Here is a 476,577-nt window from a genome sequence, read left to right on the forward strand (position 1 = left end):
TATAATTTATAGTTTATATTTAAAAATCTCTTATTTCCTGATAAAGATTAATATAGGAATCTTATCGAGATAGCTTTTGGCTTTTTTTTTAAAAAAGCTAATAAGGTTATTATATATTTTATGAAATTTTTTAAAGAGTTCTTTTTCTTGAGATTTATTATAATTTTAAATTATAATAAAACCTTTACATTAATCAAAATAATACCTATAAGATAGGGTATACAAGTTTATATATTTAAATCAATTTAAAGAGTTCAGCTTGCTTTTCAAAACTATTTTTGTTATTCCAATATTGTGTATTATTTCGATTATATTCTTTTTAATATCATATTCTAACAAAAGCTTCAAATAGTTTATTTTGTTCTATACTTTATTTACAAAGTACAAAAGATATTGGAATCTAATAAAGTTATATTAGTTTGTATTTGCTCATATTGGATTGAGATTAATACTTATTTTCAATGTTTTAGAATAGAAGGTATAATCTCTTTTTTTATAATATTGAGAATTATTGTTTAAGAATAAATAAAGAAGAATAGAATCTATATATAAATTTATAATTATAATCTATTTATATTATTTTATATATTTTCAATCCTTTATATTTTAATAAATATCTTATATCCTTTTTTGAGTAAAAGCTTGAAGCTTATATTAGAAAGTTACTTAGAGAATTCGAATTTATTAATTTCCTAATATTTTGTTGACAAACTAATCAATTTAATATTACTAAATCTTATTAGCAGATAACAAATTCTAATATATTCTAAGAAATTGTAATAAGTTAAGACTTTTTTCTTATATTTTGAAACTTTTTTCTTATATTTTGAAAATCTTTATTAATATTCAATTATATTTAGAGATATAATATATCTCTTTTTTCAAAATTAATTCTCAATCTTTTAATTATTACTATAAATAATATACTATCAAAAAGAGTATTTTCTTATATAAATTTCACTTAAATGAAATTACGAAATCGATTTTTTATTGAAACAATAAATAAATTGATATTTATATATATGAATTTATAAGTATTGTATATTATAAAGGAGAAGGTTGATTTTCTTATATATATATATAAAGGAATGAAAGAGGATATAGCTTTTAATTTGAAAAATGATATTATTGATGATATTAGTTTAGGCTTTAAGGTTGATAATATTATTAAAAATTTTAAGGAAATAAATCTATTAGTAAATAACTTCTTAAATGATTTCTTCAATCTTTGATAGTTTAATTAAATTCAAAGCTTTTTTTTCAAAATAACTTCAAAATCCATTCAAAAATCTACTTTCTATATTAAAAATAATGCGATTTGATTAATATTATGTATTATATTGAACTAACGAATATACAATATTATATACTATCAAAAATCCCAACCCTAGTGGGCGAGGATCGGTTGCGGGAGTTGAGGGAGGAGGGTTGGGGCGTGCGAGGGGAGGGGATGGATAGGTGCTGCTGCTGCGCTATGGGGTTGGTTAGGGTATGTAGTGCGATGCGGTGCAGTGCGGTGCTTCCGCTTTCTGGCGTGGATGGAAAAGATCCTAGTAGTGGTTTCGCAGGGCTTGGTGAGGGTTTGATAGCTGATTGAGGGGTTCGATTGGAAGAGAGGTGGGAGTAGATAGTAGTCCTCTGGGAGAAAGTTGGGGAATTGTAGATCTGTGGCCAAAGACCGAGGTGAGGAAGAGGTGAGGAAGAGGAGAGAGAGACTTTGGATTGGGAGAACAGCAACAGCAACTGTACATGTAATGTAATAGGCAAAAAAGGAAAAAAAGAGCAGGGGGAAATGATGTGCCATTGCTTCTTATTCTTCTTCTTCTTCTTCTCCTTCTTCTCCTTCTTCTGCCGGGGTCATGTTCTAGCTGGTCCGGTTCGGTTCTTTTGCTTTTATGGAGTACACAGATGGGCATAGACCAGTGAAATTAGATTTCTGATAATGTGCTGGCGTGGGCAAAAGGCGAGATTAGCAGTGATTAATTATTAGGTGGTTATTAGGTGGTACGGAATACGGAATATTGAGATTTGCATGGTAAGTTACGATGACGAAGATGGGAATGGGATGGAAAGAGGAGGTAGCTAGGTAAGGGAAGGTAATAAGGTAGGTAGGTATATAATATGTTTGCATGTATGTATGTATCTATCTATGTATGTATGTATTTACTGCTTGGTCTATAATTTCCTTTTAATTCGTCGATGATATTCACTCTGTCTGGACCTCTTTCCCTCTTTCCCTCCTTTCCAATGATAATAAATAAATAAATAAATACATACATAAATATTTACATTGCGACGACAACTTGCCTTATTTACTTCACCCGCGATACCGAGTAGGTACACAACGCAACCCATCCACGAAATCAACGCCATTACTGTACCTACCCTTCCACCCTTTTACCCTTCTACCCTTCAATCAAAACTTCCGAATGTCGCGTGTAATCATTGTACAGCATTATATTTGAACCCTCAACGACCTCACGCGCATCCAATCGCTTTCTCGAGAAAGTTTCACTCATCACAAAAGATCAAGATTCAATTCAATCTCAAAAATAAACGGCAGGATTTGACGACTTTACTTTCTCACAAGGCTATTAGGCCCGAGGAGAAGAATCACATTCAACGATTCCAAATGACGATAGGAGATTTCAAAACACGATTGAGAGCGAAATTTCAACGACGACATTCACATGCTTCCTCGGTAGGGTCCGCGAATAATGATGAGGAAAAGAATCCTTCTCGAGAGGGAGAAGAAGACAAGAATCAACAATCGATAACTCGAACTTTGCGAGAAAGGGCGAGTTTCAGATTGCATCGAACATCGATATATGGAGGGTCAACAAATGGGTCGTCAAGGAATGGTACGGGTACGGGTTCTGGTAATCGGAATAGTATGGTTGAAAGTCGTAATCAAAGTCCAAAAGAAACATCAAGGTTTGAAGAGGTAATTCAGGTTGAAGTTCATGATAATGATAATATCAGTATCGAAGGAGGCGGAGGGGACGGAGGGGAAAGAGGAAGAGGAGGAGGAGGAAGAGAAGGCCACCAACAGGGAGATGGAATTGGCGCCGAACTAAGGTTAAACTTTCGAAATAGTATGAGTAGCGATCTGCAACAACAACTTCATCAACATTCACAGACAACCTCTCCATCAACACCAAATTTCAAACAACAACCTTTCGCCAATTCAAAATTAATTATCGAAGAAGAGAATAATAAGCACGATAGTTTTTCCACGTCAACAGATTTTCCAACTCCGAATACAGATATACCGCGGGTGTTGGAAGAAGACGAAGAGGAGGAAGCAGAAGCAAAGGATGAAATTCAGGACGAGCCGCATCCAGAACCTACAGACGTGAAATTTGGCAATTCGATACCGCAAAGCCCTATCAGTTCCAACAACACTACTCATCAACCTACACCTCGGAAACCCGAATTATCTAGACGACAAAGTTTACTTCCCCATCAACAAACAAAATTAATCAAGACATTATTGGAAACAGAATTGCCAGCACAACCTCGAGTCAGCAGCATACCAACGGGAGGAATTCTTGGTGCTGATTATTTTTCCAATCACGGAGCTTTAACGATAAGCGCAGCGATGGTTACTCGAAAGATATGGGTTAAAAGGCCCGGTGCTTCTGCGACATTAGTTACAATACATGAGGATGATTTGGTCGATGATGTGCGAGATATGATTTTGAAGAAATATGCGAATTCGCTGGGAAGAAGTTTTGATGCGCCGGATGTTACATTAAGGATTATACCCAGAGAGCAGCAGAGGCAGGAAAGGATTTTAGGACCAGAAGAGCCGATGAGTCGAACACTCGACGCATATTTTCCCGGTGGTCAAACAGTGGATGAAGCGTTAGTAATTGATGTACCCGTTAGAAGAACACCCAAACCGTCTCCTAGGCCCAATGGACATCCGGTATATTATGAAGAAGGACGGCCTACCGAAGCTGGATCTGATTACTTCCCACCTATGCCATTACCGGTTCCTTCTCCAGGCTTATCGCATAGTGTCCCGGTCCCTAATGGAAACCAGAATACGGCTCCCTTGATAGCACACGCTATGTCCGTACTTACAACTGGTCATGTACCGGCCTTACCTTCTCCATCGGCTCAGAGAAGACATCATAGCTCGAGACCAAGGATAGGACGAACTCATACTTCTTCTCCTACAGTCATCAGTGGACACAGTCAACCCCCTGTTACAAATAATGGTACGCAATTTCAACGTGGCCCAAGATCAAGAACTCACTCAAGTGCCTCAGAAAAATCCGCAATTCCCCCTCCCCCACCACTTCCAACACCACCTCCTCCAAACCAGGAACTCGCACCACAACGAGTCGCTACACCTCCTCCCAGGGTATCGTCCCCCCGGCCACAGAAGAGAACTAGAAAGAAAGCTGGTGTCGATCATCCTTCTTTACCAGCAGGCATGCTCAATGGTGCAGTCCCCCCAATCAATGTCCTCATCGTTGAAGATAACATTATCAATTTGAAACTTCTGGAAGCCTTCATGAAACGTCTCAAAGTCCGCTGGCAAACTGCAATGAATGGTCGCGAAGCCGTGAATAAGTGGAGAGGCGGTGGTTTCCATTTAGTACTAATGGATATCCAACTTCCCATCATGTCCGGACTCGAGGCCACAAAGGAGATCCGCAGACTGGAGAGACTCAATAGTATTGGAGTTTTTAGCAGTAGTGCAAGTAGTAGTGCACCTAGCGAAAAAATGTTGGCGGAAGAGGAACCAGAGGAAGGTGATAAATTGCCAGATACAGTACTATTTAAGAGTCCGGTCATCATTGTAGCTTTGACGGCTAGTTCGTTGCAGAGCGATAGACACGAGGCTTTGGCGGCGGGTTGTAATGATTTCTTGACAAAGGTTTGTTTATTTCATTGTAATTCGTTTACATATATGATATTTTGAATAATGTACTAACACGCTTTCAAACAGCCCGTTAACTTCGTCTGGCTCGAACGTAAAGTTATGGAATGGGGATGTATGCAAGCATTGATCGATTTCGATGGTTGGCGCAAATGGAAAGATTTTAGTTCACAACAAGCAGCGGAAAAAGAGTCTGCTGATGCGAAGAAAAAGGATGCTCAAAGCGTTGTGAAGGCGAAGAAGAAGAACAGAAATTCAATGGGTAGTTTGGGAGGATTAGGGGGTCAGGGGGGAAGTAGTTCGAAATTGAGTTTGTTGGGTCAGGGAGGTGGAAGAGTAGAAGGGGAAGCTGTTGTTGGGTGATTGGGAAGATTGAAGAAATACTTTATTTATGGGGTCGCAGAACAGGTGGATACTCTGTTTTGACACAGACATGGCACTGGCATTTAGCATGAGAGGATTTTCATTTGTTTCATTTTTCATTTGTAGTAGCATTACTTGGAGGGAGGAAGTTTTACTTTTTCGCTTGTCCAGTGAATTTTGGGTTGAGGGCTGTGAATTAAGCGTTTTGGGTTCGGAATATAATGGGATGGAGCTCAAAATATACACGTGTCGTGAGACGGCGGGACGACTGGCGTTTGGGGTTTGGGTGAAGTGCTGATGGAACTTTCTTGATTGAATTTTCTTTGAGAGGATTTTCTTTTCTTTTCTTTTTTTGAAGAAGGGCTTTAGGTGGGAAGAGGGGATGGGAGAAAAATATTTTCGTGGATATCGAAGCGAGAATGGAAGCGAGGGGGGTAGGAAAGGGTGGGACAGGGTGTAGATTGAGATGAGGAGATGGGAAGCGCAGGGAAGGGAAGGGAGAGTTGAAGTGGAATGGAGTGGAGTGAAGCACATAGCGTATATATGTATGGATAGAAGAGCGAGTTATTCTGTACCTTGAATGATTCTTGATTCTTGATTCTTGATCCTTGATTTGAAGGGGAACGAAGGAGGAGAATTGAAATGGAATGGATTGGATTGGAACGGAATGAAATGGAATGCGTGGGAATTGTGGATTGATAAATAGATTGTTGAAATGCTATTTTTTTGATGGGTTTTTGATTGTTGTGATGTTGTGATGTTGTGATGTTGTGATTTCTTGATTCATTGCTTATTGATTTTTAGAAAGTAGGTAGGTAGGTATTATATTATGAGTAGAATTCGGTAGGAAGTGGTTTGTTTGGTTTTGGGAGGGAAATGGATGGGTATAGAATGTGTGTATGTGTATGTATGGAGGAGAGGGGGAAAGAGAGTAGATGGATGGATGGGTGGATGGATGGATTGTTAAGTTGATAGGTTGATGAGTATGGGGTAGGGTAGATGGGTGGTGTGTGATGAATAATGAAGAATGAGTGAATATCTAGAAGTGTTTTTGAAATATGTATGTATGTCTATATGTATATATATACGGGGTAGGTTAATTGTGGTTTAATATATAGTTTATTCTTTTTTTCTATATTATGTTTTTGGGTGTAGTGGTTAGTACCTAGTTAGTAGTTAGCGAGCGAGTACGTGTGCGCTTGTCAGGAGGATGTTTCTCGGATTTCTGAATTCTTTCCTGGTTTTTTTGTGGAATATTTGGGGTGGAAGATTTGGGAGATGGATAAGGAAAGAGAAATGTAGTTAGTGGTTATTTTGGTAAATATCATGTCATGTCATGTTGTGGGCTGGTTTGGGAGTTGGATGGGAAGATGTAAGTTGGTTGGAGGTTGTGTGGGAGTGGAGGGATGGGGGACCACCACTTGGAGATGGAATGGGATGGGGGAATGGGGTGTAGTTTTAGATATGAGGAAAGAAGAGATTTGAGGGGAGATGTGTGATTGTGCAGGGTTATGGATAGAGATGGAAACTAATGAAGATGGAGAGGAGAGAGGGTAGTTGATTAAAGATAGAGAGATCAGAGAAGTGGACTTGGTTGTTGCTGTTGAAGCACCTATGGAGATATTGAGGAACAAAGAGCGGGTAGTTGGAAAGTGGAGAGATATTTTTGGAGGATCATTGAGGTGTTCATTGTTCGATTTCACAGAGGTAAATGAGAGTTGGAGGTTTTTTTTGAGGAACAGATGGTAGCTGATGAGAAGCTAAGAAGTCTTGAGTCTTAGTTGGGAATGTTTGGTTCAGAGATTAGAGTAAATGTCATGTGATGTCCAAGGCGATACGCTTTCCATTGAAAATAGGACTATTGGTCATAAGGTTGGGTGTGATGTATTTCCAATACACACAAGTCTATGGTTCTCAAAACTAATGAATGGCGATGACTTCAACGCCATGAAATAGTTCGGCATTTTTTGTCCCATACACGAAAGCTAAATTTGCTGTGGAGTAACAGTCAACCCATGCTTTACCAAGATATGTGCAATGTTGTACAGTAGAAAAGCCGTCGAATCTGGTGTCAATCTCTGCACGGATACCCTTGCTGTATGTTTCGTTTTTAACATCTTCTTTTGGTCGAAACATACAGCAGTTTTGGCTATTTTCGCCCCTTAATTCGGTAAGGGTGAAATCACCTTGTTCCGTTGCAGGAGGCACAACACCGACGTCCCTACTAGGGTAAAAACTTGCGAATTTCATCCCCCGAAATATGTCTAGGCTAGCTTTGCCTCTCAAGGCAATGATAATTATGTTGATGAGAAAGTTTGAATACGGCTTGCTTGGGCTTTTGAAAGAGTCAAAAGTATACATCGAATCTCGCGTGAAATTGGATAAATAACCGATCACAGCATCTTCTGGATACCAAGGAAGGTCTTCGGATGTAATCGGATATATACCTGCTGCTCCCAAGCTTTCCCAAAGAGAACAAATCAGTCGAAAAACGTCCTTATGTTCAAGTTGGTGCTGCATCCCCGAATCGTCCCTCAACTTGAACATATTTATGACAGATTCAGTTAATTTCTGTCTAGCAGATTCGTATGCCAGCTCATCTTCTACTACTACTCGGGCTACCTTTTCAACGACTTGTAGTTCGTAAGAACTACCGTCATACACAAAAGACAAAATATGTGGATAAACGGGTATGGAGTTCAGCTGCAATATCCTTCTTGAAATTCCGTTTATTGTTATTGATATCGATTTTTCAGCTTGCGTGTCCTCACAAATATTCCGAATATCAGTCTCGTCAAAGAACCAAGGAAGACCCTGAAGACTGCTTGTATCCAGCGTCCAGTCTGGTACCCAAGAAGGAAGATTGCTTCTTCGAGTGTATGATGCGTTCACGTCTGCATTATACAGTATCTTCAATAGGCCATGTATAGACCGAAAAGAAGAGGTAAAACGGGCGGCTTCATTGAGAACATCATCCACACTCTTAGTATAATCTACGACAGGGATGTAATTTTGTGGGCTCCGGCTGCGAATTAATGGCCATGGTACGGAGTCATTGTTTCTCTCATATGTGCGTTTGAGCTGAAGGTCCACGACAGCCAGATGGCCGTATATTATGTCTCTCAAATCCGAAGCCTTTGAACCTCTTCGAGAAATCAGAACATCCAGAAGGGAGATCACTCTTCCTCCATACCTTAAGCAATTCTGATAGTTTCTCCTTGCCTCATACATATTCCACAGTAATCGGTAGCTTTGCGTATCGTGATTATGTCGGGTCTCTATATCTGTCCAACAAAACCTCGCAGAGATAATCCCAAGGAACTCGCAGTCGCCCAACTTGCACGAATACTACGTTTGAGAGCACTAGTTCTTGATACACCCATACCCTAGTGAACCATGGTCGTGACACGATATCTTTAATTGCGTCATCGTCCATTTCTAGAAGCTTAGTTCTGTCCGGATCTAGTTGGTTCATGAGCTCAAATAAACTCTTCGTCTGCTCTACCAAAGCTCCTAAATAGATCTCTGTGGTCTGCGCATAGCTATATACTTCTTTCATCAAGCCAACTTGCTGGCTACGTTCGACGTTGTTCGTCTGGTTGATGCAAACAGCATCGGCCCATAACCGTAGTTGTCGCTTCTCATCCCGTAAATCATGTAAAGCTGCGGCGAGATTCACGGTAACAGCAAATTGAAATCCATCAACAAAAATGTAGGTTGTATCATTGGCATCGCCCCAAACATAGGAAAGAGCCGTGTAATTCCCATGAATTTCGCAGCGACATTCACGTAATGTTGTGTGTATAAGATCGCTTTGAATTGGGGACCCTAATGTGCCTGGGTGGAGGATTAAAAGTCGAATCGAATCAGTCTCTGACAGGTCGTCGTACTGAAATTTACCGGAATAAGTAGACATTTTGATAAAGATTATCCATTATCTAGGGGACCTTTGCAATAACTTTGTTTAATAGTAGATAGCCTGGTGCTGACAACTTCGAATAGCACGGTGAAAATTCAGGCACGCTTGCCTTGAGGTAGAAATGGTATGACTTTCTTGGTGTAGTCTTATATGCTGTGTACACTACGCATTTGGACATCGCACCAAAAATACTTGAAAGCGTTGCATAAGCCTGAATATAGCCTGCATGACTTCGGGTTCACAGATGCTCAAATGGCCTCTATAAACCCCATGTTACGATGGAGGAGCCACGCCCTTCAGTTCTCTAATCAAGCTACCCATCCCTGGAAATAGCTTCCTTCCAGCATTTCCCAGCTCAACCCACTTTTTCGTTTCTTCCCAACTCACCCACTCCCACCCTCTACACTTTTCCTTCTCCATCACTCTTGGCCCATCCCCTTTCCCATTCCAGACTCCTACCATAAAAATTGACACAAAATGTCTTTTCTCCTCCTTCATTATCAGGTTTCTACAACGGAAGAACTTTAGTTCTTTGGGTGGAATGTATAACCCGGTTTCTTCCAAAACCTCCCTGGATGCACCTTCTTCAAAAGTTTCGCCGAATTCTAAGTGTCCGCCTGGAAGACCCCACGTGTTGGCTGCAGTCGAATTAATGCGTTCGCCTAGGAGATACATAGGATTCTCGCGGGTGGAAAGCGGGTGAGTAGGATCGATGATAAATACTCCAAGACCAACGAGGGGAATGGGCGGTGTGGTCGATGATGATTTGAGCGATGGTGAGGGTGACATGTGAATGTGACGGTGGCTTAAGGTCATTGGTTTCGTGGTAAGAGCTGGGACACTACTTCGAGAGCACTGAAGCAGCGTACCGTAAGAAGGTTTTCCTATTCTTCCAATCATGGTATACTGTAGTATGAAAGATGCCCAGAACTGTATTTGGTTCGATTTTTTGAATTGTATCGTGCTTGGTAAAGTGGGAAGCAGTATTTCTTAGTGGTAACACTAGGGCCTTCGGAAGCTCTTTTCACGATTTTATCAAGAAGTAAAAAGAAAGCAGACTTCAATCGGTATAATGAACATCTGGCTTGCGTTTCTACTTTTGCTAATTAGAAACCTAGCTATTGCCTACTAGGTAGGTACTCCATGTACGATATATAGTTTTATCTCATAATAATAGATATCTACCCTACCGAGCCTACGCTATTCGCAGGAGAAAAAACAGGCGGGATTCGACCACTTCTACAACACCTTTTATAATTCAATTACTTTCCTTCAGTATTATATAAAATAAAATTTCGAAACATTATCTAAACAATAAGGAGCTAAAATCTCTTTTGATCTTTTTGAATTTATATAAATCATTTGTAAATGATTTATTATTCAATTAAACTAGAAGATTTTAATAGAGATTTAAATTATCAAATTCCGCCTGTTTTTTCTCCTGCGAATAGCTACGCACCTGCCAAATGAACAGCATTCGCCGCTTTTAAAATGCTGTTCTGATAGGTACTCATAGTTACATAATCTATTACAGTTCTCGCTTAGACAGGTTAGATCGTTCAATTGACAGATGCTTTCATTTGACAGGCTCGCAAGTGGATGCGTACGTACAGCTGTAAATCAAAAGCATGGTGATACATGGCTGACATCGATTATTAACGGAAAATTACACAAGAGCAGCCCGATCTTACACAGAGATTCTTGCTCAGAGAGCTTGAACCCCAAAATGATAGCAAACTATGTTTTCACACCATTGCCTGACGGTTGTCGCAAACTTCGACTGAAAGCAATATTCCAAAATTCTGAAAATGCAGCTCAGCTCTCCTCGGCGTTCAAGAAACGAGGATACATCCAACAGTCAGGATGAAAGTTTAGCCAACACGCAGCCATCCGCTGGTATCCATGGAGAAGGAAAGAAGGTTTCTAAACGTAAAAGAGGATGTTTGATAACGTCAAATGCATGCAACAGTTGTAAAAGAGCCCGATCAAAGGTATATAGTCTGCAACATTGGAAGAGCGAAAATACTACAAGCCAAAGTTTAATTTACTGACAGTTCCGTTCAGTGTAATGGCGAGCAGCCTTGCAGTCGTTGTATCAAAAGATTCCAAGCTGGAGAATGCTTCTATGGAACTCATACCAAAATTGTAAAGGAGAAACTGGTCGAATCCCTCAAAGAGAGCCATGCAATCAACCGTATGGCAGAACGGGTGTTTGAAAGCCTCGCAGTAGCGGATGATGAACGCAAAATCCTCAATCGGATAAGGAACAGGGACTCTATTCAAGATATAGCACAATGGCTAGAAACCACTGTCGATGTCAAAGAGCAGCTATCTACGTTACGAATTGTTGACAATGAAGTTGATGGTCTAGATACATCAGGTTTCCATTGGACAACAGTAACAGCAGATAAAGATGTTCTTCATCACTTATTCTCCTTGTATTTTACTTGGGTTCACCCTTCTCATTCCTTATTCAATGAGCAGCATTTTGTGAATAGCATGCAGAATAATTCCAATGAATTCTGCTCGCCCCTTCTGTTCAATGCTATCTGCACAATGGCATGCTATTTGCATACAATTTTGGAAGGCGACAAGACGAATTACAAGGAGCTAGGCCAGAGATTTGCTGATGTGGTAAAGCACAATATCGATGCCGAAGACATGAGTCTCATGACTATACAGGCTTTTGCAATTCTCTTCTTGATAGACTGTGCACAAGGATATGGAATGCATGCTTCAGCATACTTGGAAGTCGCAAGTAACTCATTAATGAATTTGGAACATATCGGCCTTGGCAGTGAGGCGTACCGGCAAGTTTGGCGTGACACCGTCGTTGGCATTAATAACTTAAATATGTAAGTTAATGACTTTTCAACAATTCAGCCCAATTGAGCATGTATTTTATCATAACTAACAGTTTTAGTGAGTGGGCTCAGGTAACTTTTAGGATGCCAGCGGCTCTCATTGTAGAGGTTCCTGCAACGAAATCCATTGAAGAAATCCAAAAAAACGAAGCCGAGATTGATAGTATGATATGGGGAATGTATAGATACCCCAAGGATGATGATACCGTCACGAATTGCCACTGCCTCATTGCAACAACCAATCGAGAGAAAATGAATCTTATGGCCATAATTCGGACTACTAATATTCTAATGTATAATACCGACAGCTCTCGAATAGTGGCCTCAGAAATTCTGCATCTCTATGGCAAATTGGTAGCTTGGCGTGAATTTCTGCCAAGCATCATCAGTAAGACAGATAACAAAGACACTCATATATTGCCACATGTGCTTTCGCTTCAGTAGGTTCAAACGACTTCCCAACACAATGTCACACTCACTAAATGATCAGTTTGTTATACGCTACAGCTGTTGTCCAGCTCCTCTATCCGCTTCTGGACCTCGGACTGTTCGATACCTCTTGTCTAAGTACAATCGTTTGGCAACACGCACAACAAGGTCTTGCTGTCGTTGATAGCTATCGTGCTCACTATAGTTGTGCCTATCAGCCTGTCTTACAAGTATTCGCTATACTGAACCTGACAGATGTCATTGTTCGATTTTTCCCCAAAATCAATAGAGAACTGGGAAAAGATGATGAAGAAGCTGTTAAACTTGCTACAGAGGTATTGGAGCAATCTCTGTTAACTTTCCCTGTAGCTGCAATATTTAGGGAAAAGTTTCGGGAAATCACCAAGAAGATCTTGTTTCCTTGGCCAAGCAATCTGGATAATCTCTTATATCACAAGAGAAGTAAATCAAGGTCCCTTTTGGACGGAGTCATTGATGCTTGTACCAGGACCACCTATATTCAGCCTATCAATTCTATACAGAAAAGATTTGCGACAGGCATACAATCGAACTGGTCGATGTTATCCTCCGGATTAGGCTTTGCAGGGCCTTCTCAAAATGCTTCTACACTGCAACAGCCGCTTGACAAAAGAGCTATGCAAAGCCTTCATTATGTACTTGATTTCCCAATCAAGGGATTAAGCAAGCCATGATATAATCTTTCAATCCTGCAAAGCATGGGTTTAAGCTATTTGTAAGAAAGGAGATCACAAAGTTTGTTGATATGGTTTCTGGGCAAGAGTGTGTACTGTCTGGTGCTAAACTGCACATCACCCAAGGGGAGCGAAGAGAGCATTAAAATAAACACAGCGAAGTATACGAGTCGCAATTTAGGTATATGGTTTGTCTTGTATGTCAAGGTCTCTATTTAGATCAAAAGACAGATCGATTATGAATACGCATTTCGTCACATAGTTTTTCCCCTTTCAGTTCCTATCGATGGTCGCATTATAAGACAATCTATTTACTTCACTTGAAATCCTAAATTCTTTTCTCAATATTCTTTCATCCAGCAATGCATTTGTCCACTTCCACCGGTCGAATTCATTGTTAAGCATGTAATCAAGCTATCTAATTCAGACTCCTGTGCTTTGGAAGTCCAAAATCTACAGAAATCTCCAAACTATGCCTTGCCTCCAGCCTATTCCTCACCGCTGTCATTAACCCTCAAATCTTCTTCTTCTTCTAACTCTCAATACCACTCCCTATACGAATATCCTTCTTCAGCTGTTCCAATACTTCCTCTTCACTCTCTGCATATATCAAAAGCATTATTCCTTTGATCCGCGGCTGCCCGCTTGTCATTACACCATCTAAATCGGAAAATGTACCACCAAACAGAAGAGTTTCTACTTCAATGAAAAGTTTGACACCAGAAATATACTGCAGGTACACTTCGAAATAATCTTGAAGAATTCCAAGATGATCTAGAATAACGGCGAGCCACTCGTGTCTTCATTAAGATCATTGTAGAGAGCAACATTTTGGACATAATACTTTGTTAGTATTTTGGATTACAAAGTTGAGAATGGGAAAACTAAGGAAAGTCTTGCAAGATTATTTTATATTTCGGTCAGAAAGAAAGCTAAGCCTTGCGTCGCGTGAGAAAACGGAAAAGCACATACTCATCTGCACTTACATGGTACGAACATCCTTCGGCAGAAGTCATCAGTTGGTAGCGGGGGCATCTCTCACTCAAATTGTTGTGCAACGCAGTGGTCTGAAATGGTGAATATTGATGATTTTGTTGCAGATGAAATAAGTTTCATCTGGCTAAACCCTAGATCTTATACTGGGGTCTCGAATTCCCTCTTTAATATCATATGCAAAAGTACCACCGGTATTTCTTTTTCATGACTACAATACGTGTGCAGACACTCTGAGAAGATCGCGAAAATTCGGTTATTTCATTCTAAGAAGCGTAGCCAAGTTATTGCCGCACAATATCAATACAATACGATTATCCTTAGCTCGCTGCCAAGAAATGCTTGATTGAAGTAGACCGGTAAAGCTTCGCGAGTGCAGTTCCCACTAAACTCAGTATACATAGTTCGGAGTTTACATGGCCAACTTGTGTGTCACCTCGTGATGAGAATGGGGGGGACAATCGTTTAGCACCAATCATGCGAGTCACCAAACTAGTCTTCAAGTATCATATATGAAGTTTCTACAAGATTTCCGTTCTTCTTTGTAACATGACATTTTCATAACTGGAATTTCAGAACCTCCGCAATCATCCTTAGCACCTTGATTGTTCTTTGCGTTGTCCTGAAGAACCTTATCAGAGAATTCAGTGCAGGTCTATCTGAGAAGCCTTGATCAAATCCACCCCAGGCGAATGTCTCAATTGTATCGACCTTTTTTTGGGTGCTCAAGCCTTCAACGTTGCCTTCGATATTTGCATTCTAACACTCCCAATAAATGCTATTTATAAGCTTCGCCTTTCGTTTCGCAAGAGAATAGGTGTGATGGCAATCTTTGCAGTTGGTGCATTGTAAGTCACTCTATCTATCATATATTTTGTGGTCCGGGTTAACCATTGATAAAGTATTACAATCGTCGCGATTATCTGTCTTGCTGTTATCTCGAGCGAAGTATTGGAACACGGCTCAGCTTTGCCAGACGTCACTTGTGAGTTACACATCTGCAAATATATCAATTAGCTGTCACTGACTTGGCTTCACAGGGTTCACAAGCAAGTTCTCATGGACGGTAATAGATCCTGCCGTAGGCTGCTTTGTGGCATGTATGCCGACCTATTCACCACTTGTCAAGCCTCTGAGACATGTTCGGGATTACGTGAGCCTAGTAGGCGTATCGTGGACTCGTTCATCTAATGCCAGCCGGAAAGGAACGACCAAAATCGAAGATAGCAATGCGGATAACTTCTATCTTGCAAATTACAAACCGGCTGGCACAAGAGAAGTAACGGTGGCCAGGAAATCCTCAAGCATCAACTCTCGACAAGAACTCCATCCTGTTCCAGGAACCGTAACAGTGAAGAGAGATTTCACTCGGGAAGACCATAGGGAGGATAACTGGTGAATCTACCACCCGGTCAATGCTGCATAATACACTGTATAGTGATTACAGTATAATGACAATCTGTGTCTTTGTAGGAAACATTTTGAAACCACCGGGATGATAAATGGAAGAATTAGAGATGAAATATTATGTACACGACGATGGGTAGCCTGAAGACCGAAAATAGTCCACTTGAGAAAAGTAAATAACACTTATAATTACCACGAATCTCGGCTTGAATAATGTCCTTCCACTTCTCACGCACCAATAGGTGTATGAACTGACGGGACACTCATCAACTTTCAAAATCTGTACCGAACCCATTTTTCAATTGATTGATATCAGAATCTATCTCTTTAACATTCAATCTTTAGGAAATTGTTGCAAGAATTCTCAAGACATTCGAACCAAGACTTCAAGAGATGTTATCAGGTCAGTTTTTGCAGTGCCGCGCCATTTCGTACACCATTATTCGGAATCTGTCCGCATCCATCCTGGTTAGATTATGCTATTGCATTGCATATAGTTAATTAGGCAAGGTGCCGGGTAAGCGCACATGACAAATACATTCTCTGTGCCGCATGTGCCACAACCCTTGCACTAAATCAGACGGAGTATAAAATGAATCTCAATACCTTTCATCACTCTCCATACTTTTCTCTCTTCAACCCTTCATCCTAGAACTGAACCCCACAGCATAAACCCTAATAACAATGACATCTCCCGCTCCATCACCCACCAAACACGAATGGCTAGTCATTCTTCCCGACCACGAAGGCGTGCTCCAAAAACGTCTCGAAGCCCGTCCCCAACATCTCGCCGGCGTAAAGCCGCTAGCCGAAGCTAGTGCCATTCTTTTCGGAGGCGCATTCTTTGATGATCTACCTCTAGAGGGAGAGACGCCTCAAGTAAAAGGAACAGTGCTTCTAGCCTATGCGGAGAGCAAGGAAAAGGTCTTGGAACAACTGCGTCAGGATGAATATACAAAGAGTGGTGTGTGGGACTGGGATAAAGTGCAGATTTATGGGTTTAAAACTGCTTTGAGAAAAGGATTAGATGGTGGGATATAGAGCTGTGAATTTGGCACTACTACCATGGGTGGTGATTTCAAAGAAATCGGTGCTCAGATTCGATACTACTGCTCGTATGGTGATAAATTCTAAATGGCTCAAAGTTGAAAGAGGAATTGGTTGAAAAAGGACAGGCTACCCATGTAGATGGTTTTCAGAATGTGTGTTGAATCGAATGGAGCCAATGTACATCTTAGAAAGGAAATATTAGGTTCAGGAATTCTTCAATGTTGAGACTGTTTATAGCTGCCTTTGGAGAATTTGTTGTTCGAAGTAATAGAACCAGGCAATTCCCGATTCGAAATTCATGTTATATGTTGACCATTAATCTGTGTGAGAGTAGCTACTTGGCCAGTTCACTTTCCACATTCATGCGTCCCGTTTCCTAAACTTGGAATATGGTTGAAATTGATTTTCATTGTGTTTTGTGTTTGAAATAAAAAATTCCGCGCCTGTGCCTTCCCACAATACTATGATACCATACCCTACTAAAATATCAATTGTGTACCTTCCATGCCGTCCAAATCCCATGATGCGTACGCTGTCAGTAAGACAAGAAAAAATAAAGAAAAAAAAGAAAAGATTAATCGCCGGAAACCGAGTCCACATGGGAACTGTGGTCATATATCTTACAATTTTATTCCTCCGCGGCTTTACCCTGCATTTGCGATATGCATACAGCCGTTCCATATGTCCACCCATTAACACTCATAGCTCCCTACCAACCCATAACCCCTTGCCCCTGTCCTCCGACATCAAATACTGCATTTCTCCAACCGCCGTTATTTTCTGCCTCTCCCTCCACTATCTCCTCTGCATCCCTGCCCTCCCTCTCCCAAACTTTAACAACACTACCTGGCGCATAAACGCCCTTGAAAACATTTCCTTTACTCTTTGCACCCCCTTGAACTCCCACATTTAGATACAGATCCGGATCTTCTTCTGGCTTCAATCTCGTAATGATTGCTTTAATAAAGGTTTGAATATCATCTGGCGACGATATTCTAGTTGCACGGAGACGTTCACGTGCATAGAGAAGTTCGCGATTGGCAGCATGGAAGAAATCGGCCAAGGCCGTGGAGAGTTGGTATTCTAGAGTTTTGCGGAGGATAGGACGAAGGAGAGGTTTGAAGATCCTGGGATCTGAGTTAGCATATCAATTAGTGATTAAATATAAAAGAGGACTTACCAGGCTAAGCAAGCGAACTTTGATTTGCTGAGTTTGTATGAAAGATGATGAATCTTAACACGTGTATCTTTCAAAGTAAGTATTTTCTCAAGCTTGTTGTGGCCGATTTCAACATCGAATTCGATATCGATACCCCTATCATCAAGTTCGAAAGAAGCGATCCCTTCATCGGCTAACCAAAACAAGCTTTTGTGTGCTCGGAGCCAGAATCCAACTTCATCTGCTCTAATTGACAGTCCTTGAATCTTGACTGTTACTACAGAAGTAACCTTTGAAAAGGTACGGAATCGAGCTTTTTGAATTGAGAGATCATTATAGGTTTGGATCTTGAGCCGATATGGTAGAAAACTGGTATGATTGACAGTTCTACCGGGTTCGAGGATGAGATTCTCAAGAAGAAGATCAATTTCTGGGACAGATATCTCGAGACGAGGAATTGGTACATATTGAATGGCGGAGATGAACATGGGTATTAATACGGTGGAGAGATCAGTGAAGAGCTCGGTGTTGGAGGTTTTATTGAGTGGGTTGAGAATGTTCCATATTTTCAACGTTGTGTGAACCAGTTTGGAAACGTCTTGATCATTCATTACTGAATCGAATGTTGTGCGTGCTTGTTTGAGCAAATTATCAATATCCTTTCGAAGGGGAGACTCGGTGCCCACTTCCTTGGTTTTTTCTTTCAATTCCTCGACCTTATTGGCGGCAGCATCGAAGAATTCTGGATCGGAAAGCATCTGTTGAATTGATTTTGCCAATTCTCCCATGAGATTTTCGAATTCGGGATCTTTTTGAGAGTGCTCCATAACTTTGTTGAATCGCTTCTCAAGTTCTTTCCATGCATCCTTGTCACCAAAAGAACTCATTAAAGACCAACCATTCTTCACTGCACGATCAAGGGCTGGGTTTGGTTCAACATCATCCTGAACAGCGCTGATAGATTCATCCACAGCTCTAGAATAAGCTTTGGCGTATCTATGAATGAGAAGACCAATTGTGTTGACTGAGTCCGAATAATCATTCCGTTTTGTCAATTTCGTAACCGCTTCCTTCAAACGATATCGTAAAGTCTCTCTCTGCTCCCCAGAAATGTTTTCCTTCAAGCTTTCACCTGCTTGTCTACCTGCCTTTTTGAAGCCATTCGTAACAACTTCGCCAATCTCACTTGCTTCAGCTTGAAGGTCTTCTTTGGGAATGGGCTCACTTCTTTCCTTTCCTGGCTTCTTCATTGCTTCATTTTCGACATCCGATGGCTCAATTTTATTCGCAGCATCTTCTGCGACATCTGATACCGTCTTTGCTGTGTCTGCAAAGACCTGTCGACCAATGGTATTGAGGTCTGAAAGGAATATTCGAAAATCGGAATTTGTCAATAGAAGACTACCAACAGTTTTGATACTTGCGTATGCTGTGACTGGTCAGATATCAGGATATTATATATACCATAGACAATACTTACCAGCTGAGGCATCTGCTTTTGCTCTTGTGCTTGTGGCTCTTTCAATAAGATCTGATGTGTTGACAGAGATTCTCGAGTGTATCAAGAACCATATAAAGTCTTGGATCTGATCTCCGTCATTCTTATTTCTTAACAATTCAATGAACTCCGTAAGCCATTGCTTCGAGAATTTGATCAATCGTCTTCCGCTATCTGTCAATTCTGGATTGTCCGGATTTAAAACATCTGATGCCAATAGAGTTCTCAAATTGATTATGGCTTGTTCAGTAGATGGCATAAATCCCTTGGATAAAGCTCTAATCATCTGATAAGTATGCAACTTCTGATGAACCGTTCTCTGTAATGAAGTATCATCCTCATATTGAGGTAACAATGGACGAGTATCGTCACCTTTTGACTTTCTTGAACCAAAACATGAAGACATTTCGGGATATGGTGATAGTGGAGAATTGGAGGTGGAGAATTGAGATTGAAGGGGTCTGAAGTCTGAGGATGAGATGGGAATTTGAAGAATTGGATTGTTGACGGGATCAAGCTGCATACAATGTAGATCAACTCCACACTTACTCAATGGCTGCAATTGGTTAGAAAGGACTACTATCTTGATTTGTACGAGTATTCCTTCAATTGATGATTGTGTGTCAGAACTTAAGTTAAAGGGAGCAAAGACTCCCGAGACTTCATTTCCTTGCTTTTGTTGTTTTTGTTGTTTGGTAACCAATGCCGATAACGCCTCTTCTGCTCAGCCAACTGAGGCTGGGGCCTAGAATCACCTACGTCATCTCGGTCATCAAAGGTGGTTGATGTCATGGATCGTTGGCGCTAGGATAAACTAAAGACCGGGCTGATCAGAGGGTCACGTGGAGATAAGGAGTCAGCTCAGATGAGATTGAGGTCGTACGTAGGAGGCAGCGAACATTTTTAATTTTCGAGTACGTACTGTCGTCATTCCAAAACGATCTTCTCAACTTTTTGCTTTTTCACTATTGAGCGGCATATACTTACTAGCCAACCGACACTGAATAGAAACTTACCAAAATACTCATTCAGCAGTAAAGCGCACATTCTCACTTCAAATTCGTAGTCATCCATCAACCCCCACCTCATACAAACGAATAGCTTTCGCATCGTCAAAATGGAACAACGGAAGGAGGATATAACTAGAAGACCATTATACGGTAGGAATGCAATCTTTGGGCGCGAATTTCCTAGCTAACAAGCAATAGTCTATGACCTTCCACAAGATATTTTATCAACACTCGCGCGCAAAGACGATTCCAACGACGCCAGTGACGACACCTACCAAGCAGATACCAATCCACCTACAGTCACGAACGAGCGAGTTATACAAACCAAACCCGGAGATGTAGGATCAAAGTCCTGTTCGCTATGCAGTGTAACTTTTTATACTGTGGAAGACCAAAAGAGTCACGTACGATCGGATTTCCACAACTATAATTTAAAGCAAAAGATCCGAGGGGCAAAAGCTGTAACGGAAATTGAGTTCGAGAAGCTGGTAGGAGACCTCGACGAGAGTCTGTCAGGATCCGATTCATCAGATACCGAAGAAGATGAAGAGGATGGAGGGCGCAAAGAATCAACATTGAGCTCATTACTCAAGAAGCAAGCTGTTATAGCATCAACAAGCAATGAATTTGATGATAATCCTGGCTTAAGAAAAAGGACGAGAGGCTCTGGAAAGGCTCCAATGATATGGTTTACAACACCTACGATGCCGAAGAACACTTACCTTGGGATATACCGGGCGATTTTCACAAATGAAGAGCTAGAAAAGGAAACCCCAATGCACGAAATTGTTCAGCGAAAGCAACTCTCTCCGAAACCTCAGATCAAAGTACCAGTCAATAATGAAGGTGTTCCGTTACCAGAATCTTACAAAGGTCCTCATATTTTTATGTGTATGATAGGAGGTGGTCATTTTGCTGCCATGGTCGTATCTCTTGCCCCTAAGCAGGTCAAGAACCCACAGGCAACGACTGGTCCATTGACTAAAGAAGCAGTTGTACTCGCTCATAAAACATTTCATCGATACACGACCCGTCGCAAACAAGGAGGAGCTCAATCTGCCAATGATTCCGCAAAAGGAGCCGCTCATAGTGCTGGATCTAGTCTTCGTCGTTACAATGAACAAGCTCTACAAGATGAAGTACGTCAACTTCTCACTTCATGGAAAGGCATGATAGATACTTCCGAATTACTGTTCATCCGTGCCACTGGTACCACTAATCGACGTACTCTATTCGGACCATATGACGACCAAGTATTAAAACAAAATGATCCTCGAATTCGTGGATTCCCATTTAGCACGAAAAGAGCCACGCAAAACGAACTTATGCGCTCCTTCGTTGAACTCACGCGTGTCAAAATTCTTGAAGTAGACGAAGAAGCCCTCGCAGCCAAACGTGCCGCCACTCTCTCGGCACAACAATCCCTCGCCGCTAAAAAAGAAGCAGCAGCAGCATCAAAACCTCAACCCAAAAAGCTAACAGAAGAAGAAGAAACGGCACTTCTGCATACATCACAACTACAATCCCTAATCCGTCGCTCAAAACTCCCTGCTCTATTATCTTACCTCCAAACAAACTCGGTATCTCCAAACTTCCATTTTCAGCCCGAAGAACAAAATTATCATGCGCCTACCCCCTTGCACTTAGCCGCGAGTTTAAATTCTAGATTATTAGTCGAGGGATTATTATTAAAGGGGAACGCGGACCCTACGATTAAAAATGGAGATGGGAAAACGGCTTTCGAATTATGTGGAGAGAGAAGTACGAGGGATGCTTTCCGAGTTTGTAGATACGAATTACCTTCTCCCAAAGGATATACTTGGGAAAACTCAAATGTTCCTTCAGGATTAAGTAGAGAGGAAGCGAGCAAAAGAGACGCGCGGGAAAAAGAAGAGGAGAATAAGAAGAAAATGGAAGAGAAAAGGATAGATGATGAGAGGTTAGCGAAAGAAGAAGAGGAGAGGGAGAGAGAGAGGAATCTTAAAGGAGGAGGAAAGTTTAGTAGTAGGGGAGGAAAGGGAAAGATTGTCGGAGCAGGCGTACAGGCTAGTGGACAGGAAAAGAGAGAGCAGGAAATGAGAGATATGACGCCGGAGATGAAGATGAGGGTTGAGAGGGAGAGGAGGGCGAGGGCCGCAGAGGAAAGAATGAAGAGGTTGGGGTAGGGGTTGCTGAGGTAGAGGTAGAGGTAGAGCTTGGGTAATTGTGTTTTTTGATGTAAATAGATATCTATATCTGCAATCCACACCTGATACCGAAGACCTGCCTGATGTCTTGTCATTTCACACTACATAGTATACCTACCCAGATCCCAAAATACCAACTAAGCTATCAAAATTCCATCAATTCAAACATGGATACCTAAGATACCCTCCTCATATCATCTTGTCTCGTACCATCCCCTTCTTCCGTCCCTTCCCTCCCCTTTCTCTTCCTCTATAATCTCAAACACATCTCACTCTATCACTATATCACTCTATCACCACATCATCCCCTGAAAAGAAGAAAAATAAAAGTACTACGCTAAACTAGGTTGATATAACACCTCCTCTCATTCTTATTAAAGTGGTCACTATCTACATAGTTCTAGGTAATTAGCAAACGACTTAAGTATCTCCCAGTTCGATTTAATTCGATCCATTTCAATCTGATTCAACCCTCTCTCTCCCCCCCCTCCCACATCCTCCATCTCAAACGAAGGCTCTTCTCTTCTCTTCCCCTGTACTTAATACCCCGTATGAAAATGACCGAGTACCGAATCCGTTTCATTTCGTATCATCTCATAAATGCAATGTATGCACAATCTGATTCTCAGCTCTCCCTTCTCCATACCATATTCACCGCCTCAACTCCCTTCCATTTAACCATAGTAATCTTGATCTTGATCTTCCACAAAAATCCACCCCACTCCATCCTTCTATAAACTCAACCCATCCTATCCAAACTGCAAGACCAAACCCCATAATCAATTCTCAGCCACCAAAATATACACACGCAACCACTCCATCACATCCATACCACACCAATGGCAGAACTCCACTTCAGTCACCTTCCATAATTACCGAATCTCAGATCTCAAATCTCAAATTTCGTATAAATCAAACCCCCTATAGCATCTTCAACACCTCTTCTTCGAAACGCATTATCATCGAATCATTAGTATGTATGTAAAAGAACGCCATCCCGACGAAGATCTGCCCAAGCCAGCCAGCGCATAACATAGGAAAGTCGACAAAGTGTCGTTGTGCAATGAATACCCAACTTCAGCTCCCCAGCTTCCAGTCCCTCCATTTGAACATTCGCTTGACAACCACTCTCTTGACATGCAATCCAGCTAAACAGTCAAGAGTTATTGACCGGTGAATCTGTATCTCAGTACTTCCCAACCCCCATTGGAATGTTTGCACATACCAATGCCACATTACATATCCGTACTACCGGGTAACCTAACCAATTTATGTCCATGATGTTCTTTGGGCGGTAAATGATTATGCCCAACCACTCTATTCAAACTCCTATTCCCTAAGCCTGAGCATTTACTAGCATCGATGATTGTAGTGGGTTCATCGTAACTATCAATCTGACAACACTCAACGTTCTTCATCCAACGATTTTTTGCCACATCTGCAATGGTCGCTCTTTGTTTGGGGTCGGGATTGAGCATTGTGAGAAGTATGCGACGAAGAGCAGGTGGATTGATATGTTTGTCGAAAAACGAAACGTGAGGATAATCAGAGTCTGTTATGGAACAGTCGTTATGCTTGCAGTTCCATTTATCCCAGCCACGGACGAGTTCGTCGTAATGGGGGGAAGTGTTGGGCTTGGCTCTTTCCCAAAGACAGCCGCTGGCGGTCATGCAGAGCATAACAATAGCAGCACTCCATACATCTAGAGGCCTTGGGTCGTATTCACCTAGTGAGGTTGTTAATATGGGACATAATGTAAAGCAAGATACGTGTTCACATACCTTGTTTCTCAAGAACCTCTGGAGCAATATAGGGAGGACTGCCACAGATGCCAGGAGCGCAAAGTCTGGTTTCAGTCATATCCTTTCCACATTCACCTCTGGCGGCTCTGAAACCAGGATGAATACCAGCAAAGACTTCGGAAACACCAAAGTCGGTGATCTTGAGCTTGCTATCCTTGGTTATCAATAAATTCTCAGGCTTGATATCTCGATGAGCGATTCCGTTACTATGAAGAAATTGAATGCCTTGAATCAGTTGCTTGAATAAACATTGACGATCCTTTAGATGGTCCTCCTTGTTGAGGTACTTTTGATTAATGAGACTGAATAGATCTCCTTGTTCGCAGTACTCCATCACATGGTTCCACCGACCGTTGTGTGTACAAAGTCGAAAGGTCTGTACAATGTTTGGGTGACGGGCGGCTTTTGCGATCGAGTATTCCGATTTGACTTTCTTTTCGTAGTCTTCTTCCTTTTCCGTCGTAGACTTACCACGGAATTCTTTCACAGCAAATATATTGTTTGTGCCATTCTTGACGACAAGTTTCACATGGGCTGTGGCACCTTTACCAACCTGTTTTCCACGACGTCCTATGAATGTAGTTTGCTGATGGTATTCTTCATCCAATTCTACGACATCAACAAGGAGGTCATCTGGTAGACTCATACTCATACGTCTTGACTTCAAACCAATTCCAGTCTCGGCTGGCATGGCCCAAGGCTCGCGCAACATCTGCTGCACTCCTTCCGTGACAAAGCCATTATTCAAATCCCAATCAACGCTTGTGGCACGTTGAGGAGCTTTGGATTTATCTTCTATTGCCGATGTATCAAAAACAATCTTGGGTCCATGATTCTGAAATACATTCATCAGGCTCATGCTTAGACCCGTCGAAGATCTTTGTTTCTTAGTCATATTGACGTTCTCGCTTGGTCTTATATCTGAGAACAAGTTTTCTTGCGATGATTGCGTTTCTGAGGGAGCGCTGGGTGAAGGTGGTGTATTCGTACGGGAGGTAAATGCTGTAGTAGAAGTTGATGCTCGTCCGATCGACAATCGGCGATGCTCTTTGCCTAACATTGGATCGGAACCATTATTGTTTTTAAGAGTAGTCGGATTTGTAAGATTGGTCTGGTCATTCAAGACGGTTGTACTTAAAGTTCCAATTTGAGAATTTGACCTCTTGAAGAACTTCGAAACTTTACCTCTCAAACCCGAGTCTTTTGTAGTAAGAGTTGGTCTTTTCGAAAGCGGAGTTGGAGCAGAAGATGGGTCTGTGTTTCCTCTAATGGGTTGTAGGGAGGAGAATGGTGTCTGCGCATTCGATCGAGGTAGAGGAGTCGCAATAGTACTGACTATTGTAGGAAGTTGAATTGAAGACGGCGGAAGCTTACGAATGAGATCATGAGTAATCTCACTTCCAGTGAGTGCTTTAGGATTTTGGTGAGGATTTTGGAACTCTGTAGGAGTTACTGGCTCATTAACAGCTTCACTGCTGGTCTCGTACTCGTATTCTTCGGGAATGGAATCGACTTGACGAGAATCTATCGAGGAAGGTCGACTCGATTCTGCAGAAGGAGAACTGGATTCAATATGAGGAGGATGATGTAATTGATTCGAGATATTAGGAAAAGCGGAAGACAACGTAGGGTGAGTAAGTGGTAAAGTAGTGGTCGCCATGATTGCTAATCTGGTGAGCTGACACTGTACTTTGAGACAAATCAACGAAAGAGTCAGGAAAGTACGAATGACGAGTAAAAGTTTGATGTTTCTGAATTCTGAAATTTGAGAGTTTGTGCCAGTAATCCAGTTACTAATATAAAAAATAGCGATTTAACTCGTGAGCTAGTTGAATCGAGTAGCGTGTTAAGAGGAGTAGTATAAAGTTTTTCTTGGGAGGGCTAGGTCTGGTTTCGGTCTGGTCAAGTGGGAGAAGCAGTATCTGTGAGACCGTTTGACTGTCTTGTAATCGTTCACTAGTAGTTCTGTAGATCTAGAACTTCTAATCTGCTTCAATTGTATTGTGGTATCTTCGTGAAGGGTATCTTCTCGGAAGTGTGAACAATGCGATAGGATTGACTGATTCCACTTTCTCTCCGGGAGGGATTAAATATAAATTAAAGGAAAAGAAACATGGTAAGAAGGATCGGAATGATCTCGTTGATGAGAGACAAAAGTAGCAATGATGTAGTTTTAGTCTGATTGAGAAATCAAATCCAAGGACTGGATGAATTCTTAGGAAGAGGCCGTTGGTTGACCGCGGTCAAAGGAGGGGAGAGAAATGGATCCAATAGGTTCTTGTTAATTGCGAAGACGAGGCTTGATGCATAGAAGGCTCGGTAGAAGCAATAAACCTGCAAACTTGTTGTTGAGAATTAAAAGAAGGGTGTGTGTATATCTTACGTTTGGGCGAATAGAGAGGCTTCAAGAAGATCTTGGTTGATGCGGAGCATGAGGAGGTGAATGGCGAGATATGGAACCGTGATACCTTGATTGAAAGGCAAAGGCAGAGAGAGGTCAAGGTAGGCAGGGATGGCTTTGCATGTGCAGGCGTACGTATAAAATAGGAATAAGTAATACCTAGTACTGTGAAAATATGCGGGCTGATCGCAAATACCGTAATAATGATAATGCTTGCTGTCTTGGGGTCATACAAGAAGAATGTTGTTTTGCGAACAAAATCCCGAGTAGCTTTTGCTTGCGTGTCTACCGTGCTAGATAACGACGATGATGGCTTTTGGCTGGCTTTTTGGCGTTGGGCTTATGATTCTTCCCTTTTCAACATCCATTTTGATAGATTTCTATGACATGCTGGTAACATTGAATGGCGTATCAATATTTATATTTCTCATTTGCTTTTGATATGATGTACCTGTCGGTATAACAAAGATATTTACCTATCTATCTACCGACCGACCGACCGGTCTTTACGTATTGACTCTACCGGATATCAATCGACGGAAAGACGTGATTCTATTGTCGAAATGACTTATTTTTATTTTTATTTTTCTTATCAATTATATCTCCGAAGTCAGAACAAAGGGATCTGCCATGGAAGTGAATCTAATTGGTCAATAATAGAGCGATAATATTCAATTACTCTTCAATGAGAAGAGACAAGAAAACGGCAACTCCATGCCGAGAGATTGGCCCATGAACTTTGTCGAGGAATGATGCGAAAGGGTTTTCTTCTAATTTCTCTACCAATTTTCTGATGGTATGAAGTGGGGAATTGAATGCTACATACTGCATGCAGATAATGCCAAATAGTACAATTTGATTGAGCTGAAAGATGTCTGGATTTGATATTGATATTGATATTGTGATTGTGATTGTGATTGTTATCGATGGATCGAGACCATTTTAGAAAACCTCTTCGCTTATTTCCTTTCCTTTCGTTCCTTTCCTTCCTTTCCTCCCATTCCGCCTTGATTCCGCCCTTCAATGTGTAGGTACTCATACTTTAATACCTACCTAGTAGTTACATTACATGCATACTACCAATACCTTATCTCATCCTTTCAAATCCACCTGGGCACATACATTCAAATAGGAAGTTATTCCAATCAATGCATCTACATCCCACGCGATGAATCCTACGAATCTTTCAGCTTCTAAATATTACAACACGGTCACTTACCTCACCGACCTTCCTTCCGAGTACAGTTATCTTTCTTTGAAGGCTGGTTACATTTGGAAGAATATTACCTTGATGCTACATTGTATGAGCCAAGCCAAAGTACAACACTTAATAGTACAGCACACGAATGGTACTTCTCGTTTTCGAAGCTTATGGTACAATTGACTTTCACTCTTTGCTGGATGTTGAGTTGTTGAATCGCCAAGGCAGGCAATCTTCGATAATAGATCTCGAATCTGTCTCTTAATATGAAAGCCAAGAGAAAAGTAACCGTCGGTATTGCATTGCACGGAACGAACAGCGGATTGAGGGACGCCTTGTATACCTTTGCCAAGGCTTTATTGTCATCAAACGGATATCAGAAATGGAGCAGACGATATTATCACGAAAAGAGCCTGTCTCTGCAGATAGAATTGTCCAAGTGATGATACATTAGTTGTTATCTGAACTTTGAACAAACACTCAATCCATCTTCCTGGCAGCTGGTTTCGAATGTTACTTACACACGGTTCCAAGCACATCTAGACCTCCCGACCTAAACAGTCCAGCCACACGGAAGAATTATCTACATTAGATATTATGCCGAGAAGATCTTGTGCGTATGAAGTAGAGGAAATGAGGAACGCTAGAAAGGTTGGGGTCGCCAAATTGTTCTATCTTCTATGAGGAACAAGGGATCATTTCATGCATGATGTGCATGCAATAGATTTCTAGCCTTTTGATGTCCGTCGCCATGTCTGAGGTCCGAGTCACCCGAAGAAGAATATATGCTGTTGATCATTTTCATCTCTCGGTTCTTGAAGGAGTCACAGGTGCTTCACAATGTCGTGAAATTACAGTAACTCAACGAGTTACTACCGAGATTACTTGTCAGCCAGCGCCTGTACTCTAGGAGAAATGGAAAAGTTGTGTCCAGACAGACAAGGGACAATATCAGGTCCATTGAAGAGCCTCTCATAAGGCAGACGGAGCAGGCAAAAACTTGGTCACTATATGTTTCTAGATCTCCATGATTCATATATATTGACGCCTGCATCGATATCCTTGAAAGATCCGGCTTCTCATCTCAACAAGTCGCTACTTGACTTTTTTAAAGTTATATTCGGCCAAGAGACCTTGCGCATGGGGCGGCTATAACTATTGTGATACCGAAATCACTCTTCTTTTCAACAATCCTAATCCTCCTGCTTTGTTCTTACAACAGGTAACGGGTACAACTGATCCACAACATTAGTGGCTCGAAAATCGCTCAAATGTAAGCCTCATTCGTTGTCACAACACGGGACCATCAAGGTTAAAATTAAGCAGAAGTCGGTCGCTCCTATGTAGAGTACATTTTGGTACTTTATGGAAAGCGACAGTTACTTGCAGTTATGTATTTGACTTCGAATCACATTTTGGCGATGATGGCAAAATCCCAAGACCTGCAAGTAGGTCAAGTGAGGTATCACAAAAATGCTTCTATGCCAAGTGATCATCATCTTGCCCCTTGCCCCTTACACGTTCCCTTTAATCAATATCTAGTTTTGCTAATCTAATGAATCTTGGAAGATATGAGATTTTTAGATCTCACGATACTTGCACAAACGTTCATCCTTTAGTCTCAAGGACCCTTCCCCACAAATGTGATGGGGCGACAGTTCGACTTTAGACCTCAATTGGGATTAGTTGATTGTCAAACATCCTTGAGTACCGCCGATAACCCACTGAAGTATGCACGTACCATGGCGGGGTATCGACGACACCCCACCAGCTGTACTGCAGTGTTGCCAACTGCCAACTGGTAGTGAGTGAAAGGGGACATCAAATGGAAACATGGAGCTTTGAATTCAAGACCGTTGGGTTACACACACCAAATATGAGACGGAGCTGGATCTTAGAGGAGAACCTTGAAGCCTTCGCCAGATGTCATCCAATAGATTGATTACCGCACAACTCGACACTTTGAACACCACGCGCCTTTTCTTATGACTTGTCAGCTTTCATTCCGGAGCAATCATTGAAGCTCGTGGGCATCTATATTACCTAGGCAATCTTCAAGGCGATTGAACAACGTCTTTAATTCATTACAATTTGAATTTACGTCCAGTCATGATCTTCAATCTTCAATGCCTAGGCTTAGCATTGTGATCAAGTACTGACGCCGATGGCTTGTCATGTACAACCACCATTCGAATTTCATTTTATCATTCAACCGACGTCTTTTTCCGAACCTTGGGAATTATTCCATTTCTGGAGCGATGACAGCCACATTCATCGCTCAATATCAATTTAATACTCATTGAATTCTACCCGTCATATATTTTATTCTTGGCTTTCCTACCAATTTCTTATTCTTCCAAACAAGCTTTCTTCCCTAGGAGAATCTAGACACTCTAAATACTGTACCTGCACGATTTTGCATGTATCTGAATGTGGTCATATCGTGCATGAAAAGTCAACGGGGAGTATTGCGATCTTATTGTACTCGACCTGTAGTTCTCAGCATGACTCAAGACAATCAAAATACGAGCATCTGCACAATTGCGCACTTATATTAAAATTATCTAGGTCTCAAGCTATTAACTCTCAGCTCGTCAACGTACAGTAAGTAGCTCTTACATTATCCAATGTCCTTGCGACACTTCATCCATACTCGGTTTGAAAGCCTCAAAAAAATTATCAAGAAGCGGTCAACCGGAGTAAATTGGCCCAGAACCTCCATCTACGCCGCAAATTTTAATAGCAACTCTTGTATCCAATAAGGAAAACGTTAACGCGCGTCCAAATCCTTCTGTGAGGCATTTAAGCCGACCGCATTTTCCAGTACAGTCAATGTTGCTAGCCATACCTTCCCGTATTATCTAATCCATCTCCATTGGTAATTTCAGTTAACATACCTTAGGCTGATGGTGAAGCCCTTAAGCCTATCCGGAATCCACCTTCCCGGATTGCGAGAGAGAGGTGCATAAAGTTTATGCAGCTTTATGCGCATAAGTCGCGTGCCAAAACATATTTGGGAGACTTGGTATGACCGAACTAATAATCATCTGATCTTGTGGTCAAGAATATACGTCGGGAAAGTCTTGGTAGCAGACTTTTCATGTGGTGAAAATTTTTCGCGATTCTTTGGCAGAGGAGAATTATTGGTAGAGCAATTGAAAACTGAGGCTCTTACCTTTGCGCTTCCGTATTTTACCTATTTTGGGGGATCTGTCGGTATGGAAAGTTCCTTTCTGCTAGATTATCTGCATTGAGCCGAGATCGGGCTGTTGCAGGATACTCGTGGGCATTGTTAACGGACCTCGGGTCGCTGCTCCTATGCTTATAGCTTCATATATGATTGCTTGACGTATATGTACCTGCTTTTGTCGTTTCTATCTATATGCGTTGTTCTTTGCAGCATGCTATCAGGTTTGTGAAGCATGAATAAGGCTGGGCTTGAACTGCAAGATTCATCTCAGGTCGACGCGTGGGGGTGAGAGCGGGTGTTGAATCATTGAGATGCTCTATTGCTTGCGGGTTCTCACATCCATCAAAGTGTGTTGATCTATTATCATTTCGGTATATACGTACAGCATCTTCCATCTGCTTTTTCTATGTCCCTATATGCGTATACGCATCCCAACATTCAACAACATCCCTCATCTGATTGAAATAGTCGGTGAGTCTCCTCCTTCGAAGAGGTCTTGAAACGGGGAGGTTTCTCGATCACACGATCACTCACATCAATATTTAGCATGCGCGTTCACATCAGTTGTTCTAGTTCTTATCTAAAGTTTGGTTTACCAACCTTGATATCTTCACTGGCAAGAAAGTCAATATTCTTGTTAGTTTCGACAATTTTTCATCTTGTTGCATGTCTGAATATTCAATTACACTTATAACTCATTAATTTCACTCTTTACGTTTGATTCACCTCACAAAATACCAAATCATCTTCTAAGATTTTGAATATTCATATTAGTGAAGAGGGTTTGAAAGCTTAACAGTGCTACGTCATGTCTATTAAGTTCTCCTCAAGGCTTTAGGAAAGACTTCGTTGACTTTGATTCCGTTCTTCAAAAAAAAAAAATGTGTATTAAAACTCTTGATTTCTATTGGGAGTATGTGCTAAGCACTGTGATAACAACTAATATAGTACTCTAGTAATGTAATACACTTGATTCGTCTTCAATACCCATGAGAGAATGAAAGTAACTCATTACACTCTGATTCATATAGCATCTACCAGCATGGCTTTTTACATATAATTATAGCAAATCGTTCTGATTATATTTAGTATCGAAACGGAATGAGTTGAGTGTCTACTCTATTCCATCTAGTATACTGTTATGAAGAATGGCTATGTCTCCTAAAATTTTTAAATTGTACCGCATCTTATCTCATCTCATTCCATTCATTTGTCTCCTTGCGTTACTATACCATGGATATTAAAATAAAAAAGTTCTATTGATCTTTGACATTCTTCATTCCTTTGCCCGAACTATTTGGAAGACTTCACGTCTGTTGGTTTGGACTAAGTCGGGTTCGCTAAGTAAGGATAATGAAATAGATTTTGCATGTCGATAAATCCTTCCCTTTTCTATCCTCTATTTCTGCTTCTCGAAATCCTATTAAATATTCCTTTCTTTTCCCTTCACCTTAGTTCTCTCCCCCCCCCCCTCTCTCTCTCTTTCCCTACCTAGTGGAGATCTTCCATTCAGATCCTTTTTTTCTTCAGATCTTAATCCATCAAAGCCTATCCATTCAATACTCGAAAAAAAAAAGCCCCAGATACATCCGAAAGCCATCAATCATGAAACAAACTAAACCCTCCCCCTCTCTCCTGTCCCCACAAAACTAAACTCCCACCAAAAAAATTATTCCTGTCCTCGGAGAGACTCGAACTCTCGACCTTTGGATGGCACAGTAATTGTTATCAACTACCTCATATAGAAATATGAGACCAACGCTCTAACCAACTGAGCCACGAAGACTTATTATGATTCATGCGGCGGGGCGTGTTATGTGGAAGTATATTATACAGATTTGGGAACATGAAAAAATGGAGTAAATATTTATGGTTTATTTTTTCTAATTTTTTTGCCGCATTGGTGGGTTTCGTTGGTGGAGAGGTGGAGTGCTTCGCTTCGGAGAATTTTGATGTGAGCACTGGGATTGTGGTGTGTGGGTTGGATAAGGGAAGGGTATGTACTGAGGGCTCCGTTCGCTCCCCTTTTGACCCACTTGGATCCGGTTAGGGTTAGGGACCTCGAGGGAGATGTAGAGTTGAGTGTGATGTTTGTTTGTATTTGTATTTGTATTTGTATTTGGTTGGGAAGAGATATATATATATGTAGGTGTGTATATATATGTGTGTGTACTTATATATACTTGTATGTAAGACTTGTATGTACTTGTATGTACTTGTGTGTAAGATTTGTATATAAGACTTATATGTATTTCAGATACTTGATATTTATACTTTGTATAAGATGAAGATGAAGATGAAGATGAAGATGAAGATGAAGATGAAGATGAAGATGAAGATGAAGATGAAGATGAAGATGAAGATGAAGATGAAGATGAAGATGAAAATGAAGATGAAAATATTATTATCTATATGTATCTATTTAATAGTAATTATATTAATCATTATTAGATATTCTACTAATGGATAGATTATGAAATAGATTCTTTTGTATAGGAAATAGGGGGAATGCTAGGGAGTGAAGATTTGGAATTGGAGTTGGAATTGGAATTGGAATTGGAATTGAAATTGGAATTGGATTTGGAATTGGAATTGGAATTGGAATTGGAATTGGAATTGGAATCGGAATTGGGATTGGATTTTTTTATCGATATTTTAAAAGGGAAATAAAAAAGAGGAAAGATTGACTGATTCTAGATTAATCGATTGAGGGTGAAAAGAAGCGGATTCTTTATTTAAGTTAATGATACGATTTATTACTCTTGGGGTTGAAGGTTGAGAGTTGAGAGTTGAGAGTTGAGAGGGAGAGAGGGAGAGAGGGAGAGAGATTTAGATTCAGATAGATATTAAGGTATAATTATAGTATATAATATAAGAAAAATAAGAACGATAATAAGAACAATAATAAGAATATAAAATATCTCTCGAGATCATACTATATTACTATTTCAAAAAGAATAAAAGGAAAAAGGGAATAGTTATAGTTATATAATAATCATAAGCATAAATACATTATATTATATCAAACTCAGAATCTCATATATATATATATATATATATATAAATTTTGTTCTATAGTATTTCACTCTGATTCTAATTCATCTTGATTTATCTGTTCCTCTTGATCTTTGTTTATTTATAGGTATTATTATAGGTATTATTCTTAGATTATTTATATATTATTAATAAATCATAATCATTATCTCTATTATTATTTTTATTATTATTATTATTTTATTTTTTTTATTATTATTTTTATTATTATTTTTATTATATTTTTATTATTATCTTTATTATTATTTTTATTATTATTTTTATTGTTATTTTTTATTATATATAGATATATATATATATATAAATATACATACAAATACATATATCTATATCATATCTATTCATATTCATATCTAATTACATCCTAATCCTAAATCCGAATCCGAATCATATATATATACATATATATATATATCACCAAAACAAATCTATATCTTATTATTATTATTCTTCCTTCCTCTTTTCCTTCACTTCTTCATTTACTCCTCTCTCCATCCCTCACTACAACAATATATTCTCCTCCCTTCTTCCCCCCTTCCCTTCTTCCCCCCTTCTCCCCTTCTCCCCTTCTCCCCTTCTCCCCTTCTCCTCTTTTCCCCTTCATCCCCTTCCCCCACATACCCCCCTAAAAAATACACACCAGTAATACCAAACCCCGTCATAATTCATTAGATATTAAATCCCTCTCCCTCTCTCTCTCTTTCTCTCCCAATACAACTCTCAATCTCCATCCCAATCTCCATCCCCATCCCCACAAACCCAAACCCAAACCCAAACCCAAGCCGTCGAAAAAATAATAAATAGATAGATAAACAAACGAATAACAAACAACAATTCCGGAAAGGAAATTCCTCAATAAGTATTAAGTATTAAGTATACACTCAATATACACTGATTGGAAAGAAAGAGAGATAGAAAGGAAGAAAAGAAGAGAAGAGAAGTGAAAAAAGAAGAAGGGAAGAACAGATGCAATAAGATGCAATAACAACAAAAACAAAATATCAGAATACATCAATTCGTGCAAAAGAAGCCTGAATGAAGGAGAACAAGAGCATTATTCAAAACGCCTCGAAGATCCGAAAAGATTATTACATCAAGGCCTGGAGGTAAGTTTGCCATACACCCAGACTCTCTCGAGCTCTCAGCAAGCGAGTAAAACCATGATACTGTATGACCGCGCGAGCGATACATATCGCTATTAAATACGAACGATCCGCCGAATGAATCTCGTCTCGAATCTCGATGCCGAGATGAAAAAGTAAAAGAATGTCATCTCACTCAATCATACTCAATTCGAAATGTTCCGAAACCGTCGTCTTGCAAACCCGACAGGCCTGTTTCCCAGTTCGCAAGAATGGTAAACGTGAGATCTTTCACGACTTTCTCTTCAAGCAACAATCCTTCTATTTCGGTGCTGCCCCTCTCAAACTCTGTCCCAAATGACTTGCGGCAATGCTACTCGCCGCCCTCTCACTTCTTCTTCTATTCGCACCACTAATCCGTTCACTCCCACTTCCAATCCCGTTAATACTCTCAGCTTGTTTTCCATTTTCTCTCAAACCCCTCGGACTCTCCTTCTTCCCCCTGGGCTTCCACCCCTCATTCCCCTTACTCTTCCCGCTACTAGCAGAATGTCTCTTCTCCCTGCTCCTCTCACTCACACTCCTCACCTCACTCGCTATACTGCTGAGACTCGAGATCCACGACGCGGTATCCCTCTCCTTACTACCCAAACAACTCCCACCGCCTCGTTCCCTATCCACTCTCCCAATCCTCAATTTGCGCAAGATCCTCCGAATCGCTCCAATCGGCTCACACAGGTAGAAAATTCCCATGTCATCAAACAATGATATCCATTCCACATTACATAATTCTAGGAGTGGTTTGCATAGCATCAAAATCCCCAGGTCATCTAGGAAATTGAGGAATTCGAGTGCAATGGGAGGCGCTTCAGTCGAAATGAGTGTGGAAGCGCTTGAAAAGGTTGCCGGGTCTGAAATAGTGTATGGAGGAGAAGGAGGGAGACGAGTGGGAGCTGAAGCCTGAGGGGTAGGAAGGGCTATGGTGGAGGGGAAAGCAGCGGGGGAGCGGGAGTGCGAGACACGTTCATTGGATGTATTGTTTGTGGAGTGGGAAGGAGGACGGGCATGGCGGGATCGATGAGATCGATGTTGAGTTTGGTCAGCGAGTCGAGGTTTGCCCAGGGAATCGACGCTATCATTGGAGATTGGGGAGTGGAAGGTGGATGCGGTTGAAGGGCTGCGGGTAGAAGAATCATGATGGGTCTGTGTACGTGTGCGTCTACGTTCGCGTTTACGTTCTGGGTAGGAATAAAGTGATGGTGGTGGCGACATTGATGATTGGCTTAAGTCTGAATGTCTGAGGTATCGAATGGATTGTCTGGTAAAGGCGCTGGCTGTATGTAAGGAAGATCGTGGTTGCGGTGTGGATTGGTCTTTGACAAGAGATGTGATTGAATAAAAAATGTGTGATGAAGTGGACACGCAGTGAAAATTTGAATAAAGAAGATAAGGAATATGCAAGTCAAGTCAAACGTTGGCAAGTGAGCAAGTGAGCAAGTGAGCAAGTAGAAAACACTTAATTGAAGAGATGTGGATTGACAAATATCAACCAATTCAGATACATACATACAAAGCAACACGAAAATGAAAATGATTGAACAGAGAAAGGAGAACTTTCTGGACCTTTAAAAAGTCGAGAAACTATATAATACTCATCGACCACCGAGTTGCAAATCCCCATGTTACCATCGTAACAATGCCATCATCTCTATCACTTTTTCCAGAGAGAAGGATCCAAAACCAAGACATTGAGGCTCTATTTAGAAGATGATGGAAACGTGACTATTCACCGTTCGTTTCGTTTGGTTCTTTTGGAGGCGTATCTCTGCCCAAACTGCAGTGGCCCCTTCTCCCAATTACGCAATTCTATTACTGGCGACTTCGCTGGCAATTTGACCCTCCTAGTCTCTAGACCTTTCCATTTTTGAAGATACCCACCTTGTGCACGAGGATGCACAGTAATTTATTTTTCTCGCCTCATGGATTTCCATTTGATATCGATCTCTCGTCCCTCGCATGGCTGTACGCCGGACGATTGTCATTCAATCAGAACGATGTAAAATATGGACGTGAAAGAATTCGGAACGATTGGCAACACGTTTGTAAATTCGGGGGCGGGAAAATAATTGTGTACCTACCTAGGAGTCTAGGACCTATCGTATAGCTATCGGCTTTTCTTTCGATCTCGGCTTTGAGAGAAGATGTATGTACTCAGGCATTCATACAGCCTTCTTTTGACAAAAAAGAGAAAAGAGAGAAAAATGGATTGTGGAATGAAGAAGTTATGGAGCTGACGGGCAAATGTGATTCTCGCTCGTGCCTTTCGTGCCTTGATAGAAAAGAGATGGATCGCTTGTGACGTGTTCAGGGGAGATTTCTTTGGGAATTCTTTGGTTTATAGTGAAGCGTGAAGAGAAGCTAAGGCCGAGCCCTGAAAATCCTTTCTTCCTCTTTGGGTCTCTGATCACTTTTTAAGGGTTAGGGATTGCAGGACATGGATGGGACATGGGCGAGATGGGGAAAAATAGGATTGACGGATTTATTATTTGAAATTAGATATCTGATGGCTGGAAATGGTTACCTCGTCAATGGGAAATGGAAAATGGGAAATGGTCAACGGGGAATGGTCAACGGTCAATGGTCAATGGCAAATGGTACAAGGAGATCTTCCGGTAGATATATTAAAGTATCATTTGGATGGAGGATCCATCGATCTTGTGATGGGAAGAAAAAGGAGGGGGAGCATGGGGAGAATGGAGAAAAAGGGGAAATATGGAGAAAGGATATGGAGAAAGGGAGAGAGGGAGGCAAAAAGGAAGAGAAGACAGGAAAAGGGAGAGAAGACAGGAAAAGGAAGAGAAGACAAGAACAAGAAAAAGAAAAAGAATAAATAATCATTCAAATATCCAAATATCAGAAAATCAAAAAATTATGCCCATATTAGTACCGGTTTCACAAAGACCCTTAATTCAAGCAATTATGATTCACGGACCGATCCGTCATTAATCATTAGTCCCAAGGGAACCAATCAGTTTGACACATTTGATAGATGAAAGCCGAATGGAGTACCGGAATAATGAATTTTATGCAGTAACAGCATTATTTGCATATGTTTCCCAGGTGGGATTTTGGGATTTATTTAGACCGCAAGGACAAATAAAATTGGATGTATAATGACAACACACCAGAATATATATCGGTATGGATGTATGGTAGATGAGTAAATACAAGGGAGATAGATAGGTGGATGGAAAGTATGAAAGATTATATAAGAACTTTGATAGATTATGTGAGGAGAGGATGCTAGGTAGTAGTGCTTTATTTATTTGTTTGTTTGTTTATTACTTTTTACTTTCTTACCCTCCCTCCTTTCACACCGATATTTGAATGGAGAGCAGAGCAAAGGAAGGGGAGAGAAGAAAGAAATCTATCAATGACTTTTGTTCGCAAGTGATAGGATGATGATCAGATAAGAAAGACATAAAAGAAAGCACGAAAGAAGAAATTCTTTTTCTTTTTTCTCACTTCACTCTGACTTGATTAGGAAGTGGATCGTGCTCTTCCGTCATAATCCCGTCCCGAGGATAATTGCTGATTGCTGATTGCCAATTGCTACCTTACTCAAGTCACACACACACACATACCTTCACACACCCATACCACATACCACACACCCATACACCAGAAGATCATCAGCCTGAGCCAGTATTAGATTTTGATATCAGCTTGCGACAAGTTTTACATTGACTTATAACTAATAAGTTACCACCACCTATACCGGTACTTAGGTAGCTGCTATATTGGATCATTTACTCCCATTTGAAATCCATCCAATCCATCCAATCCACCCAATCCACCCAATCCACTCATTCCATTCTTTCAAACGATTTCAAACGAATTCCATCACAAGAAATCTCCTGGGTATGACCTTATTCATAACCCATCTAATAACATTATACACTACCATATCATATCATACCATACCTTGCCATACCTACAATACAACCATCCCCATTTCAAATAAACAACATACAATTCACCTCTAAAACAACCTATCAATTCTTTTTTTCCTTCTCTTCTGCAACAAGTGCTCTAAATATGGCACATTTAATTCGATTACCACTCTCTCATTCCGGCTCTACAGTCAATTCGCCAATGGCCGGTCATCTACATCACATTGGGCAAGCTCCCACCTCCTTCTTTCCTCCCAATACCTCTTCTCCAGCACAGTACAAATATCACTCATCTCCCAGCGGTGGTCCGATTTCTCCTCCTCATACTCGATCTGCTTCGGCAGAAAATACTGCTGCCGAGCTGGTCGAAGACTTCAGAAGATATTCGCACAACTTGAGAGAACAATTCGAAGGGGAACGAGCGCACATCTTGGCAGACAGGCAGCGTGCAATTGAAGTGATAGCAGAAGAACGAGAACTATGGGATAAGGAGAGAGGAATCTTAATTGCTCGAATTCGTGAACTCGAAGCAAGATTGAAAGAAAAGGGGGATGTCGTATCACCAGCTGGAATCTTCAATCTGGAATTGGCAAATTTAGGATTCAGCCCAGCAGCAAACGTATTCACTAGTCCAAATGGTGTACCGATCATTAAAGGTCCTACGAAAGCAATGGCATCTCCAGGAAGCGGAAGTACAGAATCGAAAAAATCATCGCACGGTCACCCAGAAATAAAACAAGAAACAGGAAGAAATGCAGATGGATCCCCATTTTACGCACCAGCACCACAAAACCCCACGAGAACATTTTCAGCAGAATCTGAAGCTCTGAGAGTCGAAGATATTCATGCGCCCAGACAAACACCGATTCAAGTCATTCAGGAGTTGACTCCGTCTGATTTTGTTGGATCATCTCAATATGCATCACCGGAACTCTTACATCCATATCATTCTGCCGTACATTGGGAGAAGGCCGAAAGTAACAATGGTGATATCATAGGAGCGGATAGTATAGATATATCAAAAATTGCTCCACATCTCGAAGGTGTACCCATCAAAGCCAGCGCCGTAGATCCAGTATTCGTCGCACATGTTTTAAGTCCCAGGTCTGCCAGTCCGAGATTAAGTCCAAATGTGAAGCCGCCAGGAAGAGATGTTGGATCGAGCTTAGGAAAAGCACATCTGGAACCAGAAAATAAGAGATTAACGATGTATGCGGGTCACACACCTAATCATTCCATTTCACGCTTTTCCGATTTGGTCAAAGAGTCTCAAGAGGCAGAAGGGGATGAAACACCAAGAGGTTTTGACGGACTTGTTCATCGGGGTTCCCTAGCGCCAATTCCGGATGAAGACGAAAGAATCGCGCTCGATAGACTACTACCAGATGAAGAGGATGAAGAAGTTTATGATCGCCCTCTAACAGGTCCATTATGTCTTACGAATGTTCCAGCCAGAGATGAATTATTCCTTGAAGCGCTTACCGAGAAATTGGAAGAAGTTAAAAACTCAAGACCGGGTAGTAAAGAAGTTAGTCCTACCGGTAGCGCAGGCACCTCGAGCCCGGTCTTGGAAATGAAAAAGGCGAGGAATAGGTCGATTGGTGGTGGAGGTGATGACGGGAGGGGTATGGAAGGAGAAGGACATGATTCTGAAGATGAAGATGAGGATGATGAACCAGGACCTGTTCTGTTGAAAATGAAGCCGAGTATGAATTTTGGAAGACCAATGGGACAGAGATGATTTTATCGTCGGATTTTAACAGTGGATAAGATTTTTCTGTTTGCTTTTTTCTTCCTACTGGAGTCAGATACTAGGATTGAATTTACATTTGCATGGTCGGATGGTATGATTTCAGGAGCCTCAAAAATTGGAAACTGCCCCTTTCTTCTCTCTCATTTGGCGAAATTCGACGTCTTGGCGGCCAGATAGGATCCGATCCGATGGAACTCGGATTCAAACCCGAACCCCAAGATTAGATGGATGGAAACCTCGCATCAAACTCACCATTAGCAGATGACGAATAATATCTCATGATCGTACAGAATGGTTGCAGCAGGAATATACTTATACGAATGATCGATCGCATGGATGGAAAGATACCCCCCCTTTTACAAGATTTCTTTTGTCAATGGAACAGAAACAAAACACTTGATTCGAAAGTTCTCGCATTCACATTTCAAATGGTGGTGCGTGCAGACAAATATAGATATAGCATAGCATAAAATAGCGTAGCGTCGTGCAGCGTATTCGGATATACCTGTGGGAAATTTGGGTATAGCATGGTATTACAGGTATCGCAGGCATGGCGAACAAATGGGCATAGCGAAAGCATAGTATACCCTTTGAATTGAACTATTTTTTTTGGCCTTTTTCGGAAGTGTGGTTCCTTCGCTATTTTGATGTAGATTTATGTGATGGATAAACGTCCCATTTCCATTGCAATCTCACTCGGAGGTTCATTCCCATTTTAATGTCGTCAAACTTGAGTGATCATTAGTATAATATAGGTAGGTAGTATAAAAAGGTTTATTGAATCGATTTGTCCATCCATTTCATCCATCCAGGAGACCAAACTCCGTCCATATATTTTTGAGCTAGGTGGTTAGATACCTGTGATTCTCTCATAACATAGCATAGAGCAAGCATACCGCCCTTCTTTCAGGCGATTCTTGCCATAACTCCCACGCGCTCCAGCGACTCAGCCCGAATATGCACTCCCACTTCGCGCCCAGGCCACTAAGCACTCTTACAATAATTGGCTGGAAAGCTCCCTTTCACCCCCCTTAACTCTCCATCCCACCAATCGTCTGTACTTCCCGTTTTCTTCGTAACCTTAATCCTATCACCTTCTTTAAAACTCAAATCTCCTTGTCCTTGGCCCTCAAAATCATAAAGCGCTACCACAAAAACGCCTCCATGAGAAGAACCCAGTCTCTTTGGGGGAGGGGGAGGAGGTTTCTTCTTTCCGATTGCAGAATTCACTGCTACGCCTTCATTGGTTGACCCGCGCTGAAAATAATCCAGAGATGGGCCTGCAGGAGCATAAGAGGAGGAATGCGTAGAGACAGGTGTGAGATGGTTGGAGTAGTCGCTAGGAGTTGGGGTTTGAAGAGGCTCGTTGTAGTCGTTGTCAGAGGTTGTAGGTGGTGAGAAAACGGGGACTGTATGTTGGGTTGATGGAATGCGAGGACGAGAGGCGGAACGAATAGGGGGTGGACGATCGGGCTTAGGAGATCGCGCGTCGGAATATGTGGTTGAGATGCTTGGATTGGGAGATGGATCGCGGTTTGTGCTCATAGATTGGTTCGAGGGACGACGGGAAAATCCATTGCGGACATTGAGACCGGTTATGGATTTTGAATTGGAGCTTGGATTTGCACTTTCGTCGCTGACATTCATGGGTTGGTGAACGGCTTTGCCGCGGCGGATACAATCTATGAGTTCGACTTCTTGTTTTATAGGGTGATAGTCTTGATTCCAGACTGCGATGACGTCTTCCATCGGGGGTGGAGGAGAAGGGAGGCCTACATCTTCGCAGTAGTTGTGCAATGCTGTGTAGTATTGGGCGAGCAGCGTATTCTGAATCATAATTTGTACGGCAAGTAAATGTGGTAGGATCGAAAAAGCTGCAGCGATTATAGGTGGTAACGTTTCTCTGAGATGAGCGTCTGCATCTTTAAATGCCTGGATATCAATTAGTACTACTCTCATTCGTTGACAATGTCCCTGCAATAGTCGGGAGGGACAATTCTCTTGAGGATCCATTCTTATTAAGTATTGGTGTGATGATTGTGTAGGTGCATATTTGAAGCCTCAAAAAACTGTCCCTCCGGCGATGGAAGGGTTATTCAGGTACCAACCTCTGCTGCCCTGCCTTGTTCCTCTTCAGCCTTTGCCAAAGCGGCGTTTTCTCGATCAGTCCTCTTCATCTTAGCAGACCCTTTATTGACCTTATCTATATATCTTTCCCAGTCTAATCTTTTGTTTTCTCGTTTCTTGATCGTCTTTCGAATAGGTTGTAGAAAGTCCTTTGCTTCCGTAGCCGGTTTTGTAACTCGAGAATCCATCATCATAACTTCTTCCAGTAGATCTGTTTTTAGTTCCGTATATGTTTCCTTCAATTTGATAGTTCGCTCCATTTGTTGGCGAGGGGTAACTGCTGGGTTGTCTCGATGAGCATCGCTGGTGCCTACAATGGGCTGATATAACTCCTCGAAACTTAGAGCTGTATTTAATTGAGAAGAAAGTATAGACACCCATGCGTCTCTCCATGCTTTCGAAGCTTCAATTATCTACTTATGTATATCAGTAATGTACTACATAGCGATAGCATATGGCGCGATGTTCAGGCAACTTACCATGTTGAGCATCTTATTCGCATCTTCGTAATCGCTCAAAAGTACAGATACTTTGGCAGTATCGCCAGGACCTTTGTGCCTGATCTTGCCAATCTGCCGGTGCATAGAATTCATTTTGTGTGTGAAAGAATGTATCAATGAGATAGTAGTTGTCAATACGTGCCACTTATCCCTACAAGATAGAGAAAAATGAATGAATTCCACGTAGTTGATTTTCAGGTGATTGAGAAGATGTTCAATGTTGATACCTCGCAGTAGGGACAGCTGTCAATAAATCAATTGATGAGATTTGCAACATTCAAACACAGCCCCGTTACTGGATTAAAGAAAGTTTAGTGGAGTGAGTGTCTCTAATAATGATCTTTTCTGGAGTTGTATCGTAGGATTTCATTTGGAAAATACTACCCAGGTAAGCAGCACCAAAAAGATGTACTGAAACTCCAACCGGTTCGCGGGGTTGAGATGAATGGCCTGTGCCTCCTTAAACAGAAACCAGCCTCCCGACTTGGAGTGACATAATTTGGTTGCCCAGAGAGTACCTAGGTCGTCCCCTCCTACCAGGTAGTCATACGAATGTAATTACGGTACGTTTACGTTATAATAATGATATAGGTACGTGTTTATTGTATAGGGGTGTCTTTTCCAGAGTGATTAAGATTGCTGAATCAACCTTCAATCCTTATCCCAATACGGTATTTAAAGTTCAAAACCTCAATGTTCGACCCCATCTGGACTTCGAATGAGAATCTCCATTTCAGCCCTGTTGAATGTAAAAGCGGCTTGCTATATTTCTTGTTTCAAGGACAATGAGCCTTCTGGATCACGTCAGATATCTTAATTGATTCATGAAACTACCAATTTGTTAAAGATTCTTCCTTTCTTTTCTAGGAAGTACATACTAGGTAGGTACCTGGGTATACCTAGGTATCTAAAACGAATCTATAAACAGCTCGTATGAAAGTCGTAAACCCTCACAATGTTCCGGTCGAAACATAGCGAAGCGATCATAACATCCATACGTTATATGAACTATCTTTACATTACTAGTCTGGACTCTGGAACGTCCCGTCATATTTTTGAACATGGATTAGTGGATTAGGGGGCTATCATTATATAAGCTAGTGGGTACCATTTTTCGGATCTATCCCCATCCAACAACTATTTATTAGTCGGTTGCTTAGTGAATTTTCTACATCGAACGTCCTTGGTCCGGCTTTTTCTTAGGGGTTTACATGTTGGAATACAAGCAGTAAGGTATCGATTATCCTTTTAACATAGTCTGAACCCAAGCAGCAGCGGTGATATCCCAATTTTGAGGATATACAAGATGAGCTGTAAGATTAGTACCGCTAGCACATACTGGATCGTCAACATTGCAGTAGTCTGCAATCTTTGAAGCATATTGGTTTTCGAAGACCGAAATCTGTGAAGCAGTTCTTGGATATTTCTAGGAATTGGTCAGTCCTTCTTTTGCTCATGTTTTTTCCGGCTTCTAGACCATGATATGCCGTGGCTCTGTCAGCATTACTTACGCCAGTTACATTGTTGTTCCCGACATCAAAGCTCTCGTTGGGGATGTGTCTTGGATCGCCATATAGGACTAAAGCTGTCATGCGTTCCCCAACTTTCGAGTTAATGGGGAGTGATCCATTTCCAGCACCGAGAATCTCATCTCCGCCTCCACCAGCTAGCATGTCTCCAACAACCATAGCACCCTGTTCGAATTAGCCTAGATTCAACATCTTACAGAAAGATAACGCACTTGAGAGTAGGCTAGAAAGATAATTTTCGAATCTTCACATGACTCTGCATAAGCATTAAACTGGTCCTGAGCAGCCACAAGCCCTTCAGCATAGCTGTTTGTGGAAGTGAGGAAGTCTCGTCTGTAGCAGGATATAACACTTTCGTAATCAGTGCCTGGATTGGCATCGGTAATCAACCCGGCCAAGCTCTCGAGAGTCCCAGGGTAGCTCTCAGTCGTTCCACGGGCGATAATCAAATGGACTGGAGCACATGCAGTGCTATTGACAGGAGCTCGAGATTGATGTGCCACGCGAGCGGTTGCCAGAGCTGGCAGGAGCAGCATAAGCGACGAGGCAAAAGGGGTCAACATAATGAAAGTATAGATGAGCGATAGAATTTCAAGCAAGTAACCAAACTTTTATCCAGGGAGTCTTTGGACTTAAGTACATTTAAATAACTCATCTACAATTGAAATTGTGGACCATTCAATACCTTAAATGGCAGTTGAAACGCGTGGCAATATAGCGATTGGGTAGATAGTATACACAGTTGAAGAACTCGGTGCCGACATGAAGATATCGTCCAGGGGAATAGCCCATGATTTTCACCCCGAGATTTATCGTCGCTCATGAAATACACAAACTTTAATGTTCAACTAAATCTAAGATTTCCAGACTTCAAATTCAATCTCAAACAATGAAGTTCCAATATACATTTATGGTTTTCATCCTTTTGCCCCTCTAATCGTATCGATATGGCTTATAGTTTAGAATGAGTTCTTCTCCTTCTTAGATTGTCATTATTTGTATAAAAGACCCTCATTCCCCAATTCAACTTTTAATGCCTATACGATTTCAAGCCTTGATAGGTATTTAAACTTAGTCACCAGTTATATAATCTGCAAATTTTAATTCAATGACTGACACCAATATAACAGATTCGTTATCGGGAACTCCAGTTATCAGCACGTGTTAGCGGGGAGTCGGCGCGTTAGATCAGAGTATCATTTCTAGGTTTCGCGTCACGTAAGGAAACAACGAAATCCAAAGATTGATTTTCAGGCACGACGAGGACTTTTCCCTTGAAAGTTGCCTACTGCTTGACAATCCCCTTGACACTATGAGTCATATCGATTATTCTCAACTCTCCAAAAATGACGGCCTCCGCCAATGTTGCCATGTCTATGGACGTTCCCCCAGATCAAAATACCGCTCCAGTCCTCGAATTTCGTTGCCTCTATACAGCTGATACACGTCGAAAACAGAAGCGTTGGCAAGATGGGCGACTCAAATATCACACTTTCAATAAGCGTGTTATGGTGTTTGACGAAAGATCGAATTTGGTGGGAGATGCACATTGGCGCGAAAAAGCTCCACTTGACGAAGGGGCCGAGTTGGAGTTGGAAAGAAATGGAATATTGGTCGAAGTGTCGGAGTTTATGGAGAAGAAGGACCAAGATCTTACCGAGCTCATTGACAAAAGAGTTAAAGAAAGGGAGGAGAGATTTATTGCAAGAAACGGAGACTCATCACCAGCACGATCCGCAGCATCTATCATTCGGTCGCAAACTATTGCTGCGGCTCATTCAAAGCCGAAACCACTCAACTCTATACTCGGCACACCTTCCGGTCATTATGGAAAGGCACTTGTGTCAAAGACGTCTCCATTCGAACAACGGCAGATATTAAATGCTATAAATGCCGGCGAAACCGAAAGTCCTAGGCCTACGAAAAGAAGAAAGGTAAATGAGCCGCCACCCAAAAATGGATTTGCGCAAAATCTTATGGGGGCTACTTTGTCATTCACGCCGACACCATCGAGCGCGGGACCTATAAGATATGAGTCCTTAAAGCTGAAGACAGTCCAACGACCAGATGTTAACGATATTAAAGAAAATGTGGATCATGATGAAGACATCCTGTCAAACGGAAGACAAGGTCTGGCAGGTCACATCACTAGGGATGTAATTTCCTCTAAGAGTCGAATGCAAGCAAGAAAGAGAGATAAGCCCGAGAAAAGTGGATATGCTAGCAATCTTACCGGAGCATCTCTATCACTTTCGTCTTTTCGTGAAGCTACGCCTAGAAATATAGAAAGGAATGCAGTCGTGCAGAAGAAGCAACCGAAAACAATCGACTTGTCAATGGATACAAGCTCTGACGAAGATGGCCGCTCAATTTCAGTAACAAAGCCAAGGGAAGTTGCCCGGAAAAAGAAGGAATCTCTACCCAACATATCTGAGCAGACACCGCGATTATCATCCTCGACATCAGCAATTACACCAGTACCTAAACAAGTAGCAAAAGTATCGAGTACAAAGCTGGAGTTTCAAAACAATGCTTCACCACTGAACAAGCCACAGGAAAGATCTCATTCGTCTCTACGTATCAAGTCTCGCCCACGCAATAAGATGTTGATGTGTATGGATCAACTCGGCTCTCGATCTTCTCCATCAGAATTACAGGGAGTCAGCGGATCAAGCAAGTTAGATTCTGTGATTCGCCCAGCGATACCATCTTCCAGCACCCAATCTATTCAATTGTCACTAGAACAAGAGACCACCAGATCTACCGAGCTAAAGCATGTCTTGCCAATAGTGAGATCATCTTCGCCTCGCAGGCCGACGATTGATAATGATTTAGGAAACAATTCGGTCAATGATGATGGAAACGATGGACCGCAAATCTCACAATGTCAGGACAATCTAAGATTTAGTGATCTTGAAGAGCCTCTGTCCTCTCCAGGGAACATTGGTATCAACCATCAAACAATAGATGCTATTCTGTGTCGTACTCGTCCTCCAGAGGCTCAGAAATCTATGCCTATAGTGGCGCCGGCCACGAGAGAAGATCAAGAATATTCAGTATCCAAACAACAATGTCAATCGGAGAACATTGAAGAGGGATCTGGACAGCCTGGCTTAGAACATCTCACGACCCTGAATGAGAAGATTCCTCAGGTAATCGAACAGAAAACTCAAGATCGTGAACAAATTTCACAAAAATCACCTAAAACTCTACCCGAGACGTCAAGAACTACCCAGAAACAATCCAGAAATTCTACTGGCCTGCATGAAGGTACCGCTTCGGACCGGGCCTCAACGACTGAAAATGTCGAGACGCGTCTAGAATCCAATGTGCCACCTTTAGTTACAGAAACAGACACGACAGCAATTTCTAACTCTACCTCTAATCCTCATCTCCCTGATAACGATTCTCTCATAATACCAAACCCTGTAAAAAAGATAACCTCTGCGACATGTGCCCTCCAACAAAACTTGGCAGTTGCAAAAACTACGATATATCCCAATTCCGACATTGCGAGCAAAAACGACTCCACTATTTTGGAATCAAAAACAGTCACAGTATCATCAAATTCTGCTGTTGCACCTTGTATGCAGTCGAACGTTATCGACTCAGATAAGATCTTGGTAGGCATGACATCTAACGGTTCTACTTTCAATGCGACTGGCCGCTTCATGACCAAATTGGTACCGACACGGAATCAGCATCAAGTGGAGAGATCCCTGATCAAGACGAGTTCTAGTCTGATTGACCAAACTGCGGCTTCTTTCACAGTGGCACAATCTTCCAAAAATGTCGAAATTAAGCAGTCACCGAGCTCAATTCCAGACATTTTTCCCGTCGAAGAAACAAGAAATGATGAAACCAGTGGATTCATGTCAGCAAATCAGATAGCAGAGAAAGAATCACAAAATCGTACTTCAGAGGCCTTCACTTCTGGAGATCAGGGTCCTTCACGGCCTAGAATCATGAACCCCGCAACTCGTGGAATGTCAATTCAAAAGACTGCCAAGAGAACCCTGCACGCACTACCTAGATCTCCACCTGTCAATCAAATGGGTCCACCCGCGGCCATTCTTGGAGGCCTCGGAAGCGGAAGGAACACTACAAACGACATAACAGGGAATCTAGGGAATGAAAGAGACGTCAATGGGCCATGGAGCAGAGAATCCTTTGATTTGTTTGGACCATGGAGGCCGCCTATACAACAGTCGTGAAGAACTATGCTATCCGCGCCTTATCGCTCGCCCCACCAGACTATTTGGATTATCTACTTATCTAATGAACCCATGGAGTAGCCACTTCATCCTGACATCAAGTTCCGATTGTCAAATGAGAACGGTCTTTATCAAGCTGTGAGCTCCTATCGGCCAACCGCATTCAAGAGATTACCTCCAGCCGTGAAGAGTCGAGGAAGTCGCAAAAGCTCGTATTACTTGGGAACTCTTGGGCACTGGTGCTTCAAGGGCGTTGATAGGGCGGGCTTCTACGTTTCAGAATGCACAATCGTCGTGTCTTTCCTCCACAAATAATCAATTACTTCGCCACACAAGTAGTCGCCGCCGCTTTTTTGAACAATCGCTACATGTAGCAAGTATCGTAATGCTGCCTCGTACCTAGGAATCGGACTGAGACTTAGCTATTTTACGGTTGAATTGTAATAGGAGGTTCTTTGGTGTACCACATATTACTGTTTTCACAATCATAGCAGAATATACCTTGTCTCTCAAAGTACAGATTGAACCAGCCACACTTCCAGAACATCTCTTATCTCCACTCCAATTTCGCTAGTAATCAGAACGAGCAAGCACTTGCACCGCCTTCATTTGCGAAGCAAGCTTTCACCGTCCCTTGGCAGCTCGTCCCATTGTTATTCAAACGTCAACATCATTTGATTGATTCGTGACAATGTGTTTTTATATGTTCAATGTCAATTTCCTCTTCATTGACTAGCGTTAACGTCACATACTTCACCGAAATCCCTGCAGTAGTGGGTAGGTTCGTTTAAAATGCTTGGGGCGCTGTATCAATTGAGTACCGCGTGGCCAGCCTCATCTCACACTGAATACTTATCCAGCATGCACCCCCCTTCTATTAACAGCCGTGTATAGATTTTTTCATCTGCGAACTGTCTCCTGTCAGTTTCTTCATTGTTTGGCTACTCCTTCATAATATACGGTTACCAGCACAGGAACATCCTTGTGACCGGTTCTGTTCTTGTATCCTTTCCGATCCAATCTTTTAGGCTTCAGCCTTACTTCAATTCAACATTTACCACCCAAGAGTCACAACCAACGGTTGAAATCATCTACTCCTGATCAGCCCACAAAAATGTTTCGTGGAGGATTACCATCATATCCATATCTGCGGCCACCTTCGCCTGGGCCTCGATCTCATCGGAAAAGAGTATCGGTGAACACCTCATCAAGCCAGACATCGTCCCCTTCTTCATCTACACATGCTGCCGGTGTCGAAAAGAAACCCATACCTCCGGAGAAATTCCAAAGTGCTCTGAAGCTATATAGCGAGTTTCGGATGAAAGAAGGATTGGCGCAACGATCCCCGGACCCAAACGCGACATCGCCAAGTAGCATTGTGTCATTTGGTGCTCCTGGACCTCTCACCAATGCCTCTCGGTCATCTCAATCTAAAACTGTACATTCGTTTGATGCAGCCCCTTCGGATTGGTCTTCGGTGATATCATTCGATACCAGCAGTCAGCATTCGGTCAAATCTGGAGCAAAGAATAAAGCAATCTCTTATAAAGGCAAAGCAGTATCACAACGGAAAAGGAAAAGGTTCCCCCCTGTGCCTAAAGCCGAAACGGCCTTAATTCGACATTTAGGGGCTTGCGGGAAATGTAGAGGTCGTAATGTCAAAGTATGTGGTAGCAGCCTCTTTTTGTTGATACTTTGTCTGATTCCGCGTTTTAGTGTCCCTTAGAACATCACGATATCGAAAGTCTAGACCGTGCCCTACAATCAAGTCCTAGCAAACAAGAATTCGACTCACAGTGCTACAACTCGACTTCCCCTATGAACGAGTCTCAAAATGCAAAAACCCCTTCTGGACAAGCTACACCAGTCAATTCGCAAGTACAATATGAACTGCAGGGTATCGGTGAGAAGTTTGATGTCGCGCCCGACATATCCCTCGATCACGATTTGATCCTTTCGCCCATTATTGATCTGGAGACCAGCCAAAGCCAAAGTGAAAACGGCTTATCGACCTCCATAAGTCTTGAGACCCGTGTTGCGAACCACTATTCCCCCTTCCGACATGGTGGTCAATTTCCTCTTGGCGTTTGGGATTGTTCGACTTATAAATGTTACTTTCTTGATGGCGAATGTCGGCACTCCTTCGTTGATGAAGAATCTTTACAGGCACATTTTGAGGACAGCCACTTCGAGTTTACCCGCATTGATCCTTGTCTTAGATTGATTTGCACTGAATGCTTTTGTGTGACCACCTCTCACTCTTGCGGCTGTGGTGGCACAGTGAAATTGTTCATCTGTGGGAATTACATACCAACTGGACATTATCCTTCCGAACCGTCGCCTAGAACATCCTATTCCTATACTGGATTAAACATACCCACAATACTTTCAGACGATTCTTATACAAATACAGCTTTTGGACAAGGGCTTGGCTTTCATACCAACGGGACTCAGAACTTCGGCAGTAACGCTAACAGCATCTTTTATGGCGATGGCAGTAATATGTACCCAAGCCCCAATTCCTCCACGTATGGTTCCTACAATTATGATTCTACACAACCCGGTGGGAATCGATATAATGGATATGCATGGGCGCTGACTCTGGGAGCAAAGAAGGCTACTGAAACTCCTGTACCCTATTGCGTGATGAACTTCAGACAAACTTCGAGGCATCAAAAGATATTAGTATATGTATTACTTTCCTTGATACTTATCTTCACTGGCTTTCAACTCTTCCCCTGGATTATATCTACCGTCTCGAAAATCGATCAGTTTCTACCTAGTATCCCAACTCTAGGATTCATAGGATTTCTGATATCTTTTGCTACAAGTTGGGCTACGAGACATGTTCATTCTTCTCGCAAAGCTAAGCAATGCAAAATGGTAAGTGCTGATGACTGCTTAGCCATTCCTTTAGCTTAGTGGATAGGCTCTAACGATTGTCGTTTTTACAGCGTCGATGCCCCCTTCATACTCTTACACCCCTCAACCCCCAATACGGCCAAAGAGTAATTCCTGTCTTGATACATGCGAGTGTTTCATGAGTTGATGGGTTACGCACCTCGATAATTCCTACGCGCAACGCAAATGATCATTAGCTCTGGGACCCAGGGAACAACAATCATCACGACTAATGATTCACCTTACCAACCTCCTTCACAATCACGCTCCTCTCATGCCATTTGACGTAATGATATTTCCTATGTTCTATAATTTTGGGTTTAGCATGGGATAGGATGGGTGTATATTGTCCTCTTTCTTTCCTACCTTTGCATTGGATTAAACGTGTCGCGCTCAAAGCACAGAACGTTTGCGCAAAATTTACTCGCACTTCTCATCTCTCTTTTTCTTGTTGCTCATGTTTATGGGAAATGCGGCTGCGTGATTGGTACATGGATTGGGAAAAGGGACACTTCTCTATTACCAAGGAGTATAAAACAGGACATGAAAGATATGGATGAATGAACAGATATGATGAATGAACGGATATGATTGCAGAATTTTAAGCTAGCGAAATTTATACTTTTTGGGTTTTATTTGACTTTTCTTTGTCGCATCTTCACTTTAATTGAATTCGCCGGCGAGTCAGCGGGGTTGATCTCATTTACACAGCGACTGCTTCCTCATCCCTACATATCGCACAACTCCGCCGAATTGTGCATCAATCCAAGTCTTTTGATCTACAGCTGACGTTGGATTTTTCGATCTGATTCTTTTTTAATGAAATGCAATCAATCTATCTAGTACTCAAAGCAATTCAGCTTGGTGAAATCGGTCCACTTTTGGAGTTACAACGCACTGAGTACTTGTGTAACACGTGATTACCAACATCACAAGCCGTCCCCTCCTCCGTGGTGGGGCGATGAGGGGGTTGATTACAAACCCAATTGTTTTAGCTCGCTAACTTACACAATGTTGCAGCTTTGGCGGCTGAAAAGGGGTGAACATGTGCTCATCATGGAAGAAGGTAGAATGTAAAATACGAGTGGAAACTGAAGGCGGGGACGGGGACGGACTTGGAACTGAAGCACAGGTAGAAATGTGGAGATATTTGTTGTACCTGTGTTATCACCCATCCACCTTGGTATCTATAAAAGGGAAGAACGACCTTAGGTGACATGTAATTTTTAAATCTCAACTAACTGGTCCTCTTCTCTTCTCTTCTCTCTGCCCTTTTACAAACAATTCAACCTCAAAGTTATACACAAAGTACTCACAATCACAAACGTACATTCAATCATTCATCTAAAATGGCTCTCTCACTCTACGATATCTCAGTTGTCCCTTTCATCAAGAGCCTCAAGACATTATCAAGTCAGTCTTTCCTATCTCATTCGCTATATCTCTCCTCCCATTTCACTTTGTACATTGATTAACAGCGTCTCCAGAACTCCTCGCAAAAGGACAAGCACACTTTGAAGATGAATCTAAAATTATCAACGCAAAATTGATCGATGATATGGGAGATTTGATTTTCCAGATCCAAAGAGCTTCTGACGCTGCTAAGGGATTGGCAGTCCGGGTTGCTGGTGCAGAAAGTGTTGCTTTGGAGGACAACGAGAAGGATGTGAGTTTAAGTTTGGGTTCACTGTTTTTCTTTTGGAGTAAAAATGAGGGCAATTGGGCTTGCAGGAAACAAAGTAGTTCATCGAGTGATGAACATGCATCTTTGTGATCACCCATATTTGGGTAGAAGTATATCAATTGAGATCTGGCATTCGACAAAAGTCTAGAGTTAGGGTGGGGGTAGAAGAGCTTGTGTAGGCACATGGCCTCCACTCGCAGTCCGAAGCTTCTTGACTTTTGCCTGCCACATCTCATTTTCTCTATGCTGTTTATCCCTCAAACCTTCGACCATACAAGGTTCCATCATTCTAACAACCTCTACAGTTCGCCGCTCTCTATACCCGTATCAACCGCACAATCGAGATTCTCGAAGCCCTTCCCTCTACCTCTACAGATGGCAAGGAAGACACCGAGGTAGTATTGAAGCTCCCAAGTGGAGACCTGAAATTCACTGCCAAGGACTATGTTCTTAACTTTGCAGTTCCAAACTTCTACTTCCATATCGTTACTGCTTATAACATTTTGAGGTATGTTTCAATATATCTAATTTCCCTGAAGATAGAAAGATGACTAGGCAGAGGAGTTTCGATAAGACATTTGGAAGATAAACTAACGCGGATGTGTGTACAGAAAGGAAGGCGTACCGGTTGGAAAGTTTGATTACCTTGGAAGAGGTAATTGATAATACTGTAGATGACGGAGTAAGGAAATGGTGTTTTACTACCATGATGGAGATTGGGAATTCATCCACGGCATTGATTTTAGCTCCACGACCAATGAAAATTTACATTCTTAAGACAATTCCTTACATGCGCTATATACTTATGAGCCCTTTTCCAGTCTCCTGATTTCTTACTATGCAAGTGTTATATATCAACTTAAGCGATTACAGATATTTTAGTAATCATCATATCATACTCGTCATATCATACTCATCATGTCATGCTCAACATTAACCTTCCCCTTAGGGCTGAGAGCAAAACGATAATTCACTTTCACAATAAATAGTATCTTCTAATCAACACTAGCATACCCTCTCAACAACTAGCTCCCTCGAAATCTCAAAAATCCTTTGCGCTCGCCTTTTCATTGGTTTCCATGATACAATGACGTCAATTTCGAGATTGTTCAGATATGCAACAAATTGCAGTTGGGACTCTAGAACGGGATCTAAATCGACCGGATTCACTTGTGCTAGGGTTCGGGAATACTAGTTCCTATTTACTAGTGTCCAGTGAATACATTAATTTGGTACGCAGTTCGGACTGAGATCTCATTTCTTTGCGCGAGGAAATCTATTGGTTCTGCGGATTCGGTGACGTCAATTTCGAGATGGAGCAGATGTGCAACAAATGGGTTGGTGGGGGGCTAGGGATTAGGGCTGAGTGGGTTTAAAATTCACTTTTGTTTGTTTGTGGGATGATAGTGTGTTCTCGTTTTTCTAACTTCAGATGGGAGTTTACTTTGGAGGGGGTTTGGTGTTCGAGGAGAGAGAACTTTGCAACCAGTATGTGAGGTGTAGGTAGTATGTGAAGTTTATGATAGTACTAGTGTTGAACTCTTTATCTCTGAGAAAGAAAATGTTGTGTCGAAAAGTTGTATAGAATTGAGATTCTTTCTCTTGTAGTATGTCATGATGATTTCCTTATGTTTGTTGTTATTTTGCATACAGAAATCGAGATAATTCTCCAGAGAGGGGCGTTTGTCTCTTGGGGCCGTTGGATGATCTCCCTTTTGTTGTTATGGTTCTTGGTATATAGCATCATAGAATTTCCATAATCAAATGCGGTGTTGGGAGGTGAAACAAGTGAAGGCTAGTCCTGGTCTGGATCTGTTTTAGCTTTCTAGCTCTAGACTCGAATCAAGCGAAAGAATGCAAGATCTAAAATGAGATTGGTAGACTGAGAAATTCCCCTAAAATAGTTACTAAGCATGAGTATTTCCCCCGTTGATGTTCTACGGGGGTTTTAATAATCAATATTATAGTTCAAAGGTGGAAGATTCTCAATACCTAAACATATTTAGGACCTCTAGTTCGTTGGTAAAGACTTCACTCCCTTGGAATATATACTCGTCTTGAATGATTAGTTTCCGAGGAAACCATCAATAAATGCACCAATTTGAGTTTAGAGAAAGGTTAATCTGTATCCAGAGACTCATAATATCGTGAGCTTCGCCGTCTAGTCTGTGTGCTAATTTGACACTTCGGAATGTGAGACTACCTAATCATCTTGAGCGTACAAGTTGGTGTAGAAGGTGTAGCGAGATATTCAAGTCAAACTTGAATACTGAAGATGGACGGTAGAGGTTAAAGTCAAACTAGCGATCCGGCATCAAGGAGCATCTTTAAATTATGGTATGACACCATACGGCGAGCGATGGCCTGCAAACAAAATGGCTCCATAAAACGCCATTTTTAACGAAGCCATGACGACGTAGAGTCACGGACTCATGGCATCATGCACTCAGATGAACCAATAAATTTCCCCTGCCTATCTTCAACCTTTATTTCTCTTCAACTATACATCTTCATCAACCAACCTAACCAGATAGATTATGTTACTCGATGATATTTTTGAAGTAACAATTAAATCTTCATGCCACCACCATCAGAGTTTTTATTCATGTTGCAACTACGCATATATGCTGACATCTCTCTAATGAGTATAATTGGAGTATTTGCTAACGCAGTCATGACAAGTCTTGACATGCCCAAACAGTCCGCTTCTCGCCTGTAGTACTAGTGCCCAAAGCGAGTATGTAGCGATATCTCTAGAAACAACAAATCCACAACTGCCCTAAGGAATTCTGTAGAAGCTTTGCAACCAGCAACAGGATGAAGAATCATCCTCACTTTATTACTATTTCGACACATCCATGTCGCAATCCATTCAGCACACCATCATTTCTGTGCTTTTACAAACAAGAAGAAAGCTCACTCGAATCGCAAAACGTAAAGCTAAATGCCTGTGCTAAACCTACGACACGGACAGACCACTTGATCTCTTCTCACTTCGTTCAGACCATGCAGGAAATCAATCTGACCTTCATCGTTCCTCAAAAATGAGGTGCTAACGATGTCGAACTCTACCTCTCTCATCTACACTCCTCCAAATCTATAAATCTACCGCTTAAATTCCACCCCCATCTTCAATACCCTTCAGCAAAACCACACTCCCATATCCATTATCCATCCTTTAATCTTAAATGCCATCCTCAAATTCCCCTTTCAGAAGAAATACAACACTTACTCAATTGAAAACACAAAGGAATACATTCCTCCCCTCCTCTCAGAAAGTGTATTCAGAATACCAGCATACAATGCATACCCTCCCTATCATCTGACACATAATTGCGAGCAGTTCAGAAGCCGAGGGAAGTCGAGTGGAACGAGATACTTGAGTCAACATTCACATTCGTAGAGAACATTGAGTATTGTATTATTATCTTTATATTCTTCATAAGTATTACAATCGTTCTATAATATGCACATGCTAGGTATAGTTCCAACATTCGTTTTGGATCAAGATATCCTCATCCCAAACATCAAGTCCAGTGCCGTAGTAAGAGAAAAGCTTCAGTCAATATGTCTTATATATGACCAGTAGCTCGTATGAGGGATCACAAACACGTAAGTTCATGATCACTCAACCCATCCCAAATCCAATCAAACGCCCCAACCTTATGCCAAAGGCTTTCTTGCAACCATCAAATACATAGGGGTGAACAAATCTTCCCTAGCACCAGCAACCAAACAATCAGCAGCCAACGCCAATGAATCAGCTGTCTTTTGTGTTCCGTGTGGTGCCAACTTCAAGTACTCCAAAGCACCGACAAATTTGTGGACTAATCCTCGACCAACCTTGGTCATACGGGCAATAGTAAAGAAATCTCCCATGGTACCCATGTGCTTAAATTCACCAGCCAAAGGATAATACCATGGAGTAGCATCTGGTCTCTTGGCCAAATCCTCATTGAGTACGAGTTCGAAACCAGCGGCTTTGATGGCGGCGATACCCTCAGAAATCTTGACCATGTTGGAGATTCCGTCACCTTGCTCAATACCGAGACGAATCTCACGGTGATGTTCATTGTCGTTATCGTAGTTATCGGTCATGAGCCATTCGTAGACACCGAAAGTTCCACCTGGCTTGAGAACCTTGAAAATTTGGGAGTAAACACCCTCGAGGGATGGGGCGTGAACAGTTGCTTCAATTGCATAAACAGCATCGAAAGAGTTTTCTGGGAAAGACATTTGCTACAAAACTATTAGTCATGGTCCAAGAGAGAAAAGGCGGTGCCAATGAAGATATGTGAAGTCTTTATCAGTGCATATGGTGAAAATTGTCTCATGGCTTGATCTCTCAAGCTCTGAAGTAGCAAATACTTTGAAATTGCGTAGCATCATATAGACTCCACACATCTCCGTGGCTTGAAATCAAGAAAGGTTGAACATACCATGAAATCTCCCTTGACAAATTTCAATTGATCAGACATGCCCTCCTTTGCCGCATATCGAGTTGCACGCTCAATTTGATAATCGTTGTTGTTCAAACCAGTAATGTGTGCTCCAGTGAACTTGGCAATCTCTCTTGCTGGTCCACCGACACCGCATCCAACGTCCAAAACTTTGTCACCATCCTTGATACCAATTTTGGCTGCGAGGTAATGTTCGTGACGAGCAATGGCTTGGTAAAAAGGCTCCCCGTATGCGAAACGACAGAAATGGAAAGATTGTCCCCATCCATATTCGTAAAGATCGGTTGCGAGATTGTAGTAACTATACATATGTTAGCATTCAGTCTTGCCTGAGATCAACGGAATAACTCACTGTCTGGTCAAAGTAGCATATTCTGCAACGCGTGCATCTCTGTCTTCCTTGGTCTCGTTCTTAGCAGCCTTGTCATCCCAATGCTTGAAGTATTCATCAACAGCAGCCTTTTGAGCCGAAGAGTCCTTTCCCATCATAGCACGGAAACCACCCTCGGCGCTGGATGAATCCTTATGCATTGCTTTGTTGAAAGCAGCATCGCGGGAGTGATCCTCGTTCTCGAGCTTGGTTGGAGCCATTGTAAATATTGAATGAATTCGTAAATTAGAAGACGTATATTTTAAAGAAAGCGGTATTCGAGTTGATCGAATTTTGAAGAATTAAATGAAGGTAAAGTAAGGTTAAGTGGAATGGTTGAAAGTTTAGGACATTGAAGAAAGGGGAATTTCTGATAGATATTTATCAACACCATTGAAATTATGGCCAGGGTAATTTAGTTACCCCTAGTCGTATAGCGAATCGTATTCGTGTACTAGGCCCGAAGTGATAAATGTAAGGGGTCTCAAGCCTCTAATTGGCCATTGAGCCTCAACCATGAATGGGGAATTTTCGATAGGCGGCGGGACAGCAAATTGTGCAGATTAGACTCGAAAGGCTGGGCAATAGAATCGTTGGCATTTTTGGATACACCGGTACCTAGGTAGTGAGAAGAAACGGTGAATGAAGGATCAGAGTGAGGATTTCTATCACGGTGCACCGAGGTCTCAGAATCCTTCAAATCATTCACATGTAATAAAGTCTAGAAAATAGATTGAAAGGTATACATCATTGAGGAAGTTGGAAAGATAATATTTGCTGAGTAGGAAAAGGCAAAGAAGTCTACCTAGGTATTGTTTTGATTTGTAAGGCTATCTATCAGCCTTATCACGTGTACCAATGCGCAACTGCATTAAGTCAAATTCCTGATTTCGAATTTCTTCGCCTCTTCTTCAGCCTTTCCTAGCTTCTATCATCAAGCCATCAAAATAACAACGTCACTTTGTCGCAAAAGACACACTATAAAACCCACGATATCGACACCGTTATCCTACAAATATCATAACAACATCTAAATTCCTTAATCATGCCACCACAAATCAAACAAGATCTCAATCGCTCCGGATGGGAAACCACCGACTTCCCCTCCGTCTGCGAAAATTGTCTTCCCGATAATCCTTTCGTACAAATGATTAAACAAGACCACGGCGAAGAATGCAAACTTTGCACACGACCTTTCACCGTCTTCCAATGGAAAGCCGATCGCACAGCTCGTAGTAAACGCACCAATATCTGTCTCACATGCGCGCGATTGAAGAATTGTTGTCAATGCTGTATGTTAGATTTGAGTTTCGGTTTACCGATAGTGGTTAGAGATGCGGCGTTGAAGATGATTGCACCGGGACCGCAGAGCGAGGTCAACAGAGAATACTATGCGCAGAATCATGAGAAGGAAATCGAGGAGGGAAAGGGAATGGAAGAGTATGAGAAGACGGATGAGAAGGCCAGAGAACTTTTGAGGAGGTTGGCGAACAGTCAGCCTTATTTCAGAAAGGGGAGAAAGATGATTACGGATGGGGAAGGTAGTGGTAGCAGTGCTGCAAATGGAGGTCAAAGTGAGAGGGGAATAGCATTGGCAACCAAGGGACCAGGGCCGATCCGAACACGAGATGGACAACCGAGCAGGGGTGCTGGTCGGGGTGGTAGAGGCGGGGCCAGAGGAGGGAGAGCTTTCCCTAGTGCGGCGCAATTACCACCAGGGCCTCAAGATATCTTACCACCTTCCGACAAATCAATAACTTCGCTTTTTATTACTGGTGTTGAAGACGACTTACCAGAATATAAGATTAGGGATTTTTTCTCGCCATATGGGAAATTAAGATCATTGGTCTGTTCGCACATGTCACATTGCGCATTCATTAATTATGCGACAAGAGAAGGAGCCGAAGCTGCAGCAGAAGCCTTACAAGGAAAAGCTATAATTGCGGGTTGCCCATTGAGAGTACAGTGGGGAAGACCCAGACCCATTGGTACGATGGATAAGGATGAGCGCATAGCTACCGGCAGGGAAGGACGATCCGCGTTTTCGAGTTCGGGTTCGGGTTCACAGAGAAGAGCGATTGAGGGTGGTGCTTCACAAGCTGCAGCTCCACGGGATGATTTGGCTAGTATGTCGGCAGTTCCTGCTCCACCTGGTGCAGGCGACGTGCAATATGCCAGTTTGGCCGGTAATTAGGGGTTTTGATGAATGGAAATTGTTCTTTCGGGTGTTTGGGCGTTGGGAAGCCAAAGGCTCTGGGAAGTGGAGTGATCTTTGTATGTCTAGAAATACATTGCATATAATGACAATTGTGGCCTTTATGGTCACGACATATACCTATTTTGCTTTGTGTCAATCTGTCTGTAAAACGTCCTCGCTATGCATGTCACCCTTTTGACCCTCTCAATACCGGTCTCGATGTCCTATATTTACATATCCACTTTTCTGTCCCCAACTCTCATTGTCTTCAGAAACCAATGTAACCTCAGATAACCTAGTCCTTGCACGTCTTCCCGTCAATAGTAACGTTCTTGCCATTCGGCATCTTGATCGTATCATTATCTCCCCGTTCTGTATCTTCGTGAATGTTTAACTCTGTGATCTGTTAGCTTGATTTTGATCTTTCCATTATGTGAAGATTTTGACCTACTATACTTTTCATCCCCCTCTGCTTTCTGTCCCTGCACCACATTTCGCCTCAAGAATTGCGCAACATCTTCTGCATGCGCAATGGCAGCTATAGATTCTGGTGATTCGGGAGCGAGAGATCGGTTGGCGAGGAAAGTGCTACGGGCTTGTTTGCGCGCGGAAGTGAGAACCGCGATATCTTCTATGAGGGGGTTAGATACTAGTTGCTCTTGCAATTCTCGTTGTGAGATGAACGGGAAAGCACGAACCATTGAATGCGACTCGAGTCGCACGGAGAAGATGTCTGTAGGCTGCTAAAGCCATGGCTTTTGATGTCTGTAAAACTACATAGCATATTTTGGTCAGCATACTTCTATCCTTTGAAAGAGTAAAACGACAGCGATATATCATTTTATTAGACTTCCTTTTAGGTGACGATGACTACCCCAAAGAGCAATTTCAAATGGAACTGTGCCACACCCTGCTTTGTGTCGAAAACCAGGCATCCTGCGACTTCTATCTATGGATCAGATGAGATAGATGAAAGGAGGTCAACAGGACTACCCAAAGCAGACTATAGTGCAGCCTTCGAAACCATGGAGGTTAGGAGATGCTTTGGAAAGATAAACGAGGCACATAGCCAAGTTAATAACACAAGAAGAATATTTCCAACTACATGGGTATATCCAGACTATAAGGGTTGCAGTGGAACTGCAACTTCCCCAGGGCTTTTCACATTACCCATGGCATGGAACAGCGACACGATAGACAGTGGGGATCAAAGACAAGGCAACAGGCGGAATTTTAGGCCAAGAAGTATCTCGTCTAGAAAAGCGAGAGCCCCAGAGATAGCCATGTTTGAGGCTATTGATAGACTGTATATGCGCTCCAAGAAAAGCAAACGACCTTAGAGAGCAGGTATTCACGTCTAAAGCGCCCAGCCCGGTTTCTCAGGCCTCTCAAACCACGGTATAGCGCGAGACAGACGAAGGCGCATGCACGACTTGCTCAAGTCATTCACCTGAAAGCCCAAATTTGAATTCAAGAAGCTCAACTCCTCTAGCAGAATGCGAATTCGTCGAAGAACACAATGAAACTGAATGGCGCTTCCCAATGAATTGTCAAGCAACATCAAGCTGTTCAGCAGAAGTCGAAAGCTTTGAGAAATCTAGTCCAACTATGGTTACTGGAGAGCCCCAAGCTATACCGCCCACAACTTGGGCAGGCCTTGATGAAGAAGTCCGTCCAAAACGCGCCCGAAAATAGAGTCTCAAAAAAAAAACCTTGAAGAGAGTGAAAATAACAAGCGACAACAAAAAGCCGAAGGAGGAGAAGGGGAAGAGACCTGAGCTAGACCACGCACCTTAAAAGCTTTGGCGGAAGTTCGTTAAGCAGAGCCTACGGCTACAAACGAGAGCGAGGAGAGAACTGAGGTTGATCAAATACTAGCGGGAGACTCAAAAGATTGGTCTCAATAAGAATTATCTTCTATGAGAATGGAAGACCAAATTCAAACACTGTGAGGAGGATGAAAAGACTGGAATCTCTGTTAAGAATCGCAAGGAAAGTGATGCAGCGTGATTTCAATACAGCGCAAGAATTCCGTTCAAGCATATCAGTAAAGATGTCTTGGTGAAAGACTTTGGTCTGCTTAGCTAAGCATCCTTTTAGCCCACCAGGTCATTTGAAGTGGCATTGAATATTCGACGCAGGGTGTGATATTCCAACGGTCTATATGCTTTACAATACAATCAACCAAGTCAATTTTCCAAATTCTTTTTCATCTGAGATCTGAGAGTAACATGTAATTTGGCATTGAAGTTGCTGGTTGAGCACCCTCGGCCGTAGCCAATAATGTACAGTGAAGATCTTACATGATTGGAGTCGCAAGCAAGTGTTATCTACAAGCGGCTGCGCGGCATAAAATAAGGGCGGTGAGTTTAGCGAACAATTTTTTCGATCCTAGCATTCTAGCCTTTTCTTTCTCCCCTCCAACTTGTAAATTAAGCATTCAATAATTAAAAATGGCGTCTCATACTCAAGTCGCTTTACCTCTCCCTGTCCTTCCAGAAGGATGGTCCGCCGAGAAGGATTTCAACGCCGTTGGCAGCGTCTCTGCTGCAACTCAACGAAGCCTTGAGCCTGTTGGTCCTCACTTTCTCGCTCACGCCCGCAGAGCTCGTCACAAGCGTACCTTCTCTGAGGATGACCGTCTCGAAGCCCAGAACAACGTCAAGAAAGTCGAAGATGATGACCTTGGCGAGATCAGCGAAGCTGAAGACCCAATGATGTTGTCCAGAGATGCTAAGGACTGGAAGGTAAATTCAGATATCTGCCAACCCCACTATACTTTTGCTAATACTCATTTAATAGAACCAAGATCACTATGCTGTTCTCGGTCTCAGCAAATACAGATACAAGGCTACAGAAGATCAAATCAAGAAGGCACACAGAAAGAAGGTCTTGAAGCATCACCCTGATAAGAGAGCTGCCACCGGTGCCACCGAAGATGACAACTTCTTCAAGTGCATTCAAAAGGCCACCGATCTCCTCCTCGATCCCGTCAAGCGTCGCCAATTCGATTCCGTTGATGAAGCCGCCGATGTTGCACCACCATCCAAGAAAGACCAAAAGGACCAGAAACTCTTCTACAAGAAGTGGAACTCATGTTTCAAGGCCGAGGGTCGTTTCTCCAAGGTTCAGCCAGTCCCCAAGTTTGGTGATATCAACAGCTCCAAGGAGGAGGTCGAGAATTTCTACAACTTCTTCTACAACTTCGATTCATGGAGATCGTTCGAATACCAAGATGAGGATGTTCCAGATGACAACGAGAACCGTGATCAAAAACGTCATATGGAGCGTAAGAACAACAACGCACGTAAGAAGAAGAAGACCGAGGATTCTGCTCGTCTAAGAAAGTTGTTGGATGATGCTTCCGCTGCTGATGAGCGTATCAAGCGTTTCAGACAAGAAGCAAGCAAGGAGAAGAACAAGAAGAAGTTCGAGAGAGAGGAAGCTGAGGCCAAGGCTAAGGCTGAGAAGGAAGCTCAAAAATTGGCCGCCGAGAAGGAAGCCAAGGAAGCCGAGGAGAAGGCTAAGGCCGACAAGGAGCAAGGAAAGAAGGCCAAGGAAGCCGCTAAGGCAGCTGTCAAGAAGAACAGACGTATCTTGAAGGGCAGTGTCAAGGATGCCAACTACTTTGTCGGAAGTGGAGATGCACCAGCATCTGCTATTGACGGTGTCTTGAACGATGTTGAGTTGGTTCAAGGCAAGATCGATCCTGATGAGTGCGCTGCTTTGGCTGGCAAGCTCAACGGCTTGAAGATCGCCGATGAGATCAAGAGTGTCTGGAGCGAGGAGGTTAAGAGATTGGTTGGTGCTGGTAAGCTCAAGGAGGGTGATGCCAAGAACCTTGCTTAGAGTTTAGAATCTTGTACTTGTACATGATGGGGCGTAGTGGTAGAAATAATTAGATATAGAATGATACTTCATGACCTTTCTAGCAACTTTCGACTTATCTCGTATGCTTGTATGTGCTTCTACATGCTATACATTCTACAGATCTGCATTCAGGGGCGAATCAACCGAGCTAGCTATGTACTTCTCAGAATCTTCATATTATCGTAATCCCAGCTTACACCAATGTTTACACCAATATTTCGAATGAAATTTCTGTGAATCATTCCCTTTCCCCTCCTTTTTTGGTCTACGCTTGGTGCAAAATATACTCCCATCATATCTCTCTTCTAAACCATACTTTCCTCTTCCCGGAATTCCTTCACATTCAGATAGCGGCGTTTACATCATACATAACCTCGCTTACATCATATCATATTGCGTATATCATCATCGGATTTCACATAGGCAGCAAGATTGATGTTTATCAATTTTCAATTAGCAGCTAGATAACTAAAGAACCAAGGAAATAAAGAAAAGTAGCAAGGAAAATAATATGAGATCATGCCTGTCGTCATCTGCCAGCGCAGATCTGGAAATAAGAATGTAAATATGAAACTGTGGATATTCGGCTGTCTGCTGTCTGATATTGCTGTTGAATGCCTGATCCAAAGATCTGGAGATAAACGTAATGTTCTGGGAATAGAAGATATTGATACTGCGATTTGTTGTTCGTAAGGCCGTAAATTCGTAACTTTGTGAGATAACGGATATTTGATAATTGGGTGCTGATAAATGTGTGTGAATGCATAGCGGAGCGAAATGGCAGTTTTCGATCTTCTGATAAGAAGTTGTACTAGCTGGCAAGGAAGCTCGGCTGATGCAGAGCAATGCAAAATAGGGGAGCAGATGGAAAATACGCTGTGGACGCAAGATCGAGGGCTGCGGAATGGGCAAACACTTTAAGGTCCTGGAACGTAATCGCCATCCTTTACATCATCCTCGACATCGCTGATGTCGGAGACAACAAAGGTGTCTTCTTCCATACCCTTCTCTGCCTTAAACTCAGATATGTCGATCTCCTCTTCTTCGGGCTCTTCTTCCTCCTCCACAACTGCTTCTGCAGCCTCTTCACCCCAGGCAGAGTGCAGAGTCGCGAAACTTAAGTTGAGCGCATCCCGCAACTTGACCTTGGATGGACAAACCCCACCAACTCCGCCTGTAAGGGTAGTATCCTTAATGGTATGGTTATCCATCATCATGCTGAACTCTTCCTTGATCTTAGCGGTTGCTGTGTCAGTACTCTTAGAGAATTCGTCCGGAAGCGTGGTACCAAGCTTTTGAAAAGCCCCACGAATTGCTTTGGAGCATTTCTTATACATGGGTCGACCGTTTTTCTGAATGAAATCAACGTGGGTCTCAATGTTGCGCTTGAAGTGACCTTTGCCTTGAAGAGTATCTCCGTGTTAGCGTCGTTCCATGCTGGTGCTAATGAAAACATGTTTAACATACCAAATTCTTCACCACACTTTTCGTAGATGGGTAACCATATTTCTCGGATCTTTGGAACAATAAGCTGATGTGCACCAGTAGCTGTAGATTTGATCTTGGTCTGGAAAATTTCCTCTGCGTTATCCTTCAATGGTTTAGCACCTTTCATGACACTCTGCTTCCAAAGACCCAAAGGCTCAGCAACTTGAGGACAGATGGCTGTAGCTGCGCTCACAACACGATCAACGAATACGTTGATGACAACGCCGACAGAGTGGTTGTACTTTTGATGAAATTCAGGTAAAGTCTTGTGAACTGTTTTGCGCCAGTGCTTGATCATGTAGTCATCGAGGTACAAGGCACCTCTGCTTGAAGTTAGAAGAGTAACATGATCCGAGACTTAGCCACTTACAAATCATCATTCCAATGATGTACTGTACCAGTGTTGCTCTTCCAATCTCCCTGATTGCGATTACAAGCTCGGTGAGTTCCCCATGCCATTGGTCGCTGGGCCCAACCTCTGACGGCGATCTCACCCTTTGCAACAGCTTTCTTCTCTGTTAATGGCATATGCTTAAAGATGCCATTCTCAAAATGCTTCTCAATCTGATCGACTGTGCGCGTATTAAGCTCTTTTAACTTCTGTAAGTCTGAAGTCAGTATCAATCATTGCACTATCAGAGTAGCCACACATGCCTTGCATAGAATATCTACTTGCTCATCAAAAGCGTTTTCGATTTCATCTTTTTGAGCGGCGGGCAGCTTATACTCAACAGTCGTATCAGCGGCCCACAATCGCAACGAAGTTTCTAGACTCTCAATATCCGCTAAGAACGATTCAGCATTTCGGCTACGAGTGCCCAATGTAGCATTGATCAGCCATGCTCGCAAGGCTGGAATTCCAGTGTCCTTCACTGTGAAAAACCCCTGATTCGATCTCTGTCTCATCATAAGGTCGAGAAATGCCATAGAAGAGACACAGAAGACTTGCAAGGGCTTTTCTGCCTTCTTCTCCCCCATTTGCTTCCTGACGGCCTCGAAATCATCTCGTAACGCTGTAGTGGAAACAGCATTTCGGTTTTGAATACACGCTCGCACCTTTTTTGACTCAAGTATCCACTCTTTATCACGGAACTTTGTTAATGTTTGCTGAGCTTTAAGAAGCCAGCTTTCACAATCTTTGATCTTATTTTGAATCTCCTGAGCTTCCTTCTGCATTTCAAAATAATGCTTTTTGTTTTGTTTGTTCTCCGCCGACAATGCAGGCGCAATGGGAGCTATCGAAAACACACACTCCAATTAGCATCGTCCCAACCTTGATTGTGGAATAATGGAACATACCTGGATCGTCACGCTTGCGCTTCAACTTGGCAGTCTTAATATGTGCTTCGAGTTCCTTCATCTGTTTATTGCGTTCAGCCAAGTCTTGCTTATACTCTTTTATGCTCTGTTTATATGTAGCCTCGGAGGCACTAATACATTCAATGCCTTCTTGATTTTTGGTTTCTTTCTCATAAACATCGGTGAGTTGTTTGCTGACTTCCGGATGGGTCCTAATGTATCGGGACACACTAAGAGATGAATCAATCTTGGTAACGATGAAGCATAGATGGTCGCTTGAAAACTGATCCTCTAATTGCAAGTAACGCTTTGTGATAGACCCAAGTAGATCTTGAGCCTTGAGGAAATCATTAGCATATATGTACTCCAGGGAGGGGAAAGGGAAAAGTGACTAACTGGCTTGTCTGAAGCTGCTCTGCTCGTTGGCGAAACAACACAGCTGAGAGTCAAGTTTTTTGTATAAGTTGCAGCAAGGGCCCCACGAGCTGCATTGGTGTCCAGTGAACCTGGAAGATCGACAAGAACGATGCCAGTCTTGAGAACTTCGGCCTTGATTTGGAGGCGAACAAGCTTAACAAGAGGCCATTGGGCGAATTCATAGGTGCCATTATCTTCCTTGGAATTGCTGCTATCAATGTAAGGCTTGATAGAATCGGCAAATTTTAAAAGATCATCGCTCTTGATAGTTTTGCTCTGGCCCAGGATATCTCGGACATTACAATGGTTCATGAGAGTGGCAACAGTTTGACGTTGCAATGCCTCGAGACTTTTGATGGAAGGATAGACACACTTAACTTTGCCGAAAGCAGCTCTGATCCGCTCGTCTCGCTCGAGATCTGGCTCTTCACTATCTCCATCCTTGTTAGATATCTTATCGGCAAGGTCCCGAAAAAGTTTTTCAAGCTCAGACTCCCAGTCCTCCTTATTGATGCGATCAATAATAGCCACATGAGCAGCAGCTGGGTCATTTCTAGGGTTCCATGAAATTTCACAGATGACGGCGGTGCAAGCCTTTTCATCATCGGCAGGTAAAAGATCCTCAAACCCAAGAACGGAGTTGATGAGGGTTGATTTTCCGGCCCCAGTAACTCCGAGGAATCCGATCAGAACTCGGCACTCTTTCTTAGCTGCTCGTATTGCCGCTATGAAAATTGTCAGCGACAACACATTGTACGAGAAGAACCCGAGAAAATCATAGCTTACCAATACGTTCCAGCCACTTGGTGGAACTCCAAACTTCTGGGTGATGCTGAAGAGCAGCTTCTAATTCTCTGAGTGTAGTGAGACCATTTTTAACGGCTTCTTCCTTGATATCAACTTGGGTCAGCCTGTCAAGATTGCCACATCGCTGCCATGTTGGAATGACATGGTTGGGAGCCTCGTCTGCGAATGAGGGAGTAGGTGATGGTGAGGGATTGCGCCTGGGAGAGTCAGCAGTAAATGTAAACGGAGACGCGCTACGTCGAGTGTGATTCTCATCGTCGCCTACGAAGACTGGACTGTCTTTAGGTGAAGGCGATTGCTCGGCCTCAAGCTTGACACGGAAGTCTGCCATCTTGAGGTCTCGAAGATTGTCTCGGTATACGAGCAAAGCAGTGACAAATACTTGGATAGGTTGACCAGGTGTAGCAAAGAGTTTAAAGGGCTGAGCTTTGAGGATAATAAATGGAGGTTGCAGATAATAATTGAAGTTTCGTTGAAGGAGTAGAGGTGCAAGACAAAGTGAGATGAAGAAGCTCACACTAGCGCGCTAGCACTAGCGTCTAAGTTCAAATGCAAAAGAGTGAATTTGAACAATCAAAGGTGAGAGTGATACCATGAAGCAATGGCGATCGATCTGAGATGCTGGTGTGAAGCGAAAGATCGATAGCACTAAGCTTGGCTTTCTGGAAAGAAAGCAAAGAGGAGCTATTGTGGAGCTCAATGAAGTTCTGATATAGCAAAAGGTAGATGATTGAGAATTGAAGGAGAATGTACAAAGTTGGAGGAGACAAGTGTTGATTAAGAAGTTTGCAAGGAGATGGATAAAGGGGAAACTTCTCCGCACGTGGGCTGAGTCGAAAATGTTGGCGAAGTGAATTCTAATTCATCCCATTATAGTAATCCTAGATTGATAGAGAAACTTGATGATGATGTTGCAGCACTTTTGGAAATCTTGTCCAACCATGAGCTGCCCATTGCAAGAGGATTTCTTTCTCGTCATGATACCAAATTACGCCTCACGTAATTGAAATAAGATACAGAGCAAACAAAGACACCATGGGTATTGGAAGAAGTGCAGTTTGATTCTCAACACTATATACATGTATTTTCCTAATAGCGCCTCACCTCCGCTGAAATACGATGCCACATGAATAACTCATGGGCCGTAGTGTGCGTAAATTTGTCTTTTACGTAGATGCACAGGGGTTTCGCCTGCGGGGGTATCTGGAATAACCTTCTCGATTTTCTATGCACGACCCATATGATTAGTCGCTGCTCTTCATCGTAAATTATGTGAAATGACATACCAGATTGTCAAAGACACATTTGTTAAGCTTCCACTCCTGTGGTCGACATTGCCATAGTTGCTGGTTGTTGTTATCGAGGCATTTCCTACAACATTATTAGATATGACTAATTCCATCACATCCGGAGTTCGTAGAGTGTAACTTACCAGTGTTTCCTGAACTCCTCAAGGCAGTGTTTGTTCACATCTTCAATTCTATGATTGGCGATTAGCCTAGAGTTCTACTGGTAAAATCAAAGTATCCAGCCAGGGTTTGCTCCAAATCACAAATCCCTTCATCGATGTTTGAAGTTCCACATCTGCAACCTCTTAAGGAGTAGCACTTACACGCTCCTCGCACACCTGGTAACTCTTCGGCCTTCTTTCAAACAATCAATCTCTCCCTTTCCAGGATTGTCATTCTTGCATTGCATGAAATCGTCATTGTAGGGTCTGCATCTTGCGCCGATAAAGAAACTCGCGGACAATAATGGCGCCGAACTGCTACCAATCTCTGTGACGGGCGGAATATCCGCAGGTAATGGGGTAGTGTCAATCAAGACTTGCTGATTGAATCTGTGATCGCGGTTAGCATTAGGTAGAAGTATGGTAATCTGCAAGCTTAGAAACATACCTGGGTTGACGGGCAGCCATTTTGAAATATGTTGTGAGGAGATACTGGGTTCGCAAAGCCCGTAATTGAGTGTTTTGGAGGTTCAATGCAGTATGAAGCTTTAAGGTCAAGTCAAAAACGCGGAAGTTGATTGGCTCATCAGCCGACCTCTCAGCAGTCGCGACCGATCAAAAGAGCTTCGTCCCGACAACGAATTTATGTTCCAGCAAAATAAGAATTCAATTCACTCTCTATACCTTTCACCCTGTGAAAAAAAATTGTATCAGCTTCAACATTGAACAGTATCTCGCCAATCAATTTCTATTGTTCATGTTTTAGCTTAGAAAAACTAAATTGCCGCGACGTATATCCGATAAAATATTACAATCCCAATAATATATTATCAAGCGCGTTCGCAAGGTCAACATTTCTTTAAATAGCTGCAATTATCCATTGTACCACAATCTCCTCGAGGCTACTTGCATCTTCCTTCAGTGATTCTATTTCGGCACTTCTATAATCCCGGACGCATAGAAGAACAGCTATGTTTGGAAGTACTTTCGGTCAAAGCCAGCCAGCTGGCGGAGGTTTATTCGGATCAACAAATACCGCACAACCTTCAGGTGGTTTATTTGGATCTACAAATACCGCGCAAAAGCCAGGAGGATTATTTGGCTCGACTACAACTACAGGAGCTCAAAATCAGGGAGGAGGGCTCTTCGGCGGCGCAGGGCAAAATACTCAACAAAATCAACAACAGACTGGCGGACTTTTCGGTGGAGGACTAGGAACAAGCACTCAACAGAATCAGCCTCAAGCGGGAGGATTATTTGGAGCAAATGCACAACAGCCACAGCAGCAACAACCGGGAGGTTTATTCTCTGGACAGACTATGGGAGCGCAGCAGCAAGCGGCCCAGCAGCAGCAAAACACAATCCTGGGAGGATCACAGCAACAGACTGGTTTATTTGGACAGACGCAATCGTCGCAAGCTCTGGGCCAGTCACAAGGACAATTTGGAAATTCTTTGTTTACAAATACAAGTGGACTGAAACCTCGTACGTACCTATCGAGACTCATTCAAAGCGCGAACTAATTTTGATGCAGGAGAAAAGAGTGTGATAGACCAGATTGAAACAGTTGTGGGTAAATGGGATACAGGAAGCAAGGACTGTGCCTTCCAATATTTCTTCTATAATAATGTTGGTGTGGACGAAGCACCATTCTATCAACCACAACCCAACGAAGACCCAAGAGCTTGGGAAGAAGCCCTTTCGAAAAAGCCAGGACCTGGATATATTCCAGTCGCATGTATCGGTTTCCAAATGATGGGCGACAGGATCAAAGCCCAGCAAAACCATCTTGCAGCATTCAATATTCGGTTACATAATATCAATGCTAGCTTGTCGAACCTACTTCAAAATCACGACACGAGGACGAGTATACGGGCAATGGATGCGAGGAGGAAACATGTGGTCTTGAAACAACGATGCATAGCATTGGCGACTAAAGTGCAGGTCCTGAGAAACAGAGGCTATGCTCTTAGTGGAGACGAGGAGGACCTGAAAGCTAAACTTATTAAGATAGAAAAGGGGGCTAGCGATCCAGCACTGGGTGCCAGAGCAGAAGAGATCTGGGCTCGAATGATCAACGTTCAAGAGCGAGGTCGGTTATTGAGGACGGAACTGGAGAAGGTTGGGCAAGAAAATGGAGAGATTTTGGACGACACCATGACCGCGCGATGCAAGAAGGTAATTGTCACAGTTTCTACCGAAGTAATGATACGATGCTGACTCACAAACTAGATTCTCGAAGACTATCAAACTCAATTAGCACATTTAAAAAAGGAGTTGGATAGGGTACACAAGGATTATGTCGAATGGGAAAAAGAGCAGCCACCACAAATGGCAGCGAGGACAAGATTTGGCCGATGATTGATGCGAAATACCCATGGTTAGTTTGATCGGAAGTGCTTTAGACTTCATGGAGTTGGTTGGGATGTAAAAAAAGGATAGACATTGTATATTATGGAAGCTTAATTACAAACTAATAGTAGTAATTTCTCTTTCACCCCAAATTGATCGCAAATAACTGCCTATAATGTACTGATTTTGAAAGATAAGCTTATGCACATGTCATAATTACGCCCTTATCATTTCTCTCAATGGGGCCAAGTGACTCATACCTAGCCTAAGATCAACCTCCTATAAAGATAAGAGACTCATTTGATGCCGAAATTCAAAAAGTCTTCATCTATACTATCAAGCGACCAATTGATTTTCGCAAACTTTTCGTTCAAAATGACACCACCTCCAATCCCACCCGTCTCCCTCTACCCCGCCGACTTCGAAACCTCCTTCCCGACCGTCTCCCCAAATTCCCCTCCCTTCCCCTCTCTAAACCCTCTTTCCCATACCACAAATCGCATTTCCCTCGTTCCGCTCTCTGCAGACCACATCCCGGACCTCTGGAAACACGTCGGCGGAGCGGAAAAATATGTACTCTACAAATATATGCCCGGCGGACCCTTTAATACCATTGAAGACTTCACAGCATATCTCACGTGGCTCATTAATTACTCTGAATCTAGCTTCGTTAATTGGGCAATCATTTTACCAAGTGGAGAAGCAGTGGGAATCATAAGTCTGTTGAATATTGTACCAGATCAGAGGAGAATTGAGGTTGGACATGTGTTGTTCTCGAAGGTACTGCAGAGGACCACAGAGGCGACGGAAGCTTGTTTTCTTTTGATGGATTATTGTTTTAAGTTGGGGTATGAGAGGGTGGAGTGGAAATGTAATGCGGAGAATAAGGGAAGTAAGAGGGCGGCGGAGAGATTGGGGTTTGTAGCGGAGGGGCTTTTCAGGAGACATATGGTCGTGAGGGGACGGAGGAGGGATAGTTGGTATGCGAGCGTTATTTTGGATGAGTGGGAGAGGGTCAGGGGGGCGCTAGTGGAGTGGTTGGAGCTGGAGAATTTTGATGAGAAGGGGGGGCAGAAAAGGAAAGTGGAGGAGATCAGGGAGGAATTGCTGAGGAAGTTTGACTAGAAAGTCTATGGAGCGGGCGAGACTGGTACTGGTGCTGGTGGGAGAAGGGGAGAAGAGGTCGAGAACTTCTGTTGCATATAGACTTGATTTGATAGATGCATAGAAACATGATCTTGTATGACGAATGTAGCAGCAGTGTTCCGGATATTACAAAAAGCGTTCTTGTTCATATTTAACTTCGTTTTGAAAGCCTCTCTATCTTTGGCTGCGATGCCTTGAAGAGCAGAGTTACGCTGCTAGAGCTCTTTATAGAGTATATGTATGATCCCCTCTCGATCCTCGCGATTTTTACTCTCTAGCACGAAAGAGATATAAGTGACAATGCCAGCAATTTATATATGCAGCGCTTGTACATTATATCCATGCATATTCCCATTCTATTGTACACCTCCTCGATCTTCTCATGCGCTTATGTTGTACAGGTCATGATGCATTGTTCGTTTGCAATCCTAGATGAGGTTTTGAATGCTCTTGACGGCGAAAGGTGCTATCGTCAAGTCAGTACAGATAGGGTACTAATAGAAAAGAGTAAAACATACAAAGATAAAGAAGAATAGACCATGTAATGACTCGTTGCACGGTAAGGGTAGCTTCTTCCTCTTGAGCCTTGAGCTCGGCTGCCGATGGTGGTGGTGGTGCTAGAATTGAAGTTAGAAAAGTTCGCAGATATGATTTAGAGATGTCACCTACGTCCTCCGAACATTTTTGTGGTATAAACTTGTAGATGTGTTGAAGTATTAAGGTCGACGATGAGTTGATGTTTTACACACTACAATTATGAATTTTAATCTTTCTTCCCGTCACATTTGCTTACTACTTCCATGTGCGTAATTAGAACATTTAAGGTTTCGTGGTACACTAAACTGAAAACGGTTTCGTGGCTCATCAATCACTGTTTTGAGTGAATCTTTTTTTCGGCTTGACTGAACTTATCTTGTCATGAATCCTTATCCCGCCTCTAGTTCTATCATATTAGAAAAAAAAGTCACTAGTCGGATAATCTTTAGATTTCATATAAAATAGACTCATCTCTCATCTTTTCATTTATTTATACTCACTGTCGTTTTCCTTTATTGTTTCATAAATCAATCTCATATCTCACTCATATCTGATAGTATCTCTATCTCTATCATCTTATCTGAATGTGGGGTTTATGACAGTCGGTGCACTCACAATCCTAGCTGTTCCTAATATTTCCGGACCCCTCCCCAGAATTTAACTTTCTCATACAGCTCACTCCTAAATTCACCGACCCTCTTTCTTGATAAGTTTCGCAACCAAACCTTCAGGTTCAAGAGCTTCGCGGGTTTCTGCAAACTCAAGAACAATGGTTGCCTCAAGTCTTGCACTTCGTGCGAGATTTGCTCGAGTGGCGCTTCAATCGAGAAGTTCTTCTTTGAGAAGCTCAACCATCACACGACCATGGAGCTCTGGTCAATCTCCTTGTTCTGCCATGGTTTTGAAGCCAATTGGACGACGAACTTTCTACAAAAGCTCTGCAAAGGATGAGACAATCAATTCGCCTTCGACTTTAAGTTCTAGGGGAGTATATGCTCCTTTGGATACCTTCGCGCGCCGACACATTGGTCCTGATGCGGATTCTACAGAACAAATGTTGAAAGCTTTGGATCCATCAGTCAAGAGTTTGGATGAGTTTGTGCAGCAAGTTTTACCTCGCGACATCTTGTCTTCTAAAGATCTCAAAATCGACGCCGAATCGGAATCGTCACAAGAAGGGTTCACGGAATCTCAATTGCTTGCGAGACTAAAGTCGATTGCGTCCGAAAATACGATCATGCGAAGTTACATTGGATGTGGATATGCCGGAACCCGAGTCCCGGAGGTTATCAAGAGAAATGTGTTGGAAAGTCCAGGATGGTACACTAGCTACACGCCATATCAACCTGAGATTAGTCAAGGTCGGTTAGAATCGCTTTTAAATTTCCAAACACTTGTCTCCGATTTGACGGCTTTACCAATTTCCAATGCCTCGCTACTCGATGAATCCACCGCCGCTGCCGAAGCCATGACCTTGTCAATGAATGCCCTTCCACTTGCCAGGCAGAAAAACAAGAACAAGACATTTTTTGTTAGTCATTTAGTCCACCCACAGACATTAGCAGTTTTACAAAGCCGAGCGGATGGATTTGATATAAAGATTGAAGTTGGAGATGTCCTTGTAGATGGTGGAGCTCGCCTCAAGGAACTTGGAAATGATCTCATTGGAGCTTTGGTACAATACCCGGATACCGAGGGTGGCGTAGAAGACTTCCGTGGTCTAGCAGATGTCATCCATGCTCAAGGCGCAACTTTCAGTGTTGCTACTGATCTTTTAGCTCTTACTGTTCTCACACCGCCTGGTGAGTTTGGTGCCGATATTGCTTTCGGAAATGCTCAGCGTTTTGGTGTTCCATTTGGTTATGGTGGTCCACATGCCGCTTTCTTCGCCGTCAGTGACAAATATAAGAGAAAGATTCCTGGACGTCTCATTGGTGTATCGAAAGATAGGCTGGGGGACAAGGCAATGAGATTGGCTTTGCAAACTAGAGAACAGCATATCCGCAGAGAAAAGGCTACTAGCAATGTGTGCACGGCTCAAGCATTATTGGCTAACATGAGTGCATTCTATGCAGTCTACCATGGTCCAGAAGGTCTCAAGGCTATTGCTGAGAGAGCTATTCAAGGAGCTCGATTTGTTCAGGACGGACTCAAGAGCCTTGGATTTGAGACCAACTCCAGGGGAACGGGCTCCGACGGAAAAGTTCTCTTTGACACGGTCGTGGTTGATGTTGGACAGGGTAAATCTGATGAAGTCCTCAACTATGCTACCGAGACTTTCAAGATCAATCTAAGAAAGTTCGATGATAGCCGACTTGGTATCACTATTGACGAAACGGTTGACATCAAGGACCTTGAAGATATCATATCTGTGTTTGCCAAATTTTCCAAGACAGGATCTGGATCTTTCAAGAACACTACTGAGTTGCAAACCTCTTTTGATAGTTCGATTCCTGCAGAATTGAAGAGATCATCGCAATACCTCACTCATCCAGTTTTCAACACACACCACTCCGAAACCGAGATTCTCCGTTACATTCACCACCTCCAATCAAAGGATCTGTCCCTGACACATTCCATGATACCCCTGGGCTCCTGTACAATGAAACTCAATGCCACTACCGAGATGGCTCCAGTTACATGGCCGGAATTCTCCTCAATTCATCCCTTTGTTCCTACTAATCAGGCAACTGGTTACAAGACTATGATTGATGAGCTTGAGGCCGATCTGGCTACTATCACTGGATTTGATGCAGTATCTCTGCAACCAAATTCAGGTGCACAAGGAGAATTTACTGGGTTACGTGTAATTCGCAAGTTCCAAGAACAACAGCCTGGAAAGAAGCGTGATATTTGCTTGATTCCCGTTTCTGCCCATGGTACCAACCCTGCATCAGCTGCTATGGCAGGTATGCGCGTTGTTACTGTGAAATGTGACATCAAGTCTGGTAACCTCGACATGGCAGATCTCAAAGCAAAATGTGAGAAATATAGCGAAGAACTTGGAGCTATCATGATCACATATCCAAGTACATTTGGTGTTTTCGAGCCAGAAATCAAGGCCGCATGTGATATTGTTCATCAACATGGAGGTCAAGTATATATGGACGGCGCCAACATGAATGCTCAAATTGGATTGTGTTCACCTGGAGAGATTGGTGCCGATGTATGTCATCTTAACCTCCACAAGACATTCTGTATTCCTCACGGTGGTGGTGGTCCAGGTGTTGGTCCAATTGGTGTCAAATCTCATTTGGCACCATTCCTACCTGGCCATCCATTGGTAAAGACCGGTGGTGAGAATGCCATTGCCCCAGTCAGCGGTGCTCCTTTTGGAAGTGCAAGCATCTTGCCAATTAGTTGGGCTTATGTGAAGATGATGGGCGGTAGAGGATTGACCCATGCTACCAAGATCACTCTTTTGAATGCCAACTACATCATGTCTCGTCTCCGACCTCACTACCCAATCCTGTACACTAACGCTAATTCTCGATGTGCTCACGAGTTCATCCTCGATGTTCGTGGTTTCAAAGAGTCGGCAGGTGTTGAGGCTATTGATATTGCCAAGCGTCTTCAGGATTATGGTTTCCATGCTCCAACTATGAGTTGGCCAGTCGCTAACACCCTTATGATCGAGCCCACTGAGTCTGAAAGTAAGGAAGAACTTGACCGCTTCATTGACGCATTGATATCAATCCGTAAGGAAATTCAAGCCGTGGAAGATGGCACCATTCCAAAGGCAGGCAACGTCTTGAAGAATTCGCCACACACTCAGAAGGATCTTCTTATTGGAGAATGGAATCGCCCATACACTCGAGAGCAGGCGGCATACCCACTGCCTTATCTCAAGGAGAAGAAATTCTGGCCATCCGTCACCAGACTTGATGATGGTAAGCTTCTCTATATTCATATGAAATTCTATTTGCTAACATACCTTCAGCCTACGGTGATACCAATCTCTTCTGTACATGCGGACCCGTGGAAGCAACTGAAGATGCTGAAAACGGCATCACGGGTGTTTCGGCTCCACAACCTACATAATTGCATTTTAGCATTTTGTTTTGCACATTTTAACATTTAGCGAGCATATGGTTAACTTTTTCTTTCGGGTGGGAAAGGAAAGGTTAATATCAAAAGGATTTCAACATGAATAATTCAACATTGGGAGGAGTTGTGGGTATCTATCTATCATGTATTATGATATGATGCGATGTGATCATGACTTGGGATGCACAAGGCGTTTGAGAATATACATATATAGAGGGTTCTTTGGCTTCAACCGCCAGGAGGGGATTGGGACTCATGAATGGATGGATCCATAGATGGTTACTCATACGGTTTATAATTTGCTTTGATGTTTATAGATCAATCGCTTTGGGGGAAGTGTGATTGTGTGGATGAATGGGGGAACTTTTCGGATAGGAATTGCGAAATATATAAGCAATGATATCTCGTACATTTTTGGCCCTCACGTGGTTGTGATTGATTCATCCTGCTGTGAGACATTGGATGTCTAAATTCAAGGTCCCAAAGTGAAATAAAACATTTACATTCTCAGTCATTACAACTATGGGACGAGTGTCCATCCTGCACGCATTCAAATCCCAAAAGATCTCGGACCTTCGGGAGCAGGGGGCTAGCTTGTCATTTGGATAGCTCCGAATTCGATTTCTTCTCATTCAAATTTTTCAAATCACCACTATCATTATCGTCGCCAACTTCTCACCAATCACCTCCACCATGTTCATGACAAACTTATCCTTCCAACAGTTGCTGCACAAGTTAAGCAGTCACAACTGTGGCTTATATGAACGTAATCATGGCGGCGTGTCATAGCCATTCCAAGAAATGTGAACATTGGCCGCTTTGCAAGCCTCAAATATCTCAGCACAGCCTTCCTCGCCTTCGAAAAAATAGATATTCTTGCGCTAAGCCATAGCATCCTCAAATATAATTGAACGTAGTCCCGTGTATCGCATATCCCTATTCTTCACAATTTCACAGACGAAACTGCTCAGCTCCCCTGGTCCATAATTTGTATCTTCATCGAAAGGTGGAGAAAGCATCTCATTAATTGGAATGAGAGAGAAAAGGGTCAGCCAATGCCATTCGTAATCTATCCCAATGCGCAGTTCCTCAAGAGCAGGTGGAAGAATTTGCGAGATTGCCGTGGCGGAATAGGAGATACCATAATAGCTCGCGTCTGACTGAGATATGAACAGAAAGTTAAGTGGAAGCCGAACGTATTTTAAATTGGTGAATGAATGAAGATCGATAAGTTGCCTTGGATCAAAGTCAGGTCCATTACCCGTGGTGCAGCCTTCGATGAAGAGTTCTTCGAGGCTATGTTCATGCGGTTGCAGTGCGACGCTGAATTCTCTCGCCGATAAAACGAATCTATCTGGGTAAGGAGAACTTTCGAACTGTCTACGACCACGGATCTCGGAAAGCGCGAGCTCGTAACGGAGAGACTTTAGAGCCTTTGGCCACGATAAAAGCTTCGTCAAGCCTCGATCTGCTGGCACCGTGTTGGTGAGGGATAAGGATGTAATGTTTGAGGCACTCGATCTATCGGGGCTATTCTGCATGAATAAATCCCAATCTCGAACGCCAGATAGAGCGAGTAATTTCATGTCAGGGAAATCAAAAGATGAAAGGATTAATTCCTTGTACGTAACGTTTTGAAGATCTCTTGTTTGGTTATCAATATCCTTTCTTTCTGATATTTCAACTTCCAAACGGTTGGCAAGAGATAAGAATGCTCTGTTTCGGAACATTGTGTCCAATGCGCACTTTAGATGAAGATATGTAAGAGAGGGTCGCAGAAGTTGGACTACCGAACATACGGATTCTTCTTGATTTGATTTAAAAGTGATAGAAACACCAACAACATAGGAACGTATCACTTCGGATTCGGTGACGGTACGGAGGAAGAGGTCCAGATCAAGAATACATGCAGTGCCATATATTTGATCCGTGTCATAATAAGGTGATAATATTAAGTGCTGATATCTGCTCCTCCAATCCGGAAAGCTGGGAAGTTTATAACTGCTTATCCAATGCAGAAAGCTGGGAGCGTAACAAGTGCTTTCACCACACTCCCACAGATATAAATATCGATATAGTTGTGGAGTTGAACATCGATTAAAGGCCCTTGACACAAGAGAGAGAGAAAGGAGAGTGCCGCTAGGAACCAATGAAACAATAATCGAAAGAAGCTCATCGGGCAACGCTGCGAATCCCCCCATGTTGAATATTCAGTAATGAGGGCTTCAGAATGTAATACCAGTCATGAAATTTTCTGATGGTGAGTGGTTGAAGAATTTTTGATTGCGTTGAAAATGTGAAGAGTGGATTTTTAGGCAGTGAAGTTATGGCGTAGAAAGAGCAAGCGAGATGGTGTGCGATTAAAGGATGCGCACTAATGATACAAACCTCTGTGCTATTAATGCTTTGCAAAAGGTTCAAGGGGATAAGCTTCAGAACAAGTTGCCAATCGGCCATGATCCGGCCTCTAGCTCCAGCTCCTCGATTGGTATTGACCATATAGGTAAGGGAACCTGCCTTGAATTTCCACCCGAATCTTCATAAGAAAACTCATTCCTATATGGTGAGTTCTATAGCTGACATCGAGTCGTGCTTTATGCAGATGAAACAGTCTTTCATTAAAGACTTTTTCGGCTCCGTGCTTATGAGCCAAGACAACCCACGCAGCCAGCCTTTTCTCGGAAAGATTTTTCAGCAAATCAAATATACTGTTCTTCTGCATCTCGGCAACAAACAGCAAACGAGCCTTCAAACGCCATTTTTCCATACACCAAACGAAGAAAATAGAGCCTGGACAAGAAGTCAAACGCTTTCAAGGGCAATCTCCTGAACCCATGTCTTCAAGGTATACAGACCGTTGAAATAGATAATGCTTATGCAACGGATAAGAACCTTGAGCTTGTGGAACGACACTTGAGTCCATTGAAACTCAACTCGGTGAATCAAAAATACTCACATATGCTATAGAGCCGCAGCATTTTTGGTGTCAAAATCCCAATAGCTCAAGTTAAATTCAAGTAAGTCAATAGTGACGCATATTGAGGCTTGTGAGTTTATTCCTTCAAGCCTACGATAGTCCAGGTTGCAGTTGTATGTGAGAAGCTTTCGATTCCAGAATCTATCTGGGACATCAAGAGTGTTGCAAACATCGAGTCCCCTTCAATTTTGACGTATTTCTCGACACTGAGATGTATTCCGACATGGGAATGCTTTTAGACATCGAAACCCTGCACTTTCTCTGCTGCACTGAATACCCTATATGTCCCCTCTTTCTACTTTAACCAGACTGAAAAGAACCATGGCGTAGCTTTGCTGTAGGCAAAATACAGTCCTCCGAGCCTGATAACCTCAAGGGAGTCAACAATGGCGAATTTTCACAGACATGAGGACCCGCCTATCGAAATTGGATAGCGAATTACCTTAGTAAAAGACAAGATGAAACCATAAATATGTCGCCTCCATTACTATCGCCATTCAGGCTACTCCCAGTACTCCATTAGAGCCAGGCGAGCAGGTCAAGAATAAATACGTAGAGGCGTTCGACGCTTTGGCTGGAGCGTCCCCTGTAGGCTTCGACCAGCTTGACATAAACGCTCCGTTGGATCTCTCCGGCGATCCAATAGAACAAATACAAAAGCGCAACGGTAACATCATCGGTTTTACTGCCTGTTCGACCACCAGTACAAGTACCGCCTTTCTTACCGATTTTCCCAAGCTTTCCAAGACTAGTGCCTCGGCAGCCAGTACCTCAACGCCTAACTTTTCAAAGCCAGCATTCACGCCACCATAGCCACCTGCTTACAATGGGGGATGTCGTCCAGATTATCAATTGCAGTGCATGGACATAAACATGGGTGGAATTAGGTCAGTCGATCGACGGGTCGCCCTCCGTACATTAACGCATGCTGTGGACCTGTACATACCCGACATGCAATAACATAGTCGATATTTAGAGAACTGGATATCAAGATGGAGATCAACTTTAGCCTATTCAATATATTCATATGACATACAAATTCAGTGATGATCAGAATGAGTGCCACCCTCTTCACCCCGATCCAAATCTCCCGAGTCCGTTGATTCCATACAGTGAGGAAGTGGCTCTCAAGTCTTCTTGATTCGAAAACAAAGTTAAACGATTGCTCTACAACGCAGCAACCTCCCTTCTGTTCTGCAAATAGTCCTTCCCAAAATTTGACTGCGATATTCCAGAAACAGCTACGGGAGATGTAGACAATTAATATGTCTCCTTGGAATCGGAACACAGCTTTGTTGTTCTTAGAAGCAGCATACTGGTCATCACTGGTGATGGATGATCATTTGGATAGATAGACAAAGTCGGAATATGGCTGCTGCTATCAAAAATACGGAATCGTCGTTGTCCTCTACGTGTGATGATGCATTGATTCTTATTGCTGTCAATTATCATCATGCCAATATGTACAAGGCTTGCAGAGTGTACTTGCCTTGCAGCAGTAAGCAACACATAAATTACTCCTGACATCCAAGACTTCTGATGATTAGCGAGTTTTAACCCCTAACGAGTTTCTTTGTTCACGATTTTTAGTTTCCCGCTAAGATAGACTTATATACATGGACACTGAGCCTACTTTGAAGAATGTGCTCTCTGGATCTTAGATTTACCACTCAGTTACCAAAAACAGAGAACCAATACACGGGATCTCAACTATTCAATTCAAAACGTATATACAACCACATAGATCCAACTAGAACTTAATAAGTAGCAGCCAATCTCTGTACCAAATACTCTCCCGAATTAATCCCCTCATACTTTCTCTCCCCGAGCTCCCCTCCATACGTCCCCTCAATTGCCTCAATCATTCGATCGAAGTTTGGATTACAAAAGTACGCAATACTATATCTCGCCGGATAGATACCCTCTTCCGGAACCTCTTGCCCCTCCTTAGGAGGCGGTTCCACAACCCTATGCAATGTACTCCTAATGAAGTCATTACTCCACCTCGCCAACAAATCTCCTGCATTAACTACCACAGTTCCCGGCACTGGCGTCGCATCAACAAATGTTCCTTTGGGACTCTTTACTTGGAGTCCTCCTCTATCATCTTGGAAAAGAAGTGTGATACTCCCATAATCTGTATGCTCCCCAGCTCTAACTTGCAATTTATTTTCCTTAAATACACTTGCTTTCGCAGGTGGATAGTGTAGTAAACGAAGTGTATTATCACCCGCACTTGTGAAACCATCGAAATAGGATTCGGGAAGCGACATTCCAAGAGCAATGGCCCGCATGACATTTATATGAAGCTCCTTGCACAAATCATGGAACTTCAACATCGTCTCTTTGAACTCTTTGGCATCGGGGTCTGAGGGAGTAACAGCAGGCCAGTTATTAGGTAGTTGTTCTTGACCTTCTCGTCCAATCTCAAAACTCTCTTTCAAATCTGGGGCTTGGGCTTTCAATTTCTCAACCTCTTCTTTATCTGTGAGTGTGGTGGTTTTCTCGCGACCATGAGCTACATATCCGCGGTTTGCGAGGGGTGTGGTCCAGGCTAATGGATCTTTTTCAGAAGAGGGACGAGCGAAGAATTTGGCGGATGTGGAAAAGGTGTGGGATAGGATGGGTGGGGGAATAGGGTGGTGGGAAAGGTAGATAAATCCTGCGGTGCGGAAACCGTGGAGAATGGATTGAGCAGTTTGGAGACGTTGCGAGGGAGTGCCAGTGAGGAAGTGGGAGAAGTTTATTATCTGTGAAGGAATATTGTTAGCATCAGGGTAAGTGTGGATGTGTGTCGAGAGGAGGAGAAGAGTGGAACGCGGATCGAAATGACGGGAGATTTACAGGTATGACGAGATTATCGACATCCACAGCCTTTTTTACTTCTATCGACATCTTGTCTAATGCTGTTCTTCAATATTCACAATATCGTCGTCGGTGCCAAAACTAATAACCAGACAAAATTACGTTTCTACTAAGAAAGTTTATATCACCCAAACCCCTCACTTAAAAACGCCGCACGCGGCCAAAGCCGTTCTCCGCATTCGGTCCAATGCCAGATAGTATGTATCTACTCTCCAAAAAGGGCAGGTAATTGATTCAAAAGGGAAGAGTTCTGATGAGCATTTATGATTCAATGATAAGATAGGGTTGTGATCGGGATTTAAATAGGAGGTGGGGTTGCTGGACAGGGGAGTACTGTTGCGGGGTAGGTTGATCTCCAGCTATCTTGATATTGTCATGCATTTTATTACATACTAGATTGAATTACCATTGTATGACTGATCAAGTGATTTCGAAATATGTGTTCTCACGAAGAGTGAACTTCGCTTCTTTATGTTTAAAATCTTCTACAAGATCTTTTCGTGGATTTGTCTCATATTCTATTCCTCGTCCTTTCTTCTAACCTTATTCCACTGTTTCCTCTACGCCGAAGATTGCTCAAAAATATCCATCAAAATGTCCTCCTCGGTCCCGATAGTGGATATTCACACTCACATCTATCCGCCGTCTTATATTGAGCTTCTCAAATCGCGCGATGAAATCCCTTATATAAGACAATTTCCTCCGGCGAAAGAACATCGATTGGTTATCTTACCAGCAGAGGATACACCAAGTACAAGTAGGGGACGACCGATTGGGTCTGAATAGTAAGTTAGAGTGTTTCATTTTATATATCTTGCTATTTTGAGAGATCTTAATAGTAAAGTCAGAGAGACGGGGAGAGGCAAATTGACGGGGTCAATGAGATGAAGAATGTATTTGTTGTGTTTGTGGTGGAGGAGAAGACTGGCGAGATGTCGAGGTCAAGTGACCAGCCTCCCAAATGTCATATCCAGCTATACAATTTCAAAGTATTGAACTTCATGTTGGACAGACAATCGATTCGAGATTTATTTCTCGGTAGTCTACATAAGACAAAAGCTCTTCAAGAAACCTCACTGCCTCCTGTTCTTCCTACCTCTCAGCATTATCCGCAATGAAACTCTCAATTTTCCAATTTTCCGAACTAATCCTCTAAACCTCTAGCTATGACATCTCCGAAAGAATTGACTTCATGAACACCCACTCTATCCGCACCTCGATAATCTCCCTCGCAAACCCCTGGCTCGACTGGCTTCCCTCCACCACCGCCCTCCAGACCGCTTTATCAATCAACTCCGAAATCAACTCCCTCTGCGCCCTCCACCCCACGCGTCTCTATTTCTTCGGCACGCTCCCCCTATCCGCCCCTCCATCCTCCATCCTCGAAAGCATCGCCCACCTCAAAACCCTCCCCTACTGCCGCGGCATCATCCTCGGCACCAGCGGACTCGGCTCCGGACTCGACGATCCCGCTCTCCTCCCCATCTTCAAAGAATTGGCCGCCAACAACTTCCCCATCTTTCTGCATCCGCACTACGGACTCCCAACCTCGGTTTTCGGCCCCAGAGGAAATGATTACGGTCACGTTCTTCCTCTCGCTCTTGGTTTCCCAATGGAAACCACCATCGCCGTTACCCGCATGATTCTCTCCTCAGTGTTTACTTCCGTACCGGATTTACAAGTCATTCTAGCGCATAGCGGTGGCACCCTTCCATTTCTAGCAGGGAGAATAGAAAGTTGCGTGCTGCATGATGCGCATCTAAAGGCGGAAGGAAAATTAGCCGAGGGCAGGCAAACCATCTGGGAAATCTTGAAGAAGAATATCTGGTTAGACGCGGTAGTTTATGGAGATGTGGGGGTGCGAGGAGCAGTTGGGGTGAGTGGTGCGGATAGAGTAATGTTTGGAACCGACGCGCCGTTTTTCCCACCCTTGGATGAGGAGGAGGAAGGGAAAGGAGAAGAGCCTAAGCAGTGGCTAAGTGTTTCCATGAATAAAGATGCTATAAGTAGCGCGTGCGGCGCGGGAAGTGAGGAGGAAAAAGCTATTCTGGGAGGTAATGCGATTCGACTTTTTGGGTTGGATTTGGATGCTTCTGGGTAGATTAGCTCGGTATGGATTGGCATCGCATATCGTACATTAATATATCATATATTAAAAGCTCATAGCATAGTTTAGAAGAGCATAGCATAGCATACAGAAATAAAAGTACAATTTGAAGTTTACAAAAAGTAGAATTATGTCACAGAACACATTTTACTATACATTCCATATACTTCTACATAATATCGAGGTAGTCAAGGTCAACTGCTCAAAAGAAAACAAAGTGAGACAATTCAATAGATGAAGAGATATTCCAGATTCTATATTTCTATCCCAATCTCACCACACACCAATATCCACATCATCTCCCTCACCTTCTTCTCAATCCACCTCATCCCACCTAGCCTCTATCTTCATCTCCATCTCCATCCCTATTCCCATCTCTATTCTTATCCCTATCCCCATCTTTATCTTCATTTTCATCTCTATTTCTATTCCCATCTCCATCCCCATTTTTATTTTTATTTCTATCTTTATTCTTATTCCCATTTCCATTCTTATTCTCATTCTTATCCCTATCCTCATCCCCATCTCTATCCTCATCCCCATCCCCATCCTCATCCTCACAACCACAACCACAACCACAACCCCAATCACCACCCCTACCCCCTCCACATAATCCTCCTCAACCTCTCTCTATCCTCCTCCCCCCCAAAAATCGTCTCAATCCCACTTCTCGCCAGCTCACAAATCGCATTCCTGTCAAGATGGAAATGTTTCGCTACAAGTGCATATTCCTCTGAAAGTTTACTTCCAAAGACTCCCACGTCGTCGGTCTGCGAGATTGGGTTTTCGTTAGTAGGTAGTTTTCCATAGAAAATAGAAACTTTTCTTCGAGGTTTCTAATACGATATTTCCCACCCCATCCCATCCTATTCCATACTACTTAGTCCAGCTCTCTACGCCTCCTTTGTCCTAGAAATCGTCGGATGAAGTAAAATGAAATGAAATAATCAAAAGAGAAAATTGAAGAAGAAAGTAAAGGAAAACTAAACACATACACACAAAATCACTTTCGCGCCTCTCGCCCACCACTCCCCAAAATGATGATCTTCATACGTGCCTACGATCATTTTCGCATGAACATTACAACTCAAGCAGAGTTCCAATCCTACTCCCATCTTCTCGATTTCCGGTTTGAGATTTTCGGGTACGTGGATTACATGTCCTATTCTATGCGGTTGATACGATAGAAGTGTTTTGAGTTCCATGCTAGTAGGTGCTTGTGCCACTTCTGCAAAATGGATTGTGATTTTGAGGCTGTATTTTTGAGCTTGGAGGAAAGCGGGTTCGAAGATAGATACATCGCCTACAGATGGGTCGCCACAGAGATCGATTCCTACGACTCCTTTGCCGTGGTATTTGTATGCTAGTTCCACGACATCCATAGCTGTTTGAGCATCATTTCGGCGGTCGATAGAGAGGATCAGGTTTGTTTTCATGGAACCGTTGGAGTTGTTGTGTTGGGCGATGCAGTCGAGGATTGTTTGGACGTAGATTTCTTTGGTGATACCTGCGGAAGGGATGGCTCGAGGTGTGGTACGGAGTTCAAGATAGATGACGCCATCTGCTTGAAAATCTGAAAGAACGGAGTTCGTGGTATAGATCAAGGAGGCAAGGTCGTTGACGAGAGCGTAAATATATTTGGAGAATAATGGAAAGAATCTAGAAAGACATGAAATGAGATATGGAAGGGTTGCACGAGGTTAAAAAGTGAAGTATCCATCGTTCGAATCAATAAATTGAATCCAATCTTCTGGTGCTTGAATAGCTTGTAGTGCTTGAAAAGCCAGAAATTCTCAAGAACGGTTTTGATGAGGCAAGTGGATTCAACACCTCGGAGAATTTGAACCTTGAGTCAAATGCAGAACAATTGAAAAGAATCACGGCTAGATAGCAATCCGGAATATCGTCAACCTGTAAGGCTACTATGGCCTGCATTTACGGTGTCCACGAATTCTTGAATGCTCCTAAACGCAATGGTTTGTTTGTCCCAGTATGCTCGAGGCGGAAAGTAGTGAATATAATAGAAAACAACTCACGTCTCAAGATCATAATCAAATTTATCAACTGGCATCTCAACCAATGGATCTTGCATTGTAGTCTCACCCTTTTCCCATTTCTGAAGCCATACTTCATGAAGACATTGTCGACTGATACTTCCACTTAGATGAGCATGTAACTATGTAAGAAGTATCTTTCAGCCTTATGTCAATCTGATTCATGCAGCCGTTAGGGTACCAAAATCCGGTGGGGATTTGACGGACATTAAATCATATGTACGAAGTATGTACAGTATGAATATGCATGTAACCTTTAAGACTTACTTCAATTTTTGGCAAGGATGTGAAATCAATAACTTCCGAGCTTGATGAATCCATTGCGCGAGAGTGGCTCCTTGATAATCTGTCTCGAATGGATGAAGAAGATGAAACTGCTGCGTACTGCGTAGAGTTGCAATCTAGTTTTGACTTTTGTCGATATAGTGTTTGTGTTGTCCTGGTCCTACGGATGTTTGTTTCCCTGAATCTGGAAGAGTTGATTGCTGCATGCACTTTTCTCATGCAGCAATAATTTAATGGTGCTAACCTTGAAAGCGGTAGGATTCCTTGATGACCAATTTTATTTCTGACGAATCAAATTCCATCAATGACTGTCAAACTTAACTTCGGGAGATCTTCCAATCTGAGAATCGGTAGATACTGAATTTGTGCGTATAAACTCCCCACTCCACTTTGCATAATGGGAAAGTACTCCAAAATTCCAAATGGATATCGTGAAAGAATTGTGGACTGGCTATTCGCCCAATAGGAATGATAGAAATGTTTCATCCGTTCTTTTATGAATAATTCCTTGTAGAAGCTCAAGCAAAGATGCAATTAAAGATACCTACCTATACCTGCTGGCCCAGTGCTGGGTAGTCCGTACATTGTAGAAACCAAGAGCGGCGATGACCACTTGCCTGCTGCATAGAGCTTGATTAATCTTCAATAACCGGGTCTCGAAATGATCTTGAGCCTTGAGGTCGTCGTGGTCCCCGTGCAGTGTCGCGGCAGATGAAGGGGTAACAGACTTAATTGCGCGATATCGTACCATTAAATTTGATGTCCAGATGGGAAAAATGGATAGATGGATACGATGATAAAGAGAAATAGAATGGATCAGATTACCGGAAAGTCTTTCCTGTTCTTGCGCCAAACAAAAAGGGACTCCTTATATGTTTCGACGGGATCTGTGGGATTCCCAGGAACGCTTAAGAGTTCCCAAACGACCAAAAGAGAAGATGATTTGATTACCTATCGATAATCATTTGAAGAGAAGTAGGGATATATTATGAAAGACGGAGTAGAACCTGCCTCAGCCTGCCATCCCAATCCCCGTCGATCCCAATAGTAAAATACCCGACCCTGATTCTTCTGATGCTTGAGTCTTGACCCAATTTGAAATCAAGTCCCCGATATTTATCCTGGTCGAAATTTAAAGAAACGGGAACCAAAGGGATTCCCCACGGCGTAGGTAGGTACCAGGTAGTACTTGGTACGGAGCAGTTGGGAGTCGGTACGCAATCGAGAGCCAAGTTTGCGGACTAATTGGTAAAACAAGTGACCCGTTACCCATCGTTGAAATCAATATATCAATATATCGATAAATCGATATATATCGATGCAATTGAAAGAAGAAGAAAAGAAGGAAACAATAATGTGGGATGGGGTAGTAGATATGACAAATGATGCATCTTCATGTGCGCTCTCAATCTCATAGGCCAACCTTTCGTATTAATTGACAGCAGGCTAAGCAAATTGGAGACCGAATAGATAATTGGATATGATATGTACATACTACATACGACTAGAAGCAATTTACCATTTGGTGCCCTGCTGATCAATATGCATCTGTAATTTATAGAAAAGAAAAAGTCCCACCGATAGAACCATGTTGCGACGTGCAGGATGCAAGCAAGATAGTACCGTAAAGGGAAAGTTAAGATCCTCTTTCTTCTGCCCCTTCTTCAACTTCTCTTTGCGTGGAATTGGACATTCTACACGATATAATCCAAGACCAAGAGGAGAAATGATATATACTTCTCTTTCTTGTGCTTGAGAGTTGAGAGTTGAGAGTGATATTCATAAATGATATCAATATGAGATAGGTCGAGCGCGATCATGATAAGAAGTAAGGTGGTGGATCTTCCAAGTTCCAACTATTGTTTTATGGAATGCCGCTGCAAGCAGATAGGACGGTAGTGAAAGCAGGTACAAGATACAAGTCAGTCCAAGCAATCTAGTGAGTGGTGTGTGAGTGGTGTACAGTGTCGGTACTCTGTAGTCTGTATCGTAGTCTGTATCGTAGTCTGTACATATTGGAACAATCGTCTTGGCCATAATACTTGCACATCCTCCACCTTGATGCTGAAAGAAGGGGGAAAGCGCTCTGCTAGGGATAATTACCTACCTACCTAGTAATTATTACCAACCTACTTATTAATTGCCTACCTCGGCGTTCTTGTAGCTTATTTGGAAATTATATCATCCTTCATTCATTCACTCAATCCACTTTGTATCAACACACACTGACAGAGAGTGAATAATTATTAAGCAAAGAGATACCTAGGTAGTAGGCTCGTAGGGTAGGTACACTCGTATACTAGCTACCTAGTAGTCACTTTATTTAATTTCCCCATTCTCCTTTTCTTTTTTCCTCTTACCCAATAGATAGTCGTGATATGCAGAATACCAATCGCGATGTATATAAAAATTCTCGTAGAGGAATCTGAGAGTCCGTAAATTGAATTGATATCCTTAAACAGTACATCCCTAGTAGGTAGGTAGCTTGCGATGGATTCGATCTACAGCCTTGATTGGTTTATTCTTCAGGAGAGAAAGAAGTTAATCGCCTTTGCTTTGATCTTGTGAAAGTTGAGGCTTGACCTGGCGAACCTGCTTGCTTTTATCTTACTTTTCTTCACATACCTAATTCATTAAACGGGGGGAGGGGAGGGGGGCTAATTTTCTATATTCACTGACCTGACAATCTCTGGCAATCCATGGAATCACTGATAATCACTTGAGCGCCTCACATTCATCCTCATACCTGTCTAGGTGCTTACCTACTACTTACCTAGGTATCTCGATTTTCCATCTACTGACTTGTGTACATACTACTCCTCTCCTGTTCTTCTTTCTCCCCTACTATCACCAATAATAACAAATTCCTCTCAGACTCTGCCTCTGCCTCTCTCTCTTCCCTCTCCCCCCTTCCTCGCCCGTTATTAAATTTGATTTCCACTAAACCCAAATCTTACCACTTCCCACCGGCTTCCTTCTCCCCTCTGATTTTAGCCCAGACCGAAAAGAGAGCTACAGCCCAGTAGAACTAGTCCCATCTCGGCCAATTAGCCGAGAAAAAGCAAGCAGCAACGCAGAATAACTGGGTGTTACTTGCACTGCACTACTGTACCTTCTAAATCAATCAATCATCCTTCTCCATTCCGTCAAGATTGCCTCTGCCTCAACTTTCTTCAACTCATCAGATCTGAGCGAAAGGAAACTCTTCCATACAAGCCTCGTTCCACAGTTGAAGAAGGAGAAGACAGACTTGGTCTTATTGTACTTTGATATACTTCATTTTAATCATTTCAACAAAGAAGAGAAAGATCTTTGCACTAATACCCGGCAATTGCCATAAACAATCACTCTCAAAACAGCACCATTCGATCGATACCATACTACGACACCACCCATCCAATCCAATCCAAATCAGCGAAAAGATTCCTCAATACCTCCGATAGCTGAATTGCTTACATTCAGCCAATTCCAAATCTCCGTCAACCAACACATTCGGGAAGAAGCTGTCATCCACTTGGTCGCAACCCCCTACAGCCTCATCAACAATTGAAACAATAACGATAATTATCAAGCTGAGATTCAATTGAATTCATAACTCACCCATCCATCAATCCGACCGAGATGTCGTCAAACTCGAACGATGTATCGCCAGAGGCGATGCAGTCGCGTATTCAACAAGCCCGTCGTGAAGCAGAGTCATTAAAAGATAGGATAAAGCGCAAGAAGGACGATTTGGCAGATGCAACGCGTAAGTAACAATTGTCTTTCAGCTCTCACAACAATATCCAATTTCATCACCTTGGTGTTGTTGATCTCTGCGATTGCATACTAATTAATAATGTTACAGTGATGAACCTTGCGAGGGCTCAACAAGAAGCTTTACCAAAGAATCAAATGATGAAGACTCGAAAGACATTAAAAGGACATCTCGCAAAGATTTATGCAATGCACTGGTCAACTGATAGGAGACATTTGGTATCAGCATCGCAAGACGGTAAATTAATTATTTGGGATGCATACACAACCAACAAGGTCCATGCTATTCCTCTACGATCTTCGTGGGTCATGACCTGTGCCTATGCACCAAGTGGTAATTACGTCGCATGTGGTGGATTGGATAACATTTGTTCGATCTACAACCTAAACTCAAACCGTGACGGACCTACAAGAGTTGCTCGGGAACTTTCTGGACATTCCGGTTACCTTTCGTGTTGTCGATTCATCAATGACCGAAGTATCCTTACGTCTTCAGGAGACATGACTTGTATGAAGTGGGATGTCGAAACAGGATCAAAAGTTACCGAGTTCGCAGACCATTTGGGCGATGTTATGAGCATCAGTATTAATCCAACTAACCAAAATACATTTGTTTCAGGCGCTTGTGATGCCTTTGCGAAACTTTGGGACGTTCGTGCAGGCAAGGCTGTTCAAACTTTCGCAGGACACGAATCAGATATCAACGCCATTCAATTCTTCCCAGATGGACATTCCTTCGTCACCGGCTCCGATGATGCTACCTGCAGACTTTTTGATATTCGTGCTGATAGAGAGCTTAATCAATATGGAGTACGTTTTCACCTTCTAGATTTCCTGAACTTCTCACTAACAACATCTAGCATGAATCTATTCTCTGTGGTATCACATCTGTGGCCTGCTCTGTGTCTGGCAGGCTTTTATTCGCTGGTTATGATGATTTTGAGTGCAAGGTAAGCTATTATCAAGCTAACCATTGTCAAAAAAAAGTTTGATATTAACCTCTTGCCTAGGTATGGGATATCACTCGCGCCGAGAAGGTCGGATCATTGGTTGGACATGACAACCGTGTCAGTTGTCTGGGTGTTAGTAATGACGGGATGAGTTTGTGCACTGGATCATGGGATTCATTGGTAAGTTGCGATAGCTTTCTGTTCTTTTTCCCTTCCCATTATCTCAAACTAACTTTTCCATTTCTCCCTTCAGCTCAAACTCTGGTCCACATAACTTACACTATTTTACTCCCACTTCAGCTCAAGGTTTGGGCCATGTAGATCTGGTCTATTATTTCGACGATAACGAATTTTCGTCGCATGCGGTGTCATTCTTCATTTGGCAATCCCATTTTTACTTAATCGCCCTCCCAAATACGACTTCTTAATATTCATGGCTTTCGGCATAGATTGGTCGAAGTCTTTACAGCAGTATCCATCATACCTCAGCGACAGATGGCCCTTTCCGATCGATTACTTCCAATACAGTAAAATAGCGGGCCCAACCAGTTGCGCATATAAGATTCTGTGCACAATAATTCTTCATTTCGATGTTCTTGTTTCTATGGGAGGTCCTATTGCATTGCTTTTTCATCAGCGTTCTTAAGCACTGGGACTTTGCGACGATATCCTGCAGAGACACTTGTTCTTTAACTTTACACTCTCAACACACGACATCTTCCAATTTTCTTCCGTGTCTTTTTCTTTTTTTTTAACTTTTATCAAAATCTCCGAGGGGCAGTTAAATGATTGCGGTGGGGGAACAGGAGGAGAATAAATACAAGGGGGGGATGGGTGACGAATTGCGAAGTCGACAGAAAGTTTCTCACAACTCTTTTGTGTGTGGTATCTGATAAACTGAGTTGGTATCTCGAAAGTGAACCTCCAGATCATACATTTGGTATATGCAATTGTTAAGTTGGTCAGGATGGAAGATGAAGAGAGGAGTTTCCAAGGGGGGACAGGACTCATAACTAGGCTCTGTAATGCATCGGCTTGTGAAGTACCACTGCAGCATAAGTTTAACAATTATTGAATCTGGCGTCGGTTCCATACAAAGCTTGTATTATAGTCTAATAATGCCCTTGATAGATATGTCTTTTCTCTCACTTTTTCTTTCTTCTCTTTGCATGGTGATGAAGTGTCTTTTATTTGCCGGGGCTTGGTGTAGGACTGGAGAATAGGAGTCTGGATGGAAGTGAACTGATACTTGAAAGGGCAATTAGTTGTTGAAGTGGTGTTATTTTAATCGAGTCTTTGTTGGAAAAGTTTTTGTAGAATAGTAAGTAGGCTAGGTGAAGAATCGAATTGACTGAATTTAATTGGACTGAATCGATAAATAATGATGATTATTAGGAGAGTGTATTGGGTTTTGGCTGTGTTGGGTGTGCTGGGTGTGCTGATTTTCTTGAATTTTGTGATTTTGTGATTTTGCTTTTACGTTTTGGGGAGAGGGGATGGGGGAGAGGGGAGAGGGGAGAGGGGATGTGGAGAGAATGAATGAAGAATTGGGTGGAGAGGGAGAGAGGGAAGGGAGGAGGGAGAGAAGGGGAAGGGAGAGAAGGGAAGGGGGAAGGGAGAGAAGGAATGAAGAATTGGGTGGAGAGGGAAGGGGAAGGGAGAGAAGGAATAAAGAATTGAATAGAGAGGATTGTATATAGATTGATAATTGATAAGTATTTTGAAAAGCTTGAATTTGCCTTTCTACTTGTTTTTTGTTGATTTTGGGGTGGGGTGGGATGGGTGGGGGAGTGGGAGGAGGAAGGGGAGAGAGGTGGGAGAGAGGGTGGTATAAAGAAGAGGGAGGAAGATAGAAGGGAGATAGATAGTGGAGAGAGGGGGGAGATAAAGGGTGAGAAGAGGGGAGAGAGAGGGGGGGAGGGGAGAGAGGGGGAGAGAGAGGGGAGAGGGGGGAGAGAGGGAGGGAGCGGGGGAGAGAGGGAGGAGGGGAGAGAGAGGGGGGTGTAGAGAGGGGAGAGAGGGGGGAGATAGGGTAGGTCGGAGGTGGTAGGTATGCTGGATATGATGGATATGATGGATATTATGGATATGATGGCTATGTGTAGATGGATTGATGGATTTGATGGTTGCGTGCGTGTTATTGTGTTTGTTATTGCGGTTTTGGTGGTTGTTTTTTTTTGAATGGATAATGGAAGTTGATTAAGGGGAGGGGGGGGGGGTGGGGGGTGGTGTGTTGAGATTGGGATTGAGATTGAGATTTGAGATTTGATGGTGATGGTGATGGTGATGGTGAGATTTGAAGTGGAGATTTGAAGTAGAGGGTTCCTTGTGTATGTTGAGGGATGGAGATGATTTGGTGGTGATGGGAGTCATGGGAGTACTATAGTGTAAATGTCGTGGGTAGGGAAGAAATAAGGAGGCTCGCTTAGATATAAAATGCGGTTCTTGAGAAGGGAAATGAGAGGGTGATAGGTAAGGTAATTAAGCTAGTTTGATATGGATGGAAGGTGGGAAGATGGTAATAGTGGTTGTTTGGGTGGGATTTGAGGGGTTTATGAGATTTGTGGGGTTTTGGGGAGGGGCGGAAGAGATGGGAGGAAAGGTTATGGAGATGGGCAGGGAAAAGGGGAAGGGAATGGGGATGGGGATGTGAAAGAGAAAGAGAAAGATTTGAGTAGATGGATTGGTGGATGGATTTGTTGAATGAATGAGGTGGATTGGGGAAAAAGAGGGAGGGGGGAGGATGGTTTAGTCTTTTAGCGGATGAATGTGAGAGTGGATGGGGGTTTTAGAGAAAGGCGGGGGAAGGTAAAAGGCAGGGGAAGGTAGGAGGGAGGGGAGGATTGAGATCGGGTGGTTGGATTGGATTGGATTGGATTGGATTGGATTGGATTGGATTGGATGGATTGGATTGGATTGGATTGGATTGGATTGGATTGGATTGGATTGGATTGGATTGGATTGGATTGGATTGGATTGGATTGGATTGGATTGGATGGATTGGATTATGGGTATAAAATATTTCTATAGAATGGGATAAGTATATAGGGATAGGATGAGTATATAGAGATAGTGAGGAAATGAATAAGTATAGGAGGGGGCTTGGAAACTTTGAAAGCTTGGTAACTTGAGTATTGTATGGAGAGCAGTATTGTGTATGAGAATGACTGGGGATTGGGGATTGGGAATTGAGGTGGGAATATGAGGTGCAGTAGATAGATAGATGTGTTGAATAAATGGAGAGGTAGTTATACCAGTCAGAGTAATATACAGAAGAAAAAGAGGGATGCGAGAGATTATCTTGGTTTACGAAATATTGGGGTTTGGATTTCGGATATCTTTATATTGTATTTGTATTTGTGTTTATATATTTAGAGTTGAAAGATATAAAGAGGAAATAAATTCATAAATACACAGTATAATAGTAAGAGCAGAGAAGAGAAAATGTATATCTAGTTTCGATGTATATAATGGATAATATATATAAAGGATGGAAAAACTCGGTATACTTTTTTGATGTTGTTACTATTTTGAGATTAAATGATGATAGATAGGATAAGATGTTAGAATTTTTGATATGAAGAACAGGATTCTAGAGATTGTAAGATGAGGAATGAATGTTTGGATTTGGATTTGGATTTGGATGTAATCCGTGATTCGAGATGTTGAGGATTGGAGTTAGTAAAGGAGTTTGAAAATATAGAGATGTGATTTCAATTTCAATCTTTCGGTTTCGATCGTCTCTATGAATTGGATATCCTCATATGGGAATCATAAGACTTGATGGATAGGCTGAGTTTCGTAGGTGAGTGAGTCAGAGGGGAAGTATACGATAGTTCTAGATGTATATACGATTCATAGTTATTGGTAATGAGGAGAAGAAATGGAAGAAAAATTGGATTTGTGTTTGAGCTTGTTTAGCTGGTGATGGATGTCGAGTAAGTGTGTGATTTATGCAGGTGGAATGTGAAACTGGTGGTGTAGATTTAATATATGGGATGGATTGTATAGATGAGAGAAAGAGATGGTGATGTGGATGTGGATGGTTAGGATGGTTGGAAAGAGAGAAAATGTAATGGATGCAGAGGAGAGTAGAGGAGAGTAGAGTTACTAGAGGGAATACTAGGTTGACATGACTGACAGCAGTGTAATCGGCAATGCCGAATCGATTATGCGCGCGAGAGGGCAATACCGATGGGCTGGGTAGGCTAAATGGAATTTATGGGGCGGCTTGGGTTGGTGTGTATGGAGTATGCGGCTAATAGTTAGGTTGGGGGGTTATAGGTGAGATGGAGATGGGATTATGGCATTTTCCGAGAGTCGGATGTAGGGTTGGTTTTGGTAGATGGGTTTGAGGATTGCTTGTTTGAATCTATTCTCTGATGCATAGGGAAGGGGAATTGGAGGTGGATATCGCGGGAATGGGAACGGATGATGTGAGGGGAGCTGTGATGAGGTGTGATGTGATGTGATGTGATGAATGTTGTGTGCATGAGATCATAGCAATGGGCTTTGATGTTGATTGTGGATGTGGACATTGATATTGATGTACGGAGAACAAGTCCGAGAGTCTGGAGGCTGGTCTTGGAATTTACGAATATCATCATAGTTTGATGACGGGATCGCCGATGAGGGAGAATGGGATGAGATGAACGAATGTTGGAGGTTGGAGGTTGGATTGCGGCAAGAGCTGTGAGTTTGATGTATGTGTGTATGTGTATATGTGTGTGTGTGCGTATGTGACGGAGGTCAGACCTGTCAAAGTTGCAAAGTATAGTTGAAGCCAGTCAAAGCTCGAACTTTGGTGGTTTCTGGAGACGGGATGTGCTACATTGGTGCTGTATCGTAGACTGACTTGTGGGTGATACAGTAGCTTGGGACTAAATATTGTAGGCCCTAGGTAGTGTACGTGTGTTTTGCCATTCGGATATGGCGGTTGTTAGTTGGACTGTTGATTGTTACATGATATTCGAGATTCGAGGTTTGAGAAAGACGAGACGGAGGTTGGAAAAGGATGATTAGATGATAATGATGATGATGTTGTGATTGTTAATGTGGATGCAGTGGATGATTATTAGGAATATTAAGGTCAGATCAGGTGTTACGAATGAAGGTATCGACTCATGAAACGTCTGATTTTCTTAACAGTGTGGATCGTGACTATGCAAGAGTTACAGCCATCAACCGTGAGAGATGGATGGGATGGGGACCCGACATGACTTTGTTTGTTGTTTCATTCAATACATTTCGTTGAGAAGGATTGATATGCTAGATGAATGAGTGCTTCCAGAAAGTCCAAGGAAGGTGGGAAGGTAGATTCATGCTGAGAAGGATTGGGATGCTGGACAAAGATTGACTTCCAGAAAACCCGAGGAAGTACGTTCATGCTTGGGATGTTGGGTTGAGCTGGCTCGCTGGGTTGGGGTATTGAGTTGCATATTCCCGTTTCCTCGATATTACTAAGAAGCTCATGGCATTAAGACACAGAATCCTTGAGGATATCTATTAATAGTTTATATACTCCTCGTCACTGTCTGTATGAGGGTATGGTGGCGGTAAGATAGGATTCGAGGCTCAAGGTTGTTAAGGTTGTTAAGGTTGTTATGATAGTATATGATCTTGGGTGTGACTACTGGTGTACCTATCTATGCGAATATCTAGGTATATCCACCGGGTGGTCAATATCTATGGCGCCAATCCTATCTCGAGCCTCCAGGGCTGTCTACTTTCCCTTTCTTCCATGTCCATGAATAATGCAACAGAAGAAAAGACGACGGTATCAACCCAGTCGTACTAAGTACTTTGTAGACCTTGTCAATTGAATATCAAACCCCTGACCCACGTACACTCGTCGGGACGGACCTTCCTGTGCCTTATCCCAGCATTATCAAAGAAAATCTACTTCCACATTCGACCATCATGACCCTTAAAATTCATCGCAAAGACCGAAAAAGAAACCTGTGAGAAACAACGCAACAGCCATCATATGCCCTTTTCCTGCCATTCGATCAAATATAGTTCAATTACCTAGGTATGGATTCATTTACGAAAAAGAGGCTGTGCTGAGAATGAAAGTAAGAAGAAGAAACGAAAATGGTCGAGTATATTGGATCCCGATGTCTAATACGTATTTCTATAAAGGGCATCTAGAGTCTATTCTATCCCTCTATCCCTCTTTTTGCCGTGTATCCTTCGAAACATCGTAAGCCAAAAAGTTTCCCCAAGCTAAGAAAAGCTGTGAGATCAGACACAAACACAGACAACCATCGGAAGATACCACCACCAAAAAAAAAGCATATTATTATTATCGTAAGATTATCTTTGAAACAATACCTTACATGATCTTCTCTGCCTGATGCAACCATTTTCCAATCTCAAGTCTCAGGTCTCAGTCATACTTTCCCCAGCCTTTCCCTACCGCGAGGCCCTTGCACAAGAATCTCTTACAAGCCAACCGCACCATCAAATTTCAGCTTAACCAAACCTACATCATCAGCGCCAAACAGGCGAGAAGGCAAAAAATAAATAAAAAAACATCTGTGTCTCCGAAAACACGAGCTTGCCGTCTCACACCTGGGCTAGGAATTACTAGGGTCTACCCGCTTCTAGAAGTCTAATCCATACCAACGCCTTACCTTTCCACGCGATCCTTCTTGCACATCCTTCAAGCGCCCTAAGCATCCCTAAGCTTCTCACTTACTACAAGACCTCGTGGCTCCCTTGCTTCGATATAAATCTTTGAAAGATGGCTGGCAAAACGGCGGCGCAAGAAGAATTTGACAATATCATTGCAAAAGCTTCTGCAAACGAAAATCACGAACATCCGGACGACGAAAAGGATTATAGCTTTGATAGGAACAGTGACGTGGACGAAGAAGAGGAACATCACAATCGCAACATAGAAGATACAATGAAGATGCCTTTGTTTGACAGATCGAATTCGGGAGGATTGGGGGGGCTCAGTGAACCATTGAGGTTGCCGCATAGAGATTTTGATAGTGGGAGGACGACGGGGGTTAAGGGGGTGATTGCCGATGCGAGGAGTTATGAAGAGGCGAGGAAGACGGGGGGTTGGAGAAATAAGCTGAGGGGAAATACAATCACAAAGGAGGACAAGAGGGCAACCTTCACCAAGGATGGTTCGGGGAGTGAGGCGGGGCTGAGTGACGATGAAGAGTTCTTGGAGAGGTGGAGACAACAAAGACGAGTAGAGATGCAGAGTGAAGGGAAAGATATTAGAAATAGGAGGACGAGTCCTAGTGTGCGTCGTTATGGAAGATTTGATGAGGTAGATGCGCTTGGGTATCTCGACGCCATTGAAAAGGTCGGAAGAGAAACCGTCGTTGTCGTTTTCGTTTATGATCCTGAGGTTTGTTCTCCCACGTCTTCAATCCCATCTCTACTTTCACACATATACTAACAATTTCATAGTGCGACGTCTCTCAAGTCATCAACTCAGCACTTCTCCCCCTTGTTGCCGCAAACCCAACAGTCCACTTCGTACGCGTCCATTACGAAGACATAGAATTCGATAATGCAGGTGTACCGGCTATACTGGCTTACAAAAATCAAGGAGATCTTTTTGCGAATTTGACATATATCATTGATCAGATTCCGGATGATACGATTTTCGATACGAAAGCTTTAAAGGATGTTTTGATTAGACATCAAGTTCTTTAAATGATTGGTTTCTGTTTCCATTCTGAGAAAGATGATTTGAGGACACTTTCCTTTCTTGTACCTATTTATGGTGCCGAGAGGGATTGTCTTTTGTTGTATTAGCATCACTAGCATACATGACATCGATTGCCACATCGCATCATTGCATTGCAAAAAGACATTCTTACATTCTATACACTATATATAGACGGACGTCGCGGGATTGATTCAAGAGGGTCAAATGATCTCGCTCTGAGAGCAGAGAAGAGATGAATACCTACACTGTATGAATAGGACGAGAACTCGGGTTAGGGAATCGGATGGATGGCGTTTGGATGGGAGGAAGGAGTTACCTTACTTCTTCCTTTGTGTATTTGCTTTTATCTTTTGGACTATTGGGTTGAGCATGGGGTTTAGAGGTCTGGTTGATGGCTTTGGCGTAGTCACAATTCATGGAGCTTGCTAAGCTTGAGCTTGTCAGCTTGAACTCTTTTCTGATTTTTTTTTTTTTCAAATATACCTAGAAACGGTATGATTGATACCTTATGTTATATTTGTAGTTGTATTTACATTTATGGTGGAATACATATCTTTATAAATTCTATCTATTTTATTTATCTTTATCTTTATCTTTACCTCTATCTATATCTATATCTCTGCCTCTGCCTCTCTCTGTATCTCTATCCCACATATATTTCAGCTCATACTCTCTATCCCCTAGACCGCCAACTCAGGACTCCTCGCATATACAGAGTCATACTGACCAATCAAATCGTCAGGATTTAAAGAGATCTTATTATTTTGAAACGTTTTTTTATAATAAATATCAACCAATTATAATTGTAATAAAAATAAATAATACATTCGTTATATTTCTATATAATCTTATATATATCTTCAACTTTTGAATAAATATTGAATTTTTGATTTGATATCTTATTATTATTATAAATTATTTATAAATTATATCTAAAGTTCTCTTCTTTTGGGAAACAAAATATAATAATATTTATAAAAGTTTTCAATCAATTTTTTTTAATTAAAAATATATAGAAATAAACTTTATATATTTATTATGATTTATTTAAGAAATTTGAATCTTTAATTCTAAATATAAGCATTTTTATTTTTAATACTATTTATAAGGTTATTGATATTTTTACTCAACGTATAAACCACAAAGGAGTCCTGAGTTAGCGGTCTAGGGGATACACATATGATATATATTACTTAAACTCTACCTTCAATCCCCACTTTGACTCTTCCTCTCTCTTTACCTTCCAGTTGCTTACAATACGATACGATATGTTGATATTTATTTTTGTATAATTAGGTACTCGAACCTAGGTATCTATCTGTATACTGAGCCATGCCCAGGTGAGATGGGAAAAAAGGAAAGTAGGAAATTAGGTAGGTAGGTATTCTTTTGAACAGCTCCGCTTTGCGAGCTTGGGGAGGAGGTGGGTTGGGAGAAGGTGGATTGTTCGTGGATTAAAGTAAATGGAATGAATGGCTAAATGAAATGAAATGAAATGTACGAGGTATCTAGGTATCTAGGTGTGTTTAATCGGGGAGTGGAGTAATTGTTGTAGAGATGGGGAAGGGGAAGGGGAAGGGGAAGGGGAAGGGGAAGGGGGAGGGGGAGGGGGAGGGGGAGGAGGGATTCTTGGGTTTGGAGATTTTTGTGATGGGGGTGATGTGATGTGGGTGATGTGGTGTGGGTGGGAGGAAGTGCGGTTTTGGGGGTTTGGGTGGGAATGCATGGATGAATGAATAGATGAATAAATGGATGAATGAATGGATGAATGAATGGATGAATGAATGGATGAATGAATGGATGATTGATTGAATGAGATGGGCTTTGGGATTGGAGAGTAGAAAAGGAAAGCAAAGGAAAGGATGGGATGGGATGATATAGAATCAGATACCTACATATAAATAATAAAATACCTACCTAACCCAGCTCCCCAGTAACTACCTACCCAGTCTAGTGTGCTCCAATACACTCACACACTCACATGGTATATCCTATTAAATATTTCTGAAAACGCCAAGAATTAAAATCGCTTCCTTAGCTCAGTGGTAGAGCGGACGATTGCAGTGGTGTTTCTGATGTCGCGCTATTATCGTCAGGTCAGTCGTTCGAACCGGCTAGGGAGCTCAAGTTTTTTTGGGGTTTGGATTTTTGTGGATTTTTGTGGATTTTTGTGGATTTTTGTGGATTTTTGTGGTGGATTTTTGTGGTAGGATTTCAAGGGGGAGGGAGGGACTGTAGTGTTGTTTGAATAGGATTGAGTTTTTCGTTTTTGTTTTTGTGTTTTATTTATTGGTGGAGAGGTGAGGTGAGAAAAGGAATGGCGAGATGGAGATATAATAGAGATGATAGGGTGACGGGATGAGGAATGTAAATATATAAATATATAAATATATAGTAGGTAGATAGGTATATTTATCGAATCTGAATATACTTACGTATCTAGATAATTAGATAGATAGATACATCAGTATATAATAATATAGAAAAATATCTATATAAGAAAATAAAAAATTCAATTTATGTCTTCTTAATGAATACTTCTAATTAATTTAATAGATAGTAGATAGATATATATAACTTTGTTATTTATTAATAGTAAGTGTAGAAAATTTATTAATATAAGAGGGAGTAATCGGAGTTACGGATTTGTATACGGAGAGGGAGAGAGTGAGTCTATTTTTTTTTCTGGTTTTTTGGTGCTAGCGGAGCGGAATATTTTTTTTTTTTGACAAAGGGGCGGGACACTTGTTTTTAGTATGAGAGTCTCTGGGTCTGGGTATTGTGGGGTTGATGTTGGGTTAAGCGAGAGGGGGGTTGATGAACTCGGATTGGGGGTTTACTCTTTTTACCTAGGTACCTCATACGCAACATGGTGAAGGCGACCTTGCGGATTCTTTTCACTTCATTTCTTGTGGAATGCTGGTAGTATTGTAATAAACTTGAAGTAATGAATACTGATGTAATAAGTGTATCTCATCTAGTGTTTGAATTAACTGATGTTACAATTTCAGTCGTGCTTCTAGATCTTCTTCCCGTATCGAAAGATCGAAATATTGAAATATCGAATAAAATGAGATGAAGACAAAGACGAAGACGAAGGAGAGATATAGACATGAAGTGATTCATCAGTCAGAAAATTGTTAATTTTCCTATAAGCTAGCTGGCATTCATCATTTCTGTATTTAAGTTTCTATCTCGATCTTATCTCTCTTGATTTTTTTCACGAAGCTCGCGAACGAGAATATTTCGAGGCGGGTTTGGTGGTTCTGGATTTTGTTGTGAGTTTGGGGATTGTAGGGATTTCTATAGTAATACTGGTTGAGGGATTTATGCTGCTATTACTTACTGAGAAGTCGTAGTCGCGGGATGATTGGAAACGCGATGAAAAGATCTCATTCATGAGAAATCAGAGCGGAGGTATCTAGATGTGGATCTTGGATCTTTGTTAGAAAATTGGGAGGATCGAGACTCGATAGTATTCGCTGGTGGGATATGAAGTTGTGGATGAGAGTGAGGATGATGATGTGTAATCTCTAGCTATAGTTGAGAAGTGACATTGGGAATGATGATGATGAAAGTCATGAAGGTTCATGATCTGCAAGCATCGAAAGTTTTCCTCTTCAACTCTTGACAACAATATCTCTGCCCCATCCTATCCCATCCTGTCCTATCCTACTGTCACCACAGTCTACTTCAAACAATATATATTGTTCTCACTCTATCTTCAATTCCCCAATTCAAGATGCACGAGTTAGATTCTTTTTCAAGATGCTTATGAGCATCTCCCAAACCCTCTACCGATCATTCAAAATCATTTCCCCATGGTATTTCCCACATCATCTTCTGTAAATCATGTCCAATCTCTCACAAATTTCTCGCAACAAACCAGAAACAGAAACAACACAAGACACAAGACACAAGACACAAGACACACCACACCACACCATCCCCAAATCCAGCCCCAACATATCCAGAAAATACACCTCCCCCCATCCCATCTAAAGAAATCTCACCTACCCACCTATCCAGGAATACTATAGTTCTCTGATAATAAACCAAGGTTACATCCCAAAAAATAAACAACATATCGCATATCGCATATCGCATCTCACCACCAATTACAATAGCAAACATATCAAGAGAGAAACAGATAAACAGAGATATATACTAACGAAATCATCAAAGTAGGAAGAATATTATAACCTAGAGCTTACTTTAGATTGAGATTTGTGAAAAAAAAAAAAAAAAATCTGAGGAGGAATAGTATACAGTATACAGTGTAGTTTGTAAGACTTACTTATAAAGCTTACAGTTTGAAGAAACTCACATCTTGTGTTTTTTAGGAGTGGGTTTTGATGTGCAGTACTTGTAATCTTACTTATGTATATTTATTCAAGATACTAGGTAACGTAGTGTTCTTCTTCTCCTAATAAGATTACATTTTTTTCAAATCGGTTGTGATTGAGGGTAATCTTTTACTAGAGCATCTATTACTATGAATAGTATATCTATAGAATGAAAAACGAAGAGTTAGCGCGGTGTTTTTGTAGATGAAATCAAAATTAAGATCCTTACTCTATTCAATCATCAAGCTAAGCTAAGATTCCTAGTTCCTAGTTCCTCGTTCCTCCAAGCGAGAAAGCTGTCAGTACCTACCTACATATATACTACATACAAATTATCAAGCTAAGATTCTTATTAATCTATTTATATAGATATCATATATCAAGCTAAGATTCCCAGCCCACCAAACCCTAACCTACCCCCATCCACAACCTCACTCGCGAACTTTACCCCCCCCTCTCATATTTTCAACTCCGCAGACGAGTAATATACCCACACTCAAAAACCTCATAGTCAACAGCGATATCAATATCAATATCAATATCAATCTCATCTCTAGAGTCTAAACACTCCGCCAATTTCATTTCACACCTGAACAGATCGTGAACGAGAAGAAGAGGGATAGATATGTGAGTACGTACGTACGTAAACAGAGTTGTTAATTATCCTGAACAATTATCATTTCTCACGCGGCATATGATGAGGTTGTGTTGCATGCTGAGAGTAGATTATTATGAGTATAAAAGCTAGACGGTTGGGTATAGGATTCATGTATACAGTAGCTGAGATCGTATTGGAAGGAGTGTATATTGAGGATTTAACTTAGCATCTGGTGGAAGTACCTAGTTAATCCTGAAGATGTGAGGAGAGTATTTGATGTGTTGCTGGGTACATGAATGAGCTTGAGAAATCGAGAAGACATCACGTCTACAAGATCTCGGGATAGAATATGTATTGACAAGCGAGGTATGGGTGGAGATTCAAAAGGAATATGGTATTGATATTTCGCTAGAGATTTTCAAATCGTTTACGAATATTATGTTGTTGTTAGATTACATGCATAAAGTATCGGGTAGGAATAATTGCGAGTCTTCATCAAATGACAAGAGTTATTTTTCCGACGAATCCGGGGAATTTCCAACAATAATTCCAGATGGTAAAGCACTATTTTCAAAAATTCAAGTCCCAAACTGTACCTGCTCATAGAAGCTACGCAGAGCGTCTGGAAAAATCGCTTTCGGAGCACTTAAATCTCCCAGAATTCGTACCTTGGTGTCCAAGTGCTAACGGGGAAGGAATCGATTTTTTGATTAATATGGAGGTACACTCCGACATCAAGAACGAATTAGTGTTTCTGTAAATTTCAACCACGCGAAGCTAACTTTCAGATTTTTTTTTTTTTTTTTTTTGAAAACGGGATCAAACCAAGAACTGCAAAAGAGTTTATTTCATGATTTCTGTGAGAACTGCTATGAATTCCACAGATTGAAAAAACTCCCCAAATTCACAACAAGGTTCTCTTCAGGAGGTAAAAGATTCGCAAGATAATATTTTTCTCCACGATATTTTGAGGTCCTTTGCAAAAGTGGAGAATGATTGTGCGCGGTGTGCAAGTTTGGAAAAGCAAACTAGGTTTAATTCTCAAATGTATCCACGGAAATCCCACTTCATGACTACTTACATGGTTGAGGCCTTCGAGAAATTGGGCTGTTCGCTAGCTTCTATCGTTCCAGACCAACCACTCAAGAAGATCTCGTAAAATTGTGTACATAGAAGAGTGATGACACAGAAATCTGGAATTCTGGAAGATCTAAGCCTCACAGTGATGAATCGTCTGGAGAATTCTTAAGAACATCATGAAAGTGAATACGACTTCTTCCATGACAATACATACGCAGCTTGTATTCCAGCTCCCAGGTCATGCCTCAGAACACATTTTTTTTGAAAACAACATGTTCAAAGTTAGCAGAATGCCTCGCTGGGAGTGAGGATTCTCTGTGTTTAATCTCTGGTAGCAAATTCAATAGCTGATTACTCTGAACCGTGTACACCAGCGTCGAAATCTACCACTGACACGATGATGCTTAACGAATTCATGTTGAAGTTCTTGAAGAATGACAAGACCGCATCAAGTCCAATACATAGTTTGGAATTCGGTGGAGAGGTTGACGGCACCACTGAACCGATTCTCGAAACTTTGAAGACATGTAAAGCCTGATAAAGCTGCTGACTGCCCAGTGCAATGTGCCTGCTTCCAAACGACCCATAGGTAACTGATTTGCTCCATCAGATGTAAGATCGCGAGTTGCATTGTATATGAATCAAAAAAATCAATCCTTGCCCATTTCCTTTGGAAGTAAGAGATCCGAAGTGAAATTCGTAATGACAGCATTCAGGCCGGCAATCTTTCCACAACCCTCATCGGAGGAGATAGCTTCCATCAACCATCAACCATAGAGCTCAGAGCAACCATGAAATCTAGCCGACATCAAAGTATGTCGTCCACCCAAAGAATGATTTAATCCCATGATAATGTACACAGGAAACGTATCAATATTTCTCCTCGAAGCTCAAATTGAAGTCGGCTTGGGATCGTGCTGGATGCTATATATTGATATGTTTTGAAAGAAGAAAGATATGAGCGAGCATGACCGGCTGATCAGAGAGCTTGTGGAGGTTTGTTCACTTGATTGCAACGATGTTGGTGATGAAGTAGATTATGATTTTCTCTAATACAGTTTTGGAAATAATGCTGATAATAGAGTAACCCTAGGTGTAAGTTCAAGCTTGGGCCCGTGCAGCGAAAATCATTTAAGAATAGATTAATAAGCCTTGAGATGTAGTATGGTGGGGCTAATGCATAGTGGGGTAGAAGGGGAAGGGTCTTGAGATTGAGTGACTGTATGCAACCTGAGGATATAATATTGATCTGGGGAGATGGTAGAATAGATAGGTATGGTGGTAGTAAGGATATTATTGAACTTTTGTTGATAGATGGAGATTTTAGAGATATTGAATATATCATCGAATCCCCCAAAAGGAAGGTCTTGGAGAGTTGATTTCTTGAGTTGAGGTTGAGAGGTATTGGTCTCAAGTATGTACCTAGTAGATACGTATGCACGGCACGTAGATACATACTAGGTACTCACGCTCATCAAGCTCGGACGATAAGAAATCAATATATTCCTGATATCCTTAGAGGATGAGAGATGCGTGATATATGGATCAATCAATATTTGGGTTTGAATGTGAATCAGATGATGAATATGAGTTCATGTATGTTCCGAAGGACCCACTGATATGTAGGAGACTCGTCGGTTGTAGTTGAGGATGACTGGTTGGTAGGTTATAATTGAGAATGACTGGTTCGAGGAGGGTAGTTGGGAAAGACAGGGAACCTTGGAAGATTGACTTGTACTGACGTTTTGGGAGAGTAAAAGTATCTGTGAGTCGGTACCTAGTAGGTAGTACTGGTCTATTATTGTTCGATAATGCATTCTGATTTATGAGATACCTATCTAGGTATATAAGCTTGCAGTAAGTAGTATCTTCGATTAATTATCCTTTGCTCCTTTTATTATATAGGTGAGATTTTGAGATGTATTCTAAATCAATAGTAGAAGTGAACATAAAACATACCTAGTAGGTAGAATATAGATAGATACCCAGATAGATGGCATCTTATCTAACACGCTCATACCCAGGCTAGATGACGTGTGTTTGTGATGTGATGGATAATGTAACATACTGTGTAGCCTTACAAATGGATATGAATGGATATGGATATGAATCATTGGAGCACAGATGTGAGGTGATTGATGAGTGAGTGAAGTGAAGTGAAATAAAGTAGAGCAAAGTGAAGAAAGGATAGATGATTGATAGAGAGACAAAATGATGAATGAATCGGTATAATTCTTTATAATTCGTGTATTATACGGATTTAACTATCTAAGGTTACCTAGTAAATTCTGCTTATCGTAATCCACCTGGGCAATATACGATAACCACCCAAAAAGCTTGGGCACATACCACATTTACCATACCTACATACATACGTACGGAAGTATTACGACGTATATAAAAGCTGTAATAAGGATATAAGGGTACCCCGCATTGACACTAGTGGGTCTCACCTAATCAGTCCAAAATCCATCATAACGAGATAAACCTGCCGCCTTCGTCTTGTATTCAACTCAACAACACCATTACAGCAAAAATCTTTCCTCTCAAGAAAGACATCGTGCATGTTTGGTACGAGGTGCGACACAAAAAACTTCATGAATTTTACCATCATACAATACCTCTTGATCCCATCTTGATAGCATTTCACCCTCCAAAACTTAAACTGATCACCCTGCCCATCTCTACGGTCAACCAAAAGCCCGGGCTGCCTCGATTTGCCAATAGGCAAACGATTCGGCAAGTACTAAAAGCTCCCAAGTTAATTAACTCCTCCCACTTTCTTGCTCCCCATTATTATTCTACGGCACTCGGTGTACTTTCTCCATAGAAATTTAAATTCGGGGATCCGTTACCTTAATCAAGCTCAGATTAATAAGAAGTAGGACTTTCCCTCTTTCTTCCTTCCTCGTCATCTTCTTCCTCTTCTTCTTGTCGACTTTGTTATTTACCCGTGTCCTTGAAAGCTACTCATTCGGCCTCCCTCACCTTCATTCACATTGCCCTTCTTTCACGTACCATTTTGTCGAGATTGGTGTTCCGGTATAATATCGTAAAAGCTAATAACATGGAGTCATCCAGCGGACTCCCGCCTCTAGATTTGACATCTCCAAATCCCAAAGAACATTCCAACGACTTTCGATTCCCGACTCCGTCTCTCGATACGAGAGTAACTACTTGGGTCGAAACCCAATCTTCCAACAACAATATGTCGACCCTCAGCGAGTCCCCATCTGATGAAAGTCACCTCTCCGAATCTACTTATGAGTTTGTCGATACAGATGATGAGAGCCATGATGAGAATGCCACCGAGTCGATAGCTTCTGTGGAATTTGGTCGTCCTGACGATATGCAGAGCCTTGCAGATACTGAGAATAGTGATGAAAGTGGGGATCAATACACACACGATTCCTCCATTCCTGCTTTTGGTTTGGATAACTCGATCAATAATTCTTTCAATAATCCTACCATCGGTCGAAATTCTGCTGTCTTGCATGACGATTCCGATACCCCGCTCTCACAATCCATCGAATTTGAAGAACCATTTGGTAGCCTTGGGGCCGAGAATGTATCAGTCAAACATACAGTGGCAGAGTTCACCGAAGAACAAACTGCCGCTTCCGTAAGAGATTTGAACATGCAAAATCCGCCCAGTCAATTGATTCTTACAATTCGACAAACGATGACCAAGCATGGTTTATCGACTAAAGACCCACTCCGCATTCTCTATGTAGGCAGCCACTCTGCAAAACAAGATATCATACACAAGATTGCAAGCTCAGTCACTGCTTCTGTCGAAGGCCAAGAGCGTTCAGGTCGAAACTCATCTCAGATATACAATGTGGTGCCTGTATCTGCTTTTGGCTCGGAGAAAACACCGGAAATCGAACTCATGCACTCGTCTGGTTACCAAATCAAGGTTGATGACTGTTTGTCTGCTCAAACCCTTGAATTCGAAGATCAACCACAAAAACCAGATGTCATTAAGTTAAATCTCGAGGATCACTACAGCTACCATTCTGTCCCAGAGAGAGATCACTTTATTGTTGAGCCGGAGTGGGAATTACCACATGTGGCAATATTCTACTGTTCTGATAGTGACGATATACAAGCACGACGCACAAGAACTATTGCCAGAAAGTTCATGAGTCGTCATACCATACCATCGATCGTTATCTCACACAAGCAATTACTGAACAAAGCTCAATGCATGTCTTTAGATCAACATTCTATTCATATGTGTTTAGAATCCCGCGAGACAACTGGCAGAGGAAGCATCATCCATCAACGTTTACCAATAGATCTTACGTCTTTCTTGAACATCGATGCTAGACAAATGAACAGAAATCTTGCCTACTTGACCGGTCTACACGAGCCTGCAAGTTCCCCTAGTGTTGTCAAGAATCTTGGTTCCTATACGATTCCTGCGAATCGAGAGAAACCAGTCAATACAGAATGGTCCCGTTACTTAGCGGAGTGGAGATCTCTACTTCCATTTGGTTTGCTCATCCTGAGCGTACTGACTGCCATTTTCACCTCCAGCCTTTCGCCCTATCCATTTTATAACCAGCCGGCAATCTCTATAAACAGCAAAACTATGTCAGCGGGCCCCATAACTCCAACATCAGTACCATTTGCGACCAATCACTCTGCAACTCAAGCCACTCTTACTTCAACTCCTTCCGTTGTACCGTCGTCGCCCCCGAACGGACTTTCAAAACCTCAAGTAGACTTTTCGAAACTTACACACGCCCAACAACAAAAGTCCAAATCAGAAAGCAAGTGTAGTTCCTGTGTAGCGGAGATTATGGGAGACAGAGAAGTTTTGATTCGAATCCCACGGGCGATGAAGCTTAACTGGCTCACCAAATTGGCAATGTCAATCAACATCACTAGGGGTAATACTACAGTCGATACGGAGCGTGCCTTTAGTTCAAGCGATGGGATTGTATTATTAATTCCAAAGAAGGAGGCTCATGGAATTCTCAACATTTCGATTATTACCACCAAGAAGCCACGCATCAACGAGACCTTCCAAGTTGATTTTGGAACCAATTCTCTTCAAGCCATGCAAGATGTTTTGGACAGATTTTACACATTCTTCAAGGATGATACTGTTATCGCTGATGGTCAAACTCTTGCGGATGTTCGCGCCGCTGCTGAGAAGGTTCTCAAAGATGTACGCCAATCTTCCCAGTCGAAACTCGCCAATATCGACGAAGCCAAACGCCAAGCTCTCGAGCGAGCGTCATCAATCACCGCTCAGCTTACTAATGCAGCGAGAGATATGACTCTTGAGGCCGCCAAACGCAGTGCTCGCATTACAGTTGAACTTGGTTCGCAATTTGCAGGTGTAGAGAAGACTATTGCGGACCAGTTGCACTCTTTACAAAACATGGGAAACCCATTAGATGAGGGAATTCTAAAGGCACAAATCAGATCTAAGTCTCTGTGGCTGAAGATGCAAGGAAAAAGTGGAGAGGCAGAGGAATACCAACGTAAAGCTGCAATGGCTATGAGTAAGAAAGCTGCAGTGACACAAAAGCTTGAAGCTAAACTTGCGCAGAAGCCAGAGAAGACAAGAATTCAGGCGTGGAAGGAGAAAATGGCCTTAAGAAAGGAGGAGAAAGCTGCAAAGAAAGAAGCTAGACAAGCTGCTAGGATAGCAAAGAAGGAAGCTAGAGATGCTGCTAAGAGAGCTGGGTGGACTGGGAATTGAGGCGTTTCTTTTGAGGAGTTAGGATACAACGGACATGGATTGGGCTGGGGTATACCAGAATGGGTAGGGACATGGGATGGATAGGATGGATTGGATCGGAACGAATCTTGTTTATTGCGTAATATGATATGATATGATATGATATGACACGCATCGACGAATTCTAGGAACTTTCGGACTGCGAGGGGAAATTCAATACACGGCAATGCAATGGACTGGACTGGATAGGGTATGGCTGGGTTGGACGGGGCTTGCGCTGCGTAATGGGGTCTAGATGAACTCGGGAGTGCTAGGGAGCAGGTTGAGTTTGGGGGGGGGGATTTTTTTCCAGCTCATTCTTCAGATAAATATGCATATGGTTTTTATTTATCTATCATTTACCACTCAATAGATGCAATCTTGTTGAACTATTTTCATTCGTGCATTTTACACAACAATATCACAGCACAGCACTAAAATCATGTTCTTCCAACTTATTGACAATTTTCTCACATGATATGCTAAATCATCAAGAACTACTCGTAGATGAAAATTCCTCCAAAAATGTTCCACAGTATGAGCAAGATATAGTTCATGAGTCTCTGTGTAATACCTTAGACTTAGACTTAATCTATATATAGCCCAGCACAAACCCGCAATCCAAACATCCATTTCTAAATCCAGCTCTTGTTATTTTAATACCCTCATATTTCCCATTCCATGGTTTCCATTATTTTTTCATCTAAATCTCAGCAAATTCAGTTCCCAGTTCCAACTTCTCAATATGTAACTGCCTCTCCACTGCCTCCCACTCTCACTCCCTCATCATCCTCGTTCTCATCTATCTCGATCATCGTAAACACACATTGTATAGCCCAATCTTCACTATACACCTCCAACCCTTCCAATCCCGGAATATCAATTGGTTCCTCCGCACTTTGAACCGGTTTCTTCAAACCCAATAAGCTTCCTCCAATTATACTATTCTTGAGTGTATTCTGGATTTTTCTTTTGGCTTTCTGCAAAAGTTCTTCTGTTGGTCCAGTACCTATATTTTCCTCGTGGATTTTGAGTGCCATCTCAAGTAGGTGAATGAGGTATTTAGACTTTAAAGCGCACTCCTTTTTCGTTAAATCAAGGGAAGGATCTCCAGTAGCAATATTTCCTGGTAATTTGGAAGCGGCAATATGTTCCCTGAAAATGATTTTGGAGATTAACATACCGGTGTGATCTATTATGAAAGCTAGAATACCTTCAAATATCTGTTTATGCAAGTCATTATTTTGCTGCCAAGCAATTTTTCCAAGAATGCCGAACAAAAGGTTGGCAACGAAGCGGACCATCATAGACTCATCATTGTCCGCAGAAGTCTCCACCCAGTCTGATGTCGAATCTTCAGAACGAATTGGAAGTTTGGTTTTCGTAATGCACAGCTTGTCCAATTCGCTCAACGCTTTATCAAAGAAAGAGCACAAGGAATGTATAATATTTGATTTCCTCACCAACTCCCTTCCCGCGATAGTTTTGTAATGTTCAGTTGAAACCTCAACGCAGCTCTTATAGCACTCAACAATCTCGCTCATAAGATGCGCTAGGCATTTAATATCTTTCGTATGGTAGTTTGTTACACTGACATCGATATATTTGGGAACGCAGTCGGAGATTGCCTTCCAACTCAATTCTATAAGCTTGCGACACGAGGCAGATGCCGATTCGGCGTGAAGAGATTGGCGCATCTGGTTGATTCTGTATACTGCAGGAATTTGTGTAAGTACTAAGACGCCCTTGATACGCCGAAGCGAAAGGTGAAAGTATTGTGACTTACAGTACGTGGCAACCATCATATGATCATGATTATATGCCAACGCCAATGCATCGGTTCCCATTTCATCGTCCTCATCTGGGACAGTATCTAGACTCTCATATCTTTTTCTTTTCTTCTTTCTGGCGGGCTTCAAAGGTTGGTCCTTATGAGACTCGGTGGAGCGCTGGGCGATACTCGGGATTTCTTCTTCTTCAGAATCTTCAGATGAAGATGTCATAGATGGTACACGACAGCGCTGTAGTTTCTTCTCTAGACTTGCGATGCGAGTCTGAAGTTCATCTATAAGAATAGACTGACTTGCGATGCGAGTCTGAAGTTTATCTGTAAGAATACACTGACTTTCGCACTGTCGTTTCCAAAACTCCCCCGAATCGACTATACGGTTACTTCGTGATTCTTCAAGTTTGATCGATTCTCGTAACTCATTCAAATTATCTAAATAGATTTAGCATAATTTACAATGGAAAACTTTTGGTCATACCTTGAATTGATATCCCATCTGGCTTTGATTTCAAGATCGACAACACCAGTGCGACTTGTTCCTCAGAATGGTATTGCAGAAGTTGATGACCTGCAGGAGGCGCGGCAGATACGTTTGTTTGAACATTAGGGTCAATGGCAGAAATGGAATCCTGTAATTTTGGCGTCAATTTGTTGCCTCTTGGAAGGTCAGCCTTTGACTTCTCCTCGTCATTCAACTTCAGAATTTTTGCCTCCTTTGCAGCAGACATGTTGGTAACAGTTGAAAATGATAAATAGAGAACAGATTTTTGAGAGGAACGAATGTTAATTGGGACTCAATTGTGATCGAAATGATATGATAAGTAAGTGATGATTTTGCAGTGTGAATGGGAGAATAGTCCGCCTCACGCTGTGTTATGTGTAACTCTAGAAAGTATTTACAAAAGGGAAGAACATGAATAAATGACAGGAAGAAACAATAGATGTCTATGGGAGTATTGGTGTAAGATAAAAAATGTGAGTTGAACAAGCGTTCGTTGCCCTGGTCATTTTGGGAAAGAGCATCCTATCCTCAAATTGGAAGGAGCTGCCCCGTAATCCTCTTGTTAAGATTCAAGAAGATAAATCCAGCGCTTCGTCTGTGATAAGATATATAGGTAGAAACTGGTAAATTGTTTCTTTACTTTACTTTACTTTATTGATCGATTGTCTGTTGGACTAAGGATTCAGTTATAGAAAGTTTCTATGTAAGAGTTCTGGCCCCTGCTCACTGCATATATAACACTTTTCCAACCAAAATATATAATTTTTTAACTTTTTATATTCTAGTTTATTTATTAAAATAAAAAATTAAATTAAAAATTCTTTTGGGAAATCTTATTTAATCAATCAAATTTTATAGAAAAATAAATAGAATATTTTTTTCTAATTTTTTGAATAGGATTTGAAGAAGTTAAAATTGAAAATTCTAAAATTTCTTGAAAACTCGCTTATTTTGTATAGAAAAAACGTTACATATTAGAATTTTTGAAAAAATTGGATTTCAATACTATATAACTATTCAGCAAAAATAGTGAAAAATATTTCGAAAAATATTTTATATTTTGATTATAATTATTTATTATTTTAGATTTTTTTGAAAGAAAAATATAAAGATTTAAATAAAATATTTAATATAATAATTTATATGAGAAAACCTTATTTTTGCAAGGATTTTGTTACATTTGTTATAGGGGTGCAATGAATAGGTTCCAGAACTCTTACAAGAGAAGCATACATAGATATATTGATGTAGCTTCTAGACGTGCTCCTACAAAAATGGGAAAGTATCTTAGAAACTGACACTGCAATATCACCTACCCAGTATCTGTTTACAGATCTACTATGTATATAGATTTTATCAGGGCACTTGCCTATACATCAATAATTCGTTCTGATTTCTCAGTCAATTGAGCTTGCGAATTGGAATTTGGGGATGGGATGAAGATTACTTAGTGGGTTCGCACATATCTGGATTGACTTCTCATAACTCCCATTCCTACTTGAAAGTACCAGTGTAACATTATTTTGCGTCTCAACGTCCCATTTCATGATACCCAAAGCTTGAATGAAGTCTCATAAAACACACACACCAAACCTTATGAGAATGCTATCGGTAAATCTCCGGCCCGCAGAGCCTCACATCCTCGCTTGACCCCGCATTCACGCTAAGGAACACCTGAACTGAACTTAACATCTGATCAATTAAGATTCGCTCATCAATTTCAAGCTCCTACGATTTTGTCACAACTTGCGCCAATCCACCAAGGTTCACCATCCACCAACCAATTATTTAAGCAACTACAAATACATACATTCGATTTCAGCGTCCATCGACCGCAAAGAAAAACAAAATGCCACATTTAGATACTGCCCAAGAATGGCTCACACAATCTTCGCTGTTGCTAAAAGCACATCCTAGTACCGTACGTGTTCCCCCTCTTCCTCGCAATTCTTCCCCTCCCAATCAAATCAACCAAGCTAACCCTCCCTCTCTCACACAGACCCGCATAACAACTAAATACACCCTTCTGCACGCACCTTCCTCCCCCCACGCCCCCTCCACCACACACTCCACAGCCACCAAACCGCGCCTACCCAAACCGACCTCCCAACCCTCCACCTCCGTAAAACCAGAATCCCAACCACGCGGTACCCTCACCCTCACAACTTTCAACCCTCACTCCGGCGTAAACCTCAAATACACCACCAACAAAGCTGCAGAAGTATCGCGCCTCATACAAATCATGGGACGACTCGGAAAGCTCATGTGCGGATTACCCGAAACGGACGAGAAAGAGGGGTTGGGGGAGATTAACATGGCTGAGGCGCCAGCAGAGGAGGAAGTGGATGAGAAGAAGGATGCTGGAAAGGGACAAGCGCAAACACAGACGCAACCACAAGGTGGAAAAGGAAAGAAGAAGAAGGGAAAGAAATGAATTGTTGATTGAGAGACTTGATCATTCAGGGGGGTGAAGGAGAAGAGGAAGATGAAGAGGATTCATCTTTAATTGGCTGATTCAGTAAAAGGTCTGCGCATTTATTTTGCATCTTCTCTTCTCGACAGAGATAAAATTCATGCATTGCATCACAACAGTTACCACCATATCGTCAATGGATCCTCCCTTGCTCTTTGGCGAACTTTGAGGGCTGAGATGGAAACCTGTATATAATATGGATTCAGTTGTGCTAGTGCGGACATTAAGTACCTATACTATGGAAGTTTGCATGGCGAGGATGGCAGTGGAGGTATGGTCATAGAAGATATACATGCGCGTCTTTTCGATATATCAAAACATCCCAAAAGCTATCCAGGAAAATGATACCAAAGCCAGTCAGATGCAAGGCCGGTGAATCACAGTTCCATCACAGCAAGCGCAGATAAGACCTCATGTGAGTGAAAAAGTGTATTCGTTAACGCTAACTAGTTATATCATCAATTATCCTATCCATCCATCCCATCATGGTATACTCCCACCACGATATCCCTATCAATCCCTCATCTATGTCCAAATGACATTTGTTGTAAAAATTCATATTCATGCCCGCCGCCAACCCAAAGTTTTCCCAACACCACAACTCCTTCATGTCAAACTATTTGTACAAACCACCAACCCGCAACACATCTATGTATGCAAGCCCCGTGTAGAAGTGAAGAGTTATACAAAGACAAACGCCAAGCCATTCATCTTGACATAAAAAGTAAAAGAAAAATAGAGGTAACTTTCAAGACAGCATCTAGAAGTCTTCGTCAAAGTTGAAGTCACCTCCATTCTCTGCCTTGGCCTCAGTTTGTGCCTCAGTATCCTCGTGTTTCTTTTGAGTACCGGCCATAACACCAGCCTTTTGGTAATCACCAACTCTCTTCTCGAAGAAGTTGGTCTTTCCAGCCAAGGAGATGTTCTCCATGAAGTCGAATGGGTTGGCAGATTTGTAGTACTTGTCGTTACCCAAAGAAAGGAGAAGACGGTCAGCAACGAACTCGATGTATTGCTTCATGAGGTTTGAGTTCATTCCCAAGAGAGCACAAGGAAGAGCCTCGGTCAAGAACTCTTGTTCAATCTCGACAGCTTCGGTGATGACGTCTTGAACGGCTTGCTTGGATGGGCGGTGCTTAAGATGGGAGAAAAGGAGGCATGCGAAATCGGTGTGAAGACCTTCATCACGGGAGATGAGTTCGTTGGAGAAAGTGAGACCGGCCATGAGACCACGCTTCTTGAGCCAAAAGATGGAAGCGAAAGATCCAGAGAAGAAGATACCCTCAACAGCAGCGAAAGCGACGAGACGTTGAGCAAAGGTGGAGTTCTTGTCTTGAATCCACTTGACAGCCCAGTCGGCCTTCTTCTTAATACAAGGAACTATCGAGGATGTTAGATGAAATACTGCAGATGAAGTGAGAATGGTTGTAACTTACTGGTCTCAATAGCGTTGAAAAGATATGTCTTTTGGGATTGCTCCTTAATATATGTGTCGATGAGAAGGGAGTATGTTTCGGAGTGGATATTCTCCATCATGATTTGGAAACCATAGAAGCATCTAGCCTCTGGGATTTGAACTTCACCACTGAATCTCTCAACCAAGTTCTCGTTGACAATTCCATCAGATGCTGCGAAGAATGCGAGGACGTGGGAAATGAAGTAACGCTCGTCGTCATTGAGTCTCTCATTCCAGTCGTGAAGATCCTTTGACAAATCAATCTCTTCTGCGGTCCAGAAAGATGCCTCTGCCTTCTTGTACATTTGCCAGATCTGTTCGCATTATATGTTAGCACTATACGCGATGACACGTGAAGAGATAGACGCGACTTACCTCATGATACTTAATGGGGAAGAGGACGAAACGGTTTGGGTTTTCTTGAAGAAGAGGCTCATCTGCTTCTTCTGGCTTGATTCCTGGAGCAACTGCAACAACCTTTTGTTCTTCGACAATTGGCTTCTTGACTTCTTCAACAATTGGCGCGTCAGCGTCAAATGCTGAGTTCTCTTTTCCTGCAAAGTTGATCTTCTTGACGGGTGATTCCATCTTCATGTTTTTGATGCCAGAGGCAGCCTGTACAAGTTCCAAGTCAGTATAGTGTTGACGCGTAAAATGAATAAATGGAGGGGTGGCGCGTGAAAACGTACAGTCTTTGAGGGAGTTTCTTGGAGACTCATTGTGATTTAATAAATTGAGAGTAAAGAAGTCTTTGATTGTCGGTATGTAGAATATGTATAGAAGAAAGAGGTCGAGAAGTTGTTTGACTTTATATGTTGTGTTGAATAGAAAGTATGTATGTGAATGGGTCCGAGGATGAACAAGAGAAACCGCGTTCTTAAGAGCTTTTCGGTACGCGTCACGTGCCTAAATAATCAACGCGCTAAGTTTCGCGTTCGCGTTGAAAAAAAGGCTGGGAAATTTGCAACGCAATGTACATTGATCACCGAACCACTTATTCCACTCAATCAACCATTCAGCTCATTCAATTGAGTTCCACCTAATGCCAAGCAAACTTATCAGATCTTAATCCCTGAAGATCAATAGGAAACCACGGTGACGCGTGAAGTATTGGTGAAAGTCTTGATAATGGGTGGAGTAAAATCAGTCATGATGATTCAGAAATCAGTACATCTGGATTTGAATAGGCTTCAATGGAATACGATGTGGAGATTAAGATGTTTATCGGATTGAATGGAATTCCACTTTCATTAATTTGCATCTATGGTATGGTATCTTATATTACATCTAAAGCCCCGCGCCTAAACCAAATCTGTTTTCTTGTTACTTATAAACCAAGGCGTCATTAATTACTGAACAAACAAAGGGAATCGTGTCGGCATTAAAAAAATCGATCCATCCTAGAACCTTTCCGGGACCCTTCAAATATGGAACGTTCCTAGAACATCCTTCAAACTCAAAATAGCAATCACAATTCCTCTAACGTCTACCACTCTTCCTAACCTTCTGAGGACGAGCTGGAAGTGGAGGATCTTGCGCGTCTGTTCTATCACGTCGACTTTGATCGACTTCGGGCTGTCTTGTTCGCTCCGATCTTTTGACACGACGTCCTTGTTCGGGATCAGGTTGTGTCGTTCGCTCTACGGGTGCGCTACTGCCATATCCGAACCAACTGTGACGATTACGTCCACCTGGCTCACGAGGACTGACGGTCTCCGTGTTTGCTCTGGATGTATATCGTGGAGGTTCTTCATCTGAGAGTTCCTGATCATAAAGATCGAATTCATGCGGATCGGTAACGTCAACGGCAGGTAGTCTTTCGCCTCTTGCCTTCAATATTTTCGCACCTTTGTCACGCAAATGTCTTTCAAGCTCGAGCGCATTTCTAGTATTGGCGCGGAAAACTGCATCGACAAGATCTCCTGCGAATGGTATGAGACCAACGGCAAAATCGAGCGCGATATTGAACATCATTTTAGATCTGACACTGTTTGGAAGTCCGCCATCAACTTGACTGCATGTTCGAAATACCATAAGCGCCATGAACAAATCAATAACGTCTCCAATACTATTTTTTATCAGTAAAGCTTTTCGTGGGGAGGGAAAGAACCTACGCAGGAACGAGACCTATGACACTGCTCCATCCAAATCTAATTCCACAACAATTGAAGAGACTCATGTCTAGTCTATAAGCTCGGCGCTTGACTTTGGTAAGAACCTTTGCATCTTTTTCTGATATGCCAGCAGGTATGGCTTTTCTTCTCTTTTGTGTCTTCTTTTTTGATGGCACACCGTCCAAGCGAGAAGCAGGAACAGTTTCAAAGTACAAGTCCTGAAAAGCTGTCAGCAAATTATTTCTTCAAGAGATGGGCGTTTTGTGAACTGGTATTTTACCTCTGATCCGAACTTGTTCGAGACTGATTCCCCCAGGAATTTTTTACTGATGAATTTTGCTGCAAATGAAGCCATAATTGTATTGTGTGAGTAAGTGTGGCTAAAAAGCAGAATTGATTGAATTTCGGAAGGATATTCTTCTCTTTAAGAAGTTATTTCAAAACCGAGAGCTGACAAACGTCTTGCCCGCTGTGTTAGGGGGTTTCTGTAAGTTTTGTTTGTTCTTCGTTTCGTTGGTGGTTGTCGATTATGAGTGGTTTCAGAAAGCGCTTGATAACAACTATTTTTGGATTGTCCCAGTTTGACGCATGAATATGAATGTCTTTGGATTTCAATGAATAGTAAATAGAAATAGAAAATGTCTTTGAGAGAGATACCGACCCTTTAAATCACTTATCCATAAACTCTTTCTTAAAAGCTTGCAATAAAGCTTGATTTGCATTTATCTTTCATGCTGGCAACTTTTTTGTCCAAGATTCGACTGCGCCCCTGTATTGCTGTATCAAAATAACGTCATCCGACACCTAGAACTGCAGATCTGAGGGACCACCGGTGAAGAGTGAAGAGTAAACCTTATTTTGCCGAGTCAAAGCTTTACTTGTTTTGATCTAGTTAGGTATCTTCAGGTATCATGGATAGAGTCACGTGATAGAGTGGCTGAGGAGATGTGGCGTTGGGTACAAATGAAATTGTGGCTTTCGAGCTCCCTATTTCGGTTTCAAACTTCACCTGGGCAAATCAAGCTCTTGACTCAGCCTCATTATTTATCCCCAACCGTATCAACAACCAACTCATCCACTCACAACTCCACATTTCACGACCTTCAACAACAGTAGTAAGCTCACGTTAGTTTGTGGTCGCCCTATCTACTGGAATAAGATTCGCAAGCTTTCTTATCAGATAGATCATTCCATTTACTCTGTGTTTGCCACAAAGTCTTCATATTTATATCATTTTGGTTTTAGGTTGTTTTGGCCTAAGCGTTTCTGCGCGTCCCCCGCCCCGAAAAGAAACTCGAGTCGTGGATATGCTTGTGACGCGAAGACAACATGACAGACAGAAAATTGCAGCTAGAAGACTGTAAGTATTGAAGATAGCTTTGTCAAGTAGACTCTTCTATCTTTTCCTATCTTTCTCATTTCGAGAACTCTCTCGCCTTGTTCAAGTCCAGCCTCAACGATGTTGATATTCATTCCCATATACTTTGACTGACCACATACCATATTTCCAGGGCTGGACGACCTTTGTGTTCGATTCATAATCAATATTCCTGCGGCTGATTTATCGCACGTTCCTCGAATATGCTTTCAAGTCGAAGAAGCGCAATGGTACTACGAAGATTTTATCCGGCCTCTGGACCCAAGCCTACCCTCGATGACCCTTCGTAACTTTTGCCTCAAGATATTTTTACATTGCCCTTTACTTTCAAACTTTTCAGAAAGTATACATATGCGAGCTTTTGAGGAGTTTCTTCTATACAAGACCCGAGTCCCAGTGAGGGGTGTGATTCTGTTGAGCGCGGATATGGATGAAGTCGTTCTTGTAAAGGGTTGGAAGAAGGGTGCAAATTGGAGTTTTCCCCGTGGAAAGATTAATAAAGATGAGGACGACCTTACATGTGCTATTCGAGAAGCATACGAAGAGACTGGTTATGACCTTGAACAGTCAGGGCTCGTTCCCAAAGATCGAAGTCTAGTTAAAGGCATCGATGTTACAGGACATGGCCAACAGATCAGATTATACGTTTTCAGAAACGTTCCTAGGGAAACCTATTTCGAGGCACAAACTCGTAAAGAAATTAGTAAAATTGATTGGTGGAGGTTATCTGATCTTCCAGCTTATCGAAAGAAAGGGCAGCAACAAAATCAACCAGAGGCTGCCGCGAACGCCAACAAGTTCTACATGGTGGCACCATTCCTACCTCCACTTAAGAAGTGGATCTTAGATCAAAAGAAAAAGGATGCAAGGACGGCAGCTAACAACCAGCACTTGGAAGCTGCAGGAAACATCAGCCACGATGAAGGTATCACTGAGGACGATCAACTGGTTGAACCAAGCATAAATTATAATGCACCTGTGTCGCATGATGCTGAACGGACTAGACGCAATGCTGCCGACCTAGCTCTTTCTGCCATAATGCAAGTTCAACCATCCACTCAGGGACTACAACCCAATGCCATTAATCCTGCGCAATCACAAGCTTCGCATAGCTCAGGGCAGCAGTTGCTTGCTCTTTTACATAGTAAACCTCCTGCGGATCAACCACCACCAACTCAACCATATCCGCAAACACCTTTAGAAAGTACCATTACCCAAATACCTTTCCCTAAAACTCCTCATCATCAGGTACCTCGCCCTTCACACATCTCAAATCAACCACCTCCACCTACTTTCCCACTACAACAACAGCAAGAGCAACGTCCAATGCATAATTATTCCTACCAGCAACCCGATCTCCAAGTTCGTTCTGACCAAAGGTCTATGCCCAATGCGCAATATCGCCATCAAATACCACAGCAAATTTCGCAACGAATGCCAGCTCAAATGTCACATCAATTCTCAGCGCAGATCTCCCAGCAACCGCCACAACACATATTACAGCATGCTCCGCAACATATATCTCAGCAAATCCCGCAGCATATGCAACCACAACTTCCACAGCAGCGAGAACGTCATCCATATCAACCCACTTTGATTCATCCTCAGCCACTCCCTCCCAATGCCCAGAAAGTGTTGTTTACCGGAGGTCCGGTACATTCAACAATGGTGCCACAGCATATTCAGCAACAACCTCCGCATCCCAATTTTACGACTTCTGGCCCTATGCCCCCTCCCCAATTTCCCAATGTACATTCTACCATGGTTCCACCGCAACCAAAGGAAGCACCGGCTGCTGCACTCACTAGTCATTCATTGTTACTTTTAAACGCGTTCAAGACTCGCGACGAAGTAAATGTAAATATCACTTCCAACTCTTTGATTTCTGAAGGCCCGACTCAGCCTCATCCGAATACTACGCTGCCTGAAGCTCTTGAGCTTCCAGGAGAAAGTTCTCGCTCTATTCCTGTTCATATTTCTACAGAGGCAGCTCAATCGACAAAGTCTCTTCCTACTATGAAAGGAGGTGTTCCTAGTACGGCTAGTCAGAGTCAACCAGCTCGTCCCCCCATCAGTGAAAACCAACGATCAATGTTATTGGGTATGTTCAAAAGTCCTGCAGTTCAACCGGCAACGCTGGCTACGGCATCAGCTGCTGTAGTTCAACCATCCAAATCACCTTCAGCGGTGGAATTGAGCGCAGTAGAAGTTGCTTCGCCACCCAAAGTTCCACGACAAACAGCTACCAAAGAAAATACTCCAATCGGCAGAGCTAGTCACGAGATTCCAGAAATGAACCCTGAATCAAACCTTCCATTTCGAGCTACGTCAATCCTTGCTCGTCCAGTCAATGGAAATAAAGATACTAAATCATATGGGAGTTTGCCCAAGAAACCGGCCACTAGATCAGAGATGCCCAACAGTAGCAAGAGGTCTCCATCAGAGAAATCATTTCAGCCACAAATCCTCAAAAGGCCACAAGCGAATACAGTCAAAGCTTCCCCACTTCTTGGAGCTTCCACCATTGCTGCTTATTCGCCGAACCTTGCACCATCTAATCTGGCCGGCCCATCGACATCTCCACTATCCTTTACCTCCCAAGCTCCCCAGTCAACCGAACAAAAGCATGCTCTGTTGTCATTGTTCGGGAAATCGCCTACCCCCGCTGCCAGTTCGGTATTCGGGAAATCACCAATGGCAGCTTCTAGTTCAATGTCTAGAACATCTTCGCATGATGGACCTTCTTCTAACCATCTCATAGATGCCACGAGAAGTGCTGCATCCAGATCTAGAGTCGGAAGTCTGGCATCAGGAAACGGCGAGGGCTCGTCACGCCGTGGAAGCCAAGCACCAATATCCCCAGCCGACAAAGGCTTCTTATTGAATTACTTAGACGCAGTTGCTAGTAGGGGTTATTGAAGGAGGTCATTTAAGGTTGTATCATCTTTTTCTTTTGTTTTGCATGGTTTTGGCATTTCAATGGGAGTTTGGATTTGGTAGCATTCGGAGCATTCGTTCGGTGATATCCAAATACCCAGATTTGCCAAAGCTATGCGGTTGCTTGCTTTACTAGTAAAATCATAAACAGTTTCTACATTTTACCTGAGTATGTGAATATGAAGTGATTGGAAGAGTTCACTGTAATGTTTGATTGTAATATAGTGACATTGATTATGCAGGTAATTGCCCCCCACCTACTCGTAACCAGACATGATGCTGTAAGTTTCAGCCAATCACCACCAGCCTATAGATAACTCGTTATTACGTCATCAACATCAACGAGAATTGAAGCTTCATTACATTATTTCCAATCCGAATAAAATTATTGCCAAACTCCATGCTATACTTCCATAATTTGGAATGACAATCCCACAGAAACTCATCATGAAACCGATATCAAAACTCATGTCTAAAAGACCAATTACTGTTCATGCAACAGCATACATATGTACATTCTGCTCCGCTCATGCGATACCGAGGACTCGCAAATACTCTTCTACTCCTTCAAGCTCCCTCCCCGCCTCAACTAAAACTTCAATACAACCACAATCCCAAGCCCAATCTGGTTTCCATATGTTAGTCAAGAAAGGCATCACGCGCCTCTCGACCCGTAGACTTATTTCATTGAGAGGACCCGATTCGATGAAATATCTGCAGGGAGTCATCACGAATGATATTTATAAAGAGGGGTTAAATTCGGATAAGCAGGGATTCTATTCTGCATTTTTGAATGCGAAGGGAAGGATGTTAAATGATGTTTGGATCTATAAGGATCTGTATGCGGATAGAGGGAAATATGGGGAAAAGGGAAAAGAGGGAGAGAATTGGTTGATTGAAGTTGATGCAAAGGAAGTGGAGGTATTGGCGAAACATATCAAGAGATATAGGATGCGTGCGAAATTCGAGGTTGATGTTGTGAGTGAGGAAGAAATGGGGGTTTATAGTTGTTGGGGAGTCGAAGAGGGGTCTGAAATGAAAGAGGGGACTGGTATCATGGTTGCGGATCATCGGGCACCCGAGATGGGAAAGAGAATTGTGGCGCATAAGGGATGGGATTTACAACGGGACTTGGAGGGTATAGATGAGGAAGTGAAGATGCAAGAGGAGGAAATATATAGAGTTCGGAGATATCTGATTGGAGTCCCTGAGGGTCAGGATGAGATACTGAGGGAGAGTGCGCTACCGCAAGAAAGTAATGTGGATGTTATGGGAGGTATTGATTATGGGAAGGGATGTTATGTCGGTCAGGAATTGACGATTAGGACGCATCATACAGGAGTGATTAGAAAGAGGATTATACCTATGATGTTGGTTCCCGATGGGGAAACCTTGCCTGGATTAGGAGAACTAGAGTATAAAGGAGGCAATCTGGCGAGTAATCTGAGAGGGAATGAAAATATCAAGAAGGTGGGTGGAAAGAGACCGGTGGGAAAATGGTTGAGTGGAGTGGGAAACATAGGTTTGGGGTTGGCAAGATTGGACGAGATGGGTAAGTGGATGATGGAGGGACATGGGAAGGAGGGGGATGCCGGGGAGGAATTTGTGGTAGAGGCGAAGGATGAGGAAGAGGGAGATGCGAGGAACATTAGGGTCAGAGCTTTTCCTCCTGCTTGGATTGAGACGTAGATGTACTATAGGCATTACTTTATTATCATTATTATATAATTATCCTCAACGCCTTGCTAAATTCAAAAAGAAAATTCTCCGCCCTGCGATGTCTGAACGTCGCTAAATATCTGAACTCCGCAGAATGCTAGAAGTCGATTAAGTGTCCAGAGTGGACTGCATATCTGATTTGGGCCCCTCCACTCCCCTCTTCCCCGCTTCTCTTAACATCTCCATGGTAGACGCGAAATCATTTCCCACCTTTTTTGACCCAACTGACGAAAAGGAATACTTAGGTGGAGCTGTAGATGGAGTAGATGTCGACTTGGAGTCTCTGAATTTCGGTTGTGGAGTCGAATACTCAAAATCGCCGGATTTTTTGTCATTGGATGTCTTATTTGGCGTCGAACATTTAACTTTCTTCTCGGCTTTACGCTTTGCTTTCGCGGCAGCGATTAGTTGTTCAAGGCGTGCTATTTTATCATCGTCTGATTCTTTAGGTATGCTCTCCTTCTGCGGAGGCGTACTTTCCCTCTGCACAGGCATACTTTGCCTCTTCGCTCTCCTCTTCCTGCCCTCCTCAGCAAGCCTTTTGATTTCCGCATCCATCTCCTCATCCTCTCTACTTCTCTTCCCTAGACTTCCCCCTCGTTCCCTCGCCTCCAAGTCCTCTTTCATACTCCTTCTCTTGCCTTCAAATAACGCAGCAGCCTTTTGTTTCTGCACGCGCGCATTGCGATAGTTGTCATACTTTTGTTTTAATTCTGGTTCTGCGAGTACATCATGCGCGGCTTGAAATTGTTCGTATTTGTCTGGGTCGAAGGCATCTCCTAGTTTGTCCGGATGGTAGAGCAAGGCCGTTTTTCGATATGCGCGACGGAGTTCTGAGACGCTGAAAGATTCGGGGGTGATGCCTAGGAGCGTGTAAAAGTCGACTTCGGAGGTTATCCATTTCGTCAAGTCGTCGGAGGGCATCGCGATTTTGTTTTTGGAGAGTAAAATTGAAATTGGATCTACTAAGGCGTTGTAATGTACTTTTATGGGATTGGGAAGGGGAAATTCGAAAAGTATTGGTGGATTTTGTAAGTGTAGAAATTGTGGTTGTAATTTTTGTAGATTTGATGACGGGCTTTTTGGAGATTTGGTAAGGCTAGAGCAAGGCTGTGAAGACAATTTACCCGATACTTAACCGGTTTGTCTTGACAATCTCTTTTGGGAAGAGTCACTCACCGGTTGAACATGCATGAATATACTACTACACTGCAATACATATTTTTTCGACAAGAAAACTCAGACCGTTGAGTCCACCTCTTTGCATCATACGCCTCTTACTTTTATGGCTTCATTAAATCAGTGCACGTGACGCTCTTTAGAAACTGCCTTCGTCTGTAAGCAATTCTTCACGGAGGATCTTACCACCATGGCTACGTTTAATGGTAAGAATATCGCCGAGAGTATGGACGCTTTGAGATTGTTAGATCCTGAGCCCAACTCGGAGAGATCAGTGAAAGATCTACTTCAAAAATCTCAAAATCTGATGACGGAACTCGAACAATTCAAGGCTCTTTTGAAAGAGCGAAAGCAAGACAAGACAGTTGAACTAAGACACTTCTCGACAAATCTCCAATCTGAGATCAAATCTTTAACAAGACTTGCAAACTTAGACCCGGAAGATGAAAAGGTGGCCCATACAGTTAGCTCTTCGAATTTTCCATTCTATTCCGCTGTTTGGAATACAGCAAAGGGTTGCAAGGGTATTACAGCTCTGAGAAAACGTTTCTTTTGGACTACTGGTCAAACTCTGCTCAAATCTAAACGAGGTGACCTCTCAGCGCAGAGCAATATTAAAAGTGTGGAAGTCGATGTCGTAGCTGGAGAGGATCTTGAATGGGTCAAAGTCAATACAATTACTGCTCGAAGGATGATATTTGACCTAGCCAAGGCCGGATGGGCCGAAGACGATTCAACTGATGATGAAGATGAGAATTTTGCTCGACTAGACTCAGACGATGAATCAGAAGGTCTTTTAAAGCAAGCCAAGTTGCTCGTAGAAGCTTCTAAACTGGCCAGAACCAAATACCGGTACCCAACAGTACGTATGGTACTTCCTAGAATCACACGAGATTGTCCCAAGCAGGTGGCTAGTGTTTTACAAGAAATTCGGGCATTGGGAGTTACAGTGCAGATATTTGAAGACATTCCTACAAGCCTTGAGATATCGACAGTTCTCCAGCGTATGGTAGTAGACCCATTTGAGAAATTCTCCGAAACACTTAACGTTGATTGTACGATGATATTTGCATTTATTAGTGAGTAAGTAAAAATTATTGTGTCCCGTGATGGGTGCACCTATTTCTCCGAACAACGGTCAGCTATTTCCCTGTTTGCTAATTACGCGAAATTCAGTCTTTCACATGGCCAAGTTGAATCAAAAGACTGGCATCATCGCTTTTTGATTAAACAAATGGAAATGGAAAGTGAAGATCAGCTCTTACCTAGTATTGTCTGGCCTGCATGCGGTGCTAGAAAGCTCATATGTACTCGTGAGGCAGTCGCAAGAGCCCAAGAGATCATAGATACAATTGGAACAGACACCGAAAAGAAAAGAATGGAACTGATTTTCGGGTTCAATCATGAGTCGACAAGAGACAAGCTGGCGGAGGAATTTCAAAAGCTCTCCGAGTATAGCATTCCTCTGGAATGGCAGTTACCAATTTCCATAGTTGATGTGGATGTAACCATTATCAAATCCGAGCTTCCTAACGTCGTTTATGACGTCTCAAAAGTTCTGACTGGTGTTAATCAGTCCGTGTTCCTGTACGGATGGGCGTCTAGATTGACAACAATTAGCAGCAATCGTGTTGTTGCTAAAGAAATCGAGGCCACGATTGAAGCAAACAGAGGTTCTGTTGACGTTCAGGGCCCGGACATCTGGTTGTCTCCAATGGCACGATCTCTTGTAGGAAAAGAAAAACAGCGACGCGGATTCAAAGAATGATTCAATGATAGATCCGAGTATGTAGCTCGTACTTATGAATTGAAATTTGTTTCCTGAATTTTGCCTCTTTGAGTTTAGCGCTAGAAGTAAATAAGTGTGCAGTCATTGCATGATGTTCGGCTTTTCTTCTACAATTTTTATTGTACGTACCTCCCATTATCTTCAGCCTCAGTGTTTGCTTTGGTGAACATCAGAAAATCTGTGGTCAACATGCTGTCATCTGCGGCAGAATTTATCTAGAAAGTATATATTGGAATCTGGGGATAGCTTTAGTAGGCCTATTACTTTTCCTTGGTGAAGTTTTTCATCGCTGATTATGACTTTCTGTGATTTTGTCTGGTTGTTACACTTACTGTCCTCAGTCGTCCTAGAGAATAACGCAATCCAGTCTTTCAATTCTTTTACTAGCTGTGTCCCCGCTGCGGCAGTTGATAAATTAGGTGCAGTCGAAATCATTTTTTCAGGAGATTCTCCGATTCGCATTTTGAATGAGTTCCGGGGAATTGGGTAAAGAACATCCTTCTTACACACCATGACGATAGTCACGATCACTTTCAACGATTCAATCAATTACCTTGGTATGTTGACTCTAACTTGATTCATCCCCTACCGACGCTAATGGTCTTGCGGGCACTGGCGCGAAATTCCGTTCCCCTTGTAATGCTATGCTGTCTAGATGTACAAAAATTAACTGTAGCGACTAGACCCTTTTGGAAGGTACACATCACTCCCTTTAAAAAATTAAAAAAAATTTTCAGGCTTGGATATACGGTGAATTTGAAAATATGGATGTATATAATTTTTATATCCGAGCCATCAAGGTCTGGCTTGGTAGGGTTCATGGGATTCGGATCTCGAAAATTCTTTTTCATTTGACTGCTGCGCAAGATAGTGGTTCACTTTTTCTTGCTTTGTCCCCTCGGTATTTTTGTTATGATGTATAGCGAAAAATCAGCAAGTTTTTTTGTTTCAATGTCACTTGAAGGTATCCAGATCTACACTAGCAGAGGGGATGTGATTTGTGATGAAAGGATCAATAGTAAAACATGTTATCATGAATTGACACCTTGATAACTGTTATTCAAGGACTGATGCAAATATTTGTTCAGAGAAAATAACATCTAGATCTTCGCTCAGAATTTCAATTTGGCCTCAAGCGCATCGCTCTGGGAATGCTCTGTGAGAGAAGCGCTGTCTTTGTAAATCATAGGATCCCAATGGATCTAGTCAAGATCATATCAACACTGCAATTGCAGGTATATATAGTAGCTAGTTCTATTTATCATCTTTGGTTGCACATTTGAATACTTGGCCCCCTGAATAGCTTTCGCTCATCACTCTATTACTCTATCATGAATCTGAAGATGTTGTCACTTTGATTCAACTCGATTTCTTGACTTCAATTTATACTCGATGATTCGAAACCGCGACAAAGTTTAATCTAGTTGCTAGTACGATTAATATAGTACGTAAGTCAGTATTTAGTCAATGATGCTTATTAATTTCCACGATTAAATGCTAATTGGCCCCAAATCGAGATTAGCGAAATGACATAATGGAAAAACTCGGTAGTCTGATGACTTTAGCGATTAAATCTTCTCTTATTGAGCAAGCTTTAATTCACATCCATAATAACATCAAGATTTCAATTCATAACATTTTCACTTCGTTCATACTCATTCAGGGTATCAGCAGTTTGTTTTATTACATTCACTTGATCACATTCATTTGCATCTATACTATTTTGTGAAGTTTATTAATGTATATTCCTACATAGTCTCCAGAAATGTTATATCATCCACTCAGAATGGTGAGCAGTGATAAATTTCAACCGAAATTACGTCCCCGGCAGTCATTTCCTAATGAGCCACCCTTATTTCGAACAAATACATAATAATATTCCTAACAGCACCAGTGATCATCACCACACACTGCTTTGTAGCCAGCTGTCTTTCTCCACCTCTCAACTTCCACCCCGCAAGAGAATCCCTGTGGTAATGATCCACTATCTCTTGCCAGCAGTTCTTCTCTTTACCCACCTGCTGGCCTCATCTTGATCAACATCCTGAGCTTCTGCCCGAACACGAGCACGACCACGCTTCTTCAGGGGAGGATCAACCTCCATCTTGCTGGTATCCTCCTGGGTAGCAGCTACCTTCTTGGCTTCCGATTTCTTGGCTACTGCAACTGTGAACAGTTCTCTCAAGCCGATTGCATATCCTAACTCGTGTTGAGTATAGTGTGTGTATGTAAGCTTGAGAGGCTTTGGTGGCACCGAGCTTGCCACCAACGCATAGACATCAGGAACTCTCTGAGCGAGAGCAACCAGAGCCGCAGACCAAACATCATCGTGATTTTCGAGCATATATTGCTGGGCGGCTTTTAGACACTTTTGCAATAATGGCCAAAGAGTGTATGTTCTGGCTTCCCGATCGCTCCAGTTGTATGCAGAGACTCGTTGGACTGGAAGCAGTACCAAAGGGGAAGCCAAAGTCTGAAGACCGGGTGATGTTGTCTTCAATTCTTGTCGTTTTTCGAAGAACAACTTTCTAGTTCCGGCGTTTTCGGCCAACATGTGTAAGAACTCCAGTACTTGAACGAGTAGTGGAGTTAGTTCCATGGTCTGGGCAGTCATGTCTCTCATGAAATCCGCAACTAGATCGAGAAGCATACTCTTGCGGAGAAGCTGGTCGAATCCGAAAGTAATCGCTCCGTTTCTGGCAACGGTAGTGTTGAGCGTCGTCAAGCATTTCAAAAGAGCAGGAAGAAGCTCTCTGGTTGCGTGAGTCAATGGGAGATGTGGTGACTCATTCCGGAAGTTGATCGCAGCATCGTCGACAGCGCTCAAGGCCTCCCAGGCTGTCCTAGTATCCGAAAAGGTGCACTCCTTTAGATGTGGAGCTACACCACAACCCAAACAAGTTCCGAAAGAGCATTTAGCACATGCGGCAATGTGCAAATGGCTTTTGGTATTGGCCGAATCGGGAGCAATGAGCTGTGGTTGGGAGGGATTGGGTAACCAAACTTGCGATACTTTGTATGTGTTTGGAATTCTGCACTTGATGCAATTGACCATCAACCCTTGCTGCATTGCAAGTTGGATATCCGACAGGAGAGTGGCTGCTCTTGGGATGCTCTCATCTTTGATGCTGGGAGTTTGCTGGTCCCAGGCCTCTTCGAAGTCTTCGTCAAATTCATTAGCATCGTGAGAGCTAATGTGCGACGATGCGGGAGTTAGAGAGCCCGGTTGCTTTCTATCCAAATGCAAATCCCCGAAATTGTTCATGACCGACTGTGCATGTTGCTCTGGATCCAACTGCAGATTTCTGAGCCTGCCAGAAAGGGGATCGGCTAAGTTCAGGGCCGACTGTGCAGGTGCACCGACTTTGCCTGCAGCGCTGGTCTGCTTGGTAGTGGGTGCTGTCATGTTGAATGTGAATTGGGTGGATGGGAAATCGACGGGGAATGAACCTGACATCTTGAATGATGATTCGCAGATGTTTCTTGGATGGTTCGTAGATGTTTTCGTTGATGGAATTTGATTTGTTTTGATTGGTAGAATTTGAATTTTTTTGATGGAATTCAAAATCGATGCCGTTGGATAGGTGGGAGAACTCGAGGTACTTATGTTATTTGGACTTCTCGAGAGTGTTTGAGAACGAGTAAAAGATAGAGAAATTTTGAGTGGGAATAAGAAGCCCTTATATGCACATGAGAATCAGTATCTGAGACACCAAAACAGTCGCTGTCTGCGCGAACTTTTACGGTTCTCAAGATTAGATAATCAGTTCTAGGCGTATTTGGTTTACGGTCATGGTTTTTGATGTTTATATACGATTTTTCACTTTTTAGCGTGACTTCTGGTAGGTTTGACTTGTAAAGTACGGCAGTAAAGTCTCACTTTCTTGTCACGGTAATTAACGCGCGTTAGAATTATTCAGCGCGTCAAGTACGGTAGCGATGTTGCACACTTTTCAACATGATGAGTCAGCGTGAGCGAGATATGGGAAGTGCTCAGAACAAGGTAGCTGTCCTGCTTACCGATATTGTTTGTCACACTGCTAGGCAGCAGACTCAATCACAGCTAAATTCTGCAATACGGCAGTGTTCTCGCTTAAGATTCTCTCAATTCAAGTTAAGCGAGACTCAAAAATAGCTACAGGCGAGAGACTAGGCTGTTTTGATTACCAATATCTTGCCTCAGGTCGACTAGCGGTAGATATCGCGAGTGTTCAGAGCAAGGCGGCCATCTTGCTTACTGATATTGTTTGTTATACTACTAGGCAACCGACTTAAATAGAGTCAAATTTGCAATACGGCAGTTATCTCGCTTATTGATCTCTGAATTCTTGTTAAGCGCGACTTTAAGCTGAGCTACAAGCGAGACACTAGGCTGTTTTGATTACTAATATCTTGGATCAGATTGACTAGCGTCGAGCCTATACAGTCAAACCGAGATTTTAGATTGTTTTGCTTATAAACCTAGTGTTTAATAGATTCGCGTGAACTAGATGCGGTCAATTTGTCGAGATGGGATGGTAGCCGGTCATATACAGCCAATTTTGCTCGGAAAACTCTGATATGAGATTCATCATTCTTGGAAAGGAGACGGAAGAGTGGAATTTCAAAAATGGTGCACCGTTGAGTAATTCATTTATGGATCTGGATAGAACTGTGTATTCGGTATCTTGAAAATCGGGATCAATGGATGGCTACTGATTGTTACTGAACGAAGAAGTATTTGTCTCTGCTTTTCGAGATCTGAATAATTCTCGGAACCACGAAAGCTTCTCAGTGAAGAATCAGTTTAAGACGAAGAGTACTTGACTGGAAATCTAGTTTAGTGACTACTCAGAGTTTCAAAATTAGAGGTGATGTGTACTCCAAACCATCATTGTTGACATAATCTGCGAAAAGTATGTGCATATCTAGATATGGAATACATCTCGTAATGTCCTATCTAATTTTAAGATCACAGCCTTTATATAGTCAATGAGCAAGATTATTTTATGGCTAGCTGAGTTCATTTCGTAGTATTCACATAGCGAAACGACTAGAGATATATATTTGTCATTGCATTACAAGATCTTGATCTTAGAATTCTTTAATTAGATTCTAACTTTCGACATAGTACACTCAGATACAAGCATGTATAGTTCCTAGCTAATAGGACTAGTTGATAAGTTTTTTTACTATCGATTGTTTCAAAGCACTATGAGGATTTAAATTGATTAGCGTTCTATTCGAACTAGATTCTAATGATATAGAAGTCTCTTGTCCGAGAAAATTGATTGGTATGTATAGCGTTTCACTTTCCTCAAGAAATCAAAAATTTTGAGATTAAAAGAATCTACTGAGAGTCATTATTTCTGAAAGTAGGCATAAATTTTTCAGAAAGTTATAATCCGGTAGAATTAAGCGAAGTAGACATTTTCGGTTAAATCATTCGAAAGATTTAACTAATCAAAGAGGAGTCATCTGTACTAACGATAATTACTTGAATCATTTTCCGAGTTCGAAATGAATACTATTAGTAGACTAGTTTTGGGATATTCTGTATGAAATTTATATAAGGAGTTATTAAATTATTTCAGGAGATATGATTTCATAAAATCAGTTTTAAGGAGATTATTCTATGAACTTTTTACGAACATAGAGCGCTATTAGCTAATATTATCGAATATTATGAAATTTGACTACTAGCGAGTATAGAACATGAATATAATACAGCGTGAAATCTCATCAAGAGAACTTCATCTTACTAGCAAAGTGTTAAGAGGATTGAAAGTAGAAGTCTGTAATATTAGTTATAGATTTCTCTACTCTAGTTGCAATCGAGCATCTATTAGATATCACCTAAATAAATCAGCCGAAAGTAATTTTATAATTAGTAATCATATAGCATTTGAATGACATCGTCTGATGTTACTGAATCTAGTATCGACATTCATTTGTTTTCATGAAGTTATTGAAGATTACTAGGGATATCTAAATAGAACAGATACTATACATGCTTAATCATAATAAATCGCAGGTAATTATGAATTCTAGTCTCATGCTTTTCATATGAGATTTGAAAATAGCTTGAAACTAATATAGAGGATATTCATCAGTATCACCGTTTATACGAAGTCAATATAACTCTATAGCATAAGCTTTTAACATGACTTGAGCGGGGCTTACTTATGGATACTAACGGAATCAACGCAAGTACGTCATTGATGGCGAAATCACATGACGATATGAACAGTAAGAAATGCATTCGTGTTCCTAAGCTTCACTTGATACGGCAGTGTGTCTAATTGAACCTCGACTATAGATACAAATCAGTCCGAAATGGCAACAGCTGGAGAAGGAGGAGATTTAGAAGAAGGAAAGGAGAGAAGTAGGAGTCACTATATGCTCTACAAAAACTTTCACACATTTGTTTCACAGAAGACAAGTCTAAAAAGAGAAATTCGAATAACTTGATACACTATCTACCTGGGTAATTCACAGTTTATACAATATCTACATATCCTTGAAACAATTCGTATGATATGGCTCCGATTCCTGGAGACGTTACTCCCTTCTCCCGCGCTGTACAGAAGTAACCGCAAAGTCCTCAATCTACTCATCATCAGAAATCACAATAGCCTCTTCTGGATCCTCTGCCTTTATTTTCTGTGCTGGCGGTTCATCACTCATTGAATCAGACATTCTTCGACGCTTGCCAGCCTTCTTGGAGCTCTCCGCCAGACTTGAAGCCCCCGCCTCTTGTAGATACTTGAGATGGTTTGGGTCTCTTGTCGGCATGACGGCTTCAAACCCTTCGGCACTGTCATTCTTGTGGGAAGTCTTAAAGTGGGTCTTCATAGCCAAGGGATTTGGAACCCTTTTGTCACAGAGAGAACACAAATATGGGTTCTCTCCAAATATTGCATGAGTGGCAGCCTTCGTGAGTTTCTTCCCTGGCGCAACCTTTGGTGGCTCAATAAGCGAAGAACCCAACACACTCACGTATTTAGCTTCTGTGTGTGACGATCGTTGCCCGAAGTAGTCTTGAGAAAGAGATGCCTTTGCAATCTCTCTAAGTCTGGCGAATGCTTTCGCTTGAGCAGAGTCTCGAGACTGTGCGGAATTCCCGTCCAAAACTGTTTGAATTCTTGATACGCGAGGTAGAACAAGATTCCCGTCTTCGTCTTTCCACGCTTCCCTTTTTGCAATCGACTTGGCAGACGGCAATACAGCTAATGAGCCACTGCTGTGGCGGTGAGCAAGATGCCAAGCGTCTTGCATTGCGATCTTCTCGTGCTGATGTCTTAGTGTCCCCCATGCCGCAAGCGCGAAAGCTTCTCCATGAGGAAAGGTGATAGCCATTGGATTATCTTGTTGATAATGATCGGGCATCTTGTAACTTCTCAAGGTCGGCGCACGATTCATCAAATTTCTCTGTGGGTAGGCGACGAGGACCAGTCTGGAATAATTGTATAAGTCTGGGTCCATCCACGCCAATTTCGGAATTGGTGCAACGTATGGTTTCCTCGGCGAGTCTCCCATCATCCTTGGTGGAATGCCGAGATGGGGATGTCTTGCTCTGAAGACTAGAGCATCACACGGTGCAAATACCCAGTAGTCACGAAGTGACATTATGGTAAATATGCCAGGCCAGCATCCTTCAACAAGATTGGACAAGTTCAGGAGCACCGACATCCGTGCTGGGTCATCCTTCGCGTCTATGTGTAACGATCCAGACTTCCCCATTTCAACTGACAAAGAGACTGTGTCCACATTGGAGTAGTTGACCTGTATGGTTGCTGAAACATGTGTTAGAAATACAAGTGATTCAAAACATGAACTTAGTGGATCAGGACTTACAGAAATTTCTATTTTCCTCGTCGCCAGCCGTGTACGATACATCGATTTCAGACTGTAACTCAAGTACTCTCAGTTCTTCTGCAGGAGTGACATATCGAATGATTGCCTGTGAAACCTTGGCAATCAATTGAGTAGCTTCTGCAAGTTCATCGCAATGCTTAACGTGGCCCTTCGATGTTGTAGCAACTCCGCCACTATCCCCGTTTGGTGGAATCGACCATCCTATGGTGTAGGTGCGACTCGTTTCTCCCCTATCAGATCTAAGAATTTCTTCGAACCTACACTTCTCAGAGTCTTTGCCTTCTCCGCGACGGAGGAACATCTTTCGTAGCTTTAAGATACCTTCCATAACGAAGCTAGGTAGCTCTTCTTGGATAGTCTTCGAGTCAACCTGCTGAGCTGTGAATGACGCATTCTCATTCTCGTTGACGAAGACTTTTTGGTTCGGTGGAATTCGGTTCATCTGGATCGATCGATCCTCTTCTGATGTTAAATACCCAACGGCATCATGTATCAGGTCCGGTACTTCTGAATTTCTAGCTCTTGCTAGCCATAATTCGCTGGTGAAGTTTGGCATGTGGTAGACATGGCCATCGTCTCTTTGGATTGGAAGGGAATAATTAAATTCAACTGGTGAAGACATGATTATGATCTTGTTGTAAGTTTGTCTGTTATAGAGGTAAATAGTTTGTAAGATTTGATAATTGTAGATGTGAAAGAGTAGGAATTCGAGAACTTTATAGATCGAGAAGAGCCCTTCTTCAACTAGATTACCCAATACCGGCTTATTTTGTTTACTGAACCGAGAGTATTCACTTTCTGCAGCTTTGTTAATTTAAATATGTGTTCCGAGGTTGGTCACCATCTATTCACTGATTACAACTTGACAGCTTCTAAAAGTTGACTCCCATACAGCTCGGCTATACTCGGCCAGTTCAATTCCTAAATGATTGAGTTTTCCTGGTTCACTGTGCTCATTACTTCGGGTATTTATTTACAAAAAGTGAATTATATCATAGATACAAGAAATCTGACAAAGAAGTGATTTTGGTGTGGCAGGAAAGTCCACAAAAGGGAGCTGCTGTATTGTAGTTTTATATACCTATGTCGGTCTTGTCTCATTTTGTTTGATGTTTTAATCTGATAGGGTTTTGACATGAGATTTCCATATTCTCACATGACTTGAGAAGGAAGTATAAATGACTATTCCAGCAAACTGGCTGCTCAGTATGTGGAAGCAATCCACCTTGAGATTGATCTCCTGAGATGATCAAAAGAACAAACACCTTGCAGCTGAGGTACTAACATTCTATAAAATTTAGTTAGATGTTGCTACTGAGTGTTCACCTATACCACTACCTTGTTTCTCTCTTTGGTAGTAATAATGTTTTTATCCAAGGAAAAGTAAAACTTTCAGCCAAAGACACCATATAAAGTTACTTGTTGGCAAATCAATGCATGCCATCACGATACGCCAATCGCCCACATAACAACACCAAGCAATAGCGAAAAACGTTTTGAAACAACCACAAAGCAAGCAAGAGGTTCCTGTTGGTATCAACTTGGGTTGATAAAGTGTATAGTACTTTAGTCTTTGTGGTTTATTCGTTCTTGATCATTATTACTATGGGAAGCTAGTACTTAATATAGTAGAAGTGCTAGCGCTAGTGCATACGCTAGTACATACGCTAGTTGCAATACAGTGCCCTCTTAGATCACATGATCGATATCCCGACAGTTCCCCAACTTCCCGAGAATAACTGATTCTACTCCTCGTACAAGCATAAATGATGTGAACAATCACAAACCAAACTCGGATCTGATTCCAGTGAAAGTGATTTGCATAACTTGATATTGCTATACCACATTTGCTGTTTCGAGTTTTGCAAACTCTCCAGAGACAAATCAGTTAGATTGCCAAACCACAGAGACATGGTGGCGTTTCCAAAGAATGATCTATCCCCCTCCTCAACCATATCAAAGTTCCATCCATCCATCCCATCCAACGTCTTCCCGCCCTCCTCTTTGTCTCTCAAAATGTTCATTCCCAAACTCATAACCTCATACATACATACTCCTTCACCATCTTCCAACCAAACCTCTGCGTATACCTATACCTGAGCAAACAGATATCCCCCTAATCTATCCACCACCTCAAACCTCGACTCCATCCTCACCACATCCATCAACCCTTCCTCCCTTCCTCCCTCCTCCCTCCCCCCTCGCTTCTCCATACCCACCCATTTTTCACCACCCTCTCTCACCCTCTAATCTTCATCCCACCTCCTATTTCCCTATTCCCCGTGTCCCTTCTTTCCTTCTTCCCACAATCTCAATCGCCTTATCACCAACTGCACTACACTGCACTTCACTTCACCCTTTTCTCCTCCTCATTTTCCCATTCCACCAAACCCTCAAACCCTCAAATCCAACAGCACGATACACTATCCTTCCTTCCACCCACAACCAAAACACAACAAAAAAGAACCAATACATAGCAAATTACATACACGCTTCCATATAATACTTCTCTCAGCCCATTAAATAAGTCTTTCACAACAAAGTCCTACACACTCATCATACACTTCAAACATAACATATCACCCACACCCACATCCCATGCATGGAGACTTCATACATCCCAAGAAACCGGAAGTGTTTAACATGTTTTAATGTGTTTTTCTCAATTTTTCCTTTTGTTTTCGTGAACTCTACAAACAAGCGAACACTCTCACCGAGCTGCCCCGATATAACGAGAGTGCTCATTCCTAATCTATGTGTGTACTTAATATGCATAATTACAAGGCCGCCTCCACCCTTTTCCCATCCCTCATTTTCGAAATCAGTCTCGCATCTCCCCAAACAATCCGTTTCACCCTATCTATGTACCCACGTCCCCAAAACCAATCAATGTCATAAAAGTAATGCGTGCACCAAACGTTTCCTTCCTTCCCAAATCATTCATTTCACCCCGCGACAATCAAACCAATATATTCATTTTACTACTGATTTGCCGGATTCCGAAACAAAAAACAAACAACCACCCACCCATCCATCCGCGCAGTCATCCACTGACTCATTGGTGATACGAAAAAGCAAAATTCAAATAACAAATAACTAAAAGCAACGCAATAAATTCGCACTCAGGAGCAATGCGTGTGTCAAAGCACCAATCTCAGCACGAAAGAGTAGTTGCGGATTGTGTTGAGAAGGGAATCTTTGTAGATCTTTTCCTCCCAACCAAAGATTTCATCGAGGGGAGAGGTGCCATGGATTGAAATTGTACAATGTAATGCTGAGGATTTAGAACCCTGTAGCTGCTCGTTTAAGGGTCGGTGTCTTGTTGCTCGCGCTTTTTGGTGCTCTCTAACCAGCGTCGCTTGCCGGAGCGAGTATCGAAATGAGGAATGGAAGTGACGTCTCTTCCTGCATTACCGATATTTTCCTTGACTTTGTTGCGCCATGCATCAACTGTTATAATCAATTAGTAACAATTTCTCAACCGGCCGATGTAAAGGACAGGGATATGACTCACGAGCTTTTTGTAAGAAAACCGACTTGTTCGCGAAGGTTCTGCTTTGATGCCATGTCATCCTGTAACCTAAATCATTAAGCTTGACTTCCAATGCTCTCTGAGACTTGCGCATTCTTGGAATAGGGATTTCGGCCTCATCACCATTTGGCAAATGGACAGGAAACATTTTTCTGCCACGCCGAGAACGACCTCGACCTTCAACTTCATCATCGCTATCATCATCTTGAAAGAAGTCGCTGCCGTTTGCCAATGGAGGAGGCGATTGCATTTGCAGAGGGAACCAAGATCGTGAGTAGACAGAGTTGATCTTTCGGTATGAGTCTGGAATTTCATTGATATCGACCGTATCCAAAGTAACGCGGACACGAACACGACTCTGCTTAACGGGATCCTCAACCAAGATGAACTTGCGCTTCTTTGCTTCTGGAACATTACCGAAAACATCGACGCCATCCTCATCATCTTTTGATTGTGCGGCAATTGGGTGGGACCCGCGGGGTAAAGGACGTGCATCGTGAGCACCAGGAATCATGGAAGCTCCGCCTACTGAACTCGAAGGGTAGTTATTGTTGAAACCTGGGAAGGCTTGGTTTTGTCGCACATCGTCTCCCGAATTGGCAGATTGCCCAACTGGAGCTTGATGGTGATGGTGAGTATTCTCATCCATATATTCGTCGTCACCTACACATGGGTTTATTGATTAGCCTCTCAGGTTTATCCGGGAAGCAAAGCAATAACAATACAAAGCAAGCAATGTGGAGCAATACAATAATACAAAGACATAACGCGGGGTAATGGGTAGGTATCGCAGAAGGCAGAAAGCAAAGTGCAATGTTGTATTATACATGAAAGTGCTTTTGTGACTAGTCACTTTAAGGCCCCAAATTTCCCCCAATCAATAGGTATATTCGCAAGAATGGTATCATAACAAAATAATAATAATCGCACATCACATCTGGTGAAACATACCGACTTCTTCTCCTCCTTGGTTACTTCCATCGGGATGGGCGTGGTGGTGATGAAGCTGGGGACCACCCATACCGCTAAGGTTAGGTTTGCCCATGCTTCCCGCACCGCCAGGGCCCATGTTCGCAGAAGGTGGCATCCCTGTAGGACTTGGACCAGTCATGTGAGGATTATGACTTGTAGCCGCTTGAACCGCTTTACGGTTGTTGATTTTAGCCATTCTTCGAACTCGACGACTTCTCAATCTTGGATCTTGGTTACTGTTTCTCCAACTATCGACCGCTCTTTGTATTAATCCACGTTTGCCACGTAGGCAAGGATTCAATTCTGCCAAGGCCCACCCGACAGTGTTGCACTCCGTTTCGTATACCAATCGATTTCCCCTGTATTGATCCTTGCTGCAGCACGCCCTCGGGTAAACACAATTCTCCGTTTTAAATTCCGGGCCTAGGTTTTCAACGTTTATAGACTCGACATCGCATCTGATTGTATATTCCATCTTAACACGATCGCGCGAATATTCGAATGCAATCCATTGAACTCCGTTATTATCTTGTCGCACAACGAGCGGGGTAGTTGCTGGAATTGGACCCGGTGCGGCATTGGGATTGACACCGCTGCCGCCATTTCCAGGTGGATTGTTGGGCTGCATTTGAGGTGTACCGTTCGCAGAATGCTGAGCCCCTAAAGGTGGATTTGGTCTAGCAATTTGTGGAACGTGTGGCTCCATCTTTGTTCGTGGACTTCCAGTCATACCAGGCTGTTGATGCTGATTAGGATGTGGTTGCATCTGGTGCTGATTTGTCTGGTGTGACATGAGCAATGTTGGCTGTGAAGTCATGGATTGCTGATGATGGTGCTGTTGCTGCTGCGGGGGTGGTGGTGGTTGCGCATACGGAGAAGGTCCCCCAGGAGCCATGGGAGGAGGATATTGCTGCTGAGGTGGCCCCGGGTAATACATCTGCTGGCTTTGTTGCAATTGTGAAGATGACGCATACATTCTGTTCTCATGTGCAGGCGATGCAACAGAGGCTGGGGAGTTGGACTGAGGGGTTTGGTAAATTGGTGGATATGGAGCTCGTGTCATATGTTGAGTGGCCGCCATGATGTCTGGAGTTTCTGGACCTATGCGAAAATTAGTATCTAGTCTACAATTGAGGTATAACGCGTCAAAAAAGCGCGTTTACACACCTGCGGATGAATATGTACCCGATGCGCTTGGAGTACTGTAAGGACTTGCGTGAGTTGGGTAATATGGAAGTTCTTGATGTTGACCACCAGGCCCTGTCGCAGTTTGTGGATATTGAGGTAAAGCGTGTCCAGAAGGATACGCGTTAGGGTGTTGTGGTGGTGGAGGAGCTTGCTGATGGTGCTGATGCACAATACTCGAAGGTCGCGGTTGTTGTTGAAGATGGTGCGAAGGTGGAGGACCTTGACCTTGCGGCGCGTGGTGGGGATGATGCTGCATTGATGCCATCTGTTAGTTATGGTTTCTTCAACTTTTATGATACATGTAACGTCAAAAATGTAGAGACCATTGAGAAAAACCAGTCGCGTCGCGATGTATTTTTTGAGACTTTAGATGTATGAAAAGTGGTGGTCGATCCTTGATGACGAGGGTCAAGTGCAGCAGCGCGGTACCTGGAATGAGATCTTCTGACAGGACAGGCGGCGCAGAGTAATAGTGGTAGAAAAACAGCAAGAAATCTTTAGATGCGGGACTGGGACAAGGGAATAGAACGAGGGTGTACCTCAGTATAACAGATGCCTTGCTTCTATTACGAAATTTTTCAGATGAGTGGACAAGGACCACAAGCGATGAAGGCAATGTCCGAGGATCCAGTTTTTAAGTAGTGGATCTGACGAGGGTGAAAAGCTTATGAGATGAGCAAGAATAAAGACTCGAAGGAGCCGGAGAATAATAACAGAATGGGGTAGGTAGAAGATTGATCTGAACGAGGATAACGTACGAGGGTAAGTAGCTTTTGATGAGATAGATGATTATAACAAGCAGGACCGGAGATAGGCAGGGTAATTTGAGTGGTCTGAAATGGGGAAGATTAAGCTTGAAGAACAAGGGCTTCGAATGGATGGATGAGATGGATTTGATAATGATCAAAAGAAATGTGGAAGAGGGCAAGGGGAACGGAAATGTAAGTTATTCAGTGGAACCAAGGACAACGCATGGTATAAATGTGACAAGGGTTATATCGCATGAAAATGTAGAATGGTGCGCGGACGTTGCAAGGTATTGAGACCAGATGGGGTATAGAATTTAGGGAAGAGAAAGTAGCCAGGGGCAAGGAGGTGGGGGGATTGATGTTTACAGTTTATAACATCTTTTTTTAAGTGCACAAGGAAAGAAAAAATTGAAATAAAAATGGTCCGGGCCAGGTTCGGTTCGTTTGGCCCTGAAAAGACAGCGGTGTGTGTGAGTGGAGGCAACTAGTCTATTTTCAAAGGATGTTGGGCTTGAGCTTGAGAATTGAAAGTGGGGCTGGCCACATGAACTTGCGCAGTAGTATACGAAAATAAATAATAATAATTTTCTGAAACCAATTTACTTGACTCATTTGGGAGAATGAGGCGAGTGGTCTAGGGAAAATTGTTATGTATAGTATGTGCAAATTGCATGGAGGGAAATGAAAAGAATAAAATCTTACTACCGAATAATAATAAACGATTACGACTCACGACTGAGAAGCTAAAAAGCTAAAAGGCACTTTCCTTTCTTAGTTCGTGTGTCAGAATATTACTAGAAGGTTTAAGGTGGAATGGAAGAGGGAAGCATAAAAAGACACCATCCGTTGTTGATGCGGCGTTGTAACCTTGGCAAGCCACTATACCAAAGTCTCCTTAAGACTTCCTGCAGCCTAGTATGAATATCCTGCTTATGCTTTCGTAATCCTCCTGATATTTGTTTTTGCGTCGGCCAACTTGAACCAATACAATATAATAGATGAAAAGGACGAATCCTCGCACCCAATCAAACATACAACCATCTCGAAAATTGACTTCAGAGGCTGATGAAAAATCACACTAGAGAAATTCAGAAACCATCAGGTGCCGCTTGTACACACCAACCTTTTGATCTACATAAACTTTTAGCTGCATACGTGCGCAACATTACAATCTCCATTCGAAGCAAGTCAACCAATCACAGATGAAGGCTTGATTGGTTGCACCCACCAACCCAAAATAATCAGTCAGAGATTAAAAGCACCTTGTCTTTTGCTGATCTTAACCGTCAAGCGAATGGCTTAAAGGCCGTGCAGAAAATGTACACAGACTCGACCACCAACTAAACTTTTGTCGCCTTCATCGCGTGGGATTGGGTAGCTGAAAACAAGAGCCCTTGTTAATTGTGAAACGAGCCTACGAATCCACAATTTACTCGAGTCCTGCTAAATTTATGTTCTGGAAAAATTATGGAAGCCAAACTTCCTTGCTTGCTTTTATGAGCGAGGAGGCTTATCCCTGTGATCTTATCTAAGGAAGTGCAACTTGCGAAATCTAGAAAGATATCAAAAGGGAAAAACAGGGCAGCGCATAAATATTAACTTTGATATGATCGATCATCGGATATGCAATACGATGTCAAAGTCACAGTAGATTGTGTACTTACGTGTTCATTGTTAACTGCATTACCAGGTTCTTCCTTATATTGACGATGGGACATTTTGGCGGATGACGTCTAATTCAGTTAGCACTTGATCGATAGCCACAAAGATACCAGCCACCTAGAGACAACCGTTGAAAAAATAATACTAGGAAATGGTTGTTTATGTAAAGCAAGGGATAACAATGTATTCATGCCATGCGATGCCATGCGACATCCGTGCTTGGTGCAAGATTGCAACATAGTGAGAAAGGGTCCAACTCACAGTTAACGGGTAACGGACGATTCGGTTTGAAGTTTCGAAGGTTTGTTGACGCGTTCGACGGGTGGGATATGAAACGAGTTCCGTGTATGGTGTAGATCGCTATTTCTGCAAGTTTCTATATTAGCTTTTATCCTCATTTCAAATTGTCTCATGTCACTTCAATGCGATCGTCGAAAGAGAATGTATCCATAGTGCGAGGCTATGCAAGGAAGAGAAACGTCAAGTTGCCCCATTGTGAATTCTCCGAGTACGGAGATCCAGTTGCGATGAACCTAACAGGTTACAGATGCAGAAAAGGATGATACGATCAGTACAAGTGGATACCAATAATTGATTCAATTGACCTTCAAACCAGGGATTGAATGGAATCAATTGATTTTCTGTTCCTGTCGAGTCTCTGGAGCTGGCGAGGCTGGCGAACACTAGGCAATTTGATAGAAGCCCAAAATACACCTGAGCAGCTGATGCGCCTGTTCTGTAATACGACATGGGCCGGACCGACGATGCCCGTCCCAAGATCGCTGGTGTGGATAGAGGATTCAGACGGGGCAGGGTTTGGTGGCGCAACTTAGACATTTCCCTGGCAGGGTATGCTTCCTGGGGTACGCGAGGGGCCTTATCCATCTAGTAGTCACTGGACCATTGGAGAGATAGTTTGATGCTGAGAACGTAAAGACTATGTTTGAAGCTTACAGTGTTAATGAAGGGTGAAGGTTGGACAGTAAAAGTCGGTGATGAATTTAAGGACCTGATTCTCATGTTAGTTATGTTCCAAGAAATATTGACAGTAGAAAGCCAGCGAAAAATTGAATTACATGCATACAGCACAATACAAAGTACGGATGAACCAGAAATCTGATAATGACGCAACAATATGAGTGAGGCTGATAGCGGAAGAACAAGGCACAGCGATAACCGTGGTAAAATACCAGGTCTTCTAAGAGCGAGCGGATGGACAGATATATTATAGAAACATGGGTAGAACGATTGGTAAACAACAGACGACCAGATTCAACATCGTGATTAGAAATATGGAAAAGGTTGCAACCCATACAAGGGCCATAAAGCTGGTCATCTGCAACAAGCCTTGCAAGCGGATGACACTTCGCCTAAATATGTGGTAGTGGATAGAGAGGCAAGGATGAGAAGCACCTCGCAGTAATGGTTCAATAACAGTACATCGAGGGGTGGAGAAAATGAAGAGAGTTTAATCTAGAACACTTACTTGTAGGAGTTCCTCTCGAAAGAATTCTGGTGACTGTGAAGGTCCGGCCAATATGCACCGCTGGGGTGTAGAGTTGCAGATAGATGGTGGATGGTTGGTTTCCTCTTTGCTGTAGGATTTTAGTTAGAAAGCTATCCCATGTAAAATAATACCCTTGAAGGAGGGCAGCCCTGCTCATTCACCGATAAGCACTCGATGGATTTTCTTATCGCAAAATGGTCCTTGAAATAGCTGTGAAATATTGAATATTGATTTGTGGCGGTAAGAGATCTTCGAAATAATTGAAGAAGCCCCGATGGCAATTCAATGATGACTTGTACTTAAAATGGATGCCTTGATGGGAGATGAATTGAAATCGACTTACGGGATTAATTGCGGATGTAGGTGGATGTGTGCGGGCAATGCGCCGTGCAATGATTCCCACGTTTAGCTCTTCCCAATGGTTATTTTTATATTCTCGATCTTCCGATTTCCGAGTTCCTGCTCTCGATATCTTCGATTTAGGTTGGAAAAAGTCCCAATGAAATCAAAGGTCTAACCGAACTTGCAGACGCAGACCGAAGTTCCAGGTGAGTGGTTACAGTTTATGCTCGTCGAGTATCTCGGGGATGGATGGCTGCCGCTGAAGATCGTGGGCGGGTATGTAGTAGTCGACTGGGGTATCTTAATCTTTGGGAATATTGGGTAGATCGAGTCTGGGTAACACGAAAGGTTAGCATTTGTGTGAAGTTCGCATGCAGCTAGCTAGTTAAGAGGATTGGTACCAACGATCGCAAAAGTCTAGCTGGAAAGGTGTTTTGTCGAAGAGTTTGTTTTTGTTGAAGTGAAATCTTGCTTGGTAAATTGCGGTCAAGAAAATCACCTCTGCGCTATGGTTCGAAACGGCGCGTCTTCTCTTTTGTACGAGATACCACGTTGATGAGTTGTACAGTTGGTGACTCTGTTGTAACCTGAGCACATTGCACCAGGATGAAAATATCGCGAGGTCGAGGTGATGGGATACAAGAAGGTTGCCGGTAAGAATCGCTAAATCCCACAAAGCTGTATGTGCCCGCGACGCGCTTCTTACCAAATGTGGAGGCGTTCGACAAATTCACTTCACTTGAAGAATTCCAGAGATTTGGTAGGAGAATGGGGAAAAATTAATTGCATCTCACCTTTCGAGATAATTGATAAAAACTGTTGTACGGCGAATTCCGAGGACCGGGACCGTATGTGAATAAAAGTATTGATGTATCGGTGTCAAGGTACAGAGTGCAATGACCTCACTCTTTTTGACCTAATAGTAAATTAGAATATTATTAGTTGTTGAGGTTGTTGTCTTTGTGATGGAGAAAATCTTATTATTTCAACCGTCTTGGAGCCTTTCATCAGATTGGAGAACTTACATCAAGAATACAGCAGGTACGAGTTCGATTGGGCAGGTAGGTCCTCAATGCCCTTGTGATTTAATGTCTATGTTGGTATTTCTCCAAGTGCTGAATTGAATCATGATTAGTCAAAACCATAAAGCTAACGTGTTCGTATTCGCAAGTGAATGATTGAAGTTACTCACAATCCAAACTTCTTGTGAATACATCAAATTCCACAACTGCTCACAATCGCAACGCGGCAAATTCTCAACATCAATGCGTTCCGAATAGCTTCAATTTTGCGGTTCCCAAAAGGCGGTGATCAATAATTTATTTTTCTGCCAAATGGTTCTCTGCGGAAGCAAGGATTGCAATTACACCCGTTTGTGATGGAGATCCTTGTCGTCGATTGCAGAAAAAAGCTTGACTTACACGGCTGGGTTGTTGTAGCTGTCAACAAATGACAAGTGCAGTGCAGGGCTTCTGCTTAGAAACTGGGATGATCGATTGTTGTCCAGATATTTGGGTTTAGAGTTGCAAGGCCAGCAAGGTCAAGGGCTCAAAGCAAAGAGGGCTGAAATTTGAGGGGAAGACGTAGGGATGAACAGAGACGATGAAGAAGTGCTCGCTTCACTAGAGGTAATGGTGTAAAACTGTGGAGTGTTTGCAGCTTCAACCTTGATTGAAAATGGAGATGAACGGTGTCGGGATCATGGGTTGTGATAAACTTTGGAGGAAATTGGTTGACAAGGGGAGTGGAATCAAGAAGGAAGTGAGTGAGTGCGAAAGGACGAAGAGTCACATCCAGCATACTGCAAAGAAATAGTACTGTATTAGAATTTAGGGGCAATTCGCCATCAACACGCTCATAAACTGCTACCTGTAAACTTTTGCAAAAGTTCTTACTCTTTCCAATTAGCGTTACAACTAACTTGCAAGTTACAACTACCATCTACGGTACATCAAATAAACCTGCCCTGTCCTGTCGAGCGAGACTCAAGAGTCAAAAGACGGTAAGAATCTTTGAAATCAAAGTATGCCGACACAATCGGTCAATCTGAAATCGAGTCCTGTTGCTCTTGCAAAGTTGAGAGCCGTCATCCAATCAATGGCTGCCATCGATGACAATCCATTACTATCGCAATCTATTAAGTTTTAACCCGTGAGAAAGGAAAGGCTTTTCGATAAAGTTTCTACCGAGTGCATATTAGTATGCGTGCATGACACCAACATCCAAATCTAAGCCTCTTATAGTATCAAACCAAACATTTCGATCACTCGACCATCAGAAGTGCAAATGCTCCTCGAAATAAAACCGGCAATAAGCATGAACGGTTCCAGTATGAACTGCAGACTCCAATTACAAAAAAGCCACAATATCACTATCCGAAACAATCATGTTGATTGTCCAGCGGCTCGATTCTTCCACCAAAAGGCCGCGCAACTTTGCGTCGGAGATATTCCCTATTCGGTCATTCGAGAGACGTGATCAACACCGGTAGGATTTGAAAGGCTAATCGTTGTGGATAGAGTGGTACGAGATGGCATGAAAATGTTGGAATTGCCTCCTTGGCATACTGTGGTGATATTTGGTCTGTTTCGGTTCGTGAGGAGGAGCCTTTGGAAATAAGTTTCATGATGATATTCGCACGCATGAATCACGTATAATCGCTTCAGAGCATGTGATGATTCGTTGTGCCGATGGTTTACTCTTTTCAGGCGCGATTGTATAAAATCACAATGAAAAGGAACTTGAGGGAAGGAATTCTAGCAGTGAGAAGTTTTCATATGGCCTGCTTTACTCTGCACTAAATAAAGCCTTGGCTCTGATTAGGAATCTGCTAAAACATCCACGTAGACTTGGAAAGGGTTTAATCTCATGTTAGTCGGAGAAGCTAACATTCGACCGTTGGTTCCTAATACCTAAAAAGTCCGGAGACCGATATCTGTCTTCAATTCATTGTCAAATTCCGTCATTATGCAAATGGAACAGAAATGAGCAAAGGAAAATTCCGTATGTGCAAAATGACGGTGAGCTGGTACAGTAATCATGCAACGTCTAATTCTCACCCGCTCACTGAAATGCCGAAAGTTTACATCTGGTGAAGGGGGAGTGCAATTTTATCACAAAATTCGGTCTCGCCGTCTACCAATAAGACTGGCTAATCAATTCGCTTGCCGTCTTCTCGCATTTGCACCCACTCCAATATCTCCTTTTCTTTCCTTCTTGGACGCTCTTTTTCCAAGTTCGTGTGGAGATGCCTTCCAGCTTCCGGACCACCTTCATGACCAATCAATATCCTAGTCACAACCGTTTTACCCGGGCAGCGCAAAACAATCTCTTCGACCTCCTTCACTTGATTCTGAAAGTTTATACGCGAAGTCATGATAGAATCCGAGTTCACGACATAAGTGATAGATGTTGAGGCTCACACCAAGTGACGTTGGAAAGATGGATCTTGATAGCTATTAAGTTTATTCTAATCCATGGTAGATTCCCAGGCTGAAGAGCCCAGTACCGGCATCGTGAACCATTCGTGGGGTGCTTGCGTTGGGGTTGTAGACCCTCAAGGTCCTTCAAAAGCCTTGCACGCTGTCCTTTTGCCCTGCTGCCTCGGAGAATTAGACCGTGGTAAAAATGAGCTCCCCTCGAGGATTGTCATCTCACACCAACATGACCTGTCAGAGCGGGAGGGAAGGGGGGCCACGGTACACTTCTTTGGGGAATGACGATCTTGGATCTTGATTTTCAAGCATCCTCTACACAATCACTATTACGGAGTATAGCTTACATTTTTCCTGTCGGATATGGACTCAACATTATCGCCGCAACTACGCTGATAGCCTCTTCATGATCAACCATTCATAAGGAGCTTTTGGGACTCAGGTCCGAATGCCATCATGCCACCGAGGTAAATTCCATATGCGCCCTGGTGGCACATAATCACACGAAGTAACGTTTTGACTCCATTAACAACAGAACCAATAGCAATAAAGAAATCAGGCAAAGAAGTCGCGCATTCCCGAAACTCAACGGCAAAAGTTCCTGCTAAGAAGGAAAACATCCCGTCATTTCTTCAACGCCTATTCGGATTGCATATCCCTACTCCATTGTACGATTAAACGACGATTTGGTTTGTGCGCTTGCATGGGAAATTTATCACAAGGATTGAGGAAGCTGCTGGGCTTGTCGGTGGAAGACGCCACAACACCCTGAAAACTTTCCTTGAATCCATCCCCTGTTATGCGTGTTAAGACACCTAAAACCAAACCGTTGCACACTTTCATTTTTTGCCTACCAGCCCCTGTTTGACAGCTTGTAATTCCTTGTCGACATTAATGCTTGCTTGCACTTAGATTAGTTCCCACATGGGAAAATGTCAATATCAACCTCATGGCAAATATGCATGGGATGATGGGACACACTTGTACCTTACAGCGAACAAAAATCATGTGAATTTTCCATCAAATTTTGAGTTACGATAACGATCACTGGAAGATTCCCCAAGTACACGTAACTTACTACCTGGGTCACGGGAAACACATTCTGTATCTAGCCGTTCAATCGAAAAGTCGGGTCGCCACGAGACCCGAGTAACTAGATAGGAATTATGAATTCATGGCAAGTCCCGTGGCGAATAGACTCTTGGTTACCTCGCTGCATTACTCGACATACTATTTGCAACATATCTCTTCTCTCGTTCTCTTATTTTTAGTGCTTCCGAAGTCCTTCAATCTCTGATAAAGAGAGACCGAGATGAGCAACACGATGACTTATCTAACGGAATATACCTCAATGGAGTATGGCCGTTTGAGAAACATCGTATCATGCTGCATTAATACCTTTAGCCGTAGAACATAAGTTGGAACACGTCTAAACACGAAGCTATTTTTGGTGTTTTGGAAATGGCTAATAGATTGATTGAAGATCAATCAGCTCCATTCCAAGTTGCGGGATAATCGTTTCGAGTCTTTCGACCCAAAACTCCACAAGAGCACAAGAGCAAATAGATTGTGATCAGCGCCAGATCGGGACATGTCGCGAAACCAAAAAGAAGACTCTGACGACGTTTGAAAGAGCCTAAAGTAAAGCGCCCTCGAGACCGCCCAAACTAACTCTCAACGTCCGCATGATTCGCGGCGTGAATCCTCACTTACGGACATGTACGATAGCTTATCCAAGATTGAAGACATCGTCAATGGCTTTTCCTCAATCCTACTCTGCCATATTTTACGTACGTAGGGCACTTGAGATATTTCCGACACCGAATCCTAGACACTCGCTTGAGGGGGAAGCTGATCCGAATGTAACTTTCAGGCTTTACGGAAGAACTTACGAGAGCCCTTGATGCATGCCTTATTATCTTACCCGCTTCATCTGAATCAAGATACCAATCTTCACCTCTCATCAATGCTCCAATGAACTGGCACGGTCTTGGGATTAGGACTCCACCATTTCCCTATCTCCAGTGATAATCAAATCTACTTACAGAGCGACAAACGGGGCTCAATTTTGAGTGCTCCCTGAATTTCCACCCCCACACATCCATTCCCACATACCATAGTTCTAGACCTATCTTTTTACGATATATTTTGTCTACAACAGCTCCCTACGGAGTCACAAGGCGGCAGTTACGCTTGATTCGGTAAACAAATTATTTATTAATCTAATTCCAATGCTTCATGCATAAGAAAGTCCACACGGGACAATGTCAAAAAACCGATTAGAACGACGAAATGAATTGTTACCATTCTGGTGATAGCTTTTACAACCATTTTCAAAGATACATTTCCTTTGAATGAGGGAAAAAAGGAAAAACACTGCCACGTCGAGAGTTGCTCCGAGACATCCGGGTAATAGATCCTACTGGCTCAAACTGGATAGAAAACTCAAAAAGCAGCAATGTAAACTCACATGATCTGACACTCCAATACGGCAACGGCCAACTTCCGCGCACCAATGAAACACAAGTACAGCCTTATACGTCGTTGCTGATATACCCTCCATCACGAGCAAGTCCCGATCTCAGCACACCTGCGATGAAACGACTTGAACGAATGAGCATCTGCTGGTCGCATATCTGCTGAAAAATAGATGATGCCGATATACACGTATCACGATATCAATATGATCAAAGGTAACACCATCTTGGCTGCATCTTATCGCATTTTTGTGCAGTCCAGTACAGAATGGTACAGTCACTGGTACTCGACATGAATAGCATACCACCACACTACGTATCGCCGAATCGCCACACCCTCATTGCCGTATCGCACTCCCCATCTTGCAGTTACCAAGCCTAAAAGGATTGCGCCACGTGCTGTGCCTCTCCTCCGCATGAGAGATTTTGCCCTTCTCTTTCTCAGCTTTGGCGGTCCCCGGACATTGGGATGAGCAACTGGGCTCGCTGGGCAAATAATGAGGATAGTGCGCAGCGTAATGAAATCCTACTCTGCCTTCCCTTTCTCCTGCAGCATGCATGTGCTGACACGGAAGGATTCGTGACCCGCAGGACCGAGCAAGCCACAATATAAGATTTGATAGAAACATTACTCACTCTGGAAATCAAACCATTCAGAAGATTGGAAATATTATCCCTTTACGAAAGTACGGAGGGTAGGTGTTGTAGCAGAAGTACTACTGGCTGGGGATAAGATACCGGAAACTAGTTTGACGGGAAAAGAAATTCAACCAGAAACCAACTCAAACAACAAAAAGTCATTCCGTTGACCGTGTTTGGAAACTGCTAATGCAGCGAGTTTTGACTGCAGTGTTCCTCTTCCTGCATCCAATCTCTCCCAAGTCTTCCGAATTGTTGGTAATCATCATCAAACGAGGAGAAAGCTATCTACAAATCACAATCTCGAATTCGTATCGCATTTCCCTTTCGCATCCTTCACCGCTTTAGGTATGTGCTTGTAGAGTATCTTCCTCGTAAACAGTGCCAATCGTGCTCTCTCGATTCATCAAGCAATCAATCAATAAATCACACAATAATTCGCACATAGAATCAGGTAGATGTAATAAAATATTAATCGGTGAAGCATGCATTCACACTGCACACTAATGAAAGAAGAATACAAAATATGCAGTAGGAAGGTTGTGTGAGCTACTCTTATTAGCATATTGAATGCAAGCATGATATAATCAGGAAATCTCTAAAAATAAGACCTTGGAATTGATTTCTTGGAACCTCGTTACATGTCTGCAAAGTCGTTATTTGGGAAAGTTGGGATGTGTATGTGTGTATGTATGTATGTATGTATGTATGTAGGAGGTATATTGGAAAGCTAAGAAGATCAGATGGAGACAGTTACGCACACGGATCACAGATCCAGAATCGAAACGCACTCGAAAAGCAAAATGCAATAGAAATGTCGTGAACATGTCGTGAAATCCCGTAGTTGAGTAATGTAATCGGTAACCCAAATTCTGGTACAGTAGCACTCCAGATGTTGTGAAGTTACAGCACATGTTATTTATCGAGACGGGATGCAGGAAGCCGTTTGGTGGGATGGGTGAATCGGCGACTGGGCTGCTGGGCTGCTGGGCTGGGTGTTTGGAGGTGCCGACTTTGCTTGCTTGCTTGCTTGCTTGCCTTTCATGGGGACCTGGAAATGAAAAAGCGTTTCTGGGGTCTCGCTTTTTCTAGGGGTACGGTGACATCGACGAAGATGGTTGTCCTTCGTTTCTTTCATGGGCGGTCCCTTCTTTTGGGTCCAGAGTTGAAGAACTTGGGTTCGTGCTACGCTTGTTATGCCTGGAGACATGGTTGATCTGAATTGTCGGGATCGTGGCGAACACGTGATATATCTCCAATTCATGGTTCACATTGTACAGTACAGTATTTGAGGTCGTATTCTAGTTGAAGCTTTTGAATCGTGAAATCATTTTCACATCGCGAGTTCCGTCGTGAATCTAGGCTTGGACGTATCAAATACTTCATACATCATTGTCCCCATCGCACGCGTGGGTTTAATCAAGTACCTATGATGTTTTTCCAATCGCGCAAACAAACTAATTATCACGACATCTGCCTGAATAGGAAATTTCCGTGTCACACCATCTTCTGCGTCCAAAGATAAACCGTGAAGCGACCTCTGATACGCATCAATCGATGTGGTATTCGGTCTATCTGCTTCATTTTGATTGATGAAATTCTGAAGATGGTGATGTGTGGTTGGCTCCCTATCTCAAGTGAGGGGAAACCAGGTATTTGGCCGTCAAATGTTGTGGATTTGGTGTGCGAATATTGGGGGTTTGGAGGTGGATCTTATCAGCTATGGTTTTCTGTTGAATTTTTCACTGTGTAGTATTTTTGAGGACTGCTCTTTAAAGTCTTGAAATCCAGGAGAGTGATTTGCTGGAGTTGGTATTCGCAATAACTCAGTATCAAAATGGCAACTTCAATTGATGATGAGAAGCATGTGACGTCTTCTCCTGCACAATCGAAGAGTGAAGCCGTGAATAATTCATCATCAGCTGCTGCAGCTCATCTGGATGATAACTATGCTTTGTTTCAAGATGCTAGGGATATCGAGGTCGATCCTCAAGAAGCGAAGAGAGTGCTTCGAAAGATTGATATGCGGCTCATGCCCATTCTTTTCATCACGTATATGTTGCAATATCTAGACAAGAATTCTATCAACTTCTCAAGTGTGTATGGATTGCAAAAGGGTACCCATCTGAAAGGACAAGAGTATTCCTGGCTGAGGTGAGATCATCGATATGCATTGTTCCTTCATGATACTTTTCAGGCCATGCTAATAATGTATATAGCTCGATTTTCTACTTCGGCTATCTGTTCTTTCAATTTCCATCAGGTTACTTCCTCCAACGCCTTCCTATTGGAAAATTTCTCTCTTTAACCACTATTGCATGGGGTGTGATTCTCATCACAACTCCAGCATGTGTCTCCTTTGGCGGCATAGCAACCAATCGATTCCTCCTCGGCGCCGTCGAAGCAACCATAAACCCTGGTTTTGTCCTTTTAATGTCCATGTGGTACACGTCTGCCGAGCAACCTCTCCGTCTTGAAACCTACTACTGTACTAACGGCATCGCAACCATGTTTGGAGGTCTCATCGGCTACGCTGTTGGACACATTACCACCGGTCTCCCAAAATGGATGTACGTCTTCCTAATCTTCGGAGCGATCTCCATCTTCTGGGGCGTAATCTCCCTCATTTTCCTCCCGGATCTCCCTTCCACAGCCAAATTCCTCACGCCCCACGAACGTCTCATTGCCGTTTCCCGCGTAGCATCGAATCGTCAAGGCGTAAAGAACCATCATTTCCAGACCTATCAAGCATGGCAAACGGTCAAAGATCCTAAAACGTGGATCCTATTTGTCATGGCTGTCGGCGCACAAGTCCCCAACTCTGCTCTTACATCTTTTACATCTATCATTGTCGGAACCTTTGGTTTCGATACCCTCGGTACCCAGTACCTACAAATTCCCGGCGGAGCAGTGCAATTCCTCGCGCTAATGGCGGGTGGATACATATGCACGAAATTCCCTCGGAATTCAAGATGCATCACCATGATAGTCGCCAACACGATTTGTATTCTCGGTTCGGGATTGTTGGTTGGTCTTCCAAGTAGTAATAAATGGGGACGATTAGTAGCGCTTTGGCTATGCTATTTTCAGGGGTTAGGATTTAGCATGAGTCTCACGATGGTGAGTAGTAATATTGCGGGGTATACGAAAAAACAGTTGACGGCCGCGGTGCTGTTTACGGGATATTGCGTAGGGAATATAGTTGGACCGCAAACTTTTATTAAAAGTGAAGCTCGTGAGTGTGCCCTTTTTTCTTCTCCGTTCATGTCCCTCTTCCATCCCTAGTTTCTGTCTCGTGAATGCTGGACTAACATGACTAAAGCCGGATATCACTCAGCGTACATAGCAATGTTAGTAGGTTATTCGGTCAAACTAGCAATGGTTGTTGTACTGTACATTTACATGTACTCAAGTAATAAGAAAAGAGATGCAGAGCAGGCGGCAAGAGGAGAAATAAGTGAAGAAGAAGAAAGAGAGGCTGTGGAGAAGGGTATGTTGGATATGACGGAGATTGACAATAGAGGATTTAGATATATTTTGTAGATAGAAATATGTTAGGGAGAATGAATAGATAAAGTCTCTTCGTACATCTTTATGGATTTGGGTGTGAACTTCTTGATGAGATTTAGTAGCTACTTTCACGGTTATTTAAAGTAAATCGAGTCAGTGGTAATGCGTTTGATGATACTCGTTGAACACAGTCTAGATATCGGAAACTGAACCAAAATGCCTACCCCGAATGATTGAACACGGTAAGAATCACAACTGACCTACCGGATCCTGTTAATATCACCTCGTTGGTGATTATAACGTCTTCATAGTTTCAATGCATTGATTGATATTGTGTCTATCTTATTCTAGATTCAAAGCTACGAGAGCTATCTGCAATACGTTCGTGCGCTAGTGCACTCACGTATGTATATTCACTTGAATCGCGACAGATCCTGAGATTGACGAAATGTTTCTTGGCTACTCAATCTTTCTTTCCAACCCTTTCTTTGCCTTTGATGCTGCTCTTACTCCTGCTGCTGGCCTCGCTGCCGCTTTTACTGATACTATCTTCCGTATTACCTCCCTCAGGATCTGGGGGTTGAGAATTCTTTGCCTGATCTCTACGCATTCTTTCTGACCTAGAAGTAGTTAGAGAGTTGCGCCCTATAGTTCCGGCTTGCTTCAGTAGCGGATTAGACTCGGAGTTGACATTCGTCCTCGTCGTGTTATTGGCAGCCTGAGGCTGATGCCTATCTCCTCCATCTTGATTTGTGTGATTTGCTTACCATCCAGTCAGGTACCCATTGATGATGTCAATCTCAGAGCAAATTTCCTCGATATCAAAATATTGCGCCATGCTATAGGCTCCGCCGAAGAATACCAACCCAATGATGTACAGTGCGAATACAAATTTCGTGTTGCTAGGCTCTGCAGTCCCAAAATTCCCCAAATACACCCCCAAAGCAATCACTAACATTGTGAGTGAGATTGAAAGAAGCAGTTGGGGTGCAGAGGCTGTGATGACTGATGATGCGCTCGGGATAAAGCAACGAGCTTTTATTTCTTCGTCGACTGACCAAACCCATCTTTTGGCACCCGGTTTCCTTGAACTTCCCCTGATCCATCGACGTATATCTTCCCCTGTGAGTAGACGATTAAATCTACGCTGCAGGCAGCTGACATAAAACACAGCTAGAATTGCAAATATCAAGCTCGGTACAAAAGACGTTTTTGTTAGACAATATGCCTGATTTGAAAGTTCCAGTGATAGCCCAGTCACGGCTATCTGAGCAACAACAGCAGCCTACCCAGTATTAGTATTAGAAATATTGTAGATAGAATTTGGGAGACAGACAGCCACAGCAACCATGTTACATTCTGCGAGCGTTGAATTTTTGAATTCAGTAGCCCTCGAGTTATCAGGTCGATCTTGTCCCTCTTTCAGCTCACCAAGGACTTTTGCCTGCATACACCAAGTAGTGCGGCTACCGAAAACAAACAGCGGAATGGCAGAGGATCCATACAACTCGAATAATTGCCGGACTCTATTTATGTAGCGCAACATTATATGAAAGAGCGTCAAGACAAATCTCGTTGGCAAAAGACACAGTGCGATGAACAAAAATTTGCGAGCGGTGCGGATTATCTAGACCGCAACACTTCGAAACCAACTCACTGTGCCTATGGAAGTAGATCTTACTCATAAATTAAATATCTTTGGTTTCTTGAATGAGGAAGGTAAAACCACTTAATGTAATTGGATCGATAGGGAGGGGCAAGACTTTCCCTACATGTGATACCGGTATGCTTGATGTCCAAAGTATTCTCGCAATCATTATCAAGTCAGCTTCAACAATGCTATCCTCTCTCTTCGCCATGTTTTGTCACAGGTCTGTATGGAAACCCGGCTAATTATCTCGGTATCACGTTTTGATTGCAATTGTTTGTTTGGCAAATGGGCAACCACTTGACTTTCGATTTACAAGAGGGGTACAATACAGAGTGCTATGATTATGAGCGGCATGCCGTGGCAGATTGAGGGATATTCATTTCGTTTGCTGAACTACGGGTCTGAGGACATTTAGGCATTTGATTTGGATATCAATCAAATCAGTGTTGTTTGAGCGGGGCAATCAACTCATCCGGTTGACCACGCTTGTGATTTCAGCAATCTATCTCCAATGTTTGAATCGCACGTCTGATAATAGTAAGAACTCAGGTAAAATGCTGGTGTCCACCTTGAGAAGTTTGTATGGTTAACCCCATGCCTGCGCGTGAAATTGGCTCTTTTCATTATCACACGTGTAACCGTAGCATACCATCCGTTTTTCTGAGGTCAATTTGCTTTTCGCATTGCTCCTGTTCCAACTAAGTTCCTATACAATTTCCTTATCCTAAGTTTTGCCGGTGAATGTTCAGACTTTATTAATCTCCCCCCATCTCATTCTACACGGTAGTAGAAATTTCCTCGAATCCTGTGCTAGAAATTGGCTTCAGAGTACCATTCTGAAAGCACCAATAACGGTCAACATTCCATCGAGACAACAAATTAGGGTGACTAGCTATGTATTCGTTCATATACCCATCGATGATATCAGATGCGGAACCCTCATCTCTGCCATGGAACCACCCCAAAGTTACATATATACCACCAGAGAAGTATAGCCCAGTAAAGTACAATATGAAGACATTTCTCGAATCGGTAGCTGGTTCTGTAGAATCTAGCTCACGAATCCAGAACTTACCTAGATATATCCCCAGACCGATGAGAAGTAGAGAAAGAGATCCAGAAAGCAACATCTGAGGAGCAGAAAGGGTGATGACGGATAGAGGGCTTGGCAGAAAACATTGCCTCTCAAAATCCCTCTTGAGATCACCAATATCCAAACCGTCCGGTGAGTAGTCGTCGGGCTCACAAGGATTAAGCTTGGACCAAACTGCCGTCGAAAGGATTGGGTTGGATCTTTGTTTTCTCCCTCGTATCCAATGACGAACATCTGTTGCTTTGATCAACCGACCGAGAATTCGTTGCTGAGTAACGGAATAGTATACCGATACCAAAGCGAAGGTTAGACTCATCACAAAACAAGACTTTGCTGTCCAATGAGTCTTGTTCAAAGAGTCCAACGACAATCCTGTAATAGCAATTTGGGCAACAATTGCAGCCTTTTCTTTTCGTCAGTACTCGGAAGACTTGGCGTCGGGCTCAGCTCACAGCTACGGCGATCATGGTACATTCATCGCATGCCATCTTTTTGAATGCTAACGCGTCTTCGTCTTGTAACTCGCCAATGATTTGTGCTTGTAGTAGCCATACTGCACGACTTCCATACATCCTGAGAGATATGGCACCAATACCGTACCATCTCCATTGTTGAGCGGTTGGCAAAAGCCTCTTAATTGTGTCGAATGAAAGCGTCGGATATATTCAAACATTGAAGCAGAAAAATCGTTTGTACTATGAATTTTGAATTGCAGGTTTATAGTTATAGCTGTAGAAGTGGGCCGTCCAAGTGCTTGGTCTGTGTAAAACTTGGAGATTATCATTGCCGTGGCAATTTATATCATGTGGGGTTGAAGATCCCGTGTGATGTTGCACAACTCGAATAAAATGACTGTGTACATATGCTTATTAAAATACATAGGGGAGAGATCTGACTGCAGATGTCAGCATCAACGCTCTAAGGCTTACATACGCAGAATCAAGGATGATTATGACATAAACGCAGACAAGATCTCATTGGAAAGTGAATATATGTACTTCTTACCTTGAAATTTTCTTCCGCTTAAACAATAACTCAAGTTTGTGACATAATAACCTCGTAAAACTTCCCTCCCCGGTATCTTGAAACTCAGAACATCATGTGTTGATCTTGCTCCTAGCCCCTTATTTATGTCTCGCTTCGCTCATAGCCTTCAACCTAACCAATTTAAGCCATTGGTTTCGACTAACTCGAGTGGAGACGATAAATTGGGAGTATACTCCAGCTAGAACTTCTATGCATATTCTGCTGCAATTGTGCTGTCACAAAAAAGTTGAAGCTAGGTACGGTCACTCCCGTTCTTTGAATTTGCGCACTGTCGCGCATCATGATTAGTCATGCAATACATTGGAGATACAGCCTTAACAGAGACACTAAGAGTTTGTTACGGTTACATTTGTAGACGATAATCATCTCAAGCTCGAAGGTACGGCTCTTACAGATTGGCTTTACGGCAATTGTACTGCAGTATGCGCGATCTGATGACTAAATGAAGATGATTAGCGTCTGCTGAAATTGTCGCTTAAATACAGCACTGTCATTTTCACTATGTTATTGTCAAAATTGAGGATCATATACACATCTGAGCTTATGAATTGGGAACCGTATACATGAGCGCGATATCAAGAACATAGATCAGTCTCTGCTAAGCTTGGTAATCGTGAATGATACAGCCACGAACAACGACAGCGACAACGCCGTAAGTATTTCCATGCCTACTTAAGCTAAGAAATCCCCATTCTCTCTCTCCCTTTTTCTCCTTCTTGCAGAATACTTCTTCTACAAACAAATCAAACCGCAAGACCAATCATCGATTGCATAAAGACCACTCGACATCTTCATCTCAATTCTCAAACCAAAATACCCCCGAGTACCAATCAATCAGACGCGCGATCTTGAAATATTCAAACGGTTTTGGTTCTTCAAACAATCCAATGAACTCATCCGCCATGATTAACATGAGTGTTGATTCCAGATCGAATTCACCAAGTCTTCGGGCTCCAGGATTGTCATTCAGCTTGGCAATCCGTCTAAAGAATCCAGAAACGCTAAATGATCCACACAAGCCACTTCAATATCCATTAGCACCTCCAGATTTCTATTCTCGTTTTGCTGAAGCTGATACTGACGCCGAAATGGATTTTGAAACTGTAAGTTCTTGTCCTTTGTATCATAAAACAACAGTGCTCTTGCTAACGGTTATACAGGAATTCAATGACGGTATGGAAGAAGACAGTGAAAGTCAGGGCATGGTTGAAGACTATGAGCCCGTTATGATGAGACTTGAGCGTGAAGAGACTCGAGGAAGCAATTTCATCGATTGCCGACAGTGTGGCATCGCTTTCGATTATTCGCGAGCATCTTTGTGGGTGCCCGGCTATAAACGCACACCTCCAAAGTCCTTCCGAATTCTAAATGAGAATACGCATCCGCAGATCGTCCGATGCCCAAAATGCAATACAGAGAATTGTATGGGTTGCGAGAAATCTCCTCATGGCGACTGCTGCTCATACGCAAATTATCGCGTCGTCTGGCATGCTTTGTGCGCTGTTGACGATGCCATCGTTCAGCATCGTGTGGGGCCTTCATACCCAAGGGATCATAATCCTCTCGATGTGGCAGTCGTAAAAGCTTTGGATATTTTGATTGAACATATTCCAAAAAAAGACACCACCTCATTCGGATATTGCGAACTTATCCGAAAAAGTATGCTGTTAGACCAGGTAGCAGTTACTATTCACAACATGGATGAAGAAAATCGATTCGACACTGTCTGCTTACAGTCTTTGGCATTTGTACAAATACTCTCTCAGCGTCAAGATCTCTGTGGCTTGTTGTTTGAAGAGCGACTCCAGTTTTTGAGAAACTTGTCTCCTGGTGTCAGGGTTCTGGGATTCCCTGTGGCGTTCTTTACGGCCGAGCAAGTTTTTGACGCCGATCGATATGCGCCATTGACCTATCGTATCTGGCCTATTATACAACAGAGCTACCAGTCTGCGCATGACTTTCTGTCTTCAAATACTCAACTGAACGATTCATGGCCCGCTGTAATGTTGGCCCGAAACATTGTTCATCTTCATGATGAGTTGAAACCCAAGTCGTCCCCACCACTTGAACTTATAAGATTCGTCCAGGGCCAGAACTTGCAATCTTTCGCAGCACGCCTCGAGGAAATGCATCGAGTTGAGGGAACCCAGTATGGGGCCGTCCACACGAACACTAGGACGGGACCATCATCTTGGGTTACAAAAAAGCGCTGCCAAGAAGCCCAGGAAGCTGCCGAGGAAGACAAGGGGGGAAAGCGAAGAAAGACTACGAATTAGGTAGTGGGATACGATTTTGGGAGGAATGGGCTGTATGGAAAATCATCGGAAGAATGATCAAGGAATGATGGGAAATTAATGAAGAATCTGAACTGAAAAGCACTTTCGAGCTCGATTTTGAAAATGGGCAGAGAGATTTTGGGATATGCCAGGTGGCAACTGGAGGAAATAATGCTTGAAATGGATATTTCAGATTGAGATTTGGGATTGTCTCTATGGAAATATCTGGGACATGGAAAGCCATAATCAAGGGTTAGAACTTGTTGTTTAGTTAGTTTCTAGGATAACGGAAGAGCTATATCATTTCGGATAGCATTGTAAAAAAAGTTTGTGACCAATGATCACCCATCTCAACAATCAATACGTGCAAAATAAATGTGACAAGTCTTCTGAAGATTGCAATGCATTATCGCTAACAGCAGTATTTAGCTCTCGATTGTTGACAATTTGTCAGAATTAACGCACAGTCTTTCCTCCTAGAACTTTCTGTTTGCCCTTGTCTACTGACATCTGGAATCACAAAAGTACCTGAAAGTTGGATCAGTGCAATTGGCGTTTTGTTCCTGCTTGATTAACTTTTTACACTGTTAACATACCATTAACACTTGTTTACCACAGAGTCCTTGTATTTCAAGAATAGATAAACCTGGCTCTCAACTGAGAATGTCAAGTGTTCAAGTTAGTTATGACTGTTGTCTATGATAGTGTTCTTTGAAATCAAACAATTGATCTCCTTCGTCAATGTTTTTATTCTTTTGCTTGTCTGGTTGTTGTTCCCTTGGCAATTTTCTGCAAACAAGTCTTGTCTGCAAGTGGAAGACACTGGCTGTTATGCAACTAACCTAATCAATGTAATGAATTTAGTTCCACCTCTTGACAACTGGTCTTCTGTTTGCTATCGGATCTTTGCTTGATGCTTTACCAGGAGTTCTCAACTTTCTCAACCCAAATCTGCTTCTTAAATAACCTTTAGTCTTCTACTCTGCACATCTAAATGAGCACCCACTGTCAACCTCATCTTGGGTTTGCTTTGAACCTTTGATATCATAGAAATGACTATATCAATAAATATGTTATCAGTCTCTTGCCTGCATCTTTAAGTAGTTTTTGTAAAGCTGAAAAAGCATACCCACGTAGATGGCGCACTGAAATTGAACTCACAAATATCACAGAAGCATCAATTGGCATCTTTTCTTTAACTTTATTCAGTTCACCTAGTGAATAGTTTCCAGTTTTAGGATGGTTTGTCTCGGCCCAAGATGACTCGGTTATCTCCGAGGCTCAAACCCCCTCATTCTCATCTCTTACCAAGAAGCAAGATCTGGAGGATACTTTTGGTTTGTTTACCTAAGCTTCAAAATTCAGGCAATGAATAATTGATTGGAAGCTCTAAGACTACAGCAGGGGATTTTAATTTTTCTTTTAACTTCCCAAGTTTTTCAAAATCGGACATTCAGAATAACACCAAGAATCCCTTAGGAGTGATTCGAAAAATGTGTGTTGACAAAGCGATGGACTTCTAAACCATTGGAGCAAATTTCTGTCATAAGATACACTTTGAAATTTAGCTCCTTTGTCCTTCAGTTCCCAATCTTTTCACTCTCGTAATTAGAATCAATATTTCATCGGATATTGATTACGACTATGAGGGTGCTGTATAGCAGCACCCCTGTACTTATATTTAGTCGATAGCTGCTATATTTATACCAAATTCAATTATTCAGCAATATATAAACTTTCTTGAAAATGGTTTAATTTCTTTGTCGATTCTATAAAAATAGACAATAATTTTTTTTTCGATAATCAATTTTCACATCTTAAATTGAATTAGTTATAGATTTTATAACTATGCTAAAACATTGAAGTGAAGTAATAGAATTCTAGCGAGAAATGACCCATGATCAAATAGAAGTGGTAGGTAGCCAGTCAGTTTATCGATACGGCTTCCGAGAATTTGAGCATGTGTATATAGGTACTTAAACAATCTACATTTGAACCTTCTACTCGATTCATCATACAACCTACATCTTAATTAAGGTCTTTTCCAAATTGCAACTGCTCTCTCTTCTCTACGACTAAGCTTCCGACTCCATTAGGAATCTCAGAGAGATCTTGTGATTAAGTCAAGCTCTTTCCACACCTTCAACAACAGAACCAAGCCGTTTCCCAGGAACAACTTAACTATGTCCTTCTCTAATTCCTCGCAGGTCGCAGAACCTAAAGCAAGCCCCTGTTTCAACTACCAAGCACCAATACCAAATAATACAGGAAGAAAGGATGGATATTTGATCTTGCCAAACTTCAACACATCCACCGGCCCAATCAATCAAAAATTGGCCATAATAAAGAACTCAGAATGTCCAGAGCTACTTAAAGTAGCAGGTCACACAAGCAAAGCAGAAGATGAAGCTGCTTTTTGCCATGAAATGTTTTTCAACCAGCCATATTATGTTGCATCAGGACCCGAAGACAAAGATCCTGTCTTCACTGCGCAATTTTTCGGAGAGAGCGATGTCAAGAATATCACACTCGCGTACGAAGCCATGAAGGAGGCTCGCGAGATAGCACACCGAAAGAGCGCGGATCCAAACTCCCGAAATGATGTATCGGAATTCGAGCAGCGAATGATCGGTGGCTCTAAGAAGAAGATTCTTCAAAGGAGGGCATATGTCCAAGGCTTCACAATCACACAGCAGCAGGACGCGATCTGTGCCGCGCAGTTAAACGCAGCGATTATCGAAAATGCCGAGTCGATTGGAAGACTCAACCAGCTTATCGCAATAGCTGCTGGCAACCTGCTTGCAAATTGTGTGCCAAAAGAAGTGTTAGCTCGTCTTGCCAAACAGGCAGAGTCTGCTGTCCCTATTACATTTGGGCATGAAGATAACAAATTCTTCTGTAAGTATCACACTTCATCTGTTGACTTCTGTGAATATCGCTGACTATTATTAGCAACTGTCCAATACAATTACTCCGGTGTAGATATAGCATCCTTGGAAATGAGCCTTGGTAATTTTGGCGCTCTACATATCGATGGACATGACGACTCAGCAATGTGGACTGTGCTATTAGTATTGTCAAATATACCCGAGAGCTACTGGCCTGGCCGGACATTTGTATCTTCGCTCCGGATATATGCGACAATGGGACCGATGACTGCATTGGTATTTAAGGCGGTTCATCCCCATATTAGTTTGGGTCCAATTCCCATGGGCGAATCTAAGCGTCTGCGATATGCATACCTGCCAGAGAAAATCCATATAATGGATTCCGTACTCTACAATCAAAGTAGGTTAGTGGCCGTGTGCTACCCTAAGGGAACGGTCATGCGCGAAACTCCTGCCCTGCTCCGTCGCTCGACGCCAAAAATTCTTCAAACAATCAAAGGGGTTCGCAGCAGTCTCCCAGAAGCACATCCAATAGCAATTGCGGCTTTCGGAACCTTGAGGAATCAGATGGAGTTTCTGGCAAGATTAGAAGCTCATGATAAGGTTAAGATGAACCGCATTAATCCATGTTTGAAGATGCCCACGGCAGACTTATTTGTGCAGCTGTGGAGCTGGGAGGAGAATGGTGTTACTATGAAACCAAGGGTTTCTCGAATTCAGGCAGTTTTAGACGGTGACGGAGAAACGAAAGAGTGGTATGAGGATTACTCCAAGAAGTGCGATGCTATTCTGTCGATGAAGTGGTTTGATGGCAATAAAAAGACGGAAACTAATTGGGTGTCTACCGAAAATGTTGGGTCAACTTTTGCTCATTTGGATCCCCTCGCATCAACTGCTGCTAAGCCTCTTGAAGAATTCAACAAGTGGGCCAAGAAGACCAATAATCTTCCAACAATCAAGCAAAACTATGGCAAACTTCCCTACCAATGTCCCAACTGCGAATTGAGATTTTCTACCAAACAAAGGGTTAAACTTCATCACAACCTTGCACACATGTACACATATGAGTGGCAAATGCCCCAGCCATCAGTTGATCCAGCCCATCAAGAGAGGAACAGCGAGTTTGAAGAAGAAGGAGAAGAACAACTCGCGGAGGAGGCTGGTATAGAGGACGAGGAATATCCGAGAGAAGAGGGACCTATTCTGAAAAAGAGAAAGAGATGAGGCATCAGATGACGGCGGATTGACAGTATTAGCATGATAATTTTTGAATCAGACGAAAAAGAGAGATTATGTTTGATAAATTTTTATATGAGATTCCGAACATGCCAAAATGCACCCTGATACTACCCGACACGTGATACGGTGTTAGCAAGTTAATTTTTAACTTTGCGATGCCATCAAACACCCATGTATCATCGAACAGCTCGCTTTGTATCAATCTTATGAAACCTAGGTTTTGGTGTGCTATGCACCAGTCATCAGTGAGCCCGAAGCTCACCATGATCTTTTGAATGTTTGAACTTGTATTGTGTAGCCTACATAAACATCCTATCAATCTTCGACAAGACATACTATTTTCTGATTATAGCATTCATGATGAGATATCCAATTCCGCTACTATATAAGTCTTTACTTTGTGATCGTCGTAACACATCGAGAGCAGTACCGTGTGCATTTATCAACATATATAGTATCCGGAACTTGGATAGTATCCACGAATATCAAATGAAATCATTCTCGTAAACTAATGAAGTCTATCGCAAAAGCCTGCTCATAACTTACGTGAAAAATTGTACAGAGAGAAGGGGTAGGTATGGAATAAAGAATCGCATGCAATTTTAAACTTTAAGTATTATTCATAGTCACTTCACTGAAAGTGCACATTCACAACGATGTAATCCAGTGAAACATGGTAGACCTGTGTGTACGGCTTTTCAACTCAAGCCCTGTACGGTAAATTTTACCCACATACGCTCTTCAGCCAAGTTGGAAAACAGCATGTACATAGCATGAACTTGATCTGATTCACAGATACCCATATAAACCTTCACGACATTCTCAATCATAAAACAAACTATAAAGCCATCCACCAGAACAGATAACTTCACGAAAAAATAAACAGAGAAACAACAAACATAAAATTACAACATCCATTCAGTACCAGATCAAGTCACATCAAACGAGAAAGACCTCCGCAAACTGAAGTCAACGAATCACATTCAACCGAGTAAATCTAATCCAATTCCAACAGTTTCAGCCAGATAAACAGATCAGATATATCAAACAGCCCAAAATGCCTGCAGATTGGCGAACTGATAAATCTGGAAACGTGAAGGGGTTTATTAGGAGAAAAGGCGACCCCAACCCAATGAATTGGGGATATGAAGTTGATGATAAGGTTTTGAGTCATCCAAAGGCTGGTATGATCAAGACTGATGTGTCGAAACCCAAGAAAGATGATAAGTGCAAGAGCTGTGAGAAGAAAAAGGAGAAAGAAAAGAAGAAGAAAGAGAAGAAGGACAGTGCCGGCGGTTGTCTAGTATCGTAGGGGATCGTGCAGAGAGGGGGGAGGCTATAGATCATGATGATGTTGGTCGTTGGGGTTGGGATAAGAGACTTGAGTGAGAATGGTTCGAGGGAATGTAGAGGAATGAGAGAATGGGATAAGGTCACCTGTCTGTGCATGATCGCAAAGGGATAGGATTTTGGGACTAGATCGTTGGATTTCTGACTGGTGTGTCCGAATTATATACATGGGTAAGCTATTTGAGCCCCCTGTTTCGTGGGGAGATATATCCCAGCGTCAGTAAACACGTAGAATAACAGGAACATACTTTGTATTTACGCCAATCGCATATATCACGATTTTTCGTTTCATAATCCGCGAGGGTAGTTGGTCGCTGAAGGGTACGATGGGTTACATAGAGCATCGATAATCCAGTTAATCGTAAGGGCCCTACCGCCCATGTAGCTCGTAAGGACCCTGTCGTGTGTCAGAAATCATTGATTTGGTATGCAGTAACACAATAATCCCTAACCAAAAATGAGATCAGAGTCATTAACTCGTGGGAAGTCTCCAAACCATCCAAACAACCAATAATGTGGCGCATTGTCACATACCCTATCCCATTTATTCGCTGTGAACTCGGAAATAAAAGATTCACATCACAGCTTTACTAAATACCTTCGAATCGTGATGAATCATATATAAAGAACTTCTTACTTCAGGTGCTGCAATTAAGAAATTACACACACCATCTTTGCGTTTACATCTTCAACTTCTTTACCAAATTTTGAAACATACTTGCTAGTCAAAACGTTTTGCCCAAAGGCCCCAAATCGACTCAATATGCCTGTTGCAAATGTCTGTAAACTCAGGACTTGTCCGCTCGAATATGGAATGGTACATTACCAGCCTACTCTTTTTGGAAATGTGTTTTACCTCGGCATATTTGCTGCTCTTCTCATCATTCACATCATGCAGCTATGGCGTTGGAAAGCATGGAGTTTTTCGTGCTGTATGCTTACCGGTCTTGTCCTCGAAATAATTGGTTATCTTGGCAGAATTCAAATGCATTATGACCCGTTTGCTTCGAATCCATTTTTGATGCGCGTCTTCCAGTTACAACCACAGGTTGCATATTGCTGACTATCAAACAGCTACCTGATATGCGTAACAATCGCGCCCGTTTTCTTTACAGCATCAATATACATGACCTATTCTCGCATACTTCTCCACTATGGGCCACATTTGTCGAGCTTTAGCCCCAAGGCTATCTCTATCACTTTTATGGCTGCCGACTGGGTCGCACTTATCCTCCAAGCAGCTGGCGGAGCAATTGCAGATACCGCTGCGACAAAAGCCGGGATGAACAGTGGGACAAATATCTTGGTCGCAGGGCTGAGCTTTCAAGTATTTGGCTTGATCCTGTTCATAATGACAGTTGTAGAGTATGCCTTCAAAGTAAGCGGGGAGAGAAGTCGAAGGAAAGCAGCCAACTGGGCGGCAGGCGAAGGTGAAATAGGGGCAAGCGAAAGAAAAATGAGGTATCTCTGCTATGGTATGTTAAATTCCAATTTGTTCTTCTTAATCGTTTCCATACTTCATTATCTCCATCGTCCCGAACATCCGACTTACAATTCCCTCATAAATCCTTTTCCAATCTCTGCCTTAGATTGGAGACTAATCGCACGACCTGATGTGCTTGTAGGTCTTACTGTGGCAACTGTCCTCATCCTTATTCGTTCAATATTCCGTGTGGCCGAACTTGCTAAAGGATTTAAGTCGAAGCTTGCCAATGAAGAGGTTCCTTTCATGATACTCGAGGGAGGAGTTATGATATCGGCTACCACAATTATGACGATCTTTCACCCCGGATTAATTATCAAGGGGAAGTGGAAAGAATCCGGCTGGGAATTGAAGGGATGGAAGAACGAGCGGAATTGATCAGATACGGGGGCGAAGGGGAATATAGTGTGATGTGAGTTGGATGGAGTATCAAAAATTATGCCAGATACCTACATATGTAGAATGTTTCAACGGGTTTGCTATTGACTTTGCTGAGGAAAGTGACATATTCTGATAGAAGTAAAATGGTTGTTGTTTTCAAACTTAATACAACATAGTTATTCGCAGGACTTGAAGAGACACAATAATTGTAGGCAAGATACAGATTGAAACCGCAATCGCGGAATATTGACACTTGATGGAGACAACGAGGAGAGATAGTAGTGAAATATGTCAGGAAACGCTTACCTGAAATGGTCTAGCTTGAGGCTAGCGGCCGCACCGTTTGACACGGGAATATCGAAGATTTTTTCCCCCTATGATGTAGAAAGAAGCATCATATCAAAACAGCAGACGGCCCATGAATATTTGTCGAACAGTTGCTCCAGCAAGAAAGACCTTGAGAATAGGCAATTTTCAAAAGAGCAAAACTTGTAGTGGCCAGCTGTACCGATCGAGAGAAAGGACTACTCCACACGTGACTATGGATGGTCCAAGTCATGTACGTCTGGCCTGGAATTTGCTTGATGGCTCTAACACTCTAGTAGGGTCATCATGGTCATGATACACATGCCATGCCTCCACAGGCAATTTGTGATGCTTACAAAAAGTATCAGAGGATGAGTGATGCGGCAGTGAACGATGATCTCGAGATCGTGGATTTCACTCGTGGCTTGACTCCCGAGCAGCAGGAGAAGTTGAGTCCGGTGGGTGTAGTTCCCTCGGAATTAATTGCTAAAGCGCAGAAGGAATTCATGAATACTGGGGCCGAAAATGATTCTGGCTTTCCTGCGGCATGCACCATTTATGAACACAGCGGATTTCCGGGTAAGCTTGACTCAAATACTTGTAAAGCAAAAGAGTAGGTAGCTAACTTTCTATACAGGGTTGAGATTACTTCCTGCACTCCTTCCACCGGAGACTCAGTCTTTATTTGTGTCCCGACTCCTTCATCGTGAATTGTCGAATCCTCTGCACAAGACAAACTTTCACGATGATTATGATATACCCTACCCTCCACTTGACTCTTCTTTTTTTACTTATCCTCACCAAGCCAAGAACCAAGTCTTTGCTCCTAAAGATCCAAACTCAAGACATAAACCACTCAATGCTGCACAAGCTCTCCAAAAAAAATTCAGGTGGCTAACACTGGGCTCTCAATATGATTGGAACACCCGAGCTTACCCATCTTCTTCTCCAACTCCATTCCCAACTGATGTCTCTCGTCTTGTTACCACATTATTTCAAAATGCCTTTACTCCAGAATCAGGAGTCGTCCTAATGTACTCGACTAAAGATTTCATGCCGGTGCATAGAGATGTTTCCGAGGAATGTGAAAGAGGGCTAGCGAGCTTCACGCTCGGATGCGATGGGTTGTTTGTTATTAGTAGAGATGTTAGAAAAGGAGAAGAACACATCGATAACAGGGAACAGGATTTCGTTTGTATACGGGTCAGGAGTGGTGATGTGATACAAATGGGTGGAGAGACGAGATGGGCTTGGCATGCTATGCCCAAGATTATTGCAGGCACTTGTCCACCTTGTTTGGAAACATGGCCTGTGGGATCTACGGAAGAAGGGAGAGAACCAAAAGAGTACGAAAGATGGAGGGGTTACATGAAGGGTAAGAGGCTAAACATTAGCTGTAGGCAAGTGTGGAATTAATTTTGCATATATGCTTTGATCAAGATAAGTGTTGTATTACATGTATCATGACCAGGTTCTGTCTTGGTCTTGGTTGATTTTGGCTGCGCTGTGGGTGATACAGTACAGACCAATATCAATCTTCTGAAGCTGCTGGTTTACATCTTCATATCTGCTATTTTGATACTTCAGCCCTACGGTTAATCGATCTTCAGAAATTATACGGCATATAGTGATATGATTTGTCATTCTGCCGTACAATCCATTTCTCTTTTTACATATAAGGGTCTCTCCTTTCCGCCGATCCTTCATTTCTTCTACATCTGATCTTGATATCGCTCTGATCATAAATATCAACTTTATTGATAAATCAATCACTTTAACTTCCAGCAATTCTTACAATGTCTACCAAAATTGGCAAAACTTTCACACCCTTTCGAAAGCTCCCACTCGAGCTCCGCCTTATGATTTGGAAATTGGCAAAGCCAGCTGGTCGAATCATCGAACTTAATCTACTCGAAAGATCTGCCATTAGAGAAGAATGGAACTTAGATCAATCTCCGCAAGCTCCTGGTCAGTCTGATCAGGCAGAGAACGGCGACGAAAAGCCGGTCAGATACAACAAATTGTGGGGCTTTAGATCAAACGCTTCAATTCCAGCACTCCTGCTCGCGTGCCGTGAGTCGCATGAAGTCGCATCGATGTGGTATCCACGAGTATTTCAATGCTATGCTGACAACCCGGAAACATTGAAATTCCCTCCCGCTATTCAAGGACCAGGTTCAGTCTCACTCCCACAGACGTACTTCAATTTTGAGGAGGATACACTCTTCATCACGCCCGACACGTTTCGTCCCAGATATAATGCTGAAAATGCAGAAATAATAAGACGCCTCTATAGTCTCGCGCGAGTCCCAGGACATACTATACTCGGGGTCTCCCGGCTGGTATACGATCCAGATTTCTTAAGAGTTGAGAACCTTGCTATTCAATTGACTTCCGATCAATGGAATTTTAACTGGGACGCTCATGCTGATTGGCTGGCTAGATGCCTGGAGCGTGGATTTCGCGACCTCAAGACGCTTACCATTGTGGTTGACCATCATGTTCTATCCCCTCGCTGGAGAGCAACGCAGGGCGTGAAGATGTCGAAAGAAGATAGAGCAAATCTTGTATATATGGATGAATTAATCGATGTCCAGGATGCCTGCCGTTTCTACCACCCCAATCGCCCTATTCTTGAGCAAGAAAAAAGAAAGTGGACAGAACCAAAACCTAATGCCTCTCATTTCACACAGACCCATATCAGAAAATTGACTCAAAACATGATGGAAGTTCTCAGAGAAGAGCACATTAAAGCTGGTAAATTGATGTGGGATCTGCCAGAGATACAATTTAAGATTGTCCTTCCCGCGAAGATTAAAGCAAATTTAGGTCGGAACATGCGGCGATACAAAGAGAGATTTGCTGGTTGGCAAAGAGAAGCTGCTTCCAAGTCGAAAGAATAGGAAGATGCATCTTGAATTAACAATACTCGCCAATGATTACCGTAATTAAGGATGAGCTAGATAAGGGAGCTTTCTGGAAATTGATTGGGCTGTGAAGTGGGCAGATCATCGCATGATTTCATATGGTAGATGAGTGGGAAGCTATCAGGCCTTGCTATAGGGACCTCAACATTATTAGAATTTCAATAATGTGCATAATATTCTCAGAGTGTTGTATTTTTTGGACTTTAAATGGACCAAATGTGAAAATGACAGGGTAAAACAATGAGATACGTGTGAATCTTACTTTGAGGTCGAATATTAACGTTTTAGTTTTCAATTTCTTTTTTTTAGCCTGGCGACTTAAAGGTGCATCGATCCCGATCCTATCGACGGCCGCTCAGCTCGCCATCCAATTCGCCACCCCTTGACTAGAATCTTCTCATTTCACGTCTCACGATTGTCTCTCGGCAAATGTTTGCAGAACACTCACCTATTCGATTCGTTTGATTTTTTTAGAATCCCCGCCCCAGAATTTCTCCGTGGTAGAGCAAAGTCCACAGCGACGCCGCGTTGAGATAGAAAAATATTGATCCGGGCCACATGGTTGAAGTTAAGTTGGAAAGGGCCCAAAGACCACAGAAGCTTGAAATAAATTGGCTGACAACGATTATTCCAACCTGCGAGGTAAAGAATGATTTGGCTGCAAATATGGGGGTATATATTATTGTGAGTAAAATTTAGGTGGCTGTCGCTAGTGGTGACTGATTTTGACAGAAGTTTCCACGCAGTGAGACCTGTGGCAGATATTTACCCACTTGGTTGAAGATACTGTCAATAAGTTCACAAGTACTGAATTTTCCCAGAACTAAGGCTAGATTGGAGATATCTTACATCCTATTCCTGCTTGGTGGCCAACACACGGCTGGCAATCTTCAGTTTCACGTTCTTATTTCTTTCTGTATCAGATTATGAGTGCTGAAGTCAATAAAGGACATGAAGCTTGAAATAAGACATCTGTGTATTTAAGAATGTATACCGCAAATGCGTATTATAGAATAGAATGAAATAGCTCAAGAACCTGTGTCGACTGGGCTGTGTGACATGAGATAGACAGCCGGCTTCAAGTGTTGGCAAGGGGGTATGCTGAATAATCACGATGTAACCTCGTCAGACTTCTCCGCATTTTTGTGATAATCAAGCCAAAATTCCCAATTCCACTCATACACTCACTTATGGCGATACTAATCTGGTATCTACGAGCTAGCTTTTAGCTCGAGTTTCACTATATAAACTTACCAATTCCCCTGCATCTTCTAATTGATAAAAGATACTATTTCACATCCAAACATGAACAGCTACATGTTTCGGAAACATGTCAACCGTCACAACGTCATTCTCGAAGAAACTCAATATCTGGATATATCATGCTATTCGGTAAGGGTTGATGCCCACTCCATTTAGAGCAACAGCAGTGCTTGAATTAATCGTTGACGTGGTCAGGACCCCACTCTTGATAAAATCGAAGAGCGTCCATTGACAATGGATGAATTTGAGAACTTTATTCATCAACGGGTAGATAGTCCAACTTCTCCAGCCCGTCAAAGGTTCTTGGAAGGATTAACAGAATTCTGAATCCAGGGAACTTTCAAACCGCCTCCGCTACCAGAAGGTATCACTCGATTATCCGGCGTGCGATTAGTGTAAATTAGCATGTTTTCATGTGTGTGAAATATCTTGCACTAAAGCTGACCTATACTAGCCTTCAACAGAATACCAAACATCCGGATACATTTGGAGCGAATACTATGAGTCTCCAACATGATGATTATGTGACCATGGTCGAATCGTGGAAAATGCCACTTGGGGCTATTGAATGCTCCAATGCTCTCAGCGTGCTATTTTGGTCCTCTATAGAAGATACTGGAGGAAACCCACACTTGCGTGCGTGTTAGAAACACTTGAATATTTGAATTCAATGTTACGATTGTTAACCCGTGTGTGTAGAAATAATTTTTCGAAAGGCGAACGTGCGAAAAAAAGGGTACACTCGAGGCTGGGAACTAATTCTAAGCCATGAAATAAAAACAGGCACCACACGCGGATTCTGCAAAGGAACTGCATCGTCTAACATATTCGAGTGCGTTCAAACGTTGAAAGCATGTGTTTGGGAAACTTCTCATCCAATGCTTCTTCCGTTTTTGATTCTAAGTGAGGAAATATCCTACAAGGAAGATTTGAGGCAAAGGGAATGTAGAGACTGGCTACGCCGAATTGAACATGCAGTTTCGGCGCATGCAGGACCTAGAAAAGTTTCTGTAACAAATCAAACGAGGCCACTTGATCTTATCAGCCACGATATCAACGAATGCTACGCCCAATCACTATGGAGAGCACCTTTAGCATACATCCGTCTTATGGAATCCTTCCTGGAGACCATGGAGTTATTTAAGCAATATATCCCTGCCACAGGATCAAAAAATTTCAAAATTCAAAAAATACATGACAGATTTATCGCGGCGTTAAGGTGCTACAAAGCAAAACAACAGGGACTGGAAATTTACGCAAATACAACCCTCCAAAGGCTGGAGAATCAAAGAAGTCTTGCAAGTACCCCATACATATGGAAAATTCATTCCATTCGTCACTAATCTTAGTATCTAGTCCACAATTGTGCTCGCTCAACGCGATAGCAAGCTGCAGTATGATATGGGCAAGCTACAGTACGAAATGGCACTAGCGAGCAAACGGGATTCTTCTGCCATGAAGACTATTGCTATATTGGGTATTGTATTTCTCCCTGGGACATTTGTTGCTGTAAGATATTCTCCAAGTCCATGAAGATAAGGTTTTTTTGCTGAACAGTAACCTCAAGTCAATACTATCCACGACCTTTTTTGATTTCCAGAATGCATCTAATCTTAGTACAGCGGTTTCTCCAAGCTTTTGGATCTATTGGGTTATCACAGTTCCGGTTACGTTGATCATTCTGATATTGTGGTATTTGTGGGAAAAAAAGCGAGACGGAAGGTTTGTCAGGGAGAGGAATGAAAGAGAAGAAACCGAAGACCTTGCTTCGGAGATTGATTTAGGAGATTATAGCTTGCAGCCGCTGCAGAGAGCGAGGCCATTGGCAGACTATGAGTGAGAATGACATGACGTTATTTTTGATTGTTATTTTATCTCCGGATTTTCTCCATCGGAAATGATTCATAGTGCTGGCTCTGATGGATGATCAGTCCGACTGGAGGAACGGGCATTCTCAGAATCTATAGTAGAGGAATTGGACTCATGATCCACAAATAAATATCAAAATCCCCGCGGAAGTATCCAAAACCACGAGTCAGAGTCTCAAGACTACACGTATATCAAAGTCTAGCCTGTAAAGAAACAATGTAATGTCAGATTCCCAACACTGCAAATATCTGAATTCATACCCAACATTTCTCATCTGACACTATCGACTTGGAATCCAATACTGACACATTGGCCGACATTGATATACAAATTTTTGTGCGATTCTTTAAGTATATTGCCGAAGTAAGTCAAATTCTCCGTATGTTGTTGAGAATAAAGCAACAGCAGTAGATAATTAATCGTGCCGAGCCATTGGCTCTTACTTTCTTATTTTGCCTTCACCTCCGCACTTTCTATAATTTTCTCCCGGGAATCCAAGACCTCGACGCTAAGAAAAGCAAGCTTATGATCCTATTAGCATCTACTTTCGTATCGCGTAAGTGATTATATGCACGTATTGTAGAGCCAAGTGCTATATTGTTATTTCAACACTCTGATAGGGACTAAAAAAGCATCGTTCCCGAGTTTTCAAAAGTTGGATACTAGAATCAAATAGAGACGCCAGTGAAGAAATATGTGGGGATCAACATCGAACGAGTATGAAGTAGTAGACAGTATTCCTATGCTGTTTTGGACCAAGCTGCAGTCCTCAACTAGGCAGGAAACCAGGCTCATTTGTGGCAAGTTCTCACTTGGTTAGTCCGACAACTGAAAGGATTGATACTATTACTACTGATTTCCAAAATTTTGTATAACATCAGTCCTTGAATCGAGTATTCTGGGTGCTGACTGCTTATGGTTTTGATGAGAGTCACGATAGCGATCTGATTTCCTATTTTGGAAGATATCTCCGAGAAATTCTCTCCGCCCCCACTTCTGCTATGCGCACTTAGTCGAGTCGGTCTTGGTTGGGGATGATATTGAGTCGTGTAAAGGGTGCGGCTGTCTGATTATAGCCATGCCGGTTCTACTGAGTTGATGTCGGATCTATACAAGCATTGCTTTTCTTTTTACAAAGGCTACGGATATTGTACGTCATGTTATTACAGAGTACATATAAGTTTTTTAAATAATTTTTTTTAATAAGTTTTTCTAATAAGTTTTTCTAATAAGTTTTTCTAATAAGTTTTTCTAATAAATTTTTCCAATAAGTTTTTCCAATAAGTTTTTCTAATAAGTTTTTCCAATAAGTTTTTCCAATAAGTTTTTCTAATAAGTTTTTCTAATAAGTTTTTCTTATTATAATTATATACTAGAGCATATTGTAGAGGTTAAATAACTAGAATAAGAAAGCTAAAGAGAAAAGAGATCCTTAAGAGATCTCTTTATCTCTTATATACGTCTAGTTCAAGCTAGTCTTGAACTAGGCTGTAATGAGTCATAATGTGTATCACGTGATATTCGTTACACACTTATCCTAAAATCCAAAAGAGCCCTTTAGCTAAAGAGCTCTTATTTTCTTTTTTTCTATTAAAATATCAATAATAAACAGATTTCAATTTGAAATAATTATATTTATCAATAACTAAATATATAATTCATTAAGAATGAAAGAAATTTTCAATTTAATAATATATATATTAAATATTTATATAGAAATTTATACTAACATTTTATTCATATATAGGTACTCATGCTGCCAGAAAGTATACAACTCCTGCCTCAATAGGATTAAGTTACTGTGGGGAAGCTTTCTAGTGCTTAAAGGGGGAATAAGTTATTGAAATTTGTACTAAAAGCAGTACTGTAGGGCTTTAATATAAGCGAGCTATTCAATTGATTCTTTTTTCCAAAATCTCCATTTAATATAGTGGGATCGAAGAAAGCAGTGGATTCTATTGGCCCATTAAAGCCGATATAGCGTATTTAGCGCCGGAGTTGCATAATTTCTGACAGCACGAGTATTAACTTTGCCACCACAGGGCGATAAGGCTTAGCGAGATCCCCCCCTGTTGAAGCTTTTCGGGACCGAGCAGAGCTTCAGAATCAGATAACAATTCGAGGGGGTGGAGAATCAGGCCATCTATTAAAATGGACCACTACAAGTGCTTTCGTAAAAATACCAATGGGAATCAATTGATCGAACGTCAAGCTTTGAAGCAAAGTTTTGGTTCCTGAACATGAGTGATCATGAGCGTGAATTTGAAGGAAAGGCTTGGAGCTAATGACGACTTTAAAAACTTTTCCACTTTTGTTGCTATTATGTCCAGAGAGATCAATGTCAAACTGTTTAAAGACAGTAAAGTCCTGCTGTATACTATCTTCATTATGCCGTGCAGTGGACCCCTAGCCGTGGCTTAGATATTTCTCTACGGGTCATAGTTATAAACAATCTAAAGATTGTCTTGTGGCTACCTAATTGTGTGGTATCCAATTGCAGGCCAAAATGTGCTTGGTGCCTAAAGTTTGGAATGGTAATCTAAGAGATGTGACCTGATATATATGACGTGAAAACAACGTTATGTGTAGTTCTGGCCCTTGCCAACAACACGTTTCGGATTGTAACCATTTTCTCACGCAATAGGATAGGGTGCCAGGATAAACCCCTTGGTGGCTTCTGTACGAAATATCGCCGCATCTATGTTGTTGCTTTCGCTTGGCTTCACCTCGACTACACGAAACTGTATTGAAAGAGTAACTCTAGACGAAATCCAAAAGGTGGCTTATATTATTTTAAAGATACTTGGATATAACATTTACGACCAGAACTCGTCGGCATCTGGCAGATAAGTGGATTTGTGGATTACACCGACTGTTTTAAGCCCCGATTTTCCACTTGAGATGAAAGCACCTTTATGATTTTTTGATGTCCACGACATTTCTTCATATGTAAAGTTCATGATGACGTGAGCCAACCTTGCTTATTCCAAGGCAACTCTTACCAGACTGTCAATAATGATCCAAAGTCTCCAATATTTCTAAAAGTTCAATCATCAGAGGAATAACAGCGCGATTCTTTCTGAAAATAAACTTCGGCTTAGTTAATACCCGAAAAGTCCGTACTGAAATTAGCGGAGCCTCTGCCAGATTTCGAGCTAATTTTGGCATGTAGAAACTTGACATGGGGAGTTTTTAATCTCAATCCTTGATATCCACGTGAAACTTCAGTGTAGAGCTCTCAATCTAAGATTCTTGATTAACGCGGGTGATCAACTCCAAATGGTAAAGTAACATCCCATCTTTCTTAGCGCGGGCCAATTTGTTCGATGCAAAGACTACCGGTCTCGGGATGGGACCTTCAACTTCTCGAATCAGTGATTCGAGACGTACATGGCCCTTCAAGGAGAACGTTCTACTTTCTGAGAACCGCAGATGTGTCAAGCAAAAGATTGTTCTTTGTCAGATTCACATTACGGTAAGGTTCTTCTATCGTGTCCCAGTAAAGAGAGTAATTTTCTCTTATATCACCGACAATATACATATAACAAGGTGTACTGTGCTCTACAGCCATTATTGCGGGTCAATACAGCAAAACGAGGTAAATATTACTCGGGCTCGATCATTCCAACGATTCCCACGTTTGCGGAGCAGACCTCGAAAGCTTATGTCAATCAACCTGGTTTGCTCTCCGCTCCCCTTTGCAGTTAGTGTTATACGGGATACCCTTTATGAGCATTTGGTGGCTCGAGCGAAGGAGTAGATACCCACACGATATCTCCGCAATCTTGAGTTCTATTTCGATGGAGCCAAATGTAAGATCTCGAAAAGTTCTCTATGGACTGTCCAAGCGAGATAATGGCTCTAGCTCAGATGGTGAATAGTGAGCACCAGTTGCTATTAATTCGTCATGTCAGCATGGTTGAGATATGTATGTAGCAAGTGTGCTCGTATCGAGCTGGAGTTTCAACATCCAGTGTTTTGAAAAGCTTCTTTCTTAGATCGGCTTTGCTTGTATTTGCTCGTTTGTTTGTTTCCACAAATCTCTTTTTTTGATGCTTTAATCAGCAAATATTAAACTCAGAGCGCCCTTACCCACGATGAAACAAAGAACTCCCGAAAGGAAAAATGTCAGAAGTACTGGATCTCGTTCACGTACCGGCTGCATAACCTGCAAGTAAGTGAATGATCGGTGAGCATCTATTTCACTAGTTCGTCTTAACTCTACCTTGATATAATTCTGATCTCATAATTGGATCAGGTCCGAGGGTTGAATGCAACGTCAAGTGAGAAGTTACACTCCCGTTTCATCACTAAAAACAAGCTTTGAAAACTGACAGATACTTCAAACGTAGAATTCGACGCGTAAAATGCGATGAAACAAAGCCGGGCTGTCAAATATGCCAGAAATTTGGCCGTATGTGTGATGGATATGATGAACGCAAGAGCGTTAGTTTTCAGCCACAAACTAATCCAAGGAGAATTTTTCCTAAATAGAGACTAAGCAATCATCACAAACAATGTTGGCACCCAAACCTTTACCACTTTCATTTCGAATCACACTCCTTGGAGAACAAGAAGCAATATACTTCCAAATATTTCAACGCGAAACTATAAATAACCTTACCGATGGCCGGAAATCACCACTTTGGCATGGAATAGTAAGACATGCGTGTCTGGAAGAACCATCCATCTTTCATTGCGCCATAGCCATCGCTGCTCTGGATCAAGCATGTAAATCTAGGTCATTGAATACCTCCTCGGGCTTTGACTTTCATCATCGTCATGCACTTCAGCAATACGGAAAGGCGCTGAAAGAATTACAGAAAGTAGTCGCTCGAGGCGACTCTTGTATTCGCACTACCCTCATTTCCTCTTTACTCATCTTTTGTTTTCAAAATTTTCATGGGGATGTTCGACTTGCCATAAACAATGTCAGGACGACGATAGATCTCATGTACGATTGGATCTCTAGCCATACGAATACTACTGCCCATATTGGTTTTAGTCCCGCACCGCATATCCTCGAACATGAAGTGGTTGAAGCATTTGCTCGTCTTGATGCACATCTCTTAAATGTATGTATAACTTAGGTCATTCTACCACGACCTTTATCCTCTATATCACTCAAAGGAAGGTACAGTTCGACTAACATGCTTGTTTTCTAGTGGATTTGTGTTTCCCGATCTTCATGCGATATCATTCCTCTTGTTTCCCCAAATTCTTTCAACGCTTTACCAATCCCAACCATTTTTACGTCCCTCAAGGAAGCGAAACTTTCTTTGGACAACATCATATCCCGACTCTTCCTGGACAAAGTTTCCGGCCCAACTGCGCCCTCACTGACAAGCATTTCCCAATACACCATTTCAGAAGCCTCCGAGCCTCCTTTTGCAAAAGAACTGAGATCCTGGACATCCGCATTTCAACTAATTTTTGACATCTGTCAATCTCTAATTAACAGAGACCCAAAGGATCATAGCGAATTTATCCCTGCCGGAATCTTGCGCTGTCAATGTTTAGCACTAAAGATTGTCTTCTGGTCATCATATTATTCTCGTCTGAACATCGATTCATGCAGTTCATCTTTTAACTCCCCATTTCCAAAAGCTATACAATCATCTTCTCAATTTGCAAATAAAGATGATGATAAAGAAGTGCACAAACTTTTAATTCCAGTGTATTCCGAGATCATAACCACTTTCAGAGCCATAGTCAATCATCCAGCATTTGTCAAATCGTTTATTTTCGGATGTGGCATTCTACCTCAACTTTTCGTCGTGATATGTAAATGTCCAGATGAAATGATAAGACGAAAAGCAATACAGATATTGAAGGATGCTGAAGGAAGAAGAGAAGGGATTTGGGATGCGAAGACTGTGGGACTTGTTGGCACAGATATATTGAGATGTGAAGATTTTGATGAGCATGTGAGGAGCCTTCAGAATCAGGATTATGTTTCTTCTACTGGAAACCATTTAAGCAAGGAGAATTTTATCGGGAACAATGCATCAGCTTGGGATGATTGTAAATATCCACGTCAAGAAATTCGATTGCAGAAACCCACAAAGTGGGTTGAAGTCCACTTTGCATATCTGGGGATGAAGATGAAGTTACCGGTCCTGAGGCGGGAAGAAGAGACGAATAATAAGCAAGGAGTGGAGTATTCTTGGGAGAGATATAACGATGAGGTCGAGGGAATGCATCTGCTAGATTGGGTGGAACAATATCTTGGTCCGCGTGGTGATGGTTTGATTTCGGGATTTGTTGGTCTATGATGTCTTGGAGTAGGATTAGTATTTGATTTTTGGAGTTATGGAATTACCAGTTGATAAATGGCTAATGAGACGCGGTTTGGGTGTTGGCGTTTTGGAAGTTCAGAGATTTTATCTATTGCTCGGAGCATCTAACAATAGACAAATATTAGAGGAGGTATAGAGTCTCTGAGAATATTTGAATGATAAATACGTATCTTGCCCCGTGACTAACGAAATATAACTGAATAAGTCATCTGATGCTAGGCGAGGGGTTGTCACTTGCATCATGATGACCCGCACTAGCATCTGATATTTCATCCCAATATTTGAGACTATAATACCAGCTGTATTTACGTCATAGTTCAGACGACATACATACGAGATCCGTTTCAGGTATATGTTATATGAGTTCTATCAAGCCATACCTATGCTCGCTGGTGATCTTACTCTTGTTTTGGCGTATGAACACAGGACAGTGCTAATGTGATAAGAATGCAAGGAGATGGAAGACTACAACTTGATGATATGTATATAATTCCCAAACATATAAAGGGTTTGTTCCTAGGTAAATGGTCAATGATCAAAGATACAATCACAGGTAGTACTTCATACGATATTCAATGTAACCGACGATGTTGATGTTGATAAAGAATGCCAAGTCTTTTCTCCAAGGTAATGTGCCGCTAATTTTTAGGCTTCACGCTAAGAAGCACCTGCCACTACCATGACCATGACCACCTACTTACGACATCATCCCGAATGACAACAAGACTGAATATCTGAACCTATACAAATACAATCACAACATATATACTTACAATACCAACCTACGATCACCACAAGGAATCGCTCGTATTCGACAGACTGTGATAACCATCAACATCAAAACATTTCTGAACTGTGGAATCATAACTTGTCTGTCCCACATTTCCCAGCTCCGCAATTCCTACATACATCAAGAATCATGATGTCCACCGCACTTACAACCACAACTCCCATCTCCTCGTTTCTTACTCTTCCTTCCGAACTACGTCTGAAAATCTGGTCCAACCTCCTTCCCGGTCCTCGTACACTTCCAATCCGCTGCTCTCGAATCCACAAATCTTATTACACTCCTGTCCCCACTTCCGTCCTGCTATCAATCTCTTCCGAAACGCGAACTCTATTTCTCGAACACTATTCTCTCCTCCACCTAAACCCCTCTTACAACTCCACTATATACATAAATTTCGCACTGGATACACTTTTTTTTGACCACGAAGAATGTTCACCTATCGGAGATTTGGCTATGGATTTCAACACTTGTGCGCAGAAGGATTTGATTGAGAGAGTGGACATCGATGTACATTTATGGGAAATTATGCGATTGTTTCGATTTGATGCTTTGGCGGAGATCAAATACTTGTATGGACTTAAGAATTTGAGATTTGTTTTGAGGAGATCAAACATCGAATCGAATAATGGAGAAGAGGATGAGGCTAATAATATGAGGGCGAGAACTAGGGATGTATGGGGAGGAAGGATGTTGATCGAGGGGCAGACAATGGAAAGAGAGATTGCGCAATGTCAGTGGTATGTTTCGATGGTGAAGTGGGAGGTGGAACATGGGACTCATCAATGGACGGACTGTAAACCGAATGTGCAGATGTGCATTATATGAGGAGAATAAGAAGGTTGATGAGACGAGCGCGAATGAATAAGGAGAACAGGGATTGCATTTTATGGAGGTTCTGTCTGCAGTATCAAGACTAATCTCCGAAATTCACGAGGCGTGAAAATCGTTGCACAAATCTTTACGAATATACGAATATACGAAGATACACGAACTAGGGGTTACATTGGGAGAATAAGGTCACACCGCCCATGAAATCTGTATAAGAATTCCAGTGTTGCCATCTCGCAGAAACAATGGAGCCTGCGCTCTCAGACCTACGAACACATCTATAGATGTGATATATCAAGATGCGAAATGAACCTTCAGGCTGGCTTTTTGTCCAGTCTCTCGAATGTTCAGCTCTCATAACAATACCTTCTATTGTTTGTACAGACTCCCGGCATTCTGTCAAGGAAGGTTTCTCCTTTGATGAATCTCTATATCACCGTCAACCCACATCATTTCACACCAAAGACCATCTTGGATATACATCACGCCTGTCAAGCGACACAGGGGAATATCAGTCACCTAGCAAGGGATCTCTTGATAAAAGGACAAGAAATATCCGCAGGACTGGATAGAACTGGCTCGGTTACCTAGGTAGTAAATAGCTTTCTCAAATATACACACCTATCAACCCCCCAAACTTCATTGGTACAATAGCATGATTGTATATAAAAGAATACAGCTTCGATTAAATATGTATATAAAATAACATTTACATCCATGAACTAAATGTTTCAATTTAAGTACCCAGGTATCTTAACATAATAACAATACGTAATCTCAAAGTACCTAGGTATTCAATAATTAGTCCGGACTACAATCCATCAATAAAAATTGTTAAATCTCTAAATCAATTAGAATCTTCAAAATTTTACATTATAAGTTATTGGACCATTATCCGAACGATCGAATACCCTGCCTGTTGTTAATAATAATGATAATAATATATATATATATTCATATATGTACCTGGAAATCTGAAATAAAAGAATATTCGTCTTGGAGATGGGAGATGGATACTTGATAGCTAGGTTGGTATTTAGATTTATGAATATATGGATATATGAATAAATAAATGAATGAATAATAGTTGATATTTTATATGATAATTATGTAATTTTTGATGGATGGGTGGATGGATGGGGTGGATGGATGGGTTGTATGAATGGATGGGGTGTATGGATGGGGTGTATGGATGGGGTGTATAGATGGGGTGAGTTTGAATTGTGTGTATATATGTGTGTGTGTATGTGTTTGTGTAGTATATAGTGTGTAGTATATAGATGTCTAGGGAGATGGGAGATGGGAGATGGGAGATGGGAGATGGGAGATGGGAGATCAGATCAAAGGGATACTTTTTGTGACTTGTGGGCTTTGGATGTATGTATGTATGTGTGTATGTATGAGTGAGATTTATGTGATGGATGTAGGATATGATATAATATGATATAATATGATATACAGTACATATATATATATGTATATATTTAAGAAGCCATGCAAACCAACCACCCCTCCCACCAACCTCAATAACTCATTCCCTCTCTCTTCACCTCCCCCAAAAACCTCTCCACAATCTCCGACACCTCCTTCGGATTCTCCTGCATGACCCAATGGCCCGCCCCCCGCACCACTCTCGTCCCCTTAAACCTCGTACATCTTTCGCCCATCTGTTCTAAGACCCCCGGTTCCTGATACATGCCCCAGTCTTTTTCTCCGCTGACAAACAACATGGGGATATCCAAAGTTTTTCCTGCGAAGAGCGCAAGCTCTTGGGTGTAGTAGGGAGATGTGAGGATGCGGTACCAGTTTAACATTCCTTGGAAGCCCGTGCGTGTGTATTCGGATGTGTAGACGGAGAGGTCGGAGGGGGAGAGCCAGGTTTCCATTTGGGAGAGTGAGGAGGCGGGGATGGACTGCATGGTTGTTTGGATGATGTCGCGCATGGTGGAGTGCAGCGGCATGCTGTAGTAGGGTGGCAGGTGTTGGAGTTCTTCTGCGGTAAAGGATTTGAGGGGGTGGGGGGTGTTGCCGGTCCAGTGTCCGGATTTGAGGTAGAAGTAGCCGTGGAGGAAGGAGGGGAGGGTGGAAAGGGGGGTGGAGAGATCGCTGGCGGCTTGTGCGGTGGAGTAGTAGGTTTTGTAGTGTTTGAGGGGGGTGGGGAGTTGGGAGAGGGAGGTGTGGATGTCCGGGGTGGGGGTGGGGGTGGAAGTGGAAGTGGAATTGGAGGTGGGGAGGAGGGGGGGACCTTTGAAGGGGTGGGAGAGGAGGATGACGCTGGGTGGGTGTTAATATATATTTGTGGGGGAGAAACATATGATATGATAGGGGAGAAAAAAATACGTAAAGATGATCTATCGAAGTGACGCTCCGCTGGCCCTCCGGGGGCCACTGCCGTGGAGGCAGAACATTACCCTTCTATCGAGCGTAGCGAGCTAAGGGGGTTTGGGGGCTTGCCCCCATAAACAAAGCAAGCAAATAAGCAAGTACTTACTCACTTACAAACCAGCTCTCACAAGCAACTCAAATCAAATCCAAAAACCTCACACACCGAGAAAGAAAACAGGGAGTCCTACGATTTAAACAAATCCGGTCTCATGACTCCACACCAAGCTGCCACCACCGCCCCCAAATCATGACCTAGCACACATGCTACATTTTGATGGCCGAGGGCGTGGACTAAAAATACCATGTCGGTGACGAGACGCGAGATGGTGGTGGTGTGCAGGTCGACGGTGGAGAAGGAACGGGAGTCGTGGCCGGTGGTGCGGCCTGCGCCGCGTTGATCGGGGGCCACGACGTGGTAGCCGAGGGAGGAGAGGGTGGGGAGGAGATAGCGGTAGGAGAAGGAGAGTTCGGGGAAGCCGTGGAGGAGGAGGAGGAGGGGGTGGGATGGCGAGCCTGAGGTGAGGAGGTGCTGGGTTAGGGTGGGGGTGGAGAGGTAGAGGGAGGTTATTCCTGGGGGGAGGGGGAGCGGTGGGAGAGGGGTGGAGGGGGTGGTGGAGGTGGTGGTGGACATTTTTGGATGGTGGGATCGAGTTGGAGATGGAGATGGAGATGGTTGTGATGGATGTAATGGATGTGATGGTTGTGATAGGTGTGGAAATCAGTGGTTAATTGAGATGTCAAATAACTATTAATATAGACATCTTTGTAGGTAGGTAGGTAAGGTTACACTCTTCCCAATTCTTTCCCCTCGCTTCATACCTCCATACTCCATATCTCCATGTCTCCATAAGTCAGATTCTCAATCACGTTATCATGATACAGTATAATAATTAATTGCGGAGAAAGGATCTACAGAGAGATGCATACTGGTAGGTATCTATAAATCTACCTATGTAAGATCACCTAGGTATCCTCGGTATATCGTGGGGATGAATGTTTTTGGTTGCATTTGGTCTGAGCTTAGGAGAATGATGGGGATTTTGTTACTTTTGTATTATATTATACAATTTTATGAGAATTTGAGTGAGTTGGTTGATTTATTATTACCTAGGTAGGTAGGTAGATAGGTACTAGTACTTGATTTATTATTTAGGAGATAAGTTAGAAGAAAAGATAGAATTAATTGAGTACCTAGTAATTACTAAGTAATTTTATATATCGTATATAAGTAGAAAGAAGGAAATCACTAGAAATCAATTTGTTACTCCAAAACACAATATAATAAAATAACTTGACTGTCTCTACGATAATTATACTGAAAGCTACTCACGCCTCCGTACTTCTCAGTATCCCTCTACGTCATCATACATTACGTAGGTACGTACCTGGGTATTTGATATGCCGGAGCGGGCCCATCCCATGGATACTGGGTAGCAGTAGCAGTAGCTCAAGTCTAGTCCTTTCGAAGTGTGGCTTAGCTGGAGGTTTGGGATTGATCTACGATACACACGGAAGGGATGCATACTGTAGGGAGGTGTTTTGTTATATTCTGTAGCCTGTAGCTGATGGATTGTTTCATGGAAAGATGGGTTTGGCAATGGGAACTTTATTTGGAACTTTTGTTGGAACTGGGAGTTACAGTTGGGATTGTGTGGGAGAGTGTGCTTTGGTAGGGTGGGTGGGTTTTGAGGGGGTCGATTTATTGCAGTGGTTCCAGGTTGTTTCTGATGGGGGATTGAAAACGTAGGGAGGTGCTGGTGGTGGTTGGTGTGGAAAGGAGGGTATCGTGGGGTTTGAACGTTTGTGTGTATGCTTGCTGACTGGATGGTCGTTGGTGTCACATTCTCCCAAAGCTTTGGGATACATTACTACCTAGGTAGGTACCAGTAGATCCTCTATTACTAGATACTAGGTAGGTACCCAGAATACCAGATCAGACCCTTGGCCTTCCAAGTTCCAACCGTTCCAACCGTTCCAACTCTTTCCTGAGGCTGTTCTTGTATATGTGTGTGTGTGTGTGTGTGTGTGTGTGTGGTGTGTGTGGTGTGTGTGCTTTGTTAGCCCAACTCAATACTCAGGTACCTACCTGGTCATCATTCGCATTCCGGGCAAAGAACAAGGAACCAAGGTGTATATAAACTTTGGAACTTTGAACCTTTGAATCATGTAAAATATCTACAACCGACCTATCACGTGCCTATCTGATGTAAGTGCGCACTCAGGTACCTACTAGGTAATTAGTATTCGCGATGAAAACTCATTTGATAAGATCAATGAGGACCTCCATATTTAACTGATATCGTTGAATTCCAAGCAAAGGGTTACTAGGTCCTAGGTAGGTAGTAAGGAAAGGAAGTGGAGTATTTGTTTAGTACTTATTATTATTACGAGTACTACCTACCAAGTAAATATTGGATTGTGATTGCATGCGGTGCCGTCCAAACTCATAATTCAAAGGAGGTCGAGGGAAGCTTTTATTATCTACCTAGGTACCTAGGTAGGTATGATCTATTCGTCCTCTTCCATTATTCGGCTTGTCGCTCTCGAGCTGCCACGATCAAGAAGTTAAATGATTTGATATGATTTGATTTGATTTGATTAGTTGGAATGGATGATGAAGAGATACTCATACTACCCACACCGAGGTACTATTATGTGTTGGTGTTTGGATTGTATTAAACTTGGAATTGGTAGAGAAATCTTCAAAACCTCTCTTGTCTCTCCATCTCCATCTTCATTCCCCTCTCTGCATTCTGCATTCATGGATTGCCTTTTGTGAATTTAATGAACATGAACAAAAACCTCACTTGATTCATTTGATTAAAATAGCTACATTTGATTGGAACCATTCTCATTTCGCCTCTCCAAAATATACCGACTGAGAACTGACTGAGTACTGACTGACTACTTCATACCCAACTTTATCTAGACCTCACTTGTCTTTCTCCAAAGTTTCACACTTCACTTCATCTCACACAAAATCCCATCAAACGTCCTACCGCTATCTACTATCTAGTAGATAGGATCCTTCCCACCTTTCAATGATCGGATCCTCACTCACTTGCCTTGCATTGTCGATGCATCCATCGTCTTAATTGTATCCACCTACTTTAAATCTTGACTCCATTTTCGAGCATCAAAGTTACTCCATTCGAAAGCTCTTGGATCCTGATCTACCATCAGCAACCAAAAAGAGAAACTCCATAACCCACTATTTCTTCTGCACACAAGCATCATCAGCCACAACTTCAATTCAACCAAACACGGTTCAAGGGATTCCCAAACATCCCAGTTGTCATTCCAAATTTCATTCGCCTACATCGCCAGTCATCATCGAATCAGTGAATTGGCGTGACGGGATCGTCATATTCTTGTATTGTTATCTTACGGAAAGGGAAAATAGTCATCGGAATCTCATCATTTTCCATTTCCTACATTATTTTTTTCAATGCGATAATATCCTCATTAGCCCATAGTTGGCAGAGGGTAAAGAGGCGATTCAGCCTACGACAATCAAGATGTTTGGAAATAGACGGAGAAGAGCCGTTTCGAATCCGGTATGTTAGATTTCATTGTACTGCATTGCATTCCAACATTTCATCGATTTTTTTTCAGGTTGCGCGACAGCTCAATCGCAATTGGCTTCCGGGGAGATCTTTGCATGAGAATAGAGTACATGCAGCCACATTCGTAATAGATGCTAACAGGTTTAATGTTACAGCCAGTAAATTCAAATGTCAACGCATCTGCCGCGACCGCCGCGGCACAGGCATTTCTATCTTCTCAAGCATCAAATACTTCCTTGTCTTCCGCTGCAGCAGCTGCCGCGTTACGATCCAGACCAACAACGCCTACTTCGGTCGCAGATATTCAAACCAAAAGGACAATTCGGAGAAACGGTTCAACCTCTTCTGCTGGAAGTTCTGTAGGTGGTTCCGTACGTGGTCCACCAGGTTCGACCCTTGTGAGAAGAGGAAGTTCCGGTTCGATGACTGAACGAACTTTTCGGGAATCTTCGCCAGTTCCAAGTGCATATGATGCGCCGCCTGTGCCGGCCATTCCGCAAAATATCACAAAGGCTGGTGGGAAGACGTCACGAAGATCTGCAAGTATGGATGCACCTGGATTGAGAATCGCATCACCACCTCCAAACAAAACTGGTGGGAGAGGTTCGAGTCTTGGACCATCAGCGACAGCATCGCGTGGGTCGGGTCCAAGAAACCCAAGTTTATCCAGTGTATCTGAGATGAATGGGGAGAGTAGAGGGTCCGTCAATTTTTCCTACCCTACGAGTACAAGGCCAATGTCTCCTGAACAAAGACGGCTAACATGTTCTGCAAGCTTAAGTACAAGCCCAAGGATTGTTTCGCCACATAATCAAAATCTAGTATACGATCCAAATACCAGACGCTTCTTACCGCTAGCGGATATTCTAGCTATCGAGCAAAGATTGAATGGAATTGCTAATGCTCCAGTTAAAAAGAAGAAACGAAATCCGCCTGCACAAGGTACTCATCTCGCAGCTGCTTCGGTGGGTGGAAGGATAAAGGGCACCGCGGTGGATGCAATGGAAAGGGCATCAAACACATCAACCACACAACAATCGATATCACAACCTTCCCAGCAGCCCATGCCACAATCTACCCAGCAACCCGTATCACAGCCCACTCAGCAATCCATATTACAGCCTATACCAAAACCTAATAATCAACCGAAATTACCCCCCGCGCAAGTCGAAACTTCTTGGGAAAATCCCCTATCTATACCTGTCTCGGAATCAAATACTCAGCAAAAATCTCTTACAGTGACAGCTCCACCAAGGAAGAAAAAAAAGCGCGTTATCATTACCGATTCTGATAGTGACCAGGCATCAATCCTACCAAACTCGTCTGCTGATGAAAGTGACGTACCATCACATGGTTATAAAACTCGAGCAGGCGCCATCTTGGCGAAAAAGCCATCAGTTGTACGTGAGGATAGAGAAAGAGAGGAGAAAGAAGATGATTCACCGTTGCGCTCTGGAAATGTAGGGCTTTTGGAGGATCGCATTGAACCTACCAGAACTATATCACCATCTCCTTTGCCTCGGTCATCTGCCGGTAGGGGACATGGTCGAGCGCAATCGTCAGCAAATTATGCGCAAGAACGCCAGCATACCAGATCTGCAAGTCAACCTCCAATGACATCTGTTGCCGCCCCTTCGTTAAATGAAGAATCTCCTCGTGGTGGTCGTGTCCAATCCGTGAGTCCTGCGAGAACTCCACATTTTATGGCGACCCCCGAAACCTTGACGGTTAGGCACCAGCCACCTCCCAGATCTGTATCTCCACGAAAATCAGCCTTGAAACATTCTTCTATGTCTTCCATTGAAGCTCGAGGACCATCACCATCTGACGGAGGTTCTTTCCGGCTTAGTGAGGTTTCTAATGATGAGGAACAGCCAAGAAAGAAAGGAAACAGAGTTAGCTTTGATGAGGGAAACAATGTTGTATTGGGTCAATCGACAACCTTACCTTCTGGTTCACCAATGGTTCCGAGTCCGCAGGTAAAGCGTAGCTGGTTTAATATTGGTCGTGGGAAGAAGAAGGACATACATGCTACAGATGAAGATGACGACGAAGTAATGAAACCAAGGCCAGCTCTTCCATCCTTTGGGAGTGTGAGGGAAAGAAAGACTCATCGAGAGACAGAAGAACGAGTTCTAGTCAGACCACCAGAGCAAGTAACTACTATTGCTCCTGTCACTTCTCCTACTTCACCGTTGTTCACTTCTCATATGGGAGATGTATTGGAATTCCCCATGGGACAATCAAATGATCATGTCGCAGGTTCACTACTCGCTCATGATGCCACTTCGAAAAATGCAGCAAACATTTCGAAATCTCGCGAGCCTCTACCTCCTGATGTCACATCTTTGGAAGGGACCGGGGAAATTTCAGATGCTAGCAGTACGTATAGCTTAGATAATAATGCTATCGGTATTGCTAGAAGTAATAGTGTGAGAGTTGGGCCAGAAGATGGACATGCTGATACATATCGAGAATTGGCAAGCCCAACGAAAGATCAATTTGAGGATCACGAATTGAATGAAGATATTCCCGAAATTGCTGTTCAAATGCCTACTCCAACTCCAGAAGGCACACAATCAAGAGAATGGCTGGACATGCCTGGTGGGTATAGGGGTTCAGGAAGCTCTACTTCGAGTTATGTGGATCAACCCAAGGATGAGGTTCACACTGCTACTGAGAATGGTATTATTGGCACAGCTCTTTCGCCTACTTCCGAAACAGCAAATTCAACAAATGGTACCTCGAACTTATCGGAGTTTGACGATAGTACCAGAACAAGTTCGGAAGCTCATCCTGCACCAATTTTTGAAGAGTCGGATGAGTCTGAAAACGACAGTATATATAGTGATGCTGCTGAAGAGTTTGAGACGCCAGATGATGGTGGTTTTATGTCTTTGGATGCTGTGGTAGAAAGTCCTGTATCGGCAACTGCTATACTAGCATCTGAGCCAGACAGCCCAAGAACTAAATTGGCGAAAGAAAGAGCATATATGTCAAGTCAATTGCAAAGAAAGTCAAGTGAACCAGATCCAGAAGAAGGATGGGAGAAAGCTCAGCAATACTGGAAAAATTTGTCAGTGGACAGGAAGAAGCAATTGGAGCTAGATGCATTTAAGGTGACAGATGAAGAAGAGGGAGAAGAAGTGACGCCAGCCCCAAAGCCAAAGAAAATGAAAAAGAAATCGGTAACAATACAATCGCCTACCTCTCCTATCATGCAAACAATGCAACAATCGCCATTTCCACAAGTTCAAAAGCAGTCAAATAAGGAGAGAAGTTACATGATTCAACCAGGATCAAAAGCAGGCCCCAATGCTCACGGTCAGACAACTATGCGATCATCTATGAGAGCGGAACCTCCTCATGCGGAATCAGATGTTCACATCAGACAATCTATGAGAGGACCTGGTTCAACGAAGGGAGCAACTCAAAATGGAACAGCTCAGCATAATGGAATACTTCAGAAGAAACAAAGACCTGTTTCTCTTCCTCCTGCTAAGACTCAAGCAAGTACTCAAGCTGTAAATCAGCAACTTCGACTTATTCAGGGTGCTGCTGCCACTGCTACTTCGCCCAATTTTCAAAGAAACAGTGCAACAGTAGCACCAGCTCTCCTACGACGTAAATCATCTGGAGATAGTGATACTAGTTTCAAACGTGCTAGACCTGCAACAGATGGAATAAGTATGAGACGTTCTATGCGTCGTGAAAGTGATGTATCATCAAATGGTCGTCAACAATCTCCTCTAAACTCAAGTCGATTTAGTCTTCGATCATCATCACCTGGTGGACCTCCTGCTGTGACTATGCGAGGAACAATGCGAAGTTCTTTAAGAGGATCTAATGATTCTACTGCTCGAGCAAAATCTCCAATCAGAATACCTGGATTCGGTAGAAGTTCATCAGCTAGACCAGCTCCAAAACAAAAGTCAACTCAACGATCAAGTCGATTTGCTGATTCGAGTGATGAAGATGAACCTCGTGCTGGATTCAGAAGTCGCTTTGTGGATTCAAGCGATGAAGATGAACCTACACCTATAGCTCCTATAGTCGCACGACCAATATCATCACGTGGTACACCAGTTCGAAGTATACCAAAACCTATAGGGTATCAAGATGGAGATTCTTCTGATCTTCCAGATAGTGATGATGAGAGTCGACCTGCCACAGCTAAGAGTTTAAATAAATCCAAACCAAATGGCAATAGACCACCATCTCGAAATACGACAGCAGCATCTGGAGATTTACAGAGATCAGGTTCAGGTCGTGGACTAATCAAGGTCGGCAATGGACAAATCACACCGATTACTCCTCCTAGACCACAGGATGCTCGACGTGGAAGTATTTTATCTATTTTTAGGAAAAAACAAGATCCGAATAGTAAAGTCAGGAAGTACAATGGAGAAAGTCCGGCTAGGAGAGATACACATTTGGAGAGAAGTAAGGAGGATCTTGAAGCTATTAAGAGACCGGAAACTCTTGGTAAATCTGATTCTCCGAGAGTTTTGAAAAAGAATCCCAGACAAAATAGTGGATCTTGGCCTTTGGCTGATGATACGGGAATCAAAGTACCTTTTGAAGAGGGTAGACCGTTTTCTGCGGATACAGGAGCAGGAATTGTAGGAGGTGAAAATAAAGAAGTTGTTGCGGAATTGAATGGAAGACCAGAGGTTGGGAATCGAAGATTTACGGCTACGGGGTTGAGTGATGTGGATGTTATGGGGCAAGGAGGAAGTCCGAGAAGAAAGAAGAAGTTTCAGGTTTTGAGAAAGATGTTTAGGTTGGAAGATTAGGAGGAGGTGGTGAATTAATGGAAATGAGAGAGTTGTATATGTATTACTTTTTTTTTTTGCCCTTTGTTACTTCACTTCATTAGTGGATTGACGGGTTGGGGATTGATGGATTGGAGGGGAAATAGATACCAATGGAATTGAATGGGGTGGATGGATGGATGGGAAGGATATGGATTGGGAAACATGTAAATACAAAAGCATGTTTGTTTGGTTTCTGGGGAGGGAAAGGGTTGTAGAATATATGTAAAATTTTAATCATCAATGTTTTTTTTTTCAATTCGTTGTCTGACGATTTGGGTTTTGGTGTGGTTTGTTGATTTGTTAGTTTGCTGAGATTTCTTGGTAGGGAGAGGGAGGGGGAGGGAAGGGAGTGTAATGGAAAAAAAGGGAGGTGATTTGAAGCAAGTGGAAAGTGGAAAGTGGTTTAAGTGTAATGTAGTGAGAAGGAAGTCGAACGAGGAAGGTAATTTAAAGGAATGCCGTGTCTTCAGCAGGCGGGGAAGACTGAGCGTGCTTTCTCGCAATGATTCTGGATTTCTTCGAAGCGTTGGGGAAAAGGTTGGGAGGGAGGAATTTGTTCATTGGCCATGGATCGATTCTTTAGAGGTGTACAGTGGAGTGGAGTGGAGTGGAGTGGAGTGGAGTGGAGTGGTTCTTTTGGTATGGATAGGTATGGATAGGTATGGATAGGTATGGATAGGTTCTTCTTGATAGTGCAATGGGTGGATGAGGTTGCTGGGGCTGTAATGTAATCTAGAGGGGAATGGGGGGAATGAGGGAAATGAGGGAAATGAGGGAAATGAGGGAAATGAGGGAAATGAGGGAGATGAGATGGTGGTTATGATACCCGTGGACTGTTGTTGGTGGGGGTTGGTGAGGGCTGGTGGGGGTTGGTGGTGGTGGTGGTAATGAGCTTTAGGTTAGATGATTTGGAGGATGAGTTGGAGGATACCTAGTTTGGAGGATAATTTGAAGGACTGTCATGTTATGGAAGGATTCAATTCTTGCTTGGAATCTAAATCTAAAGCTAAGGGGGGAAGAAGAGGAGGAGAAGGGGAGAAGGGGAGAAGGGGAGAAGGGGAGAAAGAGACCTCTAGATTACTAGGTATATACATCAAGAGGATCATGTGCTAGGACTAGTGCCTAGAGCAGGTGACGAGAAAGGAAACCCGAAAGAGAACCGAATCGTTACAGTGTAACACCACGAAACCTATCTTTGATCGATCATAACTCCCGCTACAAGAGCTTGATGAGTATATAATGACCTAAAATGTACTCTTCGAATTAGGGCGAATCGAATGATATCCGAAACTCTCGAAACCATTTTCTGACCTTAACCCCATATTCACTCTTCATATAACCTAAGTTTCGACCCTCTCGTCGATACCCGCAAAGCCGAATTCTCCTCACTATCATAGAAATCCGAGATCCCTCTCTGAACCGCCGGTCTATCAGCAATACGAGCAATCCACTGTAGCAAATGTGGGAGCCCCGCCATCTCCTCATCGGTGAATCCTGCATGCTTCCATGATCGGACCCACCGCCACGTTCCAATATCAGCAATGCTGTATTGGCCTTTTCCTGCTCCTGCGAGTTATTGACGTGGAATGACTGTGTAATGTCCTGAGAGACGAAGCTCGAGTATGTTGTAGATGCGGAGTGTCTCCGTTTTGAAACGTGAAATGGCGTCTTTTTGTGGTGTTAGTTCCGGGGAGTATGTGTGAGTGAGGGAGTGTATGTCTGGGGAAAATACGCACAGGGAATCTTTCCAGGTGCGGATTTACGGAAATGATTGTTCTGTCCTTGATTTGGTTGGCCTGATGCTTGCCAGAAAAAGAGCCATTGCACCGCTTCGCTATGCTGTATTCGGGTCAGAAGATCGATGAAGATTCACCAGGAATAGGGTTTACGAAGATTATCCAGTCAGATTTGATTAACCGGGTCAAAAACACATGCTTGAGGAACAGCCAAAGCCGAAAGGGTGTGAATATGAAATCCATTACGAACTTCACGCTTATTGTCAAATCCAAAAACATTATCCTGATCGAAATTATCGGAGAGATATAAAAGTTCTGCAGATGATTCCATGACCGGAAAGGGTCGCGTCAGCGTATTATCTAACAGCAGTGGAATCTGTCCTTCAAGCGATTGGTCAAATTCAACGGTCGTGAGTTTCAAAGCTGGAGTTAGTCATACCATTAGGATTCAAACGCAGAAACCAATCTTCCTTTTGTTCATCTGTTTCGAGATCAATTAAGCTAGTCGTCCATTCAAGGCCATAAACATCTTTCAGTTCTTCAAGCATTATTTGCACCTTTTTGCCGTTTGGTGTAGCTTCGGTGATTAGATGAAGGCCCTGTTATGGTGTCAGATATGTATGAGTGTATTCTTGAATATTGACTTACTGTTGCATTTTTTACTGCTTCTGGAGTATTATCAGTATAGAACTCCATCTTGATTGTCGATTTTTCGATCCCCAAGTTGAAATGGAAATCGATTGGGGAACCCAGGCTTTAAGTAGTATACCTCTACATATACTGCTGATTCAAATGAGGGGCTATACACTGATTATGCACATCGTTATGGTAGGTTAGTCATGTAAGCTGCATGTGGCAATATTGCTGACAAATTTGTGATTGAAGCAATCTTGCGGTCATTTGGAATTGTATCAGTTCTGGGAAATGTGGCCGATTCAACTCTACTCTAAAGGCTATTCTAGAATGGAAAGTGGGCTGGCTTATACAGGCCAGTCACCACAAACAAACGGGGTCTGTATAAAGAACGCTAAGCTACATTGAGCTAATGCAGCTCTCCACCCAACCGACAAATTGTCTAACCATATACATTTTGTGATAAACGCGTTCGAGATCATCATGAAACACTTCCTCCCGAATTCGAGATCCGAGGGGTAGACAATTCCAATAGCTTTCCGAAACCCGGAGTACCTAAACCTGTTACTGAATCCCAACCGGGTGTAGCATTCCAAGAGGCATATGGTACGATTGGACTACCATTTAAACCCTCCTCGAAGCAAAAATGACCATTGCATCTTGTATTTCCTCCATGTACAATTTCTTTCAGACCCTTCTTTCCAACACTATGAAGCCAAGGGTTCAAAAATCCAAAAGGTGGAAGATGTGAGGAAATGCGAGCGGCATTCAAAAGACCGATGATTCCAGCAAAGGCTGGGGCCGCACAGCTGGTGCCATCTTTATAAATCATGTGGCCGGCATCAGCGATGATATATCTGACTGATTGGGCGGAAAAATCTGGAAATGCACGCCCATGAGGGTCAAAAAGTCCCTTTTGTCGGTCGCCGAGTTGCGTCTGGAGAAAATCTTCTACTACCTCCTGTTGATACGATGGCCTAGGCCAAAGATCGGAAAAGTCGCCAGAGGAAAAACATACTGCTTGCTCAGGGTCGATGTAACGCACTCCACCGACTGACGTAACCCATGGACAAGCAGCTGGGAATTGCGGTGGAAAATGCGTCATGTTAGAACCGTCGTTTTTCATACACGCTGCTCCTACGCCTTTGTCCCCCTGATGTGGCGATGACTGAGGTACCACGAGCACCAAGCTGGGCTATCATGAAGCATGTCTGTCGGGCGTACGATCTCGGCACCATCTGTTCGTCTTCTCCATGTGATACTGAGATCGTCGAAGGGAGCTCTTCCTTTGGCAATCTTAGTAGGTATCTCAAGAGATCTAGATATGGCTCGTTACTTCCGTGTAGACCTGGGTGGTCGTACTCTGGAACGAGGATTCTATGACTTGCTAAGCACGTCTCCAATATTAAGAGGGAAGCGTTTGCGATAATCACCTAGGCAAGTCCGGTGATGAACTCGGTGACATGAACACCATTCGCCATATCTATGACGTGCTGAATATCCAGATTTGCCTCGGTGCTGCTCCCAGGACTTTGATCATTCGGAGCCCCGTTGATGGAAAATACCGTCATGTTTTGACCAAGAGCACCCGGTGCCAACTTTTCTTCGAAGAGAGCTAGATCTGAGTAGCGGGCAGACTCATTTAGAAAGCTCGCAACTCCAATCACATTTCGGTCATTTATCTCGGCTTGATAATGCACATTCTATGGAATTCGAGAAAGTTGCATATTGCTTTCAGACATTTTGGTGTTATTGTGTTATTGCAAAATGTCCTATTGAAATCAGGCGTCTGAATATGCTAATAGGTGTCCTGGAGTGCACTCTTGGGAATACAAAATGACATATCGATACTCTGTGGACTTATGTGACCAAAACGAGTGGTCGGCTGGATGACGATGATGTGTGCAGCAACGTTCTTAGGGACTGAATGCTGTAAAGTCCGTATCCTTTGTTGCCCACTTGACACTTCTCGGCACCGGAAGAATGTATTATTGAGCATAGCCTGCACGACTTGGACGCGGTTGTGACCTGCAGCCAGTCACCCTTACTATTATCCGTGATGTTACCGCCAGGAATCCCTGCGTCGAGGAGCCAACTCCAAACTGTCGTCCTACTCTCCTCGTCGGCCTTAGCATAGTCTCCACTTCATTGCGGCTCATATGTTGTCCATAGAGTACATGATCGGGACTGGAGATCTTCAGTAGCGTTTGTTCAAAGATAGATGTCCGTATTCTGCGAACGAAGAGCAACATGAAGGCGCAGAAGTTGCTGTGTATCAGCTGTGCTGAGTTGTTCCCATCCTTTCGAGATGTGTCTGAGTTTTTCGACTATGTGGAATAGTCACATAAAATAGCAAAATGGAATTACTAAAAAAAAATGTAAATCATCAATCAATGTCTAATAATATTAATAATAATATTCTTCCTTTTTCTATCTCTCTAGGTATCATTAAATATATAGAATGCCCTTTCTTCTCTTCTTCGAAAATATTATTCAACTTACTTAATACCCCTCTCAAAAATCCTTTCTTAAATTCTTTTTTCTTAGAAATGATTCAAATGTTTATATAGGTATATAAATAGATAAATATAAAAAAACCCCCTTACGAAAAATGAAAAACACCTAAAAACAAAAACAAAAAATCATTACAACAAAATCTTCCCAAAAATTAAACCCCTCAGAATTTCCCCCCAAAAAACACACAAAAAATAAATTCCGGTACGGGGAATTGAACCCCGGTCTCCCGCGACCTTTCGAAGTAATCAGATACTGATACTTAATGAGAGGCGGAAATGCTAGCCACTACACCATGCCGGATGTTAATTACTGTTTTTTTATATGTGAGAGGGTCGTTGTTTGGAAATATATTTGAGCGGGGAAATGTGGAAAAAAATTCTTGGCATGCATGTGGATAGGTATGCAGAGATTTCCAGGTTTCTTGGGAGGGGTGGGTTAGCGAGGATGCGAGTCAGGGTGACTCGATGGGAGGCGAGATGTGGGTGTGGGTGTTTGGAGTGGGGTACCGGTGCTGTAGTATTATATAGGTAGAGTAGCTCGCGACCTCGAGAAAAAGCCGAACACCAATCCCGCAAAAATAAAAGAGAATCTAGAAATTTTTTTTTTCAAATTTAATATAAATTTCTCTATATTTTATAATATTTTGAAAACTAAAGCTTCAAAATCTTTTTTTGATAAATTATTAATATATATAATTTCAATCAAAAAGTTGAATCTATCATTTTGATATTGAATTTTGATTAAAGTGTAGAATTTTAATAAACGGCTTTTTCTCGAGGTCGCGAGAGTAGGTAGGGAAAGATAAGTGGGTGGGTATAGGTACTTATATCTATTATATTATATTATATCATTTTGAGCTTGAAATATAAAATCTTATACGTCGTATACATATATAAGATAGAAGATTATCTAGGTATAGAAGATAAATAAATAAAGGATATAAGGTTATTCGAAAGATTTATATTATATTGTATTTCCTAATAACATCTCGATCTCTTTTATAAGAAAGATATAGGAAGTCTGGATATTTACCTAGTATCTATATTTATATCTATCTATCTATATAAAATATTCATCTAAAGTAAGTATAATTCTAATTGATTGATTAATCAAATCTAGGTATCTATTAGAATTTCGAGTATAATAGGATATTTAAACTAACATCTCTAAAGTTTTTATTCTGATCTAATAATATAATAGCTCGTTTTAACAAGTATACTTATGAGAAGTACGAATATCTATCGAATCTCTATTATGAGTATATTATAGATTGATAATATAACACCTACTATACGTTCTTAATTATTATATTCTAGAACCCTCTACTCTTCTCCCTCTCGAATATCTATATACTCGAAATCTTACATCTACTAGCTAGCGGACACTCCATACATAAACCAACAGAATAATTCTCAACTTTCAATATTATTAATAACTTATAAAATCATCCCTTATTATTTAATATCAAAATCTATCATTTCATTATCTAATATATAATAAACCATCACGACAATTCTCAAGATACTCAACTCAATAGTCCAAAAGGTATTACTGAATCGATCTTTCCAGTACCCTTCAGCCCATAAACTTACTAGTAAACATTCGACTAATAAAGTATAATCAAATCATGCCCTATTGAGGATCAAAAATTGTTTAATTCATCTAAAGACTACCTACCTATATTGCCCACCACCCCCGCCCGCAAAAGTTCAAATAAATTACAAGCATGAAAACCCAATTGAAGAAGAAGAGAAAAAACTACAAACGCCTACAGTAGCCACCATTCCAATAATTCCATTCGCTCATTGTTAACCCTAACCACCATAAACAAAACACTCGCTCGCTCCTGACTCGCCTCAAAAATGCATATCATTTGGATTTCTTCTGAATATTCTCATCTAGTCATCGATCAGAAACACACTCTCCATGGCACAGGTAGCATGTAACCTCCACCTATCTTTCAAACTCCACCACTTTCTGTGTTGCCGAACTAGAACTTCTTTCTCTCTGTGAATCTCCAGAAATACCTGGCATCAAGCTTCCAATCTTACCCGATATCCCTACTCCCTCAACCTTCTCAATACCACTTCTAATACTACCTGCTTCAGCATCTGCTCCCTCTAATAAATCTCTATCTTCACTCCTTACACTCCTCCTTTCAGCATCACCACCATAACCCCCTGAAGCTCTTAATCCATCATCTTCTTCTTCCTCATCTTCATCTTGTACACCCGGTCTATGCACAGCATTTCTCTCCATTTCCTTCTGAGCCTCATCCATTCTTCTTCTAACTTCCGCAGCAACTCTCATTCCATCAGTAACAATATTATCCAAGACACCTCTAAGTCCCTTTCCAGGTGGTACTACACCAGCAGAACTAGGACCACTAACAACATTTGCTGCTGCACTTGCTGCCGATTTGCCGATATTTGTGAATGTAGTGAGGGAAGAATTTGTTGTATTTGAGGTAGAGGCCATTTTATCTGAAATGCGAAAGGAAGCTGGAAATGAAGATTCAAAGAATTGTTCAAGAAGTTCATCAGCTAGAACGACCATGCGGAAAGTAGGTAAAGTTATGTGAAGGGGTTTAGAAGGGTCAAGAGCTGCGTTAGCACTTTCTGACTGTGCTTTTGAGACACTTCGAGAAGGTGTAGAGAGATTTTTGGGTTTGTTGGATGGTGGTGGAATAATTGGAAGATTGATTTCTTTTTTGTTTTTCTTTAAGTCGGTACCAAGATCTAAGAGATCTTCTTCTTCATCTGAGTCATCCGAATCGCCAATAGCAAATGAGTCGGGATCGACAAGGCCATTTGTATCATTTGAGGCATCTTCAACTTTCTCTTCACTTTCTCCTTCACTCTGATTATCTTCCTCTTCATCCTCGATATTTTGTGGATGATCTGGATCAGCATACTCAAAACAACGTCTGATGAATGCACTAACGCTACTCAAAAACCGTTCTTGTGTCGTTGTATGTGGACTATTGAATTGTGCTGGATTACCAGCTTCATATTCGCTTAGTCCAACCATGGAAGGTGAAGGCGTCAGAGATCCTTCTAGACCTCTTCGAGAAAGGAACAGTAGAGCTTCAGATATCCTTAGAATCCCTTCTCTGTCCACTTTTCCATCTCCGTCATCATCATAAAGTTCAAAGAAGTATGTAATGCTTCCCATAATATCACCTTTGCCCTTGATATGAGCCAATCCTGTGACGACATTTTGTAAAGTCAGTGCGGAATTCATATCCACATCCCATCTTCGGAAAAGTCGTTGCATGAATTCGTGATCGGCTGGCTCAGGGTTACCAAAACCCCAAGGAGAGAGGGAAATATCTCGACGTCGCAAAGAATTGCCAAAATAAGAATGTTTCTCCTTCTCGAGTTCCTTTTCTTGTGTTGATGGTGAGTCTGTTACAGCCCATTTGGTCATTCCAGCAAGGAATTCTCGGAAGCAATCGTAATCCATCAGAGTAGGACTTGGGCCAAGACCCACTCTACCTTTCTCGATATTTTGGTTCTCTCCTAATCCAGCAATGACACTGGCTCTATTGGCTTTTGCTCTTCTTTCTTTTTCTTCTTGTATCATCTGACTTCTTTGTTGTCTTTCGTATAAGACGCCATAAAACCTATCATACAAAGCACCCAATTCGTCAACACTCAATTTCTTGCTTTCCGGACCTAAGTTTCGTATTGAGGTTCGTTTTGCAAAACTTTCAATACTGTTTAAAACAGCATCTTTATGATTCATACGTTGCTCTGCAATGGTATTTTGTGTGATCCCTGAGAACTCCTTGAAAGCAACAACCATCAACTCCTGAAATCGTGTGACTGCTCGTAATTTCGCATTCTCGGATTTTGGATGAGCAGATTCATCCAATTTCGAGAAATAGCCTTTCAGAACAGAAATAAAAGCTCCATCATCAGTGGCATCTAAAAGTTCTTCTCCATTTATGCGTAAAATAGCGAGACCAACTTGAAAGAGTACCTTTGGACCTTCTAAAAAGAAAACATCTAAAACACGGAATGCAAATACGAGAGGCATAGAGTTAATATACAGTGACAAAAACCAAGGCAGAGAAACGACTGAAAGTTGAACGTCCGATTTGACAAGATGATCCCATAATATTGGCATAGTCTTCTCTACTAAAGACTCAAACACGCGTTGGTCCAACAGAGTGCCGTACATGGTTTGTGAATAGTATCCGGGAAGTAATCTGTCGCATAACGCGGATAATAAGAAGTAAGCTTGAGCTTCAGACATATAAATTAATAGTGCTGCCACAACGATATTCATAGCCTGGCAATATCCGACTTCTTCGTTGGTCCAACTATATGCTGTAAGAACTCGTCTCAATCGATCGATACCTTCCGCATTTTGAAATCCAGGGTATTCCGGTAAACTTCGATTAAGATCCTTCTCAATTTCATCAATCGCAAGAGAATCTCTCCCTTCAAACTTCGCTAGAGTGTCTGTATATAACGTGGGGTTTTCCAAGCGTAAAAACAATGACCCTGATGTTTGCTCCCATATTTCTCCTCGCAGTCGATTCGGTAATCCAACTCGAATCAGCTTATGGAATGTAGGTTGGCGAATTAATGTAACATTCCGTCCATTTTCTCGAAGATACTCTCCCCATAGTCGCATCTTACTTTTGTCTCGTAACTTCCGAAGGTCGCCCGGATATCTGAATAACATTCCGAGTCCTGCATCTGGAGCTTCTCCTGTTTTGCTGTCGCCTTGTAGCAAATATTCCGAATAACACTCTGCCACAACACGTTTCATCTTTGCGACCTCACCTACTCCCGATTTTAGTCCTTTCTTTAAGCCATCGCAAAACCGTTCGCATGCTTGGCGCGTTCCAGCAAGATTTATTGTAATTTTTTGTTGATATGTAGGTTGTTTTGGGCCATCTTTCGCTGATGTATTTGTGATTCCATTCCAGGTAGTAATAGCCAAAGCAAACTTCACTCCATGTCAGCAATAAATAATGCGGTAAAGAAGGGATGCATACTTGATAGGTTTGACTATGAAGACGCTCTACTCGTCTTATAGCACACAAGGGCAATGTGAATCCATTCCCTCCAGGTCCGGCACCATGTGTTTGCCCATTGAATCCAGAAGATGTACCCGTACTCGCCGTTTGAAGGAAACTTGTAGGTTGTGTCGAGAAGCACAGATATGCTTCACTCAAGTGCAACTTTCCAGCATAATGAAACCCTCTCTCTCGACTACTATCCTTCTCTCCTTGTGTAGCATTCGGTGAGTATTGGTTTGGTGGGGCTATAGTAAGTTCTGCAGTGATTTCTTGTAGAGGGGTTTGGGAATCTGGTAATCGGAATTGATTGCGGAAGAGCGTAGATTTAGCAGGATTGCGATCAGAAGCAGAAATATTGAGAGCTTGAGTTGGGTCAATGAATGATTGAGCCTTTTGCACAAAGCTTGAGAAATTGAACATGGTTCATGGTATCTGCTGGTAATACAGCTTAAATCATTGAAGTTTTGTTCTTTGGAATTCATTCGAGTTGAGGGACATCAAGTCTCAAGTTCCGATGTCATCAGCCTCGGCTTATGTAACACGGTTAAACCAATAACAATACACCAACTGGACCCCTTAAATAATAAATACGATGCATGTTTTAGATTTGATCCTGATCACATTACATATAATTCACAAAAGTTTTGATACTTTACGGATATATTGATTGATAATTTGTTTTCATGTTACGAGATTCGCAGGTAGTAAATCTTCAGTTTCCTGCTGCGTGCAGGATTCTTTCTCAAGTCCCAGATTAGTACTCCTCACCATGAAGTAGCCTCTCGGGTTCAGATATAATTTAAAAATATTCGAGCATTCAATTGAATGTCAGATGATGGTGAGTTATTCAAAGATATGAATGAATATTCTAGAAACTTTAGTATGCCTTGGAGCAATGGTGATTTAGTACTAGGTATTCACATGTGCAAGAAAATGGTTTCGTGATTTTTACAGAGTATTATTTTTGCATTCAACCAATGTCAAATTCCGAACAACCTGTTTCCATCTCAAACTTCATTCAAAGTTATCGGTTGTCCCAAATTCCAACTCAATCTAATCAGTTCTCCCTAGCCACTAACCTCCACATTCCTACACAATGCCATTGTCAAATATATGAACCTCCTTAAAACGCAGCCTGGGCAGTGGTAAAGTCGTTATCAATCGTATTCAAAGCCGCAGACAACTGTGGCTCTACATCAGATGAGGAAATGGCAAGAAGATTCTTTCCAAAATCATCAGTTTCCTTTTTCAAACTCGCCAAGTCACCCTTGACGGTTGAAGCAACCCCTGCGTTAGCGAATGTAGACTTCTTTGCTACAAGCGCATTGAGTGCCTCTTGAATATCGGGAATCAGGTTGTTGATTTCATTGAGAATACTGTTGGAGTCGGCTGAGGATAATTGAGATGTGTTGGCAGCATCATTGGCAGCGTTCTTGATGGCTAAAGTGAATAATTAGTATGGGTTGTATGACAACTTCAAATTAGAACTTACAAGTTTCCAAAGTTGATTCAGTGCTGCTCACTGTAAGCAGGTTAAAGAATCCACCGTTGTAGTTGTCGACTGCAGTCGTAAGTGCTTTGACATTTGTATCGATGGTGGTTATATCTGTGAGAAGAGTCGCCGGAGTACGCTGGTAAATAGTGGCAGCAGTGACTGCTGTGATGAAGCAGAAAATGTTTTTGATGGCAACCATTTTGTCGGTTTGAATTAGACAAGAAAGCAAGGAAGTTTGAAGAACAAGTTTATTAGATGTTGAGATGAAGAAGTGTGTAGATAATGATTGAATCTATCTTCCTGAGTGATATACTGGGGTATTTATACATAGATGCGGTGCTACAGGGGAGATATCGCTGACTGAAGAGTGATACAATTCTTCTTAGCTATTGAATCTTTCAAGTAGTTTCGATGACTCGAAGAGATCATTTCACACATACTCTTCCCGCAAGCGCGCCTTTAGAAAGCCTAAACAAATGCTGTAGAGGCAACTACACCCTTGGTCGTACTACTCCAGCTTGTTGTCCCACACAAAACCCCACTTCCGAGAGTAACTATATGAACCTTATACCGCTCAATGCCATGTAACTTTTTAGCATCAGAAGACGATCAAATCGGTCCTTCGTAACGATTGTAGGTCGAGCCGTCACTAGATCGAGCTGAAATCGGGAGGCTAGTGCCATGTCCCTGAAAATTCCCGGGCAACCCGTTGGCAAAAAGTCCCTAGTGTTCGCATATCCTTCAACTATTCGCGAGATTGCAAGTGCAGATATCTTCATCATCCCTCTAGTGCTTTGAGGGAATAAGGCTAAAATGAAAACTCTGTTTATCACGATCCATATAGCAGTTGGAACTTTCCAATAGCCTCGATTCAACCATCAGTTGTGCTTTACAAGTCCTGACGCAGTTTATATCCATTATCAAACCGTTGTGATAATGCGTTGTACACAGTAGATCGAGGAAGTTGGTCAAGGAAAGAAGAGGGTCATTGCCAAGTACAATGAGTGCAGATCTCAAACTAGCAGCTGCTCGTGCATCGGTTCTTGTAGCTTCTTTTATAAAAAGTAAACTAGATTGCCGTGGAAGCATCAGCAATAGATCAGATCATCCAACGGTTCCTCGATTAGAAAAAACTGGCCGAACAGGTGCACGAGAACGATTGAGAGATGTGAATGATGCCATACTCACAATGTACAAAATTGATTTCAAGATCCGAGAATCTGTGCACTCGGACGACTATCCCGTACACGTGAAGAAGTCTTTATGTACAAAAGAATGTCGAGCCATATCAATTTTTAACGCCGTATGCAGTGTTTCTTTGGCATCGTTGTTTCTTTTGCCATGATGAGCAATATCACATCCTCTCATGAAGTCAAGATGAGACAATACATTGTAAGGTCACGTGATATGACGCGGACACGGAAGCCGTTCCCGCTCATCTTATGTTTGAGGAGAGAGCTCAACGACTTGCCGTCTGAAGAATAGCAACCTTCAAAGTTTTAGGTCTCGTAGATTTTCTTATTCACTTCTTGAGAGTGCCGCTTTCACTGTTCAAGCCTAGCTATTTCAAAAGTATCCTTCCCAGACTTAGAGGCGCGGGAGAACTGGCACGTGATAATCACCTTCATTACCTCTCGGAATAGAAGCTCCAGTTGTTGAACACCCAAAAAGGGCCTATGGACTACAAAATAATGCATGTGGAACATGTGCTAAAGCAAAGGTAAAATGTATGCCGTCTGATCCCGTTGGCAACAAATGCTATCGGTAGGTTTTCTCAATCCTCAATATCTACTTTCGCTAAATTATTGATATCCAGCTGTCAACGACTTCGAAAGGAATGCGAACCCCCAAATAAACCGAAAAAACGACTTAAAACTACGTGAGTATTATTGGAAGCTTATTTTAACGCTCTATACTGATTTCATCTAGCTCCGTGGCTGGACTCGAGAAGAAATTAGATGATATCGTTACTATTCTGAGTACTTCGAATCATATACCGAAAGCATCGATTGTACAACGTCAGGATGACATTCCGACGAACACTAAGTCCATTGATCCACCACACTTACAATCTCAGAATGACATTCCAATGGATATCAAATCTATGGATCCGCCACACTTGCTAGACCATGTTACTGAACAGATCCCAAACGACGAGACATCAATGTGTTTCGGTGATAATCTCAAGACCCCATCCACTAGCAACCGCGCGGATACAGCTTTCCATCCATCATCGACAACTATACCCCCCGTAATCGATCTTGATGATGATTACGCACATGCACTATTGGCCATTTTCAAAAGCGACATGGCTCCATACTGTCCATTCGTCCTCATACCTCCGAACGTCTCACCTCGCCAATTTCAAGCAGAGAGACCGTTTTTATGGAAAGCGATTATCACAGCTGCATCTCACCGAAATCCAACTTTTCAGGATGCTTTTGGAATTCGCTCTTTCGAGAATTTTATAACTGAATTGTTGTTAAGAGGTCAGACTGCTAGTCTAGACAAATTGCAAGCTTTGCTTGTTCATCTTGGATGGTATTTACAATGTTCCCTTTACCGTAGTATCAAATAGAATTTCACTAATGCTAATAGGTTTCATTACCAATCTATCATAAACAATCAAACATTCAATTTGATTTACCTTGTGAAGTCAATGGTGACAACACTTGGTCTTCAGCGATCATTAAAGCAAGGTGCGGCTATGGAGAAGGTATCGGTTGATGGTAAGTGTGTCTTTGACTTCACAAACTGATATTACAAGACTACAGCCTTTTTATTTTCGATTCTGATATTCCGTCAGGTACTCGGCAAGCCAATAAAGATAGATTGAGTAGTCGAAGACTTGAGGAGCTCCGGGCTTACGCAGGATGTTTCTATGCCACCTCAATGTAAATTTACCACCGTGACTTCGAAATCGACATGCTTTGACTAATGATTCTCACCAGGATGCCCCCAGGTAGTAGCGTTGAAAGTATGAGATACACTGTCCAGCTCGAAGAAGCATGCAAAACGGTAGCCGAAGCAGGCGAGTTTCAGAGCGACATACTTCTTTTCCATCTAGTAAAGCTGCAACAACTCGCGAGGAAAATCAAACACACATTCTTCAATCTCGAAGCGGGCTTCGGTCCTCGTATCGTTCCGCAAAAGATGTGTATGGATTTATTACAGAGGGAATTAGAAACTTTCAAACACGAGCTACCAGAAAATCTAAAATCCCATTGTTAGTTCCCTCGCCTCCTGTACCCCCTAATTTCTTATTAACAACCCCTGAAAAAGTCCTCATATCAATCAACTACAGCATTGCCGAAATCAATCTCTACGAAGCGGGCTTAAACGATGCCGACTTCACAACTTCAGATAGTCTCGAACGACTCAGTATCCTCAACTCCTGCCTACTATCCGTCAAATCCTTCCTCGACGACAAAGTCACTCGATGGATTGACTTCTCCATCGCAGCAGCCTATACCACCTGGGTCCAAGTCGGCTATGGCATTCTCGTCGCCCTAAAACTCTGCACCTGCAAAGCCGACGGTTGGGATCGAGAGCACGCCCGCTCCGCCCTAAACATCCAACCCACGATTGATTTCCTCATTGAAAAACTCAAGACCATCATCTCCATTCGAGGCCGAAGTCCAGAACTCCAATCCCAACCCCACTCCGCACCCCCATCCACCACCACCCCCCCCGAAAAAGACATCTTCATCCGCTTTTCCCGCCAACTCCTCCGCATCAAAAGCTGGTACGAAGCAAGTCTCCACCCGCACCCCTCCCACTCATCCCCCGCACCCGAAGAAGAATTCCCTCACCCCTTCAACCAACACGATGAATCGACCACAGCACCACTCGTGATACCGGAAAGTCACCTGCAAGATGAGTTTTTGATAGGTCTGGATGATAATTTTTGGCTGGCCTTTCCCACTGCGGATGATGGGTTTTGGAATCTCCCGGATGTTGCGTTGTGAGATATTTTCTTCGGGTATTTGTCTGATGGAAATGGGGGTTTGCATATAGGGATATAGGAATAGTTTTGAAGGATTGCGTACCTATTTCATGAGTAAAGTATGTAGATAGAATGTTCCATCATCCAAACTTAAATTTGAATCCGAATCCGAATCTGAATCATCACCCATAATCCGCGTTTCTCGCATAAACAATCCCTCATTCCCGAGTATCCATCACCAAATATCAAATTCCTTTCTAGCACATAGAAATCACAGAAAACAGATAGATACATCTTTCCCACCATTCTACGCGTCACAATCACGCCTCACACTTCCCAATACAAATTCTGAACTCCTCAGAACTCCTCGGTATCCACAATTCCCCCTTCCATTCATCGATGAAGTAACTTACTTCGCATATATGCTCATATAGAAAATCCCATTCATATCACAATCACCAAATTCATGAATCCATATATTCGACTTCTCGTAATTGCAGCTATACATATACATATACAAAACATCTCATCTCTTAATTACATTTTTCAAATCCCCACTCTCATCTCATCTCATCACATAACATATTACACAAAACAAAACAAAACAATAAGATTGTTTTCGATTTAAAAAGGAGAAGTTGAACGAATGAAAAAACAACAAATGGGAGGAGAAGAAAAGGGAATAAAGTATATCAAAATAGATTTGCAATTGCCATATCCGAGTCTTGACTCGCGTATTGACATCATGACTATTATCCCTAACCCCATCATTCATAACTCATAACTCCCCTTTCCTATTCCTACCTAATATTCTTCTCAATGCGATAACCGCACTCATTGTCTACTTCCAACCCAAAAGTTCATATCATAATATACCATCGCTCACTCCATCATAATACCCATTTAAGCCAAAGCACCCATCGGATCCCACAAGTTCAAAACCTTTGCTTCACCCCCAAGCACATCCCTAACGCTCTTTGCCACAAACCTCGGTTCTACAACTGCCTGATAAACAAATTCATCCATCCACGCATCACTCATTACAAACCAGCCATTCGTTCCTGCTCCCTCTCCCCAACTATTCTGAACTCTCCATCTAACACTCTTTCCTTCCTCATCCAAATGTACAGCTGTAAGAACCATTGCATGAGTCATTGCACTTTCTCCCGTCATTAAACGTTGTGCTTTACTCATTCCAAGTTTGATATTGAATCCTAATTCATAATCGATGAGATCAAGATCCATGACTCCGGATTTGGAGTTACTGTATTTACCGACGTCTGAGCCGAAAAATATTGGGAGACCAGCTTTTAACATGGAAACACAAGCAGCTTTCATGACGGGCATGGAAACATTCACATATGTGATTGGACGACCGCCTACGATATTACCGAGACGATCGACAGTTAGGAGAGTGTTGTATTCATTTCTAGGATCGTTGACTAGTGAGAACATATCGTGGACTGTGGAATTGGTGATTCTGATTGATTTTGGGGTATTCAACTCCTTGGCGAATTGAATGGGGGTGACTTTCAACTCTTGAGCTTTATCATCTTTGTCTAGATATTGCCATGTGAAAGCTGTATCAGAGGCAGGTGGTGGACCCAAAGCAAGAGTTAGGATGAGATGGATTTGGCGAACCATATGCTCTTTTAGACTGTTGAGAGTAGAGGCAGATTTTGTAGTAGCTGCAGCGCGTAGTTTGAGAGCATCTTCTCGGAGCTTGGTTGTGATAATACTATTGATCACCGAAGATGTTTGAGCGTTGAAGCTATCTGGGTAGAGAACTTGGGGTACGAGACCATATTTATGGACAAGGTTGTAAACCCTACATCCAAGTTGTTAGAATTCGAGTGTCAAGAATTTATATCATGCAAAGTAAAACCTACATATCCCACTGTCCTCCATCACTAACCGGACTCTCCATCAATCGCTGCACCAATCTTCCATCCAAATCCTCTCCCACCGTATCAAGGATTTGCTCCAAAAACCAATTCGCCTTCTCCAATTTATCCCAAAAGAATAGATAAGCTTGAGAGAGCTCGAATTCTTTGAGGTTATGTCTCTTCATCAATGCGACGCGAAAGACATTGGTGGAGGCAAACAACCAACATCGTCCTGATTGTCGCTGATTAGTTATTGGAGCTCCCTCAAAAGGTATCTTGACGGAAAAGATTTGTTGATCTTGGTTGAGGGTGGTGCGGGATGTGAGGACTGTTCGTGGATCGGCGCTGCTGAGAGCACTAAGAGCTAGACTAGAGAGAGATTAATATTAGTATAATGCAGTTGGAATGCATAGTAATTATATATACCGATTCTTAGGATCACTCAAGAGTTCCTCCTCCCATTTTTCAACTCTCGCAGCACTCAAAGGAGTCCACTGAGCTCGCGAAGTAGCTTGATAAGCAGCACCCTTTTCATTTACATGTATGTAATCATCTTCCTCAGTTTGAAGCTGCATATTCTGAATCTTCTCCAGAAGGATGCGTTGGGCTTCTGCGGGAGAAGTGGAACCTGGGGTTGATTGCGATGAACCCATGGTTTATAACCTGTGAATGTTGTGTATGTATGGACGGGATGCAGAGGAGAACTCAGATAGAGATAAGTGTAGATGAGAGAAACCCCAAGAGAACTTGAAGATTTGGATAATGAGGTTACGAGTGAAGACAAAGCTGAAAAATAGGAGCAGAACCAGATGGTACGTATCAAGGTTTGGATAAATGATTAATTGATTCAATGAAAGGACTCATCTTATCTGTTGAGCTTATCTTTAGAAGCTACGTGAATGGCGGGGGATATGGGAAAATGGTATCATGTGCAGTCCTTTCTAGATAAAGAAGGTACTCGAGCCCGTATCGAGCCATCAAGGTACCCTTACTTGGCTTGAGTACTCCTTACGAAATCAAAGACTTGAAGATGTCAGACCCCCACTCGGATCCTATACGGCAATTTAAGGTTGATCCCTCGGCCAAAAGTGGGAATCGGACACATCTAATCATCATGGCTGGGGAATTGGGTCAAGTAACATTCTTCAACACCACACATTCCTAAGGGTAACAATCCAGTCACATATTGGAATTCAATTAATCAAAGCGTAAAAAGAGAAAAAGTAATAGACAAGCAGCGTGTTTTCATTCTGGATCTTTTCCTATTTACACAATTACAAAGTAGAAAAAGACCGCAGCATCAAGGACTCTCTCTACCACCTTGTCAAAACCACCAAAGTAGTATCACCATAGATGGCATCGAGGACCTACTTGAATACTTCGTTAAACTAAAAGAATCCGATAGATCAGATAAAAAACCCGATCGTCCAAATTTCATCCCTCATTAATCAATCTGAATCCATATCTACCCCATCATACGTTTCAAATTTTCCCTCCGAAAATGCACTAAAAAATCATGAAAACAAAAAGGAAACTCCATCGAGGAAAGGCCAATGGATTATTGCCGGTTGGACGCCATGGTGATTGGTACAGGAAATCTACAGACGGGATCCGTGGACAGTCTTCATGTCAACAGCGATCTCACGACCACCATCGGCAACGACCATGATGCGGATGCTACCACGTCCACCTTCGAAGGCCTCCTTAAGACGGGTCCAGAGGTTGGATTGGTCCAAAACGGGAATGGCTTGCTTGACATCACCGGTCTCGGTCATGGCAACAACTAAGTTCATGTTAGTATGAGATGCTGATGAAGAAGTAGCAGATAAAACTTACCGGAGTGGTCCTGGAGATCAAGAACACGGTATTGCTTGAAGACTGGTCCCAACATAGTTTGGACGACGACACTTGGGCTTGGGTTGGCGATGAAAGAGGACTCTTCATTCAATTGTCTGGTGAAGAGGTCGACACCCAAGTAACGGTGTTGGCCAGTGGCAGCGGAGGTGGTGATACGGATAACCTGGCAGGGACGTCCTTGGAGCATTAAGAGGTCACCCATACGGATGTGGTGGCAAGGGATGGTAACGGTGTTGGCAGGTTGCTTTGGAGCAGCAACGGCTGGGGCTCCGGCTAAATCGAGAGAGTCAATTGGGTCCTGGTTCAAAGTTTTCCCGTGTCCATGGTAGTAACCTCCACGAAGGGAGTGATAGTTCCCTGATTTTGAATGCTTAGGGTACATGGTGGGGGGTTAGAGAAAAAACAAACAGGAAGCTTACCTTCATCATCGTAGTAACCCATTTCGAGATTGACTGGTTTGAAAGTTGAAGTGGTTGATTTGGGTGCGGGGGGAGTGTACTTGACGAGTTCTCTTTCACGAACTTCTTCGGTGAAAGTAGATCTGGCTGGTGTGCGAGGTTGCTTGACGCGAACTTCTTCCTCGAACTGTTCTTCGTGGAAGGTTGACTTGGGCTTGTGAGAATGAGTGGAACGGGGTGCTGGGACGATAGTAGTCTCAGTTACTCGAGTCTCTTCAATGTATCTTGGTTCAGATGCACGGGATTTGGGAGGGTCGACGATGACAGTGTCTTCCTTGTAACTTGGTTGGGTTCGAGAACGATATTGACGTTCAACGAAGTCGATGTTGGTCTCGGTAGGACTCTTTTGAGGAGCAGAGAACTGAGTATCAACTTCAGATGGTTCGTAGTGACGAGGTTGACGTTGACGTTCAAGTTGAAAGTCTACTTCAGAAGATTGACGGCGTTGATGATGGTGGTGATGATGATGTTCACGACGGGGAAGTTCGATATTAACTTCAGAGTGTTTGTGGTGACGATCACTGTCTCTTTCAAAAGAAGCTTCGAAGTGTCTGTGGTGATGTGGGGTGTTGATATCGAAGGAAGCAGAGTGGTGTTTGTGTTTGTGTTCGGGTCTAAAAGAAGGGTAGAGAAAACCAAAGGGTCAGTTAATGAAGAAAATTAAACGGTGAGCGTTACTGTGTCAACACTAAAAGAAAAAAAAGAAGCCCATGTTATTTTTGGGGTAAGGGGGGTGGCTGGGACTAAGCCGAAGATCGTTGGACTGTGCGTCGTAATAATAAAAAACAAGAAAGCTGGCAAATTTGTCTCAGAAGGGACCCAATTAATGGTTAATTGGGTACTGCTTCTTCCGATATGGCCAGATCGTTTTTATTATTATTAATGCTGTAGAACGAGAAAAGAAAGAAAAATTGGGAATTGGTGCCAATGTTGGGAAAAGGGCCCAAAGAGAGGTGAAAATGGAGGTGAAGGGGGAAAAAAGGATTGTGGATGTTATTGGGGCTCCAGCTGGTCGGTCTGGTATGATGATTTGTGTCTCGTTTGTTTTTGATGTAATTTTGGATAGATAGTGGATTTTGATAGAAAGGAGAGTTTTTTGTGAGACTGTAAAAGAAAGAACGGTTTTTTTTTGTTTTTAGTTACTCACCTGCGTTCTTCACGAATGTAAACTTCTTCTTCTCTGCGGCTGCTCGGACGGTATTCAGAACGGCGATCTTCTTCACGGGTGATGCGAACCTCTTCTTCTATAAACTCCTGTCGTTGAGGAGGGGGAGGAAGGTGATGTTGATGTTGGTGTTCGGGTTCGTGTTCGTGTTGATGGTCGTGTTGCAGCTGGTGTTGGTGTTGAGAGTAAAGAGATTGAGCGTCCTCTTCTTGACCTTCCCGTCCGACGCGCTCGTGATGATGGTGTAGAGTGATTTCACCTTCGACGTGAGTCTCGGTGGTATGAATGGGTTGGGCAGCGACGTCGCTTCTATACGACGACGGGAAGATGCTGAAGGGGATCGGTATACGTGCGTCAAAGTCCAGGTTGACGACCTTTCAATGCGAGAACACTTCTCGAATACCTTTCAGCGTACCGAAAGGATATCACAAGAAGGATCTCTACTTCTTGAGGTAGAAGGAAGAGGGAAGAAAACGTTTACGGGTAACGTTTCTTGACTCGTCTTTCAGATTTCAAAAAATATTTTGAGGTCTTTCAAGATGAACAAAAGAGTAGCAGGAGTATATTGTGATGTGATTGCGAAAGTGCAATGCGATGGAGAAAGTAGGTAGGTGGTAGGTGTGAAGAGTGTAGTGTGTGAGTGTGTGTGTACAAAATTGATTGGGGATGCGATTTTGAGGTTGTATTTGTGTTGATGTGGGGTGGGAGGATTGAAAGAGGGAAAGAAGATGGTGGAGAGAGATTTGCAAAGGGTGCACGAAGGGTGAAGGGTGAATGGGTGAAGGAAGAAGGGTGGTGGGAGCAAGTTTAGAGAAATCAAGGTGGTTGGATATTCACTCTTTCCCATCCAAGCAGCCAGCAGGGTCACTGAATTTTAAATTATACCGACAGCCATCGTGATTTTTTTATTAGGTATACCTAGGTGGGTGGGATGATTTGTTTGTTTACATTCAGTTTGTGGTGATGTTGTGATATTGGGAATATGATATTATTTCTGACTAACTGCATCGAGTAATTACCTAAGAATTACCAAAGAATTACCATTTGGAACGGTTGCATTGTAGGAAGCCGAGTTACAATGCAGTGCAGAAAGTGATGAAAAGTGGTAGGGAAGACGGTCTGCTTTTATGATTGATGGGGGGGGGAGGTGGATGGACAAGGTGATGGACGATGGATGATGGATGATGGCTGGATGGATGATGGATGATGGATGGATCATGAATGGAAGGGTGATGAGAGTGACATATGTGTGATGTGTGATGGATGAGAAGACGGAAATAATAAGACATGCCCAAATTGTAATCGTGGTACGGTAGAGTCTATTCTTGAGCTACGGGGTACTCGACCACCTACACCTACACCTACACCTACACCTACACCTACCTAGTAATTTCAATCCCATGATTCCATCTATTGAATGATGAAACTGAGTGAAGATTGGTTCGAATATATTCTACATATGGATGTCTACGTGGTAGGTCACTCTAATTTCCTTTTTACCCTCTGCCTTTCATTTTCTTTCCTCTCTTTCTTTTACCTTCTCTCATCATACCGATTCATACGCCATCACAAGGTACCTCAAGCTTAGCTACCCCAGAGTGTCACCACTTCAATCAATATCGACCATAATATATCCCAATTAGGACGCAATGTAAACAAACCACTCAACTATCTCGATCCTACTCTACTCTGTACACTACTGTTTGATCCATCCCCGACTATTGACTTTCCGAGGTCCTGAGCAATATCATGTTCCCAGCATATCATCGGCAATTTCATTCATCGATATTTGTGGCGTCGAACTAGATCTCCAAGTCCAAGGCTTCACAGTGTTCACATGAAATCTGTTTGGCTCTGCTGTAATCGGCCTCGTCTTCATCTTCTCTTGTCCTTCCATCTGGACAGCGCTCCACTCTTCCCAGACTCCACTTTCCTTCTCGATCGGGTATGAAGCATCAGTGGATCTTCGTGTTCATGTGTTCTCGGCCCCCAGCCATCGCAGCATTTTACTTTCCCGTGCAAGTTTCCGATAGAAGACATGCTCCGGTTGGATATCCTCTCGAATCTCTCCAAATGAAAACAAACGACCGTCAATCGATGATCCCAAACAGGAATCTAGGTAGCCTCACCATTGGCCGTCTTCCATAGACCATGTCGAATACGGATAAGTGTGAGTTTGGACGCCGTAAGAAATAAATTCAATTTCCTTAAGCTTCAGCTCCTCACATTTGAGAGACCCCTGACGTTGACTCGTATCGTGGAACGAATTGATTGGAGGATAGGATAAGATCGATGGAGGGCAACGCAACTTGGACGGTAAGCTCAGCATAGCTCTACCCGAGCTTCACATGGAAAAGAAGTCGAATCAAATATCAGTATGTATGTGCTCTGCAGAAGGAACATTGTGTAAATCTAGAGCTTCATCAATCAATCAATTGCATTTTGATAGGTTCAATTAAATGTGTCAAGGTAGCTACACTTGTCAGCTTTCAAAAACATGTCGTCTCGAAAACAATTGATACGAATTGATAAGAAGAAAACACGCAATCGGTTTCACTTGATGATCTGGTTGATCATGGAAAAAGCTTTCTTCACTTGGTTGTCTTTGCACCTCGGTTCTCCTCTTGTTTTACCTCACATTTCAGTGACACTGACTGACTTTACGGAGTACACCCTTCAGCTTCACACTATCCAAGCTTCAAATATTACTAGGCACTAGGTAGGTAGTAGAGTAGTAGTCAAGGACTCAAGGGGTCTTTCCGTTGATATCAGACGCCAATCCTATTGGTTGCCATAGCAAACCCTGTTAAGGTTTCTCGACCCTTGCTCGAACTCATTTTAATTTCCCAGCCTTCTTTTCTAGACACTCTCACTGCGCCGCTTCCGACTCCCGTCCGAGATTAGTTTATCCACTAGCGCCAAAAGCTATCTCACTCTCCGCAAAGTCTTGGCAAAGGTTGAGAAACCTTTGATTCAAAGTGGAACTGCTGAAAATACTCATTTCATTCTTTTTCTTCCATTGCGACCGAGCGTAATCTCCAGCCATTCTTTTCTTCGTCAGCTCTGCCATCAATTGACACGTACCGAAAACTTCAAAACTCAGGAGGTGGCAGGAAAGTCTCCATAAGTCGTCGTCTTGTCCGGCAATTGAAAGAAGGCGGTGCAGCCTGTGCAGGTCTGCATTATTAGTATCACGGATGAAATGCACTCTTTCTCCCTCTTCTCAATTTCCTTTTTTCGTCTTTCTTCATCAATAGAAAACAGCGGCGTAGCAACTTGCAACCCCAACCCCGCCCTTTTCAAAGAGTGGTTCGGCTGGAATATGCAATACAAGCTGGGGCTGTCCCCATACCATAGCTTCATCTGCACGTATTCGTTTTGCTATCCACAGCCATCTCTATTTTACTCACCGTGTTAAGATCCGTCACCGTTCGTGGCAATATATGTCACTGCCACAATCATGGTACCCAGTGTGCGGTACCACTATTTGTTGACCGAGCCGCAAGAGCTGCACGATGTCGGAGAGATACCCGAAAGGTCCATAAAACACGTCGTCGTACCTTGCTCGGCGTGGCGGTGGAGTCCTCTCGAGACCCGTTCTTGGAGAGACTTCATCACTGACGCATTTGTCTTTGCTGTGAAAACAACTCAGAGGGAGCTTCTGTTTGATAATTAAACCGAGGCATGTTGACATCACCAAATGAATCGTTGTTTACTTTGCTATCATCATGTTGAACCTACACATTTATGTGTGTTTACATTGACTAATATGCCAGTTATCATTGCGGCCAGCAACGTATCGAAGTATATGTTGGCAAAATCCTATCAAAGTTCATGATAATCTCCCCAACTGACCACGTTGACAAACTCTTAAGCTGGGCAATATCACGGAGTCTTACGTCTCTGTATACATGGCCATTCTGGGGACAAAACAAATCTATAAATTGGAGAAAGTCAAAAAGTTTTCACGTGGTTATTTCTGGGGATGCTCAGGATGCACAAAACAACCTCATGAGCTTTGCTTGCTTGAGAGAAAGTTCCAGCAAGGCTCCTCAGGCCAGAGTCATTTAAAGCTGCCATTCTAAGAGCTTTGATTGATTGTTTGTCACTTCTGATACTTGAGTCGCTGAATACGTCCATGTCATGTCATGTCATATCGTTGAAGGTTTTACTGGACGACTGTTATGTCATTCTCTACCTGTCATTTCAACATTCACTCTGCTCTTGCTTTGGTCAGCAACGATTTTGCTATAATTTGCGATCCTTTTTATTTTGAACCTTCTACTTTTCAAGGTAGTTGATCTTGGGGTAGTTCGTCCTTAGACCCAGCGTTTGCAATCTCCCCTCCTCTCCTCGAACAAATAAGCGGAAGGAGGGATAATTTCCAGGAGCCAGTAAGGAGTTTTGGGGCTTAGGAGAGGAAGGGAAACTGCATATGCTGCTCGGACCATGGCAAAAAAGCAAATAACAGTAAAAAAATGTTATTGTAATAGCAGCATTGGCAAAACGATGGAATAGTACTCACGTTGCTATGCCCTGTTTTATTCGGAGCCCATATCGTCTCAAAATTACAATAAATGAATGCACACTGCGATATTTTGGGTTTATAAATCGAGAGTATCAATTCGTGAGGTTATGCTCATGTAACCTATCGATAGAGTATGCGAAGAATCCAGGCTATCTTACATCTCATCTTACCTTTTGCCAACCTTCGCAGGAAACAAAATTTAAGGAACCGCCCTCCTCATTCTCATTTTGTTGATATCAACTTGGGTTGATAAAGTGTATAGTACTTTAGTCTATTGTATTTCATTTATCCTTGATCATTATTACTATAAGAAGCTAGTACTTAATATAATAGAAGTACTAGCACTAATGTATACACTAGTACATACGCTAATTGCAATACAATGTCCTCTTAGATCATATAATCAATATCCCGATACTAGCAACTTTTAAGTTAAATAGATTATATGCTTAAGCCTAAGCCCATTATTTAATCTTAGATATAGTATTCTATTTCTTTAATTCTTATTCTACTATTCTCTTTCTACTCAATGTATTACTTTAATAACTATTTTATTAATATCAATCAAGTCTTTTAAAGTTTAACATACACCATTTTTAGTTATAGTATTTACAGAATTCGATTTTCTATTAATCTATTTAATCTCTATGATTTCTTTATTTTTATAATATTATCATAAAGCCATAATATCGATTAGAAATCGTTTTTCTATACTTATACTAAACTTAGTTAATAGATTATATAATAACTTAGAATCTATACAGATTATAAGTAATATTTGTTTTTTAGGTTTGAAAATAGCATTGATAGTATTTTTAATAGCTACTTCGATATCAAAACCTAAAACTAATATATATAGCTTAGAAATTAGTACACTCCTAATGATTCTCTTATATTTAACCGATATCCAATAAATGATATTAATATTACTATACTTATTTATAAAATATATAATATAATTAATTTGTAATAATAGATTAATATTATTAGCAAAAGATATATCAATAAAAACGATTAAATTGATAAAATCCATATCGAAAAATATAAATATAAATCCTTTTTTCGAATTGTTTATCTATCATTTAATAACTTTATTAAATTTAACAGTATTTTCCTCCTTTGAATCTATTATCTAAATAGTAATAGAAAGATAGTATAATACCTTCAGTTAATATATAGTTGTAATATACACACTTTTTACACATTGGGCAATATATTGATTTTTCGAAATAATATTCTTTCAAACTTTTCCTCTCATTCCATATATATCAATATTTCTTGATATAACTATTCTGAGATTATTGTATTGTTTTTTTTAATTCAAATAAATCCTATTACCCTTAAAAGTAATTAAATTATTATTAAACTTGAATAAATAGTTCTTAATAAATTGCTTTTTGTTTTTAATTATAAAATTAGCTTCCTTTAGTTTTTTTTATTCTAAATATACAAATCTCTTATCTCTAATTATAAAAGTATCATTAATTTGAAGTTCTATAATACTAATATAATCAATTGAATAGAATAAACAAGAGTTATATATAGATTACATTATATTCAGCCTATCCCTATAATAATTGTAATAGATTTTAAATTAATAGTTTTCTATTTCTAGAATATTATATAAAGATTTGATAATATATAGTATATATCCGTTATCAAGTCTGATTTCTATTAATATTTTTATATAAATAGGTTTATTCAAAGTTATAATTGATTGGATATATATTTATATAATATTCCGTAAATAGATCTGAATATGCTTATTTGATACTTACAAAATAATAATAAGTATAAGAATAATATATTAACTAATATATATAATAATCAGTAATTATATTAAAATAATAATTTTACCCATATTCTTGTATATTTGAATTATTAATTGTGATTTTGTATATATTTTATTAGTTTTTTTTTCCTTAATTTTATTAATAAATCGAAATTTAAATAATTATATTTCGGGTAATATATTAGCTTTTGAAATAATTTTAAAAACTCTATTCTTTATCAAACTGTTAATTTCCTTGTATTGTAATTTTTTATATTGTGTAGGTATATTATCTTGTAAAAATACAGTTAATTGTAATTGTGGTTTAATGTCGATATTCGTTATATTAATTATATTAATCAAATTGCTATACAGTTGATGCTGTAGTTGTATACCTGATTGTACCACTGGGGGAGGTGTTTGTAGTTGTGGTGTAGGTATATGTAATGTATTAATTATTATAGTATCACCGTTGTTATCATTTATAGTATTGGTATCATTCGGCTCGACTTCGACTTCTTCAGATTCTTTATAAAAAGGTTATATTAATATAGATCAAAATTTAGTCAGTCCATTAATAAATTCCACTTTATATATCTCCTTATTTATTCTAATTAGGGTATATAGTCTAATCCATTTATTTGATATATTATTATTTTTATTTTCTTTTTATACTAAAACTTATAAGTTAAGTAATAGAGTAAGAATTGATATTATAGATAGTCTATTTCTTATTTTGAATATTTTTATAATTTATTTTTTAATTTGTATATAATATATTTTCGCTATAGTTTTCTTTATAGTTTTTATATATTAAATAATTATTGGGATTAGGGGGTTGATATTATTTAATTTAGAATATATTTTATAAATTAATAATATAAAAACAAGTTTATTAGATTCTACTATATTATTTATAGCTTTCACTACTATTTGTAGAATTATCGATTTTATTAAATTGTTATTCTTAAGCTCCTTTATTAAGATCTTATATATATAATATAGAGAATAATAATATTGTTTTATAATATCTATTAAGTTATATATCTTAATTGGTATACTCTTAATAATAATCGATATGGATTTTACATTCTAAATAAATTCTTTATTTATAAAATTCTTTTTTGTATTATAAATAATATAGTTTAATGGTTCTATATATATATCAATCCAGTATTTCTGAAGGCTATCGAATGTATGCTTAGCTGAAATGTTTTCAAGAAATCGAGTGGTTTGATATCGAATTGTTTTGTTAATAATATATAAAACTGATTTTCCTGTAATATATATAATATCAATATATATAGTATAGTTGAATTTAGTATTCTTTAGTAGAGTGAATCTAAAATGTTCTGGTAATTTGCTATATATTTAATAGTGTTTATAGTATTTAGTGAGATGCTTGATAGTATTATTGCTTTTATTATAACCTATTTATTGTAATATACAGTAAAAATATTATATAGATAGATAATCAAATCGACAATATAAGTGTTATAGCTTAATAATTATTAAATAATAATTATTCTAACAAATCGATTTTTGAATGAATTGATTTATATTCACTTTTTATATCAAAAACGCATATCCGCGTTTCCTAATAACAGAGTATTGACTGGTTGGATTAATAAATTTGTTGGTAATATTGTTATAAAACGCCTTAAGCCGGTTTATATCCTTTAATTCTAATAAAAATGAAATGTTAGTATTTATAATATAAAAGTCGATATATCTAAATAATACTTCGATACGAAATGATCCTATTGATATTGCAATCCTCTTTTCAAAGTATATATTTATAGTTTCTGCTATTTGTAGATTATATATCATTAGGTATATCTATCGCTATATATAATATTGTCTAATTCCGATTGTAGATTTTCCCGCATAAGCTATATCAATATATATACTATAGAACTCCTTGTTTATATAATTTATATAAAAAACGTTTATTAGATTTTCTATAAATAAAACAATCTCAATAGAATTCCTAATAATCGTGTATAGGAAAGTATTGATTGATAATTGATTGAATATTTCCTAATTGTTGATAGATTTTGAATTAATAAAAAATATCTTTTCTTTATTATTATCAATATCAAGATCCATAAAGAATTAGCTTATTTCAGTTTCTGAATTAAACTCTATATTTATAACCTCTTTCTTATATTTAATCAATTATTAATTATAATGCTTATTATATATACTATTACTACTAATCTTAATTTTTTTCTAATATTTATAATAGTTTTTATTTTATTCTTTTTAAATATACTTTATTAATCAATATTCCTCTTTCTTATATATTCAGTAATAATTATATTAATTTAAAGAATTAAATTATTGAAACTTATTATATATATTACTTTTAAAGTTATTATATCTAAAACTATTATTACTTTTAGAATTCCTAAAACTATTGCGGTTAATATTATTATAAAATCTCCTATCAATAAATAGTACTTCATCTTTCTCATTTTTATATAATCTCTTTTATATATTAATAAATTATTATAATTGATTAATTAAACCGAATATTTCCTTTTTAGGGTTAAAACAAGTTAGGTTATATATCTTCATATTTTCATATATAAATATAAGTTTATTATATAAATAAAATATCTACCGTATAATAGAATCAAGTCGGTATTATAATATACATAATTCCTTGATTATAATAGTAAAATATTTATTAAGTAATTTATTTTTATACTTCTTTTTAATTAATTTGAAAGTAATATTATTCCATTTAGATAACATATTATATTAATACTCTTCTTTTTCAAAGTTACTCTATATATAAATATAAAGCTCTTTAAAAGTTGATAATAGTAAAGTATAATTAATATAAAAGAACTAAAATATATTATCTTTAAGTATAATTAAAAATACTTTATATTGCAAGTTTATAAGTATCTCTATATATTATATAATCTTATAGAATATTAAAAGTTTAAAATCGAAATTATTATCATCTTTACTATATTTCTCCTTATCGATATAGAATTTTGATAGACTAATAAAAGATTGATTATTAAAATAACTAGAATATATTAATAATTTCTTATTCCTATTATATTATCCCTTCTTTCCACTATTATTATTACCACTATTATTATCATCAGAATCTCCTCCTTCACCACCATTTCTGTTACCATCTCCACTATCTTTTCCATTACCTTTTCCATTATTATTCTCATTATTATCTCTATCACCTCCTCGATTATTATCGTATTTGAAGTTATTTTCAATAAATCTTTTAATTATTCCGAATCTAAACTTAGAATCTTTAATATTACAATCCTTCAGAATTTCCTGAATCTGATCCTTTATTTATATTCCTATAATAGATTTATAAAATTAATTATATAAAACTGTATATATTTCAATATCTATTTTTGATATTATTACTCCTTGTATATATAATATTATATATAACTTTTATATATCTATCTAATGGATCTTTGCGAATTGTTTATTTGTGAATATATTGAAGTTATTATAAAAGATTTCGATAAATTTGTTATTATTGATATTCTCATAATTATATTGTTTGTATTTGAATTTGATATATTTAGTAAACTCTTTAATATCAATTACAATATCCTTCTTATTAGTCTTTTGTTCTTTTAATAAACTTAATTATTCCTTACAGTACTCTTTTTTCTCTTTTGTATATAAATTCTTATCAATAATTTTAGGAATAATTGTAGTATTATTATTATTCGATATAATAATATATATAAGAATAAGTATTTCAAAAGTTGTAAGTATTTCGAAAAGTTGTAGGTATTTCAAAGGTTGTAGATATAGATGAAAGGATATTTATAAAAATATTTAAATAAAAATATATAGATTGTTCTATATAACATACAATATAAAGGCTAATATATAATAGATATAAGCTTGATTTGTTATAATTGATCAGATCGATCTTTTTGAATATATTTTTCTAATATAATTATTTGAAGCATACTCTTTAACACGATAATAAAAGATAATATACTATATCTAATATAATAATATCTTTCTTTATAATCTCTTCAGAATTTCTACCAATTTTAAAAACCATTTCAAAACACCTAATACTTTATAATAAAATCCAAGACCCTAATTTGTAATATTACTAATTAGTATTAATATCAATTTGAATTGATAAAGTATATAGTATTTTAGTTTATTGTATTTTATTCATCCTTGATTATTATTACTATAAGAAACTAATACTTAATATAATAAAAATGCTAGCACTAATGCATACACTAATACATACGCTAATTGCAATACAATGCCCTCTTAGATCACATGATCAATATCCCGACACATTTTTTACTTCTTTGACCAGTGTCTGCCAACAACTGCGTCTTTTTTTTTTTTAACACAATCACAGATACTCTGGATCTTGCGCAATTAGCATTGTTTAGCTGTCGATGATACTTCGTTTCTGATCTCCGACAAGGCTCAAAAGGCGGTTAACCAAGATGGATCCAGTCAGCGCTCTCGGGCTCACAGCCAGCATCATTGCTTGTATTCAATTAGCCCAGGCTTTGTCGAAGACTGTTGGACTATCTGAACACAACCGAACTGATCTAGAGCGTATGCTAAAGACATTGCGGAGATTTCTTGCCTCATATCAAGGTTTGAAGAATATAGCTGCGATTGATGAAGGTGAAGGGCGATTCTGCCTCGTTGAACAAGCTGAACAGCCCTGGAAAGAATGTCAGGAAGTCATCAACGAAGTCCAACAAAGATTAAAGGAGAAGAATTTGTTTAATCGATGGATTAGAGGGAGTTCTTGGGACAGGAAAATCAACAAATGTTTGTCAAGCTTTGATGATATTAGGGAGCAGTTTGATATTGCAATTCAGTCCGATCAACTGTACGCGGTCTAAAATACATGTTGGAAATTAAAGCTGTGCTAAGTCTTACTACAGACAAATCATTGCAGCAGTCGAGAAGTACGCCCAGCAGGCTCTATGCGACACTCGAGATATCAAGAAAAAAGCGCAGAGGATTGAAGACCATATCCGAGACATTAAAGATGATGCTCGCGATATTAGACATGATGTCAGTCTTTTTAATCAGAGTATCAATACAAATCATACAAACATCGTCCAACATGCTCAAGATGTTAAGGATAGCATCCAGGATATAAAATGCACAATCACTCAGCAAAGTTTGGATTTCGAGTCTCATGAGAAGATAAAAGCCCGAGGTAAACAATCTATACTTGACTCCTACAAATTACTGATCAGCAGCAACAGAATCTAAGAAAAAGGACCTTCTCCATTGGTTGTTGACTGCAGACCCGAAAACAAACCATGACTTGGCGCGAAGACACTTTGAACCTGGCACCGGGTCATGGTTTCTTCAAAGTAATGAATACAGCAATTGGAAGACGAGCGATAATTCCTTCCTTTGGGTTCAGGGTCTATCAGGCTGCGGCAAAACAATTTTGTGGTACGGGCAGCCCTCCATCACCATTAAGAAATTTATGCTCGCGTGCTAATAGAAATACAGCTCAACAGTTGTTCAGGATATGACCGATTATTGTGCCAATAATTCCGACCGTTTCATCGCATATTACTACTTCTCTTTCAATGAAACTGAAAAACAAAATGCCAATAATTTGCTGCGCTCCGTTCTCACACAATTCCTCGTCAGATATGACGCCGCGCTCGACGATGCTTTAGTCATCTACAATGACATTCAATCCACCGCTCCGCAATTAGAGAAGCTGAAAGCGATGCTTAAAGCCGTGTTGTCGATGCCTGGAATATTTTACCTAATCCTAGACGCAGTGGATGAATGTCCTAGAGGTTACGAACAAGGTAATCGACAGGTTGTCTGTGAATTACTGCAAGAGTTATCCTCATGGGCCTACAAAAGTTTACATATATTCATGACCAGTCGGAAGGAAGCGGACATCAAAGAAATCATAGATGAGATACCCAGACTCTCAATTTTTCCTATCAGAAATGAAAATGTCAACTCGGACACACGCCGATACGTCAAAAAGCAGTTGGAAAACGACAAAAAACTAAGAAAGTGGTCACCTGAGATTAAGACCGAGATAGCAATGGCATTGGAAGACAGTGCTAATGGAATGTGAGTCCTTATTCCCTCAACAGTCCTATCTGTTCCAGAATCTTACTTTGTGGTAGGTTCCTGTGGGTGACCTGTCAGCTCGATGCCCTAAGAAGGTGCCCCACTCCAGCTATGTTACGAAAGACTCTAAAGAGCCTGCCTCGAACTCTGCATGCTACATACGAAAGAATGCTTTCAAATATCCATGAAGATTACACAGACATAGTCGTTGCTGCACTGAAGTGGCTGGTGATTTGTCAGGAGGGCCTAACGCTCAATCAATTAGCTGAAGCTGTAGCGGCAGGCATCGATTCGAAATCTTCATTCAACATTGATAATCGATTCGGGAATCCACGTGAACTTCTTGATATTTTAGGGAGTTTGGTTACCCTCATTGAAGACGGCCGTATAAGTTATTGGCTTGCATCTGACGGTAAAACTATCACTCCTATATACACAGAATTTGTCCAATTGTCCCACTTCTCAATTCGCGAGTATCTGACATCAACTCATCTGAATGTCACATATATGAATGGCTTTGGTGAACCCACTCTACACCTATTTGCTCTTGAATGCTGCCTAAATTACATTAACGGGCTCACTGCACAGAACATCCATGGAATTATATGGACGTACCCTTCCAACCACTGGCTATCTCTTGCGAGAGGTTGTTCATATCAAAACGGCATGGAAACAGCGAGATACATTGTCCAATATCTGGACTCGTACCATTGGAGAGAGGCCTGGTTTTGCCAATATCGGAACTCGCACCATTGGAGAGATGACTGGCGTGGCCAATTTGATGATTCTTTTGATACCAACTTTTCGAATGTCCAATGGAAGAATGCGGATGGTCCTGTCACAACGATTTATTACGCAGTTTTTTTTTAAGCTGAAACAAGTGGAACAACTACTCGTCGATGAATACAACGCGACTGTTGACGTGCCTTTGGAACTCGGAGAATGTCCTCCACTCTCCGTAGCTGCCCATTTTGAGAACGCGGCTCATGTACGCGACTACTTCAATTTCCCTAGTGACACATCAACAATGTATGGCAGGTTTCAAACTGCCTTGGAGCTTGCGAAAAAAAAAAGGTAGTAGCTTTTTATTCTTGGTTCTCATAGAAATCATGAGATCAGTTGGGGGAGGATTCCACAAGAGCACCTCCGAGATTCTCGATTTTATACAGCTGATCACAAATGAATGCGATTTAATGCCAACAGACGATATTGGTCTCTGGTGGAAGCCCTTCTCTTATGCACTTTTACATCCTGATCAGGAATCATTGGCATTGGTTGTCAGGAGTGAACTCGAAATACCGTCGGAATGGCCTTTAAAGCTTGAATGTTTTCGCTCAAACATAGAATCAGTCCTCCTTGCAGTTGCCATAAGCATGGACTCAATGGAAAGATTTCAACTCTTGTTCTACCATATTCAAAGCTTCGGTTGCCCCGATTACAGCCTCATCTCATCTCTGGCAGCTTTCGCACGATGTGATAACGAAGCGAAACTTCGCTTTGTTTTAAAGCGAGCGGTGGCTCACGGTCGTAATGAAACAGATATGTGCAATCACATCACAGATGAAGTACTTAAGAGAAGAGATGAGATGGTTTTGAAATTACTCCTTGACATTGGCATGCATCCTGATCTCTCTTTCTACGAACCAAAAACAGATAGCAGCAGAAGTCTTCTTCAGCAAGCAGTGTACATGAGATGGAGAGCCGGTATATCTGTATTGATAGAATGGGGGGCAGATGTGAATTATTGTGTGGGTGATCTATATGATACTACATCATTCGCTCGTTATAGCCCCTTGAAAATTCTGATGGATGGCACAAAAGACCCCCATATACCACCTGGTTGCGATAGTAGCGAGAATGATTCTTTGATCGAAGAGCTTCTTGTGACTGGAGGAGCTAGGGTATGTGAATACGTATCAATATACTAATACGCGCCACAGTTTCACTGTAGTATACTATTGCCTATACTGCTAACTACTCCTCCCTCACTCGAATCAAAACAATACCAAGTCCCACCACTCAAACCATCCACCATCTTCCTACGCATAGCCACTCCTCGTATATAGGTAGATCGACTCGAACATATCGCGTAGATGCCATGTATCACACCTCTCGACTTCTTTATCTAAATTCCGCGCGTCCTCGCGTTCCACTGATGGATTCATCGTTAGTGGATACTATATTCTGTTAGACCATAATATAACGACTATAGAATCTATCCTCTTATAGAATCTACTCTAAAGTGATTACAATCCATCCTTTTCCTATAGAATCTACTCTCCCTCTACTATAGAATCTAAGGGGCGTACGAGGAAACCCCCTCTCAATTTCAGGACACGAGAATGAATAAATCACTTTTGGGGGATATGAGAGTAATTTGTCTTATAATACAATCAGACTCTTCTTCAATCCTTCCCTTTACTTACCTCGAAACCTACCTATACATAAAATATCCCCTAGACTACTAATAGAGGACACCTCGCTCTATTAACCATTCAGAATATTAGAAATTTGAGAATTCTTATTATCGAAATATAAGACTTCTATAATAATTGTTACAGTACTAGACAATTGAAAAAAGCCGAAACTGAAAAACACACCAAAAATAATCATTTTTCATCCTTTTTAAAGTTAGATATTCTGAATATCTTTGAATTAATTATTATAAGATTTTAATATAGTATAATAATTTATATAAATTTTGATAAAAATTAAACAAATTATTTTTAATAATTTATTTTGTATTGATTCGATTGATTAAAGTTAATTAAATTCAAAAATTCAATTTTTGTAACAATTTTACTAGTTAATTTAGCGTATTTTCACATTTTTTCAAAAGCTTTAATTTCAAACTATGAATTCAAGATCAAAAAAAATCTTAAAAATATTTGATATATTTTTTATCAAATAATCAATAAATCTCTATTATATGTATATAAAAATATATTTCTTATATACTTTATATAAATAATTATATATTATTGAAAAGGTTAATAAATAATCATTTTAGGTGTGTTTTTGAGCTATGGCTTTTTTCAATTGTTGGTTATTGTAACTATTCATAATAATATCTTTTAAAACCATTTCAGATTTATTTTTTAAAAAAAATATAAATATATATTTGATATATTTATTATTATTTTCTTAATAAATTTCAAATTTCAAATTTAATATAAAGACTTTTTAATATAATATCATTTATTAAATTATTAATAATTAAGCTCATATACAAACCACTTAAGATATCCTAAGTCAGTAGTCTAGAGGATAGAGGAAATATCTCCTCTTACCCCTGTTTATCTCCTCCCCTCGTTACATACTCATCCGAATAAATTTAATTTAATTTGATAATTGTAACGGAAATAGTATTGTATACTACGTGGATCAGATCATATGATAATTAGAAATGTAATATATAAAACACCTCGGAGTGAAATAACAATAATCAGATCGGCTACAGGATTGATCTCTATTTTTATAATTGAAACCTAAAGATCACCTAGTAGATAATCTCATTTCTTCTCTATAAGAAAAGATTAGTTCTAATTGTAACTCTAATTCTATACACACTTTCATACTTATACCATTATTCAATAATCATTCCCCTTCATCGTAATATACTATTATCCTATATAATAATAATATAATATATATAAATATATAAGTATACAATTTTACATTTTAATCTAAAGCTTTACGAGTTTGAAAAATAACTTTCGAAAGCTAGAAAGTATTCTATAACTTTATATATCTACTAATATTTTCTTTCTAAATAACTATTTAGTCTTAAGTCTTAGTCGTAGCAATTATTCAGTCTTATATTATTAAGATTATTTAATCCTAAACTCAATCTCAATCTCAAATATATTACAATACAGCAGAATAAAACAAACATCATTGACTGTCGGCATCATCTCCACAATAGCTACTAGTGAATGACTTGTTCTTGCTCCAAATTCCAACCCTTACTCGCCTTTGAGAAGCCAATGGTCTGAAAGAAACGATGTGGGGTCTTTCGGCGTCTTTAGGGAGGTGTTCAAGCATTGTGAAAAGGCATCGTACTTCGTACATTACCTGATCATTGGCAGGATATGAGCCGGTTTGTGCTGCTGTGCCACACGGGGTCCGTAAGCACCCAGTCGGCCGCCGCAAGGATTTAATAAGGAACCCCCAATCGGATTATTAGAAAATGTTTATCTTCCCAGCTCAAGCTTTACCAAGCATATTAAAGCTTATTCCGTTGTCGAAGGGGCACCTGCAGTCAAGCGGGATACTAATATGACGTGGATCTGCACCAACGTCCATCTCACCAACACTAATAATCTGACGACTTTCTCCCCCTGGCGTGCAGGAACTCTCATTCTTAGGGCAAAGTACTGGTTACCGGCTATGCACGCACACTACTCTGTATGTGTGGAGGTGACATTCTGAATATAGAGAAACTTGGATATACCGGACTGGGATATACCGGAATCTTGAATATATCAGAAAAATTTGCTGATTTGATTACTTTTTATATAGGAATATCAGATATTTAAGCAAAACTAATATATTGAATACTTTTTTTAATAAATCTAATATAAATTTTGATAATGGATTTAATTAAATAAACTTTTTTTTTAAACAAGTAAATTTAATTGATTATTATCATATAATATTTTTTTGAAAATATCAGGATTTGGAGTTAAAATCGAATATAAATTTTAATTAGAAAGCTTAAACTATTGTTTTTTATATCGGAATCTTGAATACATTAGATTTGATTGATCGAAAATTTCAGTCTAATATAATCAAGTTCTTCTGTAATGGAAAATGGTTTAAGCGAAAGATTTAAGCGAAAGGTTTAAGTGCTATCTTATCAACCTCAAAGGCTAAACCCATCAAATGAAGTCCCCGTAGCCCTTGCGAACATGTTATGCTATTTGGAAGTTTACCCGAATAACTCACAATACCATTCAAAGTACCGAGAGACGGGATATTTCCTTCCTCATTCCGACTCCGCCACAAAATTCCCGATATATATCTGACGTATTATTTCAGAAGCAAGCATGTAGATCAAGATGAAACCCCTCTATTAGGACATCGTTATATTTATTAGGTTAGTAGAATCATCAGGATTTGAGCTATGATATAATATTATATAGAGAATTGAGTTACATTTTGTGAAAATAGAAAAAGTTCCGAAATTGTCACGGAATATGATCCGATCGGGACTAAACGGAAGCTAATTGCTTACTATCGGGTCGGGATTAGTCGGATACCTCTATATTAGGATACCTCTATGTATCCTTATAGAGAGGTTTTGCTGTACTATATTGCTTCGGTTGCTCTGGAGTGTCGTTCTCTTCTTCCTTCAATTGGATATACTTCGTGCATTTACTTCTCAACTTTTCACCTCATCATCGGCAAATCGGCGGCGGGTATCATGATGAATGACTCGCTGAACTCCTTGTGTCCCGACGATTCCTTCGGGCCAACAGTGAAAGTCCAAAGCTGTCGGGATGGCTTCGATTTTACCTTACTCTTTGAGTAGAGCATATTTACCATCCTTCCAGCTACCTTATTACTATGCGCCGTGCCGTTTCGATTCTGGTCAATTTATCGACGACCAGACGCGGTGAAAGGGTCGCTACTCCGGATTTTCAAACTCGTCAGCTAATACCCCTAGATCCAAGGCCTTATCGCTTCGCAAGCTGATATGCAGTCTACTGTAGTTTACCATCGTGGTACTGTGTCTACTCAGATTGGCCCTGCTAGTCTTATGGACGCTCCCTCTGTATGCTGCATTACGGACACGCGCGACCATCGCAACAGCAGCGCTGGATCTAGCCGCTACCATCGCAATAGGGCTTTTGTCGCCTCTGGAGCATGCAAAGTCGCTGCGACCGTCGATCTTACTCAGCGTTTTTCTCTTCTTCACAACAATCTTGGACATTGCAAGAGCACGAACAGAATGGCTCCTCCCGGGCTCATCCGCTACTTCCGCCGTATTCGTAGCTGCACTGGCTATCAAGAGCCTGTTGCTGGTTCTGGAGGCCCTTTCAAAGGCGAGCCACAGTCATACGCAGGGCCCAGATATGCCAGAGCGGAGGAGCGGTATCTACAGCCTTAGTTTCTTTGCCTGGCTGAACCCGTTGATTTATCAAGGCAATTGGGGCAATTTGACGGTCCATGATTTGTACCCAATCGATGAGCATATTTCGTCCCAGTCAGTCCACGAGCGAGTTCAGAAGCAGTGGAATTCCAGTTCGTCCTTGTCCTTAGATCGCTTTCCGTGATATCTGTAGCTGAAATTGTATGCAGGTTCCAAAGATAAAAGCTATTCTCTCGCCTTAGCGATAGCCAAGGCGCTCTGGGCTCCAGTCACCGTAACTATGGTCCCTAGACTTGTTTTAATCGCATTCAGTATGGCCCAGCCATTTTTGATTGAAGATGCTATCAATTTTGTCGAGGGTGGAACCGAACCCAATCAATATGGTTATGGGCTGATTGGAGCTTTTGGAATTACATATCTTGGAATTGCTGTACGTCTCATCTAATATTCCCTCTCCCTCTCCTGTTTCAAATGAATAGGCAGGTCTCATACTTGCTTCAGATTTCGACAGCGTGGTACCAGTATCTGACTTCTCGGGCACTCACGATGATTCGCGCGGCGCTGATCAGCATCATCTACAAGTCGAGCCTTGATATCGCCGTGGGCACTGTAGAGGCGTCTTCGCCTGCAAGCTTGATGGGGGCCGATGTCGAGCGTGTCATGTCGACGCTTCAGTGGGTCATCAGTACAGCCCCCAACATTATTCAGGCTACCGTCGCCATCTGGATGTTAGAGACACGTCTCGGGGCAATTTGCGTGGCACCTGTCATTTTGCTTCCGAGTGAGTTTGATGATCACTCAATCACCGCATGTTACAGCAATGTGAATACTAATGATCGTGTTCTTAGTTCTGGCATACGCATCTAGTCAAGTTGCTAAGAAAATCCGGCCGCGCCAGCGACAATGGATGCAAGCAGTTCAGAAACGTGTGGCTTACACCTCGGATGTTCTCGGCTCGATTAAGGGTATGAAGATGCTTGGTCTCACCAATATGATCACTGGGAACGTGCAAGATCTGAGAGAACAAGAGTTGCAAAAGTCGAAGCGTTTTCGATATGTACAGATCGTCAATATCACCCTCGGTATGTTCTCTTCCTCTTTCTAGGCTGTCGAACTTATATTAACTATTGCTTCTCAAGGAAATGCCGCAAACATACTGTCTCCCGTCGTCACCTTCATCGGCTATGGCATTATTGCGAAGTACTCGTCCGGTAAGGCACCAAGTGCCGCAACCATCTTCTCGTCGTTGTCTCTGCTGTCGGTGTTGATCAGTCCGGTGAACGAGCTAGTCTCAGCCATTCCCAATCTAGCCTCCGCGTTAGAGTGTTGCAATCGTATTCAACAGTACACGGAAGGCAAGAAACAGGTCGACTTCAGACGCCTGACCCGTGAGCCCAGAGTTTCTGATGTTGAGACTGATAGGGAGCCGAAATACGAGAAATCCGAAAGCGGCACCAGCATCATTGAACTTAGGCAGGTCAATGCAGGCTGGTCTCCAGAGAAGACCGTCCTCCACGACCTCTCCGTGCAGATTACTGCGGGCACACTAACCATCGTTGTCGGGCCCGTTGGATGCGGAAAATCCACTTTACTCCAGATCTTGCTAGGCGAAGGGATCCTGCACAGCGGCTCAGTAAGCCTGTCGACAGATGATATTGCATATTGTGATCAGACGCCTTTCCTAACGAACCAAAGTATCTGACAGAACATCGTTGGCAACTTGGATTATGATCAGGAATGGTATATCTCTTGTTTGCGGGCATGTGCCTTGGACGTTGATATTCGTCAGTTTCCAGACGGCGATAGTAGCCGAGTGGGAAGTAAAGGTATTTCATTGAGTGGCGGGCAGAAACAACGCTTGGTATGTGTAAACGTGTCTGTTTTCTGGAGTTATCTTTCTTTATTGATTAAAAACAATCTAATTTGTATTCCCACTTAGACCGTCGCTAGAGCCGTCTACGCCCGGAAGAAGATTGTCCTGATGGACGATTGCCTCAGCGGGCTGGACTCGGAAACGGAACGGCACTGCTTTCACCAACTGTTAAGTCAAGATGGATTAATACGAAACACTGGTGCTACTATTATACTGGTTACTCATGCCGGTAAACCTCCATCTAATCTTCATTGAGGATCACTGCTGACAGATGCAGTCAAATGGCTCCCGTATTCAGATCAGATCCTCGTTCTTAGCCCAGAGGGTCGCCTATTACAGTTCGGCACATACCAATCTCTCACATCAGTACCCGGACATCTTCATAATCTCAACTTGAAAGAAAACGGATTCGAGAACGCAAGTTCCATTACGAAGCTGGATATCAATTCAAGTACATCAGATTCTCCAATACCCGACGAAAAGAGGGATAAGGAGGAAGCAGGTGAAAGAGGCGGACGTCGAGATCCCCGTAATCTTTTATACTACATTAACACTATGGGCAAACCAGCTTTTGGCTTATTTCTACTTTTCACCACCATACAGTGTAGTTTTATCGCACTACAGCGTAATTAGGCAGACCCTCTATTAGCTATTCAAGTCATTGACTGATAGATTTGCAGCACTGTGGCTCAGCTGGATGAGGTCGGGACTCTGGAACTCTTTTGCGTCAATCTATGCTGACCTGGATACATAGGGCTCCTATGACTTTTATCTCGGCCACGGACTCGGGATCTCTCTTGAACCGGTGAGTTTAACCGTTTCAGTCAATAGAAAAAAGCGTCGTGACTCGCGAACAGGTTCACTCAGGATATGACCCTAATGGATATGCAATTACCAATGTCCCTTTTGCTTTCCACCGAAGGTATGTTGCTGCCATCTCCTCTCTATCACGCTTTCATTACTAAAGATGTATAGGACTTGGCAAAACCATCGCCGGAGCAATCCTGACTTGCGTCTCCTCAGGCTATATGGCCCTGTGTCTGCCTGTTTTAGGAGTGGCGCTCTTCTATCTTCAAAAGTACTACCTCCAGACCTCCCGGCAGATGCGGCTACTCGATCTCGAAGCCAAATCCCCGCTCTATACGCATCTCACTGAGACCTTGGACGGGGTGCGGACCATACGTGCATTGAAATGGAAGGGGTACGTCCTTAACCAAAACTTTGGACTGCTCGATCTTGCGCAACGACCGTTCTATCTGCTTTTGTGCCTGCAGAACTGGTTAAATCTCGTGCTAGATGTTGTCGTCGCTTGTTTGGCTATCATCCTCATTGCTTTAGCCGTGACGCTGCGGCATTCGATGAACAGCAGTCTGCTGGGAGTTGCGATGGTTAGCATTGTGAGTTTTAGTCAAACGCTATCATCTTTCGTGAATTACTGGACTAGTATCGAGTCGTCTTTGGGGGCTATTGCGAGAACACGGCGATTTGTCGCAGAAACGCCGGCAGAACTGTCCGACGGAGCAGCAGTCGTCTCTGTAGAATGGCCTTCGGACACTTCTATCGAGTTCAAGGATGTCTCTGCTTCATATCAGTACGTGTATCCCCAATTGCCTTTATCAACGATATATTACTGACAACGATCAAAGGGTCTCCGGTCCCGAGGTCGTACAGAAGATTAATCTGATCATCGATGCTGGGCAGCGGGTCGCGATTTGTGGCCGCACGGGTTCGGGCAAATCCACTCTCGTCGCACTTCTCCTACGCCTGCTAGACCCCAAGTCTGGCGTCGTGTCCATTGGGCACGACGACATCTCTTCGCTTTCCCCAGAGACAGTCCGCGGGCGCATCAACTCGCTGCCACAGGACCCGTGGTTTCTGCCGGGGGGACATGAAACTGTGCGTTCCAACTTGGACCCTCTAAGCGAAGCCACAGAATCCCAGATCCAAGTTGCATTGGAAAAAGTCGGATTGACAGAGCAGATCCGGAGGATGGGCGGCCACGATGCAGAAATGCGTGGGAGTCACCTGTCCGCTGGACAAAGACAATTGTTCTGTTTGGCGAGGGCCATGCTGATGCGGAGAAGTAAAATCTTGCTGCTGGATGAGGCAACAAGCAGGTACTCCACTACTGTCCCCCTTCTCGAGAATCGTATGAAGATAATACTAACGACTACTGTGATGAACCAGTGTCGATGTACCTACGGAGGAGACCATGATGTCCATCTTGCGGACCGAGTTTCAAGGCTGGACTATCATAGCAATCGTCTATCGGCTACAGAGCATCCAGGACTTTGATCGCGTGGTGATGCTGGATCAGGGCCGGGTTGTCGAATGTGAAAGTCCGACGGTGCTTCTTGCGGATGAGGGCTCGGCTTTTGCGAAGCTGTATAGGAATGGGGGGTGGCAGTCATCTTAGAAGATGGAAGCAAGGATCATCGGTTCAAGTGACTGTTATATAGCCACTGTGTAACTCGAGATCTGAGACTCTGAGATTGATTCATGTAAGATGAAGGTAGATGAGAAATATCGACAAATGTATGTTTGAAAGCTAGCTCCTATTTCATTCTAGGTACCTAGTAGAACTAAAGGAGAACCAGCCTCTTCATGAGGATTCACTAAAATCAACGAGGAATCTATCCATGTCTTGCAGTGGTGAAGTGATACATGCAACTCGGGAAATATCCATTTGGAGAGCTTATCAGAAGCTATTCTCTGCTATTCTCTCATTGCCTAAAGGATCTCACGTCTTATAGAACCAACCTGACCCTCAATTTATTTCCCTCCACAATCTCGTCCTTCCGAGACATGATCTCTTCTATATCCCAATTGGCGCTTCTATATCGCCCACTGAGCCATCTCTGTGTTTCTCGGGTCAACTATACGATCGTATCGGCCGCCAACTCAGGCGCATAGACCAAATTCGTATGACACTGGGCAGGTAAGGCCTTGATGAGTTCAGTGTCGACGGCTCCAGGATGAACAGCTATTGCCACAACTCCCTATCCCCCGCACTCGACGCTGGTGAATTCCTGCAAACGACATACCCCCAATTTCCCCGTCTAGTAGGCCGAGGCACCCGCCCGGCACAGGTGCGCCCCGATCGAGTTGATGTTGGTAATTGTCTTTCTTCTGGCCACCTCTGAGAAGGAGCGGAAGGAAGGCTCGCGTCATCAGATATGTCCCCTTACATTGACCTCCCAAGTCGCCGACCAAGAAGTGGGATCGGTGTCCGCGAGCGGGAACCCATTCTCGAGACATCCGGCATTGTTGACAAGAATATCGAGACGACCAAACGATTGCTCTGTCTGCGCGAAGACGGAGACAACATTTTTCTCATCGGAAACATCCAGCGTGCGCTTGAGGAATTTGGGAGCCGGGTGACCAGCTTTTGCTGCCTCCTCGAGAATCGCTTCTCGACCGGGTCGAGGGACGCGCGAGCACCTATAGCAATGGCAGAGGCGCCTGCCTGGGTAAATGCAACCGCGCACGCACGACCAATACCCCGGGAAGCTCTGGTGATAAAAACAGCTCGATTCTTTTGTTCTTTGCAATTGGCAGCGGTGACCACGGGATAAGTGTCGTGGTGTATTATGGCCGTGTGAGCAGCTCATGTTATCATACGAATTCATACTCTGCTACACCGACAGGATATCGAGAGGAATACCAACTTGTATAGGAAAAGAAATCTGAAGTTCCATTTGGGGAGGAATAAAAGCAGCACAAATTTATGACTATGTATGGTGAGAAATGTGAAGCTTGTAGTTTCTCCTGCTTGTTTCAAATATATATTTATTACTTCAATTTAGATTTATATGTAATCCGATTGCTATTTCCATTCAATTATATGTATGGAAATATGAAGAGGCTATTTGTTTATTCAAGGTTGGTGTTTTTCGTCATGTTTTTCCGAGACCCGAGAGGAATACTCGAGAGAGATCAAATATACAAATGTATAAGTATGGTTTATAAGAATATGAATTCAAGGTTCAAGTATAATCAGCCGTCAAAACAGCTTCATAGCCATTAAATGATTTAAACTTACAGTAATTTTTCTCCTCATTTATGGTTATTTCCATTGCAAAAAAGCTAGTAGAATAAAAGCCAGTCAACCAAACAAGCTTTCAAATTCTCTGCAAACGCTGAGGAAGAGCAGTCAAATAGAGTCAGAAATCTCTTCCAAATATATTTTCCTCTTCCTCCAGAAAATAGAAACGGTTACCGTGGCAGATTTCCTCCGGGATCCATTTGATGTTCTTATCGTTGGTGGTGGCACTGCGGGCTTAGTCCTCGCTGCGCGCTTGTCTGAGGATCCACGCATTCGAGTCGGCGTGATGGAGGCAGGCCTCTCGCGCATCGGCGATCCAAACGTTGATCTACCAGCAAGAGTAGCAATGATGATAAGTAATCCAGAATACGATTGGAACTTTAAAAGTGTTCTGTAGGTGTATATATAATTTAAATTTTCCCTTTATTCCTTCATTTTCTTTTGTTCGAAGTTTGGCTCATGGATCCACGATATATTCTTCATATCTCATTACCTACAGGTGGGAACCAAAAAAAAAAGTGTATCATGTACCACGAGGAAAAATGCTTGGTGGTTCAAGTGGCATCGATTTCCTGGCCTACGCTCGACCCTGCGCGGAGATATTGATGACTGGTCCGAGGCGTTTGGGATCCAAGGCTGGTCATGGTCTGATCTGTTACCATATTTTGAACGGGGCGAGAGGCGAGAGTTCGACGAGCCTAACATTCTCAATCGAGGTCTTGAGGAATGCCCTCTGAATCAGGACTGTCATGGCCTTAATGGAGCTATTCACACCTTGATGAGTACTTGGCAAGTTCCTTTTGAAAAGAAGCTCCTACTCGCCTTCGATGAAGTATCCGGCCTTTCACGACCCGAGGACCCGTACAACGGCAGCCATCTGGGGTTTTATAGAACTCTATCTACAACTAACCGAGTAGAGAAGCCAATTCGAAGCTACGCAGCCAGAGGATATTTGGCACCGATCTCTGGGCGGGCAAATTCCATAGTCCTGACGAACGCCCTCGCTCGTAGAATCATATTAGAGAGTGGCTCTGATGGGTTCCTTTTCGCAAAAGAAGTTGAGTTTCAGCATGAGGGAGTCTTCTACTTGGCTTTCGCAAGAAATGAAGTCACCCTCAGTGCTGGATCCATACAAAGTCCCCAGCTCCTCAAACTTTCAGGCATCGGAGATCCCAAGGTTCCTGAAGAGGTGCACATTCCTTGCTTAGTACCTAACCCTCATGTCGGCAACAATCTTCAAGAGCACACTATGTCTGCTGTTGCCTATGAACTAGCTCCCGATGTCCTATCACTTGACTCATTATTTCGAAACCCAGCTTTGATGGCAGAACATCAGAAACTCTACACGGAATGGCATCCTGGGGTATTTTCTAGAGCCGTCAGTCTCCCTGGTTACATTCCATATTCTTCACAAGTGGACAAGACAGAATTTGAAGAAACGATTTCCACCATCTTGTCTAGTGCTCATGCGAATACTCGGTCACCGCTTCAAGACCCCATCTCCCAGAAGAAACAGCAAGAGCCCATCGTCGCACGTATGCGCAGCCCCAAAGCCGCGGACATCCTTCTGTTTTGTTCGTCAGCGAATTTCAATATCGGGAGAGCTCACTTCGATTGCAGTAAACTGATGTCTGGTGCCCCTGACGGTCACAACGCCTGTTACTCGGTCACAGTCAGCAACATGTACCCCCTCTCTCGCGGCAGCGTACACATTCCATCACACGACATCCTGGATACCCTCTCAATCGATCCAGGATTCCTTTCCCACCCAGCCGACGTTTGACATGCTGGCTGCTGGAGTCAAATTTGCCGACCAATTTTAAATTTTCCCATCACCTCTTCTCAAAGACAAGGTTGCGAGGCGAGTTGACCCCCCTGCTGAAGTCGATCTTCGCAGTCGAAACCAGGCGAGAGACTATGTTCGTGATCGCATTGTGCCATATCATCATGTCTTGGGAACCTGTGCCATGGGTCAGGTTGTGGACGGACGGCTGAGGGGGAAGGGGGTTGGTAGGCTTCGCGTGGGTGACGCCAGTATCTTTCCTATACAGATCAATACTACAATTATAACAACAATATATGCAGTTACTGAGAAAGCGACAGTTATAATCAAGCAGGGCCTTGAATCAGCAAGATAACAATTTATCAGCACAAGGAGTTGTATTATAAAACCTGACTTTTATGATTTCTAATTTCTGGTTAACGGAAATTCGGAACTCGTTGTAGGTATTCAAAACCATGTAAGTGCTTCGGGTCTCCTTGATGATATAAATACAATAATGCACGATCTATCCTATTATACATAAGGTTACTGCGAGATGTAATCTTACACTGGTTTGATAAAGTGTAGATAGATGGTAATCACGCCCGAGAAACTATTATACTATATGATTCAGAGTATTCATTCGGAGGATTAGATATGTATATATATGTATATATATAAGGTTGGTTGAGTTAGGAAAGGGTCCAGAGAAGGAGAAGAGGGCTTGTATTTTGATGGTGTGTGATTTAATGATATATGATTTAATGATATATGATTTAATGATATATGATTTAATGATACATGATTTAATGATATGTAATATGATATAGTATAGTATAATACATATCATCCCCCCCCCCTTCCCCCCCCCCCAAAAAAAATCTTCACCTCACCAACCCACCCACTATAGCGAAATCATAACATAATCCTCATATAATCAATTCAAAGATATCTATTAATATCAATATTAACTACAAGTTATATACATACTCATATATTTTTACAAAACCTTACAAAATCCCCCCCTTAAAAAAAACAATAAATTCGAAAAATTCATCAAGTTAATTATTTATATAAATCAAATATCGTATAAAATGAAATTGAATTTTGAATTTCGAATCTCGAATTTCGAATTTGATTTGTAAATCCTAATATAAATAAATTGTGAGGCTGAATGGAAATAACCTCGGGAGTGATATTAATGAATAGGTATTACCTAGTAATAGATGAATATTAGTAATAGATGAATCGAAGTACCTAGTAGGTAGGTATTAGGTATTAGGTATTAGGTATTAGGTATTAGGTATTAGGTATTAGGTATTAGGTATTAGGTATTAGGTATTAGGTATTGAATTTTCAAATGGTGGATCTGTCTATCTACGATGTCGAGCTTTCGTGATTGTTTGTTTGTTTGTGTATTTGAACTTTGGGGAGATTTCAGAATTCGTTTATCTATCTACGGTATTCATGAATGAATGAATGAATGAATGAAACAATGAGCGAGCGAGCCGTGTTTCTCAAGATGCAGATTCCATTGGATATTTTTTCGATTGCATAATTATTGTACGAGTACAATGGGTAGGTACCTAGGTATGTACCTAGATACATCATAATGAAAAGTATAAATTACCTAGCTACCTGGGTGCAAAAGATCAAGATTGAATTTCCAACCATGTCATTCCAAAGCCCCCTTTCGTGTTCCCATACGATAGATAGCAGAAACTATACCTAGAGGACTACGCAACTTAGATCATCGTGTCTGTACTAGTGAAATGCATATATCTGCTGAGTCTGAGTCTTCGATGATTGCCCAGGTGTGCTCAGCAAATCAATTCTTAGACAGAATCGGGCTGTAACGGCCCGGGATCCACTTGGGAAGTGGAAAGTTTGTATCGTAAATGAAGAATGAATGTTCACGATGCGAAAGAGAAGTCGAAGCGGCTCGAGCTTCAGAAAATGCTCGATGCGAGATGAAACATGTGGAAGGCTAGCTAGCTGTAAGGAGCTTCGGCCATTAGTCACCTAGGTAGTCTCCGTCTCCCTCATGCTACGATCGCACTGCGAGGGAGATGGATCGAGTAATCACGTGATATAACGAAACGATCTGGGAGATTTCCACATCCATCCGATGATCGAGTCCTGTTTCGTAACTCGGGTATCTTGATGGCCTCTCCATGTGGATGATCCCTCATTGCCCAAAGATGATTATGTGAGAATTGGGCGTTGGCAATCTCGCAGATGAAAGGGCACTTCCGAGAGCTAGAATGATGATCTTTGGATAATCCTTGCACTGCAGTGGAGATCTGGGGCACTGGAAAGCCACTGGCTCAGACTGGGCGAGCAGGAGAACGAAAAAAGATGGACCGAAGATTATACATGAGAGCTCTCATACTCGGCATGCAAGCATTGGCTGGCATGTGTGTTTAGTTTTGGCGCCGGTTTCTGTGGTGAGGAACGTTGAACGTTGAGACTTGAGAGTGGATAGAATGGATTATGGATCGTTCCGTATATAAAGTTCTAGGGATCTCCTTGGGATTGGAAAAGCTCGTACATATTTTGATATAGGGTATGGGGGATATATAAGCCACGTTAGGTTTTTTTGGATTTGATTTGATTTGATGTGATTTGATGTGATTTGATGTGATTTGATGTGATTAAGAGGAAGAAAATTAAAAGAAATGATGTCATGTGCACCGTTCGGGGAGAAGAAAGAAATTTGATGATGGGAAATTGGTAACGAGCAGGCCAGGAAGAAAGGAAGGAAAAATAAAAAAAAGGGTCAAAAACGTGAAAAACATGCCTCAACCACACTTTGAGACGGCTATAGGCGATATGTGTAATTGGTCTACCAGTGATCGCAAGATCCAAAGACGGGAGGGTCCTAGTTCTCCACGCCATGAAAGAAGAAAATGTGATTGGATGATCCACCAGCTCAGCCCAAAAGGAAAAAGATGCAAAGAATAGTTCCTGCAGTGTAAAGGTACTCGGTGAAAGGATGGTGGCAGGGCAGGAAGAAGACTTTCGAAGTGGAAGACTCGTTGGATTCAATATTCGGAGGATGTCTGGATTGATTGTACACTGCCGTCACACTACTGGACTGGCTCGTAAGGCATCAGAAGAGTGGAGCATCTTCTGCAGCCCAATGAACTGAGCCCTGCATGAAATTACAAACCCCTTGGAAGTTGGAGCGCGACGGGACGGTAGTGATAATTGATGGCGGGAAGCAAGTAGCTATAGCTATGGGTGATAGCTTTACCAATCTATCTATTTGACATTTCCAAACCTGGGTGCTTGTTTGTGCCTGATTAACAGAATGGGACCTCTGCGTAGAGTTTGGGGGAAGAAAGACAGGAAGCTGTTGTTTGGGCAATGCATCAAATGGGAAACTTTACTTGGCACTAAGAGAGAAAGGGATGGAGAAGGAGAAGAAGGAGAAGAAGGAGAAGAAGGAGAAGAAGGAGAAGAAGGAGAAGAAGGAGAAGAAGGAGAGAATAGTAGAAGAAGGAGAGAATAGTAGAAGAAGGAGAGAATAGTAGAAGAAGGAGGAGAATAGTAGAAGATGTCTGAAGCGAGAAGGAGTTCCAAATATGGCTATATGACATGAGGTATATTTTCCAATTTGAGTGAAGTGTACCTACCTACTAGGTAGTTTGAATGAAGTGGGCGTGGGAGACAGGAAAGACTTTGAGATAATGCTAGGTACTAGGTAGAGAGGAGAAGACCTAGGTACTTACTCTCGGTATATAATGGAGGTCCTAGGTAATATATTCTACGTTATATTCGATTATCTACGATGTATGATGGAGGAGTTGGCCATAAACGAAAGTCGCTTCTGAACCAGCAATCAACTCGAATATGGCTTTTTAATAGGGAATTAATTCCAACCTCACTTGGTAGGTCCTAGACACAATTATTAATCATTCATTATTTTTATACTCATCATACCAGTTGAATGTTTTCCCTTGCCATTTTGTGTGAAATGACTTCACTACCCTTTACTTGACTTGGCTTCACATCACACATCACACACCACACATCATGTATTTCACACTTCACACTTCACACTTCACTCAACCATAAACCATCCAGATTGAACATGGATACCACAAAGACATGGGTCCATTTTCGGTTCTTTTTTTCCATCTGTGTACTCCGTCGTCTGTACAAAACGTCATGGTCAAGGGTTTAGCGAATCTCAATCTCTTGTAATCTATGCATCTGTGCGTACACTCTGTCCGTGTCATCTCTATTGAAAGAGGAAAAAGCAGAAGAGAGGACCCATCATACATCCTCAATTAATCCATACCATCCCATCCATACCATCCCATCCAGACAACTCTGGTATTAGGTACACACACGCGCGCACACAAAACACACACATAATCCACACTCCCTCATACCACACCCCCTCCATACATCGAATTTCACAACACCAATCCACCCATACCTACAGACAGAGGACATCCATCCATCCATCCATCCATCCACCCATACGACCTCACTTCTCACTTGGGCTCACTAGTCTCATAATTATCTCCTCACCCATCCTGTCCAATATAATCCCTCGCAGAAGGAGATAGCAAAGGAAAGGAATCCACATCTGGGAACACTAAAACTCTAGTCGCCTTCTTTCCCCGTGCACTTTTTTTTATTTTTCTCTTAAAATATAACAAAACCTATCCTATCCGATCCGACTAAACAACGACGACGACGACGACAACAAAAAACAACGACGACGATACAGAAGAAGAACAAGAATTTACATGCATGTATACATCCTCCCTCCTCCTTTAAAGCCTTCTTTTTCTCCTCACCTATTGTATCGCATGTATATCTCTTGACTCTTTTACTCGAGGAGGAATACTAAGCAAGCAATAAAGGAAAAAAGAAGGCAAACTTAGAACCGAACCTTGGAAATCGGAAATCCAAATCCAGTCACACTCTTGACATTCATTCCCTTCCCTTTCTTCTCCATTCATTTCGCCCTTTACTTTCTCTTCCAGCACAACCTCGTCGTCCTTCTTTTCTTGCTTATTATCTTCTCATCTTCTCATCTTCTGCATTCCTGCATTCCTGCATTCCCGCATTCGTAGCCAAAATTAATTTTGGAGTGTACGACGTCGACCCAATCTTCCCTTCCAATCCAATCGCACATGTCTTACAGTACACCCACCCAGCGGGGTTAATCTTGTTCAGAACAACTCAAAACACCACCTGGGCAGGCAGGCAACAGAAGCGCCACACCACATTCTCACCCCCCCCTCGACTTAAAATCTCACGACCGATTACCCCATATCTCCCTACTTGGGTCATTGTCTCTGTTACCTCATTCTCCTTATACCACTCAAATATCGCAATCACGTATCTGCAAAACATAATTTCAGAATTTTACTGCAGTCAGAGATCCATTCCTGCAACTATCCGTCTACACTGGGATTATTGGTAGCCTTACAGTACCAAGTAATCTGCATACTCGAGTTCGGACATTTTCTTGAAGATTTTATTGTTTGTTACCCACCAATCCCGCCTTGTGTACAACTCTTATCATATCGTGAAAATTTGGGCAGGCGACGGCATTGATAATCACTTGATTGCTAACTATCTCTCGGATTTTCGCTAGACGAAAACTTTCCACAAAAAAGCTGACAATATCGAGATCGAGTCCAAAATTACATTGCGGCGAAGTTCGAGTCATCATTCCTCCACTTTCTACTCTCATCATTCGCTACATCCATCGACTCTTCAAATAATTCAAAAGTTAAGCAACGACGCACCATAATAATACTTTGAATATAAACATCCCCAAGATGAGCGACCGATACAGCAGACACACACGACCAAGGTCACCAACCTACAATCCTGCGCGAGCAAGTCTCCCAGTCGATTTGTCATACAATAATCATTCTTCGGGATCACACACCCATCATCATGTCGTACCCTTATCTCGACACGAAAACCCTCGAACCAGCAGCTCAAGCTTCAATGCTGCTCATGTTCCCATTACTACAACAACATACAAAGTCAAACCTGAGCACCGTACTGCCAGCCGCACTCGCAGCAACACGGTTGATTCTCGACCCAATGCACATACCGTATTCACTTCAATTCCCAAGCATCCAACGGTGGTTCATACTTCGGTTGTGAGACCTGCCAGTCCATCCATCAAGAATCCATATCGCGCAAGCCAGGAAGAATATTACACAATTCCAGCTTCATCTCGAAGTTCTCATCACCACAGCAGATATGCTTCTCTGGATAATGCCGATATGAACAGATCCTCTAGAGACTCTCACGGGCATAGAGAGCCGAGCCATCTTCGAATTGGTATTCCTAGTAGCAGAGACATCCCAGGTTATATTCCCACCCCATCAACTGCCTCATCATACATACCTACTCCAATCACTGCATCGTACTCGACTCCAGCATCTACTCCATCATACGCTACAACAACAACTACCACTACCAAACCTCGTGGGCCCGTATACACTGCCAATCTAGTACGACATCCAGATACAGTTGCAGACGATTATGGAGAGGATGGTTATGGTTATACAAATCCCAAAGATTTGGTTACGTATGATTTGAACAACAGTCATCCAAGGCATACGCGCAGGGATAGCATCGACAGTAGAACTAGACCCGCTAGTGCTAGCCTGACCAACCCTCTTGGATTTGGTGAAGCTGTTCAATCTCCAAGATCTTATGATACCCGAGAGCGCGGTCCACCCCCATCTACACGTGGTTTTGACAGAATCCAAACATGGGACCCTCAGCCAACTTCCGCCAGAATCCCCGTTCCCCATGTCACACCTATTGAACCAATTCAACGCCCAGTTCGTATGGATCCACCCGCAGGTTATGAGAGTGATGGACCTCAAAGACGAACTTCAACTAGGCGACCTGTTTCTATGTACCAAGATAGAGATAGCACCAGGCATGTCCCTAGAGATGAATACTATAACCCAAGGGAGGAAGAAATGCGAGAGCGAAAACCACATCACCGACAGGAGAGATATGATGATTCTGTTGAACAGCGTGGCTTTGGAATGCGCCCTGAGAGAACAGAAAGACAAGAAAGGCCTGCCAGTCGTGCTGAGAGAACAGAAAGGCCGGCTAGTAGAGCAGAAAGACCAGAGAGAATCGAGAGACATGAAAGGTCCGATAGACACGATAGATCTCCGAGAAATGAACGTGAGGATGATCGACGCGAGAAAAAGTCTAGCACGCATGAGAAGCTTGCAACGGGACTCAGCATAGCCTCTGCCGCTCTTGGCCTTGGAGCTATGGCAAATACCATGAAGCCTGATGATCGCGATGATAGAGATGATGAAAGAAGACGTAAGGATTATGGGGACGATTCACGCAGGCGACGTGAGCGTGGCGACAAAGAGACGGTGGATGTTTCAAATGAACGTCGTCACACTGACTCCCGGGATTCCTCTGAGTCTGATAGACCAGATCGCAAGGAAAGAAGGGAAAGAAGTCATCGCAACGAGAGAGATTCTACTGAATCGGTCGGTAGAGAACCTAAGGAGAGACATCACAGAGACAGAGGTGAAGTCACACCACCATTGCCTCCTCGCCGCCGCGAAGAAGATGATGTATCTGATTCGAGGAAAGAAAGAAGCCGAGAAGAAGTGCCATCAGCTTCACGTGATGTTGCTAGAGATGACCGAGACAGACGTTCGCCAGATAACGATTTTGTTGACTTGAGTGGTCGAAATCCCAAGGAAAGATTATCCTCGCCAGATGATCGTCCTCGTAGCGACGCAGCAACAACTGGTGCCCCCAATGATAATAATTCAGACACGTCAGATGAAGCAACAAACCGTCATCGCAGACCTAGACGTATTTCTGGAGCCGCGGCTGCACCATTTAACCCAAGAGATACCATGGATTTGAAAGCATTGAAAGCTGCATTGGCCGATCAAGATGCACCTGCTGATAAAGAGCCTGTGCCAGTGCTCGCACCTAAACAATCTGCTCAGGAACCTGCACTAGCACCATCCAACAAGCCACTTGGTAGAAAGTCTATCACCAAAGATATGAGTGAGGTAGCCGAATTGAGAGCTGAACTTAACCGTGAAGAGCGAGGTCGTCGCGAATCATCAGCACCTACCACAGGTGAAAACAAACAAGCACGTGTCGTTTCACCACCAAGAGAGAAGGTTGAAGAGAAGCCTGAGAAGCCTGCCATAAAGGGTATTTTACGTCAACCACGTGAGAAATTTCCCGAGGATCCTTCTCCAATCCGTGAGGGTGTTGCTCCTTTGAAAGATGCCAAGAAGGATGGTGTCCCTCCTGATGCACGTTGGACCAAGATTGCCAGAAAATTGGTAAATCCTGCCGCTCTAGAGGTTGGAAAAGAACGATTCGAAGCTCGAGATGATTTCGTAATTGTGCTTAGAGTGTTGAGTCGCGAAGAAATTCAAGCTTATGCCACTGCCACTCAACAAATTCGGGGTATGTTTCACTCAGTCGATGGACAGAATGATCAAATAGCTAACCACTTTTGTAGCCGCTAGAGAAGAAAGAGAAGAAGAGGCAGCTCGTGAGCGTCGCCGCGCAAGACGCGAAGCCCGCGAAAGACGTAATCGTAAACGAGAAGATCATGGTAGAAGCCGTCAACATTATAGCGAATCGGATACTTCTGAATCTTATGAAGATGATAGACCAAGAATGTTGGAACAGGCTCCTCCTGGTTCGAACAAGAGACCTGTTTTTGGTGATGATGCACAGATGAGTGGTGGACTTGGCGAGAGAGATAGGGTTGAGGTTGGGAGATGATGACATGATGAAGTGATTGAAGTGAAGCACCATTAGCGATCATTGTTGGCAGCGTTCACAGAGCGGTATGTTATCACGACATTTGAATTTTCGATCTCAACGCAAGGAATTTTGGTTTCAGGGGGTTACGGCAATGGAAATGAATCGGAACGGAAAGGAAAGGAAAATGTAGCAACGGAGGGAATCATTTATTCAAATAATGATAGCAGAGAGATGTGTGTAAGAAAGTGGAATCTTGTAGTATATAGATGGGAATACTTTTTTAATGGCTATGGATATGTATGGATTTGCTACTGGCTGGCTGGATCTGAGGAGGCTTAACATTAGGATGGGAGAAGTGGGCGTGAGCGTGCGAGTTTGTGTGCATTAACGGAGCGTGGTATTTTTTGGGGGGAGGTGGTAATTATGATGATGATGATGATGATAAGATAGATGGGTGGGTGGATAAATAAATAAATAGATAGATACCTATGTAGCTTGGGATAGCTTGATTTGATATGATATGATATAATATGAGATGAGATGAGATGTTATGATATAGCTATTCTATTTTTTTTATATTTGTGTTTATACTTGTACTTACTTGTATTGGAAATACGACTTTTGAGTAGATGGGCGAGTAAGTGAATGGGTGAGTAAGTGAGTGAGTGAGTAAGTAAGGAAATGAGTAAGTAAGTAAATGAGTAAGTGAATGAGTAAGTGAATAAGGAAGAGGCTTTGTAATATTCTCTAAAGGAAGATTACAGGTACCTAGGTAGATAGGTATATTCGCTATGATCTACTACTTTTACTCTACTCATCTCATGAAATCCAGCACTACTCTTCTTCCTTATGCTCAATCTCTCCCCGATGAATGAATTCAGAGATTTAGAGAAGAAAAATATAAAAAAAAGAGTATTCATAATATACTTCCTCTTCCTTACACAGGTATCTACACCACCCTACTTCTTCTTACTTCCCCTCCCACCTCTCCCCCCACTACTCTTCCCCTTATCCCCCTTTGCCTTTGCGGCCGCGGAGCCCCCTCCCATCATAACCCTCACCTTCCCCACCGGCACAACATTCGTCGTTTCTTCCGGTTTCCACCCCTTGATCAGATCCATTTCTCTCGGCCAGATTCTTTCCACATCCATACTCGATTCATCGAGGACACCCTTCGCCGTACTCGCCGCCATCCACTTCCCCAGGATTTCTCTCACCGCTTTACCTTTCTTCTGCGCGCCTGGTTGAATCTTGGCTTTATATTTATATTTTCCCATCGCAGCCCATGGTGCACAAACCGGTATCGCCTCGAGGATTTCATCGCCCGGTAACGGAAGACCGACGAAGGAATCGAGCGATGTCATGGTTTCAATCTCATTATCTTCGTGAGTATCGATACCATCTTCAAGCATCAATTTTCGCATCTCTTCGTGCTCGGCTGTTTCCTTTTGCGTACGTTGATGTTGAGCTCGTCGACGTTCTTTTTGGAATGTCAATTCCGCTTCTCGAGCCGCTTTAGCTTTCGCTTCCGCTTCTGCTTTTTCTTGACCGGCTGCAGCACCAATAATTTCTTGAGCAGCGATACGATCTTCTTCATCTTGGTCTTTGTATTTCTGTGCAATTTTCTTGGCCTTTCCTTTTTTGCCTCGCTTAGCTGGTGCAGGACCCTTTTTGGGTGGGTTTTGAACGGGTGTTGCTTTTTTACCAGTGGAGATAGACTGTGATTGTGACTCCTCGACCGAATCTTCGCCTGATTCCTCCACTTGTGCCTCAGATTCTAATGGCTGGGGCTTCTTATCGTCGATTCGAAGATTCTCGAGCTTCTCTTGTGTGGCGACTTCATCGGATTGTTCTACTTCGCCCTGTAGAGGGTTAGGCTTCGAATCGGCATCTTCATCGTCCGAATCATCCACGTCTTGATGATCAGCCTCAACTTCTTTGGCGGAACTTGGCTCATCTTCATCAGATTGATTTAATTCGTCGCCGGAACCTTCATCGCCAAGAAGTGAATCACCTGCCGGAGGAGCATCTGTGGTTGTGCCACCCGATGGCGAATCATCTTGAAGTCTATGTTTGACATGTCTAGCTTTACTCTCATCACTGATTTGGAAAAGAACTCCAAAACCAAGGAGTAGCTGAGCAGGAGGTAAGAAATTCTTCTTCCCATGGGTATTGAAACTACCAGCGGGAAGAAATTCGCCAGTAGGAGCAGATTTTGATACTTGATCTGCAGTTACCCACCAAGCAGACATACCAGCTTTAGAATCCCAGGCACTTGACGTAACAACTACCAAGGTTCCAGCTTGGCTTAGAGTTTGTGGAGGAATTGGGGCATCCGGTGTTTTTGGATTGTTTCTAACAATGACGGATGCTGCACCTCGTATATCTGCATGCAAATATATATCCCCTTTCTTGAGATATCTCTTATAAAGAATTTCACTTTGTTGTGCATCCTTTCCTGCCAGTACTAGATATCCATCACTAGATATAAACCAAATGAATTTCTCGAACCACATCTGTTTTCGTACAGGTCGTAAGATGGCCTTCTCTTGCTTCAAACCCTTCTTTAGATCTTGAGCTATCTTCGCTTCAGTACTCTTCAACGCTTTCGAAGATGATTGTAGGGTTTTGTCCTCTTTCGATGCTGCTGAACGTTTTTGATCGAAGTAATTGCGCGCATTGGCCCATGGGGACAATGCTAGATCAATATCAATAGGGATCCGGGTGTCCGCAACCTTCTCCTTCTTCTTATTGGTCTTAGCGGTATTATCCTCATCTTCACTTTCGGAGACATCACTATCAGTCTCGTAAGTAGAATCTTCTTCTTCGTCAAACGCCTCTTCATCCAATAAAATTGTTACTGTGTTTTCTTCCAATTTTAAGGGCAATTTAATCATTGAAGCTACCGGGTTATTGAACTTTTGTTCCCTTTCGATTAGACGTCCAATTTCAAACCAATCCATGCCTTGCGCAATCAAGCCATTAACAGCATCTGTTGCTTCTTGAACCCGCTCAACATTGGCTTGTAAAGCACCGGCTTTACGTTCATTCAGTGCCTGGATCTCTTGTAATCCGCCTAAACGTTTGGCCTGTTCATTTCGTGCCGCCTGAATTTTCTTTTGGGCTAGCTTTTCTCTCTCTTCGATCTTTGATTCGAGTTTTTGTCCCTCAATTGAGGAGAAGAACTCATCAACAGTTTTGTTGAAACCTTCAAACTCTAAAAAGACCAATGAAGGATCATCCTGGAATTGCTTTGGTTTGAATGGATGAAAATCATCATAAAGTAAACCTTTTCGAGTGTCTGTCTGATTTTCATCTGATGGAGTCTGAGGGTCCTTCTTCTTCGCTACAATGTAGCCTTTTGCAGTTTCGGAACTAGTTATCTCTTGAACAACTCGTTGAGCTTCTTGAAGTGATTTCATCAAATGATCCAAGAGATCTTCACTCTGCAAAACTTCGGCCGGTTTTAAAGAGGAATTGAAATTTGTGATACGCATTGCATGGTCCACTAGCATCGGTGGAAATTCTGTGATGGACACAGCCAATGCCTTTCGTAATGCATCTCCAGGCTTCTTCTTCTTCTTTCCAGAATCATCCTCTCCCTTATCCACCCCTTTTTGTAAAGCTTCTTGAAGTCGTTCTTTCGTCAAATCAGGTATTCCTCCATAATTCTGGCGATTGTCTAAAGAGTATTTAAGTCCCACTCGTAATTCCTCTTGAGCCTCTCCCGGGTCGACCACTCGAAGTAAGGTTAGGATGTTCAAGTCCTTATCCGTGAGAATGATATTGCCTCCCGCATAGAACTCCAAATATAACCTGTATTGTCCATCACTGAATTGAAATTCGATTATGCGATCTGTTCCAATTTGAGAGACCTGGGTTACTCGTCTTGTCTTGAGGTATTTCCTTAATCTTTGCACAAATACACTGGGAGCAGCTGCAGTCGCTCGAGAGAAATCGGTGAGATGACATCGAAAGCCAGAATCTATGAGAATCTGCTGTTTGTTATCTGGTTTCGCAAATTTTATCAAGAAAATCTTCGACGACAAGTCGTAGATGTTGGAAACGCGCAAAGTAACCAATGCATTGGAAAGTTCATGGGCGATGACCTGAGAAAGTTAGAAGGCATTACAAGGCGAAGAAGGCCCGTTAAAGCTTTATTTGACTTACCTTCACGTCGATAGAAGAAAATCTTTGCTTCATCTCGTCGTTGTGGCGATAATAGTATTTTTATTTTCCCAATGTTTACTCACTGAGTACTATTTTGCTATGGTGGGGGATTTGATGTAATTCTGCGCTGAGAGTAATTGAGGTACACCGTACCCTTACATCACCTTGATTGCATCATGGTGGGGCTTAATCATCACTCACTCGTTTTACTCGGTGTTGTTTTAAATGAATGCCGACCACAATTTAGCTAGTATATATCACACCAAAATTCAGCAAAAGTTATCTATTTCAAAATTCAATTATAATTCAATCACAAAGATTTGAAATATGAAATTCTATAGATATATAAATATTTAATTGAATTTTATAAATATTTTTTCAAATTATAATATTATAATATGGTTATTAAATTATTTAGAAAATAAAAATATCGAAAATATAAAAATAAAAATTCACTTATTTTCAGACTTTAAATACCTAAAATTAAGTCTGAAAAAAGCATTATTTAAAAAAGATTTTCATTTATTGAAAATTCTTCAATTTGATTTCAAAAACTTTGAAATTTTGATATTAGATTTTTTCATTAATATTCTATATATCCTCAAAATTTGAAGAATTTAATTATATTGCTTTTTTTAATATCAAATTTTGAAAATACTAAATAAATATAGTTTTGGGTAAGGAATTCGGCTATAATTGAGGTCGGCATTTATTTAAAACAACACCGAGTAACGATGACGAGAAGACCTCGCCATCGCCGTTTACATTTAATTGCTGAGCTTCATCAACGTTGACCAGGTACCTAGGTATTCTTGTCGTCACAAATATTTTCAACCCATCTTCAAAAATCAGGTGCCAAGTTCTTGCTATTGAAACATCGAAGAACCCAAGTCACCGCGGTGAGCGACAGTCAAGCATGGATGGATGGTATATAGTCAATATCCACAGCCATTTCAAATGGGTATTGACCGACAGGTGAACACAACCTTTTGACCCTCGGGATTGCAGTTGAAGGGCGCCGATAACACGAGTTTCTTTCATCCAGGTGATGATCTACTGAATCTCGAACAATCTTTTGGTAATTACCACGAAAATACCGTTATCTATTGATAGCGTGTAGGAGCGAATGAAATTTTGAATCTGCTTAATCAAAGTTTGATTCAATGATGCAAGATGGTCAGGAACTTGAGACAACTTCCCAATTCAGAAGGATACATAAGTACTGCATGGTACCAGCATTGATTATATCAAGTTACCTTCCGGATTGACAACAAGTGTTGCAGGGTTCGTAGTACCTGTCCATCGTTTGGGCAATGCCCCTCGTATCTTCACAAGAGCTTCAAAAAGTACATAAGCTTTTGTCTGTAGGTATTGCCCCTGATATTTGCCAAGCTCGTTTGTTCGTTCGTTCAATCAAAATGCATTTCCATCATTTTGCCTCAATTGTATTATCCGTTCCTGGAATTATCGCTGCTGTTCTTCCGAACTCTGATATTCTTTCCACTCGTTCATCATTCGTTTCCCATGAGAAGCGAAATATACCTCATACACAATGGATGAAACGTGACCGGATTGCGAGCACGACTTTACTTCCTGTGCGTATTGGTCTATCCCAGAGTAACCTCGAGAAGGGACATGATTTCCTTATGGATGTGTAAGTAATCCACGATGAAATGGATATGAGGAGTACATCTTTCATCACTCCATTATGCTGATTACTTGAAAGTTCGCATCCAAAATCCTCAAATTATGGAAAACATTGGACAGCCGAGCAGGTACATGAAATGTTTGCCCCTTCAGAGGAGACAATCCATACTGTGCGAAATTGGCTAGTCGACTCGGGAATTGCGGCTAGTCGAATTGTTCACTCCGATACAAAGGGATGGTATGCATTCGATGCGACGACGAGCGAACTGGAGAATTTACTCAATACTCAGTACTACACATATGAGCATTCTTCAACTGATGAAATAGCTGCTGCATGTGATGAGTGAGACACCATTTTCATAGATTTGTATACAACAGCAATCAGCATGGAAACTTGCTCGTGAAACCTGCTAAAAAAATTCCCATAGATACCACCTTCCAGCCCATGTTCAACCACATGTGGATTACATTACTCCCGGTGTTAAATTAATCTCCACGAAAAAGAAATCAGCCTCAAAACGTAGCATTCTTGGTGGAAGTAAAGGTAAAGACCATCAACCCTTACGACGACCAAAAAGTTCATCCGGAGGCTATTCACATCACAACTCGAGTTCATTGGCGACTTGCGATGAGGTTATCACCCCAGAATGTATCAGAGCCCTTTATCGTATACCTCTTGCCAGCAAAGCGAATCCCAACAATGCAATGGGTATCTGGGAAGAAGGAGACTTCTATGATCAAGAAGACTTGGATTTGTTCTTTGCCAATTACACTCCATATATTCCCAAGGGTACACATCCAATCCCCAATTTTGTGGATGGTGCCGTGGCTCCAGTCTCTGTCGAGGAAGGAGGTGGAGAGAGTTCTTTAGATTTTGAATTGGCATATCCTCTATTATATCCTCAAAAACTGGTACTTTATCAAACGGATGATATTAACTACTCCAACGAGAACCCCACTGTGGGCGCATTCAATGTCTTTCTCGATGCTATTGATGGAGTATGTTTACTTATTCCTCAACTTCAAGATGTGTTACTGACGATCTTTTCAGTCATACTGCACATACTCAGCTTACGGGGAAACTGGCAATGACCCTGTTCTTGACCCTATCTATCCGGATTCCGCCGTTGATGGATACAAAGGAAAACTAATGTGTGGTGTCTACAAGCCCACAAATGTAATCTCAACATCCTACGGTGAAGCAGAAATAGACCTCCCTGAATACTATCAGAGAAGACAATGCAATGAGTATGTAGGTCTACCATATATTGAGTGATGAAATACTGACATGAAGATAGGTACATGAAACTAGGACTTCAGGGACATACATTTCTATATTCTTCAGGAGACTATGGTGTTGGTGGAGTTCCTGGTGATGCTTCAGAAAGCGGATGTTTGGGTTCGAATTCAACAATTTTCAACCCTCAATTTCCAGTCAAGTACGTATCTTCAGTTGTTCATATTCGGAATTCTTTCAACAATCAACATATAATTCAAAGCTAACACTTGATAGTTGCCCATACGTCACAGCAGTTGGTGCCACGAAAGTTTACCCAGGTCATACAGTTTTCGAGCCTGAAAGTGCCGCCAACGATCTCAAAGGCCAACCATACAGAAATGCATACTCTTCTGGGGGAGGATTTAGTAATGTATATGGAATCCCTTCGTACCAAAAAGAGGCTGTAGCATCGTAATTTCCCCCTTCATGATAATAAAACTCTATTCTGACCGGCCGTCACAGATATTTCAAGCTTCATAACCCTTCTTATCCATACTATGAAGCCACTGCCGGTAGCAATATTAGTATAGGGGCTAATGGCGGAGTATACAATCGTGCTGGAAGAGGTATTCCAGACGTTTCTGCAAATGGAGATAACATTGCTACATTCCTCGGAGGAAACTTCACTTTGAATGGGGGTACCAGTGCGAGTATGTCTTCTTCGATGCAAAATCTTCTTTTATTCTTGCTAAAGACTTCTAGGCACACCCATTTTCTCTTCCGTCATTAACTTGGTATGAGGATTTCTCATTTTCTATCCTTTCGCTCAACTTGCATATACTTACGAATCGCAGATCAACGAGGAACGACTCGCTGTCGGAAAGTCCACTGTAGGATTTATTAATCCAGTCCTTTATGCAAATCCTCATGTGTTGAATGATATCACCAATGGAAGTAATCCTAATTGTGGTACTGCTGGGTTTAGTGCTGTGTCTGGGTATGTTTTTTTTCTTACTATTCTTTCGGTGCTAATTGACGAGGAGCTTGCTGATTTAATGGTGTGCTGTAGATGGGATCCTGTTACTGGGCTTGGAACGCCTAATTATCCAAAGTTGTTGGAGCTCTTCCTTAGTTTGCCTTAATTGTTCGCACGATGCTATGGCAAGAGCATCTAAGAGCCGTGTACTTCGGAATGGGCTTGATTGTATTCATGGATCTATACTGGAATTACCACAAGATTTTGATCGAGAAAATATAAACCAAGGAATCTTTGATCTCATGTCATAGAATATCACAGCAATAGGAATACATCAACTTTACATTAAATATCGTACATTACACCCGCCCCATTACACACCAATACCACCTAATACGCCAATCCCCCAACCCATTTACCCACCCATACACATCCCACCCCAAGCCTATTTACAAGTACTAACACTCCAATCCACCGTATTATTTCCCTGTCCCGGCACCTTTGGTTTGAAATCCAAATAAACCAATTCTCCCTTCTTACTCTCCCACTCGCCATTCGTATCGCGATAATACACAATCTCGTCGCTCCCGGCATCGCGTACTTCGACAGTGGTGTGAGAAAGTACCCCGTCGGTGCTCCATTCGATTTTGTAGCAGGAATCGCCCGTCACGAGGAAGGGCGCGGTGCAGCGTCGGTTGTGGTCGCTGTCGAGACAGCTTTCGACCGCGTAGTCGAGGACGTGTCCGGAGGCTACTTCTTTTGCTGAGGGGGGTTAGGAGGGTTTGGGAAGGGGGAAGGAGAGGGAGAGGGAGAGGGAGGGGAAAACATACGTTTGGTGAGGGTGCCGGTCATAGCGAGACCTGCGGTCAAAATACTTTGGGCATTTGGGAGATACATTTTTTTTGGTTATTGTTGATGTTTGATTGATTGATTGATCGAATTTTGAGAATAAATGTTTATTCAAGAGTTTTTGAAAGGAAAAGGGTACTTCTCCGTTCCTTATCATGTAGGTAGCTATTTGCCAAGGGATATCCCTAGCGTCTATGACGATGCAATGTCTTAGCGGGAAGCGGAGGTGGCGGGAGCGACAGGAACCAAGGTGATCTGCGCCACTATATTTAGGAAGTGTCTAGACTGATATTTCCAAGGTTATTTCAACTTATTTGAAGGAAGTGAAATTCATTAAAAAAATCATATTCATAACTTATTGGTATACGATACGATGGGTCATGGATACAACTCTCGGATTCTAAATCACAGGGACGAGCCTGGGGATCGTGCTAATTTTGCCAGTTCGTGAGCCGCGGTTATGCGACCTGGCTTTGCTTTGTATGGTAAACTTAATTCCCTTGCTTTTTTGCGCATCGAAATTGCCTCTTCGCTATCTCCTACGACTTGCAAAAATGCAGTGCTTAATTCGTCCGCTTTCCACTGCTCTGATGTTAGGAGCCGAATATGAATGGCTTGAAAGAGGACTCTTACATAAGGAGCCGCCTTCCTACTACCCCAAACCCCCACACCCAAGTACTCAGCCTTTACTGCATAATCATAAAGATCAACCCACAGGGGTAATACGACTTGAGGAATACCCGTTCCAATAGCTTCATAGAAACAATTTGCTCCTCCATGATGGACCGAAGCAATGATATTTCCTGTCTCTAACAATACCGCCGGATCGACTTTTATCCATTCGGACATCCTTATACGTCCTGATTCGAGATCCGGAGAGATTATATCGAGGAATTCATCGGTGAATGGGTGGCGTTTGTTGAATTTCCATAGTACCTGGACGGTAGTATTGTCGAGCAGAATTCTGATCGCTTTTGCCATTTCGGTTGCGGCATTGTGGTCGTAGTCTACCACACTTCCTAGATTTATCAATACTGTTGGAGAATTATTAAGCCATTCAGATAATTCTGGATCTTGTTCTGCGGCTGTTGCTGTCGAGAGAAAAATGGGCCCGCATTGGACTACATTCTCAGGAATTATGTCGAGAGGATATTCGAGTTCTTGAGAACTTTGAGATATCCATGGATAGTCCTTGTGATAGACAGTGAAAAAATCCATGGGTTTTGCAATTCCGTTTTCTTTAAGATATGCGCGCTTGGAAGAAGTAGTTGGAGCGAATAGCACGCTGTATGCGAGACGCAGGTTCCTGTATATGTTTGAAGGGATAAGGTGCCAGGGCACTGGATATGGGAATGCGGAACTTAAACTAAGAATTGTGAGTATAATTTGTGTCAGAAAGTTTGAATTGCTTACACTGGATACTTCCAAAGTACAGCTCCCCAAGGTTGATACTTTGCAAAACTATCTTTCAGAGTATTTGGTGAGATAATGACATGATTACGTCCCTGGGCTCTCACAGCATCAACGCCCGGACCAAACACTGGGTCTACAGCCACAATACTCGGATCTACAGTCTCCAATATATCAGAGATCTCTTTGTAGATATCAAGATAATCGGGAGCTGTCCAGGGCATCACCATTTTTTCCAAATTACTGCAAAATCTGTTGAAATCCGCGAGTGAAGGTGAGTTGATCGCCGAATCAACTTTGAAGCCACCACCGTTCAAAAATTTCTTGTATGATGGACCTTTCAATTCGTGGAAAGTAATAGTTCTTTTACTTCCCGTGTTTAGTGCGAAATTAGAGATCATAGTAATGTCATCTTTTAGTTTTTCAAACGTGGCGAAATGGATGTCGAGATCATTGTATTCCGTGAGTAAAGCATGACTAGTTGCCAAAAAGACATTTGCAAATCCATGTTCACTATTCGTGACAAACAAGACAGTGTTATTCTTTCCACGCCATTCTCCAATCTTTTTAGCGACGTGATTTTCTTCGCCCTGTGGTGACGTTCCGGCATATAAATATGCTATGCAGGCAAAAGTTGCCGCGAGAGAAAAGTAAAAAGGCCGTTTGAACATTTTTTGTCGTGATGAATGAAAACGAGCATGCTAAGACGTTGAACAGAACTTTAGAAAATGTTGGTGTTCCCTCGCTTTATGACTTTTGGGGGTGGTGGGGGTTCTGTAGTATTCACCCCTTGTTGAGAATCTACTGTCACCTATCTTTACGTGAAGCCTTATCTGTTGCATATCATGTACTTACATGCCGAGTCAGTTGAATGAGTTGTAGAGATCGAATTTTGGCTCGTGTGTGGTGTACATATTTGGAGCCCAAGTTACTTTTCCGAGATAGTGATACCATGGCATTTCGTAAAGCAACTGGCGATGACTGATCAACCATTTCACTGGCATCTCATTCTAACACGTCTGCATTGTTTCCCTCGAAAGTACGAAGTAAATCGTCCACCAAAAGCAAGCCCCATGTATATAGATTGAAGGATTCTTTGACCGTAGATTTTGGGTTGAATGATGAGCAGTGTATAAAGCTGCGGCTGACAGATTCAAGCTGAAGCACTCATTTGATTGTCCAATCCAAACGGGGGCCTGGGGCACCATGAGCCGGTGATCTGACTATTTGTTGAGATGATATGCATGTACAACGCGAATCAAGACGGATCACCAAATTAAGGTTGGCCACCGGATCTGATACCAAATGTAGGTTGCTCCATGATAAGCCTTGGAGCCATTGACGAAAATTGGTAGCACAAACAAAACCATTCATTCTCTTTCAATGGATGCACACTCGTAGCTTCCAATCATCTTTGTGAAGAGTTACACAGTTGATAAATATGCCTCAGAAGTTCTCATCTGAAAATTTTCAGTGCTGTACATAGGTACCTAAGTACCTACTCGTAGTTGGAAATCATTGTGGTGAAGTTTGAGGTTTTGACAAGTGGTGATGATTCAGGGTTTTGACGCTAGTAATATTAGGCCGTTCAGGCTCTCGATTGAGAATTGTGCGTGCGGGGAACATTTTCGGCCAAAGAATTCCTCAACCTCACAAGAAACAATTGTCTTGTTTTCGACGAATCGGAAATTGATTTTGGAAGACTAAAAGTCAAAACAATGTTCAATATTGCTGTCTGAGGATGGTTGTATGGTCATTTGCTGCCCAGAACTTGTCTCTTTTAAGTCATTCGGTCAAATCTGATAGATCAAAATGTGTTCCTGAAAGGCGTCAAGCTGCATAACACACAATCTTCTCGATCTGTACCTCATTTCTGACTTCTTAGACTCTCAAAGATTTTAATATCTCTCAAGAATCTTGCATCAGCTAGGTAGTTACCAATATCTGTGCCAGATCTCTCTATCATCCAGCAAGGCTTAATCAAAAAAGCTTTCAGACAGAGCCACGGCTATTCCGAACCCAAAGAAAGGTTGTTCCTCGTGTACCTGACTGTGGATAAATATCCAACAACATCATAGTTACATCTAACCGCCCTATAGTAAGAATTCTACATCGAGATCTTACTCGTCTGATGAAGCTAGATCAACCCTGGATTCCCTCGCCCACGCTATCTCGAAAGCATTCGAAGATGCAAAGATGCAAAGAAGGAGGGCATTTCCACCAATGAAGGTGAATCTTTCTAGAAAGAAGCTGAAAATCGTTGCTTGAACGCTACTTTTCTCCCAATTATAGATTAGACTTTGGCATGGTCCAACAGTGGTCTCTCACAATAGGGCATGATGAAGGTGATGTTGTCCATCCAGGCTATTCCTCAATGAGTTGTGCGAAGAGTAGAGGACAAGCAAACTCAAACGAGCCTGATATATAATGTTTACATCTTCACTATCATCGTTACAAGATTTTTTCGACTGGAGACCCCGTACGCCACGTGAGCTATGGATTTGTGGATTTATACGTTCGGGAAGAGGTTGCTCTTGGTGAGTGTTTTTACAGTTGGCACGATGCTATCTTTCTTCGAGATTACTAAGGATGCTTTTGATGGCATCAAGGCCAACCGGTTAGATGATGTTGACTAAGGTCAAGCTGGTTCCTTGGTCATAGATTTGATGTTGGTTTAAATATCACACATTATTATCCAGATAATTCTCCATTCAATTTTTTAGGCTTATGTTTTCATTTTTCTTTTCATATTATTAAATAATCCTGAGATTACACCGCTGAAGACAGGAAACTTGTACCAATCAAAAACGTTTCTAATACGGGCCCTCGAAGTGTCAGAGGATTACACGGAATCCTTCGCAGTCCCAGATCATCATTCCATCATAAATCATAAATCTCATCCAATTTCATTTCATCTCATCATTCCTTCACGATCAACTCCATTTGCCTCTATGCAGGTGGCAATGGGCAAGTAGTCCAGTCCGTGATACATTCAGCCTCTGCAAACAGTCAGCATTGTTACACATCTCATATCATCTAAGCGGTGACGTACCAACACTGGCGACACAAGGTGCGACATCTTCATCTGTGCAACCATGGCCACAACTCTTCAACAAGCAGACAGCATAAGCGCCTTGCGCATCAGAACAACTGCATTCCTCCACGCGAGCTTGGAGTGCAGCAGGAATCGTTGGACGTGCAGCGACAAGAGTGAGGCCGGCGAAGATGGCAAAGATGGTTGCGAATTGCATGTTGACTTTTTTTTTTTGATTCGTTTCTGAATGTGAGAGGAGTCTAGTAAAATCGATATCCTATGCTGTTCTTAGCCTCGTGTTGTTGATTTGTATGTTCAACGTCGTAATATCACGAGGTATTTATAATATTCCTTCTCTTATTCATTGCCACCAAAAATATCTCATATCAATAATGCCTTCCCCTTTCATCGGGTTGCATCTCAGCTCCGTTGTGAACGGCATATGCATAAAATCGCTGCAATGCATTTACAGCGAATTCTTGGCATCAGTCGATTACAAGAATCTGGATAACATGCATACATACATGGGTAAGTGCCCTGCATATAATTACCTAACCCACATCTATCGTAGAGATGAAGAATTTCCTCGGTCTCCGATTCGCACAATCCACAATTGAAAAAGTGTTCACTCCAACGATGTGCATCGTCACTGTAAATGTCAGCTTGTCGGAAGCTTCCGTGTGGACTCCACCAGACTCAAAACTTGATTTGGATATCCGAGCCGCAGCGAGATCGCTAGGCGATTAAAAAATTAGTTAACGTGCAGCATGCACGGTATGAGGCGAGACCGTTAAAGAAGGCGATCAATGGTAGGTGCGGGGCCAAGATTAGTAGATCCATGAACGTTCTCCACCTGCTTCGACGTCACTTGTGTGATTTTATTTTCGGTTACTTGAATATTGGATATTTTCTCAATCGCAGTGCACACTTTGTTCACCGTCTTATTGATCTATCTATAGGATAATTTTCATTCGCAACAGCAAGTGAAGTCAAAAATGCCTTTTTAGGGACTTGCGAGAATACTTGATGCAAGGTGCTTATCTCAGTACCATGTATCTGAAGCCCAGAATGGACGCAAGTCCGACCAACGAATGAGCAATCACAATTCTCTATCTCCTCAAAGTCAAGAATTCAGCTGCTAACAATTTGGAATTCACATGCACAAATTAATGTTCCTGAAGTTATATCCTACTTTGATTTTGCTTTCCAAATTGAACCCTTCAGAGATACCAAATTCTATGACAAACGAATTTCGATTTCTAGACTCAATTCAAATTTGAGATTATACTCAAGACTTCACAGGCAATCATGTATTTGCTACTTTTAAATTTGGACTGCAGTCAGGGCTGTCGAGGACCCTTCTCAAATCTCAATACTTTGGAAGCTTCTCAAGAGAATATTTCAATGATTACGTCAAAGTCATCATACGAGGACACCAACTAACGATTTTGATCTCATTTCAGGAATTAGCTGCGCGCGAATATCACACTTAGAGTTCAGTTTTACTCCATGTCAGCTGAGAATACTTCACGAGGTGTGATGACGAACAGTCACATTCCATTGATCTCCAGCTAGCAACAGAGTAGAAAAAGCGAGGACTCAGATTGCTTTGAGGTAATTGATGAGATCGATCGATTACCTGGGTACTCGCAAAACGTTACCATTCCTCCCATCGTCAGAATTCATGAGAAAAAAATGCCGAAGTGGCTAGAGAATTAGCAACTCACACATTTTCTCAGGATACGTAGCTTCACATCACTAAGATCTGCAGATTTACAAAAAAAACCCAGATGTGAGGCCTAAAAGATCTGGAGGTTTATTATCACGCTGGTTCAAAGATTGTCCGTTTTTCGCAAGCTGCGAAACTGATTAGCCTCCCTAAATGCCAACGGCCTCTTTCCTCCAAACGCTATCCCCCCCCTCCACCCGATCCAAACATTCTTAGCATTTTTTCAGTAGCTTGAAACTCATTCACTCTCAACCCATACTACCCGTCATCAATGCATCCAAACGGCACAAAAATGAATGAGATAAAGGGTAATGTGATTGTAATATGACTGAAAACAGGGAATTTGGTGCGACAATGCATCTTACAGGAAAGGTTATTGTTTACTCTGCTCTTGAAATAACTTTCATTCAGCATATCCTCTATATCCACGATAATCCCATCCGTCAAATAACATAGCCAAAAAGTTATGAATGGTACTCTTCGGATTTGATGTTCCAGAAAACGTCCATTTGTCAATTAAAGTATAAAGCAAAAAGGATTGTTTACCTGTAATCATTATAAAATCTGTATTTGCTACTATACACAACAACGATTCAATAAAGGTCTAAAAATCATCCAAGATCATACAACGAAGTGCCCCTAATATACGCCCCTCCTATCCAATTCCAATCTAATATTTTAGCCCAAACGCCGATCTCAATATCATCACCAATTCTCCCTCACAGATTATACCGCCTCACTACCTACCCCATGTGTTCGTTGTATTTATTCTTGCCCTCGCCAACGCTTCCTCCTCCTCCTTCTTCTTAGCTTTAGAACTTCGTTTAATACCAGAACACACAGAGACCAAAAGCGCTATCAGCACAAATCCTCCAAGACAAGCAAGCAAATAAATAGTCAAGACTGCCTTCTTCGTAAAAGGTTGCGCAAAAAACGGTCTTTTGTAATGCTTATTGATAGCGGCTTCTGAGAGCGCGGCCAAACAGTGCAGCCGCGAGGCAGCATTAGAGTCAGAAACACTGGCAATATAAGTGAGGGAACAGCGCTCCAGGATTCTTGTCACTGTGCTGGCGATTATAGGGATCGTTGGACCGTGAGAGTAAGGGGGGTCGGACCAAGAGGAGGAAGAGGAGGAGAGGGCGGCTAGGGTGACGAGAATCGCGCCTGCACGGGGTACGGGTGCCATTCTTGAGGTAGAGTGGATTTTGTCTTCGCTGAATAAGAAAGAGTTTTATTGGATGGACCTTTGTGTGTGATGTGTGCTCTATGGAGTTGGAAATGTAGTGATTGATTTTGTTAAGAAATGGTAGTAATATGCTTGGACATGAGAATCGATATGTATGTTAAGATTCGCACAGCTCGAAGTGCACTTACTCCTCTCAAATGATTGGGGAATACCCCCCTTATATACAGGAGACTCAACAATCTAATCCACTTCTTCTATCATACCAAGACGCTTCCAAAACAAGAGTTTCCTAAGGAACCATTCAACTTTCTTGGTATCGTTAATTTCATATTATAGAGATGATCTAGGAAAGACTACATCCATCTTCCTAAACTTCTTCTCAGCATCCTACCAAGAGACTTACGAAGAAATAACTCTTATTTCAAGCACAAGACTTTGCTAGTACTACTAGTATATCAACATTCTAGCAATATTCTAGAAAGCGTATTTTCCTTCCAAGTTCCATTCCATCCCAAGAGAAGAAAAATCCCAGACCACCCCACTTCCCCAATCTAGCTATCTCATAGTCTGTAGATCAAGTTCCTACTAAGCTCTTAGCTCCATGCTAACAGAGCACCCCACCACACTAGAAGACTTGGAAGTTTCTTAGAAACACCATTTTCACTATTTAGCACTAGGTTGGTAGTTATAGAGGCTCGGCAATAATATAAAATGTGGAAGATTTGCCGAAAGCTGGAGATTAGGGGAATTAATGACGTGCATTAACACGCGCGTGACATGGCAGCGGAATCTAATCTGGCAGTAGCGTGTTTAATGCTGTAATTGATCGATATTTTACTATTCCGGGTGATCAAGGTAATTGTGTGTGGAAATGTTGTCACCTGATTCATGGTGTGGTGGCTTTAGATGGATAGTATCCTCGACGTTAGTGATATTCTCATCTGCTCCGAAGAATGTTCCGCAGGTTGAGACGTTTGTTTACCCAGTAATATCTACTAGCAAATATTTTATAAAAATTCCATATTCCAAGTACGGTATAACGCATCCACGCCTTGTGTTAGCCCCAAGCACTAACCAAAACGTCTGAAAATATGTTGCAACCCTTCGTTTACCAACCTATTTGATGACAAGCCCCTTACTACACCTCATCCCATAACAAGGAACGTTATATTTGATGCAATTGGGAATTTGCTTTATCAATTTTGTGATTATGTACGCCGAGAGACCCAGTGTAGGCAATAGTATTTCCCGTAATCCGTATACGGGTTAGATAGTGGTGTGTATCGAGTTTTTTTTTTGAAATATGTATGTATGTGGTATGGAATTCGATATTACTGAAGATATTTAATATTAGGATAATATTGAATATTATTGATAAGATATGGGAATACGGTTCTCTGATTGGTATGGAATAAGTTGTATACGAATTTGAGGTTATTTTTAGATTTCAATAATATCAAATTATATATTCAATTGAATTATTATTAATATTATCGAATATCTTGATCTTTTTTATTATTTTTAAATGGGAATATTGATAATTGAATGGTTTTTATTATTATTTAGGTTTTATTAGAATTAGTTTAATTTTTAGTATTATCTTTTCATTTTTAGATTTTTAGATTTCAGTTTTTTCGTACATTCTTGTAGATATTAGTTTTAAGTGATATTTACAGTAGTGAGTTTTCAACTGTCTAATATGCATTAGTTATTGTATCAAAAGCTTTATACGCACCACCGTTTTACTATAGTATACTATTGCCTACACTGGAGAGACCGACCTGGACACCGAAATGGCTCGTCTCTCAAGCGATCACGTTCATACATTGGCTCTGAAGCCGGTGAAAATGACGATCTGATTCTTTTTGAGCCTGTCCGTCCTCATGACGCATTCACATTCCTGAAATCGGTATGTGTTGAAGACTTACAAGACTTCGAAAATTGCGATCTTGACCCTCCTAGACATGTGTACTACCATGTGATTAAACGGCTACTTTCACGTATTTCGATTTTTGCGAGACATATAGAAAAGCTTACAGGAGCCCCTTTTCACGTTCCGGAGGTCGAATCAATGTTTCAAAAGACGATTCTCGGACCTGGCTGGCAGAGAAAATTGGAGGGTGCACGCCAAAATGGCCTTAAAATTATAAATGCAGCTGGTAGTCGTTGAAGACAAATTGTGGAAGGATACAGGGAGGATGAAGGGACGAGCGGAAGCATACTTGCCAAAGGTTGATGAAATACATTCTAGAGAGTCTAATGTGAGTCTTTATATCCATCCATATTGAGGTCGTATTCGGCTAGTAGGAATTGGGTGAGAAAACAGCAATGTGCCTACTTGCTTTGAAAGGAACAGCAGTGCGAGAGCAGGAATTGGCAGTATGATAGCATAATCAAATCGCTCCACGCATGGACTGTTCAGCTACTGTTATGTGATTCTAATAGTGAAAGTGAACAAAAGGCTTGTAAGAATTATTTATAGCGTATTCATCGGCTTAAAGGAGTCACCGATAATATCAGAACTCTTTGCAACGTTCAAGACTTCATCAATCGTATCTGTCCCCTTCGATTCATGTTATCTAAGTAGATGGATCGAGACATCATGTGAATGCTCAGATCAAAAGAGATCACATAATACTAGTTATATATCAGAGCCGGGTCTAATTTGTATTTTGTAAGCCATCTCCTTGAATTTCAGAACCACGCACGCATGAACCCCACACTCTACCAAGTGTCTAGAGCACCTCTCCCAATCACTCAACAGTACAACTAATTCCAACCCTAAAAGACAAAAACCAATGATTCCCCTCAAACAGATACGTCCACATCGGATTACTAACCACAATATCATAACCCTCACAATCAAAAGAAGTAAATCCATAAACTATTCAAGCATCATATCAGTACTCAAGTCAAAAACAAACATCAAGCATATAGATACATACTAGTAGAAATACACCCAGGAACAGTAATCGCTGCAGAAACTGACTGCGCGCCGGGAAGAAGAAGATTGGTGCATGTTCCATCGGTGGTTAGAGTTATCTCTTCGTAGGAGACTGAACATGCGAAGTCGTTCCACAGATTAGTTGACTTTCTTCAATCCCGGCAGTGGCTGGGAAGCTGAGGGAGAGGGGTATCGAGGCTAGAACTTTGGAATGTATTGCTGGGGTGGAAGTGTGGCATTTTTGGGTTTTGAGCTTTTGGTGATGAGATTAAGAATGTACAAAGAGACTGGTGTGACGAAGTATTAGACTTTTAATAAAACGATTTACAAAACTCTGTAACCTAGTCTGTTTGTCTTGCAATGCTGACCTCAGGAAGCGTAGATAAAGAAGACATAGATGCGCCAACGTGAACACATCATACATCTATGAGCAGGGCAAATTTCATGAACATACGAACAATTCAAGGGTTCAAATATTCTTTAATCACTATTGGACTGGCATTGCAGACTCAAGTTGATCCAAAAATTGACGGATACAACTAATCATATCACCATCATAATTAAAAACTCACTCGCAACGTTTTCGCGGCTCGCAAGACCGTATTTACACCGCTGCTTACATTTCTTATGTGGGAATTTGTGAGTTTACATGGGCTCAGCGACGAATAGGTTCCAAAAGTTGAGATAAGGACTTTTAGTACGAGAGTAAGCTACCGAAATGTAGAATGATATTGAATCTCTCGTGAAACCATTATAAATCGCATGGAGTATTTGAATCTCCGGTGACATTTACGCTCACGTTACTTAGATTCACGAAGATAGAATCAGTATAGACTCTATTCAAACGTCTCATGCGTTAGATATTGAAGGTAAGTGATGAAGCCGAGAAAAGACATCAAATAGTATAAACAAAGAGCTTCAAATATTCTCACTACCGTTTTCCTTTGAAGGCCAATGTGCTTGATAATTCTGCTACCATGCGGTACAGTAAGTGCGAAACGATGACAAACTGTTTGATAATAGGGAACTCGACCAATGGTTACGAAAGTCTTGGATACGAGCTTACTGAGCTACCTAGACTCTGAAAGGCTTACATCTCGGTACTTCGGGTATGATCTGGTCTTCCAAGCCATGGAAAAAGAAAACGAACTTAAGTACAGACGCGCATATGAATGCACGTCATCATATAATGGATCTAGTAGAATCATGGGAAACACGTGTACACCAAATTTTGTTTGATTACTTTGACCGTCTCGCTTCTCGTATGTTGTACACTAAAAGGTAGGGCTCTATCTTTTTCATTGCGTGGCAAAACATAGACTCATTAAGATCTCCAATGACGATCAATGATCAGAAGAATGTGTCCTTATAAGCTCCTGCGAATGCTGCAGCAACCAACTTTTGAACCGCCTGGCCAGGATGAAAACTGTTCCACCACAAACAGCTCACTCCATTTGTGTTATAACAAACTGCATTTGGAGAACCATAAGCTGTTGGGTTATTTAGGGCAGTGTTGAAGGGAATCTGTGAAGATGTGTGAGTTATGTACGGCAAATCAGCTTAGAGTCTTGACATACTGAAGTATCAATCACTTTGACAGTAGTCCCAGATCTTTCGGATTGGAACTGAGTAGCCGTGTTTTTGACAAGAGTATTCCACGCTGCAATGCTTGAAGCGTACGCCGCTTGTGAAGTACTATTCAATGCTAGAACTCTGGGAGCCTTGTTTGTGGCTATTCACTTCAGTCAGCTCCTGATACATGATCGTCAAATCAAACATCAGGATAGAGACTTACGTGGGACTGTCAACAATGCAAAATTTCTACCTCCATAGTAATACATTATGTCAAGCTGCTTCCAGTAGGTATCGAAGATCTCCGTGAAGAGTGTATTTTCATTAGAATTTGTATAACTGAGATCGATATCATTGATACCAAACCATACAGCGAAGAGTGTATTTGCCGAAGTCCATGGGGCATATGAAGGTTTTGGTGCAAGATTAGCAGTGAAGATTGCGGTTTGTTCGACGAGTGATTTAGCACCATTTGTGATGGAAGGAACGACATTGTTATCCACTGTTGAGCCTCCAACAGCAAAATTATACGATAGTGTTAAGGAGGTATTATATGCGGTGACCAAATAATCGATCCAATTGAGACCCGCATCTGTTGTAGTGCCTGGAAACGGAGGATTTCCAATCGGATTATCTGCAGAAGGCTTCGTACCAGATATCGAGAAGAGTGTTCTTGTGTAAGAATCACCGCTAGTAATATTGATTAATACTGTCCCTCAAAAAAAGCTGGGCACTCTCACAAGGAAAAAAGATATTTGGTTCCTGTTGCTCTAGGCGAAAAGGCGTTTAGGAACGGGAAAGCAATACAGCTGTCAACCAATAAAGGAACAACGAACAAATATTGAGATAACATGGCTCAAACTGTAGTTTTTGAAAGCAAATGAGAGTAGCCTCATAAACAAAAGTTGGGTGAAGACGTGTGATAAAGTATCTTCCCAAATCTGGGCTCTATCGTCAACTACAACGATACCCCGCAAATTTCCCAAATTCTCCGTGGCTCCATGGCGAAATACGGTTCCCGCAACAAAACTATACCGAAAGCTTACTTATTGGGTAAATTCTGATTGGGACGGAAGGACTATTAATGTCGCAATTGAATTATAACTCCATTGAAGATTTCCGGTAAAGAAAAATATGCACGATGATCGATCTGAATAAAGCAGAATAAAATGCAGTGTGAAAACATTGGCAGAAGCTGAAATGACATTGAAAAAATGCATATCAAATGATGAAGACGGGAGAAAGTACCAAGCATCGCTCCATGAGTAATTACAATTAGTATTCATCTCGACTTGATACTATTGAGTACATGGAGAGAGTTTGCGTTTATAGCGCGCTGTCGTCTGATAAAACTCTGAATACCTACCTAACTTCAATCATCAACCATCAATGGTCAGTATTTGCTTGGCGAACTGAATTGACATTTATTACATGGTGACAATCTTGAAAACGGTCGTGAGCCAGACTAAAGAGATTAAATGATGGGAGTCATGATAATAGTGGCGGCAATGATGGTGTTGTGATGATATTGAAGATGGGCAGTCGTTGTGAGGTTGTTATTTCAAACTTTAGTGTCACCAACGCGGGAGTAGCCTTAAATTTTAGCCCCCTCGCCCCTAAACCTTGATTTAACCCCCACCCTCAACGAAGTTTTTCAATTGCAGTGGAACAATTTTCATTAAAATTGCATCAACATCGATGTTAATTAACGAAGCAATGTCTTTCAAGCCCTTTCACTGATGAACATTAGACAAGATACATCATCGGTAGATCAATTGAAACGATGTTAACATCCCACACAATGTGAGTATAAGACACTACCGAGCTTTCTTCCTCCTCTCGTCGGTGCTAATTCTTCTAAATATAGTGATGTCGTTACAACTATTAGCTGACTTAGCAATAGTAAAAGTTTGATCTATAGGTTATGATGTCATGGACAGAGGTGTGAGTTAATTAGTGATTAGGGCTATACTTACGCTAGGTCTATTACGCTCAAAGGGTCTAACGTCACTCCAAAAATTATTGCATGTGTCATAGGCCAAGCAAGAGTGATGAATTGTCCATTGCTAGATCGTCTTGAGTAAGTATGATTCTGGAAAGTTCACGGCAGCGGGATCTCAGTAGTTTCTGGTTTTCAGACACTTCAAATTTCATTTTCAATGGTCAACAATCATCGACTCATGAGCTTCAATCAATGATTGCCATTCCATCCAAACTATAGCCAAGCCAAACACCACGATATCCTCTCCACCCATACAAAAGACTCTGAATGACCCATAGGCCACAAAAGTGCAAGCTTAAGCACAGGCGGTACAAACGGCGTTGGAAGCGCTCAAGACTTGAAGTCCGACGGTAGCTCCACAATTGGTAATAACACAATTGGTAGCGTCACTTTCGATCTTGGAAAAGGTGGCAGCTGCGCATTCACAAGCGTAGTCGTCCGCCGCGCAATATGTCGCAGCGGCTGCATTGATGCAAGAAGCCTAGAATGAGTGTTAGATGATGATCTGAAGATTGACACAGAAGATCAAGCGAGGAAATTCATGAGATGGATTTGAGAGTGAAGGGATAATGTTGTAGAGGCCAACATAACTGAGGTAAAGAAAGAGATTACTTACGCCGCAAGCAGGCACAGCGGCCACAGCTGCTGTACAAGCAGCACTTTGAGCTGATACGACGGAGGCAGCTCCGAGAATAATAGCAGCGTATGAGAACTTCATGATTTCTGATTTTTATCGAAGATATATGTGGGGAATAATGATGTTATTGTGTGATTGACTTTTGAGATTGCGCGATGACAGATGATCAAGGTGGAAGTTCTAACCCTTTTATAGTTCTTTCTTTATATTATGGTCCGCCATCCCCGAGCACTTAGCAGTGAGCAAGCTCCACGAGCACAGGAAACCTAAACCTTGGAATGAAACGGAAAGAGATCCTAGACGTGAAAGTGCGGAGTTCCTGGTGCATTTAACCGGGGGTATGCATTAGCTGTTGCGGATGCGGGGAATCCCTGAACTATAACAGCCCCCATAATTTTGTTCCTGAAAGGGACATATAATGAGGGGCCTCAAGGAAGCTTTCCTCGGTACTCACATGTTTTATTGAAGATTCCAGCATGTGAAATGCACACAAACCGGGATTAGATGGCATATACAACTCAAAGTGAAGAAACGAATAATCAGCCGATTGAGTTCACGTTAAGGAACTTCCCAATGCTAGCTATCGTGCATAGTTGTGCAGATTAGCATAGCGAATAATATGATTATATGTGTAAGATCAACTGGGAAGCTTGAGCGATTGCCCAATGAATTAAACTTTCAGAAATACTGGGGATGATATTCATCACTACTTGCAGATTGTGGATAGCTGGATCGTGGGATGGGTGGACAGATTGTCAAATTGACTCAACCTTCAGGTACCCCGCCTTTAATGAACTTCTACATGAGATACGTTGACGGCGTTGAGTACCAACAGTGATTGGTTACTTGCAAGATAGTAAACTTTGAAGGCATAGTTCTGTCAGGCTATTTGCAGGGAACCAAGATGAGATATCATCATGATTAAGTGCGTTCCCCGAGTTCTGAACAGACCTTCCATCTTTGAACAAGAGCGAGGTAGTGACATGACTCCTACCGTATCGGCATCTATCCGTGTTGAACACTATGTAAATTAGGCTACAAGTACAATCATAGTAACAAGGTCACAAGGTACCTTCCTTCAGTTCTTCTTCCGGTATAATACTATGTTATTCTTTCGCCTGTGATTCTGGCGAGGTGTGACATGCTCAGGGTTTCTAGCAATGAATCCTTTGCAAAGTTACAAATATCTGGAAGTTTCGACTACATCTGAAGGCTTCATCCGATGAAAGTCGTGAATTCAAATGGTTCTCGACCTTGAAGAATAAATCGGCCCCGACAACTCACAACGTCATCATATTGAAGTCTAAGCAGGAGAGCTATCAGAACTTCAAAACTCTCCAGCAAAAGTGTTGCATAGGACTACTGACTATGCTATCCATTGTTAAAGTAGATACCCATAATCACTAACATTTATCTATCAAGTAGAATGCATGTAACATGAATAGACAACGAATTAATTACACAACAATCACGCGCGAATCCCCATGTAAACTGGAATCTGTAGAAATTTGAGGGTTCAGATGGATCGTGGAAATCATTTTCATACTAGCAGAAATGAGTCCCGAGGCATTTCAAACTTGAAGATTACCATGTGAAGCAATATTCTCAACGGAAGTATTGATGCGAAGATATGCATGATCCTAAGCGGAGTAGAGAAATCTAGAACAGATATCTTGGGGCAAGTTTTGAGAGATATTCTCCACCCGATGTGACGATAAAATGAGAATTTGAAAGCACTTGCTAGGCCACACCCAAAATAGAAGTTGTTCTGCCAAGATGGAAATGAGAGTTTATCGCCTGAGATAATTGAGCTCAAGTAGAAGGTGACTACCTGTCGAGACTTTTGACTATCCTTCGAGACTCTGTGCGGTAAGCTGGAGATCGACATTATTCACGACAGCAATTTGACTTCGCGAAGATACACAAGATAAATGATGGCGAAGGATGCAAACGACAGGATATCCATCTTCTTGCTCGTCTCATTCAGGGACTACCATCAAGTACATAACTCTTTCGACCTGCCATATCAGATGTCCGACATGGATCAAAACATTTCGTGTAGACAACACTTAACTGAACGCCATCTGGGTGTTTCGCATCTGTCCTATGACTTCCATTTTTGTATTCGTAATTATGGAATGAGGTTGAGGAAGCTGTGTGTCTATGAATAACATCTTCAATCCTACTGATCATCTGTGGAAACGAAGATACATCTCATCATAGGTAGCCTTGTCCAAGAATGGAGGTTATGATGATGAGCGCGATGCCAAATTAGTAGGTATCGCAATCCAAGAGACGAATTGCGATATCTTGATACCAAGTCGTTGTACAAGGCTGAAAGAGCAATAGAGTGAATGGACTCGTGGATCAATATTGAGTTTGAATCCTGCAAACCTCTTTCGAACTTTGTTCCTTTACTCTCTAGATTTTTCTGTCAATTGATTTTAAATAAAAAATGAGGTATTGAACTTGGAATCAAATCATTGATGCTAACTACGAATTTTGGAACCTGAACCTTAAGTGATGAGTCCATCAGTCCGTGCACTCCTACTGAAAGCTTTAATTCGCTGACTCAGCATGGTAATCACTCAACCTCACAACTTTCACGACATCTAGCTACATTAAAAGATAGTTGAAGTTGTACCATGGATTTTGAAGCCATTATTGGCAATAAAGCATGGCCTAACTAAACTATAGCTCATCGTCCTGTCATGCCAGGGACAGAGTCCCCTGAAAGAATCTGCCTCCTAATATCGACCTCCACAACCTCCCCCAACGATCCATCCTCACTCCTCAAACTCGCCAACTCATACGTTGTTTTCGACCCTGTTCCGAAGAGAATTGATCGTATCTTTGGCATATTCAATATCCTCGTAGAGTTCTTCTATCGAATCTGTCCTCTGGATAGATTAATATTCTCCGTCTCATCACCAGATTGCGAACTCTTTGAAGTTTCTCAAGTTCGCCCAAAAACGGTATCAAGACTTCATCGAAGCTCCTTATAACATTTCCTACACTGCCCATGTATATGCAACAATCCATATCCATATCCAACACAAGTTTCTTTACGCCTGTACAAAATTTGTTGATAAAGGGGATGTATATGCGCATGTTGAGTAACAGATCTACACCATGACAATCGCACCCGCGGGCTTCTCGCACATGGGTTTTTGGAGCGCCCGTGAATCGTAAAGTGCGAATTGAAGCTCTATTTTGCGGTCCGATTGTGTAGAGAAATCGGATGAATGGATCGTAATAAGCCCAGCCCTCCAACTCAAGAATTGGGACGCGTCTCTCAAGTTGATTGATGACACGTTCGATTTTAGATTCATATTCTCTAGCCGACAACTCTTTGTCTGTTGAACCGTCCGAGATACCCTCTTGGGATAAGGTAGGTTTTTCGGGACTTGGCCGGTGGTAGTTGCCGCCCTCGAATATCAAAGAAGGTGGACAGTCAGTAATTTCCGTACCGTTCATCTTGAAGCTGTATGCGTTATCTGCATATAACATTTGTGATCCAAGCTTCCATATGTACTTGCAGGAACGGAGACATGTGGCATCTATCAGAGGGCGAAGAACTCTTGTAAGCTCGACGTACGGAGATGAGTCAGGAATGCCTGGTCTAGGTCCTATGTTCTTGCGAAGAACCACATCCGAACCACTCTCAAAAGACTTATGCCTGTTATAATGAGGTGAATCTGGGAAAGAAATTCGATAATCTGCTTTAGAGTATGATTCAACCCAGTTAGAAGTCACTACTGCCGGAGTAACAACCGCTCCGCCTCCAGCAACGAGTGTATAGGCAAAGATCAAGGTCAAAATTTCTGCTTTTGATTAGAAATTGGAGCTTCCAGAAGCAGGCTCAGAGACATACCTTTTGGAAAATTTAAAAGATGGCATCGATGACTGCTCGGAAGATTCCATCCACGTTCGCTTTGATGGGTGCCAAGTAATTTTCGAATACTCTTAATTTCATATGGGATTCGATCAACGTCTTTGAGTGGACGAGAAGCTCCAGAATAGAAAGGACCTATAAATTTCCTCTTTGGTTTGCCTTGTGGCCCTCGTCGTCGGATGACATAAAATCTTGAGGCTGACCAGGCTGTTTTATCATGGAAAAAATTGACATCTTCTAAATACGGATAATTATCAGTAGTGCTATTTCAGAATTGGTCAGAATACTCACCATTGTTGTAACAATATAGTACGTCATTGACTGTGAAAGGAAATTTTGATAGCCATCTCTCATGATGGTGCTGAAGCTCGATGCAGCATGTGATGCCGATTCTCCATGGCTTATTATTTGGTTGCCACTGATTAAGAACAACTTCCTTCATGTCCGTGCATGGGTCCAGATCTGGACACATTTTTATGATTCTTCTCAGCTCACCATCTGAAGAAAAATCAGGAAGTAGTAAGGCTCTAGCTTCCATGATCTTATCACACACCTCGTCGTTGTCAGGTGCTACTTTGATTTGATTTTTGCATCCCAGATCACCCATGGGATACGAAAGACTTATGCGTCGTGACATTTTGAGAGGTTTGTGATGTTGATGGCCTAGAAGTTGAAAAGTTGTTGATGGCTGAGAATTTGAAAAGCTCGGTGGAACTTTCGACTCGATGAAAGGTGATGATTAAGGAAAGAGGAGTTTTTCAGAAAAAGAAGTAGTCTTGAATATCTTCGCAGACATGATTTATGGGTGCAGGGTACTGCGAATGTTGAAAGTCTGAGGATAAACTAAAGTGTCGTTTCTAATCATTCTTTAACAATTCTAGTTCATGCAGTGAATATAATATCATTACAGCAAGAGTGCCGCATAAAGAATTTGGTTCGAATCCAATACCCTTTCAAATCATTTTTTATCCAACCAGGACTTCTCCACTGTACTGCTTTTAAATAATGCTTTTTGATATGTGTTTTCAGGGCCATCTTACTTAGGTATCCTCAGACAGGCCGAAACCTGTCTTATCCATACCAAAAGCTCCTCGCACCATCTCATCCACTACAAGTTCTTCCTATATATAAAGAGAAAGATTACGATATGCTTTTTTTATTCAAACGCCAGCCATCCTCCTCGAGCTTACAGCCTGAAGAGCCATTCACTACCAGTCAGCTGAGTGCGCAAGCACTGTAATATCAAGATCCATATACTAGCTCATTTGACTTCACAACTGTGCCCCACCAAGATTGTATCCGAAAATAAAAAAAATCCCGCAAAAATATCTGCTGAGAAACTTACTGCCGACACGAGACCACACAATCAGAGAAAAGTTGCAAAATCACCTGTAAAACGACAGAGAGTTATAGCCGATTTCTCCACCCAAAAACGAAGGGGAAAATCCTCATATACAAGCTATTCTTGACCTGATACTTGAATAGCCAAGTCGGGTACACTTAAGAAACAGCTTTATACTGACACACGAAAAAAATCAAAAACTACAAATATTGATCAAGAGACCCAGTATGAGAAACAAACCACAGGTTACGAAGCGATATTCACTTACAGAATTCCATCCATCCATCCATCCATCCATCCATCCATCCATCCCATCCATTCATCCCATACAATCCCATACAATCCCATCCTTCCATCCATCTTATTTATTCTATCTATTCTATCTATTCTATCTATTCCTATCTATTCTATCTATTCTATCTATTCTATTATTCTAATCTATTCCTATTTATTTTATCTATTTATTTATTCTATTTTTCTATCATTTTATTTATTTTTCTCTATTCTTTTATTCTATCTATTCTTATTTATTATTTTTTCTATTGATTTCATCTATTCTATGGATTTTATCTATTCATTTATTTTATCTATTCTATTTCATTTCATCTATTCTAATTTCATTTCATCTATTCCTATTGAATTTCATCTATTCTAGTCATTTTTCATCTATTCTATTATGTCATCCTAGTCGTATTTTATTTTAATGTATTCTAGCCATCCTATCCATCCCATCCCACCCCCATCCCATCCAATTCCATCCATCCAATCCCCCAACCCCATCTCACTCTCTCAACCTCATCTCATCACCCATCCACTCTCTCAGCTTTCCTCACTTCTCTCTCCCTCCCCCTGCCCCTTCCCCTTCCCCTTCCCCTTCCCCTTCCCCTTCCCCTTCCCTTCCCCTTCCCCTTCCCCTTCCCCTTCCCCTTCCCCTTCCCCTTCCCCTTCCCCTTCCCCTTCCCCTTCCCCTTCCCCTTCCCCTTCCCCTTCCCTTCCCCTTCCCTTCCCCTTCCCCTTCCCCTTCCCCTTCCCCTTCCCCTTCCCCTTCCCCTTCCCCTTCCCCTTCCCCTTCCCCTTCCCCTTCCCCTTCCCCTTCCCCTTCCCCTTCCCCTTCCCCTTCCCCTTCCCCTTCCCCTTCCCCTTCCCCTTCCCCTTCCCCTTCCTCAATACCCCATTCCTTTCCTTTCCTTCATCTTTCTATCCTTCCATTTCCCGACTCCTCTAACTTTTGGTTTCTGAACTCCTGAACTCCTGGACTCCTGGACTCCTGGACTCCTTAGCTCCTTAGCTCTTCTATTACAAGCTAAACTTGAAGAATCCAATCAATACATATCTACCCACCCACCTATCTACCCACCCCCCATCTACCTACCCACCTACCCACCCACTTACCCCCCATCTACCTACCCACCTATCCACCCAACATACAAACAAAACACACACAAAACATACACACACACACCAATCAATCACTTCTCAACATCTACCAAGTACACACACAATTACACGTGATATATGTTCATTCTACTACCAAAGTATTCATCCACATTAACAAAGGAAACTAAATATCCAATATCCAATATCCCCCTTTCCCCTTCCTCCTACCACTCCCCCACTCTCCCACTCTCCCACTCTCCCTACTCGCGCTCCGGGTATCATTCTAGAACTATTAAAGAATATGTATGTATGTAAAAGAACCACTCTAAATATCAGCGGTAATGGTATAAGAAGTTTTTGTGCCCCATCCCTTCCCCTTCCCTCCTCTCTCCGTAAATAATTCTCAAACCTCAAAGCTCAAAACTCAAATTGCAATAAAATTGTAAATAAAAAGAAATGACAAAGGGAAATTATCTAATCAACGTCCGAATCCTCCACTATAGATTCCAGCCATCTCATCCACCGTACTTTCATCATCATCATAGAAACCTTCCTCACTTCCAAAATCCCCAAGTTCTTCACCTAAGCTCATTCCCAAACTTGGTTGCCCAAGTGAACTTCCACGTCTACTTCCATTTACCAAATCATCATGATTTGACACTACAGCATCGGTATCATAGCTACTTCTCGACATAATCGGTGAAGTTGCCGATGCTTCCCTTCTAACTGGTACTTTATCTGCACGTCTGGGTGTCGCAGTTCTCGAACCAAGTCCACCTTGCCTAGCAGCGAATCGTTGACCTGTGGCGTTGAAAGCACTTAGTGCATTATCTCTCGCGAAAGTAGTTGGTTCCCTACTAATAATTACTGGTGGAGGTGCCCCAGGAGTACTAGGAAACTGTCTGGCATTACTACCGGGTGGTGTCATTAACCCATTCAGAAACCCAGACGAGCCTCCAGCTTTAGAAGGTGTCGAGCTACCGCTTGAGGTCACATTGCCATTACCACCACTCATGAGAGCACTTGAATCCTTTGCTTGATTCTTATTTCTCCAATTTCCCCAAGCTGCGGCAAGTGGTCCTACGGCATTTGCAACTTGTGCAACTCGTGGACTAGCGGCAATAGAAGCCGCGATATTAGGAAGATTGATAGCTGAGCCACCATTCATAGCTCTTTCACGCTCTTGTTCCTCCATCTGAAGATTAGCACTCAGTCGAATAGCGGCGTCGCGAACGTTATCTGGATTATATGTTCCTTTAGACAAGGCCTGCACAATATCCTGAAGATCACTCTTGCGTACGGATAGAAGTTCTCGTAGCCAGCTGATCTCATCATCACGTTTGCTAATCTTTGTCGAGGCCTCAGGGTCTACATCCATCAATTTCTGTTCAAGATCTTCAATCTTCAATTCACGATCTTGTAATTGATCTTGTAGAACCATGATAGATTCTCGGAGTGCTTGTGGTGAAATCTTCTCTGGCACATCCAATCCACGTGTGGATACTTTTTGCAGTGATGGCGATGGCAAGGACCCAGCTACACTTGCAGATCTTGCAGCTTTAGCATGAGTAGCGGCGGCTTGTGCAGCAGACCTAGCAACCTCCAATTTATCTTCCAAATGACTAACACGATCTTGAAGATGTTCCGTCTTGGCCGTGCTCAAACTCAATCGCTCCAAAAGATGTTGCTCTGATCTTTGAGCATCCACAATGGTATTCTCAAGTTGTCGCTTCAATTTATCTTGTAAATCCTCAAGTTGATCTTGATGCTTTCTTGTGATGTCATCAAACATGTCTTTCTTGGCAGTTTGAGCAGCTTCTAGAAGCATATCGTGTTGTTCCTTTGCAGTCTCAGCATCCAATTTAACAAGATCGATCTCAGCTTGAAGTCTGGAGATTTGATTCTCAAGTTCTTCTCTGACAACATTGACCTCATTATTGGCAGTCTCAACCTCAACCTGCATGTATTTTCTCGTACGTGCAACTTCACCCAAGCCAGATTCGCGAGCCTCCTCAAATTCTCTCTTATATCTCATGACGTCTTTATGAGCAGCATGGTTTTCATTGCGGAGTTCAATGACGAGAGCTTCCAACCTCTTACACTCATTAACGGCTCTCATACCTTGTCTCTCGCCACTTTCCAATCGTTCAATTTCCAGTTCGAGTCGTTCCCTTGTCCTAGCTTCGGCATGAAGTTTAGCGTCAAGAACTTCCTGTCTGGCAAGTAATTCCTGTTCCTTCTTGGCACGATGAGAATTTTCCTGTGAAATATTTCGGGCGGCTGTGGCCATATCCTCCTGCAAATCCATTAATTTCGATCTCATGGATTCGCGGACTCGGATACTTTCCTCCATCTGGTTCTTCAAGGTCTCGATGGTCCTCCTGAGGTCTCTATTGGTTTCATTGGCTTGTTCCGCATCCTCGCTGTGTCTCTTGGCGGCTTCCATGGCTCCTTCGGCTTCCAGTTGCCATCGGTGTGCTAACGAACGTGATTCTCGTAATTCAGACTCGGCCATGTGGATCGTGGCAGTAAGATCTGCTTCCGTCTTGCGCGAGTTCTCCTGGGCAGCTTCTAGAAGGGCGATGCGCATGGTTGTCTTATTTCTTGACTCTTCAATGCCTCTTACCTTATGATCACGATCTTCCGCAATCTGTCGCATCTTCGCATCCTTTTCCAACATAGCGTCACGAAGTCGATCTTCCTCCTCGGATGAGACGCGAAGGAGACGTTGAGCTTCAGCCAGACGATCTTCAGCTTTTCGTCGATTGACAAATTCAATCTCGGCTTTTGAAATCTTCTCATCGACAATTTGTCTTAATCGAGTTTCTTCTTCCAAAGAACTTGCCAAAAATCTTTCTGTCATAGCCTTGGAATCTTCAGCAGCTCTACGCTTCTTGATTTCTTCCTCGACCCAATCATCGGCCCGATGAAGCTTTTCCTCCAGCTCGGAAATTCTAGCTCGAGTACTCTCTTCCATCTCAATGTACCTAGAGTGAGCTTGCTGCTCAAGAGCAGCGATTTTTGCTTCAGCTTCAGCTAGTTGAATAGCAGAAACATCATCAGTCTTGACTGATTCAGGCATTCTCCTTTCAACAACTTCTTCAACAGCCTTCTTCAGATCTTCCACATTGAAAGCCGATCGTGAGGATTGAGTAAAATGCTCCTTCATTTCATCCAGAGCTTGAAGGACATTACGCGAGTCGGGCAACATTGATGCAGTTGTTGGGGTCATGGCAGTTTGAGGTCTTGATGAATGGGTATTCAGAGCCTCCAACACGACCATTCTGATTTTCTCCAACTTTGCGTTCCTTTTTGGACTAGCAGATCTTCCAGGTTCTTCATCATCTTCATCATCAGCATCGCTAAGTGCACCAGACATGCTGCGTTGTTCTCTGCGATGCGATTCAGCTTTAACGGCATAAGGTAGCGCATGCAAAGAATCTGTAATGCCCTCCAGAATCCTTTCGATTGGGTCCAATCTATCAGCCAACAACGAACCAACGATATCGTTAACACGGTTATCAAAGAAGCCAATTCTTTCATGAAGTTTAATCTCCTCACCCTCACTGAGAACATCATCCCAATCGCTAACTGGAAGACTATGTCCAGTATTGAGACGATGAATGGGTGATCCGAATGCAACAGTAGAATGAGGATCCGCAAATGGATCATCTTCGGTCCCCATGTGAGAGTATACTCTTTCAGGAGACATATCACCAAATTGACTGTCATCTGCGTATCGTCTTAGACCTGGGCTTGGACTTGGTGCATCGCTGCGCAGAAGATTGGGATGAAGACGAATCGGAGATGACATCGAAGGAATCTGTATGTGTCTTCGCGGACTCGTTTCATGCCATCTTGGAGTATCATCTCCGTTAGAGACTGTGGCTGGTGACCTTTCCGTTGAATTAAGATGTCTCATAACAGCATCAATCTCCTCGAATGTTGGATCCTGATCCTCTCGAATCTCACCCTCCTCCAATTCAGAGTCTACATCGTATTGCGGTGGACTTTGAGGTCCTGGCAAAGCATTTTGGAAATCATTTACTTCATGAGGTCGTAAGGTTGGTGATTCTGAATCGGGTACCCGAGGCGGTGATGGGCTATTAGCATATCTCGAGGCTGCGAGGCCACCAATCTTTGGAAGAACCGGAGAAGCTGGCGCAAGTACCGGAGCCTGACTTCCACCAAAAGTAAAAGCAAAGTTCTCCTTGGGTTGGTTTTCGAAGGGTTTGGCAGTCGCGGAAAGAGATGATGACATTTTCCTGTGACCAAGTTGACTTCCACTTGCATTTGATGCTGTCTGCGAGTGTAAGTCTTGTTTAGGTGCAGTCTCATCAGCACCTTCCGTATCATCTTCCGACTCAGCAATGTCGACTCCATGTCCAGGAAGACCAGATTCATATCTTTGTGCGGTAAATGGAATTGCAGCATTGAAATCTTCTGCTTGCTTTTGCTGTTGAAATTCATATGGTGAAAAGTCCGCGCCACTGGGTGGCTTCCCGTTCACATTAGCAGTAGGTAAGTCGTCTGCACTTTCATTTGAAGGTGCAAAGTTTTCCTTATCATCATCAATAGAAGAAACATTAGACACTTTTGGACCTGACTGTTCTCGACTAGTTTCCTGAAGAGGAACAGTTGGCTCAGCGAACAGAGGCACTGAATCTCTTTCATCATTATCTCTGCGCATCCTCTTGATATTGTTTGGATTTTGCATCGGGCGACCATCTTTACCTTCCATCGTCTCTTCGGTCTCTTTCGAATGACTGCTATCAGGACGAACAATAGGAATTGCTTTTGACTTTTTGGATGGTTTCGAAGTGCTAAGAGAGTTCAAGTCGAGGCCACCAAAGATGGGGTTCTGGGAAGCTTCATTTCCAGATGCTTCACCCGTAGAAGTGATGGAGCTTGAAAAGCTTGGTGTAAATGTTGGCGCATCAGGTCTGAAGCTTGGTCCCTGGAAGTTGAATTCGCTGTGTCCTGGTACAAATCCCGGCAAATTGGGAGAAAATACTTGCGCTGGGGCATGGATTTTACCGAATGAATTCTTCACAGTGTGATTACCAGAAAGTTCAGGTACACCAGGTAAAGGCCCTTGATGAGCAAATGGCACATAATTAACAGCCGTGTGCGCTGGCTGGAAGTTACCACCAGTGAAAGAGAATTGATTTGGTTGAAAAGAGTTGGCTGGATTGAAATTGAAAGGGCGCGCTGCAACATTCAATGTTGACATAGATTGCTTGTTGGCGCGATGAACAGGTTGGTTAATCTTCGATTGAGTAGATGCAGCATCAAGCCATGGATTGGTAGACATAGAAATGTCCCTGTCATGACCAAATGCAGGTACGCGATTTTGTAAAGTCGGTGTGCCCATATTGCGAGGATTAGTCTCAACATCAGATAAATCGTATTTCGCATTATCCTTCATACCGCGTAATGCAGTCTTCGATTCACCACTTGAAGTATCCTGCTCAGAATCCTGGAATGGGCGTTGAGATAGGGAATGGCCGCGACTGTGAGGTTGCGGGTGATGAAGGACTGGTCCCTCTTCAGTTGTTTCTATTGTAAATCGGGAGGATCCAAGTCCACCACCAACGATTGAAGTATTCCTCACGTGAGGTACAGGCTTGTTCTCAAATTGTTTATCCATTTCCCCATGATCCGAGTGAGGACTATAATCATCACCGTCAAGTTGTCTTTGAAACTGTTCCTCGAGATGATATTCAGCGTCATCAATCTCTCTCTGTAAGCTTGCACTCGCGTTATGCTTGATGTTTGGCTTAGTTTCCAATGTTGGTGTCTTGGATGGACTCTTGCTTGGAATGGGCACTTCCGCCGTTTGCTCATCTTCGCTCTCACGGACTTCTTGAAGACTTGGAGATACGCGAGCACGAGCTCCTGCTAACAATTGGTTTTGCATGAAAACTTGTCGTGACATGGCATCACCAGGGCCTTGAGGAAAGTATCCATCCTGAGAAAGAGGTGAAGCGGGAGATCTAATAGAGCCCAAATTATGCATAGAAGGAGATCCACTTCTATGACCATGCTGGTATAGCATTTGCTGTGGAGACCAAACACCTGGCGATGAGGTTGGTTGTGGATATTGAAAAGGGGATCCAAAAGGATGATCCCCATTTCCAAACGACACCGAATTGTGTCTCATACCACCAAATTTTCCATGCAAGTGAGCATGCATTGAAGCAGGAGAAGGAATAGAGCCTTGATTGGAACTTTGACTTGTAGATAAACCATTGCCAGGCATCAAAGCGGGAGAGAAAGGAAGATTGGAATTATGAGCCATATGGCTACTCGCCGCCGAGGAAGTTGGTATGGGAGGTGAAAATGGCAATGGTGGGTATTGCATCGAAGTGCGACGACTCAAACTTGCTATCGCTGGTGATATTATAGGGATCGGGTCCTCATCTCCCAAGGAAACCCCTAGAGCTCGTAATTTGGCTTCTTTCAACTCTTCGACATAAGCATCCCATTCTACATTAATCCAATCCATTAGTACCTGCTTATCAAAAGTGACATGGAAATGACAACGTAAAAATTCACGTCCCCTATTTCATACTTGGCGCAAAATTATCTCGCGTAGTTCAAATAAGCAATTAAGGAATGGAAGGGGGAACGCCACGGATTGGTATGAAGGGATGATTTTTCCCACTTCATCTGACCCTCTCCATCTCAATTACAAGAAAATAAATGACAAACAAAAGCTCTATCTTACCTCTCTTGTCGGGAATACTGACTCTGAAATTTCTCTGATCTCTCTCAGCATCGACATCCGCCATAAGGGGCCAACCATTTCGGCTCTGACCGGGACCTCCTTCACCTCCATCATCGGAGCCAAGGTTAAATCCACTGGTATCATAACCCAATTCCTCCCAATCTTTCAGCATGCCAATCACATCTTTTTGTGTCATCGGTTTTGGTGCCCCTCCCCTCTTGCCGCGATCTTCATCCCAAGGAAGTAAAACCAAGATATTTTTGCCCTTCCATGGGACTTTCTTCTTCAATCGTGGCGCTAGCGGGGTAGTGGGAGATGGTGTCGGATTAGGCAGAGCTTTGGCTGCCCATTGTGCCATTAAAGGTGGAGGAGGAAGAGGTTTTTCGTCTACTGGTGTATGATTTGCCGAAGTTCTCTGCAAACCATTTTCATTTCTGACAGACATATTGGAGGATTCGTCGCGTACTGAAGAGGCAATATCTGCTTGTGTCAAAGTTTCCCCGGTATCCTTTCTTCTATGACCACTTCCAAAATCCCACCTTGGTTCGTGACTCGGTTGCAAATGTCGTTGTAAAGTGGGCGTTCTGGGATCGGATTCTAAGGCCGAAGAATTCGCTGCGCCCCCTGAGATTGATCCGCTCAATGAAGAGTTCTCACTTTCTCCAGGATCGTCACTGAGCCAGTTGTTCCTCTCTGTTGATCCGCCTCCTGTATGTTGACGTATCCAGTCTTCGGTCAATCGATGTGCTGGACGTCGAGCTCGGTTGGCTAGTACGACTGCGCTGATGAGACCGTCGTGGGACACAAAATCCGGTTCTGTCTGAGACCTTGTGAAAGCTGGAGGAGGACGCAAGAACGGCGTGTGCAACTCAAGATGACGAATTGGCAGATCTTCCGAGTCTTCTGAAGCTTCACTATATGCACTTCGATAGAGTGAACGACTGCCAACCGAAGATCCTACTGGGTGCTGATACGGAGATCCCCAACTAGCTGTAAAGAATGCACTCGTGTCTGTTCGAGGTTCTGATGGCGGGCGTGAAGGCGGAGTTCCAAAAAGATCGATGGTATGACCGTAAATTGTTGGTTCTGGTAGAGGTGGAAGAATAGGAGACGACCCTCCACCCTCAGCAGTTGAAGTGGTTGACAACGCAGGAGATTTCGATGGATCAGGATATTGTAGCTCGAATCCTGCCTCTGCTGTCGTCGTACGAGGAGGTGTTGAAATCAATGATTGAATATTGACTATGAAAAGAAGAAAATGAGCGGATTGATAAAATTCATAGAGTCATAGGAATAGGAATAGAAATTCCAAATCTCCAGTATTTTGCCGAATGAGGGAATGAGAACTGAGGATGCAGGCGGATAACAGGAATAATAAGAAAATAAAAGCATTAAAAAAAGGAACAACTCACCAAAAGTTTTGGAGAACAGGGCAGACGATTTTATATTCGTCTGTCACTGTATCTCTCTTCCTTCCTTTTGATTTTAAAAGAAAATCAACAATTATCAAGTACCTAGCTAGGTATTATTAAATTATGTGAGATGCCTTTCTTCACTCGGACCTCTTATATTATGATATGTTGTTGGGTATTTGGTTTGGGTTTGTGTTTGTTGATAAGAGCGAATGTAAATACAAATTCGACCTTCATTTCACTTCTTCGCTGCGTCCATTACCAACCCGTACAGATAGAGTACATTGTACGAGTAGTTCGCAGGTAGCTATTATTTACCATTTGCCGTAGAATTGTCGCGACGCGTTCGGTAATTAAAGAATGAATGGATCGAGTAAAGCTTCTGACGGTCTGACCCTTGGGGTTGGTTGGCTGACCGGACAGGGAATTGGGAGAACTGGGGGAACTGAGTACAAATTATACGATATAAAAGAGTAAAGGTGTACTTCGAATCGCAGGTGAGGGTAAGAAGCAAGAGGATGAAGGTGTATTGTAGTCGAAAGAGAGGTATGCGATTCAGGATCTTGTCAATTAAATGACATGACAATGAAGATATGGACAATCAGGAATTGGTTAGGCAAGAAGAATGGGAAAGAGTCTTGCTGGCAACTTTTATTGATAGTAACCGTACATACAATAGGTACAGTACAAGAATCGTACAGGGGAAAGGAAAGGGAACATCTAACAAGCAACGGCCAACGAAAGAAGTATATAAGAGAGAGACGTGATACCACCTACCTAGTACCCAGGAAGGTAGTAATCAGTATTGTACAGATAAACCTCAATACGAAGGATCCGGTACTTTCGTAGGTTAGAGTCCAGAGCCTCACGAGTGAAACTAACATGATTCTTATTCATCTCACACCTCCCTCCTACCGATGAGCCTTCCTAATCTCAATTCTCAATCCAAGTTCTCTACCAACCAGTCCTCACCAAATATTGCTACTCGAATAGTTACACATACATCGCACACGAAACATCAGATACTCTTCCTTGCCTACCTAGCTATTCCAAGTACCGCTCTGAGTCCCTATATCAAATAGTTCTTCCAAAAAGATATAGTATGTTGCAAATTCCCAGACGAATCAATAACGAATGAATGCATTGACAGCAGTAAAGGGGGGGGTTTTGATTAATGTTCCTTAGTTTTCTTAGGTTCGAGCACAATGAGCGAGCCAATACATTATTGAAGAAGACAACCATAGTAATAATCATATCATCACTATCCATATCAATCCATATCAATCAATTGACAAGACGCTCCGCTGGCCCTCCGGGAGCCACTGCCGTGGAGGCAGAATATTTCAATCAATTTAATCAATCAAATCATCATACCTAGATATCACTGTCCTCTACGAGAAACAAACAAATAAACAAATAAATCAATAAGTAATATATCTATAATAAAACCTCTCTATAAAGATTCTCTCTATAAGGATAACCTCTTTATAAAGATATATTTTTTAATCTCAAAAATTTTTAGAATTAAAAATGATTTATATTCTTAAAACTTTTTTATTAAAATATTCTTATATTTTTCAATTTCAAAATTATATATATATATATATTTATTAAATTAATAGAATCATTAGAATAAATTATTATATAATAAATCTTTTAGAATTTTAAAATGAAATTTAATTAAAATTTCAAAAATATGATAGAAATAGTTTGATTAGAATTAACCCTAAGAAAATTATTATTATATTAGAATTAAATAGAACCTTTTTACAAAAATATCTCTACGATATATAGCCTTAAAAAAGATTACAAAAACCAATATCCTTACCTATAGAGAGGTTTTATTATATCTATCTCCAAGCAAAATAAATCTCACCCATCCCATCCATCCATCAACCTCGAAAGTCTTACAATCTTACAATCTCTCCCGGGTAATCGTGAGCAAGGCAAGGCGAGCCAAGCATTGTAAAAAACGTGGAGCCATCCCATTAGTTCAGGGTCTTTTCACGGACAGCTACAAGTTACAACTCCGTACAATACAGACAGCTACCAAACCTTAGGTACCCCTAACTAACACCACAGCTAACGGTCCGACCCGCAAAAAATACGCCATATGCGTGGTCTCGGTTCCAGACTCCAGAGCCACATTACATATTCCATTTTTCACCAGAAGCCATCAGACGAATGTGAGGGACGAGAGAGGGGCATTTTAGCATTCAGGACAAAACGTGCAATGGGAAATTCAAAAATATGCGCGCGCATACATGGAGATAAATCTTGGTCCCTTGCATGAGAAAGTTCCCCTAGGGCAGTATCGTAGATGAGATCAGAGATGCACAAAAGACGTTGCCAAGCCAGCATGGCATTGCAAAAGAGCGGAGAAGGAAGAAGATGAAACAAATGGTATCTCGAAATCCAAAGCTAACAAGCTAACAATCTAATCGCAAATCTACAGTCCTATTCTTCCCTCACTTCAATATCAAATCAATGTGCGAGCGAACGATCCCCCATACTATCCACGAATCTTCCCCTTCCTCAATGCAGACCCGGGCGATAATCTCGGAGCTCCGAATCTAACAGCTCAAGGAGTATTTACTGCTTCGGTCGCTGTTCCAGACTCCCCAGTGAGTTTCATCCGCGACAGATCCGTCGGCACCGGTAGATACTGGCTTCCATGGCTCATCGAATGCCTCGAAGGAGAAAACATTTACACCCCAATCCATTATGCCACAGATTGCCTCACTCCAGAAAGTTTGTGCAGACGTTGTGCCAGGGACGGCGTTTTGGTATTTTGAGCCTGCTGTGGGCCAACCTATTTAGAAATCACGTTAGCATATGTATAGAATATGAGCATGAAAAATCGACCATGGCGTTGTATCATGCCCAGGATAACTTCGCATGCTGTGAACACGAAAGTAGATGCAAAGAAAATATATGTCATACCAGTCTCTCCAACCCAAAGTTCAGGTCCATCAGTAGATCCAGCAACATCCTGAATGTGACCAAAAGCTTGCATAATATCATCAAAGAAACTATGCGTTGCGTTCTTCAATTCTTGTCCCTGCCAATAACTGAACGCATTGCACAACAAGATATCCGCACCCCCCTTGATAACAGCATCGGCTGTCCCATCCATATATTTATTCCAACTATCCGCCGTTCCAACCTTGAAGTCTCCATTCAACGCCTTCTTGACATCCTGAATCTTCTCGAGAAGTTGTTCACCGGTGAAGTTTCCACGGTAGAGAGATTCCGACCCGACAGTAATAGCATAGACCTGATCGCTATATTGCGGCGCATACTTGACTACTGCTGCTTTATCCGCGGCGAAGGATTCATCGGTATCGGGCCTTTTGCACATGATTAGCCATCCAAGCTGTCTCCAAACATCCCGTTCTCATCAAATCAAATCAAATCCACATACCAAATACCCAAGACAACCTTGAAGCCCTTCGACTTCGCAGCCGGCAGGATTTCCTTCGCAGTATCGCAATCGCTTGCCGCATATCCTCGCACGATGCGAGCAGTGCTCCCTTTGGAAATCGTGTCGAAATCGGCTTCGTAATCGGCGGTGAATTTACATGTTCCATCGGTCTTCTTGTCACCAAGAGCAAATCCCAATGTACCTGCTGCGGTAGCAGTGGAAAGAACTCCAGCGAGTGGAAGAAGAGTTGCGAGGGAGCGCATCGTAGTTTAAGGTTGTGGGTTAAGGTTAAAAGGACTGTGGGGTGTGGAGATGGAGAGAATGCGCGTTTGCTGTTTGTTTACGTGTATATGCAAAGGGAAAGTAAATAAAAGAGTGACTTGCGAATTAAATCGACTGATAATTCATGGACTATTCAAACACTTAAAGAGTGGCAATTGCGATGGCAAAAGAGATGGTGAGGTGAGTGAGGTCGGTTGATAAATTGTATGAGAAAGTTAATTGAGATTTGAGGTCGTACAGTATCAAGGGGGATTTTACGCTTTGCCGGAAAGGATTGATTGAAGAGATTGGATGGCTTGGCGGGGTTATTATTATTATTATTGCTATAAGAGCGCTTGGCATTGAAGAAACACGAGATGAGAAACATTAGATGTAAAATGAAATGATAATGAAAGGGGGCGATCTTGGTAAAAAAGATTTCAAACATTTTCAAACTTTAATTATCATTAGTATATCCAATGTTCATCTTCCGTGGTTCAATCTACCTTTCCAATTCCTCTTCTATGCATATCGAAAAGATAACAATTCAAAAACGCCCTTCCTCTGCTCTCAGTAGCGGTCTATTGTACAGGTTCGATACTAAATATGAGATCCCCCCAATGCAATTTGTACTTGTTCATCATATATATCGCCTATTCAACAGCAGTGGTTGGAGTTGGCTTTGGTGCGTACATCCTAAATTGAAGGAAGATCACTGCATCTTCAACAATCGTTCCCAAAGATCCAATGAGCCATGGGGTATTAATGATGAGATATTCTTTCTCCAAGGAATGGAAGAGAATGCCAGCACCATACGTTAGGTTTCCCATCAATGAGAGAAGGAAGAAAAGAAGTGCGAGACCTGTGGTTATTAGCTTAGGTCTTGTGAAGGGGCCAAATTAAATCGCATACCGTCACAAGACTTTTCCTTATAGTTCTTCAAGATTTGAGGAATTCGAGCGCTTGATAGATAATATGATTAGCCCACGTCCTTTAACTTTCTTTTCCCATGAAATAACTCACCCAAGGTAGCAAATTGCACTAAAATATCCTAGTATCTCTGCGCCAACAGCAACTTCGTTCGTCTTAGGAACATCACCTCCATTCTCTGGTGTAGGCGTCCAGACACCACTTCTCCAAGCAATAGCCCATCCAGCTGTCCCAGCAGCAATAACCAACAAAATGCTAACAATATTCTTAACCCAAGCATTTGCATCTGGAGAATCATCCCCTTCCAAAATCTTGATCAAGGTATCTTCATGACATTGGCTTCCACTCATCGCTGAGGAGCGTCTTCTATGAGATCCTGGAAGTCCAATATTACTGTTACTTCGTCGACGGGCAAGAAGAGGATCTTCCTCAGTTGGGGCAATAGATTCCGTTTCTTGGCGTTTCTGAGCATTGATTTTGTTGTAATATAAACATTGTGAGATAAGTACAAAGTCCGCAATGCAGAAATAGATGGCTAGAACAGTTACTGTAGGGACAAGATCTGCCCAGATTGCACCTGAAGACGAGTTAATGTACGCACGTGACAATCGAAGAATGGGATCTTGGATGGACAAGTTGGTAGATTGGGAAGAAGAGTCATCAATATCAAGATCATGGTTTTCAAGACCACGACATGATTGTTCAGATCGTGCGACCCTCCTCCAGATCCATCTTTGAACTTACCAGCAAGATTCGCAACATCGCCAATAAACCAAACCGACAAGAACGCCAATGATACTCCATCGGCACTCTGAGACCGATAGTTCAAAATAAGTTGTGGTACCTAGAACGATCGAATCACATCAACATGAGGATTCATGACCCAATACCATAAACCCTCCATACTTTGGTTGGGCATGAAGGATTCCAAACTGGATACAGAGGTATGACGAACCAACAAAAAGATCCAAGTTGCTAAACTGATACTTCCAAAGATGCCCGATAACGCTTCTTGGACGGATAAATCGTGTGATAAGGACAATAGCGACATGATGATGTCTATAAATTATATCTTTATATTTTTGGGTTGGATGTGATTTGAGGGCATCGATGAGATTGATGATATCGATGATAAAGACGATAGATAAATATGAATGACGAGAATTCGAGTACTCGAGTATCTGAGTAGGTATCCAAGAGTAAATATTGTTGTTCTTGATATCACTTGGTCAATGTCTCAATTGAAATCACGGAATAAGAAAATTTAAGGATGATGTGATTGGGTGAATGAAAGAAAATGTTTTTGTCTGAAGTAGTACCAATGGATTTTCCGGGCGATTTGCAGATTCTGCGATAAGATCGTGATTGGACCAATAGGAAGTGTAGTTTGATATACCCTTAATCTTGAGTTTTTATCGTACTCTGGTATTACATCATCGGATGTGTCGAATGAATGGATGAGTGATTGAATGAATGAATGCCGTGTGGTGTGAATAACTTCAATGTCTCAACTATCATTTTGTTGACAACAGTGAGGTATTCCTGAAACTTTTTGAAGAGGCCGCATACAAATATGTATATTCATATGTATATTCATCGTTATCATGACCATCGCGAAAACAACAGACAGAGAAGTACCGATACAACATGATTTTCTGCCATCATTCTTGTCCATCCAAGTGAAATCCATATTCGGTATTCAAAGCTGGCAAATCTACATGCGACCATCAAGTTTGGAGATACGAGGACATTTCTATTTCATCTGCAACACTATCATCACCATCCCGCTCATTGCTCACTTCTCACTGCTCACTGCTCACTGCTCACTGCTCACTGCCAACCCCCCAAACCTCACATCAACCACAGACCACACTCAAGCCAGCAGACTTCGCACCCTCGAACCAAACCCAGTCACCATCCACACCATCCCAAAAACAACATCATTCTTCAATCGACCTCTTCCTTTCGAAAACTCCTCCATTCACCATCATATACTGGATGGGGAGATATCCTCACAATCGGCTAGGTCCCACGGGATCACAATGGCATTGAAAACCATTGAATGGGTTCGCAAGAGTCATTCTGTTCTACTATCCGTATCAATTCGGCTGCTTCTCTTCAAGATTACATTTATCTCCATGCGCGGATTTCCATTCACCTGGTAAGGTTAAAATAGGAATTGCATGCAGCATGTGTTATTCAACAATTGAGACTAGTGTCTTTAGTTGAAATAGAACTCACACCATCACACAACTGTGAATACAAAGATTCCTATCCTCTCACTAAAACTTTTTTCAAAACAATAAATCCAGCCAATTTCAAAACCCCAACCTAAATATGGAAACGAATAATTCCATCCACAAATCACTATTGACAACCAAGTACAAGACGAGAATGGTCCGGATAAGATGTTTCCCAGGTAAGATTACTACCTACCAAACGGGGAATTCCTCCAATCCAACTCTTTTCTTCATCTTATAGATATAATAATGAACAGTCGATTCATCACGATCAATTTCCTAGCATAGGATGAAACCACCATACCACAAATTGAGGGTGCGGAGCGAGGATTCCCAAGTATGAAATCTGATGTTATATAAGTTAATCCTGTCAAGCTGTATATATAGTATAGTGCAGTTGCATTTCCAAGGATCAAACTCTGTTTACCATTGCTTGATTTGAAATTTAAAGATTACTTAGGCACCCCGTTAGAAATCTGAATTGTTTCCCCTTGCGCTATTAAGATGTCAATTCATCTCTTTCTATTCTCCAACCATGTCACATGCATATCAGGGTCTTGATAAATTAATCTCACGAATCTCTACCAGAAAATGATCATACATTCACATAATCACAAAAAAATACAAAAGTCAATCTCATCTATATCCAATCAATACTTTCATTTGCATTACCATTTCCCCTCTTCCCTCTCTCTACAATCTACGTAGTAAAAACAGCAATATCATACTCCTTCAACTCAAACTCAAACTTTCCCCCCGCCCCCGCCGTAACATTCTTCACCGTCTTCACAACCACATCCTCACCCCCATAAACATTCACCGCATTTCCCTCGGGCGCATTCAACACCGTGAGCGTCCCCACCGCACCCGCATGCACCCCTTCAAAATCAATCGAGAACGGAACCGGCGCGGTGGTATTGTAGATTGCAGCTTTGAAGACATATTCCCCGGGATCATTGACGCCGATGACGTAGAACGCGGGACCGAAGGGCGAGGTACCGTTCCCGGAGTTGGAGACGCGGAAGGGAACGGTGGCGTTGAAGCGGTGGGTGGAGAGGAGTTGCAGTTGGTGCCAGGAACAGCTGAGGACCGTTTTGGCGGGGTCGGCGCTGAAGGTTATGAGATCGGGCTTTTGGGGGGAGGGATGGTTAGTTACGGGTTGTTCGTCTGAGTGAGAGGTAGTTTGGGATCAAGAATGACTTACGGTCCATTGGGATGAATTGATGTTTTGGAATCCAGGAGCATATGAGGCTCCGAGGACGATGTCGCCATTTCTTTCCATGCCGAGAAGGTAGATGGCTTCACCGACTGCACCAACCCAAGTTCCGTAGTCTAATTTGGCGGCGCTCCAGTCGACGGGTACACCATTTGCGTTTGGTTGGATGACGGCGTACTCGCCTAGTAAGATGGGGTAAGATCGATTTGCGTTATCGAAGAGGTCGAATTGGACTGCGAAATCATCGGGTCTGAGATATTGATGGAAATCCGTTCCAGATGTGTGAGGGGGGCCGACAGAGCGAAGATCTTGAGTCGAAGAGAGGACGAGGATATCTGGGTATTTCGCATGGATGGCGTTGAAAAACATGGGCCAGCGGTAGGCGATATATGAGGGTTCTCCTCCGTTGAGGTTATCTTCATTGCCCACTTCTACAATGTTGATTTTCCACGGCTCGGGGTAACCAAGGGAAGCACGAAGAGCTCCGTATGTTGTGCTGGTATCGCCCATGAGGAACTCGAGTTCGTTCATCACATCATCAACATATGGCTGGAGTTCGGCTTCAGGTACAACCAATACTTGTGTATCGTCGCTGCGGAGGTAAAGACCGGCCCAGACTCCTAGGACTGGCTCGACATTGAGATCGGTGCACCACTTTAAGAGATTAGCTTGAGTATTTGTTGGGTTTGGAGAGGGATTGAGAGCTCACGTTCATGTATTCAATCAAACCAAGTCCATCGGTGCTAGATTGTTACAAAATTAGCATCCAGAGATTATCGGTCAAGACATGTTTGTAGTAGAAACTATTATGCTTACTTTTGGTAACCCCAGGTTCCTATTGGAGTATTAGCCAATACGTTCATGAGTAGACTGGATTCGGATCTCAATACATACCTGGTCTTCCTGGACGATCTTTGAGAGGGCCAATTGTCTCATTCCACGCCCATCGGTAACCGTAAGAGTCTCCCTCACTGTTTTCCACAATGATTAGTAATGCCTACAAGAAATAAGACAACACAGAATACGTACATGTTATTTCCTCCTGGAATTCTGAAGAAACTTGGATTTAGATCTTTCATGGCTTGTACAAGCTCCGGTCGAAGACCATTTGGTCTATCATTGTAAGTTGGTGGGAAGAGACTGATGAGATTGAAGTTGAGAGAATGACCACTTTCGAATTCGATGGTGAAGTCATTGTTGACATCTGGAGCTGCAGCGGTAGGTTCGAGGGTGAAAGGAAATTCGGTCCATTCTTCCGAGGTGGAGTTGGATGGTATATCGACAGTCGCAAACACGGTTCCGGAAGTTGCACCGACCAAGCTTGCCGTGAAGTTCCCAGTGTATGCACCCAGAACCCAAAAACTTCCGGTATATTTTTGAGGTTGGACACTGAATCCCCACCATCCGGGATTGGAGAGTCCAATTGTCCCCGTGCTATTGGCATATGTGCCATTGGATGATGCACGAACATTGACTGATGTAGGCAATGCGGAGGATAATGGTATTGATGTATTTTGTAAGGTCAAGACCGAACTTCCAATTGCTGTCCATGGCTCCAAAGTAGATGCAAATTCTCGGTTTCCTTGAAATGCTCGATTTTGAATCAGTTCGGCATAGATTCCCCCTTCACCAGAATGATTGATGTCCTCGAACATGAGACCATATGCTAATGGAGAAGAAGCATTCCCACCACTTGCAGATGCAGTGATATTGATGGCACTGGCAATGCCAGCAAGCACCGGTAAAACAGAAAGACTAGAATAGAACATTTTGGAAGCTTGAGATTGAAAATAAATGCAACCTCACAGCAATGGTGGGAAATGAAATCATGTAACTACAAGTTCCCAGCACTATATATACCTCGGAATTACGATTTCCCAAGACTTCACTTCACGTATGATTCTTTTCCCTGCATCTCGGAAGAACAGAAGACATGGACCCACAAGTCGCCATAGGTAGATATTGACCCGAATACACGCAACGGGAGGTCCATCGTGGTCATTGCAGCAAACATGCCAAAATGAAGCTATTTCCTAAGCGATCGAATGCCGAGCACATCTCTCCGCATTTCGCAAGCTTACGGCATTGATAGACATGAAAGGAGACTTCCGATTGATGCGCATCAAAGTTTTCGCGAGCGATGCCCGTCCTTGCAGGTTCTTCTTTTTCCACCTTCAGGCTATGTGCATATTTAGTTAACCTTACCGCACCAACTTCGGGACCCCGGTGGTGGAGAGTGTGGGGAAGGTGATTCTTAAAGTTTCGAGTCTTTGCGGGGTGAGGATCGTAAATTGGAGTGGAAGTTGGTCGCGAGAGAAGAAGTAGGAAAATGATAATAGATGAAATGGAAGAAAACGTGGAGAAGATACGTCTTGGGATATGCCCGGTGAAATCTACTTGGCGTCTCATCAACACCTAGGTAGGTATTTGCAATAAGGTTATATCTGATGACACAATACATTCCCACCAATCAAACCTTTCAATCCTTACAAATGTGACATCCAAAAGGCAATGCTTAATATATATTCCACGATCGAGAGCACGCTTCTGTACGTTGCCTATCACATTCCAAGATCGTTATAGATAGACGTCCAAGTATACTAGAACTCGAAACACAATCACAATTACAATCACAATATCTACCTAACACCTACTAGAAGCATCGTAGTATATATTACATCTCTCTACTTTATATCGTACATCTGACAAAAAATCACACCAGAATTAACTAATTACCTAATATGTACTTCCCCCCATATCAATCAACAATCACACTTCCACAATAAAACAACTACATCTTTATTCACCAAAAAAAACTATCAATATCAATATCAAATAAAATCCAACCCCATTTTCATATCTCTCCTCACATCATCTATCATCTCTCAACCCTCATTCCATTCCCTCTCGATTACTCTGCAGACGATAATTCACTTCCTATGCTAAAAGTATCATTCCATTCCATTTCGTTTCGCCTCTTTTCGCCTCGCTAATACATATCAATCACTTGCATCCATCCATTCATCCATCCAGCCCAGCCAGCCTGTTTCTTCTCAGATATAGAGGAAGTAGGTAGGTAGGTACCTAGTACTTCCCTTCCATCTGCATGGTGCGAATTAGTGAATATATCTATTTGTATGATATACTATACGAATTCATTATTCATTTATTATTTATTTATTATCTAGATCCTAGATCCTAGATCCTAGATAATCTCGACCGAAAAGTTATACATTCAAGCGAGTCGACGAAGTAAGTACCTAGAATCTTTCTCAACACGAAGAGCACAGCAGCAAATACACCAACTAATTACAAGATCGCAAACAATAAACAGAACTTATTCATATCACTCTGAAGCGATCTATCTATCGCCCAATTAAGAGAATGAGATTCCATAATGAAGTAAGTATACGGTAACCTCATGTATGAGTAATAATTCTAGAAAGCTAGATATTAACAAACTGCTCAGAGAATGCTCACTGCTAGATATGTGAATACCATCTCAAGTCTCGACTACAAAGGTCGATCTTGAATTTGTATATGAGAAAAAATCATTGATAAGACGATGTGAAGATGCTTAATGTGAGAATATCTGATTCTTTCAATATCCGAGTGAAATGCCAACACCATCGATAGAGATTAACACAAAGGAAGTCTTCGAGATTATCAACTACCTAATCATTCATATCTTTGACGCTTTCGACGATTTTCATCACCCACGGGAACATTATTAGCACCGCTAGCCCCTCCTCTATCTCTATCTGGCATGAATCGTTCATCCTCCGTAGATCCACCCATCCCCCCTCCACCCCTCTTCGGACCTCTATCATCAAAATTCCCCCATCTGCCCGTATCTTCCGACTTCAAATCTTTGTACTTGGTCGCTCCTTTCTTTCCTAATTTCGTCATATCCCTCATTTGTAATGCTTTTGGGAGCAGCTCTCGATTTTGTACATCATCCGCATATCTAGAACCCATGATGTCTCTTTTGTCTAGACCTTCTGCAGCTAATGCATCTGAGTAGAAGGCACCCTTATGATAGTACTTCTGCATTGTTGCCATTTTCCCTCTGCCTTCCCTCTCCTCCTTCTGCTTCGCAATATATTCGTCATCTTCTTTCTTCCTCTCTTCCTCCGTCAAATTCCTCCTCCTCTCGACTTCTTCCAATTCCTTTTCTCGCTCTTCAATTGCCTCCCTATCTCTCTTGATTCTTTTGAGCTCTCTCAATTTCCATGCCGCAAGCTCCGCCTCTGGATCAATATCGTCGGTATCGTCCACCTCATTCTCCTCTTCCTCATCATCCCAGTTCTTCTTCCCCGCTTCCCTCGCAGCGATATCTTTTCTGATTTGCTCTTCAACAATCTCATCTGCCATCTTTTTCCTTCGTTCTTCCTCAGCCGCAGCCAACTCCTCTTCCGTTTTAGTATCCGTGTTAGAAGCCCCAGGTAAATTGTTCCGCTTCTCCTTCTTGATAAATATCGGCCTCATCATAACCTTTCTAGGCGCCTCTTCTTCACTACTCTCTTCCTCTTCGCTATCTTCTTCACTTCCCTCCTCACTACCTTCTTCCTCTTCTTCACTTTCTTCTTCCGTCACAAATCCCTCTTCTTCTGCAGCCTTCACGGCCTTTTCTTCTTGAATTCGCGCATTTTCTTTGGCTGCTGCGACTTTCCTCCTCTCGTTTATGTCACCTTTCAGTGAACTGCTAGAGATGCCAATTGCGGTTGAAGCTTTTGGGGGCGGCGCAATTGTAGGTGTCTCTTCTGCATCACTTCCAGAATCAGAAGAATCATCTTCTTCAAGATGTGCTTTGCCCGGTCGATATCGTGATGGTTTAATTGGATTCGCGGTCATACGTTTCCCAGACATGATTAAGATTGAATATATGAATGATGCTAACAAAATCGAGTTGATAGATTGAATTGCGTGTAACGTATAGATAGAGCTTGGGATGTTTCACGAGGCTGAAATAGAGCAATTCTTAAGCTGCCTTGCTGCACTTACCCCTGCAAAAGAATTCATGGGACCAGAATTATACGCTAAGATAACGGTGGGTGGGAGTGCAGTGACTTATCAAAATCTTATTTATCGTAAAATTTCATATCAATATTGATCAGTCGGCAGTGAAATGTTGTTATTTTCTCGGAATATAATCTTAATTCATATATAGTTTGCATTATGTGTTTTTGGAAGCCAAATACAAGGGGCAGATATTCTTCCTGAGGAAACCTGCGCTTTATACGAGTATTTGACATTGCAGTCAAATCTTGAGCGCATAGATTGTATGCTTCGACTGTAAAGTTCCACAGACCGCAAAACTGTATCTGTGAATTGCTTCCTTTCCACTATTCAGAGCTCTGCAGCTATATGGTTTTACCATCTTACAAAATTCCTACTCTCAGTACTTGGTTGGAGTCCGATCGATCATCCCATATTTCTATCAAATCAACCCTTCATGATTTATTGGTATCAAAGTCATAATTTTGAGCGTGCAAAATTCTTTTCCCTTCCTTTGGTACGCCAGTTCGCCATGCAAATATAAGATTGCCCTCTCAAATTTATAGAATCTCTTCTTCATCCTCCACTGGTGTAGGCAATGGGGCTGATTGGAGCGCAGCAGGAGCAATTGGAGCAACTGAAGTGCCATCCATTTCAATTTCTCCTTGCGATTGATCATCCTCAACGTCGACGTCCTCCTCCCCCTCAGAGATCTCGTTCTCCTTGTCCATTGCTGCTTGAACAGCTTCCTGTGCCTTTTTGTTTAAAGCTTCCCACGTCTTTGCTCTTTCTTGAACATTCCTTCCTCTGTATTTGCTCTTCTCGATTTTCGTGGACGTTCTATCCATTACCGCTTCTGCTCGGTCCATTCCCTTGTTTTGTCGCTTCTTTGCCTTTGAACTCAATTGCCTTCCACCCTTCTTCTTAGACACACCGGCACCTTGATGTGGAGATAGAATTTGTGGATTGTATACTTTTTCTGCTGGAGCCTTGACATTTTTGAGAGACTTATCGGTGTCGATACTTGGAGATGATGCACGTTTTGCTGCGCGAGAACGTACTGAGGTCGCTGGTGGATTTATTAATACTGAAGTCTTGAGATAGAAGAGAAGATTTCATGTTTCACTTACAAGCCTTATTCTTCAGAGGTGCAGTTTTACCCATTGTGATAGATGAACAACAAAGGTATTTATTTTTGGAGGTGTTTTCTTTTGTTTTCTTTTTGTATCTTGTTTCTTGTTTCTCTCTCTTTTTCTTTTTCTTTGAATCTTTGAATCTGCAGATATGAATTATTTCGTTGTGGGGTAATTACTCAGTATCTAACCTATCTACTAGGGATCCCAACGCTTCCTATCCACTAAAGACTTTAACAGACATAACACTAAACTACATTGGCACGATTGGCAGAGACACACGAGGTGTCCTCACATGTTTATGAGTTATTACTTATTAGCACACATTTGGAGAAGTTATTTTTACTGTTGTTACTATTATTATTAATATCCATCTAGTCAATAAAAGCACAAAGCCGTTCAAAATAAACACTCTACTATACCTGCTAGGCTGCTAGATATGCATACCACCACCAACCACATGGAGTTTCTACAGCATAACAACATCACTCTCAAAATCTTTACAAACTTTTTACATCTTTAAATACAATACCGTGACATCGGCTTCTGACCTCTGGCTCCAGAATTAAATATCTCTCTAGTAATGGTACTTAATCATTCACGTCCGCCTTAATGTGATAATTTGAACTTTGTCGCATTCGCCTTTGCCTTCGCCTTTGCCTTCGCCTTTGCCCACGCCTTCGCCTTCGCATTCTTCGTATACAATCTTTCAACAGAAACTCAATCATTCCATACCATCCCTCCAACTCTATTCACCCACCCAAGCATGAATCCTCAAAACGGGCATATGTATGATCTCTTTGACAGAGATCAGTTTACAGCAGATGATTATCATCAAGATTATACTGAAGGATTATATCAGAAGGAACGATTTGGAATAGGAACCTTCTTGTCGGTATCAGCTATTGTTATCGCATTAGCCTATCAAGGCCTCATCAATCTCGATTATGACCTCCTGCCTCCCTCACAATTGGCTTGGAACGCTCTAGTTTACCTGACGCCTTCTGCATTGCTCGATTACGCCGACCATTATTCAAATCCTCTGCCAATACGAAATCCCAACACAATGACATACCCGCAGACACATGCGCAAAAAAGTGAGATGATGCGCCGTCTATTTGGCTTGGACACTCATGGCGGGATTATAGATTCCGTCGCAAGTGCTGGGAGGAGAAGACTATCAACTCTTCCTCTCATCGGTGGCTTGGGGGTTGTGGGAGACGATGAAACGCCTGCAGGATTAGGAAATTGGGACAATTCCTGCTATCAAAATAGCATTCTACAAGGACTAGCATCATTAGACTCACTGCCAGATTTTCTTGAAAGTTTTCAAAACGATGAAGCTCTCCAACAGGAGGGTTCGAAATCCGAAGATGTCAAAATGGCCAATGCTTTGAAGGAGTTGATTGCTACTCTAAAGGACAAATCGAATAATGGGAGGAGGATCTGGACACCGGCAGCATTGAAAAACATGAGTAGTTGGCAACAACAAGATGCGCAAGAATACTTTTCTCGTCTTCTTGGCGCAATAGACAAAGAGTATGGAACAACAACAAAGTCGGGCGGGGTATCGGGATTGGAGCAGCTCAATATTCTGAAAATTTCGAGTCAGCAACCATCACACACTCAAGCTTTGTTTCCAAATCCTTTGACCGGACTTACCGCCACTAGGGTTGTGTGCACCAAGTGCGGTTACTCCGAAGGCTTGAAAACGACGCCTTCTCTTTGTCAGCCTTTGATTGTTGGGGAAGGCTGGGAATATGATCTCTCTCAATTGCTTCACGAAGGTACAAAGCTAGAATTTGTTAATGGTGTATACTGTGAGAGATGCACACTACAGAAAAGTCAGCATTTGCTTTCTACTTTGATGGAGCGGCTTAAGGCCGAACCGGAAGATAATCGAATTCGCATAAATACATCGGAACGACTACGGGCCGTCACAGAAGCACTAGAAAATGATGATTTTGCGGAAAAGACACTTAAGGATAAATGCAAAATACCTATAGAAAATTGGGTATCAGTTACCAAATCAAAACAAGATATAATTGCTCGGCCTCCAAAATCTTTAGCCCTCCATCTCAATCGAAGTACGTATGGGCCCGATGGAGAGTTGAGTAAGAAGACAGCCGCTATTCGCTTTCCCAAATATCTCGATCTCGGCCCGTACTGTCTAGGTAGTGCTGGACACAATGATGAAGAACATGACAACGAAGAATGGCTCTTAGCCCCATATGACTCTATGGTTGCGGGAATACGAAAGAAATCTCGGATACAAGGGCCAGTTTACGAATTGCGGGCAGTTGTTACCCATTCTGGAAGGCATGATAATGGTCACTATATTTGCTACCGAAGACATCCAGTTTCGGAAATCAAAACTGATGAGAATGGCAGCAAACAAGATCAATGGTGGCGTTTAAGTGATGATCACGTCATCAAAGTCAGTGAAGATAATGTCCTGGCGCAAGGAGGGGTATTTATGCTCTTTTATGATCAGATAGAGCCTGCTGTTCATCTATCAGCCCAAGACTCCGTTACCGATACATCGATGCAAGATGCTGGTATAGAAAAATCGGCATGCAGCTCCCAAAGTGAAACCACTCCTTTCACATCTCGTGAGGCGATCTCAAACTCAACAAAGATTACACCTCTCACTGAGACCGATGACGCAGACCACGTCATGTCAAGATCTTCGTCATCTTCTAATTTATCAGACGTAGACACGTACTTTACGAACAACGAAAATCATGACAACGAAGAAATCACTGCCTCAGAAGGCTCAGATAGGGACGAAGATACTAAGCAAACAATGGAAGCGAGATATACTCCGACTAAACCTATACTGATACCTCAACCCTACATGCGTACAAGTAAAAGCAAAAATGGGAGGGATAGTAGTGAAGGGACGAGAGAGAATAATATGGGGGGATTGCTTATGGTATAAGCTGGGTAACAAGGGAAACTTTAGGAGGAATAGGATACTGTATTTGTTACTTTGTATGCATAGCGTGGCGTTTGAATTGGATTCGGTGGGTTCGAAGGGTTCGAAGGGTTCGAAGGGTTCGATAGCATTGGGTGGAAGCTTGGTTCAATACCAGTCGATGCCGGACTATCCAGGAGATTATTTTACCTCGGCGTATTGAGGACAGCACAAGTATAGGTTAACTCCGAAGTTAGAATAAAATACATTCATATCGTTGAATCCACTGACATGGTATCTTGATTACTCTTAAACAGCGACGAAGGTAATCTTGGATTTCCTTCCCGCACTCCTCGCATTTTTGATATCTCAAGTTCTCAACCATGATGAAATGTTGATTGAGATTACGACGCACGTATCCTGAAGGTCTCGGATGATCTCATTCTTACTCCGTAGACTATCTTGTGGCTTAATGCCGATTTTATCGGTACATACCTACTTCAAATACATCTGATTCCGATCGCAATACGCGGACTCCATGCTTTCTTTCAATTTGATGGCAAGCAATCACAGGAATTCCCGGGAGGTATTACTCTCTACTTTATTAATATCTCGGAGCAAAGTACCAAATCGTTAGATATCGCTTAGTTACCGAGCAATCTTGGATGTACAGTCTATACATAGGAGAAAAAACAGGCCGGAATTGACCACTACGCAATGATACGTGCACCCTTACCAAAACAACGCGTAGAGAGCATTGGTCAATTCCGGCCTGTTTTTTCTCCTACGTATACGTAGACAGTACAGTAAAACGGATATCGCTCGGATGTTTTTTTTGGGGGGGGGGGGGAGGAGATTGGGAAACTCTATTTATTTATTATGTGAGCTGGGGACCTGGTGGGTAGGTACTAGGTAAGCTTGTAAGTTAAGTGCTTGGGTAGGGATTGGTTATAGTAGGATAGGATAGGATAGGATAGGATAGGGATAGGGTAGGGTAGGGAATATATCACGGATTCGAAAAACTGATTTCCGAGGATGGGGCTGGATGGGTGAGATGGGGCGCTAGAGATGAGATTTTTTTTTTTTGAGATTTTTTTACTCCCTACGGAGTATGGACTTCGGAGGGGTTTGGACAGGGGATGGTGGATGGTGGATGGGAAATTTTGGGAATGAGGATGAGGATGAGGAAGAGGAGGGAGGGTTTTGTAAGGAGTAAGGAGTGAGGAGTAGGAAGTTTTGGAGATATGTAAGATTACCTAGGTATGAACATTAAACCTGGAATGTTGAAATAGTTGGTAGCGTTTATGGTCTCTAATATTGAGACCTGGCCTGAAGAGACGATTAGCTATTGAGAATGCTTGGTATATTTGAAAACACCTACCTACTCACGAAGTAGGTAGATTTATTTGTTAAGGCTTTGAAGGGTTAATGAGATCTTGAGGATCTTCAATAGCTTATTATAGGTAGCAAAAAAGCTTGTCTATTGCTTTGGGGGGAGGTACAAGTAATGGAAGGATCTGAAATGATCTAGAAATTGGTGATATATACTAGGTAGTAATATAGGTTTGGTATATAGTACATGTCAATGAAATCGAATGTGAGAGTATCAGTCCTTCGATGAAACGAGCCACGATTCGAGTGCGATGGAACACACACAATCTTGGGATACCTAGATAGATACTACGTAGTTGATAGCAAGAACTTTAAACAACAAGCGACAAACTAGATTTTGAGTCTAATGATCCCTTTCCCAGCTGAAACGGAGTTAAGGTATGAAAGTAGTCTCACCGGTCGGCACCATCACGCAACCCACCCATCCACCCAATTTGCCCCATCGTCTTTCATTATGAGGATTCTCTGCGTCTATACGGGCAAATGGAGTTTGACCCAATTTCCCACGGTAGGAAGTGATCCTAACCCCAGATTTTCATCTGCAAAATCGGTGTTAAGCTGGATGTACCGACAACCCGTTTCTCATATGTTTGTCAATGTCTCCACTGCCTACCCAACATCTACGATGAGTGTTTTGGTACTTTCTCTCTCTCTCAAACAAGCGAACATTGTCAGATCGAAGGTTTATATTATATGATATGACTCTGACTATTACGATGACTTTGAATAATAAAGATGATTTATAACTCCGTTTGTAATTCTATATTAATATCTCGATTATACCTAGGTGGGCACTTTTTACCCAGGTAATCTTCCCATTTCGATATTTCCAAAGGTCTCATTTTTAGTCGATTTGTTGGTCAAAGGAATCTCATGCACTTCACTTGATTATATACTTTGACTTCTCTTCTTTTCTCTTTACTCTACTTCCCTCTCTTGTTGTAATTTTCAGTAGTACTACTCTATTCTATCATACTCCAACTTCCTTCTATATACGTCCTATCGTTACTACCATTTTCTTTCTTACTGGTAGATTCTCCATTACTTGTATTTTATGAAGATCTTATAATATCTAATTTTGGACCTCTCAACCTTATTGCATCTGCTCTCAGACTCGCTCGGATCTTGAAGCAATATCATCCAACGAAATAAGAATTAAACTCGCGCCTCTTTTCCAAAAATATATTATACGTCATCCATACCAGATAACGAGAATTCCTTGAGGGGCATTCTGGTATGGGTATCTTGCGACATTCAAATCACACACCTAGAGTGGTAACAGATAAAATTCCTCTTTCTCAACGAATTCGAATCTGCATTCGTCAACATTCACCGGTACATCTCCATCGAAATCACCATCGACAAAACGACAATATGAACACGATCGATAATAACGACGTCGATGGTGCTGAGGCTGGTGGTGGTAGTGGCAGTGGCAGTGGCAGTGGCAGTGGCAGTGGCAGTGGCAGTGGCAGTGGCAGTGGCAGTGGCAGTGGCAGTGGCAGTGGCAGTGGCAGTGGCAGTCTCAGTAATAGTGGTAGCGGTGATGAACTCTCGTCTTCACTGGAGAGATCACAATCACAACCACAATCACAATCGCGAATTACCGAATTACCGAACAAACCCCCAAACTCCATCTTTGAGAGAAGACCAAGTACTTCGGACAAACCATCGCTATCCGTCTCAACCTCGTCTGCGAAACTATCTCCTTCCAAACGACAATCTTTCATGTCCCCCATGATTACAAGTCTCTCGGTCAAAACGGATTTTACATCGCAGAAACAAAAAAATGCGATTCCACATTTCCTCAACCACTCATCGAATGTGTTGATGAGCAAATTCATAGCTCTGAGAAACCATGAGCAAACGCTCAGAACGATACCAAATACATTAATACATCACCCTGTTGTAGTATCGCGCAATAGATATAGCGATGTCTATCCATGGGAACATCATCGAATTAATCTCCATTCGCTACAGTTTGGCTACATAAATGCATCGCCCATCGCACTTCGCACTGCGAATGGAAGTGGAGAGGAGCAGGAAAATTATATTGCGACGCAAGGACCAAGGGATAATGGACATGATGGGGGTTTGTTTTGGGAAATGTGTTGGCAGGAGAATGCAGAAGTGGTGGTTATGCTGACGAGACCGGTTGAAGAGGGAAAGGAAAAGTGTGGTGTTTATTACGCCGAGGATGTGGACGAGGTTAAGACGATTGGGTACTGGGAGGTTAGATGTGTGGGGAAAGAAGAAGAGGGGGGAACTGTTCGGAGGACATTGAAAGTCAAGAGGGTAAAGAGAGCGGCGAGTAGTGTGAGTGCAAAAAGCAGTGCGAGTGTTGAGAATGGAACGGTGGGGACAATTGAAGCAATAGCAGAGGATCACCCTGGGACAGAAAAAGAATCGGAAAACACAGCGGAGGAATTACAAGAGGAAGAAGCAGAAGCAGAAGCGGAAGCAGAAGTCGAAGCAGAAGTCGAAGAACGTACAATCCATCATTTCCTCTTCGAATCTTGGCCCGATAATGATATCCCTCAATCTCCCGCCGATATACATGCCCTCCTCTCCCTGCTCGACGTTTCGCGCGCAGCTAATAATCATTCAACCACGCCTCGCATAATTCACTGTTCGGCAGGTGTTGGTCGTACTGGTACATTTATCGCGCTCGATCACCTTCTGAGGGAACTGGAAATGGGTCATCTGGATGGGTTATCGAGAGATAAGGATCCGGTCTATGAAACCGTAAAGAGACTGAGGGATCAGAGAATGTTGATGGTACATAGGGTCGCACAATTTGTGATGATTTATAATGTTCTGAAGGAGAAGTGGTTGGAGAGAGAAAGAGAAAGAGAAAGAGAAAGGATTCCGAAGGAAAGGGATGGAGATACGGATGTTGAGGGGGAGGCTGAGACTCTTGGGACTGGCCCGGTGAAAAAGAGGAAATTTGGTGGGCTGGGCTGCACAAGTGAGGAGAGTAGAAATGGAGCTGGTGTCAAATCTCCCCAAGCGTGATAACATTTATCACCAAATCAAAATCTTTAATAACGGTCTGGGTTGCAAGAATCTAGTTTGGTGGGAGTGCATGCAAAAATCAACGCTACAGAAGATATACTAGAACGAAACGATAATCGGGTGCTATTACAGATGTACAGATATGTGTGACGAATTCGCATGGAAGAGTTGGGTTTGCTCGGGTACATGATAATTTATAGGCGTTGGAATTCGTACTGGCATCCATTGCCGTGGCATTGATATTATTAGGCCGGCTTGGTTGGGAGGTGATGAACAAAAAGTTTATGGATGGATGTTTATTGCTTGAACGGGATTGTTTGGATGGGATGGGATGGGATGGGATGGGATGATGGGGAGTTTTATGGGAAGGAGTACATAAGATGGATGAGATGAAATGCATGGGTCTGATATTGTGTTCGTCTTCTAGTCTCATCTTCATGGATGCACTTGCATTTATATCTTTTCTTCTTTGTGGATTCGTGGTTCTTGAGTTTGTCTTGTCTTGTCTCGGATGTGGGTTTCTATCTGTTCTGTCTGTTTGTTTGTCTGTCTGTCTGTCTGTTCTGCAAGCGAGATTTATTAGCGTGTTTTCTTTTGATGTGTGGATTTGTGGATGTGTGGATTTGTAAATGGGTAGGTAGTTGAATACTCTTCTTCTTCTTCTTCTTCTTTTTATAAGTACTCTTTTTATTACCCTTTCCATTACTGTACTTAATATCCGTACCTATTTAATGTAGCGAAGGCGAAGTAGAAGTAGGATGGATAGATGATAGGTTCAAAATGATTGAGATGGTTATAGTTAGTTGTAGAGTACTTACTTAGTTGTAGAGTACTTACTATATAATGGCTTGCTTGCTTGCCTACTTGGTTGATTAATTACAGATGAGATACTAGAATTAATTTCTGGATTTCTGAAGAGATTGATGATTTGTGTGTGGTGTAGTGTATTCTTTCTTTGATTTTTGAAGATTTGAGATGTAGGGGTTGTGTTTGTGAACGATGGTGTATGGTATTTGAATTTTGAAGATTTGAAGATGTGAAGATTGGAAGATTGGAAGATTTGAAGATTTGAAGATTTGAAGATTTGAAGATTTGAAGATTTGAAGATTTGAAGATTTGAAGATTGGAAGATTTGAAGATTTGAAGATTTGAAGATTTGAAGATTTGAAGATTTGAAGATTTGAAGATTTGAAGATTTGAAGATTTGAAGATTTGAAGATTTGAAGATTTGAAGATTTGAAGATTTGAAATGAAAGAGGAGTTGGTTGATGGGTTTGGTTGGTTGGGGATTGATTGATTGATTGATTGTATGTATGGATGGATGGATGTATGTATGAAAATCTTCAAGTCGAGAGACCTGAGATTCGAGAAAATAAAGTTGAAGTTTATATGAGATGTGATTGGAGAGGGGAGGAGAGGAGATGAAAGAGGCCCTTAATTATTCACACTTTTTGAGTTTCGGCTGAAATTGTTTTTGTTTTTTTATCGGTTTGTTTTTCTGGTATTTTTATGTGGAATTGGGATGGGATGGGATAGGACGGGATGGGATATTAATGTTCTGGAATATTATTTCTTCTAGGGTTTCAAATATGGGATTTTGGGGGTTGGGGTTTGGGGTTTGGGTAAACGGATTTCTTGACTGTGGGTTTGAGAAGAGTATAGATGATGTAAGATTTATAATGATAGGTCCTAATTGTCAATATCGTATTCTGTTAAGAGGGCTAGTTATGTGGAGGAAGAGGTAATCCTTAAATGTTCATATATTCATTCTGCAGCTCCCACGTTCAAGTCCCAGTCAAGAGTACCTCTACCAGCTTACTTTTACTGGCAACTAGGACACCAATGTCCTGAAATGTCACTTCCCCTAGGATCTCAAATACTGCGACCTCAGCGTCGAGTTTTTGGTTGAACCAATTTCTTAACTCAACGGCGATTAGCGAGTCGACCCCGTAGATATGCATAGGGCGTGAGGAATCCAAATTCTCCCGGGGAACAGCCAGCGCATGGCTCAATCTTTCCATCAATGCATTGGCAATAATGCTGGCTGCTTCTGCTTGTGAAGCTACGCCATGTAATTGACTGGCCACGTCAGTAACCATCCCTTCTTTCATGTCTGTTCTGCCTTTCTCATTGATATTCCATGTTCCCCTGAACTTCGGAAGTGTCATCATGGTGGGCACGTCAGCGCCCCGCGCCTTTATCGACGAAGGGGTGTCGATACCCACGAGAATCTGGGACTGGAGTGGAGTCGTCGGTATACTCAAGAACGCATCACAGTGATGTTCAAGTAAAGTAAACATCTCTTTTTGCTTTATACCAACTAGGTATCCAGTACCAAGTAACGCAGTTCTCACCGCTGTGTTATCCCTCAAGATGCCGTCGTCTATCATGACTCCCAGGTTAAAAGTGGTAGCTTTCTCGCCCATCTTATTGCGGTAGTGTACTAATGCATCTTGATAGGCGCAAGCGGCGCTGTAGTTTACAGATGCTGTCCCACCAATTGCACCAGAGATGGAAGAGTACACGATAAAATGATCCAAGCCTTTCGGGAGGAGAGTGTGCAGATTCCAGGTCCCGGAAACCTTGCAGTCGCTTGCTCCTCGCCAGTCTGAGTATGTCATGTTCTCGAATACACTACTCTGTACTTTTGTTAGCATGTTTGGATAACAGTTACAAAATCAAGACTTACTCGTAACACCATGGCGGATTGGATACATCCTTTTATAGGCGGCATTGTTTTATGTATATGATTGAGAACTAACTCGAGGGATGTGAAATCAGCGATATCGCATCGAGGGATTTCTACTCGTACCCCTTGAGCTTCTAATCTGGCAATGCATTGCGATGCTTCTTCTGACGTGGGACCAGATCGCGAAAGCAAGACTAGATTTTTGGCGCCGCGATCCGCCATCCATTGTGCAGTACTTCGTCCGATACCACCGAGTCCTCCGGCGATAATGTAGGTTGCGTTTTCTGGGAATGTCCACGGATGTGGTCTTTTGAGAGATGTCTACTTTTGTGAGATTAATCCATCTGTGTGGGAGTGGTTGAACTTACCTTGATCATATCATGTCCTTGGATTTGAATGATTGTCTTACCAGAGTTTTTCCCGCTCTGTAGATACCTGAAGGCTTTCTCAACCTCTCCGATTCCATAAATGTGGATAGGTTGTGGTGGTCGGATTTTATTCTCGAAAAGTAGGGTAGTGATACTTTTTTGAAGATCCATGAGCAGTCCTGGTCGATACTTCTGCGCCTCGTTCAAATCAATGGCGTGAAAAGAGGCATTTCGAGAGAATGGAAGCATGGGTAAATTCCCATTCGCTAAGATGTCTTTCTTGCCAATTTCGAGAAATCGTCCGAATGGTGCTATGCATTGCCATGTATCTACTAGAAGGTCACCGCTGAGTGAATTCAAGATAACATCGACACCGCCGTGATCAGCAGTCATTCTTTTGATGCCCTTGACGAACAGAGAATTGCGACTATAGAAAATATGATCTGCCGGTATCTGATACAGACTAATAAGCAAGTTCTTCTTAGACTCCGATCCCACAGTCACAAAAATCTCGGCGCCCAGGAGTTTCGCGACCTGGATAGCAGCTTGCCCTGTTCCGCCTGCTGCAGAATGTATCAAAACCGATTCATTTTTCTGCAATTGGGCTACGTGCACAAGGGCATAGTACGCCGTTGTAAATACCACCGGCATCGCGGCCGCTTCAGCAAAAGACATGTTCTCGGGGATGGGAATGACGTTACTTGTCTTGCAACGAGCATAGGTTTGATATGTTCCACTTGTGCTTGCGCACACCCTATCGCCTACCTGCAGTTTAATCGCGTGAGATCCAGTGCGGGAAATGCGACCAGAGCACTCAAATCCGAAACTCGTGCTGGGTATTCGTCCCAGTGCGATGAGACAGTCTCGGAAATTAACACCGCTGGCTTCGACTTTGATTTCGATCTCATCGGCTGCGAGATCGTTATTGAGAGTGTCGTCCTGGATGAACTCAAGGGTGTCGAGTAGTCCAGGTGTTTTGATACTGAGAGTTACTGGAGGAGCGCTAGAAAATTCACAGTCGCTGCGTAATGTTTCGTCTGTCGTCGCAGAAAACTTCTGATTCATGTAGTCTGCATCGACAACTCTATCGATACAAATCATACCATTGCGTTCTACATATTCCTGCTCGCAGTCCATAACACCTTTAGTGGAAATCTCGCTGTAGACCTCGAAAATCCTATTCGCGAGATGTGTGGCGTTTTTCGAGGAAGTCTCGAATGAGAGGGAGATAAATTTGAGTCTTATGTTTTCCATTCGTAGTGCGCGGAAAGCACCTTGAACAAGCGCATACTCTGGCATGTCGGGTCTGTCTCCTCCGCCTTTACAAGTCCATAGAATATTCTCAAAAGTCAAGAACATTGCTTTGAGATTCTCGAACTCGGGCTCGGTCATCTCGTGCAAGAAAGGTTTGTCGAGTTCCAGAAGTACGATAATGGAAGGCTGCTTTCCTTTGAAAATAGTGGCCTCATTGAGGGTGGCGGAAACAATATCCGTGGTTCCTGATAATCGCAATTGATCACGCAGCAACTCGTAAGTTTTGCTCTGGATATCGGACTTCGGATCGAGTATAACTATCGTTGGAGGGAACGGCGTAGTGTTTGAGAAATCTTCGCGAGATGTGGAGACTAGTGCGCTATGCTCATGGCATTCATCTTCATCGTAGTCTTTGAAGTTGAAGTCGATACCTGAGAACCCAGTACTCTTCAACACTTCATCCCACACGTCATCTGAAATCCCCGCACTAAAACTGCGATACTTGTCATTAAAGCGCCACCATCCAGGTAGCAGACCAAACGCGAAATTTGTTCGAACAACCTCTGGAACCGTCAGTTCGAAAAGTAGAAGCTTTCCTCCGGGTTTTAGCAGCGTCCTCACGTTTTTCATCGTAATCTCGAGGTCTTGAGTGGCGTGAAGAACATTGTCCGCAATGATGCAATCATAGCTCTCTTTTTCGAATCCTTGCTTGACTGCATCTTTCTCAATATCAAGTACTTTGAACGTCACCATGTCTGGAAAATTCTCGAATAAAGAAGTTGCGCCTTCGAAGAAACCGGCGGAAATATCCGTGTATGTGTAGTGAGCAAATCGAGGCGTACCAACACGAGGATCACGAGTACCGTTCTGTGCAAGAATATCGAGGAGGTAGTTTGTCATTCCTCCTGTACCTGCCCCGATCTCTAATATCTTCATATTTGGATGCTTGTGGACGAGAGTGTCGAGATAGGTGAGAGTTTTGTATAAGCCATTGGTGGATTTGTATAGTTCTCTATAATACTCTTTCACCAATGGCTCCTTGAACATGACTTCAAGAACATCAATCTTTCCCATGAGTATATCGTAGAGATTTGTTGCGAGTATCGCGTATAGTTTCCCTCGCGCATTGGTATGCTTCAGACGGTTTAAAAGTTTTTCATAGAACGCGTCGTCGTCGATATATTCTCTAACATTGACCGCGCCGTTGCGCATATCTGATCTGCAAAGCTTGGTTCTTTCGTATTGCATCCATTCGAAATATTTGATATGGTGTGGCTTCAGCCCCGCAACTTCAGAGTCGGTTAGCCGATTCAATGTTTTCAGAATGCAGAGATATAATAATAGCTTGACGTCATGATCCAGTTTAAGCGGAGCAGGCTGAATATCGTATGAAGTGGAAACATGTTGAATCAACTCTTTCTTGGAAAGGAGATCGATATCCGGTCTGTAATCAAAATTCCATGAGATATGCCGATTCTGTGCATCACATGGCCTGTCCGGCTGCGCTAAGAATTTTCCTTCGAGTCCATCGATGATTAATATAGGATTAGATTCTCCGTTATCAAATGCAACTGCATCCATTAGAGTGGTTGTAGAACCATTCATTGCAGACTTTGCGTACGCAGACATTATCGATGAACCGGGAATATTAATCTTCCCTTCTGCGATCCATAATCTGCGAAGCCCAACTATGACACTTGGATTTATCTTCATCCTTGCTCCCACCAAAGCTAACAGACCTAATTGAAACATTCCGTCGAGTGAGGTAGGATGGATAGTAAAATCTGTTTGTTGGAGATCTCTTTTTTTGGGTATCCAACTATCCAGCGCAATCTCAGCAGTACACTCTCTTTCCTGACCGTATGCACCACTTCTAATAGTTTGATGAGCGGATCCAAAATTAATTCCGTTTTCTTTCAGTACCGGGTAGAAGTTTTCCATATACACTTCCTGGCAGCTGGAGGCGCAGATACGCGAGAGCTCCGTTCGATGATATTCATCATCTAAAGATTGCTCCATCCCATTATCGACCTCATTTTCAAGCTCTCCATGAGTCGCCTGAACTTGGCCTCGACACACTTCAACCCAATCATTATTCTCAGGAGTATAAATGCGGAAATCTGACCATGTTATTTCCCTGTCAGAAGTAAGTCCGCATGGGCGGAGGTAAAATTCCATTTCGACTCCATCTTGATCAGAAGTAATAGTGAGCGCCCGTGACACGAGGACGTTTTGAATGATGAACCCCGAAATGACTTTGTTAGATCTTGACTTAGCCATTATCTTCGCTGCCTCTATTGCCATGACAAGCATAGCAGATGCAGGAAGAATGCATGCGTTAGAGATGTTGTGATCCTCAATCCACGGATCTTCCGAAAGTCTAATTCGGCGTCTCCATTTAGCTTCCTGTGGGTTCCAATCTGGTACTGGAGTGCCAAGAAAGTCGTTACGAGGAATTTTGCGGAATCTGTGACCTTTGCTGAGCCGAGATTCACGCCAATATGATCTTGAGTGATCAAAAGGATACTCTGGCAAGTCTGTCAGCGGGGTTAAGGAACAAGTCACTGAGGAATTCTGGTCGTTTAAAGCTTGAATGTTTATGTGATGACCCCGACAATGAAGATTTCCAATCGCTTCAAACATCGAAGTCGTTGCATTGACATTGCGTATCAGAACGGAATAATACCCTATAGCTGAATTCTTGCTCGATTGCTTGAAGATATCTCTCAAAGGTCCTTGTAAGGCTGAATGGGGTCCAATTTCTAGCACATCATCGAAACAATCTTTTGAATTATTGTGCAGAATGGTTCCGTCATTTGATATACTTAGTGAGCTAGCACAAGTAACCGCGTCGAGAAACCTCACTGGGGATACCATATTTTTAACCCAGTAGCTTGGTTGACGGAGCTCATCACTTCTGACTAATTTTCCCGTAACTGAAGAGACCATAGTGGTAGGTATTGCGGATACCCGGGCAGACAAGCTACCCAATTGTTCCGAGTATGTTGCGGCTACAGCACTCATGTAATGGGAATGATATGCGACACCAACTAGTAGTTTCCGGGTGAAGATGTTATCTTTTTCCAGAATTTCGTGGAGATAGTTTATGTGTTCCATATCACCTGTGATTGTGACGTTATTAGGGCTGTTGATGCATCCTATTGAAATTCCAGAGTAACCAAATTTGACTTCGATTTTGGCGAGATACAACAGGACTTCATCTGCAGATAAACCAACGGAAAGCATTCTGCCTTGGATACTGTTATTTTCAGCTATTTTAGATGAGAGCAACCCTCTATGATAAGCAACCGTCATAGCAGAACGCTTATCCAAAGCTCCAATACAATATCTAGAGTTTCTGTAAGCATGTGGTAATATCTTTGGAAGAGAAAATGATTACGCTGCTGCTATTTCGCCAGATGAATGGCCAAATACCACGGAAGGCCGAAGTTCAATACTCTCTAAAAGATCAACCAAAGCTATTTGTATTGCAGTACAAATTGGTTGGCTGAATTCTGGTCTATTCACTCTAGAAGTTTTTTTGTCCCGTGAAAGTTCGGCTGAAAGGGGGTAAGCTAGCGTTTGCGAGAGAAGCAATGGGAAAACATACCTTGTAGTGACCATAAACATCCCATTTCCTTGAGAAGCTCAGATGTTTCTATAAGACTTTTTCTGAAAACATTAGCCTGAATTTCCCGAGCCATCGCATACCATTGAGCGCCTTGTCCTGTAAAACAGAATGCAAGACGTGGCTGAGAAATGGCACGGATGGCAGGTGAAAACTTGATCCCAGCTGTCAAATCGTTTTCAGAATTGATTGTTGCAAATGATCTCCATAATAGAGAGCTTCTTCGGTCACTCAATGTGTAACTCAGTCTGTTCATGTATGAAATACTAAAATCCTCTATGCTCATTCGGGACCAGTGTCCGTTATATGCCAATTCGAGTCGTTTGATGCCGCTCTCGTCTTGAGATGAGAACACTAACATTCTCCTAACCTCATAATGATGGAAGCCATTAGACATAGAAGGTTGATCATGTGCTGAATCCGTGTTTCCGTTTATCTGTTTGTGGATCGAAACCTCGTCTCGAAGTTTGAGATGACCGATCGCATCCTCCATTATCACGTGGGCATTTGTTCCTCCAAATCCGAAGGAGTTGATTGACAAGCGACATAAGCCTTCCGAGGGCCATGGCATGAGCTCTTTTGGAAACTACACATGATAAAGTAAGTCTGAATTCTACCTTAAACAGTATCGACCAAGGAAGCTACCTTTAAATGTGGATGCTCTGCTGTGATAGCATGGTTGACATTTTCAAGCCCTGCAATTCCTGGAATCATTCTGTGTTCAAGCATTATAATACTCTTAATGAGACCTGCTATACCACTGGTACCCTCCAGGTGACCAATGTTTGATTTGATAGTTCCTATATACAAAGGAGAGTCAACGGAGCGAGCGTGGCTGAACGCGTCAGCAATTGCTCCTGCCTCTATAGGATCTATCCTATCGCATTAGTATTATTCGTTTCATGGCAGTTTCTTCGACTTACCCCCGACAGGTGTTCCTGTACCATGCGCCTCGACATATCGTGTCTGGCTCATGTCCAAACCAGCTTTTTCATATACATCTCGAATGAGTTGCTCCTGGCTACTTCTACTTGGTTGAACAATACCTGGCGTTCTTCCATCTTGGTTCGTTCCGGTGGCTCGGATAACAGCTCGTATGGTATCATTGTTCTCAAGTGCATCGCTTAATCGCTTCACTATCAACACCCCAAATCCTTCACCACGACCATACCCATTCGCTTTCTCATCAAAGCTCCAGCATCTTCCATCTGGTGATAGAAAATTCTGATTGTTTAATGACATAGCCATATCTGGACTCAAAAACAAGTTTGAACCAGCTACAATGGCCTAACATCTTTATTAGACCACTACAGATTAATTCAATTCTTATCGACATACCATTTCAGATTCATTATTCTGTAGCCTCTGGCATGCAGTATGAAATGCGACAAGGGTACTAGAGCAAGCTGTGTCCATGTTGATGGACTCACCACGTAAGTCAAAGTACCAGCTAATACGGTTTGCCAACATATTAGCCGACACAGAACTTGCTGAATACTGGCCACCAAACTGAGGGTCTTTGGTGGAGAAAGATTTGTAGTCATCTCCAAAGCTTCCCGTGTATACAGATGTGTTTGAATTGGCTACTTTCTTCATTGGTATTCCCGCTATAAGAATGATTAGCATGAATTGGATATAGGGCCTATAGAAATATACCATTCTCTAGAGCTCGGTATGTTACCTCAAGTAATATACGAGATTGAGGATCAATTTCCGCCGCTTCATTAGGTCCAATTGTGAAAAACGGAGCATCGAATACGCTTAAATCACCGTCCACAAAATGTGCACCTTTCAGAGGAAACTATAGGTTCTCAGTGACTGTTATCATATGCAAGGGTGAAGAGCTTATTTACACTATTCAATCTTCCAGAATCTGAATCGTAAACGCCGTCAAAGTTTAAGCGGCTCTCGGGAAATGGTGACCAGGCTGATCGACTAGTAGCTAATCCCTCCCAGAGGGATTCAGCAGTTTCCATACCTTGAGGAAACTTAAATGATAAGCCAATAATGGCTAATGGCTCGATTCTGGGGGAAGACTCAGCCATGTTTGAAACAGCGCTTTCTGAACTGTGGATTCGCTTGTACTTGTGAATTCGAGTACCCAGGTTAAGCTTTTGAGCGACCAAACTAGAAGCGTGTACCTAGATGGGGAATATCAATCGGCTAAGCAGGGAAAGAGGAAAGTGGTCAAGGGAAAGCTGAAGCCAGGCTCAGGCGCTGAGAAAAGAGAAAAGAAAGGGAAGGCAGTGCTGGCGAACAACGTGTTACTAATGATACGGTATTATAGTTTTAAGATACGGAGTGAAGTAATGAGAGGGAAGAGTTGATGATAGGTTACTGAGAGCTGTATCTGATCAATCTTAACTGAGGAAGTAGAACAATGGAAGTTTTGCAGAAGTATTGGAAGGTGCATAATTGGAACGGCAGTCCTGTTTACCAATATATTCTTTTTGCGTCCCCCCGGTCATTATAATACCGGCGTAGTAGGCATAAATGAACTGCTGTGAAATAGCTTGAAGTACATAGATGTAAGATGAGCATAAATAATATAATTCATAATAGTATAATGGTGACCCTCAAACCATAACATTCTTGCACCTGTTTAATACAACTCTTTTTAGCTTCCATTACCCTAACTTACAAAATACCAAAGGGCATCATCACAATACATTGACTCAAATTTAGACTAAAATTGAGCTAATCTTGGATCTCCACATCGCGAAGAATTTCACACCAGATTCATTCAGACTTTGATTTCTTCACAAAGTACACTTCGAGCCTTAGAATTGCGACCGTGTACTTGCAGAAACATCATCTAAATATACTAAATTTGGACGCTGACTAGAGTCTGTTTTGAATTCATCTATTCCCCTTAAGTAAATCCCCTTAAAAAGTGGAATTCGTCAGTGATGAAGCATGGCGTATCCGTCCAACCTCCTCAAATTAATCAATTAATACATATGGCTTCTAGAACGTCATTAAATTCATGCTGCCAATATATCCGAGAACAGAAATATACATACCATGCTCAGCTGCAAAGAGCTGATCCTAATTCAAGTTCTCCTAAGAGACTTTTTTACCAGGAGCAATAGTCATGATTTCTGGTGATTATTGGACATCCCTCAACAAACGTCTGCTGACTTGCCAACCTGCGATTGGCTTTGTATGCGGCTCGGTCAGAATGTAGGATTGATGACACGCTGACTGCATACCATCATATGTGAACTTTTAAAGAAACTATGAACACAATAAAAGCCATCAATGATCCTTGCTAGCTGCTTCTATCCTATCGCCCTGGGTGAAGAAACCTTGCCGGTACTTTTGTGAGAGATATGCCTACTTGAGCTAAAGTGTCTGAACCCTCAATAACACTCAAAATATCATGACCACCATATAATGACTTCTTGATCAATCCTAGCTCCCATTCCGACGCTTTGGGTCAACGGACCGCTATTTTAGTAATATTCCGAAGGGAATCAGTTTCACCGCAGTTAAGTGGTATGACCTTCGGACTTCCGAGCTTATACATCACAATTTGCCTTCCAATCAAACCCCTAAAATGTTATCCATAAAAGAAACTCTGCATTGGTTGGCTGGCTTTGTAAAGAAAAATTCAAAGACAACCATCTGATAACATTAGATTTATTCTTGTCCTTGGCAACAGGGTTCATTTTCTCCGAAGCTTTATGTCGTTGCCGGTGCAAGCCAAGTGGATAAGACGTCCCGTTTCTCACCGGCATTGCGATCCTTGCAGGGGCTCCCCATGGTAGTGAATCCTTCGCTGAAAGGGATTGCAAAATTGATACAGATGCACCTACACCTGCAACTGCAAACTGCAATATATATTTTGTTTCAATATCCCAGAGGCACAGTATGGCACAATGCAGTGGATGCCATTAGATCTTGGGATCGCCGTGAAAATCAAATGATCAAATGAACAAATCGGAAATTAAACTCACTTGAGTGGTTGTGGAATAGCAACGACCAGTCAGGCTGCTTCGCAATGCCAAGACACAGGTCAAAATATATCGCAGTCACTGATTCACTGGGGTGATTTCAGGATTTACCTAGGTAGGTAACTAGATGTGTTACCTACACTTAAGTGTGGCTTGGCTTCTTGATTCGACAGAAAAATCAATGTTTCGCTTTGTTTTCAATGCAGATATGTAGTACAACCATCAACGTGTAACGGCACATGCAATACCAATGTCAAGACAAACCAAGGCTGCAGGAAAAAAGCCATCACTCTAGCGATAATCTGCCAGATTTTGGGGAGATCGATTGAAAATAAATTTCACCCGTAACACTTTCTTCTGTGTCTTGAGAATCATGACCAGCCTTGAGGTTATCACGACGGAGCAGACCTCGGGCACAATGCCCTCCTCCGTTTCTCCTGAAAAAGTGGTGCCAGAAGATTCGGGGACCATCAGCGATCAGAGTGCTAGCGACGGCACAAGGTACCTTTCCGGATGGCGATTAAGTCTGCTCACACTTGGGTATGCTTGAACGTTCGATAAGGGTAAGACTTTACTGACTTGTTTGCAGTCTATGTCTGAGTCTTATGCTCTCTTCGCTGGATATCACTATCGTCAGCACTGCTCTTGTTACTATCTCTGATGACCTTCAGGCATTCGACCAGAGCAGTTGGATAGTGAATAGTTACTTGACGACATACTTTAGTAAGTAAGTCCTGTTACAAGCCTGCACGCTTTCTAATATTCTAGGTGCTCTGATCATTTGGGCTAAGATGAGTGATCTCGTTGGTCGTAAAATTATGCTTGTTGTCGCCCTCGTGATCTTTTTGGCGTTTTCGGGTGGGTGTGGAGGGGCATCAAATAGTACCCAACTGTAAGGAACCCATAACTTCAGTAATGTATAAGCCTAACCAAAAGATAAAGTATTACTTTCAGAGCCCTACAGGGAGTTGGGGGTGCTGGAATATTTAGTATGGTACCTATAATCGTAGCGGAGATGGTCGTGCCGGAGCAGTACGGCAAATTTAACGGCATTGTTTCTCTAGCTCTGGCTATTAGTTTTCTACTGGGTCCACTTCTGGGAGGTGCAATTCCTCAGCATACAACCTGGAGATGGATCTTCTGGATTAACTTGCCTATCGGTATGGTAGGATTAGTCTTGATCATGTTGGCAATGCCTGCAGGCTTTCCCGACAACAGACCATCTAAAGCCATGCTACTGCCACCAAAATTGAGCGACGTGCGGGGAAAATTCGACTATGTGGGTTTCTTGTTACTCCCAACCGCTTGTATTTTTCTTATTGTAGCCTTCGAGGAGGCGGGGGTAGCCTTTGCTTGGAACTCGGCCTTGGTGATCACTTTCTTGGTGCTTGCTTTTGTTCTTCTTTCTCTGTTCTTTGCATGGCAGAGATTGCTATTTTTGAAACAATCTACAAGACAACCCGTCATACCATGGGTATTCCTGAAAAATAGGGTTCTTATGGGTATATACATGTAAGGTCTACTCAATGCGACTGGAATTTTCAACTCTTGACTGACACGAAGTTAGTTACGCGCTCTTTTCAGGAGTCCCTTTCGTGACTTTGGTGATTGAGATTCCACAGAGAGTCCAGAACATCAGCAATACCTCGACTTTGATTGCGGGCGTGCGCGTATTGCCATACACAATGTCTGTTGCTGTCGGTTCAGCAATCACTGGGGGGTTAACGGCGAAAGGTCGGATACCCCCGATTTATGTGCTGATCACAGCTACCATTCTGCAAATCCTTGGAACTGGGCTCTTATACTCAATACCAGTAACAGCTCATATGCCGGCTAGTTTCTACGGGTATGAAGTGCTGGCAGGAATGGGTGTTGGCCTTGGATTGACCACGCTATTAAGCATCACACCCTTCATCGTTGAAAAGCGACTTTTAGGTACCTATAGATTTTCATAATTCAAAATTTCTTTTGTTTTCGGGAACTAACAATGACGTAGCTGTTGCGCTCGGCGGTGTCACACAGATGCGAATTCTTGGAGGAGCGATTGGCGTTGCAATTGCTACTAGTCTACTGAGTAGCAATGTCATATCAGCCCTGGCTGATATCCTACCTGCTGAAACTGTCAATCACCTTCTTCAAAATATCTCTTCGGTGGCTTTACTGTCTCCGGGTGATCAAATCGCGGTTCGAACCGCGTTCGCTCAGGGATATAAGAAACAATTGGCCATGATACTAGGTTTTTGTGCTGCTGAGCTCTTGGCTATAGGGCTTATGTGGGAGAGAAAACCTCGCAGACTCGCATAAGATATCAATGTAACGAATATAATGGTAAGGCTAGCGAATGTTGGAATGTCGGAACAATGTTGTGTTGTCTCTTCCAAGGATTTTAGCGGAGATGTGAATGTGGGGCTCAGAAGTCGCGACGGAAAAGATAAGCTTAAAATAAACCTTTTCTTAACCACCATGAACCTCTTGAACAAGTACTTTGAATGGTCAATTCATTATGTGGTAAATTCTAGTCGAGTTGCAAATCTTGAAGGCTTCACTTGGAATTTACACGTAAAGATGGAGCATAGGTGAGAAAACCTATTCACATAGTCTAGCCTGTGTAAAAGCCTCTCCTGCTCTTCCCTACTCTAACTACCTAAGTGCATAAATTTCGAGCTAGAGTCTCAGCTTACGAGAACCATTGCCTGGCTTCCTGCATCGCTTTGATAGTGCTGTCTATTGTTGTGAGTACCGTCTTTCGTAACACCAACTTTCTATCCACTAAAACCTCGAAGCTTCGATCTGACCACACGCCGTAGCAGACGGCAATAACTATTGACATTACCATGGTCATATTTATCATTTGCTGGCGTGTTCGTCGATGCTGGCCTTGTGCGGAAAGCTTTCGGATCCAATCGTTGAATTTGGGAGACCTGCAGCGGAGGTAAAAGTCAAGTTGAGATCGGCTGTGAAAAAAAAGTCAGCATGCAGTTGAGCCAATGATCGTCAACCCAGCTTTACAAAGACTTCAGTCTCAGGTAGAAGGGCCATGCTTACGGATATATGACGGTGTTCCAAGCTCCGGAATCATTATACCAGCTTTGACAGGAATCAAAAACGGTTTCTTGCATATCTCTTCTGATATCTTGTACCCACTTTTCTACTGCCTCGGGCTTTGGTTCCAGACAACTAACATGCCCTTGGAGAATGGGTGCGATCATTTTGAGAATGTATTGAACATTATTTTCGATGCTCATGATGACTGAGGTATGACCAACGAAGGTGTTTGGGCCCATGATCATGAAGAAATTTGGAAACTGGTCAATTCCTGTTCCCATATACGCTTGGGGGCCTCCTCGCTCCTTCCAAACGTGCTGAAGGGAGATACCCTGGCGTCCCATGACGGAGAGAGGGTGTAGAAATTGTGATACCTTGAATCCCGTTGCTAAGACAAGAATATCGGCGGGATACCGGCTCGGCAGTGCAGCGAGGTTGAAGTTTGATTCAGAACTCCCGACAGTCACTTCATTGCATCCCATACCTATCCAAGGCTGTGTCGTTAGGGTATAGCGAGGATCGCTCATACTCTGGAGCCAGTCATTGTCGAAGACGCGGCGCTTACAGCCAAGACTATACCGCGGCGTTAATATGGAATGATATTTTTGAGGTGCCAGCTTTCTCATATGGTCCAAGGATGACTTTTCGGAGATTTTCCGAAGCTTCAAGGTTTTTCGCTTGAACGTAGCGTACCATAGCAACTCAGACATGCAGCAAACAATGAAGCGAACGAGGAAGCCCAAAATCGGTACGGAGCCATAAATCATAGGTGCAAACTTTGCGTAAGCCTCTTTACCTCCTGGCTCTTTAATGCGAGGAACAAACCACGGTGGATCTCGTATAATGTGTGTCAATGACTTGACCTTGGTTTGAAGAATTGCCGGTGCAATCTGGGCGGCGGTGCAGCCTGAGCCCACGAGCACGACGTCTTTTCCCTCAAGATTGACATTTCTCGGCCATCGAGCAGAGTGCAAAATCTCACCGCTGAACATGTTCCTTCCTGAGACAGTTTCTGGCCAATCGTTAGGATTGGTAAGAATGCCGGCACCACTGATAACCACTTTGGCTCGGATTATCTCAAGTCGACTATGAGTTATGAGTTTTCCCTCTCGATAAACACGACAGATCTCGATTTCCCATTCTTCTTCCTCCTCTTTCCATTTCAAGCTCTTGACCTCCGTGTTCAAATTGATCTTGTCTGCTATCTCAAAGCGTTCCACTACCTTATTGAGATACATCACATAGTCACAACCTGAAGGAAACACGGTCGGTGAAGTGTAATTCGGGGCGAAGGAAAATGAGTAAAACAAGGTTGGTCTAAATAAGCCCAGTGAGAAAGCGTTACAACACTAATGATTGGAAAAGCTACACATCACAAGCCTAGACGAATGTATTAGCTAAAAAATGGTACAGAAGTGGAATTTTGAGACGCTCACGATTCCGGGATATCTATTCGTCCACCATGTGCCTAATGATCATTCTCATCAGCTTTACTCTGCTTTGATCTGTTCGAAATAAGAGTAGAGATTTGAATTTTACCTCCAAGCCCCTCTTGGCGATCAAATATTTTGAACTGGTCAAAACGAAGCTTGCTTTTTAATTGACAGCCCATGGCTATGCCTGAAGGTCCAGCCCCAATAATGACGATGGGATAGTAAACATGGGAATTCTCTCCATAAGCATCACGTGTAGAAATCCGTGCTGATGACTTCATGCTTGCAGTTGGTGATGGCTGGAATTGACAATAAGGAAGGTGAAATCTCTGTTTGAAAGTTACTGTAAGTACCAAAAAAAGATCAGGCTTATCTATTCTGTCTTCAGCCGTTGGGGATTGCAACAACAGAATGGCAAGTTATAGTTCTTCATTCAACGATCATCTTCTTTCTGGGAAGCGGTCGTACCATCAGTGCCATGATAGGCAGATCCTCGCTGCAAACGCCGGTCACGACCACTGGCTGTAAGTTTACCCAATTTCCCCACTAGAGCTAGAAACTGGCTAATTCTCACCAGATGATTACTGAGACTTGCATCATTAAACTCTCTTTTTGGACATATGCAGACCGAGAGAAGCTCCGTGTTAATGTATAGTGGCATCTTTTGAGGAGATTACAGCATGCAGAGCTATAGATATTCCTTAGCTGAACATGGTGCACAGCCCGGATTCACTCGTTCATCAATAATAATCAACACTACTTGGAATCCTTGAAACAGAAATGTTCGAATTGAATAGTTGCTTTCGATTTCTGTCAGAGCTAGGCCTTGCATTAAATTCGATATCGATATTGCAGCCACACTTTCTACCTAATAAGACCGGGGCCGTTATTTGTAGAGACACCCTGGGGGAAACCACGGGCTCCGAAGGCTGTGACTTTTTGCATTGCCGAAGAAAATACAACATGTAATGCGGCACAGATAGCGGGGTAGCTTCCTACGTGTTGGTGGCGTACAAGGGTGCCAGATATGATACGAGGTGGATGAGGTTTCACAAAGTGACTTAGCAGGCTTAACAAGGTGTGTAATTAGTAGTTGCAGTCGTATTGGTTGTTTTGGTCTTGGCAAAGCTTAGAGTTATCATATCCTACTACACTGTTTAGATAGAACTTCTGGCTTTTTATCTAAGTATCGCAAAACCACAGCATCTTCTCAGTTTTTCAGATCAGAAATTATGGAGATACAAACCTTACTTCTAGCCTTATTCATTACTTACGGAGCTGGGCTACTGACTTATCGATTTCTATTCCACCCTCTTGCACATATTCCCGGACATCCACTTGCGATATCGACTTACCTCTACGAATGGTACTACGATTTGTACCTCAGTGGTCAATATACCTTCCAACTTAAAAGGTTGCACAAGCAGTATGGTATGGTGTTTGAGTCTTTTGCCGTAACTTCAGCATCACTGATATTTCCCTCTAGGTCCCGTCATTAGAATCAACCCGAATGAGGTTCATATCGATGATCCTGATTTCTTCGAAGAGGTGTTTAATCAGTCAAATGGCCGAACGCAAAAACCTATAAATGTTGCCGAAGCATTCGGTCCATATCCAGCGGTAGATCTCAGTCTCTATCATTTGAAATCATGTTGCTAATTTTGCAAAGACTATAGGAACACAGGATCATGAGCACCATCGCATAAGAAGAAATGCTCTCAACCCATTCTTCTCCAAAAAATCAATCAACGACCTCGTTTCAAGAATCCAACGTCCTATCCTCATTCTTTGCGATCGACTTGAGGAGGCAAGTAAATCTGGGGTAACTCTCAATATGAAGTATTTCTATGCGGCAGTGACACTGGATATCATCAATGACTACTGTTTCTCGAGGCAGCCAGATAACATTTTGAGGGAAGACTTTGGACGTAAGTCTTTTGACGACGTAGACAACTTCTTGGTTATTAGTCTTTTGGTACGTAAAGTATCAATCAATTGGAATGAATGCTAACTTTCAAGAACATTCATATCCCATACTTGATGAGATTTAGCTATTCTCTTCCGGTATTTCCTTCCAGTCCTTTTTGGCCTTTGCTTTCCGACGATGCTGAAATCTTTAGGACAACATGAACAAAATCTTGGCTCCTGCCATGGCAGACATCCTTGATTACCGCAAGGTAAATCTTCAATAACCAATCCTGACTCAATCAATCCTTAACCAAGTATAGGATCTTTCTAGACAAGTAGAGTCCATTCGACATGAGCACGAAGAGCCCGAATCAAGTAAACTTGCTGATAGGACTGTCTTTCATGAACTATTAGAGAGCAAATTGCCACCCCAAGAAATGGAGCGAGACAGATTGCGTGATGAAGCTTTCAGTTTAGTCACAGCAGGCTCTGGTACAACGTGAGTAGTCTCTGCAGAAAACTTTGCGAATGATAGCTTACTATGTATGTATCCAGAGCATATGTCCTCAGAGGAACCTCATATCACATCTCGGCCAACCCTGCGATTACTCAGCGGCTTCACGAAGAGCTGAAATCTGCCATTCCAGACCCTTCGAAATCTCTTTCACTGTCAGAATTGGAAAAACTGCCGTATTTGACAGCTGTCATCCAAGAAGGGCTCCGTCTTGCCGATCCAGTTACCCACCGTATTGGCCGACAATTCCCAGATAAAGCCTTCATCTGTCATGGTAAAACGATTCCAGCCGGAACAATAGTTAACATGACAGCTTTACTCACGCATCAAAATGATAAAATCTTCCCGGAACCTATGGTTTTCAAGCCAGAGAGATGGTTGGGGAATCAGAACAAAAAGCTCGAGCGGTACCTTGTCCCCTTCAATCGCGGAACTAGATCCTGCTTAGGTATCAATCTCGCTCGCGCCGAGCTCTATTTGATTTTAGCTTCTGTGTATCGACGGTTTGATTTTGATGTCTCACAAGTTAATAGAGCTCGTGATATAGATGCTAGCCGAGATTACATTCTAGGCGCCCAGGCGAGAGACACCCCCGGTATATTGGTTAAAGTGAGAGAGAGAGATTGAGTCTATTAGTAAAATACCGCACATTACTTAATCTGGAAAATAATCACAATAGTCATACGCCGTACAATGATTTTGTGAGAGCTCACACTAAAACACTACTAGCTCGCTCGCGGTGATTCTAATTGAAGCATATCTTTCTTCAAGCAATTGCTGACTTACTAGCGAAGTAGCCATCTATTAGGCCCCCACACTGAGAATATTCTTGATGAAGATAAATAAATAAATAGTCCGCGATTGGAAAAGGGCATGTCTCGCCGTCGACTGGAGGATTCCTGCAATTGCAAAAGTTCAGCAAATAGGGATGTCCGCTCCAGTAGGACGAAAAGCTCGGCACGTCAAAAGATCACACCATTTTTTTTAAATTCTCTTCTAAATCAGACTTTCAAGATTTTTGGCTATCAATTGGATCAAGATATGAAGAAGAAAGATACTTATAATCTATAATTAGTTTATCTTTTTTGAAGATCCGTATCACTTTCTGACATTATTGCCTAATACGTTCGGAGTGATAGTGTTTCTAGCAGGGTTTAGATTTTGGCGAACTTTGGTGCGCCCGGTTATTTCGTTCTGGATGGATGTCCAGTTGATAATGCGGAATGCTTGCAAATATGCATTGCATGTAAGACTCAACATATGCCGAATCGACTCAACAAATGGGAATGGCCGGTCAAGCTAGTAGATTCGTAATCCCGCCTTTAATCCTGGGGAAACAAGGATTAGGGTGCATTACTCAAAGACAAATCAAAGTAGACCCACCCCCCTTTTCTATTATTGTTGGGGTTCTACGGCAGTACTCGATAGAAACTTGGCATTCGACTTTCTCCTCATTGGTAGGCCAATTTAAAAACTGAAGCCTTCGCGGCGCAGACACATTCCAAATTAAATTGCTAATTTGTGGCTTGCTTGAAGGAAAAAGAGGGAAAGGGGGGTGGGAGATTTCAATAAGTGGGAAAGGAGTGACAATTAAGAACTAGCTAATTGTGGATTCCATATAGCATTCCTTCCAGCATGGATCTCTGGGATATCTTCTACCGTTGACTGTTCACTAACATAATCACATCTCAGAAACAATGCGTTTGCATCAGAACATATCATATTTCAATTCGACTACAAGATGGATATCAATTAAAAGTTCTGTTTGTTGAATATTTTTCTTTGTCGGGATCCCTAGCATTTCAGACAAGGTGCGTCCCCATTGTTTGTAATTATTGTAGGAAAGCTTCACAATAATTTACTTTACAAGAAAGATCTTTTGAAGAAATGCAACCATGACTGCAGCCATAGCATGAGGCCTTGTTGAAAGCCCTCGTCTGAAAAGTATGAGGATCTCTGACCCCTCCTTAGACATTACGATTGACTGCAGCTGTAGTTCGAAGGTGTAACGGTCCTATTAATATCCTCAAACTCTATTCGCACACCTGTAGGTACCACAACAACACTCTAGTTGAGAGTTAGGCACAACCAGAACCCTCTTCTGATACTCGACATTGCCTCTCGTGTTTCTTTGACTTCAAATGCCATCCTCCATTTTCTTAATACATATAACGTAAGTGTCTCTGCGCTTGCTCTAATTCTACTGCACTACCTTACTGGAGCCCTTTGTCAGACTTTCTCTTTGACGATCTCAACTCTGCCTTCTATCTTATCAATAAAACATGACTACCCCCGCTTCCTCCGCTCCATATAAGCTGGGACTGAATCATGTGGGATACACGACTCTGGTTATCTGCATATTCTTTATGGCATTATCTACCTTAGCCGCTGCGCTCCGCGTCTGGACTAGGGTAGTAAAGAGAGCCAAGTTTGGTATTGACGACTGGCTTCTCATCGCCAGTGTCATTTTGTTCTTTCCATTCTGTGCCAATATACTGGTCGGTGTCTATACGATTGGCAGTGGACAGACATATACCGACCCCCTCGTGCTCGCCTCTAAGTCGCAACAGTATTTCAAGAGCGAGTATGCTATTCCTCCACTTTATGCTATCAATGTCACTACCATCAAACTTTCGATCCTATTCTTCTATCGTCGCATTTTTACTACCGATAGCTTCTTGAGAAACAATTACATTGTCATGGCGATATGCATAGTTTGGTTTGTCGTTACCATTATCGGTGACCTACTCTACTGCATACCCATGGCTACATTTTGGAATCCAGAAGTCAAAGGGAAATGTTTCAATTTTCCACTATACTTCTTAATTATGGAGCTTGTCGATATGTTGTTAGATATCGCCATTCTTTGTCTTCCATTGAAAATCATTCTTAGCCTACATATGCCATTGTCAAAAAGACTTGGGATACTCTGCATCTTCCTTTTGGGAGCACTGTAAGCACCCCTGTTCGGTAATCATAGATCATAAGCAAATAATATTCATGAATATAGGGTCGTTGTTACCAGCGCCATACGAATCGGATATGTTTACAAGCCAAGTGCCTCACTACGTAAGTCTCTGTCTTTTCTTGATCAGAACTTAAGCTGAGAGAATACAGTATCGCTAGCGCAAGCATCTTTATGGTCGGTCATTAATCTAGGAATAGCGATCCTCTGCGCTTGTTTACCGACATACAAACCTCTTTTTGGCAAGTTTCACACTATAGGCACTTCGCTTTGGACCAACCATTTTTCTGCGAATTCCGACAAAAGTACGACTAAGACCGCCTCCGATTTGCACACAAATCCCGCCGCTTACTATTACAGAATGGGGGATAGCAATGGCGATAACATTCATATGACGGGAGTTTCTACACAGATACAGAGCGGCAATAAGGCACCGAGCTTGCCTTCGGATGGTGTACGAGTCCAGCGGGATGTTCATGTATCATAGTTTCAATGCTGTTGTTGGTGGAACAAAATTAGACGTCAAAAATTAACTGTCGGTTGTGTAGTGGGGCTTGGTTTTGCCGTTCCATTAATGTAATTTTCCAATATTTACTGCCAAAGATGCTTGGGCAGTTGGGTGACAGTGTTTTCAGAATATATATGGGGTACTGTCTGGCTACAGTTTTGCCTTTGCATTCATCAACAGGAGATTTGCTTTCATCCCATACTATCGGGGACAAGATAGAGTTGAAAGATGTCGATCTTCTATCAAGAGCTTTTGTATTTTGCTACATTCTAATCATTATATGCGTACCTGTGAACTTCAATTTCAGTGGTAAGAAGTGTTTGAAGCAATTGCTGACTCCATGTAAAAGTCTGTCCATGCATGCTACAATATAAATCTTCATTAGTATCAACAGCCTCGCTTATTGAAATAGCTTTTGTTTGTTGGACTGCAGATACTAGGTACCTACATACACCTCGGTATATGTTGAGACTGAGCCACTCACCCACATGTTTCGTTTTCCTGTGGCGTGTTCTATGGGTATACATTTACTGAGTTCCACCATTTGGTCTGTTCAAAGAATCTCTTTTTAAATTTTACTTCAAATTTCGATCCATCAGTTATTAAGCGGGAATTTCGAGGCTTTCACATACCCAGACAGTTCACGGGTAACCATATACGCTCCGCGACTGTGACTGCGACTGCGAATTCACTTCATTTCCTGGTTAGTATTCACCTAGAAGTTTCTGCTTCTTCCAACCCTGGCACAATCTCCTAGCGTTTGATTATCACAACCATTCTCAATCGATTAACTCCTCTATTTCTTTTTTACAAATCAAGCTCCGATTTATTTTCGCTACATGATCGGGCTTCCACTAATCTTCGCTGCAGTATTCAACACAAGATATTAGTTTGAGAATCCCAAGACGCATATATTCCCGTTTGCAACAATCTACTTCAAACAGGCCTATTAAAAATGGATTTCCAAAATATCAAACACCTGACTGCTGCGACGAAGCAAATGCGAGAGAAATATTGGAACGATGCAATCAGAACTTCTATCTCTGTCCAGCAAGCTGCAACGACACAGGATCTTCCTGTCAAAGGTCCTGTATGGGTTAGCAAATTCACAGCACCGTCTCCTTCCCACGATGACAACTCTCGAGAGTTGCTTCTTGGTCTCATCGATGAGGCAAACACGCATAATATACATTATGATCGTCCAAATTGCGAGCCACTCTCCTGTGAATGGACAGGTTACCGCGAGGGAGTTGAAGCGGGTACGCCCGAACCACTACTGTCAGAAAATGAGAAGTATCAAAAATTAGTGGAGGGTACCAAGAGCCCATTAACAGTTTTGTATCTCTATGGCGGTTCATTCGTGTATGTGTACCCCTTTCAAATATCACTTGTAATTTACTCACATGTGAGCTTTAGACTCAATACCCCTTCCAGCTACCGAAGACGTATTGGAAGCCTAGCCAAAGCAACAGGAGGTAAAATCCTAATGGTGAAGCAGCGTTTGGCACCACAGAATCCCTTCCCAGCAGCTTTCCTCGATATATTCCAAGCCTACCTTTCACTTCTCGCACCACCTCCAAACTCACCACACGAAGCCATTCCAGCCAAGAACATTGTAATAGCAGGTGATAGTTCCGGATCCGCCCTCGCATTGAGCTTATTACAAGTTCTTCTGCAGCTCAAACGAAAAAATGCCGTCATCAATTTCCATGGAAATACAATCCAGCCAGCCGAGTTCATACCCGCAGGTCTCGCATTGTTGAGCGTCACAACTGATCTGGTCAATGCGCTTCCCTCACACAAACGAAACATAATGCATGATATATTTCCCTTTCCCATCGAGAAACTTCCCTACCTAGAAAAAAGCTTTCCTACCTGTTCGATCTGGCCAACCAAGCCCGCACGAGCAAATTTATACTGCGAGGCTGGGATGCTTGCTCACCCGCTAGCAAGTCCTGTTGCCTCCTTTGATTGGTCTGGTTCTTGTCCTCTATGGTTTGCATCGGGGCAAGAACAAATTGTGGATGGCTCCCGACTGTTAGCTCAAACTGCTTTTTCACAGGGCGTTCCAGTTGTGCTTCAGGAATATGAGGGTATGCCTCATACATTCTTCTGGGTATTTGGCGAAGCACCGCAGACGAGAAAGATTCTTGGTGATTGGGCTGGGGCAATAGTTGCTTTTGGGGAGGGCAAGAAATTCGTTTCTAAAGCGGAATTTATTCATGCTAAGGGCTTGAAGACAGAGGAGTTGAATTTGAAGAATTTAGTGTCTTTTGGTGTGGCAGAGGCGAGCGAGCTTCTCTGGAAGAAGACACTAGATTATAAGGTCCCATTATTTCACCAACACTGTCAGTCATCCTTGTAGTTGACATTTCTTTAGTCTGGAGCCAATTCAATTCGCATCAATTCGGTTAATCTATTGCTCTCTGAGACAATAGAAAATGTCGTCACTAGAGACCTATGTAATGAAAATTTTATTGATCAAGCCTTAAATTCCTCGAACTCTTCGCTTGCATTATTTGGTGTGTTCTCATTTATGAATTAACATCCCTCAGCATTATCCCAGCTCTGCAACTTATCGTACAAACAACCAACACTTCCTAACACCGTTACTCCAGGTTGCAGACGTAAGTAACCACATCCGCTCATCCGTCGCTTCATTGATGTGGCGAACGAAGTAAAATTAGACCCAAATTTACCAAGATTCCGTGATCGCGTACGGGACGCTATTATAAATACCTAAACCATGGTCTCCTTTTCCCTTCTTTCGGCTCTTATCCTACAAGGGTAGATACACTCATCTCCTCGATTCCCTCCTCGACTCTCTACTTCTATCTCTCTTTCTATCACGATCCTTGTCTCTGACTCTGTCGCGATCTCGATCCCTATCCCTCCTATCCCTATCCTTGTCTCTCTCCCTATCTCTACTCCTACTCCTCTCCCTCCTCCTATCCCTGTCTCTACTTCGACTTCTATACCTCCTGGAATGCCCATCTCTATCTCTATCTCTCCTATCATCGGGCGATCGGCTCCTCCTCCTCGGCCTATCATCATCTCTTGATCTTCTCTCCTTTTCCCTATCCCTACTTCTCTCCCTCTTCCTTGGGGAACTTCTCGCAACTATACTTTCCCTTCGTTCAGTGGCACCTGGTACATATCGGTCAATATTGATCGGACTAGTGCTTCTCTCGATCCGACTACTTCGTCTCGCAGTAGGTGACCTACTTCTTGCGCGAGATTCTCTCCTATGACTTTCCCTATCGCGAGAAATATCTCTTTTTCTTGCCGAGACAGGACTGCTCATTCTAGCATCATCCTTTGCTCTAGGTGTGGCAGCGATGGCCTCTTCCTTTTTGGTTGATAAACTAGGTAATTGCGGCTGATTCTTTCGTTCTTCGTTCCACTTTCTAGCTTCCTCAGCTCTTGCTTGTGCCGCAGCAACTTTGTATGATTCCGTATCGAGATTCGAGGCGCTTGTCCTAGTCACACTGCTCTCTGCACGTCTTGTGTCACGGTCCCCTACACGTTCACGGCTTCGTGATCTGTAACTTCTTCGTCGGTCGCGAGATCTCGATCGAATACGATCTCTATCACGCCTATCATCACGATCTCTACTTGACCTACGTCGTCGATAGTCGCCTCGATCCCGATCTCTACTATCCCTTCTATCTCGGTCGCGATCCCTATCTCTGCTGTCTCGTCGTCGTCTATCATCCCGATCTCGACTTCCACGGCGAGAGCGCTCATCCTTGTCTTTGCGGCCATCGTAATTTACTTCTGTAGCTTTAGATTCCTCATTAGTCTTTGTCTCATCCTTAACCTTAGTAGCATCCCTGCTTGATTCGGGACTTTTAGCTCGTTGACTACCTTCTTTGTCATGGCTGGACTCATTCGCCTTGTCTACCATCGGTTTCGTATCGGCTAGTTGAGGCGTTTTCGAACCGGATTCTTCCTTGAGCTTCGCAACTGCAGTTTTCTTATGCTCAATCGTTTTAACAGGCGTATCTCGAGATATTGGTTTGATGGCTGAGGCGGGCATTGCCTTTCGGGGAGGTGGTGCCAAGGTCTCGTCAACCTCCATCTCCAATAGATGTCTAGATCGATTAGCAACCTTTTTGCCCTCTTTTAGAAGATCATTAAGAGCCTCTTGTTCGAGACGTTCAATTTCTTCCTTAGATAATTCTGGCTTCGAGATAGGCGTTCGAACACCGAGGGAATCTCTGCGTCTATCGTCGTCATATCTTCTTCTTCGATCGTCCCTATCCCTATCCCGGCCCCTATCTCTATCTCCTCTATCCCGGTCCCGGTCGCGGTCCCGTTCTCTCTCGCGATCGCGATCACGATCCCGATCCCTAGCGCGGTCTCTCTCCCTCCTCTCCCTCCTCTCCTTGTCTTCCTTCTCCCGTTCTTTCTCCCTCTCTTCTTCCGCCTCCAACTCAGCCTTTTTCCTAGCCTCCCTCTTTCTCTCCTGATCAGCCTCAATTCTCTTCTCTTCTTCTCTCCTCTTTAATTTCTCTTGCTTTCTCTTCTCGTCTGCAATGGCCTTTTCCTTCTCTCTCAGTTCCTCCCTAACTTTCTCTCTGGCCGCTTTCTTCTTTGCAGCTTCTTCCGCATATTGCTCATCCGTTTTACCTCCTCTCAAAAACTCCTTCTCAGCTGCTTCTTCCCCAATGTCACTTTTGCGAATCGTGCGAACCCCTTCTTCAATTTCTGGAATGTATGCCTGTATTAATTTATCGATTGTCGCCTCCGCAGATTGGTAGATACCCGCGCGATCCACAGCTCCCTCGATAAGCAATGTAGCCTTACTGCGATCTAACCGGAGTAGCTGTCTGGGGTCCTTCTCTAATTGCTCTTCCGCAACACTCAATAATGAACTCGTAAATTCATCCTCAAAATCCTACAGTGACCACTCATAATTAGTATCTAAACAGTTATCTCAAAGAGCCCATTCATATTCCCAGAAATCTCGTGGCGCAAAAGCACGTTGAAATAATTTGGAAATACATACGCCTTTCTCCAATTCCTGCCAAATTTTGGTTCTCAACTCGTCATAAGTACCCTTCTTCTTGTATGTATGGGCCAATCCTTCAATGGCCGCTCTAGTCGCAGATGCAAGTGGTAACTCTGAAGTCTTTACTTTCTTTCGCGGTGGAGGTCCAGAATGACCACCATCTTTTTTGTAGGTAGATGCCATCGTCGCCATTCTTTCCTCGTGGTACTGAATTGAATTATTCAAAGTTTTTCGCAAAATTACTTCATATTGGAGGAGAAGAATCTTAACAACCTTGTGAATATTTGAAAGGGAGGAACAAAAAATATTGGAACGAGGAATCTCAAAGTAAGTTGTCCGCGCATTGAATTCAATTCAATAGACGCAAGTCACGTGTTGCATATCGATCAGCCAATCGCGCTAGTGCGATCTAAAGTGACCTTCAACAACCATCCGAGTGAATCCTGGAGTAGAAGCCGTAGTAGCGACTACACAACCCATCATATACGCCCGCAAATCTTCAATTCTGATTGTGCAGTTCACGCCATAGCCAAGCCCACAATTATCCACCCAAGCCTCAATTCTCATATCACAAACAAAAATATGGTTCACAAAGTTCTCTTCTGGACTGGCTTTGGTATGTTCCCCTCTTCCATCTGCCCCTCCTCTTACCAGCTAATTCCCCGCAAATACCACTCTTCTCCTTTCGTTTTACTGACATGCATTTACTAGGCCTCGCTGTCCGCGCCTGGCAACTCGGTCTCGAAATGCGACCTTTCTTCAACAGACAATCTCTCTGGGTCTACCCCGTTTTCGGCGGCGTCGGTGCTTCGTTCGGATATTGGATGCAGGGGGTTGAGAGCCGACAACAGGCTATCCTCGGAGCTAGACGAACAGCTATTTTGGAGAAGAGGGCGAGGAGGAAGGAGAGGGAGGAAGCTGTTGAGGAGTCATAAATTGTTTATTGGAAGAGCGCTGGGAATTTAAAAACCGGGGGGCGAGTGGGTTCTGAATGGGCAGGGGGTGACAAGAAACCAAGAAGAGATATGGAAATTGTACAAAGTTTTACGGGCGACTGGTCAATGAGAAAGAAATTGCACAAATGCCTCAACATGAAGATAATCCCCAGAGATGTCTCAATATGGTGCGGACGTTCACATGGATTTGAAGTAAGGAAGTCTGGACATTGCATTTCATTTCATCCAACCATTACACTATCATACATCAGATGTGATCCTTTTGATATCATCAAAATTCTTTTTGAACGCCATCCAACACCTGCCCAATGAAATTATGCTACTCTTTGAGCTCTCTAGATATCGCAACGCTTTATTGAGCTTCATTTACTAATCTATGAAGAACTGGTACAGAAGTAGTAGGTATACTTCCTGACTCCGTAACAACCATTTGAATATACTCGGCCGGAGTAACATCATACATAGGATTGCAAAGTTGGAGTTTCTTGACATCCATCCAATTCTCTAATGGTCCTCCAGCAATCACGAGCTCATTGGCTGGTGCAATCTCATTAAGAACAATTGAGTCCAAAGCTACTCGATCAGTGAATTTGATGGTCTCGCAAAGAACGATGACTGGCTTGTCAGCGGATGAAGCTTCCATGGCAACCAAAGCTGTTCCTATCCTTGAATATAATCGGCCATTATTCATCATTGCGTGAGCACCTAATAGAACTTTTGTTACATCTTGGATGTTATGACTTAGTCCATGAATCAAACAGTACTTGACTTCGATACCTAGACTGACTAGTGCCGATGCTAAATGCTTTCCCTCATGTAGAGGTCTCGAGTCCACTACAATGACTCTAAACTTCTTGCCCATTTCGTGGGCTCTCACTAACGCTTTTTGCACCAGACTGCTCTTTCCGTAAGTTAATATGACATCTCCATCTCTAATCTTCTCAGCAGTAGTATCGGCAATAACTTTATCAGCAAAAGTGATTCTCTCGCGCATAAAGACATCGATGGCATCGCAAACGCTCTCCTTCGCATCGGCTTCCGACAGATCTGGGTCCGTTTTTGATATTTCAAGCTTAAGATGACGAATAGCATTACCCATAGATACCGAAAGTGGGCGACAAGAAGCCAAGTACTCAATTTGAGGAGAGAGCACATGTGGTATGAAATGACGTGTAAGACTTGCCCCTACAGGGGTTTTGTAAGATTCGACAACCTAGAAAATGTAAGAAAGTGACAATGAGATCACGGCCATTTGAAGAGGGAGAAGGGTGGAGAAAATGGATGCATAGATGAAGTGATTCTCAAAAATAAACTCACTCTTTTAAATGCTTGCAGTGTTGCCACAAGTCTTGCGCAACTGCCGCATATTGTGTAATTGCTCATTTGCAGCCCAAGGGCAAGCACTGCGGGATGAACATCCTTGTTTGCCTCAGCAATTGTAGTTGTTCGTGGCTTATATAAATGTCTGAATAGATCAACGGTCTTATCTTCAACCTTTGGGACTTCTACAGCTGGGGCGGATTTTGTTGGCCCTCCTCTGACTGGCAAATTTCGTACTTCTGTGCCTTTTTTAGGCTGAGTTTTTCCTCCCTTCGCGGACTCGCTTTTCTGTCCTGGTGCCGCTGCGGCAGGAGTTGGATTTTCAGCCGTTGCTTTGCTCTGTACTGCTGCAGCTCTGCGTGCGGCCTTCTCTTCCTTTGCCTTCTTTTTCAGTTCTGCAGCTGATAACTTTCCTCCATCGGGTGTGGGTTTCGCATTTTCTTTTACATTTCCTGATTTCGTACTGGGAGATTTTCCTTGTGCTGAAGAAGGTGTGGATTCAGTACTTCCTGCCTTCGATTTGACAGCATTTGCGGGGCTTGTGGCCGCAGGTGAGTCTTCGGCAGACATTGCGGTGCTTGATATAAAAAATGGAGCACTCAAGCTTATGAACCAAAGACTAGACCTAAGACCAACGCGAAACAACTCCGTTGCTATAGTCTTAAGATTTACTGCGTTTTAATCTGTTGCGACGATATTTCGTAGTTTGAGATGGGGGGGGGGGTTTGAAGGTTGTCGCAATAAGTCCGAAAATGAGTCACTTTCTTGTGAATTCGTAGATCGTCAAGCTGGAGAGGAATGAAGTCTTGAATAATGGTTTGTCCTGAGTATGATTTGGGACGGTATAGTTGAAAATGGATTTGAATCTGGAGGATCGAAATAATTCACTGTTTTTGTCCGATGATTCGAGTTGTATGTACCGATATTAATATTGTTCGAAAGGCTGAAGAACTAAAGATCACAGTAGCGTTATTTTATCCCTGCAAAAAAAAGTGTGGTGCGGATCAACCTTAGTAAGCGAAACGCGGGGCATAAGATTTCGGCTCGGGTAAATGAGGTTTAGGGGGTCTGATGCCAGATGAAGACTCTGGATATAATTCAATCGGGATATTAGACTTTTTTGTTTCTCAAATAAAAAACTATATACTACGTAAGAGGCTAAATGGTCTCAATGGAGTCAGAGTCGTCAGGATAGGCATCGCTATAAATACATGTTTCTCCTGCTGAATGATGGGTAGTCGATACCTTACGAACTGTAGAATATCAATTAGCTTCGGGATATGAAATTTGAGCTTGGCATTTTCTACCTCTAATGACTTAGTCCTCTAGAAGCTCTATCTCATATCCGTACAATATCTACTCGAGCCCGCTCAAATAACTTGTGACCGATCATAGTTCCCTGCGTCCTCTCTTGCTGCGTCATCGATGCTGGGTATACTGTCAACTTCGCATATGTCCCCGCTCCTCTTCTTTTCGATAAATATCCTGGGTTGATAACTAACACACTTTCTACAACCTATATGTCTCAAGGTTAGTAATTTGGTCCCATAATGAACGTCCTTGATTAATCTAAATAAGGGGGTTGTAAAGATCACATACCTTGGCGAAGGGGGGTAATGAACTTGGAACCACCAACATATCCGGCCTCACGTTGATCATCTCCCCCAACTTTAAGAAACTTGTATCTAGCATCGCTCCCACGGGGATCCCATCCTCCGTCCCAGTTTTCGGCAATTGAGTTCTCTGAACCGGTGGAAATAGGGGGAAGAAATGGCGTTGCTCAATTAAATACTTGGGTAATCGAGCCAGCAAGGTAGGATCCTGTGGCTTCCCTCCAATTATTTCTTCATGCCGCAGTTCATACAAGATATCTTGGGAGGAGATACCCATGACGATTTCGTTCAGGGCAATAGTCATGGGATTACCGATGACACGGACAGCTTTGGGGAGTCCAACGTCTTTTTTTGGAAAGGGTTCTTGAGGCCAGGCAGCATGTTTATCGATAGCATCTTTGACTGAAGGAACAAGGAGTATAGTAATTCGGGGGTGGGTGGAAGTGAGTTGGGTGAAAGCTGGAGTAATAAGATGTTTGAAGATGGCCGACATAGTGGCGGTGTCCGGATCAGCCAGAACTTCCTCAGGGAGATCAAAATCTCCACTTGCGATTAAAGGATGATCGATATCAAGAAACGGCCCAGTGAGAATTAGTACATCAGCGTAGGTATCCGCTGCTTGGCTACAAATGGCGTGTAGAGGTTCGAAGTCTAGATTGTCATCTGCTGTAAAGGGACCACTTCCAATAATAATGTTTAGAGGTGCAGGGTCAGAGTCTTCATCCATTGCATCTGGACCTCCTCGAAGTCTTCGAACATGCTCATCAAGGCCAGCAGGCGTGGATGCAGCAACGCCTAGAAGAGGTGGCTCAAGAATCTCGCTCACTGTAAAATCTTCCCCAGAAGCATTTATTCCCTTCAGCGCAACTATCTGCCCAGGGAAGAATTGAAATCCACTCATCTTATCAACTTTGAGTGGTATTCGTAATCCGGCTCCCATCCTTCGTGAGGTTTCAAGTACGATTGAAGACGGATTAAGCTTTCCCTCGGCAGAGTCGCATGCAATCCTTCCAACAGATACTATTTCATTCGTACTTTGACTTGCTGCACTACCGAAGTCCGAGTCATCTAGCTTATGATGTGCTTGTATGAGAAGCATGAACTCGTCTATACGGTCATCCAATATCTCTGACGCTTCTGATGATTTCATGGCCATTGTCTTGTAAGATAATTTCTTCATATCTGAGTTGGCTGTGAGTTTGATTCTTGATTCTGGATAAGGAGCAATTGGAGGCTCTGGTAGCTCGAGGTGGTCATTCAGAACTTCTACAGTTTGGCCGGCGAACTTTCTATCGTTGAATGAAGTACTATGTTCTGTCAGTATTGGGCAGTTTCAGAAGATCGTGATACCATACGGAGCATATGAAGAGCCGGCTCCAGCTTCAGCACCAGTATCAACCTCCTTCAGGTTTTTTGATGTCCTGAAGTCTGGGGGGCTACTGGCCGGTTCTGCTTTCACTCTTGACATAGAAGGTGTCTCTACTTTGCGTTTCGGCCGCGAACTCATCCCACTTCGGGGGGTATTTGGCGCAATATCTAACCTACGTTACTATGAGTAAAGATCAAATTGATAATTCAAGAACATCCTCACATTCCAAAAACATCATTATTGTTCCCTGCATTTCGAGGTGTAGCTCCTACTCTTTTATTCGACGTTTGAGCCTTGGTTTTTCGATTCTCCTTTTCCAGCCCGTCTTGCACACTTTGTTTGAGTGCTCTAACAGTATCGATATCCAATTTCATATCATCCTGTCCCATCTTAATGCTATACGATTCCCATTTGTAGAAAAGCTCTTGCGGGGGTATTGAATGCAGTCGCATAATTGAATGCAATTCTGTGAGTACATCTGGCTCAAGGGGTCCACCTGAAGCAGTCGCAGATGAAAACAAATCATTCAGCTCACTATCGTTTTCCGCCATTTTGAGGCTGTCGTGTAGAAAAATCGTTGATATTGTTGAGAAGGTTCGGTCAGGTTTGATCTTGGAAGATATTTGGGGAGACGCGTTTTGACGCGCTTCAACTAAATTGATTTTCACGAGTTTGCGCCACGAACGAGCCACAATTCATCAAATCCATGGATGCCTTCAGGTGGACCTCGGGATCCATGGTAACCTCCTGCTCAACAAACCCTTTTTCAAAAGCTCAACTTATTTTAATGCATTGTATCGTACTCGTAACAGAATGTGTTTCTGTCATAATTTCTCTGACAATTACATCCTATCCCATCCTATCCCTCTTGGCAATTGTTTCAAAACAGTAGGTACACTCACTTGAGAAGTGGTAACAAAATTAAAATTCACCAATGGAACGCTCATAAGGCTGAGCTAGCACCACATTTTTAGATTGCAACAAGTTGGTGTCTGGGCATAAGTTACTAATTACCCCTTGAATTCTGTGTCTTCTTGTCTACGGGAGCTGAATTTGATCGAATTCGGGGTGTCCCATTTTGCAATCAAACATCTATTTTGTTATTCAAAATGTCAACAGAGAATCAAAACGAAGTCGCAGGCATCGAAAAAGAGATGGCCGGTGTTAATCTAGGAGGTCCTACTAATGGGCAAACATCTTTAGCTTCAATTGAGGGTAAAGGACCAAATCCTCTTAAGCCACCATTCCTCAACCCGCTCGAGTCTTCGAAGCCTCCTCCTTCGCCAGAACTCACAGAAGAACAACAACAAAAATACGATGCGCTGTTAGAAACTGTCAAGTCATGGACAGAAATTCCAGCTAAAGATTCAAAAGGGGGGCCTATCACAGATAGTGAAAGGTTATGGTTAACAAAAGAATGTTTATGCCGGTACTTGCGAGCAACGAAATGGTCCGCTACGGAAGCACCAAAACGACTATTAGGAACTCTGACTTGGAGGCGGGAGTACGGTGTGAGCGATCTTAGTGGCGATGACCTCTCCATCGAGAACGAAACCGGCAAGCAGTTCATCTTGGGTTATGATAACGAAGGGCGTCCATGTCATTACTTGAATCCTGGAAGACAAAATACGGAACCAAATCCCAAGCAAGTACAACATTTGGTATTCATGCTCGAGCGATGTATCGACTTGATGATTCCAGGCCAATCCACGCTCGCATTGTTGATCAACTTCAAGTCCAGTAAGAGTAGATCGAACACAGCGCCTGGCATTGGGCAAGCTAGAGAAGTCTTGAACATTCTTCAAACTCACTATCCTGAACGACTTGGGAGAGCTTTGATTATCAATAGTAAGTCTCCTAATTGACTGACAAATTCCTCGCTAATTCCTCAAAAGTACCTTGGATGGTGAACGGCTTTTTCAAACTCATCACCCCATTCATTGATCCCTTGACTAAAGCAAAGTTGAAGTTCAATGATGATATGAAACAACACGTGCCTCCTCAACAACTCTGGGCTGAGTTTGATGGAGAGCTTGCATTCGAGTATGAACACGCAACCTATTGGCCGGAGTTAATCAAACAATGTGAGGGGCGTCAACAGAGTGCTTTTGAGCGTTGGGTCCAGGCGGGGAAGCAAATTGGAGAAAGTGAAGTTTATTTGAAGGGTGCAAATGTTCCTAGCATCAGCGGCGGTATCACTGAGGAAATGCCATCAAATGGCCATGCCGTTGAACCGAAGACACTCGGGACATTGTCCGAAATATCAGGAGACATCAACGGGAAATCCGAGAAGAATGATGAGGCATGAAGTCAATAGAAAAGGCTGTACAAATAATCTGCTTGCAATAGGATAGAATAGATTAGATATTAATAAATGAACTAAATAATAAATCTAACCACACCTGAACCCTTGTACTACCTACCAGACAATATTTCTGAAGAACATGGACAATGGTGCTACCCCCTCGCTTGGCAATCGACCTCGCCCTCAATTTCAGCAGCCTTGCGACAACCCCCCAAATCATACCTACATCCAACTTCACACAAATCACAAAGTTCGTAACTATCTTACAACGCCATATCAAATAGTATATCCAACTACGCGCGACCAACAATTAATCAATTAAATGTCCTCCCAACCCGTAAAACCGCCGTTGACCGGTCAAGTTTCTCACACTCAACGAGGCTCCCAGTCAGGGCTGCGATATCCTTCCACCGGCAAAACGATATACCATAGACCATTGAATCGCAGTAAGACGCAGGAGCTAAGTCAAGCCAGCTTTGCATATCTATTTGGGGAGATGGTTAGTTATGCACAACGACGGGTTACTGGCATTCAAGATCTCGAGAAGCGGTAAGATTCCCTTCACTACATGTCGAGTTTAGACAAACAACCTGTGTTACCAAAAAGTACAATTCTAATCAAAACACTAGACTAAATGTTCAAGGTCACCCCATCGGCCTCAAACTCCTCGATCTCCTACTCTACCGCGAACCACCACGTACACAAACCCGACCCCTTAACATCATCGCCCTCCTCCAATTCATAACCACCGTCCTCTGGCGTCACCTCTTTTCCCGCCCTGCAGATGCACTCGAGAAATCTTCGAACCCTGACACGCCTGAGGAATACATGATATCCGATAATGAACCTCTTGTCAATCAATATATTAGTGTGCCTAAAGAAATGAATCAATTGAATTGTGCGGCATTTGTCGCAGGCATTATTGAGGGTGTTTGTGATGGCGCAGGTTTTCCGGCAAGGGTTACGGCGCATAGTGTGGGAAGGGGGGAAGAAGGAGAGTTGTGGCCGGGGAAAACGGTGTTTTTGGTCAAGTTTCAGGAAGAGGTGGTAGAGAGAGAGGCATTTTTGGGGAAGAGTTAGGTTGAAGAGAAGTGAAATTATATCATCTGGACCTTGCAACGTATCCGCGATCATACGCTGGGCGTAAAGGAGTTTCACTGGCATGGAGTTAATGGTTAATATCTGGGTCTATCTTCTATCCCGCAGTCGTTTTACTCGACTAGATACGACATGGAAGAGCACATATGCTTGTCATCATCCATCTATTTGACTTTTCTACCAACACATCACTTCTCAGTTCGGAACTAATTGCACTTCCTTTGCTCATTCACAAAGGAATATCGCAATCGTGCGGTCATACCACAAGGCTTGATCTCCAACATTTAGGTCTCGGAGATGTGGTTTTGGCAGGCGTCTGTCGAGGTGCATTCCACAAACTTCTGTCCAAACCCCAGAGAGTAGGGCACACTTGATAGAGCGGAGACTTATAACCACCAATTGGCACTAGATGAGCAGATTAATCAAATCTAAGGGTTGTTTAGAGCTTCTCATGCCGTCTTCCTTACGCCTGTATCTCTAGAAGTAGAATCATATGACACCTGAGACACCAGAAACCCAATATTTCTTGTTTAGGCTTTTTTATGAACGATGTAAAATTCATAGGATTTCCCTCCGGGTATTGACACAATATGATGATATCCTTTAAGTTGAACATGCCAGTCCAACCTCTGTGCCAGTAATATAGTGCTCTCAGTCCCTATAATCCCTTCAACCTTACTCTCTCAAAGAATCGTGGAGTGCCAAACTCCGTCATTGATTTCCCATTAGATTATACGCCCATTTAACTCCGAAATCCTTTCACGTTTTTTATCTTGGAAGACTTCTAATGCCCTTGTAGTTTCCTCCTTCACTTCCACTTTTACCACCTGGACCTTTCTTCATCAATTCTGCTAATCCTAAATCTTTCCAAGCTGGCTCTTTGGTCTTTTGTGTCGCCCTCTGAATCCCAAATGCTGCATGTTGATCTGGAACAACATCGTCTTCATCTTCGGGGTTTACTGGTTGATTGTGTGGCGGTACGTAGATGTCATCGTCGGGGAGTTTGTCTTTGCAGAAGTCTTCGAACAGATCCGCTGTGCGGGATAGTGTGAAATGGACATAGGTGTGATTTGAATCTTTGGACTGTATCATTGTTAGTAAGTAGTAATAGCTTGAATATAAATGAGTCAATCATGGGTAATTTTCTATGGATTCCTACCATTCTTCCTTTTGTACAGTGAAGTGAAATAGTAAACAGAAGGTCTGTTATTGCAATTGTTTTGTTTACTCTCTCCTCGATGATACCTAAGTGATAAGTCAATACAAGGCTACAATATGCAAGGCTGTTTATCTGTCTTATCTGCAAGGCTTCACATGATGGGTAGAATTCTAGTTCGGAATTTACTTATTCCGCTGTCCATGCTCTTTGCCTTATACTTCAGGCTTCAGGCTAAAAACATCATTTGTGCGAAACTTCGCTTAGAGCTCAATAAGCCCTTCCAGTCAATTTGAACATTACGAACTCTACGACAACAACGATTTTCGCAAACTCCAAGCACTCCAACACCGCCGACAACAGTCCTCGCCAAAATCAGACAACATGTCTCACGAATCAGTTTGGATGTCCAGACCCCGTACTTACGGAAAGGGATCCCGCGAATGGTATGTGGAGAATCAATCGCATCTTGCGATTTTGTCAAGGATCACCAATGATCTTGATTGAGAAAATTCATTTCTAACACACTTAACAGTCGCGTTTGCACCCACAAGGCCGGTTTGATCCGCAAGTACGGTCTTAACATCTGCAGACAATGCTTCAGAGAGAAGGCAGCCGATATTGGATTCGTCAAGGTACGCTCGCTGCAGAATCTACGCACCATCTCACTTTACACCAACAAATCCTTCGATCATCAAAACTGGATTGAATGACCACTAACAAAACTTGTAGCACCGTTAAATTCACCACACCTTGAAAATTAACTCATCGAAAACGGAACGATACGACCACGATGGGTTTGTGGAGAGAATCAAATTAACATGGCATGGAGTTCTGGGCTTTTGCAGGAAAAGGGATACGAAAGAGGACATTTATGGTCAGACTTTAGAGGGCATTTTCAAATGAAGGGAGGAACGCTTATGGACACTCGTGTGCTGAGGCTGCTCTGCGATGGATTGTTTTCAAGGTTATGACACCTTTTCAACTGCATTGATCTGGAATGGAGATGGTTCTTTTTCCTAGGGTCATCTGAGCTTGTGTTCATTTGGCTTCGGCTAGGAAGTAGCTTTCTCGGAATATATCAGGTCGTTTTCCTTGAGATATTATGGATTACTCAGATTGTGCTTTCTGAACTGAGTGAATGATTATATCATAAACATTGGAGATTCTGGGTAGGGTGGAAGGTCAAGTGGCCTTTCATTGGCCCCAATTTAGTGAGTGAGGACTCGATAGGTTAATACGCATGGCCGGAATCAAACTCGCCCGGTCGAATCCGCAATTTTGTCTCCATCCACGATCATGAACGTGGCCCAAAAATCCTCAAATATCCTCATTTTTGGGGTATCAACGATTCTTATCAATCTACCGAGGACGAAAGATCCGTCTACATACATGTCTGGCCGAGATCACAATTCTGCTCCTACATTTCTCCAATAACAGGAGTACAGCCCAAATCTTTTTGCCCTTCTGATTCCTTCAAACACGCCACAAATTATCAAGTCATAGAGTAAAACAACGATTCGCCTAGGAAAGTTGTGCCTGCCAAAAGTGCCATTTAAAAAGCAATGTGAAGTGCTGAAACTCGTGACATGTTTATATCAACTTCGAGTGAGCTACTGGTTGAATTTCATTGAGCTTCTTGTCCTTGCCAGGAAAATGTCCACAAAGTCTATATTCCATTGCACATAAACTCTGAAGTGGTAGTCACGTTCTGATGATAATATTGTAAAAGCTAGCTCTACCAATATCAAAGGTGCTCTTTCCTTTGCAAGGTAGGGAGGTTTCCTTGAGCTATTTTGTTGTTTTGTCTATTACATTTGTGCCCAATCACTCTACTAATCAACCGGAAGTTCTTCATATTCAATGGCCAACACAAAGAATGATTCCATACTGGACACCCCGCTCAATTTCGTCATATTCTGGAGCTATAATACACCCATGACAATATGACCCTGAGAGCTTCACCAGCAACACGCCAGGACTTCTTTACTACAAGTGAACATGATGAACTTCTAGCACAAAATAAATATCATCATTACCACGATTGCATCTCACTGCTTCGCTTTAATATGTCGACACTCTAAAAGCTCAATGAATGTAGCTACTCATGCCTCGTCAAACCAACACTTTACATCACCGATAACGATCTCACATTCATATTCATATTCACAAACTGATTCAATTTTGTTTTGTCATTCAACTGTTAAATGTACATGATCTTCGCTCAAGATCGTTGTTCAAATTCTAAATCCTGCATCCAACGCGCATACTCCATAAACCAAATTCTATATATAAACAAAATAACAAGCGCTTGACGTATTACAATACAGTTGTATACTAACTTCAACCTCACCAACCATCGTCATCGGAGTTGCTCTCCCCATTGACAGTTTAACTGGTCCAAATATCAGCGTGGGGACTAGGGCTCGGAGATCTCGGCGATATAGGGGTCAGGGCCAAAGTAGTCGTAACCGGGCGGGCGAGGAATCAATTCGAATGTCGAATGTGAAGTGGGGGTTTTGTTTTCTACAACATGCTTTAAAGCCCACTCCAACAACGTTTTCATTACTTTGTACTGGCCATCCGCGGATGATTCTTCAGGATCAATGTTCAGAGGGTGTTCGGGGCACATCATGAAGACAATGCAGAAGCGTAGCTTTTCAGACTCGTAATACCACTCGATGCACTCGATGAAATCACGAAGGCTATTCTTCTGCCATTCAGACAACCCCTGCAACATATTTGGAGAAAGCAAGTCGAAGCCAGTATCCTCATTACATGAACACTTATACTGCAAACTCATAACATCTTCTTCTTCACATCCCTCAAATAGCTGCTCGACGAATTCGACCGGCCATACACCTCGACACATTGGGCAGGTGGGTTTTTTATACTCCGATCTTTGCCCATTTGTCCACGTTCGAAGACATGCTCTGTGAAAAGTGTGTTTGCAGCAATGTTCCACTCGTATGTTGTTTTTCGATACGTTCATTTTTTCGCAACAAATAGGACAGTCATCGACAATTTTTGGGCTGCTTTCGCGGGTTAGTTGGATAATTGGTGATATCGAAAGATTCGCCATTTCTATGGACAAAGTGGTGGTGGTAACGGATTTAACTGACATTCTTTTAATTTCCTTCTTTCTATTTTTCTGGTTTCTGTTTTTCCTATTCTTATGCGGCATGATTGTGTGTGGCGTTTGAGAAGGGAGGTTCTCAATAAAGTTGGTTGAGAATAATAAGGCGGCGAAGATAATCTTTAAAGTTCAAGAATGACTTGGAGGGATCTGGTCAAATAGATTGAGAAGAGAAGCTTGAAGTTATTTGCTAGAATTATCCTATGTGAGATGTGATATGTCTGGAAAGAAAAAGAATTCAGGAGTTGGGGAAACATCAGAACTTATGTACCTAAATTGTGGTCTAGTTTTTCACTAATTTCTTTTGAACTGCTGTCATGAAGAACGCGGGGGAGAAGACTAAAAGACGCTAAGCGAGACTTAGGGGTACGCATTGGGTAGCTTTGTAGATCTTGGTAACCCAAAATGGTTAGCATTCACAGCATTCTGTATTTTGGTATCGAGCTAGTCTGGAACTAATTTTCGTCCTGGTTGTCCTCATTGAGGAAAATTTTCTACCTGCAATTGGACACATGCGAAATGTAATCATGTGGATGACGCGATATTAAAGTTTCAATATTTGAGATTTTCTTTTCTTGGCTTTGTAGTGGTTTAGATCGGAAACGATAGATGGAGCGACTCTAACTAGGAGTTTTCATGTTTTATCCGTGTGAAAAAGACCAGCGAAACAATGAGATAATTACACTAGAGGGGCTTGTTTGCCAAGGGTAAGGCAATCCTGTCCAAGTATGTTTGACGACTGAGGACATTCAAAATCCGGACTGATAGACTGGATACAAGCCCCCAATTTCTGAATGCATTGTAGCTTTCAAAATCATCTCAAACTCATCGGAGAGTTGTGGGATAATCATATTATCGATTCGTAGTCAAGATCATGACCATCGACAGCTCATTCTTAGCTACCCACAGTCATATTAACAACCATACAGATCATCCCATCTGAACTCTAGGTATCGGGAAACATCGGAGTATATACATTCTAGATGATGTACTATTCATATGATATCTAAGTAGGTAGCTAGCTCTTTCCAGTCAAATCTTGGCTTTTCGACGCGCATGACTTGATGAGAATATTAGATGTGCAACAATCATTCACTAGATGCTATAACTACCTAGGTAGCTTCAAAAACTGAAAATTTTCTAGTGTTGAACTACAGTCTGGCCTTTTGATCTTGTCGAGGTTCCGAAGTTGTGAATATTCCTCGAATCGCAGTTGGTCAGTATTTCTGGCACCTGCTTCCTTGATTCCGGGTACGACGTAAGTGATCATCAACGAGGAGTGGTAGATCTTCATGGAATCTTTAGGTAAGTTACTGTGAGTCAATCGTATAGCCTACCAGATATCATCAATCTAACGAGGGTACGCTCGGATCGAGTTTTTTGATCGGCTAGATTCGATACATTGGAGATAGGAGATCTAATTTTGCGTTTACCGAATGCAATACTGAAGCGAATATCTGTCGGCTCGAAGAAATACATGCATGTATTGAATATACTATTGAGTCTACCAAAAATTTATATCTAGTATACTAGAATAGCAAATGATTCAACCTTCTCTCTTACCATTATAAATGATAACTTTTAGATGGTATTAAATAAAATAATATATTCGAAAATATCAATATCTTCATTCTCCAGCTCAATCCTATATCTCATAGCATCGCTTCAAATGTATTAGCTCCATTGTCTCACATCCTCACCATTTCAATCATTTCTTCAACTATAAAAGTCAAGGATTCGAACGCGCTCTAAGTGATTTTGATGTAATTCACCATTGTTTCCGTTAGTTGTCTATCTTGATATCTACCAAAGTCAAGGTTCTAGGATAGTAAGTTTAAGTTTTTCCATATAAAAATTCGTGATTTCACTCATACTGCATCAGCCAGCCGAGTCTTTACTTCGTTTTAATATCCATTGTAGGCATGCAGAGGCTTGCATTGTAATGCCTATGGATCGTATGAAAACTATAGAATCGAGAAGATATATCTCCTAATGACTACCCAATGCTAGCTAGTATACATACAGAATCGTGAATTCCTTCAATAATACCGGTCGAATATGAACAAAAGCCAAGAACCAGTAAAAAAAACATCTTAAAAGTCGAGGAATTCTTTCCACACAATACCTTCGAATTTTCAACACGACATACCTACCTGCATTCACTCATCTAATTCCAAACTAAGAATCCGTGACTCCTTAAAACCCAACCGACCAAACGAACCGACTCACATAACCCTAGGGCCTAGATATCTTTCTCATAGAAACACATTCCCCTTCTATGTCCAAATCCAAATCCATCTATCCATACCCATACCCAATCCCATCAACCAATTTCCCATCCCGCGAACCCCCATCATCTCATCCACATTCATAAACCTACTTTCTCAAACTCATCCAGATCTTACACTGCCTACCTAGCTAGAATAATTCTCCCTCCATCTCCTTTAATCTTCATCTCCATCCTCAATTGCAACTCCATTCAAATCCAAACACGAAAGTCAAAAGAAATCAATAACGTCCTCTCCTTCCATTTCTTTACGCGAAATCTTGGAAAAAAAATTACCATGATACCGTTTTATTTCTTCTTTCTTTCTTGTGAATGGGATGAGTGAATCAAGGACATCAACCAGTCTAGATTCTTTTCACGGTGTGAACTCACCTAGCTAGGTAGTATATGTCTAGCATATAATGAACATACCCATCGAGAGCTCAACTAAGCGAACTTAACTTGATTGAAATTGGGATGAGAAAGAAAGAAACATGAAAACAGATTCACCACTACCCAGCTGGATCTATTTCTCCCTTCTAACTTCAATCCTCCTCTACCAAATTCAATCTAAACATCTATCTGGCAGCTCGACTCTTCCACTCCCATCAAATATTTACAATTGCATCAAGGAATACCAAAACGTATCAAGAAAAATCTTCTGATATTTATATTCATATATATCTGGGTATCAATGATCCTCCTATTCATCTTTTCCTTTACATAAAATCCCATCATTAACATCCGTCTTTTTATTTTCATACATCCATCAATCCACATGATTCTTAATTAGCAGGCAAAAGTAGCGACCCACCAATGCCCATACATCCATCCACCTATGAATCTTACACCATCATTAAATCATGCCTTGTTTCGGCTAGCACCTCCCAACTCTCCTTCTCTTTTATCTCATCCACCTATTCGACTCTGTTCTATTCAATTCCAATCTACAGCTCAGACTTGGAAGTCTCATTAACAGCTGTAACACCGTCATGATGAGCAACACTAGGACCAAGTTTATCCTCAGCATCAAACTCTCCTCTCTCCAAACGACCTGCTCTCTTGTCAACACCTGTCTTCCAGGCTGGAGTACCCAAGAACTTGATGCTTCCAGGCTTTGAGTAATCGAAGATCTCCTCAACCTCCTCAAGAGGCTTCTGACTAGTTTCTGGGAAGACGAAGAAGACATGAAGAGTCATAGCGACACAGAAGATTCCAAAAACGAGATAAACCTTCCATCTAATATTGGCAAAGGCAGGTGGGACGAAGTATGCAAGAGCGAAGTTGAAAGCCCAGTTAGCAGAGGTAGACAGAGCGACGGCCTTTCCACGGATACGGAGAGGGTAAAGCTCAGGTGGGTAAATCCAGGAGACTGGTCCCCATGTTGGTGCATATGATGCAACGAAAAGGTATGTGCAAGCAATGACAGCCTTGGATGGTGCTCCGGTAATAGAAATGGATTCGGCGGCACTGGAGAATTGTCCCTCGTATGGAACGGTTCCGTATGTAGCCAAGAGACCGGCGTTGATGAAAAGCCAAAGCATCATCAAGATGGATCCGAAAAGAAGGACGGGACGACGACCTAATCTGTCAACCCAGATCAATCCAGGAATTGTCATGACGACATTGATAATGAATTGAATCGAGGAAGGCAAGAGAACGTTGCTACCCAAACCAGCCATGGTGAAAATGTAGGTAATGTAGTACATCATGACATTCATGCCGGTAAGTTGAGACCAGATTTGAGTGAAGATACCAATGTGTGTTCGGTTAATCATATCGGGCTTGAACAACTCCATATAAGTAACGTCAGCGTTAGCTCTCTCGAACTCAACGACTTCTCTAATTTCGGCCAATTCCTTAGCGACGAATGGGGAGTTGGGGTCACCATGGCCATGGACAAGAGACAAAACTTGGTGAGCTTCTTCCCATCTGTCTTTTCTAGCGAGCCAACGTGGGGATTCTGGCAAGAAGAAAAGAGCGAAGAAAAGGAAGACAGCTGGAATCATTTGAAGACCCCATGGGATACGGAAAGCAGCGTTTCCTTTGAGGAAGGAGCATCCATAGCAAATGTAGAACATGATGAGGATACCCCAGGTGATAGCCCATTGTTGGCAACCGACGAGTCTTCCACGCTTAGATGGTGGTGCAATCTCGGTGATGTAGACGGGAACTTGAGCGGAGCAGATTCCAACCGAGAGACCGTTGATGATACGACCGACGATAAGCATGGGAATGTTTTGGGCAGCGCAGACGATGATGGAGCCAAGAACCCTGTGGATGCTTGTTAGGCAAGCTATTCATTGAAGACATAAAAAGTGGGAATATTTACCAGATAAGGGAACCAAGTTGAATGGATCTTTTTCTACCAAACATGTCTGAGATATAACCGGACAATAAAGCTCCAAGCCAACTTCCAGCGGGCATAGAAGCGGTGATACCACCTGTATCAAATTAGTCTTCGTTGTGATGGCGATAATAGTAGGAATTTTTTCATACCTTGAACATCTGGAGATGGACCAGTACATTTACCATTGACGATTCCTCCTTGATCGAAGTAACATAAATATGCCTCAGTTGAGATGATAGCGGACATAGACGAGATATCGAAACCGAACAGAGCACCACCCACCACGGCCACGGCCGCGATGAAGTAGACGTTACCGATGATCATCTTGTAAATTGGTGATCAGGTAACTAAACCTGTTCTTATGTTGACAGTAGAGGTGTAGTACACTGTGAAATAGAGGTCGACCTTCTTCAAGGCAGAACAGAAATTGATAGAGGGGAAAGAAAAAGCCAGAGTCTTGGTGATCGACACAAAGACTTATATAGAAAAAGAAAGTGTAGGGCTGGGGTAATAATGGAGCACGAAAACTGTTGGAATAATGGAATCTGGAGATATAGCAAGTGGATTGAAAGAGAAGGGCCGAATTCTGGTTATGGATCCTCCCAAGTTTTACCTTTGAATGTCAATCATCCCGGGGAATGTCCTTGCCAAATGGATTTGATGGGTTGGAAAGAATTTGGGGTTGTTCTTTCCCCGCCATTTGACAGCTGATCGAGATCTCACTTGTTACCAGTATGTCTCAATCATATAAACTTGATATGATTCGAAGAGTGAAGCTTGCCGTCTTCAAGATTGACGATACTGGTACTGATCATCAGTAAGATTCCTTTGGAAATCATCAAATGGGATGCAGGCATAACGCCTCTCGAGCGCTTTTCCAGGGCCCCATCAGTCTCACACGAGGTATGCGGTATGAACGACGATCTCTGCGCATGGGAGTGCATAAGCAATACAACACCTTCCACCTAGAGTGGAATTTGATCGGCGCTTGTCAGAGTATCTCATCTGCGCGCCAACTTGTCGACTGATTTTGTTGTTTTGAAAAACTGGGCCGAAAATTATGTTGGTGGATCCTTCCATTTTTATGGAGAGATTGGGGATTCGGGGAAGACTAATTTTTAAAGCTTGTCAGTTGTTTCCTTGGTATTCGAGCTACTCTACCCGAACACATGGCCCGAAACAACTATGTATGTCGTTTCTGTAAAGTTCTTTTCCGGAATAGTTGTATATTTTCAATTGGTATCATGCATATAGCCTATATGTTCTACCTTTTGGGGGGAGTAGTGAGAGACATAAGACCATAGGAAAACAAGCATTGTAAGATTTCCAACGATCTCCATCAAAACACTTGATGACGGTAGTGGCTCATCATTCCTGGCGTTAAACTTAAAGCCTCACAAGCCATACCCGGATGCCTGGAAAATTTTCAGATCTAACGATTCAATCCAAACCAGCATGCAATAATAAAGCTTGTCAGTTGTGTCATGATATCCGTTCTTCGAAATTCTAAATTCCTGGAGAAAGTTTTTCCGTCGAATGAAGGGGTGGTGGATCCTCGTACTTTGTTTCGCTAAAGTGTCTAGATTGGTATGGAATATAAAGAATGGGAGAAAAACGACGAATCATGAATAAGATACTGAAGACGGTGAGATGATCCAAATTTCGAGGAAAGCCGAGGTATAGGTACGAGAGGACAGAAATACAGAAGTGTGCTGTTTTGGGGAGTCTATTCCGTGGTGGATACGAGGGATGGTTGCGGCAACGGTAATTGATTGTAGTTTCCTGGTACCTTTAAGATACTGTGATTGCTTCATTTGAAAAATTGGACGACCTTCTTGTCAGCAGGATGATCGAAATTTACTGGTCTAGTTACGCCCGTACAAGTAGAAGAAGTCTCGATTCCCTCGCTTCGGAGACGATTCCGAGTAGTGGATCGAGTGGTGGCTCTTGAGTCTTGACGAGATAGATATTACATAGATCTGCTCTTCTTTTCTTTTTTCTTTTTCATCAGGAGATTGTTCGGTTTGCCCCGGTACACAACAGGGGCACAGCGGCAACAGGTACATTTGTTGGAAGGAACGCTCGCGTCGATCAATGTTGGCTACCCAAGCTCTTGAGTCCTAAGCAAGTACTGGAGAGTCGTGATAATCAAGGCTCAAGCACAGCACGTTGCAGCTGATCATGACTTGCTTCTCTCGATAATGCAAGAAATGCGATTGGGGCAACGTTACATGTGAATGGAGCTTTACAGATAATGTAGAACTTTTACCACAGAATTTCCGTGTCAGGTCGTTGGCAGAGATATGTACACGAGTTTCTCAGCTCCATAACAATATGCAAAGCTGAAAAAGCTCGTCTTATGTTGTGGGGACTCCACCTGGGGATAAAGTGGGAGTGGGAAAGTGGGTGAACGCATGAATGTCACGTGAATCGGTAAGTCAATGTCTCGTGACTTGTGATGGTCCACCACCAGGTCGGTCATTGGTAAAGTACTACTCCGTGCCGTGCTTTACATGAATTTTGGGAATCATGAGAAACATCGAATTGATATATTTACTTTTATAAAAGTAGAACGTCGCCTATATAATCTCACGACTCGTAACTGCAATAAGAAGAATGAGAGTATGTACTCTGATTCCACTCTAGATTCTAAACCGCGACTACTCTCTTCTTTTCGACTCCAAAGCTCCAAGTTTTATGGTGTTTATACAGTTTCTGTACACGACAAATTTCCAAAATGAAGTCAACAACATGCCTCAGAGTTATTCCTTGAGTGAGAGAACGAACATATCCGGATGGCTCTTTTCCAATATATCTTTCTAAGTCAAACATCACAGGTAAATCTTTTTCACAGAATATTCATCCATTTCAATACTGTAAGTAAAACTTTCTTCAAAAACCTGTCTCGGTTCAACCTCGTCAGCGAGGTGGCTCTCTAGCTTTCGCTTTTGAAACAATCCGCGTTGCGAACACGAACAGCTTGATCGACCCTGAAATGTCAATCTAAACCACTTCTCAATCGCAACACAATTCATTTGAGCTTCTAGTCCAGCTCGAACCATAAACCATTGAATTTACTAATCTCAACTCCAAATAATACCATTTCAACGTGGCATAATGTCTTGTAAGTACCACTTCTCCCTTCCGCCACAACCCCTTCATCAACTAACATTACCCGATAGTTCTCACAACAACCCACCAAACCCTCACTGTCACCCCTATCCCTCCTCATATTCCCAAGGCCCAGGTGCTTGCCCTACTACACAACCATTCGAAAATGATAAGCTTGAACCCCCTAGTAACATCCCACACTCTCCTCCCACCCACGCATATCCTTGCCGTCGATTTCTTCAAAACCGAGCCCCCATCCCTCCAACCAAGCACTTCGTGTCCCTGTGAGATTTGGGAAGTAACAGATGATATGTCCGCTGCGGAAGGTGACAATGGAGGAGGATGGCGCGGTGGTTGGGCAAAACGATTTGTCCCCGACCAAATCACATATACATCGAGTCTCCAAGATCGCGAAGACGGATTACTTAGTGTTACGCATGCGCCAATGGGGGTACATAGTGTGACGACGTGGATTGTGAGGGAAGCGGGGCCCGGGGAAAGTTCGTTAACGCTTGGGGAGGGGAGATTGGTGCTCGAGGAGAGGGGAGTTGTGAGGGCGAGTAGAATGTTGATGGGATTTATAAAGACGACCTTGCAGGAGAGTGACGAGAAGTTGGTAAAGGACTTCATGAGGGTTTTGAAGGAGAATGGTGCGGATGGAGAAGAGGTGGAAAATGGGGCGAAGGGAGAATTGTAGGTCAATGGCTAGATAGGGGTTGTCATGGGGAGATGTTGAAATTCTGCAGGAAATGGAGTTTGGCGCCATGCTTTACTTAAATAAAGTAAGTAAAGATTTCTTTGTAAGGTAATTTAGCGAGCAAATCAGGAAACATAGAGCGAAATCTATGAATGAATGTACACCTAGAACCACTAAATTTCGTCACCTAATATGATGTCGATTCGCAACTTCTTATGCATCGTGCTTTCCACAATGCCTTACTCTCTATCGCCATCTCTATGCTTAATTCTTCACGCCCTCATCTTTACTTCATCATGTCCGCATCCGAAGTTGGGTGAATAATGCAAGGCATCAATCCACAAGAGTCAGGTTATATCTAGAGCGCATACCCAAATCTTCCCGACCTAGTCTGAGATTGTTTACACAAATACATACTTTCAAGATGCCTAGTATCAGCATACATGTTATCTCCACAAAGAAAGAAAAAAACATATTGCCACGCATCGAGTGTTAAGCTTCTGCAGACTTCCTCGGTGGCGTATCAATCATTGTAGTTGGGGACTCCAGCTACTACTGTACTTACGAGTTGCAAATTTTTGGTCTTCTTACTATTGGCTGCCGCTGCTTTTATTATTTCCTCGCATTTTAGTGCGTAAATCAATAGGGAAATACTAGGGAATGGGTTTGGATGTTTTGGAGGATGTGAGGAGAAGAGATGCAGGAGAATGGTGTTTGTATGTTTTTGGTCATTGATGGTGGTGGAGATATTGAATGTTTGGAGGTTGAGTTGTATTTTCATGGTTGTGTGAAGCTGGATGCTTGGGGTTTGTGAGGTGAGAAGGAGCTTGGCTTATAGGGGAGGGGGGTTAGGTTGGAGGATTCTGGATGGGTGTTTTGAATGAATAGATTGGTTAAGAATGTATTGCGTTCCGAGAAGCATGGTTTAATGTGAGCTGGGATGGTTTATTATTATTTCGGTATACTCCACTAGAACCAGATAGCTATTAGAGCGTAGTTTACGAGATTTTAGAAATCGAAGATGAAGAATACATGGAGAGAAGCTTGCTTGAGTTGAATTGACTCAGTCGGCTGAACGTTTCACATTATTTGTTATTCTTCTACAAAAGATATATGTACACTGTTGCTCACGCTAAACAATTACTATTTTCTAACAAATTACATATGGCGATATATACTAGTTAAGATAATCATACTCTTCCTTAAGTTTTCCGAATCCGATTCGAGGCTGATAGTTTTCCACCCTATTTCCACCAAAATCAAAGACAGAGTAATGTCTTCTCAAGAAATCAGCGCCGAGAAGAGAAAAGGTGCTTCCACCACTGTTATCAATAGGTGGCATACACTGTTCACCCGGTGTCAAAAACTCATCGCCCCTAACCGAAAACGTCACATCGTTACTCTCATCATCAGTCTCTCCAAATGTGAAAGAAATAGCCCATGTGCTATTCATATGCTCACACTGCATTCTCTCTTCTCCATTGTCCAATTTCGTGAGATTCCACCCGAGATTGAAATAAAAAGCGTCGACCATAGACGAGGGAATCGAGATGCGTCCGGCGCCGGTATCGAAGACGGCAGTTCCAGCTCCGAACATGGGCCAGGTGGTATTAGATTTAGGGTAGGTATTTGCAGGTGCGTTTGTCGATGGAAGTTTACCGTTGTGTACGGTTACAGTTTGATTTTCGCGAGCGGCAAGGACATTAATGGAGCGGAGTGGTGCACGCCAGAGCTCATATGGAGTTTCCACGCGGAGAGGCGTATATACTACTTCCCCATCCACATACACATCTTCATGACTTCCGCCAATGGTCAAAACACCATCTTGAACACCGGTGTTGTTGAGGTTCGTTCCATAGAAGAGAGCAAAACGAGATTCATCAAGTTTGTCCTCCCAGAGAAGCGTCTCCACAAGCGAACTCGTCTGATTCTCCGCAACGGAGGAGAATCCCAAGCCGAGAAATCCATCGGCGGTGATCCAACGCCAACTACTTTGCTCTGCAGCCATGAAAGTTTGATTCCAACTCAACGTTCCTTTCTCATCTGAAAATACATCAGAGAATACATAGCCGGCGAGAATATCACCGTCAATATATGGAATACTGTCATACTGGTTCACATAGACAGAAGTAGACGAATCCGACTCATTGTATGGAGTTCGGACGAATGTGGTAAGCTTGGGACATGAAGTATCTGTGCAATTGCGTCCGGTGACCCAGGAAGTGGTGGATCCGGTATCGAACATGAACCTGTATGGTTTTGCTGGAGTGCCAACTTCAAATTCTACCGAGGACTAGAGCAATTTCTTGTTAGTATCCATTTTGAGGCCAAAGTAGTGTAACATACATATGTATCTAGGATATGAACTGGCAACTCCAGAACAGCCGCTGAAGCAGCAGCCGTTAAGGCGAGTAAAGTAAAAGTACTCATATTGTCCGAACTCTAGACAATGAATGAGCAAAGTGAGTGAATGTTGATCTCAAAACTATGTAGAACAACACGAATCCTCCTGTTTATATATAATTTCCATTTCCATCACGTACCAATCCGAGCATTCAATGGTTACGAAAAAAGAAATGTGGGGCAAATACGATCCCATTAGTTGATAGCGTACCGGCATACACGAGAACCCCTTTACAGCTCATCTCACCATTCAATAGTGACATTCGCTCCAGTTTTTAAGCATGCGTTTATGCTTTTACGAGAAATCTCGGTACTGGATTTGTTCATTTAATCTTCTTGAAACGATGCGATATAAATTGTAGATATTAAGGGATGATGGCACAAGTCCACTGAACACCAAAGCCAACCCCATAAAAGATCAAGATTTGACCGCTCAAGAAGTTCATGCAAAACTACAAAAAAAGTCATATATTAGCATACATATTAAGATCAATTATAAACACATGCAATGATAATCCATCTTTTCATCCCATACGTGATCTCCATAGTTTTTTCATTACTATAAGATTGGGTTATTGCAGGACTTATTGTGCTTGCATATCTCTCGAGGTAAATGTATGCAAAGAGATCATGCTGAGATAGATATTTATACACATCAAGAATAGAAGCCGAGCGGACCATACTTGGGTCAGACCACTTATACAAGCTCAGGTTGCTACGGGTTCAAAGCTATACAGCGGTGAAGTTATCAAATACTGGTTTGTATTTTTTAGATTCATGACTGGTGTGGATCATCGTCTTATGCGCCCATGAGAAGAATGTGCAAAAAGGAGCAACCGTTGACAATGATGTCTTAACTGGTGCAAACATCTCGCGACAACACTAAACTCAACTGTGGATTTTTCCATTATCATTGCTACTACCATCGCCAACTTTCATCGTGTCTTGTGTATCATATAGCCCGTTCTCATCTTTTCCCCTTTTCAATTTCTCCACCCAATATCAAAACCCCTTTATACACCACAAACAATTCTATCAATCCTCACGTAGACCACTCCTTATACCCCTTCTGCCTCTGTCTCGTATTCCATCCTAGCTTCCCACTGATACTGTTGACCCAATCTTCACTCCTCCTCCCTTGAGGCATCACATTAGCGAACGGATAGCGACTAGCACTAATCGTCACATAATCGCCTGGGTTCAATTCCACCCTCTCTCTTCCATCAAAACTCGCCCAACTACTCGTTCTCGCATCGTATGGAACGCCCAGACGAAGAACGATAGTATCTGGGAGGATGATGGGACGGAACGAGAGAGTATGTGCGCAGATGGCTGATACGAGGATGACAGGGTTTTCAGGATGGCAGAGAGAGCCACCGGCAGCGAGATTGTAGGCTGTGGAGCCAGTGGGTGTGGCAACGCAGACACCATCCGCTTGGACGGAGGTGAAGTGTTCATCGTCGCCGAAAATCTCGATGGAAGACATGGCTTTTGCGTGTAAGTACTCGCTGACCAAATTCTTCACTGTCATGTGATATTTACTTACTAGGATTTGGTCCTCGATCAACCACAATATCATTGAGAATCTCATATGTACCATCTGGTCGATGAGTTCTCTCGTCTCCCATTTCCTCGCCCACCAACTCCTCCACTAAGTCTCGTTTCGGGGTTGCGTCCTCATCACCATTCTCGCCATCCGTAACGGTCTTGGGTTTTCTTGTCTGGCTCCTCATTACCGTACCTTCGAACCTTAACCTGAGACTGATAGTGACTCCATCTCTAAATGCAGTGGTTAATTGTTTCTCGAAATCTCCAAAATCGAACTTGGTTAGAAATCCTAGACTTCCCAGCGCAAAACTTAAAACTGGAGGTACAATTCTTTGGAACAGCCAGCTCGCATAGAGGACTGTCCCATCACCGCCCAAGGTAATGATGAAATCAAATGTATGCGGTCTCGTCCTGCACATATTTGATGACCAGTATCTCAACCTCTTGTGTTTATCACCATTAATTTTTCCATCTTCAGCCTCCTCCAACTCATCCAGTAACCCTTTCGCGTCGAACTTCTTACTATCCCGTAGGTTTTCCTCCACGAAAACCGTGTACCTGACCTGTCTTTCTGGACTTAAGAGCCATCTGGTAACCTCCCTGGTATTTGCAATCAAGCTCTCATCATGCACCTTTGTAAGGATGAAAACCGTTCTAACTTTCAGCTTCAACCTGATACTCCCCAGCCTCTTACTCAATTCCCTCACTCCCCAAGCCATATCCGAGAGTTGTTTCTTTGTGAGAAGTCTACTGTGCGTTGCGCCCGCATCCACACCATCAGGTTGTAATTGCACCTTCCCACTTGCATCATCTTCAATCGGCTGCATTGCATCTTTCGCTTTGAAAGTATCTCTCCAACATGTTTCATCAACCTGTCCGCAATCTTCCTCTTCATTATGGTTGTGCATTTTTTTATCGACCACCGCATCTTCTTTGTCATCAGTTTCATCCTTTCCACTTGCGATTCTGCGAGAAGCCAGAGTTTCTGCTATTCCCTCCAAACCACTATTTGATGCCCTCCCGCTTTTTCTCTGACTTTCGAGTAATGCGTGTACATAACATTCTGTGTTCTTTCTTCGCTGGAAAGTGGCTGCGGGTGTATCGGCCGTCACGAGAGACGATTTCCTACGATGCGCATTTTGAGCATCGAAAACTACCTGTGAGAAGAGGGTGTCTCGTAAGCTCAAATGATTCCGCAGGTGAGAGGGAAAATGAGAAATAGATTTACCTCCAGCGCATGTTGATACTCTGAATCACTAGCACTTGAATGTCCCTGACAATGTTAGTTAATGCGGAATTATCTTGACTTTTCAAGCTCTCAAATTGCTATGCCATACATCCTCATGAGCATCAAGCTGATCCCTACTTGGAAGAGATATGTGCTGTGGTGCTGAATTGGCCATCTGTTCGATGATTATCAATTCTTATTCTTCCAATTGTATTGTGTTGTCTTTGGATCAATTATCAAGGAATAACAGAGATTAGAAGCTGGAATATTAATAATTTGGCAATGACGCTCTAACAGCTACCTACCCCTCATAAGCTTAGATGTTACTGAGGAATGTACGAATTCAGAGGCTCTCTTTCATGGAATTCTATGAAAAAATTCACTATGGTAAAGGTCTACTTGGGATTCTTCCTAAGGGTTTGACTCCCTCTGACTTGTATCAGCCGTGATAGTTCTCCCTGGAAAGTTGAATCCATGATTATCAAATCGATTCAATCCAATTCATGAAGTTTCAAAATGCATGTCATTGATTACCTCACTACAATGAACATTGGCATTTAGGCTTTCGACTGATACCATTGGTGTACCTGTCGAGCCTGTTGTCCAATACCTAGGCTCCCTATCACCCCACACCCGCCAATGTCAGCTTCATCGATAAGGAATAATGAAATGTCATCGATAAATATTACTATGCCTCTTCAACACATGAATGCAGGAGGAAAGGGACGAGTATGGTCTTTGAATTCTTCAAATTAGGATCACCTATTTGATATGGGCATTTTATATATATTAACCTCTATGCATACTACACAAACCTTCCTGTTTTCATGTCAGAGTATCATTAATTGGATGTTCTTCCCTTACCCCTTCATCGTCGCTTCACCCCTCCCTCAGCCAAATACATGTGTCTAGTACAGTTCAACGGCAATGCTAACAATGCAACCGACGCAGCATTGCAGCACTGCAATACATAGTTGGATGACTGTATCAAAACCATGTTCTCATCCATTCATCGCCCCGAGTACAAATGAAAATGGAGGGAGATCCTAGATTAAAGCTATGAAGGATGGCGATGATCAAATAGATTGACTTATCGCCTACTCCGTTCGGAAGTAAGTGCTTCGTAAATTTGTACACATCGGCTTCATTCACATACATCCTAACCATGAAATCGTTGTTACAGTGTATAGCGTATAAGTATGCGTATGTATGCCTGTGGGTGTGGAGTTGGACCTTGCATTTACGTTATCTGGATCTGGATGCTTTTCATCTAATTTTCAAAGCAAACATGGTTGAAAGAAGTAATGAGCACGTTATTCCATTTATTTCCCTTCCCACGCAACCCACACCTGTACAGAGAGAATCTCATGATCTCGTGCCTTGCTAGTTTTTTCCCCCTGGATCACATCGACCTGACTGTTCAAGCAACCTTAACCTTTGATGCCTACACCGATAATAGCCCAATGCGTCCACACTTGATATCTTGGATGCGGATGCGTTGTACAGCACCAAAAAACGCTCCAATGCCCATCCTTCGCACCCTTTCACCAACCGAAAGAAAGCAAAGGGTAGGAAAATCACCCACCCTTAGGGACAACCAACCCACTTCCGACTCTATGACACAAATCCAATTCCTTTCTTCCAGGGAGATGCAGAGAAAGTACGAGTTCAATACCAGCAGGACACCTGGTGCCATACCCATTTACTCGACTGGAAACGTCTCCCGTCGGATCATGCATTGCTATACTACCGCCCTACCTTCCTTCGTTCCCGTAAGATGCCAACTCGATGCATACAGAAAGTTGAGTGAGACGATCAACCATCCTATCAATCTCGGTGAGAACGAAACCTTTTAGTAAAAGCGCCCAGTCACCAACCAGTCTCATCAACCATACATCGTACGAAAATTGTTAGGATGCCGCTTGCTTGCTTTCATTGAACCCTTTCCAATAACATCGTAACATTGAGTTCATTTCAGCACCCAATTCAACCATTTATCCCGTAGTTCGGAACCATCAGCATTTCCGAACACGCCCATCCATAGATTTTCTCACATATGCTCCATCGTATCTTACAAGGCGATATCCTTACACTCACTCAATCAATCAATAAACACGAATGTCATTTCACGGGAAAAGAGGCTATACCAGCTGCAGAACGCGTGTACCAAAGTTTAGTCATGCTATGGCATACCGTTCATCCGATGTTAATTTACACTCACTATCCCATACGGCACATCAAGCACACCTATCCATACCATTCATGTAAACATACCGAGCCCACCAAGAAAGACCGAACAATCTCGAATCCAGCTCATGAGCCAAAACGTTATGTGGCTGAGTTCTTGGTATTTTCGTGGTGGTGTACATCAATCTAAATCCAATGGTACTTGCCTTGCCGTTGCCGTGAAAATACCACATTATAAATTACAGTATCGAAATCTTGTTCCCTGTCGAAGCTGTTGAGCCTGTCAAGCCGAAATCCCCTTATCGAATATGATATGAATTACGAACCGCAACCTCCGCAACCTCCGCCACCACCCAAGCTCGTGATGTTGTTGGTCCACTACCACGTATGTTCGTAAATTGTGCTCATCTCAACTTGTAGGCTCGTAACTTTCGTACTCGAGTATCACCGAAAGAAGTTCGAGACCTCCAGGATATGACCTCCACATACAGCAGACGCTACACTACCGTGGGACCGGTAGGTACCGTAACTATTATTGGCTATCATTACACAATGTTTTTAGATAAACTAAAATCATAGGCTAGGAATTTGGCAAGTGAATGTCCATCATTCTGTCATACTGTGGTCCACGGTCCATGGAGTATGAAGTATATAGGATTAGGATTGCTTCAGCTGTGTGTGTGACGCTCATGTGTCGAAACGCTTAGATGGCTCTCATCTGGGTACTCATCGGGAAAGAAGTCGAAATTGGTCACTCACTAATCCATTCATTCGATATTGCTGCATTGTCACTGCCCCTCTCCCTCCTTCCCAGGCTTCGATACTTCTATCCCTTCCTTCAAGTTCCTTGCCATGAACATTTGATGGTGGGGAATACATGAGCACCGAGAGATCTCCTGGATTTAGATTTGGTTAATAAAGTAAGGTTCATCATGACAACCGGGTTCCATTAAATTTCACGCGGGCCCGGAATTTATCCTTGCGATAATTGTTGGATTTCAAAGTTTTAGACAATTACATAGGCCAATAATAGTGAGTGGTAATGAAGGGGTTTTGACGATTTCGACTATTGATAGCATGGACAATTTCATCATGATTGTAGATCCACGAGACATGATTCATTCGTCGTGATCTCTTGGTAAATAAGCATCAAACCATGCTCGCCATGATATTCCGCTTTAGCTACACAAAACTCACGCATCTAATTAACTTCGGAGAGTGCTTGCGGAACTTACTGCGGAACTTTAGTTTGCTGCGTACATAGAAGTTAAAACAAGGGTCTCCAACTTTTCCACACCTAGCCTCGCGAGCTAGATACCATTCGTTACTTTTTGCTCCGTATTCCCTCTTATCCACAATCCTACCCTTGAACCTACCTATGAATCTCGATATGAAGATGCTACTATGGATTGCTACGATACCAGGTACAAACATCTCGTCTCCGATCAATGCTGGTGTGCTGCATTCCATCCGACCGTTGTTTGCATTTCACTCGCATCCATGGACATTCATCAAGAGCTGAAAATGTCTTGTATCCGTGCTGTTCGTACACTTACTTCATGCTGAGTGTGCTGAGCGGAACACGCGCCTTAAACAGAAACAGAAAACAAAACCCTGAGCCCTTCTTTCACATGATGAGGTTGTATCACATCAATCAATTTTGATTACGGTGTTCTGCTGTGATAACCTCAGTACTGGGGTGATGATGATTCTCGTGATGCTGGTAACCATTTGACTAGAATTCTATTTTGTCCTTCAGTACTATACCAAACGCCCCGAGCACAATCTAGATGAGAAACCCAAAAGCTATCGAAATCTAACTGTTAGGTTTCATCAATGCAAAAGAAGAGAGTACGAAAGTTCAACACAGGTTCAAACACCGTAAACACAAATCACCATCGTGTTTCTCTTTGACCTCTGTGTGTAATCGACCGTCAATCAGCCATAGGTTCCACAAGCCCTTTAAGGCAATTTCCATCACTCGCGCCGGCATCTCTGTATTAGATTGCCTATCAGGTGGGCACAATAAACTCACTTGTTTACCTCTTCAATGTAACACGATGGGGTCGTTCCAAACACATCACTTAATAAAGCCAGTCATAACTTGGCTTACCTTACCCTGTTTTACTTTCCGAACTTACTCATTCTGTTACTGTATGCTTCGCCCTGGTCCAGCGAAAGGAGTTTGGGCCGAGATAGGATGCAAGCGTCTGCAACGGTGCGAAAGCCGAGACCATCTATAATTGACAAAGGTGTTGCAATAATAAAAAGATCGGCTGGCACTGGTTACGCAGCATCTCCATCGGCCACGGCGAACGAGGATCAGGATGTATGGATGTATGTTGGAATTGAAGGTTTCGAAAAAGGCTCGCATAAGGGTGCGATGACCAGAGCGGGAATTGATTAACTTGAGAGTGGGTTACGAGTTTGAAAGTTTTTAAACCTACCGGGTCTAACACAATAGATCGGATCAATTATGATGGCTGATCAGTGTGAGATGATGCTCAAATAATGCTCGTTTTTGATTCATTTAGAGCATCCGTCTTACTAAGTCATCGTAGATTCAAACCATATAGCATTCAACTATTGGTTCTGGTCTTTAGGATGATATATCGGTCAATATGCTGTATTTAGTTTGGGCATTCAAGGAGCATAAAGGATTACTAGCTCGCCTGGCTATATTGAGATTGAAGCTTACATGAAGGGCAGCATTAGTATAAAAGAATGGTCGGTCGACTAGCAAATCCAGCGATCCCTCAAAAATTCACCAGGGTCTCAATTCCTTTTCAGCAACCCGAGCTTACACCCGCTGCCTGTCTCCAGGAAAAAGGTAGGTGTAGTAAGAAAGCCAAAAAGGAAGGCCGGTCCCAGTCCCAGCCTTGTCGACCGGGATGCAAATTTTTCTCTTGCTGAATCGCTATTCGGAGCGAAGCGAGGGGATGCGGCATGGGATACACACACACTGTGCTATGATGATGTCTCGAGCGTTTAAGATCCAAAAAAAAAAGTGTGGTAAAGTAAGCAGACCCTTGCTTGCGCAAGAATGGTCCGTTCTAAACTTCTAGATCCTAGATTCTGTCATCTCCAAATATCTTCATCCTTGGAAATATGGACATGAAATTCGTGGCACGGGTAAGAGAAACACGATCGACAATAGAGGGGAAAAGCAAGGGGAAACTGTGGGCATTAGAAGAAAGTGACACATGGGTGAGATCTACTTTAGCGACTAATGAAATAGACTCCTATCGAATAAAGTCATTGGCATCATCATGAACTTTGTGTCGTTTTACGCGTCATTAGGCTTAGCACTATAGATGCTGCAGTCAACATAATACTGATTCATTTCGTACTAGCGAGCTAGCCTTTTTCTTGTAATAGTACAAGTTTCCAAGGGCCCGGCTCATATACTGGTGAACTGGGATTATTGCGGGGTGGTCGCACAAGCATACACAGTGTATTATACACTAGACAAAGAATTTCCGATTATGGCCCCTTTTGGTTTAAAGCTCGAAAGCAAAGAGATGCAAGAGAAAATTTCATCTAATTGTTGATTTGTTGACTCCACATAAGGGAGGGTATCAACGTAGGTTGAGGTTGAAAGCTAGGTAGGTAGCAAGCACTATATCCTCGCCGCCATTTCCGTGCGTGTTGTCTAAAGAACAGATAGATCATCGTGAATTGTGGTTTGATACTGTAAAAGCAATCACTTACTTGGATGACTATTATACCTGCCAGATTAACACCTAATCGGTTTCACCGCCTGGGGTGCTGTAGCATTTTCATGCTTTGCTTTTTCAATGTCATGTCCCTTGCGAAACATATTTAGTTGTTTAGTGCATTTCGAATCGATATAAGCTCCGTGAAGGTAGGGAACGTATCGAATAATTCAACGCTTGGCAGCTTCATTCTGAAGAATCCTAGAAGCACGGACTGGTTGTAACGAGGGGGTAAGGGGCGATTAAGACAAACAAACACAACCTTGGAATTCAAGCGCCCTTCTTAGGGTCTTCGATGACCAAACAAAGCCTCATCGAGACTGCTTCCGACCAGTGCATGCCAACATGAGTCTAAGACGTTTTTGCTTCTCATTATTATGGATGATCTGCTTACTACATGCCGGTCTTAGTTATTATTGCACATGCATGCAATTTGTACTTGTGCGTCTGGCTTGTACCTCGCCGCGGGTTCATGCTCCATCAATGAAGTTGCTGAATCTGTGCATTAATGATTGCTTTGCCTTCTGGCTGCTGATTAGGCCTCGATATGCATAGTGCATTTGCATTATGTGATAACCATAAGCCCGTGAAGTCCATGGATCATGGGAAATTGATATCCGAGAAAATCTACCGCTGTAACTTAGCATAGGTTTCCACCCACACATATATAATTTGGGTGCCTTGGTCTCAAACTTAGAAACGCCGTCGAACAGGAATGGCAATGACCAATATTTCAAGATCATCGTGCTTTCGTGACGATGGGATAACGATTGACAATTCTTGACGCACCTGAAATTATCACTTCGTTCCTTAAGTGGTTCCATCCGAGTCCTTTTAAGTTTTCTTACTTATCACACTAATGGAACTGTGGCTCATAGTTTCAGAAAGAGGCTTTTTCGATGCTGGTCGATGCATATCATTGGATGTTTCGTGATTAGCACTTTTTCTTCTATGGTGGCTGGTTCATGGATTGTTCGCAATCCCCTAGCAAGATCCATCCACATCCACATCTAATCGATTATCCTTACTTAGCGAACCCTAGTACAGACTAATACATGTAAAGTTTTTCCACGCAAACCTGGATCTCAAGGATGTTGAACGGTCGGTGATTTATTTCTGCATCATCCCATTCCCAAATTATGACTGTACTCAAAATAAGTTTAGTTAGCTGCTGCTACTCGCGTTACCGCTGCCCCACTCTCTCCGCCGTCAAAAGTCTCGCCTTCTTTCCCATATCGAATATAGCGTACAAAGCGTGTGTTGGTGTTATACAATAAGGCAAAAGGAAAATGTGCGTTACCCCATCTGCATTTCATCAGAATTTTAATATATGGAGTATCTGACAGGATTGTTTGACAATGTACTCGCTCATTTGATAGCTTATGCCATACACATCTTTGAGAAAGAAAAAATATTACGCGGTGAGCTCGGAAAGTCATATTAGCCAAGATTCAATTTGTAGTGTGTATTAGATACAATATGGGGTATGTAGAATGAGTCGCGTTTGCCACTTAGATGCTTCATGATACCTACCTAAGTATCATGACCATGCCAGGTCTAGATACATTGCAGTTGGTCGGTAGCACTGCATTTCATTGTTCGTACTATTGTTCTGCTTTGCCAGTCCTGTGCGGTTCTACCTAATCGTATTGACCTGCAATACGTACTCTTAACTAGGCTACTATTACCTGAGCCGTCTTTTTAATAGTTGGTTAGCACAAGATTAGTACCAGTGAACCTTCGAGGCTTCCCAATGGAATGACCCTCCTCATAAACTAAATGACCGAGGGGTTCTTCATGTACGGAGTACTACGGAGTTTAGGTTGAGCCATTGGAATGCTTGCCCAGCTTGCCCACGTTTTGTGATGGACCATCGATGGGGCCGAGAATTTGACTAAATTCCACAATTTAACATGTGCACTAACGACAGTATCGAAAATATCCACATACAAAAATTTCCAAAGGCGCTGCGTCAGTACGGGAAGGCCACATATTTGGCTTAGATTGATATACTAATTATGCTAAAGGTTCATCGCACCCATGCAAAGCACATCAAGAAGAGTGGCATCTGGCATTTTTGGACCCCGTCGGCTACTTGATATATACACCCTTGAAAAATGGAAATTCATCCCACCCTTGTGCTGATACAACCTGACCGCCTTTTCTCGCCCTTCTTCCTCGCAAAGCAAGTTTCTCCTGTTTAGGAAGTTGATTCATCGTTTGACACGCACCATTTTGATTACCACACACCTGGGGCGAAGGAGCCTCGTACGCGATATGTATCCAGCCGCGGGATGTAGCTTACCCCCTGGTCTTCTTTTGTACCGCTGGCTTTTCGAATCTGTGTATGTTGCAAGCCAGGGGCTTTGACTTTTGACCGCCAACAAAGCCCTGGTGTCTAGCATCCCCAGAAGAAGCTCAGACCCGGTAAATTCCCTATGATTTAATCCTTACACATTCGTGGGATCAGCCATATGACACAGACGACATACCGCAACCTTACGGTAAGTCACTTGCATATTGGTCTTTCAAATTTGTACTGCCGATATTTAATCCTCACATGGAAGATTGGGTAGGGTCTTTTCCTATAATTTAAGTTTAGCATTCTCTAGTTCAATTCATATCAAGGCTATGATACTTAGACTACTAACGTCCAGTTGACGTTAGTTCATATACTACCTTATACACCTCCACCAACCCCTCCTCAACTTGCAAACATTCTCTTTCATACTATCTTCTCTCTTGTACGATATCACAAAATGGATTCAGCTTATGCTACTTCAGCATATGGAACGAACATGATGGCTTATGATGACAATGTTCGGATGTTTCTGGAAAACGTTTCGAGGCAAATGGCTCAACCTTCACAGTCTCGAAATCGATTATCTATATCAAATGGACAGAGAAATATGGCACCAATGCGAGTCACCAAACCGAACAGTACCAACAACAGCCCACGATGCTCCATAAAACAGAACCGACGCAGGACTCTCATGTCAGATGGCTCATACCAACGACAGATGATGATGCTCAACCAACAACAGCAACAGCAACAGCAACAAATGATGACGACTAACGAATGGGAATCGAACAATGGACTTCCAACACAGATGCCAATGAGATCTAATCGTCCTGTTAGTTGGCATCCATCCACACAACAACAGATGTACCAACCAGTACAATCCACCAGTGGATACCCATATTCCCAGGAGTATTACAACTTTGATGCCTCAACACCAGCCGTCTACTCAGGATACGGATCACCAGACTCCAGCTTTTCTCCCATGTCAATGCCTTACAGTGAGGATCATCAAGACTCATACCCATTCGACACCGCACCTACCTCATACCCACTCGATCAGGCATACACCCCAGAGCTTACACCATTAGAGAATCATATGATGTCTGTTCAGGCTCCATACACAAACAATAACCAAGATCCAACAATGTATTCACATTTTGATTGGAACAACTTTGCCGCAAATGGATTCGAGGATGGTACCGCCCCGCCTACACCAGATAACTTTCTACCTATTCAACATCCTGAACCCACCTTCACTCCAGAGGAATCGATACCATATCACCCACTGTCTGATGACGAACCAGAGGGTGAGGAGTTGATTGGTATGGGATTGTACGATACTCCAGACCATAGCAAGATGACATTGTCAGATCCTCAACTTGACAACTACCGAATGATGTCATCACAGCTTCTCGGCAACAGTTATCGTCGACCCGAAGGAGCTGGTAAAGGCTTGAAGCTGGAGGAGACATGGCAACCACCCGCTGAGAAGGACGACGACAAAGATGACGAGGAGGATGGTGAAGGGGAAGATGAAGAAGAGGAGGAAGTTGTACCCGAGAAACCTACACAACTGGCTGATACTACCACTTATATGATGGGCACTACACAGCCCTTCCCCGACTTCGATGGAAGTTACGCAATGAATTATGCAGGCTGGATCTGATTGAAAGGAGCATGGAACTTTGGATGGGAAAAACTTTATGACTTTGAAATTTAGCGATGGAGTTGGATTGGATTGGGTATTGGGATTAGCTATATTGGAGCATTGGAAACTATAGGATCATGTCAGCAATGACTGGAATGAGCACAGGCTCAATGTTGGGATGGGATGTATCAAATTCCTGCTAGGCACTTGTATTCAACAATGCCAACAGGTGAAGGAAGTATCTCCCCAAGAGGTTGATATGTATATGTATATAGATAGCTTAACACAATATCAATACCCCCGAATGAATTTTCGGATTTAACAGATAAGACAAAATTCTTTGATCCTCATTAAAAAGTGCTGGTGAACACGTGAATATCAATCAATACACGTGCTGTCACTTCCATTGGGTATTAGTCTCAACGCTAAAACTTCGGCTTTCAGATCACACGGAGGGCAGCAGCCTGGCAGCCTCAAGACTTTTCCTGGACGTCCTGAGGCATCATAGCAAGCAACTCAGCTCTGATTAATATTTTGGATAAACTTCAAACATTTCTCATACAATCGCAAGTCAACACAACGACTCCACCCTTCTTCGACGTATCTTTCCCAAACATTATCCTTCTCCACATAGTTTCTAAATACGAACAAACTATGGTTCAATTCGTAATTACGCCCTGGCGAACGCGTCGCGAGCTTCTCCAAGTGCGCGAAAAGCTTTACCAAAATACTGAGACAACCCCTCCTAATGATTCTTATCGTCGACAAGCCGTCTGCCTCATATCCGTATGGATGCAACGAGGAAATTGTCCGCATCTCGTCGAGTCCTCTGCGATCATTACTTCGGCTATTCTAAATGATGTTCCTGGAAATTCATCCTATTGTGTAAGAGCTGCTTATTCTGCTGCTTTCTGTCGGTACGTTGAAGTATTATCATGATCTATTCACTTATGACACCCGACTTATTCATTTTATGCTTGGTCATTAGTTTCGTTACAGGTCTCCTAGATAGTCATCAAGATAAACGTCGCAAATTAAGTATGTACTCAATTGCGAAAACAATCGGTCTACCAGCTACATACGTCGAACTTCGGCATCAGGCTACCCACGAAGAACTCCCATCACTTCCTAAACTTCGAATAGCTGCGCGCAAAGCATTGAAGTGGATTTGGGATTTTTACTGGGCAGATTTATCAATCGATGAAAAGGATGACGATTGCAAGATATTCGTACGAGGGGTTCTAGAGCGGAAGGATCAAGGAATAAATCTGAATATGATTAAGGATCGACTTGAAGCCTACGGGATAGACGAGCTTCTTCGTGCGCTAGGTGAACTGGAGGAATCTCTAGAAGACCCAATGACGATATTACAAGCGCACAATTTCCGACAGAAGATATCTGATTGGGAAGAATCTAAATCTCCTAAAAGGAAAAGCACATCTGTTCCCAATACAACCGCCCAAGATCTTAACGATATCCGAGCGGGAATGGTGAAAATGGAACATGATTTGGATACTGCCGCTGCATCCATACAAATACCTAAAGACGACAAATCTTCTGCAAATTGTACGGAGAAAGGCTGGTCGCGCTGGGAAGGGCCGTGGGTACCAAAACCAATAGGAGTGCTGTGATGCAAAGATTTGGATTGATGCCCAATATTAATGACCACGTGCCCCGGTGTATTATGCCCTAGTACAACGACCAAAAGCTCAACCCTACTGAAAGAAATCTTTAGCATCAAGATTGTCCTCCATGTTGCATGTCTCGAGCGTCGAATATGGCGGAATGAGCGGATGCTTCAAGAGTGGGGTTGAGATGTACAATAATCATCTCGTGCAGCATATATTTGGTTTAATGCTGGGGTGATGCGCGTTGAGCAGTTTCCGTTCTCCATATGGATTTGAATGCATTCAATGCAAAGCACCCGGATTGTGGCGGGTCAAGAAAGTTCTTTATGAATATGAGAGTTGGCAGAGGGGCTTATGCATGTAAGCCATTTCGATATTCCCAGTCAGTTACACCGTATTCTTCATGAATATTTAGCCATGGGATTATTCTTGCTTTGTCAGCATTATCTCTTTACACAATGCTACATTCCTCAACCAGACCTTGCGAGGTTGATATCCTTGAGCAAGATTCAAGATACATTGGTCCTTGACCAAGGGTATACGTCAAATGAGTATTGCCAAAATCCCCAAATTGTTACTATTTTTTATTACAAATTTATGTAGGTCGGTCCATTTTCAATTCTTATACACCCTTTTTTTTCGACCAAGTCGATTTACTGTGTAAGGTGCAGTTTCTGACAACCTGTCAATGGCAGCAAGACAGAGAGAGAAAGCACCGAGAATGGAAGTAGTTTTTTCTACCTCGCGGGCACGTCGATCAATTTCCAGCAATCTTACGTACATCAATTTGTGCTGATTTGGTATCTACTGGCATGCACTCAACTCATCTGCTTTGTTCCATATGGGCTCTCTTCACCGCTAGCTCCTCTCGGCTTCATTCTTTTGTCGGAATTTCCTAATAGCCGAGAACAATGTGAAGTTTGCGCAACGGATAAATGATTGCTATACTCGTGGTTTGAATTTTAGGCCTTTAACCGGGCTTGATGACGCAATGATTGTTTGTTAGGTCTTAAGAAAAAACACAAGAGCCTTCACGATCATAACTCCAGATCTCTAACTCTGAGATAGTGGGCTAAGAAGTTCCGTAATGAAATAAACGTAATAAAGTGGCTTCTGGGGCGGTGGACTCGTCTGCAGAGAACAAGACACTTTTTTAGCTGATAGGTTTCCAACTGTCTAGGTCGAGGTGGACCGATATAGAAGGACTCAGAATGTAAATAAAGAATCAGAGAGGGAAGTTGATTCATGCAGGTTCTTTAATCTTGACTTCCCTTCTTCGCATTCTAGTCTTGATAAAATAGTATTCATAATCAAAATAATCTCAAGAGCCAGTACCGTGTATCTTTCAACTGTATGATATGCTCACATGTATATTAAAAGCTACTCTTCTATACCTTACTCTTCCATCACCCCGGATCTATGACCTGCAGTGTGAAGGAGAAAAAAAGAATGAGCAAGGGAAGCCAAGTCCTGATTTACCTGATTAGTCTCGATATGACTGACCATCCGCTCGCTTCCTCACAGATGACTATATGTACTGCTAATACGAATGGGCAGTAGCGATAGCGATAGCAAAAGCAAAAGCAAGAACGTAATCACATACTCGGAGACTCAGGGTATCATTAAACTGAATATGTACTCTCTCCTCTCTGAGATACACCAAGAGGTATCGAATGGGAGGGAATGGAGTAGATAGGTTGACTTGGCTTTAGCAGAGGGAAGAAAAGAAAAAGAGATGGTTGGGGAAGAGTGAAGAGTGAAGAGAAAAGATCGGCTTTAGCTTGAGCTTAAGCTTGAGCTTGATAGTGATGAAGATGAGTGACAGAATCTCACTAGCTAGCCCTCTTTTCCGAGCTAGAGTTACCGTATTTTGAATGTGTAATTGCATGCATGGAATGGAAGAGCGAGAAGTTGGGGATAAAGATGGAGATGGAGACGAGGAGGTTGGGAGGTATCTTTCTTTTCCTTTTATATGCTAAAACAACCCGCCCCCTTATATCTCACAATCCTCCCCCCCCCCCAGCCCAGCGGGAGAGAATACGCCGAGAGGATGATATTACAGAGGAAGAAAAACCGAGAAAAGGAAAGAGGAAAGAAAAGATAAGCTAGTATCGCGACAAAGATCCAGTGTCGAGACTCAATATATCATATCACATACGCAAAATCTTCAAAATCGTATCTCTGTATTCGGTGGTAGCAAGTAAGCGAGTATACTGCACGTAGATCCATCCAGTAACTCCTCATCCCCAACTTCCACTCGAGGTCTAGATGAGGCAGATAAGAACATCGCATCTGGATTTTATGTTTCCCATCACACAATGCACATACATACCCGATCGTTCCGAACCGCCAGCCCCGGTGGAGAGATACTCTAAAGTTCAAACTACTGACTAGGAGCTGATATGATACATTTATTAATCGTACCTTGAAGAAAGAAAGTGCACAGGTAGATGGATATATCTATTCCCTATTCCCAATTTTTCGATTCCATCCCTGATTTTCATTCCCATTTCCTCAATTCTTAGTTCCCAATTCCTGCTTCTCGATTACCTCTTCTCCCTTGTCTCTCTCACCTAGCTACATATCCCAGTTATATTCTTCAGAACCAACGAGAATAGTTTTGCTGTGCTCTTTACATGTACAACTCTCAACTTATCGTGCATCCTGACAAGTATCCTGTCGAGCGTATGCGAAGTGAACACACCAGAAATAATCTACACGGTAGTCTCTGGTAGTTCAAATGCGTTTGTAATTTACTACTAGTACCATATACTCCCTCCAATTACATTCTCCAAGCTGGAAAAAATGAGTTGTTTTATTGCATATCTATACCCCTTCATATACAAGATAGCTTCTGACGAGCGTCCTGGAAAGCATATCGAAGGCTGGGTGCTAGAGATAATCTACGGAGTAGTGTCTTTTGGGTCGAAATGTGTTAATTCCACGTGGCGTCTGCGGGGATATTTACTTACATTGCAAAGATTGATTATATTTATTAATTATTAGATATGTATGGTGCTTGTGAGATTGAGTAGAAGTTTCCGCTGCCGAATTTGTCTAGGCTCGGTGGTATGATCAACTTCTTAGTTCATTTTCCATACGCTTTGTAGCCTATGAAGTAGGTCGGACTTGTCGCCAATATGTGTGTACAGATATTCCCGCTTTTCGTTTCGAATTCCGTTCCTTTTCGCTATGTTGTGGGATGGGAAAATGAAGAAATGGAGAATGGGGGTGTGGTGGTTGTTGATCTATTCACGCTCACTTACGAGGGATAAAGGGTGAAGATGAAAGGTCGTAGGAGTGGATCTTCAAATTGTTGTCTCGTGTTATAATATTCTTGAAAAATTCTCTTATATATTCGCTAGGAGGTCACCGCATGCTGGAGATCTCTCATTCTTTATTCTATCGAACAATTGGATCGCAGTATCCATTTACCACTGTACCCACTCCTCATTCCACGACCCCTAGACACAAAGATGGATTTCTGAAAACCTCAACTGGTTTTCTCGAAGAAGGGGTTTGATTGAGAGTAACAAGGTTCTGGTGAGCCGTTTGTCGCAGAGACCAGCTAGCATGTATGTGCCATTTCATGCAATGATGATATCGATCAGAGCTGAATTGGATTGTAAGTTTTCATCCGCGGGTGAATGATGGGTAAATATCTCCAAAGAGACCTTTCTAGTTGGCGGCACTACCTTGATTTACAATGTCTAATACCTTTTGTAAGGGGAGTATAATAATGAAAGGATCTCGGTTAGAATCAAAATTACAGTTTCTTACTTAGAAATATGATGGTCGTCGAATGAAGGATCAGTGTCAAATTTGATCTGAACTTTGAGAGGAAGAATCAGTGTGAAAGTAATGGAGGGACGAAAGCAGCCGACTCGAGAGGTATTCCAAAAGTAGGCAAGTGAGTTAAGAAAGTGTATCAAGCATGCGGTCTCAAGAAATGAGAAATAGAGAAATAGAAGATCGTACATAGTGAGATGATACATGGATTCTCGCTTCTACCAGTATCATGCCTACAAAATCATCAATTTCATTTCGTCTAGTAATTACAGGAGTCGGAAGTGAAGATTCAATACTTCTCCATAGGCTCGTAGTCAGCCGTGTCAAACTATTATAGTCTTACATAATACTTTGGTACTATAATCAAAGCAATATTGAGGTAGTAAGACTTTCTATGATGGGAGGATATCTTAAATTAGATTTGCAGATGTGCGGATGTGCAGGTATCGTCACGTCACTAGTAGACTACAGAGAGAGCGTTGTAGGACTATCTCCCCTCTATCTTCATAATCCATCGATTCTAAGTCTAGGAATTCTGTAAACAGACTTCCCCTAACACCAGCACAAGGAGTATCAACGTACTCTCGAGGTACTCTCACCCGCAAAGTAAACTAACTTGTGGGAATACAGAAACTGCAAAGATCATCGGTCCCTGAAAGCTATCGACATGCATCGATCGACATATCCACGCGTATCAGCGCCGATCACATCGACATGGAGAGAATGATGCAGCCGCGCCTCGAACGAGTACCTAACTTGTCATTGGCATACGGACCCTGAGTCTTCCGTGCGGCAAGATAAGCGACGCTCAATGTCTCGAGATGCGAGTCTTCATGGGATGTACGATGCTGCTGGTCTGGTGGTGGATGGACATAGACTTGAATTGGGTGAGAGAACTATCTGGATAGTTGACGATGCAGATCAGAGTGAAAGGATGGATGAATGAATGAATGGTGTTATGAAATGAAATGAGATCAGAGAAAGGAGGTTGTGGTTCTGAATGATACATTTTCCGTACCATACAACATCTTTCACATAATTCCACAGTATAGCATGATATGGAAGCGTATGAGAAGAATGCCGAATACGCGCTTATTCCTACTTTGAATTGCGAGAATTTTATCTAATTTGATACAATCTTCGTCACTGAACGATTTCGTTGTACAAGAAAGGAGAACAGAGCAGAGCATTGATGCTCGCCACTCACTAGGATGTAGTTGTAAATCCAGTGAGTAATTGAGACTATTATTCTGGATCACATTCTGCGCAGACTTCTTCGCAGGGGGAGGGTATCTAGATATGTACAAGTTTTGCTTCCAATACCGATACCAATATCAATCACTAATGATAATGATAAATACGAGTGATGAATAATAATAGATAATGCGCCACGGAACCTAAAGATGCGGTTCGTTAGCTCATCGTCGTATGTACACTTACGAACTTCATGAAGGCTGCTATCGTACAGATGTATTGAATGCAGATCTTGATGTGATCGACACGACTTTTCGAATTCTGCAGTTCCCGAACAGGAAAAGAAAGACAGGATACTTACTTCCTTCGTGGATTTAGTAAGCGAGTTTTCGCAAGCTACTTTTGTCCTAGAATGGTAATGTATCTCGTACTCGATAAGGTTCGGTGGGTTAGGTTGCCGCTGTAGACACTTGAATCTTGATAGTTGGAGTGAGTGTATTAAAATTCCCACCTAGACTACTCATCGAAGACATTATTTGTTTCAGGATTTAACAATTCTTCTCTATATTGAATCCATTCCTCACACAAGACTCTCATGAACCGATTCTCCAAAAATCGGCATTATGTATGTTTTCCAAAGTCCGACGAAAGGATCGTAGTATGAACCCACTATTTGGGATAGCCAAGCTTTGGATATATCCCGAACAAACTACAAGCCAAAGCTAACATTCGTATTAGCAGAAAAGGAAGCATGAGATGAATTGGGGGTCTGATTCCTTCACGCCATTGCTTCTTAGTGGGAAAATTGAGTAATGTAGCTTAACAGCCATATGCATCTTGACGTTTTGAAAAATACTCGCATGCGGGCTGCATTTGTATATCCTATGGCATCTATCAGACGTGATGGCCAATCTTTCATAATTGGTATACACATACATTTTTGATGGGTATACTGCAGTGTCACCTCTCTGCATCTTAATTTAAATTTCTGGTACCTTTCCTCCCTTTTTTCTCTCAAAACCAGACTAGATATATGCGCAGGAAGTCAGCAGGTCCTAAAATTAAGTTAAATTCATGCGACGACTAGGGTGCTGAACAGGGGCTTAGATGTTACTAGCGAAGCTCCCTGGTCGCATACCCAGTCCAAATAGACGTGCCGTTTTCCCAAATGGTGATTCTGGGGTAAAGTTGTTGGACGGAGGTGAGGTTCGGCAACGGGTGAATCTCGGATTTGCGCAGGTAGTTCATGGGGGTTATGTAGGCTTTTATATAGGTGCATGATACTGCGTGGAGGGTGTGATTTCATTCTTAGCTTGTGGGTGTGAGAGGTAAGAAAAAGGCACAAGAAATCTAGAAGAGTGAAGATGCAGAAAGCCGTCTTCTACTAAAGCCTCATCCATCCACTGTTGTAAGATTGAAAGGAATCATGAGCTTACCCTTGTGTAATCCATGTTATGGAAATGCAACACGATCGTGAATTCGTAATGGACGGCTGAAGTATGCAGAACCTGGTAAATTACATCTTAGCAATTTCTTAACAACGTCTCAAAAGTTCATGGGTATTGAATTAGCAAGTCCAAATAAAGTTTCGGGAATGAAGAGAGATTGAAGCGTACCATGAAGTTACTTTTGTTGGTATACTGGGTAGGCATGTATAAAAATGTTTCCCCAGACTTTCGGATGTATGGAGATTCTGTCTACTCCAGAATTTCAGAACTTCAGAGCTTGGTTGTTGGTTGTTGGTGTTGGTGTTGGTGTTGGTGAAGAATGGTTGTAGTGCTTAGTTTCCACAGCCGAACAGCTCTGTCTGTACTTACCGACTTAACTTGAGTAACTGGTAGCACCATCAACATGTCAAGCTATCTAATCCGATCAATTCATTCCAATCAGAGTTATCTTGGCACTGCAGGACCTAGAATTGATGGAATATGCCGCTCGCCGAGGCTGAGGGTATGCAATTCTTTAGGTCTGGGTCACAAAGGGGGGTTCGTGGGTGTGGGTAGACTGTCAGCGCATTTTGTCCCAATCAATGAACAGCTGGGTTGGACAGTACTAGGGAGTCACTATCTGCGTTATATTACATCTGGATATACCTGCACAGTTCGGATAATATTAACACTTTGGTTGGTTTCGCTAGGAGAAGACTTTTTGGGTTGAACATATTGACATATCGTCCCATCCATTCATTTGCGACCAGAGAGAAAGCTGGGGAAACAAGGGTAGAATTCATTCTCGATTGTATTTCCAGGAAGGTCTCATGGAATCTGGACTTCTTTCCCAAGTCCCACTAGGTATGCTATTCGATCAAGAAGGCAAGGTGTTGCCATGTTTCCTTGAGGGTGGTGGCGGCGTATACCCTCACATATGTCTAACGTCTTCAACCCTTATTTGCATTGCATGGCATTATATCCATGGTTAGCATGACATAGGGTATGTAGTATAATTGACGATTAATATCATTTTGCCGGCTTCCGAGTGGATGTCGAGCTTGTTTCCAAGGGAGATCCAACGAATATCAGGTGAGTATTGAAAGTTTGGGGTGGCGATAGGAAGAACTAGTATGGGCGTTCGTTTATAGAAATTTTTGCCGTTCCGCAACATGGTTTCGAGATTGATGTTTCCATAGAAATCAATGGAAAACATAACATGATCATAATCAAGATCGAAATCAACCAATGAGAAAGTTGAAAGTCCAAGAACGTTCCCTGAGCCTTTGTCGTCATACCGGTACGTAAGGTACGCACACACTCGCAATAGGTCTAGATGAAGAAGAATACGGCAAACTCTACCCACGCACCTGGACAGCTAGTTCTTGTAATATCGTCCTCAATATCTTTAAAGCATCATTTTGATATCGTATCGTTGTTGGACAAACAAGCTTGGATCACTTCATGGTCTTTTGATGATATAGGATAGGCTTTTGATATGTACCCGTCCGGGGTCTGGAGAAGCACGAGTTGAATATGTAGGGATGATTGTGGAGATGACGGATCATTGATCGTGTTTCGAAGTAAAATATACGGATCGGTAGATTTTGACAGCCCTTTGGTGTATCGTCTCGTGGGCTCATTGATATTGAGGTGTACAAATCATTGAGATAGATGAAGCTATATTCGACTTGTTCGAGGCAATGCACCCGTGTGTCCTCGATTGGGAAAAGTAGAAGGAGAAGCAGAATTAGTACAGGCTTATTGTGAGTGGTACGAAGCATTTCTAATTTCTGCACAGTGGTTTTTCATCAGCATTTGTGGATTAGGGGCGGACCTCTCGGTTAAGAGCGGCGAGGTGTAATGAAGGATGGTGGGGCCTCAGAAAGAACTCAAAACGCAGCCGGCACAGTAATGAAATGTAAGTAAAGTTCTGGATATGCTCTTTTTTGCTTTCGGAGATTCCAGCTCTTGTTTCTGTCATATGTCGTACGATGCAGGAAGTGTCTTGGAGTTGGGTTTGGCTTGCAACTGGATGTCTTGATCTAACGGCCCGGTTCACTGATTGATAGATAAACCGATGTGTGCGGTACGTACTATCTAGGCATCCCGAAACATTCTGGACCATGGATTCTGGATTCTTTTACGTAGCTATCTAGATACGACGATACATGCTGCTGCGGATAGGGTTGATAATTATGGACTAGCTGTCGTGCTACATGCAGCAGCTGGATGGTTGAGAGCCGAGAGCTAATCTACACCGTTACCAAGGCTTAAAACTTTCGGGGGAGGTTAATGATTAGGACGAACCAAATTGCTACTCGTCGTGACCCAATTCTTACCATTGCTATTGATCATATACGAATCGCCGGAGTTTAATGTTTGGCGTTTGTGTGAGTTCAGATGCGATAGAATGAGTCTGTACGGATGAACAATTAAGAGTCGAACAACTCCCCGGACCATCGAACTGGGTGCATGAATTTTGAGGATTAGCAGGATAAATATTGAACGTTTTCATCATCATGCTTCGGTCAAATTGCCGAATTCGTTTACTATCTCCTACCCTTTCCTTTGTGCTTGTAATGCCTCTACATGATGACGGCTATGAAAATGTTATGAATCATCTAGAAATGCTTGGAAAATTTTGATGACGAATGAGGGAAAGAATTCTTTGTATACCAAGTGACTGTCCAGTAATTTGGTAGAGGATTTGCCCAGGTGCCTGACAGCATCTGGTGTAGCTACATGGCACAGATGTAGAGAGAGCTTCAACACTTTGATTTATTGCAGAGGAGCTCTCCTTGAATCGCTTGGTGCTTATGTGCTTTGATGAAGCGATATGAAATACTTCCTCCATTCCTTCCCGCAGAACCAAATTCTTCAAAGGAAACTCTATCTATGATGTATTACTTCCAAACCTATGGGGGTAGTATGAATTCATCCGCCCATTCGTTCATTCCTTCCTTCCTTTCCTTCGTTCATTCTTGTCATAATCAATCCAATTAGCCAACCATTCAACTCAATAGATCTTCGATTAATAAAGAAGTCATGGATGACTAATAATCCTATTGGATAATATCGAATAGTAGGTCATTTCGAGTCTCTCTGATGTATTAGCTATCTATCTACTTCAACTATTGTCTGTATCATGATCAATGATACTTCTCAGTACCAATATCTCATCTGTCATCTTGATATCCTTCACAACGAACCATCATCTTGATACATTTCGCAATTGCATCCCCTTTCTACTCCCATATCAATTGAAGAAAGCAATCGAGGTACCTCCCTACCTATGTAATAGGGGTCTAATTCACCAATCATTCCTTCTTTAGGAATCAACATCATATCGAACCTCTGTCTGATAATTCTTCGAAACATTCATTCACTTATATCAGAACGCAAGAACACAAGAACACAAGAACTCAAGACTTCAGAACTCGTGAACTCTCTTTTCATTGTTAAAACAGCAAGAAATCATCAATCCACTAGGTAATTGGTTCAACCATCTCCGTCTCCACCAAGAGATCCATTCACCACCCCATCATCCTGTACCTGGTAGACAAAAGCCGTCTCATATTATATGGATGTGACCAATGACTGCTCTTGAATATATTAATATATATTCATATATTCAATCAATCTGTGTCATTGGCCATAGTGGAAAGGTCCCAAGTCAAGGTCAAGGTCAGTATCATTCATCATCCTATTCCTAGTTCTCCACCAAAAGAACTCGATACGGCTTATCCAAAACCATCTCGCCGTTTCTGAAGGTATCTACGACTTGAGAAACAAATCCTCGATCTGCTACCTTTTTTCCCCCTTCTCTCTCTCTCTCTCTTTCTCAGCCAACATTCAATATTAGTTCAATGGAAACAAGATTTAGTAGAAAATTCACTGATCTCTTGTCCCGGTTTTAGTTTTATAGATACCTAGTAATCACTTAGAAGAGGAAGACAATAGTTTAATAGTTGGTACAGTTATAGCATTCTAGCATTCTAGCATTTCCTCCGCACAGAGCGCGCACAGAAGATATTCTCTGCTAGTACCTAGGTAGTATCTACCACCTACCTACCACCTTCCTAGGTATCATCACCTCACAGACCTCGCAGCCTTTCCCCGGATCTCAACTACCTACCTACTAACTACACGACATCCCATCCAATCCTACATCCATTTCCCTCCAAAGCACAACAACCACAGACACCAGAACTACAATCATTTCAATCACCGTTTGTTTGTATTCGGATACATAGTTAGGTACTTGACACCAGTATTTCTCATTCCTCGTCGGACTTTTGAATATTCAAACTGTTCTTGCCGGAACCATAATATTACTTCATACTTCCTACCATCGAATCCTATAAGTTCCAAGAAATCTACCTACTACCTACCTACATACCTACATACAGCCGGAAAAGGGCCTGCAGATATTCACTCCACTTACTGGTCAAAGGAAGAATCACCTACACCAACTTCATTTACTGGTCTGCAGAAACGAGAAAGCAGTGAAGGGTCGGATCGGCTAAAGATTACAACGGCCGAAGGTTGCAACAACGGAAAAAGGCTTGGGCGCTTTTATTGCGGCATCGCTGCACCAAGAACTGCAAGTCCCCAGTAAAGAGCCCGCCAGGTTTCGATTTATTGGGAAAGTCCGTAAGTCTGAACGTCCATTCATCGTACCTTTGCCACGAACGATCACTCTCCACACACTGGAACGAATGGAATATTGAACAATCTCTAGCATGTACAAACCTTCGTAGGAAGTCATTCTCATATATCTTAGCCTCGTTTTGGTGCCTTCTTCAATGATGGGGGATAATTCAACAATCAAACAAGAGCAATCGCCCAACATGTCTGAGACGACGTCATCTAACGGCGCTGAATCAAATGGTGGGATGAATGGCGAGGAGAATGGTAAGTAGCAATCATATCTTATACACAACTCGGACACAAATCACCTGTTCAATCAAAGATATCACTACTGTCTTCGTACTGGAGAAGCCTTGATTAACTTTTGACATTAGCCATAGCATCGACAGCATCTGCAACGGCGACTGCCCCCAAATCTCCCAACGGCTTTCCATCAAAAACCGACAAGCCTAAACCTCATGGTTGCAACACATGTGGAAGACATTTTGCACGTCTGGAACATCTCAAAAGACACGAAAGATCACACACAAAAGAAAAGCCATTCGAATGCCACGAGTGCAAGAGATGCTTTGCGCGGAGTGACCTTTTGTTGAGACACCAGCAGAAGCTGCACACAAACATAACACCTCCTGCGAGACCAAGAAATCGACGAAGCAGCACCATGAGTAATGTATCCGGCGTTGGCAAACCAAACCTCAACAGGGTACGAAAACACTCGATTGTCAATCCAGTGGGCCCGAGACCACGGGCAAATACAATCACAAATCCAGAAAGTGCTTACATGCAAATGGCTCTGGGTCAAGATGAATCTTATGCAGTGAGGAATCAAAATCATTCAATTCATCCTTCAAATCATGGCCATGGCCATGGCCATAGTCGTCACGCTAGTCTCGCGAACCTACCAATGCACAACTCTGATTATAGTGGAATGCACGGAATGAGTCCAATGAGTGGAATGTCCTCTGTGATGAACAACCGCAATATGTCTCATGGGTTGCCGAGGATTGAAACGCATCACCCTATGGTGCTTAATGGGTTGCGGACTGCGCCGGTCGCTGGAGGGTTTCAGAACCATGACTTTACCTTTTCACCCGGCTTTTCATTTCCGAATGGAAATAGTCCTAGCCCGACGATAGATCCTAGTGCCTTGTTCAATCACTCACCAGAACCAATGATCACATCAGACTCAATGATTGCACCGGATTCGATGGTTCTTGATTCCAATGAGACATCAATTTTCACTTTCCCAGATTACTCGGGAAACTCGGGTTTGGATGACTCTTATGGTTTCAACGGGTTGATTAACCCTTTTACCCAGCATATGACATTTGATGAAAATGCTATAATAGACGGTTCATCTCCTTCTGCAATCAGTACTGCCAGTCAAAGTGGGATCAGTGACGGTATCATGCTGGATGGATCCAATAATATAGCTGTAAGCTCACCATCCATGTGGCACCAGCCTGTGACGGGACCACCTCTGATGACACCAAACTTTTTGGATCATGGTAACCAAAATTTTGGAAATTTCTCCAACGGGAATCCTATGTCACCACATAGCGTACCTCAGAATCATGCAAACTTCTCTACTGGAAACGGTATATCACCACAAATTCTAGCCCAGAATCATGATCATTTCTCAAACGGAAACCCTATTTCACCTCACAGCCTACCGCTGAATAATCTTCCATACTTTGCTACTCCGCCTCCATTGAGTTCTTTGGACCATTCTGTAATGCCCGGAATGAACAACACACAAGGTTTCCAACCCCCAATGACTCTTACCCCGGAGACCCCCAATTCCACGACCGGCAGTATCCACGGAAGCTTACCTTTGTCCACAGTTACAGACTCTACCCGTTCGGCCCTTGCGAATGCCCTGGCCCATAATACTTCCTTTGGTGGACGAAAGTTTTCCGTTCCTTCTGCAAGCTCGCCATCTCCTCACTCTCCTCGACCACTAGTCCGAGCCAACAGTGTTAGCGAAGGCATTAGATTTCACCTCCCCAGCACATCCGATCTCAAAAAATACATTGGCGCTTACATACAGTACTTTCATCCACACTTACCATTCTTGCACATCCCTACACTTAACTTCGATTTTTCGGCCCCTATAAATGATGGCCGAGGCGCTCCCACTTCTGTTGAAGGACCTGGATGCCTTACACTTTCAATGGCTGCTATTGGTGCATTATATGCAGGCGATCATCAACAATCGAAGATGCTATTTGAATCGGCGAAGAAAATGCTACAGTTATACATAGAAGCCCGGCGCAAAGCTGATGTTCGCAGAGCGGACCACCGTTCAAGAGCCCCGGATAACTCCACTCACACACCAGTATTTCTTGCACAGGCTATGCTGTTGAACATTATCTATGGTTTCAACTCCGGCGATAAAGTAGCAGGCGAAAATGCTCTCATTCACTGTGCTACTTTGGTTAGCCTTGCCAATGCCGTCATCAAGCCACCATTGTCTGCTCAAAGTGGATCATCACAACAGGATGGACGGATGATAAATGGCGACGATGCGATGAATGGCTTCATCAAAACAGAAACTCTAGATGATGAACAGGAGTGGCACCAGTGGAAAACCGCCGAGGAGAGGAAACGAACTTTATACGCGATCTTTATACTCTCTAGCATGCTTGTGTCGGCCATCAATCATGTTCCTTTCTTAACTAACTCTGAGATCGAGTCTGATCTACCTTGCAACGAAGAATTCTGGTCAGCTGAATCCGCAAATAGCTTCAATGCGCTGGGTGGTTCCAAAATGGCCAATCACAATCAAACCACGTTCAAAGCTGCTTTGGGCGAGCTACTACAAGCCGGCAATAGACAGCAATATCAGCAAGCGCAAACTCAACATTTCGGAAATGGGCACAATGCTCAAGACTTACCCCAGAGTGATTTGAAGCCAAGTACTTTTGGATGTCTGATTCTAATTAATGCGCTGCATAATTACATTGTATGTTGATCCAATTTATAGGTCCTCAGAAGTAAAAATACTGACACTAGTGTAGTGGGAAACCCGACAGAGACATGTCGACAGGAGGTGGGGGACTGAGGAAACTGAAAAGATGTATCGCCACATTGAACCTGCCCTAAAAGCATGGCAATTAGCATGGCAACGCACCCGAGAGCACAGTGTGCAACGACCCAATCCATTTGGGCTGGGGCCACTATCGGCCGACAGTGTTCCCCTCCTCGACTTGGCATATGTTCGCCTGTTCGTGAACATGTCAGCTTCAAAAGAAATGTTCTGGAAACGTAACTTCGATGACATGGCAATCGAACTTGCCGGAGGAAAAGACACCATGCAGCATGCGGGACACTCCCCTAACTCTAATACAGATTCTACGGAATTTTCAAGCGGTTCAGCTGCAAGCTCTGTGTTCGTCGATTCTCCTACAACATCAAACTCTCCTCCTGACGTTCAATCTTCTAGTGCTTTCCAAACCTCTCCATCCAACCAACCAGAGGGCCCCACCGATCGCGAACGCTTACTTAGAAAGGCAGCTTATTATGCAACAGATTTCCTGGTAATGTCAAATAAATTCGGCATTACTTTTGCAGACTTTACCTCCCGGGAGCTCCCACTACAGGCTGCCATGTGCGCATTTGATTGTGCACAAGTAGTAGCCGAATGGATAAGTTTGGTGCAGGAACGCCTAGGACGCTATATCGGAATTCTGGGTCATGCGGATGTTGATTTCAGCAGCGTACCTGCTATCATATATCTTGAAGATGAGGATGTCAGACTTTTGGAGAGAGTTAAAGAGGTTGTCAACATCACTGAAGCGAAGATGCAACATGAACTGGCAAACAATATTCATAATCAGACAAACGCCGTTCAGATGAATACTGGCCAAAGATCTCCCGCTCTAGATAACTGTGGATTTGGAAGCAAGATCTTAAGATTGACTGCTTATCAGCTCGACAGAGCTGCAGTTTGGCAAGGTTTGTATTCCTCATCCCCGATCCGACTTTCAAAGACACTAACTCAAGTCACAGTAACACGTCTCATGGCACGTGCTTTAGAGACGCAAGCTGTTCACATGCAAACACGAGCAGAACGCTCTAATAAATTAAAAGACAATCTCTTGTGATTTAACAGTCAGGAAACGCCCCTGATCGCGCACATACAACAAAAGTAATTTCCTATTATTACCCTTTCTAATTTCTTAGCAAGAAAAAAAAATAGGACAAGACTTGGGCATGTCTTGTTGTTTTAATCTTGCGGTACATATGGGGATGGAAGGTTGCTTGTTTCACATACATACACACGAAATTATGGCTATGGTACATTCATTCAGAGCTTTCCAGGGGGGCTTCATGGGAAGGTACGATACTCTATTTATGGAACAAAAGTTCCCCTTCGCATTTAATTGTGTCTCTAACGCGTGCTTGACGATACCACGCTTTGGTTATTTTTTGCTTATTTTCACATTGGGTTGGATTCATATCTTCGGAGTTTGCTTCTTTGGCTGGTTCAAATGGGTATAGGTGTTCATTCATGGGTTGGGGTGGGATTAAGGGTTTCGCGTTGCATATGGGGTCGTTTAATGCAATGTCAAGGTTGCTTCAATGATATGACGGAATGCTTGATGATGTTGATGATTTGAATGGAGAGGATGATTATCTTGTTTTTTTTTCGAGTTCAACAGTTGATACATTATGATATGCACATAATGGATGGCTTTGAGTGTGGGGTGGAGGCGTTTTCTTGAGCAGTGCTCGCGAAGGTTGAGCATAGGCGTGGTTCTGGCTGGGGGTGCATGAAGTGGTGAGGGGATATTTGAAGAGAGGTCGGGGCAGGCGCAAAAGGCAAATGCAGAGATTAAAAGTGCAAAACATGGCGGGCGAAGTTTCTTTTCGGATGAAAGATGGACGGTTGATATGGGAATCACATTGAATCGGTATCTTATTGAATGAAAGGAAGAAAATTGGTGGGCATTGAATTGGGATGGATGGATGGAACTGGGACAAAGGATCGGCTTCGGGATACTAAGCGTACCTGCTAAACTACCTAGGCAGAGGTAGATGGCAGAGTAAGATAAAACGCATAATGCAATTAAAAATTATTGAATAAATTTGATTGATTGCGAAAAACTGTGAAACATGGCGAATACGGTGAGGATGAAGTCTCAATAGCTCTTTTAATAGTTGAGTTGAGACTCAGGTTGAGTTGCATAGGAAGGAATGGAAGGAGAGAAAGGGTCCGGTGATTGAGAATAAGAAGGTATCCAGATGGATTGATAATTTTGAAGGTTTGTGAGTGATAACCAGAGCAGATGAGGGTGGAGAGGTAAGAGAGTGGGACAGAGGGAGCTGGTGGGTGGAGGAGAGTCTGAAGTAGATTACCTAGTGGTAAGTGTTATGTAGTATGCAAGAAATTCTGAAAAGTGTCAAGTTACTGAGACCCGAGGAAATAGAAAAGAAGAGGAGGAGATTGGGGGGGGGCGGAGGGGTGTTGATTTTGTGACTTGGGATACTAGGTACTAGGTAGATATACTTGGGATATGGATATGTGGGTAAGAGACCTTGGAATGGTTGGTTTTGATTTTGTTTTTGTGGTGGGGTGGAGGATGGAAGATGGAGGATGGAAGATGGAAGATGGAAGATGGAAGATGGAAGATGGAAGATGGAAGATGGAAGATGGAAGATGGAAGATGGAAGATGGAAGATGGAAGATGGAAGATGGAGGAGGCTGGGTTGGGGTTGGATTTGGATATTGGATATATATTTTAGGGAGGAGGAGATTGCTAGATGGAGGGGGGTGAGATAATAACATTTTATACGCTAGAGTTTGAAGGGGGGAGGGAGGATTGTGGAGGAACGAGGAGTCGTTGAATGATTACCTAGGTAGCTGGAGTGGTAAGAGTATCCTATCCAGATATGATATTCAAAATTATAAACGTATCGTTGGAACTATGCTATAGGTACCTACCTACCTACCTACCTACCTACTCATACTTGTAAAGGACATATCTGTACCTACCTAGTATTCCCCTTTCCGATTTTCACCGTAGAGAGATTAGGTATACATGCAATGCATCTCGATCTTTCGTAAACTAGACTTTTGAAATGGGATATTATTAAACATCTCAAGGAAAAGATTTATATTGTTATAAAACGCGCTTACATACATACATACACACATCTCCATCTCCATTTCCACCCTCATCCCCATCCCTATTCTTATTCCCCTTCTCCTGAAACCCACCACCCGCAAAGCTCTCCCCCAACCCCAGAAGATACAAACCCACAATCCCTTACATCCAATTCAAATGCTCGCTCCATTGCAAAACCCCACTTCATCATGCTATGCACTATCTCTCCTCGCGATCTCCCATTCTCCTGTATATATATATATATACCATACCCACTGGGACCACTACTTCCCACAAAGACCTTCATCTGCGCAGCCGAGTTTCGGGTGCAAGCACGAGAGGTAGACGATACAACAAATACAGAATATGACAATAGCAGAAAAGAAAAGAAAAGAAAAGAAAAGTAAGAGTGGCACTGAATCGTTGCGGGATATGTTACATACCTGGGTATTTAGACAGATTATCATGAAGAATCATGGAATGAATGTCATTAAAGGAAGAGGGAAGAAGAAAAGTCAGAGACTACTTAGGTACCAAGTAGACGTCAAAGAATCCTTTCAGGAAGAAGAGGGAGAAGCAAGGCTTCCGGGTGGAAAAGTAGGTTCTTAGGGAATGGAATGGAATGGAGAAAAAGGATTACCAGATAGAGACACATAATGCAGAAGAGCAGATTACTACCACGCATTTTCAACCCACTCTCCTTCCCTTTCATCGTTTCCATCATCCCCGTTCTCCCCCTACTCTCCCGCTTCTTTCCAGCCGCTTTCTCTTCACCAGAATCATTCACACCACATCATTCAGGCTCACAGCCCACAAAAGCATAACCACAAAACATAACCATTTCAAATATGCTAACGCAATTGCTGTGTATTCGCTATGCTGCCCCTCTAATATACATGCTTCCCCCGGTATCATCAGAAGAGAAGATGTGAGATACCTATTCGTATTTCGTCGCTGGAATATCAGAGCATGTTTCCTATTCACTTGCTCAATTCCTCCACCCACTCCACAAACCCCCGCTGACATTATTTTCCATTAATTTTCCGAGTCTCAAGGACATAGATTCCTCTGTCTATGCACTTGAAATTACTCCCTTCCTTTCCCATTCCACCCCTTCCCTTCCCCTCAAAAACGCCCCGGTGTGGAGAACACAATAATATAAGCCAAGCCCAAGCCCGCCCTATGTGAATCAACTAGGATTCACCCCAGTGCCCTTGTACTCCATCCTGTAAATGATACCAATGATGCTAAAACTCCTTGAAACTAGAGAAATCGTATGGTGATGATTCGTGAAATAGTATCCTATTGATTTGGACACAGAAAAAAAAAGATTGAGATTGCCCAGCGTCCTAGAATTGTAGGCTCGAAATCGTGAAGTTACAAGAAAATGCCCACCCATCTATCCTTGTTTTTAACAATCGATTCGCATTCATCAACTGCGCAAAGGACTGTCTTGGCTCCGCGGAAGGAGGATATTTTGTCGTTTGTGCGGTTTTGAAAACACTTATTGCAGAAGACCTATTCGATGTTAATGATGGTAGGTAGAAGTGAAATAAATTGAACTTACATGACCACAATCCTTAACGACCCAGAATGGATGTTCTTCTCTATCCTTTTTACTCGGTGCCCCACGAGATTTCTTTGCTACTGGCTCCTCACCATCCTTTCTATGAATCAATTCTTCTTCGCAACTCGGGCAAATCGCAGTATCACTCTCCGTGGGCGATCTCGTAAATCCTGCGGGAACTGCTGGAGGCGCAACATGTTCGGGTTTGTTCTCTTGTAAAGCCACTCTTCCATAATCCATACCGTTTGGCATAGCTGGAAAATCTGCAAATAAATGAACATCTCGACCCCCAAAACCCAAGAAATTATGGACGTCCATGATAATACCCGCACCGTTGTCGTACATATTTCTCAATCCACCAAACGCAAGTTCACCATTGGGGCCTGCCGGCGTTGGTCTTTGTGGACTCATTGGATTGCCACCGAGATGACCGGCTACAAATCCAGGCGGGGTAGCTCTCCCATTCCTCTGTCTCTGCAAACGTTCAAAAACTCCAAGTCTAGCATGCATTGGTGGTAGTGGCGGGGCACGGGGAGGTAGAGGTACGGAACGTTCCCGAGAATGAGTTATGATAATAGTGTCATCCTCATCATCGTCGTCATCTCCTGTGAGATCCACAAACTGTTCTAATCTTGCTTCACTTCTCCCTAATCTCGGTGGTAGTCTCGATGCAGTAGGATTCCGATTGTGAGCTGGCATACGGCCTGCAGGAAAAGGCGAACCTGAGGGTGAGGGTGAAGGTGTGTTGTGTCTTCGACCGTTGGCTGCCCTACGAACAGCTGCAGGATTAATTCGAACTTGGGGTGAAGGATCGTCATCTTGATCGGATGTTAAATCAATAACATTTTCTGAGTTCACTACCGGGCGGTGGCGCCGAGATGATGCTTCCATTGTTCCGACTTCCCCTGCTGGTTGAGTATGTCCACCGGCACGCCGACTGCGCAGACTAGATTGTCCAGAATTATTATTGAGGTTTGGTGATCGTCGTCTTTGTCGTTCTCGGAGAGGGGATGTGGCGACGTTAGGTGGTGCAATTCTTGAAGAGGAGTTACCCAAGTTTGAGGTACTTTCTCGAAAAAACTCCGGCGACAACGAAATTCTTGGATGTGATTGAGACATTTCTGCAAGAGATCGCTTTAAAAAAAATTGTCAGTAAAGAAAGAACCAACCAAATATACCTTTTACTCAAAGAAAACAAGTAAACATTTGCTTCCTACCTTACGACTTTCCCGACTTCCTAACCATTCATTCTCCATGGTGGATAGAACTCACCAGTATATGCGCTCGGAGTTTTGATTACTTTTATGGATTGAAAAGGAAAGGAACAACTCTTGACCAAAATCAGGAGGTGAACAGAGATCCTTTTGCTCAATAAGTCGATGGTATGTATGTGATCGAATGTGTCTCTTTTGTGGTGGGGGTGTTGTGTGTTGTTGTAACAAGAAGTCGAAGTTGTTCCAGTTGGACCCAATTTGATATAGAACTAGTGACGATTATGAGAAATTGATATGAGTAAGCGAACACAATCTACCGTGCTACTGGGTGTATTTTATTAGATTTCATAATTGAACCAGAGTCGTATGTGGAGTGCAGTAGAATTTGTGAAAGAATTTACACTCAGGTGATTTATCATCTTTGTTCCGAAGTGAAATTCTTTACTTAGTTGCCACTTAAAGTAGAATTGAAGATACTGCATCTACTCGAGTACCTCCGTGATGATGTACTAGGTAGATATGTAGGTATTTACAATGTCCAACCTCGGAAGACCCTTCAGCAATGTGCGGCTGTTGTAAGCATTCAGTGCAATACAATACAACAATAAATACGAGTTCGAATTGTATTCACTATTCAATCTCTATTCCCATAATATCTGGAGATGCCTACTTTGACTACGCATTACCATCATTTCTCTATTTCACCACTTTATCAACCTCAGACTCTTGTGTCTTGTTTCAGTGCTGGCTGGTCTGTGCCGCCACTATTGTTCATTTTGGGCATCCCAAAGATGCTGCTCCCCTAACATTATAGTAACATGTGAAAAGGGGCCCTATCCCTAATTTTTATTCCATTTCACATCTTCGAATCACCAAACTCCATGATATTCACGTCCCATCTCGGTTTCCTTTGACCCCCTATCATGCATATTCCATTATGCAGGTGCTACACCAAGGACATTCACAACTCCTTCACTATCAACAGTGATCAAACTCTTGGCTTCCTCGCCCCATTGTACTGCAGTTGCTGGAACAGCTACGCTCAAAGCATCCGACCAGGATTTCGTAGCTTTGGTGTATTGGGAAATAGTAAGCCCTCTTGGTCCAGAAGCTGCCAAAAATTGACCAGTGTAATCCCATTGGATAGCATCAACTGGTCCACCGATTTCTAAAATCTTCGCCTCCGCGGCCTTTCCTTCTTTTCGGATATCGAAAATTACAACACTGGTAGATCCTTTGGCAACTGCCGCAAACCATATACCGTTCTCAGAAAAGGCAACGTCCTGGACTGGTCCGTCAATCTCGAAATTTACACCAGCGCTTTCTCCTGTCTTGACATGGAATAACTTAATCTGTCCATCAGCGCCGCCAGCTGCAAAGAGATGACCATCTGGATGGAAAGCTGCCGTTTTAAGTTCTAGAAGATGTCAACGAGGCTTGCGCCAGACAGGTTCCCATTTACAAAATTGACATACCTGAATCTGCATAAATCTGTGTGATTGCCGCTTTCTCAGCCAAATCATAGAAAACAAAGCTCTTGTCGATACCAACAGAGGCTAAAATTTCACCACTTGGATGTAATGCAAGAGCATTGACCGCTCCAGCATGCGATGTAAATGTATGCTCTTCATCTCCAAACACCTTCACCTCTCCCTTTGCAGTAGACACAATAGGTGTACTTTTATAGAAAGCAGCTCCCGTGACTGGTCCTCCGGCTTCAAATGACTTTGTGATCTTTTGTTCAGCTAAAGAATAGATACCTGCCTCTCCTTTCGATCCACCGACAATTAAGTGATCTTCGGTCTGGGCGAGTGAAACACACCCAGGGTATAAAGGTTCTGAAGTAGAAGTGATCGTAAATTGGCCAATATCTTCAGTGGTAGCCCATCCTTTTGGAACGGGTCGCTTTCGGCGGCTTTTGGAAAGTCTGTATATTCGTTAGCAATCGAATTTATAACTCGGGTCTCGTCAAGTCTCGTACTCGGCTTGTGTAGTATCAACCAGAGTCGCCAAATTTTCTGGAAGACCTTGAGTATCAACCTGCATAGCGTCGCCATTTCCTGCACTTCCTGCACCAATTGAAACCTTGCTCAACGCATCTCTAGCCTCGTCTCTCTCCTTTGTCAACCGCGCAATAACTCTTACAGCTGCATCGTGTTGATACAATGCTGTCGACAGCTCTTGTCGCGTCTGATGTAATTGTTGTCTTATTGTGAAACTTTCCAATGCCAATGCATCCCATTCATTTTGGAAAGTGGAAAGGAGAGAAGGAATCGATGTGAGAGTTGGAGGTCTGGGAGTAACAATTTTGGCGGATTTGAGGTCGATGAGATCTGCGATTTCGAGGTCTTCTCCCGTAACTGGATCCTTATGATTTTCTGAAATGTATGATTCGATGAGTCGTTTTTCGAAAACGTTGCCTGCAATCTGTTATTCTTAAGCTCACTGGATAGATACCTTGTTTACACCACTTACCTGATTTCGATGAAGCAACTGGATGCTGTGGGGCTTCTCCAGATACTATAAAAAGTCAATGGCAAGTACCAAATAAATTCTAGGAGCTTTCAAAACTTACTTGAGCACAACATATTGATTCGCGTTGATATGAGATTTGAAGCTCTAAACTCGCGCCGTGATCCGACAAATAAGAAGATATTTTGAGGTCGCGATCAATCCATAATGACGCTAATCTGTCTACGGCTTAGTTCCTGGATTTGAAGCTCCCGGCGCCGGCCTTGTGTGGGGAATTTCATGTCCTTTAAGTGACTTCATCAATCACACTTTGGGATATATATGGAGAAATACTTATTATTAAATGCTTAGGTAGGTTATATGTTGTTCGAAATATATAAACATTTGTCCATCAAATCTTATCGTTCTCCCCGAGAGCTTTTCTATCGATATCAAAAACGATGACTTCCATACCTCCAATCGCTGGAATTCCCTCCCTATCCACTGTTGAGAGATCCAGTGTCCTCGACGCCCTATTCGAGCCATGTACTGCTCTCCATACACTCTCTATGGATTTACTTCATACCACAACTTTCGAGTCGTACAATGATCTTATCGCAAGTGTCGGCACCCAACTTGCTGATCTGTCAGAAAGTACATTACCAAGTGATAGAGAGTGGCTAGACAAGATTCTTGGTTCCCATCCTAGATTAGGCGAGAAGAAAGTAGAAAGTGTACAATCTAAAGCCGAACAAGCTCAATTGAATACTGGACCTACAGAAGAAGCTGGAAAGTTAAAAGCTCTCAATGAAGAATATGAGAAGACTTTCCCAGGCTTAAGATATGTGTATGAACATGCCTATCTCCTATAGTGGACAAGCAAGGGCTAACTATAATGTTAGTGTTTTCGTAAATGGAAGATCAAGACCTATAATTTTTGAAGATATGAGAAGAAGAATATCAAGAGGAGATATTGGACTCGAGAGGAAAGAGGCTATTCAGGTACGCGGTATTCGAGATTTAATCATGATTTTTTTATAGCTAACTCCAATGCAGGCTATGTGTGATATTGCAGTAGACCGCGCCACCAAGCTACAAAAAGCATTTTGAGAACACTTAAACTTCATAAATCCAACTATTTATGCGTTGATACGTTTTTGGATACTTGTGAACACATACCCATGCAAATGCCATGAAGTCGATCAGCCCCCCTTCCAAGTTGTTCTGTATAGCTTTCAAATTAGATTTGAGGACCTCTACAGACCCCCCGACAAATGATCTCATCTGTCATAGTAGATAGTCCCCAAATCTTCCTCTGAGATTGCCTCCATTGTCAATTCCAGTCGACTATCGAGTTTCTTCATCTCACAGCCAGTTACCCCACCGAAACCCCCATCCCCGCACCTCCAACACATACAAAATAGCTATCATGCAATCTTTCCTCCTCTCTCAGCATCTCCACAATTCTCTCATCTTCGGGCGGACTCAGTGGCTGCTCTTGCATATCCTCGGGAGAAAGTCCATCAAGCGTATCAAGGTACTCATACTCATCTTCTCCCTCTTCCGAAGAACACATGACATTGAAGTCACTATAGATCGTCCTCTCACACCCATCATCCATTTCATCCATCAGCATTTCATCTTCTGAATCTAAAACATCATAGTTCGACCTTCCAAGTGGACTCGGAGGCAACACAAATTCATTCCACCTTTTGTTCTGTTTTTCTTCGAGAATCTCCCTCAAGTGCATATCCACATCTAACAATGTCTGTTGCTTTCGCTCACGAATCGTTGACTCCCTTGCCCCATGCATCCGCATTTGCAACCTGATCCGATTGAAAATCGCCACCTTCCGAAGCACATTCCGTCCAATTCCAATTTCTTTCTTCCCTCCAACTTTCCCATCTCCTCCAAATACACCAAGCCTTTTCGCCCCCCCAACACCCTTCACACACACTCCTTTGATGCCAAATATTCTAGCATGTTTATAACTTGCAGGCACCGAGAATGGTCTACTCAATCGCGAGGTAATAAGATGAAGACGCAATCTTCTCTTTTTTCGTCCTGGTCCTTCATTCACGGTATCTGCGTTCAAGTTTCCATCGACGTCTGAGAGGGGGCGTGTACGCTTCGAGCGATAGGGAAGACATGGTGAGGGAGAGGTAGAGGAGAAGGTGAATTTGAAAGTGCCATTGGATTTGTTGGGGTTGAGGGGGCCGAATTGGAAGGAAGGAGATAGAACCTGTGAGACTTGAGTTTGGATTTGGGTTTGAACGCCGAGTGTAGTGGAAGTAGTATGGTGCAATGGTATCATGTCCACATTCGATTCTATTAGTTTGTGCTTGCCAATTTGGGCAATGAAGTGGATCGAAAGAGGTGATTATAGAAGTATCTTCATCTCATTTCCTCAATAATGAAGGAAAGTAATAGATGGGATTTGGAACACTCTTCCGGTAATGATGATCAACTTTACATCTCGAGGCTGTATCATTAATACCGTATCCAGATCGGTCAAGCGAGCAATTGATTTTAAATTCCCCAAAACAAAATACAAAAAAGCTTCTTCGCACAAACAAAGCAAAAAATAAACACAATAAAAAGAGCCGCCATCACCCCATATCATTCTCACAACACTTTTCCACAGCCCACCAGTAGTCTGTACAACATGCGTGCGTTCCACCACCTTTGCGGAATTTGCGGGGAAAGGTCATCCTTACGCCTAGCCACCAATACATCTCCTAGCTCCTCGAGAGGCTGACGGGGTTGCAAGAAACCCTGTTGCTGACTGGATCACGAGGAAGCTTGCATGCTGGCATCGTCGACGCGAGAGAGAAATCATACCATGCACGATATTCCAATACCAAGAAACACGAACGCAAGAAAAGGAAAGAAAGTAAAGCGTAGCGGAACAAAATAAAGGAAAGAAAAGATATAGGATCGATAGATCGAAAAAAGAATGTGACAGAGTAAGATACCTAGACAGACGAGAGCACAAAAAGTCCCATCTCGAATCCCGAATGTCGAATCATCTGTTCCAGAGCAAGCGAGCTGCAAAAGTCTTCATGCCTAACTTTACTTTACTTTCCTAATCCTCACACTACTCTACTTACTCATCTCCATCTTCTTCAGCTAAACAAGTATCACATTCCACCCTTCCCTCCGGATCTCATTCTCTAGCTTCCTTACACAAACCCATCTATCCATCCAACCATCCATTCCAAGCTTCAATAGTTCGTCATACTACTGGTAGTCTACTCCTACATCGAACCTCTAGCTTCCAACTTCTCGCTTCTACCTAATTAATTTTTTACCCTCCGAGCCTCCATCACCTTTCCAGAACTCTCCTGACCCTGAACCTAGACCCATTCCTAGACCACCGTCATCTCAAACCCATCTCCCACCCACCATTAACCAGAAACCGCTCCTCGCGCCAGAATGCGGGGGCTCCATACATACGAAAAGAGTACCACGCCTGTCGATCCAAGCCTTGCTTGGAGATAGACAGCCATTATTCCCTGCACGTAGAAAGTGGCGGGAATCCGCTAGAATAGAATAGGCAACTCCAGATTTTCTCGCGAACCGATGTAACCCAAGAAAATTCCAAGAGTGAAGAATATTTTCACCAGGGGAGTATCTCTAGGTAGGTGAATCTGGGATATTCCCGGAGCTAGCCGATACATCCTCACGACGATTCAGAGGAACAACTGTTGCCTACAATTTGCACATATGGTTCATCATCACAACTCCAAGTTCGAACCACAGATAGCAGATGTTAAACTTTTTTTCTCATTGTACTTTTAGACCGTTTTGTTTTTCCTTTCTTTACTTTCAAGAGCCATGAGCCTCATCATTTTAAACACTAATCGTCTTAAAAACGTTGAAGTTCTCTCCAGTTCCAACAAGTGCTCCTGGAATCTGTGGATGCCAATGGCACTCCTTGACCTTCGCCATATAATGCACAAATAGCAATTGTGGAGGAACATCATTAACTCCACCAGTATCCTTACTTTCCTCATCATCCAACTCGACTGCCAAATCCCACAGCGTTAGTGTGTCATCACCAGCTGCAACCGCAACAATACTATCATCAGTAGGATGCCATTCTACACTTGTAATTTGCTCTTTGTGGAAATTGAAAGAAGCGACTGGAGAAGGTTTAGACGGTTCAGAAGTCTTTGAAGGTTTCCAATTTCGTAGATCCCAAACTGCCCAGACTCCGTCGTCGGCGCCGGAGGCGAGAAGATGAGAAGTTTGGTGCGACCAGGACATGACGTTTACATCTGTTTCGGAAACCTGGACTGTAAGTGCTGCGGTTCGAGATTTACTTCGGATGTCCCAGACTTTGATTGTTCCATCGCTGGACGCGGATGCGAAAACGTTCTTTTCCGAAGGACTCCATTGCAATTCCTCGATACTTCCAGTATGGCCTGTGAATGGGCGTGCATCGGCTGACCAACTCTCTCCGGCAGTTCTTGTAGAAACGTAAATTTTGCCATCGTTATCTCCTGTTACCAACTTCCCAGTAGATATCAAAGGTGACCAATCAACGGCATAGCCTTCCGATTTGTGCATTTTAAGAGTAGCTAAAGCTTTGTTTTGTTGTGGAGTGATAACAGTGCCTGGGGTATCAAAAGAGGATAGATGAGGAGTAATATCGTGAACAAGAACCTGACCGGATTCGCTCATTGAAGCAGTAAGGGTAGTAGGAGGCCGCGAAGAGTCCGAAGCGGGTATCTGATGCGAACGTATTCTGTTTGTAGTAGCAGTGAGAGGTATCGAAGCCGATTCAAGGATAGGATCCGAGTCTTCATCTTCATCTTCATCCGATTCGTCTTCGCCCTGTTCTCTCTCCATTCTACTCAATCCACTAAACTTCATAACCATCAATTGATTTTCCTTTTCCCGTTTATGTTCAGCTTGTGTTCCTGCAACTGCATACATAGTAGCGGGATATGTTTTTCGATTATCGCCCAAACCATCTTTAAGTATATCGAAAGAAAGACAAGGCCAGGGGGTACTGAGAGCATGAAGCATTTCGTATGTAGTAAGATCGGGGGATAATGTCTGTCCTGGTTCTAGTTTGTTCCTACCAACTATGAAAGTTTGTTGATCGACTTCCATGGCCTCTGTAAGCGCATTAGTAAACTCCCATAAATGCGCACTCACAACAGCTTCATAATTGATTCTACTAACCCGCTTCTTCAGCCTCTCTCTCAGCATCAGGTCTTCCATCAACACCCGCCTCCAAAATCTCATCTTCGCTCTCATATTCATCTTCGAATTCGTCTTCGAACTCTCCCACCCCATCATCCAATTCTGGCTTTTCCGGTCTCTCTCCTGCCTTCAAGGACAGATCCATGTTCTCATCTTCGGCTGGACGTTTCGACATTTTGTATATGCGTGTTGTAGACAATTTGGTAGACAGTTTGCGACCCCTCAGAAAAAATAATTGATAGATTGTGGGGGTTTTCTTATCGTCACAATCGCAATTCAAAATTATTTTTTAGCGTCGGGTAATCTAAGGTTAAACTCCGATGGATTCCTGAACAATCTTGAGTCGATGCCAATAGTATCAGAATTTGAATGTAGCCACCAAGATGTTGTATGAGCTCGTCGCAATTGTAAGTCTTTCTCAAATGGAGTATGTAAAAGAGAACATACAATCTAACAAATCTCTAGGTTCGACCCGGCAACCTCGTTGAGGTCAAAGAGTAAATCGCCTTTCAATTTCCCCTCCTACCCAACTCAATAATTGAGACTAACGACTCATTCCTCACCTACAGAATTGCCCGCACAGCTGGTTCCCTCATACTCAGATCCGGCGGTACCATTCGCGGCATACGCAACTGGGGAGTATCTAGTCTACCAAAACGAACACGCAAACATCAAGCACAATACCATGAAGGACATTACTTTGTTATGAGATACGACGCCTCGAGCAAGACGCAAGATAACGTACGGACAACTCTCGGATTAGATCCACGGATGATCAAGTTCAGTTCGGTGAAGTTGGGAGATGGCACATTGGAGAGTTTGAGTAAGATTGGTTCGACTATCCCTTGGACAATGGAGGAACATACAAAGGAGAAATGAGTAGTAGCATGGTGTCATTTGTATGTTGTATTAGTAGGCGTCAAAAGGAAAATGCGATCAAAATTTCCATGCCAGGGTATGGAGGTTGGTTTTACATTATGGAATTGAGGGATTGGTATTTCCGCCTCACATTCTTGTATGGTGTTTCAAACGCCAGTCTGCTACCTAGAACGCCATTGCGCTACCAGGAATATGCTTCGCTGCAAGTAAAAAGAAATCAAAATGCATCCCTTCTAGATCTTTATCATTCCTTCTCAATCAGTCTCCATTGTCTCTCCAACTTCCTCCGAATCTCCCCTATTCTTCTTTACCCATGCAACAAATTCATCAATGACACTTGGCCATGCTGAATCTTCAGTCCAGAAGCTCAGACTCTCATCCTCCATTGTCTTTGCATGAAACTGATATGTCTGATTCCATAAATCCTTGTTGACACTCTTCTTCCAATTCTGTCCGAGGAAATCCAACCAGAGTTTGATCCAATTGGTTGAGGCGGTCTTCCATTCCTTTCCTGGAGAGTTGAACAAGAGCTCCCAGTATACACTGGCAAGTTCTAACGAAAGAGCTTTCTGTCCCTTCTCACGAGCACAGATGAAGGTGTGTTTATATACTCTCTTGAACAATTCCACGTCGGTCGACAATGAATCCTTGACCTCTGAAATGTATGACTTTTGCTTGGGCAATGTATCAAGGCTGTTCAAAAGTGTTAGTAACTGAAGGTAAGCATTGTGGGGACAGTATTACCCCAACTTTTTCCATCCCTTGACAAAGTCGTCTTTGGCCATCTCTCCTATAGATGGTACTTGAATGATTTCGCAGGGGATCAGAAACTCAACACCTTCCAGATTGATGCCCAAATCTTCCCCAAAATACTTCATAGTACCGTCAACACCAACCATGTCAACATCATCATTGGAAGCTAGATCACCAATGTTCAGCTTCTTCTGTGTTCAACTGCCTTGAAGAGATATTATTCGAGATACATACTGCGGTAGCTCTCGAAAAGCTTCGTCAAAGACTCCTTTTCTTTCGCTTGGGGAGGGGCACCATTTCCTTGAAAGAAGCTGTTACAATTAGATCATTAGTATGTATTGTGAGAATTCAAATGAGTGCGTGAGCTGGCAAGTGTTGACTGATAATTCATAGTGTCCGTACTCATGATCAGTAACCGGAGCCATACTAGACGTCTGCTGCCTTAAATATGGACTTCGAATAAACCCTACAACATCTCACTGCGGTGGATGAAACTGAACAGCATATATCTGGACCAAGCCAGAGATAGCAAGGTAAAATAGTGATGGGTTTCGAGCTGAACATAGTCGACTAAATCGGCAATCCTCCAATTAAAACAACGATTTTGGGGTCCACCGACAGCGAGTGTAAACAAGCGTATTTGAGTGTTTTCTAACATCTCATATATGTTGACCCATCAAACTTCATGCACGAGAACACTTTTGACTTGCGCCGCGTATCCCGATCATCTCTTAAGGATGCCATCATATTTCGAAGTCATATCAAATATCGAGGGGATAGTGTGTCGTGTGTCGAATCGTAGTCCACATTTATCGATATTCGTTCGCGCAGCTCGAGTTCTGGGAAGTAAAATATTCGCTCACCTATCACATGCAGATTCCAGTTTCCATCCCGTCGATTTAAGAATCTGCGAAACAAGATCTATTAGTAAATGGGTTTATGTTTTGACATCTGAGGTGGAAGAGCTCAAGGCAACAGGCTGATCTCAGTTTACTCACTTTCAGAGCATTTCTTTCTGAAACCCCAGTAATTTGCATGAACTCATTGAGCATAGCACGTTGTGGCGCATTGAGAGGCATCTTGAAAAAAAGTCCCTCTATGTTTGGTGTTTATTGGAAGTCTGGAGGAGGAGATGGCGGGGTTGTGAATTTAAGAACATGGGCTTCTGGTCCGGCCTTAGTCCCGCAGCCTAGCGCAAAAATAAAGTTATGGGTGTTGTATTAAGATAAGAAAGCACGAAAGATAGTTTATCATAAGCGATATTTGTTTCAGGTTCTTAGACGAGAATGATAGCCTTCGACAAAAAGGAGAGATGTCTACTCGAAAGTTTGAAGTGGTATTTGATTAATATTGTATTATGTATGGAACGACCAGAAGAAAGCAATTTTGATGCTGCTTTCTTCTTAAAAGGCGCTAAAATCACCTATCAAAAAACTTCAGGAGACAATTCAAATTAAACAAAAATTAGTATGATTGATTTGTATCATTATTACTGGCCCACACCGTCATGGGTCTCACCCACACACAAAATCGCTGTCCATCCCAAACAATATTTATGTATACAAGTATGACAGACGCTCGAATAAATGAACCCCCCGAAATTGAATGCCGCTAATGGTATCTAATTTGAGTTTTGAAAAGAACGCAATGAAAAGCAGCCGCCATATAGTTCCTAATCCCCAAGTGGCATACTCTCGAGCTCCTCTTCCAGTTGTCTCCAGTTATGGGCTTGAAGCTCCGAGTACTTCACACGTTCTTGTGCCCAGTCTTGACTTAGTCGACTGATGTTATATTGTGTTGATTGGAAGTAGATGAGCTCATCTCTTATGCACTCTTTGATAAATATCCCTCGCGCATGCTGAGCTACAATAGACTCCTTATCCTATGAAACGTTAGTTCTCGTAAGCTTCAATTTCTGCTTTGTGGAACTTACTTTGATAATTGCTTCTGTGACCTTTTCAATTTCTCCTGGCTTAACCATGTTTTCAGGCTTTGATCGTATTGTCACTAATTTATTCTCGTTGTTTTCAATCCTGCGTTCTAAATATGGAATATTGTCTTTGTCATAACGATCCCGACGCTCGAACATATCTCTCATGCTGACAAGAGAGTCTCGTTGCTTCTTTAAGTCTTCTAGAACGCCTTGATCCCAGGCCTTAGCCTCATCTTCGAGAATGTTTTGACTGTTGGAAAGATGCTTGGCAGTAGAATGAAGACCCTCGTTCAACAGTGGCACATCATTGGTATCGATAGCGTAGGTGTCTTGGGAGACATCAGTGAGCGACTGTAAGCAGAGCGCCATACGTAAATGATCTGCAGCAAGTCCTTCATTGCGTTTTGCTAGGCGGTCCATAAGATTGCACATGTTAACATAGGCTTCTGCAGATCGTCGGATACCGGTTCGAGTTTGGGCGAAGAGATCATTCAGAGTAGGGGGAAGAGAGTCTTCTAGTCCCGGGGGTAGTGGCCGTCCAACAAATTCCTCCTGAACAGATATAGTAGCCTGCTTTCGCCAAACAGCAAGCTCCTGATGCTAATTAGCCTATACTTAGTAACAATATGTAAGATGTAAGAGAAGTGAGGACTTACTGTTGGAACAGTCAGAAACATTATGACCAATTGCTCTTGACTAAGAACAGGGTGTCGGACAAGTGCATTGGAAAACCGTGCTAATCCTCTTCTGCGTTTCTCCATAAATGAGCTTTCTGCAGCCAGATGATTTCCATTCACTATGAACCCCTCAGGTCAGCAATGAAAATTTGGTGGGCAAGTCAAACATACCTGCGACTCTCTTTGGGGGCAAAAGTGGCAATTGTCTGAAAGGGAATCGCTTTTGTAGGCAATCTAGCAACCAGACGAAATCACTATATCTTCTCACAACCTTACTTCCTCTGCGAACAGAAGAAACCTGATAGTTATGATGTTGGAATAAGAACATGCCCTCTTTCTCAGCTAACAGAGTGACGACTATATTCTCTTCTGCTCCATTGCTAGTCACACGGCCACCGCCAAATGTGCGGGCTGGCGGAGCAGCTTCCTCTGGCCGTTCCCCTTCCCCACCATCGCCACCGAATCCACCACTACCGCCAACTGGTGGTGTTGCTGAGTTGTTAAAATTTGGATTCGCATCATAGGAGCCCCATCCTCCACTCGCAGGCTCCATAGGAGCACTCCTAGACTGCTGACGTCGATCTTCATTTGATGGTCCTGTAGAAGTATTTGTGAAGCCACTTACAGTTCTCACGCGTGCTCCATTTGTCGGGGGTCCATTCGATCTGGGACTAGCATGATTATGGCCTTTGTGAAGAGCCGGGCTTCCCCATGGATCAGCCTCGGGAAATTCCAGGGAATCTTTTCGTAACATTCTAGATTGTGGGGGGGACAATGAGTTATGTATGGATGGTACAGATGGTGGGGTGGCAGGTCGCTGAGCAGGCTTCGCAGTTGATTCATCGGTCGCAGAGGATTCTAAGTTTGCGATTGCTAAGTTTGTCAAGCTTGCAAGCTTGGGCACTGGGAGATCTACGCATTTATCAGATTAGAACAAGCGAAAGTGAATATTAAAAGACACTGACTCCTTCGTCGCTCATCTACACCATCAAGTGTAACGTCATGGACATCCTCTTCTTCCTGGGCCAACCCGATCAAAGCCAATAGTACATTGACCTCGTTCCGTTCTAGATCTTGTGGTTGTGAAGTAGGGGCAATAATTTTCATGATCCAGCTCGACTTCTCAGGGCCCAAGTCTGCAGCACCTAGAAGTTTTGTCACGCCGGTCCTACTAAGTTTTCCATTGGATTCATTGCCATCCTTGAGCATATCATCAAACATGTCAATATAACTCTCGGGCACGTCGGATGTGGGAAGAAGAGTTTTTAGTAAAGCTCCCCGGTCTAGTTTCTTTGGCAATGATGTACCCCATGGCGAGCCTCCAGAGACATCGTCGTCATCTGCGAATAATGAAGATTTGGATCCTGGGGTTGAACTTGGCTCGTCGTCGAAGAGGGATAATCGCGACTTTGACGGGATTGTTGCGCCAACAGGCTCGTCGTCATCTCCGAATAGAGACATTATATTGCTAATATCCTATAGGATGTATAATTATGTACAGTAAGACAGAATTGAGTAATTTTGTATCGTAACGTCGTTATCATCGATAATTGTTTTGAGTATTTTGGAAGCTTGGAAGCTCTAGACGCGGGAAAGCTTGGACATGCTTTCTCACCATGTAACCGCGCATATTTTAGTACACTACCAAGGTGGGACTGTGGAGGAGGTATGGATCCAAGTGACAGGAAACTCAAATTGAGAGGTCGATTTGGAATCTTGGTGATATTTAGAATTATCTTGATATGGTCTACGATATGTTATGCAATACTCAATAATTATTCATATCGTCATCCATGTATGAGATAAGTCACGTTTTCGTAGTCACAAGAATGATGTCGTCTAAACATATATGCCCCTTTAATCTATGTACAAGATGCAGGTTTTAGTTTCCTCAATAATTAAATTTCTCGTCTTTAAGAAGCCTTGGTGCATGGAAATATCATAGCTAATCATTGTGAGATTAAACATCGGGCATTTTAGATCCAAGAGGAGGCTGCAGGATGAGCAAATATAAGACTACAACTCTTCTTTACACAAAACTTTTGATGCTCGATCACTGATGTATTCGGTCTGCGGGGTAGTATTTGAGGGTTCATTACACATGTAAACATTCATTTCTTGGTCAAGTGTGACCTAGCTGCAAAGCTTTAAACCACACCAGAGCAAGATGAGACTCGAGCACCTGGCCCTATATTTCGTCCTCGCTGAATCAGTGTACGACATGCTCATGGAGAGATAAAAACATTTCGCAATAGTCGGAATGAATCCACACCATCTGTTGCCTTCAGGTCTGTGGGCTGATGATTCAAAGAATGGCGTTCAATCACCCAAAAATTGCAAAACTCTTGCTCGATCCATATCGGAATACGTCATAGCCACTCCTCATATTTAATATACAATGGCAACATTTACCATATCCTGTTGGCACTCGCTGCAGCACCTGTACCTGTCTTCTTCGATTTCTTTTGGAAATTTCCTGTACGTGGAGCCCTAAAGAACAAACTTGGTCCTTGACCCTCCTCCACGGTATGACTTAGGTAGCCCCTGTGCGCCGGATCTCTATAGTATTCGATGTCTTTACGACTTGTGGGATCTGGCAGGCGGTACGAGAATGGTGAAGCAGCAGCAGCGGCTGTGAGGATTGGAGAGTCGCTAACTAACTGGGCGTCGATTGCTGAGAGTGGAACGGAACTGGAGACAGATTCACCCGCTAAGAGTCTCTTAATCGCTGGTTTTGTATAGAATCTAGTTGTGACTGTTCCTCCGAGCGCCTCCACTGCCTCGATTGCCGTCGCCGAAGCGCGAGAGACCAGAATATTAATTGGCGTCTTCAACTCCTCTTTTCCTCTCGCTAATAGCTTTACTCCATCCTTTACTCCGTGTAAACATCGAGAATCCGCCAATTCCTTCAAAGTGATGGGCCGTGTGGGATCGAGCCGACCTTGGTCAATCCATTCTTGTATGCGATTAAGATTTATTGGGGACATATCAACGGAGAAACTGATAAGTTCATTAGCTATAGTTCGACAAGAAGACCTTTCAGAGAGAACTTTGGATCTCAATTGAATGTAGAAAAACTTTGGAATTCATACTGATTCTCAAATCCTCTCACGCCGTGAACAACATCTTGTGGTGTTTGACCACCTTGGAATCGTGCTGGCACTTTTCCATGCTGCTTCTGACCCTTATGACCACGTCCTGATGTCTTTCCCTTCCCCGAAGATGGACCTCGACCTCTTCGTATACGTTTATTATATGCTCCAGAGTTGTCCGACAAAGATGAAAGAATCGAAGCGTTCCGGGTTTGCATCAAGGGTGCAAGGAATGCAGCCAAAGGTGTGGCCAGAGTTGGCGCCGAGCGACAATGAGAAGTGAGCGCTGGTAATCGTGGAGGCATATTGTGTTGAGGGAGGGGGAGGAGAGAGGGTGGATTAAGAGGTCTTTGTCAATATCGAGCCTTACCAAGAGGTTCTGAATTAAAATTATTGATCTGGTTGCTGATTGGTTTATTTGGTTATCTAAAAACTGCTGCCGCTTTAAGAAATCTCAATATTCGATCATCTTCTCGGGTTTTTTATTTTCCCTGGCAGATCAAGGGCAGAAAAGAAGCTTATCAGACAATTCCCAGGGACCGGAGTAGCTCGAGTAGGTAGCTGCAGACAGAACACAGAATAGACTAATATATAACCAACAGGCCAACCAACCCAATCCATCATCAATCCAATCGAGTACCTACATGAAAGTAATTCGACCAAAAAAAAAAGTATTCGTCAAATTTTCTTCTTTATCTTGTAACCCAATACCTACCAATACCATCTACAAGTTACAAAACTACAGTATACAGTAGACAAGATCTCCTCCTGATGGACTGTTCAATGCTACTATCATCTCGAACTCTTTTATGACACCAAAGAATCTTCCTTTCCAAGACTCACTCGCATGCGCGCACAATTGTATCAAGAGACGACATACTCGAGGGAGTGAATACGTCAAGCCGGCATCATGGGGCTTGATCGCGGTCAGCGTCGGTTTTTTCTCTTTCTAGCCATTACTGGTCTTGTAATACTTCTTTTCAATCTGTCAATGCTCTCTGGTGCGGATGTGCGATCGAAAGTGAAGAAGATCCCTTTACCAGGGTTGAAAAATAAGCCCGATTCAGATGTTAGTACTGTCTTCGCCTCTTGACCTGGGTTTGCCAATTAATCTTGGATTTTACATAGTCCTCAAAATCGTCGACGTCGCATCAAGACCAAGAAGTGGTGGGTGATATTGCAGACCAACATCCTATAGCTGCGCTCATGAAAGAAGCGGATGAAGCATTTCGAATATACGATGAAAGCAGATCAAAAACTTTCAAGGAAACTGTGTCAAAGTATAGAAAGAAATATGGAAGGCACCCGCCGCCAAAGTTCAGGGATTGGTATAAATATGCTCGAGACAAGAACGTTTACAATATCGACGACTTTGAGCAAATTATGGATGATCTACGGCCATTCTGGGGAGTCGATCCCGCTATCATTCGATCCCAAGCGGCGCATCTTCATGCCAATCACGATGATGGTATTTCTGGGATTCACATACGATCTGGGAAAGTTTGGAAGTTGAGCAATGAAAACTGGAGAGCAGAAACTATGAAAGAAATGATTGAACCCTTCGTCAAGTTTTTACCGGACATGGATATTGCTATGAACAGGCTAGATCAGCCACGTCTAGCCATACCATGGGATGATCTTCAAGCTCTCCTTGCTAACGAAACGGCTAGCAGAATTATGTTACCAGAAGCTGTAGCCGAATTCACTACAAATATGTCTGGGTTGTGGCAAAAGGGGGCAAGTCTTCTTCAAGATGGGAAGACTGAGCCTTTATTGAAGGACCCAGAGTGGTTTAGAGCACCTGGTCGACAATATATGTTGATTGCAAAAGAAGCCTGCCCTCCGGAATCTCATGCCAGAGACTCAATGTCTAAATCTGATGCAGAAGCCACCTATAAAAGTCCAGACGGAGGATTTATTACAAATTTTAACCTTTCTTCGGATCTTTGTACAGTCGGTCCTGAAATTCAAGATTTACATGGATTTCTATATGCAAGCAGTACAGTAACGGCCAGCAAATTGCCATTGCCTGTATTCGGGGAATGTAAAGTTAATATCAACAATGATATTCTATTCCCTGCAAATAAATACTACGAGTATGATGATGCTCGATACGCCTACAACCCAGCAGGTGACGTTGGATGGGATGACAAGGCGGACAACATGATTTGGAGAGGTGTCACTTCTGGGGGAACTAACACTGCAGAGACTTGGAAGAGGATGCATCGTCAAAGATTAGTTCTACTTACCAATGGCACCGTTATGAAAGATACCAATGTGAACATCATGGCCATGGATCCCACCACCCCTGGTACATATAAACCTTATAATCACTTCCAACCCAGCGAATTCGCCACTAAACATACGGATGCTGGATTCACCGAAGCTGCTTCCTGCGTACCAAACTGTGACTTCTACGATGATGTCTGGACCTACAAGCCATCGGTAGAACTCACCGACCAATTCAAAAGTAAATATCTCATCGATGTCGACGGCCATTCATTCTCCGGACGTTGGCATGCCTTTCTCAAAAGTAAGGGTTTGGGTATCAAGAGCACTATCTTCAGGGAATGGCATGACAGTCGATTATTTCAATGGAGACATTTTGTCCCATTGGATAATCGGTATGATGAGTTGTATAGTATCCTTACGTATTTCATTGGATTAGGAGATGCAGACTCGAAAGGAAGAGATGGAAAGCCGTATGTACAAAGGCATGATTTCGAGGCAAGAAAGTTGGGGAGACAGGGAAGCGAATGGGCCAACAAGGTTTTAAGAAAGGAGGATATTGAGGTGAGTTTATTCCCGTATTAAATTACAGACACCGTGAATGGCTTGTGCTAATTTAGCCTCGAAACAGATCTATCTCTTCAGACTTCTAATCGAATACGCCCGTATCATCGATGACAATCGAGATAGGATAGGATACTCCGGGGATGGAAGTGAGCTGGACAAATACGATAGCAAAACCCCGGTTACTGGGCAACATGGGTAATGATTAAAATGATTTGGAGATAGTAATGCATGAGCGTGGCGTTTGGGCATGCTTCATTTTATACACGGAAGGGAAGCGAGAAGTCAGGGGTAATTGAGGAGCGGATGATATATTGTGTCTATAATTGTATATGTGAAAAATGTATGAATGGTGGCGGTCAGCTTCGGTAACTTTTGTACTATATCTATTCCCCTATAAAAAACACCTAGTTAATTACTTAATTAAATAATATAAAAAAGAGGGGAATCACAAAAATAATAGAATTACTTGTTCACAGCAAAAAATAAGAGACTTTCCTCTGTCAGCACAATGCTAACTTGCACGAGCGGTACCTCTACACACAAAGCAACAACGCTCCATACGTCCTCAAAGTGGCTCTACCCCTCACATCCCACATCTTCATCTCCCTATCCCAAACTCATCACCAAAAGGAAGTCCAGAATCTCTCCGACCAAGCTGACACATAGCAAAATCTTGGCATCCGAGATATGTACTTGCATACCTAGGTAGGTACTATACGTGATCTCCGAAGCGAACAGATAGGCATGCATTGCATCCCCAATACAGTACAAGATTTCTCGCTAATGCACATCGTCTGCATCGATTATGCTTATTGTAGCTTGTATTCTTGGCATCGATAGATAGATAGATAGATATTCAAGGTCCGGGTCTATTCTTCGGGGTGTGCGGGGGGCTAGATAAAATTTTCTTCAACGTACAGACGGACGTATATATGTGGTTTGTGGATATAAATGTGCAAGTTTAGACTAGACTACTGTGTATGGTACCCCGGACGCTCGGATTCTCGCGTGGATGATTGATTAGGTGTTCTGGGCAGGAGCAGGGCAGGGCAGAAGATCTGGATATATGGGTCCGGTTCTCGGGCGGCTTCCTGCCGGGTGCCAAGCTTGAGGCGGTTGACCGCTTGCTTTCTTGCTTGCTTGTTTGTTTGTTTGCCTGCCTGCCTGTTTTGTATGGAAGGGATGGGTGAGGTGAGGGGAGAGGGGGGAAGTGCTAATAGTAAGCATATGTATGGATTTATGTATGTATTTACAATAGACTCGTGAACGGGTCTGGGATGGAGATGGGATGAAGGATTTATTATATATGATTACTGTGCGTCTTTTTCTCTCTTGGCGATGAAAGATATCACCTCTTTATTTGTGGAAAATTGGTGATGGGATGGAAGGGGAACGGGCTGGGATGGGGGTGAGGGTGAGAATGCCATTGAAGTTGTCATGCTGTCGCAAGCCTGCAAGTGCAGACTGGTAGGTGGTGAGATGAGGGAGGTGGCTTTTATTCCTATAAAGTGGATGTATTGTCTATTTTATTTGAGTGTCTCCGACTTTCTGATTATCAGTTACTATCTATCTATCCATCCAACATCCATCATCCAATCTCCCTTCCCCAACCAACCAACACCACCCCAGAATTCTCCAAACCACAACCACAACCATGAAATTCCCCATCACCCTCCTCTCCCTCAGCACTCTCCTCCCTCTCATCTCCGCCGCCACCACCGCCAAATTCTCCCTCCTCTCCAAATCCACCTACACCCCCTACAACAACGTGCATTTCGGATCCGTCGGATCCGTATCCGGGACTCTCGTCGCCGGTCTCCAACCCCTCCAGACTCTTCCCGTTGGAGGAACAATCACCAACGGCGTACTATCATTCATCGGGATGGATCCATCAGATGATGCTATCCCCGCGTATTTCATCCACGGCGCGGCAGGAAGCTGGGTACAGCTAGATGTGTGGGCGAGTCCGCAGAAGGGCTATAGTTTGGACAAGAGTGGGAATTTGTTGGTTAATGGTGCGGGAGCTTTTTATGGTAAGCATTTTTTTCCCTTCTTCATGAGAGGAGATTTGTGATGTGTCTGGAGATTGATGGCTTGGTTGCTAATGTGTGATCATCTAGCTTGTTTGACGAACACAGATTTTAGCACTGGCGTTATTGGTGTTTTTTATACGACGGCTGGAGCGACAATTCCAAGTGGTTGTTATGCGATTCAGTTGCAAGCTGTGTATTGTGAGGAGGATCTTAACAATTGTGCTTGAAGAAGGTGGTAGGACTGGGGTTGTATAGGGTGTAATATGGGATGATGAAATGATAGAATGAAGAAACGAAGTTCATGAACCTTTTTTGTAGTGGCCAATGTTTGGTAAGATTACATTTGGGAATAGAGAAGACAAGATTAGTCTATTGGCTAAATAAAAAGGTTCTGAAGTAGGGGAAAAAGATACATAGATGATCTGGAATATTGGACATGTGAGATGCAATTCGCAAATCTCATTTGAAAATCATGAACTGGTTTGCCCGCCTCCCATCTCCGCGACATTTCGCATGAACCATCCAGTAAAGGGTTTTTCTCCATTACCATTTCTGTATTTGGGAATGAAATGCAATAGTGAAGCGAGCCATGAGAGAAGCGAGCCATGAATGAGCGTGAGTATTCTGCGTTACTAGGACTTGTTAGTATCCCAATCCCTTTTATATAGCTAAATCTCAAACAATCAAATCTTCTCTATTATTATCCCCTTTAATCTCAAATAACAGGTCACTACAATCCTCCCAAGATACAATTCACTGCACCGGAATAAGAAGCTATGGAAGATCAAGATAAAAACTTATTCCTCTCAAACTCTAGCCGAGAGTAAGTCCACTCCCCCAGAACTTGCACCATAATACCATATCACCATACCTTTTCTCATCTAAACAAATCGAAAACAAGCGAGCTTACAGAAATTCTTCAGGCAGGAAAGAATATATTTTAGTTATATCATAATCATAGTCATGATATCCATATATCCGATTTACTCGACACAGAATACACCATATACTATACTACGTGACTAGATAGATACCTGACTTTGAAGATCTTATTAGCTCCTCGCCAACCACCACCCAAATAATCTTCCGCTCATTCTCTAGAATCTTAAAGCACTACGATATCTCACGATAAGATTCCACACCGAATATTAAAATCATACACACTTCTTTGGAGTAAATCAACATCTAAGCATGCGCAAGTAGTTTAGACTCATCCACATCCCAATAACTGCAAGCTCAACTTTACTCGATAGTTCTATCACTAGGATAAAGAGAATGGAGATACTAGGGATGGATTATACTTTGTTTTTTACAGATGATAAGTTCATATAGTCTGATTCAAAAACGATATGTTACTTTCAACTAGATACCCACTCATCTAGTCTAGATATCCATATCTCAACACCCCAGCTTCTCTCCTTCTAATTCTAATTAATAAACTTCGAAATCGAGGATCTCGAGATAGATAAATAGATACAATAGCACTTAACCATATCGGCATAAAAAATTAATAAATCAAATCTGATATAAAAAAGATTTCGATACAAATAAAAAAATAACAATCTAAGCTTTTTAATTAAAATATATCTTATATCTAATTTCAATCAATTTCAAATCTTAACACTTGAAAAAAAATATGAGTAGTTACAATAATTAATTAATTAAATGTATTTATTTATTTATTTATCTATCTAAAAAAATTATTTAATAAAATCTATAATCAAAATCTTATAGTTATCGAATTTGTAAAATAGTATTTAATATTCAAATTTTATTTACCAATTTAATATTCTTATATTATTATATTAAAAGTAATTAGATAAGAAAGTTATTCTAGTAGGTGTATTTAAGAGTTTAGTATATATCAGTCTAATATTATAAGCGAAACTTAATACAAATTATATAACCTCTTTTTATAACTAATATTTATAAATCTTCTTTATATAATTTAGAAACAATAATCAGTTCCCATTTATTTTCTTATATATTTTATAAAATACTATATAGAGCTTTTCCCTTTTCTTTTTCATTAAAGATACTACATCTTAATAACTTATTTATAATATTTATAAAGGATTTTTTTATAATCCTACTTACTATCTTTTATTCTTTTACAATATTAAATTATAAGATTCAATTTACTCATATAAATTTAAACTCTAGAGGGTGATTTTCAATCATCTAATCTAATTGAAATATAAATAGATAGATGTTAAGAGAGTTGGAGATATTGAGAGAGTTAGAGATATTAAGAGAGTTAGAGATATCGATGTATAGATATAAATGAAAATATTTATATATTATAGTACTGGAATTAGAATTATAATTACAACTACAACTATAATAACAGATATTCTATATATATATAATCCCACTAAATAAAGACCTACGATATGATTTAACTATCATATTATTGACATACGAAAATAAAACAAAAATAAAAATAAAAAATGGATTTGCATTACAAAAATCTAATCTACGATAAATTTAAAGAAGAATGTAATAAATCTTCCATCCCCTTCGAGCGAGAAGTAAATTTGCAGTCGAAATGTAGAGGATGACTAAATCACCAATCAATAATCGTAATCATCAGTAAGTAGATAGTTTCAAACTCATGATAATACAAATTCAAAATACAAATGCAAATTCCAAATTCCAAATTCCAAAAAAAAAAAGGAATCCATACCTCGACAACCCCGTCGTAAAGCCCACCACGGGCTCCACAACCTCCCCCTTCCCATCCACCGCCTTCGCAACATCTACCGTCGCGATCAAAGTCGCCAACGCAATCCACACACTCGCCAACGCCAGATGACGACCCACGCAGATGCGGCGCCCAAACCCAAACGGTGCGTGAAGATACGGTTCGCCAGGGCCGCCGTGCGCGATGGGGAGATATCGATCGGGGTTGAAGGAATCGGGATCGTGGTACACCGACTCGTCGCGACTCATGGCCCAGGTGTTGAAGAATACGTTTGTGCCTTGGGGAATGTACAGGCCGTTGTAGAGGTCTTCTTTGAGACTCTTGTGTGGGACGCCGAGGGGAGAGAGAGGTCGCCATCTCACTATTTCTTGGACAATGTGCTCAATGTAGAGAAGGTCTGGATGTTCTCTGTCTTTCAGGGAAGGGAGACGATCGAGTCCGATGGTTTGATCGAGCAGACTTCTTGCTTTGCGGAAGATGGTAGGATGGAGTAACAAATTCAAAATTCCCACCAGAGTCGTTGCGAAGGTAGTATCTGAACCTGCGATAAATATAGCGGCGGCAGAACCATTGATATCCTCCATGGCAAAGTCATTGGGGAGATTGCGAGACTCGTTTTCCGCATATCGTTCAAGCAGAGGATATACGTATGAAGAGTTTTGAGCGACCCCTTCATTCTGTCACGGGTTAGGAATGAGCGATGATTTCACAAAGGGTATAACAACATACAAAGTCCTTGCGTGCAGCAGCAAATGGGACATCATGAAGACGTTTTATGGCGGATCCCCAATTCTTCGCATGTGTTATGGCTTTGGAAGGAACAAGCCAGTGAGGAAGATTACCGAGGAAAGGAAAATAATCAACAACTGTAGCTCCTGGGGATCCACCATTTCCCGTAGCATTGATTGCATCCGCTGCAATATTGATGTATTCGTCATCATCATTCTTCAAAGTAATTCCAAATGCTACTCTCAAGACAATAGCAGAAGCAAACCTATCGAAAGTAAGCATGATTGTTCCAGAGACTGAGATACTCCTCCCATAACTTTACCTCCTCAAGGCAATTTCCCAGTCATCAGGCCGCTGAGTAATAGTATAAAGAGCCTGACGTGCTTCATATTCCTGTACTTCTCGATACCGAACGACACTAGTCTTCGTAAACGCTGTCTGTAAATGTGTTCTGTGTGCCTTGAAACGTGATCCCCATGGAAGAAATGTCAGAGTTCTACCCCATCCCATACTTCTTCAATCAGCAATGTAAGCTTAATAGACAAAATGTCACTTACACCTCAAAGAGAACAAATCGTGGTCGGTCACAATAATTAGCTCCTCTCCTAGAAAGAAGTTCATCTGCAGCTTTGACGGTATTTAGCACCACAACTGGCGTAAGAAATTGTTGGAAATATAGTATATCTGTGTCTTTTGGTAGCTTAGCATAATGAAAAGGTGGTAGAGATAGTTTACTGACTGTATTGCCGTGACAACTTTTGATAGTACAAATGCGGATCGTCCGTGGGAACTAATCGAACATGTCCTAAGATTGGTTCTCCCGGCGGACTTGGTGGATATGGATATCGTGGTTTCTTGAAGAAGGTTCGCCAAAAAATTGTATATAATGTGATACATGCTATAACGACAAGAAATGTCATAGACGACACTCCATATACGGATATCATATTGATCATAAAAAACTCTTCCAGCTAGGATATCGTTATCACAGCTGGGAGTGAACACATATGATTTATAAAGTGTGAAGTCCTACATTGTAACAATGGCACACAGCAGCAGCATAGCATGTCTTCTTATCTCACCCATTAACCTTCCTTGGTTCGCACGCCATTCGAGATCCTCATCAGGGAATGAATTCGTCAATAAAGCAAACACATCCAATCAGAATAGACATCTCGACTCAGTCTGCAGCACCTCGACTCTTTGGGTAGTGAGCCAGCTCCACAATGTGAAGATAGATGCAGTAAACGAATCAGAGATTCTCTTTGACGAAGCAATCTAAAGAGCTGCAGAAGTCTAATACCTAGGCACATGCTAGGTAAGCTGCGCTGCTTACCGAGAGAAATACGGTACGTGAAAGATATCTTAAGCGCAGCTCCGCCTTTCCATAGAAGACAAAAGAGATCGCATTTAGGTATTATCCACTAAGGCGCGGCGGGTATAAACTCGCTATGAATCAATTCCCATTTTATTTAACCTTACCTAGGTAATCTCTCTTCACTTCATCGTATTTACTACCAAGACAGCCAACCAGTAACAAGCTCTTTTTTCCAACTCCTCTTATCCATTCTACAAGTCATTCCTACCTACTCCATTGAATCCCCTCCATCAAATCACTAATCTTATAATTCATCAAGCCCAATCATTTGATTCTCATTCTCATTCTCATTAACGTACACTCATTCATTTAAAAATACCAATCATACCATCCATCGTATCGTACCCTTCAAAAACACGTATACTTCTCTCTCGTCCAAATAACGCCTGCCTGTGAATTTCCCCCCCTTCCCCTTCTTCCTCCTCTCACTCACTCCGTAAGGAATATCAAATTCTCTCATCCCCCTTCCCACCACCCAAACTTAGATAACAAACCTCTTACTTCCCTCCACCAATCCATCCATCAATTTAACAACACTTGTCCAATCAGGACTAAATCTCCTCGCTTCATCCAACGCAGGAATAACTCCTCTCTTATTAGCATCACTCCACAAACAAACTACTCTTCCCGTTCTACCCTCCTCACCCGGTTTCATATCTTCTCCTACCGCCCATTCGACATCCACCTTCCATTCTTTATTCCAATCCCGACTCCACAATTTAATTTGATCACTTCCACTATCCGGTACATCATCCCATCTCTCTTCCGTTTTCGCTCCACCATGAACTTTGAATTCCGAGAATGGATCATCAAATCTCAAAATACAAGCGCGAGTTTCAAGACCCGAGATATGGAATGTAGCTTTATTCTCGTTTGGAACTCTGGTAACATTATACGTGAGCCAATCCGCATATCCCTTCTCAGGCGGAATACCATCCACAACATTATCAACCACTTTAGGAGCAATGCCATCGTAAGAGCAAAATGAGAGACCAGAACGAATTCGAGGATTTTCTTCACAGTTGATAGTTTGACCTGCTGCGCTTGGGATATAAGCGATGATTTCGCGAATAAATTCTTCAATTCCAACGAGCGTAACTTTATTGATACCAGTATCAAGGTCGACGGTTTGTTGGAAATAAGCTTTGTATCGATTGTTAGGCGAAAAGGGGAAGGCGACAAGATTGTAGATGAGAGTCCCGATGAAGACCAGGAAGAAGAATGTTGGCATGTGATGTGTGAGTCGATGAATGAAGGGTGTTACTGGAAGTAATAATAGAATGGAGAATACAGCAACAACAAGGTATGGTAAAAGAAGTGGACTACCATCAGTTCCCGTTTGATGTAGAGCAGCTACTAAGAATAGACCAACTTGTCCAACAATAATTAATATGAATGGACCAACAAGGAGATATTGAACCAGCCAGGTCCAGATAGGTAATTTGGCAGACCATTCCTGTTCACCTCCATAGGGATGTTTCTTATGACCCTTTTTATCGTGATGATCAGTTGGCCCATCATAAGATTCTGGCACGACTTGTCGATATCGATTAGCAAAAGTAGTGCTAACTGAAGAGCTATGAGTAGGTGCTCCACCGCCAATAAGCGGAGTTGTCTCATGAGGAATTGCCATTCCGTTCACATTATCTTCTGAGTCTTCTTCGTGTCCCACTCCATTGTCAGCATTAGCTCCATCAGCCCCATTGGCCCCATCAGTACCCATCACGGCTTGATGATGAGAATCTTGATTGCCGTCATGGTCGTGTTGAGCATTCTCAACGTATGTAGATTTCTTAGGCAACGCAAATTGTTCAGCAATGGCGATCAAAGTAGCAAGGAAAATTGCAGCTTCGTAGAACACGAACAAATAACCACCGCTTATTTTGAAGCGATCTTCATATACTGTAGCAGCCACAAGAATAATCCAACCAAGCACGAATAACCACATAAAGGCATAACCTCTTTGAAGTGCGGAAGGTCTAACGAAATTGCAACCAGCCATGATGAACCAGAATATCGAGAAGAATAAACTCGCAGACATACTCCATACAGAGTAGGGAGAAGAGTAGACAATCATAGGGTTGATCTTGTTAATCAGCGATGCGCAACCAAAGGTAATGGTACTAGTAATAATCAGAGTGATAGGGTAGCGAAAGGCACCACGCCATCCACCAAGAGAAATAGGTTCGTCTTCAGGATTCTTAGCCTTGATAGATCCAGCAAAGAAGTAGAATTTATCTTGTCGATTAAGAAGATATGAAACGGCGAAGAGCATCAACGGGGCTGTAATGAGTAAAGTAAGTGACCAGGCAAAGAGAGTTCTGAGCTTGAACACTGCAAAAACAGTGCCAAATATATCGAACCAAACGCCGTCAGAGCCTTTTCCATTGCTGACTTTTCCGATTTTATCGTCACCACGTGGTCCCAAAAATGTATTACTAGTATCCTTGGTAAGAGATCGAGTAGTAGCAACAGATGCCGATAACATGTGCCATAATGAATCTATCGATGTATGTTTAGCATCATCTTGATCGGTATGGTATTGAGATCTTGGTTGCCAAAAAGCCACGTCCAATCCACGATAGCCCTCTGCTCGGAAAACAACATAATCGGTTTCACTTCTCACATATCCCAACGAAAATCCGTCCGAACTAACAACTGTCCCAAAAGGATGTTTGGCGTGTGCATAAGCTCGAGTGACCTCGGAATCTGTACTCCGGAACAAGGTAGCTCTACCACCCGCCCCAGCACCTTCTAAATTCAAGAAAGTATGAACAAATTTTGCCATTGGATGTGACAAAAATGCTTTCGCACCATATAAGCCATCCTCTTCACCATTATTAAACAGGGCAACGAAGCCTTTCTGTGGTCTATTTTCCGGCGTCGTGAAATAGCGGATCAATTGAAGTGCTGTCACAACTCCTACTCCATCGTCTGTAGCTCCAAAGCCCGTCGAGACACTATCGAAATGGGCATTGACCATAACACCGCCTTTGCCATGAACCTTTCCTTTGGAGTTAACGGATCCAGTCTTCCACCACTCTCCCTCTTCATCATCACTACCTCGGATATAGCATATGATATTATTTCCTTCAAAGTATGTGCTTATCCCAAGCTTCCGTCCTTTGACCCCAATACTGGTGAGAGCATTGCTAGAATAATTTGAACGTAAATCATTGAATACAGTAACCGCCGGCGATTCTTTACGTGTTCGCAGATCCCCATGGTAATATCCTGCAGGATCGTCAATGGCGTTACTAGGACTCGATACCGACTCGGGAGCTTCTGCGACAAAATCGGACTGGATTTGAGTTTCAGAGATCGTGGCGCTGTCGGTTTCGATGGTATACTGAATCTGATTATGATTAAGTATCTCATCGATCCTCTTCAATAACCAGTTTCGCACATCGTCATTCTTGCGACTATTGAAAGGATGATAGCCATCACTCAAGCTTTGAAGATCGAGCCATGCTTCCGTAAGATTTAAGCCATTGTAAAGAGTAGGGTCATCGGGAGCTGAAGGTACAGTCTCTTGAATGATGAGGAGAGGTATGAAAACACCGAGATAAATTATGACGGTTACCAATGTAACCGCCATGGGAACAAACGCAGATGGGTTATAGCATTTCATGGTGAGTCGCACAGAGAAGAATGATAAGTTACAAGTAAGGTTATTGTTTTCGTTGGTATTAAGAATTAATTAAAACCAGTCAAAAAGCCATCTTAGGGTATCGCAATGAGAGATTGAATTGTAGGTACTAGGTATGTACGTCTAACAAGACTTTGCAATTTGATGTACAATGTAATATAGAGAAGTCGTGAAGAGTGGGAATGATAGAATGTTGGAATGATGGAAATGATGAAATGATGAAATGATGGGAATTGATAGAATTGATTCGTTCCAAGCTTAAAGCTTTGGCTATCTAGGTAGGTAGGTACTAGCTATGTATGGGTATGGTAGGCGCGGGGTGTAACGGACCGGCGTATCACACTGATGGTATGAGCCTAGCACGCCTAGGTAGGTACTCTTACTAACAATTTTATACGAAGATCGATAAACAGATACATCACCACATCAATGCACCTTTTGCAATCCTCGTATAGCAACTCTCAAAAGTATAGATATTGTTATATATGTATAACTCTAATAATAAATCTATTAGGTATTTTATAGCTTTTCAAAATAATCCTCACTATAGATTCTAGAATGATGAGAAGAAGAGGATCTAGTAATCATTCATTGCCCTTGATATTACAAACATCTCCAGTACAACTTATGGAAACTTTGATTGAATGATTCTTTGCTTGTTTATTTTGCTCGCGCTTTAATACAAAGCAAAGCATTAAAATGTGTTGGATTGAAAATTTAATCTACTTTCCTTCATTCTTCCATTTTCTTCTCCTCACTCCCTATCATCCCCCTCTCACTTCATAATAATATACTCGACATGACTTTCACGCGGGCAACTACAATCCTCTCCTTCGCCATGAATCCATATAGAATTCATCCTGATCCATATCTACCCCGTCAAAAAAAAAAAATACCCCAAGCCTAGCTCCAAACCATACTTAAAATTCCCATCCCCAGATGTATTACCATCCATCCCATCCTATATCCCCCCCTGGCCTAGAAGCCCAAAAGTCTAACCTGCCTACCAACTTGGATATAAAACGTTGTTTCCTCTCCTCTCCCATCTCCCCTTCCTTCCAATTTCCCCCAATAGCAATCAGCATCCATTCATGCAAATATGCATCCAGCAAGCACCAAACCAACCATACATTAACATAAAAAAAAGTCGAACGCCATCCACACCTTTCAAATCGATCTGGAGGATTTGAAACCCATCCATCTTCCATCCCCATGCCAGAAGAAGAAGAAGAAGGAGAAAAAAAAAGGAAAGAAAAGTTGAAACGCCAATCCCGTCTTTGTTTTGAATAAACCCATAAACACAGAGGTATTTTGATCCTCGTTTACCCTTGGAGGTGGCAAGATTCGAAAGAAATACCTCAAAAACAAATGACCACATCGTGTACAATGTACAGAAACAAATAAAATAATCATACAAACAAGAACCTGAACAAAACATCCCCGATTGCCGTACCAAAATCTTAATCTCATCTCAAAACATTATCGTCAGTGAATTCGTCGAGTTGTGTATTTCATTCTCGTGTTACTCCTTTTTTACTTCGCTTCAACCCGCCGTCCCGTCAGACTCCTGCTTATCCGGCATCCCGGCTGGCATTGGCGGATTACCATTTTTCCTCTTCCAGAAATGTAATCCGTTCATTCTGAACCGGCTGGGTTTCTTTTTCAAGTTTCTCCCCGTCTCCGCTAAGACTTTAAGATCCGAACTCGCTTCGGGCAAACTCGATCCATCGTTTGTAGAATGATTTGATTTATCATAGCCCGCGGAAGAATGACTCGAACTATTAATTAGTGGGGATGCATGAGTAGGTGTGACAGCTCTATCATTATTCGAATCTTCGCTCGCAAAGCTCGTCGCTTGAGTACTAGGTGAAAAGGGGCTTTTGTTGTTCGTGGTTGCACCTGCAGACCATTCTCCAGCAGAACCTGAGTTGCTACCCTCAGTTGTAGTTTCACTAATTCTTTGGTTTGGCGGGATGAATTCTTTGGGTGTGGGTGGATCTACCACTACCACGTCCGTAGAAAGGGATGGCTGAACGAGCACGCCATTGATTTGTCGATCTCCATTTGCAAAGATTTCTACGTCTTGGCCAGGGTGATCGAGAAGTCCTGGTGCACTTGCGGTTGCGTAACTCAGTTGAAGGTAACTGGGTTTTGATGATCTTCGATCAGGCAAGGTCGCTGACTGGGGAAGTTCGATTGTTCCCTGTTTCGTACCTTTAGGCGATTCATCATTTGAATATTGTCGAAATGGGCCTTTGTTAAGCATTGCTTGGACACGGATGTTTGAGGGTTCGCCTGATCTCGAGGTGACATCTTGGCTAGCAGATTCATCCTGAGATGGCTGGGCAATACTCATCGTACGGGGAGAGCGCATGCCTGAGTGCATACTATCAGGAAGTCCCAAGAAACCATCTTCTTGTCTCATTCTCTCTTGTTCCAAAGCTATCCTGCTTTCCCAGGCAGCTTTATTTCGCTCCAATTCCTCGACACAAAATGCCATACCGGGCATGACATCAGTCACACCACCAAATAATGGTATGGCAAACATATTCATAAAACCTATTTGAGATTTGCCAAGTTCAATGACTTCTCGAACAGGAGCCGCATACAAAGCCGTTGGTATACCCAAATCTTGTTCCATAGATGCTTGACGAGCGAACTCATCAGTCAATATTTCGGTCCACCGAGTTGCGGTATCAAATTTTCGCGCCTGCATTCGTGTCAATGATTGAGTTTCTTTGGTAGTGTCCATCTAACATACCACGTTGCTTATGTCTGCACATTTGATTAGGAGAGAGCAGGCGAGTGTTCGTTGATCTTCGATCGTTCGACCGTTCCAACCGTCCGTGACACCACCATTTTCATGGAGCTTTTCCTGAAGATAGCCAAGCTTCTTCATGTAATCGAAATGCAAACCCATATCTGTTGCCAAGATTGTGCTTATCATGAGGTGTCGCATATCACGCTCCTCGAAAGCCGCGAGCCAATGACGACGCAATATTTGGGAGTAAGCTGCGCAATGGAATGATTCAAGGACGGATCGATCATTATAAAGTTGAGCAAGTGGTGCATTTAGATGTACAAGAAATGCATTGTTGACACCAGGGTGACCTACATCGTGGCCAATGGCAGTAATCATCAAGGTAAGAGCATCAAATGGCCTAATGAGTTCGGCAATTGGCGACGATTTTTGACTCGTCGTTCCATCTGGGCTGGGTGGATATTCAGGAAGATTACCTAACCGAACGAGAAAGTGAAAGATGGCTTGAAGAACATCGACGACATGACGGAAATTATGATATGGTACAAAACTATTGTATGCTTCTCGGCTGGTGATGAGAAATGCGGTCAGGTTTTCTGCAACGGATGTCAGCATGGCCGGGGCCGGTCATCACCCGAATCACTTGTTCTGGAACGCACCTGTAGATATCCGCCACTTCTCCAATTCTGGTACGGAGAGTGCATGCTGGAACATTAGTGATGATGCGTAAAGAAGTTCATCGTCCTCAAAATCATGAGCCGAAAAGTGCCAAGAACTAATGGCCTGGGCTATCAATTCTCTCCGATCTAATGAAACCGTCACTCTCCATTGGCCATATTCTTCTACTTCTTCACTATTAAGCGTGCAAATTCCTTCCATCAATCTAGATACCATTTCTTCTCTTAAATATGCATAAGGTTTTTGATCCTCAACACCAACCCACGAGCGCTTCCTCCCCCTCTTCTTTTCCAACAATACCCTCTGATCCTTGGATGCATCTTTGTGCGCGCGATATGCATGTACTGCCAAACTGGGTAATCGTTCTAGCAAAAGAGGACTGGTTATGACATCCAGCGCTCCGATGTCTAAAAGTTTCATGGTCCGTCTCTGGTCTAATGGAATGTAGATGCCGGTCGATTTGCGATTTTGTTTGCCCATGTCATATCCGGTTGCAGGAGCGGGTTCCGACCTCGAACTCATACGATTTTTTGCCGAGCCTATCGAAAGACTTTGCTCCGACGAGGAGACCACGGCGACCGGGACAACGAGCTTCGAGAAGCGGTGTTGTTGAATTTCGGATGCGACCCATTGTAATAATTGTATTCCATATACCTCCCCAAAATCATCATCCAGCATCCCGTCATTCTGCTGCCTGGAACTGGGCGACGGCGTCCGGACATCCCTCGCAGGTCGCTCATTCACTTGATCATCGTGCGGAATCTCGATCAACACGAGGGTCGGTATTAAATCCACAGTCGATTCGCGATTCAGGTCGGAAACTTTCGACATGCAGGACTTGCCCGAGGTACACACGTGAACTATATTTTGTCAATTCCATCCATCATCAATTGTAGTCCAACCCCCAGACCAATTGAAGCACCCCCCGTCTCAATTAAATGGCACCTACCTTCGGTGAAAGAAGTCAATAAAATGTTCACATTGTTATCCACCGGATTGATCGCTCGTGGTGTCGTCGCGCCATCCGTGGTCGGGGCCGAATTTTCCAAGGTCGAGACATTGGACACCACATCCTCTCTTCGCACCAATTTGTCCTCGAGAGCTCTGCGATCCACGTAGACAATGTTGCATGCGGCGTAGTCCATTACTGCCACTATCTTTCGCACACCACAACACCGAATCTATATACCCGCTCACCACCAATATCCGCGGGCTTTTGGACCAATATTAAATGGGAATATAGGCAGGAAAAAGCAAAGGAAGAAAAAAAGTTCAATTAATTGAGCTCGACAGCCCAATTACCGTGTCGCACGGGGGCAAGCTGGCTCGAGCGCCGCGCCTTTTGCTTTTGGATCGACCGAGTCTCGTTTTGAAAATCAATCCCTTGTTTTTTTTTCCCCCTTCTGTTCAATGTCTTTGTTTCGGATGTCGGTTTCTCTGACGAAAAGTCGATGACGGTATTTTTTCTTCGCGCGACGGACGATTTTGGTATGAAGGGACCGAGGGAATTTGGAAATTGGTACGAAAGAAAATGCAACCGAATCTCGTAAAAGGAATAAAGTAGATTGGAAGTGTTTCGCAATGACAGGGAAGCCCTGTAGGTGTAATAGAGAATCGAAGTAGTTCTGGACTCTGTAGTGTAACGGAAGTGGAAATTCGATTAATTGGAGTTCAGATGGATGGTGATGAATGTGGAATAAGTTTCGAAGAGTGGATATAGTTGATATAGTTGAAAAGAGGGGCTTTTGGTTGAATTTGAATTTGATTTTGAATTTGATTTTGAATTTGAATTTGATTTTGGTTTTGGATTTGATTTTGATTTTGATTTTGATTTTGATTTTGATTTTGATTTTAATCCTAATCCTAATCCTAATCCTAATCCTGATTCTGGTATTGGTATTGGTATTGGTATTGGTATTGGTATTGATATTGATATTGGTACTGATATTGAGTCTCGTTCGTGGTTCCGCGTCTTTCCAAGACAGAAGCAGCAGTACATGTATCTTGTGAGGATTGGGTTATGGTGTAGTGTAGTGTACTGTGGTATTATACAGATAATAGGCAAGGTATTGGTTGAGAAGTTGATATCAACTTCTCAACCCTCCTTCTCACAAATTTCTTGCAAATAAAAAAACAGTGGTCAATTCGATTCGTTCGAGTACATACGAATACTCGTTACGGTGATTGTGTGTGTATAATGTGTGTGTATGTGTGTGGGAGAACAATGTCGTAAGGGAGAGAGGGGAGAGAAGGGAAATGGGAAATCAAAAGAAGGACATTATTTTGATGGTATTTCGTGGTCGCAATGGAGATGGAGATGGAGAATGTAGAATGTAGAATGTGATATACGCTATACGCTATACAACAATCGAAGAAGAAAAGGAGATCTCCAGCTGATATTGACAAAAAGTTATCAAGAATTGAAAGGTGTGGTGTGTGTGTGTGTGTGTCTTTTGGGGAGGGGAGGGGAAGGGAAGCTCTTCAGGGACCGTCCTTGGGGATTTGATTCGAGTTCGAGTCCAGTTAGTGTTGTGGTGGTTGTTTGTCGCCGGTGTATTGCTTCATTGATGATTTATTTGTACTTTTGTTTCGGTCGTTCGGTCGTTTGTCTATATGAAAGAAAAGACTGGTTACATTCACCTGTGTGATATGCCAAGTAAGTAGATATATAATATGAGCAAGAATGTGGAAGGGAGATGGATCCGTTGAAAGACGAGGGAGGGAGGAGAGAGAGAAGGTCGAAGGTCGAATGTCGAATGTCGAATGTCGAATGTCGAATGTCGAAGGTCCAAGGTCCAAGGTCACAGGTCACAGGTAGAAAATGGAATGAATACCCTGTTTTGGGGTGAGAAAGAAATGGAACATCCCCCCGAAAAAAGGGAAGGGGGAAGAGAGAGAGAGATTTAGGATGTTAAATTGAGAAGTTGAAAGAGAGTTTGAATTTAGCTATCGGGGAGAATGAAGAATGCTGATTGGATCCAGATTGGATTTTGCTTAATGAGGATAAGATCTAGAAGGATGGATGGAAGGTATGGAAGGTATGGAAGGTATGGAAGTTATGGAAGGTATGGAAGGTATGGAAGTTTTGGAAGGAATTGAAGAAGAAATCAATCAGGAGGGAGCAGGTAAGAGAAAGAATGGGACCAGCCATAAGCCAGCCGTGGACCATGAACCATGAACCATGAACCATCAGCCATGAGCCATCAGCCATAGGTTACCTGGTAATAGAGGTAAGCCATACCTACCTAGGTATGTGACTATCCCGAGGAAATGGAGAATGGAGAATGAATCATAAATACCTATGAACAATGAACAATGAACAATGAACAAGAGAAGGGAATACCCTATCTGGTCAATTACTAAGAATCTGCAATCACATGGATGTACTTGATAGCTTCCATCGTAATTCGTAAAGACCTTTACCAGAAGTGGATCGATTGATTGGTTCAATTTAAATGATTGGATGAGAAATGATGGATTCCTTTTTCCGACTTGGAGGTCGAGATGGAATGTAATGGATGTGATTGGGTGAAGGGGAAAGGCGTCAAATTGGGTTAAATTTGAAATGCTATATGAGGTATGAGATGAAGTGTGATGAGGTATATCTAGTGAGTAGGTATGTAGTATGTAGTATGTAAATGTAGGTATGTATGATTGAATGTATTCAAGGAGGTAGGCTCGTAGGTAGGGACTAGATATCAGATATGAGATAATAAAGACTAGAGAGTCGAGACTAGATACTAGATACTAGAGACTAAAGACTAGATACTAGATACTAAATAGATATATAAAATACAATCAAGTAATATATATATTACACTCTATTGTAGAGTCTACATATAAAAATCCTATCATCTCACTACCTCTTAAGAATATAAAATAAAAGCAACAAATATTAAATCAAAAAGCAATCAACCCCAAAAGTTTACAAAAAGCTTCGATGCAAAGAATACCTTCCTGTACCTGTACCGGTACCCATCGAACGAAAAAGCAAGGAAGGAATAATAGAACATTTCCTATATATATGTAGATGCTCTCCGCTCTCCGTCCTCATACCCAATAGGTAGCTAAAGAATACTCTTTCTCCACAGACATACATATCTACCTACATACTACCTACATACATCCCACCCACCACCACTCATGACATCTACCTCGTTAACGGTAGGTAAGTAACCAACCAGCGGTAGATACTAGATACCGACACCCTATCACAGATTCACCACACTCCTCCAATCCCATCCATTCATCCATTCGCAGGCAAGTCGAAGCGAGAAAAGAACACCAAGACCAACCATTCAGACCATTCCGACCATTCAAACCATCCAGACCATTCCGACCATTCACATTCACATTCACATTCAAACATAAACAAAACAAAGACCTCGATCAACTCTCAAAAATCACGCCTTCTCAGAAAAAGAAGCCCACCACCTGCCTCCCGAAATGTTCTAGAAAAAAGATCTTCCATCTCCATCATATGGGTACTGTACCTAGGTATATAATATATATGGGGAAGGAAGGAAAGTTCAACAAACTCCTCATTTTGAGTTTCCGTTTGATCATCCGCATCCATCCATCATTTTGGGGTCACATTGATTTTCCTTGTGCAAAATGTAGTGTGCGAGAGAGTAGATAGAGTAGAGTAGAGTAGAGTATGATTGGTTGATTGTTTCCTGCTCCAGGTTATCAACTCCGAGATCGACATCAGGATTGATGAATGCGTGTTTGAGTACCGGTACTTATTATGTAGGTAGCTCGAGGGTAGGTGTTGTTGTTCTTGTTACTACTGTATTAATAATTAAGAATCAACAGAGGAAAGTACGAGTAAGTAAAGTTTAATAATTACAAAGTACTACAGTATTCGTAAGGTGACGAGAGTTAAAAGATCCCAATCACAGAACTATACTATTTGTTTTTGACTTCATCTTCACTAATTCCCTTAATACATTTGTATTTATACTCCGCGAGAATGCACTTTCGAGGTTATGCTTCTTCATAGATGATCGTGATCTCGGATTGTAGATTAAGATCAAGATCAAGCATACTCGAGTATCCATTCATATGTGCTAGGTACCTATCCAGACGAAGAATGCTTGATAACCATCTACGAGTACTAAAGTATCCATGATATTATCATACCCATCCTACGATATCACCAACGATAACATTCAAATCTCCCGTTACTATCTCTCAACACAACATCACACTCTCCTTTCACCACTCACTCCAATATACCCACCCACTCATCTATACCTATTACCTATCTAACCTTATCTCTATTCTGTATATATCTCACACAGCAAATCCCCATGATCCAAATCAACATACATAGATAGGTAGTCAAGATAGGCTTTACCTCTAAGGTTAGTTTCCTATACTCTATACCTTTTCCTCTCCTCTCCTCCTCTTCAAGACATAATATTCACGCAAGCCCCAACTCTAATATGAATCCAAATCTAAGACAAGATAAGACAAGATAAGACAAGACAAGACAAGATAAGAAGATGAACTCTCTTCTGTAAAATGAAATGAATATATAAATATGCATCTGAAAATGAGCTAGTTATGATTAAGAAATATGTATATCTATAAAGTACATCTAGATAGATATTTATCCTCAACTAGATGATTAATCATTTACTTCTTTATATTTTTATTTTTACTTATTATATTCCCTTTTCATTTTTTCTTTCTTTCTTTCTTTCCCTTATTATATATAATGAATTATCTAAAACTTTCTTTCAATATTAGTTCTTAAAATTCAACTCTATATTTTATCTAATCTCATCTCATCTCATTTTATCTGATCTATATACTTTCTAAATAATATTATCTAGATTTTTTAATAAATAGTATATATAAATACCTATATAAAGTATATATATATATATATATATAATAATATATAAATATATATAAGTATATACCTATATCTATATAGTAAAACAAGTCTCCTCAAAACTCTCTCTCTCTCTCTACTCATTCCCTTAAAAAGTATCTCCTCAATTCTACATCTTTATATATATATCTATATACTTATATATACCCTCATCTATATATACTCAGAAGAAATATACTAACCAACCCCTCTTCCCTCTTCCCTATCCCCTCTCCCCTCTCCCCTCTCCTCTCCCAAATCATCTAATCAATCTATCCCTCCTCTTATAATACATTTCAGCATCTATATTCGTATTCTTATCCTATTAGTCTTTATATTTACTAGGTATATATTTATATACAGCTTACATTGTATATCCCATCTTAATTACAATATCTTTATAGTAATCTTATCTTTCTATATATAGTTAAGAGTACTAGGGGATGCTGAGGGGTGCTTGGATTGTATTTTAGGTGATTTATAGTATTATATAGTATAATATAATATAATATGATATAGTATATATTATATTATATATTATATAGATAATAGATATAATAGGATATATAATAAGAAATATAAATAGATAAATAGATAAATAGATAGATATAAATTACTATACTATTAATAAAATTGAATAGAAAGAATAAGTATATAAAGTTATAGTAATATAATATAGATATTTATCTACTAATAGTTTAATAGATACTAGTAGTATATTACTAGTAATATATGTATATACGTACCTAGGCATATATATATATCTAGTGAAAAGAAGTATATATAGTATATATATAAATATACTCTATATCTATTTCAGAATTGCTATTATTTATATATTTATTAAGTATTCTAAGCGATATTAATAGTAAGGCTCTACTCTTCTACTTTTCGATCTATATTACTATGTGTGAAATATATATTATATATGAGTATAACCTTTCTAGGAGTTTTACTAAATAAATAAGAATATTGTTTTTTATCTTTCTAATGTTTTCACCCCATCTCATCTCATCACATCCCGTCTCATCGGATTTCAACTTCAACTTCAATCTTACACCTAGGGTTACATAAAAAAGTACTCTTTCAATATAATGAATTACCAATAAGAGGAGACATAAGATAAGATATCAAAAGACCACCAGCCGCCAGTGCGGGATTTTTCTAGTATACTTATTTTCTGGGATATGTATAGAGAATGCGTTGTATTTCGTCCTCATTTGCGCGGTCGGAAATGCTTAAGATGTGTATGGTGTATAAAGTGTATGGGAAGATACTTTTGTGCGAGTGGGTGAGAGTAGGTGGGAATCCAGCGTATTGGTAATAGTAAATTTACTCTTGTCTGCTCTGATACAGATTTTTTAATTCGATATCTCTGATGCGATGGGGGTATGGGATATGATGTGAGATGAGATGAGGTGATTTTATCTATCTGATCGAAATGGAGCTGAAGAGCTGTCTAGATATATAGAAAGATTTAAGTATATGAAGTGGTGAATTTTCGAGAAATGAAATGTGTGAGTTGTTGGGTGAATGCGCTTGCTTGCGTGTTTGTTGATTTGTTTTGTGGTTTTATGGTTTTGTGTGTTTATGTGTTTATTGATGGAGAATATGAATTGGGATGAAATGAAATAAGATGGGATAGGTTAGGATGAATATGTTGTAGTAATATAGATAAACAGGTATCAAGTGTATCGGATAATAAATACATGCAAAAATCGAGACTATCAAAATAGGATAGATTTCTTTATTGTAAGTAGATGAACGGACAGATATAATTTCTCACTCTCTTCCTCACTGCATGAATGAATGATGAGAGTTCAAGAATGAAGCGACGAAGAGCAGATACTTGAGTGGAGCAAGAAGAGAGGGTGCTTCATAATGTAATTATGATGTCTATAGTAGCCTATATACTGTTCTTCATACACTGAGATGTTTTTGTAGACTGTTGTTGTTGAGTCTGATGAGGTGAGATATACTTGAATCTGACTCTTACTCCTGAAATGCTTGCTGCAGAATGATTACAGAGATGTTATTGATTCTAGAATCCTACATGGAATAGATAAATCTCAATCAGAACACGGAATAAATTCTCAGGAAAGAAAAATGAGAAGATATCTGCTGTCAGTCTTGTCCGTGGATGAACCCTCCCAGCTACTTACTAGGTCGGTTTGGAATTGGCCAAAGCATTACTTTTATTTTCTCGTCCAGGTCAATTATTTCTGGCTGAAATTGTCATTCTTTTATCTTTCGCAATGAGTAATATTCACCACACATCTCATACATCCATACACCACCATTCATACCAGATTAGACTATCCATGCTTCATTAGGTACTAGATACTCTCTAATAAACCCACATACCATAAGTAACATAGCACTTATCCATCCATCCTTTTGGGTCGACCTACTTCCATAAATCGCCCATTGCATTGCACTCTACACAGTTGCAGAATCAGACTGGAAGTTTGAGAACCACAACCAACCTTGGAATACCCTTACATTAGAGAGTGCAACTGCAGAAACGACTTCATCTCGGATAGAATTTTAGATGGACTCATCTGATTATTTTTAGTGTTATTTTCTTATTTGGCATTTTGATCAGAGATAGGGAATTCTCTTCTCGAGTGTAAAAGAGGGGATATGCAAAGGATGATGAATATTAGGAGGAAGAAAAAGAGAAGTTGTGCAGCCTGAGGATCTGTAACTTATGTCTTTGTATGGTAGTAGATGGACATACTATCTGTTAGGTAAGAGGAAGTCACTGTATATCTCCTAAAGCAGTTTTGGGAAGACTTCCCCAGGACGCTCTGATCTTGGGAGACTTTCTAGATGGGTGTATTGAGAACTATATGCTTGTATTGTGGTACAATTGAGAATCGAAATCTCTTGAAAGTGTGAGTGTGTGGATATGTGATGTATTGTGATGTATAATGGATATATAGTATAACAAAACGTAAAGAAAACCGAGGATAAGTATATCAAACGCATCTATCTCTCTTCTCATAATTCCTCACTTGGAAGTCTGGAATCTCGAAATCTCGAAAATTCGAGCTGAGATTTAGTTGTGTACGATATGTATCTGATTCATTCATTGGTTAAGTCTCAGTAAAGCGTAAAGCGTAAAGCGTAAAGTGCGGGCTGTGAATCTTTCCAATTGATGATACGGTATCTTGGGATTTTGAAGTTGTATCTGGAAGGTTGGAGATATATACTGGACTTGAGGTAGATGGATTGGGTGGGAGGGTGGATGGGATGGGCTAGGTAGCTCGCTAGTAAGGTTACATTAATTAGACGAGCGTTTATCTTCGAGTCTTCTTATCCCTCGGCATGAAAATGGTCGTTCAAGTTCATGATAATTAGCGTAACCGATATCCCTGCTACGTACACGACCCTACTATATGCACGTTTTTTTCATTAAAATAAAATTCAATTTAAAATTCAAAAATCATTAAAATAAGATAGAATTCAGTTTCAGAATTCAATAATATTATTTATTTTGATTTTTTAGAATTTCAAATTATTAAAATAAAAACTGATTAAATAATAATATAAAGAGAATATATAATTTTGATATATAAATTTTCAATAATAAATATATTAAAGTTTATTTATAAAGTTAAAAAATATTTTGATAGATTCTTTGATATTAATGCTTTTATAAAGAAAACAAAAAAATTAAAAAAGTAATAAGAATTGATTTTAATATAGATTATTAGATTTTCTAATTATTTTTATTATTTTAAGTTTTTTTAAAAATGAATTTTAAAATGAATTTAAATTTTTTATTTAATATTGAAGTTTTGAATATTATAGTCTTTTTGAAAGAAATGATGTTGAATATTAAAATATATAAATTATAAACCAATCAAAAGAAATTCTTTAAATAAATCTTTCATTTTTAAAATTCTATTTTTAAAATCTTTTAAATCTTATTTTTATGATATATAATGAAATTCTAATAATGAAATTATTATAATAATATAAACAATTTCAAAATAAAGGTTTTTATAATTCAAAATATTATTAAATTAATTTTTAAAAAAAGAAAATCTTAATAAAAATCATTTTAATATTAATAAATCCTGAAAGTTCAAATATTGAAATTTCTTATTAAATCAAAAATCAATTAATATAACTTTCTTCTTTAATATTAAAATGAAATATATATATTCAAAGATTATAAAAACTAAAATTTCAATAATTATTAACAAAAGCTTATATTATTATTAATATTATATCAAATTAAATTCTTGATATTTATTTTTAAATCTTTATTTCAATATAATATTGGTAAATTATAGATTTTAATAGATTTATATAAGATTTTAAAATCTGTTATTATTATATAATTGAAAAGTAAAGTCAAATATTATAAATTCATTATTATATTAATAATTAATTTTTATAAATATTCTTTTGAAAAATTATTAGAATTTAATATCAATATAATTTCAGAATTTCAATGAAAAAGTTTAATTTTTTTAATTATTTCATATTATAATATAAAGAATTTCATAATTTCTTTAAATAAAACTTATATTTTCGATTCTATTAAAAATATATTAATAAATAAGTAATTTCTTATATTAAAATTCAATATCTTATTTATTAGTTTTATTATTATAATCTTTCACAATTTCAGATTTTTCATTTTGAAATATTATATCAATTTATTCAAATTATCTTAATTTTAAATTTCAAATGATTTCATTGCTTTTTTGATTTTTAATTCAATTTAATATTATATTTTATATAAATAATAAGAGCGTGCACATAGTAGGGCCGTGCACATAGTAGGGATATCGGTTATTGTGGGGATGGATAAAAATGAATATCGTCATTGATTGTTCGTTAATTACGAAGGTACAGTATTACAGTACGAATGTCACACCATAAACTTACGAATTTTTTGACACAACCCACCTGGGTATATTGATATTGATCAGTTGCTGGTTACTGCTTATTCGATTGTTCAATTGCTCATTGTATATTCATTCAATCACGCATCGTAAGTGCCCTTGTTAGTACGAATTGAAGTACAGATTCTGATCGCAATGGCAATGCGATGGCGATGACGATGACGATAGGGATGGGTAGATAAGCTAAAGTTTCAGTAGCTCGAATTGAAGTAAGCAAAGAAGGCGAAGCAAATAGCTACGTGCTATACCTACATACCTTGCCTACCTCTACACATAATAGGTATCTACCTACATAATGTCTTCGTCGACAAGTCTAAGGAGAGAGGTAATTGGGATATATAAAGGTACGCCCCTCCTCTTCTCCCATCATCCTCCTCTCTCTCCAAGAAACCCTCCCCAACTAACCCTCCCCCCTTCCTAGAACTCCTCAACCTCGGGCGTTCCTACCCCCTCGGCTACACCTATTTCCGCACCCGTTTACACCGCGCTTTCATGAGCAATTCTCATTTGACGACTGCGGCTGAGATACGCGCGGGGATTGAACGGGCTGCGTTTGTAAGGAAGGGTATGTTTTGTTCTTTTTCTATTCTTTTTATTCTTTTTCTTTTGGTTCCATTGGATTTTGGGGGTTGGGGGTTAGGGGAAGAGAGGAGATGGGTGTGGAGGGGAAGAGAGGGGCGGAGAAGAAATGAGAGAAATGCAGGGGATTTTTTTTGGAATACATATGCTAATGACTCTATGGTTTTGGTGAGATTAGAAATTGAAGCATTGTACGTTAGATCCATCACATCACTTACATTACCACATTATCACATTACCACATCGCCAAATATCCTCTTCGTCTACTCAATTACTCGTTGTGAGAGCCTGAGAAGATTAAAGTGAAAAGTTCAGACAAAAATACAAGTATCAAATTTACACACATATAAACATAAGCTGATTAAATACATATTGGGTATATCCAGGTACTATCTCAAAAGGTATCGAGCGCTGCGCCAAAGATACAAAGAAGGATGACGATCATATCCAATGATGAATAGCATACGCCGATGCAAATGCAGGCGTGGATGCAGATGTAGGAGATATATACAAGCCTTGCGGAAAACATATGATATCGGTGATATATCCAATCGGCTATATACTTCGATATTGAGAGATTTATTTCGGGTTCGAGATATTTTAGGATGAGAAGGGATATCTGTTCCGGAATCGAGATGTCTTAAGACGAGAATGAAGTGGAAAATCTATTCGCATACGCGGGATGAATAAGAGGTATGATATAGTGGAGGCCAGCCGAGGAAATGATCGAAATGGTAGTAGGCAATATAAACATACGAAGAGAAGAAGATTGAGGAGAAAACCCAGAAAGATTCGAAGGCAGTAAATCACCTCTCAAGTATTCGAATCAGACTTTGGATCCTTTTTCTTTGCCCACCAAGCACCGACTTCCAAACATTCTCCCCAAGATGTTCCATTATTCTTCAACAAATCCGTCATCAAATTCCCACACCAACGATCCCATTCATCCATACTCTTTCCACTCGCTTCTTTTAATAATGGTTCTAAACTCTCAATCATTTGTATAATGCTCATTAATGCTGTTCTGCGAAGAGCCGCTTGTCCCGGTGTAAGGTGTTTACGATCAATTTCTTTAGCTTTCCCTTTCGAACCATGAAGTCCGTTAAGGGAGGTGGTAGATCCGCCGACTCCTTCACGTTCCCAACGTACTTCACCAAGGGGAATTGCTAATCTTCGACTTTCGATTTGTTCGAGGACTGCGGCTTCTTGGAGAAGCATGGGTCGAATACTGGTACATGGCATGGTGGGTAAATCTCGAGTGTCGAGGGCCTTGGATATCCATTTATTGTAGTCTATGAGATATTGATTTTGTGGTTCTGCTAATGGTGTTTGTGGTGTTATGGTATATGCGCCCATTGCATTAGTGTGTATTTGTTTTTGAGCTTGAACAGAATTATCTTTGTCCTTTGCAGCTGGTGGTGCGTGTGATAAGAGCATTCGAATAGTATGATCGCCGTCCCAGATTTCCAATACACCTCCAGGTTTTAAGATTCGTAAATATTCATCCATTAAAGGTTGCGGATTGTCTTTTGTAGATTGTGCCATGCTAAAGTCCTTGACCATAATGAGGGAGAATTCTTCGTCGCGAAAAGGGAGCGGCGTCTTCCTCAAGTCGTGCTGAACAAATCGCCAATTCATATCATCGTCTGCATCCATACGAGGAGCTAGCGGTGCGATATCGATACCCGTGAATTGTATCGAAGAATGGCCTTTGTGCGAAAAATGTTTATGGCACATTACACTCCAAAAGCCTGTGCCGCAAGCAATTTCGAGTACTCGTTTGGGAGGACGATTGTTGAAAGCTGATGAACATGTAGGACCGTTGAAAACTTGACACAATAACATGGTTCGTAAAGTCTGCCGATGGATTTCTGGAAGATCGCATGGTAGGGGGTATGCCAATGAAGGATCTCGTAGGTATCGGCGACCATTTCGTTTCGTGAAGGGTTGTGCCATTAGAGCTTCTGGTGATAATGATCCAAATGGATCACGATCACGATCACGATCACGATCTCTCTCCAATGAATTTATTTTCGAAATGGAACTCGAACCAGTGGTACTTGAAATACTATTTGATCTTCCTACGGAATCGGAAGCTCCTCTCTGCTGGTGGACGGCGGAATTGGTGGAGGCATACCGTTCCACTCCGCTTGCATTTTTGATGCTGTGAGAAGAATGACCCGAAGTCGATGATGATTTGCGCTTTGCTTTCGCTTCTGAAGCGGCCCGGGCTTTGTTGGTTTGATTTGCGGAGTGTTTGTAATCGAGTAAAGGGGTTGATAGCATACCCACACCTACAACACCCGAAGTCGAAGTCGAAGTCAAGCTAGTTGCAGTATTCGTGTTGATCAATACTTCGGAAAATGGATCGTTATTCTTATGATTATCGCCTCTAGATGTGGGAGTCCCAACAAGAGTGGGAGGAGAGGAGCGAATTTGTTGTAGATTTAGTGGTGGAACTGGATGATCGGAATCTAATTGTGATAACAAATCATTTCTCTGTGAATTGGATTTGGATTGGGATCTGGATCTGCCTTTGGAAAATAGTCTCACGGGCTGTGCTTGTGAATGGACTGAGATATTTGTATGTGCTGATGGCGGTTTGGAACGATCAGGCTTTTGGACCGTGGTATTATAAAAGAAGGCTGCTTCGGACATGATGAATGAATACGATGACCCCCTTTTCCTTGGATTTTATATTATTCGAATGAGCCTCATTGGTGAACAATTTAAAAACTAATAAATCATCGTTATAGGTGACGAGTTCCTGGAGTATAATGGCTATAGGTTTCGGTCCAGTACCCAAGGAAATCCGTTGATATTTTTGCCTAATTAAAAACCCCCTCCAACTTTTGGTATCGTGATGAATTTTGAAGTATTCGTGTTCCAGACAGCGAATGGACTTCTGTGTTAAAACGGGGAAGCTGGGGGAAGAATCTGATGAAAGTAGTAAATATGTATGTATCGGTAATGTGACGCTGTTAGATGTTTGTGACTCGTGAATGCAGTGCTTGATGAAGTATTTAAGTAGGTACGAGTAGAGTTTGTATAATTCTCCGCATTGCAGGTGATCTCTTGACCATGTACAGAAGTAGTAAGATAGCAAGGCGAGTAGTCAGGTTAACACGTATCGGGCTGGAGACTATATAGCTTCGTATATTCGAGTGACAGATTGATAGCACGTGGAATCATGGAAAAGTCCTTTCTATGCATTAAATCCAACCGGGAAACCAGGTAGAAAGACAAGCAAATCCCAGAAATCGATCGGATTGAGCGACCCAGTGGCATTTGGGCGTCAAGGGTTTTCTAATATTGTACGAGTACTTCCGTATCGTATAGACCAATGATGGGGGGACTTGCGAAGACCTCGAGGATCCTAAATTGATATCTCGTAATGTTGTGATGCTGATGATGATATTCGACTATATTAATTTAAATTGTTATGAATATCGATTTTGGCGGAGTTTTAATTCCTCGCTGTGAAAATCCGGGGAAAGGAGGGGAAAATTCTAGCCTTATATCATGATATATATACAGAAAAGCTAATAAGTCTAGACAAATCATGCATATATCAGATCACTCTGAACATCAAATTAGATAACTAATTCGTTGGGAACGATCATACATCTTGCAACTAAAGGAACTCATATCTAGGGTCGTATTCATATTTCCCAATGCCGGGGTTTCAAGAAAAGATCGATCCATTGAGGGAAATTCAAAATATTGAGTATGCAGTAAGACCTATAACTCCACGTCCAATACATTGGAAGCGAGCGTTTCCTGGAGGGCTCGGAGGGTTAACTTCAGCATTGGTAGTCTTCCCCGCGCTCACTCGCAGATATACCCTGCTTGAAGGGAAGTTCCAATCACCACCCAACCTAAATCATGATCCGATTGGTGATATAACTTTGTACCTTTGAAAGTTTCCCCGAGATTAATGTTGGTTGGGTTAGCTTTCAACCAGTTTGAGTTATACCCCCGTGTCGTCGTACCCCAGGTTTCACTCAAGAGTAGTCGTCTAACAACTAAACAGTTTTCTTTTCGGATTCGTGGCTGCTCCTTCAGACAGACATAGTGACTTCTCCGGACCGTCTGAAAAGTAACTATTTGATCCGGAGTTGTGCGTAAAAACCCCATCGACTTGACTAACCGCCCGCAACTTGTGAGATTATGCTGAAAGGATGAATCTAATTGTGTTAAATGAGATATTGATGATTGGATGAATCTAGAATTCCAGATCAAATAAAGCCTTGCAGGATGTTGGGACTCGACAATCTAAAATGCAGCAAAAGATAAGACAAAAGGCTTCTTACATATATAACATGGGACAAATGTATTCCATATTCCATATTCCATATTCCATATTCCATATTCCATATTCCATATTCCATATTCCATATTCCATATTCCATATTCCATATTCCATATTCCATATTCCATATAGCACAGTTTTCAGTCTTAGATAAGGACGGATGCTACCTCATCAGAATCCAGTTGGACAGGAGCATGAAAGATTGGGAGTATTTACTTGTTTCAAATAGATTTGAAGTAACCATCCTATAGGTCAATGGATTCAAAACATGAAACAGAGTAGACTGAAAACATTCCAAGAGCAAAGTTAACTGATGTAAGAGACAACCAAGTGCCGTCTCGTCATACATAGCAAGTACTACCTATCTAGCAGTATTCATTGTTTATACCTGGAACAAGACCGTAATGCTTTAAATGGGATCGCAAACCCACTTTATAGAACCTGAAGAGTATTGAGCATGAAATACTATCATATAATTTCAACAAAACTGATTAAAAAGTCAAAGACAAAGCATATAGTTTCAGTTTGTATAAGAATTGACAATCATACACCATCGAGAACTTTGAATTGAAGCCCAAGAGTCACTCGCTTGAGATTCACGTGATTTCATTTTTTTGACGCTAAGCTCTCATCCATGTTGAGGTTCGGCTCAGTCCTAGTTGGAGCTTTAGTGGGTGAACCACATCTTAAGCAGGAAGTTGACGATAACATCAATACAGCGAATTCAATCCTACAAGATCCTCTTTTCCTCGCAGTGTTTTAACGCATGAGAAGGTTTTCATCTTGACTCAAAGGTAGTACTATTTCTTTTGCTTCTTAAGTGAAAAGACAAATTCTTTTCCTTTCAACGGTGTTCACATCTCAAGATAGCCACTTACCAGTTACAAGATAATAGACCCGACACTTACAACTTGAACGGTTCACTCTTTAGCTCTGCGAGATCTTTCAAGAAAGCCCAAAAGTCGATTAAATACCCTGAATACGCGCCGCACACAATTCCCCGTACCGAAACTTTGAAAACATACATATCTATCTGATTCCAACATCGATTGCTTCGCGCACAGCAGCGCACCCCACCACTGGTAACTTTGATATCGTGGTATATTCCAGAAGATATTCTCGAGAGACCTATGTGCCAACGAAGAAGAAACCGATCTCCAGCTTCGAAACCACCAGTTTAACCGGTCCTCGATTTATTCCATCTCTTTCAACGGCCTGCGCTCACAAAGCTGAGCTGACGCCTCCGCTAGATCTCTATCTGCGGTGGTTTTAATGGCAGATGGTTACAGATTTTCACAGCAGAGCGCTGGGAACTATTATTACCCTCAAACTACACACCATCCAAGACATTTGATACGTACTGGGACACCTCCAAATAACATTCGGTCTGCCTTTAACACGAATACTCCATCCCCAAGTCGAACCCCCGATCCTCAATCTCCCGCTCACGGTCTTTACGGTATGTTTAACCATCAGCAAGGGCAGCATGGCCGTGTCAATGGCGCAGGACGAGGCGCTATGGCAAGCATGATGCCATATCCTCACTTTCCTACACATCAGTCTCAGCATAATCAACACCACGCCAATATTCAACAAGACCATAATGCACACAATTCCAACGGGGTGAACCACCATGCGAACTTCCCATCTGTTGGCATGCAGAATTCGGCTTCCACTTTCACTCCCAACCTACAAAACGGACATACGACAAACGCACATAGTGCTCAGGCTCAGGTAATGAACGAACACTGGCAGAAGCAATTGGATTTGTATGCGGAAGGAAAGAAGGCAAAACAGAGTGGTGCGCATTATTTTGCTAGATCCAAAGCAGGGGAAAATACTGTTGACAAAGCCACAACGATATCAACCGAGGAAGAATCAGAGAATGCGAGTCGAAACAGGCCCTCGAACACGGATACTATTAAGCGTCAAGATTGGCATAATATGGATATGAGCGGACTTGGACTACGAGCATTATCAATTGAAGTATTCCACTATACTTTCCTCCAAGAGTTATACGTGGCATCCAACGCCCTCACATCTATACCTTCAGCCATTGGTCAATTGCGACACCTCCGTCATCTTGATGCCTCAAACAACGCATTGCAGACCCTACCCCCCGAATTAGGCATGTGTGTATATCTGAAAAATTTACTACTGTTCGATAATCAACTTACGTCATTACCACAATCATTTGGATCACTCTATCAACTCGAGATGTTAGGCATCGAAGGCAATAAACAAATGGATCCTGCCATTAGAAGTGAAATCATGGAGAAGGGAACTAAAGCTCTTATTCATACTCTTAAAGAAGAAGCTCCAGGTGAGTTCATAAGTCTACAATTTCTATCTCGTGACTAATTCGTCCCCAAGTACCTCCTCCTCCCGCCCCTAGAGAAATGATTGATCTACTGAATGGCACGACGGTTGCCCCTGACGTCGAGCGGTTCACTGTTTTCTCTTACAACATTTTATGTGATAACTATGTGGGACCCGGTCAATACGGTTACGTTCCATCTAAAGCATTGGATTGGGAGCATCGAAGGCACGAGATACTACGCGAAATCGAAGAACGAGATGCAGACTTTGTATGTCTCCAAGAAGTTGATGCTGAAAACTTTCGCGAATTTTTCAGTGTGAAACTTGCATACAAAGACTATAAAGGTGTATGGTGGCCAAAATCACGAGCCAAGACTATGTCAGAGTCGGCTGCAAAGGCTGTCGATGGCTGCGCAACCTTCTATAAGAACAACAAATACATTCTTCTCGATAAGCAACTTATCGATTTTGCAAACATCGCAATTAACAGACCTGATATGAAAAATCAACATGACATTTTCAATCGTGTCATGCCTAGGGATCACATTGCAGTGTTAGCTTTCTTCGAGAACCGCCTCACTGGATCACGCGTTATTGTTGCCAATGCACACATATTCTGGGATCCAGCGTATGCTGATGTCAAACTGATCCAAATCGCAATTCTAATGGAGAGCATCAGCAAATTTGCTGAGAAATATCAACGACACCCAGCATGCAAAGATAAAAAAGCGTATACTATTACGGACGATTCAGACCCTGATGCCCCTGTGGAAGTTGCTCCAGAACCTGCCCCGTCCATGGAATATACGAATAAGACCCAAATACCGCTCATTGTTTGTGGTGATTTAAATTCTACTTCAGACTCCAGTGTGTACGAATTGTTAGCTACTGGAAGAGTTGCTCCAGATCATCCAGACCTTGGCAACTATCAATATGGAAATTTCACGAGAGATGGAATTGAACACCCTTTCTCCCTTCGATCCGCCTATACCAACTTAGCCGATGGTCCACAAGAATTAACATGGACCAATTACACACCCGGCTTCACTGATCACATTGATCATATCTGGTACTCGACTAACGCACTCGAAAATACTGATTTGTTGGGACCTGTAGATGAAGAGTACATGAGAACAGTGCCCGGTTTACCACACTACCATTTCCCTAGTGATCATCTAGCACTCTTAGCCCGATTCAACGTCAAGATGCCAAAAACCAAGAAACCCCATCAAGATCCACCTGATTTCGGTCCGTCGAGTCACCATGATCGACGAAGAGATTAGAACATACATGGAGCAAAAGCATAGGCTCCAACTTCTAAGCTCGATGGCTAGAAGGATGGATTTCAATGAACGGAAAGGGGAGGAGTTTATTTTTCTTTCTTGTGTTTATTCCATGGGCTTGGAAATTGGTGGTTTGGCAGGCTACTGGCAGGCGTGGAGCGTTGTATGCATTTTCGAACCGACTTTTTTCACACTCTCTTTTGCGGTCTTCTTATCGGGTTTTGTTTTCATGTAATGATTAGGTTTCAGAGGTGGATGGTGTGACCGTGTCAGGGATGAGATCTGACCGGGCAAAGCGTGGGAGACGGGAAGGGGTGAATATGGGTATGCGAGGGTGATTTGAGATGAGATGAGATATATGCAAGCAAAACAAGATACATGTTAGTGTATAGAACAACGTGATAAACTTGTTTTGCCCTTTTTCAAATTCATTTCCACTACTTTGATTGATTTGGTGAATGATGATATACACAGGTATTTCGATACTGAACAAGACATTATTGCGAGTGATATTCATACGATACTACTACAAAACAGTACAAATAAACTATCGATGTTTATATGGTATATAGTCACTCAAGGTTTTGACTAATCACTGTGTTTCTTTGGTACTAGTACCATCAGTCAGGTAGCTATTACTCTTTGCCCGGAACTTGAGCATTTTTTCGTGGGATCTACTAGGTGGATAGCTCTTGTTCCAATTGTTTGTTTCTGTTTTCATCGATTTCCTTGTACGTGCCTAATTTTCGGTCTTTCATGATCTCTAGAATTTTGTTGACAAAGAAGTGCGATGTGCATGTATGCATGGTTTGCAACAATCTGCATTAGGTGATATGTTGTTAGATTCCGCTTTGTCTATAAATGCGAGCGCATCAAAAGTTTGCAAAACCTAGGAACTTATGTTCATACTTTATTTTGATCCGCAAGGGATATTCTAATTAGTTCTCCAAAATGGCTGAACCCGCTGTGAAAAATCCAGTTCCACGTCGCAATATTCCGCCCAAGGAGGATCTGCTACGTTTGAGTCAGATGCTTGCGGTATGGCATAAATTGAAGGCTCATTGGAAAGCGTCGGAGCTGTATGCGGAGCAGGTGGGTTTTATACGGAGTGAGATTTTACCGCTGGGGTGTTTGATGGTTTCCAAGGCGGTCTGTGTTGGGATTGGGAAGATGGATGGAAGGCGGGTGAGAGGAGAGGAGAGGAGGAAAGATATAGGAGAGGAATGGAAATTGGATGTGGGATATGGTGCGAAGGGATTGAAGGGATTGTGTCAATTGGTTATGTTCCAATGCTGGGTGGAGATTTTGAGTAAGTGTTTTCTGTTTACTTTCGGTATTTTTAGGGTGCTTGTTCTGCTAATCGTCAGATTCAAATGTTATATGTCATGTGTTATTCATCGTATATAGCTCTACAAAAACTAACACGCAACTCAGGAGAAGATTTCGCACTCCCCGACACCGCCATATCATTCTATTTTCCGCGCGGGTTGAGCAGGATCGAAGAACTCTTCATGCAGGGACTGGGATATAAACGTAACATCGTGCAATACTACCACGAATTAAAGAATGTGGTGACGCCTCACACATTTCTATTTGCAACGAGCAAACATGTTAAATTTTGGCATAGAGGATTGTTAGAGCTGGTGGTGCCGGGCTTGATGGTCAGCGCGCCGTTGCAGGTTAATGGATATTGGGAGAGCCATGGGAGAGGGTGAGTTTGTTCTTGTTAGAAGTTGGAAGTGGAAATGGAGATGAAATGATGTATATTTTTGTTTTATACTGACACGAATACAGCGCTCAACGAGTATTCAGACGCTTTCTGAACACAGTAAAGAGTCGTAAACTTGGACCTCTCGTCGACATCAGTTCTCTTACCTTTACCGAGCTCACAGATTCTAGATGGAAACTGGATACTAAAAAAGCTACTGAATTGCGCATGAGTGAAATATCAATGAATTATGAATGTTACTGGAGGCCTGATCCGGAACCAGAACCGACGGAAGGAAAAGAGAAAGAGATAGATAAGCCAATGTATGGATGGTACACACCCATGGCCTGGCATAAACTTCCCGGTCCGACTCGTATCCCCGGAGATATTTACGATTTGGGAGATGTAGAAGCAAAACGGCAGGCGAAGACTTTATCATGGTGGGGATGGATTGTACTGAAGGCGCCGATACCAGGGCTTTTTTATCTTGATTTCATGCTACGATGCGTGAAAACCCTTTTTGTCAATATATGCTGGCCGGTTAATTTCGGGACAAATGGGGGGAGCCTGGGAAAGATAGAAGCAGTCTGGGGTTCCAAAGAAGAGGAAGATGGGACGGTGTGGTATCTAGTGGAGAGGAAGACGAAACTGGGGACGCAATGGGGATATCAGCCAAGTGAGACTCTGGGGCCGGGAGTTTGGGAAATGGTGAAAGATTTTCATTATGCGTGTCCAGGGAGGAAGATGGGACATGTGCAGTTGGGGTGGTGGGAAGATGTGGGGTTGCTTACTGAGATGTATTGGGGTTCTTATTGTATTCAGTGTGAATATGAGAAGAAATCTTGAATGAATTTGGTTGTGTCTTGAATTAGAATCTTAGTAGAGGTAGGATAGGTCCCTGGAAACGTTGTTGGCTTTTGGAACTAGAATATTTCGAAGAAATTTCCTCGCGAGAATGTGAGAAATGAATAATCCTATCTCATTGACATGAAACAAAGTCGCCGATTTGGCTCATGGATGAACGATTCGTATATGACAAACATAGGCGAAATTTTTGACATTGCCGTGAGTTCGATAGAATTAGAAGGATACAAACGTGCCCATCCCTTGAATCTTTGCCCAATTTTCACTCTCGTCATGCGGAAAGAATAATTTCCACTTCCATTTCCTCAGTCTCAAATCGCTAGTATATATGCATAGATTGACGAGGAATGAAAGATGGTGTTGTAAATATTGATATTGATAAGATTTGATGCTAGATTTTCTGCCGAGTTTGTGCAGAAAATGAGGCAAGATTATGCAAGGCAGAGTGCTCGGACTGATCTGGATGAGTGATAGCCCATTTGAAACAACAGGAGGCAAATGGTTGCTGTTTGAATGGCTTTTGTAAATCGAGAGATGGGAGGCATCCATCGCTTGCACTGGGGCACGTGTTTCGACGTCCATAAGATTGTTATACGCACTTACATATCCTTCTATCATTCATCACCGACGTTCTATGCAAAACCAATCTCCCAGTATAAGCCTTGCTCTACTTTCCAAATTTACAGATTCGGACGACTTCTCGTTCTGCTGCTGCGTCGGTACCATGTGAACCAGCTATGCTAATTTTGGCACATATTCCGGCACACCTCGTAGCTAGAGCTGATTCTCGCCCTTGTGGATGTGCTGAATTATCGACAACAACCACTTTTTGTGCCTTATCTATCGCCTTTCAAGCCCTATTCGGTGTTCCCATATCCTCTACCGCATCTGCCCTGTCCCAGGTATCAACCTCCAACTTCCTAACCTTCTCTTCTATATACTTGATCTTTTTCAGTGCATTATTCATCGCCATATTTTGCTCGTCCCAAGTCTTCGCAAAAGCATCCAAAAGCCATGGTTGTAAGCCCTCTTTCTTTCCTTTTACATAATCATACGTCACAATATCTTCCTCGCATCTTGCAGCTGCTCGCTGATGTAATTCCGATACGATTAAGACATCCAATTTGAAAGAGAATTCGTCTTTACTTTTGGGTTTATGAGTGAGTTTGTGATATACGGAAATGTGATCTGGCCATGTCATCGGCTAATGTTTGTTAGCTAGAGTGTAAATGTATACGCACGATCCGATAGAGAAAGGGAATACTAGAAAAGACTCACAAAAAGATAGGTCGTCTTTATGCTTCTCAGTATCATTCCATAGCCCTCGGGCGTACACATTCGTCTCCATTTTTCTTGGTTTTGGGGATCGATATGAACAGCATAATTTTGAGCCCAATTTACTCTTGCACTCTCTGCATATCGTATATACATGACATTATTAACATGTTTCTGTTGCGCAGTAACAGTTAGCTCCTTGATTTACTTCAACATATATCTAGGAAGATATAGTTCTCCAGCCCTTCTACCTAGAAGGGAAATATACCATACAGTCCATCTCCCCCCAGACAACCTTATGTCGACTTAGACCAGCTCTCTTTTTATCCACCAAATAACCATGTCTTCCAGCTAACAATTCCCTCCAGTCTCGCCCCAGTACTTCGAGTATTTTCCCTGCATCTCGTGCTTGTTCTCGACTCATTCCAAACATTATACATTTTCCAATCCTAGCTTTGATCGTACCCAGCCATCGTGAATCTGAAATGGCATCTGGTTGGCGCGTTACCGTTGTTTCGAAGCGTTTTGATATAGGACTTCGCAGACTTGTGAACGATCGTCTTGGAAGATACGGTAATCTAGGGGACATTTTATCAAATGATAGGGGGCAATTGTTCGAAATATGAGAGATATTGGAGTTGCGAAAGTGACTGATTATTGTTCGTAGAGCTGTCGCAATCTCCCCGCATTTTCGGAATTGCGGCCGCGGGAGTGTGTTTAGCGTGTTATTGGCACCCCACTTCGAATAATAATAATAATATGTTGACGTTGGCGATGACATGACAGTGAGACGAAATGCTCGATAATCTGTCTCACATGCCATGACGCATGCGAAAGTCGAATTCAAACCCACTTGGTCAAATCTCTCGGCTGAACTTCATCTTCTAGATGACTCCAGCTTCGATTGAACTTAATAAGGATCTCTCGATAAAATGATGGAGAGCAACGAACGTACTCCGTTGATTGCGACAGTCACGGTTGCCCCCCCCGAGACAGAGATATGAACATGATGCGATTCGTCGATTCTTCACTATAGCTGCAATACTGTGCTTGGTTGTTGCAGCCTTTATCTTTCTATTGCTTTACCTTTGCTCGAATAGGTTTTGAAGGTGTGACCCTTCGTGATAATCTATCTGAACGACTAGTGCGTTAAGTCCTTGAGCTAGCGCTACTTGCCTCGCTTGCCCAACACACTATGTACGTACCTAAGTAGTTCGATGTTTGAAGTTGCAGCAAATCAGCCTCAGCCCCGTATGCAGCAAGACTAGCCAATGATGGTTTTCCAGATTTCCCTCGCCAGTTCTTGACAACAACTCTTTGATGCCTACTCGATATCAGCACGAGAAGATGACTTTGCCAACCTACAAAATCTACAAAATCTACAAAATCCAATGGCATCTCGCAATGCAAGATCCTTTCATGCCTCAAGATATACGCTACCACACCAATATCTTTATTGAAACCTCTAAAGATGGCTCTGGTACAATCTGTGAAGTCAATGGAGATATCGTCTCTGCTAGCGGAACGAGTTATTTAAAATTCCCTTCACCGCCACCAGAGTCTTTCGAGTCATTCTATCAAAGCAATCTTTTGGGCAAAATTGCTGTGTCTGATTTAGAGGAAGTGACAGGAGTTCTGAGGAGTATTCCACCGCCTCCAAGACAAAGATGGTTCAATCCGAAAAGCATGAAGATGGAAGCTTGTAAGGTAGATGGAACGCTGTATAGAGACGAGGAGGAAGTACCAAAATTCTGGAAGTGTACGGAGTGGACGAATGAGAAGGCTTTACCTGCTTTATGGGCGAAAGGGTTAATCAAAATGGTCGATAACGAGGACGTTGTTGAGAATTAGATAGTGCAGAGCTATGTCTTTTTCAAGGGGTATCAGTATATCCACTTGCCGGGTGGATATGTTTGACAAATGGAAGATAATACTATTATGTGTGTGATTTCGAAAAGGATAGAGCAGGGTTGCAAGGATAGCCATTTGCTCCAAAAAGTATCTTGGAGGACACGAATTTGAAAAAGCCAGGATGTGACTACAGACTCTGGAGAGGGAGCAAGAGAGTGTTCAAGGTGGAAGCAAGTAAAGTGCCATTGAAAACAAACACAACAAGGCTATTAGCTTGCAATTAGAGATAGGCTACAGAACCATTGGTCTATTACCAGAACCGGAAGATACAATAGTCACAAAACCAGCGTAGGGTTCACAATCCTCGCTGTATTCTTAAACATACTATTTTGATAATGAAAGGACAAGTAAACAAACAGATGAAGAGGTAAACACATGAATCCCACGTCTCAATCTAAATCATTTTATCTCTCAGCCTGACTTTGAAACACACACTTCTTCCACAACTTTTTCCTGCCACGTAGTTCTGGCTCTATAAGCGCTGGTTCCTCGAATCTCATTCTTCTAACCATTCCTTCTGGAGCCTCATTATCAAACAAGTCCGACCAATATATGCATCTATCAAGATGACTTGAACCCTCTGGAAATCCATTTGGCAGATCCGGAATCTCATAACCCTTTCTCTCGAGGAGACTCCTGTTTAATCCCCAAGCAGCGTTACACGTTTCCCGAAAATTGTTCTTGCAGAAATCTAATGTTGCTTCTAGGGGATCAACCTTTTTAAGTACAGCAGAGCAGACAATTGCGAATACTTTTGCTAGTTTATCGCTTGGCGGCTGCAGTTGATCACGCTTGGACTTTGAAGCAGGAGATTGAAGTCTGGTTGACACTCGACGCAGTAGTGACGGTTGACGTTTAGGTCCTATTGGAATTTCTGGTCTCCTCCAGCCATCTTTGATTAAGCCAATCATTCCATGTCCGGCGTGACTATATCTGTTCATCTATAAGTATATTGTGCCTTTCAAAATGCCTTGATACATTAGTGGGATCCTTACGTGAACATTTCCTTATGACCATTAGCTACCACGAAAAAGTTTGTCCATTCTAAATTTGTGAGGTTGATTCCACCATGGCGTACAACATAACTTCTTAATAAGGGTGAAGGTATGATAAATTTCATGGCTCCTAGTCCCAAAGCGGTTCTGTTATCCTCAAAATATTTCTTGATCTCATCGTATCTTGGACACTGGATTAATAGCAAGTCAGTATCTGTCAATGTGATCATGTAATGAAACAAGAGAAATCTTCGATAAGCAAATTTGCTTGTGAACAGGTAAGAGAAAAAACATGTATGATGAGAGCATTGGATTCCTCAGTTGAGAAGATGCAGAATTAAAGGACAAAGTATGCTCACAGTTTGACCCGAGTATGGAGCTTTATCTTTCAGGGCTACTCGTTGCGAATAGTGATAATGCCCTGGCTGCTTTGGACTTATATTCTGAGCCCTCTCCATGATTTTTTTAACCCTTCTCCGACGCGCATTTTCTATATAAACTGACACCATCTCAGATTCTCGTGCTAATGATGGCACATCGAGATAAGAGGTGTCTTCATCGCCTTTAGGAGCTGTTGCATATAGTTGATCGCTTTTAAAATTCTATTGCCCAACAATCTTCGGACCCATGTGTGTGGCCTTGGGACCGAAACTATAATGGATGAATTAGATCACTGCCCTGAGAGTCTATTGTGTGATATATTTATGGTACTTACGCTCGTAAGTAAAAACCCCAGAAATTTTGATCATGTAGCCCCATGAACCAATCTACAGGTACTGGATAACACGCTCTGATATCCCACAATTTCTGAGTTTCTGACGGGGGAAGCATAGGACCTCCAGAGACTCCACCAAACCACACACTGGGGAAATTAAATCTAAGTTCCGAGTGAGTATTGCTAGCTAGATGTAAGACGAAAAGATCACTTACTGAACTATTCCTCCACAGGATTTGCCCGGGAGATCCAAACCGCTGACTAGTGGGATGTCGATTCCTCCAAACACCTGAATAACATTAGTATTCATTGTAAAAAGTTTTGTTGCAACATACGGATGATTGCATAGAGAATCCACTTGAGATATATACGTTAGTTGGGTTAAACAAGCGAGTTCAATTGAATACTCACGTCTCAGCAATCGGCTCGTCCATGAAATAAGGTTCCCCGTCATATCTCGAATCTGAACCTTTCATTTTCGCTGATAGATAGGTAACCATTGCATGCTTTTTGAGTCAGCAATGAAATTTTCATCTAGAATATTGAAGAGTCACAAACCGTGAGTTCGTGTAATACCACAGAGACGATGTGAAAGGTGTTTAGCGCTCTATCTTCCGGCAGCAAGTTTGGATTCAACAGTGGTTCGACTATATCATGAGCAATTAAAATGAAAGTAGTGCCCTTGAGATTCAATACCGAATTTCTAGGGCCAACTGTTATACCGTTGGTATAGGTCCTATTAATGCCAGGGGAGTCAGTGTTCCCTGTTCAAGAATAGTTTTGGGGAAAATTAGAAAAGAAAGCTAAATTAGGAATTACATTGGAGTTTCTTGAGATAAACAGAGGATGAGACTTGAGCTTGGGATACAGAGTTTCATGTGAAAGACACCAAAATTTGTGATTCGTTTACGTACCCATCTTGGGGAAAACATTCTAAGGAGACTTGTCCTATTCCGAAGCCCCAAGTTATTGAACCTACTATTTCATTTAAGAATTCATTGAACGTAGCAGTTCGCTCCTGATAGTTGAAGAGGTTTGAAGGATAAAAACGCCAGTAATCAGACCCTCTGATTTCGGCAGGTAGTTCATCATCAGGTATTTTCTGGTACATGCCATTGAGTAGTGCATCGAACCTTTTTCTGTCAGCAAATTAATACGACAATGGATAAAGTCGAGAGTTTTACCACTGCCAAGTAGCGACGTTTGACAGCACAAGAGTGACAATCTTGAGAGCGGGTTGTATTGCCTCCCATATTTCATCGTTGCCTTTGATCTAGTTCCACTAGTAAATCCAGTTCCTACCATCCGAAAGTCCTGCACTTACCTCCCAGAATTTGTTGCCATCTCCATATGGATGTTTGGGAAAATGTAATGGTATCACATCTTCTCTTTCCCAATGTTGCCTCTCAAAGATAGGGTGTATCGGAACCGTGCCAAGGTCAACCCGTCCAGTTGTTGAATCGGAATCCCATTTACCTGGCCTAATATCTGCCAGTGCTCCAATTTGTTCTAACTCATGAGCAGTAAACCCTATCACAAATCAGCTTTGGCTACTTCATGAGATAATTGATCACTTACCCCAAAATCTCGTTCTCTGGTAATCTTCTAATGCCCTATGCCTATCTGCTGACACCAACTTTCTCCAATCGACTACACTTGGTGAGGCCGGTGTCAATCCACTTTTCTTCAAAGGGAGCCACTCCCTGAGTATTTCGTGACCTGGGCCTTGAGGATGTCCATATTTTCCTGCAAAGGGCGTTTCTCGCGTTGCCATGATTATTAGCAGAAAATATTTTGATCAAAGTTTGAAGATACCGATTGAAAATAAATAGGTACAAACAAATATAATCCAGTGTATTTCCGCTTTTCTTTATGTCAATCGCGAGCGATACACAACAAAGATGCACAACAAAGACATCGGAAAAGCATTCAATCAGTCAACGAACAAGAAAGACAAGGTATAGACCAAAATATGAAATTGAGGCTCTTCATTTACCATCGGCTAATTTAGAAATACGCAAAGGAGATATATATGACCACATGATTAACCCCAAAGGCTTGAACCAGTGGCGCCACCCATGATTTCTGTGAACAGAATCGATATTTCCTAACTTAATCAACTCGGATCCACCCACAAAGCAGCCCCAACATATAATCCATCTGACCCGCATCTAAACCAACCCTCTATATCTCTCTATCGGCGTGATAGGCGTGCCCCCTGAGCTCCTAGTAACTCTTTCTGTCGAACTGCGAAAGCTTGGGAGTGATGGGAAGTATTTTGGTCGGATGGTTTCATCGAAAATTCGCAGTGTAAGGATAAAGAAGGACAGTCCTAACAACATCCCGATAACGAACATTACAATTGCTGCAGTCTTGTCGACAGCCCGTTCGCTAACACTGACACTTCCAGAATGCTCAAATGCTGAAAAAGGAGACATGTTTTCCATAGTTTCAATATCGGATTCTTTGCCTAAGTTGATTGGACCTCTAAATGATATTATGTTGTTGCTGACAGCTTTGGAATCTTGATGTCTTTTGATGTGTATCTGGGAAATATCTATGAATCTAGATTGAGGCTGTAGTCGAAAGGGTTTGTGGGACCACGATGATGATGCGCAAAGAGTATCTGTCAATAACTGGTCTTCTGTCCCTCAAATTCTTCGAACTTCGATTATGAGATCATCTACGAAACCAGATCGCAAAATAGGATAATCTAGCCGGTGACAATTAGTTGTAGCAAGGGAAAGCAGAGAAACAGGTACATACAGATGTTGGCAATTGTACAGATAGAGGAATTGTGCCTTGATGTTGTAGACTTGTTAGAGGAGTACAAGAATAGCAATTGCATAGCAAGCTAAAGGCTTGCAATCTGCCATCCATACTAATCTCTCGCCGAAAGTGAATATGGTGAATAACAAGCCAAATATAAGATTAACAGACTCTGATTGTATTGTGCTGCTATGGCGGTGAATCTGAATATTGAAATGCAGATTGTTTAATCTAGATGTATGAATCCTATCATCAGTATCCAGCCAAAGGAACTATCTGGACCATCTTGAATACCATACTTACAACTCTAGATTTTCATACCCATACTTCTGGTCCCTCTAGACCTTGTCTCTACCTTTACCCCCCGAACCCTAGCAATAGATCTATACAGAGTCTCTCAACGCAGATATTTCATCCTCTGCATTTTTCCACAGGCCTAGCTTGATCTCTCACGCATCTCCAACTCAGAAGCAGCTTTGTCGATTCTTGCCCCTATCCCCTTAGACAATCCCTGGTCCCTCTAATTCCTGCATATGATCCACCGCCACCCTAAATGTAACGATAAAAACAATCAGCGCCAACATAACTCCCAGAAACAATCCACACACGACAGTCGCTGCGTTGAGATGGTGGAGATCTAACATATTCTTATTTCTTGGCCCGTATAAATTATATGTTCTCCCCATCATCTAAAGCTACAAAAATATTGAAAATATTGTAAAGCAAGAAACACAAGCATCATGGATCATTTATTGTAAACAAGTGAATAAAGAAGGATGTTTGGAAAAAGTTTACAAAAGGCCTAATTGGGAAATGATGTGGAAATTGCCGTTTTCGGCTATTTTTGGGGGCAGAATTGCACTTGACGATTCGGATGGGGAAATAACAAACGTGAGAATTCCTTGTGAATTTACATTTTTAAAATCAGATATGAAACGAAAACATTTTGTAATGGCAACTTAAGTGAAATGATCAACCGACGTTTGCAATTAAATAGATGGATTTAGTTAATCTAGCACACGACGCCCCAAGAGATTAACCACCGAAACGGGAATGTGTGCAATCCGCATTCGTCACAGGTAGTAGGCGTGAATCATTTTCTGTCGTCTGATAAATAATAGAATTAGCTAATGAGAAATAGGTTGGAAGTTGTAGGATCGTACGTACTTGCAAAGGAAGGAAATCCGTATGGCTTCTGACTCCAAGCACCACTATTCTTCTCTCAGCACCCGTTGAAGAAATTTCATAAAGCGCAGAGTATCAATCGAGGCGAGAATGATTCATTGAGTTGATGTGTTGATTGTCGACGTGTTTCGGTGCTGGAACTCGGAGTTGTTGAAGCCAAGTGTGCTGTGGTGCAAAGAGTTTCCAACATAGCTGGAGATCGACCTGACTCAGCTCAAGCCACAGCTCTTCCTCAAGTCTCAAAACCCGATATCACCTCACCCTCCCCGTTAAGAGGTATGCCTTATTGCGCGATGGTACTCTCACAATCTCTACAGACCCACACCACCCACGGCGACAGATCTCGTCCCTAATCATCGACTCCGGAGTTCCTACGATCTCTCTGGAGAATCTCCTGAGCCTGCACTCCATCAATTCGAGGGAATGCAAAATTAAGCATGTAGAAATACATGAGGTACCAAGCAATGAATCCCAAAATTGAACCCAAGCAAAAACCAAAGGCTAGCATTGGAACCTCTGAGGGTGTGAATCCCTCTCGGCTTATAGCAGACTCTGTGTGTGAATTGGCAGCCATTTTCGCTTGAAATTGTTTATGTAGTTGCAAGGGCGAGGACTGTTTGATTCGAGATTTGGATAAATGGGTAGTGGCTGAATGTTTTTTTGTGAACTATTTGTGCGTGAGTGACTCGGGAGTGCTTGACAAGGTGTTAGCGCAAAGTTGTTGTTTGATATAAATCGTAATGTGGAGTGGGGCACTTGAATAGAGTGAATGGCGAGAGATGACTGACTTTGTGGTGCGAATCCTTGGCCAAATATATCGATCACTGAAATATCTAGAATGCAAATTGTCTAGAAACCAGCGAGGGGGAAGATTGATTTTTTGGCCATTCCTTGAAACTATCGGAGCAAGTCAGTGTCTGGTTGACCAAAAAGGTTGAAAAAAGCATCAGGAAATAGCAGCAATGACGGAGTGTCGTCGGAAGATTCTTGAGACCATTGTGCATCCAAAAGGAACAGACGAGTGTCAAATGAATGAGAAGACTCAGAAGAACGAAGTGTGTTTAAAGTGAAGGTGTACTCTTGATGTATGCATTGCTTGCCTCACTAGAAAAAAAAGGACATTGTGTCTTGATTACGGTATCTTATCATACAGGACGTGAAGACACTCTCTACTCCCAACCAGTAACGCCAGTACTAACCTATGTCATATACAATTCATATAGCACTTAACCATCCATTTTGACATCCTCCCCTACAGCAGGGGCTTTGCTCATATTCTTGAGTAGATAACTTCGTTTAAAGTACTCATTGGGGTGTACAATGGTTTCTAATTGTGCTGCACCCCATGTACCATCATCTTTCACTTTCTTAATCTCCTGCTTATGTGCGTACTCAAAGACTCTGGACATTATCTGTTAGCAGCTTTCGAAGAAGCGGTCTTGCATTACATACCTATTACAAGCAAGATGGAACTTCTGCTTCTCTTTATCTTCTTTTACTCCTCTCAAAACCTCATGGTCGTTCACGCCTACGGCGCGCAATAATGAAGTTAGATTGTCCACACTAAAATGCCTGTAAGGACAACCGTGTGATTCTCCTGGTCCCGGAGGATGCTCCGTCAATATCTTCTGACAACTAAACGGAGAATACCCATTGCCTCTGCGATTCGAATCTCCTCCCACGTCACCATACGAGTGACGAACATTGTATCTGTATTCTTTATTGAAGACATCATCTGTGATTTTACTGAAGGCGGAGCGCCAGAATACGAGACATTCTTCCAGATTCAAGCCGATACCCTTGAGGAATAGGGTGTATTGAAGACGACCGTAATGTTTGAGATGTGCATCCCGGCGGAGGGATTTATGGAGGTTTTGCATGCAGAGAGGGAATGAAGAGGAAAGTGCGTCGATATTACGGGCGGATATGTCAGCTCCATCGACTGCAGTTGCTGAGCTGGAGTAATTCGCATCCGGTGTGGTGAAGTTTTGAGAAAGATGTGTAAGAATTGGTGTTAGTCGATCATCTTCATCAAGCCGAGGAAGTGCGCGAGATGTGATCTGAGCGAGCAATTAGAATAATTCGTAATAAGGATTTAGAAAAATCAAACAAACCTCCAAAGCTTTATCCAGCTTGCTTGTGAATTCCGCAACAACCATTGATAGTTGTTCCCTGGAATGAACATACGCCTTTCCACACCTTAAAAATACTCTCCGACTCTCTACTAATTCCGGGACTCTCTCCCAGTCTACTTTGAACCAACTCTCTTCTTCAATCCTCATCTTATCTCTGCCGGCTGCACCCTTCAATTGCTCCCAATAATCTCTTTTCTCATCCTCACTCACCGTCTCCCAATCTAGATTGAGACCCTCCACAAACGATTGTCGTTCTCTTAGATCGTCTGCCTGGAACCGCAAACGGAATAGCATAGACTCCACACGAGAAAATCGTCTTCGCAAGTCTTCTGTAGAAGCAAAAGCAAGCCGCAGGATAAAATGACTATAATGATCCTTCTGTCTCTCGGCCTGCAGTGCGCTAGATCCAGACGAAGAAGCAGAGAGTGGTAAATATTTATCGAGAAGGGGCTTCATGTGGGCTGCTGTCTCGGCAGGGGTTCTGTTTCTGAATGAACATGCTTCGAGTTCTGCGAGAACTATTTTTTATGTTATTATATATTCGCAGGTATGACTAAGTTGCTCAAATACCTCGCAGGCGATCAATAGCCCATTGCTCAAATTGTTCGAGAGTTATATCAGCCGTAGGAGGTATTGTGTAGAAATTCAAACGGTGCGGGTAGTTGAGATCTTTGTAGGCAGGCTTTTCTGCAAATTGAGTTTTCCTATAGTCTGGCTTTTGTCTCTTGGAGAATCTGTTTGGGTCTTGACGTATCATTTTGTCGTTATTTCAAAATTGTATCCCAATTTTGAGTTAGAATGTTCCTCACTGCTATGCATGTACGGATTGAATTGGGGTAACGCGTGCTAAAGTGGAAAAGTCGCGACGCGCCAAATTTATTACGGGTAGCTTTACTGACCAAGATGGCATCTTTGTCAGCCAACCACTTATAGGTCTTGTATTTCAATAGCATGACAACATAGTTTAAATGTTGTAAGAAATCAGTAGATCCAGAACTGGGAAACAACAATTGATAGATTTGATTTGATCAACAGCACTGATTTCACGGAATTGTTGACAAAGGGGGAAAGATCCACCCAAGCTAGCTCAGCCACTAGGTCTGTCTACTACAACTGCTCTTCACACATGATATGTGTCAGGAGAACATGGGGATTGAAAGTTCGCCTTTTTGAATAGCTCATTGCATCTCAATGGTCTTGAAATGGCCTATAGATGCTTGTTATCTGACCTTGCCAGTCCACTTCTTAAAGTCATGGATCTTGTAAGCGAGAACTGCGGAGGCTTCCCCTTTTCTTAACCAACTCAAAAGATGCCTCATCTTGAACACGCTTTCCTCCTTTTTAAATTTTCAGCGATTTGAATCCAGGTCTTTTGTTTTTTTCTTGCCCTCTTTTGGCAAGATCTGAGATCTGAATGATGGTTGTATTTGGTTTCCCGGCGCTAGCCTAATAGTTAATTGGCCATGGCAGAGAAGTGGTGTATTTACAGCAAGCCCAAGAACTATGTCAGTAGCAAACTGTCTGCTATACGCCATTATAATTAGAGATCGCCGTGCGCCTTCTAAACAACAGCGACATTCAAACACTGGCAAGATCCAAACCCTCGCAGATGCATGGATTGGAAATTGGGAAATTGGGAAATCGCGCCTCCCAAAGAAGCTCAAGTAATGTTAGGTTCGAAAGTCTAAGAAAATCCTTTTAAAGAGGGGATTAAGCTGAAAAGTTTAAATTTTGTCGTTAGATCTGAAATGATATATTCAGAAAAGCAGTGTCGCTAAAGCTGCGGCAGTCAGTTGGAGGATGAGGTGCAGCTTCCAGATTCATCATTGGCAGTTCAATTCAGCTCACGATCGCTCTTTCTTGTATTATCAACCATTAGTTAAAACTATTACACCTCTTTTCCATTCTCTCTCTCGTTGCCTCACAAACCCGCACATTTGGATACTGATATTTCTCAATCCTGCGCATTGTTACACAATCACAAATCTACAACTAGACATTGCATTATCAATTTAACTTACAGAGGCATACCTAAATATATCGTTTTATTGACTGCGACGCCTTGACACGCACCGTTCCAAACAATAAACAAAGACAACATGGCTATTCTTCGATTTTTACAAGATCCAATAGGAATAGCTCCGGAGTTCGTTACATCTACTATCGTGGCAAGTCGCGAGCTTGTGCAAAACACTTTGATAACATCGATTTCTACGAGTACAAGGAGTAGTTGGCTCGCTTTACCAGCCATAACAACCACGAAAACTTCTACCTTAGAACCTATTCAGACACTCATAACCTCTCTATTGTACAGAGAACCGTCGAACATTCAACTAGCCGTCACAAAACCTACACCTACAAACGTTCAAAGCGAACCATCTACGAATGTACATTCGAATTTTCCACAGTTCGGACGCCTTGCAGTCACCCCATACCAGCTTATGTATATAATAGCTGTATGCGTGTGCTTTATGATTTTAATGAGTTTCTGCTGTTGCACGGATAACATTGGGCGCTATATAAAATCCAACCGTCGCACCAATCCTGGCGCAACGATGCAAGCAGCTCCTGTGTGGCCAGGAGCTCTGCGAATTGGGGATGGAGCTGACGATCGAAGCAGGAGCAACAGAATTTCCCGAAGTCATTCTGCTATCAGCGATTCTACTGTTAGACCTCTTATGCCTCAAGCTGCGGAAAGGATTGATTCGCCTGCTACTTCTACCACGCCTTTGAATACTCTTACTAAAATAACCATCAAAAAGTGTGAAGAAGGTCATGAATCTATCATTATTGATGAGATTGAACTGCGGGATCTTGCCTCCGCACCCTCATGTTATAACTTACCAAATAGCGATTCTGATTTCACTCATGAGTATCTTATCGATAATCCTGAGGCTGATGCTCACAGTCGAAGAAAAGTCAGCTTGCGTGGTGGCTCTGGTGCAGAAGAAAATCTATTGCGTACCGGAGCCATCACTAGTTTCAAGCAAACCGAGGAGAGATGGAAACCAACGTGGTCTGCCACAAAATCTCTATTCAGCTCCCGACGCAGAGGATCAGAGCCTATTCCAGCACAAAATACTTCACGTTTCGTGTCAACTAGGTCTACAACTTCTGGTAACAACCACTCTTCATCAATACAAAATGGTGATCGGTTTCTTCAAAAATCATCTACAAATACATCTAAACGTGCATCAAGACAAGAAGATACTTCCGGTACAATTTTCTCCTTCCCTATGAGTGAAGGAAGCGATTCGGAGATTCCCCGCTTTCCAACCCTCAACCGAATAAAACGAAAACTCAGACCACTTATCCATTCGGTATCAAAACAATCCTTGAGAGGAAAGTTTTCATTGGATCACAGTGCAGAGCACAGCACCGAAGAGGCAAACTCAGAGGAAGTCCCATATAGGAGCACAGTTCGAAAGGCACTTCGAAGAGCTCGTAGCTCAGCTTCAATTCCATTTGGACTTTTCAAACTACCTGAGCCGGCAAGGAACGATCCAGAGCCTTCTCTCGCTGGACCTGTTTCTATTATTTCTAGCCCTAACGATACCAGATCTGTGGATTCTGATACCGCATCTGAAAACACTCTGAGAGCTAGGTCTCCAGTTAGTATATTGCTTGGAGTCGGAACTGATAGAAGATCTGGTTCTGGACATCGAAACAGGAGTTTACAAAAGATGGCAAAGACTATTGTGGCTGATGATATTGATGTGGCTTCTTCACTGGCCTATTTAAATGCTCGCAAACTTAAGGAGAGATGCGAATCTCGATCTGGCTTTGAAAACAGGGGCCCAAATAAAGCTGTTGTGGCTACGGGTGATCTCGAAAGTGTAGCTAGTGAGATTGATTCTGGTTCTGTGTTGACGTGTTCAAACTCTGGAATAGAGGGGCAGACACTCGGATCGTCCAAAGAGAACCCTAAAAACGGAGAAGAGAAGAAGGATGATGATAAGACTGAGGATGAAAATGAGGGCCAGGTCTTCAACTCAGCAGATGATGAAAAACTGGGCTCGACTCACGTTGCATGTAGATCGGTTCATAGCAGTCAAGGGGAGGACAATGATGAGGCCGTTGAGATCGAACAAGAAAGTTCCGACGAATCATTCTCAAGTCCAAATCCTACTTCTTTCGGTAATGCAAATAGAATTCGTAAGCATGGTCAAACGGCAATGGCAAATCATTTCCATGCGAGAGCGAGAAGAGTTGGAACGGATAGTACGGATGGTTCAGAGAGTTTGGTGACTGGGAATAGGGGAAAATTGAGGGGTAGATTGGGTTTATTGATGATTAGAGGGGTTGCAGGCGGCGAGGATGGGGGAGTAGGTGCTAGGCGGGGTGGAAAAGTGGAGTTGGTTCCAATGAATTTTGGAGGGGATTATTAAAAAGGTGAAGGTGGGATTTATGCATATATCTGCAAGGGAGAAGCAGAGAATGAGAGGAGGAATAAGAACAGGAAAATTTGGAATATGAATTAGCGATGGTTTGTCTTGCATGGATATCGTACGGAATTCGAGGAAAGTGGGAATGCTAGAGCATGATTAGATCCATTATCAATCATAAAGGAAGATAAAAGATTGGAACATAATTATAGAGTTTCAAGATAACTACTTCTTCCGTTCAAATAATTAGTATCAAGGTTGATTTTCTTTTAAGTATATCTAGAAATAAACTTCACGGTCGAGCGAATATCTCACCACATTCAAATGACTTTCAATTGGCGTATCATGTCTTTAACGCACCAACGATGGTGATGTTTACACGTAGTTGGGATCATATTATCCAATTTCTGCTGAGACAAAGTCTTTGATTGATTCAATGTATTGAATATTTAATGCTTCTGGGTGATGAAAATATTCATTGCGTTGTTTGGATATGTCTGGGGTTTGAAGGAAGGGGGTTGATAGGGTTGATAGAAATAGGGATGGATGGGGAAGATGGTGATTGAGATGGTGATTGAGATTGAGATTGAGATTGAGATTGAGATTGAGATTAAGATGAAGGTTTCTCAAAAGGAAGTAGGGGATTGAGTGAGATTGTGGTTATGGGAGATAGAGATGTATGGTTGGGAATGGATAAGTGTTGAATAAGTGATAGGTAGATAGGTAGAAAGGGGAGAGGGGAGAGGGGTGAGGTTTAAAGTGGTGAAGATTAGGGGATTGAGAGAATAAGCCATGGGAGGAGTAGAACTTGGGTATATGAGAGGGAGCTGAATAGGAGAATGAGAAGTTTGCAGAATAGTTACCTCCGTAATCAAGCTGTTTTCTTTTTTGAGAGCGGAGTTGGAGTGAGTGGCTTTGAGATGAGGTGTTGATGTATTCGGTGATGTATTTGGTGATGTTAAGAAAATACTGGATCGGCCCGGGGAGTGAGAAGTAGCGAGAGTAGCTAGAGTAGCTAGATTTGTCTATTGTTATGCTGCAAGATCATCTCTAGAACTAGAGGAGTAATTAATTAGCTTGATAATCTCGAATAACGATCAAGATAATTGATTGCTCATATAAGACAAGTTACCTGGCTCCCTAAATATTCAATCTAAAAAAATGGGTCCAGAGCTTAGCCGAGGGGTGTACACCTAGCTCGCTAGGTACTTGGATGCTCATGAAGTCGGTGTTCTTTTGGAGTATTCTTATTCTTATTAGGAATATACTGGATTGTAATACTTCTGATTCTTTGACTTTGGCTTTGGGTTTAGATTAAAGCGTAGGTATTATAGTTCGATATTCAGCTTTCGTAGTGGGAAGGAAATTTAGGGGTTATTTTTTCTTGGTTGGGGATTGTGTAGAAAATACTAGAAACGAGAGAGAGAGACTAGGAACTTTACCACGATATTTATACTTCTTGTATCCCATTCGTTTAGCGGTTTTGTTTTGAATCCTTTAACACTTCTTGTATTTCTTGTTAAATGTTTCTATTGCTTCAATCGGATCCTGAATATTCTTTGATTGTGCATTCGTGGTATTAAAGACTTCAAGATTCGAGGTTACGGAACGGATTTTTAATACATATTGTAGTAGCACCAAGAATGGTTTATCCTAAATCTCAGGGCCATGGCAATGGAATATATGTTAATGCGTGTGCGAGTGCACGCCGTTTGTCTCCTTCGAGGTATTGCTCCTAGATATGCCCCACTGCACATGTTCGCGCGGTATTCTTCTAATGATATTCTATCTATTTCAGTATTGACAGCCCTTCCGGATATTGAAGATCATAATGTTGTGCTTCTATACCTCTCGGGTTCTTTCATCAATCACAAAATGATTCACCTATAAAGATAACATGTGAACATGGTCGCCGCACGGATTGTCGCAAACTCGCGACCTTCATTCAAGTCATTCACTATCACCAGATGCTTCAAATTCCAGACTTCACTCTCGTCCGATGTTTCACTCGTTTCCCACCAAAATATATTCCACAAGTCGCAAGCTTGTTGGTCTCGAAAATAAACAAGCGAATATCTCACTTTCGACCACCTCGCCAAACTGAACAAACTCAAGACAATCAAAGCAAACATCTCTTACCGTACCGACTTCGCCTATTTATAATTGAATACCTCGCAAGCAACAAAATTGCGAGGTTGCTGTATGGCGTAGTGGTAATATCACTGCGGCTTAATCGCACATCCGTTGGTGTTGGCATGCGGGATTTATCTCTCCTTCACCTCGTGTGTCCATGTGGACGGGTAGCCCCTCTTGAGCGATCTAACATACTTGATTAATCTTGAGACGGTGTGGTCATGCTTCCTTAGTTTCGCTTCTGTAGAATAAGATCTCGAAGTCGAACAGCGCCCACGGAAGAAACCCTGGGTTTACAGAGTTCTTATTCGATCCATGGTTTCGGCCATTGAATGCTCTCGGGGTTTCTCAACTTGAGTCGGAATTACCCGATTCTTGTATCTCTTTTTTTATGTGGAACTTTGATTTTTGATTTGTTCTTGGGAGGCAGTGCGTGTGTAAAAATGATGGTCGAACAGATTAAGCTTAAGTCGTACAACTGGTGATAGCATGTCTTCAAAGCTCAATGGTCTCTATACTGACTGAAAGATATGAGGATAATCTGGGCATGGATTTTATCATCGCCTTTCAGATTATTGACTTCCGAGCTTCATTCATCCTTTTTGCTCTCCGGACTTTCAAAATATCTTGATCGTCGCCAGATATATACGTGGTCTTGAATTGACTGTCATCATCTTGGCGGTTATTATTCAGAAATTCCACGAAGATTGCGTTTCGATCTTGGAACATATCAAAATGATCCCTTCGTTGTTGATTTCTAGTCCATTTGGCGGTCAACGCACGAGCTCTCCCTTCTTCGGAGAATGATTTTAGGAGTTTCAGGTGACTCTTGCTATCAGGCCCAATGAAAGGTTCAAGAGGATTAGCTCAATACATTAGGTGGTAATTGTTCACTATTGTTGGCGTTATTTGCATATCGCTTTCCCTCCAGTCGCAATGAGGATTTGTATCTGTGATGACAGCTACAGTAAATGTTTCTTCTGTGTCTTGCAGTATGTCACCCCAGCTGTAAGTACCTAGAGTGAATTCAGCAAGATACAGGCTGTCTTGAATATGAACCAAAGCGAGAAGCTTGCCTTCACTATCAACTCCAGTAAATCTGAGAGTATCGAGACCAGAAAAGATAGCTTTTTTGATAACTTTCTGAAGTTTTGGTCCATTTCCCTCGTAGAACTTCACAAATCTTTCAGCATCCTCATCCCTCACTAGTTTCTCGACGATGCTTCTGATAGTGCCGGTTTCCCACGGAAAAGATATGAGAATATCCTTGAGGGGAGAAATAAATAGCATGTCAATCAATGAGATACGTTTTGCATTCTTAGTACGAACAGAAATCTCCAATCCATAAAGTCCCAGAAGATTTCTGATGTTGAGATGCATTAATTTATGAATTTGAATTTGTTTCCTTGATGAGCGCTGATGGCCATTCCTGATCTTACTAAATGTAATATGCGTATGCACCGTGTAGGGCAGCCTCCTTATGTCATCTGCCTTCCAAGACGGGTCCAAACGATGCTTGTGAAATCGAATTGCCAATGATTTTCGTGTAAGGTTTTCATCTCTTTCTATGCTATACATTGCATTCTCTTCGAGTAAAGGGAACATTGAATTTGAGTTATGGCGATTGTGACCTCGGCGTCTCATATACGTTGTGTTGTTACCCTCGTTATTGATTATTGCTGAAGTTGTACCTTGCATGGGCTCGTGGTACTCGGACTTATAGCTATATGGGGGTCTACATATGAAATCTCTGTCAGGTCGTCTTGGATTGTATCGAATATCAGGTAATTTCCATGCAAAATAGCATATCGCAGATAGAACCAACCAACAAAACGCATGGCCCAGTAGCGCACATGCCCAAACATAACTACTGTCGTAGATATTGGACTTCGTGGACCCTAGTAGTTTTCCACCCAATGTTCGACGAACAAGGGTATCGTTTTTGGGGTCGTACTGGAAGAAAGGAGGAGGAGGAAGGACTTGACCAGCTGCTTTCACACATTGAACAGTCGCACGTTGTACCTCCTGAAGATGTATTAGCACAGATACACCTCATCTATGAGATGAGTGAAGGGGATATACCTCATCTGCCTGACAATGTTCGATGTAGTCTTTAGTAGCAGTCCAAATGGCCAGTTTCATAGTAAGATATGAAACGACAGTACCAATGATGAAAGAAACAGCAGCAGCAATAGTTCCAACAGGCACGCAGTCCCAGAAAGCAAGAAATTTCACACAATTAACAATGGGATTGGTATTTGAGACGGGTGCATGCTGTTGACAGGAGACGTTGGCTGTGCATCCGCATGGTGGAGCAAATTGATATACTGTCGATTGCGGAGGTGATGGATGACCTTGGATTTATACACTTTGCTGCCCAAGATTATTGGGTCCTTGATTTGAATAATCGCATTTGTATGGCTGCTACCTGTGGTGCTCCTCGAAGTCACAGGTGTTTGCGGTTGTGGTTGTCCTTGTGGTAAAGAAGCAACTGTAAGATTTCCAACTCCCAGACTTGCAGTTGGAGGTCTTGAGTTTTTCTTCACGGCTGCAGAGGTCGTCGGGACACTATTTCCAAGGTTGTTCATTGGAATGACTGTAGAAGACACTTGTGCCATATTGGAGACGTATCGGACGAGGACTGGAGTGGGGTATACACGTACACGTGATCTGAACATGGTGTACTTATATACTGACAGGTTACATGGGTACTAGGTATTCCAAGGTTGATCTAGAACTGTGACATTGTGGCTGGACATGCCTAGATATCTCGTCGTCATATTTACTTGGATATTATTCTATAAAGACAAACTCCAGGACATCTAGGCATCCGATAATACCATCAATACTGGAGCCCTACTCATATTTGGAACCTCTAGTCGGTTGGGTACAGACTGTTATCGCGTGCTCCTGTTTGATATCCCTATTAAGACCACAAGAAGGGTGTATGTTAGAAGTGATAGAAAATTCCCAAGTAGAGTCATGTCAAGGAAATAATTATTACTTCTGAACTTCCGAACCACTCGGTCCTGTTATAAAATCTGTTATTATGGAATTGGTATATATCAATGTCAATACCCACGAATCAGAAGTTCTTCCTATCATCATTAATCATTCATTTATTGTACTAAATTAATAAACTATCCTCTCCCTATCACCCTGCTTACTCTCCAATCTTCTTCTCAAACTTCTCCTTTCTCTAATTCCTCAATTTCTCCCTCGCTCTAAACACCAAGTTCGACCCGTGATGCACAGTGGAAAACTGATGATACCTTAACATCTTCTCCTTCTCCCCCCTCCTCTATCCCATCCTTTCCTCTCCTACTCCATCAATGTTCGAATCCCTCAGTCTCTCAAAATCAAAATACCACAACCTCCCAGCGATCGCAACGCGTAACTCCACATACGCCATTGCTTTCCCAGCGCATCCGCGCGAAGTGAGAGAGGGTGTAAATACCCCCTGCACGCTTTTTCTCGCCATATATTCTTTCCCATTGGGAGCTCCGGAAGACGACTCGATCCAGCGCCCAGGCTTAGACACATTGGGACTCGAAAGTAAATAGGATTGTGAAGTAGACTGTGAATATTGACTCTGAGCTGTGTTACGGGTGGAGTGTTACTTCAAGTCAGGCACCTCAAATGCATATTTTAGGCTCTTTACCACGGCATATGCCATACTCGATCTCAAATTCTCAATGGAAATAAGAATAACTTGTTAATCTAGAAGTCAACATTGCAAGAAAAGGACAAAATTAACGAATAAATTTTTGCCTCAAGGTTCTGGTAAGATGACAATAACTTCGTAGATGGTAAATCACAGTCAAATTTCTTCAACTAATTAGGAGCTCTCATATTTCTGGACAATTGAACCACTGAATGTTTACCGAGTTCCTATGACATTCCTAGCTATGAGAACACTGCCTAGAATATTCTCTTCTCCTGTAATCTTCAAGTCTACTTATTCTTTATTCACGTGATCACACGACCGGGATAAATTTTCTACATAAGAAACCAATTGAAGATTAAGGAGCCTCTCATTCTCTGTTCCACTAATTTTGATAGATAGGTTCAGAGTACGATACAGTAGCTCATTGCATCTATAAATTAATATCAAACACACCGGAAACTTTATTACCATGCAGCAAATGGGGTTTCAACCTCCTGCTCATCTCTGACAATTCATCTAGTATTGAATTTCCTCATTAAGTTCCTCGACGGGACTCGAGAATTCAAGATAAACATAAGTCAGAATTGTACAGTAGCGACCTGAAATGTTATTTCACGACATCAAACACATAGAAATCCCACTCTACTGCCCGAACTTTGTTATGGAGTCTAAAAGACACAGTTGGACCAAATGAGAACGAAGCACAAAAAAATCACTCGATAATTATCTATTCTGCTTTCTAAGAATCACAACATATGCTTAACAAACAAACAAACAAAAAAGCACATGCGGACAAGCAGAAATTTCTCTTCTCTCCCCCATCCATGTAAAATACGCACACTTTTACCTCCTACCATTCATAATCATGCTTCAACCCGCCACTTAGCGTTTTTGTAAACTATAGCGTATTAATAATCTATAGCTACACTTGCGGCAAGCTCATTAGCATGATATGATTCCGAAAAAAAGTCGAAGAGGAACTGCGACTGGAGCATCATTTGTCGAGCGCGGCATTGAGCATGGAGTAAAAGAAGACAAATACCACGAGATATCATGGCTATATGGGATGAATAGCTCATGGTGATACAAGCATGATCATTCATTTACGGATGAGATAGAACTGTTCGTGATTCTGAAAAGCAAAGGCGTGAGATGGACTAATTCTCAATGGAGTTCGATTGTGAGCCATTCACGAATCACATCAATAATCAGAACCATAAGCCATAAGCTCGCATAGTCAGCACGACACATGAAACGTACACCCTTCACATCCGGTATCAAACATACCACCTACCAGCGTAACCCAAAACAACCCGTCTCCATTTCCAGCCACCCGCAACAGAAACCCTACGAAAATCATACCATCAATCACACACTCGTTTTTTTACATACTTCTCTCTATGCAATATCGGTAAATTAAATGGCATGATGCCAAGAAATCACATTGATCACTTGATGCATGTCAAGTTCCCGAGTATCAGATCGGCATTTGGAGAGTTGCATTGCGTATGCATGGGAAAGAGGTGACTTGGTATGTTTGTTCCTTGATTGAAGCGAACGAGTGTACCTCACCATGCACTCCATTCATGAGAGTTTAACCCGAACAGAGTAAAGAAAGAAAATGGAATGGGAACACATAGGTAAGCAACAATATGCAAGCAACTGAAGACCCTTCTCACTCGAGTGGTTATACAAAATGGCATCCATTATTAATCCTGTGGTGTAGCAGTGGGTTAATTTTAAAATACAACGAGTTATTATGATGCAAAAGCAAAAGAAGATTCTTTCTGCCTCAAGCGTATGCCCTCGCCCAGACACGCAGATAGATAAGCAACAAAGTACAATACAAATCAACTACTAGCCTTCTCACTCGAGGGACCATCCAAGCACGTGATTTGATCCCCTCAAAATTGAAACCCAATCTTAAGTAGCGGGTAAACGAAGCCAACTTGAGTTCATCCTCCGAATGCATCGTACTTGAGATTTGAAGACGTTTATGGCGGTAGCTCAATTATATAACGAGTCATCGGATTGAATGACAGGAAAGGGTTAGATCATGCAGAGATTTACCAATAGAGGAAGATCATCAAAGTTTAGCTTTAAAAACTCTGTTTTTTTGATCCCCACTTCCAATCAATTAATCACCGTTTCAACCATGGATGTTATGATCCTTATGACAACATGGGTCATGATGGATCATGGGTGAATGAATCAGCGATAGATATTTGACAGAATCTCGAATTTCGCTTCGTTTTGCCCGACGAGATTGATTGTTGATTGTTGATTGTTGATTGTTGACTGTTGACTGTTGACTGTTGACTGTTGACTGTTGACTGTTGACTGTTGAACATCGACGTGAGTACAGTAGGTATCCTCGAGTATTTATGCCGAACTTCATCATGGTGATGAAATGGAAGAAGAGGACAAGAAACAACCTCGACTTCTTTCGTGCCCAAGCATTCGTCACATCGAACCATCGTCATCTTTCATATATCCTCCAAACCTATCTTGAAATGAATATCATCACATTCATGATTCATCACATTTATCGAAACATACCATCTTGGAAAGAAAAACTCGTCATATTCCTCGACTTTCATTCATCCCAATGTATTAGCCAAACAAAAATCGATTGAATGTGAGGCGCGTGAACCAAACAAATCGATGCCCACCCATCCATTATCGGGATTTGATTGAAGAATAAGCCTTGTAAGTGCCGAAGCGATAGTCTTGGAGTTGATTGCATATATGTGGTGCATTGTTGAACAGGGAAGCCCCTCTATGGAGAAATCAATCATAAGTTATACTTTGTCCTTTGTACATACACAGTTATATGTTTCCGAGGGGGTATTCAATGCGTATAAAGCGTGTGATATGATACCGGTATGTGTAGGTAATCACAGAGCAGAGTAGACGGAAGTATACTCGCGGGATTGAACTTGGACTTGGACTTGGACTTGAGAGGTTGTGAATCAAATTCTGGGAATGGTAGAAAGAGAAGGAGAGAGATGTGAGATGTGAGATGTAAGATTTGTGTTGTTTGATACTGGATAGATAGTAAATAGCTAGCTGTCTTCCTTTCCTGAATGCCCAGGACCCAGGTGTATTCTGCCATTGATGATCGACATTGAGTATGCAAGTCTATGGGTATGGGAATTTGGATAAAATGGTACAAGATGCTGAAGAAATATTTGATTCGCAGGATTGTGATGGAGGACTCGCGAGTCGCAATTGAAGTTATACTCTGCATGGTCTGCATGGTCTGTATGGTCTGTATGGTCTGTATGGTCTGTATGGTCTGTATGGTCTGTATGGTCTGTATGGTCTGTATGGTCTGTATGGTCTGTATGGTCTGTATGGATGGATATGATCACGAGGTCGAGGTGGGGGCGGATATATTTTCCCTCGGTCTACTCCGTATTCGTACCTACTAACTGTATCTAGGTCGTAGATACCCGGTCAAGATTATTATTCCCACCTCTCTTTTTCTTCCTCTTGCTCTTCCTCGGTCTCTTCCTCTCCCACCCGAGCCACCCTCCCACCTCTCCTCTCCCTCTCTTTTTTTCGCCCCTCCTTCACTCGAAACCGAAGATGGCAAGGGCGGATGAACTTCGGAAATGGATCTAAAGCAAAACGCTTTCGGTAGTAATCAACTAAATCATGTAGTACTCGGATTAAAAAAACTTTAATGAGAATGATCGTTCGACTTGACTCTTGACTCTTGACTCCTTCGATTTGCATAACACTTACTAGGTGTAGGTCAACGCTGTGTGTAAATGCATTCATTAATCAGGAGAATAGTTGATGGGTCCTGGAGATGTATCTCTCTTGATATCACCATATCTTGTGTTCGTATTTTGATCTGCATGCAATACATTTTCTCCGTTCATTCTTTGGTATCATGGTCACAAAGAGGTTTGAGATCAATCAATACGCGCTAGACTCAAGGCGAAAGTTTAAACCAAGAAAAGGGGACTTTGGGCGGCTCAGGGCGGGACGCTATACCGGGACGTACCTGATTCAACAACGGTTGGCTGGCGGGAAGTTGAAAGTTGGAAGCTCATGAGATGAAAACCGAAAGACAAAGTCGGTAGATGTAGATGAAATTTCGGTCTTATATAGCACGAAGCACTAATTGGGGAGATCTTAATCTAGGATTCTACGTAGCGACTAGCTACTACCTGTGTACGAAGTATGTACCATGTACCCATGAGTGTGAATGAAGAAATCGATACAGATAGAGCATCAAGTCGGGGTTCTGCATTGATGGATGGGTTACATTGTGGTTACATTGCCCTGAGTAAGTGAGTGGTATGAATACTACCTTGAAGAACTCCATCCAACAAACAGTTGGTCTCATCTCATCTCCTCTCATCCCATCTCATCCCATATAACAATTGTATTTAGCCAATTATGTCTCGACTTATCCAATCAACAGCCCTCGTTCAACACGCTCTCATATCAAATGATGAACAATACGAAAGACACACACAAAACAAGCAATGCCATAAGGCTTAAGGCATGAAATATCTACAAAATCGAAATCGAAATCGAAAACCGAATCGAAATCTATGAAGAAAATGTCTTGTTCGATATTATCCCGATTTAATGCAAATAATCATGAATTCTCATTGGAGAAAATGAACGAATAGACGATTCAATTTTGATATTGACTTCGGAATTTTAGTCATCATTTTCACCTCCGTAACTTTGATTCGTTGCCTCTTAAATTCTTCTTCAATTCTCAAACGACGCAAATTTATTTTATTGCGTA

General features: G+C 42.1%; 145 protein-coding genes across 145 annotated transcripts; 70 read left to right on the plus strand and 75 right to left on the minus strand.

The window, feature by feature from the left end:
• Positions 1-2,200: 2,200 nt before the first annotated feature.
• On the plus strand, positions 2,201-5,257 carry EAE98_004913 (uncharacterized protein; the record flags this gene model as incomplete). Its single annotated transcript, XM_038952534.1, has 2 exons — positions 2,201-4,891; positions 4,964-5,257. The coding sequence occupies exons 1-2, from the start codon at positions 2,633-2,635 to the stop codon at positions 5,255-5,257; spliced, it is 2,553 nt and encodes an 850-aa protein (XP_038811184.1). The 5' UTR covers positions 2,201-2,632.
• A 1,920-nt stretch (positions 5,258-7,177) lies between these two features.
• Positions 7,178-9,173, minus strand: EAE98_004914 (uncharacterized protein; the record flags this gene model as incomplete). Its single annotated transcript, XM_038952535.1, has 2 exons — positions 7,178-8,593; positions 8,643-9,173. 2 exons carry the CDS (start codon positions 9,171-9,173, stop codon positions 7,178-7,180), a joined length of 1,947 nt encoding a protein of 648 aa, XP_038811185.1.
• Positions 9,174-9,449: 276 nt separating this feature from the next.
• EAE98_004915 (uncharacterized protein) lies at positions 9,450-10,076 on the minus strand (the record flags this gene model as incomplete). The annotated part of the gene is made up of 1 exon (XM_038952536.1): positions 9,450-10,076. The coding sequence occupies one exon, from the start codon at positions 10,074-10,076 to the stop codon at positions 9,450-9,452; it is 627 nt and encodes a 208-aa protein (XP_038811186.1).
• A 908-nt stretch (positions 10,077-10,984) lies between these two features.
• Positions 10,985-13,182, plus strand: EAE98_004916 (uncharacterized protein; the record flags this gene model as incomplete). Its single annotated transcript, XM_038952537.1, has 4 exons — positions 10,985-11,167; positions 11,241-12,031; positions 12,100-12,480; positions 12,531-13,182. 4 exons carry the CDS (start codon positions 10,985-10,987, stop codon positions 13,180-13,182), a joined length of 2,007 nt encoding a protein of 668 aa, XP_038811187.1.
• A 1,815-nt stretch (positions 13,183-14,997) lies between these two features.
• EAE98_004917 (uncharacterized protein) lies at positions 14,998-15,574 on the plus strand (the record flags this gene model as incomplete). Its single annotated transcript, XM_038952538.1, has 3 exons — positions 14,998-15,023; positions 15,078-15,160; positions 15,216-15,574. The coding sequence occupies 3 exons, from the start codon at positions 14,998-15,000 to the stop codon at positions 15,572-15,574; spliced, it is 468 nt and encodes a 155-aa protein (XP_038811188.1).
• Positions 15,575-16,266: 692 nt separating this feature from the next.
• Positions 16,267-16,623, plus strand: EAE98_004918 (uncharacterized protein; the record flags this gene model as incomplete). The annotated part of the gene is made up of 1 exon (XM_038952539.1): positions 16,267-16,623. The coding sequence occupies one exon, from the start codon at positions 16,267-16,269 to the stop codon at positions 16,621-16,623; it is 357 nt and encodes a 118-aa protein (XP_038811189.1).
• Positions 16,624-17,341: 718 nt separating this feature from the next.
• On the minus strand, positions 17,342-19,695 carry EAE98_004919 (uncharacterized protein; the record flags this gene model as incomplete). The annotated part of the gene is made up of 3 exons (XM_038952540.1): positions 17,342-17,759; positions 17,813-19,220; positions 19,272-19,695. 3 exons carry the CDS (start codon positions 19,693-19,695, stop codon positions 17,342-17,344), a joined length of 2,250 nt encoding a protein of 749 aa, XP_038811190.1.
• A 711-nt stretch (positions 19,696-20,406) lies between these two features.
• Positions 20,407-22,464, plus strand: EAE98_004920 (uncharacterized protein; the record flags this gene model as incomplete). The annotated part of the gene is made up of 2 exons (XM_038952541.1): positions 20,407-20,449; positions 20,498-22,464. The coding sequence occupies 2 exons, from the start codon at positions 20,407-20,409 to the stop codon at positions 22,462-22,464; spliced, it is 2,010 nt and encodes a 669-aa protein (XP_038811191.1).
• A 1,256-nt stretch (positions 22,465-23,720) lies between these two features.
• EAE98_004921 (uncharacterized protein) lies at positions 23,721-25,947 on the minus strand (the record flags this gene model as incomplete). The annotated part of the gene is made up of 2 exons (XM_038952542.1): positions 23,721-24,211; positions 24,267-25,947. The coding sequence occupies 2 exons, from the start codon at positions 25,945-25,947 to the stop codon at positions 23,721-23,723; spliced, it is 2,172 nt and encodes a 723-aa protein (XP_038811192.1).
• Positions 25,948-29,313: 3,366 nt separating this feature from the next.
• On the plus strand, positions 29,314-29,694 carry EAE98_004922 (uncharacterized protein; the record flags this gene model as incomplete). Its single annotated transcript, XM_038952543.1, has 2 exons — positions 29,314-29,337; positions 29,509-29,694. 2 exons carry the CDS (start codon positions 29,314-29,316, stop codon positions 29,692-29,694), a joined length of 210 nt encoding a protein of 69 aa, XP_038811193.1.
• A 3,585-nt stretch (positions 29,695-33,279) lies between these two features.
• Positions 33,280-33,749, plus strand: EAE98_004923 (uncharacterized protein; the record flags this gene model as incomplete). Its single annotated transcript, XM_038952544.1, has 3 exons — positions 33,280-33,301; positions 33,364-33,507; positions 33,583-33,749. The coding sequence occupies 3 exons, from the start codon at positions 33,280-33,282 to the stop codon at positions 33,747-33,749; spliced, it is 333 nt and encodes a 110-aa protein (XP_038811194.1).
• Positions 33,750-35,536: 1,787 nt separating this feature from the next.
• EAE98_004924 (uncharacterized protein) lies at positions 35,537-36,487 on the minus strand (the record flags this gene model as incomplete). Its single annotated transcript, XM_038952545.1, has 1 exon — positions 35,537-36,487. One exon carries the CDS (start codon positions 36,485-36,487, stop codon positions 35,537-35,539), a length of 951 nt encoding a protein of 316 aa, XP_038811195.1.
• A 1,316-nt stretch (positions 36,488-37,803) lies between these two features.
• On the plus strand, positions 37,804-38,109 carry EAE98_004925 (uncharacterized protein; the record flags this gene model as incomplete). Its single annotated transcript, XM_038952546.1, has 1 exon — positions 37,804-38,109. The coding sequence occupies one exon, from the start codon at positions 37,804-37,806 to the stop codon at positions 38,107-38,109; it is 306 nt and encodes a 101-aa protein (XP_038811196.1).
• Positions 38,110-39,313: 1,204 nt separating this feature from the next.
• Positions 39,314-40,909, plus strand: EAE98_004926 (uncharacterized protein; the record flags this gene model as incomplete). Its single annotated transcript, XM_038952547.1, has 1 exon — positions 39,314-40,909. The coding sequence occupies one exon, from the start codon at positions 39,314-39,316 to the stop codon at positions 40,907-40,909; it is 1,596 nt and encodes a 531-aa protein (XP_038811197.1).
• A 633-nt stretch (positions 40,910-41,542) lies between these two features.
• Positions 41,543-43,954, minus strand: EAE98_004927 (uncharacterized protein). The gene is made up of 3 exons (XM_038952548.1): positions 43,528-43,954; positions 43,030-43,461; positions 41,543-42,853 (listed from the first exon to the last, which is right to left on the minus strand). Exons 1-3 carry the CDS (start codon positions 43,639-43,641, stop codon positions 41,906-41,908), a joined length of 1,494 nt encoding a protein of 497 aa, XP_038811198.1. The 5' UTR covers positions 43,642-43,954; the 3' UTR covers positions 41,543-41,905.
• Positions 43,955-44,788: 834 nt separating this feature from the next.
• Positions 44,789-45,895, minus strand: EAE98_004928 (uncharacterized protein; the record flags this gene model as incomplete). Its single annotated transcript, XM_038952549.1, has 3 exons — positions 45,290-45,895; positions 45,060-45,242; positions 44,789-44,974 (listed from the first exon to the last, which is right to left on the minus strand). The coding sequence occupies exons 1-3, from the start codon at positions 45,638-45,640 to the stop codon at positions 44,789-44,791; spliced, it is 720 nt and encodes a 239-aa protein (XP_038811199.1). The 5' UTR covers positions 45,641-45,895.
• Positions 45,896-46,423: 528 nt separating this feature from the next.
• Positions 46,424-49,291, plus strand: EAE98_004929 (uncharacterized protein; the record flags this gene model as incomplete). The annotated part of the gene is made up of 1 exon (XM_038952550.1): positions 46,424-49,291. The coding sequence occupies one exon, from the start codon at positions 46,424-46,426 to the stop codon at positions 49,289-49,291; it is 2,868 nt and encodes a 955-aa protein (XP_038811200.1).
• A 1,114-nt stretch (positions 49,292-50,405) lies between these two features.
• Positions 50,406-52,335, plus strand: EAE98_004930 (uncharacterized protein; the record flags this gene model as incomplete). Its single annotated transcript, XM_038952551.1, has 3 exons — positions 50,406-50,954; positions 51,008-52,174; positions 52,246-52,335. The coding sequence occupies 3 exons, from the start codon at positions 50,406-50,408 to the stop codon at positions 52,333-52,335; spliced, it is 1,806 nt and encodes a 601-aa protein (XP_038811201.1).
• A 1,206-nt stretch (positions 52,336-53,541) lies between these two features.
• Positions 53,542-54,539, plus strand: EAE98_004931 (uncharacterized protein; the record flags this gene model as incomplete). The annotated part of the gene is made up of 4 exons (XM_038952552.1): positions 53,542-53,605; positions 53,680-53,858; positions 54,182-54,384; positions 54,488-54,539. The coding sequence occupies 4 exons, from the start codon at positions 53,542-53,544 to the stop codon at positions 54,537-54,539; spliced, it is 498 nt and encodes a 165-aa protein (XP_038811202.1).
• A 3,000-nt stretch (positions 54,540-57,539) lies between these two features.
• Positions 57,540-58,927, minus strand: EAE98_004932 (uncharacterized protein; the record flags this gene model as incomplete). The annotated part of the gene is made up of 3 exons (XM_038952553.1): positions 57,540-58,115; positions 58,316-58,637; positions 58,689-58,927. The coding sequence occupies 3 exons, from the start codon at positions 58,925-58,927 to the stop codon at positions 57,540-57,542; spliced, it is 1,137 nt and encodes a 378-aa protein (XP_038811203.1).
• An 824-nt stretch (positions 58,928-59,751) lies between these two features.
• On the plus strand, positions 59,752-60,900 carry EAE98_004933 (uncharacterized protein; the record flags this gene model as incomplete). The annotated part of the gene is made up of 1 exon (XM_038952554.1): positions 59,752-60,900. One exon carries the CDS (start codon positions 59,752-59,754, stop codon positions 60,898-60,900), a length of 1,149 nt encoding a protein of 382 aa, XP_038811204.1.
• Positions 60,901-61,044: 144 nt separating this feature from the next.
• EAE98_004934 (uncharacterized protein) lies at positions 61,045-63,006 on the minus strand. Its single transcript, XM_038952555.1, has 4 exons — positions 62,696-63,006; positions 61,602-61,676; positions 61,355-61,534; positions 61,045-61,299 (listed from the first exon to the last, which is right to left on the minus strand). The coding sequence occupies exons 2-4, from the start codon at positions 61,654-61,656 to the stop codon at positions 61,199-61,201; spliced, it is 336 nt and encodes a 111-aa protein (XP_038811205.1). The 5' UTR covers positions 61,657-61,676; positions 62,696-63,006; the 3' UTR covers positions 61,045-61,198.
• On the plus strand, positions 61,770-62,243 carry EAE98_004935 (uncharacterized protein; the record flags this gene model as incomplete). The annotated part of the gene is made up of 1 exon (XM_038952556.1): positions 61,770-62,243. One exon carries the CDS (start codon positions 61,770-61,772, stop codon positions 62,241-62,243), a length of 474 nt encoding a protein of 157 aa, XP_038811206.1.
• A 320-nt stretch (positions 63,007-63,326) lies between the features above and the next one.
• EAE98_004936 (uncharacterized protein) lies at positions 63,327-64,914 on the plus strand. The gene is made up of 2 exons (XM_038952557.1): positions 63,327-63,650; positions 63,706-64,914. The coding sequence occupies exons 1-2, from the start codon at positions 63,357-63,359 to the stop codon at positions 64,750-64,752; spliced, it is 1,341 nt and encodes a 446-aa protein (XP_038811207.1). The 5' UTR covers positions 63,327-63,356; the 3' UTR covers positions 64,753-64,914.
• Positions 64,915-65,209: 295 nt separating this feature from the next.
• On the minus strand, positions 65,210-69,115 carry EAE98_004937 (uncharacterized protein; the record flags this gene model as incomplete). Its single annotated transcript, XM_038952558.1, has 7 exons — positions 65,210-66,175; positions 66,241-66,584; positions 66,632-66,861; positions 66,895-67,496; positions 67,561-67,897; positions 67,957-68,702; positions 68,764-69,115. The coding sequence occupies 7 exons, from the start codon at positions 69,113-69,115 to the stop codon at positions 65,691-65,693; spliced, it is 3,096 nt and encodes a 1,031-aa protein (XP_038811208.1). The 3' UTR covers positions 65,210-65,690.
• An 804-nt stretch (positions 69,116-69,919) lies between these two features.
• EAE98_004938 (uncharacterized protein) lies at positions 69,920-70,702 on the minus strand (the record flags this gene model as incomplete). Its single annotated transcript, XM_038952559.1, has 5 exons — positions 69,920-70,009; positions 70,071-70,155; positions 70,217-70,264; positions 70,397-70,624; positions 70,683-70,702. The coding sequence occupies 5 exons, from the start codon at positions 70,700-70,702 to the stop codon at positions 69,920-69,922; spliced, it is 471 nt and encodes a 156-aa protein (XP_038811209.1).
• A 503-nt stretch (positions 70,703-71,205) lies between these two features.
• Positions 71,206-72,595, plus strand: EAE98_004939 (uncharacterized protein; the record flags this gene model as incomplete). Its single annotated transcript, XM_038952560.1, has 3 exons — positions 71,206-71,719; positions 71,769-72,412; positions 72,467-72,595. The coding sequence occupies 3 exons, from the start codon at positions 71,206-71,208 to the stop codon at positions 72,593-72,595; spliced, it is 1,287 nt and encodes a 428-aa protein (XP_038811210.1).
• A 366-nt stretch (positions 72,596-72,961) lies between these two features.
• EAE98_004940 (uncharacterized protein) lies at positions 72,962-73,711 on the plus strand (the record flags this gene model as incomplete). Its single annotated transcript, XM_038952561.1, has 1 exon — positions 72,962-73,711. The coding sequence occupies one exon, from the start codon at positions 72,962-72,964 to the stop codon at positions 73,709-73,711; it is 750 nt and encodes a 249-aa protein (XP_038811211.1).
• A 123-nt stretch (positions 73,712-73,834) lies between these two features.
• Positions 73,835-74,522, minus strand: EAE98_004941 (uncharacterized protein). Its single transcript, XM_038952562.1, has 3 exons — positions 74,402-74,522; positions 74,251-74,349; positions 73,835-74,198 (listed from the first exon to the last, which is right to left on the minus strand). The coding sequence occupies exons 1-3, from the start codon at positions 74,412-74,414 to the stop codon at positions 74,161-74,163; spliced, it is 150 nt and encodes a 49-aa protein (XP_038811212.1). The 5' UTR covers positions 74,415-74,522; the 3' UTR covers positions 73,835-74,160.
• Positions 74,517-78,804, plus strand: EAE98_004942 (uncharacterized protein). Its single transcript, XM_038952563.1, has 2 exons — positions 74,517-78,159; positions 78,210-78,804. Exons 1-2 carry the CDS (start codon positions 75,039-75,041, stop codon positions 78,308-78,310), a joined length of 3,222 nt encoding a protein of 1,073 aa, XP_038811213.1. The 5' UTR covers positions 74,517-75,038; the 3' UTR covers positions 78,311-78,804.
• Positions 78,805-79,197: 393 nt separating this feature from the next.
• Positions 79,198-80,046, minus strand: EAE98_004943 (uncharacterized protein; the record flags this gene model as incomplete). The annotated part of the gene is made up of 1 exon (XM_038952564.1): positions 79,198-80,046. The coding sequence occupies one exon, from the start codon at positions 80,044-80,046 to the stop codon at positions 79,198-79,200; it is 849 nt and encodes a 282-aa protein (XP_038811214.1).
• A 637-nt stretch (positions 80,047-80,683) lies between these two features.
• Positions 80,684-82,106, plus strand: EAE98_004944 (uncharacterized protein; the record flags this gene model as incomplete). Its single annotated transcript, XM_038952565.1, has 3 exons — positions 80,684-80,819; positions 81,162-81,253; positions 81,795-82,106. The coding sequence occupies 3 exons, from the start codon at positions 80,684-80,686 to the stop codon at positions 82,104-82,106; spliced, it is 540 nt and encodes a 179-aa protein (XP_038811215.1).
• Positions 82,107-83,050: 944 nt separating this feature from the next.
• On the minus strand, positions 83,051-84,188 carry EAE98_004945 (uncharacterized protein; the record flags this gene model as incomplete). Its single annotated transcript, XM_038952566.1, has 2 exons — positions 83,051-84,043; positions 84,138-84,188. 2 exons carry the CDS (start codon positions 84,186-84,188, stop codon positions 83,051-83,053), a joined length of 1,044 nt encoding a protein of 347 aa, XP_038811216.1.
• A 564-nt stretch (positions 84,189-84,752) lies between these two features.
• Positions 84,753-86,259, plus strand: EAE98_004946 (uncharacterized protein; the record flags this gene model as incomplete). The annotated part of the gene is made up of 2 exons (XM_038952567.1): positions 84,753-84,943; positions 85,323-86,259. The coding sequence occupies 2 exons, from the start codon at positions 84,753-84,755 to the stop codon at positions 86,257-86,259; spliced, it is 1,128 nt and encodes a 375-aa protein (XP_038811217.1).
• A 602-nt stretch (positions 86,260-86,861) lies between these two features.
• On the minus strand, positions 86,862-88,640 carry EAE98_004947 (uncharacterized protein; the record flags this gene model as incomplete). Its single annotated transcript, XM_038952568.1, has 4 exons — positions 86,862-87,035; positions 87,261-87,924; positions 88,302-88,441; positions 88,587-88,640. The coding sequence occupies 4 exons, from the start codon at positions 88,638-88,640 to the stop codon at positions 86,862-86,864; spliced, it is 1,032 nt and encodes a 343-aa protein (XP_038811218.1).
• A 3,585-nt stretch (positions 88,641-92,225) lies between these two features.
• On the plus strand, positions 92,226-93,631 carry EAE98_004948 (uncharacterized protein; the record flags this gene model as incomplete). The annotated part of the gene is made up of 5 exons (XM_038952569.1): positions 92,226-92,352; positions 92,452-93,170; positions 93,221-93,310; positions 93,371-93,490; positions 93,611-93,631. 5 exons carry the CDS (start codon positions 92,226-92,228, stop codon positions 93,629-93,631), a joined length of 1,077 nt encoding a protein of 358 aa, XP_038811219.1.
• A 6,424-nt stretch (positions 93,632-100,055) lies between these two features.
• EAE98_004949 (uncharacterized protein) lies at positions 100,056-100,990 on the plus strand (the record flags this gene model as incomplete). Its single annotated transcript, XM_038952570.1, has 2 exons — positions 100,056-100,679; positions 100,742-100,990. The coding sequence occupies 2 exons, from the start codon at positions 100,056-100,058 to the stop codon at positions 100,988-100,990; spliced, it is 873 nt and encodes a 290-aa protein (XP_038811220.1).
• A 6,488-nt stretch (positions 100,991-107,478) lies between these two features.
• On the minus strand, positions 107,479-107,661 carry EAE98_004950 (uncharacterized protein; the record flags this gene model as incomplete). Its single annotated transcript, XM_038952571.1, has 1 exon — positions 107,479-107,661. One exon carries the CDS (start codon positions 107,659-107,661, stop codon positions 107,479-107,481), a length of 183 nt encoding a protein of 60 aa, XP_038811221.1.
• Positions 107,662-110,097: 2,436 nt separating this feature from the next.
• Positions 110,098-112,749, plus strand: EAE98_004951 (uncharacterized protein; the record flags this gene model as incomplete). Its single annotated transcript, XM_038952572.1, has 1 exon — positions 110,098-112,749. The coding sequence occupies one exon, from the start codon at positions 110,098-110,100 to the stop codon at positions 112,747-112,749; it is 2,652 nt and encodes an 883-aa protein (XP_038811222.1).
• Positions 112,750-113,507: 758 nt separating this feature from the next.
• Positions 113,508-115,284, minus strand: EAE98_004952 (uncharacterized protein; the record flags this gene model as incomplete). The annotated part of the gene is made up of 3 exons (XM_038952573.1): positions 113,508-114,481; positions 114,554-114,988; positions 115,035-115,284. The coding sequence occupies 3 exons, from the start codon at positions 115,282-115,284 to the stop codon at positions 113,508-113,510; spliced, it is 1,659 nt and encodes a 552-aa protein (XP_038811223.1).
• A 1,623-nt stretch (positions 115,285-116,907) lies between these two features.
• EAE98_004953 (uncharacterized protein) lies at positions 116,908-117,492 on the plus strand (the record flags this gene model as incomplete). The annotated part of the gene is made up of 2 exons (XM_038952574.1): positions 116,908-116,979; positions 117,058-117,492. The coding sequence occupies 2 exons, from the start codon at positions 116,908-116,910 to the stop codon at positions 117,490-117,492; spliced, it is 507 nt and encodes a 168-aa protein (XP_038811224.1).
• Positions 117,493-118,291: 799 nt separating this feature from the next.
• EAE98_004954 (uncharacterized protein) lies at positions 118,292-119,706 on the minus strand (the record flags this gene model as incomplete). The annotated part of the gene is made up of 4 exons (XM_038952575.1): positions 118,292-118,911; positions 118,968-119,301; positions 119,363-119,602; positions 119,677-119,706. 4 exons carry the CDS (start codon positions 119,704-119,706, stop codon positions 118,292-118,294), a joined length of 1,224 nt encoding a protein of 407 aa, XP_038811225.1.
• Positions 119,707-120,466: 760 nt separating this feature from the next.
• On the minus strand, positions 120,467-121,456 carry EAE98_004955 (uncharacterized protein; the record flags this gene model as incomplete). Its single annotated transcript, XM_038952576.1, has 3 exons — positions 120,467-121,055; positions 121,102-121,319; positions 121,382-121,456. The coding sequence occupies 3 exons, from the start codon at positions 121,454-121,456 to the stop codon at positions 120,467-120,469; spliced, it is 882 nt and encodes a 293-aa protein (XP_038811226.1).
• Positions 121,457-122,430: 974 nt separating this feature from the next.
• EAE98_004956 (uncharacterized protein) lies at positions 122,431-125,398 on the plus strand (the record flags this gene model as incomplete). The annotated part of the gene is made up of 2 exons (XM_038952577.1): positions 122,431-122,461; positions 122,613-125,398. The coding sequence occupies 2 exons, from the start codon at positions 122,431-122,433 to the stop codon at positions 125,396-125,398; spliced, it is 2,817 nt and encodes a 938-aa protein (XP_038811227.1).
• Positions 125,399-125,863: 465 nt separating this feature from the next.
• Positions 125,864-127,105, plus strand: EAE98_004957 (uncharacterized protein; the record flags this gene model as incomplete). The annotated part of the gene is made up of 1 exon (XM_038952578.1): positions 125,864-127,105. The coding sequence occupies one exon, from the start codon at positions 125,864-125,866 to the stop codon at positions 127,103-127,105; it is 1,242 nt and encodes a 413-aa protein (XP_038811228.1).
• Positions 127,106-127,243: 138 nt separating this feature from the next.
• On the minus strand, positions 127,244-128,059 carry EAE98_004958 (uncharacterized protein; the record flags this gene model as incomplete). Its single annotated transcript, XM_038952579.1, has 1 exon — positions 127,244-128,059. The coding sequence occupies one exon, from the start codon at positions 128,057-128,059 to the stop codon at positions 127,244-127,246; it is 816 nt and encodes a 271-aa protein (XP_038811229.1).
• Positions 128,060-128,504: 445 nt separating this feature from the next.
• EAE98_004959 (uncharacterized protein) lies at positions 128,505-130,082 on the plus strand (the record flags this gene model as incomplete). The annotated part of the gene is made up of 2 exons (XM_038952580.1): positions 128,505-129,397; positions 129,491-130,082. The coding sequence occupies 2 exons, from the start codon at positions 128,505-128,507 to the stop codon at positions 130,080-130,082; spliced, it is 1,485 nt and encodes a 494-aa protein (XP_038811230.1).
• Positions 130,083-132,087: 2,005 nt separating this feature from the next.
• EAE98_004960 (uncharacterized protein) lies at positions 132,088-133,560 on the minus strand (the record flags this gene model as incomplete). Its single annotated transcript, XM_038952581.1, has 1 exon — positions 132,088-133,560. One exon carries the CDS (start codon positions 133,558-133,560, stop codon positions 132,088-132,090), a length of 1,473 nt encoding a protein of 490 aa, XP_038811231.1.
• Positions 133,561-136,691: 3,131 nt separating this feature from the next.
• Positions 136,692-138,582, minus strand: EAE98_004961 (uncharacterized protein; the record flags this gene model as incomplete). Its single annotated transcript, XM_038952582.1, has 2 exons — positions 136,692-137,878; positions 137,940-138,582. 2 exons carry the CDS (start codon positions 138,580-138,582, stop codon positions 136,692-136,694), a joined length of 1,830 nt encoding a protein of 609 aa, XP_038811232.1.
• A 2,682-nt stretch (positions 138,583-141,264) lies between these two features.
• Positions 141,265-146,119, minus strand: EAE98_004962 (uncharacterized protein; the record flags this gene model as incomplete). Its single annotated transcript, XM_038952583.1, has 5 exons — positions 141,265-141,410; positions 141,475-142,155; positions 142,444-143,565; positions 143,632-143,902; positions 146,066-146,119. 5 exons carry the CDS (start codon positions 146,117-146,119, stop codon positions 141,265-141,267), a joined length of 2,274 nt encoding a protein of 757 aa, XP_038811233.1.
• A 945-nt stretch (positions 146,120-147,064) lies between these two features.
• Positions 147,065-148,509, minus strand: EAE98_004963 (uncharacterized protein; the record flags this gene model as incomplete). The annotated part of the gene is made up of 4 exons (XM_038952584.1): positions 147,065-147,072; positions 147,550-147,658; positions 147,914-148,029; positions 148,461-148,509. 4 exons carry the CDS (start codon positions 148,507-148,509, stop codon positions 147,065-147,067), a joined length of 282 nt encoding a protein of 93 aa, XP_038811234.1.
• A 1,080-nt stretch (positions 148,510-149,589) lies between these two features.
• EAE98_004964 (uncharacterized protein) lies at positions 149,590-150,060 on the plus strand (the record flags this gene model as incomplete). Its single annotated transcript, XM_038952585.1, has 3 exons — positions 149,590-149,673; positions 149,841-149,914; positions 149,937-150,060. The coding sequence occupies 3 exons, from the start codon at positions 149,590-149,592 to the stop codon at positions 150,058-150,060; spliced, it is 282 nt and encodes a 93-aa protein (XP_038811235.1).
• A 1,003-nt stretch (positions 150,061-151,063) lies between these two features.
• EAE98_004965 (uncharacterized protein) lies at positions 151,064-151,288 on the minus strand (the record flags this gene model as incomplete). The annotated part of the gene is made up of 1 exon (XM_038952586.1): positions 151,064-151,288. One exon carries the CDS (start codon positions 151,286-151,288, stop codon positions 151,064-151,066), a length of 225 nt encoding a protein of 74 aa, XP_038811236.1.
• A 3,488-nt stretch (positions 151,289-154,776) lies between these two features.
• EAE98_004966 (uncharacterized protein) lies at positions 154,777-158,047 on the plus strand. The gene is made up of 3 exons (XM_038952587.1): positions 154,777-156,616; positions 156,682-157,697; positions 157,785-158,047. The coding sequence occupies exons 1-3, from the start codon at positions 156,300-156,302 to the stop codon at positions 158,003-158,005; spliced, it is 1,554 nt and encodes a 517-aa protein (XP_038811237.1). The 5' UTR covers positions 154,777-156,299; the 3' UTR covers positions 158,006-158,047.
• A 388-nt stretch (positions 158,048-158,435) lies between these two features.
• EAE98_004967 (uncharacterized protein) lies at positions 158,436-159,518 on the minus strand (the record flags this gene model as incomplete). Its single annotated transcript, XM_038952588.1, has 3 exons — positions 158,436-158,592; positions 158,740-159,257; positions 159,309-159,518. The coding sequence occupies 3 exons, from the start codon at positions 159,516-159,518 to the stop codon at positions 158,436-158,438; spliced, it is 885 nt and encodes a 294-aa protein (XP_038811238.1).
• Positions 159,519-160,399: 881 nt separating this feature from the next.
• On the minus strand, positions 160,400-161,288 carry EAE98_004968 (uncharacterized protein; the record flags this gene model as incomplete). The annotated part of the gene is made up of 2 exons (XM_038952589.1): positions 160,400-161,119; positions 161,169-161,288. 2 exons carry the CDS (start codon positions 161,286-161,288, stop codon positions 160,400-160,402), a joined length of 840 nt encoding a protein of 279 aa, XP_038811239.1.
• A 1,362-nt stretch (positions 161,289-162,650) lies between these two features.
• On the plus strand, positions 162,651-164,039 carry EAE98_004969 (uncharacterized protein; the record flags this gene model as incomplete). Its single annotated transcript, XM_038952590.1, has 2 exons — positions 162,651-162,866; positions 162,924-164,039. The coding sequence occupies 2 exons, from the start codon at positions 162,651-162,653 to the stop codon at positions 164,037-164,039; spliced, it is 1,332 nt and encodes a 443-aa protein (XP_038811240.1).
• Positions 164,040-166,222: 2,183 nt separating this feature from the next.
• On the plus strand, positions 166,223-168,151 carry EAE98_004970 (uncharacterized protein; the record flags this gene model as incomplete). The annotated part of the gene is made up of 2 exons (XM_038952591.1): positions 166,223-166,937; positions 166,992-168,151. 2 exons carry the CDS (start codon positions 166,223-166,225, stop codon positions 168,149-168,151), a joined length of 1,875 nt encoding a protein of 624 aa, XP_038811241.1.
• A 1,072-nt stretch (positions 168,152-169,223) lies between these two features.
• Positions 169,224-169,478, plus strand: EAE98_004971 (uncharacterized protein; the record flags this gene model as incomplete). Its single annotated transcript, XM_038952592.1, has 1 exon — positions 169,224-169,478. One exon carries the CDS (start codon positions 169,224-169,226, stop codon positions 169,476-169,478), a length of 255 nt encoding a protein of 84 aa, XP_038811242.1.
• Positions 169,479-170,642: 1,164 nt separating this feature from the next.
• EAE98_004972 (uncharacterized protein) lies at positions 170,643-171,377 on the plus strand (the record flags this gene model as incomplete). Its single annotated transcript, XM_038952593.1, has 1 exon — positions 170,643-171,377. The coding sequence occupies one exon, from the start codon at positions 170,643-170,645 to the stop codon at positions 171,375-171,377; it is 735 nt and encodes a 244-aa protein (XP_038811243.1).
• Positions 171,378-171,798: 421 nt separating this feature from the next.
• On the plus strand, positions 171,799-174,589 carry EAE98_004973 (uncharacterized protein; the record flags this gene model as incomplete). Its single annotated transcript, XM_038952594.1, has 4 exons — positions 171,799-171,939; positions 171,986-172,265; positions 172,324-173,061; positions 173,472-174,589. 4 exons carry the CDS (start codon positions 171,799-171,801, stop codon positions 174,587-174,589), a joined length of 2,277 nt encoding a protein of 758 aa, XP_038811244.1.
• Positions 174,590-176,110: 1,521 nt separating this feature from the next.
• EAE98_004974 (uncharacterized protein) lies at positions 176,111-177,716 on the plus strand (the record flags this gene model as incomplete). Its single annotated transcript, XM_038952595.1, has 6 exons — positions 176,111-176,143; positions 176,210-176,271; positions 176,331-176,512; positions 176,576-177,174; positions 177,233-177,385; positions 177,444-177,716. The coding sequence occupies 6 exons, from the start codon at positions 176,111-176,113 to the stop codon at positions 177,714-177,716; spliced, it is 1,302 nt and encodes a 433-aa protein (XP_038811245.1).
• A 4,546-nt stretch (positions 177,717-182,262) lies between these two features.
• EAE98_004975 (uncharacterized protein) lies at positions 182,263-184,020 on the plus strand (the record flags this gene model as incomplete). The annotated part of the gene is made up of 2 exons (XM_038952596.1): positions 182,263-182,820; positions 182,911-184,020. The coding sequence occupies 2 exons, from the start codon at positions 182,263-182,265 to the stop codon at positions 184,018-184,020; spliced, it is 1,668 nt and encodes a 555-aa protein (XP_038811246.1).
• A 946-nt stretch (positions 184,021-184,966) lies between these two features.
• Positions 184,967-185,659, plus strand: EAE98_004976 (uncharacterized protein; the record flags this gene model as incomplete). The annotated part of the gene is made up of 1 exon (XM_038952597.1): positions 184,967-185,659. One exon carries the CDS (start codon positions 184,967-184,969, stop codon positions 185,657-185,659), a length of 693 nt encoding a protein of 230 aa, XP_038811247.1.
• Positions 185,660-187,185: 1,526 nt separating this feature from the next.
• EAE98_004977 (uncharacterized protein) lies at positions 187,186-188,678 on the minus strand (the record flags this gene model as incomplete). Its single annotated transcript, XM_038952598.1, has 2 exons — positions 187,186-187,936; positions 188,236-188,678. 2 exons carry the CDS (start codon positions 188,676-188,678, stop codon positions 187,186-187,188), a joined length of 1,194 nt encoding a protein of 397 aa, XP_038811248.1.
• Positions 188,679-191,565: 2,887 nt separating this feature from the next.
• EAE98_004978 (uncharacterized protein) lies at positions 191,566-196,409 on the plus strand (the record flags this gene model as incomplete). Its single annotated transcript, XM_038952599.1, has 2 exons — positions 191,566-191,604; positions 191,769-196,409. 2 exons carry the CDS (start codon positions 191,566-191,568, stop codon positions 196,407-196,409), a joined length of 4,680 nt encoding a protein of 1,559 aa, XP_038811249.1.
• Positions 196,410-198,003: 1,594 nt separating this feature from the next.
• On the minus strand, positions 198,004-198,862 carry EAE98_004979 (uncharacterized protein; the record flags this gene model as incomplete). Its single annotated transcript, XM_038952600.1, has 5 exons — positions 198,004-198,098; positions 198,167-198,269; positions 198,417-198,547; positions 198,606-198,765; positions 198,815-198,862. 5 exons carry the CDS (start codon positions 198,860-198,862, stop codon positions 198,004-198,006), a joined length of 537 nt encoding a protein of 178 aa, XP_038811250.1.
• A 418-nt stretch (positions 198,863-199,280) lies between these two features.
• Positions 199,281-199,904, minus strand: EAE98_004980 (uncharacterized protein; the record flags this gene model as incomplete). Its single annotated transcript, XM_038952601.1, has 1 exon — positions 199,281-199,904. One exon carries the CDS (start codon positions 199,902-199,904, stop codon positions 199,281-199,283), a length of 624 nt encoding a protein of 207 aa, XP_038811251.1.
• Positions 199,905-200,232: 328 nt separating this feature from the next.
• Positions 200,233-200,958, minus strand: EAE98_004981 (uncharacterized protein; the record flags this gene model as incomplete). The annotated part of the gene is made up of 2 exons (XM_038952602.1): positions 200,233-200,502; positions 200,866-200,958. The coding sequence occupies 2 exons, from the start codon at positions 200,956-200,958 to the stop codon at positions 200,233-200,235; spliced, it is 363 nt and encodes a 120-aa protein (XP_038811252.1).
• Positions 200,959-203,269: 2,311 nt separating this feature from the next.
• EAE98_004982 (uncharacterized protein) lies at positions 203,270-206,771 on the minus strand (the record flags this gene model as incomplete). The annotated part of the gene is made up of 2 exons (XM_038952603.1): positions 203,270-206,278; positions 206,328-206,771. The coding sequence occupies 2 exons, from the start codon at positions 206,769-206,771 to the stop codon at positions 203,270-203,272; spliced, it is 3,453 nt and encodes a 1,150-aa protein (XP_038811253.1).
• A 564-nt stretch (positions 206,772-207,335) lies between these two features.
• On the minus strand, positions 207,336-208,183 carry EAE98_004983 (uncharacterized protein). The gene is made up of 2 exons (XM_038952604.1): positions 207,844-208,183; positions 207,336-207,791 (listed from the first exon to the last, which is right to left on the minus strand). Exons 1-2 carry the CDS (start codon positions 208,043-208,045, stop codon positions 207,475-207,477), a joined length of 519 nt encoding a protein of 172 aa, XP_038811254.1. The 5' UTR covers positions 208,046-208,183; the 3' UTR covers positions 207,336-207,474.
• A 1,233-nt stretch (positions 208,184-209,416) lies between these two features.
• On the plus strand, positions 209,417-211,924 carry EAE98_004984 (uncharacterized protein). Its single transcript, XM_038952605.1, has 7 exons — positions 209,417-209,610; positions 209,663-209,725; positions 209,776-210,387; positions 210,445-210,575; positions 210,653-210,740; positions 210,798-211,072; positions 211,129-211,924. The coding sequence occupies exons 1-7, from the start codon at positions 209,576-209,578 to the stop codon at positions 211,812-211,814; spliced, it is 1,890 nt and encodes a 629-aa protein (XP_038811255.1). The 5' UTR covers positions 209,417-209,575; the 3' UTR covers positions 211,815-211,924.
• Positions 211,925-212,695: 771 nt separating this feature from the next.
• EAE98_004985 (uncharacterized protein) lies at positions 212,696-214,331 on the minus strand (the record flags this gene model as incomplete). The annotated part of the gene is made up of 3 exons (XM_038952606.1): positions 212,696-213,620; positions 213,682-214,047; positions 214,105-214,331. 3 exons carry the CDS (start codon positions 214,329-214,331, stop codon positions 212,696-212,698), a joined length of 1,518 nt encoding a protein of 505 aa, XP_038811256.1.
• Positions 214,332-214,902: 571 nt separating this feature from the next.
• EAE98_004986 (uncharacterized protein) lies at positions 214,903-218,053 on the minus strand (the record flags this gene model as incomplete). The annotated part of the gene is made up of 6 exons (XM_038952607.1): positions 214,903-215,461; positions 215,515-215,892; positions 215,955-216,607; positions 217,141-217,532; positions 217,574-217,660; positions 218,048-218,053. The coding sequence occupies 6 exons, from the start codon at positions 218,051-218,053 to the stop codon at positions 215,277-215,279; spliced, it is 1,701 nt and encodes a 566-aa protein (XP_038811257.1). The 3' UTR covers positions 214,903-215,276.
• A 9,885-nt stretch (positions 218,054-227,938) lies between these two features.
• On the plus strand, positions 227,939-230,643 carry EAE98_004987 (uncharacterized protein; the record flags this gene model as incomplete). The annotated part of the gene is made up of 5 exons (XM_038952608.1): positions 227,939-228,336; positions 228,392-228,672; positions 228,722-228,917; positions 228,978-229,565; positions 229,622-230,643. 5 exons carry the CDS (start codon positions 227,939-227,941, stop codon positions 230,433-230,435), a joined length of 2,277 nt encoding a protein of 758 aa, XP_038811258.1. The 3' UTR covers positions 230,436-230,643.
• Positions 230,644-235,133: 4,490 nt separating this feature from the next.
• Positions 235,134-239,948, plus strand: EAE98_004988 (uncharacterized protein; the record flags this gene model as incomplete). The annotated part of the gene is made up of 16 exons (XM_038952609.1): positions 235,134-235,157; positions 235,234-235,468; positions 235,518-235,811; positions 235,869-236,089; positions 236,161-236,440; positions 236,508-236,741; positions 236,799-237,292; positions 237,365-237,520; positions 237,599-237,761; positions 237,810-238,157; positions 238,213-238,234; positions 238,287-238,337; positions 238,390-238,454; positions 238,508-239,123; positions 239,179-239,649; positions 239,720-239,948. 16 exons carry the CDS (start codon positions 235,134-235,136, stop codon positions 239,946-239,948), a joined length of 3,903 nt encoding a protein of 1,300 aa, XP_038811259.1.
• Positions 239,949-241,480: 1,532 nt separating this feature from the next.
• On the plus strand, positions 241,481-243,360 carry EAE98_004989 (uncharacterized protein; the record flags this gene model as incomplete). The annotated part of the gene is made up of 3 exons (XM_038952610.1): positions 241,481-241,488; positions 241,626-241,965; positions 242,077-243,360. The coding sequence occupies 3 exons, from the start codon at positions 241,481-241,483 to the stop codon at positions 243,358-243,360; spliced, it is 1,632 nt and encodes a 543-aa protein (XP_038811260.1).
• A 3,137-nt stretch (positions 243,361-246,497) lies between these two features.
• EAE98_004990 (uncharacterized protein) lies at positions 246,498-246,872 on the plus strand (the record flags this gene model as incomplete). Its single annotated transcript, XM_038952611.1, has 2 exons — positions 246,498-246,582; positions 246,652-246,872. The coding sequence occupies 2 exons, from the start codon at positions 246,498-246,500 to the stop codon at positions 246,870-246,872; spliced, it is 306 nt and encodes a 101-aa protein (XP_038811261.1).
• A 2,274-nt stretch (positions 246,873-249,146) lies between these two features.
• Positions 249,147-252,126, plus strand: EAE98_004991 (uncharacterized protein; the record flags this gene model as incomplete). Its single annotated transcript, XM_038952612.1, has 2 exons — positions 249,147-251,802; positions 251,858-252,126. The coding sequence occupies 2 exons, from the start codon at positions 249,147-249,149 to the stop codon at positions 252,124-252,126; spliced, it is 2,925 nt and encodes a 974-aa protein (XP_038811262.1).
• Positions 252,127-253,067: 941 nt separating this feature from the next.
• On the minus strand, positions 253,068-256,311 carry EAE98_004992 (uncharacterized protein; the record flags this gene model as incomplete). Its single annotated transcript, XM_038952613.1, has 2 exons — positions 253,068-256,217; positions 256,279-256,311. The coding sequence occupies 2 exons, from the start codon at positions 256,309-256,311 to the stop codon at positions 253,068-253,070; spliced, it is 3,183 nt and encodes a 1,060-aa protein (XP_038811263.1).
• A 1,385-nt stretch (positions 256,312-257,696) lies between these two features.
• EAE98_004993 (uncharacterized protein) lies at positions 257,697-260,286 on the plus strand (the record flags this gene model as incomplete). Its single annotated transcript, XM_038952614.1, has 10 exons — positions 257,697-257,932; positions 258,005-258,268; positions 258,354-258,924; positions 258,977-259,173; positions 259,224-259,364; positions 259,439-259,615; positions 259,667-259,854; positions 259,907-259,938; positions 259,999-260,141; positions 260,214-260,286. The coding sequence occupies 10 exons, from the start codon at positions 257,697-257,699 to the stop codon at positions 260,284-260,286; spliced, it is 2,022 nt and encodes a 673-aa protein (XP_038811264.1).
• Positions 260,287-260,565: 279 nt separating this feature from the next.
• EAE98_004994 (uncharacterized protein) lies at positions 260,566-261,017 on the minus strand (the record flags this gene model as incomplete). Its single annotated transcript, XM_038952615.1, has 2 exons — positions 260,566-260,882; positions 260,951-261,017. The coding sequence occupies 2 exons, from the start codon at positions 261,015-261,017 to the stop codon at positions 260,566-260,568; spliced, it is 384 nt and encodes a 127-aa protein (XP_038811265.1).
• A 357-nt stretch (positions 261,018-261,374) lies between these two features.
• EAE98_004995 (uncharacterized protein) lies at positions 261,375-263,050 on the minus strand (the record flags this gene model as incomplete). The annotated part of the gene is made up of 3 exons (XM_038952616.1): positions 261,375-261,551; positions 261,603-262,335; positions 262,383-263,050. 3 exons carry the CDS (start codon positions 263,048-263,050, stop codon positions 261,375-261,377), a joined length of 1,578 nt encoding a protein of 525 aa, XP_038811266.1.
• A 2,278-nt stretch (positions 263,051-265,328) lies between these two features.
• Positions 265,329-265,630, minus strand: EAE98_004996 (uncharacterized protein; the record flags this gene model as incomplete). Its single annotated transcript, XM_038952617.1, has 2 exons — positions 265,329-265,378; positions 265,432-265,630. The coding sequence occupies 2 exons, from the start codon at positions 265,628-265,630 to the stop codon at positions 265,329-265,331; spliced, it is 249 nt and encodes an 82-aa protein (XP_038811267.1).
• A 2,251-nt stretch (positions 265,631-267,881) lies between these two features.
• Positions 267,882-268,328, minus strand: EAE98_004997 (uncharacterized protein; the record flags this gene model as incomplete). The annotated part of the gene is made up of 1 exon (XM_038952618.1): positions 267,882-268,328. One exon carries the CDS (start codon positions 268,326-268,328, stop codon positions 267,882-267,884), a length of 447 nt encoding a protein of 148 aa, XP_038811268.1.
• A 4,294-nt stretch (positions 268,329-272,622) lies between these two features.
• Positions 272,623-273,697, minus strand: EAE98_004998 (uncharacterized protein; the record flags this gene model as incomplete). Its single annotated transcript, XM_038952619.1, has 4 exons — positions 272,623-272,796; positions 272,850-273,004; positions 273,068-273,534; positions 273,585-273,697. The coding sequence occupies 4 exons, from the start codon at positions 273,695-273,697 to the stop codon at positions 272,623-272,625; spliced, it is 909 nt and encodes a 302-aa protein (XP_038811269.1).
• Positions 273,698-275,141: 1,444 nt separating this feature from the next.
• Positions 275,142-275,564, minus strand: EAE98_004999 (uncharacterized protein; the record flags this gene model as incomplete). The annotated part of the gene is made up of 2 exons (XM_038952620.1): positions 275,142-275,327; positions 275,463-275,564. 2 exons carry the CDS (start codon positions 275,562-275,564, stop codon positions 275,142-275,144), a joined length of 288 nt encoding a protein of 95 aa, XP_038811270.1.
• Positions 275,565-278,293: 2,729 nt separating this feature from the next.
• EAE98_005000 (uncharacterized protein) lies at positions 278,294-280,015 on the minus strand (the record flags this gene model as incomplete). Its single annotated transcript, XM_038952621.1, has 3 exons — positions 278,294-279,307; positions 279,358-279,615; positions 279,670-280,015. The coding sequence occupies 3 exons, from the start codon at positions 280,013-280,015 to the stop codon at positions 278,346-278,348; spliced, it is 1,566 nt and encodes a 521-aa protein (XP_038811271.1). The 3' UTR covers positions 278,294-278,345.
• A 2,560-nt stretch (positions 280,016-282,575) lies between these two features.
• EAE98_005001 (uncharacterized protein) lies at positions 282,576-290,524 on the minus strand (the record flags this gene model as incomplete). The annotated part of the gene is made up of 3 exons (XM_038952622.1): positions 282,576-288,586; positions 288,828-290,069; positions 290,506-290,524. 3 exons carry the CDS (start codon positions 290,522-290,524, stop codon positions 282,576-282,578), a joined length of 7,272 nt encoding a protein of 2,423 aa, XP_038811272.1.
• A 2,288-nt stretch (positions 290,525-292,812) lies between these two features.
• Positions 292,813-293,926, minus strand: EAE98_005002 (uncharacterized protein; the record flags this gene model as incomplete). Its single annotated transcript, XM_038952623.1, has 3 exons — positions 292,813-293,051; positions 293,183-293,589; positions 293,664-293,926. 3 exons carry the CDS (start codon positions 293,924-293,926, stop codon positions 292,813-292,815), a joined length of 909 nt encoding a protein of 302 aa, XP_038811273.1.
• A 431-nt stretch (positions 293,927-294,357) lies between these two features.
• Positions 294,358-296,187, minus strand: EAE98_005003 (uncharacterized protein). The gene is made up of 5 exons (XM_038952624.1): positions 295,810-296,187; positions 295,599-295,698; positions 294,948-295,431; positions 294,837-294,886; positions 294,358-294,786 (listed from the first exon to the last, which is right to left on the minus strand). Exons 1-5 carry the CDS (start codon positions 295,903-295,905, stop codon positions 294,578-294,580), a joined length of 939 nt encoding a protein of 312 aa, XP_038811274.1. The 5' UTR covers positions 295,906-296,187; the 3' UTR covers positions 294,358-294,577.
• Positions 296,188-297,794: 1,607 nt separating this feature from the next.
• On the minus strand, positions 297,795-300,079 carry EAE98_005004 (uncharacterized protein; the record flags this gene model as incomplete). The annotated part of the gene is made up of 6 exons (XM_038952625.1): positions 297,795-298,223; positions 298,299-298,964; positions 299,020-299,053; positions 299,127-299,145; positions 299,205-299,281; positions 299,340-300,079. The coding sequence occupies 6 exons, from the start codon at positions 300,077-300,079 to the stop codon at positions 297,795-297,797; spliced, it is 1,965 nt and encodes a 654-aa protein (XP_038811275.1).
• Positions 300,080-301,988: 1,909 nt separating this feature from the next.
• EAE98_005005 (uncharacterized protein) lies at positions 301,989-303,179 on the minus strand (the record flags this gene model as incomplete). Its single annotated transcript, XM_038952626.1, has 1 exon — positions 301,989-303,179. The coding sequence occupies one exon, from the start codon at positions 303,177-303,179 to the stop codon at positions 301,989-301,991; it is 1,191 nt and encodes a 396-aa protein (XP_038811276.1).
• A 689-nt stretch (positions 303,180-303,868) lies between these two features.
• Positions 303,869-304,472, minus strand: EAE98_005006 (uncharacterized protein; the record flags this gene model as incomplete). Its single annotated transcript, XM_038952627.1, has 2 exons — positions 303,869-304,377; positions 304,439-304,472. 2 exons carry the CDS (start codon positions 304,470-304,472, stop codon positions 303,869-303,871), a joined length of 543 nt encoding a protein of 180 aa, XP_038811277.1.
• A 735-nt stretch (positions 304,473-305,207) lies between these two features.
• EAE98_005007 (uncharacterized protein) lies at positions 305,208-307,382 on the plus strand (the record flags this gene model as incomplete). The annotated part of the gene is made up of 1 exon (XM_038952628.1): positions 305,208-307,382. The coding sequence occupies one exon, from the start codon at positions 305,208-305,210 to the stop codon at positions 307,380-307,382; it is 2,175 nt and encodes a 724-aa protein (XP_038811278.1).
• Positions 307,383-310,124: 2,742 nt separating this feature from the next.
• On the plus strand, positions 310,125-311,765 carry EAE98_005008 (uncharacterized protein; the record flags this gene model as incomplete). The annotated part of the gene is made up of 1 exon (XM_038952629.1): positions 310,125-311,765. The coding sequence occupies one exon, from the start codon at positions 310,125-310,127 to the stop codon at positions 311,763-311,765; it is 1,641 nt and encodes a 546-aa protein (XP_038811279.1).
• A 1,663-nt stretch (positions 311,766-313,428) lies between these two features.
• Positions 313,429-322,096, minus strand: EAE98_005009 (uncharacterized protein). The gene is made up of 10 exons (XM_038952630.1): positions 321,558-322,096; positions 321,361-321,505; positions 321,043-321,311; positions 320,628-320,991; positions 320,350-320,576; positions 319,687-320,290; positions 319,477-319,636; positions 314,823-319,425; positions 314,455-314,775; positions 313,429-314,404 (listed from the first exon to the last, which is right to left on the minus strand). Exons 1-10 carry the CDS (start codon positions 321,747-321,749, stop codon positions 313,550-313,552), a joined length of 7,740 nt encoding a protein of 2,579 aa, XP_038811280.1. The 5' UTR covers positions 321,750-322,096; the 3' UTR covers positions 313,429-313,549.
• Positions 322,097-324,033: 1,937 nt separating this feature from the next.
• Positions 324,034-325,964, plus strand: EAE98_005010 (uncharacterized protein; the record flags this gene model as incomplete). Its single annotated transcript, XM_038952631.1, has 6 exons — positions 324,034-324,200; positions 324,250-324,383; positions 324,429-324,552; positions 324,603-325,172; positions 325,228-325,595; positions 325,657-325,964. 6 exons carry the CDS (start codon positions 324,034-324,036, stop codon positions 325,962-325,964), a joined length of 1,671 nt encoding a protein of 556 aa, XP_038811281.1.
• A 373-nt stretch (positions 325,965-326,337) lies between these two features.
• On the minus strand, positions 326,338-328,419 carry EAE98_005011 (uncharacterized protein; the record flags this gene model as incomplete). The annotated part of the gene is made up of 5 exons (XM_038952632.1): positions 326,338-326,614; positions 326,706-328,022; positions 328,075-328,085; positions 328,142-328,173; positions 328,245-328,419. 5 exons carry the CDS (start codon positions 328,417-328,419, stop codon positions 326,338-326,340), a joined length of 1,812 nt encoding a protein of 603 aa, XP_038811282.1.
• A 951-nt stretch (positions 328,420-329,370) lies between these two features.
• EAE98_005012 (uncharacterized protein) lies at positions 329,371-331,187 on the plus strand (the record flags this gene model as incomplete). The annotated part of the gene is made up of 7 exons (XM_038952633.1): positions 329,371-329,569; positions 329,625-329,758; positions 329,808-330,113; positions 330,158-330,202; positions 330,259-330,315; positions 330,367-330,545; positions 330,602-331,187. 7 exons carry the CDS (start codon positions 329,371-329,373, stop codon positions 331,185-331,187), a joined length of 1,506 nt encoding a protein of 501 aa, XP_038811283.1.
• Positions 331,188-332,842: 1,655 nt separating this feature from the next.
• Positions 332,843-334,012, plus strand: EAE98_005013 (uncharacterized protein; the record flags this gene model as incomplete). Its single annotated transcript, XM_038952634.1, has 3 exons — positions 332,843-333,513; positions 333,571-333,629; positions 333,678-334,012. 3 exons carry the CDS (start codon positions 332,843-332,845, stop codon positions 334,010-334,012), a joined length of 1,065 nt encoding a protein of 354 aa, XP_038811284.1.
• Positions 334,013-334,988: 976 nt separating this feature from the next.
• Positions 334,989-336,398, plus strand: EAE98_005014 (uncharacterized protein; the record flags this gene model as incomplete). The annotated part of the gene is made up of 2 exons (XM_038952635.1): positions 334,989-335,395; positions 335,450-336,398. The coding sequence occupies 2 exons, from the start codon at positions 334,989-334,991 to the stop codon at positions 336,396-336,398; spliced, it is 1,356 nt and encodes a 451-aa protein (XP_038811285.1).
• A 126-nt stretch (positions 336,399-336,524) lies between these two features.
• Positions 336,525-339,413, minus strand: EAE98_005015 (uncharacterized protein). Its single transcript, XM_038952636.1, has 2 exons — positions 339,045-339,413; positions 336,525-338,933 (listed from the first exon to the last, which is right to left on the minus strand). The coding sequence occupies exons 1-2, from the start codon at positions 339,237-339,239 to the stop codon at positions 336,831-336,833; spliced, it is 2,298 nt and encodes a 765-aa protein (XP_038811286.1). The 5' UTR covers positions 339,240-339,413; the 3' UTR covers positions 336,525-336,830.
• Positions 339,414-339,629: 216 nt separating this feature from the next.
• On the plus strand, positions 339,630-339,982 carry EAE98_005016 (uncharacterized protein; the record flags this gene model as incomplete). Its single annotated transcript, XM_038952637.1, has 2 exons — positions 339,630-339,663; positions 339,759-339,982. The coding sequence occupies 2 exons, from the start codon at positions 339,630-339,632 to the stop codon at positions 339,980-339,982; spliced, it is 258 nt and encodes an 85-aa protein (XP_038811287.1).
• Positions 339,983-340,235: 253 nt separating this feature from the next.
• EAE98_005017 (uncharacterized protein) lies at positions 340,236-342,314 on the minus strand. Its single transcript, XM_038952638.1, has 2 exons — positions 341,321-342,314; positions 340,236-341,216 (listed from the first exon to the last, which is right to left on the minus strand). The coding sequence occupies exons 1-2, from the start codon at positions 341,891-341,893 to the stop codon at positions 340,356-340,358; spliced, it is 1,434 nt and encodes a 477-aa protein (XP_038811288.1). The 5' UTR covers positions 341,894-342,314; the 3' UTR covers positions 340,236-340,355.
• A 348-nt stretch (positions 342,315-342,662) lies between these two features.
• EAE98_005018 (uncharacterized protein) lies at positions 342,663-344,856 on the minus strand (the record flags this gene model as incomplete). Its single annotated transcript, XM_038952639.1, has 4 exons — positions 342,663-342,839; positions 342,923-344,243; positions 344,292-344,477; positions 344,528-344,856. 4 exons carry the CDS (start codon positions 344,854-344,856, stop codon positions 342,663-342,665), a joined length of 2,013 nt encoding a protein of 670 aa, XP_038811289.1.
• Positions 344,857-345,414: 558 nt separating this feature from the next.
• Positions 345,415-346,613, plus strand: EAE98_005019 (uncharacterized protein; the record flags this gene model as incomplete). The annotated part of the gene is made up of 2 exons (XM_038952640.1): positions 345,415-346,153; positions 346,201-346,613. The coding sequence occupies 2 exons, from the start codon at positions 345,415-345,417 to the stop codon at positions 346,611-346,613; spliced, it is 1,152 nt and encodes a 383-aa protein (XP_038811290.1).
• A 319-nt stretch (positions 346,614-346,932) lies between these two features.
• EAE98_005020 (uncharacterized protein) lies at positions 346,933-347,690 on the plus strand (the record flags this gene model as incomplete). The annotated part of the gene is made up of 2 exons (XM_038952641.1): positions 346,933-347,159; positions 347,240-347,690. The coding sequence occupies 2 exons, from the start codon at positions 346,933-346,935 to the stop codon at positions 347,688-347,690; spliced, it is 678 nt and encodes a 225-aa protein (XP_038811291.1).
• Positions 347,691-348,476: 786 nt separating this feature from the next.
• Positions 348,477-348,870, minus strand: EAE98_005021 (uncharacterized protein; the record flags this gene model as incomplete). Its single annotated transcript, XM_038952642.1, has 2 exons — positions 348,477-348,791; positions 348,868-348,870. 2 exons carry the CDS (start codon positions 348,868-348,870, stop codon positions 348,477-348,479), a joined length of 318 nt encoding a protein of 105 aa, XP_038811292.1.
• A 378-nt stretch (positions 348,871-349,248) lies between these two features.
• EAE98_005022 (uncharacterized protein) lies at positions 349,249-350,099 on the plus strand (the record flags this gene model as incomplete). Its single annotated transcript, XM_038952643.1, has 3 exons — positions 349,249-349,310; positions 349,400-349,499; positions 349,597-350,099. The coding sequence occupies 3 exons, from the start codon at positions 349,249-349,251 to the stop codon at positions 349,603-349,605; spliced, it is 171 nt and encodes a 56-aa protein (XP_038811293.1). The 3' UTR covers positions 349,606-350,099.
• Positions 350,100-351,283: 1,184 nt separating this feature from the next.
• Positions 351,284-351,988, minus strand: EAE98_005023 (uncharacterized protein; the record flags this gene model as incomplete). Its single annotated transcript, XM_038952644.1, has 1 exon — positions 351,284-351,988. The coding sequence occupies one exon, from the start codon at positions 351,986-351,988 to the stop codon at positions 351,284-351,286; it is 705 nt and encodes a 234-aa protein (XP_038811294.1).
• Positions 351,989-354,865: 2,877 nt separating this feature from the next.
• EAE98_005024 (uncharacterized protein) lies at positions 354,866-357,080 on the minus strand. Its single transcript, XM_038952645.1, has 3 exons — positions 356,766-357,080; positions 356,599-356,710; positions 354,866-356,540 (listed from the first exon to the last, which is right to left on the minus strand). The coding sequence occupies exons 1-3, from the start codon at positions 356,938-356,940 to the stop codon at positions 355,214-355,216; spliced, it is 1,614 nt and encodes a 537-aa protein (XP_038811295.1). The 5' UTR covers positions 356,941-357,080; the 3' UTR covers positions 354,866-355,213.
• Positions 357,081-359,733: 2,653 nt separating this feature from the next.
• EAE98_005025 (uncharacterized protein) lies at positions 359,734-360,424 on the plus strand (the record flags this gene model as incomplete). Its single annotated transcript, XM_038952646.1, has 2 exons — positions 359,734-359,740; positions 359,799-360,424. The coding sequence occupies 2 exons, from the start codon at positions 359,734-359,736 to the stop codon at positions 360,422-360,424; spliced, it is 633 nt and encodes a 210-aa protein (XP_038811296.1).
• Positions 360,425-361,499: 1,075 nt separating this feature from the next.
• Positions 361,500-362,910, minus strand: EAE98_005026 (uncharacterized protein). The gene is made up of 2 exons (XM_038952647.1): positions 362,771-362,910; positions 361,500-362,717 (listed from the first exon to the last, which is right to left on the minus strand). The coding sequence occupies exons 1-2, from the start codon at positions 362,852-362,854 to the stop codon at positions 361,602-361,604; spliced, it is 1,200 nt and encodes a 399-aa protein (XP_038811297.1). The 5' UTR covers positions 362,855-362,910; the 3' UTR covers positions 361,500-361,601.
• A 959-nt stretch (positions 362,911-363,869) lies between these two features.
• On the minus strand, positions 363,870-365,778 carry EAE98_005027 (uncharacterized protein; the record flags this gene model as incomplete). The annotated part of the gene is made up of 4 exons (XM_038952648.1): positions 363,870-364,315; positions 364,374-365,532; positions 365,604-365,648; positions 365,713-365,778. 4 exons carry the CDS (start codon positions 365,776-365,778, stop codon positions 363,870-363,872), a joined length of 1,716 nt encoding a protein of 571 aa, XP_038811298.1.
• A 1,348-nt stretch (positions 365,779-367,126) lies between these two features.
• Positions 367,127-367,459, plus strand: EAE98_005028 (uncharacterized protein; the record flags this gene model as incomplete). Its single annotated transcript, XM_038952649.1, has 1 exon — positions 367,127-367,459. One exon carries the CDS (start codon positions 367,127-367,129, stop codon positions 367,457-367,459), a length of 333 nt encoding a protein of 110 aa, XP_038811299.1.
• A 159-nt stretch (positions 367,460-367,618) lies between these two features.
• On the minus strand, positions 367,619-368,023 carry EAE98_005029 (uncharacterized protein; the record flags this gene model as incomplete). Its single annotated transcript, XM_038952650.1, has 2 exons — positions 367,619-367,673; positions 367,878-368,023. 2 exons carry the CDS (start codon positions 368,021-368,023, stop codon positions 367,619-367,621), a joined length of 201 nt encoding a protein of 66 aa, XP_038811300.1.
• An 80-nt stretch (positions 368,024-368,103) lies between these two features.
• Positions 368,104-368,474, plus strand: EAE98_005030 (uncharacterized protein; the record flags this gene model as incomplete). Its single annotated transcript, XM_038952651.1, has 3 exons — positions 368,104-368,175; positions 368,211-368,306; positions 368,370-368,474. 3 exons carry the CDS (start codon positions 368,104-368,106, stop codon positions 368,472-368,474), a joined length of 273 nt encoding a protein of 90 aa, XP_038811301.1.
• Positions 368,475-374,265: 5,791 nt separating this feature from the next.
• On the plus strand, positions 374,266-375,474 carry EAE98_005031 (uncharacterized protein; the record flags this gene model as incomplete). The annotated part of the gene is made up of 1 exon (XM_038952652.1): positions 374,266-375,474. The coding sequence occupies one exon, from the start codon at positions 374,266-374,268 to the stop codon at positions 375,472-375,474; it is 1,209 nt and encodes a 402-aa protein (XP_038811302.1).
• Positions 375,475-376,110: 636 nt separating this feature from the next.
• Positions 376,111-377,683, plus strand: EAE98_005032 (uncharacterized protein; the record flags this gene model as incomplete). The annotated part of the gene is made up of 2 exons (XM_038952653.1): positions 376,111-376,373; positions 376,445-377,683. The coding sequence occupies 2 exons, from the start codon at positions 376,111-376,113 to the stop codon at positions 377,085-377,087; spliced, it is 906 nt and encodes a 301-aa protein (XP_038811303.1). The 3' UTR covers positions 377,088-377,683.
• Positions 377,684-387,125: 9,442 nt separating this feature from the next.
• EAE98_005033 (uncharacterized protein) lies at positions 387,126-393,257 on the plus strand. Its single transcript, XM_038952654.1, has 6 exons — positions 387,126-387,181; positions 387,415-388,150; positions 388,239-388,411; positions 388,522-391,112; positions 391,168-392,104; positions 392,159-393,257. Exons 3-6 carry the CDS (start codon positions 388,303-388,305, stop codon positions 392,251-392,253), a joined length of 3,732 nt encoding a protein of 1,243 aa, XP_038811304.1. The 5' UTR covers positions 387,126-387,181; positions 387,415-388,150; positions 388,239-388,302; the 3' UTR covers positions 392,254-393,257.
• Positions 393,258-395,634: 2,377 nt separating this feature from the next.
• On the minus strand, positions 395,635-397,080 carry EAE98_005034 (uncharacterized protein; the record flags this gene model as incomplete). Its single annotated transcript, XM_038952655.1, has 3 exons — positions 395,635-395,775; positions 395,825-396,958; positions 397,042-397,080. The coding sequence occupies 3 exons, from the start codon at positions 397,078-397,080 to the stop codon at positions 395,635-395,637; spliced, it is 1,314 nt and encodes a 437-aa protein (XP_038811305.1).
• Positions 397,081-397,481: 401 nt separating this feature from the next.
• Positions 397,482-399,626, minus strand: EAE98_005035 (uncharacterized protein; the record flags this gene model as incomplete). Its single annotated transcript, XM_038952656.1, has 5 exons — positions 397,482-398,455; positions 398,514-398,965; positions 399,020-399,458; positions 399,514-399,558; positions 399,614-399,626. 5 exons carry the CDS (start codon positions 399,624-399,626, stop codon positions 397,974-397,976), a joined length of 1,431 nt encoding a protein of 476 aa, XP_038811306.1. The 3' UTR covers positions 397,482-397,973.
• A 198-nt stretch (positions 399,627-399,824) lies between these two features.
• Positions 399,825-400,641, plus strand: EAE98_005036 (uncharacterized protein). The gene is made up of 3 exons (XM_038952657.1): positions 399,825-400,336; positions 400,392-400,491; positions 400,546-400,641. The coding sequence occupies exons 1-3, from the start codon at positions 399,951-399,953 to the stop codon at positions 400,597-400,599; spliced, it is 540 nt and encodes a 179-aa protein (XP_038811307.1). The 5' UTR covers positions 399,825-399,950; the 3' UTR covers positions 400,600-400,641.
• Positions 400,642-400,864: 223 nt separating this feature from the next.
• EAE98_005037 (uncharacterized protein) lies at positions 400,865-401,803 on the minus strand (the record flags this gene model as incomplete). The annotated part of the gene is made up of 1 exon (XM_038952658.1): positions 400,865-401,803. The coding sequence occupies one exon, from the start codon at positions 401,801-401,803 to the stop codon at positions 400,865-400,867; it is 939 nt and encodes a 312-aa protein (XP_038811308.1).
• A 1,538-nt stretch (positions 401,804-403,341) lies between these two features.
• EAE98_005038 (uncharacterized protein) lies at positions 403,342-404,878 on the minus strand (the record flags this gene model as incomplete). The annotated part of the gene is made up of 2 exons (XM_038952659.1): positions 403,342-404,615; positions 404,683-404,878. The coding sequence occupies 2 exons, from the start codon at positions 404,876-404,878 to the stop codon at positions 403,342-403,344; spliced, it is 1,470 nt and encodes a 489-aa protein (XP_038811309.1).
• Positions 404,879-405,086: 208 nt separating this feature from the next.
• EAE98_005039 (uncharacterized protein) lies at positions 405,087-405,582 on the plus strand (the record flags this gene model as incomplete). The annotated part of the gene is made up of 3 exons (XM_038952660.1): positions 405,087-405,110; positions 405,169-405,200; positions 405,273-405,582. 3 exons carry the CDS (start codon positions 405,087-405,089, stop codon positions 405,580-405,582), a joined length of 366 nt encoding a protein of 121 aa, XP_038811310.1.
• A 254-nt stretch (positions 405,583-405,836) lies between these two features.
• EAE98_005040 (uncharacterized protein) lies at positions 405,837-407,414 on the minus strand (the record flags this gene model as incomplete). The annotated part of the gene is made up of 5 exons (XM_038952661.1): positions 405,837-406,275; positions 406,327-406,501; positions 406,570-406,646; positions 407,199-407,242; positions 407,334-407,414. 5 exons carry the CDS (start codon positions 407,412-407,414, stop codon positions 405,837-405,839), a joined length of 816 nt encoding a protein of 271 aa, XP_038811311.1.
• Positions 407,415-408,007: 593 nt separating this feature from the next.
• Positions 408,008-410,406, minus strand: EAE98_005041 (uncharacterized protein; the record flags this gene model as incomplete). Its single annotated transcript, XM_038952662.1, has 5 exons — positions 408,008-408,217; positions 408,269-408,868; positions 408,925-409,064; positions 409,117-409,857; positions 409,911-410,406. The coding sequence occupies 5 exons, from the start codon at positions 410,404-410,406 to the stop codon at positions 408,008-408,010; spliced, it is 2,187 nt and encodes a 728-aa protein (XP_038811312.1).
• Positions 410,407-411,353: 947 nt separating this feature from the next.
• Positions 411,354-412,342, minus strand: EAE98_005042 (uncharacterized protein; the record flags this gene model as incomplete). The annotated part of the gene is made up of 2 exons (XM_038952663.1): positions 411,354-411,945; positions 412,038-412,342. 2 exons carry the CDS (start codon positions 412,340-412,342, stop codon positions 411,354-411,356), a joined length of 897 nt encoding a protein of 298 aa, XP_038811313.1.
• Positions 412,343-412,657: 315 nt separating this feature from the next.
• Positions 412,658-415,272, plus strand: EAE98_005043 (uncharacterized protein). Its single transcript, XM_038952664.1, has 3 exons — positions 412,658-413,106; positions 413,166-414,830; positions 414,898-415,272. The coding sequence occupies exons 1-3, from the start codon at positions 412,948-412,950 to the stop codon at positions 415,030-415,032; spliced, it is 1,959 nt and encodes a 652-aa protein (XP_038811314.1). The 5' UTR covers positions 412,658-412,947; the 3' UTR covers positions 415,033-415,272.
• Positions 415,273-416,487: 1,215 nt separating this feature from the next.
• On the plus strand, positions 416,488-417,093 carry EAE98_005044 (uncharacterized protein; the record flags this gene model as incomplete). The annotated part of the gene is made up of 2 exons (XM_038952665.1): positions 416,488-416,866; positions 416,954-417,093. 2 exons carry the CDS (start codon positions 416,488-416,490, stop codon positions 417,091-417,093), a joined length of 519 nt encoding a protein of 172 aa, XP_038811315.1.
• A 2,401-nt stretch (positions 417,094-419,494) lies between these two features.
• Positions 419,495-421,246, minus strand: EAE98_005045 (uncharacterized protein; the record flags this gene model as incomplete). Its single annotated transcript, XM_038952666.1, has 5 exons — positions 419,495-420,247; positions 420,300-420,564; positions 420,622-420,810; positions 420,857-420,989; positions 421,039-421,246. The coding sequence occupies 5 exons, from the start codon at positions 421,244-421,246 to the stop codon at positions 419,495-419,497; spliced, it is 1,548 nt and encodes a 515-aa protein (XP_038811316.1).
• A 912-nt stretch (positions 421,247-422,158) lies between these two features.
• On the minus strand, positions 422,159-425,308 carry EAE98_005046 (uncharacterized protein; the record flags this gene model as incomplete). Its single annotated transcript, XM_038952667.1, has 1 exon — positions 422,159-425,308. The coding sequence occupies one exon, from the start codon at positions 425,306-425,308 to the stop codon at positions 422,159-422,161; it is 3,150 nt and encodes a 1,049-aa protein (XP_038811317.1).
• A 1,561-nt stretch (positions 425,309-426,869) lies between these two features.
• Positions 426,870-429,910, minus strand: EAE98_005047 (uncharacterized protein; the record flags this gene model as incomplete). Its single annotated transcript, XM_038952668.1, has 4 exons — positions 426,870-428,036; positions 428,088-428,683; positions 428,747-429,625; positions 429,715-429,910. 4 exons carry the CDS (start codon positions 429,908-429,910, stop codon positions 426,870-426,872), a joined length of 2,838 nt encoding a protein of 945 aa, XP_038811318.1.
• Positions 429,911-439,863: 9,953 nt separating this feature from the next.
• EAE98_005048 (uncharacterized protein) lies at positions 439,864-440,453 on the plus strand (the record flags this gene model as incomplete). Its single annotated transcript, XM_038952669.1, has 3 exons — positions 439,864-439,912; positions 439,990-440,133; positions 440,326-440,453. 3 exons carry the CDS (start codon positions 439,864-439,866, stop codon positions 440,451-440,453), a joined length of 321 nt encoding a protein of 106 aa, XP_038811319.1.
• Positions 440,454-440,960: 507 nt separating this feature from the next.
• On the minus strand, positions 440,961-442,805 carry EAE98_005049 (uncharacterized protein; the record flags this gene model as incomplete). Its single annotated transcript, XM_038952670.1, has 1 exon — positions 440,961-442,805. One exon carries the CDS (start codon positions 442,803-442,805, stop codon positions 440,961-440,963), a length of 1,845 nt encoding a protein of 614 aa, XP_038811320.1.
• Positions 442,806-445,147: 2,342 nt separating this feature from the next.
• On the plus strand, positions 445,148-448,490 carry EAE98_005050 (uncharacterized protein). The gene is made up of 3 exons (XM_038952671.1): positions 445,148-445,253; positions 445,355-446,782; positions 446,833-448,490. The coding sequence occupies exons 2-3, from the start codon at positions 445,732-445,734 to the stop codon at positions 448,059-448,061; spliced, it is 2,280 nt and encodes a 759-aa protein (XP_038811321.1). The 5' UTR covers positions 445,148-445,253; positions 445,355-445,731; the 3' UTR covers positions 448,062-448,490.
• A 522-nt stretch (positions 448,491-449,012) lies between these two features.
• On the plus strand, positions 449,013-450,615 carry EAE98_005051 (uncharacterized protein; the record flags this gene model as incomplete). Its single annotated transcript, XM_038952672.1, has 3 exons — positions 449,013-449,370; positions 449,496-449,772; positions 449,856-450,615. 3 exons carry the CDS (start codon positions 449,013-449,015, stop codon positions 450,613-450,615), a joined length of 1,395 nt encoding a protein of 464 aa, XP_038811322.1.
• An 868-nt stretch (positions 450,616-451,483) lies between these two features.
• On the minus strand, positions 451,484-452,497 carry EAE98_005052 (uncharacterized protein; the record flags this gene model as incomplete). Its single annotated transcript, XM_038952673.1, has 3 exons — positions 451,484-451,837; positions 451,912-452,082; positions 452,177-452,497. The coding sequence occupies 3 exons, from the start codon at positions 452,495-452,497 to the stop codon at positions 451,484-451,486; spliced, it is 846 nt and encodes a 281-aa protein (XP_038811323.1).
• Positions 452,498-453,228: 731 nt separating this feature from the next.
• On the plus strand, positions 453,229-453,759 carry EAE98_005053 (uncharacterized protein; the record flags this gene model as incomplete). The annotated part of the gene is made up of 1 exon (XM_038952674.1): positions 453,229-453,759. One exon carries the CDS (start codon positions 453,229-453,231, stop codon positions 453,757-453,759), a length of 531 nt encoding a protein of 176 aa, XP_038811324.1.
• A 464-nt stretch (positions 453,760-454,223) lies between these two features.
• Positions 454,224-457,303, minus strand: EAE98_005054 (uncharacterized protein; the record flags this gene model as incomplete). Its single annotated transcript, XM_038952675.1, is given in 13 exon segments — positions 454,224-454,746; positions 454,815-455,005; positions 455,174-455,416; positions 455,429-455,465; positions 455,530-455,676; positions 455,745-455,818; positions 455,865-455,886; positions 455,941-456,035; positions 456,088-456,265; positions 456,444-456,662; positions 456,714-456,802; positions 456,854-457,059; positions 457,108-457,303. 13 exon segments carry the CDS (start codon positions 457,301-457,303, stop codon positions 454,224-454,226), a joined length of 2,220 nt encoding a protein of 739 aa, XP_038811325.1.
• Positions 457,304-460,586: 3,283 nt separating this feature from the next.
• On the minus strand, positions 460,587-462,413 carry EAE98_005055 (uncharacterized protein). The gene is made up of 4 exons (XM_038952676.1): positions 462,189-462,413; positions 461,598-462,136; positions 460,936-461,543; positions 460,587-460,884 (listed from the first exon to the last, which is right to left on the minus strand). The coding sequence occupies exons 1-4, from the start codon at positions 462,373-462,375 to the stop codon at positions 460,710-460,712; spliced, it is 1,509 nt and encodes a 502-aa protein (XP_038811326.1). The 5' UTR covers positions 462,376-462,413; the 3' UTR covers positions 460,587-460,709.
• A 1,304-nt stretch (positions 462,414-463,717) lies between these two features.
• EAE98_005056 (uncharacterized protein) lies at positions 463,718-466,006 on the plus strand (the record flags this gene model as incomplete). Its single annotated transcript, XM_038952677.1, has 1 exon — positions 463,718-466,006. The coding sequence occupies one exon, from the start codon at positions 463,718-463,720 to the stop codon at positions 466,004-466,006; it is 2,289 nt and encodes a 762-aa protein (XP_038811327.1).
• Positions 466,007-468,976: 2,970 nt separating this feature from the next.
• EAE98_005057 (uncharacterized protein) lies at positions 468,977-470,754 on the minus strand (the record flags this gene model as incomplete). Its single annotated transcript, XM_038952678.1, has 3 exons — positions 468,977-470,161; positions 470,219-470,490; positions 470,565-470,754. 3 exons carry the CDS (start codon positions 470,752-470,754, stop codon positions 469,004-469,006), a joined length of 1,620 nt encoding a protein of 539 aa, XP_038811328.1. The 3' UTR covers positions 468,977-469,003.
• Between the last annotated feature and the right edge of the window lie 5,823 nt (positions 470,755-476,577).

This window comes from Botrytis deweyae (assembly GCF_014898535.1).
Source record: "Botrytis deweyae strain B1 chromosome Unknown BDEW_009, whole genome shotgun sequence".
NCBI classification, from domain to species: domain Eukaryota; kingdom Fungi; phylum Ascomycota; class Leotiomycetes; order Helotiales; family Sclerotiniaceae; genus Botrytis; species Botrytis deweyae.

What these genes read in the sequence shown, in the direction of transcription:
- EAE98_004927 (XM_038952548.1), bottom strand. Translation starts at nt 43,641, where the DNA reads ATGAATTCTATGCACCGGCAGATTGGCAAGATCAGGCACAAAGGTCCT. An exon ending in CGAATAAGATGCTCAACATG is followed by an intron (nt 43,462 to 43,527) that starts GTAAGTTGCCTG and finishes ATACATAAGTAG; the next exon opens with ATAATTGAAGCTTCGAAAGC. An exon ending in AACAAGGCAGGGCAGCAGAG is followed by an intron (nt 42,854 to 43,029) that starts GTTGGTACCTGA and finishes ATTGATATCCAG; the next exon opens with GCATTTAAAGATGCAGACGC.
- EAE98_004934 (XM_038952555.1), bottom strand. Translation starts at nt 61,656, where the DNA reads ATGGCTTTAGCAGCCTACAGACATCTTCTCCGTGCGACTCGAGTCGCA. An exon ending in GACTCGAGTCGCATTCAATG is followed by an intron (nt 61,535 to 61,601) that starts GTTCGTGCTTTC and finishes ACCCCCTCATAG; the next exon opens with AAGATATCGCGGTTCTCACT. An exon ending in AGAGGGGGATGAAAAGTATA is followed by an intron (nt 61,300 to 61,354) that starts GTAGGTCAAAAT and finishes AACAGATCACAG; the next exon opens with AGTTAAACATTCACGAAGAT.
- EAE98_004936 (XM_038952557.1), top strand. Translation starts at nt 63,357, where the DNA reads ATGGCGTCTCATACTCAAGTCGCTTTACCTCTCCCTGTCCTTCCAGAA. An exon ending in GAGATGCTAAGGACTGGAAG is followed by an intron (nt 63,651 to 63,705) that starts GTAAATTCAGAT and finishes CTCATTTAATAG; the next exon opens with AACCAAGATCACTATGCTGT.
- EAE98_004941 (XM_038952562.1), bottom strand. An exon ending in GTCTATTCTTCTTTATCTTT is followed by an intron (nt 74,199 to 74,250) that starts GTATGTTTTACT and finishes ACTTGACGATAG; the next exon opens with CACCTTTCGCCGTCAAGAGC.
- EAE98_004942 (XM_038952563.1), top strand. Translation starts at nt 75,039, where the DNA reads ATGGTTGCCTCAAGTCTTGCACTTCGTGCGAGATTTGCTCGAGTGGCG. An exon ending in CGTCACCAGACTTGATGATG is followed by an intron (nt 78,160 to 78,209) that starts GTAAGCTTCTCT and finishes ACATACCTTCAG; the next exon opens with CCTACGGTGATACCAATCTC.
- EAE98_004966 (XM_038952587.1), top strand. Translation starts at nt 156,300, where the DNA reads ATGGCAACTTCAATTGATGATGAGAAGCATGTGACGTCTTCTCCTGCA. An exon ending in CAAGAGTATTCCTGGCTGAG is followed by an intron (nt 156,617 to 156,681) that starts GTGAGATCATCG and finishes TAATGTATATAG; the next exon opens with CTCGATTTTCTACTTCGGCT. An exon ending in TTTTATTAAAAGTGAAGCTC is followed by an intron (nt 157,698 to 157,784) that starts GTGAGTGTGCCC and finishes ACATGACTAAAG; the next exon opens with CCGGATATCACTCAGCGTAC.
- EAE98_004983 (XM_038952604.1), bottom strand. Translation starts at nt 208,045, where the DNA reads ATGGTTGCCATCAAAAACATTTTCTGCTTCATCACAGCAGTCACTGCT. An exon ending in TGAATCAACTTTGGAAACTT is followed by an intron (nt 207,792 to 207,843) that starts GTAAGTTCTAAT and finishes TATTCACTTTAG; the next exon opens with CCATCAAGAACGCTGCCAAT.
- EAE98_004984 (XM_038952605.1), top strand. Translation starts at nt 209,576, where the DNA reads ATGCCGTCTGATCCCGTTGGCAACAAATGCTATCG. An exon ending in AAAAAACGACTTAAAACTAC is followed by an intron (nt 209,726 to 209,775) that starts GTGAGTATTATT and finishes GATTTCATCTAG; the next exon opens with CTCCGTGGCTGGACTCGAGA. An exon ending in AGAAAATCTAAAATCCCATT is followed by an intron (nt 211,073 to 211,128) that starts GTTAGTTCCCTC and finishes CCCCTGAAAAAG; the next exon opens with TCCTCATATCAATCAACTAC.
- EAE98_005003 (XM_038952624.1), bottom strand. Translation starts at nt 295,905, where the DNA reads ATGTCGCTATTGTCCTTATCACACGATTTATCCGTCCAAGAAGCGTTA. An exon ending in CGATGTTGCGAATCTTGCTG is followed by an intron (nt 295,432 to 295,598) that starts GTAAGTTCAAAG and finishes ACTCGTCTTCAG; the next exon opens with GTGCAATCTGGGCAGATCTT. An exon ending in AGTGCAATTTGCTACCTTGG is followed by an intron (nt 294,887 to 294,947) that starts GTGAGTTATTTC and finishes TTATCTATCAAG; the next exon opens with CGCTCGAATTCCTCAAATCT.
- EAE98_005009 (XM_038952630.1), bottom strand. Translation starts at nt 321,749, where the DNA reads ATGGCTGAGTCTTCCCCCAGAATCGAGCCATTAGCCATTATTGGCTTA. An exon ending in ATACCGAGCTCTAGAGAATG is followed by an intron (nt 321,312 to 321,360) that starts GTATATTTCTAT and finishes TCATTCTTATAG; the next exon opens with CGGGAATACCAATGAAGAAA. An exon ending in AATCCGCCATGGTGTTACGA is followed by an intron (nt 314,405 to 314,454) that starts GTAAGTCTTGAT and finishes ACAAAAGTACAG; the next exon opens with AGTAGTGTATTCGAGAACAT.
- EAE98_005015 (XM_038952636.1), bottom strand. Translation starts at nt 339,239, where the DNA reads ATGGCGACGATGGCATCTACCTACAAAAAAGATGGTGGTCATTCTGGA. An exon ending in GGCAGGAATTGGAGAAAGGC is followed by an intron (nt 338,934 to 339,044) that starts GTATGTATTTCC and finishes TGGTCACTGTAG; the next exon opens with GATTTTGAGGATGAATTTAC.
- EAE98_005017 (XM_038952638.1), bottom strand. Translation starts at nt 341,893, where the DNA reads ATGTCTGCCGAAGACTCACCTGCGGCCACAAGCCCCGCAAATGCTGTC. An exon ending in CACTGCAAGCATTTAAAAGA is followed by an intron (nt 341,217 to 341,320) that starts GTGAGTTTATTT and finishes TACATTTTCTAG; the next exon opens with GTTGTCGAATCTTACAAAAC.
- EAE98_005024 (XM_038952645.1), bottom strand. Translation starts at nt 356,940, where the DNA reads ATGATCATCGGTAACGTCTACTTCATCGCGGCCGTGGCCGTGGTGGGT. An exon ending in TCCATCTCCAGATGTTCAAG is followed by an intron (nt 356,711 to 356,765) that starts GTATGAAAAAAT and finishes AATTTGATACAG; the next exon opens with GTGGTATCACCGCTTCTATG. An exon ending in CAACTTGGTTCCCTTATCTG is followed by an intron (nt 356,541 to 356,598) that starts GTAAATATTCCC and finishes AAGCATCCACAG; the next exon opens with GGTTCTTGGCTCCATCATCG.
- EAE98_005026 (XM_038952647.1), bottom strand. Translation starts at nt 362,854, where the DNA reads ATGAGTACTTTTACTTTACTCGCCTTAACGGCTGCTGCTTCAGCGGCT. An exon ending in TTCATATCCTAGATACATAT is followed by an intron (nt 362,718 to 362,770) that starts GTATGTTACACT and finishes AAATTGCTCTAG; the next exon opens with TCCTCGGTAGAATTTGAAGT.
- EAE98_005033 (XM_038952654.1), top strand. Translation starts at nt 388,303, where the DNA reads ATGATGGGGGATAATTCAACAATCAAACAAGAGCAATCGCCCAACATG. An exon ending in GATGAATGGCGAGGAGAATG is followed by an intron (nt 388,412 to 388,521) that starts GTAAGTAGCAAT and finishes TTTTGACATTAG; the next exon opens with CCATAGCATCGACAGCATCT. An exon ending in CAGAGCTGCAGTTTGGCAAG is followed by an intron (nt 392,105 to 392,158) that starts GTTTGTATTCCT and finishes CTCAAGTCACAG; the next exon opens with TAACACGTCTCATGGCACGT.
- EAE98_005036 (XM_038952657.1), top strand. Translation starts at nt 399,951, where the DNA reads ATGACTTCCATACCTCCAATCGCTGGAATTCCCTCCCTATCCACTGTT. An exon ending in TTCCCAGGCTTAAGATATGT is followed by an intron (nt 400,337 to 400,391) that starts GTATGAACATGC and finishes CTATAATGTTAG; the next exon opens with TGTTTTCGTAAATGGAAGAT. An exon ending in AGAGGAAAGAGGCTATTCAG is followed by an intron (nt 400,492 to 400,545) that starts GTACGCGGTATT and finishes ACTCCAATGCAG; the next exon opens with GCTATGTGTGATATTGCAGT.
- EAE98_005043 (XM_038952664.1), top strand. Translation starts at nt 412,948, where the DNA reads ATGGGGCTTGATCGCGGTCAGCGTCGGTTTTTTCTCTTTCTAGCCATT. An exon ending in AAAATAAGCCCGATTCAGAT is followed by an intron (nt 413,107 to 413,165) that starts GTTAGTACTGTC and finishes GATTTTACATAG; the next exon opens with TCCTCAAAATCGTCGACGTC. An exon ending in TAAGAAAGGAGGATATTGAG is followed by an intron (nt 414,831 to 414,897) that starts GTGAGTTTATTC and finishes GCCTCGAAACAG; the next exon opens with ATCTATCTCTTCAGACTTCT.
- EAE98_005050 (XM_038952671.1), top strand. Translation starts at nt 445,732, where the DNA reads ATGGCAGATGGTTACAGATTTTCACAGCAGAGCGCTGGGAACTATTAT. An exon ending in TCTTAAAGAAGAAGCTCCAG is followed by an intron (nt 446,783 to 446,832) that starts GTGAGTTCATAA and finishes TTCGTCCCCAAG; the next exon opens with TACCTCCTCCTCCCGCCCCT.
- EAE98_005055 (XM_038952676.1), bottom strand. Translation starts at nt 462,375, where the DNA reads ATGATACGTCAAGACCCAAACAGATTCTCCAAGAGACAAAAGCCAGAC. An exon ending in GGCTATTGATCGCCTGCGAG is followed by an intron (nt 462,137 to 462,188) that starts GTATTTGAGCAA and finishes CATAAAAAATAG; the next exon opens with TTCTCGCAGAACTCGAAGCA. An exon ending in TTCCATCTTGCTTGTAATAG is followed by an intron (nt 460,885 to 460,935) that starts GTATGTAATGCA and finishes GATAATGTCCAG; the next exon opens with AGTCTTTGAGTACGCACATA.